The sequence below is a fragment of the Schistocerca serialis genome, chromosome 8 (assembly GCF_023864345.2).
Source record: "Schistocerca serialis cubense isolate TAMUIC-IGC-003099 chromosome 8, iqSchSeri2.2, whole genome shotgun sequence".
NCBI classification, from domain to species: domain Eukaryota; kingdom Metazoa; phylum Arthropoda; class Insecta; order Orthoptera; family Acrididae; genus Schistocerca; species Schistocerca serialis.
The window spans coordinates 562610902-563116143 of record NC_064645.1 but is presented as its reverse complement, the minus strand read 5'-3'; the positions used below and the strand labels follow the sequence as shown (position 1 = coordinate 563116143).

The 505242-nt window shown below is 41.8% G+C and overlaps 2 protein-coding genes and 1 pseudogene across 4 annotated transcripts; 1 reads left to right on the top strand and 2 right to left on the bottom strand.

Moving 5' to 3' along the window:
* Positions 1 to 20825: 20825 nt before the first annotated feature.
* LOC126416249 (STE20-related kinase adapter protein alpha) lies at positions 20826 to 55010 on the top strand. 3 transcript variants are annotated; one of them, XM_050083872.1, is made up of 7 exons: positions 20826 to 20939; positions 21210 to 21411; positions 21536 to 21768; positions 34725 to 34896; positions 34984 to 35236; positions 50410 to 50670; positions 53079 to 55010. In XM_050083872.1, the coding sequence occupies exons 2-7, from the start codon at positions 21232 to 21234 to the stop codon at positions 53150 to 53152; spliced, it is 1173 nt and encodes a 390-aa protein (XP_049939829.1). In that variant the 5' UTR covers positions 20826 to 20939; positions 21210 to 21231; the 3' UTR covers positions 53153 to 55010. The 3 variants fall into 3 exon arrangements, with proteins under 3 accessions (XP_049939829.1, XP_049939828.1, XP_049939830.1); XM_050083871.1 differs by having other exon boundaries at positions 20828 to 21098; XM_050083873.1 differs by lacking the exon at positions 50410 to 50670 and having other exon boundaries at positions 20828 to 21098.
* Positions 55011 to 106230: 51220 nt separating this feature from the next.
* On the bottom strand, positions 106231 to 470934 carry LOC126416385 (ATP-binding cassette sub-family G member 4). Its single transcript, XM_050084068.1, has 11 exons — positions 470759 to 470934; positions 162822 to 162945; positions 154286 to 154466; positions 150483 to 150628; positions 141695 to 141933; positions 137771 to 137917; positions 137459 to 137616; positions 137089 to 137257; positions 130250 to 130350; positions 117508 to 117663; positions 106231 to 107498 (listed from the first exon to the last, which is right to left on the bottom strand). Exons 1-11 carry the CDS (start codon positions 470856 to 470858, stop codon positions 107154 to 107156), a joined length of 1866 nt encoding a protein of 621 aa, XP_049940025.1. The 5' UTR covers positions 470859 to 470934; the 3' UTR covers positions 106231 to 107153.
* Positions 416799 to 416916, bottom strand: LOC126417202 (5S ribosomal RNA; annotated as a pseudogene).
* Positions 470935 to 505242: the final 34308 nt, after the last annotated feature.

The following is a 505242-nucleotide window of genomic DNA, read 5'->3' as shown; positions in this document are numbered from 1 at the left end:
TACTCACTCAGTCTCACATATTGTTACCTCAACACAAAGGCGGCCTGAAACTCGACATGCGATTGTTAGCTTCTCTATTAGCAGATACTAAGAGGGGGGGGGGGGGGGGGGGGGCGCCCAGCCACACAAGTGTTGATCCCTGAGGTTACTGGGAAGACAGGTTTCTTTAGTTTAATCCAAAATCGAGACAGACAACAATCAAGAAAAATAGAATAAAAGAAGCTTCACATACAGTAAATAGGAATAAAGCTCAGGGTAGTATCAACTTGCTTCATCAAAATATGAGAGGAATAAAAAATAAAGTAGATGAGCTGTTAGTGTATTTAGATGATCTCAAAAATAAGAATGATACTGGTCTACTTTGTCTGTCTGTACACCATGTAACTGGGGGGACGGATAGTGTCACTAAAAATGGGTATATTTTACCATCTTACTCTTCCTGATCTAGCGTGGATAAAGCAGGAGCTATCATTCACACAAAACAACGGTATAAATACTAAACTGTAGAAGTAAGCAAATTTTGTGTCAATCAGCTCTTTGAAGTTTGTGCATAGATAATGTGGTATTGATATTAGCAACAGTGTGCAGGTCCCCATTAGGAGATTGGCAGCTATTCATTTAATTGGGTTTCTGCGAATGGGCTTGGTCTGAACTTTGAAAAAACACAGTACATCCAATCTTCGCTGCAAGGAGTACAGTTCCCTCAATAAATATAACACATCAACAGAAGTCAGTAGCCAGGTTAGAGCATACTGAGTTTTTGTATGTACATATAGATGAGAATCTATATGTACATATAGATGAGAATAGGAAAATTCATATTTTATATCTCCTAAAGCAACTAGGTTGTAGGTGCTGCAGTCTGGAACTGCAGGTTCGAATCCTGCTTCGGACATGGATGTGTGCGACGTCCTTAGGTTAGTTAGGTTTAAGTAGTTCTAAGTTCTAGGGGACTGATGACCTCAGCAGTTAAGTCGCATAGTGCTCCGAGCCATTTGAACCATTTTTTGGCTAGATTCAGCAACTTTTGCAATCAGAATAATTGCTAATTTTGAGGATATAGAAATTAGGAAGGTAACATACATTGCATACTTTCACTCTCTGATGGCATACAGAATAATATTTTGGGGTAACTCAACACTTGGGCACAAAGTATTCACTGCTGATAAGAAAGTGGTTTGAATAATGTGTTAGGCTCATAGTCACACATCTTGTAGGCATCTGGTTGAAAGGTTAGGAATCCTTGCACCAGCCTCACAGTACATTTACTCAGTAATGAAATTTGTTCTCAACAACATGGACCAGTTTAAAAACAACAGTGACATTCATGATTATGGTATAATATCTGAAGAAAGAAAGACTTACACTATCCGCTAGTTATCCTATCTTTGGCACAGAAAGGGGTGAAATACGCTGCTGTAAAACTTCCTGATAAATTACCAGATGAAATAAAACATTTTACAGACAGCAAAAATAAACTGAAATCATATCTCCTTGACACCTCCTTTTATGTCATAAATGAATTCTTGAATAGGAATAAATAAATCTGTATGTATAATATATCAATTTTGTGCCATTTAAGGGGATTGGGGGAGTTAATAAATATTTTAAGCTTGAAAAAATGAGCCTTGATTCATGTGTGCATTTCTTATGCACTTGACGCATTCCACATCATAACAGTTATCTTCAGATTGATCAATGGAACACGTAACTAACTAACTCCTTTGGCTCTTGTTGTCGCAGTGCATGTTTACCGCAACAACCCGCTATGCTGTCTGTATGGAGGCGATGGGGAAACTGTAAACAAGCCTCTTAGGCAGCAGAACAGTCGAGCACAGATAACAGACTGGCTTGGATGTGGCTTGATTTCATATTACACCATATCAGGAACTTCGAAGAATTTAAGCTATGTATCATGAGGTGCAGTATTACACTTTACCAACTATTGGTAAAGGTACAGATACCTACAAAAATTTTTTAATGAAGTTGAGGTAGCAACTGCATTACGTCAGTAATATTGTCTGAGCCATATAGTTCCATGTGAAATACTTACAACATTTCAGCTGAGAAAACGAATAGTCTTTACAGCATACCATTAGGAATGGAATAAATTGTCATAACTACATGTAAAAGAAAAAAATTATTACCTAGCACTTTTCCAAATACAGCGCTATGGATATAATCCTCAACAATCAAATATCAGAAACAAAATAAAAATTTCACTATTATCTAATTACATTTGGTTCACTGAAGAGATAAGACGACTGATATCAAGCACAAACTGTTGGCACACTGACTAGCGTGCACAATTTATCAGATTGTCATCACTCAGGTTGCCACATAATCGTGACTTATTTAGTTTCATTATCGACAAAATTCTTTCACACATATAAGCTAATCCGAACAGATATAAGTTTGGTAGTGTTTTGAAAGCGACTTTAAAACTGTTTCTTTATTTCTTCCAGCACTAAAATTAATATTTCAACATTCACATTTTCTTTAACACAAGTGCTAGGGAAAATAGGCAGTGTTCTTTCTCAGAAGTTGTTCCCTCCACAGTATGATTTTAATTTTACATGCATCTATCTTTCCCATTAAATCAGATATTAATTGCAGTGATCTTGCTGGCACTGTCAATTACTGTCTTAATCACCTACAGCCATGACAGCTGTGCTTCGAGACATTATTTGCGGCGCAAGCTTAATTTCCGTAAACTTCATTACTTCCAGTGGCGTCACAATATCCACTGCCTTAAGTGTGCACTCTCTAATGAACTCGCCATTGCTGAAAGGCAGTTTTGAGCTCTGTTTTGTGGTTTACTTTGAATGTCGGGTCTCTTCAGTTTGTTGCTGGCTAAAAATAAGAAATAATAGAATAGGCTGTAAAAACACTGTGCATCGACAAGCAAGTACGTAAAAACACAGAAAGCACCACACAATGATTTTCATGCTGAGATCAGCTCCCTGTGCAGCACTGCACTTTTTTATGTGCACCAACTTGTCCTCTCTGTCATTGTCAACTAAATCTTTAAATTCCCTGTATATTGTGATGCAATGCAATCTGCGGTGCCTGGCGATAGTACGCCTGCGTAACAGACACTGAGAATTTTCATCTTTCTCTTCAAAAAAGTTCTGTAATTACCACCCATATTTAAATGGTCATGACAATATGTCGCTAGTTCAAATGGCTCTGAGCACTATGGGACTTAACATCTGTGGTCATCAGTCCCCTAGAACTTAGAACTACTTAAACCTAACTAACCTAAGGACATCACACACATCCATGCCCGAGGCAGGATTCGAACCTGCGACCGTAGCAGTCCCGCGGTTCCGGACTGAGCGCCTGAACCGCTAGACCACCGCGGCCGGCAATATGTCGCTAGTTTGCCGCTTTTTGAGTGTATGTTGCATTGCAACAACCACTGTTCTTTTACATTTCCTTCAAACCACAAGCATATAGCGAGAAATACACAGCAATGGCACTTGAAAAAGTACCATACTACATGCCGGAAGAAACAGTACCATCTCGCTCTAATACATGAAATGTCACTCTTCTGAGTACTTGCATGAAGGACCGAGTAAATCCGAGACAGACTGAGACTTGATCCGCATGTGGCCCACACACCATGCACACGTGCAGTTTGACACGCTCTGACTGACTCTGCCTTAACGTTTCTACAAACCGTTCTAAATCCGTTTGTGTTCCTTTTCCGATGTCGTATGGTGATACTCCTTTCTCTGCTGCTTCACCTTGCTCTGCTCCTACGTTCTTTTTTTTTCTTCTCTCTCAAAGTCATATATCCGGCATGCCTGATGCTACAATTCTCTATTCATGTACTCAGAAAGTGTTGCAAAACGTTTTCTCCATCGACCTACTACTTCCAAAAAAGCCACTGTCTTTTGATTCATCCTTAAAGTACGTGCCATATATCAGCTATTTGTCTACTACTACAGCTACTGACACAATATCTGCGACCAGTACCACAAGCTGCTTCTGTCGCAGACAGTACAGGTGTTGGCAGTTCAAACATTGACTGCAGAAGCACAGCATGTACAGAAACATCAGCTGGCAACATAAGCATTCCTGTTGACTAGCCAACCTCTAGCAGACATCATCCTCGTCAACAGGAATCCACATGTGGGCAAGAGCGGTGCTGCAATTGCGGGCACTATTTTGCACCTATAATTCACAAGCTCACCAAGTGCCCAGAGGATACCCTTTTCTTCTAGCGGTGTATTTAAGATGCTGCTCAATTGCTAGCAGCAACCTCACCTGACGCTAAAGTCAGTCATGTCCAGCAGCTTCATCTCTCTGAGCTCACTGGTTCCATCAGGCCAAGCCAGTCTTTGGATCTACACCATGCCATAACACTGCTGCAGCAGCCATCCATGAAAATACTCAACAGTAGCCAAATCTAGCCACCAGCCAATGCCATGAGAACCTCCACCTCCTCCGATCCTGGCCTTCCCCAGACTTGGTGTTCCAGGAGTGGTATTCTTCTCTGGACCTTAGGATGTGAACTTGTGCCTAATAGTTGCTAACATGACATATGCCACGGTGGACTCTGACTTCGTCAGATTCCTACCAGATCAGAAGGATCCTTTAGTTGTGTTTTCACACTCTAGATTATGTTGAACCTTGCCATTTAGGGGTTGTGCTAATAAAGTGTTACCTACATATTACCTCGGAATTATCATTTATTGTGTGTGTGTGCACGCCACTCAGGACAGGACATATCAGTTGGCAATGAGGATAAAATCAGCATTCCCAGTGGAGTCTTGTGGCATCACAGCAACTGAACCTTGTTGTGACAATGTTCAGCCCAAATGTTGCCCTCCTCTGGCTGATCTTGACACTACCTTCGCCAAGAATATGCAGCCAAGGCTGGGCTTCCTTCCAAGAGTGGTATAGCAAGGAACACTCATTAGCAACAGGCGAAACTTGGAAACAGAAACATAATGCGAAAACAGACGACGACATATCTAGGAATTACGATTGACGATGGACTCTCCTTCAAGGCCCACATACAACCTATAACAGTCAAGGCCGAAAAACTGCTACAAAATCTGGCAAGAGTATAAACTACAAATATTATACTTCCACTAACATATGTGAGAATGTATTATTGTGCAATATATAAACCATTACTTGCTCTGTGGCAAGCATGAGGGCACATAAACTCTGCCTGGGGCCCTGTTCTATATCGTTCATACCGATCGATGCAGTAGGTTAGTGTCTATAGTAACGTCATTTTCGGTTCATTATCTGAATTTCCTATTCAGTAAGCTTCTGAGACCTGTTACCGAACTGTCCTCCCGCCGATTTTTCGACAACTGAGGTTTTGGATTTCGGTATGGCTCTGTCGTTTGGTTAGCTGTGGTTTATTTGCACCTATAATCTGTTATTAAACATTTTGTTATTAAACATATTGAGCGGTTTTAACTATGGATTTAGTGAATGTTTTACTAATGAATCACCACAGGACGCGTCGGGTTGGAAAGTGAGTTCATAATAGACTATTTTCCTTTGTTAGAAATATGGTTACGTTAGGTTGGTACTGTGAATGATTACAACGTCGAAAAAGAAAAAGTTTTCAGCCAATATTCACTCAAAATACCTGTTATTTTATGTGATTAAGAGTTTAAAGATGACTAAATATGAGGACATTGGCTCTGCTTACGTATATTACATGAGTGTTAGCTGAAATTTCTAGTGACTTGGCATACTCTTTTCCGCAAATGGTTTACTTATTAATTATCTAAACGCGTTTAAAACTTTTAAGTAGCAATGCAAAGGAATTTTGTGAAGTCTAGTCGAGAAAACGTTCCAAAATTTCATGCATTTACGACTTACGCCCGCATCTTTCGGCAACGATGTCAGCGTGCGTGTCGCTACTGTGGAATTAATAATATAAAGTTCCCTCAGCAGACGAGGTGTAATAGCGTAATTGGTAAGGCAACGAATTGCTATGGTAAAGGGCGGAGATTTTTATTTCCTCTTCGTGTTTGCAACACAATCCGAGATTTCGTTAATCATCAAAGTTAAGCGTTTTTCTGGAATATTCGGTGCAATTCACACGTAAGAGCGCGCTTTCTCAGTAACGAGTGTCTCCGATTTTGTGACTTCCATATGTAAAAGAAATGAAAGACGAAGTTACCGTGCGTGAAACAACTGACAGTGACATTTATACTACTTTCTGTCACAAATAATTCATCTTTTTTTTCAGAATACGTAACGATTTCCAAGAGTGTGGTCAGACAGGAATCTAAGACCACTACGTAAATTACTGCAAATGAAAGTAGCAGCAATCGTCTTTGTACTCTAGCTTGTCACAATTATTTATCTGCGATCAGATCCTTAAAAACAGAAGACAGAGATGAAAGGTTGCCGTCACAGTGTTTTCAGACTATATCACCATATATGAAACATTTTGATTCATCAGATGCATGTTATAAACTACAATGAACTTCTATTGCTGCACTCACCACACGCTCTTGAAAAGGCGATTTCTTAATTTTTTTTTTTTTTTACGAATCAAATCGTTGATGTATCACATAGGGAAATAGGCTACTTCATCATTTGGCGCTCTAGGAGCGAGGTACAAACATGTTCTATGCATCTTCTTAATCTTTGACACTCTCTTAAACAATTTTTCGGGTTTGTGGAGATGTGTTCCGTCTATGCGACTAATTGAAGGCAGTTTATTCCCATACGCATTTCGCTTCTTTTATTTGTGAAGAAGCATCAACACGTATAAACTAAGCGAAACGCGTATGGCAATAAACAAACTGCCTTCAATTAGTTGCATAGACGGAACGAACCTCCATGAATTTTGAAGCAACTAAGGAACGACAGAAAACAGAAAAAATGACGAATTTTTCGGGTGTTTCTATACATGCATTTGTACCATATGGTACTACACTCCATTCCTAGCCTATGTTCCGAAACGTAAAATCCAAAACAAGGAGTCGATGTGGATTTATTTATTATTGTTGGTCCTGTAGATCATACAATTTGTACAGCAAAGCACATCATGATGTAGGACAAGTCAATTTGAAAATTATGTTGAGACGGTGTATGATGAGAGATGACGGTTATGGTACATAACTCACATAGCAGAATACATATAGGATATGTACGTTGTTGTTGTTGTGGTTTTCAGTCCTCAGACTGGTTTGCTGCAGCTCTCCATGCTACTAATCATACAGTAAAGCTGCATGCCCTTGGGAAAAATTACCGCTGTAGTTTCCCCTTGCTTTCAGTCATTCGCAGTACCAGCACAGCAAGTCCGTTTTGATTAGTGTTACAAGGCCAGATCAGTCAATCATCCAGACTGTTGCCCCTGCAACTACTGAAAAGGCTGCTGCCCCTCTTCAGAACCACACATTTGTCTGGCCTCTCAACAGATACCCCTCCATTGTGGTTGCATCTATGGTATGACTATCTGAATCGCTGAGGCACTCAAGCCTCCCCACCAACGGCAAGGTCCATGGTTCATGGAGGGGGGGGGGGGAGGATATATAGACAAAATATAAAAAGGTGGTGTGTGATGAGAGATGACAGCATTGCTACATACTACACATAGCAGAGTACATATAAGAGATCCAGTCATAATATGAATAATATAGAATAATTAAATTATCTTACTAAGTAGAAAGAAGTACAAGAAGAAGTTTACGAGAACGAACTGTGAGGGACAAACCACCTTTAGATCAGTGGCAGATGCATGCATCTGCATTCTGTGCCGACCTGCACTAAGACAAAGTAACATATAAATAAAACGTAGCTGCAAAAGTACATAAATATATGGAACAATATTAAAGATCAAATACATACAGACACAGCTACACAAAGTTACAGGTAAAGAAAATGCTTGTCGGAAATGTATAACTCAATTACCTCACTCCAAGATCTTCCTTCCTTACAAGCCCCATGAAGTAATGACAGTAACAGCTACCAGGATAATTGTCCTTCGTATGTACTACACAAAGTCAGTAAACAGTGACCAGCTATTGGAGCCTAAAATTCACTTAAAAACAAATGTAATTAATTTACGAAACAGTCCCTTAACGTATCGTCAGATTATACCGATTCTTTCAAAATGAAAAATGTCGGGTTTTTAAGGCTTTGCATCATTTATTATATTCAACTTACAATTACAAATAGTACACCAAATGAAAGAGCAACTTAAACAGCACAGATTTTTTTGTATGACTGTGTGAATGCTTCCTATGACTTCCATTAGAAAGCGCTACTAGCAAAGATGGCGACTAGTGAACAGACAGCTTTTTGTATTTTACAGTTTTTTACAGTCCCCAATGACTGAATCTGTTGTTAAAGTGCAATTTGAGTTCTTCATTAATTTCATTGTAGTCCTCCAAGTGATGAAGTGGCAGTTACAATGACATCTATATGGAGACTTACAACTATGTCCTTATCATTTGCAATCATTACAAGCTCTAAGGCCTAAATACTATAGCTAACACGTCAACTTCGGAATCGAAATGATGCTGTGTGATGGCGAAGATGTTCTGGATTGTGTCATCTTCTGTCCTGAATCGACATTTCATCTAAGTGGAAAGTCAAATAGTTATAGTGATTAAGTTAGTTACAGGTAGGAGTTTTACAGTAATGAAGTTACACTACTGGCCATTAAAATTGCTACACCAAGAAGAAATGCAGATGATAAACGGGTATTCATTGTACAAATATATTATACTTGAACTGACATGTTATTACATTTTCATGCAATTTGGGTGCATAGATCCTGAGAAATCAGTACCCAGAACAACCACCTCTGGTCGTAATAACGGCCTTGATACGCCTGGGCATTGAGTCATCAGAGCTTGGATGGCGTGTACAGGTACAGCTGCACATGCAGCTTCAGCACGATACCACAGTTCTTCAAGAGTAGTGACTGGCGTATTGTGACGAGCCAGTTGCTCGGCCACCATTGACCAGACATTTTCAATTGGTGAGAGATCTGGAGAATGTGCTGGCCAGGGCAGCAGTCGAACATTTTCTGTATCCAGAAAGGCCCGTACAGGACCTGCAACATCCAGTCGTGCATTATCCTGCTGAAATGTAGGGTTTTGCAGGGATCGAATGAAGGGTAGAGCCACGGGTCGTAACACATCTGAAATGTAAAGTCCACTGTTCAAAGTGCCGTCAATGCGAACGAGAGGTGACCGAGACATGTAACCAATGGCACTCCATACCATCACACTGGGTGCTACGCCAGTATGACGATGAAGAATACACGCTTCCAATGTGTGTTCACCGCCATGTCGCCAAACATGGATGCGACCATCATGATACTGTAAACAGAACCTGGATTCATGTGAAAAAATGACGTTTTGCCATTCGTGCACCCAGGTTCGTCGTTGAGTACACCATCGCAGGCGCTCCTGTCTGTGATGCAGCATCAAGGGTAACTGCAGCCATAGTCTCCGAGCTGATAGGCCATACTGCTGAAATCGTCGTTGAACTGATCGGGCAGATAGTAGTTGTCTTGCAAACGGCCCCATACGTACTTCATAGCAGCTCAATAATGTGAACGAAATTATTCCACTATGGAGAAGGAAAACTGGCAGTGATTTTTGTAATTGGGTACTTTCGGTTTTACCTCTATGTTAGAGGATTAAAAGTGGTGGCTGATCATGCAGCGCTGAAGTGGCTTTGAGGACTTAAAGATCCAATGAGTAGATTGTTGAGATAGACCTTGTGGTTAAGCGTGTTCAATTACGAGGTAGTATATCAGCCAGGAAGGTCGTACACTAACACAGATGGACTCAGTCGTAAGGTACGCACTATGGAATGCACAACATTGACGAAAGTGAATGGAGGGCAGCCCAAAGTGTTGCCCCAGACTGGCAGCAGCTTGCTACACAGCACCTGTTCTGCACGGAGGACTTAGAGAAGGCATCATAGAACCTAGTTGTAGTCCATGGTCTCCTCCCATTGTAATTGGAAGAACTGCATTCTCAACACCGACTGGGATTTTCAGTTTCGCCACATGTCTTTTGGTCTTAAAAACGCAACAGCAAGTTTTCAGCCTTTGTTGATGGGTGCACTGCGAGGGTTAAAAGCAAAACAGTGCATGGTAAACCTGGATGACATTATCATGTATTCAAAGAATATTCCTGAACATTGGAGTGGTTGTACGAAGTGTTTGATCGCCTGCCTGATAATGCTGAGAAGTTCGGTATTTGGGTCACATTATAGGGCACGACGAAGTTCGTACTGTTCCAATGCTGGTTGAGGCCATCCAGAAATTTCCAACAAATACCAAGGAAAAGAAATAACAATCTTATTTGGGGCACATACTTTCAATAGAACGGGGGAGTGTGGAAGGTCGAATTATTACAGTGATTAAGTCAGTTAAATGTAGGAGTTTTACAGTAATCAAGTTCGTTAAAATGTGAAGGAATATTCGGAGTCAGAAGTCATATGTGCGTTACATTCTGCAGTGCAGTTCAGTGCTATGATACGTTGGCGTAAGTTGGTCAGCGGACCGCCGATTTAAGCAACATAAAGAAGACTGCTGTGTCACCGGACAGTGGAGGACATGCCGCATACCGGGGTGTTAACAGAGAGGGGGGGTTCCCAAGTCAGTTACACCAGAAGCAACTACAGAATACTCCCCCAACTTACTTGGGAAGAAGAACCACAAACTTCAGAAGCAGAAAGCCCTATTTAAGGAGCAGCAGCCGGCTCGTCATTGTCGTGCATCCTGAGGCGTTGGAATGACGCAGAACTTGTGTCACTTACCGCCACCACAAGTTTGGAGTCGTCACTGCCATCGTAATGCAGTTTGTTGATTAGAAAGCGCCAGAGTGGTGCCACCACCATATCTACCATCGGACGCAGTCAACAGTTAGCTGCCAGTCATAGGAGTCATCGCTTGCGGTGCTTTGGGGTTATGCACTGTAGCCGTCGTCCAAGGACGCTGCCTCCATTAACGGCGTGACCAAGCCAGAGCTGGGGACCCCAGCCTGACTTGTCCTGCTGACATGCGCCTCCCCCCCCCCCCCCCCCCCCAGCTGCCATGACAATAGAGGCCCTCTGTGCAAGCTTCCAGCCGCCACACTACGATCTAGCAAGTGTGTAGCGTTGCCACCAACGTGACAGATTCTAGGTAACTCCAGCAAAGCTACAGTCGACGTAATGGTCGCGTGTGTGAGCTTATGCTGGCAGCCTCCATCGCCACCGAAATATTAGGAGTGGAAGCAAACCTCGACCAGAGGGCCCACAACTATTGCATTGCAGCTGACCAACGAATGTTGGTATTCTGTCATCAGGAGACATCTGTGGACCCATGCTGGCCATCATTCTCCTCATGCTCAGCAAGGAAACCCACATTCGAATCCAGCAATGGGCAGTGGAGTTCCATGCCAGTTCACACGGACCATTTATACATGCATAATGTGAACATTTAGGGATCATAAAATCCCCACAAGATGTTACAGTTGCAGCGAGACTCCTCTACATTGAGTGTTTTTGTGTCACAATCCAGCAGAAGGTTTGTGCGCCTTTCTTTTCCAGTAAAGCAACTGTAGTGGTGTTTCTTATTTCGATGCACTAGAACTATGGCCCTTCCCTCAATTTGAAGAAGCTGAATCACAGAGCTTTATTTTGCACCAAGATGATGCACCACATTACTGACATAAGTCAGTACCCAACTGGTAAATGACATTGTACCTGACTACTGGATTAGCCTAAAGGGGCTGGGTGATGTAGCATGTTTTGCATGGCCTTCATGTTCATTATATTTGATACAATGTCAGTTTTACCTTTTGGGGTTCATAAAGGATCGCGCTTATGAGCTTACGCTACCAGCTGATCCACCAACTTAAGAAACAAGATTGAGGCAATTTATAATGTAGCAACTACGTTATGCAGTTGTGTATAAATGTCTCCTCCGCTATGTTTCTTTTCACTTGCACTAAAAGCCACAAGTGATTTTTTGATAATAATAATAACTTAAAGTTGTCACAATAATTCAAGGAGAAAAATTTCAAGTCACTCATAAGGAGACTTGAATAAATTAAAATACTTTGTACTACAGTGAACATACGAAGGAATACTTGAAATGACACTAGATGGCTGGAAGCTGGATTTTACTTATACAGAGTCTTTCACAATTAATGATACACCCTTTTAGGGCTTGTAGAAGGGACTTGGAGTAGGTCAAGTTTTACATGGGACCCCACGCCCGGAAATGTCATCCAACGATGATACACTCATCAAACGTATAGGCCCTGAATATACAAGGTGATTCTGTGATGATGTTACAAACTATCAAGGATGATGGAGAAGAATAAATGTGATAAATGTGTCAATTTGAGGTAAGGGTCCCTGCACAACAAACAAATGAGTCTATGTTATAAGCAAAAATTGTTCTGACATGTCTGGCAGCGGAATACATATACTGGTACTGTTGTTGCAAAGAATGTAGGGTGTGCAACTTTCAGATGTGGTAGCATGGACCAGGATGAGAAAAAAATGTCTAATAAACATGGGCTCTAAAATGTGTACCTGAAGAGCTATGAGCACCTGCTCATCTTCGCTTGTGTAATACCCATCTCCTCTATTGAACAAGTGCTCACATTTATCCATCTTCATCCTTGAAAGTTTGTAACATCATCATGGAATCATCCTGCATATACATACGTCTACAGGCGACAGTGCCTGTGAGTTTGGCGGCTCTGTAGCGTCGTTGGATGATGTTTCCAAACATGGGTTCCTATGTGAAACTTGATCTACTATATCCCCTCTGCATCCTCTAGAAGTGATAACATGAATTGTGAAACACCCTGTATCAGATGATGAGTTGCCAAGAGCAGGAAGGCATAATGGTAACACAGCTGCGAGTGATATGGATGCAACATTCATGCAGGAAAGTGGAGAACATCTCGAAGTTTCTAGAACAATCTTCACGTAGCTAGACCTTTCTGTTAGCTTGAAAGCATACAGAGGGGAATTCCCATACTTGTCTGGTATGCAATAGATCGAGATATCAAAAAGGCATAAAATGGTCATTGGAGTTTTTAATCCTTCAGGTTAAGAACTATTAATTTTAATAGTAATACGAAGATGGTAAGAGGAGACAGAACTTAACGAGTTAAATTCCTCTGTTACAGTCTGTAGGCTTTCATTAATTTTCGAAAGCGAATATGTCTAATGTGACTCATGAGTGTGAGAGCATATTTTCAGTGGATTGGGGTGCCAGTTGAGGTGTTGGTGCACCCAAAGCAATGAGTCGCTATTGAGTTGCCATGGAGGCAGGACTCGTAAATGAACACATCGCAAAAGTATTCACTTCTGATTTAATTTAGCCCTTTCGAAGTACTGTCGCTTTTCAGACACTGCTCCGAGTGTCCAAAACAGCATCTGAGTAGTGACAGATTATGCCACATTTATTACACACAGGTATTGTGTTTCAGTAGGAAATGACTTTGAATGTGTGTTCAAGTACGATTCCCAACTAAGACGATCTTTAGAATTACTGTGGGACCTCTTCTCCAGTTATTATGCTGTCTCAGCATACTGGGTAAATGATTTTGGCTCACAGCTTGCACTTGCAAGAATTTCTGCTTTTGTGACTTCAAGGTTTAATTATGCATATGCTCAACTAGTCGTGTGTTAGAAGTGTTGAATCTCAAGCATAATACCACTATCTTTCATGTGCTCTCATCTTAAACAATAGATCTCTAGCACAAGTGTGACAATCAGTTCCTGCTAGTGTAAACTGCTGATGTTAAGAGGACAATTTGCCTCACATATTTGACGATTTATTCATTTCTGACCCATTTATTTGTGGCTAACCAATGCTACTTCCCAGTTCATCTCAAGTTATTATGATAAACTTTAAATACAAACAGTGCGTACCTACAAGAACAGAAAAGCAGGGCTATCCCTGAGTGCCAGTAGACATGCCAGCAAATATAGAGGTTTTTGGTGCTCATGGCATCTAACAAACGTAAGATGGTCGATGGTCGTTGCCCTGGTTAATGAAGAGAATGGTACCTATACAGTCAAGTAACTGACGACCGAAATTCAATGGAAACAATTCTGACAAATTTATGTTTTGGTTTTGTTGATATAATAGCATTCTTCCAGTTACAGTGATGGTCATATAGGATTAATTAATAGGATGCCTGCTAAGTTCCAGTTTGTTACAACTATTACTCCAGACACATTGATCAAGGCTTGGGAAGAACATGCCCTTCGACTTGATATGTGTTGTGTGATTAATGATGGTCACACTGAACACTTGTAAGAAAAACTGTTTGAGGTGCTCTTACAGTTGATCTATTATTTATAGTTGTAAACTGAATGTAGTAAATTCTATAAAACCTTGAAATTTCGATATTTGTTTCGAAACAGTGCGTTACAAAAATTTGTATTGACAGATCAATGAAAAAGTTCAATGCAATTTCGAAGTTTTCACTACAAATGTTGACAGTGGTGGGCAAACCTTTTATCTATAATTTCCTACCCTTCTTTCAATCTCTTCTAAATTTCTAATATTTTTATTAAGGACCCTCGATTTCTATACAACTTGCAATTTCTGTTTTGTTTGAACGTTCTTTTTAACTCATTATTATTATTGTTTCATTGATTTTTCTTTGCTACAAACAATATGTGTCTGTATAATGGAAAAAATATGTTATTACATGACAGAATCTGTAATATGTATGATCTGTTTTAAAACAGTAGGCAACAGGTCTTGAAATAAATGAAAATGAAGAAAGCACCTTTGTACCTCCTCCATTTTGAGTGAGATTCGTTTATGTACATTTTCTCCTCTTTCTCTCCAGTGCTCAGACCTCTCGCAAGCTTTCATTCATCTTCTGTAGTGTTGATCATGATGGCTCTAATATGTACCATTCATGACCCACGTTGCTGTTCACACACCTTTATGGCTGTTGTCATTGTCTTATTTCCTGAGAAATTAAAACAAACATTTTAAAATGTTTCCCAGGCAGCCTCCTTCTCGCCATGCAACAGTTCACCAAATTTCTTGTCTCTGGAAAGCTCTTTAGTGAATTTTGATTTACTCAGTTGTGACAATTTTTCTATTGGGTGCTTACAAGACTTGCCTTTGTGATTCATTTCCCTTAGAAAATTATCCATGATTTATACAAAAACGTCTTTAAAACAAAACATGAGAATAAATTACAATTAGTACTAACTGGAGTAAGATACTAAACTGGTATGACCCAAATGTTGACTAATATTTTTATTGTATTGTTTCAATCTTGTGATATAGACCAATTATACATATGCTGGTAATAAATTTCTTCTATTTTCCTTTCTGTATAAAAACTATTTTAAAACAAGACAATGGTACAGCTAAGTTTCAACTTTCTTTGTGATACCATTAACCATAATATAATGGATAAGCATCAAATAGTTTCATTCAGTTTCCATTTTCATTTTTGCACAGTACTGTCTGTAAAATGCATTAATTCATCAGTAATTTATATAATTGCGACATCAACAAGAGTGAAGAGAGAAACAGCTATATGTAGCGAAAATATAGGACCTAGGTATTAATTGTTGTTTATCTGGGATCTGTGAAGTACTTCACTTCATTAATCGAATATTCCACTGGTACTTGGAGGAACATATACACATTAAAAACTCGTACACACAGTATTCATGTTCAACAATAATATTTATTGTACATTTTGTTCCAAACTGACTTTTGGCTTTCTAGACTATTTGCAGTTTTTAATGTTTAGCTTCATATTTTTAACCCAATGGATTTCAGGCAATTCCTGTTCAAAACCCTGTCCAGCCATCCAGCTTTAGGTTTTTCATAATTTACTAAAATAATTTAAGGTGAATGCCAGTACAGTTCCTTTGGAGGGGCACACCGATTTTCTTCATGATGTTTTCTAATCCACACTTATGCTTCGTCTTGGATTACCTCGTTGTTGAGAGGACAGTAGATCATAATCTTTCTTCTTTTCATATTTTCTTTTTGCATTGAAAGATCGTCACCCCTTTCTCTTCTCATATAATGTTTTTTGTTGAGGTTTATTTTGATTTGTGTCGTTGTGCCAAGCTGTGAACAACAATAAGGCCCACCCAAAGCAATGATCTACCTGCGCAACTGTCTGTGCATATCACATCTGTGCAGAGAGATCGTTGCATATGGACAGGATATTTGAAAAAAATGAGATGTGCACAATCCAGGACGTTAGAGTTGGTGGTTTGAGCAAAATTGCTCAAAGCTGTGGACACCAATCTCATCCACACAGACAAATCGTAGTGTGTGAACAGAATATCGCCACAAATATGGAACGCGATACGTGTTTGAGTCAGATGTTTGTTCAGTCTAGTATTTCTCGTCAATGTGTGCAAAGTTAATTTTAAAATGACATATACACATGAGTGCTCTAGATGGTTCGTTTCTGAACTATTGAAAAGTTTAGGAGTCACGCAGGTTTGTGAAAAATTAAGAGCAGCAGATACAGTGATCGAGATAAGTAGGCTGCTAATTATAATTTTTTAATGGAGAAATTACGAGCGGTTGAAACTACAGCAAACAGGGAAACGCTAACAAAAATAATCGTTGCTGACTATTTACCCCAATTAGCCAATCGAAGTTACGATATCTATGAGAGCTGGTGCCTGGTATGATGAAATATTCTGTATAAGCCAAATTTGTGGTATTTGAGTCCTTTAATTTCTGAGTGATTCCAAAGAAGATAGATCATATTAAACACAGTTTAAGGCTTCTCTTGTGCATAACAGAAACATTTTCCTTGTCTTCAGCCACTTGATACACTTAAGAATAAGAGAAAAAGCACTCAATTGACAACTAGAGAATGACTACAAATGTTGACACAGATCGTTAACCAATTCATCTTTTAGATGGTACTAACGTTATCATTTTGTGCAAATACTGTTCCGCGAAGGAACATCGCTGGTGGTCGACTTGATTCCAGTGCAAGAGACTCATTGAGATCAGTCGGTCTGAGGACTTCACTGTATTTGGATGGTGTATTGTGAATGCTCGTTTCGTCAATCAAAATAGTTCTACATAGTATTAGGACCACGCATTTACTCAGTCCAAACATCTCCTATAACCTGTGTAACTACATTGGTGACTCCTGATGATCGTGATCATATGCGAATTCAACAGTGTAGACTACTGTTCACTGGTAATGCTACTGAGTTGGTAATAGTGCGCTGCACAGTTTCCATTTGTGGACAACGTTCTTCTCCCTCCCCATACTAAGTAGTACTTCTAAAAAAAAAGGATATACCATATCATACCTGAACGTTTGTGCCGAGTCATCTTTGAATGGCTTCACTATCTGGCACAACCATGCATTGACCCTACAATCTGCCTCATCATGGACATGCACAAGCACCATTAAGTTAATTTGACATTCCTAAAGAACACTTTCAACATATTCACATCGACTTTGTTGGCCCACTGCCAGCCCCCGATCTTCCAATGCAAAAAAAATATGAAAAGAAGGAAGATTATGACTACTGTCCTCTCGACAACGAGGTCCTCCAAGAAGGCTACATCCTTATACCTACTGACTCAGTCACATGATAGGTTAAAGCAACCCAATTTAAAGGAATTATGACTGAAGTCACCACCAACACATTCATTGAAACGTGGATATCAAGATTTGGCTGTCCCAAGTCGATCACAGCCTTCCAGGGTGGACAGGTTGAGTCAGACTATTTTCTGAACTATGCGGTTTCACGGGCACCACACGATTCAGGACCTCAGCATATCATCCAAAAAGTAACGGACTGGTAGAACAATAGCACCACACATTAAAAGTGACTGTCATTTGCTGTGGTGGAGTTTGGTTGGAGATGCTTCTTTGGATCCTTCTCAGACACTGTTCAGCACACAAACATGATGATGGAGCGCCACTTGCTGAACTCCTATATGGTGAGACAGTGTCTCTCCTCGCAGACTTCAAACTTCCAGTCCTGATGCCCACCGATCTGCCAGATCTGGTCACTCATATTGAAAAACACGTAACTCACGGCATAATACTGATGTCCCTCCCACAGTCAGTATCCAAAATGTTCATCCACAAAGCTCTCACAGATTGCGACTTGTGTCTTTTTGAGAGATGACGCAGAATGTAGTGCAGTAAAACTCCCATCACTGGACCATACAAAGTGCTTTAACAGGACCATCAAACCTACCTCACTTTACTGAACGGTAAACCAAAAACCATGCCCTATAACAAACTGAAACTGACGTCCACATTAAACGATCCCACCATCGCCGACAGTGTGGGCCAAGCACCCTCCATCCCAATGCCCATCGACCCTCATTCTATCGGCGCTATCAGTCGACCTTCGAACTCTATCTAGACGTCGGTGAATCTATTTCTGAAGATCTTAACATCAAAATTATAGTCAACGACCTCATCATTGAAGGACAACACTTGGATCGCCAGAGCACAGAGGGTTCCATCAGAGTGGCACTTTGAAAAACTGTCAGAGTGCCACTTCCTCTTCTCCATTTCTGCAACAATGGCGTTCTGTTCACCATTGCACCACACTTATTCCTAATGGAGCCAACCCAATCGCCGGCACACTCTACACTGCATGAGATATTGCCTGTGCCTTCTACTCCTGACGTCTGCACACACTCATGCTACAGTAAGCCCAACAATGTGCTTGCATACCCCCACGATTTTCAGCTGTATGTCATCTGGCGTACCTCATCACTGGAGCACCTCGATACTGCTGATGACAATGCACCTAGGAGGCTTACCCAACTCTGTGGCACATCATCACCTTGGTACACTCTGTAGCCTCCTTGGCTCTGTACTGTGGGAAGGGTGAAGAGGGGGGAATGTACTGTGGAAACATTGTTTTATGAATGAATATTGCTGACAGTCGACTTGGCTCTGGTGCAAAAAACTCTTTGAGGCCATTCAGTTAGAGGACATCACTGTATTCGGATACTATATTGTGAATCTTCGTTTGGACAAAACGAAGTGTTCTATAGAGTATTAGGAAGTGTTTATTTAACATAACTATCTCCTATAGCCAGCCGGAGTGGCCGTGCGGTTCTAGAAACTACAGTCTGGAACCGAGCGATCGCTACGGTCTTAGGTTCGAATCCTGCCTTGGGCATGGATGTGTGTGATGTCCTTAGGTTAGTTAGGTTTAATTAGTTCTAAGTTCTAGACGACTGATGACTTCAGAACTCAAGTCGCATAGTGCTCAGAGCCATTTATCTCCTATAACCTGTATAATAACAATTTAATCAAACTGAGGTACCGACTGATGACCTCAGAAGCTAAGTCCCATAGTGGTCAGAGCCAAACTGAGGTACCACTGACATATGGACAACTGAACTAAAATTCTCAGTTATGTTGCTTTGCACTTGTAAATCTCCATCATCACATTGACCTGCGAAAGGGATTGCTAATATACTTTCACTCAGTAGTATCATTCGCCATAACCTTATATAAAAGTGTAGCAAAAGAAAGTAGACCCTATTTATTATAAAGGAAAGTGCAGCCAGACTATTGTGTTACGCCGATAATGGAAGATATTGCAGCAGTGCCATTAGAGACACAGGGTTGGGGTGGGTTGTTTGGGGGAGGAGACCAGACAGCGAGGTCATCGGTCGTCATTGGATTAGGGAAGGAAGTCGGCCGTGCCCTTTCAAAGGAACCATCCTGACATTTGCCTGGAGCGATTTAATCAAAAAATAGAAAATCTAAATCAGGATTGAACCGTTTTCCGCCCTAATGCGAGTCCAGTGTGCTAGCATATGCACCACCTTGCTCGGTAGGGACACAGGAGTTCTTACACTTATTTATGTACTACTTTCTAAAACAGTATTTGGTTCATAACAAGAGTGAAAAAATCTGAACTTTAGACTTCACTACGAAAAAAATGTAAATAAAGCTTTCGAGATAAACTATGAATCTCTGTCTAGAACACAGAATTGAGTTTTATACAAAAGTCTATAACAGGTTATCAGTAGGCTTCAGGCAGCGAACTGTATATTCCGACTCGGGAAGAAACTAAACTATAGCTAATTGTCTGCATATATAATTTATACGAATGTACAAACTTTTACTATCTGTAACCTGTCATAATTGACGTATTATAAACTTTATTTACTCAATTTGCCGTCGCTAAATATTACTTCAGGATAACGCAAATAACTTCACTTGTGTTGGGTACAAGGAGGCTAGTTTGGTATGATTTCACTCAATGCTTGTTTCAGAACTGCAGTAGACAATTCGATCTCCTTGTAGATTCTTCTCGTTTCCAGGAATTTTATCCTCAGTGTCAGCCGATCGTATAAAGTAATTACTCTCCTCATACAAATACTTTTGCGTATTATACTAGGGGTTACTAGATCAAAAGAGAATTGAATGTTTTCAAATCCGTCTGCAAATAATGCGCCTAGGAGTCGGGTTCTCTCTGGAACTCGCGAAGTAAATTAATGTGTGAAAACTGCCTGTACTTAAACTGCCACTATCCTGAAAATTCTGATCGGTGATTCTCTTTTTTGCGTTTTGTTGCAGTTTCTCCCCCAGTCCAGGTTGTCACACAGACCTTGACAGAATTTCCTCCATTACAAATTTCTGAATAAATTGAGGTTGAGACATCCTAGTCGCTTGCTTCTGAAATTTCGCGTTCGAGCAGTAGAATGAAACTTGTATCGTGTGGAAACCCAACATTTGCAGCGATTTATTGCGCGCACGGAACTGTGTGTGGATGTCTGCGCAGACAGATCCTTGCATGTGCTCGAGCCATAAGATATCTTTCGATATGAAATATATTCTTAGGCGTTGTTGCATCGTGAAGGATGCGGAGGGAGGCAAAGAGAAAAAGAGGGTGGAACATGAATGGAATTATATAGAAAAAGCTTTGCAAGATGATGAACTGCTTCTACCAGTTTTGTTTTGCACAAGGTGTATCGAGTGTTTTAGTTAGTTCGGAATATTCAATTGTGAGAGACCGCTTAAAACTTTTACAAAATATATCGTAGTGTGTGACAGAATTTGAAATCATTAACAAGCTTTAAGCATTTTAATATGGTACTTGAAAAACACAGCTGTTTGTGATGTACTGTGAGTTTATGCCAACAGTAAAAGATACATATCAATTAATATTTATAATTGTGTCTTGTGTTGAAGCAAGCTATTTGTTGTAGTAATACGCCTTTTTTGTTCTGTTTCTAGCCAGCACATACGTTGGTGAACAATGTTCCAGCCTGTACGTACAAATTTTCAGTCCTGCTGCATAATAGGACAATGTTGCAATAAAGGTGGAACAGTAGAGCTAATGAGGTATTTACCTCTTAGCACTGTGGTTGCTGTGAAAAGAATCAATTTAGACAATTATGATACAAATGGCTTTGCGGAAGAATTAGAGCTTTTGCAGGTGAGTATTTAGCAAAGCATAATTTGTGTCAAACGTTGTGCTTTAAGCGTAAGTTTGAAGTAGAACTCTTAATCTGTTGACAAACATAATAGAGCTGTTGATAAATACAAATTTCTTTTTGCAGACTGAACTCTGTGTTTCACGACAGCTTTCACATCCTAACGTGCTGTATTATCACCTAGCATTTGTGTCGGGCACTGAATTGTTAATGGTATCACCATTGATGGCCTTTGGTTCGTGCCAAGATTTAATACAGAATCATTTTGTTGGTGGTTTACCGGAACTTGCAATTGCTTTAATCCTCAGAGATGTTCTTCTTGGTCTCGAATACATTCACAAAAAAGGATTTATTCACAGGTGAGTTTTGTTATTAAGTCTAACAACAAGAATAGTCTCATGCAAAATGTGTTAGCGCATATTGTTCCTTGGGATTGGAAATGTCTCTCTTCCTCACTTGTGTCAGTGGGAATAGACATATCAGTAGCTTGTTAAGTGCCCAATGAGAAGGCAGCAAAGATTTGAAGCAACTGTCAATTCCTTTTATAAGTGTTTCCACGGAATGTGCATTATAGTGGAAGTGGTTGTAATTGCAGAAATATAAAGGACAATCACCATTGATATGAGTTTGTGGCTCATGTTTTAGAGGTCAAATTACAATGCAGAATAATGAGAGATAAATGCAACCTCTGACCGCCAACTATTTTCTGAATCTCTGTGTGAATTCTTAGCTGGCTGTAATTTCTTTTCACATCACTACAGGCTTTGCAAGCACACAGCCAAACTGTCTCATTCGAACCTAATGTAGACCTTGAACCATGCTACTGATAATGCTGTCGCTACAATGTTAATTGAAAAAATTTTTAAAGCTGTGGCAGTGTAACAACAAAACAGATAATTTTCAAAGGATATACACTGTCCAGTCACATTAATTTGATGACTGTCAGAAGCCTGAATAACCATCATTTGCAGCCTGGACTGCTATGAAATGTGCAATAAGTGTGTCAGTAAGGTTCTGGAGTTGCCGACAGGTATGTGGAGCCTTGCTGACTCCAGTGCCGTTGCCAGCTCATTTGATGATCCATGGCACAAGCAGTCTGATCAAGACGGTCCCACAATTCTCAATTGGGTTTAAATCTGGGGAGTTTCGTAGCTAGGGGAGCATGGTAAACTCATCCTGTTTCAAACCATGCACATACACTGCTCACAGTGTGAAACATTGCATTGATCTGCAAACGGATGCCATTGTGCAGAGGAAAAAAAAATTGCATGTATTTGTTGATGTGGTACCCAAGGATACATGTGTACTTGTGTTGATCTGCTGTTCCTTTCAGAATGAAGAGATCACACAGGGAATGGTACGAAAATATTCTACATATTATGACACTCACCGAGGGAGTGCCACGAAAACATTCCCCAGGTCATGATGCTCTCTTCTCCGGTCTTGACTATTTGCTTTCACATGTTTCATGCCATACACACCAACAGTCATCTGCCCGCTGGAGCATAAAATGTGATTCCTCTGAAAAGTCACTCGGACATCCAGTTGCAGTACTGGTGTGAAATTCCAACCTTTGTCACCTTTGAACAGCAGTCGGCATGGGTGCATGAAACAGCCACCTGCCAAAGAGGCCCATACACAGCAATGCTCGCTGAACAGTCGTTGAAGAGACACTGTTGGTAGCCTCGTGCTTTATCTGGGTGGTCAGTTGCTCAACATCTCCACAGCTATAGTTCACTGTCATCATCTATGGCCCACAGTGCACCACAGTTGCCTTGGTGCTGGTTTTGGTAGCATCGTGTTGCCACACATGGTGTACTTAAATCATGGCGTCTTGTGAACAGTTTAGAAACTTAGCCATTTCAGAAGTGCTTTCACCCTCTGCACAAAAACCAGTGATCATGCCTTGTTGGACATCAGGTAAATTGCTCCATTTTTGCATTATGACAACATCTGCACTGTTCTTTGCCCCCCCCCCCCCCCCCCACCCAATTGCTAGTGCTGCCATCTGAGTGGTTATTGCACATGGATGTCAAAAATATGGGTGGTCGCTCTGTGACTGCCCGTGTATAATGGTTTTAGTTTTGATGCTAAAAACAATACCTCTTTTCTTGCCACTTCCGTTACTTAAAACTATAGTCCCATTGACTGAGTGTTACATGCTTAAACTTTTGTTCTGTGTAGGAAAAGAACTCCACCTACTCCTGTAGATCACTAGCAAGTTTTCAGTGCAATTCAGACAAACATTAGCATTTAATTGCAGTTGAGAATAACATAATTAAATGTTTTGGTTATTGTCTAAAGGGCAGAATCCATTAGCAGAAATGTTATTTCAACCTTGGAAACCTATAAAATACAAACATATGGTTCACTCATAAGTTAGAGTGTGATGCACAGATCAGGTGCAAGTAGTGTGTATGCTGGTCTGGCTTAGCTCAGTTGGTTTGAATGCAGCAGGTGTTGACAGAGTGGATAGTGACATCTAGCCTAAACCATATGCTCATTGTTAGCATGTTCCAACAGAACAAAAACATCCTGCAACTGCAGAATTGCAGCACATCATTTATCATTCTCTCGCAGTGCATTTGCTTACTAGTGCATGAATGTGTTATTGCTCTGTTTGGAACCAAAACAAAATGCTGTTACTGTGGTACCGGGTTGTGTCGCAGACTGTCTGGATAAATAGCCACCGACAAATGGAATGAAGCCTGTGTGTTTTAGGTTCACTGAGGTCCCAGCTAGCTACAGATCATCCAATGGCGTTTGTTCATGATCAAGAGGCTTTGTTAGCTATCATTCAACAAAACACTTACACATGGACACTAGGCATCTGTTAAGCATATACTGTACGTACATCACTGTCACTGTACAATATGCAGTTAACACATGAATGTCAATGATCATGTTTTTAATGTTCAGGTGATACGTTAATGATTTTTTTTTTAGCACTGACTGTGCCATTACCACATATTTTTGTTTTAGAATCAATTTCATTGTCTTAAACAGTGAATCCATTAATCACCACAATGTGCAGTGTTGGTGTCACTTGCCCTATTGTATGCCATATGTCAGAGAGCTCTTAACACTTTGTGGACAAAGGCCAAGCATAGCTTGGGTGACAACTTTGTGTTAAAAAGATCACGCCCGATCACAGGTCGGGCAGCAATTTTCTTGACATGCAACCCATTTATTGCTAGAAAATTGGACCCACTACATATGAGAACGTGTGTGGACGTCTTGCTACCTATCCCTTAATAGGTGCTGCTTTCTGTTGTCAATTTCAAAAGCAGCATTAGCAAACGTTTAAGCCTGTCACAAGGGACTGAGCCAATATGGTGATCACATTGATGTGATTTCGTTTGTGTTCTCGTTAGGTTTCACAGTTTGCTGTGATTCTGCTGTAAATACACTATGTGATCAAAAGTATCTGGACACCCCCAAAAACAATTGTTTTCCATATTGGGTGCATTGTGTTGTCACCTACTGCCAGGTACTCCTTATCAGTGCCCTCAGTATTCATTAGACAAAATGAGAGAGCAGAATGAGGCACTCCGCGGAACTCACAGACTTCGAACATGGTCAGGTGATTGGGTGTCACTTATGTCATACGTCTGCACGTGAGATTTCCACACTCCTAAATATCCCTAGGTCCACAGTTTCCGATGTGGTAGTGAAGTGGAAACGTGAAGGGACACGTACAGCACAAAAACGTACAGGCCGACGTCGTTTGTCGTCTGGCAGAGACCACCAACAGTTGAAGAGGGTTGTAATGTGTAATAGGCAGACATCTATCCAGGCCATCACAGGAATTCCAAACTGCATCAGGATCCACTGCAAGTATTAAGACAGTTAGACGGGAGGTGAGACAACTTGGATTTCGTGGTCAAGCGACTGCTCATAAGCCATACTTCAAGCTGGTAAGTGACATACAATGCCTCGCTTGGTGTAAGGAGTGTAAACATTGGACGGTTGAACAGTGGAAAAATGTTGTGTGGAGTGACGAATTGTGGTACACGATGTGGCGATCCGATGGCAGGGTGTGGGTATGGCGAATGCCCTGTGAATGTCACCTGCCAGCGTGTGTAGTGCCAACAGTATAATTCGGAGGCGGTTATGGTTTGGTCGTGTTTTTCATGGAGGGGACTTTTTGCACCCTTTGTTGTTTTGTGTGGCACTATCACAGCACAGGCCTACATTGATGTTTTAAGCACCTCTCAACACGATCAAGCACCTATTCATAATGCCTGCACAGAGCCCTGACCTGAACCCTATAGAACACCTTTGGGATGTTTTGGAATGCCGACTTCGTGCCAAGCCTCACCGACCAACATCAATACCTCTCCTTAGTGCAGCACTCTGTGAAGAATGGGCTACCATTCCCCAGGAAACCTTCCAGCACCTGTCTGGACGTATGCCTGCAACAGTGGAAGGCTAGGTGTGGTCCAACACCATAATGAATTCCAGCATTACTGATGGAGGGCGCCACAAACTTAAAAGTCATTTTCAGCCAGGTGTCTGGATACTTTTGATCACATAGCGTATGACATGTTTGTTGAGTGCGCAAGAAAATTTCGAAGCGGGGAAGGAAGAAATTTTTCAATATCTCATCTCGCACTTTTTCGTTGGAAGGCTAATTATACTTTGTCATCATTATTTAAAAATTTGTTATCTATGAAAGAATACGAAAAATAAATCTTGAAGCTTGATTTTTTTTTTCAATAGCTTGATCTTTTTTCAGTATGTATTATTACCAGGATTGCCACAAGTTCTGGAATTCTGGGAATTTCAAACATGCCAGGGGGGGGGGGGGGGGAAGAAAACCATTGTTTGTTTACTGAGATGCCATGCATCGTCGCTGGCTGCGTGCAGCTGAGTACATGCCCCGCTTCCCTACTCCCTCCTTCTTACTCCTTCTCCCCTTCCTACCACTCCACTCAGATTGCAGTCAGTGCTGCCACCATTTCTTGCCGACAGCCTAGCAGATGCCAGGGAGAGGCAGGGGGGCATGAGAAGTGGTTTGTTTGGGTCTGATTCTCAGAGACTGTTGACGAAGTGGCCAGAGGCAGAGGTCATGTGTGCATGAGATATGTCTGAGTGATTGTGTGAATGAATGTGTGTGTAGGCGGGCGCGTGCGCGCTCTCTCTCATTTTCTGACAAAGGCTTTGACCAAAAATGTTGTTGTGTGTGTTGACTTGCTACCTATCCTCATTAGTATTGATTCTCAGAGGATTCGTGCAAGTTAATCTGTTGCATGGATTGGTCATCGTGGTCTCATTTCATCAACATGGTGACACGTGAATAGCTGGCCACGCAAGTGGAGTTCCAGGACGGGCCAAAACTCAAGCCATTTTTGTGGGTATCCCTTAATGGATCAGGTCTGCCAATCTGAAGCCCATCGGTTCTAGTCTCACCGGGGCTGTGTCTGTTTGTGCATGGCGTAATGCAGCGGATTTCCATGGCTTATCCACGAACGCAGGACTGTGGTGCTTATCGCCAAGACAGAGGCCATGGGCGATGGATTTCATGAACTGTGACTGTCTCACCGCAAGTACACTGTACAGTGCAGCATTTTATAGATATTTATTTATTCTAGTACGTTTTTGACACTTTGAAAGTACATTATATATTAGAAAGTATGGACGATAAGAAGGAGAAAATTTGGCAATTTTTATGCTATGTACTCATTTCTTTCTTGAAAGAAAAGTCACACAATACCTGTAAAAAATAGATGTAACACAATGGGTAATAACCGACAATAACAGATGTAGTAAAACCAACATTTTATTGCCTGTCACCTACTGTGTTGGTTTACACAGCTCTTCCCTGCCTTACACACTTCTTTCAAGAGGCCTACTTTTTTCCGAGGTTATTTCTGAAATCAGTGAAAATATTTTAAATGTGTTTTTTGACTCCAAGGAAGCATGTATTTTTTGTCATAAATTGTTTCATTTTATTGAAATAAATTAATATCAGTGGTCTTAATGAAATATATACACCATTTGGCTTGCTTAACAGTTCATTACAGATGATGATACACAATTTGGCTTACTTTCTCCATCTAAAAGCGGTTCATTACAAAAGATGTTAATGTTAGTACTTACGATTTTTGTTCTTACATTTAGAAATATGGAAGTCCTTACATTTTTTTGTCTTGTCCTTGGGATCTTAAAATTGTCTGGGAAAAAAGCTAAAACTTATCTGGAATTACTGGACATATCAGGGAATTTCACTTGGGCTAATTTGAGCAACCCTTGATTACTCTTGAACATACATCAGTTACATATGTGCCAGTAATACTTTAAAAACACCATAAATAGCTGGTTTTCTAGGCCTGATATTCTTCTAAATGGCCAGTCTCTAAAGTGTTCAGAGAAGGTGTGTGAATGTACGCTGTGGAATATTGGCTAATCATCTCATTGTTTGCAATTTCTCTTGTGGTCATCTGACGAAGCACGCTAACTGCCATTTTTGAAAAATGAATTCCCACGGGTGCTGAAATACGTACCACTACTGGACAACTTCAGGATGTGGTTCTAACATGACTGGGCTCCACTGCCTTCAGCAGCAGTTATAAAGTAGAATCATCTCCATGCTATATATTGTGGTAGATGGATGGGCCTGACTAGATTTACCCAGTAGCTTAAAGAACACTTAAACTGTGATGTTAACTGGTGAAACTAGTATACTGATAAAGGGTGCAAGTGCATCCATACCAGATAGAGTAAAAAATAATGCAACACCCTTACTATTAGTTCACAGCAAATGGTTTAACCCTCTCTCTTATAGATATGCAAGCTATACAATTCCAAGCAAATCAAAATGACTTGCAGGAATCAAAGATATGGGTTAATGGGCATTGGGGTGGCCCTCGGCTGAGGATAATTTTCTGAAAGATAGTATTTTCCTGCTCCCACCCCATTATTCTGTTACATTTGATACCAACAAATTTTCTGTACAAAACTTATGCTCAATTGGACAATTATTAAGGGGTGTGTCAATGCCCTATTCTGATAATAGTAAATTTAACATACTTATATCCTGTTTTCTCAGGAACTATCCATGCTAATAAAAAACATTTGCCAGGAAATAGTTACATCTTATATACTCACTGATATACTATCAGCTAGGTAACTGTGCCAGGAATCAAGATATGAATTTTTAAATGAAGGTTTTAAAAATTTATGTAATTTTTAAAAATATTTTTTACGATTGTGCTATTAGCACAATTCAACCATTATAGATCCACACAAAAGTAATATCTATAAGAGAGAGCTATGCTTACTATTTCCTCTTAGAACATCTGTATATCTTGAAACATTAGTAGGGGTGCATGAAAGATTCATAAGAGCACACAGTTATTTGCAGCTCTAGGTCCTTTACCCTCTCAGCCCATAGAAATATCTGATGGTCATCCCAAAAAAGTTATTGTTTTTACGTTTCTCAGATGTCCAGAATTCTTTCTTACCCTCACAAACAGAATAAGACTCTTCCAAACTTAAGAACTGGAAGTTTCTTTTGAAGACTTTTCAGAAATTATCATCTCTCTACCACACAGGTTACAGCATGTGGTTTGATTAAACATCATTTTTAGTACACTTAAATCTAGTGTTAAACTGGTATCACTGGCTCTGGTTTCACTGTACACTTCATTACTGTTTACAAGCTTCTTCTTGGAAGTACTTGGTGGGAAGAACTTTGTTCAGTGTTGCTTACCTTAATCTATTTCCCTGTATATAAACTTCCAACAGGACATGTTCTGTAGAATCTATTTTGCGTATTTCTTCTCTTCTAAATATTCTCTTTGGTAGAGTAATAAGTAACCTATGCAGCAGAATGTTTACTATTAAAAGAAAAAAAAATATTGCTTTCTAGAGCAAACAGTTCCTTAGATGTCTTGTTGTAATTGAACAAGTGCTCATGTAACATGTAGAAATTATTTGCATGGAAAAATTATTTCGAAGTAAATTGAAAGTACTTAATCATCAAAAATCAATTAAATGAACATTAAATTAAAGTGAAACCTCAGTTTTCCATAAAAACTAAAAACTGATGATTTATACCCACACCACCTTTCGCACACAAGTGAACCTGAAATACATCGAAGTTGGAACACCCAGTGATTAATTTGATCCTTAAAATTGTGAGAATCCAGCTGTAACTAAACTTTGTCTGCTACTGACATTTCAGCTGTATACCATTCAACAAGTTTCAGAGCAAGCTGGAAAGAGTGATGGTAAAGTGCTCCCATCCACCTTATTTACTAGTAGGTTGAGCCACGGCTCTACAAGAACAGAAAGTCATAGTAGAAGAAATACCATGCAGGCAGTAGAGATATAGTAGAAGAAATACCATGCAGGCAGTAGAGATATAGTAGAAGAAATACCATGCACGCAGCAGAGATACATGCTACTGTGATGACCATTGTGAATGATGATGTCTTAAAAATTCTGTTCGACAGGGGGCTGTACCATTGTCTTTTGGAGTTAACTATCACCTTTACCTAATTCCACATTTCATTAAGGTTAAAACTATCATCATGATTAATTAAATAATTCATCAAATGTTGTTAGTGGCTTCCTTGAGAACTGACAACTGTATATCCAGAGGATGGTAAAGTGTTAAAATGTGGATGTTCTTTAAGTCCATAGCGTGGCCTGCATGAATACAGTGCTCTGCCATGGCAGGTTTATTAGGCAGGTATAGCATCAAGGTTTCACACATTGTTTTTGAACTGCACATAAGGTACAGGGTGATTATAATTAAACTTCCAAACCGCTGTAGAAATAAAACCACTGGTTAGAATGACGTCAAATTGCAACAGAATATTAACGGAGAAGGGGGAAAACGTATGGCAGAAGAAAAATAAAGAGTTACTAGAAGGCACTGTAAGTATCATAATTTAATATTGGTCAACTACAAATGACAAATGAATCATACAACAATGCCTAAGGTGTACGTTTGATGTTACTCAGTGTGCATGGTTGTACAGGTGTGATACTATTAGTTACATAAGCCCATCTGCCATGGCAAGATCATATCACATCAGATGGGAAAAATTTGTTTTTAGTTGTCCTGAGGCCAAAAAGCACAACTCACATCAGTTTTTAATTGTCCTGAGGCCAAAAAGCACAACTCACATCAGTTTTTAATTGTCCTAAGGCCAAAAACTGCATAAAAAGCATTAATCAAATCAGATTATTAATTTTCATGTGACTGGCACAAAACATGTTCAGTATGCTGTCCACCGTTTTCTGCAACAAGTTGAAATCGAGAAACAGCATGTTCCACAACTGATCGAAGAATGTGTTGCGCAACACGTGCCTTCAATGCAGCTAAATTTTCAATTGGGACACTGAACACAACAGCTTTTTGATAGCTCTACAGCCAGAGGTCACACAAATTAAGATCAGGTGATTGGGATGGCCGGGCTGTATGGAAATTGTAGCTGATAATTCTAGCATTTGCGAAATGATGCTTCAGCAGCTGCTTAACTATATTTGCAATGTGCATAGGTGCTCCATCTTGCACAAAAATGATCCCATCCAAGCTGTTGGAGGGCTGGAATGATGTGGTAGCGCAAAAGACACTCATAGCACTTTCCAGTGATGGTACAGGTAACAGAACCAGAAGCACCTGTCTCTTTGAAGAAATATGGCCCTATGATAAATGATGCCGTAAACCTGCACCACACAGTGTCCTTTTCAGAATGAAGTGGTACTGATTGATTTACATGTGGATTTTCCATTGCCCATATTCGACAATTGTGTGTACTGACATATCCAGTCAGATGGAAGTGGACTTTGTCCGTCCACAAAATCTTCCATGGCCAATCATTGTCCACTTCCATGCGAGCAAGAAATTCTAAAGCAAAGGTCTCTCTTGCAGGCAGCTCCACAGGAAACAAGTCGTGCACATGGGTAGTTTTGAATGGATAGCAAAGAAGGACGTTTCTTGGGATTTTATGCACTGTGTGGGTATGTCCGATATGCAGACAATTCTCTGTGCACTACATGTGTGCACACAACCTGCCATCGCCTCCTGCATTGCTGTGGCCCCTGCTTCCACTGATGTCAGATCAGCTCGTTTCCTCCCTCTACCAGGTTGCACACCAAAAGAACCCATCTTTTCGGATTTCCGGATCATTTTCTCTAGACCCACGGCAGTCGTAGGTCCAACACCTTTTTTCAAACCTTTCAGTGTCTGGAACTTCTGCAGAGCGATGTGTGCACAGTCACTGTAGAGCGATGTGTGCACAGTCATCATTCTTGTAATACGGCTGTACAAACAGAGCGATCCCGCATTGAGACAGTCATGGCGAACATCGTAGACATGAAATGAGGGTAAGCCTTGTACCTGGCATGTTTATACCACCTTCAATGGGTCGTGTGCATCACAGGTGTTTTTATTTACGTATTCTGACACCGCCTATTGATCAATTTTCACCCCCCCCCCCGGCCTTCTCCAGTAATATTCTGTTGCAGTTTGACGCCATTGTGACCAGTGGTGTTATTTCTACAGCATTTTGCCTGCCTTGCATAGAATCAAGCCAGCCTTCACAGAGCCAAGGAGCATGACCATCTTTGGTGCTACCAGAAAAATAATCTTCGCTTTACATTTAGAGAGGATATGACCTATTTTCTCTTCAGCTTCTTGAGGTGGGACACTCAGGGGTTTGAATTGCAGCATCTTACGGATCTTCAGTTGTGAATAGCCATTATCTTCCAAGAATCTTGAGTTCGTCCTGTAGGTGATGGTCTGTATCAGTGTAGATGCAAGCACTGGACGGAGCACTGTGATAGTGTTGCTATGAAACAAAGTTTACAAAGGCCATTTGGAAATCAAATCATGACTCCAAGCAGCTGTACAACTTTGCTCGAGAGGCCATGCTGGCATCCATTTTGAATTGCATATGAAAGGGAAATAACCAAAAAGTGAAATAAGGTTATTGTCCCATTCCAATAATTCAAAAAGCATCCAAGGGGCTCATACCTTTACTCTCATTCCACTGTCTTTATATTATTATTATTATTATTATTATTATTATTATTATTATTATTGGTATATCAACTGTGAAAATAATTTCCTAACAGTATACTTTCTCAGAAGATTTGACCATCATTGACACTTGATTTATTGCAGTTGCCGTAAGGAACAGTGTTCAGTCTCATCATTGGTGAGAGACTGCTTGCGTTCTGGAAAAGGGCCATTAGTCTGTTATCATCCAAAGGGACCTGCTGCTTAATTCTTTCCTTGTCTAAACCTTGGACTTTGTACAAGGTGTACCACTTTGCTTCCCCCGTTTTTTCCCCCAATGTTTGAGGCTTTAATGAAACAAATTGGTTACATATGTATCGTTCAAAGTATTTTCCATCACTGGCCACTACTTTCTCCCATCTTTTGGACAGTGTACGAATCAGGCATCGAAAAAATTGTTCATGTTTTGAAGCGATTCACGAATTGATTCAATTTGTGACTTCTTCATGAGATCGGAAGTGTTGGTCAGCCAGGCCATGCACCATTGATATAAGCAGGTAATAGAGGGAGCAATGTCTGGAGAATAGAGTGGATGGGGTGGGACTTCACATTTTAACATTTCCAAGTACATTTTGATCTCTTTTGCAATGTGGAGTCGAGCGTTGTCGTGCTGCAAAATCACTTTATCGTGCCTCTCACTATGTTGCATCCGTTTGTCTTTTAGTGCTCTGGTCAAACGCATTAATTGCATTCGATAACGAACACCTGTGATTGTTTCACTTGGTTTTAACACCTCATAGTACGTGGTGCCGAGCTGGTCCCACCAAATGCAGAGGATGATCTTGGAGCCAGGATATCCCCATGATTTTTTTGCATCTAGGGTTGTCGTAATGAACCCATTTTTTGTCCCCAGTCACAATGCAATGCAGAAATCCCTTCCGTTTTTTTCCTCTGAAGCCACTGTTCACAAACGCCGTTCAACATCTCTTGGTTTCGGCTCACACGGGACCCAAATTTGTACTTTCTGAATCAAGACCATAGCCTCGAGACGTTTTGAAATGGCTTGCTGTGTCACTCCCACTAATTGTGCCAATTCTTCTTGAGTTTGACACAAGTCCTCACTCAGCAATGTCTCCAATTTTGCATCTTCGTAAACATTCTCTCTTCCACCACTATGTCGGTCTACAATGTTAAAACCACTCACGACATGTTCTTTCACTAATAGCGTCCTTACCATACGTACTTGAGAGCATTCGCTGTTTTCTTCATACTGAAACAAAACAGTAACACCTCCCGCAAATGACAAGAATTAGGCTCATAAACTGACATTTTCAATTAAGAACAACTTTATGTCTCAGGCACAAATTGACTAATGTTTGAATGAGGTTATGTTGACCGAGGTCCAAGCTAACTGCCTGACATCTGCGATCTGTTTCTTTCAACCGCTACTTACCGTTGTCGCCGCCTATCTGCAAACAGCAGAAGCAAAGTTTTACACCTTGTTGTTGTGTGTATCCTCCCCACTGGAAGAGTCAACACATTGACCTTAAATCATCACTTTTAATTCCATCCTGTCATAAAGGTCATTAGGTTATTTCATTGTGCAGCTTGCTTTATTTATCCTCTTAGTGAAGAAAAGACTGCTGACAACTCTTCTAAAAATTAAGACAATGTGTTATACAGTTGCTTTCACTTCCAACATTTGTTATGTAAATATATTATCAGGAAAATACTATGAGATTAGTAATCATTTAATTCAAGTCTTTGTTAGCTTAATATCTGTGCTTAGCTTGTGGAGAAAAGTACTATCTCCTGGTTTGTTACTAAAATCTGCTAATTATTTTAAAAGATATAATTTTGTTAATTTTATGTATCAAGAACTTGCTCTTTCACCTTCTGGAAGATAAAATCACTGTTTGTAAGCTCACACAGGGAAAACATAACATTATGTAAAAGGAGGGTGCTGAGATTTTCCAAAATACGTTTTTTCAGGTTTCTAATAAAATTAACAAAATGTTACATCATTATTGTGTTACATATAAAGATCTTCAAAATAACAGTTTCAGTTTCCTAGTATCAATAGTGTTTAAGTTTGGTCATTTTTATTTCTTGACACTTTCAGTATAATGAGCAATTTTCATTTATTGAAACATGAAAAACATATGAACCATGCATCAAAAGATACGAAATTTTTTATATTACTCTATGGGCACATACAATAAACAAAGAATCTAGCACCATGAGGGCTAAAGCTTTGGTTGATTTGATATGGGCTGTAACATTTTGTAGAATTTAATGAGTTGAACATTGATGTAGTTTTTTCTTGTAATGTTATTACAGGGCCATCAGAGCAAGTCACATATTAGTTTCATCTAGTGGAAGGGCCTGTTTATCAGGGCTCAGGTATTCTTACAACATTGTGAGGGATGGAAGAAGAGTGAATACCGTGCATTCATTTCCAAACAGTACGCAGAAAAATTTGAACTGGCTGAGCCCAGAAGTACTGGAACAGGTCTGCAAGTATATGAAACATACACTAGTGGTGTAATTTATGAAGTAAATGTGTTTTTCATACCTAATGTATGTTCATTTCTTGCAGAACCTCAAAGGTTACAATGAAAGTTCAGATATTTACAGTATTGGCATAACTCTCTGTGAGTTGGCTAATGGTGTGGAACCCTTCTCTGGTATGCCCACAACATTGATGTTAATGGAAAAAGTCCGTGGCTCTGTTCCACAGCTTTTGGATGTCTCCACAGTTTCGTTTTTTAAGGAATATGGGTTTTCTCCTCAGCCTTGTGGTTTGTTGTGCGAGGATGAAGTAACAGAAGAAGAAGAAGATGAAATTAGAGGTAAATAGTCTCTCTCTCTCTCTCTCTCTCTATCTCTCTCTCTCTCTCTCTCTCTCTCCCCCTCCCCCCCCCACTCCCCTCCCTTTCCCACCACTCCCCTCCCTTTCTCACACTCCCTCATTCTCTCCCTCCTCTTCCCCATCCCCTCTCTCTGTTACTTGGTGATAGTTAATTAGCTTAAATGTAGTGGCTACAGTCACAGACGTTTTACAGTAGTAAACAAAAAGAGTCTTAATGGAAATCATCAGTAGTCTTTATAAGTTTCTGCCATTTGGATCTATAATTGTCTTATATGAAAGATGTTAATATAACCTGTCACACACTTTAATAAAGGGCTTTATATAAACACTGAGCTCTTTTTAAACCCAAGTAATAAAAGTACAGTGCAGCACTTCATGTGTTCGTATCGCACATAACAGATTGAGACGTGGAATGACGAATGAGAGGCACTGCTCTATCTGTAATTTTCTGTAGCAGTGAAGAAGTAAATTATGAAAATTTTCGAGTCTTTCAGTAAAACAAATTCTCTTAAGAAGTGTACACTAGGCATTACTTTGTGCGTCAGGCACGAAAGCAAATGTCTGTCTGCCTGTATTTATTTAGTTAAAAGATTTTAATTTACATGTGTTAACTTAATTATTAGATATTCAGACTCCAAAATATAGTCTTGCCTTTTTTCTCTCACAGCTAACAGTTCCAATGGTTTCTAGTACTTATGATGATACTTGTAGTTTTTCTTCAGTGTTGACTGTGAGTTGACAGAGAGAAATTTTAATGTTCATAGCCTTTCCAAATGTATCATCTGTTTGAATGCACCCCCACTCCTTCCTCTCTCTCTCTCTCTCTCTCTCTCTCTCTCTCTCTCTCTCTCTCTCTCACACACACACACACACACCTCACCACAGTGACACTGTGTTACAGCCATGGTAATTTGTGTTTGGGTGTCAGTGTGGATATGTGTGTGTGAATGAGTGTACTTTCTGTGAGAAGAGGAGCCAGGACTCAGTGTTTTAAGCATGAATGGTTCACTTTCTGTTATTTTACATAGTGTCCATCTGGTATTTCCAATATTACTAACAAACAGCCGTGTTATCTGGCTAGATTTGTAAAGGGAAGAAAAACAGTACTAATGATTGTTATGATGCTTAACAATAATAATTGTAGTGTTCCTCTCTCTGTTCTGCTAAAGGTGGAATATCCAAAACAATCATGTTTTGGTTATTGTATCTCTGGATTTATGGACTTTCAGAAAAAATAGAAAAATCTGGAATCGGAATTCTGCCTTACACAATACACTATTAATTTATTGTCATCTTCACTTTGAATGGTCATGTTAGTGGGTCAGTCTCATTCATGAAATCTCTTCTTGGGCTTTCCAAGATTTCTTTTTCTATGTGGTACAAATTTCATGGCCTCACTCTTACATTCTTTCCACATAGTCATTTCATTTACTCTATATATTTACATATTATATGAAACTGTGAAAAGGCCAGGCTGGAATAACAGCAGTAGGGAAAGGATAGATTGCTGTGGATAGATAGGTGCCCACCACATAGGAGGTGTTGAGCTGCAGACAGGCCCAATGAAAAATTTCCCCTCCCACTACAATCACTTTGCCTGGCTGAGACTCAATGTGTTTTTCGTATATTAATATTTGTTATTGGTTCAGATTGTAACTCTTTTCTAGTATCTTTATAACTATGGCAGTATCTGTACTTTTTTTATGACAGTGGACCTTTAAAAATCGGAGAAGTTAGATTCAATCACCTTAATGATATTCTTAAGAGCTTTGAAAGAATGTACAAAATTAGACTATTCATTTGAATTACATAAATCAAAATCCTATAAATAAATATTATGTTGCCAGAAACAGAATTTAGAAACTAATTTCTCCAATATAGTAAAACACAGGTTCCCAAGCTTTTCTTCACCAACATGCAAGTAGTTTCTATAACGGTACGTGGGTTGGTGTTATTGTATGTTCCTTTTATCTCTCTCTGCAGAAAACTGTAGACACTGGGCTCTCAAAATTTATATTACACAGCTTTCGGTACTGTGTCTTATTTATAGAGATTTTAACACACATGGCATTTTGTGGGATAATGTTATTATCTTATTGTCATTTTATGTGTTTTTCTGTTGGTCCTTAGGTGTTTCTGTATTTATGGAGATGTATTCTTCTTTGCATCTAAATGAATGACTATTTGTTTTGTGCCATACATGTCCCTCTTCTTTTATTGGTGAAGCGTGATTTCTGATGTTATTAATCCGTGTGTGTCATCCTGGAGTTCTCTTATCTGGTCAGCTACTCTAAATGACAGATTTTTTGCGTGTTTTTGAACGCATTTATTATGTCACTACACTTTCACTGTGTGTTGACAATCAGCATCTCCATAAATGTAGAATCACCAAAGGAACAATGGAAAAAAATGTAAAACGACAATAAAATAATAATGTTGTCCCACAAAATATGTATTATTCTCCAGTGTCATAAGTCTCCTCATTCACGCTTATCTCCCCTTTTTGAATTTGCCTTACTTTCTTCTACCGTTGCATCAGTATGAGAAATTGAAGCTGAATTAGTGGCGGGTTCTGTAAAAACTGTATCAGCATCAGAATCATTCATGTCAACAGTTTCTTCAGACCAATAAGTAGTACTTTAGGAAAGCTCTCAGCTGTTACCATCCTTCATCTTCCTTGATTTCTCTTTCATAACTCTAATCCTTGGCCTTACCTCTTTTGCTGCCAACTTGCAATCACTACCTCCAAGATAAACTCTACAGTTGGACTCTTTGATGTAGTAAAAAGAGTTAATCCGCTACTATTTTTATCATGTTCAAACCTCCTACAATAGGCAACATCCAAAGAGATTATGTAGATTTGCGGAAAACTTGCACTCATTTTTTGTGGGTTTTATCTTTCTCTGAGCACCTTTTTCAGATTGCGTCATTCTAAATGCAGGTCTGTAAATTTCTTTGAAAATGTGGTAGAGCTCTTCTAGGAAACCTAGCATTCTCCCAAAATATTACACATTCACACGCAACTAAATTATCACTTTTACTGATAGTCGATTTTCAGTTTATGTACGTTATAAAAGAAGACCAGCAAAACCTGTCGATTATATGGTAATTTATGTCCACTGATCTGCTGCTTAACTTCACTGACTAAATAAGTAACTGTTATTACATTTTAAACTAATCACCATGATGTAAATATTCACAATGTCGTAGAATGGAAACACACACACAGCTGAAGGTGGACAGTATGACAGCAGTTGCCACGTGCATAAGCAGTAATAAACAAGCATGTAGCTACATGACACAACTTCTTTGCCACTGGGGCATGAGATCCTTATCTTCAATTTCAACAAAATAGGTCTTAAAAATATTCTTAAAACAAAAGGATATGTAAGGGGGTATGTGTGAAGAAATACAGTGTTTGAAAAATAAAGAGCACCTAATGTATACGCTTTGTTTTTTGCATTTTTGCAATATTTCTACTTGTTAATTGCCACTTCCGTCAACTGCTACATTCCCTTTCTTTCCCATGACCTAAAACTTTCTTGACCAATGGGGGTACGACACCACCTTGGCTTTGCCCCTGGACCTGCCCTCTCCGTGACCTATGCCAGCTTCCCAAGGATAGTATCCCCCACCACGTATAGTTTTGGGTGTGCCTATATTGTTGGCGACACCCCTATTAGATTTCGGCTTCCTAACCAGTGTTCCGTTTTTACTGCAGAGCTTTATGCCGTTCTCCAGGCTGTCCAAGACATCCGTTGCCATCAACGGCTACAGTATATTCTATGCTCGGATTCCTTCAGCTCTCATCTCAACCTCCATGCTCTTTATCCTGTCCACACTCTGGTCTACTGGATTCAGGACTGCTTCCACATGCTCCACTTGAGGGGCGTGTCTGTGGCATTCCTCTGGATCCCAGGGCATGTAGGTATCTGCGGAAGCGAGACAGCTGATGTGGCGGCAAAGGCTGCAGTCTCTTTTCCTCGGCCCACCATCCGCATGGTTCCGTTTGCCAATCTACAGATGGTTTTATGTTGTCATGTTGCTCTTTTATGACACACACATTGGTCTACACTTCCTGATAATAAATTACGGGACGTGAAACCTCTTCCCTGTGCTTGGACCTCTTCCTCCCGGCCTCATTAGCGGGAGGAGGTAATTTCAACTAGACTCTGGATAGGGCACTGTCTCTTTAGCTGTCAACATCTTTTAAGTGACGATCCTCCCCCACTTTGTTCCCACTGCTCTCAACCGTGGACAGTGATACACCTTTTACTTCAGTGCCCCTATCGGAATCCGCTACATGCCCTTTTACAGCTGTTGGCTGATCTGTATTCCCTTTTAGCAGATGACACGCACTCAGCCGATTGTGTCCTTGAGTTTATCAGTGTCAGTGAGATGACATCGGTCATTTGAAGCTCTTTTTCATGGAACACAACCCTTCTTCAATAGCAGTTCTCTCTGTTTTCCTTTCGTTTTTAGTTTCACTCCCTTGAGAGTTTCGATCCCATTGCTGCCAATTTAAAATTCGATTTTTTACCCTTCAGTAAGCCACAGAATGGGCACTTACGACTGTAGCAGTTTTGCACCCTAAAACCATAATTTAAAAAAAAAAACAATTGTTGTATTACATCGTGATATAGTCTTTGCTATCTTCAGTGATGTTAATGAATTTCAGCTTAGTTATAAAGTGGAATCCCACAGATTGCACATTCACTTGTGTATTGCCCTGCTTGAGTTTCCATGCTTTCTACACTGTGCACTACAATATGCACTGAGATCTGTTCCTCAACTTTGCACCGACTGGAGTATGCCTTTGCGATGTTTGTTACAAAATTTTAAAGCTGTTTATAGTATGGAGATAACCTAAAACTATGAACCACATACATAATTGTTTAATTACCTTAATCACAAACACATTTCCCATAGCTTCAGAAAAGAAGATAACTTTTTCTTGTATTTGGCTCTGTACAAGATGGCAGCCAGTCAAGGAATATTTTAGGGAATTGATTTAAGAAATTTATTTCAAAGGCCCAGTGGAATCTTTACAAGTTTTCCCCCAGAGTAATTCATACCACGTCTATGGGACACAAGTCACTTGCCTTTCAAAACTGAGGTGGTTCTGTCCAGTTAAAGTGGCTGACAGGAGACGCCCTGAGCCCTCTGCTGCAACTGTTAGCGAATTTATGCCTCTTGTAATCCAGACCTCGAGCAGAACAGACGTCTTTTTGGAAAGCAGAGCCTTTGGCTCTGCCTTTCATGACTGGCCACCAACATAAGTTAACATGAACAGTTTCCTCTTCTGTTGCCCATTTTAATTAATTATTCGACCTCCTAGGCTGGCCTAAACCTGTTAACTTCTGACCCTAGGCGTGCCCTTTGTACTCTGTATATTGAAATATATCGTGTTCATTGTACTTAATTTCCTGTTTTGTCATTTAACGGCATCTCTGGATGCCCGCTATCAAATCCTGACTGCTTAACTTCCTGCACACTGTCGCCACGAGGCATATTTAACAGCCTTCTTCCCCCTTCCCTCCCAAGCTATACATTAACATCGGTTGCAGAAGTCCCTCGTAAACTTCCCCTAACTCTACAGCTCACTGCGGGACTTTTGTAACCTGGAGTAATAGGTAACAATGCTTGCAGGAAACCCAGTGGTTGCTTGTTCAGACCACCGCTCAGGTAACATCAGGCCTCACTTGAATTGTAATGCACAGAGATTGTGAAGCTACCAAGCCTGCTGAGGCTCATTAGAAATTCGCAAGGCTAAATCAAAAATATTGCATAAATTGTATTTGTGAATCCAAGCAAGGGACATTTTTAAACTTTGTTTCCATGAGTCTCACCATTGCTTTCAGTTTATGCTGGGTGAACAGTGCTTACCTTGAGTTGTTGAGTAGATGTCACTAGTTGGCATCTATCTGAAAGCTTCTGGCAGTTCAGGTTATTCACCATTGTGATGACTGTGACATCTGGGCCAAAACATTCTGTGATTATTTATGCTACCCTTTATTGTACATTTTCAATATTCCCTATTAGTTCTATTTCTTATGGGCCCCACACACCTCAATAATATTTTAGATTTGTTTGCACAATTGTTTTATGATCTAGCTCTTTTTGCTGCATTTTCCTAGCATTCTTCCAATGAGCTGAATTCTGCCATCTGCTATACCTGTAATTGAACCTTTACATGATGATTCCAGCTGTGATCCACTTATATTGTAGTTGTGGGAGACAACAATCATGCTTTTTGTTAAGTGCACAACTTTACATTTCTGAATATTTAAAGCAGATTATCAGTCTTTGCTCAACTTTGAAATCTTACGAGGTGAGTGAATATTTTTACAGCTTATTTCAGAAACTACTTTGTAATAGATAACTGCAAACCGTTTAAAGTTTAATATTGTCTGGCAGGTCATTCATATACAACAAGAACAGCAATGGTACCGACCAACTTTTCTGGGGCCTACATGAAATTACTTTGTCTGCTGATGGCTCTCCAACCATGATAACATGCTATGTCCTCCCTACCAAAAACTCCTCAGTCCAATCACTAATCTTGTTTGATACCCCATATCATCATACTTGGGTAATGAGGGTTGGTGTGGTAAAAAGTAAAATGCTTTTTGGAAGTCGAGAAATGTGGCATCAACCTGATTGCCATTATTCATGGCTTTCATTATATTGTGATATTAAAGCGTGTGGGTTTTGGTGGCCCATATGTTTTTGGAATCCCTGCTGGATGTCATAGAGATCATTGCATTTGAATTCACAGAGAGAGGTCCCGAGCAGTGGAATCAACTTTTTGAAACTATCTGTATGGTGATGTAGTTTACAAGATCCTAGGTATCACACCCTGCAGCCATTCACCTCGGTGGGCCATTGTTCGCGAGTAATCAATGAAAAAATTTCAGAATTTCATGGAATGCACTACAACTTTAATGGCGTAATGGCTACAATACTAGTTCCATATGTCAGAGGTTGTGGGTTTGAATCTGTAAGATGCACTGAAAATTTATATTTAAAGCCTTCATTGAAATAACATTGATCATAGTTTTTATTTAGTTATTGGGTTTTAATGTAATTTTTTTATTTCTATTCCTTTGACATATAATTTTTAATCACCTTATTAACTTTTTTACTTGCCCTCATTTTTTCTTCCCATCATTCTTTATCTATCATAATATTTCAAAATTTGAAAATGCCATTCTATTGGTTAAAAAACAAAAGATGAAATAATCTATTTATATATGTGCAGCGGTGTCAAAAATATGATTTTTGCTGCAAGATTTCCATTTTCTTGTTTGGTAATCATCATACGAACATTTGAAATGTAAGTTCTTAAGACATACTATTTAGGCAATTTCAAGAAAATGACAGTAGAAATTTCATGCATTGAGTAAGTACCAGAACATTGCGACTCTGAGCATGAGGTGGTGGTGTCAAAGTGGTTAGCACCCCTCCAAACACTGAAGATATTCTTGACCATGTGATACTATTTCGTATCTATGACACTTGAAAGATAATATAATGAAGAAATATGTGTATTTGCATGTACTTTTATTGAATTTCCATATTATTTGACTGTTTACCGATTTTTAATTACTACAAGAATATAACTATTGGCAAGTAAATGAACAAATGCAAAATGTTTTCCCAAGCATGTATGCCTGTTGTGAATTGTGAAATCCCTTACACCTGCAATTGGATAAGGCACCCAGAACTGCTTTGGAGCTGGACGCTTCAACCTGCAGACTTAGACACAGGCTCCCTTCAGCAGCTAATGTGGATAGCGGTAAAATTTAGTGTATGTGTGAATTTTTTGCAAATCACAAAATTGGAGGTGACACTCCAGAGTCTTCAGCTACTACAGATGATGAATGTCATGAAGATTCAATGCATAATGCACTTGCAAAATTCAATTAAAAGATGCCTTCATTCACTGTGATAGTTTTCTTGAAGAAGCTGACCTCGTTGGTACAGAATCATCAGCAACAATTTCTGCAGGTGCAATGGCAATTGGAGAAGAATTTTATCAATCTACTGTCAGTGTTAGGAGGAAAGACATTTATTACTGATGAGGACCCCATTCATTCCGACGAAGTAGCTGAAGAAAGCCTATTATGTGAAACTGAAGATTTTTGCGACTGTGAGGATTACACCTCCAGTTTTGCAGTAAAATGTAGATGATGTGATTTTCAAAAAATTCACACTTACACTAGTCTCACTGCTACTCAAGTTAAGTGCCAAATGGGGCCTTTTCTGTGTCTGTACGTCAAAGCATCCAGGTATGCAGCAGTTCTGGGTACATTACACAATTGCAGGTGTAAGTGATTTCACGATTCATGACAGGCATGCACATTTGGGGAACATTATGCGTTTTTTCATTTCATTCTCTATAGTTATAAATGTAATATTTTTTTGTGATAACTGTAATCAGAATACAGCCAAATTACTTGGCAATTCAATACAGGTGCATAAAAATACACATGTTTGTTCATTATATTGCCTTTGAAATGCCATATATATATTAAATAATATGACATAATCAAGAGTATGATGAGTGTTGAAAAAATAGGCATTGGGAAAAAAAAGGGACGAGCAGGACTTGATCCATGGTTCCACGGACTACGAAATTAGAACACTATCCACTTGGATGCTATCCCATCATGCTCAGAGTTGCAACACACCGGTACTTATTCAGCACACAAAACTTCTATTGTGAATTCCCCTTAATTGCCTAAGTAGTATGCCGTACTACCCTTGCACGTAATGTTGTCCAAATGGATTACTAAAAGTGTACAAATTTTAAAGTAAATCCATGATCCAAACAGTGTGGCCTTCCCTTGTAATTAGTTCTCAGAGAAGACTTATAGTATTGTTTCACAAGACGTCTTACCACATCTACCATTTACAAAACTGTAGTTATCCAAACCAGTTGTTGAACATTATAATCTCTTCTAACGATGACAGTATGATTCGGGAGTGTATGTGTTAGTGGGCAGAGAATTTCTTTAAGCTTTTGGTTTTATCTGGCATTGACCCATTGGAAATATGTAAACAAAATAAAAATGAGAAAAATGTCATTTTGAGTGACCATTGTATCTAGTAGTATTGTGGCCATGGATATTCAATTTGAGGAAGAGTACATTCAGAAGTACACCAATGGGGAATATTACATGCAAGATGGTTTCTGTTCACATTACAGTGCTGAAATGCTGGAAATGTGTGATGTGCATGGAATGTGATTGACTTATAACCATGTGTTTTTTTTTTTTCCAAAATTTTAGTCTCAATTGAATTAAGTCAGACAAACAATTTCTTTTCTTCTTTTCTCCACTTTGAAGTTTGACCGAATTATCTGACTTTCCATTATTACAATTGACCACACACACACACACACACACACACACACACACACTCTCTCTCTCTCTCTCTCTCTCTCTCTCTCTCTCTCTCTCTCTCTCTCTCTCTCTCTCTCTAAACAATTCCAGGATCATAAAGAAAAGAATTATGTACATCCATCATTTGAGTCTTAAGTTGTAATCTTGAGTTTGTACAAAAATTCCATAGAAAAAGCACATTCAGACTTTCTCTAATTTTCCAATTTTTTGGACAACTTTTCTAACTTTTTTTTCCCGAAAAAGGTTATTTGAACCGCTACGAACATTCTTAAAAGAAAATTAGCCATGTGTGTCCAGCCCTGCTCAATTGATGCTCTTACCAACAAACATAATTTTATTTTTATTTGTATAAATGATGAATTTGGTTCCCAGTATTGTTGTCTGGTGACACCAAAGTCACTTTTGTATGTTCTTATGCTTAAACCATGAGCTAGAGAATGTCGTGTTAAGTGGTGCTTCGGAATTTATCAGGTGGAGTGCATTGTTATTACTCTCTTTATGGAGGCTGTGTTTACCAGTGGTAGGGGAGAAGATCCATTCTTGCCATACCTTACTGTACATATCTCCTATCACAATTTTATATCATTTTTTTTTAACACTGTCAATAAGCTTGCTCCATTCCCTGACAGAAAGTATCCTCGTCTTCCCCTCAGCAGGGGCATGTGCATTTAAGAGCCTGCAGTTTTTCCATTTTATTTGTATCCTTGGACTTATTGCTTTAAATCCTATTACTAGTAGTTCAGTGCTTTGGTTATAAATACCACACCAAATTTGTCTTCACTATTGTGGCTGCTTTAGTACATAGTACACTGGTGTTTCTGGAACACATTTTGTCCAGTCTATCTTGCCTTTTGCAAGGCTGTGGTAGCCATTTTGTAAGTTTTTGGTGTTCCATTCAGACTTCCAAAGGCTCCATTTTTGTATAATGTCAGTGTGTTCCATGATCAAATTCTCATATTCCTTGTTAGTTTGCCATGTCTTCAGCATAACATCCATCTGGCTGTATTTCCCTGATATTTCGCAATAAGACTTTTTCTAGGTATTGGTTATTAGCCCTTATTCCAACCCCCTATTCTTCGGAAGACCATTTCCCCCACTCTCGTATGCCCCGACCTTGTTTCTCACTGAGGTTAGGTATCTAATCCTCCATAGGTTTGCTCAGGTTTTTGCTAGTTTGGCTAAACAGCCCATACCAACAAAATATAGATGTACAACTAAATAACACTGAGAATGATTGCGGTTGTTATCAGATCAACACCTCCAGAATGGCTAAGACACATTCCACCTCCTCAACTGTGATGCATAAATGCAGTCATTAATGAATATAATAAAAATCTACCAATCCATCAAGATACTGATGATGCAAATCACAAAAGACTCTGCTCTAGATGACCATCCATAGTAAACACAAGGGTCGCTGTGGAAGGCAAGTTCAATCTCACTAATGCATAGACTCAAGAATGTACTGAACAACAAAATAATAATATGCTGTCACCTGAAAACTGCTAGGATTTGACTTTCCACGCCAAATGTGGTCAGTGCTAAACAGAATTAGAACCCAACAGGGCAGATGTGCTAATTTTTTACACAAAGGGGGTTAGCATCCATCACCACTTTGTGATTGTGGAGAACCACAGGCCATCACACCACAGAAGAATGTCCCACAAGATCATAAGGTGTTAAGACCAGTAGACTTCCTGGTGGTAACTCCCAGGTTGACAGATTACATAAATATTCTGTTTGTTTATAAGATATTGTATATATTATGCTCTACACTCTAAGTGTTAGAAAACCATATGATAAATAAATAAATAATGCAGGTGAGTCAGAAAAAAAGCTTATAATGTATGAATATAGTATTAGTGGTGTATTTCTTGAAAGTCACATCGATTTAATATCTAGGCGTTACATTGCAAAGTGATATGAAATGGAATGAGCATATAAGCTCGGTAATAGGGAAGATAAATTGTCTGGTTTATTGAGAGAATTTTAAGAAGGTGTAGCTCATCTATAATGGAGACTGCATATAGTACATGAGTGTGACCATTCTTGTGCACTGTTGAAGTGATTGGGATATCATGCCCAAAATTAGTTTAGATTTACTGGAATAAAAGAAAGACTCTGTCCAAGGTCATGCATTCAAATTGGTGTTTGATAATTAATACCAACTTTAAATGTCAATTAATGTGGATGCACTTCAAATGGGCAGTCATGGCTACTGTGTGGTTTTCTTTGATTGTGTTCTCAGTACCTGGTTACCAGAAAGATTCAGCATGTTCGTTCAGAATAGGTTGTGACTTATGTATTAGCGTTCCTGTATCCTTGTGAGATGTTCCTTGGATGAATAAAAATTAATAAATAGAAGTTATATTGAGGACACTGGAATAAGTGTTATCTGAATGGTCTTAAAAACTGTCTAGTGTGTATGCCCAGCGGACACTAATGTCCAGATGACACAAGACTCAATTCATTCACCTGTTTACCAGGGTACATATTAATTCAGAGAAACAATCTAGCAGATCAACAACCAGAGAGTGTTGCATAGGATGTTGTCATGATTTTCTTCTACTTTGGTACTAGTATTTTAGTTTGTGACTTTGGTTATTTGTTTATTGATGCTAATGGCAATGCTTTGTGTGCCTCAATATAAATAATGAAAAACAACAATCAGAAACTCAGTTGTCTGCTTTTGTGCGAAGAATTCTGATTGCTGTTACACATGTAGGTATATCTTATTCTCCAACTACTGCATCATACACTCTGTTTCCCTGACAAGGAAAGACCAGAAATGTGTTTGCTAGTTCTTGCACAATGAAGACCGTGCTGTTACTGCCAAAGAGGTAACCATCTACAGCAAAGAATAAAATTTTATTTAGTGTCCCTGTAGGCCACAGGAGTGTATGCCATTGCAGAGAGCACTTGTAAAAGACATAGAAGTGTAGGTGGAATTACATTTATTGTGAATGAGTGTTACCATAATATTAAAGGAACTTCATTTGCTTGGGAACTTCTCACATTAAGTGAGAATAATTTGTCCTTGTCATGTTAGCCACATAAATAAATGGGAGCATTTTGTGATCAGGTGATAGGGCAGAATGAAATATTTTCTGCAGAAGATAGTGCACAGTAGTAATGCTAGTGTATTGGCTGATAGAAACCAAATGTGATGAAGATGAAAAGGATAAAGGCAACAGGAAGTGGAAATAAAATATGTAATACTAATTTAACTTGGTAACCTGATACAACATCCTGGTTAGTCCAAAATACCCATTTTTGTCCCTAATGTTCTGTTATTTCCACCTGGGGTAATCCTTTCTATAATAGTATTTTTTGCATTCTTTACTGTAGTCTGACACATGTTGCTCAACTCCAATCTTGGTAAATCTGTATAAATGGATTAACATAGCTATTCGAAGCTGAATTGATCTTATCAGTTTAAATGTTGTGAGTTCTATACAGTTAATTTAAGATGACTGGCTTTTGGTCAGATGATTGAGCAGTGCGAAAAAAATTACACATTTGATTTTTGTTCAAATTTTCATAGCCCAATGAAGAAGGGAAATGGACAAATGACAAATAGGATACAAAATTGACCAGCAAGAGCTCTAATATTGCCCAAAAAATAAGTAAATAAATAAAATAAAAAATTACTTGCTTGAAAGTGATCAGTGTAATTAAGAAACACTGAATTAGTGATTTGAGGGAAAATTGAAATATTTCACGATCAGCTGCTTCCAGCTACGTAAATGAGGTGCCGAGAAGTTCATTGTTTCAAGGCCTAGTTATTTTGTGCATAAAAAGCCACATGGGTGTAGAAATTCCGGAATTCTTTTCTTCTGTCTTTCATGTTGAAAAAATAAATATCGGATTACAGCATAAACTGAAACTTCTTTGTTTTCTTGTGATCTAATACTGTAACAATAATAGAATATTGATCAATATTTAGATACATTGTTTCATGATTTCTGAACAAAACTTGAACATTTAAAAAGCAAATGAAAATTAGAGTACAAATGTTATGTGAAATGATTTGGTAAATAGTAAGAAATAAAATAGATTAGAAAAATATTTAATGCGCCACATTCACTTGGCATGATTTCTAGAATCATTCAGAGACACATCAAATGTTTCTGTAATGTATTTTATTTCTTATTTTGACAAATCACTTCACAAAACATTTGACTTTTTAACAATTTTTTCCGACTTGTTCCTGACAGCTTAAGAGATTTTTCTCTCTCTTCCTGAATTTTGTAGGGTGATATGAAGGTAGTTCTTTCTGTAGCCGCCGCCCCCCCCCCCCCCTCGCCCCCCCCCTTCCCCCCCGTCAAAGTGGGAGTCTCAAAATATATACACATCACAATTAATCTGTTTGTACCTGTAGAAGTCTATTTGAGAATTTGTTGTGCTGTATTGTGATTGTGCTGTAGCGTACGTCTCGGGCACATCATTGGGCTTTCTACATATCATTGTAGAATATTTCATGCCTTTTCAATTGATCTTTAATAACTATGGGTCATCGAGTTTTCAAACTCCAACTAATAAAATCTCTGAAAGAACTACTACTTGCAGAAAATGTGCTTCACAGTTTTGTTTCCATGTTAGAAACTTCTTTGGCAGTCATGCTGTAACTTGTTGATGCTTTGCCTCCATGAATCTCTTTCATACTGTGTGAATCACTACAGATTACAAATTAAGAACTTCATAGTGCTCACTTCATTTTCATTTGTAATGTAATAACTTTGAATGTACGGTGTGCACCTCGCATTGTATGTTCACAGTTGAAAGAAGTGTGCTCTTAAACTTATCTCCAGAAGATTAGCCTCTCACACAAAGTACAATATTGTCTGCTTACATTAAACTTTGTGACCAATATTTCAGTGACTGAATCTGTGGGACCGAGCAAGTGACAGTCTTCCTCTGACTGAGTGTGCTCACTGTGTTGCCAGTTTTATGAATGACACTGAGTAACATTAATGTTGTTTACTGTCTGTCTCTTCTCTCTACTCTCAAAAATATATAGAATATTCTTTAATGCCCTTGTAAGGTCACCTATTATAGCATTATGAACATATTTGTGCAGACCAAATAAACATGTATTTGAATTATACCATTAGAAAAATTAAAACTAACATGTAGATACGAAGCTTTGCATGGTGGGCAGTCTTAGCAATGTGCCAGTGCCTTCCAAATTTACCAACATTATGAGGAGAGTTTCTGAAGACTGTCAGTCAGCTGTGTGTATGTTGCAGAGCATGACTTTGGCAGTCACAAAAGAATAAACTGCTTAACTTGTCTGCAGTTTCTCCCTCTGCAGACATTAGTTATCTGTGTCTATCTCTCCCTGACTCAACTGCCTTGTTGCTTTGAATTACATTTTCTTTCATACTCAGATATCATTTTTTCCTTGTCTTACTTTCTGTTCACATCCTTACATCTCTGTTATATACGGAAATATTTTGCTTTGACTATACAAGTCTGTCCTGTCAGTGTTCAAATGTTCCAAAGGGAATATTGAATTTGCAGCCTCACAGTTGATTCAGTTTGCTCATTAGGTTTTATTCATTACTCTCAGCTTCACACACGAGGTGAGTTCTGCTCTATATTTTCTAGTCTTGTACATTTCCAGTTCTCTATTTTGCATTATTATGTATTGTAATTCTAAATTTGGGTGCTGTTCTTCATTTTTGTATACTATTATGAGAAGGCACAACTTTTAAATGCAATGTATCTTATTTGTTCTTTGAAGTTTCAGTAGAACATATTGGATACGGTGACACAGTGGCAAGTGCCCGTTACGAACAGAGACGTGCAATGCTGGAACGTACACTTTCTGAGGCATTCCATGACTTGACACAGTTGTGCCTGTTGCGAGAACCATCAGCACGTCCAACGGCTGCTCAGTTGTTACAGCATCAATTTTTCAAGCAGTGTCGGCGGGCTTCCCAGCACTTACCTGATCTTCTGCGGCCTGTGCTGCCTCTCACTGACAATAGGACAGCAAGCTATGGTGAGCAGTCACCGCAACATGTCTCACGAATTGGAAATTGCTGTTGCTTTATGGTGATGAAAAGATAATTTTTACGAGATTGTGTTTCACAAAAGGAAGGATCATTGTTAGCAGTAAAAGATAAACCGCATAAGGACATGGTAAAAGCTACACAACTTATAATGGAAATGAAGATAGCACTTTATCACATTTTGTTTTGTTTCTGTGAGACTTGTAATATCTCGCATCCATTTCTTAAATTTCTTGTAATAGCAACTACTTATTTCTTTGTGAAAATGGTTTTAGAGTAATTTCACTCCATGGCTTTTAAAAACAGATTATGTTAGTGCTGTTGTACTGTAAGTTCCTATATAATACCTCAAGTGCACAAATGGCACTGATGTAACTCCCAATTTTTGCTGATAAATCTTTCATATTTGGGAGTGAATAAATACAGCTATAATTCTGTGATATTTTTCAGACTTCACATTGAATTTAGCTGAGAACAGATAGATAACAATGTGAAAGTAATTTGTTGTTCCTTTTTTGCATTACTAGTGAATATAAACAATCACTGAATGAATGAGTAGCAACTGCTACAAACTACACAACAGATAGACTTCACACTCAAGGCAGTTATGCAAATTTCACTTGTGTCTCCAGAAGACTAATTTGTAAAATTAAGGCAATTATTAATTACAGTAAAAACAAGCTTGAAAACATCATGGAGAATTGAATTTGTAGACACACAGTGATGGTAAAGCCAATACAAGATGTATTAATTAAATTCTTTAATACACATAATTTATATGAAGTAGGAATAAAGGCAATGATGCAGAAATGAAAGACCAAAACAGTGAAAGCAATCAGCAGTTTGTAGTGAGGTAGAACAAGTAATGAAGAAGTGTAAGCTGGCACTGATACATTATATTTCAGCGTTCTTCACAAAAATATATTTGGTGATAAGGTGCCTGTGTGATAGTGATGAGCATAGGGTATAAAATGTCCAAATTGTGGAATGGAAATTTAAACACTTCAGAGAAATGTGTTATCACTTAAAAATAGGCAAGTAGAAAACAGTGTGCAGATGAGAATACATATTAAAGTCGGTGATAAAGGTGACAAGTAGTACGGAATGAATGTAAAAGAAAACATTGGTAATTGGAATGAAAACTTTTCCTCATCCATCTGACTTGAGCTTGCACTGAGCATTGTGTATTCAGCAAAGGCCAAACATTTTCTAACCACAGTCTTTCTGACAACCCCACTCCCCTCTTGGTTAGGCCTCCACTTACTATTTCTTTTCAGCTGCTAATCACCACTGATCCCCTCCATCACTTGATCCTCTCTCCCCCATTTGTTCACTTGAACCCCCATTTGCTCACTTGAACCCCCATTTGCTCACTTGAATCCCTCACGCTTAATTGATCTCCTCCCTATCGTGATTTCTCACATGCCATCATCCTCACAGCCTCCCCAAATCCTTTCCTCATCTTGCTGCTTTATATGTCACATCATTTATTCATATATTTGAGCCCTCTGAAAACACACATGCACACCCCTTGTTCATCTTTTATAAAACTCCCTTCATATTTCTACATGGCATTTGCAGTATAGATTAGCATCTAAGCATGTACACTGCACCTCCATCATTTTGTATTTCTTTCTCCATAATATCACTTTTTATCATCCCTGATTTATTTTTGCAGTATGTCAGATGTCAGAACCTCTTTGTTCTAACCAATATATTAAAGCAATGTTTTGTCTCGGTTGGTTGGTGTATGTTAATAAAAGACCCGTGAGTGACATGTCTATTCACAGTTCATCTTGCTGCTTTATATGCCACATCATTTATTCATATATTTGATCCCTCATTTCAGCTGTTTCTAAAATTTTAGCATTTAATTTTCATTGTTGTATTGCATTGTATCTATAGTTACATTGATCAGAGTCATAGTTTTTTCTGCTATTGGCAGTATAAAAATTGGACAAAGTAGAAATTCGTTACTGGTAGCAAAGAATTTTGTGTAATTGTATCACAAATTTTCTGTTTTGTATTGAATTAATCTACCAGCAGAAGCTCTACTGAACTAGTTAATGTACTTTTTTGTAGGATTTTAAGCATGAATGATAGCTGTTTTTTAATAATTTTACTTTTGAAATTGGGTTCCACATCTTGGAGTTAACTGTTGATAATCACGAAACTGTAGGCTTTTGCCCCACATTTCACTGAATAGTTTTGTTAGTCCTAACTAAACTAGAGTAGATTAAATTATTTCAACATTTGAAACTCATTTAAAAGAATTTATTTATGTATGAAGTAGCAAAAGTCTTTGGAAAAAATCAGACTAGATCAGTATTCATTGAGAAACCTACCTTTCCTTTTGCTTCAATGTTTTCAGGTACTGAAACAGTCCATTTTTTTCCAGGTGATCCAGAATTGCTGTTTGTTTCTGAATCACTATCAGATTTAGAGATAGCACCTTTAAAATGGAATTTTTAAGTGTGTGTGACATGCTTTGGGAACTGGTGTGGTTGAGTGTAAAACACTATGAAAGTCTGACAGACACATTGCTGTTTTGCAAAGGAACAGTGGCCACTCCGGGTGCCAAGTAGTGCCATTGTTTCAACAACACTAACTTATTTGTTGATGTGGTGTATGTTAATGTTTCTAACATATTATACTCTCTTCTGTGAAGGGATTATTTGCCAGTTTGTTGTAAATGTTTATGTGATTACAAATACAGAATTAATATTAATTTAAAGTAATTCCTGTTGTTTGTGAAGACTGAAGGTTTCACATGCAGTGTCAGCACATGGCTGTCTGTTGCTTTGTTTTAGCCTCTGATACCAAAGTTTTATTAATTGTAATGGAGGTATATCTTATTGCTATTTTTGTAAATCACTGTAATTGAAACCTTTTATCTAAACAGCAAGTCACTACATAAAGAGCCAGTACAAATGTTCTAAATAAAATATTTTAAATGAAGCAGTGTATATAAATGGGTTATGATCCACAGCAAATAAAAGGTTTGTAATGTTGAAGATCTCATATTTCACAGAATGTGCAAATTTTAACGGCAGGGAACAAAACCCATTGTATTGGTATTCTAAAAAGTGATTCATGTAAATGCATGTAATCAGATGTGCAGAAACTTTTGTGATAGATATGTGGATGGCTGTGTGGGGTGGTGTTATTCAGTATCTGTGGGTTGTACAAAATTCTTTTAATTAGTAGCTTTAAAATAATTTAAGCTGTGTACTCATTATTGTGAAAGAGATTTATCCTTATATGTAGATTCTATGTTCTTATTGATATTATTTCAGCTGTTCACTTTCAGAATTTAAAGGTGCTAAGTTTCTTAAATTTGTGAATGGAGTAAAATCAGAGTATGACTTTGTACACTTGTTTTTGAACAAGCTTAATACTTCCTATCAATGAAAAAGGGTAGAATAAAAATTATTCCACTTGAAAGTATGTTAAGAGAGGTGAGTGAGAGAGAGAGAGAGAGAGAGAGAGAGAGAGAGAGAGAGAGAGATTAATACATTTAATTATTGCTTGTAAAAAGCATTTATTCAGTGCAAGTCCCGTGTTCAAGGATTTATTAGAGAGAGAGATGCATTGTGTGTCTTTAATAAAATTCTTATTGTATGTCCCATGTATAATATCAATTTTTCTGCCCATCTGATTAAATTACAAAGATGTGAGTAATCAAGACTAAGGAACAGAATCTGTGTATATTTGCCTTTGCTTTAATCTGCCAGTACTGAACTGCAAAATAAGTGGCACAAATTTATCTACAATAGTAATGACATATGACCTGCTTTTAAACAGGCATATATCTGTATTAAAACTTCATATCTGATGTAACACGCCTTGAAGTGTGTTACCTCACAAATTAGTACTGATGCCATCACATATTTTACTAATTAATAAGTTGTGGGCATCAATGATAGAAATTGGATTGATTGTTATTTCACATTTTGAGGCTGCTGCTTTTAATAGGTATGAGAACTATATGATGGATTCTGTTACAAGCAGCATAAAATAGTAACATGAACTGACCAATTTTACAAATGCCTTTATTAAAATATCACCCTTTCCTATGATGCTAGTTTCTTTGTTCAAAGTTTCGCAGATAGTGAAAAAAATTGCATATATTTTTATGTATTTATAAATATCCTTCATTTTTCACTATTGCAAGACGTGGTATAATTTTTTGTAAGCTACTGTGATCATCAAAAGAGTTCTCCTAGGTGCAAACATTGTACATTTGTGCAATCATTAAAAAACTAATGTGAAAGATGAATAAAGCACAGTGAAGGCAGGAATTCAATTTTTGCTATTCACTTATTCACATTCTGGTGTTTTCCTTTGCTGCCACTAATCCTGCTTTTCCAAAATGTTTGCGTTGTTATTCTTTCCCTCTCCTCCTCAGAAGAGTGTAGTTTACGCTACAGGTACAAGGCATCTGCATAAACAGTATATGTTTGGTATCTTATATTTTTCAATTTAACCATGTGCTTAAGTAAGTGAATTTACATTCTGCAGAACCCAGATACAGAACATCCTCCAATCACAGATTTACATTTTCCATTGTTATTAAATATCTCAAAAATATATGCCAGACAGGCCTCATTCAACAAGACTGTGGTTGATTTATCACATGATAGTAAACGTACCTCAGGTATAACCCTTTCTGTGATACTCTCTTCTCCAGTGAAAAACAGAACATAAAACACAGTTTTGAGAAAGCCCTTCTGGAGGTTTCTTGTACATTTATACTGATGTCATTTAATAATTAAGAAGTTATGGGCAAAAATAAATTAACTTGTCCAAGTATTAGAGTTTTTACTTTCTAAATACCTGTCGGCATTCAAACATCCCATGTTCATGGAAACGAAGCACTCATAAAGTACATGGTTAGTATTATAATTAAACTGTTATCATGGCATTCACAATTGTTAAGCACGTGGAAAGACGGGAACTGTAGCTGCTTAAAATAATAGGATAAGCAAGCTTGCTTTCTGCTAATTATTTAAAATAGGAATTTGCAAATTTTTAAAAGTATAAATACTGTATAAGATATTTTAAATGATTTACTGGTATAGTAATGTATTTATTTAGTCTACTGAAGCAATTTACTGGCAGCTGTGTGGCATTGTCATGTATGAGATCTACAGATGTGTCCTTGACCAAACCAGAAGCTTTGAACAGTTTCTGTTGTTGTCCTTGGCAAAATTATTTAATCTCACTCGGTTGTATACTTTCGTCTAAAGTCTCTGAACCAATGAAGCTGTTAGAGATGTATAGACTAAAATCACAGATTTGCTGTCTCTCTTCAGTCTTCTGCTTAGATGACAGGTTTCTTAACCTCTTTCTCAGATTAGTACTTCAATCTACAGCTCTATTGGTATTTTTTGTAAGCCTGTGCTGCTGGTTGCGAAATAATCTTGAAGTTTGTCTTCCTTCAAATCAAACTTACGATTGTTTCTTTATATTAATTTGCATTAACCAACATTCAAATATTTTATGACTGTAGACACCTTGAACTAGGTAGGTATGAAACATAGAAGACAGGATAACTTATAATATTGTCTTGTAAAATTTGTATATTGTGTTTTTACTAGACTTTTTTTTCCATTTTGTTCTTTTTTCCAATATCATTTAAATGTTACAAAGCAGAAGATTTTTCAAAGACTAATTTTACTTTTGAATTAGTTGGCAGTTCTTTCATCAAACACTGTTTCTTTTGCAGTAATCATACAATGAAGACTTTTACGACTGGATGTTTCAGCTGCGGGAATTCTTCCAGGTTGTATGACCGTGGTCCATGGAACTCTTCAATCCCTGATGTTTTGTCCAAAGCTATGTCTTCGGAGGTGCTCCTGGTTGTGCGGAGTCTTGCCGACAATCGGACGAAACATCAGGGATAGAAGAGTTCCATGAACCATTGCCATACAACCCGGAAGAATTCTTTGATTTTTTCCTCTGAAATTTTGTATTGTAGATTAAATTGCAAATTTATTATGTCCAACTTGTTTTTGCAAGTAACAAAAATTTACTGAATAAAAACACAATCTTACAATACTTTCTTATAGAAACTTCTCATACTACGGTTGATAACTAATCCCCAGTAGTCAGTACTAATGCACCATGCAATAAACTGTATGACATGACCATTAGACAAACAGTGAACATTTTCTTGGTATGAGTTACAAAGTTTAAATACAGTCAAAATAATACTTTTTTTCGCATAAAATGCACCGAGACCTTAGACATTAATGTGCCCATACTCTGATTAAATTATATTTTATGTATTCCTTGAAAAGTCTTAATATTTCAGTTTGTTATTATTATGTTAATTAAATATTGCTATTATTATTTTAGTGAATTTGTCTACGTGTGATGTAATATTAGTAAAGTTGTTAAAGTGAAAACAATCTAGCAGTACTATGCAAACATATATGATAAATATCTTACGAACACATTAAAACACAACCAAATGCACTTTGATAAATATATGCTTTTAGTCATCACTTTGCTTTTCAACATGCTAGGTCAAATATAATGTTCACTTTATAATAGAGGGAAACCTTCCACGTGGGAAAAATGTTCACTTTGTGTTACGAAAGTCGTCCTTCATTGTACACAGTACAGGCCAGGGCATAATTCCACACAATACCTTTAAATGACTGGCAAATTTGTCGCTAAACTGCCGTGATCCAGCTTTGCTACTTGAAAAATTATTATAAAACAATCTGCGCTGTAAAAACAATAATGTAAATTTTAAATGGGCCGGGTAATGATGTCAGACTGCAGTGATGTTCTTTTCTGTCTGCTGTAGACAGTGCTATAATTCTAAAAACTGGGATTATTTGACATATGTTTAACACTTCCACAAATAACTCAAATCACACTTTAAGTTATTATCTATTGGCATTAGCTCAATAAATTACATTACATTAGATTACAGACCTGGACAAGCAGTATATGTAATCAGAATGAGATTTTCACTCTGCAGCGGAGTGTGCGCTGATATGAAACTTCCTGGCAGATTAAAACTGTGTGCCCGACCGAGACTCGAACTCGGGACCTTTGCCTTTCGCGGGCAAGTGCTCTACCAACTCAGCTACCGAAGCACGACTCACGCTCAGTTGGTAGAGCACTTGCCCGCGAAAGGCAAAGGTCCCGAGTTCGAGTCTCGGTCGGGCACACAGTTTTAATCTGCCAGGAAGTTTCATATCAGCGCACACTCCGCTGCAGTGTGAAAATCTCATTCTGGAAACATCCCCCAGGCTGTGGCTAAGCCATGTCTCCGCAATATCCTTTCTTTCAGGAGTGCTAGTTCTGCAAGGTTCGCAGGAGAGCTTCTGTAAAGTTTGGAAGGTAGGAGATGAGGTACTGGCAGAAGTGAAGCTGTGAGTACCGGGCGTGAGTCGTGCTTCGGTAGCTCAGTTGGTAGAGCACTTGCCCGCGAAAGGCAAAGGTCCCGAGTTCGAGTCTCGGTCGGGCACACAGTTTTAATCTGCCAGGAAGTTTCATATCAGCGCACACTCCGCTGCAGAGTGAAAGTCTCATTCTGGAAACATCCCCCAGGCTGTGGCTAAGCCATGTCTCTGCAATATCCTTTCTTTCAGGAGTGCTAGTTCTGCAAGGTTCGTAGGAGAGCTTCTGTAAAGTTTGGAAGGTAGGAGACGAGGTACTGGCAGAAGTGAAGCTGTGAGTACCGGGCGTGAGTCGTGCTTCGGTAGCTCAGTTGGTAGAGCACTTGCCCGCGAAAGGCAAAGGTCCCGAGTTCGAGTCTCGGTCGGGCACACAGTTTTAATCTGCCAGGAAGTTTCATATCAGCGCACACTCTGCTGCAGAGTGAAAATCTCATTCTGGAAACATCCCCCAGGCTGTGGCTAAGCCATGTCTCCGCAATATCCTTTCTTTCAGGAGTGCTAGTTCTGCAAGGTTCGCAGGAGAGCTTCTGTAAAGTTTGGAAGGTAGGAGACGAGGTACTGGCAGAAGTGAAGCTGTGAGTACCGGGCGTGAGTCGTGCTTCGGTAGCTCAGTTGGTAGAGCACTTGCCCGCGAAAGGCAAAGGTCCCGAGTTCGAGTCTCGGTCGGGCACACAGTTTTAATCTGCCAGGAAGTTTCAGTATATGTAATAACTCTCTGGAAGACAACTAGAGAGAGAGAGAGAGAGAGAACCTTTATGTATAGAAGTCGGTTGAAGGTTGCAGATGAACACTTATCAGTACAATGATATTGTTTATTTCTCAAATACATCATTATTGTGTTTGTTTTTTAAACTATTATTATTGTATTGTTCACATAAAACACTGTCTTTGTACGATTTATAGTCACATGAGTTTGGTTTTTGTGTGTACCACTTCATCTGCTAAAAATATTATTATTACATATTGGTATAGGGAGACTATAGACAATGAGTCTTGTGATTGGTGGCCCTCATGTAATACAGCATAATCGCGGCACTGCAAAAATCTGTCAAGCAGCAAAACAAAAAACAAAAAAAAAGTGCCATATTGTCAAGATTCCCTTTAACTCCACTTTAAACTAAGACAGAAAAATGTGTGTAAGTATACTGAGAAATCATTATCATTAGCACATTGAAATATAAAATATAATTCATCAACTGTCTTCACTTGGGTGTTGCTGGTGGTATTTCTACAGATTTAATGCCACCTGCTCCTTTTCTAAAAAAAAAAAGAAAGTTAATACAATACTGTACTTACACTTCCAGGTGGAGACATTTGTGAAATCACATAAGTTGAGTAGTTGTGTGCCTGTGATAGCATAGCTACTGGTTATGTAATCCAAGCCCAACTGGTCCCATTGGACAAAATATGTTTTGTTGTGCATTATTAACATACTCGGTGAAATGCTGGCTCAACATCTGGCAAAAAATCCAGCGAGGTTCTGGTTGTATGTAAAAGTACACCAGCAGCAAGACACAGTAGGTACTTTCACTGGGCAATAGCAATGATAATTTTAACTATGACAGTGCCTTAAAGTGGAGTTACTATCAGACATTCCTTCACCAAAGAAGACACAGTAAGTATTCCAGAATTGAAATTGACAACAGCTGCCAACAGGGTTAATTAGAAGGTACTTTTGGTGTAGCAAAGGAACTTAAGTCACTTAATGAAGGCAAGTCTTCCACTACAGGTTGTACATCAGGTAGGTTCCTTCAGAGTATGCTGATGAAATGCTCCATTTTAGCAATCGTATACAACCACTTGCTCAATCAAAGATCAGAAGCTAAGGACTGGAAAGTGGCATCGGACGCTCCAATATACAAGAAAGGAAATAGAAGCAATTTGCTGAATTATAGACCCACATCTTTGACATTGAGTTGCAGTAGCTTTTTCTAAAATATACTATGTTCAGACATTATAAAATACCTTGAAGATATTATATTGACACACAATTGGTACTGATTCAGAAAATATTGTACCTGTGAAAAACTGGCTCTGTTGTCACACAAAGTAATGGAGTGCTATTGACAGAGGATTTCACGTTGATTCCATATCTCTCAATTTCTAGAAGGCTTTTGACACTGTTCCTCACAAGTGGCTTCTAACCAAATTGCAAGCCTATGGAGTGTCGTCTCAGTTGTGTGACTAGTTTTGTGATTTCCTTTCAGAAAGTTCTCGATAGTGATTGATGAGAAGTCATCGAGTGAAACAAGTGATATTTGGCGTTCCCAAAGGAAATGTTAGAGACTCCCCATTCCTAACTTATATAAATGATTTAGGAGACAATCTGAGCAGCCTTCTGAGACTGTTTGCGGGTAGCGCTGTCATGTATCACCTGGTAAAGTCATTGGAAGACCAGAACAAACTGCAAAATGATTTAGAGAAGACATCTGTATGGTGCATAAAATGTCAATTTCCCCTAAATGATAAAAAATGTGAAGTCCTACACATGAGCACTAAAAAGCTCTGTTATGTTTTGGTTACATGACAAATCACACAAATTTAAAGGTTCTCATTTCATCTAAATACCTGGGGATTACAATTATGAACGACTTAAAACTGAAACACTCGTGTAGAAAATTCTTTGGGTAAGTCAACCTAAAAAGTGTGCTCAATTGGCAGAACTCATATAAAGGACAACTACTTTGCTAGAAGGCCTTACAATTTTGTCATCTCATTACATACATACATAAATCATGGATCTAAAGTACAGAACACTCGTCAATATAAATAATGTAACTGAGATACATCCAATGTGTCAAAAAACCTAAAATTAATGTTAATTTACAAAAATTACAAATTTATTTCATTACTCTACAAAAAAAATCTTTATCATCATTTAAAAATTTGGTGATTGAATAACATTTTTGCCCTAGGGTGGTATGTAATTTTATCTTCAGTAAACCTAATTCCATACTGTGAAAGTTTTTCCACTTTTAATTTATTAAAAGTTTTCATACCAACTTATTGAAGAGTCTGGTGGTAGAGTTTTAGTCTATGAGATGGAATATGAAATTGCCTTTGTTTCTTGTGTCATACACATGTTGAAAATGAAACAAACAAAGGAAAATCCGGGATGGAATTATGACAGTATTATGAAAAGGATAGTTTGCTGCTGCTCACCATCTAGAGGAGATGTCGAGTAGCAGACAGACAGAACAGAGAGACCACCATACATGTTCAGCTTTCAGCTAAAAGGTCTTTATCTTTTTTTTAAATAGACCACCACACACACAGTCTCTGGCCATTGAGGCTGGGTGCACCTGATGGGAAGAGCAATCTGGATCGTGGGAGTAAAGAGGGGGAGGGAGAGCGGAAAAGGAGGCGAGGAGGAGAAGAAAGACTAGTTGGCGTGTTGGCGGAATAGAAAGCTGTGTAGTGCTGGAGTGGGAACAGGGAAGGAGGTAGGCCAGTGGAGGACAGAGTCTAACAAAAGTTGTAGTTGGGGAGTGGCTTATGGGAACATATGACATAATACAGGGAGAGTTCCCACCTGTACAACTGAGAAAAGCTAGTGTTGGTAGGAAGGAGCCAGATGGCGCATGATCTGAAGCACTCACTGAAGTGAAGATCATTGTGTTGGGCAGGATGCTCCGCAACTGGGGTGGTTGGGCTCTCTCTTGGTGGCAGTTTGTTGGTGGCCATTCATTTGGACAGACATCATGTTGTTTGTCATGTCCACATAGAATGTTTGCAGCTTAGTTTTTAGATCACACAACTGCTCTCATAGGTATTCCTGAATTTGATGAGATAGGTGGTGCTTCTGACTGGACTGGAGTAGGTGGTAGTGGGAGGACATATGCTACAGATCTTGCTTGTAGGTCTTTTTCAGGTGCATGAATCATGAAGCAAGGGTTTGGGAGCAGCAGTGGAGTATGGATGGATGAGGATATTGTGTAGGTTTGGTGGGTTGTAGAATACCACAGTGAGAGGGACGAGAAGGATAGTGGGTAGGATATTCCTCAATTCATCGCGTGATGGGTCATTAAAACCCTGGTGGAGAATGTGATCCAGTTGGTCCAGTCCTGGGTGGTACCGAGTCACGAGAGGAGTGCTCCTCTGTGGTCACATGGTAAGTGACTGGCGAGACAAGGCACAGGAGATCTGTTTCTGTGCAAGGTTCGGATGGTAATTTTGTTCTGTGAAGACCTCAGTGAGACCCTTATATTTGTAGAGGGACTGTTTGTCACTACAGTGTCTAGGCTGTATGGAAAGGTAGAGGAGAACCAGGTGAAGTGAATGGGGGAGGCTCTGGATGATCTTGATCTTCACCTGGAAGATGGCTATACCAGTATCTCTACCTACCACCAGCAAAAACTACACTTCAACAACTACCACCCCTTCCATATTAAGGAGTCCTTGCTTTTTATCGGTTAAATATGATTTGAACCATTTCAAAGCACTACCTTCTATGAGGTGTGATTGTAAAAATTTTCAGAATGGGCTTGTAATTGTGCAATGGTGGTACTTATATGCTACTGTGATACATCTCCTTCAAAATAGTCTCCTTCAGACTCCAATGGTGTTTCCACTTTTGGAAACATTCCTGGAAAGTTTTTTTTTCCTGAAGTGTGTTAAGGACACACTCCGTATTTGCCTGTATGTCTTCAGTCGAGTCAAACTGCTTCCCTTTCAGTGAAAATTTCAGTTTAGGAAACAGAAGACTGCAGGGGCCAAATCAGGGGAATATGGCAGTTGTGGAAGCACAGGAATTTGGTCAAAAATTCAGTGATGGAGGAGGCACGATGAGCCGGAGCATTGTCATGGTGTAGCACCTAACTCCTGTCTTTCCACACTGCAGGCCTTTTCCTCCGCACCTTTTCGCACAAACGTGCAATGACACATTTGTAGTATTCTCTGTCCACCAGGGGTAAATTCATGATGCACAATACCGGAAGAATCGGAAAAAAAGGTCACTAACATTGTCTTTGAAGTGTTGGCAGAAGAGCCAACACCGTGTTGCTAGAGGAGGCCGAAATGCACGCTTTTAAGCTCACGCAGATTGGCGTGAGGTCTGGAACAGTTAAGGGAATTAATAGTAGCAAATAAAGTACGTAATACTTAACTTTAATCCGGAAGTGGTGTACATCGCTCTTGACGGTACATGTTTTATAATTGCACTATAAACTGGTAATGGCGCCTTGCTAGGTCGTAGCAAATGACGTAGCTGAAGGCTAAGCTAACTATCGTCTCGGCAAATGAGAGCGTATGTATCAGTGTAGCATCGCTAGCAAAGTCGGCTGTACAACTGGGGCGAGTGCCAGGATGTCTCACTAGACCTGCCATGTGGCGGCGCTCGGTCTGCAATCACTGACAGTGGCGACACGCGGGTCCGGCGTATACTAATGGACCGCGGCTGATTTAAAGGCTACCACCTAGCAAGTGTGGTGTCTGGCGGTGACACCACAGTCTTCACCTTCGACCGACTTTGCCGTGCTTTTTTCGGTCGTGGTAAACCTAGAGTCTTCCGCTGCGAAGACTGCACTTTGGTTTCAGGATCATATCCATATACCCACAATTCGTCACCTGTAATTACCCTGTTTAACAAATCTGGGTCATTTTTAGTCTGCTTAATCAGATCTTGACACACTTCAAGTCAGTATTGTCTCTGATCACTTGACAACACTTTTGGAATGAATTTTGCGGACACTCGACACATGTTCAGATCTTCAGTTAAAATTGACTGAACTGCATATAAACTTAAATGTAGTTCATCAGCCATCTCCATAATTGTAAGTCTATGATCAGAGCACACTAAGTCGCAAACTTTCACAACATTTTCATTCGTTTTTGAGGTGGAAAGATGGCTGGACCGTGGTTCATCTTCAAATGATTCATGGCCATTTTTAAATCTGTTGAACGAGACAAAAACATTTGACTGGTTCATACAATTATCTCCAAAAGCTGTTTTCAACAGTTCGTAAGTCTCAGAAGCTGATTTCCTGGTTTTAAAACAAAATTTCACACAAGCTTGTTGCTCCATTTTTAAGTCCATTTTCACGCAGACAGAATCTGGCAACTAGCCCTAACATACCCACACTCAACCAGCTGCCACGACAAACTGAATAAAGGAAACACAGTTTCCTGTCAGAGGGCATTCAAGGACAAGGCAATGACTCACTCCCCACTCTCCATGTACCTGCCCGCCAAACAAGTAAGCAGTAGCGGATCCATTCTTAAAACGTTTCAATCACACCTTGTATGTCATATCTTTCTAATTTATGTAACAATAGAGAGTCATTTACACAGTCAAAACTCTTTGTAAGATCGCAGAAAATTCCTGTTGCTTTTTGAGATCTGTCCAGAGAGAAACAAATTTCTAAACAAAGTTGTTGATACTGCATGTTACTCTTCTCTTTCTGGAAGCCAAACTGATTTAATCTGATGATAGATTTTGTTATGAAATGTTGGATCTGGATTGTAAAAACATTTTCAAATGCTTTTGGGAATTTGGGGAGAAGACTTACTGGTTGGTAGTTGCCTCCATCTTCCCTTGTGCCTTCTTTTATGACGGCTTTACCGCTGCATGCTTTGTAGCATCTTCAAATGACTGGTTTAGTATTTCACATAGGGGTCCTAATATTATACTGCCTACACTGTGTATGTCCATCCTATTCTGGAGTACTGCTGTGCAGCATGGGATCCTTACCAGATAGGATTGGTGGAGGACATCATAAAAGGTTAAAAAAGGTAGTTTGTATTGTATTATCACGAAATAGGGGAGAGAGTATCACAGATATGATAAGTGATTTTGGATTGCAATCATTAAAACAAAGGTGTCTTTTGTATCAGTGAGATACTTCACAAAATTTCAGTAACCATCTTTCTCCTCTGGATGCGAAAGTATTTTATTCAACACCACATAGATAGGGAGAAATGGCTACCACATTAAAATAAAAGAAGCCCAGAAATAGTCTGAAAGTGATTTTATGAACCCTCTGCCAAACACAGTAAGTATGTATTGCAGAGTAGTCATGTAGATCTATGTCGAACAGAACCAGATCATTATTGCAATCTAACAACGAGTAAGTGTTTGATGACGTATATAGGTTTGTTTTTCCTTTTACTTTCCGAGAAGGTTTCTTGTACATTTGGATGTATATTATTTGAGGCTGTCTGTCCATTTTTTTAAGGTTATGACATTACACTGAAGCGAACTGAGATTGTGATCATGATCACTATAGTTGAGTCGACATTAGTTGATCCATGACTGTAGCCGTTGGGCATGGCAGCTCCACGGGTGTACCACAACCAATAACATAACACCATTTTGTAAACATCTCTATGGCAACAGATTAATTTTGTCACAGCTCTGTAGATGGCATCTGTTTTTGCCTGCAGCCGTTAGTGCTACACAGTTGAAAGCTGGTAACAATGCTAAGAGCTTTTCAGGGATCTACTTACGCTGCCTCAACTGCAGTGACGATTTCTACAATAATAACAATAATAATTAATTGTGTAAAAATTGGTGCCATTGTTATAAATATTTAGGTGGGCAATGAGAGAGTTTTCTTTTGAGGCATAAAATTCAGAGTTCTGCTGTGGGCCAAAACCATTCACAACAAACACCATTTTTGAACTTCGCAATATAAAGTAGTAACTTTTGCAAAGATCAGACACACAGTAGGATTTTAACTGCACTGTATCTTTATGAGAAAAACCAACTACAGCAATGTGAAACCTATCTGTGTTGGTATGGATTCCAATCAATACCTAGCATTGCTGAGTCAGCGTACTTGATTTAAAAATAATAAGAGCAAGTGCTAAGGACACCTGAAACAGAAATAGACAAATTAAAATTTATTGAGATATGAATATTCCATAAGGCAATGACAGCAGGAACAAATTGAAGCATTTAATGTAGAGAGAATGCAATAACACAGCAAGTAAAGACTGAAGACAGTAATGAAAAAGCTTGTTAAAGATTTTGGTTTATTTAAGATAAAAAAAAAACTATAGGAAAAATGTGTAATACAGGTGGTCTGCAATATAATTTGCTTAGAAAGAAACCCGTAACGAGGAGCACAGAAACAAAGTTAGAATGGCGAAGGCAGACACACAGGATTGTTGTGAAAGATATAATGAAAGCAAAATGTTGGGACATACAGGCAAATTAAGTATTATGTCAGACAAGTTGAAAGCAAAGGTGTTATACAAAGTAAAAATACTAAGCTTCTGTTAAATGTAAAAAAAAAAAAAAAAAAGTTCCCTTCCACCAAGCAAGTGTCTGAGGTAGTGTTAAGACACTAGACTCATACTCGGGAGGATGACGATTCAGATCCCCATCCTACCAACCAATATTTCAGTTATCTGTAGAAAGACTACACCTGATGTTCCTCCCCATACTGAGCTAGAGCTCTATCTCTAATGATGTCGTCGTCAATGGGATGCTAAACCCTTAGGTATGTACTACCTACCAGGTTCAGTTGTGTCTTTTACTCTTTCTGGAAGCATAACGTTTTTGTGACTGTGATTCCTCCACAAGACTGCGTGAAATACATCCCACAAATTCAATAACAAGCAGGTGCACTGACTTTAAGCCAAAGCAGGTTATTTCCAACTGTAGATGTGTTGGACCACTGACTTTAAGTCAAAGAAGCCACATCTGCTCCATTGGAGGAGGACTGAAGTAACCAAAGAGTTAATCAATGAGTTTTATTTTTCTGTTTGAGGAACAAGAATAAGGGTTTAAAGCATAGATATGAATAATGTACAGTTACACTGATGGTTATCGTTTTCCAGGGTGTATGCGTGGACAAGGAAAAAAAATTCCCGGATTTCCCAGTTAAAAATATATTTTCTCCCAGGACTTTTTCCGTGTTACGTGACAGTATGCTTTTATCTGGCACTGTAAAACTCATCAATTGTTTGAATGTTAATGGTTTTATATACCGGAGTAGAATTTCCTGGCACTTTAGAAAATGTAACTCTGGGGGGAAAAACACATTTTGAAAGACCTTTGATGTGCAGCAACATGTACGCTGCATATTTTCGTATTACGAAGGTATAAATTCGAATTCCGCCAAACACTACATGTCACTTTGCGAAGCATTGAAATCGAGATTGCGATGCGCTTTTGTAAGCCAGTCATAGCTCATGTCACGTGATCTCGCCAGCTGATGACAGCATAGGACACGTGATGTAGTCAGCCAATAGCAAGATTACTCTTAAGTAGAGCGAACACACAAATAAGAAAAGTTAATGGTTTAAATTAATATACAGGGTTATTACAAATGATTGAAGCGATTTCACAGCTCTACAATAACTTTATTATTTGAGATATTTTCACAATGCTTTGCACACACATACAAAAACTCAAAAAGTTTTTTTAGGCATTCACAAATGTTCGATATGTGCCCCTTTAGTGATTCGGCAGACATCAAGTCGATAATCAAGTTCCTCCCACACTCGGCGCAGCATGTCCCCATCAATGAGTTCGAAAGCATCGTTGATGTGGGCTCGCAGTTCTGGCACATTTCTTGGTAGAGGAGGTTTAAACACTGAATCTTTCACATAACCCCACAAAAAGAAATCGCATGGGGTTAAGTCGGGAGAGCGTGAAGGCCATGACATGAATTGCTGATCATGATCTCCACCACGACCGATCCATCGGTTTTCCAATCTCCTGTTTAAGAAATGCCGAACATCATGATGGAAGTGCAGTGGAGCACCATCCTGTTGAAAGATGAAGTCGGCGCTGTCGGTCTCCAGTTGTGGCATTAGCCAATTTTCCAGCATGTCCAGATACACGTGTTCTGTAACGTTTTTTTCGCAGAAGAAAAAGGGGCCGTAAACTTTAAACCGTGAGGCATCCAGAAGCTTTAAACTGCGCATACCATCACCGAATGGAGTTAGCAGTTGGTGGATCTTTGTTGAACTTCGTCCTGAAGTGTCGTTGCACTGTTATGACTGACGGATGTGAGTGCATTTCAAGCACGACATACGCTTTCTCGGCTCCTGTCACCATTTTGTCTCACTGCGCTCTCGAGCGCTCTGGCGGCAGAAACCTGAAGTGCGGCTTCAGCCGAACAAAACTTTATGAGTTTTTCTACGTATCTGTAGTGTGTCGTGACCATATGTCAATGAATGGAGCTACAGTGAATTTATGAAATCGCTTCAATCATTTGTAATAGCCCTGTACATACCATTCACCAATAATATTGGTCTCGAAGATTAATAAGCTGGAAGAGAAGCTAAGCTTACACATATAATGTTGATCTTTTTTTGTGCTTGTTATACTTTAAGATACATCACACAAATGTGCCAGTAAAATTTTTAATAATGACGCAAATGTCTTCTGGGCTCGAAATTCTTCTAAATGGTCGTCCTCAAAGAGTTGATTTTTAAATGAGAGTCAAAACGCTTTGTGATTTAAGAAATTCATCGTACATTCTCGCACATAGCTCATCTTACATAAAAGGAAATCTCCTTTGAGTGTAACACTTTTCAAACCACCATTCGCAATATTTTATTGCGACCTGTTAGAAATAGGTTCGTTTCAGCAGTTGCAAGAGAGCGTCAGATAACGAGTGTCATCATGCAATGCACATTCGTATGCAAATTTTCTTGGAGTACCAGTACTGTATTAACTCATGTTTGGTTCTTTATTATGGCATAATGCCACACGTGCACTTGAAATGTAGTGAACAGTTGAAACTAGCCAATAGTGTGAAATTAAACACTTAGTTTCAAATAAATTGACTGCCAGGTCGTATACACCCTGTTTTCTTCAATACTGCAGCAATTAAGAAAAGAAAAGATGGAGGTGTTCTCATTCTGCATAAGAGCCTGATGCCTATAAATATTTTCTACTAATTAAAATGGCAATAATAGGTTTGTGAGAATAGACATTCAGTGGAAGCTTTGAGGACTTGATAGAAATTCAAGTGCACCATCTGTGAGTTCTTCAGTTTTTAACAATGTATAAGATAACACTGGTTTTGGTTAATCCATCAAATTATGAATAAAGAATATGTTTATATGTAATAGCAGAATGTGCTCAGATGACCCATTGTGTTCAGTGCCAAGACCCCCAACTATCTCTTTACTGTATGCTGTTCCTCAGTATTGGTGTTGGTGGCCAAGTACATCATGTCACCTGTAAAGAGTGACAGCCTGAAGATAGCTGTGGGTGTACAATTTATTTATTATTTTTATGCAAATGTAAAGGCCTCTCTCAGTTATTTTGCAACCACCCCAGATGTATGCAGTGTATTCTTCTTAACTTGGGACAAGTGTATAGTGACAGAATGCAAAAACACCATGCCTAGCTAGAACATCCACACTTGCACTAAATTTTATGGATAATGACATAGGGTTGTAACTGGAGAATGTTGGAACGCCACAATTTTATCACTTTGCATGGATTAGAAAATCGAGCTACATGGATTCAGGGGTAGCTTTACTGTCGCCTAACTGTAACTACGGCTCCCACACCTCATATATACAATGGGAGCGGACTGAATACAGAATACCTGTTGGTTTTCGTGACTTACAGAGACCTCAAAATGGTTAAGCGTTTGCGTAATGAAACATTAAATCACTTCCTGCTACTTCATTTGGGCAGCTACTGACTCCATGAAATTGTTCGAAAACAGAGATCACTTGCTTTCTTCTCAGTGCAAAACTTCTCAGTGTCTTTAGGAATTTTTCTAACTGATAATTTTTTTTTTTACAACTTACATGAGATCCTCAAAAATTACTATGCCTGGCATTATCACTGTGAAGGACCTCAAACTTGGCACAGATTCCTCACTTGAACAGACTGATGTAAATTAATTAATAGTTTTGACCTTTGACCATCACTGATACTAGATAATCTACAGTGATATGATCAAAAACAGAAAGAAATGCAAGTTATTCCAAAGTACTGCTCTGATCAAAACATGACATTAAGCCCTTGAATATAATGTATAACTAAACTCTCATACCAAATCTGATCTCCATTGCGATCAAACTTCGATAAAATATTAACTCGTGCATTGTTCCTAATAAGAGCGTGGAACTCTAGCTGTGGGATTGTTTGTATATTCTGAACATATCCATATCGAGTAAAATTTACAGATAACTTGGCAGTGTGGAACGCACTTATCAGTATGACAGACACTCCCTCTGGCTTTGGTACACGCACTGATTTGGTTGGGAAGTGTGTCATAAAGCCATTGTACACTCTTCTAGGGCAAGCTAACCCACAGCTGTTGTAAATGGGCTTTTGGATACCCTGGACGCTGGCTCTGGGACAAAGTTGATGTCAGAATTGGACTGTCACATATTCTATCAGGGGCAGATCTGGAGATCTTGTTGGCAATGTGAATACCTCAGTATCACACAGGAAGTTCATAGAGCTAAGGCCCTTGTGTGGGAAGCACTGTCCTCCTGAAAAGTGGCACCACGATATACTATTGCTTGAGACATGAGATTGCAGGATATCTATGATGTGCTGTTTTGCCATCAGAGTTCTCTCGATGGCCACCAGTCGTGACCTGAAGTCATACCCAATGGTTTCTCACACCATGGTGACAGGAGTAACACCGCTGTGCCTCTCCAAAATATGGGAAGTACAGGGTCTCTCCACAGATTACTGTCGTAATTACCAATGGTGGTCATCCAGGGTAGTCCAAAACCAGGTGCGGTGCGATGACATTCAACAGCACTCCATGCTTTCCAGATATGGCACCACTCAAAAGGCAGCCATTTGAGTTGTGGTGTTAATGGCAGAATATGCATGGAACAATAGTTCCTTAGTCCAGCTGCTGCTAGTCTCCAAACAATGGTTCAGGATGACACAGAATATTGCAGGGAGCCCATTACATGCTCTTGGTAGCAGTTGTAGATATGAAGGGGTTAGGTTGTGCTTGGTGTACAATATGATGATCCTCCCTTGTGGTGGTTGACCAGAACCTTGACAACAAGTATACTTCCTCCGGCATTCCCATGCAGTCCAACACTGGACCACAGTCACACTGCAGTGCCCCACAAATCTGGATATTGCAGAATTCGACCAGTTGGTTAAAAGTTTTTTTAATTTTCTAATTTTATTTTTATTTATTTATTTATTTTTAATTTTTTTTTCTCTGCCAGGTCCTGATAACGTTTTCTCACATGATTACACACTAGCTCTGTGTTCTTCACAGTGATCACGTGATGTCAGGCACTGTTCAGCTGTTCATGCCCCTTTTGTAGCCTGCCAGATCTGGTATCAACACTAAACATAACACTCTGTGAGCCATTTACTTGTCACAGTGAATTGCAATTCAAATCATTTATGCATCCGCTGATGCTGTGTAAGTTTACAAAGTTACAATGAGTGTCGTATTTTGTTCAGCGTTTGTAAATGCTTTGTTTTGTTGAACTTCCATTGTAGTTTGGTTGCTATGTTGCTGAAATACTGATTGGCAAAGTTTGCTAGTTTTTTGGGGTCATTATATTGATATCATTGTGTTGAAACTGCATGTTTATTGGATAATAGGAAAAAATTAAAGCCAATAAACATGCAGTTTCAACACAATGATACCAAAATAAATGCCCCCAAAAAACTAGCAAATTTTGCCAATCAGTATTTCAGCAACATAGCAACCAAACTACAACAAAAGTTCAACAAAACAAAGCACTGACAAACGATGAACAACATACCACACACAATGTTGCTACGACCAACCACAGCAGAAGTATGCAATGTTGTGAGTAACCTAAAATATAAAAATTCAGCAGGCATAGATGAAGTACCTGTGTGCTTACTGAAGGACTGTACAGACAACATCAAAGACTCTTTAGTGCACAGATTCCTTCCCAGACATACTAAAGCATGCAAAAATCCTACCTATATATAAGAAAAGTGACCCAGAAATCACAGAAAATTACAGACCAATCTTGTTGCTTTCATCCTTTTCAAAAGTCACAGAGACCATAATGAAAAACAGGCTCATGGGGTACTTAACAAAGTCAATCTTCTGAGTAAAGAGCAATTTGGTTTCCGGGCTGGCAAAAGCACAAATTTAGCTGTAGCTCATTTCGCAAATGTTATCCTCGAAGCACTAGACAAAGGAGACCACAGAACAGGGATCTTCCTTTATTTGACCAAAGTGTTTCACACAGTAGACCACACAATTTTGCTGAACAAACTAAATGCACTAGGAGTAAGAGGAGTTACAAACATCTGGTTTCATTCATACCTGCAAGACAGGGTCCAACAGGTGGAGATCACTCAAACTAACTCCAATCATACCTTTTCAACTCAGAATGCATCAATATAGGTGTCCCCAAGCAAATGTTCTGGGCCCAATCCTCTTTTTTAATATACATCAACAATTTTCCACAAAGTGTCAAACATGGTGAGTCAGTACTGTTTGCTGATGACAGTAACATCTCAATCAAAGCTGAGTAGCCAAGTGTACTCAATGGAAAAGCTGAAGAAACACTTCAGCATGTATGGCAGTGAATAGAGGCTTAAAAAAAAAGTATTAGTTTTCACTTAAACAGAAAACTGAACAGTACCAAGCTAAAAGTTAATGATGAGCACATAGAATGTGTACCATCAACAAAATTTTTAGGCAGGCATGTTGACTTTCAACTAAATTGGACCGAGCACGCTGCGGTAATTGGAAAGCGAACAGCTTCAGCATGCTATCTACTTAGGATAATAAGTTCAGTGTGTAGTAGCTTGTGTACTAGAACTGCACATTTTGTGTATTTCCACTCTCTAATTAGTTATGCAGGGTGTATACGACTCCGGAGATCCGGGAAAAACCGGGGAATTTTTTCATCCGGGAGAAAACCGGGGAAAACCCGGGAATTTTTTAGAATTCCGGGAATTTTTCATTGTTTTTGTTCTCAGTAAAATTTTTGTAATTTTGACTGGTAAGAACCGATACTCTAACAAAGGATATTACTGTATCCCGCTACTGCAGATAATACTGCAGCAATAAAACATGAACGAGAAAAAACGAAAATAAAACTTAAATTGCGAAGGAAATGCGCCACATACAGCAACAAACCACAGTGCTCTTACAAGCGTCTGCCAACAGCAAAATGTGTCAATGGCTTTAGGGACACTATGAAATGTTCCTGACAACAAATTGCATCCGATGGGAGTGACGTCACAACTGTTTACATTAGATTCGTTTTAAACAGTTACGAGCGGGATCAAGCGCATTCGCAGTTGAATAGTACCTTCTCCCGCTTCTGGCTAATGTATAAAAATTTTGTACTACTACTTTTCGATCTCATGCTTGAGAAACTGGAGCGTATGAATGAAGTGTGAAACTAGTCCCTAACGTAAAGCTTTTTGCTTGTAGTAGGCCTAACAGGCATTGATATTGGTACTTTGTGAATTATATTCTGTCGTTACAAAAACGACCGTTTGTGCCAAAACAGTCTCGTTTATTTAGTGTGTGTTACAATTGTTGCAGTATTAGAAAGGCCTAGTTTGTTTTATCTAGCAGACAGTGACAAAATAGACCTAATCAGATCGGGAAACCACACCAGTCTTATGCCCTATCGTAGAAGCGGGGCTGATGCGCAGCGTACTCTGAGTTATAGTGGGGAAGCGGGTATTAATAGCTTTTTCAAGACAGTGACATTTCGATTTTTCATTTAGCAAAACGTTTGACGAACTTTGATAAGGTAATAGATTCTTTCGCAGAAAGGAAAGCACGCCATGTAAAGCTGTAGCAAGATTAGAGAGAAAAAAAATTCTAGGAGCTAAGGCTTGAAGAAATGCGTATTATCTTGCTTGTCTCATGTCTTTACTGTGTCTATATATCCTTTATTTAATTTTATCTCACACAAAGCAGCTAGTTGTTAGCTGATAGGGAATAAAGACTGCAAATTTTCTGAAAAGTTCTTTTTTTTAAAATAAAATATAGGGACAGGATGTGAAACCGGCCGACTGTAAGCAGGAGAGGCACCACAGGACATTTTAATTTCCACAGTCCTGACTATGGTTTGATGGCTTCAATCACAAAACATACACGTTTCAATTCCACAGAGCGAAATACAGTGACGTGCGATAGAAGAATGCTGTGTGAGGAGCCGAGGCACTGCACTTTGGCACACTTACGACCAAATAACATGTCTTACATTTCCTCGAACACTTATGTTTTAAGCATCAGACTCTTCAGAAAGCTGTGGTCTACAAAATGAACATATTTTTGAAAATTCTTTTTTTTTTTTAATTTTTGACGTCCCATCTCATACGCTCGAGGGAGTGGCGGGGTATTGCCCCGGTTCGGAAATATCGTAGACCCGGGGCTGATGTGCAGAGTAGTCTGAGAAGAACTGCTCTCTATTCCGGCGTGCGGATAATGTGTCTGCTAATTTTTGTAGTTTCACCGGTTCTACAGCTAGATGGCTGTCGCGACAGACCAGTACCGTTCGCGGCGGACCGTCGTGTAATACCGGCTTTAGAACTGCTCTCTATTCCGGCGCGCGGATAATGTGTCTGCTAATTTTCGTAGTTTCACTGGTTCTATCGCTAGATGGCTGTCGCGACAGACCAGTACCATTTGTGGCGTACCGTCGTGTAATACCGGCTTTATAGTGCGGAAGTGCGTAGTCTCCACGTGACCCGTGTTTACATTTAGTGATTTTGCTATTTCCTCTTCGTTTACTGCTCTTACGTCAAATGAAAACAAAACAGACTTCTGTGACCGGGAGCTATCATGTGAAGTAAAATACCTTCACATAATTGTGGATGGCTGAAATGTGTTATTAGTTGCAGATTTTATTTTATTTCCATCTTCCTGACAGTCAAGCATTAATTACCTTGCAGAACAATGAAGTTATTTTTATCGGTTTGCTAAAGAAATTTTCTTTTACCTTTTCCGCTGAGGCAGACAAGTGTTTAATTCCATACACTGTTCGCTGCACTTCAAGTGCGTGTTTTCAACTTCTAGCACATATGGCATTATGCCATAATAAACAACCAAACATGAGATAACACAGTATTGGTACTCCAAGAAAATTTAAATCCCAAAAACCACATTGATAAGCTTAATATCAGGTCGTGGCCTACTTCACTGGGAATGTGGACATACGAATGTGCACTTTAAATGTAGACATTTTAGTATGGGTCACGAAATTCCGATGCTCTTGGAGTATCCTCTGATGTCTTGTTTCTTTTATGACATAATGTATGATCTTTTAATGTTTTACACATACGAACATATGGGCTCCCTACGGCATTGTAGCTGCGCAAGCGCGGTGACGCCTGTCAAAAAAAAAAAATGGTTCAAATGGCTCTGAGCACTATGCGACTTCTGAGGTCATCAGTCGCCTAGAACTTAGAACTAATTATACCTAACTAACCTAAGGACATCACACACATCCATGCCGGAGGCAGGATTCGAACATGCGGCCGTAGCGGTCGCTCGGTTCCAGACTGTAGCGCCCAGAACCGCACGGCCACTCCTGCCGGCTGACGCCTGTCATCTGGCGCTCTCCGGCAACTGCGGAAATGAACCTTTTTCTAACAGGTCGCGGGAAAATATTCCGAATGGTGGTTGGAAAAGCTTTACCATCAAAGTAAATTTCCTTTTACATAAGTTGAACTATGAGCGATAATGTACGATGAATTTCTTAAATCACAGAGCTTTTGACTCTCATTTAAAAATCAACTTTTTGATGACGAGCGATTTGGACGAATTTTGAGCCCAGAAGATCAGACATTTATGCCGTTATTAAAATTTTACTAGTACATTTGTGTGACATATCGTAAACTGTAGTACGCGCATAAAATGGTTCAAATGGCTCTGAGCATGATGGGACTTAACTTCTGAGGTCATCAGTCCTCTAGACCTTAGAACTACTTAAACCTAACTAACCTAAGGACATCACACACATCCATGCCCGAGGCAGGATTCGAACCTGCGACCGTAGCGGTCACGTGGTTCTAGAACCGCTCGGCTGGCCATGCATAAAAGACCAATATTATATGTGAAAGCTTTTCGTTTTGTGTAGCAACACTATGTATATTAATTTAAACCATTAACTTTTTCTGTTTGTGTGTTCGCACTACTTAACAGTGATGTTGCTATTGGCTGACTACATCACGTGTCCTAAGCTCTGAATACCCGCTGTCATCGGCTGACAAGATCACGTGACATGAGCTATGACTGGCTTACAAAAGGGCATTGCAATCTCGATTTCAGTGCTTCTGAAAGTAGCATTTGGTGTTTGGTGGAATTCGAATTTATACTTTCGTAATACGAAAATATGCAGCGTAGATATTGCTGCACATCAAAGATCTTTCCGAAACGTGATTTTTCAGCATGTTTAGTTTTCTAAAGTGCCGGGAAATTCTACACCCGTGTATAAAACCATAATCATTCGAAGGACTGATAAAATATACAGTTCCGAGAGAAAATATACTGTCAGTTAACAGGGAAAAAGTATCTTCACTCGGGAGAAAGTGTATTTTTAACTGGGAGAGATCTGGGAATTTTTTTTCCTTGTCCACATATACCCTCTGTTATGGCATATCCTTCTGGGGATCAACAGAGTGGAACAGACAAACAATATTTAAGTTGCAAAAAGGGCCATACGAATCATAACAAAAAGTAGCAGTAGATCATATAGCATGGAGCTATTCAAATCTTTGGGTATGTTGACAGTTCTCTGTGAATACATTTTGCAGACAGTAATATACATAAAAAAAACATATTGACCAGTTCCCAATAAACAGTTCCATACATGCACATGAAACCAGACACAGAAAACACTTGCACCTCTATAGGAAAAACTCAAAATAGCATGTTATATAATGGAATTAAATTGTACAACAATCTTCCACACGCAATCAAAGACATAAGTGAAATAGATAACTGCAGGAAATTGCTAAAAAAATATCTCTTGGAAAAGCGTTTTTATACTATCAAGGATTACTTGGAATGGTTTAAATATATAGTTACATGTAAAAATTATCAACTGTGTTATTAAGTGATTTAACAATGTATCTTTATGTTACAATATTCATGAATTCCAATTGTGATAACTATAAATTTGTGTACCTATTGTATACAGGGTGGTCCATTGATAGTGACCAGGCCAAATACCTCACGAAATAAGCATCAAACGAAAAAACTACAAAGAAATAAACTCGGCTAGCTTGAAGGGGGAAACCAGATGGCGCTATGGTTGGCCGCTAGATGGTGCTGCCATAGATCAAACGGATATCAACTGCATTTTTTTAAAAAATAGGAACCCCCCATTTTTTATTACATATTCATGTAGTACATAAAGAAATATGAATGTTTTAATTGGACCACTTTTTTCGCTTTGTGATAGATGGCGCTGTAATAGTCACAAACGTGTAAGTACCTGGTATCATGTAACATTCTGCCAGTGTGGACAGTATTTGCTTCGTGATACATTATCCAAGTTAAAATGGACTGTTTGTCAATTGCGGAAAAGGTCGATATCATGTTGATGTATGGCTATTGTGATCAAAATGCCTAACGGGCGTGTGCTATGTATGCTGCTCGGTATCCTGGATGACATCATCCAAGTGTCCGGACAGTTTGCTGGATAGTTATATATTTAAGGAAACAGCAAGTGTTCAGCCACATTTTAAATGTTAGCCACGACCTGCAACAAATGATGATGTCCAAGTAGGTGTTTTAGCTGCTGTCATGGTTAATCTGCACATCAGTAGCAGACAAATTGCTCGAGAAACTAAAAAATGTCGGTGTTGAGAATGCTACATAAACATCGATTGCACCCGTACCATATTTCTATGCACCAGGAATTGCATGGCGATGACTTTGAATGTCATCTACAGTTCTGCCACTGGGCACAAGAGAAATTATAGGACGATGACAGACTTTTTTTGCATGCATTCTATTTAGCGACGAAGCATCATTCACCAACAGCGGTAACGTAAACCAGCATTATATGCACTATTGAGCAATGGAAAATCCACGATGGCTGCGACAAGTGGACGATCAGCGACTTTGGTGGCTTAATGTTGTTGTTGTTGTTGTGGTCTTCAGTCCTGAGACTGGGATGATGCAGCTCCCCATGCTACTCTGTCCTGTGCAAGCTTCTTCATCTCCCAGTACCTACTGGAGCCTACATCCTTCTGAATCTGCTCTTGGTCTCCCTCTACGATTTTTACCCTCCATGCTGCCCTCCAGTACTAAATTGGTGATCCCTTGATGTCTCAGAACATGTCCTACCAACCGATCCCTTCTTCTAGTCAAGTTGTGCCACAAGCTGCTCTTCTCCCCAATTCTATTCAATACCCCCTCATTAGTTATGTGATCTACCCATCTAATCTTCAGCATTCTTCTGTAGCACCACATTTCGAAAGCTTCTATTCTCTTCTTGTCTAAACTATTTATCGTCCACATTTCACTTCCATACATGGCTACACTCCATACAAATACTTTCAGAAACGACTTCCTGACAATTAAATCTATACTCGATATTAACAAATTTTTCTTCTTCAGAAACGCTTTCCTTGCCATTGCCAGTCTACATTTTATATCCTCTCTACTTCGGCCATCATCAGTTATTTTGCTTCCCAAATAGCAAAACTCGTTTACTACTTTAAGTGTCTCATTTCCTAATTTAATTCCCTCAGCATCACCCGACTTAATTTGTCTACATTCCATTATCCTCGTTTTGCTTTTGTTGATGTTCATCTTATACCCTCCTTTCAAGGCACTGTCCATTCCATTCAACTGCTCTTCCAAGTCCTTTGCTGTCTCTGACAGAATTACAATGTCATCGGCGAACCGGCTTAATGTATGATGTGGCATTATGGGAGGAAGGATAATTGGCCCCCATTTTATCGATGGCAATCTAAATGGTGCAATGTATGCTGATTTCCTACGTAATATTCTACTGGTGTTACTACAAGATGTTTTGCTGCATGACAGAATGGCGATGTACTTCCAACATGATGGATGTCCAGCACATAGCTCACGTGTGGTTGATGCAGTATTGAATAGCATCTTTCATGACAGGTGGATTGATCGTCGAAGCACCATACCATGGCCCACACGTTCACGGGATCTGACATCCCCGGATTTCCTTCTGCGGGGAAAGTTGGAGGATATTTGCTATCGTGAACCACCGACAACGCCTGAAAACATGTGTCAGCGCATTGTCAATGCATGTGCGAACATTACGGAAGGCGAACTACTCGCTGTCGAGAGGAATGTCGTTACATGTATTGCCAAATCCACTGAGATTGTCGGTCATCATTTTGAGCCATTATTACATTAATGTGGTATTTACAGGTAATCACTCTGTAACAGCATGCATTGTCAGAAATGATAAGTTCACAAAGGTACATGTATCCCATTGGAACAATCGAAATAAAATGTTGAAACGTACCTACGTTCTGTATTTTAATTTAAAAAACCTACCTGTTACCAACTGTTCATTTAAAATTGTGAGCCATATGTTTGTGACTATTACAGTGCCATCTATCACAACCCGGTCACAATCAATGGACCACCCTGTATACTTATGTTGAGAACATCCATACAATCCTGATTGTCTACAGATGGATAAATAAATTGGCATATGACCCTGTCTTCTGGTGGCTTCTCTTCTTTGTCATGCATTGTATATTGCTCCAGTCAATAGTAATATCCCAAGTATTGTATTAAAACAATGTGCAATAACCAAAATGAACTGCAAAAAAGATGTGTGTTCCTTAGTACACTTAGTCTATCAGCAAACATATCACCTTTGTTTCATTGTCAAATAATGGAAAGTCCAGGAAGAGATAACAATAATGTGAGAAGGATAGATTGCTACTCATCACATAGACAGACACAATAAAAAAGACTGCTAAAATATTGAAGCTTTTGGACAAAGTCCTTCATCTGAAGCAGAAAACACACACACATTCACACAAGCATAACTCTCTCTCTCTCTCCCTCCCTCCCTCCCTCCCTCCCTCCCTCCCTCCCTCTCTCTCTCTCTTTCTCTCTCTCTCTCTCTCTCTCTTTCTCTCTCTCTCTCTCTCTCTCTCTCTCTCTCTCTCTCTCTCTCACACACACACACACACACACACACACACACACACACACACACACACATGGCCTCAGTGGTGATGCATGTGTCAGTTGTGCTTGTGCTTGTGTGAATATATGTGTGTGTTTTCTGCTTCAGAAGAAGGACTTTGTCCAAAAGCTTCAGTATTTTAGCAGTCTTTTTCATTGTCTCTTTGTGTGACTCGACACCACATTTCATTGTCACTTTGATTTGAAATAAATAATGAGTTTCACTTGCCTTTTAGGGCAACTATTGTCATTCTGAAAACTTGTTGAGAACAGTGCTGTATGAAAATACCTACATGTGTATCTACTGTGAAGTGCATGGCAGATGGTGCTTCACATTGTACCAGTTATTATGACTCCCTCCAGTTCCATTCATGTATGGACTGCAGAAAAAATTACTTTAAATGCCTCTATGCCTGCAGTTGGTTGGTTGGTTGGTTTGGGGAAGGAGACTAGACAGCGAGGTCATCGGTCTCATTGGATTAGGGAAGGACGGGGAAGGAAATCGGCCATGCCCTTTGAAAGGAACCATCCCGGCATTTGCCTGGAGCGATTTAGGGAAATCATGGAAAACCTAAATCAGGATGGTCGGACGCGGGATTGAACCGTCGTCCTCCCGAACGCGAGTCCAGTGTCTAACCACTGCGCCACCTCGCTCGGTATATGCCTGCAGTATTTAAGCTAATCTTGTCCTTATGATCACTACAAAAACAATACATAGCAGGCTGTAGTTTATTCCTAGAGTCATCAATTAAAGCAGATTCATGAAGTAAGTAGGCTTTCTCAGGAAAGTTTTTCATCTATCTTCAAGTGTCTGGTAGTTAAGTTTCTTCAGCATCTCTTGGACACTCTCTCCCAGATCAAACAAACCTGTGACCACCCATGTTCCCCTTCTCTGTATACGTTCAATATCTTCTGTATTCTATGATGGGTTGCACGAGTGATTTTTAGGCTAGCTCCCACATTTTCCCAATATTTTGGCTATAAATTGAAACCTGCTTTACTCAAGACTTGAGCCAACATGATCATTCCATTTCATATGCCTACAAAGTGTTACTCCTAGGCATTGCTATGAGTTGACCAATCCCAGCTGTCATTTCTTGATACTGTAGGCATAGGGTACTATGTTTCTTTGTTTTGTGAAGTACACAGTTTTACATTTTTTAACATGTTGCCGATTATTTGCACCACTTTGAAATCTTATCAAGATCTGAGTGAATATTTGTGCAGCTTTCTCAAGTCAGCATTTCATTACAGACAACTGCATCATCTGTGAAAAGTCTGAGGTTACTATTAATAATATCTGCAACATCATTAATTTACAACAAGGGTTCCATCACAGTTCCCTGGGTCACATCTAATATTACATCTTTATTTGTGGATGACTCTTGATCCACGATAATGTACTGCACTGTCTCTACCAAAAATCCTCAGTCCAGTCACAAATTTTGCTTAATACCCATTACTATCATACTTTTGATAATAAGTGTAGATGTGGTACTGAGTCAAGCACTTTTCGAAAATCTAAAAATGTAGCATCCACCTAACTGCCTTGATCAGTGGTTTTCAGAATGCCATGTGAGAAAAATGTGAGTTGGGCTTCACATGACTGATATTTGCTGGTTAGCATGGAGGAAGTCATCCTATTCAAAATACCTTATTATGTTTGAGCTCATAATATGTTATAAGAATCTGCAACAAATGATTGTCAAGGATATGGATGGGAAATATGTGGGCTTCAGTTCTAAATATCCTCTGTAAGAAGTAGAAAATTAGCTGACCAACCATTTTCATTGTAACTGGAAAAAGGATGAAGGAATTCCTACATTTTGTAGCAGTGTGTAAAGAAGACTAAAGAGCATTACAACTTCATAGTCAAAGAACTGTCGTATTTGTTTATATTTTGTATCTGCACAGGCATGAACATGCTGTGAAGTTGTCACTGTCAGCACAAACTATAACTATACCAGCCAACAGTGGCTCAACTACAAGCCCAGGAGCTTGAAGCATAGTTGTATTTACCTGTGCTAAGATGCCTCCAGTAGCTGCACCCCCATCTGGATGAAAAGTGGTGTCAAAAGTAGGCTATTGTCAGTGATGTAATCTACACTGAGGCTACTGTTCAAGCAGTTTTTAACTGCACTTTGGCACTGAACAGCCTACAGTGTATGACCAGATCATGTTTCATGTATCATAGTTTACACACATATTATACTTGACTAATGTCCTACATTGTGATTGTTCGAATGCAATAACATAATCACAGTTACTTATGTGTGGCAAGTAAATTGTTAAAAGAGTTACTGAATGAAGTTCTCAAACTATTGTCCTTGAAATCTGACACTCATGTAAATATAAACATGACGTGTGTAGGAAGTAACTGTAGGAGATAACACTTCATATTCTGTTCCTATTATCACAGTGAGCATTATTGAAGTTTTGTACAATCCTCGATATTGATTACATATTCACTCTCCAATCAAGCATTTAAAACAGCCACAAAAATACAGAATGATCTTCTGAATGCAAAGTTTATATAGAACTCAGCACAGTTTATAACTTGGAATTTGTGCAAACTCATCTGCATTACATTTCCCAACATTTTGAACACAGGTCTTCCTCATTTCATAACCTTCCACAGACTGACTAAAATGGCTTCCAGCAGCCTCTCTCTTTTATAAAATTACAGTATGTAGAACTGTATTTGTTGTATACTGGCTTTTTACAAATCATATTTAAACATTTACATTTCTAATTAACTGAACAGTAGAGAGAGATTCTTCTGAGTGTGAACTTGTAGATTTAAAAGTAAATGCTATTGAATTACACTGTCTAGCTTTTCCAAAATATGGTATTTTATTTCAGTAAGAATGCTTTAACTATGAATGCTAATTACTATGAAACTAAATAAGAGCAAAGATGCCTAACATGTGTAGTTTCTGGTACAGTAGTGGTAAAGGAACATAAATGATACCCACATCAAATGTATGGATGGTGGTTTATTGCCACATATTATGGGGCACAACAACATGAAAGATACACACAAATTCAGAGAGGGGACTGTTATTCCAGAGAGAATTTGCACAGTACACTGCTGCCAGGAACCAAAGAGGTATTTTTTACTCACAGCAATGGGTCATTGGCCGAGTTCTCACAGACCCCCCTCCCCGTCCCCTGTAGCACAGAGAATGGGAGGATGCGGTAATCTTGCAGATGCTGGGGTCTTGTCAGGGACAAGACTGTAGAAAGCAGGGTCAGGATGGCAGTTGGGCTGTAGTAATTGGATTTGAAGCAAGGAGTGGTACAGTAGAATCCTCAGCGCCATGATCTGTGTACATTGTGAGGGAGTGACCTTCGATGTCATCCTGAAAGTAATGTAGGGCTTTGTACACTGTGAGCAGTTCACAGTCAGAGATACACCATTTTCATTGAGAAGAAATGAAGGGCTTGGGTAATGCCGCCAAGTTCCTGTTGTAGGATGCCCCTGATTGAAAAGTCACTTGCGTCCATGATGGTTGAAAGACGAGTGTTAGGAGATGGGTAGGCTAGGATCATGGCTTTGGCGAGGTTATCTTTGGTGTTGTCAAAAGCTTGTTGGAGGCATGGAGTCCACAAGAGATGGTACTTGGTGATTTTGTTTTTGCCTGCAGTTTTTTTTGTTTTGCAGTTAGAGGTAGTAAGGTGGTGGCAGCACTAGGCAGGTGGCATCAGTAGAATTTGATCATGCCTAGGAAATGCAGTAATTTGTGGTAGTCTGAAGGGGGTGGTAACAGTATGATTTGATTAGTTTTCTTGGGAGTAGGATGGATACTATTATAGTCAATGTGGTGGCTGACGAAGGCTACCTCACGTTACTGCAACTGGCATTTAGCGTCATTAATGATTGCACTGTCCTGTGCTAGTAAGTCACAAACAGTGCTCGTGCTCTTCTGATGACTGCAGCCAAGTTTGTGCTGCGTTGTTAAATCCATATGACATGAACAGAAATTCAAAAAGGATGATGAATGGCATAATGATTGATGGGGGGTCATTGGAATGTCCTCCTCACTCATAGGACTTTGTAAGCATGCTTCCTTGCAGTCCACCACGCTGAAATTTGATGCAATTGCAAGAGAATGTGTAATGTCTTGCAAGTCAGGAACTGGATAACTGTCAGTTATGGTGATGCACAAGTTTGAAGCTCTGTAATCACCACATGCTCCTCAAGTATCACCTTTCAATAAGACAAGTTTGATGGCTGACACCCAAGCACTATTGGAGGGGTGCACAATCCCTGCTTTTAATAATTCATCTACAGTGGCCTTTGCTATGTGTAATTTGAGTGGAGGTAGGCGGTGCAGTCAGTGTTGAACAGGCAGACCTACAGTGGTGATGATCCGGTGTACTAAGTGTGAGGAACATAGGGGTGCCCAAGCTCCAGCTTATTGGCTGAGCTGGCAGGTTCATGCAGAGTATCTGAAAGTGTCACTAACCTGGGTGTGATATCCAGTTGGCTGTGTGAATCGATCTGCAGGGTGTACTGTGATTCTGTCAGGAGAGAAAGCGACGACGATGTCTTCTAGGTTGAACTCAACACAGATGAAAGTGCATGAACATCGATGTAAATCAGCAAGATTGCGCCATGCATCTTCCAGTATGGTGGCAACTGTAGCAATACATCAGTAAAGGACATCATTTTCTTCCTGCATAAGGGTGTTGGAGAGGCATATTTTGAAATATTGTGTCTTTATAGAATCTTGTCGATAGTGGTTAATGGTGAGACACAGAGAGAGATGTTTATGAAGACAGAAGGTGAGCAGGCAGAGATGTTCATGAGGACATATGGTGAGCAGGCAAGCAGGAATTAATACAGGTCATCAACAGTGTGAAGGGAGTTTGTTGCTGATGACCTCGATGATGGGTTGACTGCCATCTGCATGAAGTAAAACACTGTGACCCATCTCATTGAACAGGTACATGTGCGGCAATGGAAATTGTTTAATAATTGCTTGGAAAATTGATTGGGAAGAATAGTTGAAAGAAATTTTGAAGGTAATTCATAAATCTGTGCACAATCATGGGTGAACTTTAACTGATACCAGTATCAACAGACCTTTAATATCAATACACTCAATGTCAATAAACATAATTTGTATTACATACTGCTTCACATTAATTCCATTGCGCTTAGTCTTGATTGTGACAATGTCGATGCAGGAATGCTCCTCCAGATACTGGGTAAATTCTTCTTGTCTGCACCGAACCTGTTGAGTTCAGGACCTCGGAGGCGAGTGAAATGATGAACAGATAGTAGTTGACCTCTTAACCATGCGAATAAGTATTCCTTTTCTAATAACTTTTTGTAGCACTTTTTAATCAGCAGTAAAAATACACGCTATCACTTTCCAAAACAAAAAGGTGAAGATACATGAATTAATAAATTGAAGAGTGTATTTCTTACTTTGCATTATACAGATATTTAATGATGTGTCAAAACATTATCCTTGCCACAAAACAACTTGTTAATTTACCTTTGGTGTGGTGTCTATAACTCATTCAGTTTACATATACCTTATATATAAGGAAAGGAAAGAACAAAAAAATAATGTGATTCAATACAAGATCCAGTATAAGATGGTAGTGTCATAAGAAGCCTACGCTGAGGATGGGTTCTGTGACATCAGCAATGAAAAAGGCTTGTGGGAATGTGGAATTGGCACCCGGATCATTGTCGATGGTAGTTGAGTCGCACACAGTAAATGTAGTGTTGTTTGGCACGTCAAGTTGAGAGTGTGTGACCTAACAGTGGGAGGGGATGGCCTGTATGAGTAGGCACTCCAAGATGGTGGCGTGTATACAAACTGTGGTAAATTGTTCCATAAACTTCGAGTTGTTATCATCAGTAAAGTGTTATTCATGTGACATTATAGTGGAAAAAGGTATTAGAGCATGCTCACTAATGCATAAATAGTACCACTCAAGTTGTTTTGTGAAATTAAACTCTGATAAAATCTCGTGCGATTGTGGTCAACTGTGTAACGGTCTCCAAGTAGCAACGGAAATGTGCAGTACCAGAATTGAACTAAATGTGTTACATGAGCTTTATTGTGGTATAAGGAACATACAGCGTGATAACACTACACAAGAAAATCAGGTTTTAGTTATAATTGGTGGCGCAAACGATGTTTATTGCAATGAACTAAAAAGTGCTGTCCATGACCACCGAAAACTCTAGAGACAGTGAAAAATGAAAGTGTAATAGTGACTGGAATGCCACACAGATATTACCTAATAGAAACGTCATGTGTCAACCACGAAATTATTAAGGCCAACGGGCAATTTCACAAAATATGCAAACTATACAGAAACACAAACTTCCTAGATGTGAAATTCTTGGAAAGGAGACACTTCACCAGGCATGGTATGCATTTAAACATTCATGGGAAAAAGTTCATTGGTTCTAGAATAAATGAGATGGCTGAGATGATGTACACAAAAAACATCATCATGCCTATTATTGTATTAACTCAAAACGGAGAAGCCATCTCATCACAGCAACAAAAAAGCAGCAGAACAAACACAACCAATAGCAGTTACACAAAATGCAGCAGTACAAACAATAATCGAAGCAGAAATGCCAACAACAGCATCACCATCAACAGCAGCATCACAGACAGGAGTAACAGCAGAAATCCCAGAAATAGCAGAAGCAGCAGCAGACATGGACGCAACTATCCATGGGGCAGCAAGTAGATGGAAAAGGACACCTCCTTCCCATCTGAAGGATTTTTAATTGCAGATATGACAAAAAAGAAGCCACCAAGATAAGTAACATTAAATGTCTAACAGTACTCCACCAAAATATTCAGTGTGTAAAAAAACAAAGTGCAACAGCTGGAAGTCGAGTTACAAACCTTAGACAACACTGTTATCTGTATAACAGAGCACTAGTGTAAAGAAAGTGAAACCTTATATATTAATTTACCCTCACATGTCCAGGCATGTTCTTATTGCAGAAACACAATGAAAGGTGGAGGATCATGTATTTATGTTAAGAACAGCATTGAGTTTAAAGTCAGAAATGATATTATCATGCTAAGTGTAGGCAAAGACTTTGAAGTGTCAGCAATAGAGATAGTTGCTATAAATATGCCCAAGAAACTAACCATATTATGTGTATATCGTTCTCCCAGTGGTAATTTAGAGATATTCTTTTCAAAACTTGTACAAAGCCTAGAACTAGCGTTGACTCTGAAACATATATATATCCTTTTGTGTGGGGTCTTTAACATAAATACAACTAAAACAGATGACACCAGTAACACATTTACGAATATCCTACATAGGTTTGATATATCATCACTAGTCAACTGTGCAACAAGAATAACCACACATTCATCATCTACCATTGACCATGTAGCTACAGATGTAGGCAGAGAAAACTGTGATGTACTTGTCAAAAATCTGGGACTGTCTGACCATCTATGTCAGATTATAAAAGTAAAAACTTGTGTAAAAAAAGAATCAAAACTGCATGTATACAAAAGAGTCTACTCTCCATCAGCTTTGCAAGAGTTTTCCTTAAAGTTAGCACATAAAAGTTGGGAAGGAGTATACATAGAAACTAAAGTGAATAGCAAGTTCTCCCATTTTAACTCTGAGTTTAAATTAAAATTTGAAGAAACATTCCCCAAAGCATTAATTCCCATTGGAACCCACCTCCAACAATAAATGGATTACTAAAGGAATTAGAAAAAGTGCTCAAACTTGTAAATACCTAAACTCCATTAAAAAGGACAATAGTGATCCAGTTTTTTTGCACTACTACAAAAACTACAGAAGCGTCTACAGGAAGGTACTCAACACTGCAAAAAAATCAGCCAACAATAGGTTCATGAATTTAGCCAATAATAAAAGTAAAACTACATGGGCTGTAGTGAAACAAGAAACAGGAACTGTGAAGCAGAGAGGTACAAACACACAAATCAGGAACAAGGAAAACTTAGAAAGTAACATGAAAGAATTAGCAAATTATGTGAATACCTACTTTAGCAGCATTGCAACAAACTTACAGAAAGTTTTTCCAAAAGGTGCTAATCAGCCAATACAGAAGCATACAGCAAACTCAATGGTATTGCTTCCAACTACTGAGGAAGGAAGTATGCAATGTTGTAAGGCAATTAAAGAACAAAAACTTGGCAGGTTTAGATGAAATCCCAATGTGTGTGCTGAAAAAATGCATAAACGGTATCAAAGCTCCACTAACAGAAATCATAAATGAATCAAAACTGGTTGCTTCCCTGACTATCTGAAGTATGCCAAAATTTTACCAGTTCACAAGAAAGGTGACCTAGAAAACGTTGAGAACTACAGAACCCCCCCCCCCCCCCCCCCATGGACCATGGACCATGGACCTTGCCATTGGTGGGGAGGCTTGCATGCCTCAATGATACAGATAGCCATACCATAGGTGCAACCACAACAGAGGGGTATCTGTTGAGAGGCCAGACAAACGTGTGGTTCCTGAAGAGGGGCAGCAGCCTTTTCAGTAGTTGCAGGGCAACACCCTTGATGATTGGTTGATCTGGCCTTGTAACACTAACCAAAATGGCCTTGCTGTTCTGGTACTGCGAACGGCTGAAAGCAAGGGGAAATTACAGCCATAATTTTTCCCAAGGGCATGCAGCTTTACTGTATGGATAAATGATGGTGGCATCCTCTTGGGTAAAATATTCCGGAGGTAAAATAGTCCCCCATTCGGATCTCTGAGCGGGGACTACTCAAGAGGACGTTGTTAACAGGAGAAAGAAAACTGGTGTTCTACGGATCGGAGCGTGGAATGTCAGATCCCTTAATCGGGCAGGTAGGTTAGAAAATTTAAAAAGGGAAATGGATAGGTTAAAGTTAGATATAGTGGGAATTGGTGACAGGAGGAACAAGACTTTTGGTCAGGTGAATACAGGGTTATAAATACAAAATCAAATAGGGGTAATGCTGGAGTAGGTTTAATAGTGAATAAGAAAATAGAGTATGGGTAAGCTACTACAAACAGCGTAGTGAATGCATTATTGTGGCCAAGATAGACACAAAGCCCACGCCTACTACAGTAGTACAAGTTTATATGCCAACTAGCTCTGCAGACGACGAAGAAATTGATGAAATGTATGATGAAATAAAAGAAATTATTCAGATAGTGAAGGGTGATGAAAATTTAATAGTCATGGGTGACTGGAATTTGGTAGTAGGAAAAGGGAGAGAAGGAAACGTAGTAGGTGAATATGGATTGGGGCTAAGAAATGAAAGAGGAAGCCGCCTGGTAGAATTTTGCGCAGAGCATAACTTAATCATAGCTAACACTTGGTTCAAGAATCATGAAAGAAGGTTGTATATGTGGAAGAACCCTGGAGATACTAAAAGGTATCAGATAGATTACATAATGGTAAGACAGAGATTTAGGAACCAGGTTTTAAATTGTAAGACATTTCCAGAGGCAGAAGTGGACTCTGAGCACAATCTATTGGTTATGAACCGTAGATTAAAACTGAAGAAACTGCAAAAAGGTGGGAATTTAAGGAGATGGGACCTGGGTAAACTGAAAGAACCAGATGTTCTATAGAGTTACAGGGAGAGCATAAGGGAACAATTGACAGGAATGGGGGACAGAAATACAGTATAAGAAGAATGGGTATCTTTGAGGGATGAAATAGTGAAGGCAGCAGAGGATCAAATAGGTAAAAAGACGAGGGCTAGTAGAAACCCTTGGGTAACAGAAGAAATATTGAGTTTAATTGATGAAAGGAGAAAATATAAAAATGCAGTAAATGAAGCAGGAAAAAACGAATACAAACATCTCAAAAATGAGATCAACAGGAAGTGCAAAATGGCTAAGCAGGGATGGCTAGAGGACAAATGTAAGGGTGTAGAGGCTTATCTCACTAGGGGTAAGATAGATACTGCCTACAGGAAAATTAAAGAGACCTTTGGAGAAAGTAGAACCACTTACATGAATATCAAGAGCTTTGATGGAAACCCAGTTCTAAGCAAAGAAGGGAAAGCAGAAAGGTGGAAGGAGTATATAGAGGGTCTATACAAGGGTGATGTACCTGAGGACAATATTATGGAAATGGAAGAGGATGTAGATGAAGATGAAATGGGAGATATGATACTGCGTGAAGAGTTTGACAGAGCACTGAAAGACCTGAGTCGAAACAAGGCCCCCGGAGTAGACAACATTCTATTAGAACTACTGACGGCCTTGGGAGAGCCAGTCCTGACAAAACTCTACCATCTGGTGAGCAGGATGTATGAGACAGGCGAAATACCCTCAGACTTCAAGAAGAATATAATAATTCCAATCCCAAAGAAAGCAGGTGTTGACAGATGTGAAAATTACCGAACTATCAGTTTAATAAGTCACAGCTGCAAAATACTAACGCAAATCCTTTACAGACGAATGGAAAAAGTGATATAGCTGACCTCGGGGAAGATCAGTTTGGATTCCGTAGAAATGTTGGATCACGTGAAGCAATACTGACCCTACGACTTATCTTAGAAAATAGATTAAGCAAAGGCAAACCTACATTTCTAGCATTTGTAGACTTAGAGAAAGCTTTTGACAATGTTGATTGGAATACTCTCTTTCAAATTCTGAAAGTGGCAGGGGTAAAATACAGGGAGCAAAAGGCTATTTACAATTTGTACAGAAAGCAGATGGCAGTTATAAGAGTCGAGGGGTATGAAAGGGAAGCAGAGGTTGGAAAGGGAGTGAGACAGGGTTGTAGCCTATCCCTGATGTTATTCAATCTGTATATTGAGCAAGCAATAAAGGAAACAAAAGAAAAGTTCGGAGAAGGTATTAAAATCCATGGAGAAGAAATAAAAACTTCGAGGTTCGCCGATGACATTGTAATTCTGTCAGAGACAGCAAAGGACTTGGAAGAACAGTTGAACGGAATGGACAGTGTCTTGAAAGGAAGGTATAAGATGAACATCAACAAAAGCAAAACGAAGATAATGGAATGTAGTTAAATTAAAACAGGTGATGCTGAGGGAATTAGATTAGGAAATGAGACGCTTAAAGTAGTAAAGGAGTTTTGCTATTTGGGAAGCAAAATAACTGATGATGGTCGAAGTAGAGAGGATATAAAATGTAGACTGGCAATGGCAAGGAAAGCATTTCTGAAGAAGAAAAATTTGTTAATATCGAGTATAGATTTAATTGTCAGGAAGTCGTTTCTGAAAGTATTTGTATGGAGTGTAGCCATGTATGGAAGTGAAATGTGGACGATAAATAGCTTACACAAGAAGAGGATAGAAGCTTTCAAAATGTGGTGCTACAGAAGAATGCTGAAGATTAGATGGGTAGATCACATAACTACGGAGGAATTGAATAGACTTGGGGAGAAGTGGAGTTTGTGGCACAACATGACAAGAAGAAGGGATCGGTTGGTAGGACATGTTCTGGGGCATCAAGGGATCCCAAATTTAGCATCGGAGGGCAGCATGGAGGGTAAAAATCCTAGAGGGAGATGAAGAGATGAATACACTAAGCAGATTCAGAAGGATATAGGTTGCAGTAAGTACTGGGAGATGAAGAATCTTGCACAGGATAGAGTAGCACGGAGAGCTGCATCAAACCAGTCTCAGGACTGAAGACTACAACAGCAACAACAGATGAGAACAGCTATGTAACTAGCCTTTTCCTAGACCTGTCTAAGGCATTTCATACAGTTGACCACCAGAAGCTGTCACATAAATTAGAGGCACTAGGAGTAAGGGGAGTGGTTCTCAAATGGTTTCATTCATATCTAGAAAACAGAGTACAGTCTGTAGAGATCACACATGTCTCCAATGGATCAAAGTACATTGAGAAACATATATCTGATCCACAATATATCAATATTGGGGTCCCTCAAGGAAGTGTACTAGGCCCTGTATTATTTCTGGTGTATATGAATTATTTCCCACAACATATCAGCCATGGAGAGAAGATATTGTTTGAGGATGATAGCAACATAGTAATCACCAGTAAGACACCAGCACAAATGTTGGAAAATTCTACTGAAGTGCTGAGGAATGTTCACAAATGGTCTCAGGAAAACAAAGTAACTCTCAACGTAAAGAAAACAAATACAATATGCTTTAGAATGAACAGAAAACAGAGTCCCTTAAATTTAAAACTAGATAACATCTCCATAGATGATGTACCTACAACAAAATTCTTAGGGTTGCACATTGACAGCCAAATGAAGTGGAATGAACATGCTATGAAACTCTCGAAAAAGATATCCACAACATTTTATGCACTTAGAGTCCTTGTATCCGCATGCAGTAGTGAATGTTTGAAAACTGTACACTTTGGTTATGTTCATTCAGTAATCAGTTATGGTATTATTTTCTGGGGAAACAGTGCCCAGAATTTACAAACAGTATTTAAAATGCAAAAGAGAGCAGTAAGAATTATAACAAAAAGCAGTAAGTGGGCCCACTGCAGAGAATTTTTCAAAATGTTAGAAATTCTAACTGTTCCTTGTGAATTTATATTCCAAACTATAGTGTACATCAAGAAAAATATAGAAAATTATAGAACAAATAGCAGTTTTCATAACTATAGCACAAGAACAAGTCACTATCTTCACCTAGACAGGAAGAATAAACATAAGGCTCAAAATAGCTTCTTGTATACAGGTGTAAAACTGTATAATAAACTGCCACAGAAAATAAAAGAAGCAGATAACATGTACCGTTTTAGGAAAAATCTTAAATTGTTTTTGCAGAAACACTACTTTTACATAATAAGTGAATTCCTTAGTACAAAACGATTGTAAATAGCTTTTGTTTCACAGTATTTTGATAAGGAGCAAAAATGATTGTAAATAACTTATACGTCACAATGTTTAACAACATGTAACAACAAACTGTATAAATACATGAATGTACACAACTGACAACATCCATACATTTTAAAATGTCCACGGATGGCTAAATAAATAAATAAATAAAAGGTAGCTCTGATTTGTATGGACAGACATGCATAGATGAGAGCTGGCAAAGCAATGTTGTGATGCTTGTATGTCACTCCTATTCTGTGCATTGAGGCAGCTTGACTGATGAGAGCAACCCTGTGCAACTACTGCGAGCCACTATTGAAGCTTGGGAATGCATATGGTGGTCAACAGTTACATTCCATGTCCCCAAACTGAGAGTGAAACTAGCAGTAGAGCAGGAATGGAGCTGGGCTGGCAGGTAAAGCTGTGTTGGCAAGAGGGCAGGACTTTGTGTCAACACGCTGAAGGTTGTTGTCTGTAATGGCGGCTGGCACAGGTAGCTGGGACAGTGGCAGGTGAACTCAGTTGGCTAAAGTAGCATCATGGTGGTGCGTGTGGCAAGGTGGCCATGAGTCAGTGATTTGTGCATTGTTAGCTGGATAATAGATGCTTCATCAGTGCAGGCCTGTGGCGTGTACTCTATTTAGGAGCTGTAATTTCACACCGAGGGGTACCTGTTCATGTGAAATCATGGTGAGATGCACCTATGATGGCAGTTTAATAACCTGGATAGTTCACAGTTTTGTGTCTACCAGTGTTCAAATGTGGCACCATGGCTGTGAAGGGGTGCTGCCACCAATGTCTTCTTCGTAGATAACCTGTTTGAGCTGCTGTCCCAGTGTATATGACAATCACTGAAACAGCAGTGACTTGGACATGTCATACTTGTTGAGCAGAGGTGAGGTGAAAAATAAATCACTAATCAAACCTGCCTGTTCACTGAGGTGGCATGGGAGAGTGATGAATTTAGCAGTATCATCAATTATTCCATGGGCAAACATGATGCACTTGCAGACAGTGAACCACATTGTCACTTAATCAATGTGAAAGGTGGAAGCTCGAAAGTTGAACAGAAAGCAGATGAGTAGTCCCAAGGTGGTAGACGTAGTGTAGGTCAGTGTGTGAATGGAGCTGGCACACCAGAACCCAGTGTGGCAAGTAAAGCAGCAATATCATTAACTAATTATTTGTAAGGCTGTATCAGCTGTTGCAGTGCAAGTGATTGAATTGTGGACACACATAACGTGGTGGGTGTGACAGACATGAGCAAGGAAAACTGTTCCAGATGTTGGACAGAAAACACTGGTACAGTCAGGGTTATGGTAGGAACACTGTGCACACTCTATGAAATGTCTGTCTGGTGCATTTGTTGAGGCAGGAATGTAGTCATATGCCATGCAGTAGATGCGATGTTCACAACCGGAGAAAATGCATCAGAATGGTGCACAGTCTGAGGCATGGGGAACACTTGAAGAAGTGTTTGTTTGATGCTTTTGTTCAGGTAGAATGTCAGCATTGTTCACAGTTGGTGCCCAGGACTACTGCATCATATCCTTGATTATAGGCACAATCTGATGGGACGCACTAGGTTGCATGGTGTTGCATGCACAAACATGAAATAGCAGGAAGGTCACTGTCTTCTCATGGTAATTGTGGGACTCCGGAGTCCAAAAATTGTCTGCAACCTACAATACACAATTCTACAGTGAAAAAATGCAGCCAGGCATGGTCATTGTGAGTCACCAGTGTAGTTACTCAGTACAATAGTGGTAAGGAATGTAAATAATACGCATGCGGTGGGTATGGATGGTGGTTTATTGCCACGTATTATGGGACACAACAGTGTGACTGACACATACAAAATCAGAGAGGAGACTATTATTCCAGAGAGAGCTCACACAGTACACTTTTTCTAGAAACCAAAGATGTATTTTTACTCATGGCAGTAGTGCTCTTAGTCATGCCCCATTCATATTGGCATCATTACTTGTTTGGATATTTCACTTATTTATATGTGTTTTCGCTCTTCTTTGTCTAAAAGTTATGAACAATGATAATGAAGTTATAAAATTAATGGTGGTTGCAATTAGTACAGTTATTTGGGTAAATTAATTAGCTCATTAACTACTTGTAGCCAAAGAAATGTAACAAATACTAAAGTTAAGCTAGAAAAACCTTGTATCAATATATAAGATTTTTAGATACTGTGCCCATGTCATAAAAATAACACTATTGGACATATTTTCAAAAAAATAAAAATTTTGGGGGAAGAAAAGCATATCAGCTGTATGGAATCCACTTACCTCATTACAAGCTGAACCGAGGAAGAGCGAACAAAAATTGACATACAGTCAGTCTTTGTGGAGCAGAGAGTCCGAGCAGCACATAGAGATGAGCACAGAGCAAACAAAATGTGACCTGTATGAGCCACTGAATAAACTAAGGACATGAAAACAGTAAGATGTGAGGCAAAAGTCAGATTCAAGATATTTGATGTCTTCATAAGTACTGTTGGGCCAGGCCTATTGCCACTGGCAAGTAAACAACTGGATCAGCAGCTCTGCACATGCATTGTTCTGCATTTGCCCTCTGTGACAGCATTCTGAGCTATTCTTCTGTGATACATGTGCCAGCTCCTCTGCATCCATCTCAATGTCCACTGGCTGGAATGCTAAGGAATGTATACAGTAATAAGATTGCACATTCAAAATAAATATTACATTTAGAGTTTTACATTATTATTACATCATTATATTTGTACTATTACAGAATTCTTCTGCCTCATAAATATAGCCGTTGATTAATAGGTTCTATAGATACCACTCAAAGGATTTGTATGCAAGTCTCGCACTGCCAGGGCCAGGTTATTATACATCTTTATGACAGTATATCTAAAACTACGAGGGTTGGAACTTAAATTGTAGCAACTATTTATTCACAACTGATACAAAAGAGTTACATGTTTGCACCTGTTACTTGTCCTTCAAAGTAGTCACCAGTGTTGTGTAGAACACATTGTCAGTGATGTGGAAGGTGTAGTGTACTGTTAGCAGAGCCTGTTCTGTTGATGGTGCAAGTGACTACAGCTGAAGATGAAGCCATATGTTACATGTTTAGGACATTAATGGAGGAAAATAAAGAGTTAGATACTGGAATAACACTGCTTACAGTCACAGGAGCAGAAGGGCATAAGTTGAAAACTGAGATGGGAATTATTAAAAATACAGTCTCAAATACACTGAAGTGCCAAATAAACTGGTATAGGAATGTGTATTCAAATACAGAGATATGTAAACAGGCAGAATACAGTGCTGTGGTCGGCAACGCCTATATAAGGCACCACGTGTCTGGCGCAGTTGTTAGATTGGTTACTGCTGCTATAATGGCAGGTTATCAAGATTTAAGTGAGTTTGAATGTGGTGTTATAGTCAGCACATGAGCGATGGGACATTGCATCTCCAAGGTAGTAATGAGTGGAGATTTTCCCGTATGACTGTTTAACGAATGTACCAAGAATATCAGGAATCTGGCAAAACATGAAATCTCTGACATTGTTGTGGCCAGAAAAAGATCCTGCAAGAATGGAACCAATGACAACTGAAGAGAATTGTTCAACATGACAGAAGTGCAACCCTTCTGCAAATTGCTACAGATTTCAATTCTGGGCCATCAACTAGTGTCACCGTGTGAAGCATTCAACAAAACATCATTGATATGGGTTTTTGGAGCTGAAGGCCCATTCATGTACCCTTGATGATTGAGCAACACAAAGCTTAAAGCCTTGCCTGGACCTGTCAACATCAATGTTGGCCTGTTGATGACTGGAAACATGTTGTCTGGTCAGATAAGTCTCATTTCAAATTGTATCTAGTGGCTGGATGTGTACAGTTATGGAAACAACTTCATGAATCCATGGACTGAGCATGTCAGCAGGGGACTGTTCAAGCTGGTAATGGTGTAGGGTATGTGCATCTGGAGTGATATGGAACCCCTGATATGTCTAGGTACAATCCGACAGGTGACATGTACGTAAGCATCCTGTCTGATCACCTGCATCCATTCATGTTCATTCCAATGGACTTGGGCAATTCCACCAGGACAATGCAACACCCCCCCCCCCCCCCCTTCCACTTGTTAATTCCCTCCAGCACTACTTCAAACATTGGTCGAGTCCATGCCACGTCATGTTGTGGGACTCCTGCTTGCTAAGGGGATCCTTACACATCACTAGGCAGGTGTACCAGTTTTTTTTTGGCTCTTCATTGTAAGTACTTATCATACTGTCATTGTATGCGAGGGGAGTTTGAGATGTATAAAATAGGGAAGGAAGGCATAGGTCACCATTCAGTAGCTACATCTAGTATTATCAAATGATGATATCTCCAGCATTGCAAAAAAGCTTTGTGGAAAACAATGTGCCAGAGAGGTCAAAGTATGGATACTGACAAAGAAAGTTAATGAAAACCTCCACACAATTTAAGTGATTTTCTGGAGGTGTTGGAAAACCAAGAATGGACAAGATACGGAACAAAGACATCAGATCAACAACAACAGAAATAGATTCAACTTTGGTGTAGGGTACAGAAAGGAAGCAACTAGAATGGTATGGATATATGAAACATATGGATGCTAAAGTAATCCCTAGAGAAAGTGTGAGCATGGTGACCCTCAAGAAGATCTGAAAGAAAAGGAGGATTGGAATGCAAGAATTGCAAAGGCCATGCAAGAAAGATAGCTTTTGTGGGTAAAAAGGCATTGAGATTGAGTTTATTGTAGATACCCAACAATGCAGTAAAACAAATGCAGCAATAATACATACAAAACATCAGTCACAATGGACTTCTGATTTGTTACCTTACTGCTCAGATGAATTCTGAGTTTTGCCATTTGTTGTCTGGCTAGCAGACAGATGAGAATGTTAGTGAGATTTGGCTGTATTGCCAGTAAATTAATGTGTATCAATTACCATTTTGTACCTGAGATTTATGTATGAAGGTACTTAATATAACAATTTATGATTTATACTGTTAATACCTGAAAAAATATGCCACCTTGCAAATATAGTTCAACAAATTATTTCAGTATTGAATCCAAGATGTTGTAGTATTCAGTCCAAAGACTGGCTTGTTGCATCTCTCCATGTTGGCCTGTCTTGTGCAAGCATCTTCATCTCTGAATAATTACTTCAACATTCATCCATTTGGATCTCCTTACTGTATTCAGCCCTTGGTGTTCTTCTACAGTTTTTACTTCCACACTTTCTTCCATTACCAAACTGATAATTCCTTGATGCTTCTGGATATGTCATGTCAACAAATCCCTTCTTTTAGTCAAGATATCTTACAAATTTCTTTTTCCCCTATTCAGTTCAGTACTTACTCATTAGTTATTTGATCTACTCATCTATCTTCAACATTCTTCTGTAGCACCTCCTTTCAGAAGGCTCTATTCTTTTCTTGACTGAAATGTTTATCACATATCACTTCCACACAAGGCTACATTCCAGAAAAGTACTCTCTGGAAAGAGTCCCTAAAACTTAAATTTATATTGAAAGTGAACAAAGTTCTTTTTCAGAAATGATTTTCTTATTATTGCTTGTCCACGTTATATATCCTATCTTCTTTGCACATCATCATTTATTTTGCTATCAAAATGGCAAAACTCATCTACCACTTATAGTGTCTCATTCCTTAATCTATTTCCCTCAACATCATTTGATTTAATCTGACCATATTTCAGTCCAGTATATTAATATAAAACTTCTACTGAGGAGGTTGTCTATTCTCTACAGAATTCTACATTCCTGAGCAGAGGTGTATTCCACACATCAATAGAAATGCATCCACTTCTTTCATGTTTGAGAAAATACATGTGATTATCATTCAAATGCCCCTGGCCCCTCTCCTCCATGGAGATACAAGTAGTAACATTTGCCCATTTATTGAGTTACTCATTAGTTCCATTCATCTACTAAAACTGTCATTTTGTTATCTAAAGAGTTTAATGAAAAAAATGGTACAATCCTTTCATCTGTGAATGGATGTATTGTTACAGAAGAAAATGTTCTTTTCTTCTTTGCAGATGACTTTGCTCCCATGTCTGTATATACACCAAAATACCAGTACCGTTCAGTAAGTCTTATGACAATTTCCAAAACAATAGTTAATGAGAACTTCTTAGCTGTAAAATATTGTGCCTTTCACTTTTGTTCCCACAATTCCTGCATCTCTAGAAAATTGGGAGAATCTCTCACATAGGACAGCGACAAGGATATAGTATGGTGTGTTTATCATCAATGTATGTTGATCGTCTCTTACAATGGGCACAGTGTCAACCATTTCCTCTTCTCTTGTCAACATAACAATTTTTCAAGTAATCATTCACTGATGCAAAGTCATGTTATTTGGCATCCTGCATTTTTACTTACCTAAATTCAGAAAGGAAGGTTAAGGTTTAACACACCACTGAAGATGAGATCACTAGAGATACCAGTAATCTCAGAGTAGGTGAGGGAAAGGAAGGAAGTTGGTTGTGTCACGTTCAGTGGATCACATCTGTGATAAGTGGGAGATCACTATTTTTTGTTTGCAGACTTCACGAGTGTCACTTTCTATTGCCAGACAATATTCTAGAAAGTCCATTTAACATGAAACAGAATAAAGACCAAAAGACTGCAATGAGTGAAGGTAACCACCCGTATCAGTTGAAAAACTTAACAGTAAATTGGCACATGAAAAATACTTCACTTGTAATTAAACAGGGGACAATACCTTTCCTCAAAGCTCACACACTACCATAAGAACACAACAAACGCACAGCTGCAGTGACCTGACACTGCATTCTGCTGGCTGCCAGTTGGGATGTAGTGCTATGACAAGTGTGTGTGTTTGGGGGGAGGGGGGGTTTGTTAGTCTGTTAGCCCCATTCATTCTTTCACGTACTGATAAAGAGAGTGAGTGTGTCTATACATATACTGAAAAAAAATAAAAACTGCATTTCAGCTTTACAAACCATTCTGTGCACCTCCTCTAACCCATGGCAGCTGATAGAATTTAATTTTCCCACTTTATCCAGACACTGCTCTGAAAAGTACTGGATGACAAAAACAGCTCTCCTCCGGACAGTGATGTGACTAGGTTTTTGCCACCATGGGGAAGCAAACTTCATCTCAATCATTGCCCCCTCATCTCCCTTCACCATGCTTCTCTCTCTCTCTCTCTCTCTCTCTCTCTCTCTCTCGCACTCTCAGTGGGATTGTCTGGTTGGAAATTATTTTTACTTCTAATACTGTGGCTGTGCATTGCATAGTTCATCCGCAATTTGTGTTGCAGCCTTTTCAAGTAAATTGAAATATTAACCATTACTTCACAATATCTCTATTTAATCATGACATTTATGCTTAATAATCCTTTTCAGTATGAAATGAATGAAACATACCATCATCATAACACAACAAGGAAATGTGACACATACAGTGAACCGAAAAATTTGTCTCTGATGCAAAAAAAGGGGTTTCTATTCTCTAGAACAATTCTGTAGCAGAGGTAGCTACGATTATTTACCATTTATTATTGTGTATTCCTGATTTAATACATCTTGCTGCTCTCATTATATTAATTAGTGATCTGTAAGTCAAGAATATGGTCACTTTTACTCTATGATAAATTGTTTAGATAAGATCTGAAAATTGTATCTGTTTGTGAGTTAATTAGAACTTACTGATTGTGTTACTTTATTATTATTATTTTTTTAATTTGTGTTCTTAATCTTTGTTTATTGTTCTGATGGAAACAAATCCAATAATCAGTTAAATGCTTTAACTCATTTCAGATCCATGTGTTACCATGCAAAAGTGGATCTATGGAATATGTATTGCAATAAATAATAAACAATAAATTCTTATTATTAACCACAAATAACATTAAGGAGTAAATATATTGGCGTGTAAGACTGAGAATCTCTAGATCCTGAAGAAGCTTCCAGATGTTCACTTATCAACTTTTATAATAGTTTTTTCATCAACTTTACATAATAGTTCTTACTGCACCCTTGTGATTAAGAGGGTGAGTCACGTAAGACATTACACTCCTTTTATTTTGTAAACAGATACATGTATCAAAACTCAGTTTTTGGCAAATGTTAGAGCATCAAGAGGCAAATATTTTTTGTTTGGTTAATGTTTTTAGTGCTGGTATCAATGAAGGTACTGAAGAAAGTACATTTTTTTCAAATGGAACCATACACTTTTTATAACTGCATTCAGTAGTTCTTGAGAAGACAATTACAGTGTTATAGCATTTGTTAATGTTGACACTGAAACCTGTCATAAAAAAAATTCAAGAAATATCCTAGAATGTGAAAGCATGGCAGCTAGAAATGACAATTGCAGTGCAGGTGTCTTACACCAGGCAGCATAGTTGTATACCATTAGGTAGGCCTGCACTACAAGAACAAATCTGTATTTCCCCTTGAACCAACTTGTGACCTAGATTCTGGTTCACCTACAAATGTTTTCTATGGAAATATGACGTAGGCTAAAGTCTACCTTATCACAAAGGCCTTAGGAAAACTATTTACATATGTGCATCCTCCCAGATTTACATGAGCTGAAACAGAGAAATCAACTGTTCATTTCTAAAATGTAAAGAAGAACACAAAAAGCAACTACTGCATTAAATATCTAGATGTTAGAAGGAAGATTTGACTTATCTTTTCCTGTATGTGGCTGTGTGTTTCTTGGAGATAAAATAGATGCTGTCAGACAACTGTCTCTACTTTCTGAATTATATGATATGGGATATATTTGTTGAACTAAACATTTTATTAAAAGTGCTTTGAAGACTACATGTACACCACAAAATAAATATTCTTCTTAATCAAATATCATTTCATGGTGAATGTAAGTGCATAATGACAGTGTTATCAGCTATGTGCAATACATGCTATCGACTTATTTGACATTACGATGCAATTTTGTACTCATGTAAATGAAGTAAACAATTTACTGACAATGATTTGGTAACTACCCAACACATAACATAAATTTTGGCTTCCAAAAAAAAAAAAAAAAAAAAAAAAAAAAATAAATAAATAAATAAATAAATAAATAAATAAATAAATAAAAAAAAAAATCATCCTTTATTTAAGTAGATGTACAAACTGTTGACCATGGACTGAAAGGCACATTTGCAATCACTGTTCAAAATAATGATGAACAGATATAATTACAGTGGATGATATGGTAGAGCATGCACTGGCAATTTGACAACACATATCATCTGGCATAGTTGAGGCTTCATTGTAGACTGCATCTGATGAACAGATATAATTACAGTGGATGATATGGTAGAGCATGCACTGGCAATTTGACAACACATATCATCTGGCATAGTTGAGGCTTCATTGTAGACTGCATCTTTGAGTACTCTCCAAAAAAATATCAAGAGGAGTCAAATCAGCAGACATCACTGGCAACTTTACAACAGAATTTCTTGTTCTACATTTGTGTTGCAGCATGGGACAAGTGATCTGAACAGTCATTGTGTTGCAACCACATACACTGTTGAATATCCAGTGGTACTTTTTCTAGAAGAACTGGCAGAATATTCATCAGAAAATGTGCTTATGAATGCCCATTTAAAATGCCTGAGGTGAAGTAAGGTCCCACAACGAAATTTCTAATGATGCCAAACCACATGTTTATGCTCCACAGCCATTGGTGTTGCACCTGGTGAAGCCAGCGAGGATTTTTGGCTGCCCAGTAGTGCATACTATGCAAATTTACATTAGAGGGGTTAGTAAATGTTGCTTCATCAGTAAAGAGTGCATGCTGGAAAAACATAGGGTCATCCCTCTGCTGCTGAAGGGCAAACCGACAAAATTCTGTATGATGTTCGAAATCATGATCGTAGAGTGCTTGATGTAGTGATATATGATAGTGATACAAATTCTGTCAATGCAGAATGTGGATGACACTTGTCTGCCTAATTCCGTGTCACTTGGTACCATATAAAAGTAGTACAACCAACTTCTCCTCATTAGTGTACATGTATGCATGCAACAAATGTTGAAGCAGAAATGAGCAGCCTGCAGTGCAGACAAGTAAAGAGGCAAGTGTGTTGACATTCTGACACAGCATAGCCCAAGAGCTCTGCTTGACAGTGTTCGGATGGCTAATGTCGATTCTCGCCACTGTGCTCTGAAATTCTAGGACATTTAGTGAGGTTTTTTTGTAACAGGTTTCAATGTAAAGATTAACAAACATCATGTCACTGTAATGGTCTTCTTAAGAGCAACTGAATGCAGTTATAAAAAGTATATGGTTCCATTGAAAAAAAAGTACTTGCTTCAATATGTCCATTGCTACCAGCACTAGAAACCCTGTATTAACAAAAAAACAATATATGCAGCTTGACACTCTGACATTTGCCAAAAACTGCATTTCAATAAGTGTAACTCTTCATTAAATAAAAGGAGTGTTATGTCTTACATGACTCACCCTATAATAAGTACTGTCTTGGCCTTACCTGCATTACTTCAGAAGATTATGCAATGCGACAATATTGAATGAGACTACACTAGCAATCCAGTCTGCAGATCAATGCAGTGAGAGAGATATCTAAATGCAGAGCAGGTATAAATGAGCTGTTTGGTTAATTTATCCACTAGCTGGTGCCATCTCAATTTGTGACACCTCTGGATGCCCAGGAACTTCACATATGCAGCCTCTAAAATTGTGTGCCCATTGATCTCTACTTGTGATACCTATAAGTCATTTTTATTTGTTTTCAATTTCATAAATTAGTCTTTGTAAGATTAGGGATTAACAGGTCAGCTGTGAACCAGATGTAAGACTGTTCCACTATTCTATTGACTGTGTCTGGTATGGACACAGAATATACTTGTGTCATTAGGAAACATCACATTTTAGGAAAGTCCTCCGATGTCCTAATGGACATTGGACGACCAAGGCAGTGCTGGATGGACAACCTGGTGAAAGACCTAGCAGCCCTGGGAATTGAAGACGCCTGGAGGAACCAGGCACAAAACAGGAAGGAATGGAGGCAGTTTGTGGAAGCAGCGAGTGGTCTGCAGGGCCTGTGATCATCGAATATCTATCTATCTATCCTCCAATGTCCTAGGTATATCATATGTATGGACAAGAACAGGAACAGGCCAAGCATCAAACCTTGCAACATATTTAATGTTTCCACACTCTCAATTTAATTTTACTGCAATAATACCATTTATTAATGTAACCCTTTGTTTTGTTGAAAAAGGCACTTGGTGCTCAAGTACTGAGTTATTAAGAAGCCTCTTTTTATAAACTCATCTTCCATTCCCTCCAAAAAAGGAGAGAGAAGGCCATTGTAGAACTTAGTTGTTTTGAGTCTACTCTAGCTAGCACTGTAGCAAGGGGATCCCAATTAAGAGTAATAACTTGTCTCGCAGCAAGTTATTTTTGAACTTGAGGCACTTATGCAGTCATAATGAGGGGTTTCAACCTTGAAGTCCCTGAATAGACAGAGATCTGAAATTGGAAGATCCAAAGTTAACTTGGCAGGATGGGGATACACTGATCCAAATGATATTCAGTGTGACTGTGGAGGAGAGCAGACAGTTCAGCACATGCTTTGGTGTTGATTGTGCCCAGTGTCCTGTGCAGAAGATGATCTTCATCAAGCAAATGAAAATGCACTTGAAGTGGCCAAGTTTTGGTCAATAGTTATTTAATCATAACTGTGTAGAATGTATACACTTGTACCTGTATGTTTCTGACATGAGGAAAAAAAGTGAGAGATTTGCAACCCACAGTACTAACAAGTCTATACATACCTGTCCTAAACTGTCTGGTGGAAAAGGAATTTTACAATATTGAAGAGTATCTATTAAATTAAATTTGTGTATCTTGTTCTTTGTAATTAGTGGTGGCAAAGAGTGTAATCAGATTGGTTGCTCTTTAGGAAGTAAGTGATATTAAATGTCTTCTGGTTTTGATGTGTGTATATTATGCATACACTTGCTGTACACATTGTAGTCCTACAGAATCAAATAAAATTCAATTACATTAAATTCTGGGGTTAATGTACCACTCCATTTATGAACAGGGGATGTCTTTAATAACATTTTCATTTCTCTATAATGGTCTACACAATTTCTTATAAAATGCCTACATTGTAAGTTTTATTGTTTGATTTTACCAGAATTGAGTTTGTGAAGTCATATGCTGCTTTCTTTTCGGAGAAACCTCTAAGGGAGCTAAACCGAGCAGTGAATAAAACATTATTTTCAGAAATGCGGTTTGATATTACATTATAAGCTACCTTCTTAAAATTTTGTGAGAAACATGAAAGAGGGAGATGGGTCTGTAATTTTAGGTCACTTACACATCTCCATCTTTATAAATTTGTGTTGCTATTGCATATTTCAATCTGTCAGTAACTATGAAATGTATTTGCAAATTGTGAATACTATATTACATCAGCTGTATTGTTGACTACAGACACATGAAAATTTGTGCTGGTCTGGGATTCAAACCCAAATTTCCCACTTATCATGAGCAGTCACTTTAACCAGCAATCTCTGAATGAGAATACTGTGTGCAGCTGTAGATGGGCATGAATCATGATACTGATCCAGTCAAATTTTGAAAATAAATCCCACACAGTCAATGTAATCATCGTGAAGTACCTGAGAATACTGTAAACAATTATAAGGCATAATTAGTGTGCCCTTAATTGTCTTAATGTAAGACACAAATAAAGTGCATCCACAATTAACTAAAGTTCATTCTTCTGCCACACACAAGTGAACTGTTGTTGAGAGCATAGATACAAACCTCTAAACAACCCAAGTACTGGTACAAGCAGTTGATGACAATAAGTAAGAACACAGTATGAGAATGAATGTCTGCTGCACAGTGCTTATAATGAAGAGGCTCCAGAGGACAGTGCAGTGGATTCTGTGCTGTGTGTACAACTCAAGTGGCCTACCACAGGCAGCTTCTGGTGGCCAGCCTGTGGAGATGCTGTTGGTGGAACATCCTAAGTGTAGCATGCCCGCAGTTCAGTGCCGCAGTGTGTATCCAGGTATTATGTACAGAGTCATAGCATTAATCATATGCAATAGATTGCTTTGCAAACTGAACAGAAAGATTGTGATCATGTTGAAGGCGGTGTCACACTTTGACTTATTTTCTTTCCTGAACCTCATAGTAGATAACATAAGTAAAACAATTTCCTTTTATACGTTTTTAATTACAAGTTGTACAAAGAAAATTTCAGTTGATTTATATAATACATGATATTTATTTCTTTACTATGAATGTAATACTGTCTAGGAAATTAGGAAACAGTCTTGTTTATAGAATGATGGAAATGCCACAGATTTGACCAGCAAGTGGGTTACAAATTGATAGATGTATTTAGAATTGTTGAGTGCTAAACAGTGTGGTCATCAGCACCATGTTCTTATAAAAATCACAACAATAAAAGGTCATGAGGACAGATATTTAATTTATCCTGCTTTTTGTTACACAAATCAGGTACATTCTGAAAACAATGTTTAGGAAGAAGACTTATTTTATCACATGAATTATAGTACTAGTAAAAAATACTGAGGAAAAGCATATACAGTTACTGTACACTGATTAGACAGATGTTAAAATGGAAAAATATCTTCAATAGAAAATTGTCATATCTTTCCAGCAGTCTCTTCCCAAGTTAAGAGGAAGTACAGCTATAAAAGTTAGTTCCAAACATTCTATATAGCAAAATTGTTGTAAGTATAAAAAGAATTAAAAATGAATAGTTTATGAGGATTCATTTCTTGTGTTTACAATTTTGCCTAATATAGCGAGCATGTTAGCTTATTCCAAAATAATATATTACACTCAGGTCATCATTTAAAAAAGTGCATTAAATCTAGTGTCACACAACATGTTTTGCAAAAATAAATATTAGAGACAATGTCCGTCTGTTCCAGATCTTAATTTTTTCTGCTACAAGTAGCCTTGCAGCAAATACGTACATAACTGTTCTTACAAACAACCTAGAACACCAATAGCAGTGCACATTGTCCACTTTATATGATATAAAGCGTCTGATGCTTCTGGCATTCCCCATTCACCCAAAAATTATTCATGGTTGCCTCTTGCATTCATTCTCTTCACAAAGAAGAAACAAAGTACATTAGTATTCTTCATCTAGATTTATGTAGCCTAATTTTCAAGGTCACAAACAGTGTCAGTTGTAGTATCACTAGCCACGTAACAAGGCCACATATATCCATCCAGTAATCACTATGGGCCATCCCCATGTTTTCAAGAAACTTGGAGGGATCCTTGTAATAGCAGTATATTTCTGAACACACAAGATTCTTCCGTCCAAATCCATAAATGCACAACACAATTGCCTCAAATCCATATCTGAAGAGACTTAAATAAGTCAGAGGCACAAAATATGATGGTATATCGTCCAGCCTCATAAAGAAACCAGAGAAAAGGAACATTGGAATTGTTACTGCAGCCAGTATAAATGTTCCAAGCTGTAGGGAAGAAAAATATCATTAAATATAACAGAAGCACCTTATATTAAATCTACTGGCTCAAAAAATAATTTGCTTTCATATAAACTTAACATATTGTAGACATTATACATTAGCACTACTACTGACTTCCCAAGCATAACAACGACAACAGCAACGATAATAAAACAACAACAATAATAATAATAATATAAATGCAGCTCAAATGAAACTTAGATGTTCAATAAAAAGCAGAAAAGTGAGCAAGAATTTTGGGAGCTGACAATAGTAATATTAATGGCCTGAAAATAGTCAAGTCATTGAAAAATCAAACAATGGAAACTTTGGGTAGGAATATCAACAATGTAGGAAAAGACAGATTGCTACTTACCATAAAGAAGACAGGTCAAGTTGTAGACAGGCACAATTAAAAGACAGTCACATGTAGCTTTCGGCCACAGCCTTCATGAGTAAAAAACACACACACGACCGCCAAAGCCAGCGTCTCAGCCTGGAGATGCTGGAGTTGGCAGTTGCGTGTGCATGAGGTGTGCTTGCTTGTGTGTGTGTCTCTTACTGATGAATACTGTGGCCAAAAGTTGTAGGTGAGTGACTTTTAACTGTGCCTGTTCACAACTTGAAATGTCTTCTTTACGGTAAATAAAATAGTAAGGACAACTTGAACTGGAAGAAGCATATTACTAAGCTTCTCTAACAATAAAGTTCAGCCTGTTTCGCTATTTGTATAATCACTAGTATTGGTAATAAATTGATCAGCCTCCTAAAGTACTTTGCATATTTCCACTCAATAATGTCTTATGGAATAGTTTTCTGGGGTAACTCACCACTTAGACGTAAAGTATTGATTGCACAAAAGAGAGCAGTGAGAATAATTAGTGGTGTTCACCCAGGGATGTCATGTAGGCACCTATTCAAGGAGTTAGGTATTTTAACTGCACCATCAGAGTACATATACTCACTAATGAAATTTGTTATTAATAATCCATCTCAATTTGCGAAGAACAGTGATGCTCATACATACAACACTAGAGGGAATGACCTTTCTTATCCATTATTGAAGCTGTCAGTTGCCCAAAAAGGAGTACATTATTGAGCAACAAAAATCTTTGATTATTTGCCCAACAACATAAAAGTGTCTGGCAGTTAGCAGATCAAGTTTTAAATCTAGCTTAAAATCATTTCTTTTGGACAACTCCTTCTATTCCATGGACGAGTTTCTGTTTCAGAACTGGTAATAATAATAATAATAATAATAATAATAATAATAAAATTTGTACCTCTAAATGTAGTTGCATGTGTAGAACTAAAAATTTCAGTAATATTAATATTAGCACTATTCATGCGTGTGTGTGTATATATATCTAAAAACAAAGATGATGTAACTTACCAAATGAAAGCGTTGGCATGTTGATAGACATACAAACAAACACAAACACACACACAAAATTCAAGCTTTCGCAACCAACGGTTGCTTCATCGGGAAAGAGGGAAGGAGAGGGAAAGATGAAAGGATGTGGGTTTTAAGGGAGAGGGTAAGGAGTCATTCCAATCCCGGGAGTGGAAAGACTTACCTTAGGGGGAAAAAAGGACAAGTATACACTCGCGCACACACACATATCCATCCGCACATATACAGACACAAGCAATAATGTAACATGACTTGTTCCACATCATATTGATAAAACAATCATGAAAATGATGTACAGAACACAACATAACTAAATTAAACTACAGACAAATGCTGGGATTACATCTTCAAGAAGGCTATGGGCAATTCTTTTCTCCATACTTGTCTAAGATTGCTACATTTTTGCCCCAACTATGTTAGCTTCTTTAGCTTGGCAGGCAAGTGATTTCTTTTCCAGTATTTCCAGAAGTTTCTCAGATGCATTTTTCATGCGAATGTAATTTTTTGGCAGTGTTGTTGTAGTTAGGTATAAGTATAACATGACTGGTAAGCTGAACATGTCTTTCTTCCATGGAAGCAGTAACAACTTGAAACAATATTTAAGGAACATTCACCAGGAACAAAGAACTGGGGCAATACATGCAGAGAACGGAAGCCAAACATAGCTTGGCTAGCCTTAAATAGGCATGCATGGCCTTTTGAAAGTAAATGCATACATCACTACAAGTGTCATATGGTGTGAGCTAGTGAACACTCTTACTTGAGGAATCTGTGTCAGGATATTAAACTGAGTGATCATGTGACCGTGGACACAGTGTTTACAGGTTTTGCCATGGTAAGACAAGTTGATTTGAATTTTAAATGATTGTGCCTTACTATGTGTTATTAGAATATGCAAGTCAGATATTTTATTACCTGCATGTGAGAAGTGAAAGTTGTAAATGTGGCATATGAATTCATGAACACTATTTAGCTGATTTGCTTTCTGATCACTAATTATAAGAAGCAAAGTTAAAAAACTGCTTTTATCATTTTCAAATTCTGATTTCATCTCTTTAATTACTGAAAAGAGTGGAAATGCAGAGTCAATATTTGTGAGTTTATACAGTGCATGGTAAAATGGAGGAGCAGACTAGGATGACAAGGCAGAACAAAAAAAAGATGAATATGTGGGGGAGAGTGTGTGAGTGTATGATGAACAAAGTTAGGCCCTGAGACATGGTGGATACAGCTGTGCAGCAGGGGCTTAGCAGAAATAGTGGCGAGGAGTTTTACGGGATGGAAGGAAGTGATGCAAGGACAAATACTATCTATGTAACTCAAAGAAATTGGTTTTGGGGAAATGGACCCAGATGGCACGTGTTACGAAGCAGCCATTGAAGTCGACCATACAGTGCTTGGCAGTGGGTTACACTAATGGACTGTCAACTCTGCTCTTGGCTGCAGTTTGCCAGTGACCATTAATTTGGGTGGACAGATGGTTGGTGATCATATCAACATAAAATGATGTACAGAAATTGCAGTAGAGCTGGTTTATGATACAACTGCTTTCGGGTTGGCAGGTGTCCTTGCCTCTTATACAATAGTATATGACTGTGATGGAATTCGAATAGGATGTGCAGAATGGATGTATCAGACAGGTATTGCACCTTTGTCTTTCGTAGGAGTAGATCTATGTGGCAAGAGGAGTGGTTGTGGGGTACGGATATTGTGCAGATTGAGTGAGTGCTGGAATACCACTTTGGGAGGGATGGGAAGGTTTGCGATATGAAGTTCGTTGTTTCCAGGGACATTGGTAAATAGTTAAAGGCATGGAGGAGGATATTGTTCACCTGTTCCAGTGCAGGATGACATTATGTGGTGAAAGTATGCTCTTTTGCAGCTGGTTTGGGGATAGTCAGAGGTTTATGGGTACACATGGACATCATCATCATCATCATCATCATCATCATCATCATCATCATCATCATCAGCCAGTTCTATCACTTAATGGTGTGGCCTCTTTGAGCCAATGTGTAACAAAGCATCCCAGTAAGATCTTCCATTTCTTCTGATCCCGAGCTTCTTGTTGCCAATTGAATCCCACTGTCTTCCTTATATCTCTGTCCCTTGTGTCTGGTGGTATTCCTCTAGGTCTTTTTTTGTAAATTGGGCTCCAGTCTAGGACTTGTTTAAATCATCTACCATCTTTTGTTCGAGCAACATGACCAGCCCACTGCCATTTCAATGCATTCACTCCTTCCATTATGTTGGTGACCTTCATTGTTCGTCTTATTTCAACTGCTCTCTTCCTGTCTTTTTTCATGTAACCCAACATTGATCTTTCCATTCCTCTTTATGCTACTGTTAGCTTCCTAACAATGAACTCATTTAATGTGCATGTTTAGGAGCCATACATTACTACTGGCAATATACATTGGTCAAAAATAGATTTCTTCAGCTCAACTGACATTTTAGATTGAAGAGTGCACCCCATAAGCTTGCCAGCCCATTTTAATTCATCATAATATTTCTGGTTTTAAATCTCCTTTCATGTTTATCAGTTGACCCAGATAGATATATTCTGTGACTCTTTGGAGTTGTGTACTTCCAACTGATATACTTCTCTCTGTGTCCATTCATTGATCATTATCTTGGTTTTATCAATACTAGTTTTTAGTCCAACTTCAGAGCACACTAATGCAAGTTCGTAAACTAATACTTGAAGTTCTTCTATGTCATTTGCAAATAGGACAATATCATCTGCAAATCTCAAGTTGTTCAGTCTTTTTCAGAGATCTTGAATTCCCTTTTCTACCCAATTCAATTTAGAAATGGCTTTTTCTAAGGCTGCTGAAAATAGTTTGGGAGACGTAGAATCACCTAGCTTTACACCCTTTTCAATGGGAAATTCATTAGCATCTTCAGCAACATTCACAATGTCTGTGGAGGTTTTGTGCATGTTATGTAAGATTTTGATATAGCCCTGTTCTACTCCTTGTTCTTTTAGAGCCACACAAAATAGCTGAGTGATTGATCGAATCAAAGGCCATTTCAACGTCTATAAAAGCAATGCAAAGGGGTAGATGGTACTCATTTCTTCTACTAATTATTTCCCATGGCATGAAGATATGGTCAACTGTGCTAAATCCGGATCAGAAACCAGCTTGCTCAATGGGTTGAGCCTGGTCGAGTGTAGTGCTCAATCTGGTAGTCAAGATCCTAGTGAAAACTTTGTACACTATGGAGAGTAAGCTGATATTAGAATTAGTTTGGCTTTGTTCCAGTCTCTTGGTAATGTTTCACAGTGCAAACAACCTGACAATATCTTAGCTAAATGCTTTATGGATTCTTCATCCACCAGCTTTAGAACATCAACTGGGAGGTCATCACCACCTGGAACAGTCCCTTTTTCATATTGTCAATTGCATGTTTGACTTCTGATGGGAGTATTTCTGGAATTTGGGAGACAGTAGCATCCAATTTGTTTAGGATCAAGGTATCATCATGGATTTTATGGTATAGGTTATTATAGAAATTTCCAATATATTCAAGTATTTTTTTCTTGTCTGTAATTCAGCCTTGACCTGTGTCTAAAGCTATTAGCTGTTTCCTTCCAATCATAAGCATTCGATTGGCTTTCTTCAAACTAGATTTATTCTCAAGACTGGCTTTTAGGTGTCTTCTTCATACATCTTGATGTCATCTTTCATACTCTTTCTTAGAGCTTTGCATAGCTCTACATATTCTATCTTGTCTTTATCTGTATCAACTTTCATTCTTCTTCTCTTGTCCATCAAACCTGTTGTTTTATTTGTCATTTTCTTGGATTGGTTTTGAGATTTAATGAGCCACGCACTTCTCCAGCTTTTGTAATTAGTACCTTTGATACTTCTTCTGCTTCACATTCTTTTAATTTCCTCTGAATTCTTTCTTGAAATTCCTCTTTCTATTCAAGATTTTTGAAATTTAAAATTTTATTTTTTTGTTCAATTAGTTTAAATATTTCATATTTTGTATTAAATTCAAACCTTGCTCTTACTAATTGATGATCACTTTAATGTTTTGAGGCCTATTGGTGAGAATGATGTCTACCTCGTTTTTCACTTCAAAGTAAGGACTCCTCAAAGTCCATTTGCGACTTGGGTGCTTCTTGAAAAACGTATTCATAATAGGTGTTTTCATGCATTCTGCAAATTGTACCAACCTCTCACGTCTATCATTTCTTTCATCTATTCCATATTTACCAATAACTGAATCACCTTCTTTGTTTGTTCCAACTTTGGCATTTAGGTCTCCAATTATGAATTTATAAAAACAATCTCTGCCTTTCTCATAGGTTTCCTTCAGACATCCACAGAAAGATTCTCTCTCTTCATCTGAGTGAGTAGACGTAGGTGCATATGCTTGAACTATTTGTATCTTATACCTGTCCAATATTTTAGGACCAAGCATGCAGTTCTGTTCGAAATTCCTTCTAACACTGTTATCTTGTTGACAATGGTTTTGTTTACTAAAAATTCAACTCCATTTAATTTTCCATTTGGTTCTCCACAGAGATTTCCTGAATTCAAGCAAAGGCAGTTTTTGACTTTATGGCACACTTCACTAAAACCAATGATGTCCCAGTTAATTTTCTCTAGTTCCTCTTCTATTTCTGTTAATCTGTCATCTCCCACTAGTGTATTACAATTGTACATACATATTTGAAGCCATTGCTTCTCTCATTTTGTAGACTTAGGATTTTGTGACACTAAAGCAACTTCCACCTGGAGATCCGAACATGGGGCTATTTTAACTCCAAAACATTTTGCCTTGTTCTCACACATCATGACTCAAAGGTGAGAAGCATAATTGTCATGCTTGCTTCAGAAGGGATTGGTGATATAACTTTACAGGCTGCCCCTAACATGGGGTACAGATGGCTTTGGCAGGCCACTCCTTTAGAGTACAGACGCTGCCTATGCATGAGAAGTATAGGTTGGAAAATGGAAGATCCCTAGCCTTTGAAACCTAATAGTGTCAGAGTTGGAAAAGAACAAAAGTTGGCCAAGGATGGTCAGATAGGAAAGATAAAAGTGAGGAGTCTGGCATAAGTGAGTGGAAGCAATGCCAGGACTCAGCTCGGGCCCCATGGTCACCAGCCATGTACTCACTACGTGTGAGTCTCCTGGGGGAGCACATGGATATAGGTTGAGATATGTGTCTGTAGACTTACTCTGGGGGCAGTGTCTGTCTGTGAAGGCCTTAGTAAGACCTACAGCAATCAAGCAAGGGAGTTCTCATCACCGCATACTAGACTTCATGGAAACAATTTTTTTCTTTGTTTTGGGATGATACCTATCAAAAGGTAAGCACTGTTAATGGTTAATTGGTTTCATACGGGCAGAGCTATGGGTGGAGCCACCAGAGAGGTGGAAGTCAACATCCAGGGATATGCAGATTGGGTTGAGGACCAGGTGCACTGAATGGGAGTGAATATGTTGAGGCTGAGGAGGAATGAGGATAGGTTGTCTTGGCTCTGGGTCCAGGACAGTTTTATTAATGAACCTGAACCAGACGTGGGATTTGAAATTTTGGATGGCTTTGATGGTTTTCTCTCCATACCCCACAAACAAGATGGTACACAAGGATGCCATATAGGTGCCCAGCTGCAGATTTGTTGGTATATATTCCTCTCAAAGGTGTGATGATGTATTAATTAATGTATAAGGACTGAAGTATCCCAATGACCACCCAATTTACTCAGTATCCTGATCCACCATTATCCCACACCCACTCTCAACCCCTTTCCATATCGGTCACACCCCTGTGGAGATCCAGGTGCAATAACTGTCTGATACACTCACCCAGCAGATTCTGTTCCTGTCCCATCACTGGCTTAGCCTATCCTATCACAGGCAGTAATAACAGTCATGTCAAACATCAGATCTTCTGTAATTTCTGCGTGGGATTTTATATGGGCATGACCACAAAGCAGTTCTCCACTTGAATAAATGACAACTCTCAAACTCTGGAAAAGAGCAGAGTTGACTGCTCAGTAGCAGAACATGCTGCTGAGTGCAACATACTCACAACCCATACCATCTGGATCCTTCCCCCAACAAGAAGTTCTCTGAATTACGTAGACACAAGCTATTCTTGAAATACATCATTTGGTCTCGTAATCCTCATGCCCTCAATCTCCAAAAGCCCCCCTGCCCCATGCCCGCCTACATCAAGCCTCAGGACCCTAACTTCACTCATCCTGCACTCACACCCTCTTCCCCACAGTCTCATCTTTTTCTATTCTGTCTCACCCTTCCAATCCACTGCACCATGCTATCATGCACTGCATTACCCCACCGACGTCAATGCTTTTGCCATGTTCGTATCCCACGCACTTGCTGCCTCTCACTCCAAACCCTTAGACACCCTTCCCCAACACTCCCAGTCTCTGCTTCCTCTCTCCCCTCATCCACACCACCCAACACATTCTCTCCCCAGTTGCACTACAGACCTACAGGTCCAGCACTAAGAAATCAGCACTGTGTGCTCTATGGCTTGATAAATGAAAGCTAGCAAAGATTTCAGTCTTGTTTATGTGCCTATCAACGATTCAACAGCTCCAGTATTCAGTGAGTTTTTGCCTTCAATCCAAATGCTATATATTACAAAATTTCATGATCATAACTGGTCAATAACTAAAGAAGCCCTGCGAGAAGAGAGGAAAGGAGTTTGTTACCCTGTGAACACTGAAGTCACCACAAAAAAATGGATCAAATGGCTCTGAGCACTATGGGACTTAATATCTATGGTCTTCAGCCCCTAGAACTTAGAACTACTTAAACCTAACTAACCAAAGGACATCACACAATACCCAGTCATCACGAGGCAGAGAAAATCCCTGACCCCGCCGGGAATCGAACCCGGGAACCTGGACGCGGGAAGCGAAGTCACCACAGTCAAAGCAGTACCGTACCTTGAGTTGGTCAAGTGTTTGGCATCAACTGTGGTACTTAGGAACAAAAACAGTGTATTGTGACAAAACTTTGATTCATCACTGTACATTCAATTTAACTGACTTTGGTGTTAGCATTTCTGGCTCTACATTTCATCTCTCTTCATTAATTAATATATGATGAAATCAGAATTTCAAAGCAATGAAGTGGTTTGTTTAAACTCTGTGTATTACAATGACTTGTCAGAAAGGAAAATCAGCAAAATAGTGTTTATGAATTCAGATATCACTTCTACAACTCCTACTCCTCACATAATGGTAAGACAAATTTCTTATTTGCACTTTGTAATGACCAACATTAAAAAATGTTAAAGACAAAATCATTTACAATTTAAATCAATTTGGCTTAATGTAGTAAAATGTGCACATTGCAACTGAACTCGGGCTCGTCTACTACCTATTTTTCACGTGGCTCATCTGTAAAGGGGGTTGGTAGTAAACGGTTGCATTTGCGCCCCTATTATTGAGTCTGATATTGGCTGGCTTTTGAAGAGCAGTGAATTGAACTATACACATTCAGATTGAAACTTATTTATTCAAAAGAAACACTTTAACGTTGTGGCCATGCATTTTTTAAGTTCACAAATAATAATCGGTGCAATTCGTACACTGTTTGTCTCACACCCACACACTTTCACTTTGTTCCTTCGCATACCCTGGCGTCCATGCTTGCACTCGCGGCACTTTTCCGCTCCCAACTCGCCACCACAACGGCCAACCACCAAAGACCTCGATTTTCCCGCTCACATCCACAGTCCTGAGTCGGGTCACATGACACCACAGTAGTCAAAATAATTGCTAAACATGGCCACAATTCGTTTACAGTATTTTATAATATTTAAATACTTAAATCTAAATACATTATATAATTTTACAAATTATCACCACACTTATATAATTCGTTGCAATTAAAAGAAAACCAAAACACTATTCAACGGAACTACAACGTCCATCAAAACACAAAACAAGTATTTTCTGGTCTATTTTGCCCAGCATATTATCTCTGCTGCTGTGCTTTAAATTTTAAATTACTTGAAAGAGTTCCATATTATCCCCTGTTACCTTACAACATGCTGTGTTCACAACAGCATGTGTCCGCTTGCTTTGATGTGCTGGTATAGGCACTTGACCAAAACTGCTAGCTAGCACACACAACAGGACAACACCAAAAAATTACACAGGTATGCAAAATCCATCCAAGAAATTTCTGAAAATGCTGCAAGGAAATCCATTTCTGCCAAGCCAAATTAAATCAAATCTAAAATTTGGATCCGCAGAAAGTAACAGTTGAGCCTCTTTAATCATAGGTAAGGAAGGTAGAGGGAGGGAGGAAGGGTGGAGAGAGGGGAGAGAGAGAGAGAGAGAGAGAGAGAGAGAGAGAGAGAGAGAGAGAGAGAGGGGGGGGGGGATAGGTTTCTTTTCGGGGGGGGGGGGGGGAGGAATGGCACATGGAATGGTGTGGAAAACAAACATTGAAAACCTAACATTAAAGTCATTATGGTACGTTAATATTCAGTACCTCACACATCTTAAAATATGCAATAAAAACACTCTCACAGATAACAATTGTATTTCAATGCTGAACAAAAACTGTATTTTATTTTTCAGGTTGGCATCCTTACCTGTATATTGCAAATTGCACCTGCAACTAGTCCAAGAGTTTGAGCAATCATTGTCATCAACATGCAAACCAAAAGGAACATATAGATTCTCTGGTGGTCATATGGTTGTCCCGTCATGAAGTATGCTATCAGTACAAAACAAGCGGGACACAGTACCTGTTTGTACAATCAAAAAAATTAATCAGTATTTCATTGACACACCTTTCAAACATAGTAATGTAAATTAATAATCTCATAGCAGCTGGGGGGCAAAAAATTAACTTTTTATTGAATTTGAGAAACTTCCCAGTTTCTTGGTTTACTTCTGACAGAAGTTTGTTGAAGACCTCTTGGAACCACACACCAAAATAGCCCTCTTCCCCTCATCTGAACCTAAGACAATGAAGCAAAGTCTACATGAAAATTATTTTTGTGTTTTGTAATAATGCCTGTAACTCACAGTTTAAATGAAATGAATTTTCATATACTTTAAGGCTAATGGGGACCACTCACAGAAAAGCAGAAGTGTTAGAATCACGACAGGCAAACACAAAAAAGACAAAGTTTTTGGAGCATATCCTTTCTTAAACTAGAGTGCAAATACACATGTAAAACACCCACACATGCCTCTGCCCCTGCATTGTGGGGTAGTGGTTGTGTCAGGTGGAGGCAGGTAGAGGAAATGAGAGGCAGGTGTTGAGGGTTGGCAGGTAGCAGTTTGGAGGGGGGACTGCCGGTTTGCTGGCTGGGGATGTGGGAGGGAGTGGTGGCAGTTGCATGGGCTACGTATGCAATGCATGGGTGTCAGAGCAGGTGGAGAACAGTGCACAATGAATGTGACATGGAGAGCTGAATTGGGAGGGGGTGATAGGATGGAGGAAGGGGAGCTGTTAGGTGGTGGGTATAGGGACAGTTGGTTAATGGAGATTGAGGCCAGGTTGGTTCCAGGTGCTAAGGTTGTGTTGCAGGGATAATGCCTATCTGCACAGTTCAGAAAAGCTGGTAGAGGAGAAAAGAATCCGTCTCACCTGGGTCATGAAGCAGACATTGAAATGAAGCATGGTATGCTCAGTAGCATGTTGTGTCAACAGGTGGCCCATTTGTCATTGGCCACAGTATGGTGGCAGCCATTCATTCTGGTGGACAGCTGACTGGTTGTGACACTGACATAAAAGGATGTGCAGTGATTGCAGCAGAGTTCACATATGACATGACTGCTTTCAGAGGTGGTCTGGTCTCTGATGGGATAGGATAAGCCTGGGATGGGGCTGGAGCAGGAGGTGCTGGCTGGGTGGAATGGGGCAGGTCTTGTGCCTGGGGAGGGTGTGGGAGTAGGAGTGGGGTTTTGTGCAGGATGGGTGGGCAATAGAACACCACTTTAGGAAGGGTGAGAATGATCTTGGACAGGCTGTCCTTCATTTCAGGGCATGATGACAAATAATCAGGAACTGTGGCCAGGAAACTGGCTTGGGACTTACATTAAGGAAGAAGGAGGGAAAATCAGAGGGGCATGTGGAAGGGAAGAGGAGGTGAGCAAGGAAGAGATTCCGTATCCTGTATGATGTGATGGGCAACAGTACCTACAGCAACATTAAGAAGAGAGCACTGGATCATAGAAAAAGGAGACACAAATGACCTGCTAACATGGCAGAAGACTGATGATGAATATCCTGATTTATAATACACCAAAAAATCTGTAAGTAATTCATACTGCTAACAATGTAAGCAGTTTACCATTAGTTCTAGTAATTGTCATGATGTCCGTTAATGTAAGGCTCTCCCTTATGACAGAATTTGCGGAAAATGATGTGTGAGTAAGTGAATATTCTCCACATAGTGGAGATGTTGAGGCGAAGACAGGCACAACAAAAAGACTGCTAGACAAGTAAGCTTTTTGCCAGAAGGCCTTTTCTGAATTAGACAACACACACACACACACACACACACACACACACACACACACACACACATATTCATGAAAATGAAACTCACACACAAACAACCACTGTCTCTGGATCCTCTTTTTGTTGTGCCTGTCTGTGATTCAACATCTCCACTGTATAGTGAGTAGCAATCTATCTTTATTTATAATACTGTCAGTATTCCATCCTGGATTTTGATTTTTAGTGAATACTCTATTTTATTAAAATGTTCGACAATGATTCTGACTGGTTCATTTCCACAGCAGCACAGTGCTTAGTACTTGGCCTGATTGTGACCATTTGCAGTACTGTGAGTGCCAAACAGCACCAAAACCAGCTCTTCTCTGCTAGCATGGCAATTACATGACTCACTATTGCTTCCTATAAAATCCTTCCTACCAATCTTCACAGTTTCCAACTACATACCAGTGGAAGAATCCTGGAGATACTAAAAGGTATCAGATAGATTATATAATGGTAAGACAGAGACTTAGGAACCAGGTTTTAAATTGTAAGACATTTCCAGGGGCAGATGTGGATTCTGACCACAATCTATTGGTTATGAACTGCGGATTGAAACTGAAGAAACTGCAAAAAGGTGGGAATTTAAGGAGATGGGACCTGGATAAACTGAAAAAACCAGAGGTTGTACAGAGTTTCAGGGAGAGCATAAGGGAACAATTGACAGGAATGGGGGAAAGAAATACAGTAGAAGACGAATGGGTAGCTCTGAGGGATGAAGTAGTGAAGGCAGCAGAGGATCAAGTAGGTAAAAAGACGAGGGATAATAAAAATCCTTGGGTAACAGAAGAAATATTAAATTTAATTGATGAAAGGAGAAAATATAAAAATGCAGGAAATGAAGCAGGCAAAAAGGAATACAAACGTCTCAAAAATGAGATCGACAGGAAGTGCAAAATGGCTAAGCAGGGATGGCTAGAGTACAAATGTAAGGATGTAGAGGCTTGTCTCACTAGGGGTAAGATAGATACTGCCTACAGGAAAATTAAAGAGACCTTTCAAGACAAGAGAACCACTTGTATGAATATCAAGAGCTCAGATGGCAACCCAGTTCTAAGCAAAGAAGGGAAGGCAGAAAGGTGGAAGGAGTATACAGAGGGTTTATACAAGGGCGATGTACTTGAGAACAATATTATGGAAATGGAAGAGGATGTAGATGAAGATGAAATGGGAGATAAGATACTGCGTGAAGAGTTTGACAGAGCACTGAAAGACCTGAGTCGAAACAAGGCCCCGGGAGTAGACAACATTCCATTAGAACTACTGATGGCCTTGGGAGAACCAGTCATGACAAAACTCTACCATCTGGTGAGCAAGATGTATGAGACAGGCGAAATACCCTCAGACTTCAAGAAGAATATAATAATTCCAATCCCAAAGAAAGCAGGTGTTGACAGATGTGAAAATTACCGAACTATCAGTTTAATAAGTCACAGCTGCAAAATACTAACGCGAATTCTTTACAGACGAATGGATAAACTGGTAGAAGCAGACCTTGGGGAGGATCAGTTTGAATTCCGTAGAAATGTTGGAACACGTGAGGCAATACTAACCTTACGACTTATCTTAGAAGAAAGATTAAGAAAAGGCAAACCTACATTTCTAGCATTTGTAGACTTAGAGAAAGCTTTTGACAACGTTAACTGGAATAATCTCTTTCAAATTCTGAAGGTGGCAGGGGTAAAATACAGGGAGCGAAAGGCTATTTACAATTTGTACAGAAACCAGATGGCACTTATAAGAGTCGAGGGGCATGAAAGGGAAGCAGTGGTTGGGAAAGGAGTGAGACAGGGTTGTAGCCTCTCCCCGATGTTATTCAATCTGTATATTGAGCAAGCAGTAATGGAAACAAAAGAAAGATTCAGAGTAGGTATTAAAATTCATGGAGAAGAAGTAAAAACTTTGAGGTTCTCCGATGACATTGTAATTCTGTCAGAGATAGCAAAGGACTTGGAAGGGCAGTTGAACGGAATGGACAGTGTCTTGAAAGGAGGATATAAGATGAACATCAACAAAAGCAAAACGAGGATAGTGGAATGTAGTCAAATTAAATCGGGTGATACTGAGGGGGTAAGATTAGGAAATGAGACACTTAAAGTAGTAAAGGAGTTTTGCTATTTAGGGAGTAAAATAACTGATGATGGTCGAAGTAGAGAGGATATAAAATGTAGACTGGCAATGGCAAGGAAATCGTTTCTGAAGAAGAGAAATTTGTTAACATCGAGTATAGATTTAAGTGTCAGGAAGTCATTTCTGAAAGTATTTGTGTGGAGTGTAGCCATGTATGGAAGTGAAACATGGACGATAACCAGTTTGGACAAGAAGAGAATAGAAGCTTTCGAAATGTGGTGCTACAGAAGAATGCTGAAGATAAGGTGGGTAGATCACGTAACTAATGAGGAGGTATTGAATAGGATTGGGGAGAAGAGAAGTTTGTGGCACAACTTGACTAGAAGAAGGAATCGGTTGGTAGGACATGTTTTGAGGCATCAAGGGATCACAAATTTAGCATTGGAGGACAGCGTGGAGGGTAAAAATCGTAGAGGGAGACCAAGAGATGAATACACTAAGCAGATTCAGAAGGATGTAGGTTGCAGTAGGTACTGGGAGATGAAGAAGCTTGCACAGGATAGAGTAGCATGGAGAGCTGCATCAAACCAGTCTCAGGACTGAAGACCACAACAACAACAACCAGTGGACTGCATCAGGTGCAATGGGCAAGGGGATGAAGGATATGAAGAGCAAGAGTGAGGGCTGGGGAAGGGTGGCTGATAGATGGGAGTAAGATGTAGCTGGTACATGGAACAGGAATATGGCACCAAAGAGCTCAGTTTCGTCCAGGCAGGAAAAGTTACATACAGTGCACAATGACACAGAGGAGTGAATTGAGAGGGTGGAGATACAAGGAGCATTCAAAAATTAATGCAACATTTTTTTTAAGTAGGTTGGTTTTATTCTAGATTCCAATATACCATATTATCCCCCACTCTTTTCATTGCAAAACCCCTTTTTCAACATTATTTATGTTCAATGTGGCAGCCTTAAGCCATCTTACTGGGAGGGCCTGTATGCCTGCATGGTCCACCCTGCTGGCCAAGAGCCAATTTCTTGCTGCATCAGTAGCTTCACCACCATCCATGTACTGTTTCCCATGGAATGCATCCAACATTCTGCAGATGGTCCTTCGTTGCTCTTTATACTCTTCTGTTCAGTGGCGAGGAACTCATTGGGCACACTCCTTTGAGTACCAAACTGATGGTGAGCGTGTCAGCACTATCAGCAGAGACATACCCTTGAGCTGTGGGATGTTTGATTGTGTTCCACTGATCACCTCAAATGAGAGTGTCCACATGTTCCAACAGTGCAGGAGGCACAGCTATGTGCAGATGGCCAGTATTTGGGAGATCAGACAGGTTTGCACAATCTTAGTGTGACGGTGACAGACGCCTCGCCTAACAACTCACTGTACTTTTGTTCTATGCCAGATCTCTATAGACATTCTGCAAGCACCTGTGAATACCTGCAGTGCTCTGATTTTCTGTTCCATCTAAAGAAAATGGCAGCTGTGTGGTTGGAATGCACCTCAGTTACAGATGCCATTTTGAAGGTTTTGTATAGTGCTTCCACCTATTGGAACTTCATGAAGCATTAAGGGCTAAAGCGAAAATATTCCACAATTTTCCACAACAAATTATGCATTTTATCAACCAAAATTGGCTGAAGTAAAAAATGTATTGCTTCATTTATTGAGTGCCTCTCTTAAAACAGAAGAAGAGAGAGGGTGTATGAGTACAATGAGTGAAATGGGGGTTGTGGGGATAGGAATGGAGGTGGGATTAAGGGGGAGGGGTAGTGTAGATTGAGACTAGGAGGACTGATGGCCAAAGGATGTGTTGAAAGGACAACTCCCATTTACGTAAATCAGAGAAGCAGGTGTTGGAGACGGGTGGAGGTGTGATCCACATGTTGCAGCTTGTGAAGCCGTGACTGAAGTCAAGCATGCTGTGTTCAGAAGTATGTTCTACCACTGGATGGCTACTGTTGAGCATTGGGCTACAGGTTGGGAATGCCATCTTCATTTACATATATACTCCACAAGCCACCATGTGGTGCCTCATGCAAGGTGCCTTGTATCACTGCTTGTCTTTCTCTTGCCTTTTCTGCTTGCAAGTGGAATGAGAAAAAAGCAACTGTCTATATGCTTCTGCATGAGCCCAGATTCCTCTTATCTTGTCTTCATAGTTGTTACTTGAAAGGTATGATGGTGACAGTAGAATCACTCAGCAGTCTGTTCCAAATGCTGGTTGTCTTGACAAATTCAATAGTATTTCATGAAAAGAACTTTTGTTCCTTCCAGGGTTTCCCATTAAAATTCGTGGAGCACTTCCATAATAAGCACAAATTTCATAATATTTGCCAATTGACTGAACTTACCAGTAACAAATGTAACAGCACACTTCTGAATTGCTTCACTGTTTTAGTATCCTCACCAAAGTCTGTCATCAGGTAAAGGGGACACATTTGTGATGACTGCCCAGAGCTGTTTGGTTTCCTGTCCATACCATGGGCAGTGTGAACTTCGTGTCAGCAAGACCCTCTGGTGGTGTAAGGAGAAAAGTGTGAACATTTTCTTCATCCAGCTGTGTTGATCTCTACAAGGCTTTCCAATTGTTGATGTTACTTTTGTGCACAGTTACTCACTTACTTTTGGTTTCCCTCTCAATTTGCTACTGTTGATTTGTTTGTATGCTGTTGATGATTCTTGGTTTTTCATGTTTTTTGATTACTCTTGGTTTGTCCTTTCCTTCCTTGTGTATGGTTTTTGCTGTCAATCACTTGGTCCTTTCAGCCACTCTCCATGTTCTCAGTAACCAACATGTGGCACTCTCCCACCTGAACTGTACATTACTAAAGTGATGATGATACTGACTCTTGCATGAAAATAAGACTGTAATGATGGATCAGAATTTCTGTGGCTTTGGCATCTCAAATAACACTGCAGGAACGGATGTGACTGCAACAGCTACATCAGATCGGATGCAGGAATTGTTCAAGCAAAATGCAGAACTGATATAAAAGATGAACATGTAGCCAGCAGCACAAGCACAAGTGAGACAGCCTTTACCACTGCACCTCACCATTCACTTTATCTGACAATACCATAGAGAAGTGGGAAAACTGTCTGCCTCAATTTATGCTGTATTGCAAGGTAAGAGACATATCACATCCTGCAGTCAGAGTGATTTGTTGCTTAGCAGCAGCAACAGCAACAGCAGTAGTAGTAGTAGCAGTAGTTTGTCTGAGATTGTGCAAAAGCTGCGCTCATGCATAGACCCTCAGATATTACATTTTAACAAGTTGTGCAATTTACTGAGGCAGCGTTCCTGCCACCAAATGCGATGAGATTACAATTTAACCAATAAGGGAAGTTTAATGCTCAGTCTAATGCACACTGTATGACAGAATTGCCAGTGCTCACCTAGAAATGCAAGTCTGCATGTACTAGTTGTGATGCTGATTCTTTAATTGCAGACATAGTTGTAAGATTAGCACTGGACAAGGAGATCAAGAGTAGTTCTATGGAATCATCAGTCCCTCAGTTAAAGTCAACTGCAAATATTGCCTAAATGCTTATGCTGTCTGCAGCAGCTCAAAAAGCATTTTCAGATAATTAGCAAATAGCTCTGCTCTCCACTACATGTTGACAAGTTAGTCCCCCAGGTGGCAATCAGGGTGCAACTTCTAAGCAGGGAAGTGTTTCTTGCTCTCAAGTAGATTTCAGTAGATTTAGTAAATAGATAATAAGAAAAATCCTTCTGCTGCATCAAACATTTCATCAGGAAGGAGGTTTACACATAATGTTTCCTTTCTGTATTTGCAGTAGTTCGTGGATGCAGCTCCACCTTGCTTTTGTTCAGACTGCTGGACATATCATGATCATCACCAGTGTCCACATTTTTTTAACACATGCAATACATTTCTCAAGCAAGGACACTTGGCAGTAGTGTGCCAGGGCAGGAGAACAGCACGTCAGGCTGATGCACCAGTTTGCCAACACAATGTAGCTGGCAAAACCTGACAATGAGTTTCAGAACCTAACTGAGCAGCAGTGTCTGCCTCATCTCCAATGTTGACAGCACAGTCAGGTGCCTAATAAACTCCTGATTGAGTACCAAAAGCGTTATGACCCATTCCAGGTTGACATGGGGCGAGCAGTTTCTTTGATTAACTAGGAAACCTATCAGCATTTGGGCTCCCCTGCCTGCAGCCACCACAGCAGCAGGTTATTTCATACAGCCAGCAAAATATTCCTCTGAGAGAGCAAAATATGTATGGGCAAAATACAAGAATGAGGTTATTTCGTATAGGCAGCAAAAGATTCCTTAGAGATGGCAAATTACCATATGGGCAAAATACAAGAATGTGGAATGACAAACCACCTTCTTGGTCTATGTTCTAGGTGCAGTCCCTGAATTGGTTTCAGAGTATTGGGTAAGGTAAATCTCGTGTTAAGCCCAGGCCCATTCCACGATAGAGAATCATTATTAGAGATTTATGAGTAGTTATTTCAGTCTACCATGGGTAGGACTAAAGAATTTGAACTCAAATTTCACTCAAGCAGTCCTCTGTGCCTAAATTTTGTCATGCAGTATTTGGGGCATAGCTTAAGCATCATAGGGATCATGCCTACTGACGGCTTCAAAAAACTTGAGGGAATTTCAGTATTTCCTGGGGAATACAATGTTCACTCTCCAGGAAGTTCAGCTCATGCATTCATTGAACCATTTGAGAAAGAAAGGCATTCCATTTGTTTGGCCTCAAAAGTGTCACAAAGCATTTTTGCAGTTGAGAAACTCTAGAGGTTGACTCTGTGCTTAATAACAGTTACACCAGGCAACTTCCTGCTCTCTGTAACTGATGTGTCTCAATATGGCATTGGAGCCATTTTGTCACATATGAATGCGATGGCACAGAGCAACCAATAGCTTTGGTGTGCAAGACACCCCTGAAGGCAAAGCAAAATTATTCACAAATGGAGAAGTAGCCACTGAAAATTGTTTGTGGTGTTAAAAGGTTCCACATTTTCCTATACCAGAATAAGTTTCAGTTATCACAGATCACAGGCCCCCACCCCTATTTATCTTTGGTTCACATTCTATCCTTTCAGATAAAATGGCACAGAATTTGCAATGTTGGACATTGTTCTTAAGCAATTATCATTGTGACATTCATTTGGTCTCACCATACAGCATGCAAATGCTTATGCATTATCACACCTCCTCATTGGCTTCAATGTTGAATCTGACCACCAGGAAGCAGTGTGTTTTATGCACCATGCCTTGCGAGGTTTCTCAATCACCACTCGAGGAATAGCAGCAGCTACTAGTCAGACTCCTTCCTGCATAGAGTACGTCAGTGGTGCAAAGTGTTTGGCCAGAGTGCTTCCCCGAAGGATCAGACCCAGAGTTCCAAAATTATATAGGCTTAATGTTGTTCAGAGAGTAGTGTCATCTACTGAGGATGCTGAATGTTGCACTGTGTCTGCATCCTTCAGTTACCACACATATCACATCCTTCAGTTACCACACATACCCCACTGGAGGATGTTGAGGATGAAAGCTTTAGCTCAATGTGATGTTTACCGGCCAGTGATAGACAGCACAGTTCAGCACACAGTGCATACATGTCAGACTCATATTCACAACCAACTGCTCCAGCACAAAATTTTTCACCATGGTTCAGTATGGGCACACAAGCTTTGCCGGCCATTTTCAGGGAGCAATATGGTTGCTGATGGTAGATGCACTCTCCGATTCTCCTTATGACATGTGAGTTGCTTCTACAACTGCATGTGCTAAAATCAAATCTCTAGTTACAATTTTTGCCATAGAGGGAGCACATCACACCTTAGTATCCAACAGATCCAAGTTCATTTAGGCAGGATTTTAGAGAGTGGAATACAGATCTGACCATTGCCCCTTTGTACCCAGCTTCAAACTCAGTCAACAGAGCGAGTGATCAGAACAATAAAGGCACAAATTTGGAAAGCACTGGTATTGGGTTCCTGCTGAAGAAGCCTTAACAATATTTCTCGCAACATACTAGGCCACTCCAGTTAACAGACAAATCCTGGCTGAGGTACTGCACAGGCAGGGGCCTGCATGTTCCAGGACCTGCTGTGACTTACACCGTGAACCATAAGCCGAATTTACACATCCCATTATCTTCAGGGTAATGCTGTGTGAGTTCACACGTTTGGCTGGAAGCCAGCTTGGGCACTGTATGATATTCTCTGTCATAAGGAATACCAAGTGTTACTCGTTGTGGCCTTACAGGATCACCTGATCCATCATTGTAACTAATTCCAGCTGTGACATACCCAGGAGCCATCTCAACTCATCAAGCCAATGCAGGGTATTTACAAGCCCAACATTCTCAGCGACCACACTTTCAGGCCTTCACTGTGGACTCCCAGTGCTCCTAGGTTCACACTCTGGCCACAGCCATAGTGCCATTACAACCTGCACCAACACCATCACTACCAGCAACAACAGCTGATGATCAAACTGGTGCAGAGCTGGCAAGCCATGGAGGTTGAGTCACTTACTCCAACAAGCAACAGCAGCTTATGATCAAACTGGTGCAGATCTGGCAAGCCATGGAGATTGAGTCACTTGCTCCAACACTGAAATCAGTGTCAGTATCAACATCTCAACAGCAACTGCAGCACCATGTGGACCATTTTGCAAATGAACAGGACACCAGGATGCAACAGGGAAGGAAACCTCAGAATTGTAGTTGCCACTTGAGCCACTGATAATGCTCCCATCACAATGTGCGCCCTTGCTCCAGTGGGAAAAACACATGTCTAGTCATTTTCAACCCTATGCACCTATTAATCCCCATCCAGTTGTGTTAATGTTTCTGAAGCCTTTTGATTACCAATGTTACTTTCACATACAGTTACTCACTTACTGTTGCTTCTTTCTCAGTTTGCCATTGTGGCTTTGTTTTGTACAGTGTTGAAGATGATTGGCTTTCACATTTTCAGGTTACTCTAAGTTTGTCCTTTTCGCTCTGTGCATGGTTTTTGCTTTTGATCACTTAGTTCTTGTGGCTGTTTTCTCAGTAACTGACTCCCACATGTAGGCTGGGCATGACTTAAAATGTCTTCCTTTAATCTGACCTGATGGGGCTCCCAAAGACTCAAGTATCCACGTGGACAGCTGGTCAGTGGTCATACTCACACAAAATGCCGGACAGGAATTACAGCAGAACTGGTACATGACATGACACTTTCACAGGTGGCCAATGATGCGATAGGATGCGGCTGAAATGGGATGGGCTGGATGGATATAGCAGACAGACCTTGTGCCTATGTTTTTCATAGGAGTCAGACCTAAATAGGATGGACCAAATGTTTTGTAGAATGTGTAGGCAGCAGAATACCACTTTGGGAGGATGGAAAAGATTGTGAGTAAGATGTTCCTCATTTATGGATACAATGATAAGTAGACTCCTCTCCGCACTCTCACCCTTAATCTGTTCCAAGAGTATCTTCCAACCCGCACCTCCATGTCATGGTCCACTGTGCACAACTCTCCATGTCTACAGCAGAATGAGTTCACTGGTATCACATTTCTATCCCATGGACCTACTGCCTCTCCCCTCCTTCCCCCCCCCCCCCCCCCCCCAACTGCCAGCTATCATTTGCTGCAATCCTCCTTCCTCCTCTCCATGTCCCTCCTTGCTCAACAACTTTCCCCAAATATAAGCAACTCCTCTTCCTATTGGAGCCACAGTGCCAATACAATGTGATTGGCTGGAACAATGTAGCTGTGCAGCCCTGTGTGAGTGTTTTGGGGAGGGGAGGGGGTGTTGTTACCCTTACCCTTCCATTATGTGCAATTATTGCTTTATTGATTTGTGTTTTGACTTTACAAGTTGTCTTTTATTAAAGTCTGAAAGTTTGTTCAGAATGCAAATTAATTTCTGCACTACTGCTGCAGAGGCAAGGCATTGTGAAATATATCATTTGTTGGAATGCCGTAGGCTGAGAAAGGGGCTACAGATATAAAATATAAGAAAAGAGTTTTGAGTTGTCATGAATGTGATTCCACTTCTGCAATTTCTGCCCAAAAGTAATCTGCGAGAGAGCATTTCAGTAAAACAATGTATCTGAAAATGATGTTATCTAACCTAAGGGACTACATGAGGTGGAACAATTGCTTACCACTATAAAGAAACTAAAACTTTTCTGTGAATTCAGTGACTCAAGCATAGCTACTAGCCCTAGCTGTGTTCTCCAGTTATAAAGACATTGTGTGAACCATCACAAACTTCAATGACTGACCTGTTAACAAATGTTCTGCAATTATGGCGGATGACAACTCTTTCATTGTAATTTTAGTTATTTGTGCCCTATGAGTAATTTTAGTTATTTGTACACTAGGAGTCTTGCCTTCCTTATGTAAACTCATTACAAAAAACTCTGCAAACCAACCTTGCTTGCTATCTGAAGTGAACACAATATTTAAACAGTTGTTGTGTATACTGTACACTGTTATCAGATATGAGCAAATTATTTGACAATATAATCCTAAAAAGTGCATGAGACAGAGTGCTGAAGTTGTTATGTGTCATATGTCTACAATGATAGTAGTTGTTACTGTTTCTGAGCCTTTCCAGCATTAATTTTCAACTTTTATTCCTTATGCTGTAGTTTGGGAAACCAGCATATTTCTCCTGTTTATACAACATTCAGTCACATTTTATATTAATAATTTTTACAGCAGCACATAAATATTACTGTGTATTACCTGTAATGGAATATCTGAAAGCAGTTTTGCAAAGTAGTAAGATGTGAGGCAGTACCAGTTGTTCAGGTGCTCTCGTAGAAACACAGATGCTTCTAAAGGAACTGGAAAACAGAAATAATTTTTAAGTAACTTGTGTCTTTCAAAAGTTTTGATTAAAAAAATACACAATAATTTTATTTTTCTGTAAGCAGCAATATATTGCACTCCTATCTGTAGTGCTTTTCTCTTGGTTTTATGCTTGGTATTGTAAGCTATGTAGAATGAAATGATAATAATAATAATATAATAATAATAAAGATTTTATTGTCTTTAGGCCATTACAGCAATTGACAACGTCAAATGAAGTTACAATTTATAATACAGTGTGATAAGGTATTGACTACTGAAATATTTTAGCTTATATTACAATAAATGTACAGTGGGTCATCTGTTGGATTACTGCATTTTACAGTTGATATTATGCAAACTGCATGTAAAACATCCAAACTAGTGATATTACCATGCCTATGAACATGTTTCACTTTTGAAAGGAAAATGAAGTACCATTTAGTGCATAAGCTGGTTCATTAGTTTCATACATCCAGCAGTGAGTCAGCTGCCTCATCTTCATTGTGAATGATATTATAGCTATTCAAACTCATATAATGCATGTTTTTTGAAACAAAACCATATATTACTTCACCAAAACTTTTTGTTTTTTTCGCTTTTGCTTCCACAGTTGTCTTTTGAATGTCCAGGAGCAAAGCAGGACCACTTACCATCCTCCACACAAACTCCTGGAGCCTCATAGATAACATTTTCTCAAATATGTCAGCAACTGACATAGAGGTAACAAACATAGATTTAGGATTGTCTGACCACAATGCTCTCACAATTGAAATCCCTTTAAGGTCAAAGGAAGATAAAGGTGTAAATAATATTTACAAAAGAAACTTCTCTGTGGACAGCTGTCATCAGTTCATAAGTATCTCAGAAAATGAAAATTGGTTAGGTGTTATGAAACAGTCAAGTACAGATGAGGCATATAGTGTATTTGCATCGATTTATATGATGAACTTTGAGATGTGTTTTCCAAAGAAATTGACCAGAATCAAGTCTACTGGACACATAAAGTCAAGTTCTTGGATGACTCTTGGCATTAAGAAATCATGTGAAAACATGAAAAAACTGAATTCAGAGTTGAGGGAGCGTACAGATACTGATTTTATAGAATATGTAAAGAGGTATAGGAAAATATACCGCAGAGTAATTGCAAATGCAAAGTTATTAAGTAATAATATGGAAACTAAAATAGCATGGGAAATTGTGAGAAAAGAAACCGGGGTACCTATCAAAGACAAGGAAATTATTCTAAAAGATGAGGAGAATAAAATGGTAGATAAATATGTCATGCCTAATTAGATAAATAATTACTTTTTAAATGTACCCCAGACATTAAGCAGGAATTTTGGGGAGCAGATTAAGATGGAAGCACCCAAGGCAGCGAGCAGTATGATGACAGTTCCAACAAACGAAAAGGAAGTTTTAAAAGTGATTAAAAGTCTCAAGTCCAAGATGTCAGCTGGAGTAGATGATGTGCCAATAATATTAGTAAAGAAAACAGCTAATCAGATAGCGAAACCATTGGCGCACATAGGAAACTTGTCAATGGCTGAGGGTGTGTTTCCACAAAAACTGAAATTTCTAAAGTCATTCCCCTGTTTAAAAAGGGTGATAAACTTAAAATAGAAAACTACAGACCTGTCTCACTCCTCCCAACTTTCTCTAAAGTTTTAGAGATACTAATGAAATATAGAGTCACACATTATCTTAATATGCACAATCTGATAAACAGTAATCAGCATGGATTTCAAGCTGGGAGAAGTACTGAAACAGCTGTACTAGAATACACAAAAGAAATAATCACTAAATTGGAAGAGGGAAAAAGTTGGGATAAATCTAGATTTGTCAAAAGCCTTTGACACTGTTGACCACAGCATACTTTTGAAAAAGCTTGAAGCTATAGGTATCAGAGGACCGGTAAAAAAGTGGTTTGAGTCTTATCTAGAAAAGAGGATGCAGGTGGTTGAAATTACAGCACTAAATATTAATCAAAAAATTAAACTAAGATCAGATCCAAGGGAGGTCACAGTAGGAGTACCCCAAGGAAGTGTATTAGGCCCCTTGCTGTTCCTCATTTACATTAATGATATTCAGGTGTCAGAGAGAAAAGCTAGAATCATGTTATTTGCTGATGATACTAGTTTAATAGTTAGTGATATGAAGCAGTCATTGCACAGTACTGTGGACCATGGCCTACAATATATACAAAAATGGTTTGGTACTAACAAGCTAACACTGAATGCAAAAAAAACTAATTATGTGAAATATGGAAAAATAAGTGAACAGGACGACCTAAATCCCACCATGGAGGGCAAACAACTTGAAAGAGTACAGTGTGCAAAATTCCTGGGTATGCACATTGATGAGAAGATTAATTGGAAGGACCATGTGGTGAGCTTAGCACTAAAACTAAATTCAGCATGTTTTGTGCTTAGAATAATTTCAAGAGTTTGTAGTAATGACTGTACCAGATTAGTATATTTTGGCTATTTTCAGTCCATTGCATCCTATGGGATAGTATTCTGGGGAAAAACAAATTGTCGTCTAAATGAGATTTTCAAATTACAAAAACGTGCTATTCGGATAATGACCCACAGCCCACCTCAAACACATTGTAGGCCCCTTTTTAAAGCATTGAAAATTTTAACAATTCCATCATTATACATTCTGAAATGTCTGTTGGTGATCAAAAGAAATCAGGACAAAATGAAAACCAATACAGACTTCCATAATTACGATACACGGCAATGTAAAGATCTCCACATACAAGCTGTAACAAGGACCCGAAGCCAGAAACATGTATGTAATCAAGGCATCAAACTTTTTAATGCACTACCAAAACATATCAAAGAGGTGGATAATGAGGATAAATTTAAAACTGTTACAAAGAACCACATGCTTGACAAATGTTATTACAGCATAAGTGAATATCTCTGCGCAACTGTATAACAATATATGTTTAAGTTAATGTGACAAATGAAATTACATCACTGCATAAGAAATTATGTTATAAAAACACTTATTAGTTGTATATTGTATTAAACATAAGATAGATTAATATGAATTCAGCACAGATAAAATTTTTGTAAATGTATCATATAGTTGTTGAAATGTACCGTGACAAATTCTATATCACAAATGTGATCATTGGGATGGTAATAAATAAATAAATAAATAAATAAATAAATCATACTGTGAATGTTTCAACTTATGTGTTCACCAGAAACTGAACTTGAGTGCTGCTGAAAGTGCTCATAGCTAATCAGCTTGGAATAAATTTATGTTAGTTTGAATAAAATTCAGAATTACATCTGGAGTCATGGTGGGTACAAAATTTTTAGTTTCAACAGATAATGAACTGTGTAATTATATGTGTACAATAACAATACTAATTCCTGGAAACTCACCTGTAGCTGACTGATGTCTGGAACATAAGAGCACACAACAGCAAACAGTACCAGTGGTTGCCTTTCCTTTATTTTACATAAGTATATCTGTAGATATGTATCAGAGAAATTGAATATGTTAAGATATTCAGATTTTCTTCGTGACACAAGGATTCTTGAAAACATTACTGCATATACAAATGCTAATTATCTACTACAAGCTGAGTTGTGGTTCTACAACTACATCTTCAACTATATTCTGTATGACAGATGGTATTTCCCATTATTATACAGGGTGGTCCATTGATAGTGACCGGGCCAATTATCTCACGATATAAGCGTCAAATGAAAAAACTACAAAGAACGAAACTTGTCTTGCTTGAAGGGGGAAACCAGATGGCGCTATGGTTGGCCTGCTAGATGGCGCTGCCATATGTCAAACAGATATCAACTGTGTTTTTTTTAAAATAGGAACCACCATTTTTTATTACATATTCGTGTAGTATGTAAAGAAATACGTATGTTTTAGTTGCACCATTTTTTTTGCTTTGTCATAGATGATGCTGTAATAGTCACAAACATATGGCTCACAATTTTAGATGAACAGTTGGTAACATATGGGTTTTTTGAATTAAAATACAGAACGTAGGTATGTTTGAACATTTTATTTCGGTTGTTCCAATGTGATACATGTACCTTTGTGAACATATCATTTCTGAGAACACATGCTGTTACAGCGTGATTATTTGTAAATACCACAATAATGCAATAAATGCTCAAAATGATGTCCGTCAACCTCAATGCATTTGGCACTAAGTGTAACGTCATTCCTCTCAACGGCGAGTATTTCGCCTTCCGTAATGTTCGCACATGCATTGACAATGCGCTGACACATGTTGGCAGGCATTATCAGTGGATCATGATAGCAAATATCCTTCAACTTTCCCCACAGAAAAAAATCCGGGGACGTCATATCCGGTGAATGTGCAGGCCATGGTATGGTGCTTCGACGACCAATCCACCTGTCATGAAATACGCCATTCAATACCGCTTCAACCACACATGAGTTATATGCCGGACATCCATCATGTTGGAAGTACATCGCCATTCTGTCATGCAGTGAATCATCCTGTAGTAACATTGGTAGAACATTACGTAGGAAATCAGCATACACTGCACCATAATCGATAAAATGGGGGCCAATTATCCTTCCTCCCATAATGCCGTGCCATACATTAACCCACCAAGGTCGCTGATGTTCCACTTGTCGCAGCCATTGTGGATTTTCTGTTGCCCAATAGTGCATATTATGCTGTTGGTGAATGACACTTCGTCGCTAAATAGAACGCATGCAAAAAATCTGTCATCGTCCCATAATTTCTCTTGTGCCCAGTGGCAGAACTGTACACAATGTTCAAAGTCATCGCCATGCAATTCCTGGTGCATAGAAATATGGTACAGGTGCAATCGATGTTGCTGTAGCATTCTCAACACCGGCGTTTTTGAGATTCCTGATTCTCGCGCAATTTGTCTGCTACTGATGTGTGGATTAGCCGTGACAGCAGCTAAAACACCTACTTGGGCATCATCATTTGTTGCAGGTCATGGTTGACATTTCACATGTGGCTGAACACTTCCTGTTTCCTTAAATAATGTAACTATCCGGCGAACGGTCCGGACACTTGAATGATATCGTCAAGCATACCGAGCAGCATATGTAGCACACGCCTGTTGGGCATTTTGATCACAATAGCCACACATCAACACGATATCAACCTTTTCCATAATTGGTAAATGGTCCACTTTAATATGGGTAATGTATCACAAAGCGAATACCATCCACACTGGTAGAATGTTACGTGATACCACATACTTATATGTTTGTGACTATTACAGCGTCATCTATCACAAAGCGAAAAAAGTGGTCCAACTAAAACATTTATATTTCTTTACATACTATACGAATATGTAATAAAAAATGGGGGTTTCTATTTAAAAAACGCAGTTGATATCTGTTTGACCTATGGCAGCACCATCTAGCGGGTCAACCATAGGGACATCTGGTGTCCGCCTTCAAACTAGACCAGTTTCGTTCTTTATAGTTTTTCCGTTTGATGCTTATTTCGTGAGATATTTGGCCCAGTCACTATCAATGGACCACCCTGTATATGTATTAGGGTTTCTTCTCATTACATTCAGATATGGTCGGTGGGAAGAATGACCTTAAATCCCTCCATGGACACTGTTATTAGTCTAATGTTGTCTTTGTAGTCCTTATTAGGATGATACATAAGAAGTTGTAGTATATTCCTAGATTCCTCACTTAATACTGGTCCTTGACTCTCTGTAAGTAAACTTGCACAGAGTAGTTGGTGCCTATCTTCTAGCATCTGCCAGTTCAGGTTTTTCAGAATTTGTGTGATGCTCTCCCCTGGGTCAAACAAATGTGTAGCCAGTCATGTTGCCTTTTTTCATATATGTTCAATATCCCCTTTAGTCTTATTTGTAACAGGTCCCACACACTTCAGCAGTATTCTAGGATGAGCCAAAAATGTTTTCTAAGTAATCTCCATCGTAGACTGATTACATTTTCCCAGTATCCTACCAATCAACTGATGTCTGTCACTTATAAACATGATTGAATCTATGTGATCATTCCACTTCATAACCCTACAAACTGTTACACCAAAGTATATGTACAAGTTGACTGATTCCAATTCTGACTCTCTGATACTGTATTGTAGTAAAAAATATGAGCTGCAGGCTCCAAACATGCTTCCTGGGCAAGCCTGAAGTTACTTCTACAATGGTTCATGACTCTCTGTCGAAGATAATCTGCTGCATCCTCCATACCAAGAAATCCTCAGACTGGTGAAAAGAGTCACGCCATGCTCCACATGATCATACTTGGGCTAATTGGTGTTGATGTGGTACTGTGTTTAATACTTTTTTGGATGCCAAAAGATACTACATCAACTTGACAGCTTGATCCTTGGCTTTCAGTATATCATGTGAGAAAAGCAGGAGTTGAGTGATAGATGTTTCCAGAAACCATACTGATTGGCTTGGAAGAAGTCATTTTGTTTGAGATTAGATAGAGTTTGAGCACAGGCTGTCTTCTAAGAAACCACAGTTGGATGTCAATTGACAGTGGGCAGTATGTTTGAGTATCACTTCTGCTTCCTTTCTTGCAGATGAATGTAACCTGCTTTTCTTTCAACTACTGGACACACTTGAAAGAACAAAAACTGACAGTGGCTGAAATTTAAATTGCTCACCATGTTATGCAAGAGGCCAGTCACATTACAGAATGCATAAAACCAGTGCAATATTATAACACATAATACTTACATGCATGAACAGTTGGAACAGCATTTGAGAAGAACAGGAACATGATGAAGAAGAACAGACATGCCACATTACTTTCCACTTTTGCAGCATCATTTCCAATCCCATAGTATAGTGTACCAAGTAATAATCCAACAACAACATGTGTTACAAATCTTATATAGGCCAAGTGCTAAAAAAAAGAGAGACAACATTTATTTTCACCTCTATTCAAAGTTATAGTACAAAGAAAATATAATTTACAGAGTACTCTTTGCTCATAACAACTGATGGTTTAGAGGATAGGGTGTATACAGTTCTAGAAAAAGACATAAATAAAGGAAGCCTTTCTTTCATCTCATATTGTCATGTATAGTTATATAGAAACACATACCGTATCGCGGAATGTACACCGCATTGACCTTTGCAACAGAATAGCAAATTGTCTCCATCTGCTAATAGGATAGGGAGAAGAGCAGTACCATTTCCTTACAGCTGCCCTATTTTGTGCAGCAGGATCATGATTTGCTTCTCCATTGCTTATCATCCGAGCTGTAACATTTAACATTTTACCTATTTTTTCATAAAAGTGTGCCAGACATATCATTTCATTTTGTTTAAGAATGTACATTTCCACAAACTAACTTTAAATAAACATGGAGTTTGGAATAAGTGAATTATGAAATAAGTGGATCTCTTTACTTACTTTCTTCATTAACAGTCTCCTCCTTTGGATCATGTAATTCCATAACATCCTTTTCCTCATGGGCTTCATTTGAAAAATTTTTCTGCACATAGAAATTGACCAAATTTTCTATTGTTTGTCCTCGCTCTTTGCAAGCAACCTCAAGCGCTTAAAGAGAAATTTTTAAGAATAAATTGTTAGTTTTATGTAGATAGACAATAAGTCAGTAATTGTTTAAATATTGGAAAATCCAGAATGGACTAACAAAAATATGAATTGAGATAAACTGCCTAAACTGCTACTCACCACATAGAAGAAGTGTAGAGTGACAGACAGCACATTTTAAAGTAGATTAAGCTATCAGACAAAATTCTTCATCAGATTTAGAAATCTACATACACACACAATTCGCATACACATGGCCACAGTCATCTCCGAGTGCAGGGCTCGACAGCAATGAGTAGCAATCTCAGCTGGTACAATATTGGGGTAAACAAGGGACCTCAGGTGAAGAGGGGTATGGGTAGCAGGGCCATGTGTGAAAGCAGCCATCTGTTTACCAACTTAGCTACAAATTCACAGTACCCTATCTATCGCTGATAAGCTGTCTGTTCACATGATGGCCATCACAAAACTGTGGTGCTCTGAAACATATTCTCTGTTCTCGCAAACCTAGTCTTTGTCCTCCACCTATCTCTATGCCCTTTCCTGCTCCCACTTCAGCTGCACATGTGCCTTTTTTCTCATCAGTACACTTAGCCAACAGTGGCCATGTGCATACGAATTGTATGTGAATGTGTGTGTGTGTTTTTTTTTCTAAGTCTGACAAAGGACTTTGTCTAATAACTTAGTTTACTTTTAAATGTGCCTGTCTGCCTCCTCTATGTTGTAAGTAGCAAGCTATCCTAATTCATATTGATTACAAGTTTACTAATATGATAAATGTACCCTATGGAGTAATGTCCTAAATTCTGCATGAAAAATTATGAACAAAACTAAAAGATGTATTTTATTATGCTTTTTAAACTATTCCAAAAGTATCACTGGATTAAACAGTTTATCACCTGATGATTCAAAGAGAACTTAGATGTTGACCTCCACTTCAGAGATGGCTACATCAGTACCTCCGTCAATATCAAACCTACTAACCACCAGCAATACCTCCACTTCGACAGCTGCCACCCATTCCATACCAAGAAGTCCCTTCCGTACAGCCTAGCCACCCGTGGTCATCACATCTGCAGTGATGAGCAGTCCTTCTGTAAATATACTGAGGGTATCACTGAAGCCTTCACTGACCATAATTATCCTCGCATCCTTGTACAAAAACAAATCACCTGTGCCTTATCTTTCCAGTCTCCCTCCACCTTCCAAAGTCCCACAGTCCGGCAAAAGAGGAGCATTTCCCTCACAACTCAGTAGCATCCGGAACTGGAGCACCTGAATTACATTCTCCATCAGGGTTTCGATTACCTCTCGTTGTGCCCTGAAATGAGAAATGTCCTACCCACTATCCTTCCCACCCCTCTTACCGTGGTATTCCGCTGTCCACCCAACCTACACAATATACTCGTGCATCCTTACACAACTCCTGCCCCCAATCCCTTACCGCATGGCTCATCCCTCTGTAATAGACCTAGATGCAAGACTTGTCCCATACAGACTCCTACCACCACCTACTCCAGTCCGGTCACTAACAGCACCTATCCCATCAAAGGCAGGGCTACCTGTGAAACCAGTCATGTGATTTACAAGCTAAGCTACAACCACTGTGCTGCATTCCATGTAAGCATGACAATCAACAAGCTGTCTGTATGCATGAATGGCCACCGACAAACTGTGCCCAAAAACCAAGTGGACCACCCTGTTGTTGAAACCGCTGCCAAACATGATACCCCTCATCTCAATGACTGCTTCGCAGCCTGTGCCATATGGATCCTTCCCACCAACACCAGCTTTTCTGAATTGCGCAGGTGGGAACTTTCTCTGCAATACATCTTATGTTCCCATATCCCTCCTGTCCTCAACCTTCATTAGTCACTGTCCTCACCCATCCAGACCCCTCCCTGTTCCCATTCCAGCACTACACAGCTGTCATTTCACCGCCACCCCCAGTCTTTTAATTTCTTTTTATTTTTATTTCTCTCCTTTCCACTACTTACCCCTTCCCCCTCCGCACCTTCTCTCCTGCCCTCCGTCTAAACAGCAACACTTCACTGTCCACCACTCCCACCATACTATCCCTCCCCCTCCCCGCCCCAGCCTCCTCCTTACCCCCATGCAGTCACCACTCCCATCATGCACTGGTGCTTCTGCTTCGCAGTGTAGTTTCAGCTCTCTGAGACTGCAGATGAGTGTGCAAGTTGCATTTACGTCAGTGTGTGTGTGCATGTGTGTATGTGTGTCTACTGGTGACAAAGGCCTTAAGGGCTGAAAGCTATGAGTGTGTGAACCTTTTTATTGTGCCTACCATGACTGAGCATCTCTGCTATATGGTGAGGAGCAACTTTCCTTCTCAGGTATTGTTAAGGTCAATTAAAAATTGATAATACTTGATTTTAACAAATTCTTCTTTTCTTCCTGAAACATTTCTGTTTATACAGGTCATTTACAGAGTCTCTTTTAATCTTCTCTTTTCTCCCATAGTCTGTCATTCAGCACATTGACCAATTAATAGAAATAATTTCATAGAAAGCGTTTTAAAACACAATTAAATCTGACATAAAAGAAAATCGTTTTTGATCAGATGTTTGAGTGGAGTGAAAACAAGACTCCCTAGAAATTACACAATGCATTTTTGTCTGAATTTTCATAACCGAATGAAAAATAGAAAATGGACAAATGGGGTATCAAACTGACCAGCATGAGGTCTGCTTTCACAAAAAATAGTTTAACTACTTACAAGTAATCAGGCTAATTGATAAAAACTTTATTACTTAGTTGAGCATAAATGAAATGTCAGAAAGTTCATCCCTTCAAGGTCTCTGTCAATGAAAAGATTTGAAAAAAAAGGTCAAATGTTTTGTGGAATGATTTGTCTAAACACAAGAAATAAAACAGATCAGAGATATTTGACATGCCTTTGAATGATACTTGAAAAATTAACAGCAAATGAGGTGCTAATTGAGAAATTAAAGTTTGATATTTAACTTAAAATATTAGAGTTTTAAAGAGTTCTAGAGTATATTTATCTGGTGGATTATGTAGATCATGCACCCTCATTTGCTGTAAATGATTTTGAACATTGTTCAATGGTGCATCAAATGTTTCTCTAATCTATTTCATTTCTTACTTTTAGACAAATCATTTCACAATTCATGTGACCCATTTTTTCAAATGTTTTATTATTATTAAAATCTTAGGATTCTTCGGCTTGTTAAAATTGAGCTGAAAATAGTCTTTAGAATATCAAGAATAATCAGTGCTGGATTATTCGAACATTCCTCTGTTAGTCAATATGCCACATGCCCATCAATTTTGTGTTTGATAGTAGCAACGTTGTTCTCAGTTTGAATATGACAATCAGTGATTCTACTATATCTATCATTACTGGAACAGAAGGCATTTTTACCAAGGAATGTTCAGTATTGAAGGCACATGCACATTTGTAGGTAAAATTGTTCAGTATTTCACTTTTGATTATAATAGAGTGCTTACTAATGGAGCACAATAGTGCCTAACAACCACAACTCCTGCAGCAGGTTACAATGCTAGTACTGTGTGAACATCTAATGAGTTCTCATAATGGATAACCAACAATTCAAAGACACTGCCCTTTGCAAAACCCTAAACTGACAGTTAAAGAAAATCAATGATTTCAGTTACATAGACCAGACAAAACCTTTAAGCTATGTCATTTTATCAATAACACAAGTTGCTTTTTTAAAGAAGTGACAAAGATACTATAAAGATGTGTAATACACCACAAACGTGTGCTTAACTTACCAAAGTCAGCTGGGTTATAATACATGGGGTAGTGAAATCCAGCAGCTTCAAAAGTTTCAATCATATTACTGATGAAGCCATTATAAATACACTGACCATCTGACATGACGAGCAAGTCATCAAACATTTGAAATAACCTAGAACTCGGCTGATGCACAACACATATCACAGTTCGGCCACCTCCTGCCAGAGATTTTAAATGAGATATCATTTGTACAGATGATATGCTGTCAAGCCCACTGGAATAAACAAAAAACATTTAAAATATTACAAATATTTTCTAAAATATATACATCTTGTATGCATAATGCATCAGCTGATACCATATACTAAGCGAAGATGACATTCAACATTTTAAGTGTAAAAAAATGCCCCTTTTTATTAAAGCAGCATTTGTTCCTTAAAGTGCTGACAGAATTCTCCACTAAAGACAAATATAAAAATTATACTAAAATACATAGAAACACAAATAGATGAAATAAAATGAGTTACTAAATTTAAATTTTTTGGAGAAAACATTTATCAGAATGGACCACAAAAATTTTCTGTAGATGCTAAATTGGGAAGGAGGATATGCTTTTCTACAAAATGACAGTGTCCAATGGAAGCATTTTCATAAAACATTCATATTTTAATTTATTATGTCAAAATTTGGATGTACAAATTAGTGCATGATCACTTGATTTAATTAAAAGCATGTACAATAAGAAATTTATCTAGTAATACAAAACTAAAACACTCACCAACCGGGGGCAGAACACATACATAAAAGCAGCTTGTAATTAGGACTAATTCTACCTGAAGAAGGAGCCACTGGCTTCAAAAGCTCGCCTAATTACAACCCTGTTTTATGTGTGTGTTCTGCCATCGCTTGGTGAGTAGGTTTTTTATCTATCCAATTAAATTTTTGTCAAAAATTGATTGTTTTTGGTGTTATAAAACTAAGACACTGTACCACAATGGAAACGCCAGCTTGTTTACATCTAAGTGAATGCTTGACAGTGAACTATATTTTACGCAGAACAGAGGTCTTGAAAGATGCAATGTTAGAAAAATAATTGTTGCAATATAAACCACAGATAGTTAGAAAATGAGAAGTAATGAGAAGATCTATTAAAATACACAGAAAATATCAGAAGTAATGGCAAAGTGAAGGTTAATCTTTGGACACACTGAAGTGTAACACATTGGTCTGGGGAAATTGATGTGTTATCTCTTCTTTTCTCTAGCCAATGAATGGTGGTCATGACTTTTTCATGTGTTTCTCATGTTAGTGACGTAGTCAGTTTCAATCCATGTATGGTGCACAGGAATTCGTGTGTTTTGTTATGCACTGTGAAATGAAATGGTCACAGAGTATTGGCAGGGCAATGTCTGACAGAGTTTCTGCGCTTTGTGGCATTTGCTGTTCGGGCAGTTACTCCATGATGCCAATGATCCTGGCAAGGAGGTGCATTGTCGCTCATGAAACCTTGGAAATCCTGACAATAGAATGATGTCAGGAAAATTGAAGTTGGATTTGTCTGACAGGTCTTGAGTGAAAAAGACTGAGTTATGTTCACAACTATTTGGAGCTTTTGTTCTGCCAGTAGCTGTAATGTGGAGTGTATGTATTGCAAATGAGAGACAATATACACATATAAAAGGAGCTGTAACTGTTATTCAGTAGTATTTGATAGTTTGAATTATTTTTCATATTGCACAGACATTGCAACCCCGAAGAAGGAGTCTAAAAGTTACAAGATCCAGACCACAGTTTTTCTAATTGCCATTTACATAACAAGCAGCCACTATTAATAAATAATGGTTATTGTAAAAATTTTACACAACCAACCCTCCTTAGAACTATCAACTGCGAAACCTCTACAACTTCTACCAAATGAGTGAGAACAGGTTAATACAGCAAATATTCTGGTATTTATGATAAAATTCAACAGCAGTATGGGTTACAGAAACAAGAAAAGTACAAGAAAGAAACAATCGAAGAGCTGGAAATACCAAAACGCATCTTTTTTTAAGAATAAAACACTAAATTTAGAAGGCTTTCAATGCAAGAATACTAAGTAATCAGGAATAACAAACAAAAGAAAGGAAAAGATGACTCAGGGAGCAGATGAAGGTGTACTGAAAAAAATAGGAACCAACAAAGAAAGAAGGGGTACTGAAGTTGTTGTGTAATCTCATTTGGTCAATACAGAAGTTTAAAAAATAGCAAAACTTACAATGCAATGTTCATAGCAGAAGACGATTTGAAAATTTTGAAAGGTAACTGGAAAACAGCAAACTGTCTTTCGTGATGGTATTACTGTGCTACAGGTCGAGATGAAAGATTAGTTGGCACCCATAGAGAGGGCACTAAAAACATATACATATGCATTAATAGAAGGTTTGTTTGTAATTGCCTTAGTAGATGGTATGTTTGTTATGCCATTAGAAACTGGATTGAAATACAACTTCAATTTGTAGTATGACACTCCTTTAACAGACAACAATTAAAAATGGTATGATAGTGTTGCTTATGATTAGTAAATCAGTGAGCAAATTGAAGTCTTAGTAGTTGTTTTACCAGCAAACGGAAATTTTAAAACAATATTAAAATCTGGGAATGTTATCGAATTTCAGCTACAATGGAGATAAGTATATGGAACAGACACACAAACAGATAAGAAAACTATGTATTTGTGATAAGTCTGAACTTAATGACAATACTTTGAATAAATTACATGAACAACAAAAAGAAAAGATAGTCTGCTACGTATTGTAAAGATGACACATTAAGTTGTAGACAGGCACAATTAAAAGACTCTTATACAAAGGGTTTTTGCCTCAGCCTTCATCAGAAAAAGAAAGAGAAAACACACACACACACACACACACACACACACACACACACACACACACACACACCCCTTCACGGACATATGATTGTCATCTCTGGCAGCTCGGGCCAGAATGCAGTTGTCACGAGAATGGAAGCAGCAGTTTGGAAGGGGCAGGGATGGGGAAGAGATAGCAGTGTATGGGTTGGGGGGGAGGTGCTGTCTGGGAGAGTGTGCAGGGACTAGATTGCCAAAAGGCACAATGTTGGGAGACTGTGGGGCAGGGAGTTGGGGAGGGGGAAGGGAACAAAGCGAAAAAGGAGAGGAGTGGGGAAAGATGGATGGGTGTGTTAGCAGAGGGCAGCACACAGAGAGGACGGGAGGTGAGAGTAGGGAGAAGGTGCAGGACAGAGAGGGTGGAAACTATTTAATGGAGTATGTGAGGACAGTATGTTACCATACACTGAGACTGAGATAATTTCAGGGATGGAGAACTTGTTGTAAGAATGAGTCCCAGCTGTGCAGTTCAGAAAAGCTGGTGGTGGTGTGGAGGATCCAGATGGCTCACGTAGTGAAGCAGCTATAAAATCGATCATGTTATGTTCAGCTGCAGATTGTACCACAAAGTGATGAACTTTGCTCTTGGCCACAATTTGATAGTGGTTGTTCTTCCTGATGGCCAGCTGATGTGGAACAAAAAACTTGTCTTTAAAAAACAAATGCTTATCTGGGTGGGATGAAATACCCACATCTGTAATCAAGAGAGTGGATAATATCATTTCACAACCACTATTATTTATCATAAACCAATTTTTGAGCAGGGATATTTTCCCAATGTATTGAAATATGCTGAGATAAAACCACTATTTGGAAAGTGTTTGACAGAAGTGGAGAATTACTGCCCTATCTCTCTTCTGCTGGTACTTTCTAAAGTGGTCAAAAAGACTGTAGCAAAACAAATTCAAAAATTTCTTACTGCAAATGACATAATTTTTAAAAATCAGTTCAGATTCCAACAAGGAAAAAGCACTGTAAATGCAATCAATGAGTTTACTCAAAAGATATTCTCCTCATTAGATACAGGTGGGAAGGCCACAAGAATATTCTGTGATCTGACAAAAACTTCTGATTGAGTGAACCAGGTCTTACTTTTACACAAATTACACATATATCGAATCAGAGACAACGCTTTAGAATGGTTCATCTGTTACTTAAGAAATAGACAACAAAGAGTAATTATAACCTCAAATGCAAGAAATTACTCCTCAAACTGGAACACAATTGGCCAAGAAGTCCTGCAGAGTTCAATATTGGATCCTATCTGTTCCTTTTCTACATAGACAACCTACCACATGCTACTGATGCTTATTCAGTTTTATCTACTGACGATACATGACGTCTAATTGAAAATGAGTGCCTGAAAGAATTCTGGGAAGTGCCATAAATACATTAGAAAAACTTTATTCCTGGTTTCATCAAAATGGGCTGAAAGTAACTATAACTAAAACAAAAATGATGCAGTTCAAAGCTAAATCATTCGAATGAAGTAAAATAAAGGTACTTTGCAATGACCAGGATATCACAGAAACAAAGCCTGTGAAGTTCTGATGCCTAAATCTTGATAAAATTTAAACTGAAAGGTATAAAGAGACTGCTTAGCAAACAAACTTAACAGTGTTGATTTTGCAGTATATATTTTGTCAGGTGCCACAAGCATAAACATCAGAAACATAGTCTATCACTCTTGTTTGCTTGAGTCAATTATTCATTATGGCTTAATCTTCTGGGAAAATTCTGCAAGTGTCAAGAGACTCCTAGTATTAAATACTACTACTACTACTACTACTACTACTAATAATAATAATAATAATAACAATAACAAGGAACATATATGTTGCCAAATAGTGGGTATCATGTTGACCACTGATAAAAAATCTAAAAACACTATATTTATTCCTTCCCTTTATGTACATGAGATATTGTTGTTATATAAAAATCAATATACACATAACTCTTTCTATTTTGTCCACAACTAATGCACTCACCACAGAGAGAATTTTTAACTCCCAACACACCATTTAAAACTCTATACCCAAACACCAGAGTATATGGGGTTAAAAATTTACAATAAAATAAAAGGCAGTAATATATTAACATGAAGCAGGTTCACTGAAAAGATTACTCTAGACTCGTCTGGTAGACAACTGTTATTGTTTTATTCAAGAATTCCTTGAGGACAGATTTACGGTTTGAACAAGGAAATTAAACATTTACTTTTGTATTCTGGAAACTGTAGATGTAATTGTGTAGCAATATCTCAGAAATGTATTTAACATAATGTTAAAATCCTGATGTATCTTAAACACATCAAATCAACAAGATCTGAAATTGCATGTTATGAGACAAATAAATCTATTCGATTCTATCCTGGAATGAACAACACAAGTCTTGTACACAGAAGAAATTAAGATTACTGTGACCAATACTGTAAGTGATTTGGGAACTGGGGTGATAGGATTTCAAGAGAAACAGTTTGCTGTTATGACACACAGTTGAACACACCAATAAATTTGGTATAATTTTGTCAGTTGGCACAGAAACAGTTTGCAAGTATATGTGGAAGAGGAAGCTGATTTATGGTGAAATAATGTCTGGTGTGTTTTTTCATATGGAGACTTAAATGAATGATTATTTGAAGCTAAATGTACCTAAACATCCTTCATACATCTATTTTATTCACAATTCATACACTCTGTGTGCATGAGGAATTTTCTTTGCCTCGTAGATACATGAATTTACTTTGATGACAGTCCTGAAAGACACTGGAAGATGAGATACAAATGCCTTCCCCCCACATTAAATTGGATTTAGTAATGTCAGACATCAACCATTGACACTTACTTGAGGATGTTCTGTTATATCAGCCACAACAACAGAACCTATGGAAGAAAATGAAATATATGTGCATCAGTTTTAGTGGACATTTTGACAAAGGTTGCTTGAGTATCATTTTGCCATAATCAACTGATGATATCCATTTTGAAGAAGTGTACAGTCAAAGGCAAATGGAATTCATATTTCATATTATATCATTTTAGTATTATTATGTTTACATAGTTTTTCACTAAAATGTCCATACATTCTTTGACTCTTTCTATATTAGAACATTGAGGAGCCAGGTATGCTTGTCAGCAGAAGGGGAATGATTTACTGAACACTTTTTATATACAGAACTCAGTAATGTCTAATGAGATACATATGGAGTAAGAATGTGAAACAATCTGGGCAAAATGGGCGAAAGACAGGGCTAAAAGCTTGGAAAATAATCACACTTAAATTCTGTGAGCATGCCATAGTAGGAGATATCAATATGCCATCAGTACAAGGTTATTCATAAGTACCTCCAGGGTTTGAGAAGGCTATTGCATGAAAACTACAAGACATTCAGAAAACAGACACATATCAGTGGATAGAGCATCTGTCCAAGTTTTTAGCTTAATTATCAGTGTCCATATGGGCACTGTTTGTGATGCAGAAAATGTCAATATGGGCAGAAGAGCATGTGTGTGCAAGTCACTGATGTCACTGCAGCAACAACAGCAGCCCACTTTGGAAATCTGTTCATCAGGTTGCCCATTTGCAGACATGAATTAATATGGAGCAGATGATTTGCCTACATGTTTTAACACTTCTGCAACTGTATCACAGCACTTATTGCAAATCAAAACATGGAGATGTGCTCTGTCCACCAATATCCATCATTTTTCTGTAAGTCTTGTAGTTTTTTATGCAGTTGTTTTCTGAAACCCTGGAGGTACTTATGGCTCTGAGCACTATGGGACTTAACTACTATGGTCATCAGTCCCCTAGAACTTAGAACTACTTAAACCTAACTAACCTAAGGACATCACACAACACCCAGTCATCACGAGGCAGAGAAAATCCCTGACCCCGCCGGGAATCGAACCCGGGAACCCGGGCGCGGGAAGCGAGAACGCTACCGCACGACCACGAGCTGCGGACGGAGGTACTTATGAATAACCCTGCAGAATAGAACACATGCCTTTAGACTGGGAAGAAGGTGCAAAGAATTGTGCAACTTTGGAATCATGGATATACACACAAGCAAGACTGACAACATTGTTAACTTTTGTCTTATCTATTGCACATCAAAATGTAAATCAATGTTTTTATTGATTTGAAGTCCGCCCTGGTAGCTGAGTGGTCAGCGTGACAGACTGTCAATCCTAAGGGCCCGGGTTCGATTCCCGGCTGGGTCGGAAATTTTCTCCGCTCAGGGACTGGGTGTTGTGATGTCCTAATCATCATCATTTGATCCCCATCGACGCGCAGGTCGCCAAAGTGGCGTCAAATCGAAAGACCTGCACCAGGCGAACGGTCTATCCGACGGGAGGCCCTAGCCACACGACATTTCCATTTCCATTGATTTGAAGATGTTTGTACTTTCAAAATCTTAGAAATTTACTGACTGAAGGTTAAACTCAAAGTATCAACAGTATTAGGAAGAGGACAGATTGCTACTCACTGTAAAGATGCCATGCTGAGTTGCAGACATGCATAATGAAAAGACTGTTACACATTTGGCTTTTGACCAAAGCCCTCTTCAGAAAAGAAAACACACACACATTCACAGAGGCAAGCACACCTCATGCACATGTGACCACCATCTCTGGCAGCTTGGACCGGAATGCATCTGACATGCTGAGTGACAATCTGGAGTGGGGCAGTGAAGGAAGGAGGAGGGATAGCATGACACAGGTAGGGGGAGAGAAGAGTGCTGTCTGGTGGAGCATGCAAGGACTAGAGACATTACAAGAGTGCCAGGCACAGTGTCAGGAGGCTGTGGGACAAGGGGGTTGGCGGGGGGGGGGGGGGGGGGGGGGGAGCAGGGGCAGAGAAGGAAAGGAGCAGTGAAGGGGAAAGATGGGTAGGTGCATTGGCACAGGCGGCACACAATGAGGGTGAGAGAACATAAATAGGATAAGTAGGGAGGAAGTGATATAGGAAGGAGGGCGTGGAATCTGTTGGGTAGAGGGTGTGGGGACAGTACATTACCATAGGTTGAGGCTGGGATAATTTCAGGAACAGAGAATGTATTGTAAGGATAACTCCCACTTGTGCAGATCAGAAATGCTGGTGGTGGAGGGGAGGATCCCAATGGCCTGGGTTGTGAAGCATCTACTGTAATCAAGCACATTATATCCATCTGCATGTTGTACCACAGGGTGGTCTACCATGCTTGTGGCCAAAGTTTGGCAGTAGCCTTTCATCCTGGTCAACAGCTGGTTGGTAGTCATACCAGTATAAAAACCTGTGCAATGATCACAGCAGAGTTGGTGTATGACATTGCTGCTTTCACTGGTGGCTCAGGCTCTGATGGGTTAGGATAAGCATGTGAAAAAACAGGGGTAGGAAGTGCTGGGTGGGTGGATTGGACATGTTGTGCACCTGGGTCTTCTACATGGATAACTCAGAGTATTGTTACTGACAATAATGCGTTTTCAAGAAATCAGTGAGTCTTCTCCACAATAATGCAGCCACAGTTTTTGTTAATGCATCTTATGAAATTTTCCACTGAGATAGTATTTTCTTTGTTATTATACATTAATTTACATTATGTAAGACACTGTGAAAGATCTTCACTATGGTATGAAAATTAGATGAAGCAGGATATACTCCACAGTTTTGCCTAAAATGATTTTGTAGTTTTACGTAAGATCTTCCCCTTCTTCAAAACTATTTTCCCTGGATTGAAATGAAGCACTAATCTATACATTATTGACAATCCATTCTTAGGCTTAACTTCACACTAAACTAACAAAGAACCACTAAAGGACTTACAAATGAACTCTATGCTAAATTCATGACAAAAAAGAAGTAATCAAGGAAAAAGAAGTAGTTATGAAGTTATGTTGTTGGAATGAGAAAAATTATTATTTTTATTTTACCTTGTTGGTTCATCAAAGAACATGATTGGAGGATTAGTAACTAATTCAACACCAATTGATAATCTCTTCTTTTCTCCTCCTGATAAATTCTTCACTCTAGTATTCAAGCTGTCTTGCAGATTCATCAGTCTTAAAATGTAGTTCACCTACAAAATATGGATGATTTCATGATCTTGTAGTATATATGGCATAGAAGTTACACTGACAGAATCATTAAAATGTAAGTATTCTGCTTTCTATTTGACAGCAGACAGAGGCAAACAGAAAAAGACAATCGCTATCTTTCAGAACCAACAGTTCTGGCAGATATCAAAACGAAAGTAAGGATTGTATTTGGTAGCTAACCCTTTAAGCAAGAAAAGGTTTTTTCTAGTTTAACAATGAAATGCACATCAGTATGTACTCTTTGGGAATAGTAGTGAATAAACCTGCTCATTTTATTATGTATTTTTAAGTCTACTATGAAGTATTGATGGTAAATATTCATGCCAATGAATCAGGTGCAAAAAATTAAAATTAGTAATTCCAGTAGTATATATATTACCAGATTTACTTAAAGGGTTAAACTGGCAAGACACCCAGGCACTTAATTAATGGAGATTGCTAATGCATATTGTCATCAATTAAATGCTAGCAACAGACAATACTTGAATACTTAAGTAGTAAAAGTTGACAAGTGAAAGACAAGGAACAGGCACATTAAAATAGAAGAATAATTTAAGAGTAAAAGTAACAACTCTCTGAATAGTAGAAGTGTTGAGTCGCCGACAGGGACACAGAAAAGAGTGAAAGCTTCACTAGCTTTAAGTTGAATCCTTTTTTGAGTTAGAGTACAGACGTACATATGAGCACATCTACAGTTGTACAGTACAATGTATCAGATGAATGCACAATGCCAGGATTGGAGTTTGGCATTTGGCAGCTAGACTGAGGTGGAGAGGTTGTGTCACATGGAGTGGATGAGAGAAGAAAGGTCTTTGGGAGCAGAAGGAAACATTTGGAAGGGTGGTTGACAGCTCAGTGAGAAGGTGTACGAGATAGGAATGAAATTCATGGACACCGGAGACGGTGAGTTTGTGCAACACATAATGACAGTCACATGGGGGAGTGGACTGCGAAGGGATGACAGAACAGCAGCGATCTGATGATGTCACAAACTGAAAGATGCATGGATTTGTATAAACAGTTCTATTTGCTGAGCTTGTTTGCTGAGCTGATTTCTGAGTCATTAAAGCCTCTGATGATGTTTCCAACATTAAAGAAATATCAGCAATAATGAAAGGGGAGACTGCTGGGCTGTGGGTGTGGGGGATCAGAATTAGTAAAGATGGAAGCCAGGAGGATTACAGTAACAAAGGATGTGATGCAAGGATAACTCTCATCTATGTACCTCAGAAAAGCTGGTGGTGGGGGTCCAAAATCCTTCTGATCTCAATCCCTCTTAACCCTCTACATCCACACACTCTGCCCAAACCTCTCTTTCCTGTGTTCTGTCACCCCTCTCAATCCATCCCCCACATCATTTTTCATCATTTGCTGCATAAAATCACTGGCTCTAGTGGCTGTGTGTCGCATTCCTATTTTGTGCCCTGGCTGTCTTGCTTCAAGCCACCAGCTACTCTTCCTCAACCCTCCCTCCCATTTCCCCCCTCCCTTTTCCAGTCCCCTAATCCATCTGAGACAACCCCCCACCTCAGTCTACATGCTGAAAATAAGTCCCAAATGTACAACATAACTGTACAAATGTGCTGTGTGTGTGTGTGTGTGTGTGTGTGTGTGTGTGTGTGTGTGTGTGTGTTCTAACTCAAAAAATTGGCCAGGTGTGAGTAGGACTCAAGCTCCGAAGGATCTGTACAAACTTAATTACATACAAAGACAGTTCATCCATCTCTGGAATTGAGAATCTATATGATTTTTGCCTGTTATTGACATTGATAGTGGTGAGATATCAGTCCTGGGAATTCCAAGACTTTTAAGAAAGTTTTAATTTTAAGTCTGAAGTTCAATAACAAATGACAAAATATATATTCTTTTTGTGTGATATAATTACAAATTAACAATTTTTGGATTTTTTTCCTTTACTTTTACTACAGAAAAACCTTGCTTCTTGCCAAATTACATGATTCTATGTCAATGGAAAGTATCTTATTTGTCTCAATGAGGGAGCTCGTAAGTAACAAAATATGTGACATAAATGGCCATTTCTTTTGATTGCATTTACTTAGAAGCTTATATTTATTAGACTGCCAAGGGACCTTAGACTTTAGTACGTGACCTAAATTCAACTTGATACATCCATCTGTTCCTGAGAAAAAAGGGGTCTTAGTAGATGGACTGACAGGCAGACAGTTGCATTATATATGACAAAAACACATTTTTTCATGTGATATAATTACACATCAACAATTTTCGGATTTTTTTTGCTTCATCTGAGAATTTCCATTATTGTTATACTTGCTGGATGTTTTGGTTTGTGATCGCATTCTGTTACACACAAAGACTGCAGCACTCAACTTCTAGAAATTCTACTAGAATTAAAAAAGTCACAATACTGCAGCCACTAAGACATCAATTTATTGAGAAAGGAGATCACATAAATACAGAATTATGGTGATTTATGAGGTGAGGCTATAAAATAATGGAAGTGATGCTCTCATAGAGTAAGTACCCGTGTGCCAAAGGTTAGTGACCAATAGCTGTGAAATGTGAAGCCTTCTCAGTTGAATATGGCTTCTCTGGTATCTGTAGACAAATCAGTGTGGCCACAGCCTTTGTTTGTGTAAGAGCTGTTGTTTTGTTTTCCAAAGAAATGATAAGCATAATAACAGAGCAACTTGTTGTTGAGAAGTTCCATATGAAACTTGGAAAAACTGTTATTGAAACCTACCTTTTACTAAAACAACTGTATGGAAAAGACTGGTTATCACTTACATGAGTTTTTGAGGGGTTGAAGAATTTCCAGGATGACTGAGAAGACATTGGAGATGACTCATACCCAGGATATCCTCCAACATTCAAAAGCATATGAAAATATCGAAAAAGTATGTAATCCAATTCAATCTAACCACTTTTTTGTGTATTCAGTCGATTGCTGAAACTGTAAGAACTGACTAAGAACGTGTAAGACAAATTTTATGTAAGTAATTTAACATGAGAAAAGGATGTGTGAAACTAGTGCCAAAGATTCTCATGATTGAACAAAAAGTAGTATGTCAAAATGTTTGTACTAACAGTTTCAGTACCATAAAAAATGATCCCAGTTTCTTGAAAGAGTGATAACATTTGACAAATATTGGTTTTTCACTTATAATCCCGAAACTAAACACCAATCCATGCACTGAAAGGGTCCAACTTCACCAAGAGCAAAAGAAGTTCGAATGAGCAAATCAAGATTCAAATCAGTGATGATTTTTTTCCCCATATTCATGGAATTATGTATCTTCACTGAGTTCCTGAATGTCAAACTATTAATCAACATTCCTACTTTGAGGTTCTTGCTCAACTTCATGAGAAAATAAGAAAAAAATGGCCTGAATTGTGGAAGAACAAGTCGTGAGTTCTGCATCAAGAAAATGCACCAGCTCGTACCACACTGCCTGTTAATATGTTTATGGCAAAGTACAGCATTCCAGTGGTAGACCACTCATCTTATTCACATGACCTGGCACCATGTGACTTTTATCTATTCCCCAAGTCAAATCTACATTAAAAGGAGCTCACAGAGGAAGATTTCTGTCACTGTTTCCATTGATGGAAAATTTGCATGGAACATTGTAAGGATAGAAGACAGACAAAATACATACTACAAGATTGCGGTCACAGCCTGGCCCAAGTTTGAGTCTTGCTGCCAACTCGAGACTCTCGTGCACAGTCAGGTTGTCCAGCATGGTAAACTCCTGCGTGATGTAGCAGCTGATGCGACGGAAATCGCTCCATGGCCTCATCCGACCATTCACGGTCACCCTGCCTGTCACGCCTGTGGTCCTGTGGATCATTTCAAATATGAAGCAGCCTGCTAAAAGTGAAACATATACCATAAATGATAATGGCAGAAAATGTTGGTATGGGAAGAAGAATTACAGATGGAACACAAGCTCATATAGAATAAGTTTGGAAATGATAATATAATTTGAAACAATGAGTTGTAAACAGAAGTTGGTCGCTCCAATAAGGTACACATATTTCAACATTAGCAACAGAGCAACATCTCCCCCCTCCCCCTCCCCCATCCTGACTTCAGCATTTGTCATGCACAAATCAGGGTTTGACACATAGGAATCTATTCTTTGTGTGTGTGTGTGTGTAGGCAATTTTGGGGGGGGGGGGGGATATCCACCAGTTGCTTAGTGGTTCTCAAGAACACTAGATGAGCTTTGTATAGTTTGCAGAAGAAGTTTATCTGTCCTGAACAAACTTAGTTTTAACAGACAATACAAATATCTGCATGTTCTTGTTGTGATATTTGGTTTGAAGACTGGATTAATATAGCTCTCCAAGATAGTCTATTTTGTGCGAGACTGTTCATCTTTGCATAACTACTGTGAAACTACAGCCATCAGAACCTGCTTACTGTAGTCAAACCCTGATCTCCCTCTGCAATTTTTACCCCCTACACACTCCTCCATCACTAATTTTAACTATTCCTTAACACCTCAGCAAGTGTCCTATAAACTGGTCACTTCTTTTGGTCAAGATGTGTAAGTAATTTCTCTTACTCTCAATTTGATCCAGTGAGTATTTCTTCACTACCGATTTAATCATCAACATTCTTCTGTAGCATCATACTTCGAATCAATGTCTTACATATCTGGTGATCTGCAGCTTACTCCCCTTGTCTATACTGTCTGTCATCCACATATCACTTCTGTATAAGGCTACATTTCAGACAAGATTTTGAACACATTTCCTGACACTTAAATACACATTTAACCTTGAAAAAATTCTCTTTTTCAGAAAAGCCTTTCTTGCTATTTCTGATCGCACTCATCTCTACTTCAGTTAAAATAGCAAAACCCATCTGCTTCTTTTAACATCTAATTTCCTAATCTAATTATGTCAGCATCACCTGATTTAATTCTTCTATGTTTCATGATTGTTGTTTTACTTTTGTTGATGTTTACTTTATAACCAGTTTTCAGCACATTATCCGTCTCCTTCAAATGATATTCTAACTTCTTTGCCACCTCTGATGGAATTACGATGTCATCGGCAAACCTCAGAGCTTTTCAGAATGAAATTTTCACTCTGCAGCAGAGTGTGTGCTGGTTTTGAAACTTCCTGGCAGATTAAAACTGTGTGCCGGACCAAGACTTGAACTCGGGATCTTTGCCTTTTGTGGGCAAGTGATATACCAACTGCGCTACCCAAGCACCACTCAAGACCCATCCTCACAATTTTACTTCTGCCAGTACTTCGTCTCCTACCTTCCAAACTTCATAGAAGTTCTCCTGCGAAACTTGCAGGACTAGCACTACTGGAAGAAAGGATATTGTTGGGACATGGCTTAGCCACAGCCTGGGGGATGTTTCCAGAATGAAATTTTCACTCTGCAGCAGAATGTATGCTGGTTTTGAAACTTCCTGGCAGATTAAAACTGTGTGCTGGACCGAGACTTGAACTCGGGACCTTTGCCTTTCACGGGCAAGTGCTCTACCAACTGAGCTACCCTAGCACGACTCAAGACCCGTCCTCACAATTTTACATTCACCAGTACCTCGTCTCTCACCTTCCAAACTTCACAGTTTCACTTTCCTCACCAATTTGTAGAACCGTCATACATGTAGACAGCGAGAAGTTACTGAGGAAATTGTAACATGTCGCTACTAATTACTTATTTCATAATAGGAAAGTGCATTCATCTAAAATTACATCTACATGGATACTCTGCAAATCACATTTAAGTGCCTGGCAGAGAGTTCACCGAACCATCTTCACAATAATTGAAACTGCCTGGCAAATTAAAACTGTGTGCCGCACCGAGACTCAAACTTGGGACCTTCGCCTTTTGTAGCCAAGTGCTCTACCACCTGAGCTATCCAAGCATGACTCATGCTGTGTCCTCACAGTTTTACTTCCATCAGTACCTTGTCTCCTACTTTCCAAACTTCACAGAAGCTCTCCTGTGAACGTTTGTTAGTACAGCACTTGCCTGTGAAAGACAAAGGTCCCATGTTCGAGTCTCAGTCTGGCACACAGTTTTAATCTGCCAGGAAGTCTCAGAGCTTTTATTTCTTCTTCCTGAACTTTAATTCTCTTTCCAAATACGTTTGATTTCTTTTACTGCTTACTTGAAGCACAGCAGTTTTTTTCAAGGTTACTACAGAAGCCTATATTTCAGTGTAGAGGGTTCGTAAGAAGAATTTTTTTCCATAGAGACAGGACTTCTATTTCAGAAGGTGCTTATCAAATTAAATACACACAATTTTGTTTGAATATCTTTTTCTGTTAATGAGATGAACATATAAATGTGATGATGAATGGTTAGAACTGTAAGTAGTAGGACTGGACTTGATAAAAAAAGTTTTTCTCACTGTTTGAAGAGTCACCAGAAAGGTGTGTATGTGTCATTACCATTCCAGAAGATGATGTGGCCTCCAGAGCCTAACCCACTCATCCAAGTTAGGAAGATAGGCAATGACATGAATTTAGAGACTGAATGTAGGAGTAAAGTACAAAGAGAACACTGTGTGGTCCGTGACTACTACTGAGGCTCTTGAAACGTATCTGCAAATTGGGGCTCTAGTGAATCTGTGACAGACCCAGTAAACTGACAGTAAATAAGAGCTTTCAAAACTGGAACAGGGGTTGGAATCAGAAATGGATCTAAAGACAGATGACACAGCAATGGACATGGATTGTAATTTGGAATGTTAAATATATATACTTGGAAGATGAAGAAGAACCTGATGACATAATGAAATGACAAAAACTGGATGTGGCGAGGATGGTAGAAACAGGGTGGAGAAGTGGAGGAAGGCCTGAATTGAGAACTGTGGTTAGACTGTGCTTGATATCTAGTATGAAGCTGGAGTGTGTGTAAGAGATGGAGTGATAGAGGAAGTAATTAGAACAAATGACAGAATGATAAAGACCAATGAATAGGACAACATGATGATATTACAAGTTTGGAACCCCCTCCCCTCATGCTGTGTACATCAGAGGTAAAAGAGGAATTTGAACAAGAATTGCAGAAGCAGATATGGTAGGGCAGAACAATTGTAATGGGATACCTAAATTCACGAGTTGTTGTAGAAATGCAGAGGTATGGAAATGTATTTGGAGCAAATAGCTGGAGAAGTAGAAGCAAGGAAGGCAAAATGTTTTTGGACCTTTACAAAAATAATTGAATGGAAGAGAAACAGCCATAAGGTAACATGATGTAACAGTGATTGCTCTAAAAATCAGTAATTGATTGTATGTTAGTAGATTATGGGATGATAAGGAACATGGTTGGTATAGAGGTAACTATATAGAGGTAACTGAAGCATGAGAAAGCATTGATGTTAGTAATAAACATAAAAGAGATGAAGAGTGAAAGAGAAATGGAGAGTGAAAAGGAGTAGAAAGTGAAAGAGACAAATAAAAGTGTTAAAGGTTAAACAACTGGAGTGGAAGAAATAAAATCAGAGGAACATAAGGAAATAAAATCAGAGGAACATAAGAAGCAAAATCCCACTGGGCAAGCTGCAAATTATGGAAGACAAATGGAAGAGTTTTAACAGTGAACTGGAACTCGTATGAGCAACAGAGGTGTGTAGAAGAATTGATTATACTCACCGGATACAGTGGTCATTGCAACTGTGTAAACTATTCTAGCATGCCTCCCTGGGTTTGAATCCTGGTGCGGTACAAATATTCAACTTTCCCCTTTGATTTAAATCAGTGCCCATTGGCAGCTAATGTATTTAATTTGTTTGTGTCTTGATTCATAGTGGCTGTATGATCAAAATGGTAACTGTTCTTTCAGATATACCCAAAAGAACAGACAACAAATATCTAATTAAGGCGAAGATGACCAATGATCCCTTCAGTGCAGATGCACATCGAGCTCAATTGGTGAAATGCCATGAGTAAAGAGGATAGTGGGCAAGAGGCACTACATTAGCAGTGTGTGTGGATATGTTGAGAATTTTGGTCTGACGGGAGATGTGCTAGGGTAGTTGATGCAGTTGCAATGACCACTCTGTCCGGATGGCATGTGGATTAATGATGAACGAAAACCGAATGCATTTGTTTTTATCATAGTATGGCTTTACTAGGTAATAAGACAGTGTTCAAAAATATTCCCGGGTGTGTTAGAAACACGAAATTATGAGCTGTCCAAACAGCTGAATTCTGGAATTTGTGATGACACTCGCCTGCTTTGTTTCTTGTTTGTTGTCCTTGGTGTCAACGTATTGGCTGAAAAAATTGGGGTTTGATGTGCAACTATTGTTTACCATAAATGATGTAGCTGACAGATGCACAGTTGTGTTTCATAGTCTTTTACTTTCACTGTTCACATCACCCTAATATTACACAGTTATATGGCCAGTGCACTATTGTTTTAACTTTCCATAAGCCTCATTAATAGTTTGCAGGTGAACGTCCACATACTGCTACAACAGTTTCCTGTTGAATATCTACGAGCAGTACAAACCTAACCACAAAGTTCACTGTTCTTGAATAATAGAAAGGTTTGTATGGAGCAGACACTGTCATTGTTTTAGCACACAATCTAATTGTGTAGCACTTATTTCACAGTTAAGTTGATGCATTGCTGTTGATCTAACCAACACAGTTTTTCATCTGAAACTCTGCCGTGGACTGACTGTCTCGGGAGCAAAAATTGGGCCCTTATGTATCATCACAATAATAGGTACTGAAACTACACATTGTTCGAAGTTAAATTTACAGAAATTGCAATTAAAACATAACTCATTAAATTGACTGAAGACATCGAAAACTTCCTTCTTTTTAACAGTTTCTCCTACTGCAAGTGTTAAGCTGAATTATTTGTTTAAATAATAAAATTAACGTATATAGTTACACAAACAATACTTTTGACAAAACTGTTAATTACTGATCACACGCACACACACACACACACACACACACACGAACACACACACACACACACACACACACACACACACACACACACACACACACACACACACAAAAAAAATAAGAATACAGTAATTATTTCAGCACATACATGAATTTTAGCTATATCCACAAAGGTTCTTGCAGTAGCTGCACTGTCTTGTTTCAAGTCTTTTATATCTTAAATGATCTAGAAATTCTGCTATTGAATAGAAGCAATGATCCAATAAGAATGCCCTTAGGGTTTTACAAAAGAGTAAGAATGATGATATGTCTTTTACTTTATACGGAAGACTACTGTAAATTTGTATGGCGCTGTTTACTGTTGAGGTTTTATAAGTAGATGTCCTTATTGACTGTACATGAAACTTTTCCTTTTGTCCATTTACATCTTTTAAATTATTTCTAATATATTTACAGATTTCTAGTATATACATACAGGGAATAGGGAGAATCAATGACTTTTGAAAGAGGGTTTGCAAGAATCTGTTTGTCAAGAATGTTGCATTGCTCTTACAGTTCTTTTTTGAGTTAAGAAGATGACTGAACTAGGTGGTGTATTACCCCAGAATATAATTCTGTACAGTAGGATGCTGTGGAATTGGGCAAAGCAGGAGTTCGGACAGTGCTATAACTTGCTTTGACAGAGAGTAAACACAGACTGTAACATATTTTATTTAGTGTTCCATTAATTTTGTTTATATGTGTGTGTCATTTGAAGTTACTTTCAAGCCGTAAGCCTAAGAACTTTGTTTTAAGAGAAGATGAAGTTTATTGTCACACTGGTGCAGCATGCATCACCTTTTAAACAGAATTTTAGGATTTTTTTTTATTTTTTATTTTTTTGGTGTTTATCATAAGTTTATTCCCCTCTATTTAGCTGTTATGTAGTCTTATTAACAGCTGTTTGAAGCTGACTTGGGGTATTTGGAATTAATTAATGGTTGGCTTTGCTAACATGTTTTCGAACAGTGCCAAATAGATATTTTGAGACTCCTAGTATTTCATGTTCCAAATGTTTATAATTAGGACAGTATTTATATTTGTTTATATGTGAACAATAGAATTTAAGTTACAAAACAATTACTGATTTTGCCATATAATGAAAGTATTAACTAGGAATAGTCTAAATATATTAGCAAATCAATTACATTCATAAGTGTCAGTGCTCCCCACCCCCTCTTCAAGATTCTGCTATCAGCACAACCAATTTCCCTTTCCTATCCTGTTGAGACGTAGGCCATGTCTTGTAAAACCCTACCTGTCAGTACCACCCTGGAATGGAACAAATGAATCATATCCAATGCCAGGGTTTTGATTATCTCATCCTGCCCTGAAATGAGGGACATCCTCCCAGAGATCTTCCCACCCCTCCTAAAGTGGTATTCCATTGTCCACTCAACCTACATAGCTTCCTGGTCCATCCCTATGCCACTCCCTCTCCCAACCCCTTGCCACAAGGAACATATACCTGTATCAGACCAAGGTGCAAGACCTGCCTAATTCACACACACAGCATTTGTTAGTCATGTCATGTCCAGACTTACCCTATCTCATCAGAAGCCAGGGCATCTGTGAAACCAGCCATGTCATATAACAACTCTGCTGCAAACAATGCACGGTCTTTTATGTTTGTATGACTACCAACCAGCCGTCCACCAAGAGAAATGGCCATTTCCAGACTGTTGTCAAGAACAAAGTTGACCACCTGGTGACAACACACAGCTCAGCGCAACATGCTCAAATCCAACATCTGTTGCACAACCTGAGCATCTGTATCCTTCCCCCCACCACTAGCTTCTCTAAACGGCACAGATGGGAGTTAAGCTTGCAGCACATCTTTCACTCCAGTAATCATTCTGGCCTAAATCTCAGGTTGTCCACTGCCCTAGAACAATAAACCCAACAGTTTCCCCTTCCTCGATCATGTCGTCCCCCCATAATTCATGTCCCCACTCCACCTTCAGCATGTGCTGCTTCCCACCACCCACTATAACACTATAATCGTGCCAGCCCATATACCTCCCACTCCTCCCTCATGCATTCCTAGCTGGCAAACTAGCCACCTCCCTCCGAACCATTAGCCACCTATCCTCAGTCCCTCTCTCTGCCTGCCAACTCCTTCTCGTTCTACCCACCCCACCCGACACTAATCCTACCACAAGTCCACCATCATAGGCACTGTGAGTCTAGCCAGCACCGTGTAGGAGCACAGGCATATGTGTGTGTGTGTGTGTTTATTTTATTTTATTGTACTCTAGCTCATCAAAATGCTAGCAGTATTTCTTTGTGTGTGTCTATTGACGACTCAATGTGTCCGCTTTTTGGTTAGAGGTCTCCTTTAATCCTGAAGTATTTACATTCTACAAGAACTTTCCTACAACATTTTCCTTAATTTTTGCTTTTCTTAAATTCCAGGTACATGTATATTGCAGATTATCACTTTTGTGTGGCTATAAAGGGCTATGTTTACTGGTTTTATTTTTCTCCTTAAATAAAATTGTGCTTTCTAAAAATGCAATATATTTTTACAATATTATGAGAAGGAAAATTGCTACTCACCATACAGCAGAGATGCTGAGTCACAGACAGGTACAACAAAAAGACATTCATAATTAAAGCTTTCAGCCATTGGCCTTCTTTTTGTTGTGTCTATCTGCGACTCAGCAGATATGGTGAGTAGCAACTTTCCTTTTCATAATATTGTTACATTCCATCCTGGATTTTCCGTTGTTTGATTCAATATATTTTTATTTATTTATTCATCTATAACTCTTTCCAGATGGTAGGATACATCACTTGTTCATAAATATTGTCAATCAATGTATGTACAAGCACATATGTGCGCACACATGTGCACATGATCATGTGCATGCATGCTCATGCACACATCCAATCACAGTCTAATTTCTAACAATGGTACTAGTAGAACTGTAACTTGTCCTTTATTCAAAACATTCAAAATATTAATATTCTGGTTTCAACAATGTGACCCATAGGTACTAAAAGGTTGCTGCTGCCTGAACTAGATGATAACCTAACACAAAAAGTGTGGAAACCATTTGGAAATACGAAGAACATCTAAGGACTGTAATATGTGGGAAAGCCCAGAAGAGTTCTCTGTCTAGCGTTGGAAGAAAACTAACTGTTGTTTATGATGTCACATTTACAACCAACCTAAGTGCTCACATATAAAGATTTACTTTGATTTTTGATAACTACTTGGCCTCTGTTTACTGCAGAGCACAGTCTTACCTGAACCCAGACAGTACATTGAGGAGTGAGGTTTTCCCTGCGCCAGATGCACCAAGAACGGCAGCCAACCTGCCCGACAGGAAGCGGCCAGACACCTGCCTCAGCACTTGTTTTGGGGCAGCACCTGCAACACCACATTAACAGGTAGTAACTTCTCAGAGCAGTGAATTTCATAGGAAAAATTTTGAATATGCCATTGTGTGTAACTAGATCGCAGCCTCACAGTTCATGAGCAGGTGGTGTATTGTGTATGCACTTCTTCTGCGAGCCCACAGCTCGCTAGTCAACATTCACTAAAAGACTGAAGCCTTTGAATCATCCGTCATACGTTCGAGTTAAGATCCATTTCTGCAAAAGAAAGTCCATAATCCAAAGAGACGACATCAAAACAGTAGGAAATTTTGTAGCAGAAATGCATGAGAGAGGCACAGCTTAATTCCTTCTGAACCACTTGTCTCCCTGGAAGAACCTATGTGCTATATGTAGTGAGAAACAACCTTCCTACACTGTTTACCTCTATTCTTAGCATGATACAAGAAAATATGCATGCTCATCCACGATAAATCTTATTTTCATCATATGAAGTGTGGGTGTGAGATGAAATGTCAATATTACTCCCTTGAGAAACATATATAAAAGGAAAACCAACTGTTGTTTTAGACAATTACAATAATATTGGCCCACAATTAAAGAGCACTTGTCCACCCTCCAAAATTGGGACCATGCTAGGAAGTGTGAAGGACGACCTAGGGCTATGTAAACTAGGCATTTACAACATCCCGTGCCAGTGTGGAAAGTCATACATTGGCCAGACAACCAGGACGGTGGACGTCAGGTGCAAAGAACACCAGAGGCACACCAGACTCGGACAGGCAACAAAATCTGCCATAGCGGAGCACTGTCTGGAGCTCGGCCACTCGATAGACTATAACAACACCAAAATTGTGACACAGACGCCAAGATTTTGGAACAGTGTCATAAAGGAGGCCATCGAGATCAAGGTCACAGACAACCTAATAAACCGAGACAGCGGTTACCAACTCAGCTCGGCGTGGAGTCCGGCTCTGGAGCTTATCAGGGCTCAACGAAATGAACCAACAAACTCCTCAAGAAGTAGTAACACTGCAGGAGTAGCGCCAGGCGGGTGCGGACCGCGAACGCAACTCCCGACGCAGGACGGGCCTCTGACAGCCGCCACGACCGCAGATGATGGACGAGCCGAGCGCGGACGACCGTCGGAGCACCAGGGAAGTGCCAACAGTGCAGGATCAGAGCCAGGCGGGCGCGGACCGCGAATGGAGCGCCCAACAAAGGACAGGCCTCAGAGAGCTTCCACAGATGGCGCCCAAGTCGGGCGCGGACGTCCGAGGGAACACCGGGGAAGAGACAACACATTACAAGCAGCGCCAGGCGGGCGCGGACGGCAAAGAGAGTACCCAGCGCCTTCTGGGCATAAATACCGGACAAGATCCTCCAACACGGCAGTCTCAGGTAGCACCTGAAGAAGGTAACGAGTTACGTGGCCGAAATATTGTGCCAGAGCGACACAAACATCCGGCAGTAGACCCGATTATTCCCATGTAAAGATATCGCCGGGAAAGCCTGAAGAGTTACAAGATTGTTTCACGTAACTACCGTGCTGAAGTTCATGGGCATGAACCGAATTTATACATGAAAATAGTTACTTCAAATACAGGTAGTATATATGTGCCAAATTTGATCTTCAAAGCGTACACAAGTAAAACTGCTACAAGCCAACAAACAAATTATAAAGCACTGACAATAGGAAAGCGAACAGCGTAATATCCGATGCCTTGCCATCTAAGGAGAAGTCCCTCAACTCACTGTGTGACCTGAAACAAGAACTGGTGCCCCATTCGTCTACCAGGTGTTGTAAAGTAGGTGGTTAACATCGATAACCAACGCCCTTGAAAGACTCAAACTTGAATTACATACCGAAATTACGAAGCATTTAGAATATGTCTATGCAGCTACTACAAATTTGTATTCATTTTATAAAACACGTTTAGTTTTCTTTATTTAAACCATTGCTAGTAATATGGAACCAAACAAATTTACAGTTTTGGTTTATTTCGAGAGTCAACGTGTTCGTTTCAAAATATATTGAGGTGTGTTTTTACCTACTGCATTTGTCTGATTTCCGGTCACACCAAGAAGAATAGTCTGCTTGCACAGCTTTCATGTATTCCTACATTTTGCACTGTTGTGGCACTTTACTCACGCTTAATTTCTCATCAGTGCCAAACGCAGCAATTCCAGAAAATCTGCTTGCAGACAACTCTTCCAGATGTAAGTGGAAACCATACAGAATGCAGTAAGGTAAGTAAAAACTAAAAACCACAAATCATATCTTTTGGAACAAACTGTTTTTAAAACGATGACTGAAAATGTGCTTGATTCTACACTACTATGTTTTAAACGAATAAAACAAAAGGCTATGGAATCCGGTACGTAATTGTAACAGAAAATTGAGCAAAATGCAGTGTATTTATCAGGACACGTACGCACACTACAATGCCAAGGCTGCAGTGTTGTCAGGTGCGATTTTCTTTGTTTCGAGAGATGGGGCTTAAAAATTTCGGATGTATAGGAAAAATTTCCACAAGAATTGTTATAAAATGATGTATGTGTGAGATATATTTTGTTTCAACAAATTAAAATCCCGATTGGTATAAGTCATCTGTAATGAAACATCAAACACAGCCTTCATTTTCCTCTGTTAGTCACCTTTGTAAGAATTACGTCTGCAATGGTTTAGCTGTCGATATGAACTGCCTGTTATTCAAAATATTAATTATATGTGCCATTTTTGTATGGTTCGTATGCTAAGAATTTGCAAGTGTCATCCTGGATATTTGCGTTACGCTCTCTTGTGACGGCCAATTCGCGCTATAGACACGAGGTGGCTGTATTGCTAAACGTTGTTACAAGCGGTTCCTCGTGAGGCAAAAATGAGTAACTTCAACTTTTTTTTTAAATACTTGTAGGGCTCTTCGGGGCTAAAGTTGTTACAGTGCATTTTCTTCGTTGTATTCTCCCTTCATAAAAAAATTCCATGATGGATTTCGGTATGTCGGACTGGGTCTTCCCTTGTGAGATCTACAGAGCTAAGTGTTACAAACATCAACACTAAACAAAAAACAGAATTCCAGTCCACATGACCCCGCTATACCAGTTACAGGTTAATATAACGAACAGCAACGTTGAGAGAAAAATCTAGGCTGCTTCTTCTTCCTCCCCAACATCCTTGTAAATGTCATTAGCCATCAGACGTAGAACTTCCGTGCCAGTAGGAAAGTCGCAACAGGACACAAATCTGGTATTATTTTTGGAATGTGAAAGCCCTATTGCCATGTCGTCCTAGTGCTCAGTCTTTTTCTTACTTTGGTCTTGATTCTGTTTATTGCCGAAAATATTCTTTTCACACTAGCCGACGAATGAGGTAAGCACAACAGCAACATCATCATGGCTGAAAACTCAAGGGAACATAGAAGTTCCATCTCCCCCTGACAGCATTCCAAAATTCAACCGGATCTCTGCTTTTTGGTCCTACCTCTGTATTTCTCACTGGCCTCCATTCAGTGCCGATTTCCTGAATATCGTTTATAATGAAACTTGGAAACTTTGATGTAAGGCCGTCAACAGTCGGAATTCCCTTGCCTCTGACGCAAATTGGTATATTGCTGGGGAAGTGCCATCAGTCTACAAAGCAGATTGATTACCAATCACTTGTGTGATTGGTTCTATAATATTGCACAAGTGTGTAGAACCCGTACCATATAGGATTAACAGGGGCTATTGAACGTATACAAAGAAGGACAGTACGAATGCTCATAGATTTGTTTAATCCGTGGGAGAGTGTTACAGATATAGTGAAGGAACTGAACTGGAAGACACCTGAAGATTGACGTAAACCATCCCGAGAAAGTCTATAAGCTAGGCTTCAAGAACCGGCTTTAAATGACTACTCCAGGAATACACTACAATCATCCTACGTATGGCTCACATATGGATCATGAGGATAAGATTAGAACAACAGCTGTATGCACCGAGGCATTCATACAATCATTCTTACCACACTCCATTTATGAATGGAACAGGAAGACACCCTAATAACTGGTACAATGGGACGTACACTTCGCCATGCACCTCACAGTGGTTTGCGGAGTATAGATGTAGATGTAGAAGTGCCTCCAAATCTTTTATAACATTATCTCTGAAAGCAAACCGCTGAATATCTGCTGAGCACTCTTTATCAAAAGGTCTAAGCATCGAAGTTTAAAGTTCTCCAATTGATCACAAGTCAGATTTGTGTTTTTTATCGATGTTCAATGAAACTTTTACCCTTACAGTTCATCAAGAAATATAAAACGAGTGGGATTTCGATACTGAACTTCTTTCAAGGGTAGATAATTTTCCTTTATGTAACATTCTAACACCATTTTCAACGTTGGTTCAACATCACGATACATGGTGTGGATTTGAGAACACACTGATTTCGTTTTAAGATTGTGTTAAAGATAGGCACCACAAAATGCCAACAATTACGAAAGGGTCGTGCAGTACTATCATTTAATTTTACAGAATTTTGTTGCTTGCCAGAAGTCTGTCGTTAGGCAAAGCATCGATAAAATAGTTTCAGAAAATACTATTGCTCAAGAAGACCCGATACAACCGTATGTAAAGGAAGCCATCATGTCTGACTGGGGTGAAGTAATTTGTGCGGTTTCAGTTTTACAAAGTTCGGAAACTATTTCAGTTTACCAATACATTTAGGGCTACACTGGAAATACGCGTCCCTCGCTAGTTCTATGCCTCACGGAAGAAGGCGCATAGCGAAAGTGAATGGCAAATGCATTTCATCACGAACGACACTGGAAAATCTTGCTTAAACGAAGTGGATAAGGTTTGTCACAGAAGAGCTTGACAGTCTTCTGACATAATGCATCAGTAAGTGGAATCAGTCCCATAAAGGCATCAATTATTTCGTTTCCTTCGCTCAGAACGCGTATTGTCAAACATAAATGTTTGTTATCGACTGTTGAGTTATCGACAAGGAGGCTAAGTTTAGCTGTCTTGGGCATGTCAATTAGTTTCACCAAACTTGCCTTGCCTGTAACATTATTTATGGTCCCAGCTACTTTTGTTCTGCCACAATGAACATGTTTTGCAACTTGTGAATCAGGACACACTGCCTGGATGAGTTTCGCCAAATTTTCAGTAATCCGAAATCGTAAATCATGTTGTGCAACGAAACTAGCAAGGCAAATTCCACTGGCCTTAACTGTGTCATGTAATCTTGAGTTGCCATTAACTGATGACATTCCGTTAAATTTAGGTTGCCTTTGCTGGGCACTACAATTAATTACATGCTTCTGACCACTGGCGTGCTTTACTGTATTACTTTTCCTAGACCTAATTTTTAGATCACAATCACATCCAGAGCAGGAGGCATTATAATATTATATTGCTGCTTCTGAGCTAGCCACTAAACATGTTTCCTTTTCCCATTAGGGATTATATTGAGTAGCACATTTTACGTTTTTCGGCGATGTCACCATAGATTCAGAATCCGACTTCGAACCCTTATCTAAACAAGCACAGCATTCCACTACCTTGCACAAGCTTACGGTGCACCTGGTAACAGCCACGAACTGCCCAGTCCCTTGCACGCGCTTTGCTGCCCATATGCTCCTTTGTTGAATCGGCAAAACTTTGAATACAGCTGGGCAGAGTTTGTTTTTCATGGCTTTTCTGGTCCATGCATCCAAATAATGCTTCAGTGGTACGAAGAAAGCATATGGATACGTTCCGTCGGTAGAGAAAGAATCCATGTGGCATTGGACTTCTATGCCGTTCATCTTACAACACGACGGGCTGAGTGTGTTATATTACGCCAATTCTGCTTCTCTGCAATCCATGATTTTAATGACATATATTTCAATTACTTTTATATAGTTTAGGAAAGCGGATAATGATGGGTTCTGCAGTGCGACCCTTTTCCTGCCACTTTTTCTCTTTTAGCGTAAATGATTATGCGTAACTGCGCAAGTGGTCTATATCGATCACATTTACGGAGAGGAATCGGATGGTATGATCGCCTCTGAACTGTAATTAGCGGCATTGTTGGAAGCTGCCATTTTGAATACGGAATGTAATTTGATTAATTATGATAACATTACATACAGCTCATGCAAGAGATTGATGTATCCTGAAATGCAGCTATAAAGATTATTTATGGAAAAATATAATTTCATGAATTGAAAAGGTACGTTTAATTCTTTTTCATTGAAATTATTACGCAACTTGGACACTGATTCCCGTACTGCAGAGTGAGTACGTCATAGCGCCCAGGGCGGCTTTCCCAAGGCGTACGATAGCGCCTCTGACTATTTTAAGAACTTTCGGAGTTGATGATCTCCGGAATTCTGCAGAGCCACGGAAATTTTATTCCAGGTTCGACTTAGACTTCGAGAGACAGAGTGTGATTACGACCTGTAATTGTCCTTTACACACTATTAATCATTTTGATTTTTAGATCTGAGAATTCAAACGAGAATTAAATTAATACCTGAAAGTGTGGGAGATATTTGTGTTTAAAACATTGGGGAAGCGACTTCTCTCGCTCAAAAGTTTCCATTCCAGTAACCAGATATTATTCAGTCATTATGGGAAGAGAAGTTAAAATATTACTTGTTCCAAACACTTTAAAAAATGTACTGCTTAGTAACATTTCGCATGCCACCTCACGACATTGATCGGGTCACACTGTGACCTTAAAGCGAGAAATCAAAAACGAGTTAGCAGTTCCATCCGAACAATGCCAGCAGACAAGCACATCGCCTGAGCAACTCCCGACTCGACCGCAGATTTAAACCTTAGCTTCACAAGTCATTTTTCTGTCACTCTCTGTTTCGGATGCGGTCTGGGAAACCGCTATATTTAAATAGTCATAAAAATGGACTTCCAACTTCAGTGAAAGAGTTCTGCGTTTTGTGTGATTGGTTACAGTGATGCCACACAAAAAACATTTAAATAAATTTTAAAGTTTATTTTTACGAAAAAAACGCATCTAAACAGAAAACTGCAGAAAATGAAATAATATTACGTTTTGATGTTACTGCTATGGAAAGTAATATACCCTACTCTCTAAATCTTACTTTTTGCTAAATTTTTATTGTTTTTTATACATGTAATAACAAAGTATAAAAAATTCCCATAAAACATTCAAAAACTGAAATTATACCAGAATTTCTCAGTTTCATTCGCAGAGGTTTCCTTTGCACACACTGGAAGTTTTTGTAGAGAATTCAAGTTATATTGACTTCTTGCGGCCTGGCAACTATAAGCGTCTTTCACTTCTTTCTTAGGTGACAGGTGGAGCGTGTTTTGCGTTTTTCCAATCGTTTTACAACGAGCTCTACTCTCGGTAATACTACATCCAAAGCAAGGTGAATGGATGCACGAAGCGGACAGCATATGTGATAGCTGTTGACTCGCTTTTTATCTGTGGTGTCACCAACGAGTATGCAAGCTTCTTCAGAAAATTAAACCGGCTCTCCTGAGCATTGTCTTTGTAGAAATTATGAAGGACAAACTCATTCACTCCACTTAAGTTACTTCGATCAAATATATTTGTAGCAGAATCTGTAGCTTAACATTCAGTCTCTACCCTTTTGTCTTTATCACTTTGATCACTTGTTTCATTCAAAAAATTCACAGCTGACAAAACAAATTCGTCTTCACTTCCTCACTCTTCCTATTCTGAATTATGTTCACTTTCTATTTTCTTGTCACTATAAGGTCCATCACTTCCTAAACTGTCCTCAAATCATTCTAAAATAGTATCCTCAAAGTCAGGGTCCGTAATACAAACAGTAGACGCAGTCCTATCTACTGAATCCATAACGAAAAGTGCCAGATGCGGTCTCAGAGACCGTTAGCGCGAAAGACGCAGTAGTAAGTAGTATAGGTCCACATCACATTCAAGGGGCTGCTGTTACCTTGACTGCTGACTAAGGAAACCACTGGGGGAAAGAACGACTAGATAAGGCTGTAATCTCGTACCCCAGCCATATGCGTTAGCAACAGAGTAACAATAAATGCTAGCAGCCTATGGGATCGCACCTGGGACGCCAAGGTTTAGACCGACTCCCACTTCTACCCGATCGCCGCACGAAGCTTTCGCGCTCAGCAACGACAATCACACATTATTCAAGGATTGTCAGCGAGCAGCCATTACTTTGCAATTACCCAGGCAAAACAAGAGGCAGCTGCAACATACACTCTGCGATAAAGCAGATCGATAAGTTTACGATCCAGCGTTACACATAGCGCCAAATACGAGGGCAGTTCAATAAGTAATGCAACACATTTTTTTTCTCGCCCAATTTTGGTTGAAAAAACCGGAAATTTCTTGTGGAATATTTTCAAACATTCCCGCTTCGTCTCGTATAGTTTCATTGACTTCCGACAGGTGGCAGCGCTGTACGGAGCTGTTAAAATGGCGTCTGTAACGGATGTGCGTTGCAAACAACGGGCAGTGATCGAGTTTCTTTTGGTGGAAAACCAGGGCATCTCAGATATTCATAGGCGCTTGCAGAATGTCTACAGTGATCTGGCAGTGGACAAAAGCACGGTGAGTCGTTGGGCAAAGCGTGTGTCATCATCGCCGCAAGGTCAAGCAAGACTGTCTGATCTCCCGCGTGCGGGCCGGCCGTGCACAGCTGTGACTCCTGCAATGGCGGAGCGTGCGAACACACTCGTTTGAGATGATCGACGGATCACCATCAAACAACTCAGTGCTCAACTTGACATCTCTGTTGGTAGTGCTGTCACAATTGTTCACCAGTTGGGATATTCAAAGGTTTGTTCCCGCTGGGTCCCTCGTTGTCTAACCGAACGCCATAAAGAGCAAAGGAGAACCATCTGTGCGGAATTGCTTGCTCGTCATGTGGCTGAGGGTGACAATTTCTTGTCAAAGATTGTTACAGGCGATGAAACATGGGTTCATCACTTTGAACCTGAAACAAAACGGCAATCGATGGAGTGGCGCCACACCCACTCCCCTACCAAGAAAAAGTTTAAAGCCATACCCTCAGCCGGTAAAGTCATGGTTACAGTCTTCTGGGACGCTGAAGGGGTTATTCTGTTCGATGTCCTTCCCCATGGTCAAACGATCAACTCTGAAGTGTATTGTGCTACTCTTCAGAAATTGAAGAAACGACTTCAGCGTGTTCATAGGTACAAAAATCTGAACGAACTTCTCCTTCTTCATGACAACGCAAGACCTCACACAAGTCTTCACACCTGAGAGGAGCTCACAAAACTTCAGTGGACTGTTCTTCCTCATGCACCCTACAGCCCCGATCTCGCACCGTCGGATTTCCATATGTTTGGCCCAATGAAGGACGCAATCCGTGGGAGGCACTACGCGGATGATGAAGAAGTTATTGATGCAGTACGACGTTGGCTCCGACATCGACCAGTGGAATGGTACCGTGCAGGCATACAGGCCCTCATTTCAAGGTGGCGTAAGGCCGTAGCATTGAATGGAGATTACGTTGAAAAATAGTGTTGTGTAGCTAAAAGATTGGGGAATAACCTGGTGTATTTCAATGCTGCATAAAACAACCCCTGTTTCAGAAAAAAAATGTGTTGCATTACTTATTGAACTGCCCTCGTATGTTGACGTGTGGCGATAAAAATTCCTCTGTCTACTTAAGTGCCGTTTAAATTCAATTCGTCTTGTCTGAGTTGCTGAAAGCAGGCCCACCTCAGATGGGTAGTTGGCTTCTCTGACTATAGACTGTACTCAAGACCGAAAGTATCTTCTCTGACGATTGTCTAGAACCGCAAATGTGGACTGCCCTCCTTCCTGGTATGATAAATGCGAGCATGGCGCCTTCATTAAAGCGAGAGATTTCCTCAGATATTTCGTGTGAGTTGCGTCAACGAACGGTTATACGAAAAAGGAAATGAATAAATGGAAGCCATGCTTTCCTCCTCTGAGGTAACTGTCGGTCACGCTGGTATGTTGACATGCGTTGACCGAATTCTCACACAGCAGAAGTAACAAATCGTTTCGAAGGCGACTGCGAAAATATGTACAGGGTGTTCGGAAAGCTGCTGTGCAGGTACGATATACACACATCAAAAAAAGTCTTGCATCAACCCTGTTCCGAGAGTTCCGGAACGTGTACAGAAAATTGGAATAGAGATCAACATAAAAATCATTTCCGCCCTTTTCATTGCTAATGAAAACCACACATTGCATGTTGTATCACCATACAGCGAGACCTTCAGAGGTGGTGGTCCAGATTGCTGTACACAGCGGTACCTCTGATACCCAGTAGCATGTCCTCTTGCATTGCTGCATGTCTGTGTTCGTCGTGCCATACTATCGACAAGTTCATCAACGCGCTGTTGGTCCAGATTGTCCCACTCCTCGACGGCGATTCGGCGTAGATTCCTCTGAGTGGTTGGTGGGTCACGTTGTCCATAAACAGCCGTTTTCAATCTATCCCAGGCATGTCCGATAGGGTTCATTCTGGAGATTATGCTTGCCACTCTATTCGAGCGATGTCGTTATCCTGAAGGAAGTCATTCACAAGATGTGCACGATGGGGGCGCGAATTGTTGTCCACGAAGACGAATGCCTCGCCACTATTCTGCCGATATGGTTGCACTGTTTAGGTTTAAGTAGTTAAATAAGTTCCAGGGGACTGATGAATTCAGATGTTAAGTCCCATAGTGCTCAGAGCCATTTGAACCATTTGGACGGCATTCACGTATAGTATAGCCGTTGCGGCGCCTTCCACACCACCAGCGGCACCACGTCGATCCCACATAATGCCACCCCAAAACAGCAGGGAACCTCCACCTTGCTGCACTCACTGGACAGTGTGTCTAAGGTGTTCAGCCTGACCGGGTTGCCTCCAAACACGTCTCCGACGATTGTCTGGTTGAAGGCATATGCGACACTCATCGGTGAACAGAACGTGATGCCAATCCTGAGCGGTCCATTCATCGTGTTCTTGGGCCCGTCTGTACCGCGCTGCATAGTGTCGTGGTTGCAAAGATAGACCTCGCCATGGACGTCGGGAGCGAAGCTGCGCATCATGCAGCCTATTGGGCACAGTTTGAGTCGTACCACGACGTCCTGCGGCTGCACAAAAACCATTATTCAACACGGTGGCGTTGCTGTCAGGGTTCCTCCGAGCCATAATCCTTAGGTAGCGGCCTGAACGAGGCGTGTCACCGTCAGTTCCTGTCTCTCTGTATCTCCTCCATGTCCGAAAAACATTGCTTTGTTTCACTCCGAGACGCCTGGGTACTTCCATTGTTGAGAGCCCTTGCTGGCACAAAGTAACAATGCGGATACGATCGAACTGCGGTATTGACTGTCTAGGAATGGTTGAACTACAGCCAACAGGAGCCGTGTACCTCCTTCCTGGTGGAATGACTGGAACTGATTGGCTAACGGACCCCCTCCGTCGAATAGGTGTTGCTCATGCTCGATTGTTTACATCTTTGGGCGGGTTTTAGTGACTGTGTCTGTGATACAATATCCACCGACAACGCATATCTTCAGGAGTTCTGGGAACCGTGGTGATGCAAAACCTTTTTTGATGTATGTGTGTGTTGGACATGAGGTACACTCTTGATTTTATTGGAAAAAACTTTCTACTGATTTAATTGTGATATGCTTCTCACATACACTGTTATTTCAGGTTTTAAGTCACTACGTGTGCATGGGCGATTGCCGTACAAAACACCTTTTGGTCCGCCCCCCCCCCCCCCCCCCCCGACAAAAAAAGTCTGATGGAGAAACGTCCTGCGAGCGAGGGGGCTATAGATTTTTTGAGAGGACACTTTCCCAAAAACCTTCTTCCAGAAGTTGTTGTTAACAGTGTGCGCAGTGGCGCCATCTTGTTGAACTGTGTGTAGCTAATTTCGTCTTCCTTTAACTGACCAAAGATATCGTGGATCATTAAACAGTAAGTTCAGGGTTTTTTCAAAAAATAATGGTTCAATAATTCGCCGTCTGAATGTTGCTAACCGGACTCCAATTTTCTGATCATGCAATGGCGTTTAAAGCACAGCACGCCGAACCTCCGTTGACGGTAGTGGCGTGTTTTGTGCAACAACATGACCAGAGAGGTGTAACCAGGCATCGTCTGTATAGAAGTTGACGTCAGGAGCATCAATGGTATTCCTCTCAATAAAAGATGTAAGCCATTTGCAGTAAAGAATTCGCTTTTGATGAACCGCATCTTTCAATTCTCGCGCTGCTTTCACTTTATGCGCCTCATCGTTTCGAGAACGTTTTCCCACACAAGCAACTTATTTCGTACATAGGGTTGCCATCAGTCCCGATATATCGGGACCGTCGCCAGTATGGACCTTCCTGTTCCGAAATCCCGACAAGACTCAACTTTGTCCTGATTTTGCAGAATACATATACATCTACAGGGTGTTTCAAAAATGACCGGTATATTTGAAACGGCAATAAAAACTAAACGAGCAGCGATAGAAATACACCGTTTGTTGCAATATGCTTGGGACAACAGTACATTTTCAGGTGGACAAACTTTCGAAATTACAGTAGTTACAATTTTCAACAACAGATGGCGCTGCAAGTGATGTGAAAGATATAGAAGACAACGCAGTCTGTGGGTGCGCCATTCTGTACGTCGTCTTTCTGCTGTAAGCGTGTGCTGTTCACAACGTGCAAGTGTGCTGCAGACAACATGGTTTATTCCTTAGAACAGAGGATTTTTCTGGTGTTGGAATTCCACCGCCTAGAACACAGTGTTGTTGTAACAAGACGAAGTTTTCAACGGAGGTTTAATGTAACCAAAGGACCAAAAAGCGATACAATAAAGGATCTGTTTGAAAAACTTCAACGGACTGGGAACGTGATGGATGAACGTGCTGGAAAGGTAGGGCGACCGCGTACGGCAACCACAGAGGGCAACGCGCAGCTAGTGCAGCAGGTGATCCGACAGCGGCCTCGGGTTTCTGTTCGCCGTGTTGCAGTTGCGGTCCAAATCACGCCAATGTCCACGTATCGTCTCATGCGCCAGAGTTTACACCTCTATCCATACAAAATTCAAACGCGGCAACCCCTCAGCGCCGCTACCATTGCTGCACGAGAGACATTCGCTAACGATATAGTGCACAGGATTGATGACGGCGATATGCATGTGGGCAGCATTTGGTTTACTGACGAAGCTTATTTTTACCTGGACGGCTTCGTCAATAAACAGAACTGGCGCATATGGGGAACCGAAAAGCCCCATGTTGCAGTCCCATCGTCCCTGCATCCTCAAAAAGTACTGGTCTGGGCCGCCATTTCTTCCAAAGGAATCATTGGCCCATTTTTCAGATCCGAAACGATTACTGCATCACGCTATCGGGACATTCTTCGTGAATGTGTGGCGGTACAAACTGCCTTAGACGACACTGCGAACACCTCGTGGTTTATGCAAGATGGTGCCCGGCCACATCGCACGGCCGACGTCTTTAATTTCCTGAATGAATATTTCGATGATCGTGTGATTGCTTTGGGCTATCCGAAACATACAGGAGGCGGCGTGGATTGGCCTCCCTATTCGCCAGACATGAGCCCCTGTGACTTCTTTCTGTGGGGACACTTGAAAGACCAGGTGTACCGCCAGAATCCAGAAACAATTGAACAGCTGAAGCAGTACATCTCATCTGCATGTGAAGCCATCCCGCCAGACACGTTGTCAAAGGTTTCGGGTAATTTCATTCAGAGACTACGCCATATTATTGCTACGCATGGTGGATATGTGGAAAATATCGTACTATAGAGTTTCCCAGACCGCAGCGCCATCTGTTGTTGAAAATTGTAACTACTGTAATTTCGAAAGTTTGTCTGCCTGAAAATGTACTGTTGTCCCAAGCATATTGCAACAAACGGTGTATTTCTATCGCTGCTCGTTTAGTTTTTATTGCCGTTTCAAATATACCGGTCATTTTTGAAACACCCTGTACATGATACTCTACAAGCTACCTAATGGTGTGTGGCGGAGGGTACTTTCGGTACCACTATCTGATCCCTCCAACCCTGTTCTACTCGCGAATAGTGCGTGGGAATAACGATTGTCGGTAATCCTCTGTATTGGCTCTAATTTCTCGAATTTTCTACTGGTGGTCAGTAGCGAGATGTATGTGGGGGGAAGTAATATGTCGTCCGACTCCTCCTGAAAAGTGCTGTCCCGACATTTCAGTAGTAAATCTCTTCGTGATGCACAACGCCTCTCTTGTAACGTCTGTCAGTGGAGTTTGTTTAGCATCTCCGTAACGCTCTCTCGCCAGCTAAACGATCCCGTGACGAAACGCGCCGCTCTTCGTTGGATCTTCTCTATGTCCTCTATCAGTCCTACCTGGTAGGGATCCTAGACAGCTGAACAATAATCAAGAATCAGGCGAAAGAGCGCCTTATAAGCCAATTACTGTTGGAGAAATGGGCTATTTCTGTTAATAAACATCAAATATTTGATTGGATGACGTTACTTGAAACCTCAGCCTGGGTGATAACTGAAAACACTATTACATACCTGACTAATATGGTGTGAAAATTTCAGGCGACAATATTTTTCAGGAGTATTTCTGAAGAGCTTTTTAGAAAGTAAGCTTGGCTTCAAAGAACGGAAGTCGTAAACATGTCGTGGAAGAAAGATGGATTTAGTTTCTTAAGGAAACCGAAAATCCTGAACGCAAGTGCCAACTGCTAAAATTTTGAGAGAGTTTGTTTTATATTCCCGCACACTACGTCGCTGTGGAAAGAGTATTTTCGCCGAAGTCAATCCACCGGACTGATGAAAGAAATCGACTGTTGCCAGGGACTGTAGAATCACTCTTACAGTGCCAGTTTAACGCCATCTGACTTGCATGGAGTTTTATAAATACGTAAAAGGGAGAAAAGACTTACTGAACAGGTGAAATCTTCCGAAAAATATGGTGTACCAAATACTCCTGCCGCAACAAGTTCCATGTAATTGTGTTCTAAATAAAAAGTAATTATATCAAATAAATTTTTTAGTTCATTTTTACACCCCAATCTCAGAGTGTCCCGACGAGGTCCCAGATAGATATGGCAACCCCACTTTTACAACTTCGCCGGTGTCAGTTTTCGTTAATAATGTATATTTGGAATATTCATTAAACTGTCGTCGACATTGTCCATTGCACACAGTTCTTGTTCTGTTAATGACAACAAAACCATATTTGTTTCTTCGCCAGCAGTAATTACAGATGGGATTAAATTTACTAAAAAACGTATCACCAGTGGCATAGTTGCCGCATAACACTCGGGTTCAGGCTCCAGTGTGGTGCTTTGTAGCCTGTGGTGGACAACTGCCAATATATATCACCTATTCATCTAGACTGGAAAGAGGCGTGGCTCACTACTTATAGTTTTAAAAATAATTTCAATGTGTGAGCTACATTTTGTACACAGCTATATATGACGTAAAACGCCATGATTATCTCGAAATTAAACAAGAAATCTTGCATAGCGAAGAATCCACATCTCCAGAAATAGTGGTTTTTAATCTATTTTATTTTTTTTGTAAAAGGTTTACTCAGAAACTAACTACATAGACATACCTAGCTGCGCTTTGTTTACATAAAAGCATTTCAGAGGTGCAGTAGTTGAGCCGATATTTGGATCTCCACAATCAGTTCTGGAACTGGCTTCAGGCTGCAGTACTCAGCATCTCGCCACAGCACAGTACAGTATGTCTTAGGATGCGGAAACATTCCACTCGTGTGGCCCCCGCCTTAATGTTATACTAATTTCTTTCACTTTTTTTGTACACGAGTTCCTGTTTTATACTGAACTTATTACTTAACTCTCCCCAGTATCCTGGCAACTTCTTAACATTCTTGTGTAAATGTGTCCACACACATCATGTACATTATAACATCCCTTCAGTTAGACTCTTGCTGCTATTCATCTCTTAGTTCTCCTGTGTCTCTCTTGTCCTAAGGCACGATGCGCATGAATCGGGAACCTAAATTTGTCTTACACGAGGTCTCCTATTGATAATAACGACTTATTGTTACTGTTAGCTTTCTCCGCAATAATCAAACTTCACAGAATACTATATGCGACTGCTTTTAACTTAGCCTACGTTGATACCCGCAACATACATAGCCATCCTACAATGTGCTTCGTTTATGACACAAGTGTAGACGTAACCAACATGGTCTTAGAAACGGCAGGACCTCGAGTGAAGAGTGGTGGTCATAGGAGGTGATGAACAAGTCATTTTTTGCAAGTGGGTTTGTGTGAAGAAATGCAGATGTGTTCCGGGTCTTTCGATCTCATGCAAGTGTGCTACGCAATCAGAGATCACTCAAAAAAATTGTACTTGACCTCCTTCGCGCTTCCATACCTCTGCATGCACAGCAGTGTGGTACATCATAAAGAAGCTGACAAGCGTCTTCTGGCCTGTCCACTTTAGGGGGGCAGACGCTGCGTTTCTTCACACTTGCGTCCGGCCATCCTGATTTCGGATTTCGGTGATTTCCCCAAATCTCTTCAGTCCAGGATGGTTCCTTTGAAAGGGCTCGGTCGCCTACATTTCCCATCCTTCTCTAATCCTATTGGACAGATGACCTCGCTGTCTTCTGGCCTGTCCACTTTAGGGGGGCAGACGCTGCGTTTCTTCACACCTGCGTCCGGCCATCCTGATTTCGGATTTCGGTGATTTCCCCAAATCTCTTCAGTCCAGGATGGTTCCTTTGAAAGGGCTCGGTCGCCTACATTTCCCATCCTTCTCTAATCCTATTGGACAGATGACCTCGCTGTTTGGTCCGATCCCCTGAATCAACCAATCAACCACTGCGTTTTACTCGTAGCTACCATAATATGGCTAATTAAGTCACAGGAACGGAAAATGGAACATTGATTTTGGAATAAACCCATTATTTTTTATAAGGCATATGTGGACTGCATGTCTGTCTATAATACACTGACAGCGCTCGAAATGTTACATACTCCTCTGTCGGTGTACAGTATGCTACCAGCGCTTTGTGAAAGAAAGGAGCGAAGCAAAGTGCATGTGCTCGACAAGAATCCAGCACGTCATCATTAGTTGGTACGTAAAAAGGTGGTACTGGTTGCGAAGTAGCATCCACTCGGTGACGAAATGACTCGAATATTACCGACGCTGGCGAAACTTGTGAAACGACTTTGGCTACTAAATAAAACAACAGGAACTAACGTAAATGACTTTGCTCGTGTGCTCTATGTCTGGGAAGGATATCTTGAAATACTGTAAAGACATTAGGTAAGCCATAGTCTGTGAAATAATTTTCCATTGCGAAAGTGGTAACAGCGTGTTCATTTATGTAAAACAATTAAACTGTGAAAATATTTTTTTTACCACGAAAGAGTAATCGATAAACGGCGGCATTTTCGTGAAACTAGTCGTACTGAAAGCAGCTATGTGTAATTTGTGAATACAGGATTTTCCTCTATTACGTGCTAACCCTCAGCGAGCGAATTCCTCGGGAAAAATAAATAGGGTAACATATGAAAAAATGTAGCGTCTAGAGATTATTGAGAAAGCTATGGGCCTCAAAGATTTTGAATTAAAATGTGTTAGCATACCATAAAGAAAGATCTTGTATATACGATTTCAGTCTGGTAAATTTAAAAACAAAGGGTGAGAAACTTCACGGAAGTATCATCATTTATTGATCCCTGTCCTGTAGAAAAAAATTTCACCCTGTAGTAATACAACGGGATGCGGACTACCAGTAGAACACGATACAGTGTATGAGGCATGACACTACAGTGTTGCACATTTCTGGCGTATTTTAGCACGGGCTATAGTTAAAAACGTAACGTGAAAGTGGTTCGTCACCGAATATTAGGTGCTTCTCGTTTCATTTGTGCAAAAAGTTTGGAAACACCCAGTTAAGTGTATGTTCTGGACGTTAGCATGTAAGTAACACAATACTTTGGAATTTTAAGGAAAATAATCGTCATAGTTTCTTGTTCTGTATATAGGGCGAAATACAGTAACTCAGTTCGAAAGCGTCTTCTGTGCTGAAAAAAATGTGCTGTTAAAGTACTGGTTCTAGTCTGACCTTCTATTTTAGCACCGCGTTAATTAAAAATACGGATTTTTTCTCAGTATCAGAATCCACTGAGTTCCTTTGAAGACTTCGGACCTCAGCGTTTCTCTCCACTGGTCACCGCTAGTCAGCTAGTAGCGACGTGTTACAGGCCGGACGGTGTGACCGAGCGGTTCTAGGTGCTTCAGTCTCGAACCGCGCTGCTGCTACGGTCGCAGGTTCGAATCATGGCTCGGGCATGGGTGTGTGTGATGTCCTTAGGTTAGTTAGGTTTAAGTAGTTCTAAGTTCTAGGGGACTGATGACCTCAGATGTTAAGTCCCATAGTGCTCAGAGCCATTTGAACCATTTTTTTGATGCCTCGCGATGTGCCCTAACATCTGATCCCATCTTTTAGTCAACTTATAAGGCTGACATGTCATTTTGACTTATGTAAGTCATTAATGTGCACGTCATAGAGAGAGCAAGTTATGTTACTGTTAAACAATCTTTGGTCTTGTTGTGGAACAGTCTTTACCTCTGCGCGGTCTGGTACACTCTTAGCTGAAATGTGATAGTACTTACTCAGTAGTGTTGTGTTGGCCTGTGATTGTCTCTGTTAGATGAACAAATTATTGAAAAGGACAGCAAGGGTGAATGTGATGTATAGATTGGAAGGTGAAAAGAATATAAATTTTGAACAATGTTATTATTACTGAAGAGAAGAAGTTTGAGGTAAGACCGCAGCGCTGCGCAGCTAATTTTTTCAGAATAAGTGTTGTTAGCTAGTTAACTTGTTCGGAGCTGAGAGAAACACCACCCCACTTCCTTGTGTCATGCATTAAGATATCAACTGATTAAGTGTTTGATTTTTATAGAAATTCTATGTTAGCTTCGTACCCTTTCAAATCATTGTTCACTTTGTGATGCATAATATCGTCCGCCTCGATAGCTGAGTGGTCAGTGACAGCATGCCGTGCTAAGGGGCCCGGGTTCGATTCCCGGTTCGGTCGGAGAGTTTCTCCGCTCAGTGACTGGGTGTTGTGTTGTTTTCATCATCATCGTCATCTCATCCCCATCGAGGCGCAAGTCGACGAAGTGGCGTCAACTCAAAAGACTTGCACCAGGCGACCGGTCTACCCGACGGGAGGCCCTAACGACACGACATTTCATTTCAGCATAATATAGTTCGGACCAACGCTATGTGTGAAGATCACGCGAAGTTTTCCTAAGTTTTTTTTGAAATACATACTTCATTCTAAAATCGTTATCTTGGAATATCCTTTCATAGGAATAATTACTCTCCCCATCCTACCGTCTAATGAAGGTTTGTCATTACGCTTTACCACATTGCTCCATGTAGTATGCAACAGTTGAGTCGGCCGCTGTGGCCGAGCGGTTCTAGGCGCTTCAGTCCGGAACCGCGTTACTGCTATGGTCGCAGGTTCGAATCCTGCTTCGGGCTTGAATGTGTGTGATGTCGTTAGGTTTAAGTAGTTCTAAGTCTTGGGGACTGATGACCTTAGATGTTAAGTCCCATAGTGCTGAGAGCCATTTGAACCATTTACAACAGTTTGAATATTGATTTGTTGTTGTTGTTGTTGTTGTCTTCAGTCCTGAGACTGGTTTGATGCAGCTCTCCATGCTACTCTATCCTGTGCAAGCTTCTTCATCTCCCAGTACCTACTGCAATCTACATCCTTCTGAATCTGCTTAGTGTATTCATCTCTTGGTCTCCCCCTACGATTTTTACCCTCCACGCTGCCCTCCAATACTAAATTGGTGATCCCTTCAGAACATGTCCTACCAACCGATCCCTTCTTCTGGTCAAGTTGTGCCACAAACTCCTTTTCTCCCCAATCCTATTCAGTACCTCCTCATTAGTTATGTGATCTACCCATCTAATCTTCAGCATTCTTCTGTAGCACCACAGTTCGAAAGCTTCTATTCTCTTCCTGTCCAAACTATTTACCGTCCATGTTTCACTCCCATACATGGCTACACTCCATACAAATACTTTCAGAATGTGAAATATTAATTTCGTATATTGATTTAGAAATGGAAATCTAGTGTAGCCACTGCCTGCTTCCTGTTTGCTGTTGTGTTTCCGAAAAATCTGCAACAATGTTGTCAAAACGCGACGTAAGCAGATTTTTGATTAGGGCCAGATAATTGTTTTATTTATTTTGCGCTTTTAACATAAAGACAAGTTGCCTTCACATCAGTTACAGTTCATTTCAGGTTGGGTTGTGTTTAGTCAAAGGTTAGCATTCGACTTTAAGTTGGATTACATATTGTGGGTACATAGTTTTGGTAATGCTAGACTTTTTATAGAGTGAGACGTGAAGTTGTGCTAAATTTCATACAGAAACATACAGTAGGAAGGTTACAAATTTGTACCACAAATTTCCTGTCAAAAAAATGTTCAAATGTGTGTGAAATCTTATGGGACTTAACTGCTAACTTCATCAGTCCCTAAGCTTACACACTACTTAACCTAAATTATCCTAAGGTCACACACATCCATGCCCGAGTGAGGACTTGAACCTCCGCCGGGACCAGCCACACAGTCCATGACTGCAGCGCCTTAGATCGCTCGGCTAATCCCGCGCGCCAATTTCCTGTCTCCCCAGTAAAATTCAGTACCTCTTCAATAATTACGTGATCTGCGAGTACCAATCTTATCTTGAGCATTCTTCAGTGGCACCACATTTGGAAAGTTCATTGTCCGAACTGTTCATCGTCTACGTTTCACATCTGGTATAACGCTACGCTCTAAAAAATACACTGCTTCTCATTAGTTTCAATAAACCTAATAACTCACATCTTCCCGGCAAGGCGAAGTGGTAATGCGGCAGTATCAGGACTAATTTGGCCACATGACTAGGTGCAACCATGTTACTGTTGTTACATGGAAGATCAACGCGGAAAAAGTCTTTGCGGGCAGGCGCCACGGCTTGCGGTTAACGTGATCAAATTTGTCGACGAAGCGAAAGAGAAGGGATTCATCATGCCAGAAGAGAAGGCGACGAAACGTGAAGCCAAAATATTAAAAGATGAGTAAGAGGATGATTTGAAAATTACGGTTGGGGAGACATGAAGCCGGGCAGAGTGGAATTCAGGATTCTTCGCCAAAGAAGAAGAAGAAGCAAGGTGCTCACAATAACCATTCCATTACCGATATGGATAAATATTATCAGGCAGAAATTTCTGTCTATTGCGAACAACCTAAAGAAATACCAACTTTACGAAAAGTACACGGCTTTTATCGCACAGAACTGAAATTCAAGGTTAGCAAGAACACTCTTTGAAAAATTTTTCTGTCTAGGTTGGAATCCTGCTTCGGGTATGGATGTGTGTGATGTCCTTAGGTTAGTTAGGTATAAGTAGGTCTAAGTCTAGGGGACTGATGATATCAGATGTTAAGTCCCATAGTGCTTAGAGCCATTTGAACCATTTGAACCATTTTTATGAGAAGCAAGAGTGTTGCGAAGAATCCACTGGAAAATTTGGGGGAGGGGGCAGTTTGAACGTGTATGGTGGCGTAGATTCAGATGTAATGAAAAACTAACCGTTATGAAAGAAAAGTCATTGTGAAATAAAGACGAAACAACAACCAAAACAAAGCCAGTCCGTGCGTAAGTGCACATATTTGCATATATGTGAAATCGAAATCTGTTGCTGGTTAACATGCAGTACCAGTCGTGGGTGCGTGGCTGACGTCCTAGGGAAAGCTGTGAACCTCTTACCAATGTGGTCTAATTCTCAAGTGATGAATAGACCCACCGGTTTTTTACCTCCATAACTTAGCTCTCAAAATACGTGTTTCTGCCATTTCCGATTAACGCAAACGGCAAAAACCGTCAAACTGAACCTCAGAAAATGGAAAGAAACTTGCAAATAACGCACTTTAAGAAGGAAAAGCTGTTAGCACGCAAGGGACGTGTTAGCAACTGAAAGTAATACTATCACTGGTTGGATACCTTACCATTAACAGTTTGTTCGAAGTTTACTCCAAAACATAAGATTTTTTGTTGACTTCCAAGATCAGGATAGTCGATGGGCATGTCAAAAATAAGGCTTGCCACAAGTAAATGCTCTTTGACCAATGTTATTTAATACCTATACCAATGGCCAACCGTTTCCGGCGAACACAAGGAGTTTCCTTTATGCTGACTAGTTGACATTAAGGAGCCAAGACAAATCTTTTGATGATGCTGAAGCCCCCAGCTGACATGTGCACTGAGAGATTTAATGTCTTATTACTTTGACAATCAACTTTGTCCAAACACAGCTAAAACTCAACTTTTTGCATTTCATCTTAAGCACAATAAGACACTTCATAAATTTAACATAACGTGGCAAGGGAAACAGTTAGTAAATCCAAAATATCTCGGAGTCACCCTTGATAGTGCTATGACGTACACTCAGCATTGCAAAAATACGAGAATGAAGGTGGAAGCGAGAAATGATACCCGTCGCGTGACCACTGTTAGCAAGTGGGGCTCTCACCCACAAACCTAGAGAACGGAGGAAAAGCAGCAAGTTACAGTGTTACAGAGTATCCGTGGTCAGTATGGTGCAAATCTATCCACGCAAACATAAGTAACGCGTCGTTAAATGAAACATGTGGGATTATTACAGTTTGAAACCTACGTAAAACTACACCAGTTCGCAGGCACAACGCCACGAGATATTCAACGTGAAGTTGTTGCCAACGCGAAGAGAACAAATCAGACTCATCAGGAAACCCATCCGTTACACGGGCACTTGCCAGCAACCCCAAGGCAATGATCAACAACAGAACTGGATTGTGTGGAGATTACTCAACCGTCCTCGTTCCGGAGTTGGAAGAGCCGGACTAACCTCCAGAAATGGCATTTCCCTGTGGACACCACCAGCTGTGTCTGCGGAGAAGCACATACCATGGAGCACCTTCTAGATTGTCAACCATGTCCTGCATCTTTCAAAGAAGAAACGAGTGCAAGTGAAGTTGGAAGATTTTGGTCAAAAGTACTATAACGTGATTATTCCCTCTTTCCCTTGCTTGTAATGGTAATAACCAAGTACTGCACTTATTTCTAACTAGAGAAATAAATAAACGAACCGTTACCATATTCAAGTGCACTCAAGTGGGACGTTTACAAACATAGCATTACTGTACTACAGTGGAATTGCCAGTCAGAAACGAAGGTGCATTTTTAACAATATCAGAACATTAACATGAAACGTCAACAGTGACACATTACAGCATGATAGAAAAATACAGAAGAAAGAATTCGAAAGCGAAGGTTGAGCCACTCTGTTGATTCGCCTTCGTTGTAAGTAGCAGACCATGAAAATCACAAGGGGATTGGTACGACTCACTCAGGCTCAGCTTGTTGAGCCTTGTGGAAGCCAATAACAACTAGTTTCTGTAGCAGGCTCGCCCCAAAATTTCTGCTACATGGAGCAGCTGTAAGACTAACTACTGCCTGCTTGGAAAACATCGCCCATTATCAAGAGTTATAAAAGAGTTGACTTATTATTTAAATCCGTACGGAAAACGTGTGCATCCTACTAATTTAAATCCAGTAAAACAATAATGAAAAATATATTTTGAAATATCTCTCGGTGCGGCTCCACCTTGGAGCTTTTAACTGCGAGCTGCCCCTGCGCAATACCTTGTTGTTTCTACGCCGTTTGATTCCGCCACAGGCTGGTCGAGATGTCGCCACTCTGCTACAGCTATCTTTATATGGGAGGCCTCCCGTGACGACTCATTCATGTTCAGATGGTGGTAGGCTTGGCCAAACGGGCCCATGTCAGTGGGTACAGCAGATTGTCCAATATGGTTTCCTCCCCTCCTCAATAGAAGTTCTTCACGCATCAGGCGCGGTATGCTCATGCATTATTGTTTTCAAATACGAATCCGTCGCCGCGATCGCTGTAGCGCTGGGGAGTAGATGGAAGGTCGTTACACAATACTTCACAACCCTCAAATTTCCATTTATAGATCTGAGACTCTGGGCTTTGGTGGCAAAGTGCCACATTACGAAATCAAAGGTCTGGAGTTCGATCCCTTGTCAGTTCTAGCATTTCTATCTGTTACTTATCACTTCTTTCAACTCCGTTGGCGACTGCTAACGTGGAAAAAGCAAGCTGTTTCAGGGTTATAAGTCCACTTTAAACTGCAGGTCCCTGTGACAAGTTAAAATATGCAATTGTTAAACCTCTTCATGAGAAAGGTGATGAGAAGGATTTAAACAGTTATTGTCCAATTTCCTTACTGACGTCTTTTTCCAAAATATTCTAAAAAGTAATGTATTCAGTAGTAGCCTCATACTTAAATGGAAACCATTTACTTAGCATATCACAGTTTGGATTTCAGGACGGTTGCTCGACTCAGAATGCTATTTCTTACATTAACTCATCAAATAGTATACACCTTAAATAATCAAATATAGCCAGTTGGTACTTTTTCTGTGATCTTTCCAAGGCGTTTGCTTATGTATATTATGTTATCCTCTTAGGAAAACTAAAGTTTTATGGAATTGATGGCTTTACACGCAGCTGGTTTGAATTATACTTATGAAACAGAATGCAAAAGGTAACGCAGAATAATTCAAACAATGTCAGAAAGGTAGAAAATTTTAGTGTCTGGGGAGAGATTACAAATGGAGTCCCACAGGGTTCAATTTTGGGTCCACTGCATTACTATTCCTCATACATGTGAATGACCTTCCACTTAGCATTCAACAAGCAGAATTGGTACCTTTTCCAGACAATACCAGTGTTGTAAAAATCCCATAAGAAAGAAAGCAAACAAGAGATTTTAAATGATGTTTTCCAAAGAATTATTAAGAGGTTTTCAGAGAATGGATTCTTCCTAATTTAAAAAAACAACCACACAATATTCAGATCTATACAACAAATAGAGTTATGCCAATAACTGATGTAGCACATGAGCAGGAGTCAGTAAATAAGGAAGAATATCAAATTTTTCAGCATACTTAATTGAACTGGAAGAAACACATTACTGAGATTCTCAAACAGTTAAGCTCAGCTAGTTTTGCTTTTCGTATAATTACTAATCTAAACAAAAGAATCAATCATCTTACATATTTTACATATTTCCACTCAATAATATCTTGTGGAATAATTTTCTGGAGTAACTCATCTTTTTGAAAGAAAGTATTGATTGCACAAAATCGAGGTACCTGCGCCGTCGTATATTCACTGATGAAGTCCGTCATAAATAATTCATCACAATTTGACAAGAATATCTAAAACACTAGAGGGAAAATGACCTTTATTACCCATTATTGAAGTTGTATGTGGCTCAGAAAGGAGTTCAATATGCAGCAACAGAAATCTTTGGTCATTTGCCCAATAACATAAAATGGCTGACAGGTAGCAAAGCATGATTTAAATCTAACTTAAAATCGTTTCTCCTGGTCAACTAGTTTCATTTCATTGACTAATTCTACTTAAAAATGGTAGCCAGTAAAATAAACCTTGTTTTTAACTGTATTTGCATGAGCAGGACTAAGATAATAATGTGTATATTAATGTTAACACTTATCACGTGTACGTAAGCGTGTAAACTGACTCATTAAACTTGTAACTAACTAACTAACTAACTTACAACAGCCTCCGTTAAACAAATGAATTATAATTCATTATTTTGTAGCTGACACCCTGGGCACAGAACCTGGGTTCACTGGCTGCGCTCCCACCATTCATAACGATGGAAAGTCAAACAGGAACTGGAATACTATACGAGAAGTCATTGTTGTTATAGAAGTCCTTAATGAAAGCTGCGAACTGCGTCAGTATTACTGCCGACTGCTTGCATCCTTTCGTGTCCACCACTGGGCATGGTATTTTGCAGTAGGGTGATTGCCCTTACCGAAAATCGATAATCACGCTACAGAGTTTTCAGTGCCATCTTCACGAATTCCAAGTAAAGACTTCTCTTCCGAATTTGAGGATATCAAAATCACTCAATAATTCTTCTACATCGACAAGCACCATTTCTATCTGACAAACTATGTTTTCCAATCTATAATCAGTCTTTGCACTGTCTTCCGTGTATCTCTTCACATTAAGCGTTATGATGTCGACCGTGTTAATTCGACACAAGACCATGGCAGCGTTTCCTAATGGTGTGAACGAATGTCGTATACTTTTATTTCTCAGTAGCCTGCTCATGTGTGTTTAAGAATTCATCTGCGGTATAAACGATATGTCATGGAGAAACAGTTTTAATTTGCATTTCTAAAAGCTACTGTTGTCTTTCAGAAAATTTATTTTCGTCGACAGATTCCCAATTAGTTTCATAGATGTGCATTTTTCATACATTTTTGTGTCTAAGCTAGATTGCCTAAGTTAATATCACCGTAAGTATTTTCGTTTGCTTTCCCATTTCATATAATTATTATTCTCTTTACATTGTGCTGTCGACCAGAGAAGCATATTTTTGCTTGGATCTCTGGTGATCAATGCAATTTCTGATTTCATAGTGAAGGAGGAAGAAGATTCTACATACAGACATACTCGTTCTTATCGCTGAAGACCGCAGACGTACACGTTGGTTGGTATACCTGATGCGTGTACACCGCCGTCTTGTGTCCAGAAAAATCTTACGTTAACTACTGTACCATCAACATCAATAAATGTAGCCGAGTTATTTATGTAACTAGTGGTATCAGCTTCGTTATTCAGTGTATTTCAAATAGCGTCCCATAGAAGTTGCAGAGTTGTCACATTGAGGCTAGCCGACAAAATTAATATCTGTATGAAGAAGTATTAGGGGATACTGCAGATAAATTTTCGTACTTATTACTTGCGAGTAGCGCCATTAGTTTCGAAGAACACGTTGACAACGTATTTCAATGGCGACATGGTACAAAAAACACTTCAGAAACACCAAAAGACCACCCCGACCTGAAATAGACCTTGCATACACTGCATGTTAAACGTCTCATTGGGCCTTGGGACTTTACCTTCGTACTGGCATACCTAGGTATTTGGAATACGCATGAATCTGTTTAAAAATAGTGACTCGTTAAGGTCATAGCGTCCATCTGTACACGTCTACTTTCATGCCCTGCAGCTAAACTCGCTGCAAATAATATTGTGTACCTGTGATCCTGCAGACGAATAGTCTATGCATTGACTATAGTTGTGAATTATTAAATTAATCAGAAATATTAAATAAAAGGTAAACGAATATTTAATAACGCTGATGCCTGAAATTGATGTAGATGTCATCAGAGAATTATGTTATTCAAGTAAGTAATCTCAAATACAAAGTAGGCCTAAAATTAATAATTATAATGCAGACAGAAATATAAAATTATTGAAAGCAATAAAGTCGCATTAAGTGCCTAACCAGAAAGGTAATAGAATTCCCAAGCTAAACAGTCGTTCAAGACGAGCGTAATTCTATTTTGTAATTACAATAAATGAAATATACGTTTGTTCAAAATAATTCAGAGTTCGGCATGACGATCTACACATCAACAGATGAGAGATAAAGAGTCAATACTCATGCTCTTTTCCTTTAATTCCATAATGCAAGTGGAAAAAGTTAAAGCTCTGAACTGGAGTACATTGAGACCTTGCGAAAGTTTGAGTCCTTTCGAAAGTTAAAGTATTCTAGCGGCCATTCACTGCAAAGAACTATTGCCTACACGACTGAACATCACACATTGCCTCAGGCAGGTCTGCCTTTTACTAGACCTCGACATAAAAGTGTTTTCCATCACTCCCTTGAGCACACCATTCAAAAAGTGCCTGTCTTGACTTGATTCCAGCAGTCTTCCGCCACTACTTAACTCTCAATAGCTGAACGCCATCCCCGCAAAAAATACATCCTTCTTTTGTTCTATAGATATGATTTGACTCAATGTTACCACTTTCCACACTAAGCTAATGAATTATAACAATATTTAATACAAGGGATATTATAAATATTCGGGCACATTCAGATCATTTACAGTAAGTATTAATAATAGTGTGCTCATATTAGATTAGATTAGATTAGATTAATACTAGTTCCATGGATCACGAATACGATATTTCGTAATGATGTGGAACGAGTCGAATTTTCTAATACATGACATAATTAGTTTAATTTAACAACATATTTAAGTTAATATAACAACTTTATTTTTTGTGTTTTTTGTTTTTCTTTATTTTTATTTTTATTTTTTTTATTTTTCAAATATTTTTTTCTTTTTTTTTTTTCTTAATTTATATCTAAAAATTCCTCTATGGAGTAGAAGGAGTTGTCATTCAGAAATTCTTTAAATTGCTTCTTAAATACTTGTTGGTTATCTGTCAGACTTTTGATACTATTTGGTAAGTGACCAAAGACTTTAGTGCCAGTATAATTCACCCCTTTCTGTGCCAAAGTTAGATTTAATCTTGAATAGTGAAGATCATCCTTTCTCCTAGTATTGTAGTTACGCACACTGCTATTACTTTTGAATTGGGTTTGGTTGTTACTAACAAATTTCATAAGAGAGTATATATACTGAGAAGCTACTGTGAATATCCCTAGATCCTTAAATAAATGTCTGCAGGATGATCTTGGGTGGACTCCAGCTATTATTCTGATTACACGCTTTTGTGCAATAAATACTTTATTCCTCAGTGATGAATTCCCCCAAAATATGATGCAATATGAAAGCAATGAGTGAAAATAGGTGTAGTAAGCTAAGTTACTAAGATGTTTATCACCAAAATTTGCAATGACCCTTATTGCATAAGTAGCTGAACTCAAACGTTTCAGCAGATCATCAATGTGTTTCTTCCAATTGAATCTCTCATCAATGGACACACCTAAAAATTTGGAATATTCTACCTTAGCTATATGCTTCTGATTAAGGTCTATATTTATTAATGGCGTCATACCATTCCCTGTACGGAACTGTATGTACTGTGTCTTATCAAAATTCAGTGAGAGTCCATTTACAAGGAACCACTTAGTAATTTTCTGAAAGACAGTATTGACAATTTCATCAGTTAATTCTTGTTTGTCAGGTGTGATTACTATACTTGTATCATCAGCAAAGAGAACTAACTTTGCCTCTTCATGAATATAGAATGGCAAGTCATTAATATATAATAAGAACAACAAAGGACCCAAGACTGACCCTTGTGGAACCCCATTCTTGATAGTTCCCCAGTTTGAGGAATGTGCTGATCTTTGCATGTTACGAGAACTACTTATTTCAACTTTCTGCACTCTTTCAGTTAGGTACGAATTAAACCATTTGTGCACTGTCCCACTCATGCCACAATACTTGAGCTTGTCTAGCAGAATTTCATGATTTACACAATCAAAAGCCTTTGAGGGATCACAAAAAATCCCAATGGGTGGTGTTCGGTTATTCATATCATTCAAAATTTGACTGGTGAAAGCATATATGGCATTTTCTGTTGAAAAACCTTTCTGGAAACCAAACTGACATTTTGTTAGTACTTCATTTTTACAGGTATGTGAAGCTACTCTTGAATACATTACTTTCTCAAAAATTTTGGATAAAGCTGTTAGAAGGGAGATTGGACAGTAATTGTTGACATCAGAACTATCCCCCTTTTTATGCAAAGGTATAACAATAGCATATTTCAGTCTATCAGGGAAAATGCCCTGTTCCAGAGAGCTATTACACAGGTGGCTGAGAATCTTACTTATCTGTTGAGAACAAGCTTTTAGTATATATAAATAAGCCAGCATTCTTGTACATGCATGTTCATGTTAAGTGACAGTAATGTGTTGTTAAATATTGTTTAACAATTACTTAGGCTTGCTTGACTGATGCGTCTTTCAGCACTCTTTTCAATGGTGATGTCAGCTAATGCATGTGACTGACCACTTTAAAATTATAGTTGTTTTTAATATTAACTGCAATCATCATTTAAAGAAAGTTACTGGCAAAATAATAAAATATCCATTAATAACTACACAAAGTACGAGACATTTATGCTGCGTTCAGTTGCTGTGCTGTTGTGGAGAATACAATATTCTGACAGACTTTTAGATAATGAAGAAGATATAAAATGTAATAACTCAGTAAACAAAATAGACACAGATGGTGTGGCTTTCAAGGATGATAGCTGTAGTGCAAAGCTGTCATCTGAGACATTGATGAAACACCTAAAAGTTATTAATGCTAAAGTTCATTGTGAAAATATTTAGTTACTGTAAAATATTAACTTCTATAGTTTTTAAGTTATTGAAATTAGTGTTGTTTCATTGGAGGTACCTCATTTTTCTGAGATTTCGAATGTGTTCAGATTTGATCTACTATGGAATTGTGATTAATTGAATTTCTAAGAGTTGTAAGTAGCCATATTTCAGACTACCTTAAATGCCACCATTAGTGGTACATCTTCTGCACCACTGTCCAAATTCTCCCTGCTCTGGGATTACCCATTGCTGACTGCCTTTGTACCTGAGCTCAACTGGAGTGGGAAAGCAGCCTCCTCCCCCTGCAGACTTGTGTCCAGCCAAGCAAGCAAATTCACTTCTTGTCAATAGCCGCCCTAGACATGTGTAACGATACAGCCTGTGGTGCACGCAATGCCTCTCATCATTTGGGAAGAGACAAATCTGCGAGGTGTCAGACCACACCACTCGCTTCCAGTTAAATTACTGTAGGGTTTCAGTATGGTCTGTCCCACTGAAGACATGCAGCTTTATATGCACCTTTGAGCAATGGCGTTTAGCCCAAATCCAAATGCCCATTGCATGCAGCTTCCTTCTCTCCTGGGATCTGATTGAGATAGACATGCATTCACCAACAGCAGCAATTCCTGTTGAAAACATTTAAAACGACAGTGCTGGAAAACCTCTTACGTTATTTGATACAGAGACAACTGAGTAAAACTGAACGTACTCAGACAGTTCTCTCTTTACTTGTTCTGATCATCACTAAACTGACACACAATATTTTTTAGCGCAACGCAATCTGACATTCAATAATCCCTACAAAAGAATGGCCCTGACTAACAATAACCTATACCTTTCATGAATCACTTACCTCACAAAAATCGTCGTTACTCGAACTACTGTAATACAGCGAGCGCCAATACTGCCAGCTAAATAAAAGATTCTAACTACTGAAGGCACTAACTACTGATAGGTATAGTTAGGAAATGAAAGATTTTGATAGAGAACAAACAATGTATTTACCTTAATAGTGTTCAAAAGTCATCACATATATATCTATCAATTTATGACATCCATCTTTACAAATTTCCTTTTTCTGGCGGACACACGTCCAGATCGTCCGTTTATATCAACCTCTCAAAACCCTGGCATCTCTCTCTCCATATCCTCCACTGCTGGCAGCTTACCTCCAACTGCACAACGCTACACGCTGTTCACATCCAGCTGCCCAACTCTACTGTAGCGAATATTCCAACAATGCCAGCCAGCCACAGACTGCACACAGCACAGTCAGTGATTTTCATACAGAGCGCTACGTGGCGTTACCAACATAAAAACCTAAACAGCCTACGCACACTGTCTGATGTGGAATCGATTGTCATTGAAAGTATGGCACTCGTGTTCCAGTCCCTGGCGATTTGATTTTTTTTAATGACAACTATTCTTAAGCCATGTTACATCACTGCAAGTTTTACACCATTCCTCATAGACACGTTGGAGAGTCTGTATCGACAGACCAACATACCAGGCGAATTCGTTGATGGCGTGGTCTTGGAGAATAGTTCGTTTCTGCTGAACTGCCACTTCTCCACCTTGATCCTTCTTAAAGCGCTGATTCCACACGATTGACTGGCACATAAACATCATTTTACTGCCCTGAGTTACATCAGCCATAGTATCAGTTTTACGCCATCCATATTGGTCGAAATTGACCGATGTCAAGGGGGCGACTCGTATGAAGGTGTACTGAAAAGTAGTGCCTCCGAATTTTTGTATGTGAAACCTCTTAAAGCTTTTTAAATGAAGCACAACGTTGTTAATATTCTACATCTATATTCTTCATGTCTACATATTTATTTCTCAACATAGTCACCCTGCCGACGAACATACGAGGTGTGGCTAGAAAAAAACCGGACTAGTACTGGTGAAACAATAAAACGAATGCAATAAGGCTGAAAGTCGCGTGGCCTGTCACGTGACTCTCACTCCTCCTACTGCTCGAGTTTCATCTGCCTCCGGCACTCAGTCTGCCCGTGGCGTCTGTTTTAAGTAGTTGACGTTTTGTCTGTGCGTCGGAAAATGTTGAGTGTACAGAAAGAACAGCGTGTTAACATCAAATTTTGTTTCAAACTAGGAAAATCTGCAAGTGAAACGTTTGTAATGTTACAACAAGTGTACGGCGATGATTGTTTATCGCGAACACAAGTGTTTGAGTGGTTTAAACGATTTAAAGATGGCCGCGAAGACACCAGTGATGACACTTGCACTGGCAGACCATTGTCAGCAAAAACTGATGCAAACATTGAAAAAATCGGTAAACTTGTTCGACAAGATCGCCGTTTAACAATCAGAGCAGTGTCTAAGTTAACAGGAGTTGACAAGGAAAGTGTTAGGCAGATTCTTCATGAAAGTTTCAACATCAACAAAGTGTGTTCAAAAATGGTTCCAAAGTGTCTCACAATTGAACGGAAGGAACGCCGAAGAATGATTTGTTCTGACATTCTGGAAAACATTGAAAGTGATCCCACCTTCTTACAAAATGTTATTACTTGCGATGAATCGTGGTTTTTTACTTACGATCCCGAAACTAAGCGCCAATCGATGCATTGGATAACTCCTGGTTCTCCACAATGTCAAAATCGAAATTCAAGGCAATGATGATTGTTTTTTTTTGACATCAAAGGGATTGTGCACATTGATTGGGTACCAGAGGGACAAACAGTGAATCAGCATTACTACATTAGCGTCCTGGCTACCCTACGTGAGCGAGTACGGAGAAAACGGAACGATTTGTGGAGAAAAAAGTCATGGATCCTTCACCAAGACAATGCCACAGCTCACAGTGCGTTGTCAGTGAAGACGTTTTTGGCAAAACACAACATTCCCATCTTAGATCATCCACCCTACTCACCTGATTTGGCCCCCTGTGACTTTTTTCTTTTCCCTAAAGTCAAGTCAGCTTTGAAAGGAACTAGATTTGAGACTGTTGAAGCAGTAAAAGAAAAAGCGACGGAAGTAATGTATGGACTTACCGAAAATGATCTGCAGCATTGCTATGAACAGTGGAAAATTCGTATGGAGCGGTGTAGAGACCGAGGAGGAGAGTACATTGAAGGAGATAACATGAAATTGTAAATAATTGTAAATAAATGTTTTTTCCAGTATCAGTCCGGTTTTTTTCTAGCCGCACCTCGTATATCTCCCAATGAGAGGTCAGTATCTTGACACCGTCAGTGTAGAATGTTTGACTTTGTTGACGGGGCGAAACCCTCACCTCTGTTTGCACCGGTTCGTCACTTTCAACGTGAAGTTCTCGAGGATTTTCCTCAGTTTTTGGAAACAGATGAAAGTTGCATGAGTCCGATTCGGGACTGCATGGAGGGCGATCGGTGACATTGAACCTAAGATTTTTGGAAGTGTCGCAGTGCTCGTGTGTGGTCTAGCATTGTCATGTTGAAGGAGAGATTGTTCCATGTGTGGACGAACTCTACGAATTCGAAACTCGAGTACAGTACGCTGTTTCCCACGCACCGACATAGTTACGTTACACACCGCATGTATGCTCTACAGTCCGGGGGTCTATAGCGGCAAAGGGCTGCAAAAATGTAGATATGAAGAATAAAAGCGTAGAATGTTAATAACGGTTGTTTCATGTACAAAGCTTCAAGAGTTTTCTCATTAAAATTTCGGAAGCATTACTTTCCAGCATGTCGTCATAGTATTTTGTCCGGTGAGCTTGCATGATAGAACTAAACTCTGGCACAAACACAGCTGCTCCCGTTGGCAGTACATGTGTTCACCACAGGGCTGTAATTGCTACTCCAGCAGTACTCTCCACGCTGTGTGCCGTACAGGGTCAAGTTGAAGGTCGCTTCCTGATGAACGTTTCCTCACATGATGCAGCACCATTTCCTCAAATTCTGCTACGTGAACAATTCTTTGTCGAGAATTCTAGTGAGCTCTCTCTGCCTTGGACGACCCAATTCCCCATAAATGTCTGTTCACATCCGATAATTTTCTTCCATTTATGATGAATCCTATTGCTAAACCTTTCTCTTTCCATTCGTTCGGTTTCCCGCTCAGTACGTCTTGCTCAACCTTATATAAAATACGTGTCTGCAAGTCATTCTTTGGGTAACTCTTCACCACTGACAACCATAAATGAACTCTAAATCAGCCTAAATTCCAAAGTTGGATACATTTGCAGACGGCTTGTGTATTGTTTGTGAATGCAGAGCTATCAACGTCAGTGCGATAGGCAGCTGTTCTTTATTAAACATGAAGGGCTGACAAACGCACACATCGCTCATTTATGAAGTCGTATTGTCTGAAATATTCGTTTACTACAATTAGTAAACTCAAAAACTGACTTTACGAACCTGTACCGTATGTACAAGAAGAGGTACAAATATGGAATAGAGGTATTAATATGAAATACTATGGTTTCTCGACTTGTAAGTGCTATACTCTGGTCAACTACGTGGAAACTACGTTCAGCAACTGTAGACCGCTTTGGGATGCATTCATATTGCAGTTGGCAGCCACTGCGAGTGAGTGAAGCTGTTTTAACGAATTAACTAGGAGGAATAATTGTTCCAGGTTGGTGGTTTTCAGTTTCATTCTTGTCATAATATGTAAATTATTAACATATATTCTAAACAGACGTTTAGCTAATACATTAAGCTGTAAAATTTAAATTTAACTTCCAGTTTTATTTGCGTTTCTGAATTTCAAGATGGCTGTGTCACTATCATGAAATACTGGTATTCCATACTTGTACAATATTTTCTCAACCAGTTTCTTTTATGGGTATTGGTTCAGAAATGACTTCACGAGCTCGAAAGCAATGGGACGAGTCTGCTATGCAAATAGCAATTAAAAAGTTTAGAGTAAAGAAGATGCGCTACTTGAAGGTAGCAAAATCTTTCCAGGTTCCCAGGGCCACTCTCTGTAGGTTAGTAAAATCAGATTCACCAGAGGATTTAGCCACAAACACCGAACTTGGGCGAAAAACTGTTCTATCGGACGAACAGGAATAACAGCTAATTGAATATAGCACGAAATGGAAACTAATTTTTTTGGACTTCCCCGATAGAATCTTCAATAGATGGCATTTCAGTTTGCTAAAGTTGATAATATCCAGAATCCATTTTTGGTGAACAGACTGGAAGAGGGCGGTTACGCCTTTTCTTGAAGCGGCACAGAAAGGATATTTCGATTCGAAAATCTACAGCAACCTCATTTCTCTAGGTTTCACAAGAGAAAATGTGACATTATTTAATAACTGAAAATTGTACATTTCGTGTTTTTCTATTGTGTTATTGTGTTTCATAATGTTTGCTTTGATAATGAATTATTAGATTATCCATTATTTGTTCTAACTTCAAAAATGTGAAAAAATGGACTAATCCATATTTGTACCCCAAAATCTGAAGAGGCAAATATATCAGATTTTGAGTTGAGCCTAATTTAGAAATGTTCCTTACGTAGTATATATTTGAAAATATAAGAAGCAGCAAAGTACAGCCCACAGTATAAGCTACTGATATTTTCATTGCTTAACGTGAAAAACTGAGAAATTTGTGAACGAAAAGCAAAATGGTATTCCATATTTGTACCAATTCCTCTATGGGTTTGATTTCGCAAACCCTGTGTAGTTCTTTCTTGTTATTTTTTTTAGGTAAACTGTAAATAACACATTACACTTCTACATCTACATCTACATCTACATGGCTACATGCTTTTCATACTTGAATGCCTGGCAGAGCGTTCTTCGAACCACCTTTACATTGTTACTCTGCCGTTCCACTCGAACAGCGCGTGGGAATAATGGACACTTAAATCTTTCTGTACGATCTCTGATCTCTCTTATTTTATTATGATTATCATGTCTCCCTATGTAGGTTGGCAACAATAAAATATTTTCATGTTCAGGGGAGAAAGTTGGTGACTGAAATTTCGTGAAAAGTTTACGCTGCAACGAAAAACGTCTTTGTTTGAATGATTGCCGCCTGAACTGGATTACTATATCCGTGACACTCTCTCCGCTATTTCCTGATAATACATAACAAGCTTTCTTTCTTTGGACTTTTACGATGTCCTCCGTCAATCCTATCTGGCAAGGATCCAATATCATACAGCAATACTCTAACACAGGACGTACAACAGTAGTGTAGGCAGTCTTTTTGTAGACCTGTGGCATCTTATGAGTGTTCTGTCAATAAAACGCAATCTTTGGTTTGCCTTTCCCGCAACACTATCTATGTGATCGCTCCAATTTAAGTTATTTGTAATTCTAATTCCTAGGTATTTAGCTGAATTGACAGCCTTTAAATTTGTGCGATTTATCGTGTAACCGAAATGCAACGGCTTTCTTTTAGCTGTCATATGGTTGACCTCACATTTTTCTTTATTCAGAGTCAATTTCCATTTTCTACGCCATAAAATATCTTGCATGAATTGCAGTTCTGAGACATTACTCTATAGGCACGCAGTTTGATGAGAAGTCTCTTGCGACGAGCAGTATCAAAAGAGTTTCGGAAATCTGGAAATATGGAATCAGCTGAGTACCCCTGTAGACAACACGTGTTATTTCCTGTGAAATAAGAGTGAGTTGTGTTTCACAAGAACGACTTTTTTCTGAATCCTTGATGACCACGTGTCATTAGACCGTTTTCTTCAAGGTAATTCATAATGTTCGAACACAGTATAGATTCCAAAATCCTACTGCAAATCGACGTAATTGAAATGGTTCTTGATTCATCGGGTTACTTCTGTTTCCTTACCGAGCGAGGTGGCGCAGTGGACTCGCATTCGGGAGGACGACGGTTCAATCCCGCGTCCGGGCATCCTGATTTAGGTTTTCGTGATTTCCCTAAATCGCTTCAGGCAAATGCCACGACGGTTCCTTTGAAAGGGCACGGCCGATTTCATTCCCCATCCTTCCCTAATCCAAGGAGACGGATGACCTCGCTGTTTGGTCTCCTCCCCCCAAATCAACCCAACCCAACCCGTATATCCTTCTTTAAGTACTGATGTGAAGTGTGCAATTTTCCAGTCTTTTGGTACGGGTCTGTCGTGAAGGGAGCGGTTGTATATGACTGCTAAGTATGGGACTACTGTATCAGCATACTCTGAAAGGAATCTGTATACTTTCTGGGCCAGATATTAAGTGATTTAAGCTGCTTCGCAGCACCGAGGATATCTACTTCTAAGTTGCTCGTGTTGGCAGCTGTTCTTGATTATAATTCTGGCATGTTTCCTTTATATTATTTGGAGAACGATTTTCGGAAAACTATGTTTAAAAGCTCCGCTTTAGCCTCGCTGTCACCGATAACATTACCATTCGTATCACACAGTGAAGGTACTGTTTGTGGCTTCCCGTTAGTGTACTTTACAAACTACCAGAATCTCTTTCGATTTTCTGCCAGGTTACGAGACAGATTTATGTTGTGGAAGCTATTAAAATCGCACTGAAGTCCGCACTGTTTCGAGCTTCAGTAAAACATGCCAATCGTGGCATCTTTGACATAGGAATTATTATTTTTGTAAAAAAGGCGAACTCTCAACTGCATGTAAGAAGACTTCGTGCCCAACAATAATACTGTACTTAGTTCACCACTGTACATGTACAAACCAGCCTTTGACCAGATTACTGGTTTGCTTCACACAAAGATAAAATACTTGTCCTGCTTATCGGTGAAAGTCAGCTGAGCTGATAATGTCTGACACGATACACAAATAGTTTCCCTGATTGTTATCTCTATTCGAGATATGTAAACATCTGGGTAGTTAGAGATCTTTGTGGAGGACTTCTGTGATACGCCTGTGCTGCTTTCCCGTTGTTGAGAGCGCAAACACTCACGAAGAACCGAAAACCTCGCCGAACAAAACAAGGCTGGATTTTGACTTAATATTGACATCAGTGTTATAAGAGATGGTGCACTATCTCAACTGAACATGAACATAGGAGTCAATCGACCTCAGTCTTGTGTAAGACACTAAATTGCAAAATTTAGCCTGAAGTGACTTAGGAAAAATATTTCCTCGAAGAATATTCTCTGCGAGGAGGTACTCAAAAATGTTCTGTCCTCTTAATCGTTAAGCACTCTTTTGGGGTATTCCCAGGGAGGTTACTGTCAAGCCCCCTTCGCAACGAAGCGAATGAGCAACAGCGAACGAGAGCTGTGTCTGTTGTACACAATAGGTGTCCGCGAGAAAACAGCATTCGGTCGTGTTCGGTTCGCTTTCGCCTGTGTTCACTCCTGTTCCGTTGGTTGTCAATATTTTAGCGAATCCTCAAGGGAGTTCGAATCTTCTCTGCTTCGGCGCTAGAAGTACGGAAAGCTTACGTTTGCTATATCTCGTCTAATTTTGACATGAATCGCTTGAGCGATGAAGTGGTCCGCAGGGACGGTAGTGTTACTGATAGAAGAATATAGGTATCAAATATTCCACAGAACAAATACGACAGAAAAGAAATGTGATCGGCGGAAAATTGCCGAAGCACTCAAAAGTCAGAAAGACAACAAATTTTGTTAGATGCTTGTATCAGGCGAGAACGGAGTGAATAAGCACAAACTTCGCAATTCTCTTTGTTATAAAGTAAACGGGAAGGCAATACATGTATGTTAGAGACTTCTATTGATAATTAAAAGCAGTTTACCTAGGATCGCGCAATCTTTCCTCTAAAAAACTGCAAGGAGCGATCAAAAAGTTGCGGCATATACGCAACGTAACACGACTCCGATGCGGATATATAAGCACTGATATGTAGGTGAGGGATTAATGTGGCACCCGTGTCTATCCGACACGCATGTGCTAAATGCGGAAAAGTGAACCTTGGCGACGTTATTAGCTTGGCTACCCAATAAAAAACGCTGATAGAGAGCAAGCGGAGAATTAAGAATGTGTGCGGGGCAGCATGTCTGTCGAAAATCACTGTTGTGGAATGGTGCGGAAAGTTAGGTGCTGCGGCCCCACATCGCAAACGTTGTAACGCAGAAGTTATGACAACTCAAGAGGGAGACACTCGCGCACCCTCCCTATAGTTCTGATGTCTCTCCATGCGATTATCATGCCATCGGTCCCTTGAAAAAGGCCTTGAGGAGTCGACAGTTCCTCTCGGATGAGAATGTGCAGCAGGTAGTTACGGACGTTCTCACGCAGGAGGACACGGTGTTTTACGAAATGGGAATCTTCAACCTAGTGTATCGGTGGTTGACTGCCTAAATCCTCACGGCGATTTTGCCTTATATGGACTATACAGCCTTTAAATGGAAGCTTACTGATCGCCCAATACATTTATCAAGTAGGCTATGTGACGTTGAAAAAGAAAGAAGAGATTACAGTTGCTTATTACAGACAATATAAGAAAGATAGAAACTCATTGCTCTTGTCTCTGGATAGAGGAAGGTTCAAAGTTTTATGTTTGCACAGACACTGTACACACACAACATGAACACCAGTGTTGCTCGAGAAACATCGAAATGGCAGTCTGTTTCATTCTACACATGAATCAAGCTGTTCCTGTTTATTGACTCGAAAGCTTCAACAACTATATTTCTTAGCTCTTGAATAGCTGCTACAGTTAGGACGAAAACCCTCTCTTTTTTGTACTTCCACAGAAAAAAATGGAAGGCTATATGGTCTGGTGACCGGGGAAGCACATTGCTCTGGATTGACTTCGCGCAAATACCAACATACAAAATGATTGAGATTTTCACTCTGCACCGGAGTGTGCGCTGATATGAAACTTCCTGGCAGATTAAAACTGTGTGCCGGACCGAGACTCGAACTCGGGACCTTTGGCTTTCGTAGGAGAGCTTCTGTAAAGTTTGGAAGGTAGGAGACGAGGTACTGGCAGAAGTAATGCTGTGAGGACGGGGCGTGAGTCGTGCTTAGGTAGCTCAGTTGGTAGAGCACTTGCCCGCGAAAGGCAAAGGTCCCGAGTTCGAGTCTCGGTCCGGCACACAGTTCTAATCTGCCAGGAAGTTTCAAATCAGCGCACACCCCGCTGCAGAGTGAAAATCTCATTCTGGAAACATCCCCCAGGCTGTGGCTAAGCCATGTCTCCGCAATATCCTTTCTTTCAGGAGTGCTAGTTCTGCAAGGTTCGCAGGAGAGCTTCTGTAAAGTTTGGAAGGTAGGAGGCGAGGTACTGGCAGAAGTAAAGCTGTGAGGACGGGGCGTGAGTCGTGCTTGGGTAGCTCACTTGCCCGCGAAAGGCAAAGGTCACGAGTTCGAGTCTCGGTCCGGCACACAGTTTTAATCTGCCAGGAAGTTTCATACAAAATGATTTCTCTTGCGGTGCAGTTGTCATGTTGCCACAAACAATCAACACCGCAGCCGTGTCAAAACTTTAAGCCTTCCTGTATCCAATGACACGCGCAACGTGTTTCTTTCTTTTGTAGTTAGTCTGTAATAAACAACTGAAATCTGTTCTTTGTTTTCCAATCAAGGTTAGGTACCTTGGTACCTTCATATGTGCTTATTTCAATGTTTTAGTTGTTTTTTCTCTGCATCCAACAGTTTTCCCGCAAACACTTAATATAATTTACTACCTGATGTTTTCTGCATGGCAGTAACTGCACCCATAAGTGGACTACGCCTATCTGTATGGACTAACCGCCTTGCTTCCACGCTTCAACACCTGACCTGTTGCCCAGGGGAAAATAATCACTAGGGGCTTGCTCTTGCCACATGTTCTTGGGGGTAATAACTAACCTGAAGGCATACTACTCCTAATAGCTATAATTATTAGTCTGAAAATGAAGTAAATATTAATGTAATTCAGTACAGTGTCCTCAGTGACCAATAAAAATATCTGCATTTACACCACTAGCACCGTGTTTGTTTCAGATTTCACTACTCAGCAGTAGCGCCCAGATCACCATCCCCGATTCTCTAAAGAATCAAACTGGCGCGTATAAAACTACATCAAACGCCTGATCACTTTACAGACGAGTTAAGTTGTTAAATACTTGACGTTAAGCATGTAAACGAGAAAAAGTTCAGGTAAGGTTTGAAATTATGGTCAAAGTTTACTGCAAGTCGCTATCTGCTCTCATTGTCAAACACAGGATCAGGGTAGTCTGGGTAATTTGCTCTCTGCTTTAGGCAAATGATAGATTTTTCGGCATCTTAATGTTTATGACGCCACATCTCCTGGACTGCGTCATACAATTTTGCAGGTGTATTCAGTGGTTTACATGGATATTGTCTGCAGATGTGCTACGAAGACAGTTGTTTGTAAAAAAGTAAACTTTACTGTATGAACAGCGAGAATACAGTAAGCGATAAACATTTTAAACATTTTCACTTCCATTATTGCGTGTGTGTGTCTGGGAGGGGATGGGGTCAGCGAGAAAAAATCTCGAAAGGGTTTAAAAATTATGCCCAAAGTTTCTTCGAAATCGGTCATTCTCACGTAATCGATGAATAAATTTGCATGTTAAGAGTTACGCAGCATCAAGACATATACCTATCGATCTTGTTAAACTTTCGTCAACAACCTTGCCGCAGTGGTGACACCGGTTCCCGTCAGATCACAGAAGTTAAGTGCTGTCGTGTTTGGCTAGGATTTGGATGGGTGATCGTCCGGTCAGCCGAGTGCTGTTGGAAAGCGGCGTGCACTCAGACCTTGTAAGGCCAATTGAGGAGCTACCTGGCAGAGAAGTAGCGGCATCGGTCACGAGAGCTGACAACGGCCGTGAGAACCGTGTGCTGACCACATGCCCCTCAGTATCCGCATCCAATGACGCATATGGGCTGAAGATGACATGGCGGTAGGTCGGTACCGTTGTACATCCAAGGCCTTGAGATTTATTTTCACATCGCCACGTCTCGTCACATAAAACACTGATTTGAGTAATGAAAGAGGCCAAAAGCCATTTATTTGCCAATGTATAATATTTAAGTACGCATTGTAATGATGTATGTTGACGATGTACAAGGAGAAATGAATACAGCGCCACTGACGCGCCTAAGAGACTATAGATTAATTCAGCGCGCATGTAAAAACATCGATATTAAAGACAGACTCTGAAGACATTTGAATATTGCAAAAAACAAGCACGCAACCCATCGTCCACTGCCGGACGATATCACTCTCTTTTTATCTCCTGTATAATGCGGACTCACCATTACATAGGCGTCATTATTAGACTTGTAATTTGTTAAACCCTACAGATAAACGCTGCCATTTTGTTGCATGTGGGACTAGCATGTGTGAAAAACGCAGAGTGGTTAATGAATGGACATTTCTAAGTGATTTCTAAACTTTTCAAACCACTCAAGCTCTGTTATTGTTATTGACGTAAGTGTTAACGTGTTATACACTCCTGTAAATGGAAAAAGGAACACATTGACACCGGTGTGTCAGACCCACCATACTTGCTCCGGACACTGCGAGAGGGCTGTACAAGCAGTGATCACACGCAAGGCACAGCGGACACACCAGGAACCGCGGTGTTGGCCGTCGAATGGCGCTAGCTGCGCAGCATTTGTGCACCGCCGCCGTCAGTGTCAGCCAGTTTGCCGTGGCATACGGAGCTCCATCGCAGTCTTTAACACTGGTAGCATGCCGCGACAGCGTGGACGTGAACCGTATGTGCAGTTGACGGACTTTGAGCGAGGGCGTATAGTGGGCATGCGGGAGGCCGGGTGGACGTACCGCCGAATTGCTCAACACGTGGGGCGTGAGGTCTCCACAGTACATCGATGTTGTCGCCAGTGGTCGGCGGAAGGTGCACGTGCCCGTCGACCTGGGACCGGACCGCAGCGACGCACGGATGCACGCCAAGACCGTAGGATCCTACGCAGTGCCGTAGGGGACCGCACCGCCACTTCCCAGCAAATTAGGGACACTGTTGCTCCTGGGGTATCGGCGAGGACCATTCGCAACCGTCTCCATGAAGCTGGGCTACGGTCCCGCACACCGTTAGGCCGTCTTCCTCTCACGCCCCAACATCGTGCAGCCCGCCTCCAGTGGTGTCCCGACAGGCGTGAATGGAGGGACGAATGGAGACGTGTCGTCTTCAGCGATGAGAGTCGCTTCTGCCTTGGTGCCAATGATGGTCGTATGCGTGTTTGGCGCCGTGCAGGTGAGCGCCACAATCAGGACTGCATACGACCGAGGCACACAGGGCCAACACCCGGCATCATGGTGTGGGGAGCGATCTCCTACACTGGCCGTACACCACTGGTGATCGTCGAGGGGACACTGAATAGTGCACGGTACATCCGAACCGTCATCGAACCCATCGTTCTACCATTCCTAGACCGGCAAGGGAACTTGCTGTTCCAACAGGACAATGCACGTCCGCATGTATCCCGTGCCACCCAACGTGCTCTAGAAGGTGTAAGTCAACTACCCTGGCCAGCAAGATCTCCGGATCTGTCCCCCATTGAGCATGTTTGGGACTGGATGAAGCGTCGACTCACGCGGTCTGCACGTCCAGCACGAACGCTGGTCCAACTGAGGCGCCAGGTGGAAATGGCATGGCAAGCCGTTCCACAGGACTACATCCAGCATCTCTACGATCGTATCCATGGGAGAATAGCAGCCTGCATTGCTGCGAAAGGTGGATATACACCGTACTAGTGCCGACATTGTGCATGCTCTGTTGCCTGTGTCTATGTGCCTGTGGTTCTGTCAGTGTGATCATGTGATGTATCTGACCCCAGGAATGTGTCAGTAAAGTTTCCCCTTCCTGGGACAATGAATTCACGGTGTTCTTATTTCAATTTCCAGGAGTGTATGCACGTTAAGTCCAATTTCGTAAGTATAGTGTGAATTACTCTAAATTTGTGTTTGCTTGATCATTTACTTTCTACGTGACAAGTTTTTTACAGAGCCAACCGTGTCCCACGTGTCATTGTGCGGACAGAACAGTCGAGGCCGACGTTAACATACTACTCATATTCGCACAGAGTCTCACTGTTTCACAATGGTACGCGGCACTTTCTAAACGGGAAAGGGAGCCACGCGAGTATATGTTGCTTCCTCTTCTCAATCTGATGCTTAATAATAACAACAATAATAATAATAATATTTCCTTACATCAGAGCCTCTTCGGACGGAGCATGGTATCAACCTTTTAGCGCAGCATTATACCTCTTAATGATTAGATTATGACAACATTTCAAATTTTTAGCCGCGTGGGGTAGCCGTGCGGTCTTAGGCGCCTTGTCACGGTTCGCGCGGCTTCCCCCGCTGGAGGTTCGAGTCCTCCCTTGGACATGGGTGTGTGTGTGTTGTCTCTAGCGTAAGTTAGTTTAAGTTAGATTAAGTAGTGTGTAAGCTTAGGGGCAGATGACCTCAGCAGCTTGCTCCCATAGGACTTACCACACATTTCCATTTTTTTTTTTAAGTTTTTGAATTTGGCCGCTAATTAATGAAATATTGAAAATCAAATTTTTGTTGCCTCTGGAAGCCATTAGACAGGCAACCTACAAAGTGAACAGCGCACCGTTCTAGATGCTTAGTAATACAAATATTTTACTGAAACTATAGCTCTTATACGAACTTTAATAAAGTTCTTGAACTACTTTGCACGTATCTGAGATATAGCAGAAATGCGAAACAGTCACTAACACAACTGTATCAAGTTGTTAAAAAACAAGATTATTAGCAGTAGTCTTTCTTCAGGTTATGTGCTGTGCCTGTAAATTCCCTCCTCAATTGTAATGAGAGGCCAGCGAAAAGTGTCAACCGATATGTCTGCAAAGTTTTGAGATAGTGCTAAGGAAAAGTTGGAGCTGCAATACAATGTTAAGTGCAGTACATTCACGCATTTCACGTTTACGTACAAACTGACACATCTAAATTCTTCCTTTCGTACGCCATTTTGGTTACTTATTCAAGAACAGAGATAGGCGTGCAAAATAGTCCTCTCTGAATATCCATGCTTTTCATCGTGCCTCTGACCATAATACAGTGTTGCATCCAGAATGCCAACTTTTTGTTTGTTAGGTTATTTATTTTTATTTTTAGTTATCAGTCTCCTGAATGGTTTAATGCGGCCCGCCGCGAATTCCTCTTCTGGGTCAAACTTTTCGTGTCATAGTAGCACTTGCAACCTACAGTACGTCCTCAATTATTTGCTGGGAGTATTCTGATCAATGACTTCCTCTACAGTTGTTACTCGCTACAGCTCTCTCTAGCATCATGGAAGATACTCTCTACTGTCTTAACAGGTGTCCTATCATCCTGTCCCTTCTTCTTGACAGTATTTTCCATATATTCCTTTTCTCGCCGATTCTGCAGACAGCCTCCTCATTCCTTACCTTATCAGTCCACCTAAGTTTCAGCATTCTACTATAGCACCATATCTCAAATGCTTCGATACTCGTCTGTTCTGGTTTTCCCAGAGTCCATGTCTTACTACCATACAAAGCTGTGCTTCAAACGTACATTCTCAGGAATTTCTTCCTCAAATTAATATCTACGTTTGATACTAGTAGACTTCTCTTGGCTAGGAACACCCTCTTTGCCAATGCTAGTCTGCTTTTGACGTCCTCCTTGCTCCGTCCGTCATTGGTTAATTTTATGACTACTTCGTGTACTTAATGACCATCAATCCTGATTTTAACTTTCTTGCTGTTCTCAGTTATGCTACTTCTCATTCCTTTCATCTTTCTTCGATTTACTCTCAATCTACATTCTTTACTCATTAGACTGTTCATTCCATTCAGCAGATCCTGTAATTATTCTTCACATACATTGAGTATAGAAATGTCATCAGTGAAGCATGTCATTGATATCCTTTCACCTTGAATTTTAATCCCACTCTTGAGCCGTTCTTTTATTTTCGTCATGCTTCTTCGATGTATAAACTCAGCAGCAGGGGCGAAAGACGAAATCCTTGTTTAACATCCTTTGTAATCTAAGCAATTCATTCTTCGTCTTCCACTCTTATTGTTCCCTCTTGGTTCTTGTACATATTGTCCATTACCCGTGTTTCCCTGCAGCTAACCCCTATTTTTTCTCAGAACTTCGATTCTCTTGCTCCATTTCACATTATAGAACGCTTTTTTCAGGTCGACAAAACCTACGAAAGTGTCTTAATTTTTCTGATGCATTTACCTTTCCTAAAACCAAACTGATCGTTACCTAATATATCTTCAATTTCCACTCGCATTATTCTCCATATTATTCTTGTCAGCAACTTGGTTGCATGAGCTGTGAAGCTGTTTGTGCCAATTATTAATTGTAAAAAACAGCGGTCCTGGGTTATGTTTGTTATCTTGTGTTTTCAAAAAAACGGTTCAAACGGCTCTGAGCACTATGGGACTTAACATCTGAGGTCATCAGTCCCCTAGAACATAGAACTACTTAAACCTAACTAACCTAAGGACATCACACACATCCATGCCCGAGGCAGGATTCGAACCTGCGACCGTAGCAGTGGCGCGGTTCCGGACTGAAGCGCCCAGAACCGCTCCGCCACCGCGTCTGGCCTTGTGTTTTCCTTCGTTTCCCCTAGTGTGAAGGCTTGTTCACAAATACAAGGGAATAGTAATCAACATTGTTTGCGTATCCGGTTCTGTTCTATTCCATTCACTTAGTTATATCTGCTAAGAAGTCTTGATCTAGTCACAAATCTCGTCCGATACGCGGTGAGCTCGTATTTTGTTCATTACGCGACAGTGTAGAAGTATACCGAATCCTTTTTAGAAGTCAAGGAGTGTGGTACCAATGCTGGCGCCTTTGTCTACAGCGTTCTAGATCTCAAGGACGAAAAGAGCGAGCTGTGTTTCGAAAGATTTCTGTGTGGGAAATCTACTATATGTCGATTCCTGCAGAGAAGAATTTCTTTCTCCTGAAAGGTCTCAATACGTGAACATAATACGTGTTACATAATTCCACAACAGCATGACGGCAACGAAACACACTGACGAAGATATTCATCTGACAAACAACTCTTCTTGGAAAGGGAGACGACCCGCGATTAACTCCAATCACTTGCTACTCTCGGTTGCGTACCTTCTGGTGTTAACCAATCCGCCCTTTTCGACAGTGTTTAACATGCACTCAGTAACAGCGTGGGAATGCAGTGGCCTTCGATTGCAGGACTGCGCTGTAGCTACAGGAGGCAATAATCGTTGTCCAACAAAATCTGTCTCTTAGTTTCTGTCTCTGTTTACGAGCATTTACAGTAGGTAACCTGTATAATCTAAGAACGAATGTCAGTTATCAGAAACATTGCTGCACTTTGCCCGTTTTTCATTATTCAGAATTTCATTAAGTTAAGTAATCCTGAAGGTTGTAATATAAATATGATTTCTGACGTGTTCTGCTGCGTTTGTCTTTCCATTTGGTTACAAAGAAAATGGAAACGAAGGATGTGAAGTGGAATACGAATAGTTGTCAGAGAATAACATTCGAATTATTGCCAATATATCCAGATGAGCGCTCGAGTATGGAAAAGGCTAATGTGCAGTTGCGATGTAAGCGGTCTTGCGATAACGAGAGATGATTCACCTGACCACAGTCTCTTATCGTGGCACAAATGACGCCGGGGTGAACACCTGCTTCTTTTTAATTGTTTTCACGTGATGTTTACATTGCAAGGTATAAATTCAGTGAGCTGTGTAGCTGGTTTTGATATTTAGAGACGAAGCAATTCTTGCAGAGACTGTTCATTCTTTCTGTTCACTAGATGATATTTTGCCGGGTTTCAGTTCGGTGGCTACAGTAACATGACGCACTGGCGGCAAAATTCCGATCTCAGATGACATAAGCCGGCCGCGGTGGCCGAGTGGTTCTAGGCGCTTCAGTCCGGAACCGCGCGACTGCTACGGTCGCAAGTTAGAATCCTGCCTCGGGCATGGATGTGTGTGATGTCCTTAGGTTAGTTAGGTTTAAGCAGTTCTAAATTCTAGGGGACTGATGACCTCAGATGTTAAGTCCTATAGTTCAAATGGTTCAAATGGCTCTGAGCACTATGGGACTCAACTTCTGAGGTCATTAGTCCCCTAGAACTTAGAACTACTTAAACCTAACTAACCTAAGGATATCACACACATCCATGCCCGAGGCAGGATTCGAACCTGCGACCGTAGCGGTCTCGCGGTTCCAGACTGCAGCGTCTAGAACCGCACGGCCACTTCGGCCGGCTAAGTCCTATAGTGCTTAGAGCCATTTGAACCATTTGAATCAGATGACATAAAAGTGTAGAGGTGTCACGTTAAACAGATCAGGAGTCCACTGCATTCAGTAGACGGCGGCCATGTGGGGAACACTGGGCGGTTTTTTAGGGACAGGGTCTCGGGAAAGTTGTATCAAGGTACAGACAGAGCGCGAACAGGTTAAGAACCGTATCTCACATGCTAATTGACGTCGTTGTGTTGAGAAAGAACGAGAGCTCCGAAATCACATAGAAAACACTGATGCAGAAACCTTTACAGCTACTGAAAGCTGGCTAAAGTCAAAGATTAGTTCCGCCGAAGTTTTTACAAAGCACATAATGTTTCACGGAATGTATAAATCAAATTCAGTTGGTTGTGACGTGTTTTTTACTATTGCAAGTAATGTGTCTTGCAGTTAAGATTAAACGGATAGTTGCTGTGTATGGGTAGAAGCTATATCGGATAAAAGAAGTAGAGTACATCTACATCTACATGGATACTCTACAAATCACATTTAAGAGCCTGGCAGAGGATTCATCGAACCACCTTCACAATAGTTCTCTATTATTCCAATCTCTTAGAGCGCGCGGAAAAAACGAACATGTATATCTTTCCGTGCAATCTCTGATTTCCTTTATTTTATTAGGACGATCGCGTCTCCCTATGTAGGTCGGCGTCAACAAAATATTTTTGCATTTGAAGGAGAAAATTGTTGATTGAAATTTATCGAGAAGATTCTGCCGCAACGAAAAACGCCTATCTTTTAATGACGTCCACTCCAAATCCTGTACCATTTCAGTGACACTCTCTCCCCTATTTCGCGATAGTACAAAACGTCTTGTGTGGTACAGTGTCGAAAACCTCTCGGAAATCCAGAAATACGGAAGCAGTTTGAAATCCTTTGTCAATCGCATTCAACACTTCATGCGAGTAAAGAGTTCACCGTTTTTAATTAGAACGATGTTTTTTAAATCCATGTAGACTGTATGTCAATAGACCGTTCTCTTCGAGGTAATTCATAATGTTCGAACCAATATATGTTCCAAAACCCTGCTGCATATCGACGTTAACGATATGGGCCTGTAACTTAGTGGATTACTCCTACTGCCTTTCTTGAATATTGGTGTGACCTGTGCAACTTTCAAGTCTTTGGGTACAGATTAATAACTGGTTCTTTCTACAATCCCTCGCGTGTCCATATCTGTGACTGGGTATATAACATTTCTGGCACTCTTTGTCTAAAGAACAGTAAACCACTGAATATTTTCGTCCTTTGATAGTGACAAGTTGAGGATGTTGTCATATAACCACTACCGAAACAACTTCACGTTATGAGAAGCTCCAAAGTCTGTGTTTCCTGTGCAAATAGTTTGCTAGCAACAGTAGTCGCCAACACCAGGGTGAAATTAAAAGAATTGGTAAGGAAGCGCTCAATACTTTAAGCTATTGAAGAAATTACTGGCAGCGACATACAACCGAGTTTATACGTCGCTGGAAGGAAAATTATCGAGAGCGAGAAACCCCACTAACAGAATAAATGACCAGCCAGTGGAGAGGTAATAAATACGCGGGTACCGGAATATAAAAACCAACAATAAGATGCACTTTCGCCAAAGGAGCGCTGAAGCTCTCAATGAAATAGCATAAATTGGCCAACGAAACTTAGTTGTCCTTTGAGAGCGATAAGGAAAGCTCAAAAATGGTTCAAACGGCTCTGAGCACTACGGGACTTAACGTCTGAGTCCACATTCCCCTACAACGTAGAGCTACTTAAACCTGACTAACCTAAGGACATCACACACATCCATGTCCGAGGCATGATTCGAACCTGCGACTATAGCGGCCGCGCGGTTCCAGACTGAAGCGCCTCGGACCACTCGGCCACAACGGCCGGCGGAAAGCTCAAACCTAACCAAATTTGGGTTCTGGTAGAGTGATACGACGCTCTAATCAGAAAGGTTGAGACAGTAAAAGAGCTTTCGGAAAACATAAAGACAGAGGCACCCTGTTCTGGCTACAAAATAGCGTATGTGGAAAGGAGGGAGAGACAGTTGTCGCAGGAACTACAGTTAGAAAGCACAAAAAGGGGAGTTTCGGTAGGGAATGGCAGACTATCTGGGGTTGGGCAGAAACAGGAAGGAGAACACTCCACTTCAAACCTAGTGTAAAGAGAACGTCCAGAACGTCATATGTTTCACGGACCGAGGGCGCAATCCACTGCCTGTCGCCCTGAGGCCGATTCAGTTAGATCTTCTCCATCTCTTCATGTCAGGAAACCATTTCTTTCGTGGATGAATTACATTACCTTACATTCAAGCGAGGTTGATTTTTCCCGACAGTACGTGTGGCTGCGTAGCAGAATGCTTACCTGCCACGAAGGGGTTTTATGTTCGATTCTCGGCTGATATAAATTTTTATGCAGAGGTACATGTTCTACTAGTAATTTCGTGAAGTTTAAAAAACATAAAGATGGAAAAAAATCAGTAGCGCTGTTCGAGTCTTGGATCAGTCATTATTTTTTTCGTTTTTTCCATTCAGTTCAAATGGCTCTGAGCACTATGGGACTCAACTGCTGTGGTCATTAGTCCCCTAGAACTTAGAACTAGTTAAACCTAACTAACCTAAGGACATCACACACATCCATGCCCGAGGCAGGATTCGAACCTGCGACCGTAGCAGTCGCACGGCTCCGGACTGCGCGCCTAGAACCGCGAGACCACCGCGGCCGGCCCATTCAGTTCGCTTAGCTACTCATTTAAATACAAAATTCATAAAATATATGCTAATTAATAGACACGTAAATGTTATCTTTATCAAAATTACTCATCTTCTTGTTTCTAATCACATATTGCACACAACAATCCAGTTTTTATTGAAAATATAAATTCTTAATTATTTATCATTGAAAAAAGACTGTTGTAATTAAGAAATTACAAAATTAATTATTTTCCATCCTTACGTATTTTACGCTTCAGAGAAATGCTCATGGAACACGCGCTTTATTTAAAATTTTGACACTGCAGGGAACCCAATCTGCGGCAAACACGTGGTAGACACATGACATATCGAGAAAAATCTACCTTGCTTTAGCATAAACTTGAAAATCTATTTTGGCCAGAATTTTTGAGAGTTGCATCCCATGTAAGCCTGGGGTCTACTTTTCCTACAATTTGTTTTATGTGATCTTTCCATTGTAAGTCGCTTATGACGGTTACTCCTAGTTATTTTGCTTTAGTTACTGTTTCCAATGATTTGTCACCAATAGTGTAATCGAACAGTACTGGATTTCTTCGCATGTATGTTACTTTCACTTATGCTCAGCACCAAGTGTCATTCGTGCTCCACAAAAAATCAACATATATATTACTTTAAAGAAGTTATATTGGGAGCCCTTCGATTAAAATAAACCAGGCGGTAATTAGAAGGCATGTGGTAAAGGGCATTTAAATGTGTACTTAAATAAACACACCAGGCTCAAATTGAATATGAAAAAGGAAAAAGTAGTTGTACTTTAATATGGGGCAAAGAATGTTTCGTTTCAGCCTGAAGGGAATTAGACCGTACCGCGAATAGTCTCTCTATTAAGTTCCATTGTAGGCTATAGTGTCAGAGTTTAGGCGTACAGGCTACGGCTGACCTATCTCGCTACTGTGTTGAGTACAATTGACTGAAGCATTGTGCATCGCTGCTGTTGAGTATTCAACACTACGTCTACGGACGTCCTAATAATAACAATGGCCGTAAATACCCTGAACCTTCTTTCTTTCTTGTCCCCTAGTGCCATGAAAGTTGTTCCGTGATGTCTTAACACAAGGGATTTCAGATCGATTTCGTATTTCTGGATTTCCGGAAGGCTTTTGACACGGTATCACACAAGCGGCTCGTAGTGAAATTGCGTGCTTATGCAATATCATCTCAATTATGTGACTGGATTTGTGATTCCCTGTCAGAGAGATCACAGTTCGTAGTAATTGACGGAAAGTCATCGAGTAAAACAGAAGCGATTTCTGGCGTTCCCCAAGGTAGTGTTATAGCCCCTTTGCTGTTCCTTATCTGTATAAACGATTTGGGAGACAATCTGAGTAGCCGTCTTCGGTTGTCTGCAGATTACGCTGTCGTTTATCGACTAATAAAGTCATCAGAAGATCAAAACAAACTGAAAAACGACTTAGAAGAAATATCGGAATGGTGCGAAAGGTGGCAGTTGACGTTAAATAACGAAAAGTGTGAGGTGATCCACATGAGTGCTAAAAGGAACGCGTTGAACTTCGGTTACACGGTAAATCAGTCTAATCTAAAAGCCGTAAATTCAACTAAAATCCCTAGTTATTACAATTAAGAACAACTTAAATTGGAAGAAACACATAGATGATGTTGTGGGGAAGGCTAACCAAAGACTGCGTTTTATTGGCAGGACACTTAGAAAATGTAACAGACCTACCAAGGAGACTGCCTATACTACGCTTGTCCGTCGTCTTTTATAATACTGCTGCGCGGTGTGGGATCCTTACCAGTTAGGACTGACCGGAGTACATCGAAGAAGTTCAAAGAAAGTCAGCACGTTTTGTATTATCGCGAAATATGGGAGAGAGTGTGACAGAAATCATACAGGACTTGGGCTGGGCATCATTAAAGGAAAGGCGTTTTTCGTTGCGACGGAATCTTCTCACGAAATTCCAATCATCAACTTTCTCCTCCGAACGCGAAAATATTTTGCTGACACCGACCTACATAGGGAGGAACGCTCACCACGATAAAATAAGGGAAATCAGAGCTCGTACGGAGAGATATAGGTGTTCATTCTTTCCGCGCGCTATACGAGATTGGAATAATAGAGAACCGTGAAGGTGGTTCGATCAACCCTCTGCCAGGCACTTGAATGATTTGTAGAGTATCCATGTAGATGTAGATGTCCTGTCCCTTCTTCTTTTCAGTATTTTCCATACGTTCCTTTCCTTGCCGATTCTGCGCAGAACCACCTTATTCCTTACCTAATCTGTCCACCTAATTTTCGACATTCGTCTGTAGCACCACATCTCAAATGCTTCGATATTCTTCTGTTTCTGTTTACCCACAGTCAATGTTTCACTATCATACAGTGCTGTGCTCCAAACACACATTCTAAGAAATTTCTTCCACAAATTAAGGCGTATGTTTGATACTAGTAGACTTCTCTTGGCGAGGAATGTCCTTTTAGCCATGCTAGTCTCCTTTTTACATTCTCCTTGCTCCATCCGTCATGTGTTATGTTGCTGCCTAGGTCGCAGAATTCCTTAACTCCATCTATGTCATGAATACCAATCCACATGTTATGTTTCTCGCTGTTCACATTTCTGCTGCTCCTCATTACTGTAGTCTTTCTTCGATGTACTCTCAATCCATATTCTGTACTCATTAGACTGTTCATTCCATTCAGCTTTCACTGGGGATAGCGATGTCATCAGCGAATCTCTTCATTGATATCCTAGAAATAATGAAAAGTGCTGTCATCTACTGGACGAAGAAAAAAATACAAAAAACAAACGAAATTCTTGGAGAACCGGCAAGAAACTCGTTAATAATAAAGACTTTAATAATCATAGAATGGTAGCAGCAGTAGAATTCCGAAGTCATACGTATGGCAATGTTTTAGTTCTTCTTGGTGTAAAAGAAGAGGTTTAGTTAGCACATTTTGACCACAGTGGGAGGCTGGTCCACTACTTTTCCTGATATATGCCATCATCTATGTATCTGAATGAAATTGGTAGGGGTGCAACGACTAGCTGTGACTATGGCGAAATCGCCACACCAGATCATTTCCATTGGAACTATTTCCTAGTCTGCAAGGTCTGCTGAGAAGACTTCAAGAAGTAAAACAGTTTACAATACAATGAGAAAAAGAAAACTTTGTGCATCCTGGATAATATAAATCACCACCACAGTTGCCGTTTAGAAAGATTTCCACTGACCGTCGCTTTTCTCGAATACCAACATGTGATCTATAGTACAGTGGAGGGGGGGGGGGGGCAAGTAATTATTCTTAATTGTAAAAGTTAATAAAAGAAAAACTAAAAGTGCTAGAAAACATTTATTTATTACCTCAAGAAAGTACAACTGGAAGCTTAATTTCATTAAGTTCTGAACACTGGATCCTCCAGGTGACGTCTCTCATTGTCAACACACAGCTGCAGGCGGTTTCTAAGGTTCTACATTACTCAGTGAAGCATCTGTTGCGGAATGCACCCTATTACAAGGGATTTAGCATCCCTCAAGGCTCTCAGAGTCCTCGGGTGGTATTTATAAACTTCAGGTTTGAGACAATCGTAAAGAAAGAATTCGCACGGACTTAAATCAGGCGAGCGTACAGGTCATAGAGTGCTGCAACGCTCAATGTTTGACCGGTCACAGCTCGACTGTTGACAGGGGGACCGAGCCGCTCGTGTCCGGCCCACCCGACTCGGCTCGGTCACGTACTCGCCTCATGTCTGATGTCCGGATTCCGGACACGCGGATAACCGAGCATGACCGGTCACCGCTGACCTCTCACCTCGCCTCGTACCGGCTCGCTGCACTGTACTGTACAAATCCAGCGCCTCTCTCTCTCTCTCTCTCTCTCTCTCTCTCTCTCTCACACACACACACACACACACACACACACACACACACATACACACACACAATGTATTTATCTCTGTCTCTGTCTCTCTCTTTTAATACAAAAGTAACGTTTCCAAGAACGGGTACGTAACACAGCTAAATTCATAGAGCACTTTCTTTTATAATATTTACTCCCGTCTTCCTAACGTCCGGGAATTTTCTTGTAAATAAAACATTGATCACGAGAGACCAATCTGTGTTAAAATAATGTGTTGTAAGCGTCATATAGTGCATCTGATTATGCGAATCAGTCCACATATCAACTCTCGCAGCACATGTTTTATTAATAACTTCCGCAATAACAGAAGGCATTATGTTGTTTCGTATTGCATCAGCTCGTTCTTTGACATGTCTGCTTATAGTAGAGGGATGTGGCATGACATCTCCCACGTTAACTTCTCCATAACGCGCACATAGATGTATTAATTCTTGGCCTGGTTCTCTGAAACCACCAGAAACAGCATTAAAAGGTCTCATATCTTTAGCACACATTGCAACACACTTTGCTGTAATACTATTTTTTATTATTGCCGGTATTCCTGAAGGAACTGTATCTTTGTGAGGTTTCTTGCATCTGTGTTTCTTTAAATGACTGGTTCCCGATTGGAAACACAATAACGTGGAGCAGTTTATGCACGATACGTACCCAGTAGACGCACTGTTTTCGTCTACAACCAACAAAAATATGCTCCACACATGGCTTTTTAGACCTTCCCGTCTCTTCAATGTGTAAACATTGGTTTCAATCTTACGTCTTACTGCACTGGCTTCCTCGCACTGCATGATTACAGAGAGAGAGAGAGAGACACCACAAATGAGAAGCCCGTACTGGCTGCTGTCTCACACTAATAATGATACGTGTAATGTGTTTGAAGTTACGTGCTACGTATTCGGTCACGGCTTGAATGCTCGATCACTAGAACTAGTGCGGGCAGCCTATCTAGTTAGGGTGTGCTCGCCCCATCTCGTATTTTGTGCTCGCTTACTCGGTCATGCAGGACTCTAGTACAGGACTTGGAACGTCGCCGTACCATCAGATCAAATGACCGGCAAAGATTTCCTGCAAAACATTCATCGACTGTCGAACAGTGTGGGTCGTCCCCTCTTTCTTCGCAGTACCAACTTAAAATTAGAGATAATTCCCTGCCCCATGCTGTATGAGTGTCAGTCAAATGAAAACGAAACAGATGGAAAAAAATGCGTAAACAGTCCATTAACTCAAAAGTAATCGCCATAACTGTTAATACATTTATCCCGCCGTGAAACGAGACAGATAAACCCTTCATGGAAAAATGTCTGCAGTTGCTTGCGGAAGCATGATTGTTCTCACGCGCGCATTCTTCGTCAGAAAGAAACCAACGACGACGAATGTCTTTCTTCAGGCTTCCAAAAATATGGAAATCGCATATCAGGACTGTATGGAGGATGCGTAAGGGGCTCCCATCGAAATTTCTGCAGCTTAGTCGAAACAATCTGGGTAACATGTAGGCGATTATTATCCTGCAACAGAATGAAACCGTTCTATGACATTCCTGGGCGTTTGGAATTGATGGCGCCCTTCAATTTTGTCAATGTCCACGTACCATTGTGCGTTAATCGTGACGCCCTGTTAGAGAAACTCAATATGTAGTGGGCTGGCGGACGGCATTATTGTGCTCCTGGATAATGCCAGTCCACGTGTTGCTACGGTTATTTCGACTACGCTGCATAAGTTTCGCTTGAAAGGTTTTACACATTCTCCATACAGGCCTGATCTTTCCCCATGCGATGTCCATGTTTTTGCAATCCTGAAGCTTTACATTCGTGGCCATCGATTTGCTTCGGACGAAGAGGCGCACATCTGTTAAAAATCATGGTCCCGCAACCACAAATATTTTTCCATGAAGGCACTGACCGTCTTTTTTCATAGTGGGATAAATTTATTAACAGCTATTGCAATTACTCCCGAAATAATAAACAGTTCAAACAATTTTTTCCATCTGTCTCGTTTCCATTTGGCTGACCCTTGTGCAACGTATCAGAGACCTTGAGTCCTTATCACAGAGCTACCAGGGCGCGTTCCGGTACACACACCGCCGCCGTGCTTCATGTTGCTTCGTGGGTCTCGAACATCCCTTAACTTTCGAACACGAGTTTATTACTTTCAAAATTATTCTTGCCGTTCGCTGCGTATGTGCTCTTTTAGCGCTACTCAAAGTACATAGATGCTTTAGCTGGACGTTCTTCTTTGCTCGTAATTATTAGGATAAATTTGATTCCGTCTTTTTCTTCGGGTATTCCTCTACGTCAATGTGAAATTTTTCCACTTCAGAGAGTAAATCCCCATGTTCTATGCAGTCTATTATGTGATTTTCGTCAATTTTAAATAACTTTTTTATTTACCCAGTACACTTCGTCGCCTCCGTTTTTATCTTACCTCAGTTTTCAGACAACTCAGTTATTTGTTTGAAGGTCCTATCCTGTCTCGTTGTCCAGACGTGGGCTTCAACCTTTAGTCTGAGTTTTCTAGTGTCATTGTTAATCTATACTACTATAGTATATAATGACAAACCGTTGTTTGACGTTGTTAGCAAAAATGTCGCAAAATGCTTGACCGATTTACTTCAAATTTTTACACGTTACTGTAATGAACATTCGGACGGACATAGACTATATATTTGGTAATACATGTAATATGTAACTATATATGTAATACATAAGGGAAAACCGTGTTACCAAAAATGTCGAAATTTCTGGACCAACTTACCCCCAATTTTTACACGAAAGTTTAATGGGGGTACGAATGTATGAAGGTTATGCATTTTTTAAGTTCATATAATGTATAAATATATAGTTAATATAGAAAAGGGAATGTTGTTAGCAAAAATCTCAAAAATATCTGGAGCGATTTACTTCAGATTTTCGCACGATACTCTAATGAACTTTAGGACGGAAAAAGGCTATATGTTTTTGCAGTATATATAATACATAACTACATGTAATATGATGTAAAGCGGGAAGTTATTACCCGAAATCTCGAAAATCTCTTGACCGATTAACTTCAAATTTCCATACGATACTCTAATGGACTTTCGGTCGGACATAGGCTATTAAGTTTTGTAATATATATAACGCATAGCTACATATATAACATGTAAAGGGGAAAATTTGTTACCAAAAATGTCGAAAAGTTCTTGGCCGATTACTTCAAATTTCTGCACGATGTACATTCGGCCGGACATAGGCCATCGTGTCATTCTCCATTTCAGCCATACGACTATGGAACGCGCTCCCCTGTGATGTGCGTCTTATTCAGAACCACTCAACATTCAAGAGGGAACTCAAAACTTACATATTAGGGACGGTATAGCCACCATTGTTGTGCCCCTCTCATCTCTTTCTTTCTCCTCTCCATCATAGCTTCGAATTTTACCATGCTATTTATCTTCCTCGAACCTAGCTTCCTCTTCTATATCTCTTTCACCCCATTCTATCGTTGTATGTCTCTGCTCGATGTGAATAACTCACAAGCTGCAAGAACATAACGAGAAAATTCTCATCTAGCAATAGGACTGACATTCATAAAAGAAAAATGTGTTTACTTTCATATACATAGTCATTCCTATTATTATTATTATTACTATTATTATTAGTCTTGATTGTTATAATTATTTTTTGATTGTTATAATTATGTTTTTGATTGTTATAATTATCCTTGTATTACTTTTATAATCTCTATTTTTTCTTTAACATTAATACTGTATAACGTGGTATGTCCATAATGTTCTGTACAAACTGAAATTCGTTCAATCTGAGTATGCCTGTTAGGTGTAAGATAGGACCTGAAGGCCCTAATCTTGCCAGGAAAAATAAATGCATAAATAAATAAATATTTTTGTAATTTTTAGTGGAAAATATATTGTTACCAAAAATTTCGAAAAGTTCCTGAAGGATTTACTTCGAATTTTTGCGCGATCCTCTGATGAACATTCGAATGGACATAGGCTTGATATTTGATAATATATACTACAATGTAAGTATATATTTAAGATAGAAAGGGTAAACGTTGCTCGTAAAAATCGCGAAAAGTTCTGAACCGATTTCCTTCAAGTTTTCACACGATAGTCTATTAAAAATTCAGACGGACATAGGCTATATATTTCTTTAAAATGTACAAGTTTTCTGTTAAAACTGATTATGAGACAGAAATTGCTGTGCTGTGAAAATGTATAGCTTTTATTTCTTTCTCGCAGTCAGTTTCAGTTTCGATAGGACAGGAAATAAATCATTAGAAAAATTGTTTTTCCTATAAATATACTTTCCCCATATATATATATTTTCGAACAAAAATTGTATGCACTACAATGTGCTGTTTTGTTCTCTGTTGGTTTTACAGAATACAGGGAAGTATTCGTGGCTTGTCGGCTTGTGACTGGAATACTACAGCAGAATCTGAGTCGTACGAAAGTTTGTAATCCTACCTACGCACAGTTTAAAACTACGCAAGATACTATCACTGAAGCTCATGGTGTCCATACCCCGAGCAAAGGGGACACGTGCCTCTCCCGCCCACCTCCCGCCCCCCTCCCCCCCCCCCCCCGGCCGCTCATTGAAACGAAAAATTATAGCGTAATGAGCTGTTTTTCTTTCAAGAAAACGATCTGAAAATGGGTATTACGTAGATTTTTGACAAGGGCGGGAGTAGAACTTTTTTTATGGCTACTTACAAGTCGCCAAGAGTCTTCCAAAATAGTAAAACTACTCTGTGCCCCAGGTCCCCCCCCCCTCCCTCTACAAACTATCTTATGGGCGCTCTTGCAGGAGCATTTATCCTCAAAGGTCCAGCAGCTGTATAGGTGTAGTAGGTATCTCGTATACAATTATCCCAAGCGATTGACTCATTCATTTTAAGCGACTTCAGTTCCAATCAAGTTTTCGTATGCAATAACACTAAACAAGGTTAAAGGTCAGAGAGAGGGGTGAAGAGGTGATGGATAGAAATGGAGAAGGAAATGGACATAGAGAGTAGGAAGCAGGATATGAACAGAGAGAGGGAGAAAGAAGTGATGCACAGAGAGAGGAGGGAGAAAGAAGAGGGGGAGATGAATAGAGAGAGGGCGGAGGAAGAGATGGTCAGAGAAAAAAAGGGAAAGGAGTTTATGATGTACTGTATATCCAATTCTCATACATATTTAACAATTGCGAAACATTTACGGGCTCGTTAGTATCTGTATGCTATTCGAACTCTTGGTTACTGGTTGATCTGAATTCGTAGTCTGTGGAATCTCGATCCAGAAATTTCTATGTAATTATTCGGTGTTGTCAGTATTCGATTACCAACTGCAAATAACTATTTTCAGTACGCAGAGTACTTTCAATATAAGAAATTGCAATGTTTTAATTTCGTATTGACATATTGTCTCCGTTTTCCCGTCTAAAGTAATCAGCTTTCCTTTAGATTTCTTTTGTCCAAATTTTTTAACCACAGTATTTGCTTTAGAAATGAAGACAGTATTCTTACAGTTAGGCCGAATTTATTTAGACCCCTTTTTCGTTCCACATGTAATTTCCACTTTTTAAGCCCTTGTCGAGAGTTTACGCCCGTGACAAAGCAGTCTAAGCTGTCGTAGTGGATCCATTCCCACGGCCTCGTGTGCGTTGATTCTAGTGTTCGGTATGCCGATGCAAATGCTAATCACTCTGGTGACGTCGGCGTCGGTAACTTCCGCCGTGCAATCACAGGAGCGCGCAACACGTAGTTCTGTGGACAATTAGCTACGACTACTTGGTTGCGACCAGTTTTGGCGGTTTTATAGTTATTTGTTAGAATTATAGTGTCATATTGCTTTGTCGCCTAAGAACCCAAATATGAACGTTCGGATTATCAGACCAGTTAGCGATTTAATTGAAAAGTTCGTAGCAGACACAACTCAGGACGTAGTTATTAACGAAGAGAAAACCACGGACAAAAAAGTAGCTTGGGGATATCTGACGGCAGTGTTCATAATATATACAGGATGTGAACGACATCTGTTTACCGACTACTGTAGTGCTGTAGATGAAGCTGAGAGGAACAAATTGGTATAGGACACTTGGAATCCATCAAGTCGGGAAACAACCTCAAGATTGTTCTGCAAAACTCACTTAGTCTACGAGGGGTGTTTGAAAAGTCCGTGCAAAGTTCGAGAGATGGCACCACCAGCACGTATCGAGGTCATGTTTAGTTAGTAGTATCTTTGGAAAGAATGCACACCAAGTTTCAGCCATATTGGTCTATTTCTTTGTCTATGTAATTCGTGTGAATCAAGGAAGTCCAGTGATTGTCAAAAAATGGACGAAGAAGAATTTCGTGTGGCGATTAAACATTACTTTATGAAAGACAAAACGCCTCCGGAGACTAAAGAGAAGCTTGATAAACATTACGGTGACTCTGCACCTTCGATTAGAACAGTTTATAAGTGGTTTCAAAATTTTCGGAATGGCCATATGGGTACAAGTAATACTGAACTTTCAGGACGCCCTGTGGAGGTTACGACTACAGAAATCATTGATAAAATCCACGATATGGTGATGAATGACAGAAGAGTTCAGGTGCGTGAGATTGCTAGTGCTGTGGGCATCTCGAATGAATGGGTACATAATATTTTGCATAAATGTTTGGACACGAGAAAGCTATCCGCAAGATGGGTTCCGCGATTGCTCACGCTTGACCAAAAAGGGAATCGTGTTGCAAGGATGGTTTGCAGCTGTTCAGGAAGAATCCGCAGGACTTTAAGGGTCGTTTCGTCACTGTGGATGAAGCATGAATGCATTAGTATACTCCTGAGACCAAACAACAATCTAAACAATGGGTTACCAAGGAAGAATATGCACCAAGAAAGGCGAAGATCAGTTCTTCGGCCGGAAAGGTTATGGTGACTGTCTTTTGGGATTCGCAAGGAATAATCCTCATCGACTATCTGCAAAAGGGTAAAACTATTACAGGTGCATATTATTCATCGTTATTGGACCATTTGAAAACCGAGCTGCAAGAAAATCGCCGGCGATTCGACCGCGAAAAGTCCTTTTCCATCACGACAATGCACCAGCATACACCTCAGCAGTTGTGGTCGCAAAATTAATGGAAATAGGATTCCAATTCGTTTCACATCCCCCCTATTCTCCAGACTTGGCTCCCTCGCACTACTATTTGTTCCCCAATTTGAAGAAATGGCTGGCGGGACAAAGATTTTATTCAAACGAGGAGGTGATTGCAGCAACTAATACCTATTTTGCAGACTCGGACAGTTCCTATTATTCGGAAGGGATCAACAAATTAGAACAGCGTTGGACGAAGTGAATAAGTCTAAAAGGAGACTATGTCGAAAAATAAAAAAGGTTTCTCCCAAACACTCCTCTCGTACAGCGGATGAGCACCGCGCGAGGCTCTTTCTTTTTCTCACTAAAATATTTCTTGAAAATTAAAAAACCCTTGTTCTTCCACTCACAGAATGTAAAATTTACCTGTGTGTGCACTTACAGAATGTAAAATTTACCTCTGTGTAGATTTTTAGCTCTAAATATTGTCAGTTTTCACAGTATAAAATTAACACAAATCGTTTCGTTTCTCTGGCGAATGTACTGGGCTTGTAAGGGTATAGTTTAGATCGAATTATAAACGTAATTAGTTTTCTTTTCCTTCATTAGCCACACGGGAAAGTTTAACTTGATAATGTTAACGAAATAGTCGACTAAACCGATGGTGTAAGAGAGCAAGAGGGTATTGAAAATCTCGGGCGGCGTATGCGCTCTAGATTAGGTAGCTTTTGTAGGCCAATCTGAAGTTGTTTCCCTGCGTGATAGACCGCAAGGGTCTTGTATCAAACTGTTCCCCTACACGACAATAGCGCGTCTTAATCAGACATCGTTTGCGCGCTGTACAAATGACGTGGCGGATAACGTCTGGAGCTTCGTGAAGCTGTTCGCGAGTGCTTCTCTTGCATATACAAAAGTCGCAACGTCAGAAAATTTTAGCTAAAAGCAGGAAATCGCGCTTTTTCATTCAGTTATTTAATACAGTTTGTCGCACGGTAAGGCTACATTTGTTTTGTCTGACGGAGAAACAGGTTGCCAAATGTCACCCGCCAATGTAAACCCGTTGTTGGAGGTGCTATTTCACATGCTGTGGTCTGTTTACTTTTTATTGTTTCCTGGGACCCATAGTTCTGCTCTGAACTCGTTTACATTATTCGAAGCGTTTCATGTTCTTTGTCAACTTTCGGCAACGTTTGCGATCTATCATTGTTGATCGCTGCCGTGAACAGTCGTTCAGTACGCAGTGAACAATTGTCGTTTGTTTCTTTGCCTTTGTGGTGCGATACGACTATGTATCGCCAGTGAAAATGGAAGTCTATGTATATACCCGCTTTCACAGAACTTGTCTCTCCCACACGTCATTTACGAGGGGCGTTGGAAAAGCCCGCGCAAAGTCCGAGAGATGACACCACCGGCGCGTATCGAGATCACGTTTAGTTAGTAGCATCTTTGCAAAGAACGCACACCAAGTTTCAGCCATATTGGTCTCTTTCTTTGTGTTTGGCATTCGTCTGAATCATGGAAGTCGAGTGATTGTCAAAAAATGGACGAAAAACAATTTCGTGTGATGATTAAACATTACTTTATGAAAGGCAAAACGCCTCAGGAGACGAAAGAGAAGCTTGATAAACATTATGGTGTCTCTGCACCTTCGATTACAACAGTTTATAAGTGGTTTCAAAATTTTCGGAGTGGCCATATGGGCACAAGTGATGCTGAACGTTCTGGACGCCCTGTGGAGATTTCAACTCCAAAAATCAATGATAAAATCCATGATATGGTGATGGATGACAGAAGAGTTAAGGTGCGTGAGATTGCCAGTGCTGTGGGCATCGCGAATGAACGTGTACAAAATATTTTGCATCAACATTTGGACGCCAGAAAGCTACCCGCAAGATGGGTTCCGCAATTGCTCACGCTTGACCAAAAACGGAATCGTGTCAAGTGTTGCAAGGATGGTTTGCAGCTGTTCGGGGAGAATCTGCAGGACTGTAAGCGTCGTTTCGTCACTGTAGATGACACATGGATACACTACTATACTCCTGAGACCAAACAACAATCTAAACAATGGGTTACCAAGGGAGAATCTGCACCAAAAAAGGCGAAGACCATTCCTTCGGTTGGAAAGGTTATGGTGACTGTCTTTTGGGATTCGCAAGGAATAATCCTCATCGACTATCTGGAAAAGGGTAAAACTATTACAGGTGCATATTGTTCATCGTTATTGGGCCGTTTGGAATCCGAGCTGCAAGAAAAACGCCGGCGATTGGACCGCAAAAAAGTCCTTTTCCATCACGACAATGCACCAGCACACACCTCAGCAGATGTGGAAATAGGATACCAACTCGCTGCACATCCACCCTATTCTCCAGACTTGGCTCCCTCCGACTACTATTTGTTCCCCAATTTGAAGAAATGGCTAGCGGGGCAAAGATTTTATTAAAACGAGGAGGTGGTTGCAGCAACTAATAGCTATTTTGCAGACTTGGACAATTCCTATTATTCGGAAGGGATAAACAGACTATAACAGCGTTGGACGAAGTGTATAAGTCTAAAAGGAGACTGTGTCGAAAAATAAAACAGGTTTATCTCAAACACGTAAGTAATTTTTGTTTTTGCACGGACTTTTCAAACGCCCCTCGTACAGCACAGCAAGCAATCTGTACGAAGCGCAAACCGTAAGCGTTGGAAGTACTGCAAGAAATCTACCCGCCTCTACACCCAGCTTGTTACACTACCCGTGACAGTCTTCGTGCTCCTCAATCCGCACCGCACATTCCCCGCTGTTCAGGGAATGAAAAAAAAGTGAACAAATTCTAGTCATATGCTCTGCGAGTGACATGGCGCACATGTTACTGTAGTCAGCTTGTGAAGAGCAGCGAAGTGTACTTCGATATTTGTGGACCAAAGAGCACAAACCGAGCAAAATTCCAAGGGCCGTGCGTGGTGTGTATGGAGGCGACTGTATGGTCAGTAGCAATGGCTCCAGGTGGTGTGCAATGTCTCAAAAGGACCGTCTCAACATTAATGATTCGCCACGCTCCAGCGTCCGGCAAGAGCTGCAACCCCGCAGAATGACGGAGCTACTGAGCGAGCAATTTGGAACGGCTGGCGTGCTCTCCTGTGAACCTTATCGCAGCAGTTCATTTCCGACGGCGCGGTGTACGGTACCTGTCACGATACGTTGAAATTTCGTGAAGTTAATGCTCGATGGGTGTCTTAAGAGCCTGACAGACAACCGCAAGGACCAGCCAATGATGACAAGCTTGGATCATTTAATGCGTTACGCCGCAGATGGCATTATTTTCCGGAAGGTATCCTCACTGGTGATGAGTTGTGGACATACCACTACATGTCCGAAACCAAGCAGGCGGTCCAGACATTGCACAGCGGACTTTCATCATTAAGAAATTCTTGATCGGCCACCGCTTTGCGACGTATGCAGAATTGAAATCAGCTGTTTACAGATGGCTACACTCGAACCGAACGGACTTCTATGAATAGGGGATGCTGAAACTGATACTGCAATGGGAGAAATGTGTTGAGAACGTTAGTGACTATGTAGAAAAATAGGTAAATAATGTAAGCTCTTCTGTAATTTTTTTTTGTTTTGTTGCTTATTAAACTTTATGGTATTAAAATTATTGTGCGTTACTTTCCGATCTCCCTCATATTAACGTCAAAAAGATGTTTGATTAAGTGCGATACTTCAAAATGAGACGTCATAGACGAATGACACTGTGAACAAGCTTGAGAATGTCTGAAAATGCAAGGAGAATGACGGAAGGGGGAGGGGGGAAGGAGGGCATTTTCAAAAGCCTCCGTTGACCGGTACCTAAGTATTGCTCATCAGTCTCAGACCCGTACTACGCAGGAGTACAGAGGAAATACAGAAGATCCAGAGAAGAGCAGCACGTTTCGTCATGGGTTCTGTTAGCAATCACGAAAACGTGACGTAAATGCTCATCCAACTTCAGTGACATACGCTGCAACAGAGGCGTTTGGTTCGCGGTGTGCAGTCGATTCCCATAAGAGCGAAACGACATATTACCTGCTCCGGCGTACAGTGTCGAAAAGATCACGAAAGTAAAATTACAGAGATTAGAGCGTACATCAACAGTTGTTTTTCTTGGGTACCATTCTCGGCTGGAACAAGATAGGCGGAAGTACTAGTGATACATCAAATACCCCCCACCACACAACGCGGTGTGTAAATGTAGTTCTAGAAGGAGTAGGTTTGCACTTCGTTCGCAGGACGGAGCTTTGAGTGGTTGCCTTTATTGGCTTCTGTCAACGCCCGATGTAAATATGATTTTTCTACGTTTCATCTTGACAAGCGTTAATTTTCCATTCTGCGCTGTATCTAGTAGAATCTTCGTATCATTAGATGAGTGTAGAATGTTGAATTACTCGATATGCGAAAAGCATTTCACACAGTATCATACCTGCGCCTATTATCAAAAGTACAATGTTATGGGTTATCAGACGAAATTAGACTGAGGATTTCTTGTTATGGAGAACACAGCACGTTATATGGATGGAGAGACATCGGCAGATGTAGAAGTAACTTCAGATGTACCCCAATGAGAGGTTTGGGTCCCTTGTTCAAAATGTTCAAATGTGTGTGAATTCCTAAGGGACCAAACTGCTAAGGTCATCGGTCCCTAGACTTACACACTACTTAAACTGACTTATGCTAAGAACGACACATACACCCATGCCCGAGGGGGACTCGAACCTCCGGCGGGAGGGGCCAAGCAGTCCGTGACAGGACGCCTCAAACCACGCGGCCACTCCGCGGCTTGGGTCCTTTGTTGTTCATGTTTTTTATTAATGATCTTGTGGACAATATCGCAGATGATGCAGTTACCTACAACGAAGTACAGTCTGAACAAAGCTGTACAAATATTCAATCAGTCCTTGATAAGATTTCACAGTGGTTGAAAGATTGGCAGCTGGATTTAGGTATTAAGAAATGTAACGTCGTGATGTCCACAAAAATAATAAAAAAAAGATAGTATCCTATGAGTATAAAATCAGTGAGTCACGGTTGGAATCGGTCAACTCATACAAATACTTGGGTGTCACACTTCGTAGGGACATGAAATGAACGATCGCATAGGCTCAGTCGTAGGTAAAGTAGGTGGCAGATTTCGGTTTATTAGTAGAATACTAGCGAAATGCAGTCAGTCTACAAAGGAGATTGCTTACAAATCGCTTCTCGGACCCATTCTAGAATACTGCTCAAGTGTGTGGGACCCATATCAAATAGGATCAGCAGGGATATCGAACGTATACAGAGAAGGACAGCACGAATGGTCACAGGTTTCTTTGACCCGCTGGAGAGTTTCACTGAGATAGTGAAAGAACTGAATTTGCAGACTCTTGAAGATAGAAGTAAACTATGCCGAGAAAGTCTACTAACAAAGTTTCAAGAACTAGCTTCAAATGATGACTCTAGGAATAAATAACTCCCTACATATCGCTCACATGAGGATCGCGAACATCAGGATTGATGGTCACGAAGTAGAGGAATTCTATTTCCTAGGCTTCAAAATAACCAATTACGGACGGAGCAAGGAGGACATCAAAGCAGACTAGCAGTGGTAAAAAGGGCGTTCTTGGCCAAGAGAAGTTTACTAGTATCAAACGTAGGCCTTAATGTGAGAAAGAAATTTCTCAGAATGTACGCCGGCCGAAGTGGCCGTGCGGTTAAAGGCGCTGCAGTCTGGAACCGCAAGACCGCTACGGTCGCAGGTTCGAATCCTGCCTCGGGCATGGATGTTTGTGATGTCCTTAGGTTAGTTAGGTTTAACTAGTTCTAAGTTCTAGGGGACTAATGACCTCAGCAGTTGAGTCCCATAGTGCTCAGAGCCATTTTTTTCAGAATGTACGTTTGGAGCACAGCATTGTATGGTAGCGAACCATGGACTGTGGGAAAACAGGAACAGAAAAGAATCGAAGCACTTGAGGTGTGGTGCCGCAGACGAGTGTTGAAAATTAGGTGGACTGGTAAGATAAGAAATGAGGAGGTTCTACGCGGAATCGGAGAGGAAAGGAATATGTGGAAAACACTAACAAGGAGAAGGGAATGACTCCTGTGGTACTAGAGGCAGTTGTAGAGGTCAAAAACTGTAGAGGAAGACAGAGATTGGAATACACCTAGCAAATAATTGAGGACATAGGCTGCAAGTGCTTCTCTGAGATGAAGAGGTTAGCATAGGAGAGGAATTTGTGGCGGGCCGTATCAAAGAAGCCAGAAGACTGGTGACTAACTAAAAACAGAGAAAAAAAGATCGCGAGGGCAAGTTTAGGTTAATTACAGCACGCTCAGAGCCATTTAAACAATCATTCTGCCCGCGCTCCATGCATGAATAGAACGGGAAATGCGCTAATCACTGATATAGTGGAACGTACCCTCTGCCATGCACTTCACAGTGTTTCGCGGAGTATAGATGTAGATGCGGAGTGGGTGCTGCTGGCGAGTTCCGTGCCTGCGGATAAGGCCAAGCCGTGGCGCGCTTGTTGACTGACCTCAGTGGGTGATTACTTGATGGCAGTCCAGCTCAGGGCTGGCCGCTACGTGAACGGGCTACACACAACCCACTGATTTTGCTATAAAGAGCACGCAGTGCTAACGCAGATCTGCTTGCGTAGGCCAGGCACTACGATGGCATTCGTAAACAACTGCGACACAGGGTATTTGTACGCTATCCCGCTGCAAGCGGGCTCCACGGCACAAATAAATCAAGGAGATCTAAGTATTCCAATGGCATTTAAAGTAGCAAATTCGCATTCCTTTGTTTGTACACTCTAAGTGGTTCACGTTGACGTTATGTCCTGTCATGCTTTACAGTGTTGTATTTATAACGTCACATTCCTATTTCAAGCAAACTACACTGAAGAGCCAAAGAAACTGGTACGCCTGCCTAATATCGTGTAGACCCCCGCCCCCGAGTGCGCCGAAGTGCCGCAGCACGACATGGCATGGGCTCGACTAATGTCTGAAGTAGTGCTGGAGGGAACTGACACGATGAATCCTGCAGGGCTGTCCATAAATCCGCAAGAGTACGACGGGGTGGAGATGTCTTCTGAACAGCACGTTTCAAGGCTTCCCAGATACGCTCAATAATATTCGTCTCTGGGGGGGTTTGGTGGCCAGCAGAAATGTTTAAACTCAGAGGAGTGTTCCTGGAGCCAATCTGAAGCAATTCTGGACGTGTGGTGAGTCGCATTCCCCTGCTGGAGTTGCTCAAGTCCGTCGGAATGCACAAAGGACACATGAATGACTGCAGGTGATCGGACAGGATGCTTACGTACGTGTCAGAGTCGCATCTAGAGGTATCAGGGTTCCCGTATCACTCCAGCTGCACACGCCCCACACTATTACAGGCCACCACCAGCTTGGACAGCCCCAGCTGACATGCAGGGTCCATGGATTCATGAGGTCGTCTCCATACACGTCCATCCGCTCGAAACAATTTGAAACGGGACTCGTCCGACCAGGCAACATGTTTCCAGTCATCAACAGTCCAGTGTCGGCGTTGACGGGCCCAGGAGAGGCGTAAAAAATTGGTTCAAATGGCTCTGGGCACTATGGGACTTAACATCTGAGGTCATCAGTCCCCTAGAACTTAGAACTACTTAAACCTAACTAACCTAAGGACATCACACACATCCATGCCCGAGGCAGGATTCCAACCTGCGACCATAGCAGTCGCGCGGTTCCAGACTGAAGCGCCTAGAACCGTTCGGCCACTCCGGCCAGCGGCCTAAAGCTTTGAGTCGTGCAGTCATCAAGGATACACGAGTGGGCCTGCTGCTCCGAAACCCCATATCGTTGATGTTTCGTTGAATGGCTCGCACGCTGACACTTGTTGATGGCCCAGCTTTGAAATCTCCAGCCATTTGCGGAAGGATTGCACTCCTACCAGGTTGAACGATTCTCTTCAGTTGTCGTTGGTCCCGTTCTTGCAGGATCTTTTTGCGGCCACAGCGATACTGGAGATTTGATGTTTTACCGGTTTCGTGATATTCACGGTACGCTCGTGATATGGTCATACCGGAAAATCCCCACTTCATCTGTATCTCGCAGATGCTGTGTCCCATCGCTCGTGCGCCGACAGTAACACCACGTTCAAACTCATTTAACCTGCCATTGTAGCAGTAGTAACCGAACTAACAACTGCGCCAGACACTTGTTGACTCATATAGGCGTTGGCGACCGTAGCGCCGTATTTTACCTGTTTACGTATCTCTATATTTGAACACGCATGCTTGTATCAGTTTCTTTGGCGCTTGAGTATAAAACCCTGTGTTCTTATAATCTGCATCATAGGGGGAGCATAACTCGGCCCAGAAGCACTTTTGTTTTGAACGCAGACATGTTTCAAATGAAGAATAGGAAGACTGGAGTTTAACTTCCCGTCGGCAACGAAGTCATTGGAGACGGGGAGATGTTGCAGGAGCTTTGGAGATGAGGCGAAATACGAAATAAACGTCGAGAGTCAGAAGCGCTCCATTGTTTTTTGGGCTACAAAACACTCGTTCGACCTATACTTGAGTATTGCTCATCAGTGTGGGATCGGTACTACATCGGGTTGACAGAGGAGATAGAGAAGATCCAAAGAAGAGCGGCGCGTTTCGTCACAGGGTTATATGGTAACCGTGATAGCGTTACGGAGATGTTTAACAAACTCAAGTGGCAGACTCTGCAAGAGAGGCGCTCTGCATAGCGGTGCAGCTTGCTGTCCAGGTTTCGAGAGGGTGCGTTTCTGGATGAGGTATCGAATATATTGCTTCCCCCTACTTATACCTCCTGAGGAGATCACGAATCTAAAATTAGAGAGATTAGAGCGCGCACGGAGGCTTTCAGACAGTCGTTCTTCCCGCGAACCATACGCGACTGGAACAGGGAGGTAATGGTTCAAATGGCTCTGAGCACTGTGCGACTTAACTTCTCAGGTCATCAGTCGCCTAGAACTTAGAACTAATTAAACCTAACTAACCTAAGGACATCACACACATCCATGCCCGAGGCAGGATTCGAACCTGCGACCGTAATGGTCACTCGGTTCCAGACTGCAGCGCCTAGAACCGCACGGCCACTCCGGCCGGCAAAAGGGAGGTAATGACAGTGGCACGTAAAGTGCCCTCCGCCACACACCGTTGGGTTGCTTGCGGAGTATAAATGTAGATGCAGATGTAGGTCTACACCAGACGACCTTGCGGCCTTCTCCCGGTACCCCACTGTTCGTGGAGGTCATCGGCAGAACTGGCCTCACGTACCTGGGAAGAAGGCGCAAGGCAACACGACTGTATTCTGGCAGGCTGTCAACTTTTCGGCAGGGAGCGTCATTCGGCGGGTAGTGGAAACTCATAACAAGAGAATGGTGTCCAATGGACAGTCCAATACGTGTAGACAATCGACTACAAAATAACTAAGAGAAAAACGATAGTACGCCAGCACTTTTCTTTCTCTTTTTCTCTTCGTCTTCCTCCTTCACCTTCTCCTTCTTCTTCTTTAGCCATTATCCATCTTCCTTCCATATCTACGAGAGAGGTTGAATACACTACTGACCATTAAAATTGCTACACCAAGAAGAAATGCAGATGATAAACGGGTAATCATTGGACAAATATATTGTACTAGAACTGACATGTGAGAACTGACATGTGATTACATTTTCACCAATTTTGGGTGCATAGATCCTGAGAAATCAGTACCCAGAACAACCACCTCTGACCGTAATAACGGCCTCGATACGCCTGGGCATCGAGTCAAATAGAGCTTCGACGGCGCGTACAGCTACAGCTGCCCATGCAGCTTCAACACGATACCACAGTTCATCAGGAGTAGTGACTGGCGTATTGTGACGAGCCAGTTGCTCGGCTACCATTGACCAGACGTTTTCAGTTGGTGAGAGATCTGGAGAATGTGCTGGCCGGGGCAGCAGTCGAACATTTTCTGTATCCAGAAAGGCCCGTACAGGACATGCAACATGCGGTCGTGCATTATCCTGCTGAAATGTAGGGTTTCGCAGGGATCGAATGAAGGGTAGAGCCATGGCTCGTAACACATCTGAAATTTAACGTCCACTGTTCAAAGTGCCGTCAATGCGAACAAGAGGTGACCGAGACGTGTAGCCAATGGCACCCCATACCATCACGCCGGGTGATACGGAAGTATGGCGATGACGAATACACGCTTCCAATGTGCGTTCACCGCGATGTCGCCAAACACGGATGCGACCATCATGATGCTGTAAACAGAACATGGATTCATCCGAATAAATGACGTTTTGCCACTCGTGCACCCAGGTTCGTGTTGAGTACACCATCGCAGGCGCTCCTGTCTGTGATGCAGTGTCAAGGGAAACCGCAGCCATGGTCTCCGAGCTGATAGTCCATGCTGCTGCAGACGTTGTCGAACTGTTCGTGCAGATGGTTGTTGTCTTGCAAACGTCCCCATCTGTTGGCTCAGGGATTGAGACGTGGCTGCACGATCCGTTACAGCCATGCGGATAAGATGCCTGTCACCTCGACTGCTAGTGATACGAGGCCGTTGGGATCCCGCACGGCGTTCCGTATTACCCTCCTGAATCCACCGATTCCATATTTTGCTAACAGTCATTGGATCTCGACCAACGCGAGCAGCAGTGTCGCGATACGATAAACCGCAATAGCGATAGGCTACAATCCGACCTTTGTCAAAGTCGGAAACGTGATGGTACGCATTTCTCCTCCTTACACGAGGCATCACAACAACATTTCACCAGGCAACGCCGGTCAACTGCTGATTGTGTATGAGAAATCTGTTGGAAACTTTCCTCATGTCAGCACGTTGTATGCGTCGCCGCCGGCGCCAACCTTGTGTGAATGCTCTGAAAAGCTAATCATGTGCATATCACAGCATCTTCTTCCTTTCGGTTAAATTTCGCGTCTGCAGCACGTCATCTTCGTGGTGTAGCAGATTTAATGGCCAATAGTGTAAGTAATGCAACACATTTTTTCTTGGCAAATTTCCGTTGAAAAAATGCGGAATTTTTTGTTGAACATTGTGAACTACTCCCGTTTCAGCCCCTACAGTTTCATGAAGTTGCGATAGGTGGTGGCACTGTACCTAGCCATCAAAGTGGCGTCTGTAACTGAAGTGCGTTCTAAGAAGGGAACCTCCCCATCGCACCCCCCTCAGATTTAGTTATAAGTTGACACAGTGGATAGGCCTTGCAAAACTAAACACAGATCAATCGAGAAAACAGGAAGAAGTTGTGTGGAAATATGAAGAAATATGCAAAATATACAAACTGAGTAGTCCATGCGCAAGATATGCAACAAAAAGGAAAGAGCAATCCAAAGAGTGCCGTGGTCCTGTGGTTAGCGTCAGCAGCTGCGGACAGATAGGTCCTAGGTTCAAGCCTTCCCTCGGGTGAGAAATTTAACTTTTTTTTTTCAGTTTATGTGACAAACGCTTATGTTTTCATCTCTTTTTTGGGAGTGATTATCATATCCACAAGAAAACCTAAATCGGGCAAGGTAGAAGAATCTTTTTACCCATTCGCCAAGTGTACAAGTTAGGTGGGTTGACAACATATTCTTGTCATGTGACGCACATGCCGTCACGAGTGTCGTATAGAATATATCAGACGTGTTTTCCTGTGGAGGAATCGGTTGACCTATGACCTTGCGATCAAATGTTTTCGGTTCCCATTGGAGAGGCACGTCCTTTCGTCTACTAATCGCACAGTTTTGCGGTGCGGTCGCAAAACACAGACACTAAACTTATTACAGTGAACAGAGACGTCAATGAACGAACGGACAGATCATAACTTTGCAAAAATAAAGAAGATAAACTTTTCACCCGAGGGCAGAATTGAATCAAAAACCTCTCATTCCGCAGCTGCTCACGCTAACCACGGCGCTCCTGAGTTCACACTTTCCTTGATGTTGTATATCTTGCACATGGACTACTCAGTTTGTATATTTTGCTTATTTTTTCATAGTTACAAACAACTTCTTCCTTTCTCGATTGATCTGTGTTTAGTTTCTCAAGGGCTATCCACTGTGCCAACTTATAATTAAATCTGAGGGGGGTGCGATGGGGAGGATCCCTTGTAAGCAGAGAGCTGTCATTCAGTTTCTTTTGCCGGTAAACCAGAGTATCGCAGATTTTCACAGCCGCTCGCAGAATGACTACACAGACCTGGCAGTGAACAAAAGCACGCCGAGTCATTGGGCAGCAAGGTCTCGGAGACTTGTCCGATCTCCGGTGCGCCCGCCGCACGCACACATGTGTCTCCTGCAATGTTGGAATCTGCGGACGCTCGACGTGGTGATTGACGTATCGCAATCAAGTACCTCTCTTCACAACACACTTGTTGGTAGTGCTGACACACTCATCCACGAACTTTGGTTCTCAAAGGAGTGTGCTCGTTGGTTTCCTCGCTGCCCAGCACTGGACGATAAAGAGCAACGATGGACCATCAGTACAGAATTGCTTGCGCGTGACGAGGCTGATCTTGACAATTCATAGGTTCATCACTTCGAACAGAAAACAAAACGGCAGTCCATGTAGGGGCGCCACACCAGGCCTCCTCACAAGGGAACCTCCCCATCGCACCCCCCTCAGATTTAGTTATAAGTTGGCACAGTGGATAGATCTTGAAAAACTGAACACAGATCAATCGAGAAAACATGAAGAAGTTGTGTGGAACTATGAAAAAAATAAGCAAAATATACAAACTGAGTAGCCCATGTAAAAGATAAGCAACATCAAGGCTAATGTAACCTTAGGAGCGCCGTGGTCCCGTGGTTAGCGTGAGCAACTGCGGAACGCGAGGTCCTTGGTTCAAATCTTCCCTCGCGTGAAAATGTTACTTTTTTTATTTTCGCAAAGTTATGATCTGTCCGTTCGTTCATTAACGTCTCTGTTCACTGTAATAAGTTTAGTGTCTGTGTTTTGCGACCGCACCGCAAAACCGTGCGATTAGTAGACGAAAGGACATGCCTCTCCAATGGTAACCGAATACATTTGATCGCAAGGTCATAGGTCAACCGATTCCTCCACAGGAAAACACGTCTGATCTATTCTATTCGACACTCGTGACGGCATGTGCGTCACATGACAAGAATATGTTGTCGACCCACCTAACTTGTACACTTGGCGAATGGGTAAAAAGATTCTTCTACCTTGCCCGATTTAGGTTTTCTTGTGGATGTGATAATCACTCCCAAAAAGGTGATGAAAACATAAGAGTTTGTCACATAAACTGAAAATAAAAAATTAAACTTCTCACTCGAGGGAAGACTGGAACCAAGGACCTTTCGCTCGGCAGCTGCTCACCCTAACCACGGGACCACGGCGCTCCTGTGCTGACAGTAGCCTTGATGTTGCCTGTCGTGTGCATGGACTACTCAGTTTGTATATTTTGCTTTTTTTTTTTCATAGTTCCACACAACTTCTTCCTGTTTTCTCGATTGGTCTGTGTTTAGTTTTTCAAGGCATGTCTACTGTGCCAACTTATAACTAAATCTGAGGGGGGTGCGATGGGGATGTTCCCTTGTCAGAAGCAAAAGTTCAAACCGCCACTCTCAGCCAGTAAAGTCATGGCGAAGGATTTCTGAGACTGTGAAGTTATTCTGATTGATGCTCTCCCTCATGTTGCAACGACCAACTCTGACGCCTATTGTGCTACCCTCAGGAAATTGAAGAAACGGTTTTCTTGGATAACAAAGGGGATATTGAATTTAACTGATAAAAGGAGAAAATATAAAAATACAATTAAGGAAGCTGACGAAAGGGAATAGAAACGTTTAAAAATGAGATGGGTACGAAATGCAAAACGGTTAAGCAGGAATGGCAAGAGACCAAATGAGAGGATTTGGAAGTATACAGGGTGGTCCAGTGATAGTGACCGGGCCAAATATCTCACGAAATAAGCGTCAAACGAAAAAACTACAAAGAACGAAACTTGTCTAGGTTGAAGGGGGATACCAGATGGCGCTATGGTTGGCCCGCTAGATGGCGCTGCGTTTTTTAAAATAGGAACCCCAATTTTTTATTACATATTCGTGTAGTACGTAAAGAAATATGAATGTTTTTGTTGGACCTCTTTTTTCGCTTTGTGACAGATGGCGCTGTAATAGTCACAAACGTATAAGTACGTGGTATCACGTAACATTCCGCCAGCGCGGACGGTATTTGCTTCGTGATACATTACCCTTGTTAAAATGGACCGTTTACCAATTGCGAAAAATGTCGATATCGTGTTGATGTATGGCTATTGTTATCAAAATGCCCAACGGACGTGAGCTATGTATGCTGCTCGGTGTCCTCGACGACATCATCCATGTGTCCAGACCGTTTGCCGGATAGTTCCGTTATTTAAGGAAACAGGAAGTGTTCAGCCACATGTGAAACGTTAGCCACGACCTGCAACAAGTGATGATGCCCAAGTAGGTGCTTTAGCTGCTGTCGCGGCTATTCCGCACATCAGTGGCAGACAAATTGCGCGAGAATCGGGAATCTCAAAAACGTCGGTGTTGAGAATGCTACATCAACATCGATTGCACCCGTACCATATTTCTATGCACCAGGAATTGCATGGCGACGATTTTGAACGTCGTGTACAGTTCTCCCACTGGGCACAAGAGAAATTACGGGACGATGATAGATTTTTTGCACGCGATCTATTTAACGACGAAGCGTCATTCACCAACAGCGCGTAAACCGGCATAATATGCACTATTGGGCAACGGAAAATCCACGATGGCTGCGACATGTGGAACATCAGCGACCTTGGCGGGTTAATGTATGGTGCGGCATTATGGGAGGAAGGATAATTGGCCCCCATTTTATCGATGGCAATCTAAATGGTGCATTGTACGCTGATTTCCTACGTAATGTTCTACCGATGTTACTACAAGATGTTTCACTGCATGACAGAATGGTGGTGTACTTCCAACATGGTGGATGTCCGGCACATCGCTCGCGTGCGGTTGAAGCGGTATTGAATAGCATATTTCATGACAGGTGGCTTGGTCGTCGAAGCACCATACCATGGCCACCAGTTCACCGGATCTGACGTCCCCGTATTTCTTTCTATGTGGAGAGTTGAACGATATTTGCTATCGTGATCCATCCACAACGCCTGACAACGTGCTTCAGCGCATTGTCAATGCATGTGCGAACATTATGGAAGGCGAACTACTCGCTGTTGAGAGGAATATCGTTACACGTATTGCAGAATGCATTGAGGTAGACGGACATCATTTTGAGCATTTATTGCATTAATGTGGTATTTACAGGTAATCACGCTGTAACAGCATGCGTTCTCAGAAATGATAAGTTCACAAAGGTACATGAATCACATTGGAACAACCGATATAAAATGTTCAAACGTACCTACGTTCAGTATTTTAATTTAAAAAACCTACCTGTTACCAACTGTTCGTCTAAAATTGTGGGCCATATGTTTGTGACTATTACAGCGCCATCTATCGCAAAGCGAAAAAAGTGGTCCAACTATAACATTCATATTTCTTTACGTAGGCCCTACTACACGTATATGTGATAAAAATGGGGGTTCCTATTTAAGAAAACGGAGTTGATATCCGTTTGACCTATGGCAGCGCCATTTAGCGGGCCAACCAAAGCGCCATCTGGTTTCCCCCTTCAAGCTAGACAAGTTTCGTTCTTCATAGTTTTTTCGTTTGACGCTTATTTCGTGAGATATTTGGCCCGGTCACGATCACTGGACCACCCTGTATATCACTAGAGGAAAGATAGATACCACGAGGTGGGTACCGCTTACAGAAAAATTAAAGAGGCCTTTGGAGGAAAGAGAAGGAGCTGTATGAATATCAAGAACTCAGATAGGAAACCAGTTCTAGGCAAAAAAGGGAAAGCTGTGAGGTGGAAGGAGTATATGGAGGATCTATACAAGGGAGATGTACTTGAGGGCAATATTACATTATGGGAAGTGGACGTAAGTCAAAATGGTGTGAGATTTATGATACAGCGAGAAGAATTTGACAAAGCTGTGAAAGATCTAAGTAGAATCAAGGCCACGGGAGTTGACGATATTTCGTCAGAACTACTGACAGCGTTGTGAGACTCAGCCACGACAAAACTATTCCATCTGGTGTGCAAGATATATGAGACAGGGGAATTGCCCTAAGACTTCAAGAAGAATTTAATAATTCCAACTCCAGAGAAAGCAGGTGCTGATGGATGTGAATTTACCGAACTATCAATTTAATAAGTCATGGTTGCAAAATACTAACACGAATTCCTTACACAAGAATGGAAAAACTGGTAGAAGCCGACCTCGGAGAAGATGAGATGCGATTTCGGGGAAATGTAGGACACGCGAGACACTACTGACCCTAAGACTTATCTTAAAAGGTAGGTTAGACATGAAAGGGAAGCATTTGTTGACAAAGGAGTGAGATAACGTTGTAGGCTAACCTCTATCTTATTCACTCTGTACATTGAGCAAGCAGCAAAGGAAACCGTAGAAAAATTTGGGACAGAAATTAAAACTCTGGGAGAAGAAATAAAAACTTCGAGGTTTGCCGACGACACTGTAATTCTGTCAGAGACAGCAAACGACTGGGTAGAGCAGTTTGATGGAATGGATTGGGTATGGAAGGAGGATATAAGATGAAGATTGAAAAAAGCGAAACAAGGGTAATGGAATGCAGTCGAATTAAATCAGGTGATGCTACGGGTATTAGATTAGGAAACGAGACACTTAAAGTACTTGATGAGTCTTGATATCTGGGCAACAAAATAACTGATGATGGTCGAAGCAGACAGGATTTAAAATGTAGATTGGTAATGCCAAGAAAAGCGTTTCTGAAGAAGAGAAATTTGTTAACACCGTATATAGATTTAAGTGTCATGAAGTCTTCTCTGAAAATATTGGTATGGCAGTGGAACATGGACGATAAAGAGTATGGACAAGAAGAGAATAGAGGCTTTTGAAATGTGCTGCAGAATAACGGTGAACATTAAATGGGTATATCACGTAACTAATGAGGAGGTACTGAATAGAATAGGGGCGAAGCGAAATTTGTGGTACAACCTGATTACAAGAAGGGGTCAGTTGATACGACACATTATGAGACATCAAGGGATCACCAGTTTAGAACTGGAGGGAAGTGCGAGATAAAAGGGTAAAAGTACTAGGGGGAGAAGAATATAGTGAGCAGATTAGAAATATGCATATTGCAGTAGTTATTCGAAGATGAAAAAGCTTGCACAGGATTGGTAGCACGGAGAGCTGCATCGAACCAGTCTTCGGACTGAAGACCACAACAAAATGGTTCAAATGGCTCTGAGCACTATGGGACTTAACTTCTGAGGTCATCAGTCTCCTAGAACTTAAAACTACTTGAACCTAACTAACCTACGGACATCACACACATCCATGGCCGAGGCAGGATTCGAACCTGCGACCGTAGCGGGCGGGCGGTTCCAGACTGTAGCGCCTAGGAATATCACAACAACATCAACATATGCACTCGGAGATGACTTCAGTAGCTGTAAAGTTAGTTGCAAGTGGTTGGTTTATTGGACTCAAAACTTTATGTTTTTCCCGCATTCGTCCCCAAATCGAATGTACCAGTGCCCTGGTAAGCCGAGAAATGAAATAGTGTGAGGATACTAGGACAGCTGGACGACGGAGGATTGTCAAATAATGAACAATGTTTAGTATGTATAATTGTGGTGTATTCTCTGTAACGAAGTACATCATTCGCCCTCTAGGGATGCAGTACATGATACCAGGCCCCAGGATGGGCCTTCGCGCCCGACGGAAAAAGGGCAGAAGACCACAAAGTAGGAAAGGGATGTGAAGGAAGAGTTTTTGCTGTCGTGTTGGAAGCTGGGAGAAGAGAGAGAGAGAGAGAGAGAGCAGCCTCTTCGAACCACACTCCACTCCGCTCGCGTCCCCTGGCGACACGCCCTATTTCTTGCCCCAAGCGCTGCTTACTCACTCACTGGTCATACCGGACTTGAGAGTCCATTACCGCAGCAACGTATTTTCGCCATCTGTCCCTGTCTTGCGCTATTTCCTTCCATTCACTTCAATACCTAGGCTCCTCAAATCAGCCTTCACATGGTCCTCCCATCTAAGCCTCGGTCTCCCCTCACGACGTTTTCCCTCTAGGTGCCCTACCAGTACTCTGCGCGCTGCCCTGCCCTCATCCATTCGAGCTACGTGACCCGCCCATCGCAGCCTACGTGATTTAATAATACTGATTATGTCAGGGCTTGAATAGAGTTCGTGAACCTCTTCGTTATGCAGTTTTCGCCACTCTCCGCTAATGTCATCCCTTTTGCTCCAAAAATTTTCCTCAAAATTTTGTTTTCAAATACTCGAAACGGCTTTTCATTTTGCACAGTGAGAGACCAAGTCTCACACCCATACAGCATAACTGATAGAATAATAGTTTTGTATATTCTAATCTTTAAATTCCTAGACAATAACCATGATGAAACTAATCTATTCAGTGAGAAGTAGCACATCTCTTCTTCAGTTCGGATTCAATCTCATTTCTCGAAGTTATGTCCACGCCTAGATACTTAAATGTGTTCACTTTTTCAAACTGCATGTATCCAACTCTTAACATTTCCTGATCTACTGCTGTTGGCATTATAGTAGTAACCAGGTATTTAGTTTTGTCTTCACTTACCCTTAGACCTACATCTTCACTAGCCCTGATTAACACATTCGCATTTGCTGTTACAGATTCTTTCCTATCGCTAATGATGTTTAGATCATCTGCATACCGTAATATCTTAATATTTACATTTAACTCCACACCCTCTGAATTATCTGCTGCCATTCGTACAATATAATCTAGGACTAAATTAAAAAGTAGCGGAGACAGGGCATCTCCCTGCTTAAGTCCGTTCATTATTACAAATTCTTCTGACTCCACTTTCCCCACGCGTACTCTACCTTTTGTGTTCTTCAAACTCGCTTCTATAAGTGTAACATACTTCTTTGGTATTCCAAGTTCCAAAATAATTCTGTACAATTTTGACTGCAGTACTGAATCCTATGCTTTTGTAAAATATATGTAAAGATTATGAACTGGTTTATTGTATTCCCATTTCTTTTCCAAAATTTGACGCAGGGTGAATATTTGGTCTATAGTTGATCTGTTCCTCCGAAAGCTGGCTTGGTAATCCCCCACAATTTCATCTGCATATGGTGTAAGCCTGCTTAGCAGAATATTCGAGAAAATTTTGGAACATACTGGTAATAGCGATATCCCTCTATAATTACTACAATCCATTTTGTCACCTTTCTTAAAAATTGGGATCAGAATCGACTCCTGCCACTCTCCAGGTATCATCTCTGAGTTCCATACTTTAGTTATCACTTTGTGAACTACTTCCACCAATTCCTGTCCCCCATTTTTAACTAATTCTGCAGTTATGCAATCTGATCCTGGTGCTTTATGGTTTTTCAATTTGTTGATTGCATCTCTTACTTCCTTTAACGTTGGCTCAGGTATCTGGGGTTCTGCTGTATGTCTTTCGTACGCCTGCTCATTTCCTGCTTCCTGGTGTACATTTAATAGATGCTCAAAATACGCCCTCCATAATGAACATAAAAAGATTTTTTCACTTCTCAGTAAAATATCAATAAATCTATCCCAGGAATCCCTCTCAAAGGATGGCAGTCTGTACATAGCTGCTGCGGAGGTAACTTTCAACGCTTGAACCACTGTTGTTAGAGTGGTCAGGTCTTCACGTCTGAGCACGATGCCATCGTCAAATGAAAAGCAATCTGGAACTGGTCGCCGATTTTAAGCTATCTGTCATCCCATTGCTAGCCTGTGATCACGTCTTTTGTGACTGGGTAAACAACAATACGCGTTGATAATTGACACTGGCATTCCTAAGCACCTCCATGAGTGTCCATATCTCCATTTATTTAAATACTTTGTGATGGTCAATGAAGAGTAGATGTTGTTGTTGTCTTCAGTCCTGAGACTGGTTTGATGCAGCTCTCCATGCTACTCTATCCTGTGCAAGCTCCTTCATCTCCCAGTACCTACTGCAATCTACATCCTTCTGAATCTGCTTAATGTATTCATCTCTTGGTCTCCCTCTACGATTTTTACCCTCCACGCTGCCCTCCAATGCTAAATTTGTGATCCCTCGATGCCTCAGATGTCCTACCAACCGATCCCTTCTTCTAGTCAAGTTGTGCCACAAACTTCCCTTCTCTGCAATCCTATTCAATACCTCCTCATTAGTTACATGATCTATCCACCTAATCTTCAACATTCTTCTGTAGCACCACATTTCGAAAGCTTCTATTCTCTTCTTGTCCAAACTATTTATTGTCCATGTTTTACTTCGATAGAGGGCTACATTCCATACAAATACTTTCAGAAACGAATTCCTAACACTTAAATCTATACTCGATGTTAACAAATTTCTCTTCTTCAGAAACGCTTTCCTTGCCATTGCCAGTCTACAATTCATATCCTCTCTACTTCGACCATCATCAGTTATTTTGCTCCCCAAATAGCAAAACTCGTTTACTACTTTAAGTGTCTCATTTCCTAATCTAATTCCCTCAGCATCACCCGACTTAATTCGACTACATTCCATTATCTTCGTTTTGCTTTTGTTTCAAGACACTGTCCATTCCGTTCAACTGCTCTTCCAAGTCGTTTTCTGTCTCTGACAGAATTACAATGTCATCGGCGAACCGCAAAGTTTTTATTTCTTCTCCCTGGATTTTAATACCTACTCCAAATTTTTCTTTTGTTTCCTTTACTGCTTGCTCAATATACAGATTGAATAACATCGGGGAGAGGCTACAACCCTGTCTCACTCCATTCCCAACCACTGCTTCCCTTTCATGCCTCTCGACTCTTATAACTGCCATCTGGTTTCCGTACAAATTGTAAATATCCTGTCGCTCCCTGTATTTTACCCCTGCCACCTTTAGAATTTGAAAGAGAGTATTCCAGTCAACATTGTCAAATGCTTTCTCTAAGTCTACAAATGCTAGAAACGTAGGTTTGCCTTTCCTTGATGTATGTTGTTATATTCCGTGGCCTTTAATGGAGAAATCGAATGGTACGAATATGGTCAACTGTTGCGCAAAGTTAGCGAAATACTGCTTGGTTGACTTGCTGGCAGGAGTGCAGTTTTTCAGTGTATCAGTTGGTTTCCTACATCTACATCGTGCTCCGCAATCCATCTAACGTTTTGTGACGGAGGTTACTTCTGGGATCAGTAACAGATCCTCCCCTTCCCTGTTCCTCTAGAGAATGTCGCGTGGGAAAAAGGTTGTCGGTAAACCTCCGTATTTGCTCTAATTTATGGAATTTTCTCGCCGTGATCACTTCGTGGGACGTATGTGGGAGGAAGCAATATGTTGTTCGACTCTTCCCAGAAATTGCTCTCTCAGTATTTCATTAGTTAAGTTCTCCGTGATGCCCAACTCCTCTCTTGTAACGTCTGCCACTGGAATTTGTTAAGAATCTCTGCAACGCTTTCACGCCGACTGAACGAACATGTGTTGAAATTTGCCACTCTTCGTTGGATCTTCTGTATCTATTCTGTCATTTATACCTCGTAAGGTTGCCAGATCGATGAGCAATACTCAAGAATTTGGTCGAACAAGTGTTTTGTAAGCCACTTCCTTCGTGGATGAGTTACGAGGGTCACTCCACAAGGAATGCACACTATTTTTTTTAAAAATCCATCTTTTATTCTACATGTTTGAAAGTTTTACAGTGTGTAGATAAATCCTTTAGGAACAATATTTTCATTTCTCCACATAATTTCCATCCCTGTCAACTGCCTTATGCCATCTTGGAGCCAGCGCATGTATACCCGCACGGTAAAATTCTGGACCAACCTGTTGGAGCCACTGTTTGGCAGCGTGCACAAGGGAGTCATCATCTTCAAACCTTGTTCCACGAAGAGAGTATTTCAGTTTCCCAAAGAGATTCATCTCCACCATTCTCGTACTGTTCCAAAAGTTCGCTGCATACCGTTTTTCTTGTTTATTTGTGAGCCACTGTCAACATCCTGGGAACCCACCTGGCACAAACCTTTTTCAACGCCAACACTTTCAATATTCTACAAACACTTCCTTCCCCTGTCCCAACGTAGCTTGACAATTCGTTCACTTTGATGCACCTGTCAGCAGTCATCAGTTCGTTAACTCTCTGCACATTGTCTGGAGTGTGTGCAGTACGAGGACAATACTCAATATTACCGTGCCAACTTTCATCACGTAACTTGCTTGCCCAACGACTAACTGTACTGCGATCGACAGCAAGATCTCCATACACGTTTTTCAACCTCTTGTGGATGTTGCCCACTGTCTCGTCTGCACAGCACAGGAATTCTATGACAGCACGTTACTTCTGACGAACGTCAAGTGTAGCAGCCATCTTGAAGACATGCTGTGACGGCGCCACTCACGGGAACAGGTTGAACTAAGTTTGAAAGCAGGCGGGAAGGATGTATCTACACACTGTAAAACTTGCACTCATGCAGAATGAAAACTGTATTTTTGCAAAAATAGTGTGCATTTCTATTGGAGTGACCCTTATACATTTCCTTAAGATTTTTCCTCTGAAACTCAGTCTGTCAGCTGGCTGTTGTAGCCGAGCGGTTCTAGGCGCCACAGTCTGGAACCGCGCGACCGCTACGGTCGCAGGTTCGAATCCTGCCTCGGGCATGGATGTGTGTGATGTCCTTAGGTTAGTTAGGTTTAAGTAGTTCTAAGTTCTAGGGGACTGATGACCTCAGATGTTAAGTCCCATAGCGCTCAGAGCCATTTGAACCATTTTTTTTAAGCTTCCGACATTGTAAACGGCAACAGCCCTATCACACTTCGTAGAGAGACTCAGCAAATTACCTGTACACTAATCGATTTTATTCCGTTAGGAGTGACGTGTTGAGTTCTAACGGCAATGAAGTCTTGAAACTGTAATAAGAAGCTTGTATAGATATCGTACAAAATTCACGGGACGATAACTCTTAAGATATTCTCTATTTGCTCTTGAACAATAGCAACAAATCAACTTCTTCCTGATATTTCATATGATTCTAGACTCCAGATACTATAGACCTCGCATGTCCCTATCCCTGTTGTGTTGAGATTCGGAACCATTGTCATAGTCAAGTGACGGGCTGAAAAAGATCGAGATTACAATGAAATGAACACCCTTAGCTGATTACAGGTGTTGACATACGTCAACGGAGACAGATGAAAATGTGTGTCCCGACCGGGACTCGAACTCGGGATCTCCTGCTTACATGGCAGACGCTCTATCCATTTTTTTTTTAAATCTAATTTTTTTCGATTTCGTTCGTTGTATCTGCTCGGGGCGGACGTCCGAAGACACCCGTTTCAGTTCGTCGTTGCTCCATTAACTCAGTTTTTTTTTTTTTTTTTTTTTTACAGAGGGCAGCTAACCCTCTGACCAAACACGCTGAGTTACCGTGCCGGCAATCCATCTGAACCACCGAGGACACAGAGGATAGCTCGACTGCAGGGATTTATCTCTGGCACGCCTCCCGCGGAACGCACATTCTCAACGTATTGTCCCGCACTACATTCGTAGTGCCCCTGCCCATTATACTCATTACTCGCGGCGCGTTGCCGATTCCCGTAAGAGTTTGGACACTGTTTGTGCATTCACACAGAAGAAGAAGATGGTCAAGTGGCCGGTGAGCCTTAACTATATATTACTAAGATGGTATCTGTTCTTTCGGACATGTCCGAAAGAACAGATACCATCTTAGTAATATAAAGATCGAGATTCCTGCCGTTACGCGCATTGGGAATTGATCTGACGGTCACCGTGCTTCTTATTTACCCAAGAAATCAGTTATTGATTTTGACAGTTATGGTCATATTACATACATAGATCTATAATTAGCATTATTTCGGCAAAATTATCGATATTAATGAGATGGGGATAGTTTCAACATCCGGACAGGTAAAAGCACAACAAAGAAAGTTTGAAACATTTCATTCATATGTGTTTCTATACATACAGGGTGATTTTTTTCCACTGTGTACAAACTCTAGAGATTGATCGATGACAGCATACGGAACAAAATAAGGCCTAATGAACTTATGTCCTGAAATTGTTTCCATGCTAGAGACCATTTATTCAATCATACTTTGTTACAGAGACTACAGTCTAATACGCGCTGTACCACGCAGCCACAGTTCCAAAGTTGAAAACAGTTTCCATGTGCTTCAACGCATGCGTGTACGCGCCGTAGCATGTTCTGCGTCACACGTTTACATCTACATCCGAACAGTGTAAAAGGCAGCAAGAATACGCTGCTTCATGTCTCAACATCTGGAATGGGCTCTGCACACACGATACATTCGAGATGGCCCCATAACCAGGAATCTCACAGACCCATCGACCAGGAAAGAAACGAATGAGATCCGCCCGGACGTTAGCGGCGAACTGGGCTGGAGCACCATCATATAGCAGCCACATAGCTGCAATGGCACTTCTTCCAGCAGGGGAGGCAAAGTGACCCGCAAGAAACGCCGATAGTTTCGGCCTGTTAGGCGCCGTCAAAGGAAGACTGGGCCCAAAATACGGTCGCCAGTTGTCTCGGCCCACTCATTCCGGCTGCACCGATGCTGATGGTTCGTTGTCACCATACCATGAGAGTTCTGCATGCTAGCCTACAGATGACTGGTATGGTTGGTTGGTTTCGGGGAAGGAGACCAGACAGCGAAGTCATCGGTCTCATCGGATTAGGGAAGGATGGGGAAGGAATTCGGCCGTGCCCTTTCAGAGGAACCATCCCGGCATTTGCCTGGGGTGATTTAGGGAAATCACGGAAAACCTAAATCAGGATGGCCGGACGCGGGATTGAACCGTCGTCCTCCCGAATGCGAGTCCAGTGTCTAACCACTGCGCCACCTCGCTCGGTGACTGGTATGAAAGCTGAAGATACCACTCCGCGTAAAAGTGGCCTCATCTGTGAATAGGATGGATGACACAAATCCCGGAGCCGGCCGGTGTGGCCGAGCGGTTCTAGGCGCTGCAGTCTGGAACCGCAAGACCGCTACGGTCGCAGGTTCGAATCCTGCCTCGGGCATGGATGTTTGTGATGTCCTTAGGTTAGTTAGGTTTAACTAGTTCTAAGTTCTAGGGGACTAATGACCTCAGCAGTTGAGTCCCATAGTGCTCAGAGCCACAAATCCCGGGATCGTGGTTGCCTGGTGAAGAAAGGAGTACGAAACTGCTTCCTACGTGGAAAGTCTGTCGCTAGTACACCCTGCATACGCTGTAAGTGATAGCGGTAGGAACAGTTGTCATGGAGGATGTTCCACACGGTCATCTGGCTTACCCTGTACTGGCGGGCCAACTACCTGGTACTGAGACGGCGGTCGCGTTCCACAGTATTAATCCCATTTTCCTCCAAGTTTGATCTCCGAACATTTAGGGTACATCCTTCATAATTTCCTGCTTCCTGAAACGACCCTGTCTTATACAAACGGCGAAAAATTATTGCAAACATTGAGCGCAGTGGTTGTTGTCGGCGGGGATATGTCTCCTCATACAACCTTGCTGCCCGCCGCCCGTTGCCATATGCCTTTTCGTAAGTAAATACCATGTCGCCGAGTTCTCGATTCGAATATGGAACCATTGTGTACAACGCTGTATCACATCCACTACAAGGTGCGTCAACAAGAGAAGTGAATCGAACACAACATTACCAATTACTATGGCAGGAGAGGGCGCTAGGTCATGACGTATGAGGACCAGCACCACCCTCAAAATGGCTCTGAGCACTATGCGACCTAACATCTGTGGTCATCAGTCCCCTAGAACTTAGAACTACTTAAACCTAACTAACCTAAGGACATCACACACATCCATGCCCGAGGCAGGATTCGAACCTGCGACCGTAGCAGTCGCGCGGTTCCGGGCTGAGCACCTAGAACCGCTCGGCCACCGCGGCCGGCAGCACCACCCTCTAGGAGGAAACCATATATACTGCAACTGTGGCTGCATGGTACAGCGCGTATTAGACTGTAGTCTCTGTAACAAAGTATGATTGAATAAGTGGTTTCTAGCGTAGAAACAATTTCCGGACATAAGTCCATTAGATATTTTTTGCTCCGTATACTCTCGCTGATCAATCCCTAGAGTTTGTGCAAGGTGGAAAAAAATCACCCTGTATAGTTTTTATACGTGTCAGAACGACTTTTTCTCCAGTGACCTCCCATTTTTTGCTAAACAATTCCAAAACTGTTTCGCCGTTTCCAAATGACTAAAAGATGTGTTTCAGTTTGGTAGGAAACGTTAAGTTTTCACACTAATCCTCAGAAATACGTATACATATTTTACGCTGCTATTTGAAATGGCATGTGTTTGTATCCATCACGGCCTCTTTTGACACAAAATAGGCATTTAGGTTTTATGAATGTTATTAAATCCAATCTGGATACTGAAACAATATTAAGGCAAGAACCAGAATACATCGGACAACGTTGATTATGAAGAAACCTACTACAGTGATTCAGATTATATTAACATTTTGTCGCCTCATAATCTTCACCATTTAGTGAGTTTTGGAACTAAAGATCAACATAAATGCCAACTTTATGCACTTCCTCTCAATATAAACCAACAAAATATCATTACGAATATCTTAAATGTATATGCTACTTTCAAACGCTGAAATCTTGCTCTTAGTTTCGTCACTATTAATGCTCTAAGAATAGCAGATCTTATTCAGCATCACTGATCATGGCGTTCCTCACGAATTTGTATATAAAGCAAACCAAAATTTAGGTAAATGTTGTTTCAGATGGAATGGATCTATACGTTTGAGGGCTTGAAATTTAACAATAACAATTTTCTTTACAGGCATGTAGATAAAATAACAAATAAACTACATGTTGCATTTCACTGTCCAATGCAGATATCACTTCTTACCTATTTCTGTGAAATTGTGACTTTCTTTTTTTTCTTTTAGGTATTAATGATGATGAAAATTAGCAACCTGTGGCCCATCATCTAACTTTAGTTTTCTCCGACTCCAGAAACCTTAGTGTCAAAACATTGAATAATTTTTTTTTAATAATGCGGGGCCACAGTCATAATATATTTCTTTAAAGTCAGTACCGCCATTAGACTGTTGTTTATTTACAGTGTTACATTTACACTTACACAATCATGATTTCGGCTTCAAAGTGCCATTATCAAGTGTTTTAAGTGTTATACACTGCCTAAGATGGCATAATGTCGTATTAAGTCAAGATGGTATACTCGGTGATGAAGCAAAGCAGCAGGCTGTGCCAGAAATATCAACTCTTAGACAATGTGTCTAATAGTGTATTTTAATACGACAGTATACCATCTTAGGTAATGTATAACACTTAAAACAATTGATAATGGCACTTTGAAGCCGAAATCATGATTGTGTAAGTGTAAATGTAACACTGTAAATAAACAACAATCTAATGGCGGTAAAGACTTTAAAGAAAAAAATAGTCAAAACATCGAAGCGAAAAATATTTACTGCAGAGCTTTGTAAGTGTATTTGCTTTTAAAACGTTTCCTTTTCGAGGTAAGGGTCCAGATATTTCCTCCCGGAAACTGTTAGAGTGTTAATGATTTTGTTCAAGGAATTACAAAAATTGTATCGTGGGCAAAAAAAGAATGATAATGTAAATAGCATGTAATACATTTTCACGAAGACTTTTATGAGACAGATACTTAAAAAACTGTATCAATAGGCTATGTATATTTTTACGCGAATAAACACTCTCATACAGCATATGCTCGATACGTCTCCTTAGCTCCACCCTATAATCCAGTGCCTTGATCTCGAAAAATGTAGTAGCAAAATTTTTATATTTTTAACATAATTTGATTTCTGAAACGAATTACTACTGCGTTTCACATAATTTTAGGCACAATACGTCGCTGCACAAGAGTTTACCATTATAATAAAAAAAACAATCTTGCTCGGAAATACTATAAGGGACGACCAAAAAGTTCCGTTCGAAGGCCGTACAGTCCAGAATCATTATGCTAATCAGGAAACATAGCCGTGAGCACTGAGGCAATCATCACACCGATGCACCAGGTCGAAGATACCTGTGTGGTAAAACACAGTGTCCTGTTACGTGAAGTCCATAACGGCCTGCTGCACATCATCTTCCGACTGAAATCGTCGACTCTTTGAGGCTTTTGTTAAGAAACAAAAGGCGTGATAATCGAATGCTGAGAGATCAGAATTATATGGCGGGTCCTCGAGTGTCCCCCACTTGAGTTGGCGTGACTTCTGCGTTACGACATTTGCGATATGGGGACGTGCGTTATCGGACGTTTCGCCTTAATTGCACGCCGTGATTTCTCTCGCCTCGTACACATTCTTCATTCTACGACAGATGTTTACCGGTATTTGTCCGTCGGCAGCCAAGAAAAGAATAATAGCTTGTGGGTCCTGTTTGGACGTCGCCTAGATCACGTTTCCACATTTGCCAAATGCGCGTCGGAAAGACACGAATACCACACTAAACCATCGCGTACATGTCGGTACTTAGATATCCACATCGGAGTCTCGCTACGTTGCATATACGCTACAGAAACGCCCTTAGCTTATAGTCAATGAAATGCCAGTCCTTTGATCTAAGGTGGTCTCATCATGTTCTGAAGCGATCATTTTGACGAAAGATGGTGTTGGTATTTGTTAAATGATGTTTAGAACATTTTAAGAGAAAAAAATTAAAAACCCGCCTCGATTGCGAAAAAAGCACCTAGTGTTAAGTGTTAACCCAGGTTTCGACCTAGATGACTACAGCTTCTTCAGAACAACAATAAAACCCACAAGTGCCTAAGAAGACCTTTGTCAATGATTAAAAAAACACCATAGCTATCCATTTATAAACGAAAAAGAAAAGGAAAACACAAACAGTACATATGTACAAAGTCAAAACCACTACTTAACTTAATAGTGTACGCTCCACCTCACACCGGCCTATGTTCGATGGGTCATGACCCGCCATAAACTGCAGCTACAAAGGTCTTCTTAGGCACTTGTGGGTTTTATTGTTCTGACGAAGGTGTAGTTATCTACGCCGAAACCTGGGTTAACACTTAACACTAGGTGCTTTTTTCGCAATCGAGGCGTGTTTTTTTAATATTTTTTAATTTTAATATATTAACCAACGATTACTGACGCGCTGCGATGTTGAAGATTCTTAAATATTAACGGAAGTCTAATACGACTGGAGTTTTCACTACCAACTCCCTCCATGCCACGAACACCACTCCACACTTTGATCTCCCTACCCATTCTAAAAACATTAAAATCGTCAAGTAAGATTATTTTGTCCTGGCGACTTATGTTTGATAGGATGTAATCCAAACCTGAATAGACTGTTTCTTTGATAATATCATCAGCATCTAGAGTGGTGTTACATGCACTGATCACTGTGGCATGCTGGTTCCCATTCAGTCGAAGCCGCAATGTCATGAGGCGTTCACCTTTCTCTAAGATGAAAAGCGCACTCATTGTATTCGATGCTCATTGCTAGCTTTCTCCGTCCAGAAGACGCTGTACCGGTTGACCTTTCCTCAGCAAGACGGGTTTCCCGGAATGCTGCTATGTCAATGTTATATCTTCCTAACGCTCTACCCACAACAGCTGTACACGTTTCGGGTCTCTCATTCGCCTGTCATCAGTGAGAGTTCTTACGTTCTATGTTACAGTATCCAGGATGGTCCACGGGAAACATTATGCAGGATCATCGGAAACAGAATTTTTCCGCAGATAAATATTGGTGCAAAATCGAATGTGCTACAGTTTTCCACAAGCGTAAGAGATGGATCTTTGTCACGATAAGTCAAATGACGGTATTCTTCAGTTTCTTTTGGATGCAACTCCGATGGAATAACAAGCGAGTGTTGTCGACTTACGCGAAACACGACCACGATGCAACTTTGCAAACAGGCTGTATACAGACTTTTACGAACCCGACTGACTGCAAAAAGTTGAACGGGACTATTCGAGCCAGCGTTGTTGAGTTAGACCTTTACGAAAGTCGTAGAAAAGAATTATCCAACGCAAGCCTTTATTGTAACAATAACAACTTTTAAAACAATGATGTCACATTTCTGTAGCGTTGTAAATGCGAGCCTCGTAAACGGACGGACTCACGATAATATAAATGACTGATACGTGCAGTAAGGGGGTCGCTGGCATCAAAGTGACCGCTCAGATTGATGTATGTCTATGAATACAGCATCGACGAACGCACTGTGATTAGAACTGCAAAAGTGAGAGGATCCACAAATAAATAGCGAAGCCTGTTGTACACCAGCTGGATAAAGAGAAGGGGCTTCAGAGACTAAAGAACTGGACTGCCGACCAATGGGTACACGTACCGTGGACGTGCGACTCAACATTTATATTGCTGTTTATCATTATGACTTGTTTACATGCGGAGAATTCAGGGGTGTATTACAAACTGGGTCGACTTCTTCTACTTCTGAAGAATGGTGCAGATTATATGAGGGGCTTATTTCAATAGTGGTACAAGTCCATTACCTCCACTTTTCTGCCTATAATGCTTCTGAAATTAATGATCCAAACAAACAGAAAGAAAGGTTCATCTCTAGCAAGAAGCCATATGCTTGAATATTTCTGGTATCTCAACTGCAGATTTTTCAGCGCTCATTTAACTTTAGGACTCTGTATCTCAATATGAACAAAAATGGACTTGTACCACTACTGAAATAAGCCCTTCATATGGTGTTTGGCATACATAGTTTAGTTTTCAGTATGTTCTAAGGTCGCAGTGGAAAGGCAATTAGCTTTTCAAAACAACATCTTGATCAAAAGAAGCTCGCACGTAAGCAGAAGACAGTGTCACCTTCTCTGCCGTGCTGACGTCCCCAATCAAACGCCAGCAATGTCCACGATTCGGTTAGGGCGAGGTCGACATTATCGGCCCTGTGCAGTCGTCGCAATTGTGGGTTGTTGGAACGTTGTGGTAAGCGCTGGAATACAGTGAAACACTCTGTAGCCTACTGCAGACCCTCTCAACCCAAGAAGCCAGGCAAATGGTATGCAGCACCAATAATTACCATTCAGGACACACATGAAATTAATCCTCAGGACGGTTCTGGATGTTTGGAAAGCGAAGATGTTCTTCCATCTTATCAGACTGACGTTGATATACTTTTTTCCACCAGCTACAGGCGGAACTAGAAAGTTCCGCCGTTTTCACATCGATCAGTATTTATCCCTCTGAAACTCCGCTTAACTTACGAGTATTTTACTGTGTCTGTCATAGCTAGTATTAAAACAGGAAAAGTTAAACGATTAAATCCAACGAGTGTCTTAAAAACAGCATTCCATTAATGTACGTTGCTGGTTAACGCAAGACATCCGACGTATACAGTTATTAATATCACTAATACCTCACTGCCTCAGGTCACTTACAAATCCTCGGTAGTTACCGTAAAATAATCTGTGTAAGAAAACTCGAAGTTATCTGCTGATGCCACTTCGGTTTTCAGTGTTTAACCCTGAGGTTAGTTTGCAACAGTATGTTATTCACCTCTTCAGTGTGTCTTTCTCTTCGTTTCCGTATGTATTGCACACAAGCGTTCTCCTAACCTCTTGCATGCACGGCAGCAGCTCCGTATGTAATTTGATAGGCAAAGCCTCTTCTTGTCCTGGAAATGAAAACCCATTTCGCAAGGAAGAAGAACCAATTGATGTCCAACCGCATATCTGGAAGGTAAGGCACTGTCCTCGACGGCGAGTGTTCATCAGAGACTAAGAGAGCCCCAGGGAACCATCACAGGACCACTATTAAAAAAAAAAAAAAATCTGTAACGTTCAGATAACAGCTTTCGTAGCGTCCTGTTTGGAACAGTAACGTCGTTTAAAAATCTCGGCGTAAGGGTGCAAGGCGATATGAAATGGAACGACCACATGATGATTGTGATATGGAAGGCGAATGGTAACTTCAGTTTATTGGGAGAATTTTGGAAAAGTGTGGTTCATCTGCAAAAGACCGCATATAGGACGATAGTGTGATGTATTCTTGAGAACTACTAGAATGTTTGGGATTCGCAACAGGTAGGATTGAAAGACGTGAAGCAATTCAGAGGCGGGCTGCTAGATTTATTACCGGTTGGTTCGAACAGCACGCTAGCACTACGGAGATGCTTCGGGAACTCAAATGGAAATCTCTGGACGGGAGGCGACGTCCTATTTGAGAGTATTTAGCGGACTAGCAGTTGAAGCTGACTGCAGAACGATTGTACTGCCGCCAACATACATTTCGCGTAAGGTCTACGAAGATAAGATAACAGAAATTAGGACTCATACGGAGGCATATAGACAGTCATTTTGTCTCGCTGTGTTTGTGAGTGCATCAGAAAAGCAATGACTAGTAGTGGTACAGAGTACCGTCCGCCACGCAACGTACCGTGGCTTGCGGAGTGTGTTTGCAGAGTAGCTGTACACTATGTAATCAAAAGTATCCGGACACCCCCAAAAACATACGTTTTTCATGTTAGGTGCATGGTGCTGCCACCTACTGCCAGGTACTCCATATCAGCGACCTCAGTAGTCATTAGACACTGTGAGGGAGTAGAATGGGGCGCTCTGCGGAACTCACGGACTTCGAAGGTGGTCAGGTGATTGGGTGTCACTTTTGTCATACGTCTGTACGCGAGATTTCCACACTCCCTACGTCCACTGTTTCCGATGTGATAGTGGAGTGGAAACGTGAAGGAACATGTATAGCACAAAAGCGTACAAGCCGACCTCGTTTTTTGACTGACAGAGACCGCCGACAGTTCAAAAGGGCCGTAATGTGTAACAGGCAGACATCTATCCAGACCATCACACAGGAATTCCAAAATGCATAAGGATCCACTGCAAGTACTATGACAGTTAGGCGGGATGTGAGAAAACTCGGATTTCATGGTCGAGCGGCTGCTCATAAGCCCCACATCACGCCGGTAAATGCCAAACGACGCCTCGCTTGGTGTAAGGAGCGTAAACATTGGACGATTGAACAGTGGAAAAACGTTGTGTGGAGTGACGAATCACGGTAAGCAATGTGGCGATCCGATGGCAGGGTGTGGGTGTGGCGAATGCCCGGTGAACGTTATCTGCCAATGTGTATAGCGCTAACAGTAAAATTCGGAGACAGTGGTGTTATGGTGCGGTTGTGCTTTTCATGGAGGGGGTTTGCACCCCTTGTTGTTCTGCGTGGCACTATCACAGCACAGGCTTACATTGATGTTTTAAGCACCTTCTTGCTTCCCACTGTTGAAGAGCAATTCGGGGATGACGATTGCATCTTTCAACACGATCGGGCACCTCTTCATAATGCACGGCTTGTGGCGGAGTGTTTACACGACAATAACATCCCTGTAATGGACTGGCCTGCACAGAGTCCTGACCAGAATCCTGTAGAATACCTTTGAGATGTTTTGGAACGCCGACTTCGTTTCAGGCCTCACTGACCGACATCGATACCTCTCCTCAGTGCGGCACTCCGTGAGGAATGGGCTGACATTCCCAAAGAAACCTCCCAGCACCTGATTGAACGTATGCCCGCGAGAGTAGAAGCTGTCATCAAGGCTAAGGGTGGGCCAACACCATATTGAATTCCAACGTTACCGATGGGTGGCGCCACGAACTTGTAAGTCATTTTCTGCCAGGTGTTCGGATACTTTTGATCACATAGTGTATATGTAGTAGGGCAAACTACCAAATCAAAGATAAATGAATATGCCAAGTATCAATAGCAAACCATTCAAGGATGCTTCAAAAAAATTTCCGAAGATAGCTAGTCCCCAATATGATCCCCGTGTGGGGACTACAAAGGATACGAGAAAGGTAATGAAATAAAAAAAAAGTCATTGGTGTAATCGTGACGAAATCTTCAGTTACAAAACTGGGACCCGAATCTAAACATTAGTTTTTCTGTGCCACAGTTAATTTCGGCGTGGCACCTTTGTAATTACGCATTGCTTCTTAAGTAGATGCTACCTTTTAGCTTTCATGTACTGAGCACACAGGTAAGGATTAAAGCACAAATCAAAGGCTATCCTATATAATCAATAAAAATATGCTTAGTGTGTTGAAACAAAAGAAGTGAGAACTTATAAACATTCCAGTGGAGGCTGCTGGAAGCGAAGACTCATGACCATGAGAGGAAGGTCCTACGTGCTCAGCGGTACAAAGCACCTGCTCACAGATTCAAGCACTTGGCTGTAAGAATAATTTTGTAAGTTAGTCCAAAAGACGCATTCTCCGTGTCGTTAGAGAGGGGAAAATCTGTACAATATCCACAGTTTTGGGATAAAATTCTGTTTTGCTTCACATGACTAGGTCTCTGAGCTTATGCAAGAACAGATCATTGTCCCCAGTTACATGGCTACCACTCGTAGTTCTCTAGAATATTAAGACGTAAAAATTAAGACCCCCCATGATTACTTTTATCACAAGAACTGCTTATTACTTAAATAATATTTGGGGCAAAAAAAGAACAGAGAGACAGCAGGACGAGAACGGAGGATTCAGAAACAAATTAAACATTTCTATCAAATGGTTCAATTGGCTTAGAGAACTATGGGATTTAACAACTGAGGTCATCAGTCCCCTAGAACTCAGAACTACTTAAACCTAACTAACCTAAGGACATCACACACATCCATGCCCGAGACAGGATTCGAACCTGCGACCGTAGCGGTCGCGCACTTCCAGACTGAAGCGCCTAGAACCGCTCGGCCGCACCGGCCGGCCATTTCTATTGCCTCACACACTCGGAAGGGTGGCGAAATGTCGACAGAAATGATGCTAAATTATATGTGAGGCACAGAAGTACCGGAGAGATGGGTGGACAAAATCTTGAAGTTGAAGCATAAACTAGGACACATGTTGAAAGCGACAGTTACAGTGATGATAAAGATGATGTCTGTGATTACGATGATTGCGCTTGTGGTGGTGGTGGTGGTGGTGGTGGTAGTGGTGATGATGACTGCAAAGATAATGACGCTGATTAGATTAGATTAGATTAGATTAATACTAGTTCCATGGATCATGAATACGATATTTCGTAATGATGTGGAACGAGTCGAATTTTCCAATACATGACATAATTAGGTTAATTTAACAACATACTTAAGTTAATATAACAACCTTATTTTTTGTGTTTTTTTGTTTTTCTTTATTTTTTATTTTATTTATTTTTTTATTTTTTTCTTTTTTTTCTTAATTTATATCTAAAAATTCCTCTATGGAGTAGAAGGAGTTGTCATTCAGAAATTCTTTTAATTTCTTCTTAAATACTTGTTGGTTATCTGTCAGACTTTTGATACTATTTGGTAAGTGACCAAAGACTTTAGTGCCAGTATAATTCACCCCTTTCTGTGCCAAAGTTAGATTTAATCTTGAATAGTGAAGATCGTCCTTTCTCCTAGTATTGTAGTTATGCACACTGCTATTACTTTTGAATTGGGTTTGGTTGTTAATAACAAATTTCATAAGAGAGTATATATACTGAGAAGCTACTGTGAATATACCTAGATCCTTAAATAAATGTCTGCAGGATGATCTTGGATGGACTCCAGCTATTATTCTGATTACACGCTTTTGTGCAATAAATACTTTATTCCTCAGTGATGAATTACCCCAAAATATGATGCCATATGAAAGCAGTGAGTGAAAATAGGCGTAGTAAGCTAATTTACTAAGATGTTTATCACCAAAATTTGCAATGACCCTTATTGCATAAGTATCTGAACTCAAACGTTTCAGCAGATCATCAATGTGTTTCTTCCAATTTAATCTCTCATCAATGGACATACCTAAAAATTTGGAATATTCTACCTTAGCTATATGCTTCTGATTAAGGTCTATATTTATTAATGGCATCATACCATTCACTGTACGGAACTGTATGTACTGTGTCTTATCAAAATTCAGTGAGAGTCCGTTTACAAGGAACCACTTAGTAATTTTCTGAAAGACAGTATTGACAATTTCATCAGTTAATTCTTGTTTCTCAGGTGTGATTACTATACTTGTATCATCAGCGAAGAGAACTAACTTTGCCTCTTCATGAATATAGAATGGCAAGTCATTAATATACAATAAGAACAACAAAGGACCCAAGACTGACCCTTGTGGAACCCCATTCTTGATAGTTCCCCAGTTTGAGGAATGTGCTGATCTTTGCATTTTACGAGAACTACTTATTTCAACTTTCTGCACTCTTCCAGTTAGGTACGAATTAAACCATTTGTGCACTGTCCCACTCATGCCACAATACTTGAGCTTGTCTAGCAGAATTTCATGATTTACACAATCAAAAGCCTTTGAGAGATCACAAAAAATCCCAATGGGTGGTGTTCGGTTATTCAGATCATTCAAAATTTGACTGGTGAAAGCATATATGGCATTTTCTGTTGAAAAACCTTTCTGGAAACCAAACTGACATTTTGTTTGTACTTCATTTTTACAGATATGTGAAGCTACTCTTGAATACATTACTTTCTCAAAAATTTTGGATAAAGCTGTTAGAAGGGAGATTGGACGGTAATTGTTGACATCAGATCTATCCCCCTTTTTATGCAAAGGTATAACAATAGCATATTTCAGTCTATCAGGGAAAATGCCCTGTTCCAGAGAGCTATTACACAGGTGGCTGAGAATCTTACTTATCTGTTGAGAACAAGCTTTTAGTATTTTGCTGGAAATGCCATCAATTCCATGTGAGTTTTTGCTTTTAAGCAAGTTTATTATTTTCCTAATTTCAGAGGGAGAAGTGGGTGAGATTTCAATTGTATCAAATTGCATAGGTATGGCCTCTTCCATTAACAGCCTAGCATCTTCTAATGAACACCTGGATCCTACTATATCCACAACATTTAGAAAATGATTATTAAAAATATTTTCAACTTCTGACTTTTTGTTCGTAAAGTTTTCATTCAATTTGATGGTAATACTGTCTTCCTCTGCTCTTGGTTGGCCTGTTTCTCTTTTAATAATATTCCAAATTGTTTTAATTTTATTATCAGAGTTGCTGATTTCAGACATGATACACATACTCCTGGATTTTTTAATAACTTTTCTTAATATAACACAGTAGTTTTTATAATTTTTGATAGTTTCTGGGTCACTACTCTTTCTTGCTGTCAGATACATTTCCCTTTTCCGGTTACAAGATATTTTTATACCCTTAGTAAGCCATGGTTTGTTACAAGGTTTCTTACGAGTATATTTAACTATTTTCTTGGGGAAGCAGTTTTCAAATGCATTTACAAAAATGTCATGAAATAAATTATATTTTAAATTGGCATCAGGTTCACGGTACACCTCATCCCAGTCTAACTGCTGTAGGCTTTCCCTGAAATTTGCAATTGTTAAATCGTTGACTGAACGTACTACTTTTGAGGACTGTTTAGTATTGCTGAATGGAGCTATGTCATATATTGTAACTAGCTGTGCACCATGATCAGAAAGACCATTCTCAACAGGCTGAGCATTTATCTGGTTAAACTTATCTTGGTCTATAAAGAAGTTATCTATCAGTGAGCTGCTATCCTTTACCACCCGAGTAGGAAAATCAATAACAGGTGTCAAATTGAAAGAACCGAGTAATACTTCAAGGTCATTTTTCCTATTACCCTCTTTCAGAGAATCTACATTGAAGTCCCCACAAATAATAATTTGCTTCCCCCTATCTGACAGATAGCACAACAAGGAGTCCAAATTTTTCAGAAATAGATGAAAATTTCCTGATGGGGACCTATATACAGTTACAATTATAAATGTGCCTTTATTTAATTTAAGCTCACAGGCACATGCTTCTATATGTTTCTCTACACAAAACTTTTTTGTTTCTATACTTTTTGCACAATGATAACTTTTGACATATATGGCAACTCCTCGTTTCTCCATATTTTCTCTCATTACATGTGCAGAGAGCTTATAACCACTTACATTTACCTTATCCATATCAGTAACAATGTGATGCTCAGACAGGCATAGTATATCTATTTCATTCTCAGCTTCTAAATCTTCTAAACAAACCAGAAGCTCATCTACTTTATTCTTTAAACTCCCAATATTTTGATGAAATATACTTACATTATTTTTAATTATACTTTTATGAGAACCTTTCCTTATTCTAACATTTGCAGTACTCTCCTGTCTGAGTTTCTCATTGTGCTTAGGCCTAGTTCTTATACCAGTGGTCACATGGTGTTCAGAGAGGCAGATTATGTCAATTGGGTTGGGTGACTTTAATTCATCAATGCAATTACCTAGGACTGAGATACAACTTGGTGGAGATAAAATTTCTGGTGATTGGTGAAAATTTATAATTGACAGCTGTGATTGGTGATCCAATGTGCTAGAATTGTGCTGTTTAATTTCTTTCCTAAACTGAAGATTTGTTTCAATCCTGACCTCTCGTAGAACTTGACATCTTTCTGTCTTACCTATCCTAAAAAAGGTGCTGCTCCAACACCTGTAACCACTGGTATTTTACCATTCATGGCAGTGCCTCCCCCCCTTAAATTTCCTGCTATTACCCCAGCCAGTTTCCCCTTCCCTTTCCTGTTGAGATGTAGGCCGTGCCTGGTATAGTCCCACCTACTGAGATAATCAACAGGAACCACACCAATATGAGCCCCCGCACCCGACCCAAGCAGCCGTTCCAACTCCAAATTAACTCTCCCAACAGAAGAGTTCAAATGAGGCCGGTCATGGCGTCTCAGGACAGATACAAATTCAACATTGGTGTGTCTCGATGCCGACGCAATCTTTACCAGGTCACACTCTACACTGTACCCAGGATCTCTGTCATGCTGTTCCCTGGCCCTCCCACAATAACCACGGTGTCTTCCCTGGTAAATCCTTTACAGAGTGAACCTAAATCCTCTGTCACCTGATCCAGACCAGCACTTGGTTTGAAAAAATTTGTGACCTGGTATTCTGGTCCTAATTCCTCCTGCAGAAGTTGGCCTACACCTCTGGCATGAGAACTGCCTAACAACAAAACTTTCTTCCTTTTCGATGACTTTCCTACATTCTTTTTCAATTTCCTATTGAAAGTTTGTTGTGTCCTGTATACACCTACCTCTGCTTGAGGCTCATCAGTTTCTAACTGAAGCAACAGGTCAAACTTATTTTTGACATTCACCACAAAACTGTCAGACTTAGTTCTAGGCCTGTTCCTTCTGCTACCTGTTGCCACTTCCCACCTCTCTTTGCCCTTCTCCCTCCTTAACCTGTCCAGATCTTCCCTAGCCTGATCTAGCTCAGCCTGAAGGGCAGCAATTTTCCCCTTCTGTTCCACTATCTTCCTATCTCTGCTGCAAATCCTGCATAACCACTGATGAGCCTGATCCACTTTCCCAACACCCACGCCACTGCAGTCCCCCCAGTGAAAAAAACTACTGCAACCATCACACCAAACCCCGGAACTAACAATTCTACGGCAAGTCAGGCACTTCTCACTCATGGCAAAAATAATACTTTAGCTGAATAGTACTGTAGCTCTCTAGAGACCTCTGCCATAGCTGGTTTCGTAGGACACCTACGAGCCATACGTTTCAGATCACTGTGCCTAAGGCGGAACTAAGGAATCTACAGGAGCAGATTTCAGTTCAACAACCACATGGGAACTAGAGTAGGTATCTTCTAAATGCTGATGGCTTTCCTAGTAGATAAGCCAGTGGGTAGACACTGAGGTGACAGAAGTCCGGGGCCACTTCCTAATATCGTGACGGACTCCTTTTGCCCATTGTACATTGTGATTCAAAAAGAATACCACAACTTTAGGAATTTAAAACTCTGCAACGACAAAAGGCAGAGCTAAGCACTATCTGTCGGCGAATTAAGGGAGCTATAAAGTTTCATTTAGTTGTACATTTGTTCGCTTGAGGCGCTGTTGACTAGGCGTCAGCGTCAGTTGATGCTAAGATGGCGACCGCTCAACAGAAAGCTTTTTGTGTTATTGAGTACGGCAGAAGTGAATCGACGACAGTTGTTCAGCGTGCATTTAGAACGAAGTATGGTGTTAAACCTCCTGATAGGTGGTGTATTAAACGTTGGTATATACAGTTTACAGAGAATGGGTGTTTGTGCAAAGGGAAAAGTTCTGGACGGCCGAGAACGAGTGATGAAAATGTAGCACGCATCCAGCAAGCATTTGTTCGCAGCCCAGGAAAATCGACTCGCAGAGCTAGCAGAGAGCTGCAAATTCCACAATCAACTGTATGGAGAGTCCTACGAAAAAGGTTAGTTATGAAACCTGAACGTCAACTACTCGAGGCGATGGATCGGCCGGCAGGCAGCCCGTGACAGAGCACTTCATCACTGGCCTCCAAGAAGCCCTGATCTTACCCCCTGCGATTTTTTCTTATGGGGGTTTGTTAAGGATATGGTGTTTCGGCCACCTCTCCCAGCCACCATTGATGATTTGAAACGAGAAATAACAGCAGCTATCCAAACTGTTACGCCTGATATGCTACAGAGAGTGTGGAACGAGTTGGAGTATCGGGTTGATATTGCTCGTGTGCCTGGAGGGGGCCATATTGAACATCTCTGAACTTGTTTTTGAGTGAAAAAAAACCTTTTTAAATACTCTTTGTAATGATGTATAACAGAAGGTTACATTATGTTTCGTTCATTAAATACACATTTTTAAAGTTGTGGTATTCTTTTTGAATCACCCTGTATTGCAGCAACTCGACGTGTCATGGACTTGAACTCAATTAGTCGTTGGAAGTACCCTGCAGAAATACTGAGCCATGTTGCCTCTATAGCCGTCCATAACTGCGAAAATGCTGCCGGTGCAGGATTTTGCGCACAGACTGAATTCTCGATTTTGTCCCATAAATGTTCGTTGGGATTCATGTCGAGCGATCTGGGTGGCCAGATCATTCTCTCGAATTGTGCAGAATGCTCTTCAAATCAATCGCGAACAACAGTGACCCAGTGTCAGGGCGCATCGTTGTTTGGGAACATGAAATCTACGAATGGTTGCAAATGATCTCCAAGTAGCCGAACGTTACAGCTTACAGTCAATGATCGGTTCAGTTGGACGTGAGGACTCACTCCATTCCATGTAAACGCAGCAGACACCATTATGGAGCCACCACCGGCTTATGCAGTGCCTTGTTGACAATTTAAATACATGGCTTCGTGGAGTGTGCGGCATACTCGAATCCTACCGTCAGCTCTTACCAATTGAAGTCGGGACTCATCTGATCAGGCCCTGTTTTTCGGAACCGATATGATGACGAGCGCTGGACATGCGCTACAGGCCATGTCGTGCTGTTAGCAAAAGAGCTCGCGCCGGCCGTCTGCTGACATAGCCCATTAATGCGAATAATAAATGAAAAGCACCAGTTTGCTTTTGTTCTACAATATTATTTTTATTGCTAACCGGTTTTCGGCTTACAAGGGCATCTTCAGACGTTTACTGAGTATTGTCACCAAAGAAGTTAAATGTTAGCAGACAACATTGGAAGAGAAGTAACACATCTAGAGTGAAGAAGAAACATACAGCGAGTAACATCTTTGCAATGAAACAGTAAAAACTGAACAGTACATAAATAACAATGGAGTTGACAGGAAAACCTTTAGCACAAAATAGGAATAGCACGCCTACATAACAGTTTCTATTAATAAACAAAACAGTTACAGTGATGATAATGATGATGTCTGTGATTACGATGATTAGTTTTGTTTATTAATAGAAACTGTTATGTAGGCATGCTATTCCTATTTTGTGCTAAAGGTTTTCCTGTCAACTCCATTGTTATTTATGTACTGTTCAGTTTTTACTGTTTCATTGCAAAGATGTTACTCGCTGTATGTTTCTACATCACTCTAGATGTGTTACGTCTTCTCTTCCAATGTTGTCTGCTAACATTTAACTTCTTTGGTGACAATACCCAGTAAATGTCTGAAGATGGCCTTGTAAGCCGAAAACCGGTTAGCAATAAAAATAATATTGTAGAACAAAAGCAAACTGGTGCTTTTCATTTATTATTGTAATGTTGTTCTACCAAGAACCGACGGAAGATTCTGTTAATATCATTAATGCGAAATTTCACCTCACTGCCCTAACGGATACATTCATCGTACCTCCCCACAATGGTTGCTGCGGTTATTTCACGCAGTGTCGCTTGTCTGTTAGCACTGACAATTGTATACAAACGCCACTGCTCTCAGTCGTTAAGGCCATAGGCCACTGCGTTCTCCATGGTGGAAGGCAATGCCTAACATTTGGTATTCACGGCGCACTCTTTACGCAGTGGATCTCGGGGTATTGAATTCCCTAACGATTTCCGAAATGGAATGTCCCATACATCTATCTCCTACTTACCATTCCGCGTTCAAAATCTTTTAATTCCCGTCGTGTGGCCACAATCTCGTCGGAAACCTTTGCACGTGAATCACCTGAGTACAAACGACTGTTCTGCCAATGCACTGTCCTACTATACCTTATGTACGCGACGCTACCGCCAGTGTGTATGTGAATATCGCTACCCCGTTACTTTTGTGACGTCAAAGTACTGGGTGATTCAAAAAGAATACCACAATTTTAAAAATGTGTATTTAATGAAAGAAACATAATATAACCTTCCGTTATACATCATTACAAAGAGTATTTAAAAAGGTTTTTTTCACTCAAAAACAAGTTCAGAGATGTTCAATATAACCCCCTCCAGACACTCGAGCAATATCAACCCGATACTCCAACTCGTTCCACACTCTCTGTAGCATATCAGGCGTAACAGTTTGGATAGCTGCTGTTATTTCTCGTCTCAAATCATCAATGGTGGCTGGGAGAGGTGGCCGAAACACCATATCCTTAACATACCCCCATAAGAAAAAATCGCAGGGGGTAAGATCAGGGCTTCTTGGAGGCCAGTGATGAAGTGCTCTGTCACGGGCTGCCTGCCGGCCGATCCATCGCCTCGGGTAGTTGACGTTCAGGTAGTTACGGACAGATAAGTGCCAATGTGGTTGATTGTGGAATTTGCAGCTCTCTGCTAGCTCTGCGAGTCGATTTTCCTGGGCTGCGAACAAATGCTTGCTGGATGCGTGCTACATTTTCATCACTCGTTCTCGGCCGTCCAGAACTTTTCCCTTTGCACAAACACCCATTCTCTGTAAACTGTTTATACCAACGTTTAATACACCACCTATCAGGAGGTTTAACACCATACTTCGTTCGAAATGCACGCTGAACAACTGTCGTCGATTCACTTCTGCCGTACTCAATAACACAAAAGCTTTCTGTTGAGCGGTCGCCATCTTAGCATCAACTGACGCTGACGCCTAGTCAACAGCGCCTCAAGCGAACAAATGTACAACTAAATGAAACTTTATAGCTCCCTTAATTCGCCGACAGATAGTGCTTAGCTCTGCCTTTTGTCGTTGCAGAGTTTTAAATTCCTAAAGTTGTGGTATTCTTTTTGAATCACCCTGTATAATACACATGGAAGAGTAATTAACACCGTAATTAACACCGTGGTTCAGGTCGAAAAAAATCGATTTTCGGTTTTCATCATATTTCGATAGATTAAGGTTTTATTCGAGTACTCTGAAAAGGAATTTGCGAAAAAAATTTTTTTTCCCATTTATTGAGCATTTTCCTACCACGTGTGTTTATGTGCCACGCCCATTTTTCTGTCACCCACTTTTCTGCATCTATGTTAGATCTTTATATCCCCTACATTGCACGTTAGGGATTTTTTTTTTTTTTTGCTTCCGAGTGTGTTGGCTATCCATGGAATGCAACGGTCGGTATTGTTTTGTTTCTTCTGTTTGTGGCCGGCCGCGGTGGTCGCGCGGCTCTAGGCGCTGCAGTCCGGAACCGCGGGACTGCTACGGTCGCAGGTTCGAATCCTGCCTCCGGCATGGATGTGTGTGATGTCTTTAGGTTAGTTAGGTTTAAGTAGTTCTAAGTTCTAGGCGACTGATGACTTAAGATGTTAAGTCCCATAGTGCTCAGAGCCATTTGAACCATCTTCTGTTTGTAAACAACACGCTCCAAACACGCTGTTAGTTTTGATCAAGTGTGATTGCGACTAGTTGTTATAGAAAACTTGCAGCTATACTATGGGCAGGCAATTTGGAGCAATAAAGAAAATCTGGAGGCAATGAAGAGAGATGTTTGGGCCATATTCTTCCATAAGTCCTCTATTGATGATAAGCCATGTCATGGATTGTGTCCATCAGGAGAAAATTCGTGGTGCAAATACAATAGGGCTCAGGCAACTGGAGAATCTTATTCTCACCAGCATTCTCTTCGTGCTACTATTATAACAGCAATTAGACCTATTTTCAGAGACTTGGCTCATCCTGACCTTCTAAGCAAATGTCTGCATGGGCAGACACAGAACCCAAATGAATGTTTCAACAGCATAATTTGGAACCACCTTCCTAAAACTGTATTTGTACGCACGGATACAATGAAACTAGGAGTTCATGATGCTGTTATTACATCCAATTGTGGTAATATTGGAAAGTGTTGGGTACTGAAAAAGCTGGGAATTGATCCCGGTGAAAATATGATCACTGGCTGCAACATTGCGATAAAATGAGGATAGCCGATGCAGACAGGTCTACATCTAATATGGCCAATAAAGCAAGACATACATCCAGGAAGATGATAAAGAAGCTGTAAGACCTGCTAGAGGCCAAAGAAAGGCCATCATATGCAGCCGGACAGTTTTAATTAACTGTAAGTAACAAATTTCAAAAGTTTTTTCTTTAAAGTCAATTCACCGCAAACTAAAATTTTCAGTACATATGTCCCATTATATCAGAAACTATCATAGATAAATGAATAAAATTTTCAGAGGCTCTGCATAACATAAAAAGCCATCTCTGGTACTACATTAATTAATATTCCTCCATTAGGAAGTTCACAAAAATAATTTCTGCAGGAAAAACTTAATATTTTTAAATTAATAAATTTAAAAATGTATTTCTTAAAAACTATAAAAAGGAGCAAGTAGATTTTAGTACAGTTGACTCTATTAGCATCATGTAACATACAGCAAAAATACTAAGGTCCTGCATCAAATAGTTTTTTTCAGAAATGGGTCTAATACTTGCCTAAATTAACGTGGGTTAGATAGGCAGGGTGTGGTCCCCTTAAAGTGGACAAATGATTCAAATTGCTCTGAGTACTATGGGACGTAACATCTGTGGTCATCAGTCCCCTATAACTTAGAACTACTTAAACCTAACTAACCTAAGGACATAACACAAATCCATGCCTGAGGCAGTATTCGAATCTGCGACAGTAGCGGCCACGCGGTTCCAGACTGAAGGGCCTAAAACCGCACGGCCACACCGGCCGGCTTTAAAGTGGACAGATACCGTGCATGGACTAAGTAGGAATTGCCTACATGACGGTGGATGACCTGCCGAAAACAGGAATCAGAAACAACTGGACAACAATGGCACGTCTCAGAGGTCAGTTTAGGGCATTCACAGCAGGAAAAGGATAACAACTTTGCTTCTCACACTCTGGTGTCCGAAGTATTTCTTGTGGGCAGAGCCGTCGGATGTATTTTAAATCAGAGACAAGATTCGTCGTAACACTTTCACTTATTCAAACTTTTTCCTACATTGATGTGCTATGTTCTTCATGGCTGAGAGCATTCTTCATAGAAGATCATACGCTACTATCGGTGAAATCAGCAACACCAAGGAGTAATCTTCTGAAAAATATGAAATGATACTCACGTACAGTATAGATCTAAATAAACGACTAAAGGCACTGAGCAATAAAACAATACCATGCGCTCTAAAAACTAACAAGACAGTACGCGCTGTGATTGGTGCTGACTTCGAATGAAACATGCTCTGAACACGATCTTGAGCGATGCATAACGAATTGTAATTTCAAATGCAAAGTATTTCATTTTAGTAAAAGTATTTTTCTGTTGAAGGCAGGAGCAAAGCAAATCCTTGTCCGGACAAGTCTCGGAAGGCCCAAAGGTACCGACCGACCGACGTGTCATCTTCTGCCGGTAGGCATAAATGCCGGGGATATGGAGGGTCACGTGGTTAGCACACCGCTCTCCACGACGTTATCAGGTTTCGTAACCGGAGCCACCACTTCTCAGTCAGTTAGCTCTTCATTTGGCCAATGCACGCCCGATAGCGATTAAGTTGGGTTGAGAACCGCTGTTACCACTGCGGCAAGGCAGTTGGCTGGAGCAAAGCAAATGAGTGGAAACGTGTTGTTTGCTGACACTACGCGGAGACGTGATTTTTTCCCGCTCGAAGAGAAAGCTTTTGATCACGTTCGACGGTATATGGCGAGTGCCTTGTGCCAGAAATTTGCACGTTGAGTGTTGTGTTTGAGATAAGACGTGGCGTAACGACGCAGAGGACAGAAGCTGCTCTGTGCGCTCGCGCATGCGCTGTCCGTATGGCCGACGCCGTCCTATCTCGAATGTTGCGATACGCGGTTCGTGACGGACGCGTGACCCCGGCAGAGAGACAAAGAGCACGGCGACAGAGCGAACCGGTACATGTTTTCGTGCATCTCGTCGATGTAAGAGCGTTAGCAACGCTGTTTAAGATAAATCATTAAATGTCTCCTAATTTTTCAATTAAATTATCGTTACAACGATGAGTACCCTTAGCTGCATACAGGCGTTGATATAAGTCAACGGGGACAGTTGAAAACGTGTGAACCGACTCCAGCCCGGGATCTCCTTCTTGCATGGCAGACGCTCTATCCATCTGAGCCACCGAGGACACAGAGGACAGTGCGACTGCAAGGACTTATCTCTAGCACGACTCCCGTGAGACCCACATTCGCAGCTTATTGTACCGCACTATATCCATAGTGCCCCTGCCCATTATACTCATTACTCGCGGCTTTACTGCCGATTCCAGTAAGAGTTCGAGCACTGTTTGTGCATCTGCACAGAAGATGATGGTCAAATTGCCGGTGAGCATTAACTATATATATATATATATATATATATATATATATATATATATATATGAGGATGGTATCTGTTCTTTCGGACGTGTCCGAAAGAACAGATACCATCTTCATGTATATAAATTATCGTTGCCTCTGACAAGAATAAACCAAGATATTGTGTTTTGTGATTGACACCTTTGTTTGTACTGAGTGTTGAGCCCAGATTCATGATCTTCTTCTTTTTCTTCTTCTTCTTCTTGTTTTTCGGGTTTAGGCTTGAATAACCCTGTTACAGTCTGACCATCTTGTTCTTGATCTGCTTAGTCATCTCCTCCAAACAGGTTTATAATCTATGGCCAACTTTGGGATCTGTGACATTCACAGGAAATTTCCCTTCCGATGCTTTTCGATCTGTTTAGCACTCACTGTTGCATATTTCGCATATAATTTAGCCCTTACCAGTTGTTCCTGATTCTATCGCATGTCCTTCTCGTGGCAGTCAAACAGCCTAATCGGTCTATCACGGTAGATGATAAGTTAGTTTGTTGTTTACTCATCATAGATCGTTTCGCAAAGATATTACGCGCCTCAACTCAATAAAGTAATAAAATACACCGGGAAAAAATTTGCAGTACCAAAAAACGGAAAAGTTTTAAATATGCATGAATGTGAGTAGAATTACCTCTAGCAAATGGTTCCTCCGAAACACAATATTCCGTAACGTTCCAAATAGACAAAACAGTTTTAATAAAATGTTCTTTCCCGCCAACAGAATGATATCAACTGACTAGGCCGTATTTCGGACGAATGTGCAAGTGGCGTACAGAATATACACAATCAGATGGTGTTCGTTTTGAATACGGAAAAATGGGAGCTACTGAGAAATACGACGAAAATGCCCATAACTTTACTACTCTCAAACACTATGACATTACTGATGAATTTAAGTTCTTTGCAAACAAATATGATTCTGTAATTATTAACCAGATTGTAACGTATGTCTGTAGAATTAATGTTAGGGTAGAGCGATTAACACTTGATGACAGAGCTAACAAAAAAATATTTGAAGATCAGGGTGCATTGGAGAAAGTACGTTTAGCATGTAGTAATAAGTTAGGTCCATTTAGTTTAAGGCCTGATAAATCAGCCGGTGTTCCTTGGAGAAAATATAGTAGACGTAATCGATTTAAATTTCTTACGTATTGCAAGCCAGAGACAGGTGCTGATATAAGTAAAGTAAAGGGATGGCCTGATTTAGAAAATCTTTGTAAATGTAAGAATAAACTTTTCCAAGGTGTTAATCCTTTTTATATAGGTTTGTAAATAGCTGGTGATGAACCTGCAAAGAATGTACAGTAAAGAAATTTCGGGAATACATTTGCCTAGGTAGGGTTGGAACTTTAATAGTGGCAACTATTTATTTACAGCTCGTACAAAATAGATACGTGTTTCAAAATTTTTACTGACCTTCAAAGTAGTCACCAGCATTGTGTATAACCCATTGCCAGCGAAGTGGAAGTCGTAGGATACCCTTAGCAGTGACAGTTGTGTCGACAGTTCGAGCGGCGCGGTCTATTGCCCGACGAATTTGTAGCAGTTCTGAAGCGAACGCCGTGACGTTTCCTTCAGTTTAGAAACCTAGCTGAACTCACGAGGGCTTAAGTCAAGGGAGTGCAGTAGGTGGTGTAGCAGTTAGCAGCTCCATCAGTCAAACAAATCAGTAACAGCTGGCACTGTATGTGCTTGAGCATTGTCCTGCAAAATGATGGTCAGGTCCTGCAGAAAGTGTCGTCACTTCTGTCTCTAAGCTGGTCGTAGGATGTGTTCCAAAAATGAACAGCATAGAGGCAGAAGTGATGACACATTCTGCAGGATCTGACCATCATTTTGCAGGAGAATGCTCAAGCATGTACAGTGCAAGCTTTTACTGATTTGTTTGACTGATGGGGTTGCTAAGTGCTGTACCACCTACTGCACTCCCCTGACTTAAGCCCTGGTGAGTTCAACTCGATTTCTAAACTGAAGGAAATACCTCACGGCATTCGCTTCAGAAATGCTACAAATTCGTCGGGCAGTAGACCGCGGCGCTCGAAATGTCAACACAACTGTCACTGCTAAGGATATCCTACGACTTCCCCATCGCTGGCAACGGGCTATACACAATGCTGCTGACTACTCTGAAGGCCAGTAAAACTTTGAAACACGTATCTATTTTGTACGAGCTGTAAATAAACAGTTGCCACTATTAAAGTTCCAACCCTCCTATGTACGAGAGCAACATTGCAAGATCCCAGGTTAATCTAAGCGAGAGATAAGCCACTGCAAACGTGAAATGTTGGTGCATTAATAAGCGGTGTAACCGCCACAATGTTGAATGCAAGCGAGCACACGTGCGTGCATTGTGTACAAGTGCCGGATTTCAGTTTTTGGGATGGAGTTCCACGCCTGTAGCGCTTGGTCGGTGAATGCAAGGACGGTTAATGCTGTTTGTGGATGACGCTCTAGTTGACGTCCGATGATGTCTCATATGTGCATGACCGGGGACAGATCTGGTGATTGAGAAGACAAGGCAACAAGCCGACACTCTGTAGAGCATGTTTCGGTTACAACAGCGGTATGTGGGCGAACGATATCCTGTTGGAAAACGCCTCCTTGGAAAGCTGATCATGGATGGCAGCACTACAAATCGAATCACCAGACTGGCGTACAGATTTGCAGTCAGCGAGCCCGAGATAACCATGAGAGTACTCCTGCTGTCATACGAAATCGCACGCGATACCATAACTGCAAGTGTAGGTCCGTGTGTCTAGCACTCACACAGGTTGGCTGCAGGTCCTCAGATGGCTCTGAGCACTATGGAACTTAACATCTGTGGTCATCAGTCCTCTAGAACTTAGAACTACTTAAACCCAACTAACCTAAGGACATCATAAACCTACATGCCCGAGGCAGGATTCGAACCTGCGACCTTACGATATACCAGAGCGTGGAAGGAAGTAATGGCTCCGAATTTTTATGTGGAAACTCTTAAAGCTTTTTAAATGAAAAACTTTATCACATTCTACATTTGTATTCTTCATGTCTACGTCATTTCTCAACATAGTCACTCTGGCGACGAACACATTTCTCCCACCGAGGGAACAGTTTGTTGATACTGTTTTATCATCTAATTGTACACTAACGGGAAAAAATCGCAACACCAAGAAGGAATTTTTCAACATAAAAGAAAATTTTTCAGTGTGTATATGAAGATGGCATCTGTTCTTTCGGGCAGAAAGAACAGATATAGTGCGGTACAATAAGTTGGGAATGTAGGTCTCACGGAAGGCGTGCCAGAGATAAGACCGTGCAGTCGCACTATCCTCTGTTTCCTCAGTGGCTCAAATGGACGCCGACACAGTAGCTCAGCGTGTTTGGTCGGAGGGTTAGCTACCCTCTATAATAAATAAATAAATGTCGTGTGACTCGGGCCTCCCATCGGTGGAAATCTTTCGATTTGACGCCACTTCGGCGATTTGCGCGTCGATGGGGATGAAATGATGATGATTAGGACAACTCAACACCCAGTCCCTGAGCGGAGAAAATCTAGAACCACTCGACCACACCGGCCGGCTGTAGGTCCTCAGCTGGCCTCCTACTAACACATGGAAGTCACTGGCACCGAGGCAGAACCAGCATTCATCACAAAACAGAACAGACGTCCAACCTGCCTACCAATGAGCTCTCGCTTGACACCAATGAAGTCGCAAATGACGGTGGTTTGGAGTCAGTGGAATGCACACATTGAGGGTTAGGCTCACAGGTGTCCTTGAAGTAACCGATGTGTAACAGTTCGTTGTGCCACTGTGGTGCCAGCTGCTGCTCAAATTGCTGCTGCAGATGCAGTACGATGCGCCAGAGTTATACACCGAACACGAAGGTCTTCCCTGTCGGTTGAGCCACGTGGCTGTCCGGAGCCCGTTCTTCTGTTGAGTGGTACATAAGACAGGTAAATAAATTAGTGAAATCAATGTGAAGTGAAGTAGAAATTAGAAGATAAATGAAAAACTTAGTTTAGTTTAGAAGAATTACACACTGGGAAACAGCGGGCAAAGCAGCAGTGGCAACGGCCGGCGCTTGAAGTCAGCACGTTCAGGATAGAAGCGGAAGCTGTCGATTCAGCCGTCAGGGCGTCGCCCGACCGGCCTACGTCAAGAAGATTCTTCGAGAAGCTTTTCAACGTGACAGAAGAGGCCATCGCCCCCCCCCCCCCCCCCCCCCCCCCACATAAGCGGAAGCTGTCGATTCATCCGTCAGGGCATCGCCCGACCAGCTCACGTGTTTCTCAGTTGTCACATGTGATCAAAGGCCCTCGCTTACATTCCAAGAGCCAATGACCGACGTTAAGAAGATTCTTCGAGAAGCTTTTCAACGTGACTGAAGAGGCAATGACCGTGAAGTCGTTCACCTCCAGCGAACTGAACTGAATAAATACGCGAGACGCAGTGGGCCCGACAAGGAGTAGCTGTAGTTTTCAGTCAGTTTCGGTGCTGAAGACCGTCATGCAAGAAGAGACTAAATCATACACAGACGCACCAAGTCCGCCGCTGTAATGGAATAGCAAGCAGCAGCCTCGGCGCCAGAAGACAGAAGTTAAAAGGTATTTGAAGACTGATTTTTACGTACCCGGGTGACTCGTGAGGAGACGGCCTCACATCAGCAGTCACCTGTGAGCTGGGATGAAGATCTGACAGCCGAAGACTGGCAAGCGTGAGTCCGTTGTTCGAGTCCGGGACACTGGCCCTCCCCCGCCGCGCCACTCCGCTGGCCGACGCACCACACGCGGCCGCTTAGAGAAGAGAAACACTGGGACGCCACATCCAAGGTATCACCGTCCGATGTACGACTTCGTTCTCAATAATTAAACGGGCCACAGCACGATGCGCGTCTCCAGTCAACTGGGCGAGACGGCGACACGAGATACACACCGCCACGCGTAATCAGACGCCGCCGCTGCTGCAGCAGAAGGCTTCGCAAACGACACAGCTGCCGCTCTCCGAGCCAGAACATCGAGTAAGGAAACAGTTGTACGAAACTTGCAATAAAAGTTATCTTATGTAAAAATGCTGGTTTTTTTCTACCTCATACTCGAGCCAAGGAAGAACCCACCCTGCCCACATGTTGTTAAGAAAGAAAAAGCAATTTATTTAATGTTTTTCACCCAGATATAATGCTTTAGAATCAAATGCCCTTTGCAGTAATGCTCATCCTGACAATTGACTAGCATCAAAAGAGAAAACCCAGTTACATTTAGTGACAGAAGTGTTACACTTCTTGCGACCACAGTCTCGTGACCACCACTGCCACCAATCGCGTGCAGTGGCTACATTTCTCCACTGCTGCAGGAGGAACGTCCAGCTTCTTGTAGTCCCATAACACGGCGATGTTCAGTCTCAGTGAGAGGCTGATAATGGCGTCTTTGTCGCCTTAAAGCCATTATTGGCTAACATCAACTCATCGCGTCCAGTCTCAAAGGTAACTAACACTCACGACCGTTAAAGCGTGTATTTAAAGCAAACCTGATTTGCATCCTCATAGTGGCACTACTAGCGCCACACTTATGTCACTGGTGCGAAATTTGATCAGACGTCATCTTTCAGATGTAGCAACACACTGAAAAATTACAATGATACAGGCTTTGATATACGTCAGCGGGGACAGTTGAAAATGTGTGCCCCGACCGGGAGTCGAACCCGGGATCTCCTGCTTACATGGCAGACGCTCTATCCATTTTTTCCCATCTCATTTTGTTCTATATTGTTCGTTGAAGTTGTTCGGGGCGGACGTCCGGTGGCACCTGTTCAGGTTCTTCGTTGATCCATGCACTCAGTTTTTTATTACAGAGGGGCCCGCCCCCGGTAGCTCAGTGGTCATATACAAGTTATGTTTTTAACAATATTGGGAGCGATGAACATACTGAATACAAGATGTATAAGGAAAATGAATTCGAGAAAATACTTTAATATCAGAATCACAATAAGAAATATGGTAACATGCTCCAAATTGTCTTCAACCGAATGGGTATAGGTTAGGAACTGGATTCCTAGTAGAGAGGGAATGGGTTGGGTCACGTTCCCGACCCTAACCTCACTTGCAAGTCACACATGAAAAATAAATCAGTAGTACAGCAGATACAAGAATATGGCGACAAACATCTGGTGTCTGATATAAAGGAAGATCTTGAACTCCCTATAGATGCCTTTAGAAGGCTGGAACTGACAAAAATAACAAGGCAGTGAAATATTTTGCGATTCGCTGTTCGGGACTTCTCTTCTGTCCATGTAATTTACCATGAAAGGAACACACATCAATGATTTACTGAATGATTAATTTGGGTCTGGGAAATGATGATGAGGAACCGGCTGCAGAAGAAGAAAATGTGCATGCTGATCTGCCACCAGTTGAAGGTGACAGTGAAGGTGCTTAATTGTGCTACTGCTAAAGACTCATTCTTTGAATGCTGTAATTTATGACTGCAATTATCTGTCACCTTATTTATGTCATTTCATTGTAGCCATTTTTGTTACTGTTTTTGGTGAATTAAAAAAAGAAGAAAAGTGATCAGGGCGACGGATTGTCAATCCTAAGGGCCCGGGTTCGATTCCCGACTGGGTCGGAGATTTTCTCCGCTCAGGGACTGGGTGTTGTGTTATCCTAATCATCATCATTTCATCCCCATCGACGCGCAAATCGCCGAAGTGGCATCAAATCGAAAGACTTCCACCGACGGGAGGCCCGAGTCACACGACATTTATTTATTTATTATAGAGGGTAGCTAACCCTCCGACCAAACACGCTGAGCTACTGTGTCGGCGTCCATTTGAGCCACTGAGGAAACAGAGGATAGTGCGACTGCACGGTCTTATCTCCGGCACGCCTTCCGTGAGACCTACATTCCCAACTTATTGTACCGCACTATATCTGTACTTTCTGCCCGAAAGAACAGATGCCATCTTCATATACACACTGAAAAATTTTCTTTTATGTTGAAAAATTCCTTCTTGGTGTTGCGATTTTTTCCCGTTAGTGTACAATTAGATGATAAAACAGTATCAACAAACTGTTCCCTCGGTGGGAGAAATGTGTTCGTCGCCAGGGTGACTATATTGAGAAATGACGTAGACATGAAGAATACAAATGTAGAATGTGATAAAGTTTTCTATTTAAAAAGCTTTAAGAGTTTCCACATAAAAATTCGGAGCCATTACTTCCTTCCACGCTCTGGTATATCGTAAGGATAGGCTAGACGTCCAAGGTGGCAACGTATTAATTGGCTAAAAGAACTAGATAATATCTAATGGCGCTATTCTAGACCGCGAATGTGAAACAACGCGTGTGAAAGGATTAGACACGATAATCAAGGGCTTCTATATATACTGCCTCAGGATCTGTAGCGAAAAACGTTTCGGAGAATATCGAGAGAGGTTTTAGAATCATGCTGTTGTAATAGGAAGAGACTTCAACTTGCCAGTTGCAAAATAGCATTCTGTTAAAATTGATTCAAATGGTTCAAATGGCTCTAAGCACTATCGCACTTAACATCTGAGGTCATCAGTTCCCTAGACTTAGAACTACTTAAACCTAACTAACCTAAGCACATCACACACATCCATGCCCGGGGCAGGATTCGAACCTGCCACCGTAGCAGCAGCACGGTTCCGGACTGAAGCGCCGAGAATCGTTCGACCACAGCGGCCGGCCGGTTAAATTTGGCACTAGCGACAAGGATTTGTTTGGGATTTCTCTGAATGTCTTGTCTCTTAAGAGAGCCGGCCCACGACTGTAATGTCTTATATCTAGTAACTAAGAAACACAAGCTTTTCCTGTAGATTAGTGTTGGGAAGGCCATTAGTTATCATAAAGCTGTTATAGAATCATTGACTGGTAGGGAAAAATTTTTTATTAACGGGAGTTACAGGAAACGAATGGCAAAGTACCTGAATTTTCGCCATCGGAGATCCAGCTCTGAGGACGAAGATGTGGAGCACAAATCGATGAAATTCAAAAGCATTGAACAATACGCCTTCGACCAGTATGTGCCGAGCAAAGTTGTGGGTGGCGAAAGGACCCGCTGTGGTTCAATACCCGTGATAGGAAGTTTCTACGAAAGCAGAGAAAGATTCTTCACAAATTTAAACTAAATTAAAGTCTAGCTGACAAATAAAAGCTGAACGAAGCCAAAATGAGGGTAATAGGAGTAGTACAAGAGCTTGCAATGATTTCAAAAGCAAAATTTCCCAAAGTAATATGACCAAAAATCCTAAGAAATTTTGGTCTTATGTAAAAGTAGTAAGCAGACTGAAGTGATGTATCGCTACGTAATCATATTCACACTAAACGGCAGATGACACAAGAAGGCCGAAATACTAAGTTCGTTCTTCCGAAATTGTTTTACTGCAGAAATGAGTTCCTCCTCTAAATAATCGCACGAACACCGAAGAGGCTGATATTGAGATAAGTAATCGCGGAATAGAAATTCATCTAAAACTGGCCAACAGTGCAATGGCATGTGGATCCGAGATCACAGAAGGAGCATGTAGCACTGTTCGGGCTGCGAAAACACTCTACGTCTCATTTCCGCATCCGTAAGACGTATGGGTGCCTGTGCACTTGTCAGGTCTGTAGGTAATGTTAAAATGAAATGGCACAGGCCACAGTAACAGTATATACAGAGTTACTGCGACGGCACATAGTGTAATTTTGTTGAATTTTAAAGATCAGTGAAGATTTGTGTTAGTAAGTGCTACTTGAAAATACACTACTGGCCATTAAAATTGCTACACCAAGAAGAAATACAGATGATAAACAGGTATTCATTGGACAAATATATTATACTAGAATTCACATGTGATTACATTTTCACGCAATTTGGATGCATGGATCCTGAGAAATCAGTACCCAGAACAACCACCTCTGGACGTAATAATGGCCTTGATACGCCTGGGTATTGAGTCAGACGGAGCTTGGATGGCGTACACATGTACAGCTGCTCATGCAGCTTCAACACGGTACCACAGTTCATCAAGAGTAGTGACTGGCGTATTGTGACGAGCCAGTTGCTCGGTCACCATTGACCAGACGTTTTCAGTTGGTGAGATATCTGTAGAATGTGCTGGCCAGGGCAGCAGACGAACATTTTCTGTATCCAGAAAGGCCCGTACAGGACCTGCAACATGCGGTCGCGCATTATCCTGCTGAAATGTAGCGTTTCGCAGGGATCGAATGAAGGGTAGAGCCACGGGTCATAACACATCTGAAACGTAACGTCCACTGTTCAAAGTGCCATCAATGCGAACAAGAGGTGACCGAGACGTGTAACCAATGGCACCCCATACCATCACGCCGGGTGATACGGCAGTATGTCGATGACGAATACACGCTTCCAATGTGCGTTCACCGCGATGTCGCCAAACACGGATGCGACCATCATGATGCTGTAAACAGAACCTGAATTCATCCGAAAAAATGACGTTTTGCCATTCGTGCACCCAAGTTCGTCGTTGAGTACACCATCGCAGGCGCTCCTGTCTGTGATGCAGCGTCAAGGGAAACCGCAGCCATGGTCTCCGAGCTGATAGTCCATGCTGCTGCAGACGTTGTCGAAATGTTCGTGCAGATGGTTGTTGTCTTGCTAACGTCCCCATCTGTTGACTCAGGGATAGAGACGTGGCTGCACGATCCATTACAGCCATGCGGATAAGATGCCTGTTATCTCGACTGCTAGTGATACGAGGCCGTTGGGATCCAGCACGGCGTTCCGTGTTACCGTCCTGAACCCACCGATTCCATATTCTGCTAACAGTAATTGGATCTCGACCAACGCGAGCAGCAATGTTGCGATGCGACAAACCGCAATCGCGATAGGCTACAATCCGACCTTTATCAAAGTCGGAAACGTGATGGTACGCATTTCTCATCCTTACACGAGGCATCACAACGTTTCACCAGGCAACATCAGTTGGAAACTTTCCTCTTGTCAGCACGTTGTAGGTGTCGCCACCGGCGCCAATGTTGTGTGAATGCTCTGAAAAGCTGATCATTTGCATATCACAGCATCTTCTTCCTGTCGGTTAAATTTCGCGTCTTTAGTACGTCATCTTCGTGGTGTAGCAATTTTAATGGCCAGTAGTGTAAAAAGAAAAAACATTTTGGTTAACACATCGACAGTTGCAAGTGACATCTGTACCCATCCTCTAACCAGAGAAGGTTCCTTTCAGACCTGTAATTAACTAATTGGATTAAATTCGCTTAGCTGCGGCTGTAGGCAGGAGCTAACGACGAGAAGGGGACTGCTTAGACCTTCTAGTAGTCGTTTATCGAAGGTTTCTGGTGCAGTAGATAGCAATCTAAAAGAAGTGCACGACATCCTCGTTTCCAAGAATGGTTGTAGGACGGATGCAAATTTGCTTATCTGCATAAGTTATGCACATCTGTAATAGAAGTCCTCTTCAAGTATACTTCCTTATTGATAACGTGTGTGTTCGAAATCGGCCGGAACACTTCGAAATCTACATGAAAACCTGCATCTAGAATTAATTTGTTCTTCTACGTGGATCTGTTTAAGATAATTTCGCAGTCGTTATGATGTACGCTAGTAACGCAACAGAAAGTCATGCTGAGGCAAATGCATTTCTCTAAATATACTGGTTAATTTTGATAAATGACGCAAGCATCTGCGTTGCCATCGCACTTGCCCAACCTGCACCAGACTGTCACTTTGAAGGCAATACACCGGATGTGACGTCATAGCAGACACATGACACGCCCTGCTGTGTAATTCACGGTGGAGGCAGGAGTGCTTTGGAATTATCTCTAATCTAATTACTCCTCAGTGTATATTGAACATTTACGTTTGGGATGGAGCCCTCGTCCTTCGTTGCCAATGGTTTCCAGTTACAGCAAGCTAAGTACCCTTCAGGGTCTCTCTACAAATAATGCCTAATAACTTTATCTTCATGTGACTGCGGTAAGCCTTGGATGGAGGCTGACAAACGATATCACAGTAACGTAAGTAACTTCTTCAATGCTTCTTTCTTTGGATATTGAAGTGTGTCAAGTCATCTTCCAGGTGGTACTATTGCAAACCCTGAACTGTGCCAGTAACATAAATTTAATAATCTGAAACATGAGTCATTGATATCTGACACGGTCTCGTGCGCCTTAAATGTAGTTTTGTGATTCTTCCGTCGTTGTTTTTCAGTTATCATAACAAGAAACATTCAAACGCTGGAGTCTGTAGCGTTGTTGTTGTTGTGGTCTTCAGTCCTGAGACTGGTTTGATGCAGCTCTCCATGCTACTATATCCTGTGCAAGCTTCTTCATCTCCCAGTACCTACTGCAACCTACATCCTTCTGAATCTGCTTAGTGTATTGATCTCTTGGTCTCCCTCTACGATTTTTACCCTCCACGCTGCCCTCCAATGCTAAATTTGTGATCCCTTGATGCCTCAAAACATGTCCCACCAACCGATCCCTTCTTCTAGTCAAGTTGTGCCACAAACTTCTCTTCTCCCCAATCCTATTCAATACCTCATCATTAGTTACGTGATCTACCCACCTTATCTTCAGCATTCTTCTGTAGCACCACATTTCGAAAGCTTCTATTGTCTTCTTGTCCAAACTGGTTATCGCCCATGTTTCACTTCCATACATGGCTACACTCCACACAAATACTTTCAGAAACGACTTCCTGACACTTAAATCTATACTCGATGTTAACAAATTTCTCTTCTTCGGAAACGATTTCCTTGCCATTGCCAGTCTACATTTTATATCCTCTCTACTTCGACCATCGTCAGTTATTTTACTCCCTAAACAGCAAAACTCCTTTACTACTTTAAGTGTCTCATTTCCTAATCTAATCCCCTCAGCATCACCCGATTTAATTTGACTACATTCCATTATCCTCGTTTTGTTTTTGTTGATGTTCATCTTATATCCTCCTTTCAAGACACTGTCCATTCCGTTCAACTGCTCTTCCAAGTCCTTTGCTGTCTCTGACAGAATTACAATGTCATCGGCGAACCTCAAAGTTTTCACTTCTTCTCCATGAATTTTAATACCTACTCCGAATTTTTCTTTTGTTTCCTTTACTGCTTGCTCAATATACAGATTGAATAACATCGGGGAGAGGCTACAACCCTGTCTCACTCCTTTCCCAACCACTGCTTCCCTTTCATGCCCCTCGACTCTTATAACTGCCATCTGGTTTCTGTACAAATTGTAAATAGCCTTTCGGTCCCTGTATTTTACCCCTGCCACCTTCAGAATTTGAAAGAGAGTATTCCAGTTAACGTTGTCAAAAGCTTTCTCTAAGTCTACAAATGCTAGAAACGTAGGTTTGCCTTTTATTAATCTTTCTTCTAAGATAAGTCGTAAGGTTAGTATTGCCTTACGTGTTCCAACATTTCTACGGAATCCAAACTGATCCTCCCCGAGGTCCGCTTCTACCAGTTTTTCCATTCGTCTGTAAAGAATTCGCGTTAGTATTTTGCAGCTGTGACTTATTAAACTGATAGTTCGGTAATTTTCATATCTGTCAACACGTGCTTTCCTTGGGATTGGAATTATTATATTCTTCTTGAAGTCTGTGGGTATTTCGCCTGTCTCATACATCTTGCGCACCAGATGATAGAGTTTTGTCATGACTGGCTCTCCCAAGGCCATCAGTAGTTCTAATGGAATGTTGTCTACTTCCACCTTTCTGCCTTCCCTTCTTTGCTTAGAACTGGGTTGCCATCTGAGCTCTTGATATTCATACAAGTGGTTCTCTCCTCTCCAAAGGTCTCTTTAATTTTCCTGTAGGCAGTATCTATCCTACCCCTAGTGAGACAAGCCTCTACATCCTTACATTTGTCCTCTAGCCATCCCTGCTTAGCCATTTTGCAGTACCTGTCAATCTCATTTTTGAGACGTTTGTATTCCTTTTTGCCTGCTGCATTTACTGCATTTTTATATTTTCTCCTTTCATCAATTAAATTCAGTATTTCTTCTGTTACTCAAGGATTTCTATTAGCCCTCGTCTTTTTACCTACTTGATCCTCTGCTGCCTTCACTACTTCATCCCTCAGAGCTACCCATTCTTCTTCTATTGTATTTCTTTCCCCCAATCCTGTCAATTGTTCCCTTATACTCTCCCTGAAACTCTGTACAACCTCTGGTTCTTTCAGTTTATCCAGGTCCCATCTCCTTAAATTACCGCCTTTTTGCAGTTTCTTCAGTTTCAATCTGCAGTTCATAACCAATAGATTGTGGTCAGAATCCACATCTGCCCCTGGAAATGTCTTACAATTTAAAACCTGGTTCCTAAATCTCTGTCTTACCATTATATAATCTATCTGATACCTTTTAGTATCTCCAGGATTCTTCCAGGTATACAACCTTCTTTTATGATTCTTGAACCAAGTGTTAGCTATGATTAAGTTATGCTCTGTGCAAAATTCTACAAGGTGGCTTCCTCTTTCATTTCTTCCCCCCAATCCATATTCACCTACTATGTTTCCTTCTCTCCCTTTTCCTACTGACGAATTCAAGTCATCCATGACTATTAAATTTTCGTCTCCCTTCACTACCTGAATAATTTCTTTTATCTCGTCATATATTTCATCAATTTCTTCATCATCTGGAGAGCTAGTTGGCATATAAACTTGTACTACTGTAGTAGGCATGGGCTTTGTGTCTATCTTGGCCACAATAATGCGTTCACTATGCTGTTTGTAGTAGCTAACCCGCATTCCAATTTTTTTATTCGTTATTAAACCTACTCCTGCATTACCCCTATTTGATTTTGTATTTATAACCCTGTAATCACCTGAACAAAAGTCTTGTTCCTCCTGCCACCGAACTTCACTAATTCCCACTATATCTATCTTTAACCTATCCATTTCCCTTTTTAAATTTTCTAACCTACCTGCCCGATTAAGGGATCTGACATTCCACGCTCCGATCCGTAGAATGCCATTTTTCTTTCTCCTGATAACGACGTCCTCTTGAGTAGTCCCCGCCCGGAGATCCGAATGGGGGACTATTTTACCTCCGGAATATTTTGCCCAAGAGGACACCATCATCATTTAATCATACAGTAAAGCTGCATGTCCTCGGGAAAAATTACGGCTGTAGTTTCCCCTTGCTTTCAGCCGTTCGCAGTACTAGCACAGCAAGGCCGTTTTGGTTAATGTTACAAGGCCAGATCAGTCAATCATCCAGACTGTTGCCCCTGCAACTACTGAAAAGGCTGCTGCCCCTCTTCAGGAACCACACGTTTGTCTGGCCTCTCAACAGATACCCCTCCGTTGTGGTTGCACCTACGGTACAGCCATCTGTATCGCTGAGGCACGCAAGCCTCCCCACCAACGGCAAGGTCCATGGTTCATGGAGGGTCTGTAGCGTTAGCACCGCACATGGTTCAAATGACTCTGAGCACTATGGGACTTAACTGCTGAGGTCATCAGTCCCCTAGAACTTAGAACTACTTAAACCTAACTAACCTAAGGACATCACAAACATCCACGCCCGAGGCAGGATTCGAATCTGCGACCGTAGCAGCAGCGCAGTTCCGGACTGAAGCATCTAGAACGGCTTGGTCACAGCGGCCAGCGGCAGAGTAACAATCTAAAGGTGGTTCGAAGAATGCTCTGTCAGGCAATCAAGTGTGGAAAACACGTAGCCATGTAGATGTAGAAGTGTAATATGTTGTTCACACTTTTACCTAAAAAATAACAAGAAAGAGCTACACAGGATTTGCGAAATCAAACCCATAGAGGAACTGGTACAAATATGGAATACCATTTTGTTTTTCGTTCACAAATTTCTCATTTTTTCACGTTCAGCAATGAAAATATCGATAGCTCGTATTGGCTCATACTGTGGGATGTACTTTGGTACTTCCTATATTTTAGAATATATACTACGTAAAAGAAACATTTCTGAATTAGGCTCAAAACAAAGTTTGACATATTTGGCTCTTCAGATTTTGGGGTACAAATATGGAATAGTCCATTTGTTTCACATTTTTGAAGTTAAAACAAATAATGGAAAATTTAATAATTCATTATCAAAGTAAACACTATAAAACAAAATAACACAATATAAAACAGGAAATGTACCATTTTCAGTTATTAAATTTGAGGACAGCTCTGCAAGGTCCATGGTATCAGTTCCCTCCAGCACTGTTTCACACATTAGCTGAATCCCTGCCGGGACGTGTTGCGGCACTTCTGCGTGCTCGCGGGGGCCCTGCGCGATGTTAGACAGGTGTACCAGTGTAGAATAATCGTTCTGACGTTAGTTTTCATAAACATGGTTCGATTGGAAGTTTTTGTTGAGAAAGTGCGACTTCTGCTTCCACTGTGAACGAAATTTTACGACAAATGGAGTGTAACAGCAGTCGTTTAAAAATAGCGTGAGAATCCAAAGATGGAGAAACCTCAGTGCAGCAATGTGCACACGCATCTCTATTGGTCGGTGTTTCACCATTTTGAGAAAATAAGATGGAAGCGACGTGAGCAACAAACAAGGCACGACACTCTCGCAGGCAGCCTTGGCAGAGCTTCAACAATGCAAGGTCCGCAGAGAAAACTCACAGCGTCGCTGTCACGTTACAAACCAAAGTGGCTACCAAGAAGGCCGTCGTCAGTCCCTTTAACCGTTTCCTGCACGTTTTCCTGTTTATGTTCCGCGATATTTATGAATTACACATGCGTGGCATCTGGCCAAGGATACATGTGTGCTGGGATTGTGCCTGCCAGGTAGCTCTGCATAGCTGCGCTGACAGCTCTGGTAAGGTTCGCAAACTTCCATCTTCATTCTCACCATTTTACCCGACAGAGCTGGCCGGAGTGGCCGAGCGGTTCTAGGCGCTTCAGTCCGGAACCGCGCTGCTGCTACGGTTGCAGGTTCGAATCCTGCATCGGGCATGGATGTGTGTGATGTCCTTAGGTTCGTTAGGTTTAAGTAGTTTCTAAGTCTAGGTGACTGATGACCTCAGATGTTAAATCCTATAGTGCTTAGAGCCATTTGAGCCATTTTTGACTAGAGCGACGAGTATCTGACGATAGATCCATTGTTATGTCGTAAAAATGAACATTTCTTCAACGCTCTACATCTGCAGACAGGTAAACTGAAAACTGTAAATTATCAGGCTAAGAGAGGTGGCCAGCTCACGGAAGACAACTACAAATATTTACAAAAATTAGAAACAAAAGCAGTATATCCTTCAGGTTGGATCTGTCGTCTCAAGAGCATAAAAAAGAAACTTCATTAAAGAATAAGGAATTTTAAGAGCGATTGTGGTTTCCTCATCATATTTACCTTACAAACGTTTCACGTAAGAGTGTTACCGATTGTATGATTTAAGTTAAAAGGATAGTAATAATTCTGCTGAAACTATTAAAGGTATTGTTTCATCAGGTGCTTGTGTAAAATATTTTTAGATAAAAAAAATTTTTTTTCTACAAACTTAGTTGCCAGGGTACCCTTTTGCTGTTGAGTTCAAATTACACGCAATTCGTTTGTTCACAATACAACCAAACCTGGTGGTAGCACGAAAAAAAAAAAAAAAATCTGGAGCTGTGAGAGCCATCCTACCATACACCCGCTAATCATTTCTACATGCAGCAACGACAAATCCTTGCTACTACCGATCGAACACGGGCGCACTGTGTATCTGTCAGAAACGCTGACTGCGAATGATAAGGGATAAAACGGAAGGGCACGAGAAAATTAAGAACGAAGTGGATACTTCCGTGTCGACAAACATTCCACAGCGACGAGGCGCATTCGAAGCAACATTTAAAAAAAAAAACTTTGAGCACGCCAAACAACGACCGCTCGTTTTGTAGTAACGTGAAATACGGCAGAAAGTGTCACGTATATCGTAAGTGATTAGGGGTGCGCTGCGGAGAGATCTTCTCACGATATTTCGATCACGCATTTTCTCCACTGTTTTGAAAACATTTTACTGTCACCAAACTACTCATGGAGAAATGATCACCGTAATAAAATAAGACAAATGTGAGCTTGTACAGAAAGATATATTCCCAAGCGCTGTTCGAGAGTGGAACGGTAGAGAAATAGACCGAAGGTGGTTCGAAGGCACTTAAGTGTGGATTGCAAAGTAGTGATGTATGAGGGGCGTTCAAAAGAAAAGGTACGAAACAACGCTGTCAGTATAATTGGACTCTTTATTCAGAAGTGATCAGCAGGTGCCTGAGTTCAATTACCCACTGTTTCACGAGCTCAAGCATTCCCTGTTCCTAGAATTCCTGTGTCTGTGACAGGAGCCAGTACTCCACTGTCTCCCTCAGTTCGTCGCCCGAGTTGAAGCGCTTGTTTTTGAGATGATTTTCTTAGCGGACGTAACACTTGGGAGTCGGAGGACGACATGTCCAGCTTGTAGGGCGGTTGCTCAAGCTGACCCCACTTGAACTTGGCCATTTCTCTTTGTGCGACCTGGGAGACTTGTGGACGCGCGCTATCGTGGAGCAGAATCATCCCATCCGTGACCAGCCCAGGCCGTTTATTCTTGATGGACTTGCGTAGGCTACCTAATGTCTCACAGTACACGTCTACCCCGCGCGGCTGTACATGTGATACTTTGGAAAATATAGAACTTTAAAAACGAATGAGTCGTTCAAATAGCTCTAAGCACTATGGGACTTAACAGCTCAGGTCATCTGTCCCCTAGAACTTAGAACTACTTAAACCTAACTAACCTAAGGACATCACACACATCCGTGCCAGAGGCAGGATTCGAACCTGCGACCGTAGTAGCCGCGTGGTTCCGGATTGAAGCGCCTAGAACCGTTCGTCCATCGCGGCCGGCTAAATAAGATAGTAAACAACATCTGTGACATCCGGAGTGGCCGAGCGGTTCTAGACGCTTCAGTCTGGAACCGCGCGACCGCTACGGTCGCGGGTTCGAATCCTGCCTCGGGCATGGATGTGTGTGATGTCCTTAGGTTAGTTAGGTTTAAGTAGTTCTAAGTTCTAGGGGACTGATGACCTCAGATGTTAAGTCCCATAGTGCTCAGAGCCATTTGAACCATTTTTTGAACATCTGAAGTATCCTGAGGCTTGTCACGGATGATGCTTTTATATACAGAGGAGTCACAAACCCGCTGACGAACGCGTGGTGCAAGCTGTGGCAATTAATCCTCTACATAAACAAATGTAATATTTTGCATATACATAGACACAAAGCCAATTACTGAATGTTTACACGATCACCGTTTGCGTATGCTGCGACCCCATAAAACTAATCATGCGAGACTGAGATTCATTGGAAGAATCCTCAGGAAATGTAGCCTGTCAACAAAGGAGGTAGCTTACAAAATCATCATTTGACCAATACTAGAATACTGCTCATCACTGTGGGAACCGTGGCAGATAGGACCGATAGAGGAAATACGGAAGATTCAAAGAAGAGAATCGTGTTTCGTTACAGGTTCATTTGATAAGCACGAAAGCGCCACGGAGATAATCAAACAGTGGAAGACGTTCCAAGAAAGACATTCCGCATCACAGTGTGGTTTACAGTTAAAATTGCAAGAGCATACGTTCCTGGAAGAGTCAACAAATATGTTGTTTCCTCCTACTCATATCTCGCGAAAAGACCTTGAATATAAAATTGGAGAGATTCAAGCCCACATGGAGGTTTATTGGTAATCATTCTCCCCACGAACCATTCACGATTAGAATAGGAAAGCGGAGAAATGACAGCGGTGCACAAAGTGCCCTCCACCACACACCGCAAGGTGGCTTGCGAAGTGCACATGTAAACTTAGACGTAGATATGCCAATTCTTTACCTTTTAACTTGGAAATACATGAAGGCTTGGCTTCTTTCATTGTAAACTAACTCATCACGGGACGTACGCATTTAACGCACGACTATCTAAATACGATGGCACTAGCACAGTATGACAGTTAAATGGGCCGACAGTGATTGTATACTGCTTGAGTCGCCATCCAGTTGCTCTGGTTGGCTGATTTGGGGGAGGGAACCAAACAGCGAGGTCATAGGTCCTATTGGATTAGGGAAGGATGGGGAAGGAAGTCGGCCTTGGCCTTTTGAAGGAACTATACCGGCATTTGTCTGAAACGATTTAGGGAAATCACGGAAAATCTACATCAGGATGGCGGGACGAGGGTCTGAAGCGTCTTCTTCCCGGATGCGAGGCCATTGTGCTAACCATTGCGCCACCTCGCTCAGTAGTTGCTCTGGGGAATTAGAGGTGTCAGGTCTTCCTTCCTATCGAGTGATCTTGAGAACTGTTTATGGTTGCACTGTGTATAGAGAAACGCGCTGCTTACGGGGAGATTCAATTAAGGACACCTGATTGGGCCACAGTTCTGGGAAGGCGGTAGTGCAGAACACAGGTGCAGAGCTAGAGGCAGTGTGAGAAGCGGTCGCTACTTTCGCATCACCGTGCTGACGGGAAGTCAGCTAACCCCCGAGGAACATCCTGCCGTTAAGGCAGTACGGCGTATTGTCCCCAGTGCTAGTCGCAGAGCTTTTTTAGAACTTTCGGGTCTTGATGCACGGTGGGCTGGCGCCCAGAAAATTGTTCTCTTTAACCAGAAAGAACTACTTCGGAAGTTGCAGGTGTTTGCGGGCAGGCTCTAATATGACTTTCTGTTCAGTTTGTAAAACGTTTCTCCTCCTAAAACTAAACTAAACTCCGTCCGAACAGGCCTCAGAATGCCCAACGGTACCGACCGACCACCGTGTCATCCTAAGGCGAGGCGCCGCCAGATGGCATGCGGTCAACACACCACTCTCCCAGCCATTGTCCGTTTTTGTGACCGGAGCCGCTACTTCTCAGTCAAGTAGCTCCTCAATTGGTCTCACAAGGACAGAATGCAGCCCGCTTGCCTACAACGCTCAGAAGCCAAGTACTTGCCGAGCCCGACAGCGCTTAACTTCGGTAGTCTGACTGGAACCGGTGTTACCACTGCGGCAAGGCCGTGCTGCTTGGTGCCCGACAGTGTTGCCAACACAACCGGTGTCTTTTTAGGGCTCTTTAATTCCCTTCGTGCGCAAATAATAAAGTGTCGTGATTGAAAATCAGGCTGTGACATCAGAAGATGTAACGTAAGCCTCAAATTTTTGGCGGTATACTGCTCTATTCGGGGGGGAGGGGGGGCGGTGATTTTACCGATCTCATGGGGGGAGGCTGGGCGTCGGAATATGTTCATACAACTGGTGTAGAGAGAACTTGCCGCGTGTCAGTTGGTTGTGTGTGTTTTCCGTGGCGTTTTATATGGAGCGTATTTTGGAGGATTAGGCTTTTTTTATAGAATTGTAGAGTTCGTTCATGCACATAGATAGTTGATCTGAGGACGGCGTGGAGAGAGGATCGAAATACACTAGTGTTCAAAATTAAAGCAACAAACCGCTATTTCTCCGTCATGTATCTAATTCACGATATAATCATACAGGCTGTCAACAGATGTCCATACGATAGTGTTCTGCATGGAAGATGGCATTTCGGTCAACGGAAAACCACGCCAACGATGACGTCAGGGCACCTATCAAACGAAGTGGTGTTTGCCGGGTAGTCCCACATCCACAAACACTGTCGACGGTGCAGTGTGGCGCAGAGAAGACGCCTACCAAACTCTCTGTGGTGGACGGCCTTAGGAAGAATGAAGCAGGACAGTCGTAAACTGATGTGACCCGAAGGCTTAATGTGAATCGTTCTGTTGTTCCTCGGATGTGGCGACAGTTTATAGAGACCGAAGCTGTATCCCCAAGACCAAGACGCGGACGAATGGTGTAGAGAAGGCTTCGAGATAGTGGCATTTATTGATGGAGATCAGCTGTATGTGTGCCTCTGACACGTCTGCACAGAAGGGGACGTCTAGAGCGGAGTCGTCAACATGCCACCTGAACAGTCGGACAGTGGGGCAATGTTCTTTCCACAGATGAATACAGATTTGGTCTGGAGAGTGATTCTCGACGGATTCGCATCTGGAAGGAGTGTGGAACACCATTTCGAGACCCGAACATTTTGGGGTGAGACCGATAACGAGGACGATCGCTAATGATGTGGGCAGGGATTATGCTGACCACTCGAACACCACTTCATGAAACTGTATGGGTGAATCAGCAAGGTTTAACTGCTGTCTTCAATCGTGACGAGATCTTGGACCTCATATGCAGTTGTTGCGAGGTGCTGCGCGCCTAGACTTCGTGCTGATGGACGGTAATGTTCGACCGCTTAGAGCACGAGTGGTTGACGTTTTGTTGGAAGCGGAAGATCACGCATGGCGTGGCCTGCCCGCTTTCCTGATTTGAATCCCATAGAGCATGTCTGTGATGCTCTAGGGACAAGGTTTGTATCACGAGAGGATTCACCAACCACTCTCCAAGACCTGCGAGCAACTCTGCAGGAAGAATGAGCGTTATTGACATTGACATTGACATTGATGACAACGTTCACAGCATGCTCCGTCATTGCCAGGCCTGTATTGCTGCCAGAGGTGGTCACACTCCATAGCGAGCACACTAACCAGTTGTCGGAATGTGTGTGCAGATCTGTTTATTGGAAAAGACGAAGAAAATTTTCGTCTACTGTTATACATGTTATAGCTGATTACGTTCTCTATTCTTTACATTGTTTCTACTTTGCTATCACGTGTTTATACTGTTTTGTGGCAGAATAAACTCACCCTTATAAAATTTCCTTTTGTTGCTTTAATTCTGAACACCAGTGTAGCAGCGATCGGTCGGGATGTGGCGATCGCGGCGGACTCCATTTAGTGGCGCGATAGTCACACACTTGCAGGATTGCGGCGGCGAGCTTGGGGCTATTCACTAGAGGCAGTTGTGTACGGTGAGCATCTCTGCAGCTCACCAAGTTAGGGATTTTCCAAGTGTTATATTACCCTCCACAGCATGTTCTTTTTATATGTTGCAGCAGCTTTTTAGTTAATACACGTATCACATTCTTACAGTTTATTGGTTTACACTCACTGTCGCTCAATATAGAAACAATCAGATACCATTAATGTTGATACTCAAAAAAGGAAAGGTGTCGTGAAGAGAGCCCCACGCCTTCATCCCATCTTGGTCAACCTCATTAGCACTTATATAACGGCGATATATAGGTGTTTTGACTCCGTTTGTGCTTTTTTATAATTTTTGTGTTTAAATGTCAAAATACATCCATTACTTATTCAATAAATCTATTGACAAAACGAAGAGGCTTTCATTTCCTATAAATAAGTTTTTTTCTGTGGGATATTAGATGTTATTTACTGTCTTTTTAAAAGTCTGACAATTTAGAATTCAGTACTAGGTCTACATAGTTTATTAATTCGCGTTTATATTGTGTGTAGCGTACAGATTACAGTTGTGTTTCTTAGGGATCGTTCTGTGTTGAGCGTCATTCCGGAGCAGCAATTAATCACAGGTAATTCCCACATTATTCTACCACGTGGCACCTTGCAAGCTGGCTAAATGGCCATCAGCTGCCGAAGGTCAAAAAAAGGAAAAACACTCTCTATTGTGTCAAAACGTTTGTGGATTACTTACGACGCAGAGAGACAGAAACAAGTTCTTAATAATGTAGACATAATTACAAAAAGTGGCTGCAGCAACAACAAGAAACTTTCTGTAAAGCCAGAATACAGGTGCACTGCGCTGCCTTAATCATCTACGTCGTTCGCCCAGACTCAAACACACAAAACTGCAACGGCATCATTGTAAATCTACGCTGTCCAGGCACATTAATGTAACTACCTGTCAAAGGCCTTAATAAACACCTTTTGCAACATGGACCACTGCTAGATATGCATGAAAAGTGTCAATGAGGCTTCTGGAGGTATCGGCGGGAATGTGGTGTCATGCCATTACCAGTACCTTGGCTAAATGCGCTAGGTTTCTCGGTTGGGGATCTACAGCGCGAGGTGCCCGAGCGAGGTGACCCCACTATCCTCGATTGGGTTTAAATTCGGCGAGTTTGGCAGCCAGAGGAGTACGGCAAACTCATGCTGGTGCTCTCAGAATCACGCACGTACACAGGTGAGCTGTGTGGCACTTGTACTGCCTGCTGGTATATGCCGTCATGCCAAGGAAAAACAAACTGCATGCAGTGTGGGCATGGTCCCCAAGGATAGAAGCATACTTATGTTGATCCACTGTACCTTCCACAATGACGAGATCACCTATGGAATGCCACGAGAACATTCCTCAGCCCACAATATCCCCTCCTCTGACCTAGACCCTTCCGTTGATTGTTGCACGGTGTCTATCATACGTTTCATACCGTCCAAGCCAAAGGCTATTTGTCTGATGGAGCATAAAATGTGATTCATCTGAAAAGGCCACCTGTCACCACTCAGTGGACGAACAGATGCAGTACTAACCTGCAAATTCCAGCCTTCGTCGCTGATGAACAGCGGTCAGCACGGGTGCACGAACCAGGTGCCTGCTGTGGAGGCCCGTACACAGCAACCTTCGCTGAATGGTCATTGAGGAGACACTGTTAGTAGCTCATTGGTTCATCTGGGCTGTCAGTTGCTCAACTGTTGCACGTCTATGCGCCATCACAACTATCGCTCACCCCTGTGATACACCACAGTTGCTTCGCCACTAGTTATACGAGGTGCATTCAAGTTCTAAGGCCTTCGATTTTTTTTCTAATTAACTACTCACCTGAAATCGATGAAACTGGCGTTACTTCTCGACGTAATCGCCCTGAAGAAGTACACATTTTTCACAACGCTGACGCCATGATTCCATGGCAGCGGCGAAGGCTTCTTTAGGAGTCTGTTTTGACCACTGGAAAATCGCTGAGGCAATAGCAGCACGGCTGGTGAATGTGCGGCCACGGAGAGTGTCTTTCATTGTTGGAAAAAGCCAAAAGTCACTAGGAGCCAGGTCAGGTGAGTAGGGAGCATGAGGAATCACTTCAAAGTTGTTATCACGAAGAAACTGTTGCGTAACGTTAGCTCGATGTGCGGGTGCGTTGTCTTGGTGAAACAGCACATGCGCAACCCTTCCCGGACGTTTTAGTTGCAGTGCAGGAAGGAATTTGTTCTTCAAAACATTTTCGTAGGATGCACCTGTTACCGTAGTACCCTTTGGAACGCAATGGGTAAGGATTACGCCCTCGCTGTCCCAGAACATGGACACCATCATTTTTTCAGCACTGGCGGACATCCGAAATTTTTTGGTGGCGGTGAATCTGTGTGCTTCCATTGAGCTGACTGGCGCTTTGTTTCTGGATTGAAAAATGGCATCCACCTCTCATCCATTGTCACAACTGACGAAAAGAAAGTCTCATTCATGCTGTCGTTGCACTTCAACATTTCTTGGCAACATGCCACACGGGCAGCCATGTGGTCGTCCGTCAGCATTTGTGGCACCCACCTGGATGACACTTTTCGCATTTTCAGGTCGTCATGCAGGATTGTGTGCACAGAACCCACAGAAATGCCAACTCTGGAGGCGATATGTTCAACAGTCATTCGGCGATCTCCCAAAACAATTCTCTCCACTTTCTCGATCATGTCGTCAGACCGGCTTGTGCGAGCCCGAGGTTGTTTTGGTTTGTTGTCACATGATGTCCTGCTTTCATTAAACTGTGGCACCCACAAACGCACTTTCAACACATCCATAACTCCATCACCACATGTCTCCTTCAACTGTCGATGAATTTCAAATGGTTTCACACCACGCAAATTCAGAAAACGAATGATTGCACGCTGTTCAAGTAAGGAAAACGTCGCCATTTTAAGTATTTAAAACAGTTCTCATTCTCGCCGCTGGCGGTAAAATTCCATCTGCCGTACGGTGCTGCCATCTCTGGGACATATTGACAATGGGCCGGCCGAAGTGGCCGTGCGGTTAAAGGCGCTGCAGTCTGGAACCGCAAGACCGCTACGGTCGCAGGTTCGAATCCTGCCTCGGGCATGGATGTTTGTGATGTCCTTAGGTTAGTTAGGTTTAACTAGTTCTAAGATCTAGGGGACTAATGACCTCAGCAGTTGAGTCCCATAGTGCTCAGAGCCATTTGAACCATTTGACAATGAACGCGGCTTCATTTTAAAACAATGCGCATGTTTCTATCGCTTTCCAGTCCGGAGAAAAAAAATCGGAGGCCTTAGAACTTGAATGCACCTCGTAGATAGCATCATTTTGTGCACAGTGCATTTTAACCATGGCAGTTCACGAACTGTTTAAAAATTAGCCGTTTCGGAAATATTTCCACCACTGGCATGGAAGCTACTGTTCGTACCCTTCTGGACGTCAGATAAATCGCTCTGTTTCATCATAATGATGACGACTGCACTGTTTTCCGCGTCCGCCCCCCCCAACCCCCAACCCCCGGCAGTGCTTTATATACGAGGGTTGGAACTTACATAGTGGCAACTACTTATTCACAACCGATGCAAAAGAGTTACATATTTGCACCAGTTTCTGTCCTTCAAAGTAGTCACTACCGTTGTGTAGAAACTGTTGCCAGTGATGTGGAAGGTGTGGTATACCATTAGCAGAGCCTGTTCTGTTGATGGTGCCAATGGAGCGGTCTACTGCCTGTCGAATCTCTGGAACAGTTCTGAAGCGAATACCACGAAGCCAAAACTGAAACGCCAATCCAACCAATGGCGTCATTATGGGTCGCCGCGAAAGTGCGTCAGAGCCCCAGTATGGTGAAAGTTATTGTGATTCTCGTGTACTACTGTGATGGTGTTATCCTAACGCATTACGTTCCTCCACGGCAACCGTCAATACACAGTATTACTGTTCGTTTTTGGAGCATCACCTGCGACCAGCTTTGCGAAAGAAGTGGCGACTGTCTCTGAGCAACTCACCCATCATTTTGCAGGACAAATGCACGGGCGCATACAGCGCAAGTGGTGTCTGCTCTGTTCGGTCGATGGGGCTGGGAAGTACTGTACCATCCACCATACTCCTTATGACTTTGATTTGATTCCAAAGATGAAGGAACCACTTCATGGAATTCGCTTCAGAACTGTTCCAGAGATTCGACAGGCAGTAGATCACTCCATTCGCACCATCAACAGAACAGGCTCTGCTAACGGTATACTACGCCTTCCACATCGCTGACAACGGGTTCTACACAACGTTGGTGACTACTTTGAAGGACAGTAACAGTTGAAAACATGTAACTCTTTTGTATCGGTTGTGAATAAGTAGTTGCCAGTATTTAAGTTACAACCCTCGTACCATCCACTGTTAGTACTGCCATCTTCCATCTGTGAGTGGCTGTTGCAAGTTGACGACGAACATAGGCGCTGGTCACATTAATGTGACTGAACTGTGTATATTACAGTTCATGGCGCTTCATGTTAAGGCAAAAAGTGTCCCCTTTGCTCGTAGCCATTGGGATGACATACCGGCATGTTACATACATACGTTGATCAGCACTCAGCTCACTTCCTTAGCTCATTGGACCTACATCTTTAATGTAATTTTAACCTGTACCACTGACAATTTAGATAAATGAATATATGCAATAATATCAAGCTGCTTTTCTGAAGTTCACCCTCAAGGTTCTACAAGGTACCTATAGCAGACTGCATACACAGGATTATGCTTAGGCGCCGGCCGCGGTGGCCGAGCGGTTCTAGGCGCTCTGTCTGGAACCGCGTGACTGCTACGGTCGCAGGTTAGAATCCAGCCTAGGGCATGGACGTGTGTGATGTCCTTAGGTTAGTTAGGTTTAAGTAGTTCTGAGTTCTAGGGGACTGATGACCACAGATGTTAAGTCCTATAGTGCTCAGAGCCATTTTTTAAGCTTAGGCAAACCCTATACTGAGAACACTGAAATTAAGTCACCCCACTTGTTCACCCAGTCATTTGTAGGGTTGAAATGGAGATATGAAATCCTTCTACTATGTTATACTGGACTTTTCAATTCTGCATGCACAGTGAGCAAATAAAAATACTTAGACAATAGCGACAATAGCAACAATAGCGTTTCGCCTGATTTCATGCAGCCCGCATAACATAACTGTCATGTGTCTCCTTCCTCATAACAATTCTCAGCCGCATTGTGCAGGTGCAACGAAGACAGCCCTGGAGCGTTTTCGATGGGAAGTGTTTAATCACCCACCACACGGCCTGAATTTGGCCTCTTCGATTTTCATCTCTTCGCTCACATGAACAGCTGACTATGAGGACAGCATTTTGACACAGACGACGATCTGCAGACCAGCTTAGTGAATTGGTAGAAACCAAAGGCAGCTGCCTTCTATGAGGGAGTACTGGAAAGTTGGTGCCACACTAAGAGAAATGTATAAGTCGGAGCGGCGATTACGTAGGGAAGTAGCTGGAAGTTGTAGCTAAATGTTGTAAACAAAACATTTTTGATTAGCACCGTGCTTTCCATTTCGTGATCAATCGGAGGTCGAAAAAAAGTAGCCCTCGTACAAACAGGTGCGCCACACATGATTGAATATAATTTTGGCCACCCGAAATGGATTGGCTACAGGATGAGTCATCAGTGCCTGCTCTCAGTCACAAGCGTCCTGTGCATATTTTCTTTTTAAATACAATTGAAGTTCCTCGTAGGTAAGATTTTAGTACTTTAAAATTTTGTTTTGAATTCCTCACTATTAGCGTTTTTTCAATGGGCCTTAAGCCGTTTGTGTAACAGCTGAGTGTATTGGTTGGTTTTAGCAATTGATATTCTCTACAGGCTACTCTTTGTCAACCATTTGTATTGCAGCTGCTTTATACGTTCAATTTTTTTGGCTTTGCGTGGAAGACGCTTGTCAGTTGGCCTTAAACGTTTCCGCAGCATTTATTTGATTGATCTTGGCCTGTTACTCTTTGTCAACCATTTGATTTACAACTAGTTAATACTTTAAATAATGCCCATTATCATTAGGCCTGAAGCCGTTAGTACAGTTGCTAAGTATTATCAATTGACGTTCTTGAATTCACTGTGTGTATTCTAACTGAAAAACGATTAATTTTTTCGTGTTAAGAAATCGCTGTTCTAGTACAATCTACTTGATGGTCCCAGTACCTTTCCACTGCTCAACCAGGTTACTACCGCTTCATAAATAAATAATAATAATCATGATCGAATCCATTTTGCTATGATTTCAGTAGTCAGTTAGCTTTCTCTCGTGCCGGCCGCTGTGGCCGAGGCGCTTCAGTCCGGAACCGCGCTGCTGGTACAGTCGTGGGTTCGAATCCTGCCTCGGGCATGGATGTGTGTGATGTCCTTAGGTTAGTTAGGTTTAAGTAGTTCTAAGTTCTAGGGGACTGATGACCTCAGATGTTAAAGTCCCATAGTGCTCAGAGCCATTTGAACCATTTGAACTTTCTCTCGCTCTTTAATTATTGATAAGGGACAACATCCACACCAGCCGTCATTCATATAGGAGGGCCATTTCTCCTTTAACAGTTCCATCACACACATCTTGATTGATGCATACGAGTAACAGAGAGTCCTGCATGCCGGCATATCAAGGCAACACGACAAAAACTTGCAATTCGCGCCCCTTCCCACGATCCTACAGTTATTCAGCAAATCAGGAAGGCAGTAATCATTGCTAAGATCTCATCATTAGTCTTGGTCTTGTAGCTTTATAATTATTTTCAAAGCTGCATACTTCTTTCCACAAGTCTGTTAGAAAAGATTATTCCAAGCTGAGCGAAGATTGTTTTACAGAGAACCAATCAATTATTCCATTGGAAGACGCATTAACTATTTTTGGTCTGTTAATGCACATCTGATGGATTTGATTATTATGAGCACCGGTAAATGTCATTTCCAGATACTAGCTAAGGTAGTTAATAATGACTATAGCGTTGATAATAGAAATATGATTCGATAATATCGACTTTTTGTTGTTGGACATCCGACAAGAATTCTATGTGCAAGTGTTTGCTTAACGAAATAACACAAAAGTAAATGCATGACTCACAATCTATGGGGAGCAAAGGGCGTGTGCAGCAGGGCAAGGAAAATGTGCCAACGATAGCAAGACCTTCCGACATTTCAGTCTTTCAGGCAAAAGCCTCTTGGTGCTGAGACAAGGCGCGTACTATGTCTCGACATTCGTTCTCTCTCACTTAGCGTTACTTGCCTTTCCGCAATTTGAGACAGCATCAACTGTAGGATGACTGAAAAATCTATGGTTCAAATGGCTCTGAGCACTATGGGACTCAACTGCTGAGGTCATTAGTCACCTAGAACTTAGAACTAGTTAAACCTAACTAACTTAAGGACATCACAAACATCCATGCCCGAGGCAGGATTCGAACCTGCGACCGTAGCGGTCTTGCGGTTCCAGACTGCAGCGCCTTTAACCGCACGGCCACTTCGGCCGGCTAAAAATCTATGACAGCAGGCCAAGTGCTTACTATTCTGAACAAACAAATTACTCGTATCTTTTAGAATGATGTGTTCGTAGACGTATTTCGAAGAGTTACTTCTTCATCTTCAGTGAATCGTGTGGCTCTTACATCTGTATGAACATAATTTTATGCTATGAATATCTTTATTTGACGATTTTGATAACAGTAGTGAGACGAAACGAAATACACCTTAAGATTTCAAAAGGTTACAATTAACTTATTCTCTTGTTTTTTTTTACAATTACAGTCCCGAAACAGTGCACATCGAACATATAATGCATCGGTTTTCACTGTTTGTTCAATGAAATGTTTGCTTGTTGTCATAATCGAAAAAACACTTTTCGTCCACTTTCCGTGTCTCCATACAGCAAGCACATTAGTATCTTTAACGTACATAAACCATGCACATGTCATGTAAATCAGCGCTAACTGCATAAATACTGAAAGTGCCTGACAGATTAAAACTGTATGCCGGAACGAGACTCGAAATCGTGACCTTTGTCTCTCGCGACCCGTCCCTCCGTCTGGAAGGTAGGAGACGAGGTACTGGTGGAAATAAATGTTTGAAGACGAGGCGTGTGCCGTGTTTGGGTAGCGAAGTCGGTAGAGCAATTGCCTGTGAAAGGCAAAGGTACCGAGTTCGAGTCTCGATGCGGCAAACAGTTTTAGTCTGCCAGGAAGTTTTTTATCAGCGCACACTCCGCTGCAAAGTGAAAATTTCGTTGCGCATAAACTTTTTCAAGTACTCTAGGAGCTGGCGGCATGTGACTGAGAACAATGACATCTGAAGTTGGACATACTTGCCTGAAACCGCTAACGGCAATTAAATGAATGCTTTTTAGAAGTATTGTGGCTGGTTGATCTCTAATTGAACAGTGGCCACGGATACAGCATCATCCAACAATATCCATTGTTAAAGTTGTGGGAAATGAAGCTGTGACAACTGTGTGTTACATATATCGCTTGCTTTTAGATTTTGATAAAAAAGGTGTCTCCTAGAACAATCAATGCATACGATGTGTGGTGTATGCGATGCATTATATCGAGACTACATACGTGGGAACGTATGTGTATTCTATAAATTTCAGATGCGAGCATGATTTTGCTCTCTAGGGGCCTGAAGTATCCTTTCAGTTTCCCCTGCCCGCAAAATAAAGAGTTTCATACACCTACAGACGAGCACAGGGTTCATCGAAACGAGCCTGGAAGTACATGATCATATTTAACCAGTTTAAACTGGCGATTTCTATATTCTGGGTTACTGCACGTAATGATTAACAGAGTGCGCACCTTTAGCGCTCTTCGGAAGGAATTGTAAAGTCATCGCGATCGGAAGGAAGGCCGTGATCATTGGCGGCCCACAAAGTACAGGGAACGATGGTTGTTCATCTGTCCACTCTGACGTGACCCGAGTGTCGGCTAGGTCGTCGGGTAACAGAATTTCATAAAGCACGGAAAACGACTTATTTCTAGTTACCGACTGACGAACACGTCACATCATACATCAATCAGCAAAATTGCCAACGTGGGCTATTTGTGTAATGTATACTAATCACTTACTACAACACCGCGCAGTTGAGCGCCCCACAAACCGAACACCACATCACCTACAACTGCCACTGATCTCTTCTCACTGGTAATCATGGGAATGACTTCTACGCTATTTCATTATAAAGGGTGTTCATAAAAAGGTGTCGAATACTTTGAGAGGTGTTAGTACTTACCGAAAAAAGAAAAATAAATCCAATAAACATGGATCCGGAATTGAATAATTCTTTGTAATATTTATATATATATATATAAGAGATAATATAATGTACATGGGTCAGGAAATGCATATGTTCTGCGATAAACACCCTGTTTACAGGATTTGTTCAATGTGGCGTCCATTCATGACAATGCACCCCTCTGCCCTGAGACGTAAAGTCTGGGGGATTCAATTCTGGGAAACGAGCAGCGAGCAGGCCAAAGTATGCCCCCACCACCACCACCAATCCGCCGGTCCTGAAATGCCTGCTTCAGATGTCAGCTCACATTGTGAGAAAAGTGTGTTGGTGCGCCATCATGCATCAACCACATTTGTTTTCGTTGCTGCAGTGGCACAGCCTCCAGCATTGGAGCTAATACATTAATGAGGAAGTCCAGATAATGCGCCGCAGTTACCATTTGTTGTAGCACGTACGACCCTAGTACGCCCTCCCATAGTTTGATTGAGAATCGGTGTCGATGCCCTCTAAGACTGTTTGGGGATTTACATGTACCCATACATGCTGGTTAGGGAAATTCACAACACCATCTCTTGTGATCCCTGCCTCATCGGTAAATAAAATCTTGGATGTGAGCAGTGGATCTACGGCACACTTCTACAGCAGCCATTGACAGAAACGCCGACTGCCATGATGATCCTTTGGCCTTAGGTCCTGAACGCGATGTAGACGATATGGGTACAGCAATTTTTCATCAAGTACCCCCCCCCCCCCCCCTCTCTCCAGATAGGAGAGAGAGACACTTCTGCTAATCGTCGCACACTCGTCTCAGGGGTTTCTTCCACCGAACGTAGCGTTAGCATACGCTCCTCCACGTCAGGCATACAGACTTTGTACGGCCTTCCAGCGTTAGTATTCCGGGGTGCAAGGGCACCTGTATCCCTCAGATGCTGTAAAAGTCTGTCGAACAGCTTATCAGCGGTCACTCTGCGCTGTGGATATTTCTCAGCGTAGAGGGCTCGGGCTCACAAGCTAACTCCATTTGCTAAACCATGGAAGAATATCATATCCGCCATTTCACTTGTCGAGTAGTAGGCTTCCATTGCTAACAAGTGGTGGAAAAGAGGAAACGTAAATGTACTACACCGCTTATACGTACAAACAGCGCGATAACAATAAACACACAATTCAATCCGCGTCTGGAAGAAGGTAAAACACCATGACACGTACCCACGGTTGACAGTAGTGTACAATAAGACACACAAACACAACGAAAACTAACGTAGCCTACAACACGACTCACATGACTGACTGCAGACCACCTAATGGTAGGTAGAGTACTGTGCGTAAGACGTCACAATACCCTACCGACACATTTGACGGAGGGCCAATGCAACGATTGTGCTGATATCCGCAACGAAGCGTCGCGCAGCCCTTCCTGTAACCACTTGTTTATCTCGGAAAGTAGTCGTTCCCCGACCGACGTTTATTGGACCTATTTTTCTTGTTTGAATGAGCATAACACGTCTCAATGTATCCGATACCTGTTTTTGAACACTCTGTATATGTTATCAGTAAAAACAACCATTGTGGAAAGGCTCTGTTCTACTTACACAATTCGGTTGTTGTTTTTATTTGATTATACAAACTAAGTAAGAGTAAATCTAACTTTACACTGAATTGTATTAGCTGTATGTATAATGGGAAAGTTGAAGCCGGTTTAATGTCAACAAAGGTATTAACTGGAATTTGGATCCCCTGAATATTCTGATAATTTCTAGTAGTGGCTAAAAATGGACTCTTTTTGTTTCAGTGTGAATAGTTGGGGATTTCCAAATTCCTACTTGATGTGCGACTGTAACTGCAAGAAATGACAGCATTTACCACCTGGACTGTATTCACTCACGATTACGATTTCTGCCTATTGCGCCATTATGCCATTCTCATGGTAATTATGAATAACGTCCCAGTACAATCGTTACTTTTAAGAGCACGCTTTTCTCTTATCAAACTTAATTGCATAATTGACACGGATAACTAGACAGGAGTCGTCGTCTTATATATTAAAGAATGTTGCACTTCATGTAACAATTACTGTCCGACTATGTCATCTGCGCAATTAGTTTTCACTGCGCGTCCACTAAACTTTAGATGTCAAATGTCACACCTGGTGAATATACAGTAGAAATTAAATATGTGATACATCGTTCAAACTCAGAAAAACAAATGGCTTTCTAGCTCCACTAATTGTAAGAACAGCTCGACTACGTAGAGCTGCCTTGACTTTGAAGTGCAGGAGACTACGTTCAACTGTGCGGAATATATTAGCAGACAAATGAGAGGTGTTGCGTGTCAAATGATTTAGCACATAAACTCTAAAACGGCACATTGACCTGGGTCCTTAGCGTGTAAGACAAAGAGTTGGTATTTGGAACAAGCGGGATTATATTTTTGACAAGATACCGTGATTCACGTTTACCGATCTTCTTTCAACTTAGTTTGGACAGATCCAGGGATAGCTCCTCAAACCACGTGATGGTTGGCTCAGTCCTCATTACTTCTCCAACAATGAGGTCGAGGCCCACGAGACGTTAAGTTCTCACCTTCCATCTTTCTGTCTACTATTGCAGTTCCACAAAAATTTATTCTCGCTATGACTGTATGTATACGTGCCATAGCTGAAAAGGCCCTATGCTCAACCTATGAACATTTGATTGATAACGGATACGTGCGATGCGCAGTTTCTATGGAACGTCTTTTATTTTAGTCAGGTCACTCAATTTCCATCCGCACCTACAATCAAACCAAATGTTTGAAGGAAATAATGATCGCTAAACTAATTTCAGGCCATATCGTTTGATTTTTAGATGACCGCATGATCATACCATTACTCATGAGTCTGTAAGACGGGACGTAGTCAACAAGACAGGCGATGCTTCGTAGTTCGATATAAATTTGTCTTATCATAAACAAGACAGGCGATGCTTCGTAGTTCGATATAAATTTGTCTTATCATAGCACGTAACGCGACTGGTATCATAAAGCACATTGTGAGTCATAACTAATATGTCTATGGTAACCCATCGATGATAGTGGGGCAGCAGACGGACATGAAATACTTGAATAATGAAAATTGAAACCAACAGCTATATTGTAATTCAAATGTCGTTTATTCAAAGCATGCTACCAGTCTCGACACTAAAAAGCGTCATCTTGAGGCCACAAGCATAATCTGCCATCACCATACGAACCACAATGACAACGATCAACGGAGATTTCAAATGGAATCAGTACAACTTATTAAGCATGATCTTGAACATGACTGTGAATCAGCAACAGTATAAATTTGAATAGGTTGAGAAAATCAGCCAACCAGTTGCAAACCAAAGGTTTATTTAGCTCTTAACCTAGGTTTCGATATTTATAAAAATATCTTCTTCAGAAGGAGTGGACCTTGTTACATCACATAGTGGTAAATTACATTAGCTGAAACCGAGCAGCTTTTGTCATATATAAAATTGATATATAAACCAGAAATATCACCTGCCATGACTTAAGACAGCAGCCAGATTATACTCAGCGTACGTCAGAATAAATGCACAAATGTATGCGCCCACTGATAAAGGCCCTTGTTTACATAAAATTGAAACACGAGTCCAAAGAATAAAGTATTTGCATAACATAACAATTCACCATGCTAGAGACTTGCAACTGGTTGACTGATTTTTTCAACCATTTCTTATTAAGCATGTTACGCCAGCACATACAACCAACAAAATTGAGTGCAGCGAGGCCAAAATTAACTGGATTCCGTAACTCCTATTTACAAGCCCACCAATGGTTAGAAACCCAAGATGACCCTTTTCGGCGTCGAAATTGATAGCATGTTTTGAATAAACGATGTTTGAATTACAAAACAGCTATTGGCGTCAGTTTTCATTATTCAGATAACTAATAAGGGCGGATTGCAAACATAAAATTGTCAAGGCGGCCAAAATGTGCCCAGTGTATTACCAAAAGCTTGTGCCACATTTTGAGCCTTGAAAATTTTCTGTTTGCAGTGCATCCTTATTGGCTGCGACTTACAATATACACTCATGCTCGTAAATTTATTATTAAAATAAATAACTGCAGAATGTGGTGCCACATAACGTGGCACTACACAAAACTGGCGCTAATAGCATAGGCACATAGGGAACGCACACGACACAGATCTGTAAGTAAGGTCCCGAGCAAGGCTACCTGCAGTACTTCGTGGCCGGTTGAGAAAACCGTCCGAAACACATGTGCTACAAAACGCCACTGTTTCCTGCACATGTACCCCGACATCAATATGGGGTATGATCACCACGCACACATACACAGGCCGCACAACAGGTTGGCATACTCTGAATCAGGTGGTCGAGCAGCTGCTGGGCTATAGCCCCCCATTCTTGCACCAGTGCCGGTGGGAACTCCTGAAGTGTCGAAGGGGGTTGAAGACGTGCAGCGATACGTCGACCGAGAGCATCCCAGACGCGCTCGATGGGGTTCAGGTCCGGAGAACAGGCAGGCCTCTCCATTCGCCTGATATCTTGTGCTTCAAGGTACTCCTCCACGATGGCAGCTCGGTGGGGCCGTGCGTTATCATCCATCAGGAGGAAGGTGCGACCCACTGCACCCCTGGAAAGGCGGATTTACTGGTGCAAAATGACGTCCCGATAACTTGACCTGTTACAGTTCCTATGTCAAAGACACGCAGGAGTGTATGTGCACCAATTATAATCCCACCCCACACCATCAAACCACGACCTCCATACAGGTCCCTTTCAAGGACATTAAGGGGTTGGTATCTGGTTCCTGGTTCACGCCAGATGAAAAACCGGCGAGAATCTTTGTTCAGACTATAGCTGGACTCGTCCTTGAACATAACCTGTGACCACTGTTCCAATGACCATGTACTGTGTTCTTGACACCAGGTTTTACGGGCTCTCCTGTGACCAGGGTCAGTGGATTGCACCTTGCAGGTCTCCAGACGAATAAACCATGTCTGTTCAGTCGTATGTAGACTGTGTGTCTGGAGACAACTGTTCCAGTGGCTGCAGTAAGGTCCCGGGCGAGGCTACCTGGAGTACTCCGTGGCCGTCTGTGGGCACTGATAGTGAGATATCGGACTTCTTGTGGTGTTGTACACTGTGGACGTCCCGTACTGTAGCGCCTGGACACGTTTCCTGTCTGCTGGAATCGTTGCCATAATCTTGAGATCACACTCTGTGGCAGACGGAGGGCCCGGGCTACGACCTGCTGTGTTTGATCAGCCTCCAGTCGCCCTAGTATTCTACCCCTCATAACGTCATCAATATGTGTTCTTTGAGCCACTGTCAACACACAGTCACCATCAGCACGCCTTAAAACGTCTGCACACTTACTCGCTGCACCGTACTCTGAGAAGCACCAACAAACCTCTGCGTATGTGGACTTCTGCCAGCGCCACCGTGCGACGACCGCAGGTCAAATGCTCCGCATGGTCATACGCCGAGGTGATTTAAACCCGCAAACCGCCCACCAGAGCGTTGTTTCACAATGTATCAGCATTATCCTTAATTTATGAGCATGAGTGTATTTTGTGATACCAATTCCTTATGAAGATGGTTGTTCGACTACTAAAATCTGTAATTTAACTACTTCTTCGTATGGTGATAAAGACTAATAAATTTACAGTGAACTTTTGATTTTACCTGAAGTTCAAAAAAATGTTCAAGTGTGTGAATTCCGAAGGGACCAAACTGCTGAGGTTATCGGTACCTAGACTTACAAACTACATAAACTAATTCAGATTAACTTATGCTAAGAACAACACACACACTCATGCCCGATGGAGGACTCGAACCTCTGGCAGGAGAGGCTCCGCAATCCGTGACATGACGCCCCAGACCGCGCGGCCACTCCGCGCGGCACCTGACAGTTACATCTGGTCCGCGTATGAGATGAGTGCCCCATTTGAGTCATATTCGAAGAGGTTTCCTTATAAAAATCATGTTTTGACTCACCATTTTGGGCACTGGAATAAAAGTTGTTAAATATTCCTGTGCGATGCTTTTCCGAGCGGGAACCGCCAGACCGTGACAGACCAAACACGTTAGCGGACGCCAGTCTGCAGGCTGCAAACCGCCATGTGCCGTCCACTCACCTGGAACAATGCAAGCACAGTGCTACAGGTATTAGCGGTGTACGGTCTGTACCAAACTTATATGGTCGGTGTTATCTTCGCGGTGCTGGATGCTAAACATAGTATTTTGAGACGAGACCTCGAACAAAGCGTTTGAGGAACGAGTATGTAAACTGTCCATGTCGCATGAGCTGGATGTAGCACAATATTGATTTAGGAAAGCGAAGTCTACTAAAACAGCTGTGGCAAGTTTCATCACACATACAATTTCAGTTTTGCAAGAACAAAAAAAAGTTTGTAGCGTATTTCTTGATGTCTCAAAAGTATTCGGCTGCGTGTGCCATTCTACTGTGTTAGACAAACTGCATAGATATAGTATCAGGACGAATGCAACCCGTCAAATAAAACCATTTATAGAAAACAGAGAGCAAAATGTAGAATTAATATACAATATAGAAAATAAGATGGAAACTTTTTACTATGATTTTCAAGTAGTAAAGTATGGGGTAGCACAAGGCTCAAGACTTGGTCCGCCAGTTTTTGTATCGTACATCTACATGGTTACTCTGCAATTCACACTTAAGTGCCTAGCAGAGGGTTCTTCGAACCACTTTCATATTACTTCTCTACCACTGCACTCTCAAACGGCGTGCGGGAAAAAGGAACACCTAAATCTTTCCGTTCGAGCTCTAATTTCTCTTATTTTATTATGATGATCATTTCTCCCTACGTAGGTGGGTGTCAACAAAATATTTACGCATTCCGAAGAGAAAGTTGGTGATGGAAATTTCGTAAATAGATCTCGCCGCAAAGAAAACCGCCTTTGTTTCAGTGACTGCCACCCCAACTCGCGTATCATATCAGTGACACTCTCACCCTTATTGCGCCATAACACGAAACGAGCTGCCCTTCTTTGCACTTTTTCGATGTCCTCCGTCAATCCTACCTGCTAAGGATCCCATACTGTGCAGCAATATTCCAGCAGAGGACGGACAAGTGTAATGTAGGCGGTCTCTTTAGTGGGTTTGTCGCATCTTCTAAGTGTTCTGCCAAGAAAGCGCAGTCTTTGTTTCGCCTTCCCCACAATATTATCTAAGTGGTCTTTCCAATTTAAGTTGCTCGTAAGTGTAATTCCTAGGTGTTTTATTTAGTCGAATTGACAGCCCTCAGATTTGTGACATTTATCGTATACCCAAAATTTATCGGATTTCTTTTAGTACCCATGTGGATGACCTCGCACTTTTCTTTGTTTAGTGCTAATGCCACTTTTCGCACCATACAGAAGTTCTCTCTAGATCATTTTGTAATTAGAATTGATCTTCTGATGATTTTATGTAAATGACACGGCAGCAGCAGTAAAGGAAAATACAGTCATGTGTGCGGAAGATACAGGCCTCATTGTAAGTATCTGCTCAATAAATAATTTAGAAACTAGAGGTATCACGGTCATAGAAATAGCAAATGAATATTTAAGTGGAAACAATCTATTTGTAAATAAAAAGAGAACGACCTATATGGCACCGAGCGAGGTGGCGCAGTGGTTAGACACTGGACTCGCATTCGGAAGGACGACGGTTCAATCCCGCGTCCGGCCATCCTGATTTAGGTTTTCCGTGATTTCCCTAAATCACTCCAGGCAAATGCCCGGACGGTTCCTCTGAAAGGGCACGGCCGACTTCCTTCCCCATCCTTCCCTATTCCGATGAGACCGATGACCACGCTGTCTGGTCTCCTTGCCCAAACCAACCAACCAACCAACCTATATGGCAATACTTGTAAGGAGAACAAAAAATGAAGAGAAATATAAGATTTACGGCGAACATTGCTGAGAGAAGGTGACACTTGGAAGTTCCTGGGATTGACAATAGACGGACTTATGACTTGGAAAAATCGTATAGAAAGGACAGCTCAAAAATAAGCAGCAAAGTGCTTTTAACGAAGAAATGTCTCACACTGTTGATGTAGAAGCACTGTTTAAGATGTACTACGGAATAATTCATCCACAATTACCATGCCATCTAACAGTATGGGGTAGGGCACCAAATTTCATATGAATAAACTCCTCAAAAAAAAGCAATAAAATGTATTAAAAGGCTCTCACCATTAGAAACAGGTAAAATCAAATTCAAAGAACATTAAATAATGATCGTACCTTCAATGGATATATTTGAAACTATAATGTACCTCAAATTAAATTGTGCAGCAATGTTAAATAGAGATCTACATAATTACAGCACAACAGCAAATGATGACTATCACATCAACACTACTCGACTGCAACTGCCAGATAAAGACCCTCCTAAAGCAGTGTGCTTATTATACAACAGATTACTAAGCAGTATAAAAATATGAGAGCCATACCAGTTTACAAAACAAAATTAAGAGAGTACCTGCAAACAGCATGTGCACACAGAGTTAAAGAATATTTTGATAACAGTCCAAAACAATTAGAAAGATTTTGCGGTACTAAAGCGGTATCTTGAGAACTGTGCTGTACACACTGTGTTAATGGAAAGTAATTTTAAAAATTCTCTTATGTCTCATCCATTGCAACAGAAACTGAAATTGGTTCCGAATAAGTAGTAAGTGAAATGATTAAAAACTTCGTTTTGCCCATGTTTTCATTAATTATTTTACATATGTACAAAAGTCTATTGCAGAATAATAATGTGTGTGCTCAAATTGTAATTTACATTGTAGCTGAAATTGTAAATGTATACTGACCTATCCAATATCGCTGTAAACAGCGATCAAAGAATGAATGAATGAATAAATAAATAACGAGACTGCCTACCGCACTGACGCACGTGGTGGCCGCTATTTTGAAGTCGCAGGATGCAGTCCTCTGAAAGCCGAAGGAATGTGTAGAGAAAAATTTCACAACGGATCTCATCCTGATAAGAAGTAATTTGTCGCTGTAGACAGACAGACACGAGGGACTGGGTCGTTCGAGCCACAGGCAATAGGCTGACGTACTAGGTGAACAATTGTTCGCACAGTAGAACGTAAGGAGACGGTGTTGGATCGTGTGGCAGAAGATTCATCAATAAGCTCCCGTCAGCTTCGAATAATATAGTGTGCGGTAGAGTGTGGCGCGGGGAGGGGGAGGGGGGGGGTGAGATTACTGGTAGAGCAGCTATTAACCTTCATACCATAAAACAACGTGTGCATACGAAGGTGCTAAGTGATTTAGAACCCAAAGTTCAATTCTGTCAGTGGAGTATACAGTGCACTACAGAAGGAACTTCCATCCCATAGCAATAACTTACGCCAGTAGCAACTGCTCCAAGTGGCGATTACCATACTCAATGCACACATTACAACATGCCATAAAATTAAACTACGTCTGTCAAATATTCTTGTCGTCTTTTGTATAATGAGACAAGTAGCCATCATCTTGCCAGTCTGGTCTTCTGTTCGTTCTGTTGTGGTTTTATACACAGACATCTCGTAACCCCTTAGGAGCGATATCCGGTGATCCCACCCGCCAAGAAACAGCAGCTGCCCTCCCAATCCAGCTATGAAAATATCTGTTGCTTAGGAGCTCACGGACGGTAATAGCGATATGGAATGGTCCACTGTGGTACTGAAATCGCCCTTCCTCGCCGACCCCGAGAGGTTCAGTGTACAACAACTGTGGCAGCAATTCTCTAAAGAACGCCCTGTAACACAAACCGTTCAGACGGAATGGCAGCAAATAGGGTCATATTGTTTACTAAACTGTAGTTCTGTGCTGGAAAACCAACTGGCAGGACTGATTCCATTTCTTCCACAAGTTGTTTGTAATAGGGATATAATTTCTGGTCCATCAATATTCGGCATTCTTCGAAGTGTGAACATCACAGGAAAACTGAATGCTGTCAACTGATGAATTTTCTCTCACGTGATACATCATTCCCTCAAATTTCACTGTACAAACAATTGTTTATCGAGGATATTAACCACCTATATGTTATCTGTTGGTTACACAACGTAGTTTCTGCCCGATTTTACTCCAGTCAAGATGGCGCCCGTTACGAGACTTTTCTTTGTACTTCCGTTCTGCTTTTGGACACTTCATTCAGTTGCACGACACTCAAAATGTGCGTCTGCGAGTTCCTCTAACGAATAAACGCCATCTTCGACAGCCAGCAATAAACTGCAGCCGGCCGGTGTGGCCGTGCGGTTCTAGGCGCTTCAGTCTGGAACCGCGTGACCGCGACGGTCGCAGGTTCGAATCCTGCCTCGGGCATGGATGTGTGTCATGTCCTTAGGTTAGTTAGGTTTAAGTAGTTCTAAGTTCTAGGAAGCGTACACCTGAACAATCTGTATTTTGTACCTATTCGACACCTTCAAGACCATTCGAGCTGTCCTGCAGGAAGTTCCTTCTAAGACAGATACTCTATCGGCAATATTCGTGTTGATTAAGAACCCAACTCCATTGAGTTTTCCTTCTGGGTCGCCACAAAAGTAAAACAAGTTGCCAGACTGCAAACGGAGACAGTCTTCCCCTTTAGCACTATTGACCACATTCTGACTGTTAGTGAAGTGATAAGCAGAGCGAATGAATACCAACTGCCTCTCTGCATTGCCTTTGTTGACTTTGAAAAGGCATTTGACTCCGTTAGCCATGTAGCTGTCCTCCAAGCTTTGAGTGAGCAAGGAGTCGGAGCAGCATACATTGAAGTGCTCAGGAAAATCTACGAGAATTCTTCAGCTTATGTTAACATCGGCGAATCAACTCAAGAATTCCGCATCATGAGGAGTGTCAAGCAAGGCGATCCCATCTCCCCAAAACTGTTCTCTGCTGTATTGGAAATGGCTATGTCAAAGTTGAGGTGGGAAGGTAAGGGAATTAGAATTAATGGCTTACCAACTTGAGATTTGCTGATGATATTGCCTTACTGGCCAAAGACTTCACAGAGCTCCAAAACTTAGTTACAGATCTTGCATCGGATTGTCAGCTGGTTGGCTTGAACATGAACCTTTCCAAAACAAAAGTAGTGTCCAACAAATGGGTCCCAGCTGGAGATGTAAAGGTCAAGGACAGTCTGCTAGAAGAGGTCAGTGAATATGTCTACCTTGGCCAGATTATAAATATGAAGGGAGACATAAGGCCAGAAATCTATCGACGCATCAAGCTTGGCTGGCAAGCATTTGGGAAGAATTCAAAAGTGTTCAGATCAAAAATGCCAGTAAATTTGAAGAAAGCAGTATTTGATCAATGCATTCTTCCTGTGATGACGTATGGCTGCGAGACATGGACACTGAACTCATTTACAAAAGGGAAACTTAGGACAGCACAGAGAGCCATGGAGAGACCAATGCGGGGCTATACAAGAAAGGACAGGAAAAGGGCAGATGACATCCGGTCTGTCACGAAGGTTAATGACATCTTAGAGACAGTAGGTTCCTTGAAATGGCAGTGGGCTGGCCACGTCGCAAGAAGAAAGACAGCAGATGGACGAAGCTAGTACTGGAGTGGAGTCCGAGGGAGCACCGGAGGCCTAGAGGAAGACCACTAGACAGATGGGACAAAGACATCAAGAAGATCGCTGGTAACACCTGGCAGAGAACTGCCCAAGACCGTCCCACTTGGAGAAGACTGCTGAAAGCCTACCTGAACCCACGACTTGAAGAGGCCACATCATTTAATGATTGAATTGGCTGATGATGATGATGATGAAGTTCTAGGGGACTGATGACCACAGATGTTAAGTCCCATAGTGCTCAGAGCCTTTTGAACCATTTGAATAAACTGCAAACTTTGGTAAACTCCGCCATGGGCGCATCACAGACTGTTGAGTATCGTTTTGAGGTTAGCGCCAATAACGTCAATGCGGCAAGTAACTGTTCGTTATGAAACACCTGCCCCACAGGCATGGCTCATTGAGGAGCCCGTACTGCGCAAAACCTTTAATTTCGACGGCTGATCCGTTACCTCGAACTATTCACTTCAGAGTCCGCTACGATCTCGGTAATTTTGGGAGTAATGGACTGGGAGGCTCTACAATACATGCAAGTACCAGAAATTCGGCGCCTATATGGCGTTTATGAACAACAAAACTGAAGTATTAATCGTTAGTGGCTCCAAGACAGATGGTGCAGCAAAGCCTCGAGACATCACTTTGTGTACGGGAAAGAAGGTAGTAATGTAGTACATTAGTGAACAGCCTTTGAAGACGCGTTTGCATGTGTTACATTGATAACGCTAAAACATGTGCTAAGATTCGAGACACACGAACAAACGCAGACTAGAGGAAAATTTCGTGATACTCGAGAAATTTAAAATTCGGAGGGCCCTCAGTAGTTGTTTTATGTCACTTGTATGACTCAGAAAAAGCGCAAGAAACTGAAACGTTTAGAGAGATACTGACTGCGACTAAAAAATTATAAACTTATATTAAATGCTTGACTTTTGCTATCTTGCGATTTTCCTCTGTCAATAAGGACATTTGAAAAGCAAGTACACAGTTAGGAAAAAATGAATAAAAGTCATTCTTAACAGAAACAGCCTACTAAAATTACGAAAAAGGATCGAATTTCTTAAAAACATGTTTTGCAAAGTATGTGAAAACTGGGGAAATTTAAATATCTTAGCGAAGTAGTGAAGCATAATGGAGATGACCCCACACTCGAATAGGTAAGAGGCCTCGTAAAAAAAATCAGGATCACCACACTGTAAAATAACAGTAACGTCAAAGTCTCTGTGGCCTCTGAAATGTCGGGATTCCACAATAGAAACAAAACATCAAAAAACATGGGAAAGGGGGACGGTAACACTATGAGAAGGAACTTGAACCATCAAAAAAAGAAACTGAAAATAAAAACGCTACAATAAATATCGTATAAAGATATTTACTAGCTAAAAGTGACGACTGAAACACAGGATACTTTAGATACAGTTTACAATAACATGTAATATTTCTCTATTAATTTTTACACTTTCACAACACAGTTTTAGCTGTCCTGAACAGCATATGAATATTTGGTGCATACACGAAAATGAAATATACACAGCTGTGAGAAAAAGCAGTCGGACGGCAAGGTTCACTGAATCTGAAACGTGTTGATATGCATTTGTACCAGTGTACCAAGGCCCTCTCCGGGCTCCAGTGTACTTTGGAATTTGACGTGAACCGTCGTGAGAGGGACAGCTTAGCAACAGCTTAGTACGCACTCTCTTCCTCTATTTCTCAGCATCTGTTAGAAGCCGACGTAGACTGTTGGACACATCGTGATCGAAGAAAGCCGAGTTATAAAGAAATAGAAGCGTTCCACATTTCTTCGTTGTCTTTATTCTCGTTTCCCGCAAAGCACATGCTGAAATCGGCCCCACTCCTGGTAGTACTAATACTTACCACTGACAGCTATTTTTGAATGCTTGCGAAATGGTCAAGCCTGAGAAGTCCCGTTGCGACGACAGAGTCCACAGGCCGAATAGTTGCACTGATATTCATGTCGAGCACGTGATCGAGTTTATATAGACGAACAGATACGTATACACACAAAAGGCGTTCAAGCATCTGTTTCGAATACAGTGTTCCATAAAAAAAAAAAAAAATAGCTTCAAACCTCTGCTTAAGCCCAGGATTTTCAAGACTTATGCCTTGATTGCGAGGTATGGACAGCGAGAACCATATAAATCAACAAACACTATTGATAAAACTGGGACGAATTAAATACCATGGGGTGGATCTCAAAACGCCGAGCAAAGCGTCGACTTTACCCTATTGCACACTAACAGACTCGCATACTACTACTAGGCATCCATGTTCTTGTGTAAGTATATCGTCCAACGAACGAATGAAAAAATGCAACCAATCCCCTGCTGAGTCCATTATTTTTAGGAGCGTTAACCGTAAGATCCCCCCCCCCCCCCCATGAACCATGGACCTTGCCGTTGGTGGGGAGGCTTGCGTGCCTCAGCGATACAGATAGCCGTACCGTAGGTGCAACCACAACGGAGGAGTATCTGTTGAGAGGCCAGACAAACGTGTGGTTCCTGAAGAGGGGCAGCAGCCTTTTCAGTAGTTGCAAGGGCAACAGTCTGGATGATTGACTGATCTGGCCTTGTAACAATAACCAAAACGGCCTTGCTGTGCTGGTACTGCGAACGGCTGAAAGCAAGGGGAAACTACAGCCGTAATTTTTCCCGAGGGCATGCAGCTTTACTGTATGATTACATGATGATGGCGTCCTCTTGGGTAAAATATTCCGGAGGTAAAATAGTCCCCCATTCGGATCTCCGGGCGGGGACTACTCAAGAGGATGTCATTATCAGGAGAAAGAAAACTGGCGTTCTACGGATCGGAGCGTGGAATGTCAGATCCCTTAATCGGGCAGGTAGGTTAGAAAATTTAAAAAGGGAAATGGATAGGTTTAAGTTAGATATAGTGGGAATTAGTGAAGTTCGGTGGCAGGAGGAACAAGACTTTTGGTCAGGTGAATACAGGGTTATAAACACAAAATCAAATAGGGGTAATGCAGGAGTAGGTTTAATAATGAATAGGAAAATAGGAATGCGGGTAAGCTACTACAATCAGCATAGTGAACGCATTATTGTGGCCAAGATAGATACGAAGCCCACACCTACTACAGTAGTTCAAGTTTATATGCCAACTAGCTCTGCAGATGACGAAGAAATTGAAGAAACGTATGATGAAATAAAAGAAATTATTCAGATTGTGAAGGGAGACGAAAATTTAATAGTCATGGGTGACTGGAATTCGAGTGTAGGAAAAGGGAGAGAAGGAAACATAGTAGGTGAATATGGATTGGGGGACAGAAATGAAAGAGGAAGCCGCCTGGTAGAATTTTGCACAGAGCACAACATAATCATAACTAACACTTGGTTTAAGAATCATGAAAGAAGATTGTATACATGGAAGAACCCTGGAGATACTAAAAGGTATCAGATAGATTATATAATGGTAAGACTGAGATTTAGGAACCACGTTTTAAATTGTAAGACATTTCCAGGGGCAGATGTGGACTCTGACCACAATCTATTGGTTATGACCTGTAGATTAAAACTGAAGAAACTGTAAAAAGGTGGAAATTTAAGGAGATGGGACCTGGATAAACTAAAAGAACCAGAGGTTGTACAGAGATTCAGGGAGAGCATAAGGGAGCAATTGACAGGAATGGGGGAAATAAATACAGTAGAAGAAGAATGGGTAGCTTTGAGGGATGAAGTAGTGAAGGCAGCAGAGGATCAAGTAGGTAAAAAGACGAGGGCTAGTAGAAATCCTTGGGTAACAGAAGAAATATTGAATTTAATTGATGAAAGGAGAAAATATAAAAATGCAGTAAGTGAAACAGGCAAAAAGGAATACAAACGTCTGAAAAATGAGATCGACAGGAAGTGCAAAATGGCTAAGCAGGGATGGCTAGAGGACAAATGTAAGGATGTAGAGGCCTATCTCACTAGGGGTAAGATAGATACCGCCTACAGGAAAATTAAAGAGACCTTTGGAGATAAGAGAACGACTTGTATGAATATCAAGAGCTCAGATGGAAACCCAGTTCTAAGCAAAGAAGGGAAAGCAGAAAGGTGGAAGGAGTATATAGAGGGTTTATACAAGGGCGATGTACTTGAGGACAATATTATGGAAATGGAAGAGGATGTAGATGAAGATGAAATGGGAGATACGATACTGCGTAAAGAGTTTGACAGAGCACTGAAAGACCTGAGTCGAAACAAGGCCCCCGGAGTAGACAATATTCCATTGGAACTACTGACGGCCGTGGGAGAGCCAGTCCTGACAAAACTCTACCATCTGGTGAGCAAGATGTATGAAACAGGCGAAATACCCTCAGACTTCAAGAAGAATATAATAATTCCAGTCCCAAAGAAAGCAGGTGTTGACAGATGTGAAAATTACCGAACTATCAGCTTAATAAGTCACAGCTGCAAAATACTAACACGAATTCTTTACAGACGAATGGAAAAACTAGTAGAAGCCAACCTCGGGGAAGATCAGTTTGGAGTCCGTAGAAACACTGGAACACGTGAGGCAATACTGACCTTACGACTTATCTTAGAAGAAAGATTAAGGAAAGGCAAACCTACGTTTCTAGCATTTGTAGACTTAGAGAAAGCTTTTGACAATGTTGACTGGAATACTCTCTTTCAAATTCTAAAGGTGGCAGGGGTAAAATACAGGGAGCGAAAGGCTATTTACAATTTGTACAGAAACCAGATGGCAGTTATAAGAGTCGAGGGACATGAAAGGGAAGCAGTGGTTGGGAAGGGAGTAAGACAGGGTTGTAGCCTCTCCCCGATGTTGTTCAATCTGTATATTGAGCAAGCAGTAGAGGAAACAAAAGAAAAATTCGGAGTAGGTATTAAAATTCATGGAGAAGAAATAAAAACTTTGAGGTTCGCCGATGACATTGTAATTCTGTCAGAGACAGCAAAGGACTTGGAAGAGCAGTTGAATGGAATGGACAGTGTCTTGAAAGGAGGATATAAGATGAACATCAACAAAAGCAAAACAAGGATAATGGAATGTAGTCTAATTAAGTCGGGTGATGCTGAGGGAATTAGATTAGGAAATGAGGCACTTAAAGTAGTAAAGGAGTTTTGCTATTTGAGGAGCAAAATAACTGATGATGGTAGAAGTAGAGAGGATATAAAATGTAGGCTGGCAATGGCAAGGAAAGCGTTTCTGAAGAAGAGAAATTTGTTAACATCCAGTATTGATTTAAGTGTCAGGAAGTCATTTCTGAAAGTATTCGTATGGAGTGTAGCCATGTATGGAAGTGAAACATGGACGATAAATAGTTTGGACAAGAAGAGAATAGAAGCTTTCGAAATGTGGTGCTACAGAAGAATGCTGAAGATTAGATGGGTAGATCACATAACTAATGAGGAAGTATTGAATAGGATTGGGGAGAAGAGAAGTTTGTGGCACAACTTGACCAGAAGAAGGGATCGGTTGGTAAGACATGTTCTGAGGCATCAAGGGATCACCAATTTAGTATTGGAGGGCAGCGTGGAGGGTAAAAATCGTAGGGGGAGACCACGAGATGAATACACTAAGCAGATTCAGAAGGATGTAGGTTGCAGTAGGTACTGGGAGATGAAAAAGCTTGCACAGGATAGAGTAGCATGGAGAGCTGCATCAAACCAGTCTCAGGACTGAAGACCACAACAACAACAACAACCGTAAGATACAAGAAATCAGCACAGTTGTGGTGAAAGTAATACATCACGTGGGACAGGTATTGGGCTTTCAATAGTTGGTCATTAGGTACATGTCTGTCGGCTCCAGCGTGTCATGATCGTAACGTGACGACTTGTCAGCGTGCGGAAATGGCCGTGCTGTGTCTGAGAGTACTCGGAGCACCACAAAACGTGTTTCAGTACTATTTGCTGCAACCTAGAATTCATCAGCTTTAGAATACCAATTACTGACTCTCATGGCCTTACCTTGCATATTTAGAAAGAACTGCCATTCATTAGACAAAGCCAAAATTAGCGTAAGGAAGGTCATATTTGAAACGTTCAACGAACTCGAAATTAACATTTTGTCAGCCGGAAAATTCTAAAGATTTTTGGTCTTATTTTAAATCAGAAAACCAACAAAGCCACCTGTCCGGACCCTCCGAGATGCTAGTGGCATCGAAGCGGAGGATGACAGAGAGAAGGCAGAGATACCAAATTCCTTTTTTCAAAATTGTTCTACTGACGAATATCGTATTGTGGTTCCTCCTTCAAATCGTCGGATGAACTTCAACGTGACACTATCGAAATAAGTGACCACGGCATAGCAAAGCAACTGAAATCGCTCAACAGGGGACCAATGCGATACCTATACGATTCGACATAAGAGTATGGGAAGAACTTGCATCTCTTGTAGCAACAAAGTAACGTATGTCGCTGGAGGAGTTAAGCACTACACGTGACTGGAAAAATGTGCAGATCATTTCCATATTCAGAAAGGGTCATCCAACAGGTGCATACAATTACAGGCTCATATCACTGACGTCATTTTGTCGTGCAATTTTTGAACATGTTTTATGCTCACGCAAAATTATTTTTGTGGAGATTTAAAACCTTCGTTGTAGCAAACATGGATTCTTTAAACAACACAGCTATCTCTGTTTTTCACGAGACCTAGAAGCCAGTAGAATGTGGGGTCAGGGTTGATATCGTGTTCCTTGACTGTCGGAAGACATTCGGAGCAGTTCCGCACTGTCACTTAGTGAGCGAAACATACAGGCCTACGAAAAATCAGACCAGTTCTGTGACTGTAGCAAAAAGAGCATACCATGTCGTCCATCTACATAGATACTCCTCAAGCCACCGTAAGGTCCGTGGCGGAGGTTACCCTGTACCACTACTTGTCATTTTCTTTCTTGCTCCACTTGCAAATAGAGCGAGGGAAAAACGACTGTCTATATGCCTCGGCATGAGCCCTAATTTCTCGTACCTTATCTTCGTAGTTCTTACGCGTAATGTGTGTTGGCGGCAGTAGAATCGTTCTGCAGTAAGCGTCAAATGCCGGTTCTCTAAATTTTCTCAGTAGCGTTTCTCGAAAAGAACGTCCCGTTCACTCCAGGGATTCCCACTCGAGTTCCCGAAGCATATCCGTAACACGTATTGTTCGAAGCTACCTGTAACAAATCTAGCAGCCCTCCTCTGAATTGCTTCGATGTCTTCCACCAATCCGACCTGGTATGGATCCCAAACACTCGAGCAGTACTCAAGAATAGATCGCACTAGAATCCTACATGTGGTGTCACCGCCAGATACCACACTTGCTATGTGGTAGCCTTTAAACCGGCCGCGGTCCGTTAGTATACGTCGGACCCGCGTGTCGCCGCTATCAGTGATTGCAGACCGAGCGCCACCACACGGCAGGTCTAGAGAGCCTTCCTAGCACTCGCCCCAGTTGTACAGCCGACTTTGCTAGCGGTGGTTCACTGACTACAGACGCTCTCATTTGCAGAGACGACAGTTTAGCATAGCCTTCAGCTACGTCATTTGCTACGATCTAGCAAGGCGCCATATTCAGTTACTATGTCTTCCGAACAGATAATATTGTGAATCACGTACCGTCAAGAGCGACGTTCATCATTAATGGATTAAAGTTAAGTATCAAACTAATAACGTCCGCTTTCTGAATTCTAATTCCTTGTCATGTTCCAGACCTCACGTCAGTATAGTTCTTCCCTCCTCACGCCAGCCTGCGTGAGCTAAAACGCGTGCATTTCGGCCTCCTCTAGTATCACGGTGTTGGCTCTTCTGCCAACCCAACACTACATGCGGTCTCCTTTACAGGTGAACCACTATTTCCTAAAATTCTCGCAATAAACCGACGTCGACCATTCACCTTCCCTACCACAGTTCTCACATGCTCTTTCCACCTCATGTCGCTTTGCAACGTTACGCCCAGATATTTAAATGATTTGACACCGTGAAGCAAAACACCTGAAATACTGTATCCGATCATTACAGGTTTGTTCTTCCTACTCTTCCGCATTAACGTACATTTTTCCACATTTAGGGCTAGCTGCCGTTCATCACACCAACTGGAAATATTGACTAGGTCGTCGACGCCTTACCTTACACCACGGCATCATCAGCAAAAACCGCACATTGCTGCCCATCCTGTCCGCCAAATCATTTATGTATATGGAGAACAACAGCGGTCCTGTGACACTTCTCTGGGCCACTCCTGACGATACCCTTGTCTCTGACGAACACTCGCCGTCGAGGTCAACATACTGGGTTCTATTGTTTAAGAAGTCTTGGAGCCACTCTCATATCTGTGAACTTATTCCATACGCTCGTACTTTCGTTAACTTCTTGCAATGGGGCAACGTGTCAAATGCTTTCCGGAAATCTAGAAATATGGAATCTGCCTGTTGCCCTTCACCCATAGCTCTCAGTATATCATGTGAACGGAGGCAACTTTTCAGACGTAATAAATGAATGTCGAAGCAATATTTAGAAAGGTCATATGAGGGAAACGAAGACAGTGTTATGGAAAGGGAATAGGAAGTAGATGAAGATGGGATGGGAGATTCGATTATGCGAAATGAATTTGATAGAGCGTTGAAACCCTGTGTCTAAACAATGCTCTAGGAATAGACGACATTCCTTCAGTATTATTGAGGTTCTTTGGAGAACTAATCATAACCGAAGTAATCCACCTAATGTGCAAGATATGGGACAGGCAAAATACCGGCAGACTTCAGGAGGAATGTTATAATGCCCACTCCAAAGAAAGCAGGTGCTGACAGTTGTGAGTATTAGGTAACTATCAGTTTAACTTTGCATGGTTGCAAAATACTAACATCAATTATTTACGGAAGGATGAAAAAATTGGTAGAAACCTACATCGGGGAAGATCAGTTTGGTTTCCGGAGACTTTTAGGAACACCCGAGGAAACACTGACCCTACGACTTACCTTAAAATATAGAATAAAGAAAGGCAAACCTACGTTTATAGTAATATTAGTCTGAGATAAAGCTATTGACAATGTTGACTAGAATACTCTTGGAAATTCTAAAGATAGCAGCGATAAAATGCAGGGAACGAGAGGCTATTTACAAATTGTCCATAGACTAGACGGCAATCATAAGAGTCGAAGGACATGAAAAGGAAGCAGTGCTTGAGAAGGGTGAGGGACAGGATTGTAGCCTATCCCGATAATGTTCTGTCTGAACTGAGCAAGCTGTAAAGGAACCTAAGGAAGAATTTGGAAAGGGAATTAGAGTTGAAAGAGAAGAAATAAATACTTCGAGTATTCCCGATCACATTGTAACGCTACCAGAGACAGCAAAGGTTTTGGAAGATCAATTTAACGGAATGGACAGTGTCTGAAAGAGGCGTCACAAGAAAACATAAACAAAATGAAAATAATAGTAATGGAATGTGGTTGAATTAAATAAGGAACGTTGGCACTGCGATGGAATTAGACTAGGAAAATGAGACATTAAAAGTACCAGACGACTTTTGTTATTTGGGCAACAAAATAACTGACGATGGCCGATGTAGAGAGAATATAAAATGTAGTATGGCAATAGCAAGAAAAGCATTACTGAGAGAAGAGGTAGTTGTTAACAGTAAATGTAGATTTAAGTGTTAGGAATAGTTTCCTGAAGACACTATAGCCTTTTGAGGACGGTATGCAGTTCCGACTAAAAGACAATGGAAGCTTTTGAAATGTAATGTGACAGAAGAATGCTGAAGATTAGATGAGTAAATCTAGTAACTAATGAAGAGGTACTGAATCGAATTGGGGGGGGGGGGCGGATTTTACGGCACAACTGGACTAAAAGAAGGGATTGGTTGATAGAACAAGTTCTGATGCATCAAAGAATAGTCGTTTCGGTAATTGAGGAATGTGTGCGTGTGCGTTTGGGGCGGCGACTGTGGGGGATGGGGGGGGGTGGAAGTGGGGAGGGGGGGGCACAACATGTTTAGAGAAGGGCTAAGCTTTGACTACCGTAAGCAGTTTCAATTCGATGTATACTGCTGCAGTTCCAAGGAAGGGAGGAGGGTATACTTTATGTATTCAGTTTTGAAAATATTATAATCATGTCCACTACGTAATATTTTAAAATTAAAAAAAAAATATTTATTGTTATTGAATTCTTCCACTAGATTCCGTAAGTGTTTCCAACTTTCACTTAAATTAACCCATAAATTTAAAGCCTGATAATACACTACTGGCCATTAAAATTGCTACACCACAAATATGACGTGCTACAGACGCGAAATTTAACCGACGGAAAGAAGATGCTGTGATGTGCAAATGATTATCTTTTCAGAGCTTTCATACAAGGTGGGCGCCGGTGGCGACACCTACAACGTGCTGACATGAAGAAAGTATCCGACCGATTTCTCATACACAAACAGCAGTTGACCGGCGTTGTCTGGTGAAACGTTGTTGTGATGCCTCGTGTAAGGAGGAGAAATGCGTACCATCACGTTTCCGAACTTTGATAAAGGTCGGATTGTAGCCTATCGCGATTGCGGTTTATCGTATCGCGACATTGCTGCTCGCGTTGGTCGAGATCCAATGACTGTTAGCAGAATATGGAATCAGTGGATTCAGGAGGGTAATACGGAACGCCGTGCTGGCTCCCAACGGCCTCGTATCACTAGCAGTCGAGATGACAGGCATCTTATCCGTATGGCTGTAACGGATCGTGCAGCCACGTCTCGATCCCTGAGTCAACAGATGGGGACGTTTTCAAGACAACAACCTTTTGCACGAACATTTCGACGACGTTTGCAGCAGCATGGACTGTCAGCTCGGAGACCATGGCTGCGGTTACCCTTGACGCTGCATCACAGACAGGAGTGTCTCCGATGGTGTACTCAACGACGAACCTGGGTGCACGAATGGCAAAACGCCATTTTTTCGGATGAATCCAGGTTCTGTTTACAGCGTCATGATGGTCGCATCCGTGTTTGGCGGCATTACGACGAACGCACATTGGAAGCGTGTATTCGCCATCGCCATACTGGCGTATCACCCGGCGTGATGGTATGGGGTGCCATTGGTTACACGTCTCGGTCACCTCTTGTTCGCATTGACGGCACTTTGAACAGTGGACGTTACGTTTTAGATGTGTTACGACCCGTGGCTCTACCCTTCATTCGATTCCTGCGAAACCCTACATTTCAGCAGGATAATGCACGACCGCATGTTGCATGTCCTGTACGAGCCTTTCTGTATACAGAAAATGTTCGACTGCTGCCCCGGCCAGCACATTCTCCAGATCTCTCACCAATTCAAAACGTCTGGTCAATGGTGGCCAAGCAACCGGCTCGTCACAATACGCCAGACACTACTCTTAATGAACTGTGGTATCGTGTTGAAGCTCCATGGGCAGCTGTACCTGTACACGTCAACCAAGCTCTGTTTGACTCAATGCCCAGGTGTATCAAGGCCGTTATTACGGCCAGATGTGGTTGTTCTGGGTACTGATTTCTCAGGATCTATGCACCCAAATTGCGTGAAAATGTAATCACATGTCAGTTCTAGTATAATATATTTGTCCAATGAATACCCGTTTATCATCTGCATTTCTTCTTGGTGTAGCAATTTTAATGACCAGTAGTGTAGATGTCACTTTCCCCAAAGAATGTCATATTCAATATTTTCAGGTTCAGGACGTTACTTACGCCACAATATCTCTTTCAAAACTATGTTGTGAGTAAAAGTCAACAACAGTTAACGAAATCTGAATTTATAATTTTTTTAGGGTGGGCATAAGATATTCTCCTTCCCCCGCCTTGGTAGTACACGTTACTGAAAGTGCGCTGACATTACTGAGAGTGTGCTAACAGATATTTTTCGGTTGTGGATCCCATTTACACATCAGTACCTCTTAAAACGTATAACTCTACAACAATGAACGAATTTGCTTGATAATTTTTGTTAAGGTGAGCATGAAATACTCCCCCCCCCCCACTCCTCTCTCCTCCTTGATAATATGCTTTATGGAAAATGCGTCGATATTGCTAGGGTTAGGAGGCTTGGACAGAGCTGCATTAAAGCAGTCTTCGGACTGAACATCACAACAACACGAAAATGCCTACGCAGCGGTGATCATGCATATAGTTAGCTGTAGGAAAGGCGTGAGCCACCTGAGATCCGATGGAAAAATACGCTGGAATTGTAAACCTTCCGCGGCGAAGGTAGCTTAGAAAACACTCTTTCGAACGTAAGTTAGCTATTGCCAAGCAAGAGCGATAGATAAAATAGAGAGAATACAAACAAATGCATCGCTCATCCTCAGAGGTTCGTTTAGTACGCGTGAAAGCATCAAGTAGATCCTACACTCCTGGAAATTGAAATAAGAACACCGTGAATTCATTGTCCCAGGAAGGGGAAACTTTATTGACACATTCCTGGGGTCAGATACATCACATGATCACACTGACAGAACCACAGGCACATAGACACAGGCAACAGAGCATGCACAATGTCGGCACTAGTACAGTGTATATCCACCTTTCGCAGCAATGCAGGCTGCTATTCTCCCATGGAGACGATCGTAGAGATGCTGGATGTAGTTCTGTGGAACGGCTTGCCATGCCATTTCCACCTGGCGCCTCAGTTGGACCAGCGTTCGTGCTGGACGTGCAGACCGCGTGAGACGACGCTTCATCCAGTCCCAAACATGCTCAATGGGGGACAGATCCGGAGATCTTGCTGGCCAGGGTAGTTGACTTACACCTTCTAGAGCACGTTGGGTACCACGGGATACATGCGGACGTGCATTGTCCTGTTGGAACAGCAAGTTCCCTTGCCGGTCTAGGAATGGTAGAACGATGGGTTCGATGACGGTTTGGATGTACCGTGCACTATTCAGTGTCCCCTCGACGATCACCAGTGGTGTACGGCCAGTGTAGGAGATCGCTCCCCACACCATGATGCCGGGTGTTGGTCCTGTGTGCCTCGGTCGTATGCAGTCCTGATTGTGGCGCTCACCTGCACGGCGCCAAACACGCATACGACCATCATTGGCACCAAGGCAGAAGCGACTCTCATCGCTGAAGACGACACGTCTCCATTCGTCCCTCCATTCACGCCTGTCGCGACACCACTGGAGGCGGGCTGCACGATGTTGGGGCGTGAGCGGAAGACAGCCTAACGGTGTGTGGGACCGTAGCCCAGCTCCATGGAGACGGTTGCGAATGGTCCTCGCCGATACCCCAGGAGCAACAGTGTCCCTAATTTGCTGGGAAGTGGCGGTGCGGTCCCCTACGGCACTGCGTAGGATCCTACGGTCTTGGCGTGCATCCGTGCGTCGCTGCGGTCCGGTCCCAGGTCGACGGGCACGTGCACCTTCCGCCGACCACTGGCGACAACATCGATGTACTGTGGAGACCTCACGCCCCACGTGTTGAGCAATTCGGCGGTACGTCCACCCGGCCTCCCGCATGCCCACTATACGCCCTCGCTCAAAGTCCGTCAACTGCACATACGGTTCACGTCCACGCTGTCGCGGCATGCTACCAGTGTTAAAGACTGCGATGGAGCTCCGTATGCCACGGCAAATTGGCTGACACTGACGGTGGCGGTGCACAAATGCTGCGCAGCTAGCGCCATTCGACGGCCAACACCGCGGTTCCTGGTGTGTCCGCTGTGCCGTGCGTGTGATCATTGCTTGTACAGCCCTCTCGCAGTGTCCGGAGCAAGTATGGTGGGTCTGACACACCGGTGTCAATGTGTTCTTTTTTCCATTTCCAGGAGTGTATTTAAAACAGCAGTGGCGGAAGTTGTAAGTGAGGCGTTCTGCAGCCGGCTGTAGTTCAATGTTTACATTCGTTCCTAGAATAGTCAACCAATGTATTGCTTCCTGCTACACATATCTCTCGAAAAGACCATCGAGATAAAATTAGAGAGACCTGAGTCGACACTGATATTTACCAGCAATTGCTCTTCCCGCAGACCATTCGCGACTGGACCAGGAAAGTTGGGGGAAGTGACAATGGTACTCACCAAGTACCCCAACACACCGTTAGATATTTTGCACAGAACATCTACAGATGAGCCGGCCGTTGTGGACTGGGGGTTCTAGGCGCTTCAGTCCGGAACCGCGCTGCTGCTACGGTCGCAGGTTTGAATCCTGCCTCGGGCATGGATGAGTGTGATGTCTTTAGGTTAGTTAGGTATAAGTAGTTCTAAGTCTAGGGGACTGATGACCTCCGATGTTAGTCCCATAGTGCTTAGAGCTATTTGAATTTTTTTAGATACAGATGTAGCAGTGACCTTCTGCAGGATGTTTTTGTTTACACCCTGAAGAAAGTCACTTGCAACGGTGACCGAAACGTCGGTAGTTTTACGTAATGCGGTCACAAACCCAGAAAAAATTTATTGACTGATATCTCAGATATTAGCATTGCACTATAGCTAACACCCCTGAAACCTGTGTATCTGTATCTATTTTTTATCGATTTATTACGTCTTTTATATCTTTTTTATTACACAGATGTTTGTCAGAACATCGTATCCTCCACAATTACACAACAAATGAATACTGCATGAAGACCTCATATTTTGTCATACTTGTGTTTGTATTTAATGAACAGCTTATTATTTTACCAGTAACTTTGTGTAAATGTTAACTGCAAGTACTACTAAAAAAACTGTACTAATTTAAAAGTGGGCCAGTCGCATGTGTTAGTGGTCATCACAATTGAAAATAGAACCAAGAGACGCTTCTGTCAAAAAGACATAAATAATTGTCCAAACAAAATTTAACGACAGCTCGTTTCATTTAGCATGAGCAATAGTGCTACCTTATTTGTTTCTGAATAAACCTTTACTTGTAATTGTTGTGAATGATCTGGTTGTGACTGAATATTTATCACACTTCTTTCTTTAAATATTGTTGTTATTTATTAATGTAGCCTGTGAAGTGGTCAGGATGAATCAAATCATGTCTGTAGCACGTAAGAATGATGTACTTTTGGTGTGTATGGCTTTCAGCTAATGGAAAAGCAGACAGTAGGGGAACACTATGGGAGTCAAGTGGAGACTGGGACTTTTAGAGTGAAGAGCTCAAGGGAGCGATTTCGGACTTTGTTGAAATGGCTCTGAGCACTATGGGACTTAACATCTGAGGTCATCAGTCCCCTATAACTTAGAACTACTTAAACCTAACATACCTAAGGACATCACACACATCCATGCCCGAGGCAGGATTCGAACCTGCGACCGTATCGGTCGCGCGGTTCCAGAGTGAAGTTCCTAGAACCGCTCGGCCACCACGGCCGGCTCCGGAATTCATATCGAGTTCTTGAAGAACGCAGGCCTGCTTGGGTAACGTGTGCGATTCTGTCGTATAGGTGACTGATTCTGGGCGGTGAACAACCACTAACATACTTTAACTTCCAAAGGGGTTTTATATTTTGAGAGAACTGAATGTGTTCCAGAGTAGGAGTTACTATTCGTTGTATCACGTGTGTTCAAATGGTTCAAATTGCTCTGAGCACTATGGGACTTAACATCTGTGGTCATCAGTCCCCTAGAATTTTAGAATTACTTAAACCTAACTAACCTAAGGACATCACACATAACCATGCCCGAGGCAGGATTCGAACCTGCGACCGTTGCAGTCGTGCGGTTCCGGACTGAGCGCCTGAATCACGTGTGTTAAATTGTAAATCTTTATGGTGAACTCTGAACTGTTTTGAGCTGGCGAATATTTCGTGCATTGTCGTTACGAAATGGACTTAGTTTTGGAGTATCTTTGATTAAATATTTATTGCTAACATTCTCGTAACACTGTCTACGTAACTTTACTGCATTTTAGAAGAGTATTTGTCTGCATTATACTTGAATATCATAGGACCTCTTCCTATTTATTTGAGATGTCCTTTCTCGAATAAGAAGTTTTCAACATAATTCTCTGCCATCTACATCAGTTACAGACGTTAGAATAGAACCCTTTTTATTAAATTTTTAAATTGTCTTTTATTTTGTATTTCTGTGTATTTTATTAATTCGCAGTTCTAGCTAATACACAGGCTATTTGACTCCAGGACTACAAGCAAGTTAGCTGTGGGGTATGAAAGCAGACTTGCGAGGCTCGACCTTATGACTACAAGGGTAATCCCAAAAGTATGGTCTCCTATTTTTTTATAAGTACAGAACTCTGCCTGTGTGGCAGTTGGTCACACTGTTATGAAGAGTGCTTCACGCGCTGTGTGTAAACATGCGCACGCCGCGCTGAGGGGCTCAGCCTTGGCTTGGCAGCCGTTGAGAATGGAGCTCCCGCTGGATATTACCGCCACCAAGTGCGAATTGCGCGCAGTTATTGAGTTTTTGAACGCAAAGGACACTGCGCCGATTGAAATCCGTCGCCAATTGACGGAAATGTATGGTGAGTCGTGCATGGATGTCAAAAATGTTCGTTAGTGGTGTAGAGAGTTTGCAGCTGCTCAGACCGAAATTCACGATGAACAAAGGAGCGGGAGACAGTCAATTTCTGATGAGACAGTGTTGAAGGTTCAGCAAAGAATGCGTGAAGATCGGCGGATCACCCTAGATGATCTCTGCGCGTTGGTTCCTGAGGTTTCCCGAAGCACCGCTCACAGAATTTCAACGGAAACAATGAACTACCGCAAGGTGTGCACAAGATGGGTACCACTAATGCTGACTGAAGATCACATGCGACAACGAGTTGATGCTTTCCGCGCATTTCTTCACCGCCTTGCAGCCGAACAGGACAACTTTCTTGACTCAGTTGTCAAGGGGGACGAAACCTAGGCATACCACTTTACACCTGAGACCAAGCAACAATCACGCCAGTGGCGGCATCCTTCTTCGCCAAAGCCGCGGAAATACTAACAAACACAGTCTGCCCACAAAGTCATGCCAACCGTTTTTTGGGATCGGAAAGGAATATTTTTGGTCGACTTTATACCCACTGGGACCACAATTAACGCTGACAGGTACTGTGAGACTATGAAGAAACTTAAACGGGCAATTCAGAACCGGAGAAGAGGAATGTTGAGCAAGGGCGTACATATTCTCCATGACAACGGTCGCCCAAACATCGCTCGGCAAACCGTTGCCCTCCTGCAACAGTTTCAGTGGCACATAATCACCCACCCACCCTATAGTCCTGACTTGGCGTCCAGTGACTATCACCTGTTGGCTAGGTTAAAATAACATTTGGCCGGAAAGCGATTCAGCTCCGACGACGAGGTGAAAGAAGAAGTTCATAACTTTCTGAACAGCATGGTGGCGAGCTGGTATGACATGGGCATACAAAAACTGCCACAGCGTCTACAAAAACGCATCCACAGAAATGGTGATTATGTCGAAAAATAGCTAAATATTCAAGCTGTAAACTGATGTAAACCATTGTAGAAATAAACAGGTTTATGTACTAATAAAAAAATAGGAGACCTTACTTTTGGGATTACCCTCGTACATCGATCTATGCTTTTTAAACAGAGCCCTGCATAGCCAAAGTGCCTAAAGTATGAGCAACGGCAGGTAAACACATAATTGGTTTGCTCATATGGGATGTTGTTAGGAACAGCAACAGTAACCGTTAGGTACAGTCGCAAGCTATCTCTGTCTTCGCAATATTCTCTGAATGTTACCGTATGTTTTTATTTTATTTTAGTAGTCTAGCCTGCTGCCCTCTGTCGGTCAAAAACCGGGCAATGTGGTGCGGTGGAGGGACAGTGGACTCGCGTTCGGGAGAACAGTGGTTCAAATCCCTGACGGGACATTTACGAAGTTAGGCATTCCCTGGTTCTGGTAAAACGCTCAAGACAAATAAGATACGATCCCTCCGGAAAAGACAGGAATGGTTTCCTTCTCTGTCCTTCCCCAACACGAGCCGGTGCTCAATCACTAACGACTTCGCCGTTGATGAGACGTTAAACCCTGGTCTCCCTACACAAGCTTCCTTGTTGTCCAAGTCACTAACCACACTTCCCTGTCTCGGCGCATTTTCTTAGCTTTGCAATTATCTCGTGCCTGGTTGTCAGAAATATTCAGTAGCTGTTCTGCCGGAGGCGTCGTCGTGCTTAAACGTGGATGTGACGACCAACGACAATTATTCCCGCATTACGAGGCTTGTTCTTCGACGTGAAGCATTCTGCTGGAAAAAGCGACTTTCCTCATTCCCAGATAACTCTCTGATTCCCCCCCCCCCCCCCCTATACGTTGTAATCATCGTAATGCCAATTCTTAATCGACATACGTAGCCGTTCTCAAGGCGAGCCGCTCCACTCTGGCACGAGGGCCGTTTAGAGCAGAGACCGGTTTCCGAGAATGTATGGCCGACGCAACAGCTTGACGTCTGTCACCCAGGCGTGGGTCTCTGCTACATCGGCAGATACGCGGTAGTTCTTAGTGCTTAACAGTTGAATACCAAAGCTACATCTAATAAAACTAACAGCAAATGTGGAACTTTATGATATGGAAAGGAGGAGAAATCAAACTGCACAACTGGCATTTAAAACTGCTACACCACGAAGATGACGTGCTACAGACGCGAAATTTAACCGACAGGAACAAGATGCTGTGATATGCAGATTATTAGCTTTTCAGAGCATTCACACAAGGTGGGCGCCGGTGGTGACACCTACAACGTGCTGACATGAGGAAAGTTTCCAACAGATTTCTCATACATAAGCAGCAGTTGTCCAGCGTTGCCTGGTGAAACCTCGTGTAAGGACGAGAAATGCGTACCATCACGTTTCCGACTTTAATAAAGGTCGAATTGTAGCCTATCGCGATCGAGGTGTATCGTAGCGCGACATTGCTTCTCGCGTTGGTCGAGATCCAATGACTATTAGCAGAATATGGAATCGGTGGATTCAGGAGGGTAATACGGAACGCCGTGCTGGATCCCAACGGCCTCGTATCACTAGCAGTCGAGATGACAGGCATCTTATCCGCATGGCTGTAACGGATCGTGCAGCCACGTCTCGATCCCTGAGTTAACAGATGGGGACGTTTTCAAGACAACAACCATTTCCACTAACAGTTCGACGACGTTTGCAGCAGCATGGACTATTAGCTCGGGGACCATGCTGCGGTTACCCTTGACGCTGCATTACAGACAGGAGTGTCCCCGATGGTGTACTCAACGACGAACCTGGGTGCACGAATGGCAAAACGCCATTTTTTCGGATGAATCCAGGTTCTGTTTACAGCATCATGATGGTCGCATCCGTGTTTGGCGGCATTACGGCGAACGCACATTGGAAGCGTGTATTCGCCATCGCCATACGGGCGTATCACCAGGCGTGATGGTATGGGGTGCCATTGGTTACACGTCTCGGTCAGCTCTTGTTCGCATTGACGGCACTTCGAACAGTGGACGTTACATTTCATATGTGTTACGACCCGTGGCTCTATCCTTCATTCGATTCCTGCGAAACCCTACATTTCAGCAGGATAATGCACGACCGCATGTTGCATGTCCTGTACGAGCCATTCTGTATACAGAAAATGTTCGACTGCTGCCCTGGCCAGCACATTCTCCAGATCTCTCACCAATTGAAAACGTCTGGTCAATGGTGGCCAAGCAACTGGCTCGTCACAATACGGCAGTCACTACTCTTAATGAACTGTGGTATCGTGTTGAAGCTCCATGGGCAGCTGTACCTGTACACGCCAACCAAGCTTGTTTGACTCAATGCCCAGGAGCATCAAGGCCGTTATTACGGCCAGAGGTGGTTGTTCTGGGTACTGATTTCTCAGGAGCTATGCACGCAAATTGCGTGAAAATGTAATCACATGTCAGTTGTAGTATGATATATTTGTCCAATGAATACCCGTTTATCATCTGCATTTCTTCTTGGTGTAGCAATTTTAATGGCCAGTAGTGTATATAGAAGCAAGATGACTATGTAAAAGATAGAATTTTACTTACAGGAAAATTAAAGAAACCTTTGCAAAAAAGAGAAGCAGTTTTACTAATATCAAGAGCTCTGACGTCAAACTAGTTATAAGCATGGATGAGAAGGCTGAAAGTTGGAAAGGGCAGATAAAAGAGCTATACAAAGGAAATGTAGTTGAAACCAACATTACGGAAAGGGAAGAGAGAGTGGATGATGACGAGACAGGATATATGGTATAGCTAGAAGAATTTGACAGAGAAAGGGAAGACTTTGAAGTCGAAACAGAGCACATGGAGTTGACATTCCTTCACAATTATTGAGAACCATGGGAGAGCTAGCCGTCACATAACTATTCCGACTGGTGTGCAAGATACACGAGACTGGCGAAATACCATCAGACTTTAAAATGAATGTACTAATCTCAGTTCCAAAGATTGCAGATGATGACGGATGTGAATATTACCGAGCCATCACGTCGTAAAATACTGATTTGAATTATTTGCAGAACAATGAAAAGACTAGTAGAACCCAACTTCGTGGAAGAACAGTTTGTTCCCCAGAGGAAACTTAGAAACACAGGAAGCAATACTGATCCTACGCCTTAGCAAAAAGAGCTGAGAAGAAATGCAAACCTATGTGTAAAACGTTTGTATGTTTGAAGAAAGCTGTAGGATGTTGGTTCCGCCTCTTTGCAAACACATTGTTTTCTCTTTTTACCCAGACATGTTTCAGCACCAGTGTGCTATAGTCAGTGGGTTTTTGTTTATTGAAAATTATAAACAGTGAACATATTTTAGATTGTAACTCATCTAACGAAGAGATGGCTAAATAAAGTTTTTTTTCATTTTGATTCTTGCCTTGATTTTACATTATGATTTTGCAGGACCGACTGTACGGTGTCCTGCTCTGATAGCTTGACACTTGCAAATCAAACGATGTAAATGTGAATTTCATCGACAAGTTAACACATCCCTTGATCTTTCAAAAACGTAATTTTGGCGTGACAAAAGTTTTGCAGATGTACACTCCTGGAAATTGAAATAAGAACACCGTGAATTCATTGTCCCAGGAAGGGGAAACTTTATTGACACATTCCTGGGGTCAGATACATCACATGATCACACTGACAGAACCACAGGCACATAGACACAGGCAACAGAGCATGCACAATGTCGGCACTAGTACAGTGTATATCCACCTTTCGCAGCAATGCAGGCTGCTATTCTCCCATGGAGACGATCGTAGAGATGCTGGATGTAGTCCTGTGGAACGGCTTGCCATGCCATTTCCACCTGGCGCCTCAGTTGGACCAGCGTTCGTGCTGGACGTGCAGACCGCGTGAGACGACGCTTCATCCAGTCCCAAACATGCTCAATGGGGGACAGATCCGGAGATCTTGCTGGCCAGGGTAGTTGACTTACACCTTCTAGAGCACATTGGGTGGCACGGGATACATGCGGACGGGCATTGTCCTGTTGGAACAGCAAGTTCCCTTGCCGGTCTAGGAATGGTAGAACGATGGGTTCGATGACGGTTTGGATGTACCGTGCACTATTCAGTGTCCTCTCGACGATCACCAGTGGTGTACGGCCAGTGTAGGAGATCGCTCCCCACACCATGATGCCAGGTGTTGGCCCTGTGTGCCTCGGTCGTATGCAGTCCTGATTGTGGCGCTCACCTGCACGGCGCCAAACACGCATACGACCATCATTGGCACCAAGGCAGAAGCGACTCTCATCGCTGAAGACGACACGTCTCCATTCGTCCCTCCATTCACGCCTGTCGCGACACCACTGGAGGCGGGCTGCACGATGTCGGGGCGTGAGCGGAAGACAGCCTAACGGTGTGCGGGACCGTAGCCCAGCTTCATGGAGACGGTTGCGAATGGTCCTCGCCGATACCCCAGGAGCAACAGTGTCCCTAATTTGCTGAGAAGTGGCGGTGCGGTCCCCTACGGCACTGCGTAGGATCCTACGGTCTTGGCGTGCATCCGTGCGTCGCTGCGGTCCGGTCCCAGGTCGACGGGCACGTGCACCTTCCGCCGACCACTGGCGACAACATCGATGTACTGTGGAGACCTCACGCCCCACGTGTTGAGCAATTCGGCGGTACGTCCACCCGGCCTCCCGCATGCCCACTATACGCCCTCGCTCAAAGTCCGTCAACTGCACATACGGTTCACGTCCACGCTGTCGCGGCATGCTACCAGTGTTAAAGACTGCGATGGAGCTCCGTATGCCACGGCAAACTGGCTGACACTGACGGCGGCGGTGCACAAATGCTGCGCAGCTAGCGCCATTCGACGGCCAACACCGCGGTTCCTGGTGTGTCCGCTGTGCCGTGCGTGTGATCATTGCTTGTACAGCCCTCTCGCAGTGTCCGGAGCAAGTATGGTGCGTCTGACACACCGGTGTCAATGTGTTCTTTTTTCCATTTCCAGGAGTGTATTTGTTACTAATCATACAAGTCATTTTGACAAGACAAAATCACGTTCCTTAAAAATCAAGGGATGTGTTAACTCCTTGATGAAATTCACATTCACACGTTCGGTTGGCAGATGACAAGTTATCAGTGCAGGACACCATACAGTCGGTCCTGCAAAACCATATAATGTAAAATCAAGGTAAGAGGCAAAACGAACAAAAACTCTGTAGGCATCACTTTGTTAGATCAGTTACAACATAAAATATGTTCACTTTTTGCAGTTTTATATATATAACAACCCACTGAAATATGTTTAGGTAAAAAGGAAAAGCAGTGCGTTTGCGAAAAGGCGGGACTCCGGCTGCGATTGAAGATAATCTGTTCAGCTACGCAATTCACGATAGGGTTTGCGTTATTTGTTTTTGCAATCGATTAGCAGCTCACTTGAGCGCTTATACCCTTGCTGCCGCTTCACCTTCATTTGCCATTCAGGAAATACCGATGAAAAATGAAAGTTACCCGAGACAGTTTCTGTAGTGTTGTGTACTAGAGCAGTCAGGCGCCGCTGTAGAGTTCTGATTAATATTGTTGTTATTCTGTGTGACGTTTTGTAATGTTAATAGAAAGTGAGTTTTATAAAAGAATTGGATTCATCTGAGTCACTTGGTCACAGTCTAATATCACCTGTTTTCTGTTACTTTTCATTGGTAGTGCAAATGTTTATGCGTAACTGCGCAAGTGATTTATATGGCTCAAAGGCTCATTACGACTGCGATAGAGAAAGAGATTATCTTTGACTCGTGATATAAAAACTCTGTGGATATAATGTGGAACTTTGGGTGTACGATGGAGTTATTATTTCTGAGTCGGGCGGCTGTGGCCGAGCGGTTCTAGGCGCTTCAGTCCGGAACCGCGCTGCTGCTAAGGTGGCAGGTTCGATTCCTGCCTCGGGCATGGATGTGTGTGATGTCCTTAGGTTAGTTAGGTTTTAGTAGTTCTAAGTCTAGGGGACTGATGACCTCAGATGTTAAGTCCCATAGTGCTCAGAGCCATTTGAGCCAAACATACATTCTCGTGACCACCGCTGCCAGCAATCATGTATAGTGGCCACATCCCGCCAAATCTTTCTGCACTATTCCTAAAGGGGAATCCAGCCTCTCGGCCGGCCGGAGTGGAGGAGCGGTTCTAGGCGCTTCAGCCTTGAACTGCGTGGCCCCTATGGTCGCAGGTTCGAATCCTGCCTCGGGCATGGTTGTGTGATGTCCTTAGGTTAGTTAGGTTTAAGTAGTTCTAAGTTCCAGGGGACTGATGAGCTCAGATGTTAAATCCCATAGTGCTCAGAGCCATTTTCAGCCAGCCTCTCGTAACCCCATTACACGACCTCGTCCAAAGTCTGTGAGGTGTTGATAATGGCGTCTTTGTCGCCTTAAAGGCACTCTTGACTAACATAACTCACCACGTCCAGCCGCAAAGGTAACTAACGCTCATGACCGTTACAGCGTGTATTTAAAGCAAACTTGAGTTTAATCCTCATGGCTCTGAGCACTATGCGACTTAACATCTGAGGTCATCAGTCCCCTAGAACTTAGAACTACTTAAACCTAACTAACCTAGGGACATCACACACATCCATGCCCGAGGCAGGTTTCGAACCTGCGACCGTAACGGTCACGCGGTTCCAAACTGAAGCGCTTAGAACCGCACGGCCACACTGGCCGGCTGATTTTAATCCTCATAGCATCGCTACTAGGTCCACTCTTGTGCAACTGGCTCGAAATTTGAATAGAGATCATCTTTCAGGTGTAGAAACACTTTGTTTACGTTGCTCAACTCCGTAGTGCTGCTATTTTTTCCGATAGTCATCATCATGTTCGTTTCCCCTCTATCCAACATCTTCTCGGGTTGGGGTATCCATGACACTTCGCCACTTTGCTCGGTCTTTCCACCATTCTTCTTCCAAAATTTGGTTCCATAGCAGGTTTCTCCTCCTTAAACTCAACTTTATTGTATCAATCCATCTTGGTCTTCCTCTTGGCGTCTTGCCCTCAATCTTCAACTCCATCAGTTTTCTTGGTATTCTCCCCTCTCCCATGCTCTTCACATGCCCAAACCATTTTAATCTATTCTTTTCAATTTTTTCAGTCAACTTCCCCACTGCAGTTTCCTTCCAAACATCTTCATTTTTCAGTCTGTCTCCCCTCGTCTTCCATAACATACTTCTCAGAAACTTCGTTTCACTGGATTGTGTCCTACTCTCCCCTCTTCTAGTCATAGTCCCAAGTCTCTGAGGCGCAAATTAGTATGGGTGTGAAGTAAGTCTTGTATGGAACCAGCTTGCACCTCATTGGCACTTCCCTTACCCACACGAAGCCCCTCCCACACTGGTAAAATGTACTACTCTGTTGTATTCTTTTGCTAATTTCTGTCTCCAAATGAGCATTCCCCATTAATACAGTTCCCAAATATTTAAAGTTGTGCACTGTTTCAATATCCCGTACCTGAAAATGAATTGGTGAGCAAGATGTATGAGACAGGTGGAACACCCTCAGACTTCAAGAAGAATGTAATAATTCTAATCCCAAAGAAACCAGGTGTTGACAGATGTGAAAATTACCGAACTATCAGTTTAATAAGTCATTGCTGCAAAATACTAACGCGAATTCTTTACAGACGAATGGAAAAAGTAGTAGAAGCCGACCTCGGGGAAGATCAGTTTGGATTCCGTAAAATCATTGGAACACGTGAGGCAATACTGAGCCTACGACTTATCTTAGAGGCTAGGTTAAGGAAAGGCAAACCTACGTTTCTAGCATTTGTAGACTTAGAGAAAGCATTTCACAATAATGACTAGAATACTCTCTTTCAAATTCTAAAGGTGGCAGTGGTAAAATACAGGGAGCGAAAGGCTATTTACAATTTGTACAGAATCCAGATGGCAGTTATAAGAGTCGAGGGACATGAAAGGGAAGCAGTGGTTGGCAAGGGAGTGAGACAGGGTTGTAGCCTCTCCCCGATGCTATTCAATCTGTATATTGAGCAAGCAGTAAAGGAAACAAAAGAAAAATTCGGAGTAGGAATTAAAATCCATGGAGAAAAAATAAAAACTTTGAGGTTCGCCGATGACACTGTAATTCTGTCAGAGACAGCAAAGGACTTGGAAGAGCAGTTGAACGGAATGGATAGTGTCTTGAAGGGAGGATATAAGATGAACATCAACAAAAGCAAAACGAGGATAATGGAATGTAGTCGGATTAAGTCTGGTGATGCTGAGGGAATTAGATTAGGAAATGAGACACTTAAAGTAGCAGATGAGTTTTGCTATTTGGGGAGGAAAATAACTGATGATGGTCGAAGTAGAGAGGATATAAAATGTAGACTGGCAATGGCAAGGAAAGCGTTTCTGAAGAAGAGAAATTTGTTAACATCGAGTATAGATTTAAGTGTCTGGAAGTCGTTTCTGAAAGTATTTGTATGGAGTGTAGCCATGTATGGAAGTGAAACATGGACGATGAATAGTTTGGACAAGAAGAGAATAGAAGCTTTTGAAATGTGGTGCTACAGAAGAATGCTGAAGATTAGATGGGTAGATCACATAACTAATGAGGAGGTATTGAGTAGGATTGGGGAGAAGAGAAATTTGTGGCACAACTTGACTAGAAGAAGGGATCGGTTGGTAGGACATGTTCTGAGGCATCAAGGGATCACCAATTTAGTTTTGGAGGGCAGCGTGGAAGGTGAAAATCGTAGAGGGAGACCAAGGGATGAATACACCAAGCAGATTCAGAAGGATGTAGGTTGCAGTAGGTACAGGGAGATGAAGAAGCTTGCACAGGATAGAGTAGCATGGAGAGCTGCATCAAACCAGTCTCAGGACTGAAGAGCACAACACAACAACAATATGAATTTGTCCCTTGCCCTCACTATCCCCTCTGGTTACCACCAAGGTCTTGCTTTTCTCCACACTACATTTCATTCCATATTTCTCGACCTTATAATTTAGGATGTCTATCTGATTTTGTACCTTCTTACTGCTTGTTCCCCACACCACAATATCATCCGCAAATAGTAACAGCTTCATCTCACTTCCTCTATGGGCTTCTTCAGTCTCTTTGACTATTTCATCCATAACCAGTATAAACAGTAGTGGTGATATCACACAGCCTTGTCTTAGTCCCGTAACATTCTTAAACGATTCAGTTCTTCTAGCTGGTGTCTGCACACAACTAGATCTTTTTGCATACATTGCCTGGATAACTTCAAGTGTTTACTTTCCAACTCCCTTTCTCTTCAAGGTTGTCCATACCTTTTCCCTGGGAACACTGTCATATGCTTTCACTAGGTCGAGACATGTCACACCAGATCTTTCCCATACTCCCAATGTATTTCCATCAACAGTCTCGTACTAAAGACTGGTCTCACTGTTGATCTGCCATGACGAAAGCCGATAGTGTATTTCCTAAAAGATGTCTGAATTCTCAGCGGGTATTTGAGGATAGAGAGGCTGTTAATTGCCGAGTCTGCGGCGAAATTTTGCAACGAATCGAAGTTGAGTGCAGCGTAGCGGTCAGAGGCGACGATAAGACGCCATACATCCGCTGCGGGCGCGTGGCTGTTATCTTATCACCGAAACGATTACTGGACAGTGCTAGTAACACGTGAGCTGAGTTTTGGGCTGATTTGTGGTCGCCGTGTGGGAAGGCAGCATTTCTATTTTACTGCAATCGATTATTATTATTCAATAAGTTATCAATTACCTTCATTCCTTTCCTATTCGTAAATAACAGCCCAAAAAAAACAATGGGTATTTTTTTCTAGAAAATTCTTCTGGATCTGTGACTGTATCACGATGTGAAAAAACTATCGACGATTTGGCTACTGTTGCAGGCAGCCACCATCTGGGACAAGTATGTCTCCAAAAAACACCAGAAGCTTTCTTATTTTCTGGAAGACACGCCTTCCCTTCAAACATGCGCAGTAGAAATCTTAAAAATAAAAGTAAGTTAAGTGCATCACGACATCTTTCTTATAGAAGTCTCTCATTAAAAATTTTATTTATTTCTTCGATATTAAAGTTTATGGAGTGATAAGCACTTGGCCATATTTTTTATGTCTTAGTTGGATGTTTACGTAAGGTAAGACTCCCATCAAGCAGAACGTTTGTCGGAGCACGGCATTGCTTGGCTACGGCGACAGTATAGGAGGCCTTCTTCTGACCTTCGAATTGACTTACACAGCCAAAGCTACTTAGCGACTTCAGCTTTTCCTTCTTTTTTTTCCAAAACCGCTCTCGCTTATTTCTGTATCTGTGATTTTCGAATCTGTGGTGTTGTCAAATGTAATGCGCTATTTTAAATTTCCGTGAAGCATTCTGGGAAGACAGATTTTAGTTTTTTGGCTTTTAGTATTTCGGCCTTAATTTTATTATTATCTGCCGTTATAGCCAACGAGACTTTATAGCATAGCACTCCGTCGTCAAGCCACAATTGGCCCATCGTGACCATCCGACCGCCGTGTCATCCTCAGGTGAGAATGCGGATAGGAGGGGCGTGTGGTCAGCACACCGCTCTCCCGGTCGTTAACGACGGTTTTCTGTGACCAGAGCCGCTACTATTCTGTCGAGTAGCTCCTCAATTGGCATCACGAGGCTGAGTGCACCCCGAAAAACGGCAACAGCGCATGGCGGGCCGGATGGTCACCCATCCAAGTGCCGGCCACACCCGACAGCGTTTAACTTCGGTGATTTGACGGGAACCGGTGTATCCTCAGCGGCAAAGCCGTTGCCCAACGAGACCTCAGACTGATTTAATTCCTTTTCTTATCTAATGCACGAGGATCAGTCAGAAAAAAGAAAACCATAACACTGACTTTTCAATATAATTACCATACGGGGTGTTCAAAAAGTCTCTCCGCAGTGGCGTATGATTGTTAGCCGAACGTGCCGTAAGATTGTTCGCCTGCCTGGGTTACTTCCCTTCAAGTGGACTCTCCCAACATTCCTCTGTTTCGTTTATCTCAGCCAGCGTCAGTAGTATCGTTGGTGTGTGTCGTTGCGTGTTGACGTGAACGTTTAAGTTCAGTTTAGAGGTGGGCAAACTCGTGCATCCTTGGGAACTGGTTCACTGGTGATCGCTCTTTTTCGGGAACCGTTCATTTTTACTCGGTCACCGTTCATTTGTACATGGTACATGGTTCTTACGAAAAACTGAAAATTAGTGACTGAAGATGGAAGGCGCCAGGAGGGGGGCACTTGCCTCCTCCCGAAGTACAGCGTTCTTAATCATTACAAAATTCTCACACCCTTGTAGAAGTAATTTTCGTGATTCTGCAAAACCTCCCGTTTGCCCATCTGTGGTGTTATGTCGCTGATCGCAGGGAAATAATTCACTACTGGCCATTAAAATTGCTACACCACGAATATGACGTGCTACAGACTCGAAATTTAATCCACAGGAAGAAGATGCCGTGATATGCAAATGATTAGCTCTTCAGAGCATTCATTCACACAAGGTTGGCGCCGGTGGCGACACCTACAACGTGGTGGTATGAGGAAAGTTTCCAACCGGTTTCTCGTACACAAACGGCAGTTGACCGGCGTTGCCTGGTGAAACGTTGTTGTGATGCCTCGTGTAAGGAGGAGAAATGCCTACCAGTTACGTTTCCGACTTCGGTAAAAGTCGGATTGTAGCCTATCGCGATTGCGGTTTATCGTATCGCGACATTGCTCGTCGCGTTGGTCGAGATCCAATGACTGTTAGCAGAATATGGAATCGGTGGGTGCAGGAGGGTAATACGGAACGCCGTGTTGGATCCCAAAGGCCTCGTATCACTAGCAGTCGAGATGATAGGCATCTTATCCGCATGGCTGTAACGGATCGTGCAGCCACGTCTCGATCCCTGAGTCAACAGATGGGGACGTTTGCATGACAACAACCATCTGCACGAAGAGTTCGACGACGTTTGTAGCAGGATGGACTATCAGCTCGGAGACCATGGCTGCGGTTATCCTTGACACTGCATCACAGACAGGAGTGTCTACGATGGTGTACTCAACGACGAATGGCAAAATATTTTTTCGGATGAATCCAGGTTCTTTATAAAGCATCATGATGGTCGCATGCGTGTTTGGCGACATCGCGGTGAACGCACATTGGAAGCGTGTATTCGTCATCGCCATACTGGCGTATCACCCAGCGCGATGGTATGGAGTGCCATTGGTTACACGTCTCGGGTACCTTTTGTTCGCATTGACGGTACTTTGAAGAGTGGGCGTTACATTTCAGATGTGTCACGACCCGTGGATCTACCCTTTATTAGATCCCTGCGAAACCCTACAAATGGTTGAAATGGCTCTGAGCAGTATGGGACTTAACTTCTGAGGTCATCAGTCCCCTAGAACTTAGTACTACTTAAACCTAACTAACCTAAGGACATCACACACATCCATGCCCGAGGCAGGGTTCGAACCTGCGACCGTAGCGATCACGCGGTTCCAGACTGTAGCGCCTAGAACCGCACGGCCACTCCGGCCGGTGAAACCCTACATTTCAGTAGGATAATGCACGACCGCATGTTGCAGGTCCTGTACGGGCCTGTCTGGATACAGAAAATGTTCGACTGCTGCCTTGGCCAGCACATTCTCCAGATCTCTCACCAATTGAAAACGTCTGATCAATGGTGGCCGAGCGACTGACTCGTCATAATACGCCAGTCACTACTCTTAATGAACTATGGTATTGTGTTGAAGCTGCACGTGCAGCTGTACCTGTACACGGCACCAAAGCTCTGTTTGACTCAATACCCATGCGTGTCAAGGCCGCTATTATGGCCAGAGGTGGTTGTTCAGGGTACTGATTACTCAGGATCTATGCACCCAAATTGCGTGAAAATGTATTGACATGTGAGTTCTAGTATAATATATTTGTCCAATGAATACCCGTTTATCATCTGCATTTCTTCTTGGTGTAGCAATTTTAAAGTCCAGTAGTGTAGTAAATAGGTAAAAAGTTCAATGCGTTCATGGTAGTGACAGCAGAAATGTCCTCCGCGGAGTATAGATGACGATCAACATGGGTAGCATGCGCGGCGTAGGTCCCTGCGAGATGGGAAGCTGGCCTTCAGCTGTCGAGGCGGCCGCAGGCATTATATAGCTCATGTCATGTCGCCAGCGTCAGAGGCAGGGCCAGGTGGTGAATGCCTGAGGAGCGCGGCGCCTCAGCGCGAGGAGTGGGGACACCAGTGGGGACTGTCGCCATGCAGACGAACGACCCTGTTCAGGTTGGTTGGTTGGTTTTGGGGAAAGAGACCAAACAGCGAGGTCATCGGTCTCATCGGATTAGGGAAGGACAGGGAAGGAAGTCGGCCGTGACCTTTCAGAGGAACCATCCCGGCATTTGCCTGGAGCGATTTAGGGAAATCACGGAAAACCTAAATCAGGATGGCCGGACGCGGGATTGAACCGTCGTCCTCCCGAATGCGAGTCCAGTGAGCTAACCACTGCGCCACCTCGCTCGGTGTTCAGGTTGTCGTCGGAAGGAAACCAGTCAGAGCTCTGCTCGTCATGAAGCGAGGAGTGCGTCAAAACTACGCAGAAGGAAGCAGCTGTACTGGCAGTCCTTGGACTGCACCCAACAGACCCGCAATAAGAAGACGCAATGCCGCATGATGGGTGCATAAAAAAGCAGAGGAACACGAGACGCAGTGTGAGCTGCAAGGCTGAGCCTCAGACTCTGGCGATAGTCACAGTACCCAAGCCCGCATCTAGAGGGGCGCCATATTCATATCCTTTAAGAAAAAAAGCTTTGTTTCAAAAAGAGCCTAGCACCCAGCACACTTTGGTCTATCGATTATTCATATGATTTTGAAACATATCGCTTTAGGTTTTCGAACATTTTGAACACATCGTAAGTTGATTTCCGATCTAATCATAAGTTGATTCTTGAATGCGCACGTAGTGTACGTGATGTCTGTGCCAGGGGAATCCCCGTCGCATCTACAGTGTTGTTGTTGTTGTGGTCTTCAGTCCTGAGACTGGTTTGATGCAGCACTTCGTGCTACTCTATCCTGTGCAAGCTTCTTCATCTCCCAGTACCCACTGCAACCTACATCCTTCTGTATCTGTTTAGTGTATTCATCTCTTGGTCTCCCTCTACGATTTTTACCCTCCACGCTGCCTCCCAATACCAAATTGGTGATCCCTTGATGCCTCAGAACATGTCCTACCAACCGATCCCTTCTTCTAGTCAAGTTGTGACACAAACCTGTTTTCTCCCCAAGTCTATTCAATACCTTCTCATTAGTTATATGATCTACCCATCTAATCTTCAGCATTCTTCTGTAGCACCACATTTCGAAAGCTTCTACTCTCTTCTTGTCCAAACTAGTTATCGTCCATGTTTCACTTCCATACAAGGCTACACTCCACAAAAAAACTTTCAGAAACGACTTCCTGACACTTATATCTATACTCGATGTTAACAAATTTCTCTTCTTCAGACACTGTCCATTCCATTCAACTGCTCTTGGAACGATATAGAAACTTATTGAGATGACTTACAGAATCGGTAGATATACCATTTTGTAGCAAACAACCTCAGTTTTCACGTAGAAGTCTCAAGCGTCATTTTGGTTCGCTGTGACTACCATTTGTGATTCGGCAAACATCCTACCGGCAATCACTTTCTCCCCACACTCGTTGCAGCAAATAGGGTGTAAATTGTAAAAAGGCAGTATGGATTAGAGTTTTCAGGTGGGGTAAATTGTTTGGGAGGGGTGGAGCATACATGCGATCCTTAGTGAAACCCTAGAGAAAGAAATCCAGTGGTGTCAAGTCTGAGGAGCGAGGCGGCCATGTGACTGGCCTTTCAAGGCCAATCCACCGATCTGGAAGCGATTGCCGAGGAAACCTCGATCTTTTGCCAAGAGTAAATTGCTGATCTGCTTGGAGATTCTTTATTGTATTCTGTGATGAAATTTGCGTCGAAGAGTTGTTCCAGAGTTCGTTTCATGAAACCAAAACACACAGCGCGCACGCTCGGCACCAATGAAAGTAGCCATTTTGACTGTCCACTACGCTGGCGCTCCTGGTGGCGAGATGGGCTGCTAATACACTTCGTGAATCTGACTTGAGGTTGTTTGCTACAAAAAGACACATCTACCTATTCTGTAAGTTATCTCAACAAATTTCAAATTTATAAAGTCTTTTTTCACTCAAATGGTTCAAATGGCTCTGAGCACTATGGGACTTAACATCTCAGGTCATCAGTCCCCTAGAACTTAGAACTACTTAAACCTAACTAACCTAAGGACATCACACACATCCACGCCCGAGGTAGGATTCGAACCTGCGACCGTAGCGGTCGCGCTGTTCCAGACTGAAGCGCCTAGAGCCGCTCGGCCACCAACGGCCGGCTTTTTCACTCGCCCTGTATTATATGACCGACACTGTGCTAATGTTTTTCAGGCGTGTTTACCGACACATCGAAAATATCGCGCGAAACTACAAAATTTCCGTTACTTTCTGAACACACCTTACACATCAATTTTCACATCTCACACATGATGTCTAGAGAATAAAGTAGCACTGAAACTAAGTCTAGAAAACTATGCTACAAATAGAACTGGCGAACCAAAGAAAACTAAGGCAAGACCGAAAGGGAAAGACTCCAACCCCCCCCCCCCCCCCTCCCAAAAAAAAACTAACTTCCCGAAGGTAGGCGGAAACGAATGTAAGAAACAGAATCACCAGCTTTACACTCTCATTCAGCCATAGCTTGCAGCGCAATGTTCAGAATCGTAGCGCTTAGCGAAATATTGGTAATTGTGTAAGTTATGACTTTATAATTTGTTGCTATTATAGTTCTTGTATTAACTGTATGACGCATGTACTTTTCAAATTTTTGGAATTGCCATTTCTTCGATATTATGCCAAGGCACTGGTGTAAACAAATTATTATTATTATCATTGTATTAAATATTTGATCCTAATTAAACGACGTATAGTTAATTTATTAAAACATTTTATAGATTTTAGTGTTGTTTTTGTTGTTGTTGCTGCTGCTGTTGCGATCTTCAGTCCAAAAACTGTTTTGATGCAGCTCTCCATGCTACTCTATCCTGTGCGAGCCTCTTAATCTCCGAATAACTGCAACCTACATCCTCCTGAATCTGCTTATTGTATTCATCTCTTGCTCTCCCTCTACGATTTTTATTCCCCACACTTCCTTTGATGTCTCAGAATGTGTCCTATCAATCAACCCCTTCTTCTAGTCATGTTGTACCACAAATTTCTCTTCTCCCTAATCCTATTCAGTACCTACCCATAGTTATATTCAATGTTAACAAACTCCTCTTCTTCAGAGACGCTCTTCTTACTATTGCCAGTCTACATTTTATGTCCCCTCTATTTCGGCCAACATCAGCTATTTCACTGCCGAAATAGCGAAACTCATGAACTACAGCTATTGTCTCATTTCTTAACCTAATTCCCTCAGCATCACCTGATTTAATTCGATTGTATTCCATTACCCTTGTTTTGATTTTGTTGATGTTCCTCTTACATCCTCCTGTCTTTCCCGTTCAACGATACTTCTGAGTCCTTTCTTTGCTATCTGTGACAGAATGGCATTATCATTGGCAAACCTCAAAGTTTTGACAGAGTAAATATTTTCCCTTAATTTGCTCAATATTCTTCAAATCAATAAATATCTTGTACCATACACTTGGTAAAACAGCCTATCTTCTTATCAGGGTTCAAGCTACCTCCCGCCAGATTTCATGCATATCGGTTCAGCGCCTAGTCGTGGAACCGTAAAAGACAGAATTACTTTAGCATCTATAATATTAGTATGGAAGTATGGATTGGCACTGATTTTGTAAATATTGTATTCTAGCTGTTACCCACCGCTGCAAGGTGATGATGATAAAATGATGATGAGGTCAACGCACAGATTCAGACGCGAGCAGAAAAAAAGACCGGGCAGGAAATGGACCCAGGACCCCAGGGTAGTTAAACAGAAGCGCCCACCGCATGACTACGAGCTTTACACGCAAATTTGAACGCAAAGAAGTTATAACAAACGCATTACGCTCAGCGGCTAATATGTGACGGGTTTGTGACGGATATTACTATCGAAGTATGGCTTAAACATATACAGGATTATATAAACATTGCATTCATTACTTTGAATTGTATTATGTATATCATAGCAAACAATAAAAGTATTTTCACCCATATGATGATGTGGTTAGGTTAGGTTACAAAAATGAAAGATTAAATAGCTTTTTCAAAGAGTAATTATTGTTCCATATTTAGCGTTATACTCTTCAAATCAATAAGTTTCTTGTACTACACACTTTCTAAAGTAGTCTATGTTCTAGTGTGTGTGAACTCCTAAGGGACCAAACTGCTGAGGTCATCGGTCCCTAGACTTACACACTACTTAAACTAACTTATGCTAAGACCAACAAACACACCCATATCCGAGGAAGGACACGAATCTTCGGCGGGAGGGACCACGCAATCCGTCACATGGCGCCTCTAACCACGCGGCCACTCCGCGCGGCCTTATGTTATTTCTCAGCGTTCAAGCTATCTCCATACCAAACTTTACTAAAATCGATTCAGCGGTTTAGCCTTGAAAGCGTAACAGACAGAGTTACTTATGCGTCTATAATATTAGTATGGACCTAGTAGGAAGCGTCGGATGCTCTTTAAGACTATTGGCAATGACGCGGTAGTCTGTATCAAAGTAACAACGCCAGAAGATAGTATCGATTTGCGGAATGACCTGCGCAGGACTGATGAATAGAGAAGGCTTTGGCACTTAACCCTGAACGTAAAAAATGTAGCGTAATGCGCATACATAGAAAATGAAAAATACTACTGTAGGACTACACTGTTGATGAGAAACTACCTTGGAATATCTAGGAGCGGTTATCCAGGGCACCTTAAGCGGAAAAACCACATACAAAAAATAGTAGGAAAAGCAGATAAGCGACTGAGATTCATAGAAAGAATCTTAAGGGAGTATAATTCATCTAATAAAGAATTGACTTAGAAGGGGCTTGTCCGACCGATTCTTTACTATGCCATTTACCAGGTAGGACTGATAGAAGGGACAGAGAAGATCCAACGAAGAGCGGCGCGTTTCTTCACGGGATCTTTCAGTAGGCGCGAGAGTATTACAGAGATGCTCAACAAACTCCAGTGGCAGACACTACAAGAGAGGCGTTGTGTATCACGAGGAGCCTTACTACTAAAATTTCGAGAGAGTACTTTCTGGGAAGATTCGACCAACATTAGAGTCAATACAGAGGCTCATTGGCAATCATTTTTCCCACGTGCCTTTCGCAAGTAGAACAGGGAAGGGGGGATCAGTTAGTGGTACCAGACGTACCCTCCGCAATTTGATGTAGATGTAGATTTGAACATGCTACCGCTTTATTTCAAACGGAAAACATTAATAATTATTTTTTGCGAATGATACTAAAATTTTAGTCAAGAGTGATTGGCAGTGTCAATACGCGTAAGCTGTAAATGGTTGTTTTTACGGCTATTGTTAAATTGCATTCCCATTGTAGATTTGTCTTTAACTTTGAAAAGACAAAATCTTTTTTCAGTCGTAGTCAAAAAATATATTTTCGCCAGTAGGTATAATACACAAATAGGTTAAGTTCAAATGGTTCAAATGGCTCTAAGCACTATGGGACTTAACATCTGAGGTCACCAATCCCCTAGACTTAGAACTACTTAAACCGAACTAACCTAAGGACATCACACACATTCATGCCCGAGGCAGGATTCGAACCTGCGATCGTAGCAGCAGCACGGTTCCGGACTGAAGCGCCTAGAACCGCTCGGCCGCAGCGGCCGGCTAATAGGCTAAGTAAACAAGGTAGATATTATAAAACTGCATGTGACTGTTGGTGAGAAAACATGGCTTTTTAACCGCGCAGCTTAAGTCACGCCGGTGCAGTTCTGCGAAGGCAAATAGTATGATGGAGAAAGCTAACTTCATCTCCGGTTTTGGAGGACGACAAATGGAGAGATGATGTCACGAAGTCACTTATCGGTGGACTGTGTCCCAACGCTATTTGCCGAAGCTCAGCCCTCCCTGCAGTACCGTACGGGTCAATCGTATTTGGCATTACCGATGACGATTCGTTCATCGCGTGAGGTACAAGTCGATGTCTGTAGCAACACAAATACAATATCATCACATTGCGCAAAAACAAAAATGATAGTCACCCTTGCACATCGGGGTCATTCGCACTAGGTCGAGCGAATTGGTTCAAATGGCTCTGAGCACTGTGGGACTTAACTGCTGTGGCCATCAGTCCCCTAGAACTTAGAACTACTTAAACCTAGCTAACCTAGAGACATCATACACATCCATGCCCGAGGCAGGATTCTAGCCTGCGACCGTAGCGGTCGCGCGGTTCCAGACTGTAGCGCCTAGAACCGCTCGGCCACTTAGGCCGGCTCGAGCGAATTCATTAACAATAAAAAGATATAGGATGGCCAATATTGTCCGCATGGTCATTAATCAGTAGAGGTATCTGGTCATCATTGATGATATTAACACTATTAAAATCGTGCCTGAAGTCTCAAGAACAGGGATTATCCGATTTTGTTATGTTCATTTACCAAATGGTTCAAATGGCTCTGAGCACTATGGGACTTAACTTCTGAGGTCATCAGTCCCCTAGAACGTAGAACCACTTAAACCTAACTAACCTAAGGACATCACAAACATCGATGCCCGAGGCAGGATTGGAACCTGCGACCGTAGCGGTCTCGCGGTTCTAGACTGTAGCGCCTAGAACCGCTCGGCCACCACGGACGGCTTCATTTACCAATTTTGAGGTATAAAATCAGTATGTGCGGAAAAAAATTCGCACGATCAAAAAATAATTAATGTCTAGTCACGAAATTTCGGGAATGTTTGTCCTGGTATCAAATTTAAGTTGGTTTGGTTGGTTGGTTTGGGGAAGGAGACCAGACAGCGTGGTCATCGGTCTCATCGGATTAGGGAAGGATGGGGAAGGAAGTCGGCCGTGCCCTTTCAGAGGAACCATCCCGGCATTTGCCTGGAGCGATTTAGGGAAATCACGGAAAACCTAAATCAGGATGGCCGGACGCGGGATTGAACCGTCGTCCTCCCGAATGCGAGTCCAGTGTCAAATTTAAGTGATTAACTTCGCAGGATCACAGGTTATTGCAAGCGCGAGATAATCCATTGCAAATGTGAACTGCTGGTAGGTTAAATCGACGTAACCGGTAGAATGTTGAATGCAAGCATGCAAATATGCTTGCATTGTGTCGTACAGCTGCCAGATGTTTTGGGATGGGTTTCCACGTCTATTGCCCTTGGTCGGTCAATACTGGTTACCGCTGTTTTTTGAATGACGCTGTTGTCGTCCGATGATGTGTATATGTGCTCGATTGGAGACAGATCTGGCGATCTGGTAGGCCATAGCAGCACGTCGACAGTCTCACAAGCTGCGACATCGTCGCGAAAAACCAGTGACCCGTACATGTAATAAGTTTCCTTTAATTTACGTCTATGGTCACAAACTGTTTGATAACAGATTACCGCTTTCGGCCTTTAATGACCATCATCAGATCTGCAGCAAATGGGAAAAACATAAATACACTCGCAAACTGTATACAGCTTAGGAACAATACATAGACCACAATGAAAAGTAGCACTGACAAAATTTGCATTTGTGCGCTTTAAATATGAAGAGGCATAGTGTTTCATAAAAACAAAGTCCTAATTACTGCAGCCATAGTGGCAACGTCAAATGTTAAATGCGCAATCAGCACCAGCATCGTCAAATACACATAAATCACATCACATGCACGAGTCATGTTGTCAGTAGCACTACTGTTTAAAACAAGCTGCCGTACAGTAGCCACAAGATGTTTGTGTTGTAAGTTCACCAGATGTCGCTAATGTCGGCATACACTAGTTTTCAATAATTAATTGAAACAGCGAAAATAAAGGGGGATACAATAGTTGAAGTCTATAATAAGCTTATAACGTATAAAAGGCATTACAGTAATAAAAAGCAATAAAAAGAAGAACACGGAAAAAGTAATATTGTTAAAAAGAGGAAGAGTTAAAAAACAGTGGTTGACATGTGCTCTAGTGCCAATATTCTAGATAATGACATAAATATTAAACACCGTTGATAGTGTACCGGGTAATATTAAACAACCATAAACTAGCGTATGCCGACATTAGCGACATCTGGTGAACTTACAACACAAACATCTTGTGGCTACTGTACGGCAGCTTGTTTTAAACAGTAGTACTACTGACAACATGACTCGTGCATGTGATGTTATCTATATGTATTTGACGATGCTGGTGCTGATTCTGCATTTAACATTTGACGATGCCACTATGGCTGCAGTACATTAGGACTTTGTTTTTATGAAACAGTTATGCCTCTTCATATTTAAAGCGCAAAAATGTAAATTTTGTCAGTACTACTTTTCGTTATGGTCTATGTATTGTTCTTAAGCTGTATACAGTTTGCGAGTGTATTCATGTTTTTCCCATTTGCTGCAGATCTGATGATGGTCATTAAAGACCGAAACTGGTAATCTGTTATCAAACTGTTTGTGACCATAGATGTAAATTAAAGGAAACGTCGATAGTCTGTACATCACGTTGGATTACAACAGCGGTATGTGGGCGAGCGTTATGCTGTTGGATAACGCCTCCTGGTACGCTGTTCGTGAATGGCAGCACAGCAGGTCGAATGAGACTGGCATACAAATCTGCAATCAGGGTACGTGGGATAATCACGAGAGCGCTCCTGCAATCGCACGCAGACTATAACTCGAAGTGCAGGTCCGGTGCGCCTAGTACACAGATAGATTGGTTGCAGGTTCTCACTGGCATCATTCTAACCAACACACGGCCATCACAGGCGCCGAGGCAGAACCAGTTTTCATCAAAACCACAATAGACCACCATTCTAGCCCCCGGTGAGCTGTCGTTTGACACCAGTGAAGTCGCAAATGGTGATGGGTTGGGATCAGTGGAATGCTCGCTACAGGGCCGCTGGCTCGGAGTTGCCCTAGAAGTAATCGATTTGTTACAGTTCATCGTTTCACTGTGGTGCCAACTGCCGTTACAGATATAGTACGACGTCCGAGAGACGTGCGAGAGCCATACGCCGAAAACGATGGCCATCTGGAGCCCGGTCTTCTTGCGACAGTACGTTCTCGTGATCCTCGCCACCAGCAGTCATGTAGAGTGGCTACATTCCTGCCAAGTCCATCTGCGGCATCGCAGAAGGGACATCCAGCTTCTCGTAGCCCTATTACACGACCTCTTTCAAACTCAATGAGGGGCTGATAATGGTGTCTATCTCACCTTAAATGCATTCTTGACTACCGCCAACCCACCATACCCAGTCTCAACCGTGACTAACACTCACTACCGCTGCAACGTGTATCTAAGGCAAACCTGATTTGCATCCACTGGCGCTAAATTTGAATAGACATCATCGTCCATATGTACAGGGCTATTACAAATGATTGAAGCGATTTCATAAATTCACTGTAGCTCCATTCATTGACATATGGTCACGACACACTACAGATACGTAGAAAAACTCATAAAGTTTTGTTCGGCTGAAGCCGCACTTCAGGTTTCTGCCGCCAGACCGCTCGAGAGCGCAGTGAGACAAAATGGCGACAGGAGCCGAGAAAGCGTATGTTCTGCTTGAAATGCACTCACATCACTCAGTCATAACAGTGCAACGACACTTCAGGACGAAGTTCAACAAAGGTCCACCAACTGCTAACTCCATTCGGCGATGGTATGCGCAGTTTAAAGCTTCTGGATGCCTCTGTAAGGGGAAATCGACGGGTCGGCCTGCAGTGAGCGAAGAAACGGTTGAACGCGTGCGGGCAAGTTTCACGCGTAGCGCGCGGAAAATTGGCTCATGCAACAACTGGAGACCGACAGCGCCGACTTCATCTTTCAACAGGATGGTGCTCCACCGCACTTCCATCATGATGTTCGGCATTTCTTAAACAGGAGATTGGAAAACCGATGGATCGTTCGTGGTGGAGATCATGATCACCAATTCATGTCATGGCCTCCACGCTCTCCCGACTTAACCCCATGCGATTTCTTTCTGTGGGGTTATGTGAAAGATTCAGTGTTTAAACCTCCTCTACCAAGAAACGTGCCAGAACTGCGGGCTCGCATAAACGATGCTTTCCAACTCATTGATGGGGACATGCTGCGCCGAGTGTGGGAGGAACTTGATTAGCGGCTTGATGTCTGCCGAATCACTAAAGGGGCACATATCGAACATTTGTGAATGCCTAAAAATACTTTTTGAGTTTTTGTATGTGTGTGCAAAGCATTGTGTAAATATCTCAAATAATAAAGTTATTGTAGAGCTGTGAAATCGCTTCAATCATTTGTAATAACCCTGTAGAAACTACCATCTTTCGTTGATGACGCACAACTCCTTCTTGCTGTTCTGATTTTTTTCCTCGTCTATGTATTTTACATCCGCAGCTCGTGGTGTTGCGGTGGTGTTCTCGCTTCCTGGGCACGGGGCCCCGGTTTCGATTCCCAGCAGGGTCAGGGATTTTTCCTGCCTCGTGATGGCTGGGAGTTGTTGTGTCGTCTTCATCTTCATCATTCGGAGGAAGGCAATGGCTAACCACGTCCACTAGGACCTTGCCTAGTATAGTGGTGAGGGGTCTTCCACATCGTCCCCTACGCTCCTCGGAGTATGAAACCTCGTCATCATCATGTATTTTACACATTTGCAATAACTGATGTATGTCCAATGGTTTCATATTCTGCAATATCTCAGGTAGCCACTGCTAAGAGATGGTAATTAGAATTTTGCGGCCGGCCGTGGTGGCCGAGCGGTTCTAGGCGCTCCAGTCCGGAACAGCGCGACTGCTACGGTCGCAGGTTCGAATCCCGCCTCGGGCATGGATGTGTGTGATGTCCTTAGGTTAGTTAAGTTTAAGTAGTTCTACGTTCTAGGGGACTGATGATCTCAGAAGGTAAGTCCCATTGTGCTCAGAGCCATTTTAGAATTTTGCGTCATGATTTTTTTAACACACTCAACTGGCATCTACATCTACATGGATACTCTGCAAATCACAGTCACAATTATCTATTATTCCAAACCCGTATAGCGCGCGGAAAGAATGAACACCTATATCTTTCCGTGCGAGCTCCGATTTCCCTTATTTTATCGTGGTGATCGTTCCTCCTTATGTAGGTCGGTGTCAACAAACTATTTTCGCATTCACAGGAGAAAGTTGGTGATTGGTATTTCGTGAGAAGATTCCGTCGCAACGAAAAACGCCTTTCTTTTAATGATTTCCAGCCCAAATCTCGTATCATTTCTGTGAAACTCTCTCCCATATTTCGCGATAATACAAAACGTGCTGCCTTTCTTTGAACTTTTCCGATGCACTCCGTCAGTCCTATCTGGTAAGGATCACACACCGCGCAGCAGTATTCTAAAAGCGGACGGACAAGGGTGGTGTAGGCAGTCTCCTTAGTAGGTCTGTTACATTTTCTGAGAGTCTTGCCGATAAAGCGCAGCCTTTGGTTAGCCATCCCCACAACGCTTACTATGTGTTCTTTCCAATTTAAGTTGTTCGTAATTGTAATACCTAGGTATTTACTTGAATGTACGGCTTTTAGATTAGACTGATTTATCGTGTAACCAAAGTTTAACGAGTTCCTCTTAGCACTCACGTGGACGACCTCACACTTTTCGTTATTTAGGGTCAACTGCCATTTTTCGCACCATTCAGATATTTTTTCTAAACCGTTTTGCAGTTTGTTTTGATTTTCTGATGACTTTGTTAGTCGATAAACGACAGCAAACAACCGGAGACGGCTGCTCAGATTGTCTCCCAAATCGTTTATGTAGATGAGGAACAGCAAAGGGCCTATAACACTACCTTGGGGAACACCTGAAATCACTTCTAGTTTACCCGATGACTTACCGTCAGTTACTATGAACTGTGACCTGTCTGACAGTAAATCGCAAATCCAGTCACATAACTGAGACGATATTCCATAAGCACGCAATTTCACCACGAGCCGCTTGTGTGGTACAGTGTCAAAAGCCTTCCGGATATCCAGGCGCCTCTTTATAAACATCATCCTCTCCGAAAAAATTTTCATCAATCCTTGTAAGTTCGGGATCTACAGTGACATTTGAAGATGCAACACTAGTACATAAAATAGCCATGAAACTATTGATCAGTATACCTAGGAAAATAACAAGTCTGTTGTACAGCATAAATATACAGGGTGCTTATAATTAAAGTTCCAGTTTCAAAACGCTGTAAAAAGGAACCGCTGCTCAGAACGACGACAAATTTGAACAGAATATTATAGAAGAGGGGAGAAACGTCATGGAAGAAAAAATAAAAAAAAAACAAGATGAATTGTAATACGACGGCTGTGGCGTCGGTTTAACGTTAAACCAACCGTATTGTGCAATGTACATGACCGCATAAGTTTGGCATTCGACAGTTGTGGCGCTGTACGCCCATCCACCACGACCAGGTTGTGCCACATCGGATGAGAGAAACTGAGTTTTAATTGTCCTGAGGCCAAAAACCGCATAGGAAGCAACAATGACATCGGTTTCCAGCTGTCTCGAGACTGGTGCAAGACATGTTCAATATGCTGTCCACCGTGTTTGCCACAAGTCGAAGTGGAGAAACAGCCTGTTTCGCAAGAGATCGGAGTGTCTCAGAGGTCATGTTTAGAATGCGTTGCGCAATGCATGCCTTCAATTCAACTATGTTTGTAATCGGAGCACTGAACGCAGCATTTTTCAGATAAGCCCACAGCCAGAAGTCACCTGGATGTAGATCGGGTGATCTGGACAGTCAGGCTATAGGGAAATACGGCTGACAATTCTAGCATTTCCAAAGGGCCTCTGCAGCAGTTGCTACACCAGCTGTGCAATGTGTGGAGGAAAGCCATCTTGCACAAAAATGACCCTACCCACACATCCACGTAGTTGAAGGGTTGGAATAATGCAGGTGCGCAAAAGACTCTCATAGCATTTTCCACTGACGGTACAGGTAGCAGAACCCGCAGGAACAATTTCCTCGAAAAAATGCGGCCCTACAACAAACGGTGCCGTCAACCCGCACCACACAGTCACATTTGTAGAATGAAGAGGTACCGGTTGACGTGCGAGCGGATTTTCCGTTGCCCATATACTGCAATTCTGTGTTTTGGGATGCCTTGGGGATGGAGAAAGGCTTCGTCTGTCCATAGAACGTTCGTGGCCAATGATTGTCCACTACCATGCGAGCACTAAATTCTAGATCAAACGTTTGTCTTACTGGTGGACAGCACGAAGCAAATTCTGAACATCGGTAGTTTTGTATGGATAGCAATGCAGAATGTTGCATTTTGCATTTACACTACTGACCGTTAAAACTGCTACACCACGAAGATGACATGCTACAGACGCGAAATTTAACCGACAGGAAGAAGATGCTGTGATATGCAAATGATTAGCTTTTCAGAGCATTCACACAAGGTTGGCGCCGGTGGCGACACCTACAACGTGCTAGTATGAGAAAACTTTCCAACCGATTTCTCATACACAAACAGCAGTTGACCGGCGTTGCCTGGTGAAACGTTGTTGTAATGCCTCGTGTAAGGAGGAGAAATGCCTACCATCATGTTCCGACTTTGATAAAGGTCGGATTGTAGCCTATCGCGATTACGGTTTATCGTATCGCGACCTTGCTCCTCACGTTGGTCGAGATCCAATGGCTGTTAGCAGAATATGGAGTCGGTGGGTTCAGGAGGGTAATACGGAACGCCTTGCTGGATCCCAACGGCCTCGTATCACTAGCAGTCGAGATGACAGGCATCTTATCCGTATGGCTGTAACGGATCGTGCAGCCACGTCTCGATCCCTGAGTCAACAGATGGGGACGTTTGCAAGACAACAACCATCTGCACGAACAGTTCGACGACGTTTGCAGCAGCATGGACTATCAGCTCGAAGACCATGGCTGCGGTTACCCTTGACGCTGCATCACAGACAGGAGCGCCTGCGATGGTGTACTCAACAACGAACCTGGGTGCACGAATGGCAAAACGTCATTTTTTCGGATGTATCCAGGTTCTGTTTACAGCATCATAATGGTCGCATCCGTGTTTGGCGACATCGCGGTGAACCCACATTGGAAGCGTGTATTCGTCATCGCCATACTGGCGTATCACCCGGCGTGATGGTACGGGGTGCCATTGGTTACACGTCTCGGTCACCTCTTGTTCGCACTGAAGGCACTTTGAACAGTGGACGTTACATTTCAGATGTGTTACGACCCGTGGCTCTACCCTCCATTCGATCACTGCGAAACCCTACATTTCAGCAGGATAATGCACGACCGCATGTTGCATGTCCTGTACGGGCCTTTCTGCATACAGAAAATGTTCGACTGCTGCCCTGGCCAGCACATTCTCCAGATCTCTCACCAATTGAAAACGTCTGGTCAATGGTGGCCAAGCAACTGGCTCGTCACAATACGCCAGTCACTACTCTTAATGAACTGTGGTATCGTGTTGAACCTGCATGGGCAGCTGTACCTGTACACGCCATCCAAGCTCTGTTAGACTCAATGCCCAGGTGTATCACGGCCGTTATTACGGCCAGAGGTGATTGTTCTGGGTACTCATTTCTCAGGATCTATGCACCCAGATTGCGTGAAAATGTAATCACATGTCAGTTGTAGTATAATATATTTGTCCAATGAATACCCGTTTTTCATCTGCATTTCTTCTTGGTGTAGCAATTTTAATGGCCAGTAGTGTATTATGCACTGTGCTCACAGGTATGTCAAAAATTCAGGCAATTTCCTCTGCACTGCATGTTCGAAAACCACCTCTCAACCTCCTATGCTATGCTGTGACCACATGTTCTAGAGTCGTCCGATCAATTGTTTTCCTCCACCTGCTGGCACTTCAAAAGAACCTGTCTTTTCGAATTTCGCAATCATTTTATCCAGAACCATGCCAGGCATCGGCCAACTCCTTTTTTCATGCCAATGAGTGTCTGGAACTTCTGCAGATCCATCAACGCATATCACCGTTCTTGTAAAAGAGCTTTACCACAAGCGCGCGATCCTCCATCGAGACAGTCATGCCGAGCTCCTCAGACGCAAACTGAGGAATAGACTTGTACCTCGCGTCTTTTATTTTGCATTTTCTGCCGCATACCTAGTGGTAAAATTTTCAGTAATTTTGTGTTGTTTTGTTTTCATAACGTTTTCCCCTTCTTCGATAGTACTCCGTTCAAATTTGACGTCATTTTTAACAGCGGTTCTTTTGTTACAGCGTATTGAAACTGGAACTTAATTATAATCTGCGTTTTAAGGCATATTGTTGAATGCATTTCCTCTTTATAACCTGTGCAGTTCTGTAGAGGAGTACTTGAGCACTAGTACTAAATGAAATACTTAAACGCGGATTAGCTTCAGTAGCAAAACACAACATTTAATGAATGCAAATGACACAACCTGCATCGTATATAGACCTCACAGTGAGCAACTTATGGATTTTCAATTACACGGCGAGACGTATAGGAGCGAACCCAAACGAAAGCGAAAAAAATATATGAGTAAGAATAGTGTTTTAATGATAGGACTTTGCCGCTATATTCTTCACTCATCAGCTCAATTTAAAAGTAGAGGTATCTCGACGAATCATCCTTATTTAACGTTCGAGAAGCACACGTAATAGAAAAGCATTACGCACTGTTCGCAAAAGAAGTGGCCGTGAAAGGCGAGGCATGTCGCAGTATTTGCGTAGTGCTAAATCAACATATGTGTAACGCGGCAGCATCACAACACTCGTATAAAATCTGCAGTAACCGAAGTACTTAACTTTGCTCCCTTCTGTTTAAGTCTCAGACACGAAAATACAAGGGATGGGCACACCTAAGATTCAGGAGGGTGACCTTTGGCATTCAAACAGCCTGAGTCCTCCAAGGGATTACTGCTCATAAACTGTGAACTTGATGGGATTTTATACTGTCGTTGACTGTGCTCCTCCGCTAGTATTCTCCACTTGAAACACGTCCTCCGGTGGGGAATAGTGTAAAAATACACGTGTGTCATACGTATGGATTTTTCAATGGAGCAGATATTTTGTTTTTGCAATCACTACAACTTTTTCCTCGGATTTACGTAATTTACAAGAGGTCTGACAAGATCAACTCTGCATGTTTTGTTCGTGAAATTCCTGTCGCTCTGGTTTTGCGCTCTCATCACCTTTATTAACGTCAATAATGGGCTTCGTGCCAGTGGTCTTGTTATATGTAATAATCATCTTTAATTTTTCCCAATCTCTATAAGCATTTTTATTTTGTTGTGCTTAGTAGCCTAATTACTTTAGTTGTAGCTACCTCAAACATCCCTGAAATTATTGTCAGGGACGTGGCACAGGCAGTTTGGTCTTGTCAGAAGACAGTAAGGCCCGACTTAACATTCTATCAATACTTTAGCTCTACGAGAATGCCATTTCTACATTTACTCACCAAATATCACAAGTTTTACATAACAAAATATCACCAGTCGGTCAATTTTGTGGTTCATTCAAGGTTCCTTCATGCGTGGATAATGATACTCTCTTACTGTAGCCTAAGTTTTACGGAATAGACAACGAAAAAAATGTCACAGGTTGCGCTGAATTCATGCCGGAAGGAGAGAAATGTCCTAGAGACTGCGGAGAAAACTGGGGAGAATTCGACAGGGTTTAATTTTGAATCCACTCCTGTTTCTTTTTATGAATGAGGATGACCATCTGTTTAACATACATCTAGGACAGTTTGTAATTTCGGAAAACGACACAAAAGCTACAATTAATTTTGTTAGAGGGAAAAAGAGAAATTCTTGAAAAAAATTCTCAAAGACTCATTGAGTGTTTCTATGAAAACAAAATCTGTATTTTGACACAGTATATTTGATTCTGAATAAATACAGAATAACAAGAGCAACTAATATAATACATGAACAGGAGTCAGAGAATAGGGTATACTGTTTTAAATTTTTGGGTGTACATGTTGATGGAAATCTGAACGGTAAGAATTCATTACTAAGTTGGTCAGACAACTAATATGATAAACTTCTGCTCTTCGTATAATTGCTTTTTTTCGAAACAAACAAATCAACAACTTGACGCATTTTCCACTCATTAATGTCTTATATCGTAATTTTCGGGGGTAACTCATCATTTAGAACGAAAGTATTTATTACTGAAAAGCTTGTAATTAGTATAATATATGGTGATTATCCACAAGTATCTTATAGATACATCTTGAGCGAGTTAGGCATTTCAGCCGCTCCTCTGCTGTGTATGGATTTGCTACTGAAATTCGCAATCTGAGAAGAATAGTGATGTTCACAGGTACGCCACTAGACGAAAAAGTTGATGTTTATTGATCATTACTAAAGCTTAAAAGAAGAGAATCGAAGTATTTGAGAAGTGCTGCTATAGAAAGATGCGGAAAATGAAGTGCGCTAACATGATAAGAAATGAGGGGGTTATCTGCAGAATCGGTGAGGAAAGAAATGTATGGAAAACACTGACAAGAAGAATGGTCAAGATGATAGGAGAAGTGTTAAGACGCCAGAGTTCAAAAAATAGTTCAAATGGCTCTAAGCACTATGGAGTCAGCATCTGAGGTCATCAGTCCCCTAGACTTAGAACTACTTAAACCTAACTAACCTAAGGACATCACACACATCCATGCCAGAGGCAGGATTCGAACTTGCGACTGTAGCAGCAGCGCGGTTCCGGACTGAAGCGCCTAGAACCGCTAGGTCACAGCGGCCGGCAAGACGTCAGGGAATACTTTCCTTGGTACTACAGGAGGCTGTAGAGAGAAAAAAACTGTAGGCAGGTGTTGGAATATATATGCGACAAGCAATTGCGAACGAATACTGTGAGCGCTACTCTGGGATGAAGAGATGGCACAAGAGAGGAAGCGCATAAAACCAGCCAGAAGACTGATAATTAAAAAATTAAAAAAAAAGAAACTTTAGTTACTGGGGAACGGGTTCAATAGTCAGCCACAAAAATCTTTCATCGTATGCCTAGCAACGTATAATTTTAAGTGAAGTCCAAGCTCATTTCGTGTGGAAAATTTCTGTTCTGTAGACGAATCTTGATGAAGAATCGGTAGCACGTGCAGATATAAGCTATAGTTAAGTTTATATAGTGTTATTTAGTAACCTGCAATTGACCCGAGTGTAGTCGTACTCGCGAACAAATGAAGCTTACGTAGCCTGCAACCTGATTCGTCACACATAATTTTGATAAAAACCGTGCAAATTATCTATGGAACAAGAGAAGAACACGGCATGTGCATTCGTTCGATTCCCCAGAAACTTCGCTCAGTGGAAGAGGAGGCAGAATAGGCGAACACCTGTCTCGACTTATCCGCAGATACCCGACCGTTTCTGAAAAAACGATCATCAACGTTTCCGAGGTATTTTCGATGTTCTTTATGTGCCTTCTATAGGGCGAAATCCTCCGACGTAATGGCTGCTCAGCAGTTAGTGTCGCGGTTTTTTCATTTTGCTCTCCGTGTACGGAAACTGATTATTGTTTTATTTATTTTATTTTTATTGTTTTCGTTTATCTATACACATGCGTAGAAGGTTACTACACGAATGTGTCTTATTGAACTAGGGACACAAGGGCGTAATATTAATTGTAAAATTACAACTGGATTTAACAATAAGTGTCACACATTTATGATGTAATATATGTGTGTATGGAATGTTGAGGGGTTACAGTCTTGTTAAATTCACATGTTCTGATATTTCGTTATCATATCAAATCTTATATTAATTCTTATATTTTATTTATATGTTTGTTCTTCAGGAAGAATTCCTGCATGCCTCTGGATGATACCGATAATAGAAACATTCGAAATACAGGCATTCCGAACACCACGAGTATCGCGCGAAGGCATGTTTGCAACAGCAACATTTCTTCGTATGACTCTTGTTGCGGAAAGAAACGCCGTTAATTTTGGTGAAGATTTATGGACATCGGCAATAATTTCGTGCCAAATAATGTATAGACGATAACTTTTCCCTTAAGTAGGCTGTTTAGGTTTTTGTATTGGTAACGCCACGTAGCGCTCTGTATGAAAATCACTGACTGTGCTGTGTGCAGTCTGTGGCTGGTTGGCATTCTTGTAAATTTCTCTACTGTAGTGTTGGGCAGTTGGATGTGAACAGCGCGTAGCGTTTTGTAGTTGGAGGTGAGCCGCCAGCAGTGGAGGATGTGGAGAGAGAGATGCCAGAGTTTTGAGAGGTTGATATAAGCGGACGATCTGAACGTGTGTCCGCCAGAAAAAGGAAATTTGTAAAGATGGATGTCATGAATTGATATAGGGTGTTACAAAAAGGTATGGCCAAACTTTCAGGAAACATTCCTCACACACAAATAAAGAAAAGATGTTATGTGGACATGTGTCCGGAAACGCTAAATTTCCATGTTAGAGCTCATTTTAGTTTCGTCCACCTACGTTCAATGGAGCACGTTATCATGATTTCATACGGGATACTCTACCTGTGCTGCTAGAACATGTGCCTTTACAAGGATGACACAACATTGAACCACATGCACGATGGAGCTCCTGCAGATTTCAGTCGAAGTGTTAGTACACTTCTCAACAACAGATTCAGTGACCGATGGATTGGAAGAGGCGGACCAATTCCATGGCGTCCACGCTCTCATGACCTAAACCCTCTTGAATTTAATTTATGGGGGCATTTGAAAGCTCTTGTCTACTCAACCCCAGTACCAAATGTAGAGACTCGTCGGTTCGAATGGTTCAAATGGCTCTGAGCACTATGGGACTGAACTGCTGTGGTCATCAGTCCCCTAGAACTTAGAACTACTTAAACCTAACTAACCTAAGGACATCACACACACCCATGCCCGAGGCAGGATTTGAACCTGCGACCGGAGCAGCAGCGCGGCTCCGGACTGGAGCGCCTAGAACCGCACGGCCACCGCGGCCGGCAGAGACTCGTCGTTCTCGTATTGTGGACGGCTGTGATACAATACGCCATTCTCCAGGGGCTGCATCAGCGCATCAGGGATTCCATGCGACGGAGGGTGGATGCATGTACCCTCGCTAACGGAGGACATTTTGAACATTTCCTGTAACAAAGTGTTTGAAGTCACGCTGGTACGTTCTATTGTTGTGTGTTTCCATTCCATGATTAATGTGATTTGAAGAGAAGTAATAAAATGAGCTCTAACATGGAAAGTAAGCGTTTCCGGACACATGTCTACATAACATATTTTCTTTCTTTGTGTGTGAGGAATGTTTCCTGAAAGTTTGGCCGTACCTTTTTGTAACACCCTGTATATATATATACCGTCGTTTTACAGAAACAGTCGAGTATCTGCTGATAAGCCTAGACAGGTGTTCGCTTATTTTGAAACCGGCGGCTGTAGCCGAGAGGTTCTACACGCTTCAGTCCGGAACCACGCGCTGCTACGGTCGGAGGTTCGAATCCTGCCTCGGGCATGGATGTGTGTGATGTCCTTAGGTTAGTTTTCAGTCCGGAACCGCACGACTGCTACGGTCGCAGGTTCGAATCCTGCCTCGGGCATGGATGTGTGTGATATCCTGCCGGGCGGTGTGGCCGTGCGGTTCTAGGCGCTTCAGTCTGGAACCGCGTGACCGCTACGGTCGCAGGTTCCAATCCTGCCTGGGACATGGATGTGTGTGATGTCCTTAGGTTAGTTAGGTTTAAGTAGTTCTAAATCTAGGGGACTGATGATCTCATATATTAAGTCCCATAGTGCTTAGAACAATTTTTGAGCTTATTTTGACCCCTCTTCCGCTCAGCGAAATTTCTGACAAATCAGGTTATGGCATTTGCCACCGAACGAGTTGGCGCAGTGGTTACCACACTGGACTCGCATCCGAGAAGACGACTGTTCAAACCCGCGTCCGCCCATCTTGATTTAGGTATTCCATAATTTCCCTAAATCGCTTAAGGCAAATGCTGGGATGGATTGAAAGGGCGCGACACACTTCGTTCTCCGTCCTTCCCCAATCCGATGGGACCGATGACCTCGCTGTTTGGTCCCCTCCCGCGGATCAGCCAAGCAACCAAAACGCGCCGTGTTCTCCACGTAAGTGTTCAACCACAACGGTCACAAGTGTAGGTGCTGGTTACTCAAAAGAAGACGTGAATGCGCTACAGTTGAATTGTAAAAGGAGCCGCGGGAATGAGAGGTCACGCTTCCGTGTGCTGTTGACGGCATCTGCTAGCTGCGCCCTGCAAATTGCAGCCGCGACTTGCGGCAAGGCCATCTAGGTTACTTTCGCAGCGAAAGCGGCTCCCAGCTGGTGGTCAGCATTCACTCACCCACTCTCCTATTGCGACTGCACTCTCCTGCGTAACCGTGCAGTAGTCGCGCGGATTCCTGTTACGTTATTGGTTGCGTGGGCGACGGCTGTCGCCCACTATTGTTTACAACGTGATTTTAACAACGATGGAACAAAATAGGATACGTACTTGCATAATGATATAGGATTCAATTAATTACTGAACTCCACACTTGAATGCGCTATATTTATTATAATATACACACATAACCTATTTTAATGAAAACAAACAAGAGGGAACTTACATTGCAATAGAAATGAACATTAAGTGTGGACTGTGAACCATACCCTGCGTTACCTGTACACGAGCCCCACTAATACAACAATTAAACCAACATTTCCAAAATTAATGTCTGACACGTATTATTTCAGTCTGCTCTGCCCAAACAATTGACATAATCTTCCTTTACATAATCAGGGCACGTCCAGTTATCGCATCTAACGCACTACTTCCTGGTTGATTTGTCCGTGACCTACCACACACGTAACATTTTTCTGTTTTTCCCTTTGCTTCCTCTTGCAGCCTGTACACAATCTCTTCAACTGGCTCTGAGCACTATGGGACTTTAACATCTGAGGTCATCAGTCCCCTAGAACTTAGAACTACTTAAACCTAACTAACCTAAGGACATCACACACATCCACGCCCTAGGCAAGATTCGAACCTGCGACCGTAGCGGTCACGCGGTTCCAGACTGAAGCGCCTAGAACCACTTGGTCACACCGGCCGGCCACAATCTCTTCCATTCCAAGCAGTGGAAGTCCACACGCCTCCTAATCTCCTTAGGAAACTGTGGTGCTTGACTTCTTCTTTGCAGGTTTGGTTAGGAAAGTAGTTCTTTTCAGTGCTTTATCTTCCTTTTTTTTTTTGAATTTATTGATACAAGATGCACTTATTGCAGCTAAGTTTAGTAACTGTAGATCGCTAAGATCGGCCAGTGTATTGTATTTCTACCCACATCATTTTTTTTTTTTGGGTCAGCTGGTTAACGAATTCCACTTCAACTTTTGTGATGTTGTAAAATGTAGTGATCTTAGACTTTTTCGCATCCCTTGTATCGCTATCGATAACATCGCCTAGAAATTACAGGGGCAGCTTTATTATTCTTAGGGACAATACGACACAAAGGTCTTGTCCTATTAAAAACCTAAAACGGAAGATTTATCTGTTCTTTGTTTCTTCCGAAGATACTCGAAAGGTAATTCGCGTTTGTTTCGGGAAAGTGTTCCCACATAAGTAAGACCCTTATCTTTGAGACTTTTAGCAAGAGAATACGTCTAAAATCAGTTGTCGGCGGTTGCATTTATATTAGTGCCCACAATTGGCTCCATCATTCTTATTACTATATCAGGTCGGCTATTTCTTCTTTCATAAGGTCTATCGGGCTGCGAACCAGCGCAGGTGTCAAGCATATTATACAATATTCGGTATAAAACCAGTAATGGAGGCACTAAACCCTGAAAAATAAATAACTTACCTAGCAAAATAGAAACGGAAATGTTAGCACCAATAGTCGCGTGGGTGACAATTATCAACCAGAGCACGCAAAAAAATGGTTCAAATGGCTCTGAGCACTATGGGACTTAACTTCTGAGGTCATCAGTCCCCTAGAACTTAGAACTACTTAAACCTAACTAACCTAAGGACATCACACACATCCACGCCCTAGGCAAGATTCGAACCTGCGACCGTAGCAGCAGCGCGGTTCCGGACTGAAGCGCCTAGAACAGCTCGGCCACCGCGGCCGGCCCCAGAGCACACAGTGGGGATGAACTTATTTTTTTACTCCCTAACGATAGCCACATTCAAATAATAGTGGTGAAATACTGAGATTTAAAGTGTAATTGAGGCTGTACGAATTCATGTCTGAGGAAAACTCGTATGGGCGACAACATAACAAGAAGAAAATCGCTGGGTGACGTATGTCACTCGCCTGATTCCTCAAGGGTTAAAGCTGAGTTCTTCTAGGAACAGAATCTTCCGCCGCGTAATAGTAATGTGTCCGACGTGATGCATCGTCCACTCGACAGTGACAAAGTAGGAAGTGTACTCAGAGAGAGCGCAACTCTTTACGTCGGATGTGTGAGGCCAACTGGTTCTGGACAAGTCTACTGCGTTGTACATTACGTTCTAATGAAGCAGTTGCTGCAAGTCAGGTAAAGTTCGTGTGCAAAATGGCTACATAGTCTGCTAAAATGCTAGTGTCTTCCGCAGCAACGCCGACGATAATTGTCCAGTGTGAAACACTCTCCCCTGAATTTCAGCAAACATTGCAACCACCTCTTTTAGCTACATGCCAATATCCTCCGACCAAAAAGAGGAAGGAATGTGATGCCCTTCTCAAATATTTAAATGAGAAGAAAGAAGACAGATTTCACTTTAAAAACTGGAAGAGCTGTGGACGAAATATACATATTCTTGAAACTTCCTGGGAGATTAAAACTGTGTGCTGGACCGAGACTCGAACTCGGGACCTTTGCCTTTCGCGGGCAAGTTGGTAGAGCACTTGCCCGTGAAAGGCAAAGGTCCCGAGTTCGAGTCTCGGTCCGGCATACAGTTTTAATCTGCCAGGAAGTTTCATATTAGCGCACACTCCGCTGTAAAGTGAAAATTTGATTCTAGACACATATTCTTAAAAACAAGGTATGTGAAAAAATGTTAGCCCAATGTCATTACGCAGACCAAGATTAGAGTTTCCCAAATCGTCACAGAGACTGAAGTGTAAGCTAACAGTGTCAGTGCGATTCCAGTTCAAATGTTGATTAGAATCAAAGTTATTCGTTTTCGTAGCACTTGTGAGCATCGTTCCCTGGGTCCACCACTGTCCCGCTTACAACAATTCTTAGTGAAGATACTCAAACTTCTGATTCCAAGTCCGCTTCCACATAGCTCAAAAGCAATGCAAACTGATGAGGTCGGTGGCAAAGTGGTTGTTCAACAAACCCTCGTTCACTCGGTTCCAAAACATTTTTCTGAGCTTCGCGTAAGTCTGGAACCAAAAATCTTCTTCGTCGTCCATAGCTATCAGCTAACGCAGGAATACATGAGTTTCCTTTTTCTTATCGTCTCTCGTGATCCATCAATACTGCACAGTACATTAGCAGTCAGGTAAAAGTAACAACGCTCTTCCCACTTGTGGAATGGATAGTTCATGTGGTTGCAGTTTACTTTTCTGGAAAAACGCGAATACGTGACGCATTTGAGTTTTGCGTCCCTGCTGACGGAAAACGGCATGTCCTACTTGCCCAGCGCAAAATTACTGCTCCTTTTTTTTTTTTTTTTTAAAAAAAAAAAAAAGAAAACGGCTTAGCAGCCCTGTGCACTGCCAGACTCGTTCGGCGTAAAAAGTGGTTGCGCTTTAGCGTCTCACACACCTTCAGAGTGAAAAATGAGTAAGTAAATACACTGCTGGCCACCGTAAATGCAACACCCTGAAGGAAGCATCCGAATCAAGTGAAATTTACACCATGGGTTTGCAGCGATGAGATATGCAACTGATTAGAATTTCAGCGCGTATGCACATCACGCGCGCCTGTGGCGCCACCTCATAGCGCCATTTAAGGCTTGGCGATTTCGACGAGTGTACGTTCGGCACTTGTGTTTACCTTGTGGTTGTTTCACAAGACGATCAGTTATGCCTCGTAGACAACAGCGAACATCTTTTGATCAAGATCCGAGTTCGACAGAGGAAGGATAGTGGCTTACCGAGATTGTGGATTATCATACAGAGAAATCGCTAGTCGTGTTGGACGAAAGCAAACAACAGTAATGCGGATATATGACCGTTGGATGCAGGAGGGTACGACGGATCGACGTGGTCGATCGCATTCACCTCGGTGCACCACTGCACGTGCTGATAGGCAAATTGTGCGCATGGCAGTGACGGATCGCTCAGTGACATCCCGAACCATAGCACAGCACATTGCGTCTGTAACGCATCATCCAGTGTCTGCGCGAACCATTCGACGCCGTTTACAGCAGAGTGGTCTGTCCGCAAGACGTCCATTGCTTCGTCTACCATTGACGCAGAACCACAGACGTCTCCGTCGCCAATGGTGTGATGACAGACGGATGTGGACGGCAGAATGGAATGACGTTGTCTTTACTGACGAGGCACGCTTCTGTCTGCAGCACCACGATGGTCGGATTCGAGTGTGGGGACACCGTGGAGAGAGGATGCTGGACAGCTGCATTATGCACCGCCACACTGGTCTTGCACCGGGTATTATGGTATGGGGCGGTATTGGATATTACTCTCGCACGCCTCTAGTACGCACTGCCGGTACTTTAAATAGCCGGCTTTACATATCCGAGGTGCTGGAGCCAGTTGTCCTTCCTTACCTTCAGGGCTCGGCCACAGCCATATTTCAACAGGATAATGCGCGACCACACGTGGCACGCATTGTCCAAAGGTTCTTCGTCAATAACCAGATTGAACTGCTTCCCTGGCCGGCTCGCTCTCCGGATCTTTCGCCGATAGAAAACATGTGGTCCATGGTTGCTCAACGAGTGACCCAGATTACATCCCCAGCTGCCACACCAGATGATCTTTGGCAACGTGTGGAAGCTGCTTGGGCTGCTGTACCCCAGGAACACATCCAACGTCTCTTTGACTCAATGCCGAGATGTGTGGCAGCGGTGATCTCCAACAATGGCGGCTACTCTGGCTACTGATTCTGGCAGGAACCACATGTCACAGACGTCTGTAAACGTAATCATTTGATACTTGGTCAACATGTTATCTACAAAATAAATTTTGTTGTGGTACGTCTTGTCTTTCTTGGTGTTGCATTTACGGTGGCCAGCAGTGTAAAACGATACAGTCGGCGGAGTGTCCCACACCATTTTGAGATAGGAAACCAGTGTTCGGACTTACGAGGTCTTAAACGAACCACACGGTTGAGCCACAGCACAGAACTCTTAAACAGAAAAGAGAGCTGAGTGCGGCTCCTTGGATTTGCATGAAGTCAAGCTTTGAGCTCGACGCCGTATTGAAAACGAGTAAACGCGAAACGAAAGCTGCTTACTGCTACAGATAGAAATGGACATTCTTACGAAACGGAAGTAAAATAACCGACTAAACGGATACTTTTAGGAAAGGAAACGCAAATGAAAAAGTTGTGATAAATCTTTAGTTAAAAACTTTTCACATAAATTTTTAAATTGATTAGATGTTCACATGTGCTATACACTTCCATTGCTTTTAGCTCAGATTACAATGAAGCTACTCCGTTTTGTAAAAATCGGATGTTTCCCTGCAGCAATTTGACTTTACTCCTCAATTTTTTTTCTGGGACTGTAAACTGATAAATCAATTTCACTTCCTAAAGAAATAGCTGTATGGAAAACTATGCGGGAGAGTCAGGGTTTTGTATTAGTGCTGGAATTTTCACTCAAGTTTTCAGCCATAAAGTAAAGCGTCTACTTTCATGCCTACGTGAACAGCGGTTAATGACGACTGACAGCCGTCAGAAATTAATTCAAAATAAATTGGGGTGCACGGATATCCGAATTGGTTAAGGTTACGGCTCGCAATAAGCGGGAATCTGGCTTCGTTTGCTGGTCCAACACAAATTTTCATGTGTCACTAATAGATACCGGTAGCATATCTATACCTAACCCAACTGATTCCAAGATATTTGCAGTCAGCGAATTTATTTCGAATTAACACTGGTATTACTTTAAATGAAGACAGTAGACTGCATTAAAATTTAATTTATGCAAATCTTTTAAATTGTGCCTGAACGTAAAAAGTTCACTCTAAGATATTATGTAATAAGAATCATATTCGTTAAAGAAATGATGATTGATAAGTGTCGCAAAGGAACTTTTGCCAAGCTTTGTCCTAACAATGAGATGTGTTTCAGCTTTTACATTATGTAACTGTTGGTGTGGAATGTCTTCTTCATCATTTTCTTTCGGTAGTAAGTACAACAATAAACTGTGTTCACTAATTTGAGAAACGTGCATCTCCTTGTATGAAATTTTCGCGCCTGAACTGCAGGTTACTTGTATGTGGCGTCGTCAGGCAGCTCGCTGAAATAAATTGCTATAACTTCTATGGCCGGCCGGAGTGGCCGAGTGGTTCTAGGCGCTTCAATCTGGAACCGCGCGACCGCTGCGGTCGCAGGTTCGAATCCTGCCTCTGGCATGGACGTGTGTGGTGTCCTTAGGTTAGTTAGGTTTAAGTAGTTCTAAGTTATAGGGGACTGATGACCTCAGAGGTTAAGTCCCATAGTGCTCAGAGCCATTTGAACCATTTTTAACTTCTATGCTCTCGATGCTGAAGTGAGTTGTGGCTTTCCTTCCAACTTTAAAAACAGTTTCGATTGTTAGCTACATTAAGTACACAGCAACTTATCATCTAAAACGAACCAAACATAAAGCAGCCAGTAACCACATTTCTCACTGCAAAGTATTCAAATTTTGTGCTACAGAGTACTAGAAAATTAAGTATACAGTAATTATGATCAACATCGAAAAAATAGACGCTTCATCATCTAGCTGTGATATAAAACTATAAGACACGAAAAAAATTAATTTTCTGCTCCAATTAGTTTCCTCAGAATAGAAAGAGAGGTATTATATATGGTAGTGAAGCAAACGCGCAAATGAGAAACAATTCGTTTTTAATTTTTTTAGGGGAAAAGTATTTTTTACAGTTTAATTAGCTTTCATTGTTTACAGCAAGAAAATAGGAAAACTCCTTTTTTCTGATGTACTGGTATCAGTCGCTTTGTGGGAACAACACTTTACTTTTCTGTTTGGTCTTTTCTCTAATTTCTGCTCATTATATATTTCTAACTTCAACAGTACACCAAACAACTGCTAACCTGTAGGTAAGCCTAGCAGCTGCAATGCACAATTAACAAAATAAACAAAACGTATCCGTTGATCTTTGGCTTCAACCACAGTTGTTTGCTCGGTTTTAGTATGGCAGGCTTCACGCATGAGCATTAAATTCTGGGGCACGGATTGCAGCCGAGTTTCCGTTCTGCATAGTCTCTATTCTGAGCTCACGTGTTGGTACACCGCACACGTTTTAACAGAAACCACTCAGTGCCGTATCGACGCTGGTGGCGCCCCATTGAGAGGCCGTGCACGGCTGAGCAAAGTGCCACTTAAAGTGCGCGACCGACTGCCCAAGTAGGAGCCTTGGAGTCCCGCTCGCAACAGCCACCTGCAGGCGCGCATTCGATGCAGCTATGCGCAGTGCCCGAAGAACCGGACGACTTCGCAGAGGCAACAGGTGGCATTCTAACTGTCAGAAATTTGTCGCCTTGGACAGACACCTGCCGAGAAACGGTGTCGCCCGGGCCACAGGGACAGCTGGCCAGGTTCTCGTTAGACAATTGTCCACGCAAATGAAGTTCAGGAGATCCACCTGCATGCAGTTGTGAAATGCGGACTTCAAAAAATACTGCGTGGGCAGTACTAGCTGAGCAGTAGTTAAAAACCCCTACCATGATTTTGATCACAGGTTGCAGCCTTGTCAGTGGATGAAAGCGTGCACTGAGATTCGGGGTCATCTCAGCTGCTCGCAATAAGCTGGCGTTGTTTACGTCAACAAAAAACGAGATACTCATTTCCAATCTTCAGTTTCTTACTTCACATTACTCAGTTTTGAACCCTTTATCAACTGTGTGATTTTAACACTAACGCTACAGGGCACTCTGTACGAGCTGATTAGCTGCATCTCCAGTGTCTAAATTCTGGCCTCCCTCCTCCTCCTCCTCTTCCTCTTTCTGCTCATTTGTCGTTGTTGCGAATGGTCGCGTTGTGGGTGTTACAGTTGTGCCAGTATATTGTTACTTATTCTGTAGGGATTTCTAACAAGGGAACCTCCCCATCGCACCCCCCTCAGATTTAGTTATAAGTTGCCACAGTGGATAGACCCTGAAAAACTGAACACAGATCAATCGAGAAAACAGGAAGAAGTTATGTGGAACTATGAAAAAATAAGCAAAATATACAAACTGATTAGTCCATGTGTAAGATATGCTCCATCAAGGAGCGACAAAACTTAGGAGCCCCGTGGTCCCGTGGTTAGCGTGAGCAGCCATGGAACGAGAGGTCCTTGGTTCAAGTCTTCCTTCGAGCGAAAATTTTAATTTTTTACTTTCAGACAATTATCAAAGTTCAGGCACTCACACATAAATCAACTTCGCTCTCCAAAATTCCAGGACATGTTCAGATTTGCTTGGACATATGCAGGATTTGACGGTCTACACACGGAAAAATTTGAAAAAGTTAAAAAGATATGTTTTGACAGAGTACAGGGAAAAGTGTGCGACTGTGCGACTTTTGGATTCATTTATTGCAGTTTATGTGACAAACTCTGATGTTCTCATCACTTTTTGGGAGTAATTATCACATCCACAAGAAAACCTAAATCGGCCAAGGTAGAAGAATCTTTTTACCCATTCGCCAAGTGTACAAGTTAGGTAGGTCGACAACATATTCCTGTCATGTGACGCACATGCCGTCACTAGTGTCGTATAGAATATACGAGACGTGTTTTCCTGTGGAGGAATCGGTTGACCTATGACCTTGCGATCAAATGTTTTCGGTTCCCATTGGAGAGGCGCGTCCTTTCGTCTACTAATCGCACGGTTTTGCGGTGCGGTCGCACACACATACACTAAACTTATTACAGTGAACAGATACGTCAATGAACGAACGGACAGATCACAACTTTACGAATGTAAAGAAACATTTTTCGCTCGAGGGGAGACTTGAACCAAGGACCTCTAGTTCCGCAGCTGTTCACGCTAACCACGGGACCACGGTGCTGCTGAATTGTGTCCCTCCTTTATGGAGCATATCTTGCGCATGGACTAATCAGTTTGTATATTTTGCTGATTTTTTTATAGTTCCACACAACTTCTTCCTGTTTTCTCGATTGAACTGTGTTCAGTTTTTCAAGGCCTATCCACTGTGCCAACTTATAACTAAATCTGAGGGGGGTGCGATGGGGAGGTTCCCTTGTAAGCACGAGGTGGGGCAATAAAAATGTCCCTGACAAGTGGATACATTTTGAAACCATTGGTGGCAGCATTAATGGAGGAGAAAAAGACCGACAGTTGCTTCCAACACGATGGCCAGCCGGCCGAACTTTGGGGCACAGTTACACAATCTTCATGCCTGACAGAACTGTTAGCATAGATCAGTCTCGTGGGGGACCTAGCTTGCCATCCAGGTTACCTGTTCTGTCAGTGTGCAATTACTTTGCGTGGGGAGCCCTCAAGTCTATGGTGTATCGCAACAACCCTCATAGTCTTCAAGAACTGCTGCAGAACATTTCGGATGAGACTGCAGCAATTTCAGCAGTCCAGCTTCGATGCACCTTCAGCAGATTGCTGAAAAGGGCCCAAACATGCCAAGAGAGGAATGGTGGTCACTTCAACATCTTCTATAGCCAGATTAGTACCGTATTTCCTTTCCTCTGCTGTGTTTCTTCGTACCTTTGAACTCTGTCCTTCACACTTTATGACGAGCCAAAACATTATGACCATTGCCCACCGCAAGACTGACAGCCGCCTGGTGACATTGCCGACATATGTATACAAGCGAGGCAGAGACTAATTGGAAGTTGTTCTAGGGATGATACGGGCTGTAACACTTCTTTTCTGAAACGGGTGCGAAAGAGGAGCTGCCGTCCTCTTTTCTGAAAGTTGTCGCTTAAATATCAAAATTAATCTGCGAATTAAATAGATTAATTGTAAATTACGAGACTAGCTAGTCACCGCACTAAACTCTCCCCCACTTCTACTATCACTGCATGAGATACGACATTAATAGAACATTTATTTGAGTGAACCGCAACATTGTCTCGAAAGCTTCAGGTTGGTAGAAATTACACCAATTTCGACTGTTAGGCAGAGGAATACCCTACAGTCCCGACAGCCCGACGAGGGAGACCACCAACACATGCTCCTCCAGCGCGTTTGACACTATTTGGCCACTTTTCGCCAATTGTAGATGTTGCTCGCCATTGGCTTGGACTAGAGAAGGGTCGAGGACATTCCTTTCAGACAACGTGGCTTCTGTTGGTCCTGGAGCCAGGGGATGAGGGACTTGTTCAAATGAAAATATCAAACAAAAATGGTTCAAATGGCTCTGAGCACTATGGGACTTAACATCTATGTTCATCAGTCCCCTAGAACTTAGAACTACTTAAACCTAACTAACCTAAGGACATCACGCAACACCCAGCCATCACGAGGCAGAGAAAATCCCTGACCCCGCCGGGAATCGAACCCGGGAACCCGGGCGTGGGAAGCGAGAACGCTACCGCACGACCACGAGATGCGGGCAAAATATCAAACACTAGGTGTATGAAACCACCAGCATCCCATTGTCGTCGCTCATTTGGGCTCAGTCTTTCGCAGTCCTTTGTTGTGTTACGTGACCGTGCAGTGTCCGTCTCCACCGCGGGCGCGTCGATATGTGAGAGGTGTCCATGAGGTGAACCGCCCATCATAAACCTGCCTTGCGGCATTCTTCATCATTTACCATGAGGGTAACGCCTTCCCTATAGTAATTCCCAGATAGCTCCCGCTGGGCAATGTTCCGCACCTATTTTCTTCCTGTGCCATGTATATAGTCTGTGTGTGCGCTCCCATCTATTGTTTCCTTCAAGTTCAGGGCACCCTTTCCCCAGAGCTAGGCGCTGACGTGAAAATACCGAACACGGCTCTGGTAGTCCAACGATGTATTCTTTTCTAAACTACGTAATAAACTTGTGATACTTGTTTTCTAATGACCAATTTATCTTGTTGTTGTGTTCAGTAACGGAGGTAGGGAAGGGATACCTTATTCCTTGCCAGATAGATTCACTATCAACAAAATTACAGGACACGAACCTCTCCTGCACATAGGAAAATCCGCATTGCTTGTGCAAGAGATAAATTAACCAATCATATTTGCTGCGTGCAAATTAATTTCACTTGTATGGTCCACCTGCTTAGCTGGGTGGTAACGTACTTGCCTCCCATACAAGTGGACCCAGGTTCGATTCCCGGCAGGGTTGGAGATTTTCTCCGCTCGTAGACTGGGTATTGTGTTGTCTTCATCATCATTTCATCCTCATCACCGGCGTGCAAATCGCTCAATGTGGCGTCGAATGAAATAAGACTTGCACGTAGCGGCCGAACTTCCCCGAATGGGGCCTCCCGGCTAACGATGCCATTCGCTCGTTTCCATTTTTTTTTTTTCACTTACATGACATCTTCAGCAGTTAGCACCAACCTAATCGCATCCCCTCACCTTCAGACCCACCTACTGCAGAGCCACAAATGAGGACATCCACTGACATAAGCGACATTGACAAAGGTCACGCTGTAACGGCCCGGCGCCTGGGAACGAACATCTCAGAAACGGCGAAGCTGGTCAGCCATTCGCGTGCTGCTATCGTGAGAATCTGTGGGAAGCAGTTGAAGGGCGGGGAAACCACGAGTAGACGACAAGGCGTTGAATGTCCACGCCTCATCCGGAAGGTGGAAGTCGGAGGCTTGCCTGCTCTGTTAAACAGGATAGGTAGCTATATGTAGTGGCTTTCACGACGGAACATCATGCTGGTGTAGGCGCAAGTCTTTTGAAGGACACCGTTCACCGCTAGTAATATTATACTCTTACACTGAAGCACCAAAGGAACTAGTATACGTTCGATGAACCCTCTGCCAGACACTTAAATGTGATTTGCAGGCAGAGTATCCGTACAGATGCGTATTCAAATACAGAGATATGTAGACAAGCAGAATACGGCACTGCGGTCGGCAACGCCTATATAAGACAACGAGTGTCTGACGCAGTTGTTAGATCGGTTACTGCTGCTACAGTGGCAGGGTATCAAGATTTAAGTGAGGCTGAACGTGGTGTTATAGTCGGCGCACGAGCGATCGACACAATATCTCCGAGGTAGCCATGAAGTGGGGACTTTCCCGTACGACCATTTCACGAGTGTGTCGTAAATATCAGGAATCCGGCAAAACATCAAATTGGGGGCAGAAACTAATTAAACGTATTTGGCGGTTGGAAAAAGATCCTGCAAGAACTGGACGAAGGACGACTGAACAGAATCGTTCAACGTGACAAAAGTACAATCCTTCCGCAAACTGCTACAGATTTTAATGCTGGGCCATCAACAAGTGTCAGCGTGCGAACCATTTAACGAAACATCATCGACATGGATTGTCGAAGCCGAAGGCCCAGTGGTGCACGCTTGATGACTGCACGACACAAAGCTTTACTCTTCGCCTAGGCCTGTTAACACCGACATTGGACTGTTGATGACTGGAGACATGCCACCAGGTCGGACGAGTCTCGTTTCAGATTGTATCGAGCGGATGGACGTGTACGGGTATGGAGACAACCTCATAAATCCATGGACCCTGCATGTCAGCAGGATACTGTTCAACCTGGTGGAGGCCCTGTAATGGTGTAGTTCGAGTGATATGGGGCCCCTGATACGTCTAGATACGACTCTGACAGGTGACACGTACGTAAGCATTCTGTCTCATCACCTGCATCCATTCGTGCCCATTGTGCATTCCAATGGACTTGGGCAGTTCCATCAGGACAACGCCACACCCCACACGTCCAGAATTGCTACAGAGTGGCTTCAGAACACTCTTCTGAGTTAAACACATCCGTTGGCCACCAAACTTCCCGGACATGAATATTATTTAGCATATCTGGTATGCCTTGCAACGTGCTGTTCGAAAGTGATTTCCACCCCCTCGTACTCTTAAGGGTTTATGGAGAGTCCTGCAGGATTCATGGTATCATTTCCCTCCAGCACAACCTCAGGCATTAGCCGAGTCCATGCCACACCGTTTTGCGGAATTTCTGCGTGCTCGCAGGGGACCAGTTCCTTTAGCTCTTCAGTGTATTTGCCAAATACGTTTAATTAGTTTCCGCCCCAAATATCGATGTTAGTTTCATCGCTTTCAACCTTTACCTGACGCCTGGTGTAACCAATGTAGGCATTTTAGCTCCTGTGTGCTGTGACAGTGAATATTAAAAGACGCAATGTTGATGTGAGATCAGTACATTCACTGTGTAGAAGCATTCTTGACTATACATGAAAGAGAACATATTGCAGTTTTAACTGTATCAACGTCATATTTCGTGCTGCGCGTAAAATGCAAGCTGTCTCAAATAACAGAATCATCTCATTGTAAGCATATTAATGATATGTTTATGCTGTTGTTTCTAAGATGAGTTTAGCCTCGGTTTTAATTGTCATTTCGGTCCCGGTGGATGTTTGAGTCCTCCCTCGGGCATGCCTGTGTGTGTTTGTCCTTAGGTTCAAATGGTTCAAATGGCTCTGAGCACTATGGGACTTAACCTCTGAGGTCATCAGCCCCCTAGAACTTAGAACTACTTAAACCTAACTAACATAAGGACATCACACACATCCATGCCCGAGACAGGATTCGAACCTGCGACAGTAGCGGTCGCGCGGTTCCAGACTGTAGTACCGAGAACCGCTCGGTCGCACCGGCCAGCTTGTCCTTAGGATAATTTTGGTTAAGTAGTGTGTAAGCTTAGGGACTGATGACCTTAGCAGTTAAGTCACATAAGATTTCACAGACACACAATTGTCATTTCGAATATTTCTCGATTTCAAATTGTTTTTCACTGAAGGACACCATCGCACTGTAAACATTGAACAGCTAATTAACAGCTCGTCATGTATACGCAATGCAGCAACCTGATGATAAACGAATGGTTAGAAATCGGTAATGGTAAAAGAAAACAATGAAATGTTTCTTAACAGTTCAGTGGTGTCAGATGTTATACGAGGGATGTTCAGTAAGTAAGGCAACACATGTTTTTCTTAGCCAATTTCGACTTGAAAAATCCAGAATTTGTCGTGGGGCATCGTGGAATATTCCTGCTTCAGAACCTATAGTTTCACGATGTTCCGATAGGTGGAGGTGCTATACATCACCTCCAAAATGACGTCTGCAACGGAGGTGCGTTCCAAGCAGAGAGCTGTCATTGGCGGAAAATCAGGGCATCGCAGATATTCATAGCCGCTTGCAGAATGTCTAGGGACCTGGCAGTGAACAAAAGCACGGTGAGTCGTTGGGCGAGACGTCTGTCATCATCGCAACAAGGTGGTGCAAACTTGTCCGACGTTCCGCGTACGGCCGGCCACACACAGCTGTGACTCTCGACCTGTTGGAACGTGCGGACACTCTCATTCGAGGAGATCGACGGCTCACAATGAAACACCTCGCTACACAACTGGACGTCTCTCTTCGTAGTGCTCATACTCCGGCCCTCCAGGTGGAGCACTAAAGGGTGTGTCCCCCCTGGGTTCCTCGCTGCCTAATACAAGACGATAAAGAGCAACGAGGAACCATCTGTGAGGAACTGCTTGCGCGATGCGAGGCTGCTCATGACTTTTTTTTCCGAAAATCGTCACAGGCGATGTAACATGGGTTCATCACTTCAAATCAGAAGCAAAACGGCAATTCATGGAGTGGCGCCACACCATCCCTCCTCCGAAGAAAAAGTTCAAAGCTACAACGTCAGCCGGTAAAGTGATGACGACGGTCTTCTGCGTCTCTGAACGAATTATTCGGTTTGATGTACTCCCTCATGGTCAGCTCTGAAGTGTATTGTGCTATACTCAGGAAACTGAAGAAACAACATCAGAGCGTTCGTCGCGACAAAAATACAAAAGGAATCCTCCTTCTCCATAATAACTCAAGGCTTGAGAATAGTCTGCGCGTCCGAGAGGAGCTCACAAAACTTCGATGTTCTATTCCTCATCATCCACCCTACAGTCGGGATCTCGCACTTCCATTTGTCTGGCCCAGTGAAGGATGCCCTACGCGGGAACCAGTACGTGGACGATGGGGGCGCTGATGCAGCGACACGTTGGCCTCTGACATCGACCAGTGGAGTGGTACCCTGCTAGCAAACAGGCCTTACCAGTAAGGTGAAGTAACCAGAATGAGATTTTGACTCCGCAGCGGAGTGTGCTCTGATATGAAACTTCCTGGCAGATTAAAACTGTGTGACGGATCGAGACTCGAACTCGGGACCTTTGCCTTTCGCGGGCAAGTGCTCTACCATCTGAGCTACCCAAGCACGACTCACGCCCCGTCCTCACAGCTTTACTTCCGCCAGTACCTCGTCTCCTACTTTCCAAACTTCACAGAAGCTCTCCTACGAACTTTGCAGAACTAGCACTCCTGGAAGAAAGGATATTGCGGAGACATGGCTTAGCCACAGCCTGCGGGATGTTTCCCGAATAAGATTCTCACTCTGCAGCGGAGTGTGCGCTGATATGAAACTTCCTGGCAGATTAAAACTTTGTGCCGGACCGAGGCTCGAACTCGGGACCTGCAAGGTTCGCAGGAGAGCTTCTGTGAAGTTTGGAAAGTAGGAGACGAGGTACTGGCGGAAGTAAAGCTGTGAGGACGGGGCGTGAGTCGTGCTTGGGTAGCTCAGATGGTAGAGCACTTGCCCGCGAAAGGCAAAGGTCCCGAGTTCGAGTCTCTGTCCGGCACACAGTTTTAATCTGCCAGGAAGTTTCTAGGTGAAGTAAGTCCGTTGCACCGGACGAAGGCTATATTGAAAAATAGGGTTTAGCAGCGAAAATAGTGGGGAGTAATACGGTGTATTCGAAACCAGAATAAAACCAATCTGCTTTCCGAAACATATGGGTTGCATTGCTTATTGAACACTCCTCGCAAAAAGGAATTTTACCATACAACAACGGAACTCTCAAAGTGTCATCTGCTGACAAAATAACTGTAATTGACGTACGTGTCCAACTTGACAACTGTGAGATTCACTGCGCGGTTTGCTTTTCGCGAACGAAAAATGGTGTCTCCCGTTAAATTCATCGTGGACTTGTAGCAGTCAATGGCGACGGTGACCACTGTGCGGATATTGCGCTGTATGTTTAAGAAGGACGGACGCAATGAGACTGTAGCGATCCTATGCCATTTGGAAAGCAGAGGAGCGCTGCGTTAAACAACATGGAGGGTGCTCGACCAGTGTCTCGATATGGCGGTGACTAGACATCTAAAATGTCACAGGATGTATGTACTATCGCTAAATCGGTTACGCTGCGTACCACGAACGTTGACATACAGTTACGGTTTTCAAGAAGGGGAGCAGCAATTATACACTGCTGGCCACCGTCAATGCAACACCCTGAAGGAAGCATCCGAATCAAGTGAAATTTACACCATGGGTTTGCAGCGATGAGATATGCAACTGATTAGAATTTCAGCGCAGACGCACATCACGCGCGCCTGTGGCGCCACCTCATAGCGCCATTTAAGGCTTGGCGATTTCGACGAGTGTACGTTCGGCACGTGTGTATACCTTGTGGTTGTTTCACAAGACGATCAGTTACGCCTCGTAGACAACAGCGAACATCGTTTGATCAAGTATCCGAGTTCGACAGAGGAAGGATAGTGGCTTACCGAGATTGTGGATTATCATACAGAGAAATCGCTAGTCGTGTTGGACGAAACCAAACAACTGTAATGAGGATATGTGACCGTTGGATGCAGGAGGGTACGACGGACCGACGTGGTCGATCGCATTCACCTCGGTGCACCACTGCACGTGCTGATAGGCAAATTGTGCGCATGGCAGTGACGGATCGCTCAGTGACATCCCGAACCATAGCACAGCACATTGCGTCTGTAACGCATCATCAAGTGTCTGCGCGTACCATTCGACGCCGTTTACAGCAGAGTGGTCTGTCCGCAAGACGTCCATTGCTTCGTCTACCATTGACGCAGAACCACAGACGTCTCCGTCGCCAATGGTGTGATGACAGACGGATGTGGACGGCAGAATGGAATGACGTTGTCTTTACTGACGAGGCACGCTTCTGTCTGCAGCACCACGATGGTCCGATTCGAGTGTGGAGACACCGTGGAGAGAGGATGCTGGACAGCTGCATCATGCACCGCCACACTGGTCTTGCACCGGGTATTATGGTATGGGGCGGTATTGAATATTGCTGTCGCACGCCTCTAGTACGCATTGCCGGTACTTTAAATAGCCGCCTTTACATATCCGAGGTGCTGGAGCCAATTGTCCTTCCTTACCTTCAGGGCTCGGCCACAGCCATATTTCAACAGGATAATGCGCAACCACACGTGGCACGCATTGTCCAAAGGTTCTTCGTCAATAACCAGATTGAAGTGCTTCCCTGGACGGCTCGGTCTCCGGATCTTTCGCCGATAGAAAACATGTGGTCCATGGTTGCTCAACGAGTGACCCACATTACATCCCCAGCTGCCACACCAGATGATCTTTGGCAACGTGTGGAAGCTGCTTGGGCTGCTGTACCCCAGGAACACATCCAACGTCTCTTTGACTCAATGCCGAGACGTGTGGCAGCGGTGATCTCCAACAATGGCGGCTACTCTGGCTACTGATTCTGGCAGGAACCACATGTCACAGATGTCTGTAAACGTAATCATTGATACTTGGTCAACATGTTATCTACAAAATAAATTTTGTTGTGCTACCTCTTGTCTTTCTTGGTGTTGCATTTACGGTGGCCAGCAGTGTATTTTGGATGTTTTACGAACTTAATGACATCATACTGATCAGTCAAAGAGCTTTAGCGGTTTTCTCACAATGTCCTAAAGAGGAATCAATGGTCTTTGAAAGGGCAAGTGTTTATTCTCCTCAGCAGTGCATAACTTAATGCCGAACATTTGTAGCTCGTTTCTGCAGGAGTTGTCTAGGATCGCAGCCGTCGATGCGGCATTCCGCACACGACCTCGAGAAGCGACAGGCAGCGTGCCCCCCTCCTAGTGTTGGTCGGACTGTGCACGGCTCTCACTTGGCGCGTCTACATGGCCGTGCGAGCGTGCACTTCGCTTGACAGACACCGAACTCGGAGAACTCCGATCCTGCTGGAAATTTACTTGATATGAAGGAATGCTTTTCAGATAATGTCATATACTGGCCGCTTGTGTTGGGTGGGACATTTACCTCCGGGTACTGTAGGGTCCGATTGGTCACTGCTGTTACGGCCAAAGTACGCGAAAAGTGGCCCGCAATATGTTCAGTAACCACCCTTGCAGAACGAAACCCCCTCTTCATCTAATGACTCCCATTGACCAAAGTACGCGTAATGCCTCGGAGAAATCTTGATAACGGAATTCATTCGTAAATTTATTTCCATCTAGAACATCACGATTAATTACTAGTTCTGCGTACCAGACCATTTTTCTATACCAAAAGCCTCAGTCAAAAATAATTAAACTGTGGACAGGTTCGCTAACCAGACGTTTTTGCTACACAGAGTGCAATTAACTTTAGAGACACTATTAATTTCATTTTTTAAAGGAACACAGGGCCATTTGAGTGTTTTATTGTTTATTTAAGTACAACTCAGGTTACAGCATCTTATGCCATTTTCAAGTATTTGATTTTATGTCTTCAACATATATTAATAAATATGACGAGCTCCCACTATTATTTACTGATCTGTTACAAGATTGTGATTTTACATCTGGCATTTCGTGAGGAGCCAATAATTTTCTTAATTTATGGCCAACTTTGTGATTGACGAGATGTTAAGTGTCCTGCAATATGTGTGAAAGACATAAAATCAAATACTGGAACACGGCATAAAAACCTAAACCTGGGTTGTACTTAAATAAACAATAAAACAGTCAAATGGTGCTGTATTCCTTTAAAAATATTTTATGACTCTTGCTCAGCCACATCAAAAACTGTTTACTAAATTTCATTTAATTGTTAACATGTTTTGCGTGTAACGAATTATAATGTAGAAATGGCATTACATGAGTGATAGTAGACAGTAATCAGCTGCAACATGTGAGCACTCTGAGTACTGATTTCAATTTAAAAAAACTCAGATTTGAAGTCTTTTCGCGGAACAACTTTTTCTGTCATGTAGTCCTGTCGCTTAAACTGAACCTAACCATCGATGCAGACACATTCCATGTGATGTTAATTATTGCTGCACATGAATTATAGTAAGTTTCTTTAATCCACATTTAGTCCGAGATGCCTTAGGCAAAACTGAATCAAAAACTGGAATAGATCAGTACAATGTTTTGAGAGACGACAAAGTACAATGATGAAAGTATACAGGGTGTATCATAATTAATGGCGTAAACGCATACAGTTGAAAGTACACGATACTAGAAGCAAAAAAGTCTCAGTAAGCATAGGGTCCAAAATGCATACCTTATGATCTACGAGCAATTTTTCATCTTCGATACTGTGAAACAAATCTCTTCTACTGCATGTTCTTTGCTTTCCATATTTTGGGAACTGGTAGTATCCACCAAAACAAGAAGAAAAGTCCAGTAAACATGTGCTCTAAGACGCATACCTTAAAAGCTATGAGCACTTGTTCATCTTTGCTATTTTGATATACAACTTTTCTAATGACCAAGTGCTCGTAACTTTTAAGGTATGCGTTTTAGAGTACATGTTCGCTGGACTTTTTTTCTTCTTATTTTGGTCCATGCTACCACTTCCCAAAACATGGAAAGCAAAGAACTTGCAGTAGAAGAGATTTGCTTCACAGTATCGAAGATGAAAAACTGCTCGTAGCTCTTCAGGTATGCATATTGGATTCTATGTTTACTGAGACTATTTAGATTCTAGTGTACTTTCGACTGTATGCGTTTACGCCATTAATAACAGTCAAAACAGCAAGTTTTCTGAAGAGGTCTTTATAGAATGTTGTAAGGCTAACGCCACATGTAATTCTTGCAATTCGTCTACATATTCTGAAAATACTATGCAAGTGATGAGGGTTATCCCGCATTGTGCGCAGGGCCGGCAGGGTTAAGTACGGAATTGGCATGGTTAATTTTAAGGGGTGGCCGAATGCCCTTCCTGCCGCCACCCCATACGCCCCGGGACGGCAGTAGTGTATCCCAGCTGCCTCCGTCTAGTGTAAATCGTGAAATAGTGGGAATGTGTTTCAAATGTCTGCGAGTCTTGTAACTGAGGCAGGACGTGGGGACCAGCCCAGTATTCACCTAGTAGGATGTGGAAAACCGCCTAAAAACCACATCCAGGCTGACCGGCAGACCGGCCGTCGTCGTGAATCCGCCAGGCGGATTCGATCCGGGACCGGCGCGCCTACCCGAGTCCAGGAAGCAGCGCGTTAGCGCTCTCGGTTACCCTGGCGGGCCGTTTGGGTGCCTAATTTACATACTCAATATTGGTCCGCAAGTAGCCAGAGTAATTGTATACCTTCCTGCTGTATCCCATAGAGTGAGGGCATTTGGCAGTCTCGTTAATCGGTTATCTGAAAGCTGCCACATTAGCTTATTTCGTATTGCAAAGCAGATCAGTTTACAGTTTGATTGATTGATTTTAACAGGGAAGCTAAAACAACTTAAGTCTAACCCGCCACTGCCCGCAGCGAAACTAGGTTTATTGTGCGGTATCGCTCCCTGTATATCCAGTAAAACCAACCAGTGCCCTTAAATAGTGCAAGGAGTCCCTCTACCAGTTTTTGTTAGACACAATTTCTTCGGGTCTAGTTGTCCCGAAGATTCTGTATCTTTTACTCTCCTATGCCATGCATTCGAAGATTAGGTGTGATGCAGTTTCATCATCCTCATCATGTTGTTGTTGTTGTTGTCTTCAGTCCTGAGACTGGTTTGATGCAGCTCTCCATGCTACTCAATCCTGTGCAAGCTTCTTCATCTCCCAGTACTTACTGCAACACACATCCTTCTGAATCTGTTTAGTGTATTCATCTCTTGGTCTCCCTCTACGATTTTTACCCTCCACGCTGCCCTCCAATGCTAAATTTGTGATCCCTTGATGCCTCAGAACATGTCCTACCAACCGGTCCATTCTTCTTGTCAAGTTGTGCCACAAACTCCTCTTCTCCCCAATTCTATTCAATACCTCCTCATTGGTTATGTAATCTACCCATATAATTTTCAGCATTCTTCTGTAGCACCACATTTCGAAAGCTTCAATTCTCTTCTTGTCCAAACTATTTATAGTCCATGTTTCACTTCCATACATGGCTACACTCCATACAAATACTTTCAGAAACGACTTCCTGACGCTTAAATCTATACTCGATGTCAACAAATTTCTCTTCCTCAGAAACGCTTTCCTTGCCATTGCCAGTCTCCATTTTATATCCTCTCTACTTCGACCATCATCAGTTATTTTGCTCCCCAAATAGCAAAACTCCTTTACTACTTTAAGTGTCTCATTTCCTAATCCAACTCCCTCAGCATCACCCGACTTAATTCGACTACATTCCATTATCCTCGTTTTGCTTTTGTTGATGTTCATCTTATATCCTCCTTTCAAGACACTGTCCATTCCGTTCAACTGCTCTTCCAAGTCCTTTGCTGTCTCTGACAGAATTACAATGTCATCGGCGAACCTCAACGTTTTTATTTCTTCTCCATGGACTTTAATACCTACTCCGAATTTTTCTTTTGTTTCCTTTACTGCTTGCTCAATATAGAGATTGAATAACATCGGGGAGAGGCTACAACCCTGTCTCACGCCCTTCCCAACCGCTGCTTCCCTTTCATGCCCCTCGACTCTTATAACTGCCATCTGGTTTCTGTACAAATTGTAAATGGCCTTTCGCTCCCTGTATTTTACCCCTGCCACCTTTAGAATTTGAAAGACCGTCATCATAGATCCTACATTTAGGGTCCTCTTCCGTTATACCCATTGTCTGTAGGTGTTTTTTGAAATTCCCATGGCCTGTCATCAGTTCAGTCATGAGAGTGATCTCTTTCCTGTTCAATTCCAGGATTACAGAGTATCTTTTAAAACATGGCTTGGGCATCATTACCTTACCTTGTTTTTGCTTATGGAACATGGTCCAATACCCTACGTGCTGTTTCCTAAGCCAGTTCCGTAGTTCTAATTTGATCATAGCCTTGGTGATTGTCAGGACAGGTTCCGGTCCAATAAATGGAGTTGATGCCCCCATCCTAGCCAATCTATCGGCTTGGTCATTGCCACAGATCCCTGAGTGGCCAGGAATCCACACTAGGTTTACCCTATTGCTTCCCCCCAGTTCCACTAGAGCCCTGTGGCAATCTGCAACAATCTTAGATCTTGTTGCAGGAGCTGCCAATGATTTCAGGGCTGCCTGGCTGTCTGAATAGATGTAGATGCTACGGTCATGGTAGCACCTACGCATATTCTCCTCCACACATGTCCTGATTCCAGTAATTTCAGCTTGGAATAGAGAGGCCAGTTTTCCTAGAGAGATGATGCTCTCCAGTCTTGGCTGAACCACGTACACCCCTGCCCCAACGCCTTAGTCTGTTTTCGACCCATCAGTGAACCAAACAATGACCCCCGTACGGTGTCGAACTGTTTGTCCCCACTGCTCCCTACTTCGAACTATTATGTTGTAAAGCTTGCGAAGCAGTTGCGAGTTATTATATAGTCGGCAGACATTTCCCCAGCCGCTCACTATGTTAGTGTGTGATTCTGGATATCCGAATGAGACCCAGTGTTTGCCAGTTTTAACTCTGTGTGCCCCAGCTGCTGCCTCCATCTTGACCCAAAGGTGAAGTGGAGGCTTCCATTCCAGCGGTTGGTGTGCTGCTAATTCCGCCCGTTATGGCTAAGCAGGCCAGTCAGATTACAGTTTACTATTCTTTGTATTTTAACAAACACAAATAATCACATGTTATTTGCTATGCCACATGCTAAATAAAAAAGGTTATCGCAATGTTTTCTACCTTTCAAGAAATTTTCTATCCAACTGAAAAATTGGATAGATATAACTTCCGGCCGCGCTTTCTTTAGTCTGACAGAGAGACGGAAATATTTATCAAGTTAACGCTCGAGGGTAACGTCTGAAATCAAAGTCATAACACAAAACTAAAATACTGGGAGCGTCAGTAATCTCACACAACAGATTTGGAAACGTCCTTGAGGTGCCTTTCAGGTGCGAGGTTTCGCAGTCCGCAGTATATAATCGCAGCACTGCGCATGTCGTAACTACGACTAGCTTCCGCGACACACTCTTCCTGCACGTGCGATCTCTGTTTTTGTATGATATGAAAACGTCTACGACTGTGTCATGGTTGGAAGCTTTCGTCTTACAGAAACGACAGTCCGAGAGGTCTGGTAACGGCGTACGTTATCACGCAGCACAGTGTGGCGCGCGAATGCATTGTGGGGCGCGGCAGGAAGGCAGATATGCGCCCTGCCCACAACGCGATATGTTCCCTGACGGCTTCGGAGGCCACGACATGTCGATCAAGATTTTTATTCGTCTTGGAATTTGGTGTACATGGCTTGCAGCCAGCGTCTGATTAGACAGGTGGTACATCTGATGTTTGATGAAAAAACTGTGTCGAGGTTACACAGGACACACAATAGCTGATAACAGTTCACAGTAACACATCACGGTAACAAACTATCCCCGATGTTATTGGGTTTGTACATACAGCGCACAGTAAATAAAAACGACGACAAATTTGGAAAGAGAGTTTAAGTTCAGTCAGAAGAAATAAAAATTTCATTGTTTGTCAATGACATTTTAATTCTGGTAGATACGGCAAAAGACTTGGAAAATTGATTGAGAAGAATGGATAGCATCTTAAGATGATGTTCAAGATCAACAGCAACAAAATAAAACAAAGATCATTGAATCGAATTAGTCAAATTAAATCAGGCGAGGCTGAGGGAATTAGCTTAGGTTCAAATGGTTCAAATGACTCTGAGCACTATGGGACTTAACTGCTGTGGTCATCAGTCCCCTAGAACTTAGAAATAGTTAAACCTAACTAACCTAAGGACATCACACACATCCATGCCCGAGGCAGGATTCGAACTTGCGGCCGTAGCAGTCGCGCGGTTCCAGACTGTAGCGCCTAGAACCGGTCGGCCACTCCGGTCGGCAATTAGCTTAGGAAAAAAGGACTGAAAGTCGTGTATGAGACTTGCAGATTGGGCCGTTGATAACTTTGACCATAAATTTAGGCAATCTTTTCTGGAAGTATTTGTTTGGAATATAGTCTTATATGGAAGTGAAACGTAGACAACAAAAAACAAGAGGAGAACAGAAGGTTTTGCAATGTGTTGCTACAGTAGGAAGCTGAAAATTAGTTGGACAGATCGAATACCTAATGAGGAGGTACTGAATGGAATTGAGGAAAAAAGGTATTTGTGGCATAACTTGACTATAAGAAGGAATCGGTTGATAGGAGACAGCCTTAGGTATAATGGAATCGTCAATTTGGTTATGGAGGGATATCTGGGGGTAAGAACTTTAGAGGCTGAGTACAGTAAGCAGGTTCAAATGGCTGTGGGTGCAGTAATCGTGCGGAGATGACAAGTTCTGCACAGGACACGCAAGTGTGGACAGCTGCATCGAACCAGTCTTCGTTCTGAAGACCGCAAGAGCAACATACAAATACCGATATTTTAAAACATTGACGAGCAAACGGTGAATATAAGTACAAATACACTAATTTGTTTTCAATTGGTGTTGTGACATTATCTTCCGTTTATACTATGGCCTCCATAAGGTAAGAATTAAACGATAAATGAATGTCACTTACCACACAGTTAGTGAGAAGCTACAAGGGTCCCTTTGTCGATAGTCACTCAATTATGTGATGTATGTATGCAAGCTGAAGCGACGAATGAAATTCAGTACCAAGTCCGGGATTCGAACACGTGTCTCCTGCTCACTAGGAAGATGCGCCAACTACTATGGCACCCTGGAACAGTGGCTTTGCGCAACTGCACAGAGGTGTCAATGTGAATTTGGATTGAGGAGGGAGGCATGCTAGGATAGTCTATGCAGTTTTGCAACGCCACTGTGTCAGAGTGGTGTAGTGGTTAACGCATCTGTCTACTGAGCAACAGACCCGAGTTAGAATCCGGGCCTCGGTACAAACTTTCATTTGTCGCGTAACTTTACATATACAGGGTGTTACAAAAAGGTACGGCCAAACTTTCAGGAAACATTCCTCACACACAAATAAAGAAAAGATGTTATGTTAACATGTGTCCGGAAACGCTTAATTTCCATGTTAGAGCTCACTTTAGTTTCGTCAGTATGTACTGTACTTTCTCGATTCACCGCCAGTTGGCCCAATTGAAGGAAGGTAATGTTGACTTCGGTGCTTGTGTTGACATGCGACTCATTGCTCTACAGTTCTAGCATCAAGCACATCAGTACGTAGCATCAACAGGTTAGTGTTCATCACGAACGTGGTTTTGCAGTCAGTGCAATGTTTACAAATGCGGAGTTGGCAGCTACCCATTTGATGTATGGATTAGCACGGGGCAATAGCCGTGGTGCGGTACGTTTGTATCGAGACAGATTTCCAGGACGAAGGTGTCCCGACAGGAAGACGTTCGAAGCAATTGATCGGCGTCTTAGGGAGCACGGAACATTCCAGCCTATGACTCGCGACTGGGGAAGACCTAGAACGACGAGGACGCCTGCAATGGACGAGGCAATTCTTCGTGCAGTTGACGATAACCCTAATGTCAGCGTCAGAGAAGTTGCTGCTGTACAAGGTAACGTTGACCACGTCACTGTATGAAGAGTGCTACGGGAGAACCAGTTGTTTCCGTACCATGTACAGCGTGTGTAGGCACTATTAGCAGCTGATTGGCCTCCACGGGTACACTTCTGCGAGTGGTTCATCCAACAATGTGTCAATCCTCATTTCAGTGCAAATGTTCTCTTTACGGATGAGGCTTCATTCCAGCGTGATCAAATTGTAAATTTTCACAATCAACATGTGTGGGCTGACGAGAATCCGCATGCAATTGTGCAATCACGTCATCAACACAGATTTTCTGTGAACGTTTGGGCAGGCATTATTGGTGATGTCTCGATTGGGCCCCATGTTCTTCCCCCTACGCTCAATGGAGCACGTTATCAAGATTTCATACGGGAAACTCTACCTGTGCTGCTAGAACATGTGCCTTTACAAGTACGACACAACATGTGGTTCATGCACGATGGAGCTCCTGCACATTTCAGTCGAAGTGTTCGTACGCTTCTCAACAACAGATTCGGTGACCGATGGATTGGTAGAGGCGGACCAATTCCATGGCCTCCACGCTCTCCTGACCTCAACCCTCTTGACTTTCATTTATGGGGGCATTTGAAAGCTCTTGTCTACGCAACCCCGGTACCAAATGTAGAGACTCTTCGTGCTCGTATTGTGGACGGCTGTGATACAATACGCCATTCTCTAGGGCTGCATCAGCGCATCAGGGATTTCATGCGACGGAGGGTGGATGCATGTATCCTCGCTAACGGAGGACATTTTGAACATTTCCTGTAACAAAGTGTTTGAAGTCACGCTGGTACGTTCTGTTGCTGTGTGTTTCCATTCCATGATTAATGTGATTTGAAGAGAAGTAATAAAATGAGCTCTAACATGGAAAGTAAGCGTTTCCGGACACATGTCCACATAACATATTTTCTTTCTTTGGGTGTGAGGAATGTTTCCTGAAAGTTTGGCCGTACCTTTTTGTAACACCATGTATACCTCATACTTGTTTGAGACTTGAAAAGGTCTCTGGAACCGCACGGTTCAATTTGACTCAATTATACGTGCAGCTGCGGGTTACACTGACGCGAGGGCAGTAGTAATACAGGTGGGAAGCTGGTGTTTCATCTTAGTTAGCCTCTTGCACGAATTGACTTCAAGTCACCTTCCGTAAGGAATGTTGGTGCACTCGACGACTGTGATACGACTTTCAAAAGGATGGAGCACAGCAATCAACCGTCCTTTCCTTTCAGGTTTTATTAAGCAAATCTAGATTTCGGCTAGTGCCTAGCCATTATCAATGCACTGTTTCATATCATCAAAGTCAATCCCCTGTTGTTCGGGCTTGTATCACAGTTCGTTCGAGACTACAGTAGTCTGTGGCAGAAGCCCGGACAACATGGGACTGACGTTCGAGGACTGATTGCTGTGCTCCATCATTTTGAATGAAGTGACTTGGTTATCGCAGTACCACTGACATCAAAAGAACTGCAGACTGAAATCGCCTCGGTATGTTGAGTCTCATGAACAATCTGGGGTGGCTCGTATGCCTGGCTTTATGGTAGACGCTAGATGTCATCAAGTCTATCTGCAATCCTTAAACCACCTTCTCATGGGGGGAATAGATTTCACATCTCTGCTCCGTGGTGCTTCTTCCCATTCTCCTTTTCAAAAATTACACGCTCTCGCGTTAAGTTTAGGGACATGGTTGCATGCATTCGAATCTGATTTATGCATGTTGCCTTTGCGTTTTGCGTCCTTTGAGAGGAACTGCGATTTGGGTGGATGGACATTGGAATTTCCGCACTTCCGTGGCCCAGCCAGTTCGTGCCCCATCTTGAACTTAGCAGACCCTACATATTTCTGGGGGTGTAGAAACCCGATCGTACACTTTCCGAGTCAGGATGTGTGGCCGTTCTGCTGGGAGATCAGCTCACATAAGGGGCTACCCACATACGATCAATCAGGTATTTTCCCGTCGTGAGGGAATATGTCAATCGCATCTGCATCTGCGCTGTTGTCATGAATGTGTTGCTAAAGGCTGATGATACTTTCTGAGAAGTAGATAGTTGTTGCACACAGCAGGTAGGCGTGACAAGGGAATTTCCAAGTGCTGATTAGCTCAGGTAATAAGGAAGGGTTCCCGCTATTACTATTCACTAGCTCATTTACAGTTTTTATAGACAAATGATAATGTGTCCCACGAATGTGCTGAGGGTCTACTACTTTCTGAACAACTGGGGCTCCAGAGGTTGGCTTCTCCCCAACATTAAATCTATGCGCCAGGCACTGGCTCCGCATATGAAGAGGCATTTCCGGTGCTTCCTAGAGCAGAGCATCGGCCTTTGTTAAAGGCGTCGTCCTGACGCAGCAGTACTATATTCCGAGCGCTAACTTGAGGCTATTTTGGAAACAGATCATACCGTAATCTCTAAATCACAGTGGGGGGGGGGGGGGGGGATTTCATTGATATGAAGATCAATCAATCAATATCATGTGACTAGGGCATCCCGTCGGGTAGACCGTTCGATTTGACGCCACTTCGGCGGCTTGAGCGTCGATGGGGATGAAATGATGATGATTAGGACAACACAACACCCAGTCCCTGAGCAGAGAAAATCTCCGACCCAGCCGGAAATCGAACCCGGCCCCTGACGATTGACATTCTGTCGCGCTGACCACTCAGCTACCGGGGGCTACAGATATGAAGAGTGACAGGTTAAAACTGTGGAGGATAAAACCTAGAACCTGGTTTTCGTGCCAGCTTGGGCCATCCGAGCAGTATCCACGGACAATATCAAACCTATCTCCTGTGCCATTTTACAGCTTCGTCCGAGGATAACTTAACCTCCCTTGATGGACGAGCACCTCTGTTAGAAACGTCATAGCAGTACATATGCATCTATCTAAATATGGAGAATGTTACTGGAACGAAGTATACAGCGATTTCTATAAATCAAGCTAAAATTACAATAATAAAAATTATAACTCAAAAAGTGGTACGTCTAATGTGACGAAACTCAATAAAACAAATCAAAAAATCAAGCACAGAGCTCAATGCGAAAAATTTCTCGTATCAGGCCTCTTTATGTGTATCCGGCTTATTTCATCCACTAAATATGATGTAACTGTACACCCTAGTACGAAAAAAGAGAATTTCTATTTGAACATAGAACTTGTACGGAACGTACAAAATTAACTGTCAGTGCAATGTAGCAGAAGTAATAACAATTATGATTTAGTGGTCTTTATCAGCTCCATAAGAAGTGAACGCCAAAGCACATGGACATAATTGGAGAACATAATTGAAAGCTTATACCTTATAGATTAAGGAAAGGGAAACCTACGTTTCCATCATCTGTAGACTTAGAGAAAGCTTTTGACAATGTTGACTGGAATACTCTGTTTCAAATTCTGAAGGTGGCAGTGGTAAAATACAGGGAGCGAAAGGCCATTTACAATTTGTACAGGAACCAGATGGCAGTTATAAGCGTCGACGGGCACGAAAGGGAAGCAGTGGTTGGGAAGGGAGTGAGACAGGGTTGTAGCCTCTCCCCGATGTTATTCAATCTGTATATTGAGCAAGCAGTAAAGGAAACAAAAGAAAAATGCGGAGTAGGAATTGAAATGCATGGAGAAGAAATAAAAACTTTGAGGTTCGCCGATGACATTGTAATTCTGTCAGAGACAGCAAAGGACCTGGAAGAGCAGCTGAACGGAATGGACAGTGTCTTGAAAGGAGGATATAAGATGAACATCAACAAAAGCAAAACGAGGATAATGGAATGTAGTCGAATTAAGTCGCGTGATACTGAGGGAATTAGATTAGGAAATGATACACTTAAAGTAGTAAAGGAGTTTTGCTATTTGGAGAGCAGAATAACTGATGACGGTCGAAGTGGAGAGGATATAAAATGTAGAGTGGCAATGGCAAGGATAGCGTTTCTGATTAAGAGAAATTTGTTAACACTGAGTATAGATTTAAGTGTCAGGAAGTCGTTTCTGAAAGTATTTGTATGGAGTGTAGCCATGTATGGAAGTGAACCATGGACGATAAATAGTTTAGACAAGAAGAGAATAGAAGCTTTCGAAATATGGTGCTACAGAAGAATGCTGAAGGTTAGGTGGGTAGATCACATAACTAATGAGGAGGTATTGAATAGAACTGGGGAGAAATTTGTAGCACAATTTGACTAGAAGAAGGGATCGCTTGGTAGGACAAATTCTGAGGCATCAAGGGCTCACCTATTTAGTATTGGAGAGCAGCGCGGAGGGTAAAAATCGTTGAGGGATACGAAGAGATGAATACACTAAGCAGATTCAGAAGGATATAGGTTGCAGTAGGTACTGTGAGATGAAGAAGCTTGCACAGGGTAGAGTAGCATGGAGAGCTGCATCAAACCAGTCTCTGGACTGAAGACCACAACAACAACCTCTGGCGTCGAACTGTTGTAAGTTGTACTGACACATTAAGATCTTTTTGCAAAACTAGACTGTTCCATATATAAATCAACATGTATCCCGTAAACAGAAATTTTGCGAAACGCAGCTGGAGCTATCTGTCCACGAAATCCAGAGCGCAGTAGACGAAGGCGCCCAGGCAGCATTTGACGCTTCCGTTTAGTGAACAAAACACGAACTAAGCCAGTATCTGACCAGATCTGTGACTGGATTCAAGACTTCCCAGGAGGTAGAACTCAGTACGTTATTCTTAATAGGACGAAATCGACAGATAGGAAGGTAACTTTGTAGATTAGCCCAAGGCAGCGTTATAAGGCCGTTATTCTTTACAGTATGCATAAATGACCTTGTGCATAATGTCGGATGCTCGGTAAGTCTGTTCGTGGGCGATGCTATTATCTGTAGCAAGGTTGCAATGCGAGAAGACTGGCGAGTTGTAGGAACACCTACTGAGTGCGACGAATTAGTCTTTGTTGCTGCATTAGCATCAGCGCCGAATTCCCTTGGGAATCGCGCTGTTGCGGTTCCTCGTGGAGAGACGTGAAACCCCGTCTGATAAAAAGCAGGCTGCACACAAACGCTGCTTCCTCTGGAGTCTGGACGCCTCCTTGTCACTCGTGTTTACAGAATGATAGCGCGTTGCCGCTTTCGAGGTATCTAACTACTACAAGAGTAGAGGTTACAAAAACTTATCTGACAGTGAGGCCAGTACCCCTGAACTAGATCATATATCATTCAATAACCCGAGCACAGTTTGGCAATAAATAATATTTAGTTAATCTTCGGCCAACTAATATTACAAGTATTTGAAGTTTCTTTTTTTACTAAACCATCTAAAATAAACGCAAAGTACATCTATTTAAAAAAGCAGATAAAAATTCGCATGACCCCTTCCTAAGAGACAGTCTCCACTCTTTCCAATCTGACTGCGTAAGCACATACCACATGTGTGGTTTACATTCAAACAAATAATATCGACGGCAATTGAGAAATATATACCAAATAAATTAATAAGCGATGGTACTGATCCCCAAAAGTATACAAAACTGGCTAGACCACTGTTGCAGATGCCACGAAAAGAGCATAACAAATTTAAAAGAACACAAAACACCCAAGATTGGGAAAGTTTTGCCGGCCGGTGTGGCCGAGCGGTTCTAGGCGCTTCAGTTTGGAATCGCGCGACCTCTACGGTCGCAGGTTCGAATCCTGCCTCGGGTATGTATGTGTGTGATGTCCTTAGGTTAGTTAGGTTTAAGTGGTTCTAAGTTCTAGGAGACTGATGACCTCAGATGTTAAGTCCTATAGTGCTCAGAGCCATTTGAACCATTGGGAAAGTTTTACAGAAGCTTGAAATATAGCTAGAACTTCAATGCGAGATGCTTTTAATAGATTCCATAACGAAACTCTATCTCGAAATCTAGCAGAAAACCAAATGAAATTCTTGTCGTATGTAAAGTACACCAGTGGCAAGAAGCAATCAATAACTTAAATGGGTCATAATAACGGTGATGTCACTGATGACAATGCCACTAAAGCAGAGTTAATAAACACAGTTTTCCGAAATTCCTTCATCAAAGAAGACGAAGTAAATATTCCAGAATTCAAATCGAGAATAACTGCCAACATGAGATATCCTCGGTTTCGCGAATCAGCTTAAATCAATACAGGCAGGGCTTCAGGTCCAGATTGCGTAGCAGTTAAGTGCCTTTTGGAACATGCTGATACAATGGCTCCATAAATAGCAATCATATACAACCGCCCACTCGACGAAAGATCCGTACCAAATGAATGGAATCTTGCACAGGTCACATCAATACTCAAGAAAAGAAATAGGAGTAATCCGATGAAATTTAGACCCATTTCACTAACGTCGATTTGCAGCAGGGTTTGGGAACATATACTCTGTTTGAATATTATGAATTACCTCGAAGAAAACGATTTGTTGACAAACAGTCAACACGGATTCAGAAAATATCGTTCTTGTGAAACGCAACTACATCTTTATTCTCACGAAATAACGAGTGCTATCGACAGGTGTATCTGACTGATTCCATATTTTTATGCTTCCGGAAGGCTTTCGACAATGTTCCTCATAAGCGACTTCTAATCAAATTACGTGGCTATGGAGAATCGTCTCTTTTGTGCGACAGGATTTGTCATATCCTGTCAGAAAGGTCACATTCGTAGTAACTAGCGCAAAAACATCAAGTAAAGTAGAAGTAATATCTGGCGTTCCCCAAGGAAGTGTTATAGGCTCTCTGAGGAAGTGTTATAGGCTCTCTGATGTTTCTGATCAACGATTTAGGAGACAAACTGAGCAGCCCACTTTCATTGATCGCAGATGATGCTGTCATTTACTGACTGGTAAAGTCATCAGATGATCAGACCATCAGCAAAATGGTTTAGTCAATATATCTGCATCGTGCGAAAAGTGATATTTGACTCTAAATAATGGAAAGTGTGAAGTCATCCATATGAGTACTGAAATGAATCCGCTATATTCCGTTTGCACAATAAATCACATAAATCTACATGGTGTTAATTTAACTATATACTTGGGGATTACAACTACGTATAACTTGAACCGGAACGATGGTGTAGGCAATGTTGTGTGGAAAGCAAACCGAAGACTCTGATTTATTAGGTGAACACTTAGAAAATGCGACAGGACCACTAAAGAAACCGCTTACACTACGTTTGTCCGCCTTCATGTCGATTATTGCTGTGCGGTGTGGGATCCGCATCAGTTAGGATTGACGGATGACATCAAAAAAGTGCAAAGAAGGGCAATTCGTTTTGTATTGTCGCCAAATTTAGGGTAGAGTGCTAAGGACATTATCCGCGAATTGGGATGGCAGTCAATAAAACAAAGACCATTTTCGTTGCGACAGGGTCTCCTCATGAAATTCCAATCGGCAACTTTCTCCTCCGAATACGAAAATATTTTGTTGGCACCCACCTACATAGGGAGAAGTTTTCATCATAATAAAATAAGAGAAGTCAGATCTCGCACGGGGAGATTTAACTGTTCAATTTTCCCGCGCGCTGTTCGAGAGTGGGACGGTATAAAAATAGCTGGAAGGTGGTTTGATGAACCCACTTCCACGCACTTAATTGTGAATTGCAGAGTAATCATGTAGATGTAGATGTAAATCAGGAAACAACGAATCAATCAGACGGTAAGTTGTGCTTGTTTCTAACAATTTTTTTATGCTTTGTTTGGTCTCGGCCAATGCACATCCGACGTAGAGTTTCAGGGTCATTCGGTTTATCGCTTCCGTGTCCATTGTTACAAAGTTAAAAATAATATATTGCATCTGTGAGCTGAGGTAAATAGAACTGGTGTGCTTAACAGTGATGTTTTATTAAAATCGTTTTTTAGTGTTTTCTCGTAGCATAGTTGATTGATGATATTGATAACGGATGTAAAGGGAGTAAACATCTAAAGTCATCAGTCTTCTCTCCTCAGAACAGTATTTGTGAACCCCACCTCTGGGTCTATACTAAATCTCACGTGGAAGTATGAGAACGTTTTCTAAATGTTTACGTAGCGTTTGTCTGAGACGGGACGTATCAGCCTGGCATGTACCTAGTGGGATGTGGAGAACCGCCTAAAAACAACATACAGGCAGTCCGGTTCACCAGCTCTCGTCGTTAATCGGCGAGGTGGATTTAATGCGGAAAAGCCTCACCTCCCATGTCTCGGAGGTGACGCGTTAATGCTCAGGTAGAGTAGTCGAAAAAATTGTTCTTCAGCTCCAACTGTGCAAACATTCCTTCATTAATTGATTTTTTTTTTGTTAATCTATGTCCGTTTTTGAAATTCTCCTCAATTTGTCATACTTAGTTGAATTCTTCTCGCTGTTTGTTTTGTGTGTAAATTGCAAAATTCTGGAAGTCTGCAGTCTCATATAAAATATGGTTACTGAAACCATCACGTTTCCGACTTTGATAAAGGTCGGATTGTAGCCGATCGCGATTGCGGTTTATCGTATCGCGACATTGCTGCTCGCATTGGTCCAGATCCAATGACTGTTAGCAGAATATGGAATCGGTGGGTTCAGAAGGGTAATACGGAACGCCGTGCTGGACCCCAACGGCCTCGTATCACTAGCAGTCGAGATGACAGGCATCTTCTCCGCATGGCTGTAACGGATCGTGCAGCCACGTCTCGATCCCTGAGTCAACAGATGGGGACGTTTTCAAGACAACAACCATCTGCACGAACAACTCGACGACGTTTGCAGCAGCATGAACTATCAGCTCGGAGACCATGGTTGCGGTTACCCTTGACGCTGCATCACAGACAGGAGCTCCTGATATGGTGTACTCAACGACGAACCTGGGTGCACGAATGGCAAAACGTCATTTTTTCGGATGAATCCAGGTTCTGTTTACAACGTCATGACGGTCGCATCCGTGTTTGGCGACATCGCGGTGAACGCATATTGGAAGCGTGTATTCGTCATCGCCATACTGGCATATCACCCGGCGTGATGGTATGGGGTGCCATTGGTTACACGTCTCGGTCACCTCTTGTTCGCATTGACGGCACTTTGAACAGTGGACGTTACATTTCAGATATGTTACGACCCGTAGCTCTACCCTTCATTCGATCCCTGCGAAACCCTACATTTCAGCAGGATAATGCACGACCGCATGTTGCTGGTCCTGTACGGGCCTTTCTGGATACAGAAAATGTTCGACTGCTGCCCTGGCCAGCACATTCTCCAGATCTCTCACCAATTTAAAACGTCTGGTCAATGGCGGCCGAGCAACTGGCTCGTCACAATACGCCAGTCACTGCTCTTGATGAACTGTGGTGTCGTGTTGAAGCTGCATGGGCAGCTGTACTCGTACACGCCATCGAAGCTCTGTTTGACTCAATGCCCAGGCGTATCAAGGTCGTTATTACGGCCAGAGGTGGTTGTTCTGGGTACTGATTTGTCAGGATCTATGCACCCAAATTGCATGAAAATGTAATCACATGTCGGTTCCAGTATAATATATTTGTCCAATGAATACCCGTTTATCATCTGCATTTCTTCTTGGTGTAGCAATTTTAATTGCGAATAGTGTATTCATGTTACACATTTTGAGTGCATTACGAAATTTGTTTACAAATCTTTGTAGGTTGTGCTCTCTTTTCGACATTAGTATCTACACGTATGCAAATAAAAATGATGGTCATTTTGCGTTTCTGAGAATTCGATAACGAGTTTGTTTGTTACTTTCCAATTTTGGTTTATTTGGCACAGAGAGAAACGATTTCGTGAATAACACAGATAATAGACAACATCCCTCGTAAGTTCTTGGTAAATTATTATAATTTCGGTATATTTTCCGTGTTTTCATTTAATTTTAGCAAGTGTGATTTGACTCTAGTTTCTCGCTGCATTATATAAAACTTTCTCTGCCTTCTTGACGAATCAAGATTAGAGGTAAAGCTCTTATCTTACGGCGACTACCTCCATTCTCCGCTTATGAAAGAAACCGTCGAAAGCTCGATTTTTTTACTCTTATCAGATTTGTGCCGTGTGCGGCACGATGATTGATGTTGGCCTAGCCGATCTGGGTTGGCCGGATTGCCCTGCCTGTTGTACGTGGAACTCCTCTGAGGATGAAAGGCGGTTTATCTGTGGAACAAGAGGCTTTGAAAGGAGAAATATCGGAGTCGTGAGGAGAGAGGACGGACACATGTAGACAGAAGGACCTATTTGTGTGGAAAACGAGGCGACAGACGTGTGCACCGGTGTTTACTTGACGGAAGCTACTCTGACAAGAGCGGCTACCTTCGTTCGCGGAAGAGGTAATTTGCACAGTGACAAAAAGCAGACTGTGGTGCAGGTAACGAGTCTGAATTGACCAGATACTTGGAGGGTTAATGCAGCCGCTGGGTTAATGGAACGTTTGCAAAAGATACTGTCATTCGTCGTTGTTATATGCTCATAATCTTGGTACATTAACTTGTGGTACGTCGGTATCACATTGCTCATCCTTGTAGTTAAAGCCTTGTTTCTGTGGATATTGCAACGTTTGATTTAGAGACTAAATGGTTGCTTGAGTGTGTTGTGCTAAAGACATGCAGGAAGTAGGTGTTGTCACTAATTAGCGGAATTAGTTCCGGCTCATTTGTGTCTGATTGTTTATTAATGAGGCTGGTAACGGCCTCTAGCAGGGACTGTGACGTCAAGTGGCTGCAGTTCAAACTTCTGAAAATTCTATTGTTTCTGGTTTCTGATATTAAACTGTTACAGGTGTAAGAATTGACATTATCTTGGATTTATATAGACTGAGGTAAAGGATGAAACATATCGTTGGACAATGTGTGTGATGGAGTAGCGGGGATGGCTCAATCAGACGTAAAGGGGAAGTGATATTACTTCCTAATTGTATCAAAACCAATGTTTCTGAATATTAAGAGCATTTGGTTACTGTTCAGTCTTTTGTAAGTCCTAAACAAAATTTGTATATTCACTTGTATATTCTCGTAAATTTAAGAATCTGGTAGTTTATTTGGATATGTTTATTCTGCCTCATGAATTAGGTGTGGAAAGGGGGCAGTTAATTACTGGTTCATGTAAGACTACGGTAACTGAAATTTCTAGGGAAGAACAGTAGTTGAAAGACTTGCATAAAAGATTCAGTTTTAAATATGTTAAATTACAAAATTTATTATTAGTATCGGCATGGTTGCAATATGTTTCTTTAAATATTGATTTCATAGAGGAAATAATTTCATTAGAAGTGTCTATGCTGTGTTGGGTAACTATACTGAGTACTATTGTTGTGTTATTAGCGACCAAGTTTGGTGTCACTTTGTAATTTTAAAATAAATGTTGAAAGTTTTAAGATTGCCCCTTCTCAATCAATCGCTCCACCCGTTTCCATTGTGGTCCAGCTACCTGTAACAGATTCTATTCACCATTTACTACTGAGTTAGTCTCCCTCTTAACCATAGTATACCGAACAACCCTTGAATAAAAAGCTCTATCCAGTAGCTGGAAGAAAGCTCAGGGTACACGCAACCAAATACTGTTTCTAGTTTGGGCCACGGAAAAGACACGGAAATGCTGCCAAACTTTCAAACGTTTGAAGATTGGCGTCAACTATCCCGCGCAAGCTTACTTACAGAGTTTGAAGGACCAGTAGGTGTTAAGAGAAGTCCCTGGGAATATACCACAGCTCCATACGTATCGGTCTCGTAGGGATCGCTATGGCCGATTATAGTGCGTTAAAGATGTCTTTTACCCAGCATTCCACACGCAAATGGAACGGGAGGAAATCACGCTATGTTTTTACAATGTGAAGAACCTTCTTCCATGCACTTCACAATGGTTTGCAGAGTATAGATGTTGACAGATTTGACACAGCGAGAAGACTCAGAACGCTTTATACGAAAATGTCGTGTAGCGTAATAAATATGTAAAGCACTGAATCGAGTGGCAAAGACGTTATCTGAGAGACTCTATGATAATTATATCGTTGACTCGGAATATTACTCTCTCTCTCTGTGGTTTACTCGTAACTAAGGGTAACTAGAGTTTTCTGTTCGCTTCTTTTGATGTTATGTGGAGAATTGTACAAGAGACACAATAAACCGTTATTATTTCATGAGAACAAAGGTGAGCGTCACGACCTTTATTAGTATTTTTGGAAGTATTGAAATAGCAGAATTGTTTCAGATTGAATGCGACGTGTACGGGAAGAGACGTGGACAACAGCACTCGAACCTGCAATCTCATGTATGAATAGTTACTAAAAATATCCAGCCGTCTCTCCCAAGACTCTTCATACGCGCAACAAACAGTAATTCTTTGAACAGCACTATCAGAGACAATTTTATCACGTTGTTACGACCTTTTACTGCGAGCATAATACATCGACAACAGACAAACAAAAAATAGACAAACACATAAAAGAATCTACCACATTTGGCGACAGATGATCCGGAAATACAGAAGCGTCCGATCTTACCCGTCGGCTTTGACCCATGACTTCACAAATATGGCGGAAACGACCATAAACGACAATTCCAATATGGCGGATATAAAAACATCGCATACGTATCATAAACACTGAAATACACAGGTTTCACAAAAAGCCTAATGACTAACGGGACAAGCGTGGGAAATTGGGGTTTTTTGGGTGGGGAGAAAGTAAATATACACAAATGTAGCCACCGACCGCCATACAAAACCACGCAAAACGACGAAAAAAATCGGGACTAGTGCAGCAGGGGATACAACCCGTCGGCTTTGAACAATGACGTCACAAGTCGCCAGAGAGGATGTATTACAGAGATGAAAGAGCTGAGGAGAATGTTGAGAAACAAAGGAATGCGAGAGAGATAAACATTGATCTTGTGAAAGGCATAAGTGTTTTTTGACTTTTTTAAAAAAAAATCTCACGAGATAGAATAAACTGATCCTACTTTATTAAGCAATATCTTGTCAAAAGCCGAGAAGCGATTGTTCTTAATGTTCTAGCTCCCTTCAGTACGTAATAAGTGTTTTTTGACTTTTTAAAAAAAAAATCTCCTAAGATAGAATAAACTGATCCTACTTTATTAAGCAGCTCCCTTCAGTATCTAATAAGTGTTTTTTGGCTTTAAAAAAAAAATCTCACGAGATAGAATAAACTGATCCTACTTTATTAAGCAATAGTGCTTTTAGCTTTTTTAAAAAAAATCTCACGAGATAGAATAAACTGATCCTACTTTATTAAGCAATAGTGTTTTTTTGGCTTTTTAAAAAAAAATCTCACGAGATAGAATAAACTGATCCTACTTTACTAAGCAATATCTTGTCAAAAACCGAGAAGCGATTCTTCTAATGTTGTAGCTCCCTTCAGTAGCTAATAAGTGTTTTTTGGCTTTAAAAAAAAAATCTCACGAGATAGAATAAACTGATCCTACTTTATTAAGTAATCAGTAAAAACGAAATTGAAACATAACAGCAAAAGCTTATTAGAACACAGAACTGCTTTATGATCTATGCCTCGAAGTGAAGCCATTAAGATCTATGACTAAGGAATGACGTTATGACGTCACACACCACAACACGCTTACGTCACGGGTCAAAGCCGACGAGTAAGATCGGAGGTTTCTGTTGACCCGATGATCCGAACACCATACATGAGCACACACACACGGTTGTCATAGCAACAAAAGTTTTTGTGTGTATTGTGATTAATATTGCATGATGTTAATTGTATTTTCTTTTTCATGCAACCATTTGTGACGAAACGAGAGAACAAAGTTACAACGAAGGAGACAAATAGCGGAGATATGCCAGTCTATATCGAAGTTATCTATAAGGAGTAAGTGTACGTTGTCATATTCTATTCTGCTGACTCGTCTATGGGTAGTAGCAAAGAGTTAAGTGTAGATAGGTACATACTTCCTTAGTAGATTAGCGGTAGTTAGTGTTATGAATTGTGTGTCAGTTCAATACGACTATGTGTCACAAAACGGTCATCTGCATAACCATTAGCACGTCACTAGCTGCTGAGTAAACAATATATGTTACACACGTTTTTAACGGATCATTTAGTATTAATTATTGTGTGATTATATGGTTAAGACACGATCTCAGACCAAGATGGCTCAATCGGATGAAACTAGTGTGCCTCAAACTAATGACAGTTTTACTGAAACGAATAGAGGAAATGTCTCGAGAAAGTCAAGCTGCGTCTCATAACGAGTTTAATAACAGAGTTTGAAATTTTTCGGGAAGCACACAAGCACCTACCCGAAGCGGATAACAATCTTCAGTTAGAATTTGGTAAAGCGTCACAAAAGTAAGAGCAGCTATCGGCCACAGTTACAGAACTGTCACAGGAATTACATAACGTTACAATAGGGCAAGCTAACGTGGTTAAGCAACAGCTTACACATGAGATGGAACAGGTTTCCGATGTTTTTAATCAGTGGCTCGGTGAGCGCGATTCGCAATTAGCGGACGCTGTTGAGCAGAAAGTTCAGTCTGCAGTCACCGAAACTGTAAATGACAGAGATTCTCAGAACAAAGTATTATCAAACGACTTATTGAAAATTCGGAAACAATTCGAAGAAGTATTGACAGACACAGAGCTTGGACACCAAGAATTTTTCGAAGGTCTGCAAGAGGTGCGTAAACAAATTGACGATATGTGTCAGTCTGACCAAGATTGTCAGTCAGTAGGTTCCGAGAACATCTACAACAGCGAGAGAGTTAATCCATCTCGCATCCAACAAAATGCTGGTGTACATGGACATCGACATACTGACAATTCCCCATATAGTAGTGGCATGCAGGATCGTGTATCAGATTATGCAACACTTCATATGGAGGAAAAACAGCCGTCGCGATAATTTTCCCATCTTACTGCGTTCACTAGATTGTGTCGTAATAATACAAACTTGAAATGTACAACTACAGTTATTATTCGTAGACAGTGATCGATTAAAATGTCATTCGTAACTGCGATGTACGCCAGTTCAAATGCCAGTCGAATTACAGGAGCATTGACTCTTCTCGAATGTTCTAGCGCGTTCTAGCGCTCACCAGTCACGGTCAGCCAATAACTTCACTGTTACCGCAGTTCACGGGCATTGTTTTCCCAGTTTTCATCACCAGTGGTTGAAGAACCATTGAAGTTAAACGGAGTTCTATGTAAGTTAAGCCACCTAACAATGCGAATATTTTAGGTTAGGCCTTATCGTAGTTACACTAAAACCCAACTCCTCGTGTATTTTTCAGCTACTTGGTTTCATGAGTTTCAAACTATTTTTTGTAACCAAATATATTTATGTATTTTGTCGGTAATTAGAGTTTATGAAAATGTAATGTATGCTGAAAGAATAAGTAAGAAATAATTATATCAAATCGTTGTAGGAAACAAGCTGGCAATGACAGGAAAATTTGTATTGTACGAAACATAAAGAGCATCTTTCATGTAACAATAAAATCGTTCGTGCGAGAGCACGCAGTCGTAGAGATGAGGGCCGAGAATAGAGTTACGAAGACTCGTGTGATACAGGCTTGTATGTTGGCGTGTAAGTGCCAAATGTAGGTTGTCCTGAAAATGGTGATATAATATGTGGCTAGGCAAAATACAAGCGAGCGAGCTACTGCATGAGCACGCTACATGGTCGTAAGGAGATTTTGGAATTAATGAAGAATACTGCGTGGCCAAAATTTATTTAAACTTTCATTGATGACAAGTACTATGTATCAATAATTATGTTATGTAAAGCTATGTACATAATGTCTTTCACAGAACACAAAATAAAATCATTGAATTACTTTTACTGCAACTGAGTCAGCATACTTTGTTATAGAAGTATGATTTGCGTTTCAATCACTTAGTTTGAACTGAGTGTCTGAAGTAGTAGTGCAACACTATATGGACAACTAAAATTACTACTGCTTCTATTATTATAATTATTTGATTGAAAATTAACTGTAAATTTAACTAAATCTCTTATTTCAGCTGTTTCTCAAGAACAGCCTACTGCCAACAATGAATTTCATAATGAAGTCGTTAACCATCAGCATGTTCCTATCCCCCTCAACATAACTTCCGAGAAAGTCATAAGTGCAAGAAACAGCTGAAATAAGAGATTTAGTTAAATTTACAGTTAATTTTCAATCAAATAATTATAATAATAGAAGCAGTAGTAATTATAGTTGTCCATATAGTGTTGCACTACTACTTCAGACACTCAGTTCAAACTAAGTGATTGAAACGCAAATCATACTTCTATAACAAAGTATGCTGACTCAGTTGCAGTAAAAGTAATTCAATGATTTTATTTTGTGTTCTGTGAAAGACATTATGTACATAGCTTTACATAACATAATTATTGATACATAGTACTTGTCATCAATGAAAGTTTTCACAGCATCATTTGAAAAGTAAACAGTAAAGAAAAGTAATTACATTTGGTAACGATTATGCAAATAACAGACAGTTTTACCGTGAGTTACGTAATATAGTGCAGTTTCCTTGAAGTGTTGCTAGTGGTTGCATTTCATTGGTTTTCATAATTGTAATAAACATCACTGCATCTCAAATTAACGTCTTTAGTGTTCATACTGTTTTCTTTATCTAGGCTCGCGGGAGTATGCTTTGCCCAGTTGCCGCATTATCATTCTTGTCCAGTATTTACCTGATTACACACATTTACGAGATTTAATTTTTGTTCGTTTTGGTGCTGGCGACCGTTTTAGTCTCCCATCGAAATTCATTCAAACAATTTTTGGATAACAAAATTACGACAGTGAATCTTTAACTTATTATCTTTATTTTATTTCGAACGTTGTTGTACACAGTAAACATTCGTGTAAGAGCGACAGGTGGTAACTATGAACGAGGGACATTTCACAAATAATGCACAGGTTGGTGTTCATGTAGATTGTTTGCTGCAACAATCAATTTTACGTCAGATGTAACTGGGAGCTTGGGGAAGAAACACGTGTTTTTTATTTTATTTTTTTTTTTCGCCGTGTACACTAACATAAAATTGGCGAGAGGTAGAAATGGACCCTACACGGGTCTCGGATACTGTGACTCCTGAAGACCAAAGGTCGGACGTAATGATCCAGGGCAAAAACCCAACAGAAACCCACAGTGCGTTAAGTGAAATTTGTGGTGGTGATCGTATAAGCCTAGACTCGGAAGGCCAAAGTCGTCAACACATGATCGAAGTGTGAAGCTTGGGGCAGATGCTCTTGAAGAAGATCGCAGTGTGTCTTGTAAGGAACTCTCTGAAACCACGGAAATTCCTCCAACATCAATATTCCGTATTCTGATAAATGATTTTAAGAAGAGAAAAATATCTTCGAGATAGGTTCCACACAGTTTGACTGCTGAAGAGAAGCAGAAATGCCTGGACACTGCAAACTCGCTCACACAACGATTCGACCACGAACATCAAGGATTTTGTGTGTCGAATTGTCGCTACTGATGAAACGTGGAATAGAGACTTTGAACCGAAGTTGAAATCACAGTCCAATGAGAAGAGAGCTTCAGATTCTCCACGTCCAAAAAAATTTCGACATGCTCAAGCAGATGATGATTTTTGCCTGAAATCACCAAGGAATCATCTTGACAGACAGCGTCCCATGTGGAACAAATGTCACAGCAGCGTATTATAGTAACTTCGTGCAAAATCTGCGCAGAAAAACGCACAAAACCCGACCTCACTTGCCCGAAGCTGGGCCACTCATTCTCCACGACAATGCTCGCCTGCGTATTGGAGAGGCTGTAGCCCAAAATCTGCGCGACTACGAATGGGAAGTGTTGGCGCATCCTCCCTACAGACCAGACATGAGTCCATCTGACTTCGACTGTTTCCCGCAGTCGAAAAAACCTATGCGTGTATGCGTGGAATCGGTTATCTTTCTCTGGAAAAGCTTTCTACCACCGTTACCAGAGCCATTCGACAGATGAACGGAAATTGTGTCCTGGATGGAGTAATGGAGCTTCCGAGACGTTGGGATGTAGTCACAGCGAAGCAAGGAGACAATGTAGAAGAACTGTGAAGAGATTTTAAAAATAACTACATCTACATCTACATCTATACTCCGCAAGCCACCTAACGGTGTGTGGCGGAGGGCACTTTACGGGCCACTGTCATTACCTCCCTTTCCTGTTCCAGTCGCGTATGGTTCGCGGGAAGAACGACTGCCGGAAAGCCTCCGTGCGCGCTCTAATCTCTCTAATTTTACATTCGTGATCTCCTCGGGAGGTACAAGTAGGGGTGAGCAATATATTCGATACCTCATCCAGAAACGCACCCTCTCGAAACCTGGACAGCAAGCTACACCGCGATGCAGAGCGCCTCTCTTGCAGAGTCTGCCACTCGAGTTTGCTAAACATCTCCGTAACGCTGTCACGCTTACCAAATAACCCTGTGACGAAACGCTTCGCCCTTCTTTGGATCTTCTCTATCTCCTCTGTCAACCTGACCTGGTACGGATCCCTCACTGATGAGCAATACTCAAATATAGATCGAAAGAGTGTTTTGTAAGCCACCTCCTTTGTTGACGGACTACATTTTCTAAGGACTCTCCCAATGAATCTCAACCTGGCACTCATCTTACCAACAATTAATTTTATATGATCATTCCACTTCAGATCGTTCCGTACGCATACTCCCAGATATTTTACAGAAGGAATTGCTACCAGTGTTTGTTCCGCTGTCATATAATCATACAATAAAGGATCCTTCTTTCTATGTATTCGGAATACATTACATTTGTCTATGTTAAGGGTCAGTTGCCACTCCCTGCACCAAGTGCCTATCCACTGCAGATCTTTCTGCATTTCGCTACAATTTTCTAATGCTGCAACTTCTCTGTATACTACAGCATCATCCGCGAAAAGCCGCGTGGAACTTATACACTCCTGGAAATGGAAAAAAGAACACATTGACGCCGGTGTGTCAGACCCACCATACTTGCTCCGGACACTGCGAGAGGGCTGTACAAGCAATGATCACACGCACGGCACAGCGGACACACCAGGAACCGCGGTGTTGGCCGTCGAATGGCGCTAGCTGCGCAGCATTTGTGCACTGCCGCCGTCAGTGTCAGCCAGTTTGCCGTGGCATACGGAGCTCCATCGCAGTCTTTAACACTGGTAGCATGCCGCGACAGCGTGGACGTGAACCGTATGTGCAGTTGACGGACTTTGAGCGAGGGCGTATAGTGGGCATGCGGGAGGCCGGGTGGACGTACCGCCGAATTGCTCAACACGTGGGGCGTGAGGTCTCCACAGTGCATCGATGTTGTCGCCAGTGGTCGGCGGAAGGTGCACGTGCCCGTCGACCTGGGACCGGACCGCAGCGACGCACGGATGCACGCCAAGACCGTAGGATCCTACGCAGTGCCGTAGGGGACCGCACCGCCACTTCCCAGCAAATTAGGGACACTGTTGCTCCTGGGGTATCGGCGAGGACCATTCGCAATCGTCTCCATGAAGCTGGGCTACGGTCCCGCACACCGTTAGGCCGTCTTCCGCTCACGCCCCAACATCGTGCAGCCCGCCTCCAGTGGTGTCGCGACAGGCGTGAATGGAGGGACGAATGGAGACGTGTCGTCTTCAGCGATGAGAGTCGCTTCTGCCTTGGTGCCAATGATGGTCGTATGCGTGTTTGGCGCCGTGCAGGTGAGCGCCACAATCAGGACTGCATACGACCGAGGCACACAGGGCCAACACCCGGCATCATGGTGTGGGGAGCGATCTCCTACACTGGCCGTACACCACTGGTGATCGTCGAGGGGACACTGAATAGTGCACGGTACATCCAAACCGTCATCGAACCCATCGTTCTACCATTCCTAGACCGGCAAGGGAACTTGCTGTTCCAACAGGACAATGCACGTCCGCATGTATCCCGTGCCACCCAACGTGCTCTAGAAGGTGTAAGTCAACTACCCTGGCCAGCAAGATCTCCGGATCTGTCCCCCATTGAGCATGTTTGGGACTGGATGAAGCGTCGTCTCACGCGGTCAGCACGTCCAGCACGAACGCTGGTCCAACTGAGGCGCCAGGTGGAAATGGCATGGCAAGCCGTTCCACAGGACTACATCCAGCATCTCTACGATCGTCTCCATGGGAGAATAGCAGCCTGCATTGCTGCGAAAGGTGGATATACACTGTACTAGTGCCGACATTGTGCATGCTCTGTTGCCTGTGTCTATGTGCCTGTGGTTCTGTCAGTGTGATCATGTGATGTATCTGACCCCAGGAATGTGTCAATAAAGTTTCCCCTTCCTGGGACAATGAATTCACGGTGTTCTTATTTCAATTTCCAGGAGTGTATATATTGAGAAAAGTAATGGTCCCATAACACTCCCCTGTGGCGCGCCAGAGGTTGCTTCAACGTCTGTAGACGTCTCTCCATTGAGAACAACATGCTGTGTTCTGTTTGCTAAAAACTCTTCAATCCAGCCACACAGCTGGTCTGATATTCCGTACCAAAAAAATTAGTGTGCATTATTTATGAAATGTCCCTTGTATATTTTATCGGTAAGCACTGACCTTCGGATGAAATGCTTTGTTCCCATTAATTACGAATATTAGGTACACGTTTCACAAAAACCTCATTATACACTGGAGAGTACAGGTACGTTATACCGTGACTGTCACTGATATCGAATGAAACAAGTTTACTGTTACCAGTCACTGTTTATTTATTCCAGAACGCGTTTCAGAGGTCGAAACCTCCATCATCACGACAGATGTCATAGTAACACATATAAATTTACCTGATGATGGAAGTTTAAACCTTTGAAACGCGTTGTGAAATAAGTCAACAGTAAAGTTGTCTTATTTGAGATCCTCACCTAACATTATTAGGTTCGAATTTTTAAATATAGCCTCTTCCCAGCCGTGTAGCTATCATTCGCCCGCTGCTCACATCCGTTCGCGACCGTGTCTGAAATAGGTCAGCGCCAGGCAGCAGGTCATCAGCGGCGCCAGATAAAGGCCGCGAGGCAGTCGATCTCGCTACCCTTACTCCACTCCACGGAGACGAAGTCCAGCCTGGCTGGTAAACATGCTTTCACAACCAAGGACCATACGCGGCGCAGCAGCAGTACTCATGTCGGACACTACACTCGAGAAAGCGCAATAAGGTCCTCAGTGTCCTCAGCAAACTTAAACAATTTGTTACTTAGCATAAGCAGCACCATCATATGGTTGGCTGACGTGCTGTTTTCTGCAGACGAGTAATGTCCTTGGACGGTCGTAAGCAAACGCTAAAAGTCTTGGAAAATAAATAAATGTTACTCCATCTTCGCCTCAGGAGCGTGGGACGGCTGCTGGTCGATTCAATGTGATAATACGAGGGCAGTTCAATAAGTAATGCAACACATTTTTTTTCTGAAACAGGGGTTGTTTTATTCAGCATTGAAATACACCAGGTTATTCCCCAATCTTTTAGCTGCACAACACTATTTTTCAACGTATTCTCCATTCAATGCTACGGCCTTACGCCACCTTGAAATGAGGGCCTGTATGCCTGCACGGTACCATTCCACTGGTCGATGTCGGAGCCAACGTCGTACTGCATCAATAACTTCTTCATCATCCGCGTAGTGCCTCCCACGGATTGCGTCCCTCATTGGGCCAAACATATGGAAATCCGACGGTGCGAGATCGGGGCTGTAGGGTGCATGAGGAAGAACAGTCCACTGAAGTTTTGTGAGCTCCTCTCGAGTGCGAAGACTTGTGTGAGCTCTTGCGTTGTCATGAAGAAGGAGAAGTTCGTTCAGATTTTTGTGCCTACGAACACGCTGAAGTCGTTTCTTCAATTTCTGAAGAGTAGCACAATACACTTCAGAGTTGATCGTTTGACCATGGGGAAGGACATCGAACAGAATAACCGCTTCAGCGTCCCAGAAGACTGTAACCATGACTTTACCGGCTGAGGGTATGGCTTTAAACTTTTTCTTGGTAGGGGAGTGGGTGTGGCACCACTCCATTGATTGCCGTTTTGTTTCAGGTTCGAAGTGATGAACCCAAGTTTCATCGCCTGTAACAATCTTTGACAAGAAATTGTCACCCTCAGCCACATGACGAACAAGCAATTCCGCACAGATGGTTCTCCTTTGCTCTTTATGGTGTTCGGTTAGACAACGAGGGACCCAGCGGGAACAAACCTTTGAATATCCCAACTGGTGAACAATTGTGACAGCACTACCAACAGAGATGTCAAGTTGAGCACTGTGTTGTTTGATGGTGATCCGTCGATCATCTCGAACGAGTGTGTTCGCACGCTCCGCCATTGCAGGAGTCACAGCTGTGCACGGCCGGCCCGCACGCGGGAGATCGGACAGTCTTGCTTGACCTTGCGGCGATGATGACACACGCTTTGCCCAACGACTCACCGTGCTTTTGTCCACTGCCAGATCACCGTGGACATTCTGCAAGCGCCTATGAATATCTGAGATGCCCTGGTTTTCCGCCAAAAGAAACTCGATCACTGCCCGTTGTTTGCAACGCACATCCGTTACAGACGCCATTTTAACAGCTCCGTACAGCGCTGCCACCTGTCGAAAGTCAATGAAACTATACGAGACGAAGCGGGAATGTTTGAAAATATTCCACAAGAAATTTCCGGTTTTTTCAACCAAAATTGGCCGAGAAAAAAAATGTGTTGCATTACTTATTGAACTGCCCTCGTACTTGACCAACAGCCGTTATTCTGATATTGCTTCCTTAGGCAACCAGTTTCGACGTTCCAATCACGTTATCTTCAGGCCTGTAGCATGAATGATACCAAGCATCATTCGTGCATGTATAAGACAAGGTGCCAATATGTGAAGAGCACACATGCTCCTGAAACTCTGATGTCCACGGAACTAGATAAGAATATTGGTGCCTTATCTTACACATGTACGAATGGTACTTGGTGTCGTTCATGCGACAGGCCTGAAGATGGCGTGATTCACACGTTGAAACTGGTTGCCTAATATGACTATCAAAGCAACGGCTGTTGGTACAGTTTTCTTACATTACAAGACTTGGAAAAAGTTTCTATTCCGTGTAATGACTGGTAGCTGTCTAAAAGATCTACGTTATAACAAAGAGAGGATTTTTTTTTACTAAAGCATTACTGAATATTTAATTGAAAATTATCATCTTCTGACAGGTCTTCTATCTTTTACATCGTGCTATTAAACCGAACCTGCAGGGAAAGAAAGGAACAAAATTACAGGTTTTTCGAAGGGATCGTGGCAGAGATGCATTACTTCTATCGTGTTTTCCTATGATTCATACCAAACAAGTCCAGTACGTTCACAGTCGTCTAAACATCGGATGGCGGCATTTGCATGTTGGCGTAGAGAGACAGACATGACAATAAGCGAACATGGTAATACCAAAACTTTTTGTTGTACTTTTGACGCGTAAAGAGAGTTTTGGTTCATTTCTCAGCAATCCAGTTTACGAAGCAAACTTCAGCTTCCGTTCTGAACGTCATTAAAACCCTTCTAAAAACAACAGAAAACACAATTATTTTAGTATAATTTTTACTGCGAATTTCTTGTCAGCCATACGCAAAAACTTAAAGAACTTTTGTCGTCGTATTTGGTATTACGGAGCAAAAAACTGCACAGTGTCGACTGATAAAAATGTGTTACTGGTTTTATCTCGTTGTTAGTAAGGTTATGAGAGAGTTAATCACCATGGACTGAGCCTCCTGTGACCTTTTTTCCACTGTATCTGAGGGAGATTGTGGGCCGCAGGAGAGCGTAGTCCTTTTCAGCCAGTAGTTGGATTTTGTCCCATTCAGTAGAAGATGAAGGCTTTAAAATAAGTGCAGGGGACGACATATTTTTTTTTTAATTTCTCGCCAAAATAAATCTAGCTGCGAATGTTTACAGTAGAACACTGTGTATCCACTGACCACCTACTCTCGTCCGTCAACTCATTTAGGTTACGGCGGTACTTTCACTCGGCGGACCAGAGAAAAGCATGCCGCGAGATGACTCTCCTTATTCCACTGCTGGCCTTAGCCAGGCTCCCTGCCGAGCTTTTGTCATCTTTTTTTCTGTCCGAGAGGCTACTTTCACTTCCTCAGCTGTGTAGCATTGTGTGCTGAGTGCCGAGCGCAGAATAGAGAAGCACGGCCGAGCGACTGCAGAGAATCATCCTCCATGCAGTCCCGATTTGGCCCCATCCGATTTTCGTCTGTTTCCAAAACTTAACGAACGCCTTCGAGGACTTCAATTCGATTGTGGTTAAGCGAAGCAGGGTTGAGGTTGTGTCTTCAAGAAAGTCAAACACTGTGCAGTGATGCTATCAACGAAGTAGTCTTTCGTTGTTAGAAATGTTTTAGTCACCAGGTTGCCTGCGTTGAGTAATTAAGTCGGCGTCTCTGGCCGAGCGATTCTAGGCGCTTCAGACATTAACCGCGCAACCGCTACCGTCGCAGGTTCGAATCCTGCCTCGGGCATGGATGTGTGCGATGTCCTCAGGTTAGTTAGGTTTAAGTAGTTCTAAGTTCTAGGGGACTGATGACCTCAGATGTTAAGTCCCATAGTGCTCAGAGCCACTTGAACCATTTGAGTAATTAACTTGTAGACGTGAAGAATAAAGACGAAGAATGTTAACAAAGTCTGCTTTATTTAAAAAGCTTTAAGAGTTTTCACATAAAAAATTCGGAGCCGTTACTTTTCAGCACGCTCTCGTACATTCATAACAATTGTTTAAAGCGGTGTCCCCTAACTTCAATATAGTTATTACATCGTAAAAGCGTAAAAAAAGTAAAAAAAAAAGTCTGACGTGTCATCCTCAGTCCACAGGCGTCACCGGAGGGACATGTGGCCAGCACACTGCTCTCCCGGCCGTATGACAGTTACCGAGACCGGAGCCGCTACTTCTCAATCAAGTAGCTCCTCAGTTTGCCTCACAAGGGCTGAGTGCACCCCTCTTGCCAACAGCGCTCGGCAGACCGGATGGTCACCCATCCAAGTACTAGCCCAGCTCGACAGCGCTTAACTTCGGTGATCTGACGGGAACCGGTGTTACCACTGCGGCAAGGCCGTTGGCCTAGTTATTACATCACTGCACAAAAGTTCGGTCATACCCATCCAAGAACCCAGTGCTATCCGAGAAAGTCACAGTCAGAGGGAATTTTCTCGCAGTCCTCTTCCAACTGACTGGTATCGTGCATAATGCTTTCCACATGACCTTACAACGAGCAGTCTATCAGAGTTACGATGGATAGAATACTGGCGCAGGCAAACAGTTACAGGCCTGTCAACCGATCACTGGTTGCTCCCACTAGATAACTGCAAATCTTCACAACTGCAGTGCGCGGATTCTGAACGCCCCACACGTGGTTATTGCGACTGCTGAGCATTCCATCTGTTGTGAAACATTCTTCACCTGGGGGAAGTTTACATGTAGCAAAGTGTGGACAAGCACATAAGACTGCAGCAACACGATGCGAGATCTGAAGTCAAATTTACACTTTCTGTGGCTGTTAGGTGTGCAGCTGGTGTTCCTGTATTAAAATAATACGAATTACTGCGCACGCTGACTGATGGATGGAGTGGTGAGTGGAATCTACTCAAGCCAATCGCGCGAACCAGAACTGTTTCTCCCCTGTCTTTTTGGGTGTCCGTACAGTTCAGTGTCGTCCTCTGCTGTTGTATAGTGGTACGAAATCACTGGAATACTCTATGTGGGTACTTGGCACGATGCAACCTGTCAGCTTCGCTACAGGTTCCGTTCGCTTGTCCCCGCACAGAAGTCACGTGTGCTCATTCCGTAACTGGAACAGCCATGTTTCACTAGCTGATCGACTGTGCTCTTCAAATTAAAAACACAGACTGCAGTCTTGAAGACCTCTACATCAGCAGACGCACCACGCCATCTATTGTCCAATTTGCAGTGTTAGCATCTACGTTCATAAGACTTCTGTGTTCCAGTTGGTTAGGCTTATTTGTTCATTCGGCAGTAAATCACTCCGAACAGGTACTCCTAGTACTTACATAACTGGGCTAGTGGGGATATAAACAGTTTCTTGATAGAAATTTCGGGTTCGTGAGATCTAAATTGGCAGTCATCATCTGTGAACCCAGGTAACTAGACGAATGGTAAAGTATGTGCTCTAGAGTTGCTTATTTCTAAATTAGAGAATAAAAATATGATGATATGTAGCTAATGCCCTGGATTTGTTGCTGAAGATTGTAGGTTCTATTGTTTTGGAAAAAATTTATAAGGTTGTAGTCATCATTGTAGCGTGACACCTGCTATTCTACATCTACATCTACACTCCTGGAAATGGAAAAAAGAACACATTGACACCGGTGTGTCAGACCCACCATACTTGCTCCGGACACTGCGAGAGGGCTGTACAAGCAATGATCACACGCACGGCACAGCGGACACACCAGGAACCGCGGTGTTGGCCGTCGAATGGCGCTAGCTGCGCAGCATTTGTGCACCGCCGCCGTCAGTGTCAGCCAGTTTGCCGTGGCATACGGAGCTCCATCGCAGTCTTTAACACTGGTAGCATGCCGCGACAGCGTGGATGTGAGCCGTACGTGCAGTTGACGGACTTTGAGCGAGGGCGTATAGTGGGCATGCGGGAGGCCGGGTGGACGTACCGCCGAATTGCTCAATACGTGGGGCGTGAGGTCTCCACAGTACATCGATGTTGTCGCCAGTGGTCGGCGGAAGGTGCACGTGCCCGTCGACCTGGGACCGGACCGCAGCGACGCACGGATGCACGCCAAGACCGTAGGATCCTACGCAGTGCCGTAGGGGACCGCACCGCCACTTCCCAGCAAATTAGGGACACTGTTGCTCCTGGGGTATCGGCGAGGACCATTCGCAACCATCTCCATGAAGCTGGGCTACGGTCCCGCACACCGTTAGGCCGTCTTCCGCTCACGCCCCAACATCGTGCAGCCCGCCTCCAGTGGTGTCGCGACAGGCGTGAATGGAGGGACGAATGGAGACGTGTCGTCTTCAGCGATGACAGTCGCTTCTGCCTTGGTGCCAATGATGGTCGTATGCGTGTTTGGCGCCGTGCAGGTGAGCGCCACAATCAGGACTGCATACGACCGAGTCACACAGGGCCAACACCCGGCATCATGGTGTGGGGAGCGATCTCCTACACTGGCCGTACACCACTGGTGATCGTCGAGGGGACACTGAATAGTGCACGGTACATCCAAACCGTCATCGAACCCATCGTTCTACCATTTCTAGACCGGCAAGGGAACTTGCTGTTCCAACAGGACAATGCACGTCCGCATGTATCCCGTGCCACCCAACGTGCTCTAGAAGGTGTAAGTCAACTACCCTGGCCAGCAAGATCTCCGGATCTGTCCCCCATTGAGCATGTTTGGGACTGGATGAAGCGTCGTCTCACGCGGTCTGCACGTCCAGCACGAACGCTGGTCCAACTGAGGCGCCAGGTGGAAATGGCATGGCAAGCCGTTCCACAGGACTACATCCAGCATCTCTACGATCGTCTCCATGGGAGAATAGCAGCCTGCATTGCTGCGAAAGGTGGATATACACTGTACTAGTGCCGACATTGTGCATGCTCTGTTGTCTGTGTCTATGTGCCTGTGGTTCTGTCAGTGTGATCATGTGATGTATCTGACCCCAGGAATGTGTCAATAAAGTTTCCCCTTCCTGGGACAATGAATTCACGGTGTTCTTATTTCAATTTCCAGGAGTGTACATCATACTCCGCAAGCCACCCAATAGTGTGTGGCGGCGGAAGGTACTTTCGGTACCACTATGTGATTCCTCCAAGCCTGTTCCACTCGCGAATAGTGCGTGGGAAGAATGATTGTCGGTAAGCCTATACATTGGCTCTAAATTCTCAAATTTTCTTCTCGTGGTCAATATGCAAGATATATGTGGGAGGAAGTAATGTGCTGTCTGACCCGTCCTGAAAAGAGCTGACCCGAAATTTCAATAGTATATCTCTCCATGATGCACATCGTCTCTCTTGTAATGTCTGCCAATGGAGTTTGTTTAGCTTCTCCGTAACGCTCTCTCGCCAGCTAAACGATCCCGTGACGAAACGCGCTGCTCTTCGTTGGATCTTCTCTATCTCTCTATCAGTGCTACCTGATAGGGATCCCAGACAGATGAACAATACTCAAGAATCGGACGAACAAGCGCCTTATAAGCCACTTCCTTCGTGGATGAGTTACATTTCCTTAAGATTCTTCCGATGAACCTTGGTCTTGTGTCTGGTTTTCCCCGGAACTAAATCGACAAAGGTAAAGGTAACATCCGGAGTACCACAGGGAAGTGTGAGAGGACCGCTGCTGTTCACAATATTTATAAATGATCTAGTAGAAAGCGTCGGATGTTCTTTAAGGGTATTAAAAGATGATGCAGTTGTCTATATCAAAGTAGCAACGCCACAAGATAGTGAGAATTTGCAGAACGACCTGCAGAGACTTGATGAATGGTGCAGACTCTGACAGTTGACTCCGAACGTAAATAAATGTAACATAAATTGCGCATACATGTGAAAAGAAATCCACTACTGAACAGCTACACTATTAATGACAAACAGCTGGAGACGGCGTCTGCCGTAAAATATGTAGGGGTAACTATCCAGAGCGAACTTAAGTGGTAGGGTGGATCTTTCCCGCGAGTTACCAGTCTCACTGCAAAAGACGTAGAAAAAAAACAATGCCACTGAAGTCAGTGCAAATGAGGGAGTGAAAAAAGGCAAGCTGTAAGCGTATAAAATCTAGTATTTGAACTTGAGTATTCAACCTTCAAGTGATCATTTGTTATGCTCACGATGCAAAACTAGTTTCATGTAGTGACGTTTATTGACTCTCCCTTTGGATAGCTATTACGAGGTGCCTGAGTTGTTACATTATTTGATTTGGGAAGATATTAAAATTGTAACAGTAGAGTCTCTCTATTCCGAATCATGCTATTCCGAAAATCCTCCTAATCTGAACAGAATTCAGAAAAAATACCGATTTTTTAACTTAAAAACAAGAGAAATTAAAAAGACATTCGTGAAAAAAATGTTCATTTATTATTGTACAAAGAAGTAAAATGGAGACATACACAGAAACTAAACTTGATTAAAAAGGCCTGAAACCAAATTGGAATGAAAGCTGGTTACTTACAATACAGTACATACAGTACATGTCGCCGGCCGGGGTGGCCGACGGTTCTAGGCGCTACAGTCTGGAACAGCGCGACCGCTACGGTCGCAGGTTCGAATCCTGCCTCGGGCATGGATGTGTGTGATGACCTTAGGTTAGTTAGGTTTAAGTAGTTCTAAGTTCTACGGGAGTGATGACCTCAAAATGTTAAGTCCCATAGTGCTCAGAGCCATTTGAACCAGTATATGTCAGCTCCATTTATACAATTCTGTAGAATAATATTTAATCACTGCTAAACACAAAAAACAACCAGTTTACACACACTTAAGAAGTAAAGTCAGCCATTTTTTTCTGACGAAGAGCGCTGAGTCGACTCGAGGACGCGATGTTCCGCCATCGCCACACTTCGTACTGATGAAGCTTGCTGTTCGACGTAACATAAGCCAAGGTCAAGAGAATCTGCCGCGTCTGTGTGCGATATGAGTTCAGCCTGAGCGTTCACCTCCTCCTCGCTTACCTCCAAGTCGATCTCAGCTGACCAGGCCAGCACCATTACAACGTCTTCGGCTCGCTACGATGTCTTCGGCTCCCTATTCCTGGTGGCCATGGTCGTCGATAGCAGCCCACTGCTCAACACAGCTTTCTTCTGTGTTTTCACAGCCAGAAATTTTCTTGACTAGTGGAACAAGCTCACAGTCTTTAACTGGTGTAAAAGTTGCTTCAGCAAATTCCAATGTAGGCCAGAGATTTTTCCATGATTTTTGTAATTTGCGTTTAGTGGTGTTACGCCATGCTTTAGCCAAGCAGTAAATCACTTCTTCCTAATTTATTGTAGCATTGTGATCTCATTTTCATCCTCTTCAAGTAAGGTGCGAAGCACCATTTTTCTGTATATCTGTTTGATGGCCTGCAACGCACCCTAGTCCATAGTCTGAAGTATTGACGTTACATTCGGTGACAGAAAAGCTGTTTAGATGTCTCCAGAAACAAGTTTCGTTTCTTCTGGGTGGAACGGAACATTGTGTATAAACAGCAGAGCACGATTAGGAAGTCCACTTCCTGTATTCAATGCAGCCACTTTAGGGACAAATTGGTGCTCGAACCGTTCCTTGAACAAGTCGCGCTCCATCCAAGCATTATTCTTATTACCAATAAAATTTATTTTCTCATTTTCTGATTTATTTTCTGATTATAAATTCACTGGAAGTGTCTTTTTTTGAACCCCTGTGGTTTCGCCGATTTGCCTATTACTATCAGAGAAAGATTGTTGCCAACGCGTTGCCGCAAACTAAGCCAATTAGACATTGTCCATTTTAAACCCTGGGACAGACAACTCCTCTTGCGAAGCAAGAATTTTGGCAGGCAAAGCCTCAAAATTCAGTCCGGTTTCATCCACGTTGTAAAATTGCTGCGGTTAACAGCTTTGAGAAGAAGCAAAGTCTTTAAATTCTTTTGGGTAATTCGGAGTTGCTTCGTTGCCAGCTGATCGATTCCTCCCAGCAATCGTAAGCTGTCAAATTCCGTGTCTTTTCTTCCAACGATCCAAAAAACCACAGGTAGCTAAAAATGATGGGTCACCACCCATAAGCTTTGAACACGCTTGAGGCGCCTTTTCTTTCACCGAAGGACCAGAAATCAGGATTCCTTTCTGTTTTTCTTGAGTTAACCACAAGAATAAGGCCACGTCAAGTTTTTCATATGAAGACACTGTCGTTTTTTGCCGCTTTTCAAGAGTTATTTCACTTAAAGCAGAGCAGAACTGTTCAGTTTAACGTGATTGTTTTTCAGTCACTAATTTCTGATATTTCGACGCCATATTCGCGTGATATTTTAGCAGCATTTTTCCCCTTCTCCAGTCTTTTTAACACTTTAGGTTTTTGTTTTGACTTACGAGGATTGCCCAGAAAGTAATGCACCGCATTTTCTTTCTTCAACAATTTTTTATTGAACATAATGAGAATTACATGCACGAAAGAATGGTGTTTTATCTACAGATCCTAATTTTTCCACGTAAGCTCCATTCATTTCTATGGCCTTACTCCAGTGCGAAACAAGAGCGTGTTTGCCCTGCCGGTACTAATCCTTGTTCTGGTGGCGGAGCCAGTGCTTCACTGTGTGAACTTCCTTTGCTGACTGACAGATGCAGCGCCAACTGCCGAGTCGTAATGCGTCTATCCTCGCGAATGACAACATCAGGTCGCTGCAACGTGTCAGGTGTGACAGCCGTGGATGGTCTCCCCGACCGCGGCAAATCGTGGAGCTCCGCCGAGCCGCCTTCTGATGACCACACCCTCCGTCCTCAGCGACTGACTATACTTCTTTCGACAGCAGATGCTCCACAGACTATGCTCAAGCGTCTGTGAATATTCCCTAAAATTTCTTTCTCTGCAGTGAGAAATTCAATGAGGGCACATTGTTTGTGACGTACATCACCTAAGGACGCCACATTGAAACTGTTCTGCAGCTACGCTACCTGTTGGAAGTGACAGAAACGGCCCGCTCATTCAGCAGACCATTTGGGATTCGTGCCAAGCATTTGCTTGAGTCCCTTGGTGTGGAGCGTGTGGCCCACCAACGACAAGGTTTTACCCGCCTGCCTCCCTGGTTGCTCCAGAGGCCCAGCGTCCTTTTAGACTTGTCGGAGTACCGGAGGAGCTGCACTCCTGCGTTTGTTTTTACCTCCTTATTTTCCGATATTTTACAGCAACATCCCGACCATGTACCAGTATTTACGGATGGCTCTAAACAGGGGGACTCTGTTGGTTGTGCTGTTGTTTTCCCTGATCGAGTCGTCAAGTTACGGCTTCCTGCGGCGTTTACCATTTTTGATGCCGAATTGTTTGCGATCTTGCGGGCATTGGAGCAGGTGAGATGTTTTCCCAGTCGTAAGTTCCTCATCTGTCCCGACTCCCTGAGTGCCCTTCAGACCATGCAACACTTGTACCCAGCGGATACGGTCGTCCAGAACATCCATGATGCCCTACTCCACCTGCAACGGCAGGGGAAGGAGGTTTCTTTCTGCTGGGTGCCGGGGCACGTGGGTATTAGGGGAAACGAACTGGCGCATGTGGCTGCCAAAGATGCATGTTCCCTCCCTCACGTTCTTGAATGTGCCGTCCCCCTCCATGCTGTTACCTCCCTTTTGCGTTTTCGTGTTATGCGTCAATGGGAAGAGGAGTGGCTGGCAGTCGGTGAAAATAAGCTGCGTCTGGTCAAGGCCACCACGCGGCCATGGCGTACGTCCTACCAGTCATGCAGGCGGGATGAGGTTCTCCTCACTCGCCTCCGCATCGGGCACAGTCCCTTAACGCATGGTTTTTTACTCCGGCGGCAGCATCCTCCAATCTGCAGTGCTTGTGGCGTCCAGATTACTGTCCTTTATTCTCTGACCAGAGGGCGGTGGTTTCCTTGCCACCGGATTTGCCCTCTATTTTGCAAGACGACGCAACGACTGTGGTTAAGGTCTTACGGTTTTGTGTCCTGTCCAATTTGTTGCCTCGGATTTTAGGGAGAGGATTTTAATGTGCTGCTGGGTGACTGGCTCACCCAGGCTTTAGGTAAGAGGTCCGCCAGTCACGATTACCTACTTGTTTCACTTCGATTGCTGTTCTCTTTTCCTTGTGTTTCCTTTCCTATTTTAGTGCGTTTCTTCTCCTCTTGTTTTGCCTCTGTATGTGAGGATTTGTAACTGCGTCAGGTCTGTGTCTTTTAACCGTTCTCCTTGTTCGCTGTCCGTCTTCGTCCCTTCACTGCATGTGTTCCTGTTTCTATGCGTTTGGGCACTGATGACCACGCTGTTTAGCGCCCGAAAACCTCAAACCACACACACACACACACACACACACACACACACACACATTCAGCAGACTTCGAATGATACGCTTGTAACGTTTCGCATTCCTAGCATTGTTTTCAGCTGAGAAAAAAATGCGGCGCATTACTTTCTGGGCAACCCTCGTAGTCGAAAAACGACGTCGTTTACTTGCCATGTTTAATGTTTAACAGTTGACGTAGAGGGCTATGAACATAAATAAAAAAGGCACATTGACTCGGTAAAGTCACTCAACAGTCACAGAACAAGGCTTAACAATAAATCTGCAATGATGTTTGGAAAGTGCGAGGGAGAGGAATAGGTAGGCCATCTGCGCTATGAATCGTCGAAGTTCATTAGCAGATCCCCCGCACTTAATTTACGCCTAACAAGCCAATATATTGATATTATTCATGAAAGCCGCCTTCCCGCTAAACCGAACAGTAACCGGTCCCAATTAGTTCGGAGCGGGACTCTCTCTCTCTCTCTCTCTCTCTCTCTCTCACACACACACACACACACACACACACACACACACACACACTGAGAGAGCCTGATAGAGCCATAAGCAAGAATACCAAATAAAAGGATCTCATGCACTAGTTGCAGCCGGCCAGAGTGGCCGAGCGGTTCTAGGCGCTACAGTCTGGAACCGCGCAACCGCTACGGCCGCAGGTTCGAATCCTGCCTCGGGCATGGATGTGTATGATGTCCTTAGGTTAGTTAGGTTTAAGTAGTTCTAAGTTCTAGGGGACTGATGACCACAGAAGTTAAGTCCTATAGTGCTCAGAGCCATTTGAACCACTAGATGCAGGACTATAATCTAACTATATTATAAATGATGTCAGCTGACACCGAAGGTTGGTGGAATTAAATTTGCCGTTTGCAGTCTATCTTACATCTGAAGTAGCATAAACAAGGTTGCATCAGAGTACAGGCGTTTACTCCGTATCCTCACAACCTCGCCAGTCGGATAGTTTTCTTCTTCTTCTTCTTCCTTTTTTTTTTTTTTTTTTTTTATTTTTTATTTCAAAGCTGCCAACTCTCTTGCAAAACAATCCTTGAAGTTACCGGTCGTGAATAAAAGTAACATCATGTGTACTTGCGTGGAAGTATTCACATTCCTGTGAATAATTACTAATGCTATTACTTGTTGTTGCTTCCAGATGTCTTACAAGTGGGAATAGATTAAGTTCATTATACATATCTGCTATGAGCATCTGCAGTCTAACATTGTAAATGATAAATGCGATCGGCTGTGGAAATATCAGCAATTTCTTCGCATGACAGAAAAAGCTGGAGACTGATTAATTATTGCGAAACACATTGTAGACAGAATATTGGTATAGTGTTAAAATGGTCTCAGAGTTTTATAATTGCAAGAACATCTCTCGTGGATACTTAGTGTGTAGTAGACGCTGATTATTTGTCTCAGTGTGAAAGGTGTAGGCTCGCATGGAGCCAACTGGAACTGTAATGCGTTCAGGAAACCTAACTTTCATCCGAGATTAAAAGAATGTAAATTAAACTTTCCAGCTCTGAAAAACTGCTTCAGATAAGTTAGGAGAACCTCAGTTATCTTGCGACACATCCTACGGCCTTAGCCTACAAAGCCCTTACAATCACACGGCTTGTTTACAGTTACAGACTATGTTGTGCTAATCGAATGCTGATAAGTGCTTTTGGAATATTGGCCAGCAATATTTTTTCATCAGGCTGTTGATATGGATTTCGGATTTTCCGAAACGTGGCGTATCGCAAAGAACTTCGTAAGAAAAACGATGATATAAGAAACGAGGCCGAGTTGGATGACGGCCTTCTGCAAGGGAAGTCGGAGCTCGTACAAATGATATTCATGCAGGAGATAACTTTCCAAATTACTTCGTAAGTTAGTTCACAACGATTGGTGCCTTTGTAATACGATCTTATCTAAATCAAGTGTGATAATGATGACTTCCGACAGTGAACAAAATAAATGTCGGCACACCTTTTCTGTTTCAGAGAATTCAATCGATTTTTGAATGACGCTGCAATACTCTTACACCTGCATGCACATCCAAATGCTGAAGATGCACTGAAATTGTTTGAATTTTTGTCGAAAATACGGACTAATATCGGATGACGAAAGGAAAGATTGCGTAGACCGCGATGGGTCGAAATCTGTAAAGGTTCGTACGAAGAGTATCGATAGTGAAATACCTTTACAATTTCATTTTGGAAACTGTGGTAAACGAACGACTATCAGGAAAAATACACGGTTTGACTATTCAAAATGATCGATCCAGACCAGCATAAATCTTGTATCTTTCTGTATTAGGGACTACACCCTGCAAGTAACAGCATCGGAAACTGACTATGTGTCAATATCGTGTGCCACCATTCCGGGCTTTGTAGAGAAGTCTATCATGTAATGGTGACGAACGACAGTGTACCTATCGGTGGACCAAATAAAATTTTTGATGTGGACGAGTCGCAGCCGGCCGGAGTGGCCGAGCGGTTCTAGGCGCTACAGTCTGGAACCGCGCGACCGCTACGGTCGCAGGATCGAATCCTGCCTCGGGAATGGATGTGTGTGATGTGTTTAGGTTAGTTAGGTTTAATTAGTTCTAAGTTCTAGGGGACTGATGACCTCAGAAGTTAAGTCCCATAGTGCTCAGAGCCATTTTGACGAGTCGCACATAGCAAGAAGGAAAAACCAGAGGGGACGACCTTCAAAGAATGAAATAGAACATATTTGGGTATTCGATGGTATAGATCGAGAGTCCCGGAAATGCTTTGTAGTAAGAGTGTTCTCCAGAGAGAAGGTAACTTTAGTCGGTATGATAAAGCACTTTATACTGCCGGGTAGCAAAGTTATTATAGACGGCTTTCAGTCCTACAAGACATTAAAAGCAGAAGGATTCAGCCACGAGTCCATGAACCACTGTGTAGAGTTCGTGTCTTCAGATGATCCCAGTGTGCACACTCAGAACATTGAGCGGCTGTGGGAAACAGTGAAATCTTCAGTTAAATGAGAAGGGCATCCAGGAGAAAGAGACTAACTCTACTTGTTTCAGTATCTGTATTTCCATAACTTATGCTTGCAAGAAAAAGTTGACATACGTAACCACCCATATTTTTGAGTGATATAGGCAGAGTCTATACAGGTTGTGGCAAAAATGGAACGCTTCCCGTAGAATACACATCAAATGGACTTCCTCATGACGACAACGTAGATGACGAGTGAAGTAAGTCATTTTCTTTGTAATTCCTTCGTAATTACAAGTATTTTGGTCTACGTTCTTCTTTGTCGTTTCTGTAGTGACCACTGTAAGCACTGCTCATAACTCCCGCCACCACAGTCACGTGATTGATTTAAAATCGCACGTTCGATATCCATCGTTTGGGGCCCGCGGCTTTGATAGACAAACATTCTTGGACATTATCGTCTCAAAAGACATTTTAGATTGTTGCAGGTTATACTGTCGTTTATTGTGTGCCTACATTTACACCTATATGAACACGTGCGAGACTCAGATTGCCCTTTTCTCACACGATATCGTACATACCATGGGTGTGTGTATCGGTACAAGCTGGGCAGACTGTCTTTCGACCTGCGTGGTGCTTACTACGACGGAACCACATTACACAAAAACTCCTTCGGACAATATTAACGTTAGCTTCGTTGATCACAGCCAGAGGAGACGGCGAAGGATATACGGCTTGTTCGATCGTTCCAGACTTGCAACTGAAAATAACACGCAGAGAACAAAACATCAGAGTTATCTCGTAATCTTTGCAGGAACTAACTACCAGCACGCAAGATACAAAAAAAATGAAAAGCATAATCAGAGAACAACAAAACCAAAACACACACATATAAAAAAAACGGCGCCTCTGCTGGCTGGCTGGGAATATTGGAGGCGTGATTGTTTCAAAACACACGCTCATGACACGCGCGATACAACACTACGCAACTGCGCGATTTCGCTACAGAGGGCAACGGATAGATTCCATTTTCCTACATTTCCGGAAAGCATTTGACATTGTACCCCACCGCAGATTGCTGACGAAGGTCGGAGAATACGGTTTAATGTTCAAATATACGTAAGTAGCTCGAAGATATCTTAAGTAACAAAGCCCAGTCCGTCGTCCTCGACGGTGAGTGTTCGTCAGACACAAGGGCCCCCAGGGAAGTGTGATAGGACCGCTTTTAGACGAACGAGGTCAACATCAATTTATAGTTGTCTGATGATGACACTGTAGTGTAGGGGAACTTGTCGTCGTTGAGTGATTGTAGGAGGACACATGATGACTTAGACAAAATTTCTAACTGGCGTGATGAGCTGCAACTTGCTCTAAACGTAGAAAAATATAAGTTCGTGGGGATGAGGAGGAAAAACAGTCCTGAGAAGTTCGAATACAGCATTAGTAGCGTGCATATTGACACAGTCACTTCGATTAAATATCTAGACGTAACGATGCAAAGCGATATGAAGTGGAAAGAACAGCCTCGTTATAGGGAAGGAGAACGTTCGACTTCGGTTCATTGCGAGAATTTTTAGGAAAGTGTGGTTCATCTGTAAAAGACAACGCATATAAGATGGCATTGCAACCTATTGCCGGCAGGTGCAGCAGAGCGGTTCTAGGCGCTACAGTCCGGAAATGCGCGACCGCTACGGTCGCAGGTTCGAATCCTGTCTCGGGCATGGATGTGTGTGATGTCCTTAGGTTATTTAGGTTTAAGTAGTTCTAAGTTCTAGGGGACTGATGACCTCAGAAGTTAAGTCCCATAGTGATCAGGGCCATTTGAACCATTTTTGCAACCTATTCCTCAGTATTGCTCGAATCTTTGGTATCCGCACCACGTCACATTAAAGGAATGCACAAAACAGCTCACAGGGGGATGCTAGATTTGTTACCGGTAGGTTAGAACAACACGCAAGTGCTATGGAGATGCTTCGAGAACTCAAATGGGAATCCTTGGAGGGAACGCGACGTTCATTTCAGGGATCATTACTGAAAAAAAATTTAGAGAACCGCCACTTGAAGCTGACTGCTGAACGATTCTACTGCCACCAAGGCACATTTCGCTAAGAACCACGAATATAAGATACGAGAAATCATGGCTCATACCGAGGCGTACAGATAGTCGTTTTTCTCTCGCCCTATTTGCAAGTGAAACAGGAAAGGAAATCAGTGGTAGTAGTAGTACAGGGTACCCTCCGCCACGCACCGTACTGTGGCTTGCGGAGTATGTATATAGTTCTACATGTAGACGTAAAGTCATTAGAAAGTCAAGCCCAACTGCAAAATCATTTGCAAAAGATATTGCGCTAAGCCAAAAATTGGAAATCGTCACTAAAGAATAAAAAGTGTGAGATACTCCACATGACTACCAAAAACTTCCGTTACACGATAAGTCACAAAAATCTAAAAGCTGTCGATTCAACTCGAATACCAAGAAATTACAATTACGAACAGCATAAATTGTAACTATCACATAGACAGTGTTGTGGGGAAAACGACCCAGAGACTGCCCTTTATTTGCAAAACATTTAGAGGATTCAACAGATCTTCTAAACATACAGACTACGCTTGTCCGTCCTGTTCTGGAGTACTGCAGCGCGATATGATATGCTTATCAGACAGGCCTGACAGAGGATATCGAAAAAGTCCAAAGAAGGGCAGCTCGTTTTGCATTATTGCAACATAAGCGAGGGAGTGTAGAAGATAAGAAGAGCGAATTGGGGTGGCAATCATTGGAACAAAGGCGTTTTTCGATGCGACGACATCTTTTCACGAAATTTCAATCACCAGCTTTCTTCCCCGAAAGCTAAAATATTTTGTTGACGCCCACGTACATAGGAAGAGATGACCGTGCTAATAAAATATGAGAACTCAACGCTCGCACGAAAATATTTTGGTGTTCACAACGCGTTGTCCAGATTGGATCCGTCGAGAAATAGTCTGAAGGTGAGTCGATAAACCCTCTGGCAGACACTAAATTGTGAATTGCAGAGTAATAACGTAGCTGGAAATATACAGTACTTCCAAGAAGCTCTCCCGTAGATAAAAAAGTACGTGACTATTCGTATTGCCCTACTATGTGTGTTTAAGTTCAGTATACTCTGTTATACCTATTTGGTTTGAATACCGCACAGCTGACAAATATTCTAATCTGGGAAGCACATGTGATTTGTAAGCAGTCTTCTTTATAGACTGACTACGTTTTGCCAGTATCAAAGCAATGAACCGACGTCTGCATCTGCTTCACCTACAACGAAAGCTATCTGATCATTCTATTTAGCATCATCACAAATTTTTACACACATGTATTTGTATGAGTTAACTGGCTCGAAGCACTATGGGACTTAACATCTTAGGTCATCAGTCCCCTAGAACTTAGAACTACGTAAACCTAACTAACCTAAGGACATCACACACATCCATGCCCGAGGCAGGATTCGAACCTGCGACTGTAGCAGTCCCGCGGTTCCGGACTGCAGCGCCTAGAACCGCACGGCCACCGAGGCCGGTTATGAGTTAACTGTTTAAATCTATGACTTATTAATATTGTAGTCACAGGATGCTAGTTTTCCGTGTTTTGTTAAGTGCGTAATTATGCATTTCGGAACATTTAAAGCAATTTACCAATCTGTGCACCCCTTTTCAATCTTATCAGGATCTGGTGGATGTTTGTGTAGCTTTTTCAGATAATACATCGTTACAGATAACTGCAATGGTAGCAAAAAGTCTTAGGCGACTATCAGTATTTTCTGCGAGATCATTAATGTATAACGTGAACAACAAAGACGCCACCACACTTCTGTGGGGCATGCCCGAGGTTGCTGCTAGATCTATCGACGACCCTACGTTGTCCGTACCAAGAAATCATCAATCTAGCCACAAGTTTTCCTTTATCCACGTCATAAAGTTTTCTTCTTTTTTACATAAAGCCGCCACTGTTTTATTGCAGACGCGAGCATTTGAATCGCAAACACAGTGATTTATTTATAATGCACAGGAAATTGCTCGACGGAAACTGGAATTTCCTCGCCTCGCCACCCGAATGGCTGTGAATGACGATCAGTGTGAATGACGATCAGTGTGTGTGGACGAGCGTTATCCTGCTGGAATATGTCCCTGAGTTGGCATACTCACTTCATAGCTCCATACGGTTTCCGTGGCGTACACTGTAAAAATCGTACTGATTGTTTGTCTTCGAAGCAAAAATTCACCGGAAAGTTGGCCTTTTCTGTCCCAAGAAACAATAACAACTCTTGTGCGGCGTGAAAATAAAGTTTATTTTGTTTCTCTTTTATGGTGTATGTGCGATGCATTTGAGCTGTCTCATACAGTATACTATCGAATCTGTGAGGAGAAACACAAGTTCCTTCAGCCGACAAAGTGTAGTCCATAAAACTGTCTGCTTTCCTCATCACAGCTCGAATTCAGTGTGGCAGCGTTTGAAATCGAGTCGGCCGTTGTGAACTTATTCAAAAATGGCTCTGAGCACTATGGGACTCAACTTCTGATGTCATTAGTCCCCTAGAACTTAGAACTAGTTAAACCTAACCAACCCAAGGACATCACACACATCCATGCCCGAGGCAGGATTCAAACCTGCGACCGTAGCGGTCTCGCGGTTCCAGACTGCAGCGCCTAGAACCGCACGGCCACTTTGGCCGGCGTGAACTTATTCCTGGAATACACCAGTGACGTAGTAGAAGCATAGTAAGTGACACAGCATACAGGACAAGTGAAAGCACAATGCTTGCAACAGTGGTAGAAACTTCTTTCATATTCATCACGTTTGTATTATTAGATTATATATTCCTCTTAGGATTTACAATGGATGAGCAGCAGAACTCGCCCATTTTTGGCGAATCTTTTGCAGAGCGAAAAGTCTTTTTTGACGACAAAAGAGCGCAGTTGACTTCTGTTTGCAAGAAGGCTGAAAGCTGGGATGCACAGAATTGCAGACCAACATCACTGAGGACCGCTTGTCTCAGCATCCTGGAGCTCATCCTAACTTCAACCACTGTAACATTCCTGGAAGGAAACATGTTTCATTGAAAAAGTCGGAAATATATTCAGGAAATACCGATGGAGTGAAGCACAGCTTGTTTTTATTCATCTAAGGTATCTTTTGAAAAGTTGATGCCTTCCTAGATTTCCGACAGGCATCCGACACTGTACCACATCGTCTACAGCAGAGTATCTTTGCAGATGTGCAGTTGCCTCGATGAATTTTTGACCAATGGTTCCGGTAAGCTATACTGGTAAATATTCAACAGAAACGAAAGTAACAGGTGCGGCATTGAAACGGGCAATTGTGAAACATCCATCAGCGATTTAAATCTATCCACAGCGATATAAAATACATACAACATGAATTTATGCTGCTAGCAATTTAAAATGTCCATCATTTGAAAATGACATCAAGTAGGAAGCTGCCATTTTCCTTTATACACCTTTCAAGTCTTTTACGAAAGTCAGACATCACATCTCGCAGAAGTGACATTGGAACTCGATTAACTTCCTCTCAAATTTGATCCTTCAGTTCCTGGATGGTGTGCGGTGGGTCACACCACAAGATCTGAGATTTCAAATGACACGAATGGAAGAAATAAGACATTCAAAGATCAGGGGATCTTGGAGGCCAGAAATTGCCCCTGATCTCGGAGATGATATGACCGGGAAAGATATTCTGTAGCACTTTAATGGAGCGCTGCGAGGTGTGGCAAGTGATCCTGCCTTGTTGGAAGAATGTGTATGTAGTTACGAGATAAGCAAACTATTGCACTGGGAAATGGTTCAGCCTGCGAACACTACGTTCTGTACTCACAGTAACAGCATTGCCACGATCGTTCTCCAAGCGATGATCGCCACACCACACTACCAATTTCCTGACTGTGAAGTGGAGCTTCATGAAGCGTTTCAGGATTTTCATGTGATCCGCATCGCTCGTGATCAGATTGTCAGACCTAGGATGTCGTCCATATGTTCCAAGAATTCCCTACAAAAATGCAGTCTCTTTGGGAGGTAGTCCACATTTAGTTTTTTTTGCTCTATCTGTAGTTTGTATGGGTAGTATTTCAGTGCAATATTCGCCTTACACTGCAATCGCCGGCCGCGGTGGTCTCGCGGGTAAGGCGCTCAGCCCGGATCTGCGCGACTGCTACGGTCGCAGGTTCGAATCCTGCCTCGGGCATGGATGTGTGTGGATGTCCTTAGGTTAGTTAGGTTTAATTAGTTCTAGGTTCTAGGGGACTGATGACCACAGATGTTAAGTCCCATAGTGCTCAGAACCATTTGAACCATTTACACTGCAATCCGATATGTCACGTTGGAGCGCATGCTTACGTGCAAAAGGCCTGGGACTTCAGCTGAAGGCTTCTTCCACTATTGCAATATTGTCTGGTGCGCACACACGTTGTGCACTTCTACCCCTCTCTCGCACCTATCACACGTTTCCTCAAATATACACTGCTGGCCACTGTAAATGCAACACCCTGAAGGAAGCATCCGAATCAAGTGAAATTTACACCATGGGTTTGCAGCGATGAGATATGCAACTGATTAGAATTTCAGCGCAGACGCACATCACGCGCGCCTGTGGCACCACCTCATAGCGCCATTTAAGGCTTGGCGATTTCGTCGAGTGTACGTTCGGCACGTGTGTTTACCTTGTGGTTGTTTCACAAGACGATCAGTTATGCCTCGTAGACAACAGCGAACATCTTTTGATCAAGTATCCGAGTTCGACAGAGGAAGGATAGTGCCTTACCGAGATTGTGGATTATCATACAGAGAAATCGCTAGTCGTGTTGGACGAAACCAAACAACTGTAATGCGGATATGTGACCGTTGGATGCAGGAGGGTACGACGGACCGACGTGGTCGATCGCATTCGCCTCGGTGCACCACTGTGCATGCTGATAGGCAAATTGTGCGCATGGCAGTGACGGATCGCTCAGTGACATCCCGAACCATAGCACAACACATTGCGTCTGTAACGCATCATCCAGTGTCTGCGCGTACCATTCGACGCCGTTTACAGCAGAGTGGTCTGTCCGCAAGACGTCCATTGCTTCGTCTACCATTGACGCAGAACCACAGACGTCTCCGTCGCCAATGGTGTGATGACAGACGGATGTGGACGGCAGAATGGAATGACGCTGTCTTTACTGACGAGGCACGCTTCTGTCTGCAGCACCACGATGGTCGGATTCGAGTGTGGAGACACCGTGGAGAGAGGATGCTGGACAGCTGCATTATGCACCGCCACACTGGTCTTGCACCGGGTATTATGGTATGGGGCGGTATTGGATATTACTCTCGCACGCCTCTAGTACGCATTTCCGGTACTTTAAATATCCGGCGCTACATATCCGAGGTGCTGGAGCCAGTTGTCCTGCCTTACCTTCAGGGCTCGGCCACAGCCATATTTCAACAGGATAATGCGCGACCACACGTGGCACGCATTGTCCAAAGGTTCTTCGTCAATAACCAGATTGAATTGCTTCCCTGGCCGGCTCGCTCTCCGGATCTTTCGCCGATAGAAAACATGTGGTCCATGGTTGCTCAACGAGTGACCCAGATTACATCCCCAGCTGCCACACCAGATGATCTTTGGCAACGTGTGGAAGCTGCTTGGGCTGCTGTACCCCAGGAACACATCCAACGTCTCTTTGACTCAATGCCGAGACGTGTGGCAGCTACTCTGGCTACTGATTCTGGCAGGAACCACATGTCACAGACGTCTGTAAACGTAATCATTTGATACTTGGTCAACATGTTATCTACAAAATAAATCTTGTTGTGCTACCTCTTGTCTTTCTTGGTGTTGCATTAACGGTGGCCAGCAGTGTACGTATTCACACTTTGACGGCGTGTACCTACGGCACTGAGGCTTGACGTGAGAGATTGTAATGAGCATGAAATACACGCTGCGCGGCCACATAGCTGTCGCTGTTTCTGTAAAACACCTTCACGGCAACAGCATATTGTTCACCGGTACACGACCCCTTCTGGACTAAACATCGATAGCAGGGCCAATGGCAAAGATTTGTTCTCCAGATGGCACCACTCCCGATTTCTGATTTCTAGCGAAACGTGCTATTTTCAGGGCTGCCAAATCGCCCAGTTCATTGCCGCACCTGTTATCAACAGGTGCCCCCCAAGCAAGCATAATAGGACCGCCGATGATCCCAATAAACACAGGCTTATCAAACGGGACTAGCAGCACTTTAAGATTGTTCACTGGCGATGCTACTGTACACAGGAAAGTATCGTTGTCGGACAGTTCTAAGTAAATGCGGAAATATTTGTGTAAAATTTTTAGCTCGTATAATAAATGACAGCTATGTTTAAATGTGGATAAATGCTGCATAATGCCTGTAACAAAGAGAAAGAACCCGACGGTACAAGATTAGTGGTGTACATCTTCAGCACGTCACATTGAGTAGGTACAGGGTGTTTCAAAAATGACCTTCACCAGCTGACGATCGTTGATATATATCAACGGGGACGGGTGAAAATGTGTGCCCCGACTGGGACTCGAGCCCGGGATCTCCTGCTTACATGGCAGACGCTCTAACCATCTGAGCCACCGAGGGCACAGAGGACAGTGCGATTGCAGGGACTATCTCGCGCACGCCTTCCGCGAGACCCACATTCTCACCTTGTATGTGCACGCACTACATTTATAGTGTCCCACCTCAACACCCTCAGTGTCGTAAGAGTTCAGGGAATATATGTGCATCTGCACAGAAGGAGGAGATCATGGCCGGTATTGCCGGAAATGTATACTTATATGGATATGGTGTCTGTTCCTTCGGACATATAAGTACATGGTGTTTCAAAAATGACCGGTATATTTGAAACGGCAATAAAAACTAAACGAGCAGCGATAGAAATACACCGTTTGTTGCAATATGCTTGGGACAACAGCACATTTTCAGGCGGACAAACTTTCGAAATTACAGTAGTTACAATTTTCAACAACAGATGGCGCTGCAAGTGATATGAAAGATATAGAAGACAACGCAGTCTGTGGGTGCGCCATTCTGTACGTCGTCTTTCTGCTGTAAGCGTGTGCTGTTCACAACGTGCAAGTGTGCTGTAGACAACATGGTTTATTCCTTAGAACAGAGGATTTTTCTGGTGTTGGAATTCCACCGGCTAGAACACAGTGTTGTTGCAACAAGACGAAGTTTTCAATGGAGGTTCAATGTAACCAAAGGACCGAAAAGCGATACAATAAAGGATCTGTTTGAAAAATTTCAACGGACTGGGAACGTGACGGACGAACGTGCTGGAAAGGTAGGGCGACCGCGTACGGCAACCACAGAGGGCAACGCGCAGCTAGTGCAGCAGGTGATCCAACAGCGGCCTCGGGTTTCCGTTCGCCGTGTTGCAGCTGCGGTCCAAATGACGCCAACGTCCACGTATCGTCTCATGCGCCAGAGTTTACACCTCTGCCCATACAAAATTCAAACGCGGCAACCCCTCAGCGCCGCTACCATTGCTGCACGAGAGACATTCGCTAACGATATAGTGCACAGGATTGATGACGGCGATATGCATGTGGGCAGCATTTGGTTTACTGACGAAGCTTATTTTTACCTGGACGGCTTCGTCAATAAACAGAACTGGCGCATATGGGGAACCGAAAAGCCCCATGTTGCAGTCCCATCGTCCCTGCATCCTCAAAAAGTACTGGTCTGGGCCGCCATTTCTTCCAAAGGAATCATTGGCCCATTTTTCAGATCCGAAACGATTACTGCATCACGCTATCTGGACATTTCTTCGTGAATTTGTGGCGGTACAAACTGCCTTAGACGACACTGCGAACACCTCGTGGTTTATGCAAGATGGTGCCCGGCCACATCGCACGGCCGACGTCTTTAATAAACTGAATGAATATTTCGATGATCGTGTGATTGCTTTGGGCTATCCGAAACATACAGGAGGCGGCGTGGATTGGCCTCCCTATTCGCCAGACATGAACCCCTGTGACTTCTTTCTGTGGGGACACTTGAAAGACCAGGTGTACTGCCAGAATCCAGAAACAATTGAACAGCTGAAGCAGTACATCTCATCTGCATGTGAAGCCATTCCGCCAGACACGTTTCAAAGGTTTCGGGTAATTTCATTCAGAGACTACGCCATATTATTGCTACGCATGGTGGATATGTGGAAAATATCGTACTATAGAGTTTCCCAGACCGCAGCGCCATCTGTTGTTGAAAATTGTAACTACTATAATTTCGAAAGTTTGTCTGCCTGAAAATGTACTGTTGTCCCAAGCATATTGCAACAAACGGTGTATTTCTATCGCTGCTCGTTTAGTTTTTATTGCCGTTTCAAATATACCGGTCATTTTTGAAACACCCTGTATGTAGTAGGAATGCTAAGAAGCGATATGAAATGGAACCATCACGTAAAATCAGTGTTAGAGACGGCTTAGCTTTTTGCAAGACGCTAGTGCGACCAGTACTAGAGTACTGGTGCAGTGTTTGAAATCCTTATGAAATAGGCGTAACATTACTCACTGAACGAATTCAGAGACGCTCTGCTAGGATCGTAAATGAGATTGAATACAGCATTCTTCATTGTCAGCAATATCTCCACTGGAGATCACTCACCCCTCTGAGTACAACTGCACTGTTCCCATGGAAGCCCTGGTAAACGTCTCCAATAGCGTAGTACTGGCCCCATTTGCTTGCGTCCGTAGTACAGTGCATCTTTCGAGCAGCCGTTTGCCTCCATGAAGCCGTATCCAGACATGACCCTCGACTTGGTACAGCATGAAATGTGACTCATGAACTTACCTATTCATACACGATGCAATGTGTATGACCTCGTACCCATTCCAGGACTCATTGCGGATGTCGTTGGGGCAACATAGTAACACGTAGGGATCGTCTGTTGCGGAGTCCCTTGAACAACGTGCGCTGCGTGGGGTGCAGCGAAACACTTGTCGCAACAAGACGAGCATTACAATTTGTTGTATATCGCCGCCTATCCTTCTGCCGAGCCGGTGCTGCTTTGGTGTGATCTACTCTCACCACTTAGCGCGCAAGGAATGCTCTAAAAAGGAAAATTAAATCTTGAGCCGGTGAACTCAGATCCTGCCAGATGTGGAGACCCCATCCACGCCGACTGTTAGACATCAGAAGGAAAAATGCCGTCGGTGTACCTAAAATGTCTGTGCGTAAGTGGGGAAACTTTACTTTAAGACAATCAACCGTCTATTCCCTATACAAAAGAATTTATTACGGGAATTACCATACACCTTTGGGCTCAAGATGCGGAAATGGTTATCTTAGGAACGTCTTATACAAACTGGGAACATCCCGTAGAAAAATAAACACAAGGAAAATACTGATTAAGGTGAATGTTTCCACCACATTTCACGTTTTAATAACTGTAGAACCATTTTATAAATGCTCTGATAGAGATCATAAGAAATAAATCTATCGTAAACTTTGCCAAATTGTGAGCAAAAAATTTTCTGTCCATCCCAGTGAAGCAAACCAGAAACGGATACAAAATGAGCCTCCAGCTAGAAAACAACGAAACAACCATCTGAAGACGGATTTGTAAAACAAAATCCGAAATCGGTCATGGTTTGATCGAAATAAACGTTGTTAAATCATCCTTGTGATTGGCTGTAGTTTCAATTATAAATCTTGTAATTTCTAAGGAGTCTTGTTTTCGCTGCGCTCAAACATCTGACCAAATGGAAAAATGAAGCGATAAAAGACCAAGCTAAAGACAGCTGGAAACTGTAAAAACAACGACCTCCTGTGGCATTTGCGTTTCTTCCTCGATAAAATTTTTAACTTTACACGTCAATAAAATAATTTTGTTTACTTTTATTAGCTATGGCATGTCACTGACTCCTAGGTAGTATGTCAGACTAGTAACGCAATCTGTTGAAGCTGTAAGCCAACCAACATTCGCAACCAGTTACTACGAGGGTTGGAGCTTTAATAGTGGCAACTATTTATTTACAGCTCGTACAAAATAGATACGTGTTTCAAAGTTTTTCTGCCCTTCAAAGAAGTTACCAGCATTTTGTATAACCCCGTTGCCAGCGAGTGTCGACAGTTCGAGCGGGGCGGTCTATTGCCCGATGAATTTGTAGCAGTTCTGAAGCGAATGCCGTGAAGTGTTTCCTTCAGTTTAGAAATCGAGTTGAACTCACGAGGGCTTAAGTCAGGGGAGTGAAGTTGCTGGTATAGCACTTAGCAGCTCCATCAGTCAAACAAATCAGTAACAGCTTGCACTGTACGTGCTTGAGCATTGTCGTGCATAATGATGGTCAGTTACTGCAGAAAGTGTCGTCACTTCTGTCTCTATGCTGTTCATTTTTGGGACACAACCTACGTCCAGCTTACAGACGGAAATGCTCAAGCACGTACAGTGCAAGCTGTTACTGATTTGTTTGACTGATGGGGCTGTTAAGTGCTATACCACCTACTGCATTCCCCTGACTTAAGCCCTCGTGAGTTCAACTCGATTTCTAAACTGAAGGAAACACTTCACGGCATTCGCTTCTGAACTGCTACAAATTCATCGGGCAATAGACCGCACAGCTTGAACTGTCAACACAAATGGCTCTGCTAAGAGTATCCTACGACTTCCACATCGCTGGCAACGGGTTATACACAGTACTGCTGACTACTTAGAAGGTCAGTAAAACTTTGAAACACGTATCCATTTTGTACGAGCTGTAAATAAATAGTTGGCTCTATTAAAGTTCCAACCCTCGTACAACTTACACGAATGCTATCCGGAAAGTGGCCTCCGTATTCATGTAACACAGTAATTAGTGTGGGAGAGAGGGGGGGGGGGAGATGTGGGTAGGGGGACAGTTGCTACATTGACTCACGCAGTAGGTCAAAGTGCTCGGAGCAGTGATAGCGGAAAAAGGACGTTGCTTCTGGTTCGCCTACAGTAGCCGGTAAAAGTGAATACGCGATTGAAAACTCTCCCACACGTGAAATCTTTTCCGTAATATGGATTTTAGTGGCAAAAATATCTCAACGCTGTTGACTTATCGCGAAATTTTTGAACAGATATGTTGATTGAAGATGTGGATCAATGCAGTTGTTTAACAGTAGAAGCCCTAATGATCATGATGACAACAGAAGCGGTCGTCCGTCTACGGTCAACAACGAACTGGGGAAAAAATTGACGAAAAAATCGTGAAAACTGACGTTTTGCGATATCTCAAATGTAGGACAACCTCTTGAATGTTTCTCAGAGTGTGTTGCGCAAGGTCCGCATCTCGTGGTCGTGCGGTAGCGTTCTCGCTTCCCACGCCCGGGTTCCCGGGTTCGATTCCCGGCGGGGTCAGGGATTTTCTCTGCCTCGTGATGACTGGGTGTTGTGTGCTGTCCTTAGGTTAGTTAGGTTTAAGTAGTTCTAAGTTCTAGGGGACTGATGACCATAGATGTTAAGTCCCATAGTGCTCAGAGCCATTTGAACCATTTGTTGCGCAAGACGATGACTAAACAGTTGTGGTAGTCGAGATCTGTGCTCGTTGTTTTCCAAAAATTGCTTTTGAGATACATGAAATTCAGTGGATTACTGCTTCTCTCGACTTATTCTTTCGTTACGACGAGGAAGTAGAAGGCCTAATTAACAGAACAGTAACCGGTGAGAAGCCATCGGTTTCCTATGCTGTCACAGAGACAAAACAGCAGTCAATAGTGTGGAGTAATATCGCCTCACCCAACAAACCGAATAAATGCTACCTACTGCATTCTCTGTCAACCAGAAAGGTTATGACTACTGTTTTTAGACGCTAAAGAAATCTCGTTTCTGGGTTTTATAGAACGTGCAAGGACAATTAGTTTCGAAGCCTACTGTCAGCCGTTAAGAAAACTGAAAAAAGCAATTCAAGGCAAAAGACGCGGGCCCTTGACTACCGATGTCGTGACTTCGCACGACGATGCTCGGTCGTGCTCTTCCAGGCAAACACGAGAATTGTTGCGCGAGTTCAAACGAAACGTTTCTGATCATCTGCTCTACAGCTAGGACTGCTACAGTTAACTGACAAAATTACCGAACACTGCCTGCGAAAGTATTTGTTGAGCTGAGGGTAAACACAAAAAAATACGTAGCAAACATTAAACATTGTATTTATTATGCTAGTTACAGCATTAAAGAAATTTTTTTGTTACCTTTAATTTTTTGTAAAAGTCGTAGCGTCTTGCAAACTTCAAATTACAACGAACACGTAACACTAATTTTACCATATCGATACTCAGTTTTTCTAGCGTCAGACCATAAATGATTCATGTGACTGAGGACACTTTTCCACACAGGCATTGATGCATGAACCGCCATTACCCTTCTGATAATTTTTTTTATGTCTAACATGTCTTCGGTCAACAACGTTTTACACGAACATGAGTTTCTCGACGTAGAACATTGACTTCCTAATTGTTCCAAATGCAACATGCGCCGACTGACAACAGCGCACCACATGTTTATTGACTTGCTTTTGCTAACCAATAAATTTGTTAGTGAGATGAATGGAATTCTAAAAGGACCGAACCCCTCAAAAAATGGTTCAAATGGCTCTGAGCACTATGGGACTCAACTTCTGAGGTCATTAGTCCCCTAGAACTAGTTAAACCTAACTAACCGAAGGACATCACAAACATCCATGCCCGAGGCAGGATTCGAACCTGCGACCGTAGCGGTCTTGCGGTTCCAGACTGCAGCGCCTTTAACCGAACGGCCACTTCGGCAGCCGCAAGGCCGCTACGGTCGCAGGTTCGAATCCTGCTTCGGGCATGGATGTTTGTGATGTCCTTAGGTTAGTTAGGTTTAACTAGTTCTAAGTTCTAGGGGACTAATGACCTCAGCAGTTGAGTCCCATAGTGCTCAGAGCCATTTGAACCATTTTGAACTTCGGCCGGCGAACCCCTCACACTTTGATACCGAACGCGAGGCTGAAACAGATGTATGAAAAACCAAATATCTGGCAGCTTAGCCTGCTGCCCAGACTTGGCTCCCAGTGATTTCGACGTGTTCACAGCAATGAACTAATGACACGGGTGGCAACGCTCTGACTGCGCCGAAAGCGGCTGGCATCCGCTTTTTCTATAGTGTATTTTATTTGGTAATCCGAGTACAGATCCCTTCGATCGCTTACTCACTGATATTTTACTGTTCGTTCCAGTGTAATCGCACTTTAGTGAGTCTCTTCGCCTATTAATGCGCAACACATCATATTTATGTACGTTCAGGATCAGCTGCTTGTACCTGCACTAACTATCAGATCTTTGAATGTTTTCCTGCATTTGTCTTGCGTTACAGCAGTCCCCTTTACAACAGCATCGCCATCGAAAAGACTACGTTATCCACTAAACATTTATATAAACTGTAATATTTAAGGACCCTGTAACACGCGCTTGTGGTCTGTCGATTATGTTCCGTTAAGAACGACGTCAGGAAGTCCTGAAACAAGCTACAAATCTTGTCAGATACTCCTAAAGATCGTATCTTGTTCATTAAACTTCAGTACGTAACTGCATCGAATACCTCCCTGAAGCCAATAAAAACAGAATCAACCTAGATGTTCATCTCGCTCTGTTTGTCCATAAGTTGCGGTGCGGATTTGATAGACGAACAGAGCGAGCCAAGTTTGACAATATCCGTGTTTGGAGAATCCAGGTTGACTTGTCTAAGCGAAATTTTCGTTCTCGGAAAAGGTTATAATGCACGTTCATAGAACATGTCCATAATCTTTAGAACACATTGACCTCACCGGTATGGAGGAAAGACCTGCGCTTTTCTCCAGTCGTTTGGTACCTTTCGTCGCTGCTGCGACCTAGAACAAAATGCGTGTAGAAAAGAAGAAAACTGTTCTGGATAATCTCTGTAGAATCTCACAGGTGCCTCATCCACTCTAGATACCTTTCCTCTGTTGAGTGGGTTTAGCTGATTTTCCATTCTGCACTCACTCGTCTCAACATTTGCCATTTCGGCGTTACTGCGGTGATGTTCCCAGTGGAACAACTGCAGAAGACTGATTTCAATATTTCGACTTTTACTCTGTCATCTTCTATTTCGGTAGCACTTGGGTCACCGAAAGATAAAACATACCTACAATACCACACCATGTTCGACCCTATACGCCAAACACTCGTTGTTGGACAGGGAGATACACTGAAGAGCCAAAGAATCTGGTACACTTGCCTAATATTGTGTAGAGCCTCCGCGAGCACGAAGAAGTGGGGCAACACGACGTGGCATGGACTCAACTAATGTCTGACGTAGTGCTGGATGGAATTGGCACCGTGAATCCTGCAGGACTGCCCATAAATCCCTAAGAGTACGATAGTTGGATATCTCTTCTGAACAGTATGTTGCAAGGCATCCCAGACATGCTCAATGATTTTCGTGTCTGGGGAGTTTGGTGGCCAACGGAAGTGTTTAAACTCAGAAGAGTGTTCCTGGAGCCACTCTGTAACAGTTCTGGACGTGTGGGGTGTCGCATTGCCCTGCTGGAATTTCCCAAGTCCATCGGAATGCACAACGGGCTGGCCGGAGTGGCCGTGCGGTTCTAGGCGCTGCAGTCTGGAACCGAGCGACCGCTACGGTCGCAGGTTCGAATCCTGCCTCGGGCATGGATGTGTGTGATGTCCTTAGATTAGTTAGGTTTAAGTAGTTCTAAGTCCTAGGCGACTGATGACCTTAGAAATTAAGTCGCATAGTGCTCAGAGCCATTTGAACCATTTTTTGAACAACGGACATGAATCGATACAGGTGATCAAAGTCGTATCTGGACGTATCAGGGGTCCCGTATCACTCCAATAGCACACGCCCCACACCATTATAGAGCTTCTACCAGGTTGAACAGTCCCCTGTAGACATGCAGGGTCCATGGATTTATGAGGTTGTCTCCGTATCCGCACACATCCATCCGCTCGATACAATTTGAAACGAGCTGGCAACATGTTTCCAGTCATAAACAGCCCAATGTCGGTGTTGACGGGCCCAGGCGAGGCGCAAAGGCTTGGGTCGTGTAGTCACCACGGATACACGAGGGGGCCTTCGCTTCCGAAAGCCAATATCGATGATGCTTCGTTGAACGGTTAGCACGCTGACACTTGTTGACGGCCCAGCATTGAAAGCTGGAGCAATTTTCGGAAGGATTGCACTTCTATCAGGTTGAACGATTCTCTTCAGTCGTCGTTGATCCCGTTCTTGCAGGATCATTTTCCGGCCGTATCGATGTCGGAAATTAGATGTTTTACCGGATTCTTGATATTCACGGTACACTCGTGAAATCGTCGTACGGGAAAGTCCCCGCTTCATCGCTACCTCGGAGATACTGTGTCGATCGCTCGTGCGCCGATTATAACACCACGTTCAGACTCACTTAAATCTTGCTAACTTGCCACTTTAGTAGCTGTAACCGACATAACAACTGCACCAGACACTTGCCTTAAATAGGCGTTGCCGACCGCAGCGCCGTATTCTGCCTGTTTACATACCTCTGTATTTGAATAGGCATGCCTATACCAGTTTCTTTGCGCTTCATTGTATTTCGGTACCAGTAGGGTCACCGAAAGAGAGAATACATGCCTACAATGCCACTTGTTCTCTCCTAAATGCCGAACACTTATTGTAAGACGGGGAGATACGTAGCGCATCGCAGTAGACCGGTGGTGGATCACTGGTTTCTCACATCTGACGCAGAAGAGCAGTGTGCGTCCTTCAGCGCGGCTAGATGGCGCTGCTAATGGGCTGGATAGGTTAAAGGGTACCGCCTGCGACGCGACGCGACGCTACGCCGTGCTGCCCGCAGGCTCGGCTGTGGCGTCGGGTCCGGGGAGTCATCCAGCCGTTGGTCACCCTAGTGAACAGAACTTCTCGTGCAGCGGGAAGAACTTCTCACGCTCTTGCAGGAAGGAAACGAGGTAGTCCACTACGCCTGAACACTCGAGCCAACGTAAGCCTTGGAATTCATCGAAATTTTATAATCGGTACACATACGGCAGCATGCGCTACCAATATGTTCCACCCGCTGGGGTCCAGTGTTTTGCACAGAACTTGGGCTAGAGACTATTTGTATACCCAGCAGAAGGATCACCTTACTGGAACTATCCTGCAGCACAGGGTCAGTTTTCGAATATTACACACTACCAGCTTAAACAAATTGGGTAAACCGGTGGTTCTTTTTCTGCTAGACGTGGTCTATGGTGCACCTTAAGGGGCTTATGGTGGCAGCATTTAGTTCATGGTCGGTTTCTGAGAAAACTCAAAAAAGCGTTTTTCACCATTTATTCGCTGTCAGCAGTGGATATCTGAATAACTATCCACAGCAAATTGTTCACATTATAACGGTATATTCTCTAGGAATTTATCTAGCAGTGCCATCTTCCCGTTTCGAAAAATCCTTACCCATCACCGAGAAACAGCCCAACAACATGGTATCTGGGTACCAAAATTGAGCCACGGGTTCCAAGAGGACTATGCACAGTAAATGGCTGCAAATTTTATGATATATTCCTAACATCACCATCTCGAGCATCCTTGAAAATGTTCTTGATATCTTTATCCATTTCACAGATACAGAGGTCATAGTCATAGTCATAGTTGGTCTTCCTCTACGATTTTTACCCTCCATGCTTCTCTCCAATACTAAATTGGTGATCCCTTGATGCCTCAGAATGTGTCCCACCAAACGATCACTTCATCTAGTAAAGTTCTGCCACAAATTCCTCTTCTCCCCGAGTCTATTCAGTACCTCCTCAAGAGATACGTGATCTACCCATCTAATCTTCAGCATTCTTCTGCAGCACCACATTTCGAAAGGTGCTATTCTCTTCTTGTCTACAGTGTTTATCGCCCATGTTTCACTTCCATACCTGGCTACACTCCGCACAAGTACTTTCAGAAAATATTCCCTGACAAATCTATACTCGATGTTAACAAATTTCTCTTCTTCAGAAATGCTTCCCTTGAGATAGCCAGTCTACATTTTATATCCACTCTAGTTCGACCATCATCATTTATTTTTCTCCCCAAGTAGAAAAATTCATTTACTACTTTAAGTGTCTCATTTCCTAATCTAATACCCTCAGCATCACCTGATTTAATTCGCCTACATTCCATTATCCTCGTTTAGCTTTTGTTGACGTTCATCTTATACCGTCCTTTCACTGTCCATTTCGTTCAGCTGCTCTTCCACGTCCTTTGCAGTCTCTGGCAGAATTACAATGCCCTCGACAAACCTCAAAGTTTTCATTTCTTCTCAATACATTTTAATTCCTACTCCAAATTTTTCTTTTGTTTCCTTTACTGCTTGCTCAATATACAGATTGAATAACATCGGGGATAGGCTACAACCCTGTCTCAATGCCTTCTCAACTACTGCTTCCCTTTTATACACTTCGACTCTAATAACTGCTATCTGCTTTCTATACAAATTGTAGATAGACTTTCGTTCCCTCTATTTTAAACCTGCCACTTTCAAAATTTGAAAGAGAGTATTCCAGTCAGCATTGTCAGAAGATTTCTCTAAGTCTACAAATGCTAGAAACGTAGGTTTGCCCTTCGCTAACCTATCTTCTAAGTCGTAGGGTCAGTATTGCCTCGCGTGTTCCTACAATTCTACGGAATCCAATTAGTTCTTCCCCGAAGTTGGCTTCTACAAGTTTTTCCATGCGTCCGTGTTAGTATTTTCTAACCAAGACTTATTAAACTGATAGTTCGGTAATTTTCACACTTGTCTATACCTACTTCTTTGGGATTGGAATTATTATATCCTTCTTTAAGTCTTAAGGTACTTCGCCTGTCGCATACATCTTGCTCGCCAGATCGGAGAGTTTTGTCATGGCTGGCTCTCCCAAGGCTATCAGTAGCTCTAACGTAACGTTGTCTACTCCCGGGGCCTTGTTTCGACTTGAGTCTTTGAGTGCTCTGTCAAATTCTTCACGCAGTATCATATCTTCCATTTCATCTACGTTCTCTTCCATTTCCATAATATTGCCCTCAAGTACACCGCCCTTGTATGTACCCTCTTTGTACTGCTTCCACCTTTCTGCTTTCCCTTCTTTGCTTAGGACTGGTTTTCCATCTGAGCTCTTGATACTCTTGCAAGTGGTTCTCTTTTCTCCAAAGGTCTCTTTAATGTTTCTGTACGCAATATCTTTCTTACCCTAGTGATATACGCTTCTACATTCTTACATTTGTCCTCTAGCCATCCCTGCTAAGCCATTTTGCACTTCCTATCGATCTCATTTTTGAGACGTAGGTATTCCTTTTCACCTGCTTCATTTACTGCATTTTTATTTTTTCTTCTTTTATCAAATAAATTCAATATCTCTTCTGCTAGCCCTTGTCTTTTTACCTACTTGATCCTCTGCTGCCTTTACTATTTCATCTCTCAAAGCTACCCATTCTTCTTCTACTGCATTCCTTTTCCCCTGTTCTTGTCAACTGTTCCCCAAAACTCTCTCTGAAACTCTCTACAACCTCTGGTTCTTTCAGTTTATCCAGGTCCCATCTGATTTTTCCACTTTCTTCTGTTTTAATGTACAGTTCATAACCAATAAACTGTGGTCGGAGTCCACATCTGACCCCGGAAATGTCTTACAATTTAAAACCTGGTTCCTAAATCTCTGTCTCACCGTTATATAATCTAGCTGAAACCTTCAAGTGTCCCCAAGCCTCTCTCACGCATACAACCTTCCTTCATGATTCTTAAACCAAGTGTTACCTATGATTAAGTTATGCTCTGTGCAAAATTCTACCAGGCGGCTTCCTCTTTCATTTCTTACTGCTAGTCCATATTCACTTACAACTTTTCCTTCTCTTCCTTTTCCTACATTCGAATTCCAGTTCCTCATGACTACTAAATTTTCACCTCCCTTCACTATCTGAAAAATTTCTTTTATCTCATCATACATTTTATCAATGTCTTCGCCATCCGCGGAGCTAGTTGGCATATAAACTTATACTTCTGTAGTAGATGTGGGCTTCGTGTCTATCTTGGCTACGATAATGCGTTCACTATGCTGTTCGTAGTAGCTTATTCGCTTTCCTATTTTTTTATACGTTATTAAACCTACTCTTGCATTAATCCTGTTTGATTTTGCATTTATAACCCTGTATTCACCTGACCAGACTTCTTGTTCCTCCTGCCAATTCACTAATTCGCACTATATCTAACTTCACCCTATCCATTTCCCTTTTTAATTTTCTAACCTACGTGCCCGATAAAGGGATCTGACATTCCACGCTCCGATCCGTAGAACGCCAGTTTTGTTTCTCCTGATACCTACGTCCTCTTGAGTAGTCCACGCCCGGAGATCCGAATGGGGGACTATTTTACCTCCGGAATATTTTACCCAAGAGAACGCCATCATCATTTAGCCATACAGTAAAGCTACATGCCCTCGCGAAAAATTATGGCTGTAGTTTCCCCTTGCTTTCAGCCGTTCGCAGTACCAGCACGGTAAGGCCGTTTTGGTTAGTGTTACGTGGCCAGATCAGTCAATCATCCAGACTCGCAAGACCCCCAACCAACGGCAAGGTCCATGGCTCATGGGCGGGAGGGGGCAATAAAGTAACGTAGCACGGAGAAATACGCTGTAAAGTGTCTCTATTGTCGTCAGAAGAGTTCTGGGAATCCCATGTTGTAGTACTGGAGCACATATAAACTTTTTGTGCAAGTAAAATCCAGTCTGAGGTGTAAAATTAGTTTTGCGTTACTTCAATTTCGCGTAACTAAACCATCAAAATTTTACTACCCACAAAGTTCTTTTCATATGAGTGGTATGCCTTGCTGTGGCGTAGAAAAGAAAGGGTCCAGCGGAAAACTGCTTCGATAGTAGAACAAAAACGGAAAATATCTTTATGTTTAAAAGACTCTGATTAAAAGTGGGATGCCAGCTGCCTCCTTCTGCTTTCCTAATAATCTTTAAAAATTCTGTAATACCAACATATTCGCGCTGTTTTATGTTGAGAGAGAAGAAGACAGTGGCAGTGGGAAAGAGACGAAAAAGTAAAAATACCTCAAATATTAGACAGTGGTTGCGGTAGAGAAAGTACAAAGGAGACAATGGCAGTGTGAGAAAAACAGAGAGACACAATGGCAGTGGAACATTGTTAACAGTGGCAGAACATTGCTAGGAAGATAGTGAAGGAGACAGTGCCAGTGGGAGATGAATAACGAGAAGGAGAAAGTGGAACTGGGTGAGAGCCAGCGATAAAGAGATAGAGTCTATGACAATGACAACACGGAAGAGAGAGATTGTGACAGTGGGAAGAGACAGCAGCTGTGGGAAGGAATGAATGAAAGAGTAACAGTAAGAGAGAGCAAGAGGGAGGCAGTGACAGCGAGAGGAGACAGTAGCAGTAGGACGGAACGGAGGAGGCTGTCGGTGCGGAGACAAGAGACAGTGGCAAGTGGCAGGTAGAGAGACACAAATGCTTATTGACTTGGTTTTGCTAATCAATAAATAATATTAGTGAGATAAATGGAATTCTAAAAGGACCGGCTGAAACAGTTCGATGAAAAACCGAATACCTGGCAACTTAGCCTGCTGCCCACACTTGGCTCCGAGTGATTTCGGCGTGTTCATAACAATGAACTAATGACACAGTTGGCAACGCTCTGACTGCGAGGAGAACGGCTGACATCTCCTTTTTCTATAGTGTGTTTTATATGGTAATTTGACTTCAGATCCCTCCGCTCGTTTACTCACTTATATTTTACTGTTCTTTCCAGTGTAATCGTACTTTAGTGGGTCTCTTCGCCTGTTAATGCACATCTCACTATATTTATGTATGTTCAGGACCAGCTGTTAGTACCTGAACTATCAGATCTTTGGACGTTTTCCTGCATTCGTCTTGCGTTACAGCAGTGCCGTTTACAGCAGCATCACCATCCAAAAGACTACGTTATCCTCTAAATCATTTATATACACTGCAATATTTAAGTGCCCTGTAACACGCTCTTGGGGTCTGTCGATTTTGTTCCGTTAAGAACGACGTATTGAGTTCTATCTGCAAGGAAGTCATGAAACAGGATACAAATCTGGTTAAAATGGTTGAAATGTCTATAAGCAGTATGGAACTTAACATCTGAGGTCATCAGTCCCCTATACCTAGAACTACTTAAACCTAACTAACCACCCGGCCGGAGTGACCGAACGGTTCTAGGCGCTTCAGTCTGGAACCGCGCGACCGCTACGGTCGCAGGTTCGAATCCTGCCTCGAGCATGGATGTGTGTGATGTCCTTAGGTTAGTTAGGTTTAAGTAGTTCTACGTTCTAGGGGACTGATGACCTTTGATGTTAAGTCCCATAGTGCTCAGAGCCATTCGAACCCTAACTAACCTAAGCAAATCACACACACCCATGCCCGAGGCGGGATTCGAACCCGCTACCGTAGCAGCAGTGCGGTTCCGGACTGAAGCGCCTAGAACCTCTTGGCCACAGAGGCCGACCTAAAAATCTGGTCAGACACTCTGAAACATCGTATCTTGTTCATTAAACTACAGAACGTCACGGTATCGAATACCTTCCTGAAGCATCAACCTGGATGTTCATCTCGGTCTGTTTGTCCATGAGTTGCGGTGCGGATTTGATAGACGAACAGAGCGCGCCAATTTTGACAATATCCGTGTTTGGAAAATCCAGGTTGACTTGTCGAAGCGAAATTTTCGTTCTCGGGAAAGGTTATAATGCATGGTTGTAGAACGTGTCCATAATCTTTAGAATCTCACCGATATGGAGGAAAGACCTGCGCTTTTTTCCAGTCGTTTGATAACTTTCGTCGCTGCAGCGACCTAGAATAAAATGCGTGTAGAAAGGGAGAAAACTGTTCTGCGTAATCTCTGTAGAATCCCACAGGTGACTCATCCACTCCAGATACCTTTCCTCTGTTGAGTGATTTTAGTTGATTTTCCATTCTGCACTCACTTTTCACATTTGCCATTTCGGCGTTACTGCGGTGATATTCCAACTGGAACAATTGCGGAAGACTCAGTTCAGTATTTCGACTTTTACTGTGTCATCTATTTTAATGAGTGAGTGAGTGAGAATGAGCAAGTGGGACTGGATGGGTACGAGCGACTTACAGTGGCGGACTACTGGATGTGAGTGTGTTACGGTTAGGGAAGCTCCTAAGAGTGAGAGGTGAGTTTCACGTTAAAAAGATCACGAGTATGTTCACATACGAAAATTTTTGAAAAAATTAGTAAAGGTGCTGAGAAGGGGGGAAGGAGGCAGCCGGAACCCCACTTTCAAGTCAGTCTTTTAAATAGGAGAATATTCGCCTTTTTTGTGCCCCGATAGAAGCATTTTTCCTCTGGTCCCCTTCTTTTTTTTCTACAGCAAGAAATGTCACGTACATGAAAAGAACTTTATGGCTTATAAAATCATGTACTTCTGCTGCTGTATTCGTCCCCACTCGCTTACTGTTCCAGCAGAGAGCGCTGCGTGGGGAGAACGACTGCTTATAAGATTCCGTGTGAGATCCAATCTCTCCAACCTTACACTCGTGGCCTTTTCCCGAGAAATCCGTAGGAGGAAGTAATATATTGCTTGACTCGTCAAGGAAAACATGTTCTCGGTTATCCAACATTAAACTGCGCCGTGGTTTACAACTACATTTTTTTTAAAATTTTATTGTATACTTCTAGTTCCGTAGGTCCACATTAGGGAGCAAATGTCCAAGGTCATGAAAGGTGTCAGTATATGAAATTACAACATAAAAGTATTAACAGATAAAATAAAATGTTTATGAACCCAAAAAAAGACAAGCCATAAGTATAATTAAAGGCAACCAGCAATATAACATAGGAATCAGCTTAATTTTTCAAGGAACTCCTCGACGGAATAGAAGGAGTGACCCACGAGGAAACTCTTCAGTTTCTATTTGAAAGCGCGTGGATTACTGCTGAGATTTTTGAATTATTGTGGTAGCTTACTGAAAATGGATGCTACAGTATACTGCATCTATATCCAGTCTCTGCAAATCGCTGTCAATTGTATGGCTGGGCGTACTTCCCACTGTAGCACGTGTTGGGGTTTCTTCCGGTCCGGTACGCGTATGGCCTGTGGGAACGAAAATTGCATGAATGCCATCGCGCGTAATTCACATACGAAGCGTGGGAAGAATAAGTTCTTGAATGCCGTTGTGCGCATTGTCGTTATCTAATCTTGTCTTAGCGCTCCTTACGAGAGCGAAACAGAGGAAAGTAGTTGTATTATATTCGTAGACTAGCTGACGAACAGGGTATTCATTTTGCCAATTTTCTATTATAAAAGAAAACAAAAAATGAACTGTGATTGTAGCGTACATCGCCAAAATTTCATTTCCATAGGTATTTGAAAACACCTTTGAAATTATGAAGCAGCCGCACAGAGAAATGTGCTTAATGTACAAATGTGTCAGAACCGTGTCCATGCCGGCCGGGGTGGCCGAGCGGTTCTAGGCACTACAGTCTGGAACCGCGCGACCACTACGGTCGCAGGTTCGAATCCTGCCTCGGGCATGGATGTGTGTGATGTCCTTAGGTTAGTTAGGTTTAAGTAGTTCTAAGTTCTAGGGGACTGATGACCTTAGAAGTTAAGTCCCATAGTGCTCAGAGCCATTTGAACCATTTGAACAGTGTCCATATTAAGAAACAAAGTAAGCAAAATACAAATTCTCTGTGGTTTTTATTTAACTGTTAACTTGATTATACAGAATATTTGTAATTACATCTCCAGGAGCTACAACGCGATTTTTAAACATCTCTATGCCAACGCCTCTTCATAGCTGTATAGACGGCTATTGTTATCGCCTATAGCTGAAAGCTGTCAAAAGCACTGCCAGGTGTCATGGATTTCCTTCCTTAAGTTGACTCGACTGTAGGAGTGTCTTAGTACTAAAGAATATATGTGTGAAAACTGCAAGCGTGATGCGGCATTTTTCACGCATCTCAGTGTTTATGGCATAATATATCTTGTTCCATGTGTCGCACAATGATATATTTGTGCAAGTAGATTCAGCGGCATATACCCGCCACGTTAGCCAAGGGCACTAATGCGGTGCATTCTGGACTCGGGTAGGCTCCCTGTCCCCGAATCGAATCCGCCCGGCGGATTAACGTCGAGGGAAGGTGTGCCAGCCAGCCTGGATGTCGTTTTTAGGCGGTTTTCCACATCCCACTAGGTGAGTACCAGGCTGGTCCCCACTTCCCACCTCAGTTACACGACTCGCAGACTTTTTCGAACTGTTCACACCATTTCATAGCTCACACTAGACGCAGACAGATGGGGTACACTAATTCCATCCTGGGGGGTACGGGGTGGCGACTGGAAAGGCATCCAGCCACCCTTTGACACTAACATCACCAAATCCATAGTAATAAGGCAGACCCCGCGATTAAGTGGGACAAAGGCCAAAAGCAAATGATGCTGAGATTCAGTGGTATATAGGGATGCTGTTTGCAACATATGTTGCGAATAGAGTTACTAGCAAAGACGTAATTTAAACATCATGCATGATGTGGCAGTTTTTCATGCATTCTATTGTTTATGACGTCATATGCCCTGAACTCTGACAGGTAGGTGGCTTTTTTTTCTTTTTACCCCACAACGATTGTTATAATATGTGTGGATTCCTCATTCAGCACTTGGTTTTGAGACTTTGTCCTTAGGCTTCCGTGGAATGGCTGGTGTCTATCTTCGAGTGACTGCCAGTTCACGTCTCGGCGACGGCGTTCTGCGGTTAAAACAACCCTTGGCCATTCATGCTTCCCTTTCCTTGTATACATGCGGTGTCCCCTGTTAGTCCTACTTGGTACATCTCACACGCTGCGGCAGTATTCTCGAATGGGTCGCATGAGTGATTTGTAAACCATCTCCTTTGTAGACTGATTGCATTTCTCTAGCCTTCTATCCATAAACTGAAGTCTGCCATCTTTTTTGCCTACGACTTAGCCTATGTGATCGTCAGAGATGTGAATTGTGTGAAATACATGTATTTGAAATGTAAATGCAAAATGCATAATACCTATTTTTATTTTGCATTTGAAATACTTTTTTTCAAAAAGCATATTTTATTTTGTAAAATGCAAAATGCTTCTCTTGGATTTTTTAATTTCATACTTCACAGTTTTCATTATTTAATGAGCCATTTGTTTCAATACAAGTAAGCGTCAAACCTGTCAAGTGAATACGACCATGACCCTAATTATTATAAAAGGCTGTAAGACTTGAACACATGTTCTATGTTTACGATTATTGTTTGTTTAATGTACAACATACCGAAATCATCCGACAGCGTCAAAGGAATTGGATGAAGGAGGGAGCTAGGTCACATACATTACATTTGATAGCTACTAGAGATGTATATAAAGCCAGATGTCAAAGTGACTCGTTCAGAAAAGTTTAAAATGCAGCCATGTCAAAAAGTCAAGCACTCTGGAATCTCTGTTCATGGCCTCCTAAGGTTTATAAATTATATTTAGAATCAACTGCAAAATCTCCAACTTATCCAAGTCCAACACGACGGAATTCATACTATAATTCTTTTCAAGATCTACACATGGATATAGATACGCCACACGAAACTGTAAGGCAACTCGTGCAGCAGCTTTTAAAGAAACTGAAATACAATTTCTTAATGAATACATTAGCTTTTAGAAACCTACTGTGGGCGTCTTCCGCCAGAACTAATGAGAATGCAAAGAATGATAAGGAGCTTGCAAATGGATAAATCTACGTACTGTGCTGTGCTGATAAAAGATCTTAAAGACTTAACAGACCTTTCAAATAAATGATGGTATATTAACATCTGTATCTCATCCATTTTTCAAACTGAAATGGGTAGCGAAGGCTAGCAGAGAATACTTTAATGAACAGTTGATTTCAGAAGTGCAGAAGATGTTACAGGAAGAAGACAGGATGAACTTGCAACATTCTGATAAAACAAAGAACAAAAAAGATATGTTTTTTGGTGACTGACTCTTTTGTAGTCAGTGATAGTGACAGCATTACAACAGATCTGGAAACACACAATATTTAAAAGATAATGGCAGTAGTCTAGTTTCCTTGAGGAGATAAGCAACTGTAAAAAAAAAAATAATAATTTCCTTAAAATAATACTTGTTTACCAAGTTCTGGGGCTGTTGAATGACTATTTTCCTTTAATGGATAGTAATGACGCCAAATAAGCGTAACATGAAAGATGAAATATCTGAACAATTACTGGCGTTAAAACCAGTGAAATAAACAGCATGCAGATTGTTTACTAAGTGGAGGTATTTTATTTGAATAAAGGTATTTTGAAACACCTATTTTGTATTTTGTATTTAAATACATTTATTTAAAACCAGCTTGAATTTACATTGGAAATAGAAAAAACAGCCAAGTATTTTTATTTTGAAATTAAATACCTTTAATAAACTGTTTTGTTTATCTCTGGTGATCGTTCTATTTCATATCCCTACAAATGGTTACACCCAAGTATTTGTAAAGTTGACCGATTCCAACTGAGACTTTTTGGTGTTGTAGTGGTAGGATAGGACCTGCTACGTTTTTTCGTTTTACGAATTATTCAGTTTTACATCTTAACATTTTAAGCCAGTTGACAACTTTGCACCACTTTGAGACGTTATCAAGTAAAAAATTTGATATTGCTGCTGCTTTTTCAGACAGTGCAACGTTACACACAACTTCATTATGTGCGAAAAGTTTGAGTCATTATTAATATTGTCTTCCACGTAATAAATATACAAGATGAACACACTTCCCTGCGCTATGCCTCAAGTTATTTCGCCCCTGTCTATGTCACTTGATCCACGATAACGTGCTGCATTCTGCCTACCATTACATCCCTAATCCTGTCACAAATTCTGCTTGATATCCCACATGGTCGTACATCCGTTAGTAGTGCTATTCGAAAGCTGAGAAATACCTTATCCAACTGATTGCGTTGATCGTTGACCCTGCAGTATGTCATGTGAGAAAAGCACGAGTTGGATTTCACATACTGATGTTTTCGGAATTAATCCTGGCTGTCTTGGAGAATATATTTCTGTTCAAGATAACTCATTATGTTTGAGCTCAGGATATGATCTAAGATTCTACGAAGGAGAGATATCAGTGTTATTGGACACTGTTTTGTAGAACACTTCTGATACCCTTCTACACTCATGTTCAAGGAAAACAGAACACCTTGAAAGCAAGCGATAAGACGTTCATATTCACAAAGCATATATATCAGTATGTTCTGCAGAAATGATTAGTGTTTGAACCATGTCGGTCTGCGGGTTCAAGGTCAACATCGATATCGCGGCGCAACACCACCTACCGGTTAAATGTGCCTGCAGCTCTCATTGTCGCTGTAAACCGAAGGTAATGGATCAGTGTGACTTGGGCAGTACCGTCAAATCAGTGAGTTTGAAAGAGGACGCATTATTGGCATGACAGAATGCAATGCATCCATCCGGCAACGCTCGTGTGGGACGAAGTGTTTCGGCGGTGTAACGGGTGTGTGCAGACTGATTCACGGTAGGCCGTAGAACACGACGAAATGGGTCAGGTCACACCATCCAGACCTCCCCCGCTCCCCCCGCCCCCTCCCCCAATGAGATCGACACCTCATCCGAATGACAAATCAGACAGATCTACGTCCTCCTCGGCTCTGGCGCACAGTGGAACACATCGTACAGTCCGTCGCCGTTTATTACGGCATGGGTTACGTGCGCGTCGTCCACTTATTCGCCTACCTTTGGCGAAAGTGCAGAAACGTGCTAGACGGCAATGGTGCATGGAACGACGTCACTGGCGACGGGAATGGCGTCAGGTAGCGTTATCGGACGAATCCAGGTTCTGCTTGTTTGAAAATGATGGCCGCATTTCGTTCGGGGGGACCGGCATCACAAGACATACAGCACCATCTCGAGGATTGTAGTGTGGGGGTACTATTGGGTACGATCCAAAATCGCAGTTGGTGCGTGTCCAGGGCACTGTGACCAATGTGACGTATGTGAATGACATCCTGCCACCCGCAGCCATTCCCTTTTTGCACAACACCCCACCGCCATTTTTCAGGAAGACAATGCATGACCACATGTTACTGCACGAACACGTGTCTTCTTGGTGTCACAGGATGCCAGCCTTTTGCCCTGGCCCGCCAGACCTCCATACTTGTCGCCAATCGAAAATGTGTGGGCTGTGACCCAATGCCAACCACCACAGATGAATTTTGGAACCACGTGAATGCAGCATGGATGGCTGTACCACACGGCACCATTCGCGCCATATACGCGTCGATGGCATCACTCATGGAACAAGTTATCAGATAGCACGGCGGACCCTGTGCCTACTAGGCAACAGGACACATGCTGAACAGAGGTGACTGAAATTCTAATCATTTCTGCAGAACATGCTAATGTACATGTCCTGAGAATATGAACGTCCTGTCTCTAGTCGTCCAAGTGTTCTGTTTTTTTCTGAAAATGAGTGTATTAATCCGGTGTGGCCGAGCGGTTCTAGGCTCTTTAGTCTGGCACCGCGCGACCGCTACGGTCGTAGGTTCGAATCCTGCCTCGGGCATGGATGTGTGTGATGTCCTTAGGTTAGTTAGGTTTAAGTAGTTCTAAGTTGTAGGGGACTGATGACCTCAGATGTTAAGTCCCATAGTGCTTAGAGACATTTGAACCATTTTTTGAGTGTATTAATAGTAGACAGTTGTGACCGATACCTTCTTACAACAACCGCGCAATGTTTTTTGTTCGAGGGGTCTGCGGTGTACGAGTATTAAGGTTAAAAGAGGGACTAACTCAGTCGAAAATCCTTTACGGAGTCTGACAGGGGTTCCGTCGCTCCTGGAGCTTTGTTCAGGTTTAACGACCTATGATGTCTTTCAATACCACTGCCAGTAATAGCTATACACCACTCCACTTCATACTCAGGCGTCGTTTCAGAACACGCCACACCGTTGTTTGAGGAAGTTGAAGTTCCTGGTCTGCCCGCTTGTGGACTTCCGCGGGCTCCGTGTGAAGGCATCTCGGGTTCGCTCGACGTACCCATCAGATGTGCACGGCAGACCAGTGTTCTTCCCCTTGCATATGCAAACAACTTCCAAGAATTTTGTATGGCAGTCATAAATCTTCTTGTGCAGAGGTGGCTTCTTGCTGAATCGACGGCGGAATACACGTTGCACCTGAACAATGGATTGAATACGCGCAAATTGAAAAAAGTTCAAATGGGTGTGAAATCTCATGGGACTTAACTGCTAAGATCATCAGTCCCTAAGCGTACACACTACTTAACCTAGGACAAACACACACGCCCATGCCCGAGGGAGGACTCGAACTTCCGCCGGGACCAGCCACACAGTCCATGAATGCAGCGCCTAAGACCGCTCGTCTAATCCCGCGCGGCTTGAAATCACAAAATGGGTTCCCTTGTGGTGTAGCCACCGTGTTGCAACAAACAACATCGCAGCTGTGTCAAAACTTTGGACCTTCCTCTATCCAGTGACATGCGTAGTGTGTTTCTGTCTTTTATAGTTTGTAACAAACAATTGAAATCTGTTCTTTCCTTTTTGAATGACCCGGTATAAAATACAGATGTCTTGCCTTATGCCGTTATGCTTTATACGGGGTCTGTTTTATCGTATGAACGAACATCTCAGTCTACTGCTGCGGCTTCTTTTGATACAGCAGCAAAGAGGGCCACGCTGGCAATGGGCTGCGCCCAACGACAGCACTCGGCACAGGAAGTGTTTTTTTCTACGGATTAAAATGCTTCAGTCTTCGAATAATGAAGTCACGGCTGGTTCTGAACCCATCCTTCCATATCTGTGGCGATGCTTCTCCTCTAATGATATCTGCTAAGACGACACGTTAAGTTCAAACATCCCTTCTATCCGTTGTGGCTATTAAAGGCGGCACGGGTATGTGCTGCGCTTGCCCTGAGTTCAAACGTAATGAGATACCTCGGATGAAATCAGTTTGCCATACCAACCAGCTTGGATTCAGAGAACATCGGTCATGCGGGAGCCAACCCGTGCTCTCTGCCGTGCCGTGAAGAGTTGATACTTAGGGGGGAGGGGGCGAACCGTGCTACCGCTAGGGCGGCAGGTTTTTGGGGACGACAAAATCATAAATTTTAATATGGCTCCAAAAGGACAAATTAAATAATACAATGAAAGTTTGAGAATAAATTGGAAACTAAGGCTCTAGTGTCTTGCTGGAAAGTGTCTACTGTATTGTGACACAGATGACAAATGAAATACTGTAGTCGGTCATCTTGGGTGCATGTTTCAAAATTACAAAAAGTTTGCTAGTAACAGCTTTGCCAACGCATTTTCTATCATGTTTCTACACAATACTTGAAAAGTACTTCCGTCAGCTTGAAATCCTCTACAGAAGAGAAAAACTTCGTAATAAAGAAACAAAGATAAATGTCGGCATGTGATCGCCTATAGCAGTATCGCGGAGGAAAATACTGTGTATCAGATAATACGATTTAATTCCTCTTCTTTTTGCCACTTTCCACTAAATTGATTTTTTCTGCTTCGTCTGCAACTTCTTTTTCGTTTTTCCTCATTCCCTTTCCTTTCTCGGTGTTGAAGACGTAAGCAATATACTGTGTATTAAATCATATGGAAAAAACCTATCAAACCTTATTTTGGAGCTGAAGCAACTAAATTGCACTATACGAACTGACAACCCAGTATCGTCAAATTTCAAGCTGTGTTCGCATTTCAACTTTATTTGGGATTTCATTGTTACTTTTCGCAACGAAAAATGAAATTGCTTTCAAAATTTCTTGCTTTGTGCCATCGTGATTGTGGTATGCCCGAAAACACGCCTTCTCGATATGCGAACATAGCCGTTTCTCGTTATATACGAGGGCTATTCGAAAAGTAAGACCGATCAGTCGCGAAATGGAAATCACAGTGAAAATCAAAACTGTTTTATTTGCCACAGTTAGCTACACCTTCCACACACTTTTCTACATAGTCGCCGCCCCGACTTAGGCATCTGTCGTAACGATGTTCCAACTTTCCAGTATCTTCGTCATAGAAGAGAGCCTCCTGTGCTCTCTGACAATTTACTACGCTGGACTGCAGCTCACTGTCTGTGCCAAAATATCGTCTTCGTAGCCAGCAGTTCATCTGAATAAAAACGAAAATCAGAGGGAGACAATTCCGGGCTGTATGGTGGGTAATCAGACACTTCCCATCGAAAACGCTGCAGGAGCTTCCTCATTGGCCCTGCAGTGTGCGGCCGAGAATTGTCATGAAGAAGGAAATGCATGACAATTACGTTATTATTTTCTAAGCATCTTTATGCGCTCACTGTGCGCTCTGATCTGAGAAGAGCGACGTGACGCTATCTACGGCCATGCTGCAGACACTGCCCAACACATCTGTGCGAAACTTCATAGGATTTTCACTGTGGTTTCCATTTCGCGACCGATCGTTCCTTACTCTGCGAATAGCCCTAGTACTACGGACACACTAAACTGCTAATTGTGACGTATACACCTTTTTTCCACAAGTAAAGCATTTATATGTGAGTCACTCCCTGTCCTATTGCCTCCCACTCTGTTCAGTGCAAGCTCCGACGCTACCGCCGAAAAGTGCTGTCGACCTTATCCGAGATGTTTTCACACGGAGCCATCGGCAGTTCACAAGAGAGCAGGCAAGGAACTTCAACTTCCCTAAACAACGGTGTGGCGTGTTCTGAAACGACGCCTGCAAATGAAGCCTTACGAGTTGCAGTTACTGCAGCAGTTGCGTCCCGGCGACCGTAACAAAAGTACAAATTTGCGTTTCACTTCTCCAGGGTATGACAGACGGCACTTATTCCGAACATCTTTTTGGGCGTATCGACGTTTCATCCATCGGGTAAATTACACCTCCTTAATGTAAGAATTCGGTGATCTGAAAATCCTGACGTCGTCGTCGAACATGAATAGGATCCACCGAAACTGAATGTGCTTTATGCCGTTTCTGTTCACAGACTTTAAGCACCTTTCTTTTTTTTGGAGGAAACTCTGACAAGAATATCATACCTCGACACGATGCAAAATTTGTTGTTTCCTCTATTGCATTTAATTTTTATACATGACGGCGGACGCCTCACTTTCACTCACCCACACCGTCCCACAGCGATGGATTGGAAAAGGTGGACAAGATCTTGTCCATTGCTTTTGGCCTCCCAGGTCACCAGACCTCACAGCTTGCGTTTATTTCTGTGGGGGTATATTAAAGGAGTCATTGTTCCATTTTTTTTATTTGGCCTTTGAGTGTGTACTCAATTTAGCCATCGGCAACACATAGTGACAATGTACACATAATTGAATAAACAAATACAGAAACTCATATTTACTAGAATAAAAAGCTTAACTGATACAGGTTTGTACATAATGTTTTAAAAATTGAATTGAATTGAATTGGAAAATAATTAAAAGTGCCTTGGCTTACAATTCACACCAATTCTGAAATATATTCATCAGCAAGACATATTTATAATTTACGTACACCATTAAAACCTACATATTGTGACCAGTGCTCTTGATGAAGTTAACTATCACTTTATATAGACGAACGTCTTCAGTACACAAAAGAGAAGAAGCTGATTGAGGAAGATGATAGCCCATACTCAACAATGTCTTCAGCAAGACCAACGGTTCACGGTCAAATTTGGGGCACATAAATAAGATGTGGTTGACATCAGCTTCCGACTCAGGATCACACTCACATGCTGGTGAACTGTAAACGTTGATTCGATGTAGATGTTGTGGGAAAGAGGCATGATTGAAGCGGAGTCTTATGATGGTAGAAATCGTGGATCGGTCCGGATGTGTCCTCATGAACCACGGCTGTGAAGGAATCCGAGGTTTGTAGCACTGCGTAATAACCGCCTTTTGTCTGTTGAGAAACGTTCCACATTTCCTGCCATTGTTGTCTTGCGTGATCCTTGACTTCACGTAAGTAGTCTGTATAAGAAAGGTGCAGATCCAGGACGGTGCCTAAGGTTGTCGCTTGTTTGGCTAATGCATCAACTTCATCATTATAGAGGATACCAGAGTGAAAAGGTACCCACAACAAACGGATCGTCCGGCCCGCGCGTGTGCTGCGAATATATTCAGATATCACATCTAAGATATAACTGTTGGTTGTTTTGTTCCATCGACTGTACTGAATGTTTTTAAGAACGCTTTGCGAGTCAGATACTATCAATATCTTGGGGAAGGAAGTGCTAGAGACAAACTTAAGTGCTTCCAAAACTGCCACTGTCTATGGCAGCTACTCTTCAAGAGCTGAGAAATCGAATTGTTGAAACTGTCGATACAGTAAACAGGGACCTGTTGATTCGCGCATGGAATGAAATGAACTACCGTTCCGATGCTTCTCGAGTAACGCATGGTGCTCATGTTGAGTGTATGGTATAGAACCTGCGGGAACAAAAAAATCTGAACCTTACTCTCTCCAGTGACATGCGTAATGTGTTTGTCTTTCACTTTTGGCCTGTAGTAAACAAATGAAATCTGTCCTTTCTTTTTGAATCACCCCGTACTTCTAAATGTCAGTTTTTGATAGTACAATTACTACGTAAAATAATCTGTAAAGTTACCAACAAATACTTGTTATGCGTCAAAAATACTATAACAATCACCGAAATACTTCGAAAGCCACTGTACATTGCATAGCGGGGCGTACATAGTGCCATTATTATAATTTTTGTTTCCTCTTGTATTACCGCACTGAGCTAGGCGCAAATGACTACCTGTCTGCCTCGGTACACTTCCCAACGGCTGTCATCTTTTACTCGTGGTCCGTGAGGCTAGAAGCAAACAGTACAATGTCACCAGCAAAACTAAAAGTGGCTCACATATGTTCCATTAACACATTCGTTTTTCGTCTTCCTAGTTTAATGATCTGGAAACGACAGTAGCAACCAGTACAGGTCTTGCATCTCACGCTCCACTCTGCTCAGGGAACGAGAAAACGTGAACAGGTTTTAGTTATGCACTATGTGTCCAACATAACTTTATTTTCGTTAACGTAATTAATTTTAGAGTTGTACTTAAAACGTATTAGATGTTTCACTGACTGGGGCCATATGCCTGGCTCTGGTCTTAAAGACGCAGATACGTCAAAAATATGTATTAGTAAGTGTCATGTGAGAAAATAATACGTTATGGATGAATGACATTGTGAGAAAGATTGACCGCCTTATTTGTTCATGAGACCCAGAAAATATTAGATACAGGCTCCTAGGTAGATGCTATTTTTCTTGACTTCCGGAAGGCGTTCGATGCAGTTCCGCACTGTCGCCTGATAAACAAAGTAAGAGCCTACGGAATATCAGACCAGCTGTGTGGCTGGATTGAAGAGTTTTTAGCAAACAGAACACAGCATGTTGTTATCAATGGAGAGACGTCTACAGACGTTAAAGTAACCTCTGGCGTGCCACAGGGGAGTGTTATGGGACCATTGCTTTTCACAATATATATAAATGACTTAGTAGATAGTGTCGGAAGTTCCATGCGGCTTTTCGCGGATGATGCTGTAGTATACAGAGAAGTTGCTGCATTAGAAAATTGTAGCGAAATACAGGAAGATCTGCAGCGGATAGGCACTTGGTGCAGGGAGTGGCAACTGACCCTTAACATAGACAAATGTAATGTATTGCGAATACATAGAAAGAAGGATCCTTTATTGTATGATTATATGATAGCGGAACAAACACTGGTAGCAGTTACTTCTGTAAAATATCTGGGAGTATGCGTACGGAACGATTTGAAGTGGAATGATCATATAAAATTAATTGTTGGTAAGGCGGGTACCAGGTTGAGATTCATTGGGAGAGTGCTTAGAAAATGTAGTCCATCAACAAAGGAGGTGGCTTACAAAACACTCGTTCGACCTATACTTGAGTATTGCTCATCAGTGTGGGATCCGTACCAGGTCGGGTTGACGGAGGAGATAGAGAAGATCCAAAGAAGAGCGGCGCGTTTCGTCACCGGGTTATTTGGCAACCGTGATAGCGTTACGGAGATGTTTAATAAACTCAAGTGGCAGACTCTGCAAGAGAGGCGCTCTGCATCGCGGTGTAGATTGCTCGCCAGGTTTCGAGAGGGTGCGTTTCTGGATGAGGTATCGAATATATTGCTTCCCCCTACTTATACCTTCCGAGGAGATCACGAATGTAAAATTAGAGAGATTAGAGAGCGCACGGAGGCTTTCAGACAGTCGTTCTTCCCGCGAACCATACGCGACTGGAACAGGAAAGGGAGGTAATGACAGTGGCACGTAAAGTGCCCTCCGCCACACACCGTTGGGTGGCTTGCGGAGTATCAATGTAGATGTAGATGTAGATGTAGACTATGTCTGAGACTTCAAGGAGGGGGAGGGGGAGACGGCCCTTGAAATTTTCGCACAGGCAGCAAAATCCTTGTAGCCGTCCCTGTTCAGGTGGCATCTTGAGTCGAGATTCAGGCCGTTGGCTGCAGTAACCCCTGAGTTCCGGAAAGTATTTGACTCGAGACTACACAAACTTTTACTAATGAAAGTGCGACCGTATGGCGTACCGTGACTGAACTGCTAATCTATTGGTAGCGATATCGCAGCATGGAGAAGTAAGTTGAGGCATGCCCCGAGGAGTCTGTTGAGACCTTTACTGCTCGGGTTGCATGTAAATGACTTGCCACACGATGTTCGTAGTAACCACGGACTTCAACAGGTTGTGTAGTTATCTATTACGAAGTACTGCCTGAAAAGAGCTCCATAAATACTCAGTCAGTGCCTGATAAGATTTCAAAGAGTACCAACTTGCTTCAGCTATTCAGAAATGTAAAATCGTGCACTTCACAAAACGTTTAAACGTGGTGTCGCATAGCTGCAATATCAATGAATCACGAATGAAGCCTGTGGTATCAATTGATAGAAATATCTGAGTGTAAAGATTTGTAGTAGGTGTGGGAAAAACCAGCTGCTTACAAGCGATACTGGTATTTTAGTTCTGAATAACCTATAGCCGGCCGCTGTGGCCGAGCGGTTCTAGGCGCTTCAGTCCAGAACCGCGCTGCTGCTACGGTCACACGTTCGAATCCTGCCTCGGGCATGGATGTGTCTGATGTTTTTAGGTTAGTTAGGTTTAAGTAGTTCTAAATCTAGGGGACTGATGAACTCAGATGTTGAGTCTGTTAAGTCCCATAGTGCTTGGAGCCATTTGAATTTGAATAACCGATAGTTTTTCGGTAGTTGTTTGGTCTCGATTATAACAGGTGCTTTTTTTTTACTAATAACGAGGTAAGAAAACGGAAATAACAATAAGCCACAGAAGCAGTGCTAACGTTTTCAGTTTTTAAATAAACCTTATTTAAAGTTTTTAAATAAACTTTTGTTAAAAAAGCAGAAAAGGGTAACTTTTATTCACAAAATTTCCATTCTTTGGAAATATTGCGTTATTATAGCAAATGGGGAAAGCGATCAGTGCTATTTTAATGACAATGTCGACCGAAACGAGCAACAAAAGCATGATGTAAGATTTGGTACAGAGTTGAAACTTCCTGGCAGATAAAAACTGTGTGCCGGACCGAGACTCGAACTCGGGACCTTTGCCTTTCGCGGGCAAGTGCTCTACCAACTAAGCTACCCAAGCACGACTCACGCCCAGTCCTCACAGCTATACTTCTGCCAGTACCTCGTCTCCTACCTTCCAAACTTTCTGTGAACCTTGCAGAACTGTGAGGAGGGGGCGTGAGTCGTGCTTGGCTTGCTCAGATGGTTCCCGGCGGGGTCAGGGATTTTCTCCGCCTCGTGATGACTGGGTGTTGTGTGATGTCCTTAGGTTAGTTAGGTTTAAGTGGTTCTAAGTTCTAGGGGACTGATGACTATAGATGTTAAGTCCCATAGTGCTCAGAGCCATTTGACCCCATTTTTGCCGGCCGGAGTGGCCGTGCGGTTCTAGGCACTACAGTTTGACCGCTACGGTCGCAGGTTCGAATCCTGCCTCGGGCATGGATGTGTGTGATGTCCTTAGGTTAGTTAGGTTTAATTAGTTCTAAGTTCTAGGCGACTAATGACCTCAGAAGTTAAGTCGCATAGTGCTCAGAGCCATTTGAACCATTTAAAACGCGATGAAAATAAAAGTTTTGCAGCAAAGAGTCATCAACAACGAATGAAACGTTTCCATTGCTGCAGAAGCAACGCACCTTCAAAAAAAAAATTAAAAAAAAATAAAAATAAAAACAATGAAAAAGAAAAAAATATCATAAATAAGAAAAAAATATATATTAAAAAAAAAAGATGGTAGAGCACTTGCCCGCGAAAGGCAAAGGTCCCGAGTTCGAGTCTCGGTACGGCACACAGTTTTAATCTGCCAGGGAGTTTCATATCAGCGCACACTCCGCTGCAGAGCGAAAATCTCATTCTTGGTACAGAGTTGCTGAGTCGGTACTGTACCTGTTATCATGTGGCGCAGCCTATTAGATGGCACGCGTGTGTATGCAGTGTGCTAGACCTTACCATCTGGTCTATACGGTAGTTTCTCACTGTCATCGTCGGACACCACTTGTATTACATTGCACCATCCCTAGTCTGGAAGTCTTTTGCGAAGTGCTGATCCAAGGAACTACAGTGCTCCATTTGCTTTAAAAGATTAAAAACCAGAGCAGCCACAACAAACTTTCGACATCATTTGAGGAGAAAATTTAAAACTTAACAATTCATTCATAGTATACAATAAAAATATAAAGTAGCTCATCTGCCATCCCAGGCAATTTATAACACTTAAAACACTTGATAATGGCACTTAGAAGCCGAAATCATGATTGTGTAAGTGGGGGAAAAAAACACAACAGTCCAATGGCGGTACTGATTTTAAGAAATACATAATATGCCTTTATCTGCTTGTAGCCCATAAAAACGGACAAATTAACACGAAAAATAGAATCCTTCAACCTCAGTTTTCAGCCTTTAGCATTACTATTCATAACGTTCAAATAGTGATATTATCGATCTTGATTACAACATGATTTTTGAGCAGGGTTTTAAAAAACTGGAATCAAAAGGACAATACCAGTGATTTTTTTGTAGCACTCAATCTCCTAACACTTTTAGAAAAAAAGCAGCGAACGGTGGATGGAATAAGTTTTATTTTATTTATGTATTTAATTTAATATTTTGATTCTACATATCTTGAAACTCAAAGGGGTCAAAATATTTCAATCTTCGTTCGATTTTTGCGTTCATTACAGGAAATAATAGGAATAAAAAACCAAAAAACGTGTATTTCAGAAACTGGTTATCTTGAGCGTTTTTAAGAGCCAGGTTAAACTGGCGTTGAAAAAAACCCGATATAATCGAAGACTGGCTGTTTCAGCGATAACCAGCATCCCTAATTTGTAGGGATGTGAAATGGAACGAAAATATAAGCCCTGTCGTAGGAGAAGCAGATGCGTGTGGAAGACTTCACTTCATTTGCAAGCTACTGAGGAGAAGTGATCATTCTGCCAAGATGATTTGCTTACAAAACACTCGTGAGACATATCCTAGAATATTGCTCAGGTGTGTGAAACTCACATCAAATAGGACTATCAGGGGATACTGAAAGTGTGCATAGAACGCCAGCACGAGTGGTCACAGACACAGAGAGTGTCAGGAAGGCGGTGACAAACCTGAATTGACAGGAGTTTAATCTTGGAGACGTCAACTACGAGAACGAATCAGATATAAACCGTAATGTTTGATTTACGCGCCTTTATCTAAACGGACACCGGCGCGATCTCTGCTCGTAGTTACTTTCGTTTCCAGAGATTGTTCTCTAGCTAGAATGTTGTACCGTTTCTGTGGTCAGAATAATAATATCAGGGGAAGAGGTATTGTCATCTGTTGCGCGACGCATTATAATCAAGTTTCTGACAAGAGAGGGCGTAAAACGGTCCGAAATTTTGAAAAGTCTTGCGATACAGTTGGGAGACATCGCCCTGAGCAAGACTCAAGTGCACGCGCGGCACAAACAGTTTTTACGAGGGCGAGAAACAATTGAGAATGCAGCTCACTGACGTCGCCCAAGGACCAGTATGCCTAAGGAGAATATTCGCATTGGTAGCAAGATTAATAAAGACGATCGCCCAACAGGTGCTGGAATTACTACAGATTTTCGCTTAAACTATAGTAGTATTCAGGCTATTATTACTGACAGCCGTGGATTTCTGAAATTGTCTGCAAAGTGGGTGCCTCGTCTTCTGACCGCAGAGCACAAATTTCATCGTTTGGAGGTGTGCAAACGGCCACTGATTCTCTAACAAACTACAGAGGAACAATTTTTGCACCGGATTGTGACCTGCGAGAAAACGTAGGTGTACCATTACGCCCTGGAATCGAAAAAAAGCGCCATGGAATGGCGCAAAGAGGATGAATCTGCGCCAATAAAAACCAAAAAGTCTGTCCTCGGTGGAGGTTCTTGCAAGTCTTTTTTTTTATTTTAAAGGAGTTTTCCGCGTCGATTTTCTCCACGAACGTCGTACTGAGAACGCTGCATACTACTCCCAACTTTTGGACCAAACAAATTGTGCATATCGTCAGAAATGGCGCGCATTTCCAATCCGAGGAGTGATCGTGCTTCATAATAATGCTCGATCCCATACAGCTGCCTGAACTCAACAAAAAATTCAGGAATTGCTTTGGAAAGCGCTAGAATATTCTCTCTACAGTCTGGACTTATCGTCCTGCGATTTTGGTTTGTTTGGGCCACTAAAAGAAGCAGTCGGAGGATACAAATTTGATGATGATGGCGCTATCGAAGTGCTCGTGTGCAACTGGCTGCTGTCACAGCCACGTTCATCTTACGTAAACGGGATCAAGAAAGTGCCTATCGGCTATGAAAAATACGTTCCCCGTTCAGGAGGATATATACAGAAAAATAAGTTCATGTGTATGGGTTTTTCTGAGGCTTAAGGAGGGTAGGACGTCAAATGGGCCGACTTGGGGCAGGAGAGGCACCACAGGACATTTTAATTTCCACTGTCTATACTTTTAAAAATAAATTCATAAAACTTTAACAACATGACCAGGAAGGATTCAGGATTCACACTCATAGCAGTGGAAGCTCAAAAACGTGACAAAACACATTTTTTTACATGTGAAATTTCATCATTTTTTCACTTACTACTGGCTGCATTTGTTGCTATAGGTACACTTTTCATCCTAAGTAAGAGAGATTCTTCGATGACTTTTGCACAGCATACAAACCATAGTTACAGGTGTATGAAACTCTAGAAGTTATTTAATTTATGAAAAATCAAAGAACTGTTGCATTTTAAACTTCATGTTTAGAAAAAACTCAAGTTTTATAGTTAATTATCTCAAATTTTTCCACAGGTTTTTAATAGATTTGGAAAATTTTAGAATTTTATACACTTGTAACTACTGTTTGTATGCTATGAAAAATTCATCGATGAATCTCTCTTACTTAGGAAGAAAAGTGTACCTATAGCAACAAATGCAGCCAGTAATAAGTGAAAAAAATGATGAAATTTCACATGTAAAAAAAAGGTATTTTGTTACGTTTTTGAACTTCCACTGCGATAAGTATGAGTCCTCAATCCATCCTGCTCATGGTGATAAAGTTTTATGAATTTATTTGTAAAAGTGTAGACAGTAGAAATTAAAATGTCCTGTGGTGACTCTCCTGCTCCAAGTCGGCCCGTTTGACGTCCTACCCCCCTTAAATAAACTCTAAAAAAATCCATTTTATATTTGCTTCACCCTAGCATGCGAAAACCTCGTTAGAAAGTTTCAACAAGGAGTATTAAGTGAGGAATCCACGTATGTACACAGACCCTAGGAAACACTATTTAGAGCGCGCGCAGACGCATTTAAGCAGTCATCCTCCCGCACTCCGTACGTAAACGGAGCGGGGAGGATCCTCACTCGGCACGTGCTGTATCACGACGGGAAGCACCGTGTGCTGAGCGCTCACCTTTGGCACCGGGCACGACGTAACTGAGATCGCGGAACTCGAGGTTGAGGCGCAGTGGGCACAGCTCGACGCCGGCTTCTGCGTCGCCGTCGGTTGCCATGGCGACAGGAGCGCGTGTGCCGCGGACGCACCGACGCACTGGCAGCAGCGGCAGGGAAACTGAACGTCGGCGGCCCCAGCGGACGACTGGTCGCTGCCGTAGCAGCAGCAGCCGCTGCGCCGGCAGCCGATCGCTGCTGTGGTGGGAGGCGGGGCGCCGCGGACAGATAACGCGGCGCGGGCGGCCGCAGGGGAACGCACCTTCTTGTCATCACCGATTTCGTCCAGATTTATGGTATATGTGGGGCTTGGCCAGTAACGAAAGTGACGGAAGTACGAGCTCCAGGTGACCAACACTTTAGAAAGAACCACACTGAACAGCCAAAGAAACTGGTAGACTTGCGTAAAATCGTGTAGGTCCCCCCGCGAGCACACAGAAGTGCCGCAACACGACGTGGCACGAACTCGACTAATGTCTGAGGGAACTGACATCGTGAATCCTGGAGGGCTGTCCATAATTCCGTAAGAATAAGAAGGGGTGGAGATCTCTTCTGAACAGCGCGTTGCAAGGCATCCCAGATATGCTCAATAATGTTCACGCTTGGGGAGTCTGGTGGCCAATGGAAGTGTTTAAACTCAGAAGAGCGTTCCTGGAGCCACTCTGTAGATTTCTGGGCGTGTGAGGTGTCGCATTGCTCTGCTGGAATTGCCCAAGACCGTCGAATGCACAATGGACATGAATGGATGCAGGTGATAAGACAGGATGCTTATGTACGTGTCAAAGGAGACCCGCACCTTCTTGTCATCACCGATTTCGTCCAAATTTATGGTATATGTGGGGCTTGGCTAGTAATGAAACTGACGGAAGTAGGAGCTCCAGGTGACCAACCGTTTAGAAAGAACCACACTGAAGAGCCAAAGAAACTGGTAGACTTGCGTAATATCGTGTAGGTCCCCCGCGAGTACGCAGAAGTGCCGCAACATGACATGGCATGGATTCCACTATAGTCTGAGGGAACTGACATTATGAATCCTGCAGGGCTGTCCATAATTCCGTAAGATCTCTTCTGAACAGCGCGTTGAAAGACATCCCAGATATGCTCAAAAATGTTCACGTCTGGGGAGTCTCGTGGCCAATGCAAGTGTTTAAACTCAGAAGAGCGTTCCTGGAGCCACTCTGTAGATTTCTGGACGTGTGAGGTGTCGCATTGTCCTGCTGGAATTGCCCAAGACCGTCGAATGCACAATGGACATGAATGGATGCAGGTGATAAGACAGGATGCTTATGTGCGTGTCAAAGGAGACCCACACCTTCTTGTCATCACCGATTTCGTCCAGATTTATGGTATATGTGGGGCTTGGCCAGTAATGAAACTGACGGAAGTAGAAGCTCCAGGTGACCAACCGTTTAGAAAGAACCACACTGAACAGCCCAAGAAACTGGTAGACTTGCGTAATATCGTGTAGATCCCCCGCGAGTACGCAGAAGTGCCGCAACATGACACGGCACGGATTCGACTATAGTCTGAGGGAACTGACATCATGATTCCTCGAGGCTGTCCATAATTCCGTAAGAATAAGAGGGGGTCCAAGATATGCTCGATAATGTTCACGTCTGGTGAATCTGGTGGCCAGCGGAAGTGTTTAAACTCAGAAGAGTATTCCTGGAGCTACTCTGTAGAATTCTGGACGTGTGGGGTGTCGCATTGTCCTGCTGGGATTGTCCAAGACCGTCGAATGCACAATGGACATGAATGGATGCAGGTGATAAGACAGGATGCTTATGTATGTGTCACGTGTCAGAGTCGTATATAGACGTATCAGGGGTCCCACGTCACTCCAACTGCACACAACCCACACCATTACAGTCTTCACCACTCCAACTACACACACCCCACACAATTACAGAGTCTTCACCAGCTTCAACAGTCCGCTGCTGAAAAGCAGGGTTCTTGGATTCATCACCTCCTCCTCATACCCGTACATGTCGATATAATTTGAAATGAGACTTGTCCGACCAGGCAACATGTTTCCATCCATCGACAGTCCAATGTCGGTGTTGAGGGGCCAAGGCGAGGCGTAATGCTTTGTGTCTTGCAGTCATCAAGTCACGATTGGGCTTTCGGCTCCAAAAGACCATATCGCTGATGTTTCATTGAATCGTTCGCACACTGACACTTGTTCATGGCCCAGCATTAAAATCTGCAGCAATTTGCAGAAGTCTTGCACTTCTCTCACATTGAATGATTCTCTTCAGTCGTCGTTGGCCCCTTTCTTGCAGGATCTTTTTCCAGCCGCAGCGATGTCGAAGATTTGATATTTTCTTGATTCCTGATGTTCACGATACACTCGTGAAAAGGTCATATGGGAAAATCCCCACTTCGTCGCTACCTCGGAGATGCTGTGCCCCATCGCTTGTGCGCCGCCTATAACACCACGTGCAAACTCATTTAAATCTTGTGATTTCGTAGACTTCCCTTTCGTAATAACTTCTGATATTCTTCACGGGTTTGCAGCCGGATAATGTCGTCATCCAGATACAATATTTCGGCGGACCAGCTGGCCGCCATCTTCAGGTGCGTTAATGCTAGTGCACTGCCTCTCCGGGACTGAATTCCAGCCACAACGACGGAAACCTTTATACACCATGAAGAGAGCACCACGCGTGAGCGAGATGATGGGCAGCGCCTCCAGGTGGCAAGTAGACACTTGATAACCTACCATTGTAGCAGCAGTAACCGATGTAACAACTGCGCCAGACAGTTGCTGACTTATATAGGCGTTGCCGACCGCAGCGCCATATTCTACCTGTTTACATATCTCTGTATTTGAATACGCATGCCTATACCAGTTTTTTTGGCGCTTCAGTGCAGTTTTCTTGCACGGGTCGGGCAAGGAAGAAGCCATGTAACTGAGGTGACAAATGTCATGGGATAGCGATATGCACTTTTACAGATGGCGGTAGTATCGCGTACACTAGATGCAAAATAGCAGGGCACTGGCGGAGTTCTCAGTTGATTCAAGTGAAAAGGTTTCCAACGGGATTATGGCTGCACGACGGGAATTAACAGACTTTGAATGCGGAATGGTAGTTGGAGCTAGATACATGGAACATTCCATTTTGGAAAGCGTTAGAAAACTCAATATTGTGAGACCAAAATGTCAAGAGGGTGCCAAGAATACCAAACTTCAGGCATTACCTCTGACTGTGGACAGCGCAGTGGCCGACGACCTTCACTTAACGACCGAGAGCAGCTGCATCTGCATAGGGTTCTCAGTGCCATCAAACAACACTGCATCAAATAACTGCAGAAATCAATGTAGGACGATGAATGTATCCATTATGACAGTGCATTATAATTTGGCACCAGTGGGCTATGGCAAACGACTGTGAGTGCCTTAGCACCTCTCCTGCCCTCGTGACCGTATTCGTTGGACCCTAGATGACCTGAAAACCAAGGCCTGGTCATATGAGACCCTATTTCAGATGGTAAGAGGTGATGGTAGGGTTCGAGTGTGCAGCAGACTCCACAGAACTATGGACCCAAGTTGTCAACCACTGTGCAAATTGGTGGTGGCTGCATAATGGTGTGGGCTGTGTTTACACGGAACAGACTGGGTCCTTTGGTCTGACTGTACCAATCATTGACTGGAAATGGTTATGTTCAGCTACTTGGTGACTGTTTGCAGCCATTGATGGACTCTGTGTTCCCAAACAAAGATCGAATTTTAAGGATGACAATGCGCCATGTCACAGAGCCACAATTGTTCGCGATTGGTTAGAACAACATTCTGCACAATTTGTGCAAACAATTTGGCCACCCAGCCTGCCCAACATGAATCCCATCGAACATTTGTGGGACATGCTCGAGACGTGAGTTCGTGCACAAAATCCTGCACCAACCCTTCAGCAAAAGAAATGGCTCTCAGCACTATGGGTCTTAACATCTGAGGTCACCAGTCCCCTAGAACTTAGAACTACTTAAACCTAACCAACCTAAGGACATCACAGACATCCATGCCCAAGACAGGATTCGAACCTGCGACCGTAGTGGTCGCGCTGCTCCAGACTCAAGCGCCTAGAACCGCTCCACCACTCTGGCCTGCTCAACCTTTCAGCAATTATGAAGAGTTATACGAGGGCTATTCACAAAGTACATTACGTTTTGGAATTAAAAATAAATAAAGTATTGGAAATTTTTTTTATTATATACAGATGCAAGCCACACTTAAATACTACTTTTCTACATAGTTGCCATTTAAATTAAGGCACTTATCGCAGCGATGGACGAGCTTGGAAATTCCTTCGTCATAAAATTCGGCCGTCTGCACCTTCAACCACGTGGTTACCTCTTCTTAAAGCTGTGTGTTGTCATCAAAACGCTGCATAGCCAACCACTTCTTCATTGCTGGGGATAAGTGGAAGTCGCTCGGTGCCAGGTCGGGACTGTACGGCAGATGAGGAAACAACTCCCACTTAAAAGATTCGAGAACTTCACAAGTGGCATTTGCCGTGTGGGCCCGGGCGTTGTCGTGAATCAGCAAGATCTTTGAGCCCAACTTTCCCCTGCACTTGTTTTGTATTGCTCTTCTGAGGTTGTGCAGAGTTTGGCAATACCTTTGAGAGTTTATTGTAGTGCCTCTTTCCAGGAAATCCACAAAAATCACACCTTTTCTGTCCCAAAAGACAGTCACCATCACCTTCCTCGCGACATTGTCTGCATGCATTTCTTGGGTTTTTGGGGGGAATTTGTGTGCCCCCACTACATTGACTGCAATTTTGTCTCGCAGTTCACATGCTTAACCCATGTTTTGTCATCAGTAACGATGCGATCGAGTAATGAGTTGCCATCTTTCTCGTAAGCATCCAAAAACGTTAACGCTGCAGCCATTCGCTGATTTTTGTGAATCTCTGTCAAGATTTTTGGTATCCATCTTGGACAAAACTTGTGGTAACCAAGCTTTTCGGTAATGATTTCGTGCAACAAACTTCGTGAAATTTGTGGAAAACTCATAGAGAGTTCCATTATTGTGAAATTACGGTTTTCACGGACCGCGGCATCGACTTTTTCGACAAGTTCGGCAGTCACTATGTTGGGTCTTCCACTTCACTCTTCATCGTGAACGTTAGTTCGGCCATTTTTAAATTTTATGACCCATTGACGCTCTCCACCTTCAGTGATTATGTTGTCCCCATACACTTCACAAAGCTACCGACAGATTTCTATCGGTGTACAGTTTTTTGCAGTCAGAAACCTTATTACAGCATGCACTTCACACTTCGCGGCATTTTCAATTAATGCTGACATTTCAAACTGTCACAGTAACTCAACGGAGTACAGCACGAACCTCTCACTAGCACGGCAGGATGTCGACTGAGCGGCGGAATGCCATGACACCAAGATGGCCGCGCTAGCCCCGCCCCTAACGGACACAAACGAAAACGTATTGTACTTTGTGGATAGCCCTCGTACATGCAGCACGACTCAGTATTTCTGCAGCTTCTTGAGTCCATCCCACGATTTTTGTCACGTCAGTGTATGTTAGTAGCGGTTGGCAAAGGGAATGGTATTCCGTGGAGCATGGGGTCGAGACCCTATATGGGCACTCTTTTCTTCTTTTTGAATTTACGTTACTTATATTGCAAATTAAGAAAATAATGATCAATGTATTGTATTCATTAATATTTTCATAAAGGGCAAGAAAAGGAAAGGCAAGAGAAAATATCGAACTGCATATACATTTCCAAGGTTTCTGCAAATAATATTCCAAGAACGGATGGTAATTAAAGCGTACAGGATGTTGTATCCCGTTAGCTTCATTTTGGCCTCTGAGCAACCCTCGGCAGCTAATGCAACCGTGCGATGTCTATTTTTATCGTCAGGTAAAGAATGTGATCAAAAAGCTGTTCTTGTCAAGAGAGAAAAATAAGTCACATTAGGGGAGACTGCACCAAAATAATTCCATTGTACATCATCAGATATTGTCGCCAATATTTGACGAAATCATGCATTCCGCATAGTTTACAACGAAACTGCACGATGAGAGAGGAGAGAACCTCTTACGAATGTAAACAAAATTTGTTTTTCTACAGAAACTTTAAAATGATTGTAAAAATGCCGCATTTATAACGTGCACAAGATCTACATCTACTTTTACATCCATACTCCGCAAGCCATCTGATGGCGTGTGGTGGAGGGTACCTTGAGTACCTCTATCAGTTCTCCCTTCTATTCCAGTCTCGTATTGTTCGTGGAAAGAAAGCTTGTCAGTATGCCTCTGTGTGGGCTCTAATCTACTTTTACATCCATACTCCGCAAGCCACCTGATGGCGTGTGGCGGAGGGTACCTTGAGTACCTCTATCGGTTCTCCCTTCTATTCCAGTCTCGTATTTTCGTGGAAAGAAAGATTGTCAGTATGCCTCTGTGTGGGCTCTAATCTCTCTGATTTTATCCTCATGGTCTCTTCGCAAGATATACATAGGAGGGAGCAATATACTGACTTCTCGGTGAAGGTATGTTCTCGAAACTTCAAGAAAAGCCCGTACCGAGCTACTGAGCATCTCTCTTGCAGAGTCTTCCATTGGAGTTTATCTATCATCTCCGTAACGCTTTCACGATTACTAAATGATCCTGTAACGAAGCGCGCTGCTCTCCGTTGGATCTTCTGTATCTCTTCTATCAACCCTATCTCGTACGGATCCCACACTGGTGAGCAGTATTCAAGCAGTGGACGAACAAGTGTACTGTAACCTACTTCCTTTGTTTTCGGACTGAATTTCCTTAGGATTCTTCCAATGAATCTCAGTCTGGCATCTGCTTTACCAATGATTAATTTTATATGGTTATTCCATTTTAAATCACTCCTAATGCCTACTCCCAGATAATTTATGAAATTAACTGCTTTTTGAGGGGTGTTTGGTTCAACTTTAATCATACAGACATTATATGAATACAGACAATATGAAAATGCAACAAACCCTTTAACAAAGCCATGTCCAAAGTTCGAAATGAAACCAAGATACAGACAGCATCAAAATAGAAAAAGCTTTTTTTAAAGTTTATTTCTTGTTTTCCACTTGGAGAAGTGGCATCTGTTGCTGGTTAATTCAACAGGATGTGGTCAGTTATTCTGATTTTTTTCCACTTTAAAATTTTTTTACATACTGAGAAGGTTATACCACTGGTTGCCAAATGTGTCATGCTTTTTGTCACATTTTGGAACTACATTATCCCATTATCAAGTGCTACAAAACAAGGAAACCATATGATAAAACGTTTTGTAGCACTTGATAATGTGATAATGTTGTCCTGAAACATGTGATAAAAATAGCACACATTTGACAACTGGCAGCATGACATTCTCAGTACCATTCATGAGACAATTATATGATGGTTTCACAATGGGTAATTAAAATTTTTAAGTTTTAGAGTCAATTCTCACTGTATGAATAAAAATATTTTTTTGTGAATAGGGCATTTGATTTAATAGTAATAATTAACTAATTCCAAATTGCTGAATTGAGAATAAGTTGCTCATATTTGTATTAATTATATAAATACATGTAGGTATAAAAGCAGTCTTTTTTTAAAAACATTTGAGGTATGATAAATTATGTGTACTTCTTGCCAAATTTAGTTCTCAGGACACAATAAGGTCTAAAGCTCACCGGTTTTGTTGAACTGCTGCAATTAAAACTGTGTGCCATTATCAGTAACTATTGAGTTTGACAACCCTTCTACTGGGAAAGTTCTTGAAAGAGCTTGAATAGTTACAATACAAGTTATTAATGACAATTGTACCATATATGGAAATTTAGAAAATTCTTCTGTGACGATCAGCCAGTAGCTTTCCAAAAATAATACAGTCTAGTTGCATGTGTGTAAATGTGACCAGTGTTTTGATGCCTGTGGCCAAAAAAGAGTTGTTGCAGGGAAGGTGACTGATGTTTCTGGCATAAGTGACATTTAACCAGTGTCACTTCCACGTACAGTATCTATCAATAGTTCTCCGATAGCAGTGCTCTCTGGCTATGTGTTTGGTACATACGATTAATGTAGCATTTGAAACATTTTGAGTTTTAGCACTTCTGGAATCAAGACTTCTCTCTTCCCTGATTCTGACTGTACTAGAATAATGCCTTTGTTGGCAGTGAGAGCATGTCTCCTGTACCAGTATGATTTAATTCCTGGTTGATTAGTTATTTTTTTACCCAAAGGTCACTCCAAATGAAAGTATTGTGCTATTTTGGATAACAATGGATCCTTTGGCACAAGTTTCACTATCATTTAATGGAAAATGTTCAACAGTACTCTTCCCCTAAGCTATTGTCATTGTGTTTCGACACAAACATGGTTGATGTTTCAAAACCATGATGTCCTGTGACCAGATGCACCAGTTCCATATTCGGAAACAGCTGCTACAGTAGTTAAAAATTTAGCCTGATTGTATGTAGTGAGACTTTTAGTTTCTAGTAAATTTTTTTTTAATTTGTCAAATGCAAGTTGGCAGTTATTGTTCTGGACCCATTTTGTTCCCATTTGTAGTAGTTTGTGAAGTGGTTTGCTTATGGATGCTGAATGTTAGACGAATTTTCTGTAGTAATAAATTTTTCCTAAAATGACACATAATTGCTTGAGTTCTCTAGGAGCTGGAGAGTTCTCAGTTGCTTCAGAGTGTTGCAATGTTGGACTAATTCCTTGTGACAGAATATGTCTAAGTATTGGACCTACTGCTGGATGAATATGCACTTTTCTGTGTTACATTTCAGATTGACTTTCCGTAAAATTTAAATATTCATTCCAAATTATGACACAGCACTTCAGGAGCTATCCCTGACACAATGATATAATCCAGATAGTTCACCATTTAGGTGCTTTCTTAAGGAACTGTTCTAAGTATTGCTTGAACAAACTTGGTGCCCTAGCAAATCCAAATGTCAGTCTCATTAATTACTTCTGAACCATATGTTGAAATTATGTGTAATAATATGATTTAGTATTACATAAAAGCTTATCATTCCCTCCCTCCTGTGTCATTTTTCAAAGCTATATTGGTAAATATTTTGAACCTGGCTGCACTTCAGCAATGGTTACAGAACAGCAAGTGAATAAGACAGCCAACCAGTTGCAATAAATGGTGGCTTTCAGTTAGCCTTAACCATGGTTTCACTGACTTTAAGCCCATATTTTTCAGAAGGGACAGAAACCCCACATTAGCAAACAATCGGTTAGTGAAGTGATCTAACATTGCCACAGGAAATGTGTTGGCAACAATCTGTACATCCATTTGTAAAAGTTAAGGCCCCCAAAAATCAAGGGCTTGTCATATCAGTAAAAGTCACATAAAATGTGAAGAGCTACATGCTGATTGAAGGAAAGTGGAGAGCATGGATAACAGGACAACAAATCCCAGGCACATGTGCCAATAAACATGTCTGCTTTACGGCATATTGGTAATCAAAGAATAATTACAGGCAGGGTAAATTTTTGTGCAGTAATGCTATTGTGACATGACAGAAGTATAAATGTTATGGCTTCAGCAAAGAGAAAATGTGATTATTTTACTTCTTATTGTTAACTGTTATCATTTTAATCTTAAAAATAACTAAAAGAGATAGATCAGAGATAAACAAAAGTTTTGTTCATTTACTGAGTGGACTCTTTACCATGGCTCATGCTTAATCTGAGTTTTAGGATCTTACAAAATTTACAAAAAAACAGCAGCAAAATTAACAAATGTTCTCATTTCTTTTTGAATAATTCAGTAATGTTCGTTGAAATAAAAAACAAAAAAAAAAAAAAAACATAACTATGCTACCTTGATTAATGTTTCATTAAAGTCAGTCAAATTTCAAGAAAAATCCTGTTAATGGTTTTGAGGAAATATACAGAAACAACTCTCACATTTTGTCTCTTCAGGCCTGATGACCATATTCTTCAGAAAATAGTATGTGTTTTCAAGTGGAAAAATCAATAGGTAAGGTTGTACTGTTTCTTGTCCCAGTGCTGAACACAAGCACTTTGGTTTAGTGGCTGTCTTTTAAGTAATGAATGGGAAAAGAAGTGCAGCATATGTGAAAAGTAATTAGGAAAGAGATACATTTTATAACACACTGAATGCTTCAGAATAATATGATTGCTTTGATAATAAACCAAACAGTTTTAAAGCCACAGTTCATTTTATAAATTTAAAGTCACTAAAAAATTTTATTAAAAATCACCTATTTCAGTGTCTAGTTCTACATCTACAACCAAACTCTGCAACACTGTGAAGTGCATGACAGAGGTTATGTCCCAATGTACTAATAATTAGGGTTTCTTCCTGTTCCATCCATGCAAGGAATGTGGGAAGAATGATTGTTTGAATGCCTCTTTGCGTGCTGCCATTATTGTAATCTTGCCTCTGCAGACCCTATTTGAGCAATACGTAAGGAGCTGTAGTATATTACTAGAGTCATCATTTAATGCCAGTTTTTGAAACTTTGTTAGTAGACTGTCTCAGAATAGTTTACATTTTCTTAAAGAGTCTGCCAGTTCAGTTTCTTCACCATCACTGCAACACTCTCCCACAGGTTAAACAAACCTGTGACCATTCGTGCTGCCCTTCCCGTATATGTTCCATATCCTTTGTTTGTCCTATTTAGTACAGGTTTCACACACTTGAGCAATATTCTAGAAGCATCACACGAGTGATTTGTAAGCAATCTCCACTCTAGACTGATTGCACTTTCCCAGTATCTTACAAATAAACTGAAGTCTACCACCTGCTTTACTCATAACTGAGCCTATATGATCATTCCATTTCATATCCCTACAGAGTGCTACACTGAAGTATTTGTATGAGTTGACCAGTTCCAAATGTAGATCACTGATATTACAATCATAGGATACCTTTTTTTTTATTTATTTATTATTTTGTGAAGTGCACAGTTTCACATTTCTGAGCATTTAAAGCAAATTGCCAATCTTTGCACCACTTTGAAATCTTATCAAGGTCTGATTGAATATTTATGCCACTTCTTTCAAACACTATAGATAACTGCATCATCTACAAAAGGTATGAGGCTACTATTAATATTGTCCACAAGGTCATTAATATACAACATGAACAGCAAGGGTCCCAACACACTTCCCTCGGGCACACCTGAAGTTACTTCTAATCTGATGATGACTCTCCAGCCAAGATAACATGCTGTGTCCTCCCTACCAAAAAATCCTTGGTCCAATCACAAATTTCACTTGATACCCCATATGATCAAACTGGTGTGGTACTAAGTCAAATGCTTTTCAGAAATCAAGAAATACTGCATCTACCTAATTCTCTTGATCCAAAGCTTTCAGTATGTCATGTGTGAAAAGTGGGAGTTGGGTTTCACATAATGATGTTTTCATAATCAATGTCAGTTGGCATGGAGGAGGTCATTCCTTTCAAGATACCTCATTATGTTTAATCTCAGAATACGTTCTAAGATTCTACAAAAAATCAATGTCAAAGATCCAGAATGACATTTTCACTCTGCAGTGGAGTGTGCACTGATATGAAAATTCCTCGTAGATTAAAACTGTGTGCTGGACTAAGACTCAAACTCAGACCTTTGCCTTTCATGGGCAAGCACTCTATCATCTGAGCTACCCAAGCGTGACTCACACCCCGTCCTCACAGCTTTACTTCTGCCCGAGTTCGAGTCTCAGTCTGGCACACAATTTTAATCTTCCAGGAAGTTTCAATGCCAAAGATATTAGACAGTAGTTTGTAAATCACTTCTATTACCCTTCTTGTATATGGGTGTTACCTGTGCTTTCTTCCAACTACTGGTCATGGTTTTCTTGTTCAAGGGGTCTGTAATGATTATAGTTAGAAGAGGGGTTAACTCAGCCACAAATTACATATAGACTCTGACAGGAATTACGTTGGGCCCTGGAGCTTTGTTCCATTTTAACAATTTTAGCTGTTTCTCAACACCACTGACACTGCTTTCAGTCATCTTTTCAGAGGATCCTTCAGTGGATCTTTTCAGTTGTTGTGTTATTAACTATTTTTTATGCAGAGCTGATGTAGCATTACATAAATATAAATAGCTCACATTACTTTAAAAGTCACATTCACAAACACAACAAAAGCATCTGCATTAGATCTGACTTCCTGGTGAAATGTAGATTTAAAATTAACACTTAAAAGAATTAAAGTAAAATTCAAAGGGTTGTATCTTAAAGGTTGTGCCATATGATGTCAAGTGTTGTCTTGAAGAAACAGCACACCTGTTTCTCTACCATCACATACTTTTCCTCTTCACAGTGCAGGCTTGACTTTGTTCACAATTGTGCCTGCATAATATAGGCCAGGCCACTGATAGTGCATTTCTCCTACAAAGGAGGACTAGTGAAGGTTCCTGTAGTCCACCTGAACTCAATCATCATCAGTCAGTGTCCTCCACTTGCTGTCTCCTTCCTTGCTCTCACTCCAGTTCTGTACATGCCTTGTATTCTGCTAAGATATTTACAGAGATCTTTCCCCATCTATAATTTCCTCCCATGTTGCATCTAGCAGCCCTGTCTCATCCCCACCATGCCCCAGCACGCTCCCACTGGCAACACTAACATTTTCCCCATCTCTTCCCTGCTATCCCATCTCTCCTTGTCCCGCACCTCTTCCATACTTCCGCTGCCCACCCCAGCTAGGCTGCTGCTCACCCACATGCCATCACAATCCAGTCTTAGTGGCCCAAGATGACAGTGGCCATGTGTTTGTAACTTGTTCTTGTGTGAATCTGTGTGTTTTTTCTACTTCTATTTTGTAAAATAAAAATTGAGGCATGATTATTTTAAGAATGTAAGGAAACTCAGCAAGTTATTGTCTGATAACGGATCTCAGTCCACAGAAATAGTTTTTAACATGGGAAAATGTAAACAGTCTCTTGATTTTCAGGTACCACCCACAAGCAAAACCAGTGCAAAGAATTATGTGTGAATAAGGCCAGCTCTGTAGAACTTATTGTGGAAATAAGCATTTCAAGTGCCACACACCAACAAAACAGTGCTAGTCAAACCCACTACTGGAAATATCAACAGAATATTTGGCACACAAGACATAAAGTTATTTGTAGGTTAGCAGATAAAAGTGTAAAGACTAGAGAAACAAAAAAAGAGTAGAGAAACAATCTCAAAATTTTGAGCATTGAAGTAGCTTCAGGATCTGCAAATCATGGATGGAAAATTGGGGAGGGGAGAATAAAATAAATGTTTGACAGTGTAATGATATGAGAGGATATTTTTGGGGAAGTCTCACAGGTAACTGCATTTGTTTCATCTGTTAACTGTAGGGGATTCTTAGAGAATGAAAATGGAGTGCATAATTATAGCATGAAGAGCATAAAAGCTGACTATCTGGGAGTGAAAAGGATGTTGTTTTTATACATGGCATATTATTTATTCATCTGAAGGTATGAGAATGCTTTTGCCCATGCTATGGGATGGCAACAATTCTGTTTACTGCAACTGGTTGTGTTGTATGAAAACTCATTAAGAGCTGTAGTATGTGACATTGTAGTCTTGGAACTAGGTTTTTACCCTTTAAGGGGATGGCATGGATAAATGTGTGTACTGATGTAGTGTAATGGAATGCAGACTCAGGAAAAGTCTACAAAAATAATTACTGAGTCTTAGTACACTGTATCCTCTGTGACCTTGTCACAGAACATACCAATTTACTGGTTGGAATTTTGCTCATGTAGGAGAGTCCACCAGAAATGTTAATGTTAGTATTGGTGATGCTAGAGAAAGTATAACACCCTCTGGGAGTCTTCCATTATGAGAGACATGCTCTAAATTTATTGTTGCATCAATCCCTTGTAAGTTTCTAGATAAAGGTTACTAATGTATAATTTTATTTATTTATAGTTGGATTTCGTAGGCTTAATTTATTGTGCTGTGACAACCAGTTATGGTTTGTACATTTTTCTGTATGATAGTAACACTAATATGGTACAGGTTTTGTAGAAATGGAATTTGTGCTGTTTGGAATTCTCTGAATGATAATATAGTTATGTCTGAGCAATTTTGTATGGGTGGTTGGCTTAGCTGAAGAACTGACAATCAGCCCACTTCATAGTCTAGTTCAAATGTCAAACAGAAGTTACTTCATGCATTGCATCACTCTCCATAGGTTTTCCACAGCATAGTATTAGAACCAATTTTCGGGGCCACTGGTGTCTGTTCTGTAGCACTGACAAAAATCTCTGTTCTCTGGCCCAACAGAATAGTAGCTCTCCCCCCCTCCCAACTACCCCCCCCCCCCCCACCCACCCACCCGAGGGAGGTATCCTGTAGTGGAGAGTGGAAACTGTAACTCTGTTTGAGGGCTGTGTCTTCCTCTTCTTTGTTTCTAACATTCCTAATCTTTCTTTTCCTTCCTTACTTCCACTCATGGGGTAACATTCTATTGTCCCTATGCCCATGTTTCATCACACAAATCCTTCCACTTTCTGATACATTCAAAACCAGTTTCCACAGGACTACTGGAACTGCAGCGATGTCCAAATAGCTTCCAGTCAATATTTTTATGGTATTGTATCTGAAAGAACTTAACACTTTACTAAATAGGAAATAATGTGAATCATTACATAAAACAATATTATGTAAATTGAAGGGGGAGGGAGAGAAAGGAAAGGAAAGTGAAGGGAAGGGAAGGAACTATTAATGTCAACTACATCAGGACTTTATGTGGAATCAGCAACGATGCATGAAAATGTGTACTGGACAGAAATTTGAACCTGGGCTCCCCTGCTTTCTAAGCAGTTGTGTTAACCTCTTTATCACCTAGACACAGTGTTTATTACAACTGTGCAGAGTGTTATATCCTAGCCAGTAATGCCACCCGAGCCCGCTGCCAAAAGGTTGGCAGCATCAAAGTCCGGACGACGTCCGCATAAGCAGCGCCAGCGAGACAGCAAATCGCCGCAAGTCTGCGCGCGCCACCGCTGGCTTCTGGGTTCTTAAGCGCTGGAGTCGCGAGCGCTAGGACAGTTCTGTATTCGCCGCTCAGTTGTATACTCGCCACTGAATTGTGTACTTGCTAGTCAGTTGTGTGTTCATCGCAGCAGAGCCGGCCGAAGTGGCCGCGCGGTTCTGGCGCTGCAGTCTGGAACCGCGAGACCGCTATGGTCGCAGGTTCGAATCCTGCCTCGGGCATGGATGTGTGTGATGTCCTTAGGTTAGTCAGGTTTAACTAGTTCTAAGTTCTAGGGGACTAATGACCTCAGCAGTTGAGTCCCATAGTGCTCAGAGCCGAGCCATCGCAGCAGAGTTGTTGTTTGTCGTCAGCCGACGCTGACCTAGCCGCTCCGACTCGAACTAGACAGATTTCTGTAGACACGGACTTCACCACTGTGTTTCTGTATCTTCGTTAATAAAGATAAGTACCGACTTTTATTTAATCAGAGTGTTTGGGTTTTCATCTTTCTGTTCACTGTTCCAGTGGACCGGTCGGCCCGCTATTAAAAGTGTGGCGGTGACTTCGTAAGCCGTTTCTACCGCGAATTGTTTGTCGCTACAAACACCGCCACAAAACAGACTATCTCAGCACGCCTCACAGTCAGCCCACACTCCCACCTAGCACCACTGATCTGCAGTTCCCGTCCATGTCCTCCATGCTTGCTACTTTCAGATTCCCACATGAGGTTGAACATATTGTGCATCCGCACTGAAGGTGGTGGATTCATTGCTCGAGACAAATCAGTTATATGAATGCGCCATGCTCTCATTCAGATGTGTCTGAAAGAACAGATACCATGTGGAATCTGAGGTGTGATACATAGTATGTAAACTGAAGGTGGAGGGGAGAAAAAGGAGGCTGAGAGGCATTCTGGGATACTCCAAACAATTGTGGTACACACTGTTTTTGGGTGGCGCAGTGGTTAATGCAATTGCCTAGTAAGCAAGTGGCCCCAGGTTTGAATCCCAATCTGGCACACATTTTAGCTCATCACTGCTGATTCCACATTAAATCCCAAAGCAGCTGACATCAATAGTTTCTTCCCTTTCTCTCCCTCCCCATAATGCATATCATAGCTGCAGATTTTGCATGCTGTCTGTTCTTTTCGACTTGTCTGAAAGAACAGACACTATACACTCATATAAAACAATATTGTCTATAAAGTATGTTGTGAATATCTTATGTAATAATGTAAACTGAGTGGAAGATTATGGTGGCATCTCAGGACGGTTTTGTTGTAATAAGTGGGAGATTGTGGTAGTTCAGGTGTGCCATGTCTCTTAAAGCAGAATCTTGTTTCATTTGGTATAAAGTTTCAGTAGAAAAGAAAAGCTAATGATAAATGATTATTTAGAGCTATTGCAGCATTAACAGAACTGATGGCATTAAAATCCATAAGGGGTATTTAATTTGAAAAAAAAAATTAAGGCTATTACTAAAAAACATTACATGCTTTTACGTACCTGATATACACTATAAACTAGTCACTTTCAAAATCAAACCAAGAATGGTACAGATCTTTTGAGTGGATTAATAATTAATTAATGAGAAGAAAAAGGGTGAACAGGATTAACATTCCAGTGTTGTCATGAAATGAGAAAGAATGACTATTCTTATGATATTTCAAGCATGTGTACAACTAATTTTATTATAATTTTAGTAATAGTTAAATAGGACAAGAGTAGATGAAAAAGTAGTAATTTATATGTAGATGACTCCTATATATTTTCAGATATGTGCTTTATATTTCTACAATTTATTTCAAGTACTTCTCAGGTGGTATGCTGTGGAGGGAGCTAGACAGCCGAAATTCATATGACAGAGCAGGTGCTGCTTGGAGTTCCCAACACCAAAGAGGACCTTAGAGTAGTACACTTCTGTGTGAAACTGTGGATGACCAGGATAAGGATATCAATGAAGAACAAAAAATAATTCCTGTAAGATTTTTGAAGGTGGCAGGGGTAAAATACATGGAGAGAAAGGCTATTTACAATTTGTACAGAACCAGATGGCAGTTATAAGGGTCAAGGGACATGAAAGGGAAGCTGTGGTTGGGAAGGGAGTGAGACAGGGTTGTAGCCTCTCCCCGATGCTATTCAATCTGTACATTGAGCAAGCAGTAAAGGAAACAAAAGAAAAGATTGAAGTAGGTATTAAAATCCATGGAGAAGAAATAAAAACTTTGAGGTTTGCCGATGACATTGTAATTCTGTCAGAGACAGCAAAGAACTTGGAAGAGCAGTTGAACGGAATGGATAGTGTCCTTAAAGGATATAAGATGAACATCAACAAAAGCAAAACGAGGATAATGGAATGTAGTCGAATTAAGTCGGGTGATGCTGAGGGAATTAGGTTAGGAAATGAGACACTTAAAGTAGTAAAGGAGTTTTGCTATTTGGGGAGCAAAATAACTGATGATGGTCGAAGTAGAGAGCATGTAAAATGTAGACTGGCAATGGCAAGGAAATCGTTTCTGAAGAAGAGAAATTTGTTAACATCGAGTGTAGATTTAAGTGTCAGGAAGTCATTTTTGAAAGTATTTGTATGGAGTGCAGCCATGTATGGAAGTTAAACATGGATGATAAATAGTTTAGACAAGAAGAGAATAGAAGCTTTCAAAATGTGGTGCTACAGAAGAATTCTGAAGATTAGATGGGTAGATCACATAACTAATGAGGAGGTATTGAATAGAATTGGGGAGACGAGGAGTTTGTGGCACAACTTGACTAGAAGAAGGGATCGGTTGGTAGGACTAGTTCTGAGGCATCAAGGGATCACCAATTTAGTACTGGAGAGCAGCGTGGAGGGTAAAAATCGTAGAGGGAGACCAAGAGATGAATACACTAAGAAGATTCAGAAGGATGTAGGTTGCAGTAGGTACTGGGAGGTGAAGAAGCTTGCACAGGATAGAGTAGCAAGGAGAGCTGCATCAAACTAGTCTCAGGACTGAAGATCACAACAATGACAACAACAGCAAGATTTTCAGTTTAGTACGAGCTTAGCTCCTGCTCAGACCAGTTGTTTGGACTTGGTAATATGTAATATTAATTTGTTGACGTTCATAAAGGGAAGAATTATTTTGATCGATGAATAACAGAAAAATGAGAATTCACCAAATCAATGTTCACATGGATCTGAATACTGAAAATCAGTGAAAATCAAAACACAAGTAACTGGAAAAATAAAATAAAAGAAGTAGTGATCTGACTTTGATTTTTATTATGCAGTTAGTGTTTTATGCAGAAGAGATTTACTGAGAAGCACATACTAAACACTTTAATTTTGACTGTGATGCTCGAAATTTCCACTATCAATTTACATCTCCTGGAGGAAGATAACCACAAGATACTGGTGGTTTGTTCATGTGTTATGACACTGAAAGATGAACCCATTGCCAAACTGTTCACTGTAATGTTGGATAATATAATGGAGGATCCTGTCCCATTACTACACAGACCTCAACTATCTACAATACTGATATGACACGTCTGACATCTGTACATGGTACTGGCCCACTTCCCTGCTGTTTAATACATGCCTAAGGTGTGCACGGCCACCTCCACACTCTTCTGCAACGAGCAGTGCGCAGTGTGTGGCAGGCACATCCTGCACTCATCAGTGAGGTAAACCCTATGCCATTGATCCCTGTTCCTTTCCGGATATTCCATTGCCCACCTTCTGCATGCACCACAGTGCTGGGATTCTTGTACTGCTGCTTGTAATGGATGCCTGTAGGCCACATTGATCGTATAGTCATGGATGTGTGCTACAGGGGCAACCCAAAAAGTAGATTACATTCTGACATAAAAAAAGGTTTTATTAATTTGAAAGTGCCCTTAAGTAGTACTTTCCAGCATAGTCTCCACACAAATTTAGGCACTTACCATAGCAGTGAACAAGCTTTGAAATTCCATTGTCATAAAATTCTACCAACAGAGACATCAATCAGTTAGTCATGCTCTCCTGCTGATTTGCGTCATTGTCACAGCAATTTGTTGTAAACCGGGTCTTCATCTTTTGAAATAGGTGGGTAAGATGATGATGATGATGATGATGATGATGATAGGTTTGTGGGGCACTCAACTGCGCGGTCACCAGTGCCTGTATAAAGTCCAAATTTTTACGCAGTCCAGTTGAGCGACTGTCACTGATGAAGATGAGGAGGAGGAGGGAGAGGACAACACAAACACCCAGTCCCTGGGCAGAGAAAATCCGCAACTCAATCAGGAATCGAAAACAGGGCCGTGTGCTCCAGCGGCAGCAATGCTAGCCACAAGACCACGAACTGTGGACAACAGACCGGTAGTCACTGGGTGAAAGATCTGCACTGTACAGCAGATGAGGAAACACCTCTCACTTCAAAGCATTCAGTCCTTCATGAGTGCGATTTGCTGTGTATAGTCGAGTGTTGTTGTGGAAGAAAAAATTTTTTAGTCTGACTTTCCTCTAGCAAGCATTTTATTGATTTTTTGGGGGGATTTGTGTGCCCCCATTCCATAGACTGCAGTCTGGTCTCACAGTTCACATGTTTGATCCAAGTCTCATCTCCAGTTACAGTTTGATTACGTAATGAGTCACCATCTTTTTCATACGAATCCAGAAATGTCAATGATGCAGCCATACTCTGGTTCTTGTGGTTTTTCTCTCCAGATTTTTGGTACCCATCTTGCACAAAATTTGTGATCGCCTTCTGTGCAACAGTTTGATGCAACTAACTTTGTGAAATTTGTGGAAAACTAAACACAAGTTTGTCTTTGTGAAACAGCAGTTTTCTTGAACCTTCTCATCAACTTTTGTGACCACTTCACCAGTCACAATGCTCAGTTGTCCACCTCACTCTTCATCATGAACATTAGTTTAGCCACTTTTATGCCTACTGCACTGCTGGCACACCCCACTTTCAATGATTACATTATTTCTATACACTTCACACAGCTGTCTACATATTTCAATCAGTTTATGTTCTTTTGCCAACAAAAACCTTATTATTGACAGTATTTCACAACTCATCGAATTTTTGATTGCAGCACACATTTAAAACTTTTATTGTGAAATAATGAGAAATAACATGAACCTCATGCTGACATGTCTGGATGCCAACTGAACAGACAAATGCTCAGACAACGATATGGCAGCACTAGCTCTACCCATTGTTGCTGTAGTCAAAAACTTAATCTACTTTCTGCTTAGGCATTGTATCTGTATCAGTACAGCTCTCCCATCTGCATCCGAGAAGGTGGCACACAGTTCTTTTGCTTTCTCCCTGAGGTGACATACACATGGTAGTTTGTAGACAGTAGTCATAATCTAATGTCATTGTCTGGAGGCAATACAGACTTATGATGTTTTGTATCTCATAAGAGTGGCTGAATGTTCAGATGACATCACTGTGGTGTACACTACTTTGGCAAGCAACTTACCATGCTGAGAACCAGAGGCATGCATTCTGAGTATGCTAGGTAAGCTCTGGTTACCCATACGAATTTTCAGTAGTGAAAATAACTCTAATTTTTCTGTTATCACTCCTCTGTGTTCTGGAAACATAAATGTTGCTTCTGCAGTGGGAAAGCTGCAACCCTTACCGCTGAGCTAAGAGCTGCTGTCGTGCGATACGCAATGTGGAGTGTATATGCGTGCGCATGGCATAGGCGAGATTTTGAGCGACTCAGGGGAGCTGTGAGGCTTCCGCTGACCTGTTAGTTAGCTCACATGTGACGTGCGCATGCACTGCAGGCAAGCTCTGAGCCTTCTGCTGTCCAGTTAGGTAGCTAACGCATTGCAACATATTTTTTTCAAGTTATTGTTTGTAGGCAACCCAAGTTCTGAAAACACTATTTTTTTTCTTTGGAGTGAAAGAGAAGTTTGAATTAGAATAGTTGCGAGAAGACGTTCAAAGTTCAAAACACAATATCAGTATAATGTAAGTGTGGTAGTCATTTACTTATTTCACATTTCATTGTGTTGGTCTGTTGATTACAATATGATAAAGAATTACAGTCTTAAATGTATGAGACTGATATCACAAATTAATATTTGCGCAAAGCTTTTTAAAGTTGTAATTTGCTTCAGTCTCGTACATATATCACTGATGTATAAAACTGTAAAAATGTCTCAAGACCCGTAAAAATTTCATTTTATTAATTATGCTTTTCTTTATTCTCTCTAATTACACAGTATGGTGGAGGCAGAGTGTATAATAGAACAATTGTTCAACATTTCAAAATTTCTCAATATAGCAGGACAGACTGGATTGCAGGTAGCTCAATGTTTAACAAACTTTATTGCTCACCATGTTACTGTTCGCAAAAACAAACTGCATGGACAAACAATGGATGTAATAACCTCAGGGGTGGTGGCAGGGGGGGGGGGGGGGGGGAGGAGCTATGGGGAGCTATAATCCCCCCCTCTCTGCCCAAATGGAGTATCATATTACATTGGATAAAATGACTTCAGAAATCAGTGAATATTTTTTTTCAACAGATTCACTCAATTTTTTATAATTATGTAGCAATATAGGTGGAAATGCATTTCAAATACATTTTAACAAAAGAATAAGAGTGACAATTAGCTTACTATCTAAACCAATAAACATCATTTAACTTAAAAAAGCGTCTTATTATTTATTAATATACTTTGGATGTATATTAATGTACGAGTACCACTTACAATAATCAAGAAAGCAAAATATGCCAGGTATGCCTACCAACACTTAAACTGCTGACCCTAGTAGACATGTTTTTACCCTGAACTCCAAAACAGTTACCAAAAACTACTTTAAGCAACACCAAATTTTACCAATTTGTCGGTGGAGGACCCCCAACACCCCTTTTGTTAAGTGATATTCCATTCCCCCAACCCCCCCCCCCCCCTGCCATTAGGCCATTAGGTGGACTCCTGTTCCCGGAACTTAGAGACCATCAGAATGAGACAATGCAAGGAAGAAGCAAGATGGATCATGTAGAGAACTAGCAACAACAACAGCAGAGAGAAGTAGTGATTGACGTAAGTTTAGGTCCACTCTAATAGGTGATTATGTCAAACAATGACATGTAGTGTTGGAGCTATCCTTATCTGACCATAGGCTTATGAAGTTTGAAGTCGAAATGGATGTTAAATAGACCATGTCTGATAGGCATCCTAGGAAAACAGAATGGGCCGTATATACAAAAGACCTAAACTCACACTTATCTGAAATCAGAACTCTGATAAGGAATCCAGTAGATTGTGAGGAAATGTCAGACATAGTGACATCTGCTATTATGACCTTGTGTTTAGAAAACTGCCCAGTCACCAAGAAGCACGCAACAGGAGCGTTCCCTGGTGGAACAATAAACTGGAACTGCAAAGGATGCAGGTAAGAAGACTGTTCAATCTTGCAAGAAGGACGGGACTGTGGGCAAAATATCAGGAGGATCTTGCCAAATACAACCTCATGATTAAGCAAGTGACACTATCAGCGTGGAAGATATTATGTGACAAAGTGGAAGGTACAGTCAGTTGTGCTGGACTTCACAAAATTCTCACAAGAATCCTAACTAATCGAAAATGTACCCTAAAGGAGGAGGATGGTGAGTATACAAGGACAGTGAATCCAAAGCTGGATGTGCTCCTCAAGACTCACTTCCCTCACTGCACTCTGGTAGACAACAATGACCAAGATTCAGTTTCTGAGAGGTAAAGGGAGAACTGGGAACCTGGCAAAGCATATGTTGATTTCAAAAAAATCCAATGAATTGTGAGAACAGCTCAGTTGTTCAAGTCACCAGGCTCAGATCGAATCTTTCCAGCTCTACTGCAACAAGCAGGAACGTGGCCAGTTAAAGGCTACTGCAGTCACCAGAGTCATGGGGGCCCCAAAGACTGGGGGCCCTGCCATGAGCCCCATAAATATTTGTTCTTACTTAATAATATCTGGTTTTCTGTTAAAAGAAAAAAAATTATTCAAATTTAGAATGTTAACAGATTCCATTCATGCTAGTCCCAGAACACATTTGTTGTTGATTCTATTTTTTATTACACCAGACAGCTTTGATCAATACCACAGCAGTCATTCTGTCAGTGAAATGACGAAAACAGGGATTTCCATTTCTATCCCAGTCGGTTACTAGCCCAAGTGGAAATACCGGAAACGTTTAATGTTGTCTATCAGCATGGCACACTTTGCCTGCTAGACAAAGTGTGTCATGTAATCCAACAAGCAGTTTGGGATTTTCACTGCTAATCCACATGTGGGCACTTTTGAGCAAAGGGCTCTAATGTTTCCAGTATCTCAATTCAGCAATTCAGCCAGGTGTGAAGTATAATGGGAGTTAGTAGTTTGTGTCCAGCACTATCAGAGCCTGTGATTTGTTTTACGCTAGAGTGTAGAATATGTGTAGGTGCTAAAAAATAAAAAGTAGGTGTGACATCCTAAAGGAAAGCAGTTGTGGCAAAGGGTTCATTAAACAATTTATTAAACTGAATTGACAGTGTTTCAGTGACTGTACAGACTGATTTGAAAGAATGTAGTGTTACTAAAGCTTCATCATTTGATAATGCTGAAGAACCGTATGGTCTGTGCAAGCAAGAACTAGTGGCTGATTAAACTGTTCCACTGGCAGAAATAGCTAATAATAATGTTACTGTGGAAGAAACCAGAAAGGCAAAGTTCTCCAAGACAAAAGAAAATCATCTAAGTAAGGTAACAGCTTTCAAGCTGTTGATGATCTTAGGGGTCTGGGAACCAGGCCAGATAATACAAATGATAATTTTAGGGTAAGAGCAATTAAGGAAGGTCTGCAAGACATTAGTGAAAAAATGTCACATTTCCTGTGGATAGCTTGAGAAGAAGGTATTCTATTGTTTTTCGTTGCTTCCATCATCTATCAAATGATAAAAAAGGTAAGCAAATGTGGCTTGTATATTCTTGAACAAAAGATGTTGTGTATTGCTTTTGCTGCAAGCTGTTCAGTTTAAGCACTGGTGCTATCATGAGGAACGGTTGAAGAGACTGGCAAAGCTTGTCAAATTTCTCTCCAATCATGAACTTTTACTGCAATCATATTACTGAAATGTGCACATGGAAAGAGCTTCTGCAGAGAATCAAAAACTCAAAATTAATTGATCAGCCAAATCAAGATCAAATTCATCAGGAAGAGAAGAGGTGAAGATTGGTTTCATTACGGTTATTTTCCAAAGTATGGTTCCTCCCCCCCCCCCCCCGCCCCCCCCCCAAAAAAAAAAAAAAAAAAAAAAAAAAAAAAAAAAAAAAAAAAAAAAAAAAAAAAAAGCCATTGAGAAGTGACTGTGAAACATTGGAAAATCCAGGTAATGGAAACATTTTAGGCTAAGTAGAATTAGTGTTCACATACAATATTGTGTTAAATGATCATGTCAATCATGTGGCTAAACCTAGAAGGTTGTTTACTTGCTTAAGTAAGGACACATAAAATGAAATCATTATCACAATTTCTGATGAGATTGGATCCCACACTCAAAAATAAATATTATCTAATAATGCTGGACTGTACACCAGATTTATGTCACAAGAAACAATTAACTGTGGTCTTTAGAGTGGTTAAGAGCAGTAGATGTATTTTCCAAACCACATGCAATTGAAGATTTTTTTTTTAAAGCAAGTGACACTAATGGATAAGGTCTTACAGAATTGTTACTTCAGGTACTACAAAACCTTGGCATACCACTTGCAGATTGTAGGATACAATCTTATGACAAAGGAAGCAACATGAAGGGCTAGAAGAGTGGTACTCAAGATCGTATCACTGAAGAAAATCCAAGAGTTCATTATATCCATTGCTGTGCTCATAGCTCAAACTTGGTTGTTAGTAATGCAGTTAAATCATCTATAATTGTGCTACCATTTTTTGGTGTTCAAAGATTGTTCACATTATTTTCTGCCTCTGTGAAGTGCTGGGAGCACTCAAGAATTACATAAACCTGGCTCTGAAGCTTCTGTGTGACAGGAGGCTAGGACTGAAAGTGTTTGGGTTGTAAGACGTGCATTTACAGAGTTGAAGAACACATACAAAAATGTCCCACCTCAATAGCAGAGTGGTCAGCGTGATGGAATGCCATGCAAAGGTGCCCAGGTTCAATTCCCAGCTGGGTTGGAGATTTTATCTGCTCAGACACTGGGTGTAGTTTTGTCTCCGTTGACATCATATCATCCCCCTCGACACGCAAGTTGCCGAAGTGGTGCCAACTCAAAAGAGTTGCATCAGGCGACAGGTCTACCAGATGGGAGGCTCTAGCCAAATGACATTTTTATTTATCTAGTCGCTTGAAAGAAATATCAAAATTTAAGTTTTCTTTGTGTGTTGTGATATGGCATTATGTCTTTTTAATGTCAATGGAGCCAATAAGCGATTCAGCAAGAAGGTATGCAATTAGATACTACAGTAAAATTAATAAAATCAGCACTTAGTGTTATTGAAGAATGTAGAGCCAGCAGTTTTGAAAAGGCTATGAAAGAAGCAGAGGAATTGGTTGCATCTTTATGAAATGTTTCTGAGTTAACAGAATCCAGATGTGGAACAATTAAATGGCAGTTTTCTTAAGAAGTAAGGGTGGGCCAATTCCAGGGAGGAGGATCGCTAAAAGGTAAACTACTTCTGTGTTGTGGCAGATACCGCTATTAGGTCATTGAAGGAAAAGTTTCAGCAGCTCAGTAACTGCTGTGGCATGTTCAGCGTTATTTTTGACATTGAGATCTTGGCAGCAAAGGAAGACAATCTCAACAGAGGATGTAGATATCTTGCAAAAGCTTTGGAAGACCCTAATATGCATTCAGAAGAGAAAAATTTACAGGATCTTGCAAATGAATTGGAACTGTTGTTCCGTATTCTTCCAAAAACTACAAACATATGTTTAGAAGTACTTCAGTACATCTTAAAAATGAACTTGCAAGATGTTTTCCTAAACATAAAAATTGCATTGAGAATATTTTTGTGCATGCCAGTGTCTGCACTTTCAGCAGGACATAGCTCTTCCAAGTTAAAAATCATTAAAAACTGCCACAGATCTTTGATGCGTGGCTACGCAGTCTTGCCGTAAGAGCAGTGGAAAGACAGGTTGCATGTTCGCTCTACATGGAGAAACTGGTGAAGCTCTTTACCACTCAAAAAGCAAGAAAAGTGAAGATTTAGTGTTACTAATTTTTAAAATAATGTTTTTACAATTTAGAACATGTTTCCCCATTTTATTTATAATTAGACAGACTCTATAAAATTATATGTCTAATGGGTATGTAAAAGTTGCTATTACCAAGTCAGCCAGACTTCATTCACAACTATTGTGAACTATTACTAAGATGTGATCATCAGTGATAAAGGATCACAAAAACAACATTTAAGAATGCATATAAATGCAATTTATTTCTATGACAGCTCTTACCGACTGCTTATCTCGAATGTAAAAATAGGTCAGTGTATCATGCTACCTGGAAATGCAGCACTGAACCAGCTGCTATTGCTTCTTAACAACCAAAAATTACAATGAAACACTTAGTCATTACATATCTGTACTGATCTATGATTCCCCTAGTTTATACGAAATACTGCAAGGAAGTTTTTTTTAGTACATTTCACAATTGCCATATACTTGCTAACTATTAAATTTGAGAGTTAAAGAAAAACATTATACCAGGCATTATATTCTGGATATACTTTTTGAGGATTATTTTGCTAGTAATACTGCAAAAATGAAGTTCTACTTCATATGATAATGTGATGCAGGGGGGATTTTTCCAAATGTGAAAAGTGTTTTGACAGATGTAAGGGTGGTCTTTCTGAAAGATTTGGAAAAAAAATATTTAGTAATTTACTATAACAGACACAACTAAAATCAGTTCCGAATTTGTTCAGTATTACTGTAATGTCAGAAATTCATAATAAATTTTTACATTCCTGTTTTTCCAGTTCTATTTGGTATTGGTTTTAGATGCAGGTCCATTTATTTGAAGTGCATATTAGTACATTTTTGATGCAAATTTTCCTAGTTTCAGTGTATATTTTGGGTATCTTTGTGTATATTTTAATGCACAAGTGCTTACATTTAACATGGCAAAGCCAACTGGCGATGTAGCTTGGGGCAGCAGCACTGTCTGCTTACATTTTAAAAAAGGCGAATGCAGGTATTGTGAAATCTACACCATCCAGTATCCTTGCAACTTAAGGTTAACAAGTTACACTCTGTTGTGGATTGGCCAGAGCGCCAACCCACAATAGAGGAAGCCGAAAGGCATGCGTTTAAGCTCACGCAGGATGGTGTGAGGTCTGGAACAGGACAAGTAATGAAGACTAGCAAATAAAGTACGTAGCTTCTGGAATACTTAACTTTAATCCATAATTAGTGAACATCGGTCTGATGGTACATGCATCACAAGATAAATAGCAAATGATAATGGCGCCTTGCTAGGTCGTAGCAATCGACGTAGCTGAAGGCTATGCTAACTATCGTAATTTGTCAGTGAACCATCGCTAGCAAAGTCGGCTGTACAACTGGGGCGAGTGCTAGTAAGTCTCTCTAGACCTGCCGTGTGGCGGCGCTCGGTCTGCAATCACTGATAGTGGCGACACGCGGGTCCGACGTATACTAGCGGACCGCGGCCGATTTAAAGGCTACCACCTAGCAAGTGTGGTGTCTGGCGGTGACACCACACACTCCATATAAAAAAATAATTGAATGCGTTTCTACTAGCTTACCCGTGATTTAGTATGCACTTACTGTGTGAAGCCATGAGAAGTCAGTACTTAATAAACTCCTGTACAGCTTGGATACATATCATGAAAACATACAAATTGTACACAAAATTACATTCAAGAAAAAGAGTAGGGGTCCCAAACTTAGACTTCGATGGTGCCCCCAGAATTCCTTAAACAGGCCTGAGCAAGAGAGATTTTAATGAGACTCCTATGTAGGCTGTTTTAAAGTTAGCCTAGCAGCAGGAATCATTCCTAATGCTTGGAGAACAGTGAAGGTTGTTTCCATTCTAAAAGCAGGAAGAACTGATTATACCAAGATTAAGGATATGATGCAGATCAGTCTGTCCTCCTTTGATTTGAAATGAAATAAATTATATTTGATCCTGTAGGATTACATGGTCTTCCGTGAATGTACATGTAACATATGTCATGTCAAAAATAGAAAACATTCATTATCACATACTACCTAACTATTTTTCTTACATTCTGACATTGTTGATTATAAGTAACAATATATACAAATTTGAATCAAACAATGGAAACTCCGTGTAGGAATATCAACACTGTAGGGAAAGATAAATTGCTACTTACTGTAAAGAAGACACATCAGGTTGCAGACAGACATGATTAAAAGACACTCACAAATAGCTTTCAGCCACAGCCTTCGTCAGTAAAGAGGGAGTCGCACACACAACAATCACAACACACACAAGCAAGCACACCTCACCGCCAACTCCAGCATCTTGGACTGTGAATGTTGTGTGTATCTCTCTCTTAACTGATGAAGGCTGTGTCCAAAAGCTCTTGTCAGTGTCTTTTAATCGTGCCTGTCTGCAACTTGATGTGTCTTCTGTATAGTAAGCAGCAATCTGTTTTTTGCTATATACAAATTTAATGCGATAAGTACTCTTCAACACTGTAAAATTCCTTCGCCACAAGATAGTCTTTGAAAACTTAGTGTCACTTACATTGTCATGCAGTTGGTGGGGTACACAAACATTTGTAGTCCACTCTCCACTATCTTTTGAGACATATATCGTAGTTTTATACATGTACAAGGATCTAAAAGTTAAGATGCTGGTTCTTTTGAAGCAGTTTCTGCATGATTCAGAAGTCTTTCTTCTTAATACGATCCTGATCGTTTTTTCTTATATTGTAAACACCCTTTTTATTTTTTGAATGTTCGATTTCTCCACACTACACTGCAGGTATGGTTTGAAGAGTCCATAGCATACTGTGCACAATAACACTCCATACTGCACGTGTGGTTTGAAGAGTTCATAGTATACTGTGCACAGAAGCTGTTTGTCTGGAATGCTGGAAGTGTTACTTCAGTCTCAAATAAATCCAGATGTGATATGTATTACCGAACACTGGCTGTCTAAAGAAGAAATTCAGTCATCCTCTATTCCAAGGTACTCATTAACAAGCTTTTATTGTAGGAATTTCTCCACACATGGCGGTACTGCTATATTTGTAAAGGACCAGATAAAATTCAGTGAGGTAGGCCTAAATGAACAGATTGCATTATCTGAAGATAAGGAATTTGAACTTTCTATGGTTAAGCTGCCTGAACTAAACTATATAATTATAAATGTATACAGAGCACCAAGTACTAATATTCCAAATTTTATGACCAAATTAGAAGTTCTGCTGAATAGTGTCAGCTCATTAAATATGAGAATAATACTTTGTGGTGATTTTAACATTGATTTATCAAAAAACAGTAATGTTAAACTTGATTTGTTAAACATGACCAAATCCTTTAATATGATCCCCACAATACACTCTCCAACAAGATCAACAGAGCATACTGATTCAATAATTGATCAAATCTTCATAACTGATACTGGTTACAAATTCACTGGCGAAGTACTGAGCATGGGATACAGTGACCATGATGCTCAGCTACTGAGCGTTGACATGGAAAATAGTAAAATCAGCCCCAAAAAAGTATTTCAAAGAAGAAACTTTTCAGATGGCAATATTAGGATTTTTAACTTCCTATTAGCTAAGGAAAATTGGGACAGTGTTTACATGCAAACAACTGTTGATAATATGTTCTTAAGCTTCCATAACACCTTCCTTTATTACTTTAATACAGCATTACCTTTGGAAACAAAAACTTCAAGCAATCAAAATAGAAAGTCGTGAGTAACAAAAGGAATCAAAATTTCTAGTGAGAGAAACAGATTTCTCCAATATTGCTCCAAAAAATACATGGTCACTGAAGAATTTTCTGACTATTGTAAAGCCTACAAAAAAACTTATCTTAGAGTGATTAGACAGGCAAAACTTTTATGGAATGACAATTTCATAAGAAACTCTTCAAACAAAATGAAAGCTATGTGGAAAGTTATTAAAAAAGAAACTTGTAGTTCAACACCTAAAAAGGAAAACATTTCTCTAACACTTAATGACTCTAAGGTCACAGATCCATACACAGTTGTAAACAAGTTCAATGAATATTTCACCTCACAGCAGAAGATCTCATTCAGGCAAACTGCAAGGTATCGTTCTTCAATTCCACCAATACGTCAAACAGCACTAATGCTACAATGTTTGTTTATGAAACAAACCATGATGAAATTAGGAACATATTAAAATTGTTACCCAATAAAATCTCTAGTGGCTATGATGAAGTACCTGACCTCATATTAAAGGTGTGTGCTCCCCATATAGTAAAGCCATTATCAACCATCTACAACCAATCATTGAAAACTGGCATTTTTCCAGATGCTCTCAAAATAGCTAAAGTCTCACCATTACTAAAGAACGGTTCCCCTGATTTAGTATCCAATTATAGACCATTATCCATATTAAGCATCTTTTCAAAAATCCTGGAAAAACTTTTTTATGACAGGCTTATAAATTTCATAAAAAACCACGCACCAATCAGCATTCAACAACATGGTTTTAGTAAATCTTTGTCCACCCAGACAGCAATTTTTGAACTGTTTGGCCACATACTGAAATCAGTTGACCAACATAATATAGCTGCAGGTATCTTCTTAGATCTCTCTAAAGCCTTTGACGTACTAGATCATAAAATACTGCTTGATAAATTGGAAAGAAGAGGAATAAGAGGTGTGGCTCAAACTGGCTATGCTCTTACCTACAAAACCGCAGACAGAAGGTATCACTTCAATACAATATTAATGTACAGAATAAAATAAATAACACAGTTTTCCTCTCGGAGGAAAGAACAATAAGATATGGTGTTCCCCAGGGTTCTGTTCTAGGGCCATTACTTTTCCTCATTTACATAGATGATCTTGTTGAACGTATGAGCCCACAAAAAACTATCCTGTTTGCTGATGATACAAGCATAGTGTTGACTGGATCTAATCCTGAATCCCTTCAGACAATATCTGATAACTCTATGAAAAAACTTTCTGAGTGGTTTAACAAAAATGGCCTAATTGTTAATAGTGAGAAAACTGTATGTATCAACTTCCATCTAATTCCCACATCCAATCAAAAAACTATCCAAGTAAAGTTAAACAATGATAAAATTGAAAATGTAAATGCAACAAAATTTTTTGGGTCTATGGGTCCAACAAAATTTAAAATGGGACACACATATAAACAACTTATCAAAGAAACTCTCATCATTGTGCTATGGACTAAGAATACTAAAATCTACTACAAGTAAATCCACACTAATGCAAGCATACCATGCGCAGTTCGACTCATTGCTCCGCTATGGAATCATCTTTTGGGGAAATTCAACTCACAGCACAAATATATTTAAACTACAAAAAAGAGCACTGAGGATAATCTGTGGCTCAAAAAGCTGGAATCCTGTAAATGTCAATTAATAAAACTTAATGTTCTAAGCATCCCATCCCTATTCATTCAAGAAACAATCCTATTCACCAGGGAATACCTCTCAAGAACAGGCAAATTAATCCAAAACAATGATATACACGCTCATTATACCAGAGGGCAATCTAATATCCATCAAATTTTTTCAAGGACATCATCATACCAAAAATATATAACTCATCTGGGTTATATATAAAAACAAAGATGAGGTGACTTACCGAACAAAAGCGCTGGCAGGTCGATAGACACACAAACAAACACAAACACACACACAAAATTCAAGCTTTCGCAACAAACCGTTGCCTCATCAGGAAAGAGGGAAGGAGAGGGGAAGACGAAAGGAAGTGGGTTTTAAGGGAGAGGGTAAGGAGTCATTCCAATCCCAGGAGCGGAAAGACTTACCTTAGGGGGAAAAAAGGACAGGTATACACTCGCACACACGCACATATCCATCCACACATACAGACACAAGCAGACATATTTGGTCTTTAAATATGTCTGCTTGTGTCTGTATGTGTGGATGGATATGTGCGTGTGTGCGAGTGTATACCTGTCCTTTTTTCCCCCTAAGGTAAGTCTTTCCGCTCCCGGGATTGGAATGACTCCTTACCCTCTCCCTTAAAACCCACTTCCTTTCGTCTTCCCCTCTCCTTCCCTCTTTCCTGATGAGGCAACGGTTTGTTGCGAAAGCTTGAATTTTGTGTGTGTGTTTGTGTGTCTATCGACCTGCCAGCGCTTTTGATCGGTAAGTCACCTCATCTTTGTTTTTATATATAATTTTTCCCACGTGGAATGTTTCCTTCCATTATATTGATAACTCATCTGGGTGTCGTATTACACAATAAAATTCCAGAACAAATAAAAACTGCTCCAGATCCAATATTTAAAAAATAAACTAAAGGCATTTCTGACAAAGCACTGTTTCTACTCAGTACAAGAATTCCTGGAAATGAAAAATGATAAAGTTCCTTTGTAAAATACTGTGATTAGAGTAAAACATTCTGTAGGCAAAATAATAACCTAATTTTTACTATACACAACTATGTTTCAGTTTCACTTCCCAAAATTTTTTAACTCACTTTTTCAATGTACAAGTACACATTCTATTAGTATTAAAATTTAATTGTCTGTGAAATCTCAATGTTAATTTCACGTTTAATGTAGTTTTTAAATGACATTGTCCTTCTGTTGTGTTTCCAGTTGACATTTTCACTATTCTGTAATCTCAGTGATTATTTGTGTAAATTTAAAGTAGCACTATATTGCCTACATGTTTCTTAGTTCCCCATGTAAATTGTTTGTATTCTCTGTATGTGAAGTTACGATATTCATCAATGAACAATTTTGTGTACATTTTTTTAAATGGCAGTCCATTGCCTATTTTTTCCTCCAAACTACATATTGTTAAGAAAAATGACTTGTCCTATATCATGTGTACTTTGTACAACATGTGATCCACAGGATAAATAAATAAATACAAATACTATGAAAACTCCCTCATTATGAATGTGATGGAGCTGTGTTTCTTACAGACAGAATCAATATATTGTTTCCATTTCAGCTTGTTATCCACAGTAATACCTAAGAATCTAGTGGATTCTAATTCTTCCAGTCTTGTTTCACCCCACTCTAAACCCATGTGCACAGCCTTCTCTTTATTTCTGAACACTGCATACATAGCCCTTTTTTAAGTTTATAACAAGTCCATTTTCCACAAGCCACTGAGCTGTGGTGTTTGCAGATAAGTATGTGCTTCTCTCAAGCTGTACCACAGTTTGGTCAATATTCAGTATTGTCATGTCATCTGCATACAATATTTTCTTCTCGTTCTCTTCAACACCTAAGCCATTAACAAACAGACTAAACAGCAATGGTACTATTATGGATCCCTGCAGTACTCCATATTTGATGGCTTTGGTTTCTGACCGGTATGCATTCCCTCCTGATACATTTTGTTTCCTGTTGCGTAACTATGATTTTGCATACTCACCTGCTTGCTCTCGAATATCATAGTCTTCTAATTCTCTTAGCAGTATTTCATGGTCAGTAGTGATGAATGCTTTGGAGAGATCCAGAAATATTGCAGATACAACTTGTTTTTCATCTAAGGACTTTGTAATATACTCTGTCAAACTGGCAACAGCTGATTCTGTAGCTTTACTCTTTCTGAAACCTTGCTGTGATGGTATAAGAATGTTGTATTTGTCCAGATAATCAACTAATCTATTATGCATAAGCATTTCCAGGTTTTTTAAGAAACCTGATACTAGTGAAACTGGCCTGTAGTTGTTGGGGACATCCTTATCCCCTTTCTTGTACACTGGTACCACCCTGCTTATTTTCAGTTTTTCCAGAAAAATTCCATCTCTAAAAGAGCTATTTGCTATGTCCAGCAAAGGTGAGATTATTATCTCACTTACTTGCTTTATTATATGATTCAGTATTTCTTTGTCACCAGCTGATTTCTTGGACTTCAGTTTCTGTATAGTTTTCCCGAGTTTGTCCTCTGTGACTGGTTTCGAGAACATGATTCTGCTCGATTTTTTTTGATAACTCAGTAACCTTCTTTTGTAGAGTATTTCTTTCCAATTTTAAGTTCTCTACCACATTTATATAGTTTTAGCTATTTCTCTACCATCTGCAACCACTGTGCTGTCTATTTTCATTCCCTTGACATCTGTTTCTTTGTTTGATCCAGTTTTTTCCTTGTGCCAAGTTCCCTTTACCTTGTTTTTTTGAGTTCATCATGGTGGCATTAATTGCTCTTGCTTTTGCCTCTCTTATTATTCTTCTATACTTCTTTCATAGCATTTTATAATTTTCAGCTTCACCCCCCCCCCCCCCCCCCCATCTCAGATCATGCAGCTTCCTTCGCAGTTCTGTTATTTCACTGGTAACCACCTTGTCTGACCCTTTTCTTGTCT

Coding starts and splice junctions, on each gene's coding strand:
- LOC126416249 (XM_050083872.1), top strand. CDS start 21,232: ATGTTCCAGCCTGTACGTACAAATTTTCAGTCCTGCTGCATAATAGGA. Junction 34,897..34,983: donor GCCCAGAAGTACTGGAACAG/GTCTGCAAGTAT, acceptor CATTTCTTGCAG/AACCTCAAAGGTTACAATGA. Junction 50,671..53,078: donor CAATAGGACAGCAAGCTATG/GTGAGCAGTCAC, acceptor ATTTTTTTCCAG/GTGATCCAGAATTGCTGTTT.
- LOC126416385 (XM_050084068.1), bottom strand. CDS start 470,858: ATGGCAACCGACGGCGACGCAGAAGCCGGCGTCGAGCTGTGCCCACTG. Junction 137,617..137,770: donor GGAGACTGTTAATGAAGAAA/GTAAGTAAAGAG, acceptor TAAATGTTACAG/CTCGGATGATAAGCAATGGA. Junction 137,258..137,458: donor GGTGTACATTCCGCGATACG/GTATGTGTTTCT, acceptor TCTTTTTTTTAG/CACTTGGCCTATATAAGATT.